The sequence below is a fragment of the Callospermophilus lateralis genome, chromosome 3 (assembly GCF_048772815.1).
Source record: "Callospermophilus lateralis isolate mCalLat2 chromosome 3, mCalLat2.hap1, whole genome shotgun sequence".
Lineage (NCBI taxonomy): Eukaryota > Metazoa > Chordata > Mammalia > Rodentia > Sciuridae > Callospermophilus > Callospermophilus lateralis.
This window is the reverse complement of record NC_135307.1, coordinates 147,582,992-148,159,707: the sequence shown is the minus strand read 5'-3', so window position 1 is coordinate 148,159,707 and position 576,716 is coordinate 147,582,992. Positions and strand designations below refer to the sequence as shown.

The 576,716-nt window shown below is 40.8% G+C and overlaps 3 protein-coding genes and 1 non-coding gene across 9 annotated transcripts; 2 read left to right on the top strand and 2 right to left on the bottom strand.

The window, feature by feature from the left end:
* Positions 1-102,876: 102,876 nt before the first annotated feature.
* On the top strand, positions 102,877-166,747 carry Apba2 (amyloid beta precursor protein binding family A member 2). 4 transcript variants are annotated; one of them, XM_076848864.2, is made up of 12 exons: positions 102,877-103,830; positions 121,353-121,433; positions 122,451-122,487; positions 142,251-142,396; positions 143,409-143,444; positions 146,452-146,538; positions 151,040-151,225; positions 155,053-155,232; positions 156,329-156,541; positions 158,042-158,161; positions 163,740-163,880; positions 166,676-166,747. In XM_076848864.2, exons 1-12 carry the CDS (start codon positions 102,877-102,879, stop codon positions 166,745-166,747), a joined length of 2,253 nt encoding a protein of 750 aa, XP_076704979.1. The 4 variants fall into 4 exon arrangements, with proteins under 4 accessions (XP_076704979.1, XP_076704980.1, XP_076704981.1 ...); XM_076848865.2 differs by lacking the exon at positions 143,409-143,444; XM_076848866.2 differs by lacking the exon at positions 163,740-163,880.
* Positions 166,748-172,620: 5,873 nt separating this feature from the next.
* Positions 172,621-573,519, bottom strand: Entrep2 (endosomal transmembrane epsin interactor 2). 3 transcript variants are annotated; one of them, XM_076848861.2, is made up of 11 exons: positions 573,301-573,519; positions 380,368-380,424; positions 274,028-274,138; positions 239,526-239,660; positions 201,937-202,044; positions 188,997-189,157; positions 188,310-188,445; positions 180,918-180,993; positions 175,862-176,086; positions 174,222-174,293; positions 172,621-173,042 (listed from the first exon to the last, which is right to left on the bottom strand). In XM_076848861.2, exons 1-11 carry the CDS (start codon positions 573,517-573,519, stop codon positions 172,726-172,728), a joined length of 1,617 nt encoding a protein of 538 aa, XP_076704976.2. In that variant the 3' UTR covers positions 172,621-172,725. The 3 variants fall into 3 exon arrangements, with proteins under 3 accessions (XP_076704976.2, XP_076704977.2, XP_076704978.2); XM_076848862.2 differs by lacking the exon at positions 174,222-174,293 and having other exon boundaries at positions 175,871-176,086; XM_076848863.2 differs by lacking the exon at positions 239,526-239,660.
* Trnaa-agc (transfer RNA alanine (anticodon AGC)) lies at positions 191,078-191,149 on the top strand. The gene has a single exon. It is a non-coding gene; the product is annotated as a tRNA-Ala (tRNA).
* On the bottom strand, positions 286,312-287,869 carry Nsmce3 (NSE3 component of SMC5/6 complex). The gene has a single exon (XM_076848860.2). It carries the CDS (start codon positions 287,787-287,789, stop codon positions 286,902-286,904), a length of 888 nt encoding a protein of 295 aa, XP_076704975.1. The 5' UTR covers positions 287,790-287,869; the 3' UTR covers positions 286,312-286,901.
* Positions 573,520-576,716: the final 3,197 nt, after the last annotated feature.

The following is a 576,716-nucleotide window of genomic DNA, read 5'->3' as shown; positions in this document are numbered from 1 at the left end:
AGCACCAGATGCCACCCCTCAATGTTGCTCTGCCCTGTAGCACCACTTCCTGATGTCTCTTGGATCATTCCCTGCACATTCGAACAGCTGCTTTTCTCTCTCATCTTAGAAAAGAGAGAAAAAAAAAATCTCTTTTGCTTTCCTCCTCCTTCTACTGTCCTATTTTTCTGCTTTGTTTTGCTGTATAGCTTCTGAGAAGATTTGTCTTTACTGGCTGTTTCCAATTCCTCGTGTCCTGTTCTCATATCCACTCTAATCAGGCTTTCACCACTTCTTCTGATACTTCTGTTGACACTTTGACACTGGAATTGTTCCTATCAAGGACAATAAAACCCTCATGGCTCCAGGTCCAGTGGTCCATCCTCAGGCCTCTTCTCACTTGACTCTCCAGAAGCATATGGAAACTTGTCCTCTCCCTCCCCCAGGAAACATTTTCGTCTCTTGGTCTTTGGGCCGCCATATGCCTGAAATTTTCTTCCTGCCTCACTAGACTTCACTCAGTCTCTTTACTGATGTCTGAGTGTTGGAGTGGGTCCCTGAGGGTCCATCCAGGGACATCCTCTTTGCCTAATCCACATGCACACTGTAATTGGCTGTATTCAATCCTGTGTCATTAAATACCATCCATATGCTACAGAATCCCATATTTATATCTTAGTTCAGACTTCTCTTCTGAGCCCTGGACTTGTTTATCCAATTGCCACACATTGCCTCCTCTTGAAGACCTAATGGGCATCTCAGCACAACAGTTGCCAAGCTGTCCCTTACTATCCCTCTCAACCCTAGTCTCTTCTCTCAGTAAGTGGCTACTCCATCCTTCAAGATGCCTGAACTATATAGACTTGGTGTCAACCTTTTCCTTCAAGTTCTATGTCTAATCTGTCCCAGAATACCATCCCTGGTCACCTGCACTGTCACTGTGTGGTGTGACTGTCATCTTGCCCCCTAAATTATTGCATCAGCCTCCTGACAAAGTTCCTGTTCCTACCCTGACTCCACAACTTCCTACCCAGGTTCATATCTGTATAACAGCTGGGTTATCACTTTAGAACTCAGATTAGACCATGTCACCCCTTGGGCCAGAAGTCTTCAGTGCCCCTGTCTCACTTGCAGTAAAAGCCAGTGGTCCCTTATAACTATTTTCTCTCTGACTTTATTTCCTAAAACTATATCCTGTAGAAATTTTCCTCATTAACTTTGTCACCTTTATATGGTGGTTCAAACATTTCTTTCCCTGTGTGGCTTCTGTAGTCCGGCCCATTTGGTATTGACCTGCATTCAGCACTGGTAACCCCCTTGCCATACATAAGTACCTTCTCCATTAACTTCCAAATTTATTTATTGATTATTTTCTGCATCCCCACCAGAGAGGAAGCCCAGAAACCTCATGAGTCTAAGCCTCATTCAGCCCTGGGTTTGTTCTTGGGTTCTGCCCCATGATTCAAGGAGGTACTTACTTCGGGTTGGTGCAAATGCACAGTTTGCACTTGAATGAAAGGGCACCTTAAATTTTGCACTCTGGGGTCCTTCACTTACCTCTCCTTTGTCCTGAAGCTAAGTCAAGTAATTTCTTGTTTTATCTGCCCAATGTCCTTGGAACCCTAGGAACTTCCTAAGACTTGGCTGCTTGGCTTCTGCAGATTTTTACTCAGGAAGGGGCCTGTTCTCTGACTATTAGGTGGTGTGTGTGTGGACATAGATTGGTCAGCTTGGTATCCCCACATGGAACTTGGCTAGAGGCATAATCTGTCCCAGCATATCATGAAACCAATGGTTTACTCGGTCCCTGGACCTTACTGCTGTCACTCTGCTCATCTGTGAGTACAGTTGTTCCTCAGTGTTTGTCAGGGAGAGATTTCAGGACTACTCTACATAGATATCAAAATCTGTGGATGCGCAGGTTCCTTATAGGGAATGGCATAGTATTTGTATAGAATCTGCAGAAGTTTTAGCAAATAGTTCCTTATACTCACTAGAGGTAATGCATTTTGTACAATATTCTATTTTGTTTTTAGAATTCTGGTGCTATCCAGTAAATTAACTCATGTCTGCCTGTGGGTCTCCAGCAATCCTGAGCCACAGCTCTCTCGACCATCATAATTTTATTATAGATAAGAAAGCTGAGCTGTAGAGAACTAAGAGTCTAGCTAAGGGCACATCAGTGGATTTGCCAAAGAGCCACAACTGGAATCCTGTCCTCTGATTCCCATCCTGTTACTCTTTTTAAGGCTTCTATAAAATTAATTCTAATGATTGCACCATTGTGGCTTATTTAAATTACCCCAGGAGGAGCATTAGCTCTATTAAAGAAATTTTATTGTAGCTGCCCACCTGCTCTATTCAGGGAAATGCATCTTTTGTGTATTCTCTTCTGGGTTATTAAGAGGGTCTAAGAAGCTGGATTTATAGTAATGGATTGAACTGTAGATAACAATGAAGTTAAATAAAAAAGCTGATTCCATCTGCAGGAGCGTATGATTTGAATAAGAAAGAGTGTTCACTAAAATGCTACCTGGGTGCTTAGGGAGGCAGGTGGGGCCTCATAAGATTGATGGTTTGCACATATGTCATGGCTGGAGCAGCTCTAGACTGAGCATGTGTGTCTTTCTTTGGGGTATGATTTTTCTCAAGTTGGGAATCTTCAGCATTAGAGATGATACAGTTTGATTGTCATGTGTAGGCACCATGCCAGGTGCTAGGGTATTAAAGAAGCAGGGCAGAGCTCTGTCCTGCCATGTGAAGATTTTTGTAGAGGGGGAAACACGGGAGCCATGCATAATGGTGCTTCAGAAAGAGTGCTGTGGGCACCCAGAAGCAGCTGGATGTAGATGTGGGAAGGGAGGACAGGTGAGGAGGGGGACCTGAGGCATGGTGGGGAGCTGCATGATGACAGGTGCACAGGTGGGAGGATTCTGGGTACAGACAAGGGAAATCTACTGTCTGGGTGGAGGCAAATGATGTCAAGGTTCTGGAAGGACTTAAATCATAATTTTAGGTATTTAACTTCATCTAGTACGTGTGGGAGCCATTGCAAAAATTTTTCAACTTAAAATTTCACTGCGAAAATCATTTATATACACAGAATATAAAATTTACCATCTGAACCATTTCAAATACATATTCAGTGGCATTAGGAACATTCACATTGTTGTGCAACCATCATCATCATCCATCCACAGAATATGTTTACATATTTCCAACTGAAATCTTGTACCCATTAAACACCACCTCCCTGTCCTTTCTCCTCCCCAACCCCTAGCCACCAACATCCCATTGTTTTCAGTCTCTATGAATTTGATGATTCTTGGTAACTCATTCAGATAAGTGAATCACACTGTATTTGTCCTTTTTGGGATTGACATATTTCACTTAGTGTAATGTTCTCAAGGCCCATCCATGGTATAGCATGTGTGAAGATTTCCTGTCTCTTTAAGCATTAATAATATTCCATTGTATGTACAAAACACATTTAGTTTATACATTCATCCTAGGATGGACTATTGGGTTGTTTCAACCATTTGGCTGCTGTGAATAATGCTCTGTGACCGTGGGCATACAGAATCTCTGCTTTCTTTTCTTTTGGATATATATGAACCCAAAAGAGGAATTGCTGGAGTATAGGGAAATTCTATTTTTATGTTTTTGAGGGAGTGCAACACTGTTTTCCACAGTGGCTGCACCACTTTATAATCCCACCAACACTGCACAAGGATTCCAATTTTTCCATATTCTCCACCAAACATTATTTTCTGTGTTGTTGTTTTTAAGAGTGGCCATCTTGCTAGGAGTGAGGTGGTATCCCATCATGGTTTTGATTGGCATTTATGTTAGGACCAATGGTAAGGAGCACCTGGCCTTGTGCAAGAGTTTTGTGGCCTGCTGAGCTGCACAGGGAGCACATAGTGCTCTGTGTTGGGGAGGCCTTGCAGAGGGGTGTTGAGAGATAAAGGCAGTGCTGCTCATTATGGACCAGGCTTAAGGATGTTGGTGGTGGGGATGCTGCCCCTTATACCTGCAAATCTGACCTTCTCCACGCTGCTTTGGTGACTCTGTTAGTAAGCTTTCCAATACTATAATAAAGACTTTAGACAATAAGTGTAGAAGGTGGAACAGTTTATTTTAGCTTATATTTCCAGAGTTTCAGTCCACGATCAATTGGCACTATTGTTATGGGCCAGGCAGCATATCATGGCAGAAGTGCATGGCAGAGAAAAATGTTCACCTTGTGGCAGGGACATGAAAGAAAAAAAGGGAGGCAGTGGGGTCCCACCGACCCCTTCAAGAGCACATCCCCCAACAACCCAGAGACCTTCTGCTAGGCCTTATCTCTTGAAGTTTTTAACCTCTTCTCAATAGCATTAAGCTGAGGACCAGGCCTTCATTGCATGGCATTTAGGGGATATTCCAGGTCTGAACTATACCAGTGGCTTCTATGGGAACTTGGTGTGTCAGGATTCTGTCCTTCAGTGAACAGGAAGCACTGTCTAGTTTGGTGTGTTGTCTGCATCAGTCCTTCCATAGTTGCCCTACAACCATTACTTACTGTGCTGAAGTCAGAGAAGCCAAAATGGAACATGTGAAGGATGGGTGCCTTGCCATGGGTGTCTTTACTGAAGTGGACTGCATATGTACCAGTACTACTTCTTCTGGGCCCATGTGAGGATTGTGCTTCTTCACTTCCTCAAAGTTAGATATAGTCATGTGACTTGCTTTGGCCAATGAAATGTTAGTAGCAGTGACATGTGGGGTAGAAGCTTTAAGAGACTTTCCAGGTTCTTTTCCTCAATCACATCAACCCTAGGTGAATATGTTAAGAAGGAGGTGTCTTAATATCAAGGGAATGTTGTCTGCCTTTGACTCACAATAGACTTGAGAAACATAGAAACCATTACTGAGCAAAGGCACAGTGAATTAGGAGTTGTTTGTTACTGCAGCACAACCTACCCTATCCTGATGGATCCAGAAGGGACCTGGGAAGTGTTGTAAGTGCAAAAATAGGTTAAGATGAAAACAACATCTTGGGAAAAGTGCGTATGCTTCTTAATATCTCAATGTAATGAACCCTCAGGGGTAGCAGAGCAGACTTGAGACTGAATGAATGGGCTGCATTTTCCTGTAGGTAAGTCTCTTGCTGAAGAGTTAATTATCAGACATTAATGATTTCATTTTGCCAGTGGTGCATAGCCGCGTGTGATTGCCTGCAGCCTGCCCCAGGTGGGGCTTGAAACTGATGAGAACTCATGAACAGTGCAGCTCCGCCTGGAGTTAATGGCCTCTGTGTTTTCCAGTGCTTATCAAATTCTGAGCCTATTTAAATGTTAGGAGACAACCCCAGGACTCTGTGGACCTCATTACACTTGCAAAGCAAGAGAATCTTTTTTTTTTTTTTTTTAGTAGATATTCCCCAATTTTGTTTTGACTACAGAAATGTCTTTTTAATATCATAAAATTTTCAAGACCTTCCCTATTTAGCTATAGTCATATTTTTAGTACTTCAGTGGTCAGCGAGGGACTATTCACTAAACAAATCTTTTCTATTTTAAGCTAACTTTGCATTGAAGTACTTTTCGAATATACACAAAAGCAAAGAAAATGATATCATCAGTCCCTGTTAGGGGCTCATTGTGCTTTCCCTAAATTCACATGTTGAAAGTCTAATTCCTAGTGCCTTAGAATATGAACTTATTTGGCAATGGGTCCTTAAAGAGATGATTGAATTAAAACAAGACAGGCACTGTGCACATGCCTATAATCCAAGTGACTTGGGAAGCTGAGGCAGAAGGATCGCAAATTCGAGGCCAGACTGGGCCTCGAATAAAATAAAAGGGGCTGGAGCTGTAGGTCAGTGGTAGAATGGTTGGCTAGCATGTGTGAGGTTCAGGGTTTAGTCCCAATTACCTCACAAACACACATACAGGATGGCCATGTAAATACCAGGGAGAAAATGGCCATGTGCAAGCTAAGGAGAGTAGCCTCAGAGTAAACCATCCTTGCTGGCACTTTGATCTTGGATTTCTAGCTTCCAGAAGTAGGGAAACTATTGTTTCCTTCACCCAGTACATGTTACCTTGTTAGCCAATAGCAGCCTAAACAGATGAATATATTTGCCATGTACTATCTTCCACTTTTAGTATTTTCAATTTTTAAGCAGTTTTCATGGACTGCCCTGATATACCTGGAGCCTGGGGCATGCAGAAGAGAATTAGAGATAGCACCTACTCTTGGGAAGCTCATTTCTCTGAAAACTGCGAAAATGAATAAGGACAAGCTTTGCCTAAGAACAGTTTGAGTTTTCATAAGCCTCTGACATCTACATATCTTAGAAACCTTAACTGACACATGGATGGTTTTCTAGCAGTACAGAGTATGCACGTGGATACTCAGACCCTCCTAGGCTTACCAGTTTTGAACTGAAGCTTCAGGCACTGGGTGGGTTTGTTGTGTAAATGGATGTATTAGTCTGTTTTGGGTTGCTATAACAAAATACTCAAAACTGGGTAAGTTATAAAGAGATTTATTTGGCTCATTATTCTTGTGACTGGAGGGCTCCAAGAGAATGGTGCTAGTGCTCTGGCAAACTGTCCTCCCCTCCTCGGTTGCATTACAACATGGTGGAGACATGGAAAGAGAATTGGATGTGTGCAGAAGGACAAAGGAATAGCCTCACTTTTTAATACCCCTTTGTAGGGAGAAATAATCTACTCCTGTGGGACCAGCATTCATCACCTTTGAGGATTGTGCCCCCATGATCCAATTGCCTTCTAATAGGCCCCAGCTCCTAAAGATTCTGTCACATTAACACCAACACTCTGGAGACCAAAATTTCAGCAACTGAATTTTGGGGGGGACAAAGCTTAAAAATGGGTGAAAATGGAATGAGCACTCTGGCCCCAACGTCTTTGCCTCCATCAAGCCAAACCTATCATGTGGGCCAGAATGCAAATCACCCCTGAGAGGAAGCTGAGTCCAAGGTCGACCAAGACGCAAACATTATTTAATGTAATAAATAAATGGGGGAATGATGAATCACAATATGAAATGATTCATTTGCTTATTAATGGATTCATTCAGGATAACTTTAAATACTAAACCCTCATGTACATTTAAAAATACCCAGTGCACTCAGAAACATTAGGCTGAGTGAAAGAAGCCAAACATGAAAGACTACATGTTGTACAGTTCTGTTTATAGGACATTTCTAGAAAATGACTAATTACAGAGACAGAAGGCAGGATGAGAGGTTGCCTAGGTCTGGGGATATAAGTGGAGATCCGCTGCAAATAGACATGAAGGGAGCATTGGGGTTGATGCATGGTCTAAACCTGCGTTGTGGTAATGCCTGAACAACATTCAGTAAAAATGGTTCCCACTTCCTGTGGGTGAATTCTATGGTACATAAGTTATATCTTGGTGAAACTGTGAAAATCATTTAATTCTGTGGAAAATCAAGGGTGTCTTTTTGGAGGAAGGAGGCTTTGAGCCGAATATGAAGGACTAAGTGTCTTTTTGGTGAGGGGAAATTTCTGAAGGGGATTCCAAATGGAAGAACAGGATCCTGTTATTCAACAGGCACATGAGATATGTGGAAGGAGAAGCTTGTGAAAGGTAAGAGTCAGAAAGTTGGAGGGATTCCCAGCTGTTCTCAACTCTGGGTACACAGTCTAGCCATTGAAGGGTATTTTTTTAAAAAATATTTATTCTTAAGTTTTAGGTGGATACAATATCTTCATTTTACATTTATGTGGTGCTGAGGATCGAACCAGTGCCTCATGCATGCTAGGCGAGCACTCTACCACTGAGCCACAACACCAGCCCCTGAAGGGCATTTTTAAACATACCTTTTTGGGCCTCACTCCCAAGGATTTGGGTTTAACTGGTCTGTGGTATAGATTCCAGATTTTAGTATTTTTTTTTAAAACATTTTTTAAATGAAGTGATATTTTAATTTTTTCATTTCTTTTTCACTTCTCAGCTGGACTGCTCTGTAAAGAGGTACCACCCTTCTGGTATTTGGTTAACCGGCCGGACAGTTTATAGAGAAAAAGCATTTACCAATTTTGAAGATGACAAATTTATTTTGACATTTTTCTTGGTCAACTTTTTGTTGATTAAACAGAATGCCTGGGACTGGTTAATTTGTAAAAAGAGGTTTATTTGGGTTTTTGGTTTCGAAGGCAAAGAAGTCCATGATCATGGCACCAGCATCTGCTCTGTGAAGGCCTCATGGGGGAAGACAGAAGGGAAAGTAGGTATGTGCACAAGAGAGAAAAGGGGGCCATTTCTGTGATAGCTAACCCATTTGCACACGACAGGACTATCTTTCTACTCCCGGGGCTCCTGAGTCTGTCACACTGGGAATCAAGCCTTCACATGAGTTTTGGTGGGGACAAACCATATTCAAACCATAACACTCATGACCTTCCAAAGGGGACCAACTAATTTTTTAAAACTATCATTTAAAACTTGTGAACATATTGGATAGGGTTCAAACTATGACGATTATCATCCTTATTGAAGCTCAGAATGTTCAGTCTCTGGCCAATGAATGTGTCTTCAACTTGGCCCCTGAGACCTTTAGAAACAATCCTAGCCATATCTGAGAGCTTTCTTTCCTTTTAAAAATTCATTTTATTTTCCATCCCTCCCCCACTCGCTCCTTCGGGTTGGGTTCCTTTATTGTCCTTTTACTGGTTGTTCTAGAGATTATAACACACAGTGTTGACTCATCAGACTATCGTGATTATACAATCTATTTAACTGATACTTTCACTTTTCCTGGACAATACAAGGACTTTACACGTAGAATCAATAGGTTTTGAAAACTGCCCAGGAGACTTTTGTGGCATGGGTATGGGTTTCAGGTACATTGAGGAAGTTGACAGAGTGCTGTGATGAGAAGAGGGCAAGATCCAAAGGTTTCAATGAATAAAGATGGGCATGAATTTTTTTTTTTTTTTGGTATCAGAGATTGAACTCAGGGTCACTCGGTCACTGAGCCAAGTCTCCAGCCCTATTTTGTATTTTATTTGGAGACAGGGTCTCACTGAGTTGCTTAGTGCCTCATTTTTGCTGAGGCTGACTTTGAACTTGTGATCCTCTTGCCTCAGCCTACTAAGCCACTGGAATTATAGGCGTGTGCCACCGTGTCCAGCTTTGATTGTGTTAAATTTGGCCCAAATCAGCCTCCATATTTGAGTGATTAAATTTCATCCCAGGTGGTCTCTGTATATAGTGAACTGTGACGCAGCTTGACGCACAGGCAAGCATGATACTCATATGTCAACTAATCAACTATTAATCAAGCAACTGAGGCTCAGCCAATAATAACTGACTCCCAGCCAATCCCAGTGGAAGTTTGGCAGATTATGTCCAAATAAGGTCAATTCCAAACTGTACCAAGTAACCTCTGTATATAAAATTACCATCTTGACCTTTTTCAAGTGTGCAGCTCAGTGGCATTAAGTAGATTCACATTGTTGTGCAACTAATCTCCAAAATTCCTTTCATTGCACAAAACTGAAACTCTATACCCAATAAACTCTAACCCCCCCATCCCCTTTCCTGCCAGCCCCTGGCAACCATCATCTTACTCTCTCTCTCTCTCTATGAATTTGACTATTCTGTGTACCACATATAAGAAGAATCATACTGTGTGTGGGGGCCCAGGGGTTTCTTTTATTTAGTATAATGCTGTAGCATGTTCCAGAATTTTCTTTTATTTCATTATATGAATACATCACATTTTTATACATCAGATTACTTGCTGATGGACACTTGTATTGCTTCCACCTTTTGGGTGCTGTCCAATAATACTACTATGAACATGGGTATACAAATATCTCTTTGAGACCTTGCTTACAATTCTTTGGGGTATATACCCAGAAGAAGAATTGTTAAACGATGATATGGTAATTCTGTTTTAAAAATTTGAGAAATCACCATATTACCTATTCCTGTGTTTTCCTTACAAAATATGTTTGTTATGATTTAGATATTAAGTGTCCCCCAAAAGCTCATTTGTGAGACGATGCAAGAAGATTCAGAGATCAAATGATTGGGTTATAAGAGGTTTAACCTAATCAGTGCATTAATCTCCTGATAGTGATTAACTTGGTAGTGTAGTAACTGTAGCAAGTAGGGTGTGGCTGGAGGAGGTGGGTTTCTGGGGGTGTTCCTATGGGGTTTATATTTTGTCTTTGTGGAAAAGAGCTCACTTTCACTGCTTCCTAGTATGATGTCTCCACTGGGCTCTACCTGCCATTATGTTCTACCTCATCTCAAGCCCTGAGGAATGGAGCCAGCTGGCTGTAGACTGGGAATTTTGAAATATAAGTCCCAAATAAACTTTTCTCTTCTAATTGTTCTTGTCAGGTCTTTTGGTCACAGCAGTGAAAATGCTGGCTAAAACACTGTTGAAGATCTGGGGTATTTGATCTGGGGAATGCATCAGTTTTGTTTAGAGTGGATGCACAGATGAAGTTCAATGTATCCCTTTGTCCTTTCTTTCTTGGACATTGGCAGCTGGATCTGTCCCTTCACCAGGCTTGGGTTCCATCCCTTTGGCAAGATTGGAGGAAGCATGAAATGTCTCTATATCCCTCTTTCATGAGTTTAGTGGCTGTTGATGCTCATGACCACTCTATTGGGTTGAACCATATCTTTTCTAAAATTACATATTGGAATTCCCAACTCTCAGAGAGTTACCTTATTTGCAGAAATAGTCTTTGCAGAGGTTGTCAAGTTAAAATGAGAACATTGATGTGGACCCTAATCCAAATGACTTGTGTCCTTATAAGAAGAGAAAATTTGGACACATCACATACAGAGGGAAGATAATGTAAAGACACAGCAGTATCATATGAACATGAAGATACCTATTTCTTGGCCTTTGTCCTTGAAAGATTTGCTATATAGTAAATCTTTGACTTCCCTAAAATATACTACTCTATTTTCTTCTGGTGGTAATTGTTACTGTCAAAACGTTTGATGATAATCTAATTTTCTCTTTCTTACGTGTGATATAAGAGAAAGGGAATTATTTTTAGATATTCAATAGATCTTTGTAGATGCTCAATAGATATTTTTCCTATTTTTAGAAGTCTAGTAATTTTATTAGAATGTATCTTAATATTGATCATTCTGGATCAATATTCCTAGGTACTTGGTGGATTCTTTCAATCTGTAATTAATTTTTTTTTAATTTAAGGAATGTTTGTTGAAGTAAGGTTTCAGTAGTCCTTCCCTTGCTCTGGTTTTCTTATTTAGGATCTCTTGCTGTGAACCGATCTTCTTCGCTCTGGTTACCTCCTGTAGTTGTTATTTTGTCTAGAATTTCTTTTTTCTCTCTTTAGTTTTATGTTTCAATACTCTTCCTCCTTTTAACTTACTATTTTTTAAATGGAATTCCTTTTCTTTTTATGCTTTTGTGCTCCTTTAGGTTACAACTAAAAGCCTAACATAATTTTTCACTACTAGTGAATATATTTCTAATTCTTTCTTGAGTTGTATCACTAGTTTCTGAGTATCTCTAATTTTGATTCACATCATTTTTCCGTGTCTTTTCTTACTTTCTCTTAACTCCTTTTGGAACAAAGGTAACCGTTCTGTGAGCATGTATTTTTGGATTCTTTGATTGGAGGGAGGTTATTTTGCTTTTTTTCCTCCTTGTAATGATCTTGTATAATATTTCATCTTGATATTTTTCTTTTTTTCTTCTTCTCTTTTTTTCATGTGAAATTAGTTTTCCTGAACTTTTAGGAAACATGGTTCAGGATAACTTTAAGAATGTAGACATTCTTAGGAACTTTTTTGTTGTTGTTGTTATTTATATGTAGTATTGTAAAAAAGTTCTGACTTCTGGACCATCTGAATCTCTACATCCCTTCCCCATGTTTTCCTGGAACTTCTGTTTCTGCAGTCTTTGTCCTGCTTCGTTCTGATTCCGTTCCTGGGGTGTTTGCCCAGGGTTGGTTGTGAGTTGAGAACAGCCCTGCTTTCAATTCCAAGAGACTGCACCACTGTGGTGCCCACTGAGGCTCTTTCACTGTGGCTGTGGGCAAGTCCCTTCTGGCTTTCTCCTCTGCTGTCTTGTTGGTTATTTTGGGGCCCTCCTGTTCTCAGTTTTCCTACCAACCTGCTGGCTCCCTTAGTGTCTTCTGCAGATGCCGAGACCACACAGGTCTTGAGACTATTAATAGCTTGTTTCCACCTTGCTTGTATTTTTGAGTTTGTGGGGAAACATTGTCCTTTTGTTGTGTTGTAAATGTTATCTGTGTGATTTGGGTTTTAATATACCATGTAGTTGCTGTATGTGTTTTACGTGGGCATTATCAACCATGCAGCTGGCAACACTGCTGTCTCCCTGAATCCTACCTCAAAGCTTTGCTTTTTTTGCCTGTACTCTAAGTATGCTGCATCTGAATACATGACACTTGGCAGCATGCCCAATTCTTTTTTGTGATTCTGCCACATTGCCAGTTCAGATCCACAAAACACCAGAAGGTACATTTGGAAAGGAGAGATGCCACCTATTAGTTCCTGGTAGGCAAGCACCTTCGGCTCAAGATCTGGAACATTGCTTTAGTGATATCACTGAGAAGTTTGGGCAATAAGAAAGAGAAAGAGGAAACATTGGGTTATGTGGAGTGCACTGTTCTGATGCCATGTGGCAAGGAGAGACGCTGTGGCAGAACCCTCAGGGTCAAGGGCCCTGGGAATCCATGTAAGGACCTTGGTTAGCATCTGGATGGCCATCTTAAGTGACAGCCACCATTTTAAGAAAAATTTTGCTTTCCTGCCCAAGAGTGTTTCTGAGAAAGGCTCACCACTCCCTCATACCAACCCCACCATTAACCACCTGCCTTAGGACCCACCTGGCTCTAATCCCTGAGCCTGCCCCATAAAAGTCCCAAACCCCAAGCCTGCTTTGCCTCTTTCCATCTATGGAGAGATGTGCCTTTATTTGTCACCTCTGACAAATAAACTGACATGTGTATCTCTGCCTGGTCTCTGTCTTTCATTTCTCGCTCACCTGTCTCCCGGTTTTTTGCTTTCCTTTCAATCCATCCACCCTCTATCTAGGTAACTCTAGAAATTTCTAGGGATAACTGAAGATGAGTGGTAGTATGGATATCCCCATTACCAGGTAGTGCCTCATGACTGGATGATGCAGAATATCTTTGACAGTTTGGGTGAAGGAGTCTGCATCTGTCCTCTGAGTCCTTACTCCCCTAGTGGTGATGATCTGAATAGCCATTCTTTTCTGGTTTGTCTTTTTTAGGGCTTTATCCAGGGTACTCATGAGGTAATGATACAGATTCCCATGTGACTGATGAGGAAACTATTGTTTCCTATTGTTATAATAGAACAACCGAGACTGGATAATTTATAAAGAAAAGAGATTTATTGTGGCGCATGGTCCTGCAGGTCCAGTAGCATTGGTGCCAACATCTGTTTAGCTTTGGTGAGAGCCACGTGATGTGGCATCTTATGGAGGAAAGTGGAAGGACACAAGTGCATGTGTGGAAAAGAGGGGATCAAAGGAGTGGACTTAATTTATAATGGCTGACTCTCATGAGAACTAACCCATTTTGGGGGGAATTGATCCAGTACTGCAAGAAAGACATGAATCTCTCTTAAAGGCCCACCTCCCAACACTGCTACAGTGAGAATCCGATTTCATTCATGAGTTTTGTGGTGAAAGACCACATTCAAACCCTAGTGACCTTCAGCAAACCTTCTTTTACATTTGGCACAAAAACAGACCCAGAGATCTATAGAAGCTGGAAGATAACATGAACATAAATTTATTTCCTCACCATTCTGGAGGCTGGAAGTCTGCGATCAAGGTGTCAGCAGGATTGTTCCTTCAGGGGACCACAAGGCAGAACCTGTTCTGGGCCTCTCCTCTGTTCTGGTGTTTTGCTGGTGATCTATGATACATTTTGGCTTATAGAGCTCTATCTTTACCTTTATGTGGCATTCTCACTATCTGTGTGTCTGTGCCAAATTTCCCTTTTTTTTTTTTAATCAAGGACACAATCATATTTGTGTAGGAGCAAACTTGGAAGGTCTATGAGCATGTGCTGATATTGATAAGTCTGATTTTTAGGAAAATAATATGGAGAACTGTGTGTTTGCAGTGAATCTGCTCAAGTTCTGATGAGACCTGAGTAGATGTCAGCCAGTCCTATGCTGCCCCTTAGGGGGTTCTGATTTTACCACACCAGTCCTCAGAGACAAAGTCAACTAAAAGAATATTGAAATAGATTTTTAAGGTGATAAAGCAGTTTTAACTTCCTGTTTTAAATAAAAAATAAAATAACTTCAACTTCTGCTTGGGCTTTCAATGTGGACATCAAAGGAAACTCAGGGTGTGTTTTGAAATGTTTCCCCGACAAACCAGCACATGTTCTGGTGAATCCTCAGCTTCCTGACCTTTCACACAGAAAGGGGTTTGCTGAGATATCCAGAAAATGGAGGTGACCTCCAGGGTACCCATGAAGCAATGGCAGTGATTCCCATGACTGATGAGGAGACTGAGTATGGTTAAGGATTAAAGGAGTCAAAAGCTTACGAAACTTCATGTGGAGCTGTGAGATGGACTCAGGCATGAATTATTCTGTAGTTCCCAGAAATTCTCCCTTAGGTGTTGAATCCAGAATCGGAGATAGATCCTTCCTTGCATAGCCTGTCTGAGGTGTTGTGTCTGCCAAGGAAATGCCAGTCTCCCTCAAGGGAGGCCGGATGTGCAGAACTTCCTAACTACCTGCCTGGATTGGTGAATTCCTCAATTTCGGAAGCACACTAGAGATTTTCACTGCCTGTTCAAATTGGAATATGATTTTCAGACTGGGTGGCTTTGCCTCTCGTCTGTCCTCATGTTTTCCTTTAGGTGCAGAATGATGTTAGACCTTTTCCATTATTCTGCAAAACCCAAATAATGCAATGCACACCAGACTACCTACCTATTGCAAAACAGCTGTGGATGCCCATGCCAATGGTTTTGAAAATAATACACAGAAGCACATATCTTCTGATTCCTATGATTATTATTCTATTATCTATTACCAAATTTTATGTAACAAAATTCATCTTAATATAAATTTATTTGTAGAACATGATTATATAATATATAATGTATATAGCATAGTATATATAATATATAACATAATATACTATGTATTATAATTACTATAATTAGAATAATAATTTGTTATTATTATTCCTACCGCCTTTTTTTTTCAGTGTTGAAGATCAAAATCAGAGCCTCATACATGCTAGGCAAGCACTCTAACACTGAGCTGCACCTCCAGCCCCTTGACATTAATTTTAAAGAACAGTTTTAGAAATACACTTTACTTTTTCTATGTAGTTAAGTCTACATCTACATTTTGTCACTTAAAATGTCCTGCAAAATTCCTTCTTATGTCATATACTTCTAATAGTCCTCAGGACCAGAAAACTTCACACTGTATGAGGGAGGATAAGAACATTCCTATTCATTTTGTTTTTCTGAGGTGGGGGTTGGGGATGAGCCCAGTGAGAGTGGTAAGTGGGTGAAGCAGGGCAGAAAACTGGTAAAGGAAGCCCCATCTCAATGCCCTCTCTTTCTCATTCATACACTCAGGTGTATACACGTGTGTGTGCACACAGACACAACAGTTCCCATTTGAATTACCAGGCACACGCATGACACCAGTGTTTTGCCTTCACATTGCTTAGCCTACTTAGAGTCCCTCAGACCACACCTGACACCAGGACTACCAGCACAATCATCCCTGTTTCCATTTTTCTCTCACCATGTAAATTGCTTCTTCTGTTTTTTTATTTAATTTATGCCAAATTTCTTCAACAATGAATTACCCTAGGTCTTATTGTTTATAAAAAATGTGCTTTTCCACTATATTTATAATGGGCATGAAGTTGTTTTTATTCAAGATTTCCTTTCCATCTATGCATGCAGTGTTTTTTTATTCTTTTTTCTTTTTTTAAATCATGTTGGTAAAGAAGGATTCTTGTAGGATAATGGCAATCACCAAAAGTAGACTCTTCCCATCTGTTTCTCTGTAAACCATATGATCAACCAGGAAAGAAATAACGTCATCTGTAGGCATTGATCCTACCACAACGAGGAGACCATTCATGTAGCAAATCTCTTCATTAATCATCTGAAGGAGGAGTGAACTTCCAGGACTAGGAGACTGAGTTTTAGAGCCCGGTCCTGTCAGGGTAGAACACAAGAATGCAGTAGGGGCCTGATGGTGCCAGAGAGGGATGGCATCAACTGGGGTTAGTTCCCAGAACAGGGGAAATACCAAGACCAGGTCTGAGACCTGGTAACTCACCGTATTGACTGTTGAGGGAATGAAAGAGAGAGGCTTGGGATAAGGGGTTTAGCTTCTGGGAGCAAGAGATTCCACTAAGAGGGAGTGTTCCCAGAAGGTTTGATGTTAATGGGAAGAAGGGACCAGCTGAAGATAAGAAACTTGGTGAAATAAAGCATCAAAGACTACAAACAAGAAAGACCAAGGAGGTGGAAGGGGAGCAGTAGGAAGAGAAGGAAAACCTCTGCTGTTAATTAGAGCAACTACTTCAGAGCAGAGAGACGAAAGGCCATGACTAGACCTCAGCAAGTCACAGGAATCCCTTCCTAGCTGCTCCATTTGGCTAATCTCTTGCCAGGGGACTAGAAAGTCCAACTAAAAGGAATACAAGTTCAAGCACACCTAGAACTCACACAGTAGTACCATAAGAAAGAAAGATACAAGATATGTAACAATGTCTACGTGTATAGAAACAGGAAAAAGAAAAGAAAGAAAGAAAAGAGAGAAAGAAAAGTGGTGCTGCTGATGGAGACACAAATGAAGTACATTAATAGTAATTGTAAATGTGAAAGAAACACCATGAGCCAGCAATTCAAAAAATGAGAGAGTAGAAGTGGATATACAATAGAAGATATGAAATGGGAGTTGAGTAAGGAAAGAAATTGAGGAAAAATGTAAAAAGATCTTTGAAATAATAGTAAATAATAAGATGCTTTAAGGGGACAATAGGTACCACTGAAAGTTCAGTAAGGATACAAATGAATCAAAAAAAATTGAAATATAAGAGGTAGAAAGAATTTAAAAAAAGGTGTTAGTTGGAAAAAAGATCCAACATCCAAGATTAGAGACCCCAAAGGAAAAAAAAACAAACAAAAAACAGGGCAATGGAACAGAACTAAAATTTAAAATTAAAACAAGTAAAACAAAAACTTTCCTGAAATAAAACAAGAACCGAATCTACATGGAAAGAATCCACTGTCACTCTGGGAATGGACAACTTCAACTCAACACTTACGCTCTAAAAATAGTAAATTTTAAAGATATATCAGTGGGACTCTAGGCAAAAAGACCACGTTAACCTTCTTACAAAGGATTGGAAAGCAGCTTGACATCAGCCTTGGCGACAGGGGCACACCATTTCCATGAAATTGAAAAGTGCAAGGTAGAATTTTCTATCCAGCCTACAATCATTTAATACACGAACCAAAAGAATATTATGCCCACTTAAGGAATCTAATAGAATTAGTGGTATGTGGGCTTCGCACTGGATGCAGGCAACAGAGTGGCATGGCATCACCTGTAGGTAACTTAAGAACAATAATGAAACTGTTTCTTCTCTTTCTAATGTCACTGTGCCTTCTGTTGTCATCATGGTCCAGCACTTTTAAACAATGTCTGTTGAAAAGTCCTCCTCCCACAGGGCATGGTGACACATGCCTGTAATCCCAGCAGGGAGGCTGAGGCAGGCAGATTGCCAGTTCAGAGCCAGCCTCAGAAACTTAGCAAGGCCCTGAGCAACTTACTGGGACCCTGTCTCTAAATAAAATATGTTTTTAAAAGGGCTGGGGATGTGACTCAGTGGTTAAGCATCCATGGGTTCAATCCCAGTACCCCCCAAAAAGTCCCTCCCCATAAAAGCCTTTCTTTGTCTAATTCTTAAACAATTTTTCTATTACTGTTGAATTCTAGTAATTTTTACACACTTCAAAGTTGCACATTTTTATTAATTATGCTTTAATAAGCATTGTGTCTTATGTGGCAGTTTATTTGGAGAATTCCTAAATATACCAATGACTTTGACCTATGCAGACTCAGGTACTGGTGTATACTTTTAGAGCAAGTTCAGAACATTCCAGAATCATTTAATCCCCCTTCAGAGGTGGCCTTTGTCTTTGGCATTGCATATTCCTCTGTGTAAACAGCAGATTCGAAATAAGTGACAATAGCACATAGTTGTAAAGGTGTAGACCCTGGAGTGAGTATTTTTAGTTCTGTCATTCTGTGTGACCTGTGGCATTTTTATTTGTGCTTAAAATTTAAATAGTGTAACAGAGCACAAGTGCGAGGTAGAATATTCTTACTGTTAAGTGGCATTTTTAGTTGACAAATGAAATATTTTGCTGCATGTGAATTATATCTCTAGGACTGGAATTCTTCTTTAAAAGATGTTCATTGTTTTAATAACTACAGATCAACCAAGGAAATAATGGTTATTGTGATAATTATTGAAAATATTTTGGTCACATTAGAAGACAGAGATATTAGAAATGATTCACTTTGGGTGATAAGTAATTACATATGCTATGTAACAACAATTTAAAACTCAAACATTCAATTAAAATATGATGTAGGAAACTTTGCAGAAGTACTGAATATTAAATATTTTTTTAAAGAATAAGACAAAGGCAGAGATCAATGTGGCAGATAGATATAAATGCCATATTTTCTGGCAAAATGGAAGTGATCAATTACAATAACGGGTGGAACAGGAAGAAAAAGAGGGAAAAAGAATCAGCTCATTAATTGCTATGTAGGTAAGAAGATGAAGCCAAATTATAACATGGAAAATGACAAATCAGATAGTGAAAAGCATTGGAATAAGGATGACAACTGAAGCAAAAATAGACCCTCCTGAATACCCCCCAAATTAAAAAACACACAAAAAAAAAATTTAAAGGAGGAAAGGAAATAGAGCACATTGTGCAATATGCCCAGTAAATAGAATACAACGTAATCAGTCAAGTGGAAACCAAACCTCGCCAAACACATCAATAAATTCAAATGAATTGAGTCCACCTATTACAAGAGAAGACTTACTGAAGGCTCACACAATGATACCCAGTGCTCTACTGTTTAAAGGAATTATGTCTACATTAAAGTGATTCAGAAAGGCTGAAAATGACACGTGGGTTTATAGCAATGAAACCTACAGAAAGAAAAGGAAAATCAATGGTTTTAATCCTGATTTCAACCAGGGTAGAATTCAGGACAAAGACACTAACTGAAACAAAGAGGGACACTGTATAACACTAATGGCTGCAATTTGCAGACAAAGATGTAGCAGCTGTGGTTTTGTATGCTCCACATAACATGGCCAGAACCTGCACTAGCAGAAATAATGGGTGAGGCAGGGAGATATAAAAGCACACAAAAACAAAAACAAACAAACAAAAAATAAGAGAGCTCATGTATAATGGCATAATTTGTCATGAACATAATTTATATACAGAGTTACGAAAGTAGTGCTGTGAATGGGTAATTATGAATGTAATGCACTCCACTATTGTCATGTATATAAGAAATAAATTTAAAAAAAGAAAATTTCAGTTTATTTCTAATAATATTTATTGAACTATAATCTTCATATCATATGTTTTATAGCAATGGGAATTTCTAAGTCAATGAAATAGAAGGAAATTTGTATTAATAATTGTTAACATTTATATCAAAGAGATTTATAAAATTAAATTACATATTACAAATATTAAATGTAAATGTTTTATAAATATATCAACTATAGATGATTATCCCATGATTTCAACTTTTATTTTTTAATTAAGTTATTTTCAATAGCATCATATACATTGGAAAATGTACTTAATAATGTGCTAGAATAGCAGTCATAAAATAAAGACACCATACCGAATAATTATCCAGTGACTAAAAGGAGGGATAAAAATTGAATAAAAATTATTTTTCAAGTAATCACTTATGAATATACATTAATTAGAAGTACAGCTACTTTCGAATGTTAATTATATAGTATATTATTGTTAATTTTTTAACCTAAAGGACTAATGAAAACTTAAATAAAATAAGCAAATCCCTAGATTAAAAAAAAAAAAAAAAAAAGCACACTAATTCCAGGATACTGGGACAGCCTCTCAGTCGAAGACATGGGAAGGTGACAAAAAATACGTCTCAAACATATCAGACTTGTACCATGGTAATAGAGAATACAACTTCATTTCAAGACTACATAGAACATTTATGAAAGCTGACATATATTAGGTTACAAAGGAAACCTCAATAAGTCCGTAACCTAGAAATAATATAAGCAACATTCTGTGATCATAGTGCAATAAAACTATAAATTAATCATAGAATAAAAAATTCAAAAAGGACCTACAGTCTGGAAAATTACAAAATTCAATTCAGTTAACTAAGTTCTTTGATGAAAGGAAATATGCAAACCCAAATTGCATAATATCTAGAATATGATGATAATGAAAATATATTAGTCTATAGGGATACAAATAAAGCTGTGGCTCTTGCCTCAAATATAAAAATAAATAAACATGTATGACATCAAAATGTTAGATAAAAAAGCTGAGCAAATTGAGAGTAGAATGAAAAAGATGGAAACTTAATAAATTAGAAAAGAAAAAATAGAACTACTAAATATGCAAAATATATATGTATTTATCATATATAAATATATATGGGAGGAAATAACCAACAATATGGAGTACACTAAAGAGAATCATTTTGCATAAAGCCATGCAAATAAATATGAAGATCTGGGTAGAAAGACTACTTTTCTAGAAAAATATAATTTACCCAAACTGACCCCAGTAGTCACCAAATGGTAAGCAAATGATTTCTGTTGGGAAGAAGAAAATAGAAAGTCTCCAAACTTGTATGTTTGCACAGTAGAATTCTATCAAAATTGCAAAGCACAGATAACCTCAATACTACTTAAGTAATTCCAGAGTTTAGAAAGAGAAACCTAAAGATTATTCAATAAATGAGAGAATTCTTTTTATTTGTTTGTTATGGACCATACTGGGGGTTGAACCCAGGGCCCCACCAGACTTGGCAAGTGCTTTACTACTAAGCTGAATCCCCAGCTCTACAGAGAATTTTTTTATAAATGATTTTGGGAAACCTGGATAGCCAGGTTTATTTATATCTTGGATAAAGATAAAATTTGATGCCTTTTATCATATACCAACATATGTTTCAAGTGGCTCCAGACAGGTTACCACAAGAACTAGAAGAAAATGCAGGAAAATTGTTTACTATAATCTGCAGATGGGCCAAATTGTGGTTAAAAATCCAAAAGCAACCCAAGAACAGATTGATAAATCCAATTGCATTAGGAAAAAAAAAAAACATTTTGTATGAGGAAGAAAACACCATAAGTAATGTGAAAAAAAATAAACCAATAGAAATATTTGAAAAAATTTTCCCAAAGCTCATTCCTCTAAAATATAAATAAAAATTAACAGTAAATGGATAAATAAATAGAAAATGGGCAAAAAATCTCAGCAGATAATTTACAGAGAAATAAATGCAAAAGGTACTTTGTATGAATAAGATGACCAACTTTTAACACAAGAAAAATGTATATTAAAATCACACCAAGATACCATTTTTACTCTTATACTGGCAAAACTCCAAGTTTGACAGCACCCTCTGTTGGCATTGTTCTGGCCCTTAGAATGGGGGCCAGTGCACCTGCATAGACTTATTTTGTATTATTATAATTATTGAACTGATGTTTGAACCCAGGGTGCTTTACCACTGAGCTACACCCCCACCCTTTATTATTCTTTTGTTTTTTAGTCTGAGACAGGGTTTTGCCAAGTTGCCCAGGCTGGTCTTGAACTTTCAATCCTCTTGCTTCAGCCACTGGAGTTGCTGTTGTGGTAGTAGGAGCAAATGTGACTCCATTTTGTTTTATGACTTCATCTTGTAAAACAACCATGCCAAGTAGAAGAGTCATGACTGGAGCAAGATGTTCTTTTCCTTTTGCTATAGAAACCTTTAAGAACACGGAACTACCTAATGGGGCATTGTTTCTGTAACTAGGGTAACGGGGCTCTGTTTCTGTAACTGGGGTGACTGGGCTAACTGTGATTGGTTAGGCTTCCCTCTGCTTGACTGCACTGTCCCGCTTCTGTAACCGGGCTTGCTTGCATTGGCTAGACCCCCTGAACATCCCTTTTGCGATTTTCAGGCTTATAAGGAGTGCCCTTGCAATTGTTCGGGGCTGATCAGGGGAACAGCTTTATGTTCTGGTCAGCCGCCACCGTGTGCTTCAATAAAGGCTTGATTCGATTATACGTGAGTGGTCTGGAAGTCAGTTTATGAAACCCTGGGACGAAGCTTTAACTATAACACTGTTATTACAGATTGTGTGCCACTATGCCCAGCTATTTTATTTTTTATTGTGCACATTAATTGAACAACATTTGGGTTTCTTTGTGGTATATTTGTAGTTATCTTACAAACTTGAATCAAGCCCCCTCAAGAGTCAACACTCCAAATCAAAGCCCGAATATGGCACATGTAGGTCTTTATTTTGACAGGTCTTCTTTTATGCCTTTCAATAAACTAACGGATATTTTTTGGTAAAGGTTTTACATACTTTACATTGGTTTAGTTTTTTGAGTACTATTCAGTGGCATCTCTATGGAAACAACCTTTTCTGACGGTCATTGAATTTGTGTCTTGATCTGCTGTCCAATATAGCCTTACTCAGTAATTTGTAAAATATCTTGCAAATAATGACAGTTGGAGCTCATTCACTTACTCCAAGCCTCATTGTTCAATTCCTTTTGTTTTCTTCTCTCTTTGGTTAGGAGCAATGAGACAGTGTTAAGCAGAAGAAGTATATTCTGAAATCTTGTGTTATCTTATCCTGTAGGACCATATCTAACGATTAAGTATGGTACTTACCAAGATTTGTAGATAGTTACTCTGTTAAGGAAGTCCCTTTATGGTCCTAATTTGCTAAGGTTTATTTTCTTCTTTATTCTTTCCTTAATTATGAATGCATTATAAATTTGAATTTCTCAGGTGGTTTCTGCATCAATTGAGACAATTTGTTAATGTGATGAATTATGTGATACCATTAATAGCCTTTCTAATACTATGCTACGTTGATATTCTCATATTTCGTCATGATTCTTCCTACAAAGTTCTGGGTTCATTTGGCTGTTTTCTTAGGATTTTTGTATCTGTGTTTACATGAGTTTGGCCTAAAATTTTCCTCTTTTGTTCTGTCTTTCCTGAGTTTTAGTGTACAGGTCTTATTTGACCCATAACATTTAATATCCCATACTTTTCTCTTCTGGAGAGCAGTTGGTATAAGACTGAGGTGATCTGTTCCTTGATGGTCTTGTTAAAGCATGCACCTGGAACCCCAACTACTTGGGCGCCTGAGGCAGGAGGATTGATGGAGCCCAGGAGTTTGAGGGCAGCTTCTGGTCCTGGTGCATTACTAGTTGGCAGATTTTTAACCACAGATTAAAATTTTCTTAATTAAGTTTTTCAGAATGGAGAAATAAGTCTCACCTCACTGGTTAGCTTCCTTCTATGCCACTATTTTTCTCCTTAAGTGTGAAGACTATGTGTGCCTGTGGTGCTGGGTTTGCTCTGCTGTAACAAAAAATATCAACCAAGTGGATTAAACATTAGAAACTATTCCCCATAATTCTGAAAGCTGGGGAATCCAAGATCAAAGTCGCTGCTTAATCGCTCATGAGAAATGGTTGCAGCCATGCTGCCATCTGCTTGATTTGCAGGTGGCCACCTTATTGCTGTGTTCTGAGGTGGGGAGAGAGGGAAGGAGAGGAGAGAGACTGTCTCTTTACTGTCTTTTACTCCCATTCATGAGGACTCCATCCTCATAAAACATAGTCACCTCCCAGAGACCCCACCATTTAATACTGTTGCACTGGAGATTAGGCTTCTAGATCTGAATTTAAGAGGACATAGACATTTAGTCCTTAGTCCCTGCCCCCAGGATTTTCCTAACTAAATAAATAGCTGTTCTCTGGTCTTGCTCCATGCCTTAGAACATTTTAGGATTTTTCTGATGACTGGGGTAGGTCTAACTGGGAATTTCCTGATTCCATTGGCTGTGATTGAGCCCCATGCTAGCCTGGGAATGAGATGAATGTAGGACACAAAAGACACTGGCTTGTTAAAGCAAGCAAACGATCACACATGTAGGGCATGCTCAGTTGCTGGGGTGCCCAGAGCTGCTTCCGGTTTCTCTCGGTAGCCTGTGTTCAGCATGCCCGCCTCCTGGAGCATGCTGGAATAGGCCCAGTGAGGCACCCTCCACTTGTGTGCATGTCATGGCCCTGTTTGCATCCAGCATATACCCTGTCTAGATGTCTCATTACATAACACCGACATGCTGAGGAGCACACAGAAGTGAGAGCTCGCTTTAAATATCTCTCAGAAAGTCAGATGTGATAGCATTTGGACTCAGTCCCTTATCTGCCCCCATCCTCAGTCTAGAGTATGTGAGAACAGCTCACCCTGTGGATTCAGGCAGACATAGCTTCAAATCTCAGCTCTGCCACTTAGGGACTGTGTGACTGTACAGATAGGACCTAAGCCATTGTCTGAAACTGACATGTGGAGACAACAAAACAAAACAATCTATCTCAAAGGGATGTGGTGACAGCTTATGAAAGGGCTGCTACGTGCTAGAGTGGGCAGGTTAGCTCCCGTCTCCCTTCCTCTCTTTCGAGCTTCCATCTCACTCAAAGGTGATGGCCTTGGACATTTGCCAAAGGCAGGTTTGGATAGCCTTCCAACTTGTTCATGTCATGGATTGAATTAGTGGGCCCTGGGCCGGGGGTAGCTGTACTGCATCTTGCTCCCCCAAATTGGGTGGGACACCTAGGATTGGGATTGGGTTATGTTAATGATGGGATAGAAGGGAGAGCAAGGAGTTCCCCAGTGTTCAGCTGTTGGGCAATGCAACTTATTTGTAGTACACCTAAGGGAGCCATGATTGCTAATGTTCTGGAGGGCAGATTCTTTTTTTCCACCTTCTTTTCAATCATAGAGCTATTTTGCTAACTTACGAGCTGTAATAGAATCAACTGTGAGGAATTTTATTTGTCGAGTTGACATGGGGTCTCTGTCCTTTCGTGATAAGCCACCAGGTACACCCTGCGGAAAGGAACAGTTTGTCACATTCCCCTCCAGGACTGCAGGAGGGTGGGCAGACTCTAGTTTTCTTCTGCAGACTTGCAATGCAGCAGGCAGTTGAAAGGATTCTGCTCACGCCAGGAGCTGGATTGTATTTTTCCAAACACATTAAGAATCTCAAGCAGCCAAAGCTGCTTAATGGGCCTGAAAGCATTTGATTAGTCCAAAAGGCTCTGCATTTGGCAGGTTGGGAGACATGGAGATCTTCAAATCCTGTGGGTCTGGCCCCGTTGGCTCTCTGTGGCTTCAGCAAGCTCCAGGGTGGCAGCCATGCTGACATGTGCTCAGCTTCCCAGAAATGTTTGTGGCGAGCTGAGCTCCCCGCAAGCACCATTCCAGGATGCACTGCAGCCATCTCTCCACTTGGCTCAGGACCCCTGATCCAGGCCTGGCCTCTGGCTCCCTTCACACCTCCTTCCCCCTCAATCTCTCCATAACCTTTCTCTGTCTCAACTCCCCTGTAAACCAGTGGATTTCCTGGGCTCTGGACCCTTCTGTCTGGCCCCTCCTCCTTTTCTGGAGCAAATGGGGTTGGATGGCATCTCCTTTGGGACATTGTTCTCTTTAGAGCCAGTTAACCCGATGTCAGGAGTGTGGTCTTCCCATCATCATTTGATTCATCGATCAAAGGGCTTGATTGCCTATCATGGGAGGGTTTTGCAAGCCCCTCTGTCAGCTTTGAGGACCACCCGACACTCTTGTGACAGCGTGGCTTCTCTGGGGGTACCACGTGAGAAAGCTGTGGAAACCTGTTGTTGGTTTCCCACTGCTGTGACAACATATGTGAGAAAATCAACTTAAAGGACTCTTGGTTTCAGAGATTGTAGTCCATAGTCACTTGACTCCGTTGTTTCTGAGCCTGAGATGCAGCAGAACATCACGGCGGAGAGTGCATGGTAAAGCAAAGCTGCTCACCTCAGGGTGTCCAGGAAGAAGAGAGAGATGGTAAGAGGAAAGGGATAAAAATATACCCATCAAAGGCAGGCCTCCAAGGACCGACTAGGCATCACCTCTCCACGTTTTTACCACCTTCCGAAAGTTTATTATTCTGTGAATCCATCAATGGACTAATCTATTCATGAGGCCAGAGCCTTCATGATTCAGTCAACTCCCAAAGGCCTCACCTGGGCACACTGCTGCACTGGGACCAGGACTTCAACATATGAGCTCTGGGGTAACATTTTCTTTTACAAACCGTAACAAGGCCCTTCTCTTGAGATGGTTCCCTGGGTTTCTTCCTCAAATACTCCCCATCGGCATCAGTAGTTGGTGCATCTGGTGTAGATTCTTGCTCTGCGTAATCTGGGCACAATCTCCTCTCCCCACAGGACCCAGACTCCCTAGCCTCGCCGATCGCCTCTTGCCTTGTGAGAGTAGAAGGTGCTCCTTGTGGCCTATCAGGCTCCCAGGAAGGAGGCTGAGTCGGGGTGATGGAATGAACCCAGGGTCCTCTGGCCCTGTAGGTTTGACCTGATTTGCTATGATCCAGCAAATCACCTACCTCTGGCTCCCCAGATGCTCAGGTCCAAAACAGGGTGGGCAGTGAACTTAAAACATGTTTTTTTTTTTTTCTGATTGTTCTTTGGATCTTTGCATCAGTTAAAAACAGGATCAGTGGGAGCAAGCCAACGCACCACAGCCGGCTGATCACCAGAGCAGTGCTTATTTATGTTGCTAATTAAAAGAAAATTTCTTTCTGAAAGCTGCCTTGAGATTTTCTATAAGCACAAGAGTGTGAGCCAGGGTCAGAGCTATCTTTCAAAGAGAGGGAAGCCGTGCAGAAATGTTCATTGTAAATTGTGCCTTTTAGCCTAAACACTTATTAGAATTCATGACTGACCATTTAGGCTCCACGTGTTTGTTTTGGTGAAGTAAAGGAGATCTGATTGAGTTTAATCTTATTTCTGTTAGATTTCGTTAGTGTGAGATTTGAAAAACAGACCTACCTCCATGCTAGTAAAGATTTGGGGATTTTGCGTTTGTTTTAAACCACATGGGACACAGCCCAATATTTTGACACAAAGTGGTACTTAATGCAATGTAACTGGACTTTATTTCTGTTGCTCTTTGGGCTGATGAAGTCATGTTATCTCCCTGGGCTGTTTCTTCATCCATTAAGACACTTGATGTAAGTAAAAATCCATTTTATAGTGACCTGAAATTTTTCTTATATAATTGAGAAGTCCAGACCATGGGTTTCAGGCAAGGTTCAATCAACCGCATTGACTTTGTTATCATGGTTCCATTTTCTTTCAGCTCTCTCTTCTATCCCATCAGAGTCTTCCTAAGGGTGATTCAAGTATTCTAATATGCTGAGTGAAAATATTCTCATCATGTATATTTCTGTTTTTACAATGGAAGATAAAATATTTGGTCCTCAAAGTATTCATGTTATTTTAAAATCTAGTCATTGGAAAATGAATTGATAAGGATGGACCCAAACCAAATGAAACATCACGTTGTCATGATATAACCAGGCTAGACAGATGGACTGGACAAACCTGAGGTTTAGAAGGTGTAAACATGTCTGTGAACAATTCCAGCCCAGACACCATCTCCTGGGATGATTTATTTAGCCATTGCACAGAGAAGTGACAAGCAAGGTGATTCTTGCTTGAACAGAACCCTATTTTGAAGATCAAATTCATTTCCTTGTTTTTATTTGCCACATGATAGGATGTGTATTTGTGGTGTATATGTGGCACGTGAGTAATTGGTTCTAGTGTTGACAAGGATGCCACTGCTAGGGTCTTGTTCTATTATTCAGTTTGGGGCTGCACATGGCAGTTTTATGTCCCTTTTCAGCTTTTGTCAATACATTACTGTCTGGATCAGGAGGCTGAGATAGGAGGATCTCAAGTTCAAAGCCAGCCTCAGCAAAAAAGCGAGGTGCTAAGCAATTCAGTGAGACCCTGTCTCTAAAAAAAATACAAAATAGGGCTGGGGGTGTGGCTCAGTGGTCAAGTGTCCCTGAGTTCAATCTCTTGTTACCTCTTGCCCCCGCACCCCCAAATTACTCTTTTAAAAATTTCCACTCAGCTTTTAAAAGCTTATTTTTATAGGCACATTATAATTATACATTAATAGTGAGATTCATTATGCCATATTTGTACATGTACATAATATAATTTGTTCGATCTCATTCCTAACACCTTCTTATTTCCTCCCCCTGATCTACTTGCTCCACTCTGCTGATCTCCATTTTATTATTGCTATTGTTATTTTAATTAGTGTATGGTAATTATATACATAAGTAGGATTCATTGTGGTATATTTGTACATGAACATACATGATCTGGTGGATTTTGTTCCCTGGTGCTTCCCCATGACCTCCCCTCCTTCCTGTTTCTCCATCCCCTTCCTCTACTTAGACCAGTGCATTATTTTCTCGAGTCTCTTCTAGAATATTGAAAAAAAAAAAACCCAAACTTTCTGTTCAATGCTGGTGGGGGATGCAGAAGACTCCATGGTTCACGGTGCAATGAGTGAACTGGCCTCCAGATGGGATGTTGCCTTACAGCCCTCACTCCACACATAGCCCAGTAGCAAATGGAGAGTCAGAAAGTCACTCTCAGAGTGGGTTGGAGAGATCTGGCCTGAGGTCAGCCCTGTGGGCATCTGAGCTCCTTCTCACCCCAGGGGGAAGATGCCCCTATATATCCAAGACAGAATATTGCCTTCTCCTGGGAAGCTCACAACTGAGCAGAGTGTGGGTCCAGGGGTGTGTGGGAAGGGGTTTAGGAGAGTAACAGGTCTTTGTGATTTGAAACACCAGGCCCATTAGGTGGTCCCCACTCCTGATTCAGGGTCTTACTGAGGTATAAATGGTGCTAGAAGGCCCTGGCTCACTCCAGGGTCCTGTCTCCTTCTGGGTTAATGAACTTCCTCTCTGAAGTGTATGGGAGGGTGCTGAGACTATCACACGTTGGTGTGAGACATCCTCTCAGCTCATTAGTTTGGCTGCTGTGGGTTGCAAAGGCTTGAGGGTCTTGAGTCAGGTACACCAGGCATGGAGCTGGGTGCTGAAGATGCCGGTCTGGGTATAATCCCGGTGTTCCCCTAGAGGGGTGTGCAGTGGGGTGCTGAATGAGCACCTGAGGCATTACTGATTAGGGAGGTGTTGTGGGAGTGTGGGCAGGGGCAACTCTGGTAGCAACTCTGTTGGTCGTAGATCAAGAGCCAATATGTATTTCTTGCTTGGTGCCTGCTGGCACCCCGATGAAGCCACATAACAATCCTCTGACACAGGTTTGTAGGGGACTATCATTATTCCCATTTTATACCCAAGACAACTGAGGCTCAAGGTCACAGAGCTTCCAAATCCTGAGCCAGCATTGACTCTTGGACCCCAGACTTGACCTTTCTGCCGTGGCTTCTTCTCAAGAGGATCAACTGTTATACTGAAAGCCAAAGAAGAATTGAAGGAGTGCCAGGATCCCAGGGATCTTCTGTTTCCAGGTCAGAGCTCAAGGCTTAGAACAACTGAGTGTGGTGCATTGTGGTCACAGCCTGTTAGCAGAGAGGGAGTGTTGCCCTCTGGGATGTTGCCTTGGGATGATGCGATGTGGCTCTGACACCTCTGCTGTTCCAGCCCTCCAAGATCCTGCCACTGAGCTTAGGTGGCAATGACTGGGAAGTTTGGGGGTATCAAACACTTCAAGCTCCTGTCTGAGTTAGGCTCTGACTGTCTGGGAAAAGAAAACAGGAAGGAGGCAGGGGGTGGCCCTGGAATCTGTTACAGCTCTGTGTCCACCTGCATTGGTAACGGGTGAGCATGTGCCAAGGACAGGGCACATCATGGTTTCAGCGGTACCTCCAGTGCTGCACATCTCCCCTTGGTGGTGGCTTTTCTCAGCACTCCTCCTACCCCCTAGATCCACCAGCCAGAGAGTGATGAGTAACGAGAGCAATCAGAACATGGACCCAGATTCTCAGTGGTGATTTTCCCAACAAGTTGAGGTCAAAGGAGAACATGAAAAATGTGGCTGAAACTCTTCTGTCACTCCAACTGAGTGTTTTTTCAGAAAGAAGAGCAAGCTTGAAATGTATTAGTCTGTATTGTGTCTGTTGTCAGGCGGTGGCAAGAAAAGTGGCTGTTTCAATTGAGATGGGTTTGGGTGGTGGTTTTTTCTTTGAATGAGTGAATCAAAGGAAATAGCACAGGTTGTGAGATTTTGGATTTATACCGTAAGTGAGGATTTTAAAGTAAGTGATCTTCAGTAGTTGGGTGGTGTGTCTTCATGATTGGCCAGAACTGCTGGCTTTGCTGGACTCCACTGGTTCTGGCTGCTTTAGCTGGATTAGTCTGTTCAGCTTGACTGGGCTGAGTCAGTTCTCTGTCACTATTACAGATACCTTAAATCATAAATTTCTAAAGAGAAAGGTTTATTTTGACTCACTGGAGGTTCCAGTCTATGGTCAGTCGACTCCTTTGCTTTTGGGCCTGTGGTGAGGTAACACTTTCTTGGAGGGGAGTCTTGTGGCAGAGAAGGAAAAGAGAGAGAGAGAAGAAGAAGAAGAGACTGGGATCCCACAGTCCTCTTTGAGAGCATGTCTCAAAACCTAAAACTCCCCTCTAGGTCCCCATCTCTTAAAGGTTCTACCACCTCACAGAAGTCCTAGCTGAAGACTAAACCTTTAACACATGGGTCTTTGAGGAACATTTCAGATCCAAACTCTAGCATGGTCCTAAGAAATGAAATGCACTTGTGCTCTCTGGAACCTAAAGAAAAGAGTAACAATCAGACAGACACTGAGAAGGACAGACATGTTGCTGAGCTGGTCCTGGCTTGTGTGCCGTTCTGCCTCTCTCTGATGGCTTTAAGGCCTGGGAAGGGCAGTAAAAGAGTCAGACCATCTTGGCTGCTGCCAAATGTCTTCCATTCCAGCAAGATCCACTAAGGACATATGATGGCCTCCTTGCAGGTCTCTTAGCTTAAAAAGTCCCCATTTCAATATTTTAGTGCAAGAAATCCTTTGGTCCCTTCCTCTCTTGCTCAATCACAATTTTTTTATGATTCTTCAGCCTTTTAGAGGGGCTTGTCTAAGTTTCTTATCTCCCTGGGGAGAGAGTGATTGCCCAAATACCTAAAAAGGAAAAGTACATGCCTGTCCTGTGCCTGGTCTAGGACTGTCCGTCACTTGTAATTGCTGACTGGAGTACTGAGCGCATTCAAGTGGAGGACTCCTCAGTGGTCACTGGGGACAGGCAGCGTTTCCTATGTTGGTGTTGGCCGGTCATGTCACGTTATCTACCCCACTGTGTGTCATTGAGGGGAATACCTGGCTTGTTCAATAAGAAGGAGCCCCATGGTCCCAGCCTGAACTCAGTTGGTCACTATGGGCTTCTTTTTCTTCTCATTGTTCAGTTGGTCTTTTGGAATAAAAATTTCATTATGAAATATTTGGCGACCTGGTCCTGGCTTGTGTATATTTTAACCTGTTCAGGCTTTTTATAACAAAACGTCATAGACTCGTGGCTTATAAACAACAAGGAATTTATTTTTCACCTTCTGTAGGCTGGAAGTTCCAGGTCAACATGTAGCAGATTCTGTGTTTGGGGAAGGCCTGTGGCCTTCTCCCTAGGGAGCTGACTTTTTATGATGTCTTTACATGGTAAAAGAAGTGAGGGAATTCTCTATGGCTTCTTCCTTTTGCTTGTTTGTTTTTTGTAGAGCTGGGGATTAAACCCAGGGCCATTTGCATGCTAGACTGGTGCTCTATCACCAAGTCTCATGCCCAGCCCTGGGGTCTCTTTTGTAAAGGCACTAATCTCATTTGTGAAGGCCCCACCCTCATGACCTGATCACCCCTCAAAGTCCCCATGCCCTAAAACCATCACTTTGTGATTCAGGATTTCAGTAGATGAATTTAGAATGGACACCAACACTCAGTCCCCAGCAGCACACAGAAAGGTAAAAAGATTAACATGATGAATAGTTAGGTACCTGTAACCTGCTTAAGGTGGGGAATGTTACTGTTTGATCATGAATTACTGGGTAACAAATTATGTCAAAACTCAGTGGTACAGAACTGTAAACATTATCTCAAACACTGAGTCTGTAGGTCAGGAATGTGGAAGCAGCTTAACTGGGTGGTTGTAGCTGGGCCACATTGTGGGCTGGGCTGCAGTCCTCTGCAGGCTTGGCTAGGGTAGGATGGGTCCACTTCTGAGATCTCCTTCACAAGCTGTTGGCAGGAGTATTGGTTCTTTGTCAATGGACTTCTCCATGGGGCTGCTTGAGCGTCCTCACAACATGGCTGCTGGCTTCCCCAGACCGTGTGATCCCAAAGAACATCAGGAGGAAGCCACAGTGCCTGCTGTGACTGCTGTCATTAGTCACACTGTCACTTCTGTTTTCTTTTAGTCACTAGAAGTAAGTCACTAAATCCATTCCCCAAGGAAGAGGGAATCAGGCTCCACTTTTTGAAGAGCATGTTAAAGAATTTATGGACATAGTTTAAAGCATCACAGTGAGCAATACCGTGGGAGCCCCTCCCTGGTTGCATCTTGTCTCCCACACTCGTAAACACTGTTTGAGTCTGATTTTTGTCTGTCATTTACTGCATTTGTAAATATACCTGTGCCTGGTAGATTTGCATTTTGTCTTTAAATATTATATAAAGGACATCAAATGGTAGGATTTCCCCCCGTGTAGCTTGTCTTCTTTGCTTTTAACATTACATTTGTGAGATTCATCCACATGAAAGCAGGTAGTTGTCATTCACACATTTTCAGTGCTGTATAGGGATATAATATTCTGTCCATTCTCCATTGACGGGTATTTAGATGGTTTCCACTTTCTTGCTATTACCAGCAAGGCTGTCATGAAGACTTCAGTGTGTGTCTCTTTGTGAACATGAGCCAGATTTCTCTGGAGTATTTAGCAAGGATTGGAGTTGCTGTGGGTATAGAGGAAGTGAATCTTAAAATTTACTAGAAGCAGCCAAATTGCCTCCCAAAGTGGGTGAGTGTATGTACTAATGAGCCTTCCCACCAGTCATATATGAGTTTCCTCTTTGCCTTTTCCTTGACAACACTTGGTATTGTCAAATGTTTTTAATGTTTGTCAGTCCAATGAAAGTGTTATCTACATGAGGTCTTAATTTGCATTTCTCTGCCTGCCAATGAGGCTGAGCATCTTTTCATATATACATTTGAATGTATTTATATATCTCGTATGTTTATTATCCTATGAATTACTAGTCATATCTTTTCCAACTTTTTGTTTCTATTTTCTTATTGGTCATTCTATTCCTTTGTTGGGTTTATTTGTTATAAGTATCTTTTCCTTTTCTTCCTTCATACATAGTATATAGCTAAGAAAGAATGTTGACTTTGGGGGCACACTTCCAGGATTAAATTCTAGCTCTGGCACTTCCTGTGTGATCTCAGGTGCACTGCTTAATGTTTGCCTCAGTTTTGTTTTTCATCTGTGAAATGGGGACGGCAACAATCCTCTTTATGCAAGGGGAGCTGAAAGGACTAAGTTTATATCTGTGAAATAGTGCCTTATTTTATTTTCTGCTATGGTTATGGAATAACACAGACCCAGTAATTTATAAACAATAGAGGTTTATTGGGCTCACCATTCTGGAGTCTGGGAAGCTCAATATCAAAGTATCAGCATCTGCCAAGGACCTTTGTGCTGCATCACCCCATGATGGGAGGTGAAAATGTGAGAGAGGGAGAGAGAGAAGGGGGCCAAATATCCTTTTGTCAGGTGCACACTCCTGTGATACCTAACCCCCCACCCCACATAACAGCATTAAAGCTCCCACTGCTCAATACTGTTGCAAGGGGATTAGGTTTCCAACAAAGAACTGTGGGGGACACATTCAGACTCTAGCAAACAGCGTGCCTGTCAGATTGAGCACGATATGGAATCAGTAAACCTTGTTGCACACGGCCCTTCATGGTCACATGGGACTCTGTGTGTGCAGGGATGGTCACCTTGTCCAGAGCCCGAGTGAGAGCTGTGTCCTCATTTGATAAGATTGGCAGGCCTTGCTTCTCTCTGGCTCTCAGCCTTCTGGGCAGCCCTCCCTTCAATCCCTGAGCTGCCTGAATAGAAAACGAAATCCCAGCCTCCCTCCAGGGGACGCCTGGGAATTGGAAAGCATCAGACTCCTTGCAGCAAAAATAGAAGCCTCATTTGCTTTGGAGAGAATAATAAAAAGAAGGACAGCCAGGCAGAGGCCGCTGGGGGCTTGTGTAAACCGCCCCCTAGTCCTTCATTCCTTGGGGTCAGACAGGGGCATGGTCAAGCCTTCCTGAAAACCTCCCCTTTCCTTTCATCCTGGCTTCCTGCTGGCATCCTTCTTGGTCCTGTGACATGGACAGTTTTGGCACTGAGTTCTAGTTTTTAATACCTCAGTGTTGCACTGCCCTCTCGCAGAAAACGGGAACGGCTTAGTATGAGAAATATGAGAAATTGGAGAAATATGTCTGAGATTATAAGGCAACTATTTCTGCCAAGAAGGGTACAGGGAACCGTGTTTCTGTCTCTCTAATGCCACAGGCTGCACAAGAGCAGACTCAGTGAAGATTTCACCTGCTCCAAGTGTCTGCTTTGTGCAATATCATGCTGTTTTGAGGATGATAGCTTTTTAGTAGATTTTGAGAGCATTTAAAGTGATGCTACTGATTTTTATATGTCAAAGTATCCTGCACAGAACACTTTTTTCATTTTAACTCCTACCTTAACAAATCAGCTCAACAATGCGGTAATGCAAGTCCTAGGTTTTCAGTCATGTGTAACATTCTGAGAAATGTGTTGAATGCAAGTTTGTAATTGTGTGTACACGTCATAGAGTATACTTACACAAATCAAGATGGCTGTCACTAGGCAATATGATCTTATGTGACCTATATGTGGGCCCTCATTGACTGAAATGTCATTATGTGGTTTATGACAGTGTTAGGAACCCTTAAGAGTATTTTATGTAAAAGCAAATATAGGAAAGGTGATAAAATTAGAAACTTGAACATTGGTTTAGAACACATTTCTGAACTCTAAAATCCAGTTTTGTTTTAGAGAAAAATTTCCAAGTTTTGGAACAGATTAAATTACTCCACATCTGTATCCTCAGCTCTACCTTTGGTGTGCTTCCTTGGTCCCATGAAAGGAAATAGTCACCTTGAAAGAATTAGTCCCCACTTAGGGAATGCAGCACCCCTAAAATCTTCCTATTCAAATCTGAAGCAGGAAGTGAGGGTCTGGTGGCACAGTGTCATTCATACAACATGTCCTGTCACCTCCAGACTTTTTTCCAAGAATGGAGCTTTCTGACCATTTTAATGATAGAAGTTTGTGTAGTATTCTGGTGTGTTTTAACAGCCAGGAGCCACCTGCCCAAACAGGCAATTGTTCTTGAGACTTTGAGACCATTGAAGGCTAACTTCAAATCCAGCTTGTTCCCAAAGCATCTCAAAGTTTGAGCTTTTTATTCTGAAGATGCAGCTTCTTTCCCAGAAGGAGAAAAATAATACATGCTTGAAATTATAAATGGAGTTATTAACATTTGAGTACTTTACTTTGTAGCCAGCTTAGGGACTCAGTTATTCAGAATTTTAAAATTTTACTTGTTGACAGCACTTTCATTTCTACTCAAGCTGGGTCATCCCCAGTTTTGCCATTACCCACCTCCAACCCTCTTCCCACTGCCTGTGAGCCCCTGGGGCCCCTGTCTGAGCCCAGCCCCCTTTTCCCTCTCTGAAACTCATCTGTGGCCTGTTCCTAAAGTGGTTCCATGGTGCCTCTTTCTCTGTCCTGGAAGGACCCCCCTCTCCCCACCCAAGCACTGTCCCTGTGTGTCCCATCAGAAGGTGGACACCCCCCTTCTCCAAGTCCCTAATAATCAACATGTATCCTGGCCTGGGGAAGCAGTCTTTTTCCCCTCTGAACTCTCCTCGTAGGTGACTTGTGGTTCCAGCCACAACTGTGAGTACCCTGGGCTATCTCACTGTACCCTCTTGGGGCAGCTTGATTGGCTGCAATACCAGGTCCCAGGAGACCTGCTTGTGCCAAAGCTTACCTATTAGATACTGACTTCTGCTAGTTGTCCACTTCCTCTAGGAAGCAGCACAGTGCAGGTGAGTGTGTGGCAGCCTGGGCTGGCCCATGAAAGCCATGCAAGCATTCAATCTCTCCCCATGCAGTGGTGCTGCCAGTCCCACACACATCTGGCTTTGGGTGCTGGCTATAACCACCAGATGGTACCTGGAAGAGCCAAAGCAGAGTAGTCTTCAGCACTCTGCTCTGCTTTTGGTGCAATTTGATACCTCTCCATCATTCTGGCTGTGCTGCTCTGCAGGGATCATTTCTGAGCCTATCACAGGGCCCTTGCTCACTGTGGCCAGAATGTCCTGTTAACAAGTGTTTCAGAGGTTATTATACCTTACCACATTCCCTGGTTCTTTATCTCAGGCACTGTGTGCCCAGCACCTGGTCTCTTTACAGAGTTCAGGGTTGCCCATTTAACCTAAGGAAACTAAACTCTAACGCTGGGGTCAGTGGGAGGAAGAGATGAGAGTAGAGGCAGTCTGGTTGGTCCCCTTGCCACTCTGAGTGTGATTCCACTGCTCCTGGGTAAGATCAGGACTGACTCCACCCAGTTCTTACCTTTGTGTTGGGCAGTTGGCACCCATCTCTCCTATCTCTCCTGCTCCTTACTCCTAAGTGCCTTCCAGGGACACTCTCCAGATCTGGCAGTTTGTGAAATTGTAACTATGGCTTTAATTTTGCTAAGAAATTGTTTTTAAAGACTTGTTCTGAACCCAGTCCCCTGACCCTGGATTTGACTGTGCTCTGGGACCTGTGATCATTTTGGATGGGAGTTTATGTGAGCTGCCCTATCTAGGGAGGTCCTTTGATGTTCTCGTAGATTGAGTGGCTTCCTTGCTCTGGCCCCCTCCCCAAGCACTGGTGCCCCTGAGGGCCTTGAGGATATTTTCTGGATCTGGGACCTTCCTCCCTGACTTAGCAATCAAAGGCATCAGCAAATTTGGAGCCGTCCACTCCAAGGAATATTTAGCATTTCTATTTACCTCTAGAGTGCCTAGAAACACAGCATTTCAAAGGCTGTGTTTGATTACAGATCTATTTTTTTGCCAGAAATTTGCATATCGAATAATACAGAAACTGATGATGGCAGTTGAAGTGGTGTCCTGTGGGAAAGTTAATCAGTCCTGAAACCTAGTGCCAACTGCCACAGCAGCAATCTTTGAGAGGGAACCGCACCTCGTGGGTGGTATTTGAAGTCAGGCAGCTGAGGACTGTGGATTGAAGTGCTCTCTGTGTCTGAGTTCTGCTGTGGACTCAGAGTCATGGACAAGACTATGTTTGCTTCTGGGCTGGTTCCCAGGGTGGAGGGCTCAGGGAGCCCAGGCATCCTGGAGGATCCAGTCATTCTCATGGGAAAAGAGAGATCCTGTGGCTTGTATTGCATGACCCTGCCAAGAAGCTGGGTTATAAGATACATCCCTTCCTCCTCTCACCCTCTGCACCAAATAAAACCCAAAACCTATGAATGAACAGATAGTTTGGAGAGAAGAGTGTTTTAATCTTGTATTTCCACTCTGGAGATTGCAAAGGATTAGGAGATTATTCCAAAAATGACTTTAGATTCCTAGAAAAAGAGTAGACTCTGGCATTTCTGTCTAATTACAAATGGCCAAGAGGGACTGGGGACTTGGCCTGGCCCTCACTTCTTTCCAAAGAGGAAGAAAGGCAATGGAGAAAGGTATATGGCAGTTGTAGGAATGGCTAGACCATGAAGAAGAGCTCAGGTGATCCAAGCGAACCATGTTGTGATCTTTGTGTTCTTTCCAGCCACTGGGAATGAGCTGAAATGTGCCTGACTGGCTGGTGACTCAGAGTCAGTTGGAGAGATGACAGCTGACCCCCAATGGACCTTCCTGGGTCTCATGACCTTGTGGGACATGTCTTTAAGGTGAACCATCTGTCCAAAGTCACAAGTCATTCAAATAACAAAACTCCACTTTAGCCAGTGCAAACACGGGGTCCTGGATTGGGAGGGGACAGGGCACTGCTGCACAGGGAAGAAAATTAGCATTTTTCTGTAGAGAAACTGATAAGTGGTGCTGGGTCCAAGTGGTAGGTGACCTTGCATTTGAGTTAAAATGCTACTGGGAAATAAGAGAAGAAAACATGAAAAGAATGCAAATGAATTGCAGCGGACAGGAGCCCAGAGCCCTGACTTCTCCACCATCCACCAGAGATGGTTGTGTGATGCCTATAAATAGACACTTAAAAACCAATTCTAAATTGAGTTCAGATGTGGGCCTGTTTCCTCGTATGGAAGTGTTTATGTAAGGTACAGCACGCTGCCGTTGCTCCCGAGGGGTTTGATGATTCTGTGCCTTTGCTGGGAATCCGCGTGGAGCATGTGGGGGATGCTCAGATACAGATGAATGAGACTGTCCTTTCAGGGGACCTGCAGACTCAGGGGAGACCCAGGGAGAGCTGTGCCGGCTCCCTCCAGGGAAGGAGGCAAAGGGCAGGCCTCCCCTGGCAGAGGAGAGTATCCTCACACAGGTTCTGAGAGTCCCCAAGGTGCTTCTGGGACAGGAACCGGTGGGAGCAAAGTGGGTGCAGGGCATCACACGGCAAAAGACAGGAAGAACACTTTTGTGTGTTCTGGTTTCTCTTCCTCCTCTTAAAAAGCTACTACAATTCAGCCATGGGGTTGCTGGCCATCCTGATGACCTTATCTAATCCTGATCTCCCCAAAGCCCCACCTCTGAACACCAGAGTGAGATTAAGTTTCCAACCCCTTAATATCTCACAATAGGGTCTAAGTTCCAACATGAATTTAGAGGGGGCAAACCATATGCAAGCCATATCCACCGACTGCTGTGTTTGGGTCATAGAGCTAACTTGTAACTGAGTGAGGACCCAAGGCTCCATCTCCTGACAGCCAGTGAAGTGGTCTCGTGACTAGATGTAACCTTTAGTTCATGCACTAACCCAGAAATTACTTAATTCTGGAGATCCTCAGATGGTGAGCTTTGGGGGAGAAGGAAAAATATTTGATGCAAGTGTGATCCCAAGCGGTATTCCAGAGTTTCACCTCCCCAGCCACCTTTGAAATCATTCTCATTTTCCATGCTTTATGCAAGATGGAACTGAGGCATGCTGCAAGAGGCTGCAGAGGGCTTTGTTAATGCTCACACCGGAAGCAAGTGGCCCACACTGGCTGAGTTTGGAAAGTCTGTGTGTGGTTGAAATGCCTTACTTGCCTGTGATGTTCGCTTGGGTGGGAGAAAGAAGCCTTCTTTCAAAGGGCCAGAATCTGTGAAGCTCAGAGGCACAGATATTGAAGGGCAATTTATGTACAATAGCCTTGGAAAGAAACCGAACGGCTATGTGAATGTCAAGTTACCTCTGAATAAAAGCCAGCAGATTAACCATTTTGCAGTTCTCTTTTAACAGGTGGACTTAGTCAAAATGGAAATCTCCTCAGCCTTCTAAGGGATATCTTGTCATATCCTGTCAGTTTCCTTTATATCTGGACCAGTGGCATCTGTACAGGGCCAGTTTGGAGTGGAGGAAGTTCCCTAATTAAAACCCACTGCTAGAAATGTCTGCCCAGGGAACCGAGAGCAGCCATCTGGCTTTGTTAGCAAAGTGATAACACCAAGTCCAGATTAGATTTTTGTGAAGTAGAAACGATTGCAGAGCAGGTGCCAATAGCAAGACCCTGTTTCTTTCCCCCAACGAATGATGCCATCCCCTGTGACGTTAGACCCTAGGAATAGATTGAAGGTGAACTGTGCAACCAGCACATCTGCTCATGAAGATCTCAGCCCTGTGCTTTCCAATTGAGCAGGCTCCAGGAAGGAGGGTATTTTACTATTGTTTTGAAAGGGACAAAGAAAGATCAAGATGCTTTATAACTCAATCTGACATTAGCAAAATGGGAGGGAGAAGAGGAATTTAGGACAAATGAAGCCCTCTCTTTCTGTCCCACCCCAGGTATCTTTCCTGTTGCCCTCATCACAAAATCCTGATCCACCCAAGGTCTGACTTTGAACCCCTCCAGGCTATTTGGCTTCCTCTTCAGCTTTCATCTGAAAAGCTTTCTCTGTTTAACGGAAGTGTGAGACCTGGAGGCCTCTTTCCAGCTCTCTTTTGAAACCATCTTTCCCAGGAGGAAGGGTGGACTGAGACCCTGGACAAGGGAAATAAGGGGACTTCCTTTCTCTTTCCTTTAGTTACTTGTCATTCTCCTCCAACCCCCACATGCATGTCAGCTTTCTCTGAAAGTGTCACAAAACACGGGTTCTGCAAACCACTGGGGTCAAGCTTTGTTGTGGGAAGATACATATTCATGAAGGCTTTGAGGAGCTTCATTAATATGCGGGTAGTCTCTCCTTCCAGAATGGTACACAAGCCATCGCTTTATTTGCCCAACATGTTGTTCTTAAGGCAATAATTATGTGATGAAATGACTAAAGAAACATTTTAATTATTTGTTTAGGGTAATTTCTGATCATCTCATTAGAATTATAATTTGTTCACTTTTATAGGTGATTCAGAGCTTCTCACTCATTTAAATTTCCATACTTGAAGGAACTCTATATAAGCACCTGTGTCATTTCTGAAACCTAAGTAATTTCCTCTATTTCATTCTGCTTTGTTCCAGAAAGATTTGATCACCAGGAGGTTTTCCGGGACATTATCAAACCAGTTGTTTTCGGTAAGAAACACGAGTGAGCTTTTTACTTGGAGTGAGCTTTTGCTTCTGACACATGAGGAATGGAATTGCTTCACTAGCAGGATGCCACACTGCAAATGGAACCCGGCAATTGTCATTGTTCTTTGTTTGCAGGGAACTGTGTGTGTGTGATTGAGTGTTCGTCTTAGCACTGGGAGTTTGAAGCTGGGGTTTGATTCCCACCCAAGGAGTGGATGAATGTTGGAATTCTCATTGGCCACTTACTTTTCCTGGAGCTGACACCTTTCCCCCACACCCAGAACAATAGCAACTTATACTCACCCCATTCATTCCCCCCACCTGCCCTGGGCTTTTCTTTAAATCAGTGTCTTCACTAGGCTCAGTCATTAATTTGTGTGATCCTAACCCAGATTCCCATTTACATTGAAAGTAGATACCAACAACAGACACCACTTGAAAACTTTTGCTATCTAAACGTGAGCACTCATTACAGGTTGAGCATCTCTTATCCAAAATCTGAAATCCAAAATAATTCAGAACAGATATTTTTTAGCACTGTCATGAGAAGTTATGTTATTTATTCCCCAATCCTAAAAACTCTGAAATATGAAATGCTTTCTGGGTCCAAAGCATTTTGGATGAAGGCTATTCAACCTGTAGCCTACTTTGAAAAGTCAAACACTGTGGAGTATTAGGAAGCTAAGTATAAGAGGTTTAATTTGGATCAAAAAGAGGCCTCAGCTTGCTGGGGATGAAGGGTGGCTCTGAGTTGCTGTTGCCCTGTGAGTAAAGCTGTATTACCGTCCTGATAACAGCCACAGTCAGCACTTGGCTTGTTCTTATTCCGCAGGATCTACGGAGCACAGCCAAGGTGCTAGCTGAATGCTCAGCAAGGGGAGACTTGGAGGGGATGGGTTCTGGGTAGAAGCTGAATTGGCTCTTCTTCCCAGGCCAGAGGCACAGCAGGTGGGTTGGTTGTAGGGAAGCTGGTGTGTGATTTGAGCTGTGTTTGGAGAGTGGTTAGCAGAGGAGAAAGTTATTAGAGGCCAAGAGGCTGCAGCAGTCTTGGTTTCTGTGTCCTGATGCCAAGAGCTGGTCGGAGCTTAGGATGGGTTTTGTGGGTTCTTATGGATTCATCTGCTGGGCTTGGATGGGTTCACCATCCATAGTCATACATAGGGTAGTGGTGGCTTTGGGATTCACAAAGGAGAGGAAAACTTTGGGTGTCCCAAGAAAGCTCTGTGCTACTTCTGATAGAGATGAAGACTACCAGGGGCAAGATCAGGATTCTGGAACATTAAGAACTGGGTTCAGAACTGCTGTTTTACCTCTAGGGTAGCGGGAGCCCATAGGTCTTGCTATTGGAAGCAACTTAAACCTATTTTTGTTTGTTTTATAAAGCAGGACAGCTTCATTTAATCCAGTGTCTATTTTATGTCTAGGTGGCCACTCATAATCCCTGTCCTGCCCATGGGTAGGAATTCCCTTACATCAAACTGTGGAGTCTTCTTGTCACAGATGCCCTGGACAGTAGGTTCTGTGTGAATCTTGTCTGGAGCACATTCATAAGGCACTTAACAGTTGTGGAGCAATCAGCTCCTGTCCAAAGAAACAGAGGGTGAAACTTCAGAGGAGTTGCCTGTGTTTCCAATGGGTCTGGGCTGTTTTGAACTTTTCCTATTATTGGCTTTTAAAGTTTGTGGATTTACTTTTGTCCTTACAACAGGCCTTTTCAGTTCCCTTTGATTCTCTATTTAGAGTTGCGAACACACTGCAGTTTTAACCTCATCAGATACATCATCAAATCTCAGCTCTGAAAATGCCAAAAAATTTGAGTGGATTCTGTCAAGGGAGAAGATTTTGTTTGTCACACAGTGAGGGCAGCTTGTGAAGGGAGGAGATGTTACTTGTGGGGAAGCAGTCTCACCGATTACAGTGAAGTCCTGCACTGCTGGGAGCATGGGGTCAAACCCATAGCCCAACTTTTCCACCCTCTACGAACTTTCCACTATGAAATTGGCCTCTTGAATTTTTCCTTAATGAACTGAGATGCCATTGCATTCTGGATGGAGCCATGGGGAAGTTCAATTTGTACCTCTAAGGAATAAGTTTTCTTTCTTTCTTCCTTTTTTTTTTCCCACCCCTGAGCCTGAAATACTAATAAAGGATCAAAATCAGTTGGAATAGACCAGACACTGTGCTCTCTTCCTGATCGCTCTCACCCATCTGCAGTGTAATAGGCCCATCATTTAAGTGAATATGCTTATCACAATTCTCTATAGCTTCCCTGCAGAAAAACATATTCCTTCTTGAAAAGAAAAGTGGCAATGAAATGGATATTTTAAAATGTCAATTATGCCAGAATGAATCTCTGTGAGGAGATCTGCAAAGAGAAGAAAAGGCCTGGGTTTATTTATTTTTCTACTGCAAACGGAATTATTCCGTAACCATTCTGTAACTTCAGAATACTAATACTCACCGAGTGCCTGATGTCTTCTCAAAAAATAATCTTATGAATATACTTCCACCTACATGAAAAGTTAGAGGATCTTTTCTATTTTTTTAATAATTAAATTCTAGATCTCATTATTTTATGTATCAGTCCTATTAGCTCTGGTCTGTAAAATGTGAATAGTGAACTATATAAATTCAGTCATTATCCTGAAAGGAATGATGGAAAGACTAACTGTATTTAAATCATGGCAAGACTCAGAAAATATATGAAGTGAGAGGTTGTGGCATTCATGAAGTTGCTGACTGATGTGATATCATCATGTTCCTACCCCAGTACAGACACATATAAATGCTGTGTGAAATCCAGCCAAAATGTTTTAAAAAATATAAGATCCAAAGAAAGGCACAGAAATTCCCAGCTACTACGCCAAGAGAAAACACAGCGCCAGAGCACTGAGGGGTTATTAATGATGGTGGAATGTGATGATGATTATTATCCAAAGTACAGGTATAAAGACATGAATTGGTGTGAATATACAATGTATACAACTAGAGATATGAAAAATTGTGCTCTCTATATATGTGCTCTCTCTATATATTATCTACAATAAGAATTGTAATGCATTCTGCTGTCATACATAAATAAAAAATAGAATGGGATTCAAAAGAAAAAGTAAAAAAATAATTATATGGACTGTGGATACACAAAGGCAAAGTTAACTGTAATGGAAACAAAACATTATAGTAGAGTAGAAATAATAAAAAAATTAACAATCATAAGTGGTTCACAACAGGCATTTTAAAAAGTTTTAAAATGCATAGAACAGAGTGAAAGTTATCGGAGGACATTCCATGCAGTAAAGGACATGCGTTGCTTGGTGATTCTGTACTGGGGGACTGGAGAGAGAGGGGGGAGAGGTATGGGGACGATAGTGAGGGTGAATCCTGAATGGTGTACACATGGAGGTTTGCCTGATTATTTTTCACCCCTTCTTCTGTGTATTTGAGGAAGCGAATGCATGAAAATGTTGGATGCACACACAATCATACTGTTCTTGTGCTGTGTGTTCCTCTAATGGGCCATCTTGCTCTGGTTTACTAGTTGATCCTCTTATTGGCTGACTTCCTGGCCTCACCTTTTTACAGATGATTTTGCATTTGTCTCTGTTGAAATAGTTAGGATTTCTCAGCAATCCAGGCTTTGGTCATTGACATGGCTCTGTTCTTTCAGGAGCTGCGTTCACACAGGGTGATCCTTTTGGCCTTGTGTGGCTGATCCCTCTCTGTGTGGTTCTCATCCTCACAGTCAAGGCTTGCAGGCCACCCCTTTGGAGGCATTAATTGGGCATCTGAGCCCACAGTCCTTCTGCCTGTTCATTCTTGCCTGGCTGCCTGCTAATCTGTCTGGATTCAGATGCCTGATTGACATGCATCCTTCAGTCCTATGCCCCATATATAGAAGATGCTCAAGAAGGATGGGGGTCATTATTTAACTCCAGTTTCTTAAATGCTCAGAAGTACATTTTCCTCCTTTGCAAAGTGGGAATTCAGGAGGTTAGTGGGGAGGGCAAGTGGATTGTGAATGAACCACACAATGGATGGGGTTACATAGCTCATAATATTCCCCTGATGTCATTAGTTTCCTTCTCTAGAGGAGGCAAAAGAGAACATGGAGCTGGCCATTATTATTTTCTTTCAGACGGTATGTGTTTTCAAATATTTGAGAACCCCTACTCTGACACCCAATTTTTTTTTATTTTTTAGTTGCATTTTAGGAGAGAAAAAAATTTATCAACACCATTTTTTACAAAGATGAAAAATGTGTTAAAAAACAGCACTATGAGTTGCCACTAGGTTGAGCCTAACATAATTAATGTGATTAAATTGAAGGAAGTTAGTCATTTCTGTCTGTAATTTTTATTAATGATATTCAGATCTAATTATGTCCAGCCCTAATTGAGGACATCAGTGTGCAAGCAGGCATTCCCAAACTGTTCTGTGGAGTCCCATGAGATATTCCTGAAAATGGTAGTCCCTGTACTCCTCAGGCTGGGAAGTGCTTCTTTTTCCCTAGCCCCTCCTTTTTGTGAATTAGCTTCTGCATATCAGAGAAAACACTTGGCCTCTGGTTCTTGGGATTGGCTTATTTTGCTTAGCATGCTATAATCCAGCTCCATCCATTTACTTGAAAATGTCATAATTCTATTCTTCTTTAAGGCTGAGTAATATTCCATTGTGTATATATACCACACTTTCTTTTTCCTTTCATCTGTTGAAGGGCATCTAGATTGGTTCCATATTTGGCTATTGGCAGACGCTGCATTTTAAGGGAGATGAAATGTAGACCCCAGGGAAGAGGGGACTTAGCTGCCTAGTAGGTTGTTCAGGGGGAAGTAGAGTTTGATCTTTCATCCTGAAGGAAGAGTACAGATTTCTGGGAAAGAGAGATACAAAGGTGGGACATTCCAGGCCATCAGAAACACATACAGTAGTTCCCCCTTATCCAGGAATTTGCTTCTGTAGTGTCAGCTACCCATGGTCGATTTTAGTTCTATAACATTGATATTTGTCTTGACTCTTTCAAGAAAGACTGTATCCATATTGCTTTCTTTGCAACATATTGTTAAAATTGTTCTATTTTGTTATTAGTTATTGTTAAACCTATTACAATGCCTAATTTATAAGTTAAATTTTATCATAGGTTTGTATGTATAGAAAAAACATAGTACACACAGGGTATGCTTTATTTGTGGTTTCACTGGGGGTCTTGGAACATATGCCCCATGCATTAGGGGGAGACTTCTACTTATATGATCAAAGTGTGCAGACAGTAAGCAGTGTGGCAGGTCCCAAGGAATGTAGCTGGTTTGATGGGGGAAGATAGAAGGTGAGGCAGAAGAGGTGTCAGAGGTCAAATTCTCATTTGAATAGCCAAGGAGAAGCCTTGGGGTCTTCATCAGAGGACTGACATGGTGGGGACATGTGACTATGGAAAGTAAGGATGGGGGTAAAGACCTGCCCAGCAAAGGTTCCTCATAGGGCCCCTGGGGAGAGAGGTCAAGGCCTGAGTGAAGACAGGACAGGACCAAGGTGAGAGGCACTGTGAAGGAAGAGTCAGCAGAGCTGGTGTGGACAGTCCAGGCAAGGGAGCAGGCAGGGGAAGGTGAGGTGGAAACTCGGGGGACCTGTTCGGATGTGGGAAAACAATTGTTAAGTTCCCTACTCCAAGGAGAACCAAGGAGCTATGGAGGGGGTGGGTATGGTCTTGAAAGTGTGTGGGTAGGGACTTGGGAATGCAGGGAAGCTCAGACTTTCCCTCTGATGTTTCTGAGATTGAAACAAACCAAGAATAAGCAGATTAATGAGAGAAAAGCACACAAATTTACTAACCTGCCTATGTGCATAGGAGTCACACAAAATATGAAGGTCAAAGAGGGACCGATGGTTTAAACTTAAATGTCCTTGTTATAAGGGAGTGGGAAATGGGGAGCTGGGGCAGCTTCAGAGGGGGTCATGAAGGATTTTTAGGGGAGAGAATGAACCCAGAGGACAGACAGTGGCCTGGGACTAAGTTCCTCCACGCTCGGAGTGTGTTACTTGATTTTCGTCTCCTCCTCCTGTGCTGAGTTTAATCTTCCTTGGTTAATGACATTTCAGTAAGAGGATTAAAGGCAACTGTGTTCCTCCTTGGTGGAACTGGTCTGTCGGTAGATAAGGGGACCTTAGGGAAGACCCTTCCCTGCATCTGCTGCTTCCCAGGTGCTCTCAGTTTGAAGTCCCAAATGGCGTGTTTTGTGAGCCCCAGCAGGAGTCACTTGCCAATCTGTGCTAGTCAAAACCATGGGTGGGGAAGAGCTCCACTAGGAGAGATGGAATGAAGAGGGAAATGTGGCCCTGACACTTTGCCCTGGTGGAGAAACCGGTGCCCTGGAGGATCATGGAGAGTGGCCAGTAAGTTTGACTGAAATGAGCAGGGACTGACCCTTAGGATTTTCAGTGATGGTCGCTAGAAGACCAAGTGGGATTTTAAAAGGTAAAAAAAGTGAATTATAGGACTTTCCCCCAACTATGTGCAGACTTTCCCCCCATACACACACACTGAGAATGGCCAAGAGAGGGAACACAGAAAGGATAGAGACAGGCGGAAAGAAAGTATTTTCCATAAAGATGGACAATTGATTGTTGGAGAATGGACAGAGAAGCAATGGCTGTCAGAGATGCAGCACAGAGGGAATTTGGAGGTGGGCTGGGGCCAAGGAAGAGAGCTTCTTACTTTTGTGGGGAGCAATGGAAGACATTTCCATATGTAGGTTGTCTCCTCTCTGGAAAGTGGGAGTGATGTCTACCATGTGCAGAGGGGATCATCACATGGGAAATCATGGAGCACCAGTTAGACATTTGGGGGAGATATCTTCATTAGTGGCTGGTGCTCTTTGGAGGGTTGGCTTGACTCATCTGAACTAGATTCTGAAAGGTGCACCCTGTGGTGTTATTTTCACCGAAAACACTGGGTTATCTGTGTGGCTTCTCAACGTCAAGGCTGAGGATGACAACATTCATTTAGATGTATGTATGTCTGTTTTTTATTTTTGTCAATACTCAGTCCTGACAGTCTTACTCAGGGATCTTGCAGCAAAGTTAGGGTGTTTTACGGCAGGAGAAACTGGAAGTTGTTATTAACTGAGGGACCTGTCAGTTGCCAAAAGAAATTAGCTCCTGTGTGTGACAAAGTGTGATTCCACCTCAGATAAAAACCCATCAGGTTTGGGGAGCCATTAGCCAATAGGTCAATCTTAAGTGCTTCCCTTTCCTCACATCGTCCGAGGGGTGGGGTGGGAGAGTAAAGTTCAAGGCAAATCATTCACAGCATCTCAGCCATGCCCACCTTCATGGCTCTGGGTGGGACCCAGTGAAACAAATGATTCTTAAATGCTTTGAAGCACCTGCTTGCCCCGTTCTCTGAGAGGTTCTGTGTTTGCACTAAGTAGCCACCTAGGAGGCAGATATCTTGCATGTAATTTTACTTCTCTCTACTAGTGCATTCTCCCCTCTGTGCCTTGGCTAATTCAGTGGCAGCAGTAGTAGTACATTTTAAAATTATTAATGCATTTTATTATTATTCTATTTTATTATTAGCAATTGTTGTTAAGCTCTTATTTATTAATTAAATTTTACTGTAAGTATGCAGGTATAGGAACAAAAGATAGTATATTTAGAGTTTGATACTATTCCTTCAGTTTCAGGCAGTGGGGGTTTTGGTATATATCCTCTGGGGGCTACCATGCTCCTTTATTGAGCTCAACTATGTGCAGACATATGTAGCTAATAATTAGACTTAACTAGTACTCCTTAAACACTCTGTAAAGTAGACATCATGATTTCTGTTTTACAGAAAAGAAAGTGAGCTTACAGATGTGGTGTGTGATGTCTTATGCAATGCCAGAAGAGAGTAGCTGAACTAGGCTCCACAGGGCTATAAAACCTCAGAGAGGGAGCTTGCAGTCTAACTCTCCCCACTCTCTTCTGCAGACTTGAAGGCACCCCATCCCAGACTCCCTCATTTGCTTTAATGTTATAGATAAGTTTCTGGGCAGAGAGTAGACACCCAAATAGCCCCTGGGGCCATTTTTGTTTTTCCCGGCATTTGGTTTTTTGGGATTGGCTTACTTTGCTTATTTGATATTCTCCAACTCCATCCATTTACCAATAAATGCCATAATTTTATTCTATTTTAATGCTGAGTAATATTCCATTGTGTATATAAACCACAGTTTCTTCATCCATTCATCTATTGAAGGGCATCTAGGTTTTTTCCACAGTTTAGCTATTTTGAATTGAGCTGCTAGAAACATTGATGTGGCTGCATCTGTAGTATGCTGATTTTAAGTCCTTTGGGTACAGATTGAGGAGTGGGATAGCTGGGTCAAATGCTGGTTCCATTCCAAGTTTTCCAAGGAATCTCCATACTGCTTTCTAGAGTGGTTGCACTAATTTGCAATCTCACCAGCAGTGTATGAGTGTGCTGAATTCTTTACATATCCTGAGATTAGTGCTCTATCTGACATGCATGTGGCAAAAATTTGCTCCCAAATTGTAGGCTCTCTCTTCACCTCATTGGTTGTTCCAGCCCTACTTTAACTGGGAAAGTTGCTGTATGATCTTCTGCATTTTGTGCTTTCATCCAAGAAAGGGTTTAGATTCTCCTGATGCTGGGCAGGGCCTTATAGATCTGTCATTTCAATCAGAGTTTTGCTTTTTGAGGACAAAAACCCAGAATGGTTAAGCTGCTAGCTCCAGGTCTCACAGCTGGCTGACAGGAGATCTATAGCAAATTCATTATGCACCATTTGTGGAGATGGGAGTATAAACCAGTATGGTTTTGACAATGAGATGGAGCCCTAGAAGCTAGGTGGGAATGCTTGGTCTGCCAGAGTTGAGCCAGAGAAACAGCAGGAGACGGATATTCAGAGACTGATTGATGAATTGGCCGTGCAGTTGTGGGGCTTGACTAAGCAAGCCTGAGATCCTCGGGGAAGGCTGTGAGTAAGGACCACAGGAACTCTAGGCAGGGACTCTAGGGCAGGGGCTGAAGCTTAAGTCCACAGGAACTTTTCCTGAAGGAAGCCTCAGTCTGCTTTAAGGCCTTTTAGTGAATTGGGTAAGGACCAGCCACATTGCCTAGGATCCTCTTCTTTGCTAAAAGTCAACTGATTATGGACTTTAATTACATCTACTGGAGAGTTTCACAGCAACACCTAGAGTAGAGTGGTAGCTAGTCAGTCAGCACTTCCAAAGGAATGCACACCTGGCATCTGGCGGACTTACTAGGACCAAAGCTGGTACCGTAGTTGCACAGTGGCAGGATTGAATTATTCATGGAATGAATTCATTTGTGAGAATAATTCATCTCCTTCATTCTTTCACTAACTCCAGGCTCAGTGAGTTGGTGGATGATCCACACCTGCTCACTGGGCTGCTGCAGGGAGACTGAGGTTCAGACCTTCATTCTGGAGATTTAGGGACATGTTTAGAATCCCTTCTGGAAGCCAAGTTCCAGAAAGAACCAGAACCTTTTAGAGTTGGAAAGAACCTAAAGGGCCCCTGACAACTTGCTTCCTGAGATCAGTCTAAGAAGTGACTGTCCATCTCTGCACACCACCTGTGACAGATTCATAGAGACATAAAGCAGAATGGTGGCTACCAGGGCCTGGGGGCAGGAGAGGGGGAGTTAGTAGGCAGAGTCTCAGTTGTGCAAGTTGAAGAAAGTATTGAAGAGGGATGGGGATGGTTGCACAATGACATTAATGCATTTAATGCCACTGAACTGTACTCTTAAAATAGTTCAGATGGTAGATTTTAAGTTAATGTATATTTTACCACAATTTTAAAATGAAAAGATTATACTCCTATAATACCAACTACTTGGGATGCTAAGGCAGGAGGATTGCAATTTCAAGGCCAGTTGGGGAAACTTAGCACCTAGTATCAAAATAAAAAATTAAAAAAGGGCGGGGATACATAGCTCAGTAGTAGATATTGCCCAGCATGCATGAAGGCCTGGGATCAAATTAAAAAAAAAAAAAAAAAAACAGGAAAAGAACTCAGCAATGTATCTAGTAAAACATTTACCAAATGGTGTTATCAGAGGCACAGGGCCAGTGACAGAGACATGCGATACACATGAATTCTAACTATAATTTGTCTGTATGTCCCTGAATTTCTGCCTTCCCACCACTCTGAGACTTGGATTCCAGTCCCTACTTTCTCCTGTTCCTCTTCTCCAAGTGTAAAGGTAAACACGTCTCTGTCCTATAATCAGGGCAGCTGGGAATCTGTTCTCCAGGGTGGTTTAACCAGTACCCAGGTGTGCATATGTGTGGAGGGGAAGCTGGCTGGCTCCCCTTTCCCGACTGGATTACTAAATGTGACACTAGTGCCTTGGATCACTTTGTGCACCAGGACATCATAGAGAATGCAGTAACTCTGACTTACAGAAGTTAAGGCAATGTTTATGGTACTGTGGCAGCAGGCAGAGCCTATAGCTCAGGACAGAAACTGAAGAACTTGAAAAGATGAGCCCTGTCCCTAATATGTCACCTAATTGCATCCCCCTCCCCACCACTAGAACAATCCACATCCTCATAACCAGCAACTGGAATTACTACCAGGGTGGGAGGAAGTTTTGGAGATTCATCTCTTCTAAGTGGTTTTCAATTTTGGACTGAACAGCATGCAATATCAACATGATAAGCAAGACCATTAAAAAAAAAACAAACCCAAGCTTCTTAATTTCAATGTAACATAAACAGAAAAGTACAAAGATCCTGTGTTCAGTGCCATGAATTTTTTTTTTTTTCAAAAGGAGCACATCTATGAAACTACGACCCAGATTAAGACATAAAGCCACCAGGACCCAAGAGTCTCCCCCTAGACTTCCCTTCTAACTGTACAGCCCTATACCCAAAGATAACCAGAATCCTATCACCAAGTATTTTTGCTACTTTTTGAATTTTCTAATAAATGAATGGCTATCAGATGTACTGTTTTATGGTAACTTTTTTCATACAACATTGCATTTCTGAGAATAATTCATGGGTGTAGAGTGTAACATTAGCTCATTGACTGTTGCTGTTTTATAGTTTACATTAAATATATAAGAATTCATTCTTCATTTTGTGAACATGGATCTTTTCAGGATCATTATCACTGCTTGGAGCATTTTTATGTACATGCTGCACACTTGATTGCATTTCTATAGAGTATCTATCTAGGGATTGAGTTGTCAGATCACAGGGTCTTGGTGTGTTTATATATTAGTGAACACTATTCATTCATTTTCTGAAATGCTTGTACTAAAGTTATACTTCCACAAATAAATGGGAGAATTTTATTTGCTACACATCCTTGCCAATAATTGGAGGTGAAAGTCATTTAAATTTTAATTCTGGTGGACCTAGGTTGGGATCCTGTGGTTGTAATTTGCATTTCTCTGAAAACTAATAATGAATCTCTTTTGGATATTTTTATTGTCATTCAGAAATCTTCTCTGAAGTCCTGCACAAATATTTTGTTCGTTTTTCTTTTTTTTTTTCTTTTAGTGCTTTGTTGGAGTTTTTATATATTTGATACACGTGAACTTGGCTGAATGTACATATTGCAAATATTTTCTTATATTCTTCCTTTTTCACTTTTGGTGATATTTTTTGGGGGCAGAGAGGGTCCAGATCATCAACCTTGATCCTTTAGGTCAGTGCTCTTTGTGCTCTGATTAGAAAATCTATGTTTAACCTGGTATCATGAAAACATTCTCTGTGGTAGCTTCTAGAAGCTTTGTTGTTTGAACTTGCACATTAGGTTTACAATTCACCTGAAGCTGATATTTATTTTCTTTCTTTCTTTTTTCTTTTTGTTTTTCTAGACATATTAGAGATTGAACTCAAGGCCTAACATATGCTAAGCAAGCACTGTACCAGTGAGCTACATCCCAGCCCCAGAGCTGATTTTTAAATGTATAGTATGAAGCAAATGTCCAGATTTTTCTTCCATATGGGTGTCTAGTTGACCCAGCTCCACTTGTTACACTGTTGTTCTCTATAAAAGCCCAATTTAGTTTTCAGTGTTTGAAGGCTGGCAGTTTTGGGGCTGTACTTCCACTTCTTTGCTGCTCCACATCCCAGCATCCTGATAACAAAGGTTGCACACAATCACAATGCCTGACTTCAAATTATAGTACAGAGTGATAGTAACAAAAACTGCAAGGTACAGGCATTAAAACAGACACAGACCAAAGACACCAAATAGAAGACAGGGGGACAAACCCGCAAAGATACAGTCCTCTGATCCCTGAAAAGGTGCCAAAAACATATATTGGAGAAAAGACAGCCCTTTTTAACAATTGGTGCTGGAACCACTGGTTATTCATACATAGAATAATGAAACTAGACCTTTATCTCTCACCCTGTACAAAAATCAAATTAAAATGGATCAAAGACCTCAGAATTAGACCGGAAACTATGCAACTCCTAGGAAAAAATGTAGAGTCAATACTCTGGCTTTTAGACACAGGCAAGAAATTTCTCAATAGGACTGCCTAAAGCACAGGACATAATACCAAGATTAATAAATGGGATGACATCAAGTTAAAAGCTTCTGCATAGCAAAGGAAACGATTAGGAATGTGAAGAGAGAACCCACAGAGAGAGAGAACATCTTTGCTAGCTATTATTCTGACAGAGAATTAATATCTGGAATATATAAAGAGCTAAAAAAAACCTTTACACCAAAAAATCAAATAACCCATTTAATAAATGGACAAATGAATTCAACAGACACTTCCCAAAAGAAGAAATACAAAGGGCCAACAAATACATGAAAAATGTCTAACATCATTAGTAATTAGGGAAATGCAAATAAAAACTATACTGATCCTAGCGGTTTGGGAAGCTGAGGCAGGAGGATCATAAATTCAAAGCCAGCCTCAGCAACTTAGTGAGGCCCTGAGCAATTTAGGAAGACCCTGTCTCAAAAAATAAAAAGGGCTGGGAATGTGGCTTAGTGCTTAAGCACCCTTGAGTTCAATCCCTGGTTCCAAAAAAAAAAAAAAAAAAACATGTGGTTGATTGTTGAATTTTATCAAATATATGCTTTGTGAATCTAATGAGATAATTATAAAATGTTTTTCCATTATTTCATTAACATGAATAATTTTATTGATTTAAAAATATTAAACCAACCTTGAGTCCTCAAATTAGACCCAACAGAGTTGTAATATAATTTTTATATCTAAATCCTTCTGATATATTATTTTATCAATAGTTTTATTTGTAATTATGTTTAAAAGTGATTGCCCTGCAATTTTCTTTTTAAAAAAATGTATAATGTAGAGGTCAGGTTTTGTTATCAAGGTAACGGTAGCCATATAAAGTGAATTGAAAATTTTTCCTCTTTCTATGATCCTTGGAAGATTTGGGGTAATGTTGGTGATTTGTTTGTTTGTTTTTATTTGCCAGAATACAACTTGAAGTTATTTGAGAGGATGAATTTAAATTATAGATTTGACTTTTTTAGTAGATAGAGGACTATTTGAATTTTTTTGGTAGTTTATTCTACCATCAGATTTTATGTTTGTATGTTCTCCATAATTTATTCATTTCATTAAAAAAGGTCACAATTACAAATGTTATGTTGTTTATAATGTTTATTATCTTTTTACGAGTAATCCTCATCTTCTTATTCCTGATAGTGTAATTTCTATACTCTTCCTCTCCTTTTTCACATCCCATTTTTATCATCTTGTTAAGGATTTATTAATTTAAATTTTCCTCAAAGAATCAACATTTGGCTTTGTTGAGTTTTCCTTTTTACACATTGTATACATTTGTTTTATGTTTTATTTTTCTCTGGTTCTTAATTTCTTTCCTTTCTTCAGTTTTACATGGAATTTAATTTCCTATTCTTTCAAACTACTTGAAAGCAAATAGATTTTGAAGTTATTTAGTTTTTTTTTGTAGTCTCCTTTATTTTCTAGTATATGAATTCAAAGTTGTGCATATTCTGTTTGACTGGCATTAGCACGATTATTAAATTTCTGATAAAAACCACATAGAGTGAAATGTACCATCCTAACCATCATCAAGTGTGCCATTCAGTAGTGTTAGTATGTTCATAGAGGTTTTAAATCCATCTTCAGAACTTGTTCATCTTGCAAATCTCTATAACCACTAAGCAATGGTTCCCATTCTCCCTGTTCCAGCCTCTGGAACATTCTACTTTCTGTTTCTATGAATTTGAATTTAGATTCCTTGTATTAGGAGGAATCATATAGTTTTTGTCTATTTGCTATCAGCTTATTTTACTTGGCATAATGTTCTCAAAGTTCATTCACACTGTGTTGTATGACAGGATTTTCTTTCTTTGTTGGGATGAATAATATTCAGTTGTGGAAACATACCGCATTTTATGTATCTGTTCATCCACTGATGGCATTTGGGTTGCTTCCATCCCTTGGCGGTTGTAAATGATGCTGTCATGAACATGGATGTGAAGCTCTGTTTTTGAAACTTTGTATTTTTATTGTTAGCTCAAAATGTTTAATTTTCATGATTTTTTTCATTGATTTCAATATTATTTTAAAGTGGTTAATTTCCAAATACTTTTCATATTTTATAGTTATATTTTGTTATTGATTTCTAGATCAATTACACTGGAGTCAGAAACAAATATTTTATAATTTTAACATTTTGATTTCCTTACACTAGATTTAGATCTTCCCCACTTCGTGATTAATTTTGACAAAAAATAGCCTATGTGCACTTGGGTGCAGTTCCTCGGTTCAATAATTTATTTATATTAATATGGAAAAGCTTGGTAATTGTGATGTTCAAATCTTCTATTTCTATTCTCGTTTTTACCTGATTGCTATATTGTTTATTGAAAGAAGTTAAATTATACCTCTGTGATTTTAGATTTGACCTTCTATATTTTTGTCAATTCTCAATTTGTAAAGTTTAAAAGCATATAACTGGATATATAATACATTAAGAATTTACATTTCAAATTTATTTCTAGTGCTCTTGAATATCCTGAGTTCTTTCTTTTATTTTCTTTTTGCAGGGGTTGGGGGGGAGTTCTTTTTCTAAAGTCTACTTTGTTTACCTCCCCTTCCTCCCTCCCTTCCTTTCTTTTTTTCTTTCCTGGGCATTGAACCCAGGGACACTTTAACACTGAGCATTTTTTTTTCCTCCTCCCCAGTCCTTTTTGTTTCTTATTTTGAGACAGTTTGGCTAAAGTATGGAGGATGGCCTTGAAATTGCCATCCTCCTGCCTCAGCCTTCTGAGTTGCTAGAATTGCAGGAGTGTATCAAGGAGCCCTGCTCATTTTTTTTTAAAGCAAACTTTTAATTTTAGAGTAGTTTTAGATTTACAGAGAAGTTCAAAGATAATAGAGAGAGTTCCTTTATACCCTACACTGATTTTCCCCTACTATTAGCCTCTTATATTAGTATGGTATATTTGTTGCAACTGCCAAAACAGTATCAATAATATATCATTGTTAGTTGAAGTCCATATTTCAGGTTGGGTGTTTTTGTTTGTTTGTATTTTTACCTAATATCCTGTTCCAGGACTCATTTTAGAATACTGTGTTACATTAGTCATCTTTCTTTAGGCTCTTTTGGAAGATTCCTAGTCAGGGTTTAAAAAAAAAAATGTTACAGTTTAAGGTATTTTTCTCATGGGTTTTTGGGCAGAATATCAGATCCTGTCAAATCAGGAGTCTATAATTTATACCATTCATATTAACCTTGACACCTGGAAGTTATGGGCCATTTCTTTGGGGAAACCAAATCTACACAAATTATTTAGAATTCTTTATAGGGATACTGTCTGTTCTCCCTACATATTTTTTCATTAATTCACTTGTTTACATTTGTATAGACTCATGAGTGTCATTTTATGCTTTGGGTTATAATCCAGTACAGATTAAGCATGCCTAATCCAAAGATCCAAAATCTGAAACATGCAAAATTCAGAAACTTTTTAAGCACTGGCATGACACCACAGGTGGAAAATTCCATACTTCATGTGATGGGCCTTAGTTAAAACACAGCACCCTAAACATATATGTAAGATTACCTTTGGGCTATGTGTGTGAGGTATGTATGAAATATAAAAGATTTCATATTAGACTTGAGTCCCATCCCCAAGATATCTCATGCTGTATATGCAAATATTCCAAACTCTGAAAAAAAAAATCCTAAATCCAAAACACTTCTGGTCCCGAGCATTTTGGATAAGGGAAAGTCAAATGGTACTATTTATTTTGTTGTTCAAATTGCTCCAGCTTCTTTCCTGTCCTAAGATATCCACATATCAGGCTCACTTTCCTGTTTCCCTTCTCTCCAGGAACTTGTCCTCTCACTACTTTATTAGCCCTGGGCTAAAATTTCTTGTTTCCCAGCCTCATGAGATGACCAAAAGTTCTGCTAAGTCCTAAGGCCTCTAAACCATTACTTTCTACTCTTTGTTGTTGTTCTTTTAATCTTTTGGCTCTCACCACTCATGAGTCCCCAAATGCCTTAAGCCGAACGGCAATACACACTGTTGATCTTTTCCTACCAGTCATAATCTCAGCCCTCAAGTCCTAGTTGCTTTGGTAGTTCTCTGATACTTCCACAAAGATTGTGTTTTCTCCAATGCCATCAAGAGTTTCTCGTTGTTACTGGTGTGAGGATTAGTCCTATATAAGCTAGTGCATCATATCAAAGCTGGATGTGTTGTTTTCAGGCCCCATATTTTTTCCTTCTTCCATTATGTCATGATTGTGGTATCACCTACAATTTCAGGTGCTGATACTTTGCATCCCTTCATCAAACATATTAAGTAATGAAGATATTGTAAGTCATATAGGAAAATGAGTCATTTCTTGCATTTATTTTTCTCCTTTACCTGTAGTCACACAGGACCTCAGCTTAGTCACAAAGGATTGGCTTCTGCCTTTTCTTTAAGATAAGGAAAAAAATGATAATCTTGGAAGAAGATGGCCACTAGAATAACTTTTTTAAAAAAAATAGTTTTAATTGATGCATGATAATTGTTCACACTTATGGAGTACAGTGTACTGTTTCAATCATGTATACGTTGTGCATTGATCATGGTAAGGTAATTATATCCATCATTTCAGACATTTATCACTTCTTTGTGGTGAGAACATTCAGAATCTTCTCTTCCAGCTACTTTGAAATATACAGTGCTTAATTGTTAACTGTTTTTTACTCGACTATGTAATAGCACATCAGAACCTATTCTTATTTGTTTATAAATTTTGTATGCATTGACAGATCTCTTCCCATCCCCCTCCTCTCTACCTCTGATAACCACTGTTCCCTTCTCTGTTTCTCTGAGAAAACTTTAGATAACACATATGAGTGAGGTCATGTAGTATTATCTTTCTGTGCCTGGGTCATTTCACTTGGTACAGTGTCCTCCAGGCTCATCCATGTTGTCACAATAGTATTCCATTGTGTGTCTGTGCCACATTTTCTTTGTCCTTTCAACTATTGATGGACACCCAGATTGATTCTTATCTTGGCTATTGTGAATAGTGCAGCAATAAAAGATAACAGGTACTGGCAAGGATATAGAGGAAAAGGAGCCTTTATACACCTCTGATGAGAAGGTAAGCATGACCATTATGGAAAACAGTATGGAGTTTTCTCAAAATAATTAAAAATTAGAGCTATCATATGATCCGGCAATCCCACTCCTGGGCATTTATTCCAAACGAAATGAAATGTACACGTTGAAGACAGAGTACTTGATGAAAGGAACAGAAGGGGAGCAGTAAAATAAACTTTTCAGCCTTGGGGATCTGAAGACAGTGTAATTACTGGTGCAGAATTTTGGCTAGGCCTTAAATAAATTAATCTTCCCTGGATGGTCAGATGTGGATTTGCTTAAGGATCCTGCTTCAGCAATGAAGTTTGAGCCTCACTTCCACTGCACACTGGGCAGTGGAAGCGTACCTTGTGCTAGGTCAAGCCGTACAGGTAAGATCTTCCTGCGTGCTCTTGCACAGCCCTGTTCCTGCCAGCGCTGCACTTGGGCTTGATGATTCTCCATCCTCTTCAGTCAGTGACCTAGTTTTGTGTCATCTGCAGTTCCGAAGAATTGCTGTCTTCTTTATCATTATTCAGGGATGAAAAGAACTCTATCATTGGAAAATCCTCACAGGTTGACACTTATGCAAAAATCGGTCCCTTTTTAATATGATCATTCAACCAACTACTAATCCACCTCATGTTGTTGCATTCATTTCGCATTATATCAGTGCAGGCCTTAAAAGTGTTGAGAAGGTCCTGTTTTGTGTCTTACTAAAAATCCACATATACTGTCTTTTGGATCTCCCTTACCTATATTTGTAGACACCCTATCAGAGAAAGAAATGGGGAAAATTTCAGACTTCCTCTTTTGGAACTCATTTTTGATTCTAATAAGCATCACTTTTCTCAAAGGTGATCACACCAACCCTTTAGAACTGCATTATTCGATGTGTTCATCACTAGCTGCATGTGGCTGTTTAACTTTTATTTAAATGCATTCAAATGAAATGGATTAAAAATTCAGTTCCTCATTGGAACTAACCACATTTCAAAACAACGCCTACCGTCTTGGAGAGCAGAGAGAGAAATTTTCTATCATTGCAGGAAGTTCTGTTGAACAGAGCTGTTTTGAAATCTTGTTCTAGCATCAGATTTTATTTCACCAGTCACCAAAATCACCTTTAAAGATGACACCATAGCTCTATTACTCACATCAGTCTAAAAGACAGGATTGAGTAAGAAGTGTCTTTTTGGCCTCCAATGAAGTTGCACTGGGGGTGAAACAAGGCCACATTTGATTTTCAAGTATTTGAGGCTGTGAAACAGCAGTGTCTGTCTTGCTGGCGTTGACATGACTACTATTATTGTTAAGGGCAATAGGAGCAAAGGATGTAATCCCCAACGGTTGGCCCTGGATAAAGGTTTCTGAGCACTGTTGAAGTTGAGAAGCACGTTCTTGGAGAATCAGCCATGATGTTGTCTTATTCCTTAAGTGGATGTCATGCAGGATAATTGCAGTGTATGAGGACCTTGTAAAAGAAGTATCTGGGGTCCTCTGTTTTTTTCTTTTACTACATTTTTAGTAGAAAAAATTTCTCCAGTTTCAAAAGACAAAAGGAAATGTCTCCAGCTTTTCTGGGGTTGACAACTTCAACTACTAAATCGTATTCTGAGTGGGTAGCCCCTCTCTTGTCTGTTGTGATCCCGGAGTGCTCCATGACCCCGAGCCAAACTCCCCAGTTTGGTTTGCCGGTGGATAGTAAGGGTAAGAGGAACAGATGGAAATATGTCAGGACCTAGGTCCTAAACAGCATTGTTAGCAGACAGCTTTTTATTATGCCACAAAGAAGAAAAATCTTCATTAGTTGAGTGAATACATTAAAAAAAATAATAAAGTGCTCCTTAGGCATGTGGGATTTCTTGCTGTTATGCTAACAAGATCTGTGAAATGCCATCCACCTTTTGAAATCTTGTTCTAGCATCAGATTTGATCAAGGGCAATAGGAGTAAAGGATGTAATCCATAATGGTTGGCCCTTTGGAGTGTTTCTTTGCTCAGTGATATCTGCATCCAAGGAACAGATCATGAACCAAGCATGTGGGGGACAAGGGTGAAGGGAGGGTTGAGGATGGACCCCTGGGCTGGGCTGCCAGCTGTGTTATCTCAGGCAAGCCATTGCAGGGCTGAGTCTTTTTTATCTGCTGCCCCTTTTGCTTAACAGAATCAGTATGAGGGCTAGAAGTGTTTGTGCAGGTGCTGTGTTAGCAGCACTTTGCAGATCTACCTCTGGTCATGGCAGAAAGGAGGTCAGCTGCCATCATCCTCTTTGGTATGGAGGCTCTGAGCTTAAATAGCATGCACTTCACAGAGGAAGCCCTCACTGGACGTAACTCTTGTTGTCATGTTTATGGGAAGATGTCTAAGTTCCTGAGTCCTACTTTCTCTGTGGGACCTTAGGTGAGTCAGGAAAGAAGGTCTCCAGCCTTTAGAATGACACATGTGGTGTGAGGATGACAGTCCTTGAACGTGAAGGGTGGTGGGGAGTGAGAAAGAGGCAGCAGGCTGGGCACATGCATGGTTGCATGATGACAATGGAAGACCCAAGGTCAAGAGCCAGTGGAAAACTGGGATAGCAACGTGTCTCTCAGAAGGCAGCAGTCACAGCATGCACCTGCAGCTCAGGTGATCAGCTTTGGGGGAAGACATGAGGGGCTGTTCTTGGATCCACGTGGTCCCCACCGTGGGTGTGTTATTGAGTGTCGGTTCTCCTTTGACAGTCTCCGGCTGTTCTGCTGTCTCCTTCTTTCTTTGTCTTTTTATTTTTTATAAGTTCTTAGAAATTTTTTTTTTAATTGGCACATAATTGTTGTACATACTTATAGGGTCTACTGTGTATGATATACAATGTATTCAATGTGAAATGATAAAATCAGTAATTAGCATTTTCATCACCTCAAACATTTGTCATTTCTTTGTACTGAGAATATTCAAAATTCCATTTTCTATTTTGAAATATGCAGTAAAATGTTAACAATAATCACCTACTATGCTGTAGAATAGCAGAACTTTTCCCTCCAATCTCACTGTAATTTGGTACCTGTTTTCCATCCTCTCTCTCTCTCTCTGCCCTTTGGTGACCTTTGTTCTATTCCCTGCATTTATGACATCAACTCTCTTAGCTTCCACATAGCAGTGTTAACTGTGCTCACCCTACTTTATAGAACACCAGAATTGATTTCCCCTCTGTAATCATAACTTTGTACCCATGGACTGATCTCTCCCTATTCCCTTCTCCTCTCTACCCTCCCCAGGCTCTGGCAACCACTATTCTATTCTCTTTCTATGAGAAAAACTTTTTTTAGATTCCACATATGAGTAAGGTCATGTATTTGTTTTTCTATGCCTGGCTTATTTCACTTAACATACTCTCCTCCAGTTCCATCCCTGTCGATGCAAATGACAGTGTCTTGTTCTTTTCAAGGCTGGATATTATTCCATTGTGTATAGACCACACTTTCTTTTCACATCCATCCATTGATGGACACTTTGGCTAATTCCACTCCCGGGCTGTTGTGATCAGTACTTTTCTTTGCCTATTTTTTCTTTGCTCTTCTGTCTCTGTTTCTCTCCCTGCATTTTTATCTCCTTCAGTTCCTTATCCCTCCTTTACTGCAAACTTTAACAGGATTATTTTTTTGTTGTTGTTTATCAAGTGATGTTTATTAAATGAGTCTGGTTGTTAATATGTTTATGTTTCTTTCCAAGAAAGCTGATCAAAATGGGGCAGAAGGATCACAAGTTTAAAGCCAGCCTCAGAAACTCAGAAAGGTCCTGAACAACTTAGCAAAACCCTGTTGCAAAATAAAAAAATAAAAAATAAAAAGGAATGGGGATGTGTGTGGTTCAGTGTTTAAGTGCCTCTGGGTTCATTCCTTGGAACCAAAAAATAAATAAATAAAATAAGAACATGCAGCCTCCAAGAAACAAAAGAGAGGCACTACTTAAAAAAGAAAGTAATGATAAAAGAAGAGTAAGAGCTTTTGTAAAGTAAGAAAAAGTACAAAAAATCTCAATACAGGCATTTAAAAATAAAGTCATTGAAATAACCCAGAAGGCAGAGCAGAAAGAAAAGGAGATTGAAAAATATTAAAGAAAAGACAAGAGAAAGGATTAAATCAAGAGGTCCAACAGCAGATCAACGGGAGTTCCAGGAAGATAAGAAAAGAAAATAGAAGGAAATTATAAAACAGAAAAATGAAAGAAAGTTTCCCAGAACCACACAGAGCCTGGGTGGACCTGGCCTTGTGTTCTGACTCTCTTCCTTTCCAGGCACAGAACTCAGCTCAGAGGGCTAGAGCACCGTCTCCAACGCCTCCCATTCACATCCAGATAAGACAGCTTGCTGCTCACAGCCACGGACCTCACCCTCCATCCTTGTTATCTGATGTCACTGCCATCGACATTGGTCATTGTCTCCTCTTCACAGTCAAAACTACTATTTGGTTTCTCTTTCAATTGTGTCAATTATTCGCTTCTCCCCCTGCATTATCTGTTTCTTTGGGTTTCCTTGAACCTGTTTTCCTTTATTTTCTTCCTCTTTGAGGCCTTCCTCCCAGATCCATGATCCTTGGTGGTTCATTCCTGTTTAGGAGTGAAGCACTGAAAGTTGATTGAATAGTTTGTAATGGCGGTAACACTTTAGCATCACCTGGGAAGCATCAATAATACTAATCCTGGAAGTCCCAGGCTAGTTGGGCTAACATCTCCTGAAATGTGGGTTGGGTATTAATAAATTGACATATAGGGATAAATATATTTTAACTTCACAGCAATTCCTATGTGCAACCAGGGCTCAGAGATGGATGCCACCTGGCGTAACAATGCTGTCCCTCTTGAGAGCTGGCATAATCACCGTGCAGAGAAACCATTCTAGTGCTTTTCACCGCACTGGATGCCTGAGAGACTGATTGCATCCGTACGATTTTCTGTCTTTCTGCACCTTTGGCAAATTGCAGAGTGGGAGGAAATGTATATTCCTACAGAGACTGTTCAGTGAGTTAAGTTTCAGGGATCTCTGGGCAAGGAGAATGAGTTGGTGTCTGGGGAAGGGTGGGCAGTCTTTCTGGCAGAGGAGGCTTCGCAGCTGGGACGGGAAGTGTGGGAAGGGCAGCTGTGAAGAGTGAGACCCAGGAGGGGCCATCTGGAGGCAAATGAGGCTAAGGAGCAGTGCCTGCCCGGGTGATGGAGTGGAAACTGCCAGGGAAACTTGGGCTGAAATCAGAGAACTTGGCTTTATGAGTATGGTGAAGCCCGCCGTCCCTCCTCCCCCAACCTCTGGGCAACCAGCGGAGTCAGAGTCCAGGATTGGAGAGGATAGATTATAAGTAGGAAACACCTGAAGTTTGACAGAGACAAGTTGGAAACATCAGAAGCAGGTGAGCATCACTCCCTATCTGAGGGAGGTGACTAGGGCCTGGGACATCACCACCAAACTGGCTTGTGACCTGGCATCGACCCTATTTTCCTTGGAACCTGGACTTCTGGGACTGGGAAATGAGGATCATGACCTCCCAGGGAGGAGAAGGTCCAGCAAGAGAATGAAGGGGCTGCTGGGTGGTCGGGGATGGAGACCAAAAGACTGGGGCACAGGAGGCAACGCTGCTGTTTTTATTTATATGACTCTCAGTTTACGGTGTAACTTTCCCACATTGCAATCGAGACCGGGTTTTCCCTTGTACCCGTGGACGGGCTAAGGCACCAAGACAGAAGGCAGAGGGAACAAGAGGGCACTGTGGAGGCCGGCTGCCCACTCAGAGAGAGCTGGGCCCTTGGAGTGAGGCCCAGGGCGAGGCTCCCGTTGCCTTCGGCTCACCTCTTCCTCTGCCTTTCCTGGTCTCAGGCTGAGTCAACCTCTGCAGTTCTCAGAGGAGAAAGGTAGCCTTTGGGCTCAGTGCTTATTGTCACTTGTTTTTGATTAAAGATATTATAGACAGGCAGAAGTTGTTTGTGTTTTCTTTGTGAAACACTTAATGGTGCAATAGAGGAACATATTGTGGATCAAAATTCAGTTTTCAGAAATAAATCTAGAGCTCTCTTTTGGTCACCATCTCCAACCCTCTCCTCCCCAGAGAGAACTACTCTTAGGGGTTCCATGTGTTTCCTTCCAGTTATTTCTGCACACAGTTATATAAGAATATATGGGATTGGGGTTGTGGCTCAATGGTACAGCACTTGCCTAGAATGTGTGAGGCACTGGGTTTGATTCTGAGCACCACATATAAATAAGTAAAATAAAGTTCCATTGACTACTAAAAAAATTATGCAAAAAGAATATATGTATTTGTGTGCATATACATTGGTCCATTTTTCATTGCTATAATGAAATACCTTAGGCTGGATAACTTTATAAAATAAAGAGATTTAATTTGGCTCACAGTTTTGGAGGTTGTGTTAGTTTTTTATCATTGTGACAAATAAATACTTGAGAAAAACAACTTAAAGGAGGAAATATTTATTTTAGCCAACTGTTTCAGAGGTTTTAGTCTATTTTGACTGGCTCCAAGGCAGAAATAACACGGTGGAAGGGTGTGGCACAGGGAAGCTGCTCAGCGCATGGCAACCAGGAAGCGAAGAGGAGAGAGAAGGAGGCCAGGGACAAGATACAGGCCCCAAGGGCACACCTCCAGTGACCTACTTCCTCCAGACATGCCCCACCTGCCTACAGTTTTCACCACCTCCCAGTCATTGATTCAGTTATCAATGGATTAATCCACTAATGAGGTCAGAGCCCTCATGATCCACTCACTTCCCAAATCCTCACCTCTGGACACAGCTGAATTGGGGACCAAGCACATGAGCTTTGGGGGGAGCCTTCTAGATCCAAACTATAACAGAGATCCAAGAGTGTGGTGCTGCCATTGACTGAGCTCTGATTAGAATCTCCTTGGATGTATGTGTCAGAGCATGGTGGGAATGTGTGTGTGTGTGTGTGTGTGTGTGTGTGTGTCTGTCTGTCTGTCTGTCTGAATGTGTTTTTTGTCTTTCCCTTTTTTATAAAACCACCAGAATTCAATCATGGGCGCTCCACCCTAATGATCTTTTTTGTTGTTGTTAATGTTTATTTTTATAGTTGTAGTTGGACACAATATCTTCCTTTATTTATTTATGTTTTTTATGTGGTACTCAGGACCGAACTCAGTGCCTTGCACACACGTGCTAGGCGAGCACTCCACCGCTGAGCCACAACCCTAGACCCCCTGCTAATGATGTTATACACTCCTAATCACCTCTCTGAAGCCCCATCTATAAACACCATAGTTGGATTGAGTTTCCACCTTTGTAATGGGGATTAATTTCAATACATGAAACCATGGGGGACACACTCAAAACATATCCAGTCCACAGCAGCAAATGTTGGCTGCATCTTATTTTTACACCTGTTGAAGGAATCTTGGAGTCTGTGCGTTACTCTGCTCCTTGAGTTGTTCACAGCAAGATACTTTGGAGAACTATCTGTATGAACAGGTTCCTCTTGGAGATCTACCTCATTTGTCTTAACTGCTGCAGAGGCTTTTAGGGACTGTGTGTACAGCCTGAGATATCACTTAATGAACACTCTTCTACTAATGAACCTTCAGATTGTTTTCTAATGATTGCTATCATAAACAGGGATGTTTGTGGGTTAATGTCTCTCTAGGGGAGACAATAAGAAGTGGAAGTGCTGGATATCATCTGTCTTTGCAGTTTCACAGACACTATTAGGTTCCCTTCCAAAGTGGCTACAAAGTAGTTTTGTCTCCACCATGTCCCCAACTCCTGATATAACTTTGCTGATGGATGGGAGAAAGATCTCAGTCTTTTTTGTTTGTTTGCTTGCTTTTCTTTAGTTTTCTGGATTATTTGCGAGGTCAAGAATATTTGCATGTGTTTATTGGCATTTATATTTTCTCTTTGATCAGTTATCCGTTTGTAATTGTTTTCCATTGAGTTATATTTCTTTTTGTGCTGATATTTATGAGGTATTTTGGTATTCATGTAAGTGTTTGGGTGTGGATGTATAAGCAAAGAAGTTTTTGATATCTATATCTATATCTATCTATCTATTGGGTGCTAATCATCTCTTATATATACTTAAAATATTTTTCCCAGTTCATTATTTGTCTTCTTTGTTTCAGGTGTTTCTTTCTTAATGCACATTAAAAATGTCTTTGTTGTTGTTGTTAAATTGTCCACTTAGGGATCATAGCATGGTGTTTGCTGCATTTGCAGTTAGGTATTTTTATCAAGTAAAGAAAGTCTGCTTCTTGATCTACTTTTTAGGTTTTATTTTTAATCAGGAATGGATTGTTGGATTTCATTAGAATCTGTTGTATGCAATCCCTCTTGATCTATCATTTTGGTGTTTGACATTGATAGATTTGGAGAGGAAGATCTTTGTTGGTAATGGCAACATATCTTCAATGACTATCATGACCTTTCAACTGGACTAAAATTTTTCTCATTTACAGGAAAAGGGAAAAAAAGCTGTAACAAATACACAGTCATTTCCTTATTTGTTTGGTCTGTTGCTAACATTTTTTCATGTGTCATGTTTGAATCCTCTCCTTTCTTGCTGAAGTTTTGAAAGTTATTATAGTCACCAATCATTATTTGGCCATAAAAATTCAGTATGTGCTTTTAAAATAAGTACATTTCCTACATTTCCACAATGTCATTATCATATTAAAAAAACTCATAGTCATTTACTATCATCTAATACTCAGCCTATCTTGCACATTTTCCACTTCTCCCTGCCTTTTACAGCTGTGTTTTTGACCAGGTCCCAGTCATGGCCAGACAGCATGGTGGGCTGTAATGTCTCCTGTCTTCTCTTTTGACAAGCACATCCCTCTCTGCCTTTGTTTTACATTTCTCCGTTGCTGAGACTAGATCAGACTCATTGTCCTGTATCTTTAGCATTTGTCCTGATTGCTTTCTTGTGGGGTCATTTAACTTGTGGTTCTCACAAACTAAAAGCTGCCCTTTCCTTTTCTCCAAAAGTAACTGACATCTAATGTTCCCTCAGATGCACAGTATCAGAGTCAGATCCCCTCATAACAAGTCTTGTGTATTAGTCAATTTTGCTGCATAACAACAGAAGTACCAACAGCAGTGAACCTATTTCTTCATATTCATAGCCAGGATCAGCAAAAGGGCAGCTTTGTTCATGTTGCAGGTCCACAGAGATGACTCTGTGTGTTCAATTTAGCATATTTTAGAAGGACAATACCCCTCCAATGACTAAGAAAGACAGAAGATAAATATAAAGATTGCATTACTCACAGATTCTGGGTAAAACATTACACCCAAAGCCCCCCCCCCCCCCACACACACACACGTGCTTACACTATGCATGTGTGCAGAGGTTGGGAGTAGATGGAGACCTAGAGATCCATAGACTAGGGTCTTTACTGGGGTCTAGGGCATTATCCAAACAGGTTTCCTGTGAGTTTTAATTGGTGGGTTTAAAGCAGGAAGATGTGAGTTTTGGGGGATCACACTAACAGAGAGGCAATTACTGAGGCATTTCTGCACAGGCCATGAGGAATGTGCGAGTCCCCATGGATAATCAAGTATGCTGTATCTAGCTGTCCTGTAGAGAAATGGCCACTTGGGAGCAACTGTATAAGCAGATAGTTGATTGACCACATCCCAGAACTGAGAGGAAGTGTAGAACTGGAAACCATGTCCAGGGGGTGGTTGAGCCCTGTTTCTTCTGTAGAAGGACAGAAGGATATCAACTTTTATCTAGGATGGATGCTGCAGCAGAATAAAAGTATAAGAATTCCCTGCACTCCGCCCAGTGTGTTTATTCTGAGACCCAGACTGGAGGGCTAGGGGCTGCCTGGGTGTGGGTTGCTCAGGGAGAATCATAGAAACACAGGGTCCCTAAGGCATGGTCTTGGAAATTTCACATTGTCATGTGATTCATGACCCCTGGCAAGCCTAATGTCAAGGGAGTGGGCAAATGTGCTCCTTTTGTGGAAAAAGGGATCTTTGCTGAATGATAAATCTAATACAACAAAGCATATTTAGATACAGAATAAACTTTTTGGCAGGAATACTTAATAAGTGGTGCTTCGTGTTTCATCACAATCATGTAATGCAGTTGTCCTTCCGTATTCATGGCCACTTAGTTCCAGGACCTCCTGCAGATACCAAAACCTGGGGTTGTTCAAATCCTTATTTAAAATGGTGTAGTGTTTTGTTGTTGTTGTTGTTGGTTTTTTTTTTTTTTTTTTTGCATATAACCTACACACATCTTCCCTGTACTTTAAATCATCTCTAGGTGACGTACAATATCTAATACAACGTAAATTCTGTGTAAATAATTACTGTATTATTTAGGAAATAGTCACAAGAAAACTATATCTGTGCAGTACACTTTTTTGAAATAGTTTTGATTCATGGTTGGTTGAATTTGCAGGTGAGGAATCTGTGGGTATAGAGGCTAACTATATTTTGTTGTGTGATTGTCTCACTATTAGTAATTGATTTGTCTAGTTACAATTAAGCAGGCAACAGTGTGAGCCTTCAATTATGAAGTTGTTTATTCCTCTTAAAACTTACTAGTCATCTATGAACAGTCCGTTGGCAGCATGCATACATGGGGTGCCCAATTAACTTTGCATTATCTATTGATGATCCTGGCCTGAATCAGTAAATTCATTAGTTGTTGCAAATTGGTGGTTTTGTAATTCTCTCCTACTGTTTGCATTTCTTCGTTGGCATTCTTCCATAATGAACAGGAATTGCTACCAATCCATGGTCAGCATCTTGTATCCCCCACAAAATATGGCTGTTTCCTTTCTATGATTCACAGACTTCTGGAGGAATTGCAGGTCTGTTTTAAACAGCTTTTTCACTGCTGTGACTAAAAGACCTGAAAAGAACAATTTCAGAGGAGGAAAAGTTTATTTGGGGGCTCACAATTTCAGAGGTCTCCGTTCATAGACAGCCGGCTCTGTTCCTCAGGGCTCAAAGTGAGGCAGAACCTCATGGTGGAAGAATATGGCAGAGGAAAGCAGATAATCAGGAAGCAAAGAGTCTAAGCTCAGCTCACCATACATGTACCCAAAGGCATGCTCCCAGTGACCCTATCTGCCTTCAGTTACCATTTAGTTAATTCCTACCAGGGAATTAATTCACTGATTGATATAAGGCTCTCATAACCCAATTGTTTCTCCTCTAAACCTTCTGGCATTGTCTCACACATGAGCTTTTTTTTTTTTTTTTTTTTAAGAGAGAGAGAGAGAGAGAGAGAGAGAATTTTTTAATATTTATTTTTTAGTTTTCGGTAGACAACATCTTTATTTTATTTTTATGTGGTACTGAGGATCGAACCCAGCGCCCCACGCATGCCAGGCAAGCACGCTACCGCTTGAGCCACATTCCCAGCCCCAACATATGAGCTTTTGTGGGACACCTCACATCTAAACCATAATAAGGTCTTTTGGGGGAAAGCTTGGAGGAAGATTTACAGTTGTATGTATAGTTCTTCCTTAAGGGGCCCTTGCCTCCCCTTCAACAAAAGGGCTCTGTATATTTGAATTGACTTAATCTGGAAACAGAGTGAGAAACCATGATTCTCTGTTTTGGTGACTCAAGTCATGTTTTTTGAGTTTTTTCCTATTATAGATCTAGCAGCACTCTAGTAGGTTGCCCATTTATTTTTTCTTAGGAACACCATGATTAATCAGATATCACCAAGATCTCTGCAAGCTAAAGCATTTTGATTACTGAAACACCCTTGGCTTTCTTTATGGCTGACATACCTCATTTGGTCTCTGCTCTTCTGGGATCCCATGATCCCTATTGGAATCAAGAATCCATCTCAGTGATGGTATCTCCTAAAGTCTCACCTGGCCTAGGAAGGAGAGCAACCACAGGTTTTTTGGATTTGCAGATGTTTGTCATTCGTGTAGTTCTCAATGCCTTGGTGAATGGACTGCCTTCTGAACTTTCTCCTAAAATATAGCTAGGTGGTGAGTGTCTAGGTCATGCATAATAAATCAATCCAACATTCCTATTTTCCTGAGCTTTTGGATTTCCTCCTCTATGGCATGCCAGGGAAGCTCTGACATCTGAAGTCATTAAATTTAGGCCATCACTGTGTCCAAATTTCAATGAAGCAGCCCAGTAAGCCATTAGAACCAAATCTAGCTGTATCAGCTCATATGTTAAATTCAGAGTCACTCATTCAATGAAACTGGCCTGATCTAGTGTTATATTTTACTGTCTGTGGTACCTCAATGCCCCTAGGTATTGTCCCCCATGTATTAGCAAGATATTACAATGCTTTTGGTGTTAGGCTATTTCTAATGTGTATCTGGTCCTGCAACATGTAGAGACTTGTCCCTAGTTGTAGGTCTCATGGTGATAAGGAGTGGTATGGTGTGTCTTGAGGAGAATGAGAATCCCTCTACCCCAAGGAGGAATGTCACGAAGTTTTCAAGAAAGGCTTGCCCCCTTAGACATCATCCCATCAGATACTTCTACAGTTAAGAGAAAGTCAGAATGGCTAGGGGCTTCAAGAGTGCCTGTTTCACCTGGATCCAATCAGAAGTTTATGTTCCAAGCTCAGAATTTCATTCTTCCTGATTATTGCTTCAATTTCCCACATAAAACTTTGTGAGTTTGTGGATTCCATTATTATTATTCAATTCTTATTCATTCATCAATTTGCACAGCTAAATTTTGTGTTCGATTTCTGGCAATAATAGCCCTATGGATTCAAGAAATTATTCTTTCAGGGATGTTTTGGAAAGTGTTTGATTCTCAGACCATGACTTAAGAAAAGATTTAATAGATCTGAACTTGTCACACACTCAAGTGCACTCAAAAGGGTCCAACCGCCACCAACAGTCCTTACAGTCGTCATTACTGCCAATATGGTCAAGTACAGCAAGCCACTTGAGTTTCCAAAGTACATGCTTCAGTTGCACTTCATCACAATTGACGACAGTGATGGTTTGACTAATCGTGATGCCACTGCCTTCCATAAGGTTACTAGCATCCCATTTACCATTGGCACTCCCACCCAAGAGGGGGACCAAGACATCTCCAAATCACATTTTAAGGGATCTGTGTTCTGGGACTACTCCATGCATCAGTTCTGGAGAAGTCTGGGTCCAGTCAGGAGATAGAAATGACACAGAAGGTTAAACAGGGATAGTCAGTGGTTTGACTTACAATATTTTGACTCGATAGTGATTTTATTGGGGCATAACCCCATCATAAATCAAGAGACATTTATATAAGGAATTATTAACTGTGATAATTAGAGCAATTATAAAGAGAAGAAATTCTATAAGTATCTTATGGTTGCCTGAGAATACCCAAGGAGGGAAAAACTTGGAAGGGGTTCAGATTTCTTTGGGGAGGTTTAGCCATTGGAAAGCATGGAAATTTGCTGGTTGGAGCAGGCTAGAGCAGGTTTGCTCCCTTGGGTGCTCAGGAAGGGAGTAGCAACAGATGGCCTGTAAAGAAAGTTTGGGCATCAGCAGGCAAAGTTGATCAGAAGGTGCACAGCATGCAGAGGAACAGCTGCTCAGTAAGAGACCTCCCAGACTATGCAGCTACTCTGGTTTGTCGAGGGAGTCCAGCAGGTGGCTGGCCATGCAGAGCTCTGGTTTCAATATCCAAAGGATGGCCAGACCACTGCCATAAGTCGTAGAAAAATTGTATTCCAGGACTGGGGTTGTAGCTTAGTGTCAGAATGCTTTCCTAGCATGCATGAGGGTTCAATCCTCAGCACCACATAAAAATAAACAAATAAATAAAGGCATTGTCCATCTACAACTACAAAAAAAAATTTTTAAAAAGACTATATTCCAGGCCTTTGGAAATTTCAGGAAGCTGGAAATTTCAGGAAGCCTTTTCTTCCTATAATGGCCCCTTTTTTTCCTACCAAGAAAGCTTAATATTATGCTCATTGTAGAGGAGAAATGCTTAGGGAAATTCTCTTATTCATCATAGACCAAATGTGGAAGGGTGTGTTCTGAATTGGGATGCAATAAATTGATAACTAAAACAATATTTTGGTCATTAATTTATAATTTTATTGCATGGTATTCAATGAGTGTGGCCAACACAAATTATTTGCAGAATATAAGATTTCTTTTGTGGTCTAATACTGCATAATCAGTTTTGCTGAATGATCATTGTATTGCTTTTCTTTTTTTTTTTTTTTTTTGAAAATTCTACCTTATTTTCTGTTGGGTAAAAATTTCTAACTAAATCTTTTTCATTGTTATTTAAATTTTTCTATCCCTTCTTATTTTTATCTAGTTAACTCGATTTCGTTGAAAGTGTCCCACGTGAGTAATGGCTATTAATTTCATCATTCATTATCATTATTTGCTTTGTTTGTATTGTGGAGGTGTATTGCTAAGTGGAGCAAGGTACACGATGATGATTTTGGTGGATTTTTCCTTTTATTAATAGTAATGCTTCTTTTTGTTCCTTTACATGCGTTCCTGTTCACATCTCTTAGGTTTGATTAATATCACCATGCCTGCTTTCTTCTTGATAACATTTGTTTGGTATATCTTTTTCTGTACTTGTAATTTTTAGCAGTCTTCATGTCATTTTGTTTTAGGAAGAGTGATGCAAGAGACTAAGCAACCCATGGTTGAATTTTCTAAAATCATCTGAAAATCTCTTTTCCACTAGATGGACTAAAAGAGAATATAAAGAACACTATTAATTTTCTAGGATTGTCATGACAAAGTGCCACAAACCAAGGGACTTACCAACAGACATTCATTTTCTCACAGTTTGGAGGCTGGAAGTCCAAGATAAAGGTGCCAGGCCCCTCCTTGGCTTGCAGATGGCTGCCCTTCTGCTGCCTCTTCACATGGTCTTTCCTCTGTGTGTGTGTGTGTCCCTGGTGTCTCTCTGTGTGTCCACATTTATCTTCTTTATAAGGGCTGCATTCAAGTAGGATTAGGAACCACCTAATAACTTTATTTCAACTTCATCAGCCCTGTAAAGGCCTTACCTCCAAACACAGTCACATTTGAGGTACTGGGCCAGGACTTGAACATGCGGGCAGGGAGAACCACCATCCACCCCTAACAAGCACAGAACTGAATTCTGTTTCAATTTTGTAGTTTTATCTGAAAATCTTTTTATCAGGTGAATTTAATCCAGTGATACTGATATGTTCAGACTATTTCAACATTTTGGTCTGTTAATATTTTTTAATTCTCTCTTTTGTCTCTTTTCTGTCTTTTGTTGAGTGGATTGAGTTTTCTGTGTTTTGTTGGTTTTCCTCTAATGGCTTAAAAGTTATGCATCCTATTCTCATAGAAATGTCAAAGATAAAAAGTTTTATTTTTATTTTAACATTCAGGGTTAATTAGTGTCATCTTCCCTACTAAACAAAAATATTAACATGATGTTATTTCCTCCACAGACTTCTCCTTCTTCCATATTGATATAATTTCTGAGTCTAGTTCCAGAATGGCAGATAACGGAAGCATTTTCCAGTCAACAGTTATTTAGGATTGGGAATGTCTCACTTTCCCTCCTTGTTATCGCTGCTCCTCTTGTACTTATGTTTTATTTTGTAATGTCACTTTTTTTTCATGAATTCTTTTTGTATTTTCTACACCTCAGCTCCTCTACAAGACTTATAATCCTAATACAATGTAGATGCTATGTAAGTCGTTGTTACTCTGTATTGTTTAGGGAATAATGTTAAGGAATGTCTCTACGTGTTCAGTTCAGGCACATTTTTTTCCCCCAAAATATATATTTTTTTCAATCCACAGTTGGCTGAATCCTCAAATGTGGAACCTGTGGTTACAGGGGGTTGTAATTTTTAAGCTCTAGGGTGCATAAGAATTATCTGAGGTGCTTCATACAAAGATAGATTCCCATCATGTTCTGAAATAGGGTTTTAGTCACTGTCTTGGCTTTCTATCTATTTCTGAGTCATTAAAAAAAAAAAGAAAGAAAAAGTATAGCAAGTTGCTTTGGGAAGGTAGGGAACTCCAGAAGGCTTGGAACAAATGGAAAAGACTTAGGGATTATGCCCAAGAGTCAATAAATGATACCTGTTTCAATTTTACTTTTTAAATTAGGTGACCCACCTCCTAAATTATACAGATGGGGGTACTACAGGTGCTTTGGTGAACTAGTGTTTGTGTATGGATGCCAATAATTTTTGTGCATACTTGAAGATTGGATGAATAACTTGACCTCTGATAAAGGCCCCTGGTATGGTGTAAGGAAGGTCTAGTACTTGCAGACGTATCTGAAGGAGGGATACCATTCCTTGCCTAGCAAGTATTAATGATGATTGAATTGCATAGTGCCTATTGCCTTAGCACAGCTGCCTTGGATCTTCCAGCCAGGCTGCTTTATAGCTGAGGTCTGGATCCCAGGATGCCATAATCACCACGGTGAGGTTGGAGTGGATGGCAGACTGAACAGGATGTTGTCTTACTGGTGAGAAAATAAGGTGGAATTAGCAGCAGGATACCATGGCCATAGGCCACAGGTGTATAGCAAAGAGACTCTTCTTGCAAGTGCTATCTATAGGAATAATGCCCAGCTTTGGGCAGTATAGGAAGAAGTGACACCTCTATAAGAAAAGGAACTTGGTCTTGTTTGCTCCTGGTACCTGTAGTTGGTGTGTCTCAAAGGAACAGAATATTCTCTTGTGATGGTTAATTTCATGTGTCAAGTTGGTTAGGCAGGGCTGCCTTCAGATTCAAGATTTGCAGTGTCAGCTTCTGGCAGAATATCCAGCCTGCCATCTTGTCCTCCAGATTTCAAACTTGCCAGCCTTCATAATCACATGAGCCTGTTCCTTGAAATAAATCTCTCTAACCATCCTTATGATCCTCTTTCTCTGTAAAATCTCGAGTAATACCGCAGATTTTTTTTCCATCTTGTGATCCATCTGCCTATCTTACCAAATTCTGACTTGGGATAACCTCCAGTTCAGAAAGAAGCCATCTGTTAAACTCCTCATCCCCAAAGATGATGCCACCCTGTCCCATGTCAAAATGCACCTTCTAGTTAGTAGCACAGCCTTCCCTGTCTTCATCACATAGGGTTCTGTGCCTGTAAGACCCAATCCTGAGCTTTCTGAAGTCAGGTGTTTTTTCTTTATATCGTGGCCTACTCCTGAAGTTGGAAGCACATGGAGTGAAGTACATGAAGACAGGTTAGAAAGACACACTGATTGGACATCCACAGTGTGGGTAGTGTGGACTCTGTCCCCTGCTGTAGCAGGGTGGCTCCCTGAGGTCCCGTGTGCTAAGGAATGGGACCATCTTCCATCTTTATCCTAGATGGCCAGTTAGCTCTTCCAGGTCTGCATCAGGGGGCCCACTCCAATCTCTGAATCAGAATTGGCATATCAGCAAGATGCCCATGTGATATGTGCAAGCTATAGGTTGAGAACCATGTGTTTAAGGGGCAGGGGAATTCAGAGTTGGTGAAGACGAAGAAGAAAACAATTCTTGATGCAGGAAGAAAGGTCTTATCACATATACCAAGATAAGGGAACATCAGAAACAGGTGTCAGGTGCAGGAAAGACATCAAAGAGGAGAGATCTGAGTGACGGATGTAGGTCTTGTCAAGCCCTGGCCCTCAGTCTGTCCATTTGAATGTGTTTTAGTGCTGAGCTTCTATCCAGAATTAATAAAACTAGAGGTTAAGGGCACAGTCTTCCATAAGACCACCTTTACTTCTTATTAGCTACTTGCAAATCTGGGGGTTCCTGCAGCAAATCCCACGTTTGACAGTTCACTAGAATGACTCACAGAGCTCAGAAAAGTGCTATACTTAACAAGGAGAGTTAACAAAAGGATATGGTGAGAACAGACAAAAGAAGAGACACACAAGGCAAAGTCTGTGAGGGTTCCAAACTCCAAGTTTGTCTCATCCTTGGGAAATGTATTATCCTCCCAGCATCGAAGTATGACAATAAACAAAAGGTGTTACCCACAATGGAAGCTCCGTGAGCTTCAGTGTCAAATTTTTATTGGGGTTTAATTATTAAGCATGATTAATAGAATCATTGCTTGAACTCAATAACTAACCCCTCCCCAACCCTGCCCCCACTATCCTCCTCCCCTTTTCAAGGGTCAACTTATATCAGGTGTCTCTGGTCTCAAAGCCCCAATCCTCTAGTAGCTTGGTTGTTCTCTTTGGTTTGAGCAACCCCCAGCTTTAGTCATTTCTTTAACATAAAGTCAGGGACCCAACATGAATAACAAAGACACTCCTATCACTTGGAAATTTCAAGGATTTAGAGGCTACCTCCCAAGAGCCAGAGATACGAACTAGCCAGTCTTATTACACGCTGTCTACTTGGTATCATGTGGTGGTTAATAAAGGGTAGGGCCTCAGGTTTCTTTAGATTTCAGTCCCGACAAACCTCAGATGAAGACTCCATGAAAATTAAATATTAAGAAGGATGTATGCATGCTGTGTGTGTACTTTGAAGAGTGATACTTCCAGCCAATGTCAGCCTTGCCGGCTTACCCTCTGGTTTCTTGCACAGAACTGTTAAGTTCAAATTCAAAGTAACAAGGTATTAAAATACAGCAGTGACTTTCAGATGTGGGCGTGCATCAGACTCCTCTGGAGGGCTTGCTCAAACACAGATTGCTGGGACCCGCCCATGAGTTCCAGTCTGTCTCAGTCTGTCTGGGGTGAGTTTTCATTCTGATAAGTTCCCAGTGGATAGAGACGCTGCTGGTCCAGGGACCAACATTTTGAGAAGCACTGAAATAGACTTTCTCTGATGTTGGTGTTTTAACTTTGGATTCTTCACCTTAACTTTGGATTTTTCATTATAGGTTTTACATTACAATGACAGAATGGAATGTTTGGCAGGAATAAAAGTCTTTTCCACACACAGGCTCCCAAAAGGCTCTTCCTGTCCTGTTACATCCCTGGTGCTTCTGCCCAGTCCTCAGCTGACATTCAGAGGATCTCAGGATTCAGTTAGACTTTAATGGGATTGATGGGCATGTGTGGACAGTTTCTATGTGGGCTGCTACATGACTGTTGAATGTGGCAGAGCATTCGGCTCTAGAGAGGGGTATCGGCATCCTTGATTTTGGAGCCTCCAGTTTCCAAGGGACCAACTGAAATCCATCCTGCCCTTGCAATGTAAGATGGAGCCATAGCTTTAGTTGCTAACATCATCACCCAGAAACACTGTCCTTGCCTTAATCTGGCAGAAGCCCATGAGCCAGGCCAACAGAGATGTGAGGGCTTACCAAGGGAGTGACAAACACTTAATAGGTTGAAACTGCAGGTTCATTAGAATAAATTAGTAAATAGCTTTCATGGGTTGAAAAATAGGTTCAGGAATAGCCTGGGAGGGCAGTTTGCCAAATTTTGAAAGGAAAGGGCGAATGGGCCTTTATCTCAGGTAGGGGTTCTTGTCACTCAAATATCTGTCTGTTAAATGACAGCTGGTGTGCCCTTGAAATCCTGATTTCTCTCTCATGGTCACTGAGGTGATGGGAATGGAGGGGGTGTGGGGACTTGGGGGCATGCTGTGATGATTGCATTTTAATCTCCTGAGATCTGGAATCTGCTCATCCATTTTTCTTGGAAGTAATCATGGGCTTTTTTTATTATTGATTCCACACATGTGGCTGCTGGGGGCGGGGAGGTGCTTGCTTCCCATCACATAACAAATGTGGTATTCCACATTTAAAGCAGTTGTTCTCAGTGACATTTGGGCAAATGTTAAAAAGGCACATTCTCAGCTCTACCCCAGACATGCTGAACCACCTACTGGGGTGGGCCTGGCCCCCGGGTGACTGGGCTACATATGAAGGAACAATCAGGTTCAATGCAGGCCAGAGATAGCAGGCAGGAGTATGCTGAATATGGCCCAACCAAGGGTACCAACTGTCACCTTGGAGGCCCTCAGCCTGAGGCAGCCACAGGGAATTTCCAAGTTGTAAGGTCCAGAGTGATCCCCATATCAATCCTGCTGTACCCTCTGGGGCAGGCATGGGGATCAAGAAGGCTGAAGAAGCACCTGGTTCATGGTTAGAAACCATTTAATCCATACCCCTACCTCCCTGCAGGGGAGCTGCACTACCCCATGCTTCCCTCTCATCTGCCAATCATACCTTTCTGCCTTGCCTCCACTCACTATCTGACAGATGGCCAGATTTTATTTTTCCTGTCTTGAAAAACCATAGTCAGGGCTCTTCTTTGGAAGTTCTGATAGTTTCTCCTCTTACCACAATTTTCTAGGAGAAGAAATGCTAGTAAGGAGAAAAAAGGCCCCCAGACTCCTTTAGAGAAGCCCAGAAGCTCCTGTATGGGGATAGGTGCTTCAGCAGAAATGCTCACTCCCAAGTGAATATCCCCAGCGGCCTCCGGGGTGCTCAGCTGGGAGGGAGGATGCTGCTGCTGCGCCCAGAAGGGCCAAGAATATCTCTGGAGAAATCTGGTGTGCTCCCTGTCACAGCCCCCAGATGCTGACATACAGGTAGGTTGGAGCCACCTCTGCCCCTCCCAGAGATGTGGAGCCTCCCTACTGTAACTGGGGAATGTGTGGGGGTTGGGGTTTGGGTGGCTTGCAGAGGAAGGGTGGCCAGAGGTCCAGAAGGTGATGCCCCCCTCTCTTTCATAACAGCTCCTGCTTAACACCCCAGTGTTCCTTGCTTTTCACAGTAGGAACATTTGTGAAAAAAAAAAAAAAAGTTGTGCATAAATAAAGCTAACTCATTTAAAATAAGCCAAGAGAAGCTCGTTGCTTAAAAACATCCTTTGGGAGATCTTATAGTCAGAAGATTTGACAAAGTGATGTAGTATCCTATAATTTATCCATTTGGAGAATTCATTTCAACATTTCGAGTTGCATTTATAACTTTTTTGCAGCTGTCATTGAACCCCTTTTACTAGGCACAAGAGGCCACCTAAAAATAGGAGACCCAGCCCCTGCTTCACTGGCTTATGGACTGGGAAGGTGTGTAAGCACATGGATAGAAAGGTTGATGTGTGTTCCGGGGACCAGGCAGAAAGCCTGGGGTAAGTTCCTGGAAGGATGATGTGACTCATTGTGTGAGATCACAGGTCAGCCATCACCAAGGACAGATGCCTCCAGGGGGTTTGTTGGGGATGGAATGGGGCCACAAGACTGTGCGGGAGAGGAAGGTCTGTAGCTATGTGTGGTGGCTGGTGGCTGAGTGCCTCAGGAAGGCAGAGAGGCCACCAGAGTTAGGTAGGGCTGAGGATAAATCAGTGCCAGAGTGACTGGTCCTTGACTCTCCTTGTAGAGTGACTGCCCTTCCCAGGTATCCTGGCCACTTGTGCCCCAAGACCTATCCACACTCTGGCTGGCACCTCTAGCCAAGCCCCTGGGGAATCTGTGTGCCCTTACCAGTTTAGCTGGGATTGATCCCCATCTCTGTGCATTGATAGCAACCTTTGCTTCCCCCCCCCCCCCAGCTCCTTTGCAGACACCTCCCTGGAGTATCCCTAGGTACTGCCTAGTTCCTAGCTGCAGAGGAGTACTTGGAAACTAAAGGGATCTCAGGTACAGAGGAGCACAGAGGTCTAGGGGACCAAAACCATGGGTCATCCTTGGGTGGATAGTTTCGGAAAATGATCTCATATCGTTAACACCATTTGTTGGTTTCCAAGACAGTCTGTACAATATTGAACCAAATTAGCAAAGCTGCCCAGTTAAAATTAGGCAATTCAACATCCTGGTCCTGCAATCCGATACCCCAAGATGACAGTGCTAAAGCACTTGTGAAGTTTGTAGACTAAAGCCCAGATATTCCATCTGGAATAGGAGGCCTCAAGAGGCATAAACACAGTTACTTCCTGGCCCCTTTCCTATCTATATGCATTTCTTAGAAGGATCTCAAGATGATTGATCAAGGCATTGGATGGATCCCCTGCCTAAAGTGTCCCTTGAACTCGCTACCTTATTTCAGCTACACATTGCTGTGCCAAAGGCAAGTAGAGCTTTGTATGCTGGCATGTGGGCCTGTGTTGTGTGCGTGTGTGCATGTGGTCCTATGTCTGTCCTAGTGCTGAGGCTCCAAGGTGCATTGCTTCCCAGATGCCCAAAAGGTAGATTGCTATCAGAGACCAGGGTCAGACAAGGTCTTTGAAGGATTATGTGCTATTTAAAAAGGTAGCATCTTATTACACACACCAGAAACCTCAGATGACTGCAAGGTTGGGGCAGGTGGTGGAAAGCTGCGAGGCCACACTGCAACAGGAAACTTCCATTCCTTACACAGTTTCTCTTTATTTGGGGGGCCCAGAGCTTCCCATCAGGTGACAATGAATGTCACGAGAGATTAGAGGCACCAGAAAGGTCCATGGACCCTTCATAAATTCACTTTATCCAGTTTAGTGGTTTTTAGCTTAAACTGTATGTCGGTTACTAAGAAACTTCAAAAGATTGATTTTGGAGCCCCACCCAGAAATTCTGACCTCTCAGCACTAGGATGTGATCCAGGAATTGATATTTTTAAAAACCTCTGCTTGATTACAACATGCAGCCTGGGTGGAGGTCCCAGGGACTAGTAGAAGTTGTCAGTTTTCCTGTGGCATGACCTTTCCTGCTGATGATAATGCTGATGCTATCAGGCTGAGCCAAACATTGATTGGCAGTTGCATTTGTTTGATGAATTGAATGAAATAAAAATAAGTAGGTTTTAACTTAATGTACCTTTCAAAATCAATAAACAGATCAATAGAGAACATACCGTGTTGGCCAAGGCAGAGTTCGCACACCGCGGCCCATCTCTTTCACTGCTTAGAACTAAGCCCTGGGAACAGAATTAAAAGCAACCCTCTTAGGAGGGAGGTCAAAGCTCAGATGCCCAGTAGGTTGGCATTGAGTTTTCTGTTTGGGGATGTTGTTTTCATCTTTTATCTCAGTGCTGACTGATTTGAGAAACAGCCTAGTGAGCAGGGATAACAAGAACTCTCTGAGAACCTCTCTTTCTGGTGGGAGGTCCAGAAAAGAGACCTGCAAGCTGGAAAGTAGGGAAAATTGCTGTTTTGTTTCTGTCTTTTCCTTTGTCAGACATAAAATAGCAACTACTAAAATCCTCAGACAAAACTCAATTCCCTGGATAGAAGATCCGGTTATTATGCAAAGATTGTGGGGAGGTTGTCATTTCCCCCCCACTTTCTCTGTGGTTTGCCCTCCACAGGGACCCCAGTTGTACAAAAAAAAAAAAAAAAAAAAAGCATAGGGTGATAGGCTAAAATTCGGAGACCCAATTTTATGGCCAGAGGAACCAGGAAAAGGAATCTCTGGTAGTAGGAGAATGTGGAAGAAATCTTGGAGACGAGAAATCTGGGAAAGGGGGGGTCCCCTGTGTATATGACTGAATCCAATTGTGAATGGGACCACCCAGAAAATCATTGCAAAGGCTTTGGAACTAAATTACAATATAAGCCATGGGCTCTGTCTCCCTAAATGGTTCACGTGAAGGGCAGACCCAAACACACAGCAAAGGCTTTTGACACTAAACTGACATTAGAACCATTTCTTAAAGAGGGTGAGACAAAGCTTGTGGTCTGAACCTAGATGAGTTGATTGCCTGATGAAATAAACAAATGAAAATCAGCACTTACTAGAATATCAAAACATAAATATTAAGATGATCAGTCTGCAATCCAACTTTATTTGGCATACAAAGAAGAAAGAAAGTCTGACTAATTCTTTAATCAATCAGTTTAAATTTAAAAAAAAAATACAATTCTATCTCAAAGGAAAAGATAATCAACAAATGTCAACAAATGACCTAATGTTGGAATTATCAATGACCTTTAAAGTGGATATCACAACCATATTCTATGAAATAAAGGTGGACATTTTGAAGTGAATAAAAAGTTAGAAACTCTCCACAGAGAAATATAAACCTTAAAACATAGAAATTTTAGAACTGAAAAATATATCTGAAATGAAAAATGCCACTGGAAGGGCTCCAAAGCAAAATGCACATGACATAGGGTGGAGTCAGTTAGTCTAAGTAGATCAGTGAGATTATTCCTGAGCAGCAGAGAGAAAAACCGTTTTAAAGAAATGAACAGATTTTAACTGGGCAGAGTGATGCTCTCCTGTAATCTCAGCTATTCAGGAATTTGAGGCAGGAGGTTTGCAAGCTTGAAACCAACCTCAACAACTTAGGGAGACCCTGTCTAAAAATTAAAAATAAAAAGGGAGCACTTACTTGGCATGCATGGGACCCTGGGTTCAATATCCAGTACAGGGGGTGGGGGAGCAGGCAAAAAGAGAAAAAAAAGAAATGAGCAAAGCCTTCGTGACTTTTAGAATGATATCAAAACTCTAAGATTTACAACACTGGAATTCCTGAATGAAAAGAAAGCTTATTGTACAAAAACCATTTGAACAAAAAAAGTGTTTGTCTTTCTAGTGAAAGACATATATATTCACAGGTTTAAGAGGCTCAAAAACTCCAAGAAGATAAATCAAAAGAAAATCATACTACCAAGTGCCTTGGGAGAGGATCACAAGTTCAAGGCCAGCTTTAGCAATTTAGAGAGGCCCTAAGTAAATTAGTGAGACCTTGTTCAAAATTAAAAAAATAAAAAGGGCTCTGGATGTGGCTCAGTGGTAAATTGCCCCTGGGTTAAAGCCCAGCACACACCAGCGACCCCCCAACAAAAGAAAAGGAAAGAAGAAAGAAAGAAAATTTTACTATATTGTAATCAAACTGTTGGAAACTGAAGATAAAAGAAAAATCTTCACAGCAGACATATTAAAAATGACACATTGTATATAGGAAAACAATAATTTAAGTAACTGTTTTCCTCAACAGAAACAATGGAGACCAGAAGTTGGTGGAGGAATGTCTTTAACATTTAAAAAGTCAAAGGGAAAGCCTAGATTTCTGTATTCAGTGAATAAATCCTTCAGGAATGAAAGTGCAATAACAATCTTAGATGAAAACAAATGCCGATTTTTTTTTTTTTTTAAATATAAGGAGGCTGATTCATAGTGGGAAAGGGAGAGGGAGCATAGGAGGAATAGACGAACTCTAGATAGGGCAGAGGGGTTGGAGGGGAAGGGAGGGGGCATGGGGTTAGAAATGATGGTGGAATGTGATGATCATTATTATCTAAAGTACATGTATGAAGACACAAATTGGTGTGAATATACTTTTATTACAACCAGAGATATGAAAAATTGTGCTCTGTATGTGTAGTAAGAATTGTTCATGCATTCTGCTGTCATATGTAATCATCATCATCATCATCATCATCATCATCATCATCATCATCATCATCTTAAATGAAGGGAAACAGAAAGGGTTTGTTTCCAGAAGCCCTGCTGTAAGTAAATCACTAGACAAAACCAAATCAAACAAAACACCACCATGCATCACTTAATGACAGGAAAACATTCTGAGAAATGTCATAATTAGGCAATTCTGTTGTTCTTTGATCTTCATGCAGTGAACTAACACAAACTGAGGTGGCTATGACCTCAATAGGCAATATGATCTTATGGGACCACTATCATATATGCTCTTTTATTGTCCAAAATGTCATTATGTAGTTCATGACTGTTCTTCAAGCTAAAGGGAGATGGTACTAAAGGGACTTGGAACTTTAGGAATGGAGAAAAAGCAACAGAATTATAATAGGTCATTTTCCAGCTCTTCATTTCCTTACGTTTGCACATTTCAAGCAAACATTATGATGTCCACTGGTTATGTGAGCAGGTGTGCATGTACTAATGTACATAGATATATGTGCCAATTATGGCATAAGTGGTATAGATAAAGGGTCTCATATGATTGTAAGACTTTTCTGTTTTTCTTGAAGTGCTAAAATCTTAACTCACACCATGAAATGTTTGGAATACATATTATAATGAGTAGAACAAGCATTAAAAGCATTAAAGAAATAAAGCCAAAGGACAAGAGACAAGTGAAACACACACACACACACACACACACACACACACAAATAAATAAATAAAAACCCTAAAAATAGGCAGAAAAGGGGAAACATAAAGACAAGAAACTAAGGAAGTGAACAGAAAAGTAAAAAAAAAAAGTAGATCTAAACCCAACCAGATCAATAAATTCATTAAATCTAAATGGCCTAAAACACTATTAAAATATACATTAGAAGATTAGATTATAAACCAAGACCTTACCCTATCTTTCTATAAGGAATCTACTTTAAATAGGATGACACAGATTAAAACTAAGAGGATGGAAGGAGATAACTGTTCAGGTCATAACTTAAAGCTGGAGTGGTTATTTTAACACCATAGAAAATTTACCTTAGAACAAAGAAAATTACCAGGGATAAAGAGGATAGTATTGATGACAAGGTCTGGTTTTGTTAGACCAGGACGCAAGAAAAGACCACTGACTCCAATTAAAATCAAATTAAAGCAAGCTTATTATTTCGACCGGCCGGGCTGCCTCTCCCTCCCAAAACGGCATGAACAAGACAGCAACCCCAGCTTTCCTGCAGCCCAGCTTTATAGCCCAGAAAGTTACACAAAGGGGGGTTACAGATAACAGAACTCTGACAAGCATCACACTAATGGTAGTTTACATTTTTTTTTTGCTGGCCCCAACATCAGAATTTCTGAGGACCATTAGAGCCTCAGAGAGGGTCGTTGTCTGGCCAGGGAAGGCCAATATTTATGAGGTGTCACTAAAGTTTCAGAGATGCCTGCTATCTGGTCAGAGAGCCAGGCATGGGTGAGTTCAAGGCACGGGCAGGCATTCCAAGCAGGTTCAGAATTTGCAGTAATTTATAGTAAAGCCGAAATTATCTTTTCATGGCTTTGTGGCAAGATGGATCCCAATTTTAATAAAAGAACAGGTTGGGTCTATCAGTTTACAAAGAAGTCATAAATATCCTACACATACATGCTCCAACAGCAGAACTCCTAAGTACCCAAAGCAAAAGTGATAGAACTGCAAGGAGAAATAGAATAATTAGAGGCCTCAACAGTGTTCTCTCAATAACTGATAGAACAAGTAGATCTAATATTAGCCAAAACACTGAAATTCTAAACAATATGACCAACAAATATGTCCTAATAAGCACTTATAGAATACCCCTACCAACAGCAGCAAAATATACATTCTTCTTGTATGCATGAGGAGCCTTCACCAAGACACACCGTATCTGGGTCATAAAATAAACTTTAACAAATTTAAAAGAATTTAAACCCTGTGAAGTATGTTCTTTGATGATAGTAGAATTAGACTACAAAGCAATGCTAAAAAGATATAGGGAAAATTCCCAAATATTTAGAAATTAAATAACATGCTTCTAAATAATTTATGGGTCAAGAACAGGGCTCAAGAGAAATGAAATATTTTGAGTTAAATGAAAATTAAATTATAGTATATTGAAATTTGCAGAATGCAGCTAAAATGATATTTTGAGGGAAATTAAATTCTCATATTAGGAAAGAAACAAAGGCCTCAAATCAGTCTAAGACTCCACCTCAAGAAATGGACTGATTCATTTTAAGAAATGAACTACCCAAACTTGTTCAAGAAACAGAGAACACAAAGTTTCCTAAATGTCTTATGTCAGATTTGTGGTTAAAAACCTTCCCCCTTTCAAACAAAATCTAGGGGCAGATTTTTCACTGCTGAATTCTAGCAAATATGTAAGGAAGAAATAATGTCAATTTTCCATAATTTTTTTTCAGAAAACCAAAGAAGCAAGAATATTTCCAAATTAATTTAGTGAGGGAAGAATTATTCTTATATGAGAAACAAATAAAAGACATTATAAGTAAAAAACAAATAAATAAATAAGAAGATTACAGATCAAATGTACCTCATGGACATATAGATTTAAAAACAAAACAAAAACACCAAACTCCACAAAGTGAATCCGGCCTTATCTAAGGGTGATGCATCATGGCTAAGTAGCATTATTTTAGAAATGCAAGGCTATTTTAGAACTCACTTATCTGTTGGGAGCCACAGTCAAGTCAGAATGACGCCTAGCATTTTGCCAGAGGGAATGGTTGAAAGGTGACCCCAGCGAGCCATTAAGATGATGATTGAGTTAAGCTGTATATAATTGCTGTGACTGGATGATGCTAAATTGAAACAGGCTGTGTATTGAGTTGTATATGGACCCTGCTCCAGCAATAGGGCGGCTCTTGCTGCCTTGGGGGCCCGCCCGTTACTTTGGAGTTCCGGTGGAGTTCTCGCAGGGTTCCCGGGGAGTTGGTGCGGAGCCCCGGGAGAGAGTTGGGAGAGTTTCTGGGGAGTGTGCATGGAGAGCTGGTGGAGTTAGGGCAATAAAGTTTCCTGTTTGAACATACAAGTGCTTTGTGGCAGCTTGGTTATTTGTGCCCAGCCAGACTGCGGCACTTATCAATGTATTCTACCATTTCACAAGGTAAAGAAGACAAACCACAACTACCTCAATAGTGGTAGAAAAAGCATTTGATAAAATTTAGCTTCCACTCATGACTCTTTATAAAACACCTGCCAGTAAACAGAAATAGAAGGAATTTGTTCCACCTAAGAGAGGGCATCTGCAAAAATATGCTTTCTACCCAAGATCAGGAATGAGATAAGGCCTTATGGTCTCATCATTCCTAGTCAACAGCATATAGAAAGTTCTAGTCAGTACAGCAAGGAAGAAAGAAGGAAGGAAAAAGAGGGAGAGAAAAGAAAATAATCAAGGGCACATAGATTGTAATAGAATAAGAAAGAAATCTCAGAGAATAGCATGCTAAGAGAAATAAGCCAATCCCCAGAAAACCAAAGGCCAAATGTTCTCTCTGGTAAGTGAATGCTGATCCATAATGGGGGAGGGGGCACAGGAAGAATGGCAGAAACTTGAATTGGGCAAAAGGGAAGGGATGGGATATGGGTGTGGGAAAGATGGTGGAAGGCGAAGGACATCATTACCCTAGGTATATGTATGATTGCACAAATGGTGCGACTCTACATCATGTACAACCAAAGAAATGAAAAGTTGTGCTGCAATTGTTTACAATGGAATGAAATGCATTCTGCTGTCATATATAACTAATTAGAACAAATAATAAAATTAAAAAAAAACAACTCTGCAGACTGCATTATTGTCTGCAAGATCCTATGGCATCTATGAAAAAGTTATTAGAACTAATGAATAAATTTATTAAGGTCAGTATATAACAGTTATATTTCTAGACTGAATTGCTAACTAGTTTTTAAAAATGACACTCACAGTAACACCAGAAAAAAAGAAAAGGAAAGAAGGAGGAAAGGAAGGGAGGGAGGGAGGGAGGGAAGGAGGAAATACTTATAATTAAGAAAATGTGCTAATTTTGTATGCTAGAAACTACAAAATGATAATTAGGAAAATTAAAGATGACTTAGATAAATGGAAAGATTTGTCATGTGCATGCATCAGAAGATTCAATATAGTTAAGATGTTAATTCTCTCCAAATTGACCTACAGATTTGATGCAGTCCCAAATTCCTGGCAAGATTTAAAAAAAAATAGATCTAGAGAAACTGGGTCTAAAATTTATATTAAAGAGCAAGGGACACTGAGTAGCTGACAGTGGTCATATCCAGAGTGAAAAAAACACCCTGATTACATTTTGGCACATTCCCCGGAAGATGAAAAACAAGACAACTGCCAACTCTGAGTAACGTGCATGTTATCTGTGTGGATTGGGTTAGTTTGCCAGGGCTGCCATAACAAAGCCCACAAACTGGGTGGCATATGCAACCAAAATGTATCATCTCACTGATCTGGAGGTTAAAAGGCCAGATCCAGGAGCTGACAGGGTTGATTCCTTCTGAGTGCAGTGGGGGTGGGTGCGTTCTAGCTTCTTCCATAGATTTGGGTGGTTTGCTGATGATCTTGGGTGTTCCTTTGCTGATAGATCTCTGTTTTCATTTTCAAATGGTATTCTTCCTGTTTGAAAATTTTCCTTATCTAATTTTCCTGTCTCTAAAATCTCCCTTTTTATAAGGACACAATCATATTGGGATTATGGCCCAGCCAAATGACATTATTTTAACGAATTACATCTGCAGTGACCTTATTTTAAAATAAGGTCATATTCTTAGGTAGTGGGAATTAGGACGTCAGCATATGAATTTGGAGGGGAGGCAGAATTCAGCGTAGCTTATTTTAAATTTGTACCATGATGCATGCAATTAGAAATGACTAGGAAAGTGTGAAAATAACAGGATAGCCAGCAGAAACAAGTCCTTTCTAACTATGTAGTCTTGTGGTTGCCTTTTCTGGGGATGACAGATTTCTTTGTTCCTGAGGATGAATCTGGTAAAAGGTATATTTAGCTATGCACTATTACATAGATCTTGGCAAGTGCAAAAGTTGTGCCCTTTTCTTAAGCATATTGAGAAAAAGATGAATGCTGGCAATGTTTTGGGTCATTTAATTGTCATTTTCTCTGTACCTTTACTTGCTACCTGTATGAGGTCATCTTTTCATTAGTCTAACAAATAATTGAGATAATAAACTTTTAAAGAGGAAAGGTTTTTTGTTTTTTTTTTTTTGGCTCAAAGTTTTTGAGGTTTCAGTCCATGGTTGGTTCTCCTCATCACTTTAGGACCTGTGGTGAGGCAGCACCTCATGGCAGGTGTGCATGACAGAGCAAAGTTGCTCATCTCATAGTCAGAAAGCTAAAGAAAGGAAGAGCAAGGGACTGGGTTCCTACAATCCCCTTTGACAGCATGCCCACTATGACCCACCTTTTAATGGTTCCACCAGCTCCCAATAGCACCAAGTTGGAGATCAAGTCCCTAACACAAGGGCCTTGGGAGGACATTCATCATCCAAACTGTAGCACCCCTAATAGCATGCAGGAACAAACATGCCATACTGAGGTTGATAATGGAAAAGCACTACTACTTACAGGAATTCTTTTTTTTTAAAAGAGAGAGAGAGAATTTTTAATATTTATTTTTTAGTTTTCGGGGGACACAACATCTTTGTTTGTTTGTGGTGCTGAGGATCGAACCTGGGCCACACGCATACCAGGCGAGCACGCTACCGCTTGAGCCACATCCCCAGCCCCAACAGGAATTCTTTTAGGAGAGAATTAACTTTTTACTGTTAGGGGTAACCAATAAGAACAGCAAATATCTGCCAGCCCAGAAATATACAAAGTTGCCTTGCCTCTGATCATAGAGGCATTAATGTTGGCTTGAGGTATAAGTTATATAGCAAAATATTGGCACTACCAGTTCTTGGTGACTAACTACTGTTGATGAAGGGCTGAAAGCAGTTTTTATTTGTATTCAAGGCCACATCATCCTCTTATGTTCATTTGGAGATGAGGATGTGGTGGGGAAGATAACCCAGCATAATAAAATCCCAGAAGGGACAAATTAGTCCCCTGCCCACCCACCATTCCAAGGGATGCTAAGACCTGCAAGCTTCCTGCTGCAATAATGTCACCTGACAGATGTGGCTGCCCAAGACTCCATGGAGCTTCAGAGACACTTGACTTTTTAAACATTTTTTTGGCTATAGAAGTACCATACTTCTATAACCAAATGAAGAAAGGTGGGAAGTAAATACTATTGTCTCAATACTCAAAGACAATCCTTGCTAATATTTTAATGCATCCCTTAATAGTTTATTCTTTATTTATTTGCCTGTAAATAAATTATAACAATGAATTTTAAATGCATTTCAAATGCCACCTGATTTTCTTGTGGATGTGCCAACACTGATTTAAGTAGAATCCTGTTATTGATTATTTAGTGTGTGCTTAACATTTTTGTCCTGATTTCACTGCCATATTTCAAACAAAAGTACATCCCTCTGTGACGCTAAGCTAGGTTATAGGGTCTTACTCAACAGTGTTGGACATCAGCCTGGTTCTTGAAAAATTAATTTATTAACCACCCTTTGGAGCTCATGGTAGCCTATCACCTTGAAGGGAAATACTTACTCAGTGACTTTTGTCTGGATTGTTTGAGCTGCTTATGCACATGTACTCCAGGACTGTTTCAATTCAAATTGTGTATAGTCAAAGCAACTAAATGATATTTGAAAAGAACAAAGGAATATTATCTTTACAACATCAGAGACCAAACTGGGAAACAAGATTGGTGTCGACAACAGTTTGGCCAAGTCCATATCTCATTTGTATGATACGATTGCACCCAGCCAGTATCGTGGTCACTGAGTAGCTATTTTTCATCTTGGTCTGCTACATTACAAGCTCGTCTAAGAGCCAGCTAATGCTATTTTCCCATGCAAAAGAAAAACATGATTTAGAACAAGGACACTGGAGCTCTTTATGGTTGACAATGAGCCTTTATTTCCCACATCTCATTAGGATGTTTCAGGAGGTGAGTGGTGAGCACAGTGTCAGGGGCAGCGTTTTCTATTGATTTGTGTCCTGTTATAGAATTAATTGAGTCTGGGCACAGGGTCTCATTTTCTTGGACATGTAGCAGGTAATCATGCTTCTCCTGTACATTCAAATTGCTTTCCAGATGGTCTGTTATGAAGGATTTATCTTTAATATGATTAATCAGAAGCAAAGGACCTCAATATGTTTGTGCACATGCTCTGCGATGCAGATTTCTCCAGCTCCACTGGATGGATGGTTAACTCTGTCCTGGCTACACTGCTCCTGGACTCACCTGAGGACCTGTGCCTCATATTGTTGCTATCTGTGCAAAGAGAGTTTTAAGGCATTCTAGGTAAAGGCCCTAAATTGGGGAGAAAGGCCTATAGTATATCTTTAAGGAAACAAGACAGCATCATTTATAATACAAAAACAAGCCACTATTTGTGTATTCAGTAGGAGAATAGTATCTTAGGCAGCTAAGAAAAAACTAGACTGGATGGCTCAAATAAGCATGATAACATGCTTATCATGTTATGTTAAAAGAGAAAAATATGGTGCTGTTTTTACAGTAAAGTCTCAGATGTGTAGAATACATGCATAGAAAAAAGACTGGAAAGAAATATGCCGTGACACAATGGTATCATGTCACAACAGTGGATGTCTTTGGTTGGACCTCTATGAGTGGTGGTCCATTCTTCCCTACATTTCCCATTTAATGCAAACAAAACAGATCATAATTCTCATCTCCTGGAAGCATGGTGCCTTCAGAAGTAGTTGCCTTCTGAATGTAAGAATCTGCCCACATCAGCTTAGCAAATGATGTGTTAGATTAGTCACATCTCCGGCTCTCTCCCAAGGTGGGGAGGGAAGCTCTTCACACCCTCCTACAGGACAGCTGTCCCCACATAACAGTTGTACCCCCAGAAGGAGTATGCAGTTGAAGTAATTGAAATCTTTCCACCAGACATTGCCTGTGAGTTTTCAGAGTCTGGCAGCCAGGTAGGTGTGATTTGGTGGCTGAGTTGGAACTCCCTTCAGGCATTAAAGGGCTTCCTGAAAAAGTTGCTTTTAAATCGAGGTGTTGAAAACGACATCCATTATCATAGGGCTGCAAACTGCTTCCATGCAAAAGGCAATGTGTTAGTGCCTTGCAGGGATAGCAGGGATACACTTTGATTGAACTTAATAGGATCATGTCTTAGTCCATTTTCTGTTGCTATAACTAGATACCACAGACTGGGGGATTTATGAAGAACAGATGTTTATTTGGCTCACAGTTCTGGGGGCCAGAAAGTCCAAGAGCAAGGTGCCAGCATCTGGTGAAGGTCTTCTTGTTGCATCATATCTGAGAGGGCATCACATGGTGAGGCAGAGCAAACATACTAGCTGGCTTTTCTCTTCCTCTTCCTAGATAGCCACTAATGCCACAGTGGGAGTCCCACCCTTGTGATCATTACCATATGTCTTTGGGGCATTAGGTTTCTAACACATGAACTGTTGGGAAACACACTGAAAACATAACAGATATTGTAAGTCTTGTTGAACTGTTTATTTTAAAGAATCTCTTTATCCCACCTACATTTTTTTGTCCACTGTTTCTTCTCACCTCCCCTTGGCCACACCCCACATTCCTGGTTAGGGAAACATCTGCTATTCTCTGAGCACCTCCTCCTCCAAGACCACCCACCTTTTCCCTGTTGATGGCAGTAGAGATGACCCAGGAGCTGGGTCCTGAAGAAATTGAGAGTTGGCCTCCCTCCTCATGTCCAAAACTAGAGGGAGCAGGCTTAGCACATGGTGGGGGGGGGGCTGTGTTTCTTGGCGGGAGGCAGTATCTATCTAACAGGCAGTGGGGAAAGGGGTCAGCAGAGGCCCACAAACATCTATTCAGGCAGAGTTTTAAAATGCAGTCTTAGAACCTGTGACATCAGAACCACCTGAGCTCTAGACCCGACCTTTGGTCCATCTACCCAGAGTCTAGGGTCATGGACTGCAATCTCCCAGGTGGGCATTTTGCCCACCAAAATGAGCAAAATGCTTTGTTAGGGGAAGCAATTCTTGTCTTGCTACAGGACCTCTCCCCTTTCTGCAGTGCCACACAGATACACCCACATCCTATTGCAGAGTGCACACTATATCCGCAGGCAGAGTCCATGTCGCCTGGACATGCCACTCCCGTCCATCTGTATTAGCAGAGCCATCAGGGCATTCTTGATGTTAACACTTAGTTGAAAGTTTTCCTTGGCTCCTTGTGTGTGGCGTGTATGAAGCCCAGGCCTGCACTGGTCACTCTCTGCTATGGTTTGAATGTTGTATGTCCTCCAGGGGTTCATGTGTTGTAAGCTTGGTCCCCTGTGGCAGTGTAGAGAGATGGTGGAAACTTTAAGAGATGGGACTTAGCTGGGAGATCCTAAAGTTATTGGCGGTGTTACCTTCCGAGAAATTAAGGTAGTTCTTGTGGGACTCTGAATTAGTTCTCGAGAGAGAAAGATGTTATTAGAGTAAGCCTGACCCTTAAAATGCTCATGCACTTCCTGTCTTGTGATGTGATCTGCCCCATTGCACACATTTCCATTGTTGCCATGTGATCTACCTTGAGTCTTTCACCAGACTTGAACTGATGCCAGTTTGATGCCCTTTTAACCTCCAGAACTAGGAGCTAAATAAACCTCTTTTTCTTATGAAGTTACTAGCCTCAGGTATTTCATTTTAGTAACAAAAAAAGGACTAATACACTCTCCTACTTAACCTACTTCAAGCCCAGCAGGCAAATATGTCATTCCCAATTTCCCAAGGGAGGAAGGCCATCCCTCCATTAGACATCTTGCCCAAGGCCTCCCAGTAAATAGACATGTGAATTTAAACAAGGATCTTCCATCTTCATTTTTAATGGGACGGCTCTTTCTCTTGCATTGAAAGTGCCCAGTAAGTTAAATATATTCTGCACTCTTTAAAGATGTGGCTCCTTCCTGGGCAGCTGCCATTGAGCCCCTTTCCCTTTGTGTCCACAAAACAGAGAACCAGATCAGAGGTCTGTGATATCAAGCTCTAGAAAAGAACTGTCTTTAGCCAGATGCCAGCATTGCATTTAATGGTGAAAACGTTTAAAAAACAGGATCATTGCCAGAGTCCTGCAGAGCCATATTGTTGCCTGAGGCAAAAGGAAAAATCAATACCAGTCCTGTCTTTATTTAATATTTTGATGTTTAGTTCATCATGTATTTTGCATTGATTTTTATTTTTTAAAGCATTGCAATTAAAATATCATTTATTTTGATCCCTGAAGTTCTTGATGCCTCATCTGTCTCACCCTGATCTAGCTCTAGAAAAATAAAAACATCTTCATTAAAATGAGGAATAAGTCAAGGATGTTCCTTAGTGTTATTGTTACTTAACCTCATAGGAAAGTGCAGGGCAAGGGTCAGAGAAGATGATCACATGCTGAAAAGGAGAAACCAGATGGTGATGACTAGAGAGCGGTGTCATTTACCACCAGAAAATGACATTAACCCAGAAGAAAACATTAACTAAAAAACATTGGGACTTAAAAAAAATAATTGGGACTTAAATGTAGGTTAATAAGATGTATTTGTACAGGATCGGTATAGCTTTTTTCTGAACGCCAATAATAACCAAGTAAACACATAACGGAGGAGAAACTCCATTCACGACAGCCACAGATGTAATATATCCAAGAATAAACTTATTAAAAGATATCCATAGCTGTGAAGAAAACCACAAAGCTGTTGATAGAAGTGGCATAGACTAGAAGACCCAGAAACACATCAAATTTTATATAAGAATTTAGTACTGATGGGTCCTGTCTTACAATGATTCAACTTCTGATTTTTTTTTTACCATTACAGTGGTGTGAAATCATTTCCTCATACAGCCATCCTGTTTATCACTTTAAGTATAATATTCAACAAATTATGTGAGATATCCATCGCTTTATTATAAAATAAACTTGGTGCTAGACCGTCTTGCCCAACTGTAGTCTGATTAAATGTCCTGAGTACATGGAAGGTAGGCTGGGCTCAGCTATGGTGTCTAAAAGGTAAGTTGTATTAAAAATGCATTTCCAGCTCTGGTAGGTTCATCATTTATCAGAATGCAGCCTCATCGTACATCAAGGAGCTTTTGTGCACGCTATGCAGGGTAACTGGCCATCCCAGTATTCCTGGGACTAGGAGTTTCCTGGTACATGGGACTTTCAGCATTAAAATTGCCATGGCTGATTGCCCTAAGACCAGAGGAAAAAAAATAGTCCATTGAATAAAGAGCTTTGGGAGAGCTGGATAAATGAGTGGTTCCCAAAACTTGCTGTAGGTTGGAATAATCTGGGGGATCTCTACACATACTGAGGTGTTATGTTTTAGATATGAGGTGTCCCCCAAAAGCTCATGTGTGAAACAATGCAAGAAGGTTTAGAGGTGAAAGGATTGGGTTAGGAGAGTCTTAATATAATCAGTGCCTTAGTCCCCTGATAGGGATTAACTGGCTGGTAACTGCAGGCCGCTGGGGTGTGGCTGGAGGAGCTGGGCTTTCCAAAATGTCTATTGTGTCGACAGGGAGGGGAGTTCTCTTTACTTCCTGGCTCCATGTCCCCAGCTGCTTCCCTCTGCCACAAGAAGCCATGATGTTCTGCCTCGCCTCTGGCCCAGAGCAAGAGTCAACCATCTGTGGACTGACTGCAAAATGAGCATTTTCTTGTCAGGTCTTCTGTTACAACAGTGAAAATGAGGATCAAACCATGAAGCCTCTCTCCTACCTGAGATATCCTCGTTTCATTGATCTGTGCATCAGATTTTAAATAGGTAGCAAGTTCGAAAAGCACTGGACTAACCATTTGCGGGGAAGCTAAGATGCTTCCTATCTTGTGTATATATTCTCTTCAGGGGGGCTCAATATTTAAACATGAAGAATAAAAGATTATAGATATTAGTCCAATTTGCCTGCTTTAAGGGAAAGTGTCTGCCTCCTCCCATGAGAAGTCTGGAACCATCAGAGCTGGGGTGGGCTGTGCCACACAGACCCAGGGAATTTCAGGGGAGTACCTATTTCCCATTAGGAGGGTTCTAAGGCTTGGATGAGTGTCCCCCAAAGGCCCATGTGTTAAAAGTGTGGTCAGCAGCCTGTGGTGCTGTTGGGAGGTGGTGTGGACTTTATGAGGTGGAACTCTGAAACCTGAGCCAAAGTAAACCTTTCTTGCTTTTAAGTTGATTGTCATAGGTATTTTGTTACACTGACAGAAAGCTGACACAGAGTAGGGGACATTTTTCCCTGAATGAGGCAGTCTTAGCTGAGCACATCTCATTTCTGTCCATACTTAAAATATAGAGGAGCCTTCTCATAGCTCAGTAATGAAATCCCAGATGGCCAACCCCGTTGCTGCCAGGCCACCAGAAAATCATCTCCTATCATACCTAAGAACTACCTTTTAATCCACGACTCTTTGTGACACACCTTCCTTGTGTCACAGGGGCCCTTTGCTGCCGGAAGGACCATAGAGGTTCATGCTGTGTCTTCCTGAAAAACTGGAAAGTAAAATGGGAGAATTAATTTTTACCACAGAGAAAAAAATATGATGAAATGGGAGTTAGGAGTGTAAAGTTAAGTGATTGAGAGGATAGAACCCAGAGATGTTCTGAAAGGAGGAAAAGGCCATGGGAGAGAGAAATAAAAAATAAATAAATATCAGAAAGCTTCCTGTAGCTAGACAAGATGTGGGCTCAATATGGAAAGGGCTCAACAAATGAATCCTTGTAGATTAATGTAAAAAAAAAAAAATGACCCTCATCCAGACATATCCCAGTGGAATTTCTGTACTCTTAAGAATAGAGAAAAGAATTCCACAAGCTTCCAGACAAGCAATAGATGTGGTACTAAGGTAAAAAGAATCAGATTTGTTTTAAACCACACATCTACAAGCTGCCAACTGGAAGATAGTGAAATAGGTAGTGTTCACAGGCTGGCAAATAAAGGTGTAGTTTAAGAAATAGTCAGGCTGGGGTTGTGGCTCAGCGGTAGAGCGCTCACCTAGCACACAGGAGGCCCTGGGTTCGATCCTCAGTACCACATTAAAAAAAAAGTAAATAAAATAAAGGTATTGTATCCAACTACAACTAAAAAATAAATATTAAAATAAAGAAATAGTCTATGTGAGAATCCATTCTCTAGACATAGAAGAATTACCTATTACCTGAACAAAATGACCCTCGCAATTATTATAGAAAAGTAAAAATGAAATTGTAAAAAACACTTTAAGAGAAAAATCTACATCTTCATCCCAGTGCCGGTGACGACAAAGATAAAACCAAACTACAGCTTCTATGATAGCTATCACAGTAAACTGTATAAACTGATGCATCAATGAATATAACTCAACAAGTAATGCTCAATCAAGGAGTCAACTTACTTTGGGAGGAAACGGACATATTGATAGATTCCTCCGCTTTGAACTGCTTGCAGAACTTGCCTGGACTATGTAACTATCATTTGGTGCAGCGAATTGTGGTAGTGCTGGCATATCTTTGCTGATGGTGTCACCAGTGATGCAATTTTTATTTCCTTGCCAGCGCACCCCATGTTAATTGTGGTAGTGCTGGCATATCTTTGCTGATGGTGTCACCAGTGATGCAATTTTTCCAAAGGAGCCGTCAATTGGCTTGGTGTCGTGGCATTTCTGTATCCTCCTCCCTTCTGCTAGTGATGGTCTAAAATTTGGGGGCCAATGGCTATATGCTGGACCAGTAGTCAGTGACGGGTATGATCCAATTGCAGTGGTATCACCTAAGACAGGAGGCTGACGCCTAAAGGTCAGTTTTCCGATGACGGGTAAGAACCATATGTTGAACTGGACAACCTACCAGGCACGGTCCTTAAGCCACATTGCTTGTTGTTTAATTAATCAGAAGGGGGGAGATGCTGGGAGCCATTAGCCAAGTAGGTATGACAATTTCCTTGCCAGCGTACCCCATGTTGCTTACAGGAAGGACTCGTGGTAAAATGGACCTGCCTTGGACATTTTGCAGTGCCATTGCATGTAAGGTGCCCTTGCTCAAGGACCAGGGCGGATCCGGGTTTAGGGCGGATCAGGGTTTAGGGCTGTCCTTGGGTTTAGGGCGGTTCCAGGTTTAAGGTGTACCCTGCTGGGAATAGGGCGTATCCTGCTGCCTCAGGCGTGCCCCCTCCAGTAGTTCCCGTTGAGTTCTCACGGGATTCAGAGAGGATTTGGGCAGAGAATGTGGATTTCCCCAGAACGTGTTTATAGAGGGCCGGTGTGAGATCGGGAATAAAGAATTGCTGTTTGAATCTAAAAAAAAAAAAAAGAGAGAGAGAGAGAAATCTAAATAAAATATAAGAAACAGTGGTGGGCAATGAATTAGATAATTATTGTCCAGCATACTTAGTTACTGATAGTGTTGTGCACCTCCAGTAAATTTTGCTGAAATTATTTGAAGACTCTAAGAGATAACAGGAAACTAGTGAAAAATAAACTCCTGGTTCTCTTCTAGTTCTATAATACCACCTCAGTGAATGCACTAGGCAGTTGCTATAACAAATATACCTGAGATAGTAAACTTAAAAAGAGAAAAGGGTTATTTTAACTCATGTCTTCAGAGATTCTGGTCCATGATCAATTGGCCCTGTCATTTTGCACCTGTGGCAAGGCAGGTTATTATGGTGGGGAGCAAAGCTTTCATCTCATAGCCAGAGCATAAAAAAAGAGGAAGAGGAAAGGGCTTTTTCCCAATATCCTTTCAAGGTCACACCTCCAATGGCTCATAGACCTCCCAATAGGCTCCATCCCTTAAAGTTCCCATCACCTGCCAATGGCAACATAGGAAGGGGACCAAGCCTCTCATACATGGGCCATTGGGGGAAACTTATCCAAACCAAAGAGATTGAGGTTTAAAAAACCTGCAGAATTGAGGACTGTTCTGTGACTAATGTGTGCATTTTAGTCCTTAAGTCTTATATTTTTATATAGGTGTTTTATACAGGTGTAGGTAACATATGTTTAAGTGCATGTACTGATAACATCTGAAGTGAAGATGATAAGATGTACTGTGTATTTTAGTTTATTCTCTAACAAAGATGTAAATAGAGTTGTCCGTGGGCATTCTTCAGGGACTGGTTTCTAAGACACTATGAGGAGACCAAAATCAATGGATGCTCAAGTCCCTTACATAAAATGGTGTATTATTTGCATACAACCTGTGTACATCTTCCCACATACCTCAAATCATTGAAAAAACAGCCTCTACCTCAGAGCAAAGTCTGTCCAAGGAAGGGACATGACCTTTGTCCTTGGAAAAACCCACAGAGCACTCCTAGGCACATTCCCACCCTGCTAAGTGGTTTATCTACAAATAACAGGAGAGATCTGCTGGCCAGGTGTCCCTGACTCAGGCTAGGTGGGGACCCATAGCAGCCCCCTAGCAGCCACCAATCAGCATGGGACAGGGAAATACCTGGGATGCCAGATGACCCTCCCAGTAGTTTATGGTGTTGGGAAACCATATAGTTCAGCACGTACACCCCTCTTGGCTTAAACCAATCAGTTCAAATGAATACCCCTTTTTTACTGACCAATCACCCCTACCCAACTTGTTCCCGCCAGTGAATGTGCTAATCATGTTTTAGAGTTGTTATTTGATTTTCCCACAGTGTGTGATGATTTGCTAAAAGAGGCTATGATGTATGTGAAGTCCCTGCCCTCTCCAAAGAATGTATAAAAATGCTGCAAACCCTGGGTTCGGGGCCTCTCAGCGTCACTAGTTGCTGTGTGTGTGCGCAGAGGACCGAGCTAGCTCGCAATAAACACCTCTTTGCTGCTTACACCGATCTTGGGTCTCTGGTGGTCTTTGGGGGTCCCGAATTTGAGCATAACATCATCTCTAGATGACTTTTAACACCTAAAACAGTGTAAATGTCCTCCAAATACCTGTTATTCTGAATTGTTTAGGAGTGATGACAAGATAAAAAGTCTGCGTATATTCAGTACAGACACAATTTAAATAAAAATTTTTAATCCAGGATTGGTTGAAGATGCAGAAGGGAGAACCCACAGATAGGAAAGGCCTACTGTACCTGCAATGTGACTTGGTGTCAAAGCCCTGGGGAGACTCAGGGTGCTGTAGAGATGGTACCACTCCACAAAATAGGAGCTGTGGGCTCACTGACATGTAGCTGCTGCCACCATTTGTCCCCCACCCTTCCTTCTGTCATCCTGACATGGCATGGACAACTATGGCCACCTTTTGGCCATAGCCTTCGGCACATACTTCGGAGAGATCACTTTGGGGAATGTTGTTTTGGTAGATTGTGTCCAGAGTGTGGTCATTAAGTTTCTCACATCAGTTCTCTAGCCTGTCTCTGTAGTTGGCTTCCTCTATAGTAGAGTAACGAACTATCTTTCAGGCAGTTCATCATTCTTTTTTTTTTTTTTTCTGGTACCATGAATTAAACCCAGGGGCACTTAACCACTGATATATCCCCCCACCCAATTTTATTTATTTTTGAGACAGTGTCTCACTAAGTTGCTAAGGGCCTTACTAAGTTTCTGAACCTGTGATCCTCCTGCCTCAAACTCCAGTGCCACTGGGATTACAGACATGCTCCAGCCACCATGCCTGGCTCAGTTCATCCTCCTTGATGAGTCCTCTGGTGCCTGTTGTTCTGGTGAATGCTGAGCCCCTCTTCTGTTCTTGGGAACAGGTCTTTGGAATAGTCCTGCCAACTTCAGAGTTTGGGATGGGGTGATTGTGGAGGGCATTCAGACCCTGCAGGGTCCTTCTCAGTCCTAGTTTTCCTGATGTGGGATATTTTTGTAGTCTGCAGGCCACTCTGGGGAAGTGCTATGAATCTTTCATCATTCTGGTACTGTTAGCAAGAGACAGCCATTCGTGATCCCTTTGCGGACAACGGAGTAAACACTGCTTCTGACAATGGTGAATTTCTTCAATGTGCATTCACGCGTTGGAAGCATGTGTCTCCATCAGTAATTGTGCTCACACTCTGAGAGTCTGGACTAGATGAAGTAATTATCTCCTTCTCGGTTCTTCTGGGAATATTCATAATGCTGTGACTAACCATCTGGTAAAGGTACTCTTATAGTGAGATGTCTTTGGGGTACCACTGCAAGCAAGGTGCTGCACTGGCTCTGTGGGAGATACGGCTTGTGAAAGTCCTTTAGTTTATGAGCTCCCTGGGGAGATGATACTTAAGAAGGAGGATGTACAGGAACATGAGCTCAGAGCCTGGGTAGTGACTGCCTTGAGCATCATGGATAGTGCCTCCTCCGTCTTTGCTCCCTCTCTTCTGACTACAGGTCCCAAGGCTCCCACCCCCTAAATACTAGCTAAGCCCCTTCTCTTGCCTCATCTGCACTGGTTTAATTTAAGCTCTCAATATGTTTTTTTTTTTCATTTTAATTTGCTTAATTGTACTAAAATAGACATAACATAAAATTGACCATCTTACCATTTTTTAATGTATATTAGTTCTCTTTTCTTAACTGGACTACTGGAATACATTTTTAAAAAGGACCAACCATGATGCAAAAAAGGCATTTGTAATGTAAAAGTAGAGTTTAAAGGATACAGTGAACCCTTGAGTAACCACTCAGCCTAAGAAAAAGAACATGAACCAAACTTTTGAACACTCTTTCTAAGCCTTTGTCTGGATGCCAGCTCCTCCTCTCCCCTAGAGGACTGGAATGATGTTTTTACCAGTCTCCCTTCCTCCAGCCTTCTCTCCTCCATGCTGGATCCAGAGAGATGGGACTAACAGATACTGTGTTGTGCCCTTACTGGACATTGCCCAATGACTCTGCCTGGTTTGGGGGTTAAAATGCAAAGTCCTGGGCAGTGGGCTCCAGGGCCTCTCTGTTGTGGGCCCCCATGATCATTGCAGGGTCTGTGTGGTACCAGGATACGTGCCCTGCCGCCTGCAGCCCCATCCCTGTCCGTCTCCCCTTGGCCAGGCAGAGCTGCCTTCCCTGCCACACCTTTGGGCTTGAAAGCCTGGGCACTTACGTTGAGCTTCTCTGTTCATTACTCAAGACAGCACCCGCAATTTCAGACCCTTGGTGAATGCTGTTTGGTTTGGAGTGAGCAATGGGGAGAGGGTGGGACAAGCCGGTAGGGAAGGGGACTGGGATGGTCTTCAAGGAGCACAGATTGATTTATTTTGAATTAATATATAATTTTATTAAAAATTTATTGCAAAATAAAAGTAGTATATTGAATGTTCTACATTTTTACCATGTAACATGGTAAAAAAAAAATTCAAACTATTTGAAAAGAGTATTTAATACCCGTTTTTCTTTCTACATGGCATCCCTCTCAGTCCTCCTCCCAAATAGACATTTTTATTCTTATTTCATTTTTAAATGCCACATAGTAAATTTACCAATCCGGGGGTGCAATGTAATATTTCAGTGTCTACCTCATCATGGGGTGTGGAGTTGAACTGGGAAGATCTAACCTCCTTCCCCATCCATCATCATTGTCTTTGGATGGAAGCGTCCCCTTTTCTCTTTTGAGAGCAGCTAACCTGCTTATGGCCTTGTGACTTGGTCACCTGGGGAACCCGGAAGGGAGTGCGCCCAGTGTCGGGGTCAGGAATGAGCTTGTGAGCTGCAGGCCCCAGGCTGGCGTCCTGGTGACTGAGGGTGCCTCTCCTCTCCCTGCCACCTTTTCCTCCTGCGCTGCCTGTCCTCCTTGGCACCGTGGCATGTTGTTCCTGGCACATGAGGCAGCCAGGCGGGAATGTCACATTCTTTGAACAGATGTGCGTTCACATGGCTCTGAGCGAACATGGTGGCAAGGCGCGTGGGCGCGTGGGGTGGGCTGCGTGCTTGTTGGGCTGGTGGTGATCAGCCGTCGGTGGGATTCTGACTCTGTACTTTCCAACGTTCCTCCCCACAGTGACTGCCTCCGGGTGATGATGGCCGCGTGAGTGTCTGCCATGGCCCACCGGAAGCGCCAGAGCACCACGAGCAGCATGTTGGAACACAGGGCCAGGCCAGGCCCCATCCCCCATGGCCAGGAGCCTGAGAGTGAGGATGCAGAGCTGCCCTTGGAGGGCTATGTGCCCAAGGGCCTGGAGCTGACCACCCTGCGGCCAGAGAGCCCCACACCCGAGGAGCAGGACTGCCACAACCACAGCCCTGATGGGGACTCCAGCTCCGACTATGTGAACAACACCTCTGAGGAGGAGGACTATGATGAAGGGCTCCCCGAGGAGGAGGAGGGCATCACCTACTACATCCGCTACTGCCCCGAGGATGACAGCTACCTGGAGGGCATGGACTGTAACGGGGAGGAGTATGTGGCCCACGGCACACACCCTGTGGACACTGACGAGTGCCAGGAGGCGGTGGAGGAGTGGACAGACTCAGCGGGCCCACACCCCCATGGCCATGGGGCCGAAGGCAGCCAGGACTACCCAGAGAGCCACCTGCCCATCCCAGAGGACGAGCCCTCTGTGCTGGAAGCCCACGGCCAGGAAGATGATGGTCACTACTGTCCCAGCAAAGAGGGCTACCAGGACTATTACCCTTCGGAGGCCAATGGGAATGCAGGGGGTGCTTCCCCCTATCACCTGAGGCGTGGGGACGGGGACCTGGAGGACCAGGAGGAAGACATTGACCAGATTGTGGCGGAGATCAAGATGAGCTTGAGCATGACCAGCATCACCAGTGCCAGCGAGGCGAGCCCTGAGCACATGCCTGAGCCAGGGCCGGGGGACTCCACAGAGGCCTGCCCACCCAACGAGGCCAGCTGCGGGCCCAACAGGCATGAGGCAAGGCCCAAGTCGCTGAACCTCCCTCCCGAGTCCAAGCACCCAGGAGACCCCCAGAGAGGCTTCAAGGCCAAGACCAGGACCCCAGAGGAGAGGCCAAAGTGGCCCCAAGAGCAGGTAGGTCTTTCCTGTTCCCAGGGAATGGGGCAGAGGAGCCCAGAGAGCTGTGGTGTAGGCATGGCCGATGGTAAATCTGAGGCCTGGGTGAGGGACTGGGCTGCTTTTCCAGTTCAAAATGCGGGCTTTGTTCTTCCTTTTCTCAGTTTTGCGGTCACATTTCAGGGACGTTTTGATCACTCTTAAGCTCACCCCTCAAATTCAGGAATATCAGGAAAGTCTTTCACTGAGGGCTGACTGGCAGCTAGTGTCTTCCAGAAGACTCCCTACTCTACCCTGCCAGCAGAGGTTTGATTTCTGTTTCTGCAGATGGCAGAGGAGCATCTGTTTGATGGTCCCTGCCTCCCTGCCTCCCCCAAGTGCTTTCCTGAGGCCAGCAGGGCATTGATGAGGATGGGGGATTGATGGTGTTCATGCACTGACCTGACTAATGCCAAGGGTCAGCAGTGGTCATTGCATCCAGGTTACAAGTCTTCAAAGGCTGCAGGCTGCAGGCTTGGTGGGCAGTTAGCTATGAATAACCACTCTGTTCTGCAAATAATTATTTGAAAGCTTCACAAAGTTGGAGGATAAATGCATGCTGTTGAGGCCAGTGGATATAAGTATAGCTATATTTTCTTTTAATTATAGCCAAGTAAGCATGTACTGTAATAAACACATTTGAAAAGCTGCCATTCAAAAAAAAAATCCACCATGAGTACATAAAGAAGATACAATTATTAAACCTGTGTAAAGGAACATGTATTTGGTCCATTATATGGACTGCTTGTATATTTTTAAAATCTTAATTATTTTTTTCCCAGTAGAGTTCATGAGTTTGAAAACACACACACACACACACACACACACACACACACACACACACACACACATAGTGAAAGGTTGCATTTGGAATTGTGGTTAGATTTCTGGCACTTGCACTTGGTGCCTTTTTTTCTTTCTGAAGATTATCAAGTGTAAGTTCACTCTGGGAGTGTTCCTGTCATTCACAGAAATTCTGCATTCATGGAGGCCACAGATGTAAAGAAAGTGCTATTATATGCTTGTGGACATTGGGGGAGCTTTCTCTAGAGGTCAGGTGACTCTGGGCCCTGGATCTGGGCTTTAGGCCAAAATGCTGTCATCTTCCATCAGTCGCTGGCAGAGCCTGAACTTGTCCCCAGCAATAGTGATGGCACCACAGGGTTGCACAGGGTATGTGACGTACTGCATTTTGTTAATAGAATAGCATCCCTGTCAAAGATTTTGTCAAGAGAAAATTATCTTTAGAGCCTGTGGGGAGCAAGTTAGACCTGATCTTTTGCTCCTTTGTGCTTTGTGCTAAACAGATGCTAATTTGAGTGAGACTCTAGGCTGGAGAACTGGGGGATAAATGAAAGGGAATGAATGGAGGATGTTGGCTGTTTAAAAGGGCAGGAGCAGGTGAGGTAGTCCCCAGCCATTGCGGAGGACCAGAAGGAGGTCTGTTCTTCAGAGAAGAGGCATTGAATGGAAAAGCAGGCATCTTTGGTCCCTAAGCAGAGTGTGTCCTTGAAGCTAATGCTCTTATCCAATACACCGGAAAAGCTCATTTAAGCTGGCTAATGATGTAGAGCTTTTCTGCTTTCATTCATTTACTCACAAACTATTTCCATCCAGGAAAGAGCCTAGCAGTTCCCAACTCAGGGCTGACCAGGTCCCATATGAACGGGCCCAGTGCTCCTTCTGAGGACTCTATAGGGCCTGGCACATGTGGGCAGGGTCTTCACATCCTGTATTCCCAAGTAGCCCATTTTACACAAGAAACCCTTTGAAATTGGACCCCAAAGAGCCAAAGCTAGAAATGATTGTGAAAGCCAGATTCTGCATGAAGAGTATGTGCCAGGTGGTTTGGTGATGCCTTGTTTGCAACCACAGCCCACTTTCCTACAAGCAATCTCTTGCTTCCTTGGGGACAGCGAAGCTGTTCTGAGAACCAATAAAAGCTTGGTCTAAGACAGGTGCTCAGGGTATCACTGAGTCCCAAGCCCACCTCTCTGTTCCTAATGTCATCCATGCAGTTAGTGTTAGCATTGCCTAGATTTGAGACTGAGACAAAAAAGAATCTGCAAAGAGGATAGGCGATGTTGGCCTTTTATTTTATTTTTTATATATATTTTTAGTTGTAGTTGGACACAATATCTTTATTTATTTGTATGTGGTGCTGAGGATTGAACCCAGAGCCTTGCACGTACTAGGCGAGTGCTCTACTGCTGAGCCACAAACCAGCCCCAAATTTTGGCCTTTTAGACTGTCACTTTTTAAAGTGTGGCCATGGCCTATCCACACAGCATCACTGGGGTGGCCCACCCCAGAACTTCTGAGTCCTAATATGCATTTCAAGGAAATGCAATATTTTGAGAATTCAGTTGGAGGAAAATTGCATAACCTCCCTCTCCACCCCTTTTATTTATTGTAAAACTTGAAAAATTAAGTCACAGATACATTTTAAGAGGATAAATTGAGTATCCCTAATCTCAAAATCCAAAATACCACAAAATCTAAATCTTTTTGAGTACCAACCTGATGCTACTAGTGCAAAATTCCATACTTTACCTCCTGAGATGGCTCACAGTCATAATGCAGGCACATTAAAAAATATTGTGTAAAATTTCCTTCAGGCTTTGTGTAAAATGTGTGCATGAAGCATAAATGATTTTCATTCTTAGCCTTAGGTTTCATCCCCAAAGAATCTCCTTATGTATACGCAGATTTTCCACAATCTGAAAAAATCCCAAATCTAAAACACCCAAATCCCAAGCATTTTGGATAAGGGATACTCAACCTGTACTGAATAGCGTCTATTTAGTCATTGCCTCGATGACAGTAAGTATAACAGAGATTGAAATGGGAATATAAAAACTACATTTCTGATAGTCCCTGCCACCCCAACAGATGAGCTATTTTAATTTTTCTCTGTTTTTTTTCAGATTATAGAACATAAATAAATACATAGCAGTCATTATATCCCAGCTTTTAATTTTGTCATCCAGCTTTTAAAAATCAAACATGTCATAAGATGTTTCTCCATATTGCCACATAATTTTCGTGGTTATTTTTAGTGACCTTTTAATCTTTCATTTGGATGATGTGCCATATAATTTATTTGTCTACACACACAGCCATTAGCATGCAGGTTCAAGATGGCATTTTTCCTTATATGTAAGAAAATAGCTATACAAACTGTGCTTTTTATGGTGCATTACCTAAGGATAAATTCCTGTGTTCCACATCAGTGTTGACAATTCCCCCCCCCAAACAAAGTATAGTTTGATCCTCATTATCCATGGGTTCCATATTTGTGAATTTGTAGTCTTGCTGAAATCTATTTGAAACCCTAAAGTCATTTCTCATGACACTTTTGTGGTCATTTGCAAATATGGGCAAGGGCAAAAAATTTGAGTCACCTGCTCACATGTCTCCAGCTGAGACCAAGCAAGGCTTTGTGCTATTGTTTTTTTCCTCATGCTGTAAACTTTTCATGATATATTTGGTACCTTTTTTGGGATTATGTTTTTTGTGGGGTTTGTTGGTGATTTTTTGTTGTTGTTGTTGTTGTTGTTGGTGATAAAATGACCCCCGGAGCAGTGCTGAAGTTCTGTCCAGAGCTCCTAAAGTACAAGAAGGCTGTGAGGTACCTCATGGAGAAAACAAGTGTGCATTTGATGACTTTATTCAGGCATGAGTTATGACTGTTGGCCGTGAGAGCAATGTTAGTGAGTCAGCAACAATGAGGTGCATCCAGAACAAGAGAGAGGAAATACATCGGTCCACGTATCTAGCCACTCTAGAACATGTTAAAGTAGCATCTATAATGTGTGATGCAATTATGAAAAAGACATAAATATGGCTAAATTTGCAGATTGATGGAGATGATAACCAACTTTAATAAAGCCTAATGGACAGGCTGAAAGTCTAAGAAATGTGTGGTCTTATGATCCAGGGTTGGGGATCTCAGCTAGTAAAGAAATACTGCCTGTAATTATTTGTAAGAAATATCTATATTCAATGAAGTTCCTTTAAACAGTAAAAAAATACATAAAACAAGGTTCTGTGTTAATGGGTAGACAAAATGTGACTGGAGGCTCACAGGAACATAACCATATATCTGCCTCAGGAGCAGTAATTTAGTGTTCACTAATTCAATGTTTGTGGCAACTTGGCAAAACAGAACAACCATGAATGAAAATTGACTGTATGGTTGCCCCTCAGCATTCCAGGTGGATTGGTTCCAGGACTCCTCTGTGAGTACCCAAATCAGTACAGACTCCAGTCCCTTACATAAGTTTTATATGTTGTATTTGCATATAAACTACATCCTCTTGTATACTTTGAATCATCTCTAGATAACTTAAAATACTTAATATGTTGTAAAAGCTGTGTAAATAGTTGTTATACTTTCTCATTTAGTGATAATGACAAGAAAAAAAATTATTATGCGTTCAAAACAGATGCAGGGTTTTCTTTTTCCCCCTGAATATTTTTAGTTTGCAGCTGGTTGAATCCCCAGATATGGAACTTAGATGCAGAGGGTCAGCTGTATTTGGTTGGCAAATGATTTGTGGAAATTTTAAAAACTTTCCTCTTCTTAGAACTTCATTCATTGCTTGCACATCTCCTGCATTAATTCCCTGAATCACTGTACTGACTGGCCAGCATGCCTGAATATTCTGGATCATTAATCCCTTTTCTCTCTTTGTGTGACCTGTGGGGAAAATACAGACCTAGTCTCACATCCTAGGAGATGGATGGCCAAGACTCATGAACTTCTCAGACCTCTCCTGTATGGCTCAATTCTAGTATGATTACACATCAACCTCAAATGGTGGTGATGGGAACATACCCTTGTCACCATTGGAAACCTTTGCCTCTGCATTTCTTTCTGGAAAGTCCATGGGTTACAGTAGAGGTGACAGTGGTGGTGGTGACTGTAGCACCATATGAAGGGTTTTATATATGGTTTCAGGAACTTCTAGGACAACCCAAGATATAGGAACAAGGGTTAGTCCCATGGGACAACTGGGACATTTGATCCCTACGTGGGATAAGTACTTCACCTTTGGTTAGAGTGTAGGAGGGCTAAACAGACTGTGTTTCACCCAAACTTATGTCTGTAGCCACAGCACTATGTAGCCCTTGACAGGCCTCCACAAAAGATAATGTTTGAAAATGTCTCACAGTGTGCCTGAAAGTCCAGCAGCCTGTGAGTGGGCTAGTGTCCATAGCCTGTGATGGCTGCTTCTGCCCAGTTGTGAATTTTCTTGGTATTAAAAGGCTCGCCATGCTCTGCTGTTTGCAGCAAGTGTGTCATGGCACCAGTGAGGTGACTGGTAGACGTTGAGGCTCCAGTCTTAAAAATGAGCCAAACTTAGGTTCTGACATGTCCTGATTTCATGAGGGCTCACGACACAGCTCAGACAAGTCTAATAGAAATGATTCACATGACATTTTTCTTAATTTTATGGAGCTGTGTTGACATGAATTACTGATTTTTTTTATGTGCAGGCATTAAAGAATACATGAGTCAGGACCAGCCAGGCGGTATTAATTGTCTCAATGAAAGTGGCATGTCCATTCCTACCATTGTGGTCCTCTGCTGTCCTGCAGTGAGGTATGAAAGTGAGGGAGGACCTCAGCCAGGTATCTGTAACCTGGCTCTTCTCTCACTGCTCCAGAGTTAAGCTTTGGGGACCTGACAAGCCACTGGGGCACCTCCTGGGAAAAGAGCAGGTTGCTGATTCATGCTTCACTTGGACTGCCCACCTGTGTTCCTGGGGGGCACTGTAAGGACATCTCTGTCTGGCAACAAAGATTCTGTTTTTGTGGGTCTGTGGCATGGCCTGAGATAGCAGGTGCTTTGAGTGCCTCTGGGTGGTCTACTAAGCATGGCCTGTTTTGGAGTCCCTGTCCCTCCTTTCTTCTTCACCTAGAACCTTGTGAAGTCTATCATCAGATAAGGTATTCTGAAAAGGTCTGCTCTGAACCAGAAATTCTGCCATTAGAGATTCAGTCCTTTGGACCCTGGGGATTTCCGGGGCTACTGGCATTCCTCAATGATTCAGTTGAAAGTATTTGATTTACACAAAAGTTGTGTTCTGCAGCTCTATACTTTGGGCCTGCAAACAAAATACATATTTTGATTTTTGGAGTGTTCATGACTTCTGTTCATCACCTGTGCTTTCTATAAAGAATGCTCTGATGATAGCAAAAGAAGTTAAAATTTAGGGCTGGGGTTGTGACCCAGTGGTAGAGCGCTTGACTCACACATGTGAAGCGCTGGGTTTGATCCTCAGCACCACATAAAAATAAATTAATTAATTAAAGGTATTGTGTTCATCTACAATTAAAAATATTTTTTAAAAGTTAAGATTAAAAAAAAAGAAGAAGAAAAGAAAATCAATACATCATGAGCAACTTAATACAACAGTTAAAGTGAGACATGCCACGGGGCCCTGAGCCACATTGAACTCACAAGTGCCCATTACTGCTTAGTGTAGAGATTCTTGGACTGTGATCTGGCATTTGATTGAGAATTGTTTTGCAAAGGACTTTTCAAGATTGTGATAGGAATACAAGTACCAAATGGGCAGACAAAATGCTAAATGTACAGGCAACCTTGACCAGTCCCCTAGTTGTGAGGCAGTGACACCTTGTATATTCTGGGCCCCATTTGGTGACATGTGAAGCAAGTCTTAGCTCCCACTTTAAAAAAGAGGATGGAGAGAGGAGTGCTGTGTGGTTTTTGGTACCTAGGGACCCCCGCCCTCTATTGGTATGCAGTGGGGTAGCAGGAGTCCAGATGAGGGAGGCCGTGCAAAGAAGGGATTGGAGGGTTGCATTATATCCAGGAGGGAATGGTCTGTCCAAACCTGTTGCACAGGTAAGATGGAGCTGGAGAAAGAGTTTGCAGTTGGTGCTGAGTACAGGGGTTTTCAGGGATATGGGCATGGCCCAATCAGAGGAATTTCCTTCCCAGCTCCCTGCACCTTGGTAGAATTCAGCTTGCTTCGTCCCTCCCACAGCCCACCACCAGATTCTGCTGCCCTCCCCTTCCTTTGCCCACCTGGGGCATCAGACCAAGAACTTCTGAATCTGTCCATGGGAGAGATGTTCTGTGCTCCATGTTGCCTGCACAGAGCCCTTTCCCAGAACCCTCCTTTCCCAGCAATGTGAAAGGTGACCTCTGCACCTACCTTTATTAATTCCCAGGACTGCTTTGAAAAATAAAATCTTGCGGCCACAGCCTTCAGGTTGCTATTAGCCCCTCAGCTTGCTCTAAGCTTTCAGCCTGATTTTTTTTCACTTATTTGCTGAGCCAGCAAAACTGCCAAACTTGATTTTTTTTTTTTAAGAAACCTTTTGATGACTTATTACCAGCGTTTGTTATTATTATTAGGGAGCAGTTTATTTAGCAGATTGCTTCTAGGGCTTTTAAACCTAATGAAAGCCAGGGTTTCTAAAAGAGTATTTCATTTTTTAAAGACTTAATTAACTAATTTATATTTATAATTTTGATTTTACATATTTGTGGGCTATAGTGTAATAATTTAATCAGGTATACAATGTGAAATGATTGAATCAGGGTAGTTAGCATTAACAACTCCTTAAGTATTTTAAAAATATTTCCAATTAACAGGTACTAATAGGTCAGATCCTATAAAGCCCTTTCACTAACAGTCATCTGGAAAGTAACCTCTTGGTCCTTGGAGAGTGTGCAGAGTGCAGTGGTTAGGAATACAGGTGCTAAGGCTCACAAGCCTGGACTCCATCCTGTTGCAGTGGTTACAGATCTAGAACATTCCAGTTCTGTTACCTATCACTTGTGGGCTGGGGCTGGGGCTGGGGGAAGGCTTCTCTGGATCTGGGTCTGAGTGGATGGTAAGGGGCATGCAGTGCTTGCCCTGATGATGATAGACTGTAGTTTATGGGAATCTCTTTTTGGGTGGGGGAGGCAATTTGGCTACAGACTATGCTGGGCAGGACGAGGGACACTAGTGAAGCAAGATGGTGACCCAGGGAGGACTAAGCTCAGCTGGTAAGACAGCTCAGGAGGAAGAACCAGGTCAGGCCAGAGCTGCTGAGGAGCTGATGGAGTGGAGTGGCTGCCACTGGTGTCCTCAAGTTCTTCCCTCTCTGCAAGCCTCTCCCGGGGAGGGGACGGGGGTGGGGGGTAGATTCTGATCTACTCCCCATCTTAGGGACATCCTCAGCCTTTTTCTGCTTTGCAGTTGTGATTTGAGGGATACAAGACACCCCTCAGCTCCCATGGCAGCTCTGATTTTCTTATACCCAGTTTCAAGTTGAAAATGAGCTAAGAACTCTCGGCTTGTTTTCCAGGCAAATATGTTGTGCTGGGGACCCAATGTCCATCACTAATTCCACGTGCTGCCTAAAGCTTTCTTAAGCTTGTGCAACTTCTCCCTGGTTTTCTCTCATAAAGCCCACTCTCCTCAAAGTCCGCTCCCTGCCAGTCTGCCCCTGAGTCCTGCGCTGGCCGGCTCTGCATCTCCTCCAGTCCAGCTCATGCCGATTGGCACCTGTGGAGTACAGACACTGGGGATGCCAAGATGAAAATGGCATGGTCCTGCATTTCCAAACTCTTTCTGGAGGGAGTCAGACATGAAGAGACTTCTCTCCCACCTATTGCATCCAGCTGGGACTGGGAACTCAGGAGAGATGCCCACTCAGCCTGGGTGTTCCAGGCAAACTTTGGGGATAGGCTCCAGAGCCTGTGAGAAGCAGAGTGGCTCTGGGACGTTGAGAAATCAGCCAATAAAGTGAGACTAACCTTGGAAGTGCCTGTGTGTCCTCAGCATGGAGTGGGAGTAGAACTGTGATGGGGCCGTGACTTCCAAAAGAGGATAAGGGAAAGCAGAGGATCTGGGTTGAAGATAATGGATGGGAGTAGGAGGGAGAAGGGCCATTGGAGATGAGGAAGGGAGCTAGGAGAAAATTGGGGCATAGGAGCTGAGAGGCAGGACATCAGGAAGGCCAAGTGCAGCAGGGCAGGTGGGGGGTTATCTTTCTGGGATGAAAGCACTTTGTGACTGTGGCTGCTGGGGTCTGGGGGTAGCCTGAGGCAGGTCTGGTGGATTGGGAGGGCAGAGAGTTGCTCTTGAGAATGGAAGAGGGAGATGGGTGTTGTCTGTAGGAACATATAGAGAAGGACCTAAGAATGTGCTAGCAAGGAGAGGACAGTCACTGGGTGTGACTCAAATGCACTCCTTTTCTAATGGTGTATGTCTAGGGCAGATTGTCAGGGATGAAAGAGGAGGATATAGGACCCAAGGCAGGGAGCTGGCCTGTGTGAAACTCCCTCTCTTTGCTCCTGGAGGTGCTTGGGCTTCCCATCATTGGACCCTTGCAGCACCTCACATGTATAAGAGCCTTAGAGAGACAGACATCCAGCTGACAAAGTTGGCTAATCACATGACATTCCCTGGGAAGTACAGGGCTCCATGGAAGAATTTTTAGAAACATTATCTGTTTGGGAAGAAAGCCCACACAGCTGAACATTAGATGTAGAAATGCATACTGTTTCATGTGCACATTCACTGAGATGTGACGGCATGACATGGCAGATATGGGATTTTCACCAAATAGCATTCAGCTTACAGCCAGTGCTAATCAATTACTAAGAAAGGCATGGGCCTATGGTAATAGGGGTCTCATCAAATATAACTCCCAACCCTATGTCAGATAACAGCATGGATGGTGCAGGAACACTAAGCACAACTCAGACACTTGAGAAGGAGTGTTTTGAGGGAGGAAATGGTGCATCCTGGAGCAAATGATAACTTCCAAAAGCTGCCAAGTCCAGGTTTGTAGCCAATCCCACCATCGACCTTCACAGCAGAGAAGCTGGCTTTTCTTCACCTGAGACCAAGCCAAGGCCCGTACAGTTGGAATTGAAGGATGTTCAGCACTAGAAGTGCAAAATCTCATTGTCCAGGTCCTCTTGTTTCAATAGCTAACATGTGACCCAGGTCTGCATCTGGCCCTGGTCCACTTAAGAGGTATTAGATGGGAGGAGACTGCTCCATAAGAGTAACTCAGGGCAAGATACTGCTGTTGGGGGTTATTGCTGGTTCACCTGCCTCTCTCCTAGATATGCCCTCCTCTTTCCTTTGGCCCTTACAAGTGGCTTCTTGCAAGTGGCTTCTGATTCCACCTTGGAGATTTGTCTGTCCACTCTAATTTCTATCGCAGCGCTACCCCTGCCCCTGACACTTCACGCCCAGCTTTTCCTCAAGGCAGCCCTTAGTACCAGCTGGGAGCTGTCAGTTCCTGACATTCACTTTGAGTACTCTGGGTTCATCTACTTTGGACCATCATGCACTCCTATGCCAACTCCCCCACCCAGCATCTTCTTTGTGACCACCCCACACCCAGGCTAATGCCTCTGCACTCCTGTGGTCACCCCTTCTTTCTTTTTAGACACTGAAAAATAGAAGCTCTTTCTTGCTTAATATCTTATCAATATTTAATGTCAACCTCCCTTTTAAACGCCAAGAAGAATGAAACAGAATGAATTAACTCAGGGAATTCCATCACCTGTAATCTGAGCATAGGCAGAGATCATGTGGGCTGTTAAGATTTTTCAGGCACTTGTGGAAGGATTGTTTGTTGCTCTGTGCCACAGTCATAGTAATGAAGTATGAAAGAAAAGGCTTTTTACATACAATAGGATATTATTTGGCCTTAAAAAGGAAAGAAATTCTGACATTTGCTATTACATGGATGACCCTTGAAGACGTTATGCTAAGATTAGCTGGATGGAAAAATTGCAAGTGTTTGCAATCAGCTAGTAGATCCATTGGCAGTGAAATGTGCTAAGTGAAATGTGCCAGTCACAAAAGGGTAAATAAGGGTGAATCCACTTATGAGCAGCCTAGAGTAGACAAATTCATAGAGACGGAAAGTAGAATGGTGTTTCCAGGGGCCTGGGAGAGGGAAGTGGAGTGTTAGTGTTTAATGTCTGCAAAGTTTCAGTTTTGCAAGAGTTCTGGAGATGGGTGGTGGGTGCTGGGTGCACATCAGTACGAATGTACGTACACCTAAAAGTGGTTAAAATGGTTAATTTTAGGTTATGTTTATCTACCATAATAAAAGAAAAAAAGAAAAGAAAAAGTTTTGGGTCCTTGACTTTCTTGAGCCAATTTGGATCATCTAAAACCCAGTTGAATCATCTAAAACCAAGTTGAGCCCATCTGATACTGTGTGTAAGCAGTATCATGCAAACAAACAAAACTATTTTCTGCCAATCAGAATGAATTTGGTCCATCCATAGCAGAGAGGAGGTAGCCACTCCATTTGGGCTGTGGACCCTGGTGTGTGTGGTCACAAGATGTGGGTCCACACATCTCTGGGAAGTTTCAGGAGGATGTAAAAGCTAAAATGAATCATGAGTAGCAGATCACATCTTGAGTGGGAAGAGGAATCTTCCTTTCTCTGCTTCTAGGTCTTGTTCAGTAGCGAACATGATTCCATCTTGGCAGGAGTATCAGGAACAAAAGTTATTAAAACTCTTGGGACTATTTACATAAATCATAGGCTCCTGGCTTATTGTAAAGTGGTTGAGGTCATACCTTTTAGTATCATTAAAATAAATGTATATGCCTTGACTTATGATGGGGTCATATTTCAATAAACCCATAAATCATATATTGAAAATATCATTAAGTCCAAAATGCATCACCTACTCCTAAGTTACTGAACATCACAGCTTAGCAACACAGCACACTAGAGAGTGTTGTTTGGTTATCCTCCGGATGGCACAGCTGATGGGAGCTGTGGCTGGCTGCTGCTGCCTGGCATCGTGAGAGACCATTGGACTGCAGAGCCCACAGCCCCGGAAAAGATTCAAATTAAAAATTAAAAGTAGTTTCTACTAAATAGTATTGCTTTCATACCATTATAAAATAAAATCATCAAAAATCTAAACATCGTAAATCAAGAACCATCTACCATTACAATCACTGCTAATGCTACTATTCTCTGTCCTTTCCCACAAGTTTAAGAAAAGCAAATATAAAAGTTGAGCAGGGAGATTTAGTAGTAACTAACTGAAATATTGGAGTCTTCTTTGTATATTACCTAGTGAAACTTGTTTCTCAAATTCTGAATCATAGGTCTTTGTTTTAATGTCTGCAGCCATAGGCAGTGCCTCTGAGTCTAAATGCAGCTGTTTGTTATTTAGGATTTAGAACTAATTATATTGACTGAAACAAAGGACTCCTTTTCCTATTAGGAGAATAGAGATCTTGTACTAGCAATTCCATGCTGGGCATGACAGCCTGCACAGACTTGTTGAAGTTAAATACAGAAAATGCCCCCTGGAAATTGAAGCCCAATATTGACTTAGTACTGGACATTTACTTTCCTTTTGACTTGGGCACCTTTGTTTCATTCCTTTTTCATATGTCAAGCTAGTTTTCTCAGCATGTGTGTACAGGGCTCAAAGATAAGTGAGGGGCAGCTAGGGGAATTCAGGAGATGTCCCAGGTCAGACCCTCAGGAGAACCACAGGCTCGAGCTGCCAATAAAGCCAAGTGATTGCTTTTTAGTTCTGGTGGGTTGTTGTCATTCAACTCCATGTACATGGGCTTTCTTGCTTTTAGATTAGTCGGATGGAAAAATTGCAAGTATTTGCAGTCAGCTAGTAGATCCATTGGCAGAAGGATTATGGAGATGATGATGATTATTATTATTTTTTTATTTTATTTTTTTACAGAGCTGGGAATCAAACCTAAGGCCTTGCACATGCTACACATCTGCTGTACCATGGAGCTATACCTGCTGACCCCCATATTTAAAAAATTGTAGTAATAGATACATAACATAAAATTAGTTATTGTAAATATTTTAAAGTGAACAATTCAATGACCTTTACTGCAGTGCTATGCAAGCACCACCACCGTCCACTTCCAGAATGTTTTCATCACTCCAGAAGAAGATTCATTTTCTGTTAAGTAGTCACTCCCTAGTATTCCCACCCCCAGCCCCTGGAAATGACAAATATGTTTTCTCTCTCTTGGGATTTGTCTACTTGTTGTATGTCATATCAATTCAATCGTATAATCTGTAGCCTTTTGAGTCTGGCTTCTTTCACTTAACAGGTTTTCCAGGTTCATCCATGTTGTAGTGGGTGTCGATACTTCATTCCTTGTGGGGCGCTGAATGATACTCCATAGGATGGATAGACCATATTATGTTCTTCCTTTCACCTGCTGCTAGACATTTGGGTCGTTTCTACTTTTGACTAATGTGATCAGTGCTGTTATGAACATGTGTACACAAGTTTTTTTGAGTAGATGTTTGTTTTCAGCTTCTGGAAGTACATAGCTAGGAGTGGAATTGCTGGGTTATATGGTCATTTAGCATTAAACAATTCCTCTTTTAGGAATTACAGATGCTTTCTACAATGGCAGGACAGTTTTCATGCCCACCACACATGCTGGTTACTCCAAAATGAAAACAACAACAACAAAAAAACCTTGATTGGGTGATCTCTGGGCTCTTCTTCTCTCAGGCCTCATCTCTTTTGTTCACATGTGTACTTGTTTATACCTTGTTTTATCCCATGGAGGGTTTAAAGCTGGCAGGAGTGCTGATTTCTGTCTCCGTATGGGCCCATGAACCGTGCCAGGTCAGGGCCATTGTTGTACACATCTTCCTGCTCTCAATAAGAGATGCTTTGCCCAGTGCTGTCTGCACGACAAGTAGTTACTGGAGCTGGCTGTCTTTGGAAGGTGCTTGATAAGGGGTTGAATTGCAGAGGTGAGTTTGGAAAAATACAATTCTGCTCCAAAATGCTGGGCTGGGAACAAAACATTCAGTGCCTCCCCTTTTCAGGGCTCTGTGAAAAGAGAGCGAATGATGATAAGTAGATACATCCAGGTGGTCCAAATGGTCAGTGGGGGAGGAGATAGCTCAGCAGACCAGGCACAGAGAACAAAGCCAGGCCTAAGTGGAAGAACCAGCCTGTCAGTCCCCGCATAAGGCTGCCAGGTTTAGCAAATAACAATACAGATGCCCAGTTGAATCAGAATTTCAAATGGGTATAGAGTTTCAGTTTTATAAGACAAAAAGTTACAGAGATGGATGGTGGTGATAATTGCCCAACATTATAAATGTAGTTAAACATCATTGAGTTGTACACTTAAAAGTAATTAAGAGGGGTCAGGGGTGTAGCTCAGTGGTACAACTAGCACGTTTGACAACCTGAGTTCTATCCCAGCATGGAAAAAAAATAGAGGGAGAACTTAAGAGGGTAAAACTTATGCTATGCACATTTTACCATGATTTAAAAAAATGGATAACAATTATATTTCATAAAAATAATGAGTAAGTTTTGGTATAGATGTATTCTATGAAATATCTGTGGACACAGGGGTTCAGGAGAGGTGTCTCTTCCCTTCCTCCTTCTCTCCCATTCACAGGCCTGCTTAGGGGTTTTTAAAGGACAGACTGACTGACCAGCTGGTGTCCCTAATGTCTTTTGTCATGATACTTTTAAGCCATGGCTCTGCTTTGAGAAAATGATCACCCTCGTGGGAGTAACTATTAAAAGAATAAATACTTTACCCAAGCTCCCGTTCTCAAGATAAATATCACAGGAGTGACCTGAATTGTAAGAGGAACAGAAGGAAAAGAACAAGGGTTGTAATTTTTTTCTGAGGCACATCTGTGACAGGAGGTAGATTCAAGGACTTTTGAAAGAAGATGTCCATGATCTGAGTTAGACCTTCAAGCTGACCCTGGGGTTTAATGCTCTCAGCCCGTCTGTCCTCGGATGTCTCATTGTGCAGCTAGGTTGGATGGAGGAAGATGTCTTTGTTGGCGGACCAGATGAGCAGGGATGACCGACTCTTGAAAAAAGGAAATTTGAACTGATTCCCAGAGAAGGCCATTGGCTAACTGAGCCATTCATTAGCCCTGGGGATTCTCTGTCATGGGGTCATGTTTGGGGGGGGTAGATGTGACAGTCTAGTGGACTCACTGTGAGCTGGCTTTGAGCTGATGTTCTTTGTCCCTAACTTGAGCTGCAAACATGCTTGTAATTCAGGAGAATGCTTGGAAACTTTCTACTTTTATTACAGATGGTGTGAGTTGAGTGGGTGGGTGCTAGTTTGTTGTTAGTTCATCCAAAGTAATGCAGGTTATATTGCTGTGTTTTCAGTTTAATCAAGCAGACAAATCAAAATTGACACTTTGAAAAAAAAAAAAAAACCCAACCTTTAGTTTGCACTAACTGGAGCCAAGATATTTATGAGAATGATTTATTCACATTAGTATATTTTTATTAAGGGCATTTATCTCTGCCCTGGACAACTGTCCCTGGATTCTAGCATGTTATCACCAGTCCATGCCATCCTGCATATTAATTTTCTCTCATCCCATCTCCACAGGAGGGGTTTCCCCACCCCAAGAGCATATTTCACTTCATTTGCTTTACCCCACCGTGTTCTCTGGGTGGGTAACAGATACAGGTTCCAGCTACTGGCATTGAGAATACCCCATGGTAGTTACTTAGTAAGGGATGGGACCTTCTTGTCCCTGTTGGGTATGGGCGGGGGTTGAGAAAATCCTGGCTGGTTTCTTATTTTGAGGTGTGGCTGGCTGCTATACTTGGGGAAAGGCACAACAGGATTTAAATAACATTTTTCACTTAAGAAGCCAGGAGCCCCAAATCCACATTGGGCCTCGAACCATGTGAATTTCAGGTTCTGCATTCTGTGCTGCCAGCCCTCCCTTTCAGCCCACTAATATGAAAATCAGAGCACCAGATGGGCTTTCCCAAGGAGAAACATCACAGGCCCACCCCCTGCCTCTTTCAAAATCAACCCTGGCTGTTTATCATGAGATGTGGTTGTCATGGTGATGAGCAGCGCTCACTCGGGAGGGAGTTAGAGGAAATGCTGTCATGAACGAGGTCAAGCCTAGGGAGGGCGCGCCATACGGTGGCCCAGCACCAGAGAGTTCCATGGGTGCAATGTGGGGGGTGCAGACATCCAGCCAGTGCCCCCTGGCCTACCCATGAGCCTTGTCCTGAAGTCTCATAAAGACACAGTGGCTGGCCTGTTCCCAATCTTGTGGGGAGCCACAGTCTCATGTTGCTTCCTCCCTAGAGCTGCATAGAGTCTTTGGCCCTCCCTTTGCTGAAAAATTAGATGCCACCCCCAGCTTTTGCATTTGTAAGAGGGGTATCATGAACCCAGTTTCATTTGCTGATTGGTAAGCTGGTTTCTTTGGGAGTTTTCTTGGAGATGGATAGTTCCCTTTAGCCCTCAGTAAGGTAGCATAAGTCTTCAGGAAACGAAGTCCCCGTGGGCAGGTAACTACTCTGGGGAGCTTCTACGTAAGAGGGCAAAATACTGACCTGCTCTAAGTGCCCCTAAAAACAGCAAAGTGCACCCGACAGAGTTTTCTGCATTTATTCTCATCCACCAATTTAGGGTTTTTAAAAAATATGATATTAACCCTTTGGCACTGTATGTGTGAATGTGTGAAGTATGGACATTTCTCAAAAAATTTTAAAAAATTACAATGTGATCCAGTGATTCCACTTGTGGTTATATATCCAAAAGAATTGAAAGCAAGATTGCAATGACATTTTCATGCCTGTGTTCATAGCAGTATCATTCACAGTAGCCAAGGGGTGGAAACAATTCAAGCATCCATTAATGGACGAGTATATAAACAAAGTTTGGTACATATATATCATGGGATGTCATGCAGCCTTAAGAAGGGAGGAAATTATGACACCTGATATAATATGGATGAATCTTTTTTATTTTATTTTTTTGAGTTATCAATGGACATTTATTTTATTTATTATACGGGGTGCTGAGAATTAAACCCAGTGCCTCACGCATTCCAGGCAAGCATTCTAACACTGAGCCACAACTTAGGCCCCAGTATGCATGAACCTTGAGGGCAACATGCTAAATGACATAAGCTAGTCACAAGGGGATAAACACCAAATGATCCCATTTTTCTGAGGTACTTGGAGTAGTAAAATTCAGAGGGACAGAAAGTAGAGTGGTGATTGCCAGGGATAAGGGGAGAAGGGAATGGGGAAGTGTTGTTTAGTGGGCACAGAGTTTTCCTTCTGTAAGGTGAAATGAGTCCTGGAAATGTATGTTGGAGATGTTTGTACAACAATGTGAATGTACTCAATGCCCTTCAATCATACACCTAAAAATGGTTCAGTGGTAAATAATGTTATATGTATTTTATTACAATTAAAATAACAATAACCATAAAATTTTAAAACAATTTTAAAAAACTTTTGAGAAGTAGAAAGCACATATATCAACATTACACTTTAATTGAATATGCATGTATGCACGTACACATTCGTACACATATACAACTGCGTACCTGCAAATGCATGCATTTTGTAAAATTGAATCCCATCCAATACTCACGTTTTGTATCCTGGTTCATTTCTCTAACATAAAAATCTTTAACTTTACAATTTTTAACTTCCTGGTTTCTAGGTATGCAATGGTTTGGAGCAGCCAAGGAAGCAGCAGCGCTCTGATCTCAATGGACCCATTGATAATAACAACATCCCAGAGGTAATTTTTTCCAAGGGTGAGAGTTCTGGGGCTGGGTCCTCATGATGGAGTTGCTGACCCCATCACAGTTCACTCACTCTCGGTAAATTTCTTTTCTCACCCAATATCTGGGGAGAGCGTTTTCAGGTCTAGCAAACTTGGGTGGGAGGAGGTAAGGGTGCTCTGGCCTGGGAGAAGAGAAGAAAGGGACTTCCTTGATGATTTGCAGTCACACCACAAAGTGTTCGTGTGCTGCTGATGGTGTGTGTGGGATCATTGATGCTCCTCGATCTTGTAGGAACCCATTCTACCCTGTTCGATATACATGTTGAAATCTGTGTTTTACACTAGTGGTACCATTGGCTTTTAGGGGTAGTTTTGGACCACTGTAGGATTTTTATAAGCATCACTGACCTCTACGCTCTAGATGCCAGTACCTCCTACTCACTAGCCCAGTTATGACAACTAAAAATGTCTCCAGACATTGACAAATGTCCCTGGGGGAGAAAAATCATCCTGGTTGAGAACCATGGTTCTAATTCAAACAACATGGTTTAAAAAAATTATTCCATATAAAGTAGCCCTGCAATGTTGGAGATTATTAAAATGAGCTCTTAAGCAAATTATCTCCCCTCTCTGGGTAGCATAATTTATATGAGATGTTCTAGCTTTGATGAAATAACTATGCCCCACCATGGAGTGGCATCCATTCTCTATTATCTTGCTTTTTAAAGACATGCTCAGAAAGTTCATATGCCCATCAGTTGGAGAGTCATTGGGTTGTATGGTCTCTGGGCTCCCTTCTAGCTGTTTCATGCTGACCTGAGGGTCCCTGAGTTTTAGAGGGTGTGCTTTAGTGTCTCTGCCAAGCATCATGCTGCCTGCATGAGACTAGCTTTCTATACAGAGATGACTTCTTGGGAACACAGCCACTCATGGGGTTAGGCTTTTCCTGTGATGGTACACATCTTAGCCTAATTTCTATGGACCATCTGTTTGCAACTAGTGTATGTCTCATTTTTTCCTATCTCCTAACAGACAAAGAAGGTGGCATCATTTCCAAGTTTTGTGGCTGGTAAGTGACTTTGACTTTTATCTCTCAGGGGTAGTTGCATTTTATGTCAAAACAAATGGTGCTTTTGTCTGTGGTTTTCTCCTGCAGAGCTTGTCTAGAAAGCGCCTTTTCCAGCAAGGTGCTTGAGCATTTGGTTCTTTGAGGGCTGCAGAAACTCTCATTGAGTGGGGAAGGGAGGTCCAGCCCATTTGCCTGCTTTGATACAAGGAACAGTAGACCATTCATTTAATTACACCCTCATTAATTGTATCACAGATAACACCAAAGCCTGAATTAATAGATTGAAATGTGTCTGTATAAGCAGCTAATTATGAACTAATGCTTTTGATCAGGGTGGATGTAATGGCTTCCAAACCCAAGCTGTTGTTCTTTTTTTAAACCCTTCATTTCCCTTTACCCGCCCTTGTGTTTTTGAGGAGGCTTATTGTACATGTTCACATTCGGTGAAGAACAAAACTGATTGATCTATTTTGTGTCACTTTTTTTTTTGTGTGTGTGTGTAGGGGACACCTGCTTGGCTGTTGATAAACCTGCCTTTGTGTGGGCTGCAGTGCATCAGGTGTCCCCACAGCCTCCTTTTGGGAGCTCCTGTGGGTTGCTTCTGCTCCAACATCAGAGCAAAAAGCCTCTTAAGTAGGATCTTTCTCTGGACCAGGAGGAGGTCTCCTGCCCCTGCTAATGTGTTATAATAAGCAGTGTGATTTTATTAATTCTTTCAATAAGCTGGTAATTAATTCATATGAATATTTATGGAAGTAAAGTAATTGGTCTTCAAAATTAATGACTTTAAAATTTTTCCCCCTCTTCTTTTTTAGTAAACAACTAAAACCTGGGAAACTGAACATGCCCCCATCCCCAAATTACCCTTTAAAGGATTTGTTTGAACCGGGTTCAACCAGTTCTAACCAGTTTAAAATGAATCAATCAATTCAAACCAATTTTTCCTATTATGACTGGCTAAATTGCTCAAATTGGATGAAAATCAGTTTTAAGTTGTCAGAATCAATACTTAGAATCCAAAGAGACTCGACTCCATTTTGATCAGTGCAAACAGGTTCAAATGTCTAGCAATGTACATGTGTTTTTAGGTACGTTTTTCTTGGTTCCAAATCGCTCAAACTCATCTTCATCAAGTCATAAGAGGTTATGAGGGTTCCAGGTCAACTGGTTAGTTGTAGTTTTCCAGGACCTAATAACCGGCAGGAAGAGACCCCCATATCCCTGTGTCTTCTTGCAGTAGGGTTTGATTTGGTTCCTGATTTATAGCAGGCAACATCTCATAAGCAGCACATCTCTGCACCATTTTCCCCAGTGGTCAGGAGCCAGGGTGGGTGTGCCCCAGCCCTGCTGCTGTAGTGAAATTAGGTCTGTGAATCTAACAAGTTTTTTTTTTTTTTTTTTCAATGAATAATGGCATCATTTGGAAAGAACCTCTTCAAACTGTCTGGGGAGATGATTTGGACATAAAACTTTTCTGGCTTCTAGACCAGTATTATACCTGCAAGAGAGAGGAGTAGAGAGCCATCTGGAAACAGTGTTAATGCCTATGATGCCTGTCTCTAGCTACTAAGCATTCCGGAAGACTCATTTCTCTGGACCACCTTAGACTCTTCCAGACCAAATCAAAACAAGGCTGGATGCTTCAGACTCATTCAGACTGTCTGAAATTGCTTATGACCAGCTCACACCAAAGTGAACAATCTTAATTTAGAATTGTTCCAGTGGGAGAGAAGCTCTAAAGTGACCTTCAGGAAAACTACATCCCTTTACGTTAGAAAATCCATATTCAGCAATGGACCCAAATCCTACTTAGCAATAGGAAGAGCGCATCATAGGATGACATAAGACCCAGAATATAATGAATGTGAAAGGACATCCTGAAGTTAAGCACCTTGACCAGTTAGGAATGCATTTAGTTGCCAAGTATCAAAACACCCAATCTTAGCTTGAATAAGCAGGGAGTTATGTGTCTAGCACAAAGAAGTCTATAGGTGAGTGGCTGCTCATTCAGTGGCTTTATGATGTCAGGATCAGCATTTTTGCTTCACCTGGACTTGTCCTTAAGCTTGTCACCTCATCATAACACAATGTCTGGATAGCTACAGCTGTTATTTCCTGATCCAGGTAGGAAGAAGAAAGAAGGCCAAAGGTACAAACCAGCTATATTGTCTTCCCCTTTGTATTAAGAAATCAAAGATTTACTATAGATAAAGAATGAATGATTTTTTTTTTGCACAAGAATCTGACTTTCCATTATTTTCTTAATCTGCTCCCTAATTAACCTGGGAGGTAATTTTTTAACTATGTCACTAGGAAGTACAGCTATGGCAAAGATGACTCTGATTGGTATACTGTATTTTTAGGGGGGGAATTTTAATACTAAAGAAGTGTCAGAGATTTGGGCTTCCCACAGTGGCAGGCATGTCCCTTTGAGGGGATCCTGAAAGCTACATCCAGAGAGTGATTATAAAAGATATTGGCTCCTGAGAATATGAAGCTCTAAAACTGGATGATTTTCACACATCTTCTTGATGGGCTTTTGAATCCTCATAGCCACCATCCAGGGATCCATTGAGATTAGCTGTGTGGACATTACATGGGCTTCTGTATGGATTCCTGTAGAAGAGATTAGAGGCCAGTTGCATTCTGTCTTCTTCCCTCTGGGTAAATGGCTCCATGACTAGATGGATATTAGAGAACTCCTGAATCTAAATGTTCAGCTGAATATTGAAAGACCTTGGAGATCTCTTCAGCACACTTCTCCTTATCTCTCTTTAGCCAGATCTATGTCACCAGACAGCTCACAAATTTTAGTGTTGGCTGGAGACTCAAGTTGTTTTCCATGAAGGAGGGGAGACTGTCTGGGAATGAGTGTTGAGTGACCTAGCCCTCGGGTGTCTTCTGCAACACCTGCTTCAGGTGATGAGCATTTCAAACCCCAGTGGCCATTTAGTACTGAGATGGAATATCAGAAGAACTGGGAAGAGCCCATGTGAATACAGCAGAGAAGTGGGCTTTCCACCACATCCTTGTCTGAGAAGTTGCCTGGAGGAGGCTTTCCTGGAGTACTAATGAGGGACAGCCTCTGACCCTCCAATCTATGCCTCATTTCAGATTAGATAGCTGTTCATGATAATTAAAAACAACACCAACAATTAAAGTGAGAGCATCTTCATCTTAACATGTATAGGGCTTAGTGTTTCAGATGCTGTCTGTGTGCCAGGTCTATAACCTGTCACCTGCTCAACCACCACATGAGGAGTAGATACTTTCCACCACACATTATAGGTTTGAAAATTGGGGCACAGTGAGGTTAAAGTCACTCATCTGATGTCCCATAGCTGATGAAGGGTAGGACCTAGACTTGACCCATGTTGTCAACATAACTTCTTAGCTGGGGACATAGCTCAATGATTAGTGTGTGTGCTTAGCATAGGCAAGATCCTGGGTTCAATCCCCAGGACCTAAACTGATAAAACCAATTGGTAAAACCTGTCAGCTACTTATTTTGAGCCAGTTATAAAAACCTAAGGGTTTTAAATATATCAACTCATTGATCTCTGGGATAACAGTAAGCAAAAGGGGCTGGTGTCGATGAGGAAACAGAGGCTCAGCAAGGATAAGTTGAGGACTTGAGGTTGCCAGGTAGTGAGTGGCAGAGCTGGGGTTGGGACTCACGCTCAAGTCTCAGGTCATCACCCCCCACACCATACTGCCTCAGCAATCTTCAGCTGCAGCTGGTAAGGAAAAGTCTTAGCTTAGAGAAGACATACCATTCATATTCCCAGGAGTTCTCTGGAGGAGAACGTTCCAGATATCAGAGTTCTTGGGCCCTCTCATTCCCAGAGGCACAGCCCTCTCTCACCAGAGGCATTCCCAGGAACCACCCCCCTGCCCCATGGAAAATGCTTGGAGTAAGGTGATCCTCTGAGACCAGGAAGGTTCATACTGCAGAGAAAATCTCTTTGGAAAGTGATAATTGCACATAGGACTCACTGCCTCACCCTGGGGAGGGATCCAGAAGTGTAGAGGAAGGGCAGGCACTTTCAGGATGTCCCCTGCTGCTGGATATGGAGGCTAGCAACAGCATGAGTCCCAGGGGGCCTGAGGGTCCTCACGTCTGAACAAATATATGTAAGTCTAACTTTTCTATAAAGGTAGACATGCACTTTTTAAAACCAAAAGGCTGGTATTGGTCCCAAGCAACAGAACTTAACAATGGCAATTTTATTACAAAATAGCAAAGACCACTAAATCATGTTCTGTCCCTCACAATTTGTGCTCTTCCCAATCTAACAGGCAAAGCTCACGAAAGATGTCCTGAAACCCACCACCCAGCCCACAGCTGTAGGCTCCTGCCTACCTGCTGCAGGGCTTCCAGCAGCCCTGGGGTCTTAACGCTCTCAGTACAACCTGTCAACTTTCCACGCCTATATTCTGGCCACCTGGAAGAATGGGGACCCCAATCACTGGAACTTCTGGGCCTGGGGCTGAGGTCACCCCTCATACTGTCCTTCTCTCAGGGATAAAGCCATCCTCTTGGTTTCACAAAATGGGTGCTTAGGAGTAGAGACTTGTTTTTTTTTCTTAAAATAAGCAACTGGAGCAAACCGTTCAGAAACAACCCCTAATTTGAAGACACCTCATGCCTCCTCCTCTTCCGTGAGGCCAGGAATCCAGAACTGATATGGTTTGGGGATGCTATTGGCTGGAGGACAGGTTTAAGGTGATCTATGGGACGAGAGGGACATGGACATTCCCAAGAGGGGTTATGAAAAGTAAAATGACTTTCCATTTTTGCAAACAAGGTGATTTTTTTTCTCTAGTACTCTATGCTGTCTGTGGAGGAAGGATTAGATATATTTTATAATAGGAACTTTTATTCACTGGTAGAGATTTTTAAAGATTTTGAAAAAAAAATAATGCTTGGATCAGATCAGGAGTCACAGAGGCAAAAATGAATTCTACCCTGGAGATCCCCATGAAATGTCCTCCTTTCCTGCCTGTACATGATAGAAAACTTTCATTACAGACCAGTTCATTTCATTTCAATTCTTTTCTGCAATGGACACCACTGCTAAATTGCTTGTGAATCCTTCCAGGGAGTGGGGGTCTTGTGGTGTAGAAATATGCCAGCCTACGTAGACCATTTTCTTTAAATAAATATTGCACTAGCCACATGGGTCTGCACTTTGCTCTTTTACTTTCTGGCAGACTTTGGAGATATTAAGTCGACCTGGTTATTTAAGCCCAGGATCTATTCCATGGACATAAATGGAGTATTAACCAACCTATTGTGTACCAACTGTCAATCAGTTGCCAGTCAGCATAGCAGTAGGTAGTCTCAAGGATATGTCTTTGTGTTCAGGTGTGAATTCTTTCACAGAAGCAACTTCTGGATAAAGCAGGATTACAGAGCACAGGAGCATATAAACTTTGATGGACATGTCCCAAGTACCCTTCCCAAGAGGGGACAGTGGACAGTAGTACCCTTGGTTGTGAATGAGAGTACTTCCACAGTCACCAATACTATGCCCAGGCTGATGGGCATAGAGGGATATCTTTTTGATTTCATGTGCATATCTTTCATCATAAGTGAAATCAAACACCACTTAATGTATTTATAAGCTGTTTGTGTTTTTTATTTTTTCCTGAGCTTGACTTGTATGTATCACATGTTAGTGGGCTTTCTGTTACTGTGACAAAATACCTGGAACAGTCAACTTATAAGGAGGAGAACTCTATTTTGGCTCATAGGTTCAGAGGTTTCAGTCCATTGTCACTTGACCCCATCATTTTGGGCCTGTGGCGAGGCAGAAATATATGGTGGAAACGAGCTGCTTACCTCTCAGCTACCAAGATGCAAAGAGGGAGGAAGAAGAGGAGCCATGGTCCCAATCTCCCTTCCAAGGGCGTGCTCCCAATGATCTAACTTCCTCCCACTAGCTCCAAGTACTAAAGGTTCCACCACCTCCCAATAGTACTGTCATGTGGGACCAAGCCTTTAACACTTGAGCCTTTGGGGGACATCTAAAATCTAAACCATGTAATATATTGTGCTGGGCTGGGGCTGTGGCTCAGCGGTAGAGCACTCGCCTAACACATGCAAGGCCCTAGGTTTGATCCTCAGCACCACATAAAAAAATAAATAAATAAAATAAAGGTATTGTGTCCAACTGCAACTAAAAAAAATAAATATTTAAAAATAAAAAGAAATATACTGTGCCTATTCTTTTATTTGATTTCTTCCTGATATTTTTGATATATAATTGGCAAATAATTATATAATTTAAAATGTACAACATGAAATTTGATACATGTACACATTGTGAAATGATCTCTACAGTCCATCTTATTAACACACCCATAACCTATCATAGTTAACTTTTATGTGTGTAATAACACTTAAGATCTACTCTCTTAGCAAATTTCTAAGTCTGTGTTAGTTAGCTTTCTGTAGCTGTGACCAGAATACCTGATAAGAACAACTTAGAAGAAGAAAAGTTTCTTTTGGGCTCATGGTTTCAGAGGTCTCCGTACATGGTGGGCTCATTCATTAGTCTGGACCTTGGGTGAGGCAGAACATCATGGCGGTAGGGTACTGCCAAGCAAAGCTGCTTAACTTATGGCAGCTAGGAGACAGAGTCAGAAAGAGAGGAGAGCCAGGGACAAAATCCCCAGGGGCATTTCTCTGTTGACCTACTTCCTCTATCCATGCCCCACCTGTCTGTAGTTACCACCAGTAATCCATTTAAATTATTAATTCATCAATTAATCCAGTGATCGGGTTGTATATCTCATAATCTAATCATGTCACTTATGAACATTGCTGTATTGCCTAATATGAGCTCTTGGGGAAGACACCTTGTATCCAAACCATAACACAGTCATGCTTTGGTACCAAAGAGTGATTATTCCAGGACCCCCTTAGAAACCAAATTTTCAGATGCTCAAGTCCCATATGGAAAACAGTGTAGTGTTTGCATATATCCTTTGTGTATCCTCTGATGGACTTTAAATCATTTCTAGATTACTTAAAAACACTTTACAAAACGTGTAGGCTATGTAAGGAGTTTTTATTCTTTATTGAGTCGGGAATAAAGACAAGAAAAAGTTTGAGCATGTTCAGTACAGATGCAATTTAAAAATATATTTCAACCCAAAATTGTTTGAATTCAGATATGGAACCCATGGACATGGAGGGCAGTTAACAGCACTCACCATGCCGTACTTTAGATCCCAGGACTTATTTGTCTTTAAGTGGTGTTTGTATATTTTGGCCAACATTTCCCCCACCACTTCCTCCACCCCTGTCCCCAGCTCAAGACACCAGGACTTGGGTGGTTTTGTAAATCAATTTGTATTAATTTATGTATAAAGGGAATGAGCACTTTGATTTATATTGTTAAAGTTTTTTCCCAGTTTACTGTTGTCTTTGTTTTGTTGTATACCATATATATTTTTTAACTTTATTGAACATTTTGTGAAATCAAATGTATCAGTCTTTTTCCTTTGATGTCACTGAATTTTTGAAGTGAGCGTGACCTTCACAATTCTAAGATTATTTTTTAATAAAAAAGTTTCTTCCAGAACTTCTATAATTTTATTCTAGATTAAATATTTGACTTGTCTGGAATTTATTTTGGTATATGGATACAGAAAGAGTTACATTTTGAGCATATTTTTTTTTTCCAAATAGCTAGCCAGCTGTGCCCAAGGTATTCAGTCATCTTTCCCTCAGGGTTTGGAAAACTGCCTGTTCCATGTCTGACTGGACTTGTTTCTGGGTGGGATAAAGGGACTCTCCATCCTGGCTCCAGACCCAGGCTGCTTTATTGGCTGGGGACATGGGGTGCATTTTATCACCAGGTGACTCATTTCTGCCTCGCCACCATTGTGCCTTTTCACACCTTCCCTGCATTTTTATTTGGCACCCATGAAACTCACCTACTAAGCAAGGAGGGTATTGTCAGCTTTACAATATAGACTCTTCCCAGACAGAAAAGGATTATCTTTACATTTCTTCAAGCTTGTTTATCTTCATCCAGAAAGTTTATTTGTAAAAATCCAATACATATCTTTTTGTTGGTTCCTTGGCATTTTATAACTTTTATTGTTTTTGTAAATGTTATCTTTTATTTCCTTTTTTCCTCTAACTTGTTGCATTTGTAAGTACAAATAAAGATATTTATTTGTTTTACATGGTAAATTTGAAACTATTGGTTTAATGAATTCTTTTCTTTCCTTTTTTTTTTTGAAAATAGAATTTTAGCTGTTTTTTTTTTTTTTAATTTCCTGGCATGTAATCATACCATCTGCAAATTAGAATGATTTTTTTGATACTTCCTCTCTTGTTTTCTGTTACTTCTTCCTGTTGTCTACTTCAATAGCATAGAGCAGAAGAAATAATGTTCTTTAACAATGAGATTTGCCTAAATCTGCTAAAAAATAACATTGCTTTGAAAGATCCATTCTTTTAATTTTTTTTCATAAAAAATTCAAGCACATATAAAAACAAAGGGAATATTATACCTGTCATCATGTGCCTATCACCAGATTCAGATTTACCAGGGTTTACCCATTTGTGGATGGCAGTATATATATATTACTATATATTTTCCAGATTTTTCTAAAGCAAATCTGACCTCATACCATCCTCTTAAAATAGTCCATATATGTATCTCTAAAATACAGGTACTCTATATTAAAAATATTTCCAATACTATTATCACAACTAAAAAATAGTAATCATTTCTTTATGACATTAAATACCCAGATAGAGATTTCATTGCCCCAGGTTGGTGTCCTTAATTTAATGGTGATCCGAATAAGGTTCATATATTGAGATAGCTTAATATATTTTATAATCCTCTTCTGCCTTTCATTTTATAGGTTCTCCATCTATTTCTCTTGTCTTTTTGTACAACTGTTTTGTTGCTATGGTGGAAGAATCTGTATCATTTACCTTATAGAATTTCGTGAAGTCTGGGTTTTGTTAAGGATATCCTAATGGTGTCATTTAACATATTTCTCTGTCCCCTGTGTGCAGTAGAGTGGTGGGTCTCTGTTTGTTGTTTGTTTGTTTTTTAGATATGGAGGTTGATCATATTCAGTTTCATTATTTGGGTGGAAAAACCCTTCATAAATATTGTGTTCTTCCACCAGGAGGCACATGATAATTTGGTTGTCTCTTGGTGATATTAGCAGCAATTAATGATCTTTGTCTAGACCCATTCATTGTTTACTCTAATTTCATCATTTTTATTGATTAGCTGGACTTCTTCAATTCAGAGAAACTTTTCTTATCAAGTATTTGTCACTCTATGATATGGTTCATATAAGGAAAGCAGTCTAAATCTTGATTCCTTCTCTTTTACAATTTTGAAATTAATGAGTTGCTCCAACCATCTCTAAAAGTGACCAGTGAGATTTTACATGTTGTCATTAGGAGCTCTCAGGTGGAAGCATGTTGGTGTGTTTTAATATGCTGTAGTTATCATGCATAGTGATGCTTCCATGTCTCATCTTTGGGCAATGTGAGGCTGTTTAGTTTGGTTCCTATCAATATGGCCCCATGAGTCTTTGATGAAACTAGTTAGTTCTTCGTATAAGGGATCCTGTGAAATAATATTTAGAGACTATGATTTGGGCCCTCTGGGTGCTTATTACTATATATTTGGTCTGAGGTTAGGAAATACAAATATGTTATAGGCAGTCCCTAAAATGGTTCCATTAATTCCCACCTCCTGGTGTTTATGGCCTCATGTAATTCCCTTCCTTCAAATGTGGGCTAGACTTGTTGATTCCCTTGAACTGAATAGAATATAGCAAAAGTGATGGAATATCACTTCCAAAATCAGATTATAGAACGACAGTGACTTCTGTTTTGCTTGCCTCCCTCCCACCCCCTTTTTTTTTTTTTTTTTTTCTTTTCTTTGCTTTCTCTCTCTAAGGGAGCCATGCTGTTTCTGCTGTGGTTGTAAATTGCCCTATTGAGAGTCCCACATGGCAATGTATTGATGTCTCTGGCCTCAGGAGTAAACTTAGAAATGGATCCTCCCCTGTTCAAGCCTAAGATGCTACAGCCTCTGTGGCCCTCTTTAACCGCAGTCTTGTAAGAGCCAAGCCTGTGGTGCCAGCTAAGCTCCACCCACATTCCTGACCCTTAGAAACTGTGAGACAATACATGGGTTGTTTTAAGCCACTGAATTTGGGGGTAATTTGTTATACAATAAACAAATGTGAAAAATATACTATATTTTTAAAGAGAAAATACATCATGTTTTATGCTGATACTATCAGGAGTATTAGATTCTTAAATTTGTACTTTCTTTTGCCTGTGCCCCAAATTCCCATTCTCAAGGACAACAGCATGATTATGCATTTGTTTTATTCTGCTAATCATACAGCACTCTCAGGATAACAGTATCAACACTGCCAAGGACACTTGGCTGTAGTTTATGATTTGTTTGCATTTACTTTTTTCTTTAGAGTATAGCCCAGGAGGGGTGTATGATCAAATGACTGCTCTGTTAGTCAGTTTTGCATGGATGCGACCAAAATACCTAACAAGAACAACTTAGAGGAGGAAAAGTTTATGCTGGGCTCATGGTTTCAAAGGTTCAGTCCATGGTTGTTTGATTTCATTTGTCTGAGCCTAAGATGAAGCAGAACATCAGGGCAGAAGGCGTGATAGAGGAAAGATGCTCAGCTCATGGCAGCTGAGAAGCAGAGTGAAAGAGACACAGGGACAATATCTAGTCCCCTGAGGCATGCTCCCAAGTGATCCACCTCTTCCAGCCATGCCACACTTGCCTGCAGTTACTACCCAGTAATCCATTCAAATTATTAATCTTCTACATGGATTAATCCGTAGATGAGGTTACAGCTTTCTTAATGTAATCATTTCACCTTTGAACTTCCTGCATTAACACCTCAGAGTTTCCTGGAGACATCTCCCTATCCAAACCAGAACAATATTTGGGCATAGCTTTTCCTTTTGTGATTATGTCACAAGTGGATACACACTTAGATTTGTTTCATTTTTCTTTTAATTTTTAGGAATTTGCTTTTTCATTGAACTTTTTTTTTGTAATTATATTAAATACTTGCCTGGTTCCAAAATCAAAGTCTCTTCCTCTACCCTATTTGTGCATGTATTTCTTCCCAATTTGGATAACCATTTTCAATGTTTGATAGGTTATTTTCTTATTTTTTAAATTGTTTTATCTTTGCATAAACCTTTAAAAATTCTCTTAACCGATATATAAAAGCATAAAATGGTACATATTTATGGGGTACCATTGATGTTTTTATATATATATATATATATATATATATATATATATATATATATATATATATATATATACACGCACACACACACACACATATGTACATACATTGTATAATGTTTAACATTTTACACATATTTATTGTAAGCATTATCTTTCCCTTAGGTAAATGGTGCGATGGGCATCCCTTTTCTCCATCTTGCTTTTTTTACTTACTGCTAAATCCTGGCAATTATGCCAAAGTTCTGTACTGTGCACAGCAGTATATAGAGGATGCTTTGTAGAATGCCACTGTTGGATAAATGCCTCCTATTTAGGAACACTTGGGTGGGTTCCAGTTTTTTGCTATTACAAACAGTGCTGCAGTAACAGCCTAGGCATAGGTCTTTTCCTGATTTTGCCAGGTTTTTAAAATTTATGATGCTTTTTCTGGGAAGTCATTCTTCCAGATAGAAGCTTATGCTGAGGATCTGTCTTGAGCAAATCTGGGCACTGGACTGAACTTGGCTTTGACCTTCCTTCCCTCATTCTGTCATGGCTTCTAGCCTCCCAGCGGCCAGTGACCTTATGTCACTTGCCGGGTTGTAAAGTGCCACAGTGTGGAACTCCAAAGCCTCCTCTTCAGTGACAGCCTGGCTGGTACTGCAGGCTCAGGGCTGCCTCTCCCTGCTGAATGTCCTGCAGGTCTGGTTTCACAGACAGCATATTCTGTTTCTTGTCAGCCTTATTAGATCACTTTTAAAAGGCACTTCTGGGGGACAGGCCCCTGTGGTGCAGGAACGTCTGAGTCTAGGACAGGCAGGTGTGGTGAGGGAGGTGTTGGAGGTGGCAGAGCCTTTCCAGGGTCTGGAGATCACACACCTTGGCTCTGTAGCAGAAGGTCCGGCGTTCGACCCAGTTATGTGACCCTGATACTCGTCACTTCCTGTCTCGTCTTCCTATCTGAAGGCCCCTTTCTCGGGGGCTGCCTTTTCTGCTGACCTGGGTGGCCTGCCTAGCACGTGGTGTCAGTGTTCCCCCTCCGTCTGTCCCATCAGAGCTGCAGCCCCTCCTCTGAGTGGGGGCAGGTGCACGTCTGTACTTGGGCACACCCCGTAGCTGACGTCTCTTCTCTCCTGTGTCTTTCACTTTCCTCTCCACTGGCTCTTGGACCCGTCTGTCCATCCTGCATTTATGCATAGCCAACGATTCACTTTCTTATTCTCCTTCCAAATAAGAATTGGGGAACGGCTGCCTCTTGGTCTGCACCTTCCCACACTCCTCAACCCTCCGGCTGGCGCTTGCTTGGCTCTCCTCTGGAACGGCTCCAAGGTCACTGCTGGCCTGCTTGTCACGATGCCCCGGACATGAGGGCTTCTTGTAGCCCTCCTGCTAGCACAGGCACAGATGGGCATGACTCCCTTTCCAAGCCCCTTTTCTTGGCACTTGGTAGCGCTGGCTTCTGGGTCCCCCTCCCCTACCTCCCCCCACCCCTGCCCTCCCCTTGATGACTCATCATGCCTGTGGCTTCAGTGGCACGTCACACAGTTCATCCCCTCTTCTGTTCCTTTAACTTGGACTCCTGAGTCAGCTGCCTCCTGAGCTTCATTTGGAAGATGCCCTGGCTCCTGCAAGCAAACATGTCCAGCATCCCCACCCCCAAAGGACAGTCCTCTTCCAGCAGCTCCTTCTCAGGGAGTGGCAGCTCCAGCCAGCCAGCCAATCCACCAGCTTTCCAGCCCTCCTTATCTTATTCTTCTTCTCCACTGTTTGCCCCTCTGTAGCCAGAGTAACTGGGCCACTTCCCTGATTGATACCCTGGAGTGACAATCTTCTGTGTGGTTCCAGGGTCCTCACATTGGGTCAGCACTCTTACCGACTTGTTCCAACTGCTGGCCCATCCTGTGTCAGGCAATCTAGACTTCTTATAATTCTAAAGTATCACTCTCTCTGTCACCCCAGGGCCTTTGCATCTGCTCTTGCTTCAACCTAGAAATCTTTCCTCTTTGCCCTCTGACTCACTGATTCCTTCTCATCCTTCAGGCCCCAGTTCAAAGGACAGATTCCTCATTGGGGCTGGCCCCCTTTGTTCTTTCTTCTCTAGGGTCATGTCTTCTCTTCCTGGTATTCACCACGGGCCTTCCAGACACATTTGTCTTGTAGTAGTGTGATTGACATCCAACCTGCAAGCTCTGTGTTTTCTTTACAATACAGGTCTTCACAGAGTAGGCTCAAAAATTCTGAAGACCGGACTGGGGTTGTGGCTCAGTGGCAGAGCGCTTTTCTGGCACACACCAGGCCCTAGGTTTGATCCTTAGCACCACATAAAATAAATAAACAAATAAAAATAAAAGATATGTATATATATATATATTTTAAATCTGAAGACAAATTTGGAACAGTGATCTTGGGCAAAGTCATTTCATTCCACTTGAATGGTCCTTATTTATAAAATTGAGACAATGAGGTCTGTTTCATGGGGTGGTTGAGGACTGGCTGGGACTATATCCCGTCCCACAGAGGGCTGGTGCTTAGGGAGTAGATGCTGCACATGGGATCTCCTGTCTGTGCAGAGAGCACCCGATCTTGAGATGCACCCCAAGCCCCCACTGTGGTTGTGCTCCTCCACCTCTTTCTACCCAGCTGCCCCTCTGAGACCCAAGGAGAGGCCGGCACAGGCCTTGGAGTCAAGAAGACCGCGTGGAGCCAGGCTGGTGACTGGAAGCCTCATCCCAGTACCTGTGTACAGGGTCTTCTTTCCCAGAGACGAGGGAGGGTCCCTGGTATGGCTCTGCCACTGCTTCCCTGTCCAGAGAATGGGCAGTCTGACACGGCCTTGGGTTTTCCTAACAGGTGTTTTAAACAAAGGCTTCTTCAAACCGGAGTACCCTGTCCCTCTCCAAACTGCGCAGATACACGATACGTAGGCCTTTGTTAAGTCAGAGGTAGGTCCTGAAGGGGAGAAATCACTCTCTGGCTCTCCCTTAAAGCTTCATCTTTATTCTTTTGTCATTCGTCTCCCTCTGGTGGTCTCAGCTCAGGGTTAGTGCAGGAACCGTGCAAAATGAGAACGATTCATACCCACTTCGGCCCAGCTGCTTTCATACAGTGGGGAAGCTGTTTGATTTGGGTTTTGCATTTCATGATGGGAGTTGACAGCTGTGAATGTGGGTCCAAAAGAGCTCCTTACCCCCACCGGACTCTTTTCTGCATTTGGTTTTCCTTCCCTCATACGTATGAGGGTGGGAGGCAGCTCTGCAGGTGAGTCGAAGGCAGCACTCTTACGATTGTGGTTTCCTACTGGAAAAGTCTCCAAGACAGGAAGGAAGAAAGGCCAGACAGAGGTGGGCATCTGTGGAGTCAAAGCTAAGTCGCTGAATGCTTCCCTAGTCTTGTCCCAAGGAACAGACATCCTGGGTCCAGGCGCCCTTCCCACACAGGAGTATTCACCCCCAGACTGTCCCAGATCAGATGGGCACACTCCAGGGGGAGAGGGAGCCAGTCCTTCATAAATGTACTCGGGAACATGAGTCCATGTTCAAACAGGAGCATGAAACTCAGCAAGATCCAGAGAGCTTCCAAGGTCACAGTGGGAACTGGCCAGGGAGGAGTCAGAAGGCAGTGGGAGTTGGTTCAAAAGGCAAGGCCTGTCCCACCTCTCCTCAGGGACTGGGGCCCTCAGGGAGCCATGCATACACAGGACCTGAGCTCACTTGTTCAGAACAAGCCCCCGATGCTGATTGAGGGTGTGATGCCCAGGGCACCCCAGGGAGGCTGGGAGGACCAGCACCTTCTCGTAGGACAAAGTGACACCGTCTTCTGGTCAGTAACTGTCATTGCCTCAGGCCCCTCTGGAGGTCGTGGGCATCACTGTGATTCCCTAAACAAATGATGAATGCTCCAAACCATGTGCACTGGGGAACACAAGGCCCAAGGGCAAGGTGACACGAAGTAGTAAAAACTGGGGACCTGTAGTCCAAGGTCCTGGAGGTCAGGGTGATGGAGGGTGCTGCTTAGGACTCTGTTCCCTCTATTTGGGTGGCCTCTGCTTCCCCCTCACAGGTGCACCTGGAGTACAAACCACTGCTGCTAGTGGGCAGATGGGCAGGGTTTCTCCCCTGGCACCACCCCGATAAGCCCTGAAGCCGCCACTTGCTTGGTGCATCCATGCCTGCCCAGCTGGGCAAGGAGATCTGTCTGTTCCAGAGCGAGGACCAAAGTGCCTGAAGTAGAAGAAAGAGCATGATTTGACCCTGGCCTTGGAGCTCTGCAGAGATCTGCCAAGCCTGTGGGGGCCAGTGTCCCTGGGCAGCAGCCTGAGAAAGCAAGCCTAGGCCTGTGCCTTTCAGAGGGGCTGGACTTGGAAGATTGCTGCCTTATTTGCTTCTAAAATGGTGACAGACTAGGGAGGAGGCCAAGATTCATTCCCCTCCTCACCCCACCCAACCTGGCACAGTTCCCCAGTCTTTCTTTCAGTATAAAAAAGCCTATATCAATCCCAGGGCTTGGTGAGCCTGTCTCTGAGCCTGTTCTAAAGCTGTGCAGGGTCTTTGCCCTGTCCCCTTAGTCCCTGATGTACTCCTGGAGCAAGCGTCCTGGACCCAGGGTGAATAGGTCCTAGGATCAGGAGCCTGGGGGTTGCAGGCTCAGAAGTTGAGCCCCTCTCTTGGTTAGCTCTTGGAGGACTTTCTTTGAGAGGTGTCACCACTGTGGGGGTGCTCCTTCACAGTCCCCCACAAGGGCTGAAGAAGTCAGCTCATGGAGCCTAGTCAGCACCCTGGATCCAGGGCTCTGGGCCCCTGGATACCAGGGTTACCTGCCTCTCAGGTCTCAACACTGTGTTTAAACCTGTGAGAGTCGCTCTCTAGCCCACGTTTGGGCTCACGGTAACAGCACTATATTGCTTTAGTGCTTTAAAGTATCCTGCCGCCAAAACCATTACTAACCACTGTGCATCCAAGAGCGTTGCCAGCAGACTGTGGGAGCCGCTGGAGCGTCCATCCACTGAGGAGGGCCAGGAAGGCCCAGAGAGATCAACGACTTCTGTAGGCCAGGCTGGAAGGCTCTTCAGCTCAGTCCTTGTGAGGGTCTTGCAGGGGCCCCCAGGTTATTGAAAAATCCCTTGAGAGAGGCAACCTGAGAACCATTAGGAGTGGGGGGACAGCCTGTGTGGGCTTTAGGGTGAAGTTTCGAGGGTCCATGTGAGAGTCTGTGTTTGCCTTTGTGCACTGTGGTTTCCTGGTATTTCAGCCTGATATGTGAGCCCCTGGGTATAGACCTTTTAGGCAGTTCTTAAAATCCAGTGCTGAGCTTTGCAGATGTGAAAGTATGATATACAGGTCTCTTTTTAGGCGTCCCAAAAGATATGTGCCATTTTCTCCCAGGATTTTAGGAGAACTAAAGTCTCAGAGGGTTGTTTAGACTATGGGGGCAGAATCCAGTGTCAGTCTGGTGCCAGTGGAGCCTCAAGTTCACCTCTCAGGTCACTTCAGGGTGACTGACAACCTGCTCACTCTGGCCACTTGCTGAGAGTGACGCACCCAAGCAGCCTGGTTGAGGTTATGAGTAAGAGCTCAGTATTCCAAGCTCTGGGGCCTCTGATGTTGGGGTGACAGGGAAAAGTTTTCCTGACCTGCCTTGGGTACTCACTTCCAAACAGGGAAACTGGGTTTTGAGGCTTAGGGACATCAACTTTCCAATGGAGGACCCAAGAGGCTTGGAGCAGTGGGTGAATGAAGGATCTGGTTTCTAGTCCAAAAGAGTATTCAGAATTCAGGGGGAAGTAGATTCACTTTTCAGTTCTTGCTGCTTCAACAGAGTACTAGAGACTGAGTGGCTTTTAGATAACAGAAATGTGTTTCCCACAGTCTGGAGGCTCAAAGTTCAAGGTTCGAGTGCCAGGATGGTCAGGCTTTGGTGAGAGGCACGTTCAGGCTGTGAATTATTTATTGTCTTTCATTGTGTTCTCACAGGGCAGGCAGAGCAGGAGAGTTCTCCGGGACTCTCTCCTAGAAGGCACGGATCCCAGTAGTGAGGGCCTCACCCTCTTGGTCTAATTGCCTCCCAAAGCCCCCACCTCCTGATACTATTGCCTTGGGGTGAGGATCTCTAGATATGAACTTGGTGGGGGGAGGGTAATTGCCCCTAGATTGTCCCAGATCAGATGGGGCGTACTCCAGGGGAGAGTCCTGGTGTGACTTCAGAAGGAGACAGTGGTGAAGTGACAACCAAAGGGCCCACAGGCCGTGCTGGACCAGAGGTATTGGGCATTGTTAGCAAACGTGGTGTCCATGGGGTGGTAGGGACAATGGCCAGGCTGGGGTGAACCAGCGAGGAGGCATTTCTTTCTAGGCCTTTGGCTTTGAAAGGCAGGACAGAGGAGGGCCACTAGAGACACTGGTGAAGGTTTTTGGTTTTTGTCTTTTTAAATTTACTTGGGGAAACTGGAGGATGTTTCAAAACTGTGGGGAGGCCCAAATGGTAAGACTTAAGGTTAAGTTCCCGAGGGACAAAAGGTTGCTGTAGGAACAGAGGAATGGGCTTACAGGTGGTCCTCAGACCCCAGGGGGAGACCTCACTGCTGAACGGAAAACCCAGAAGGGGGGGTTCAGACTTCGGCCATGTGGCAAAGGAATAGGTGAGGGAAATGCAGCCGAAATTCAGACAGACAGGGGGAGGTAGGATGTTGCTGGTGCCTGGGTGAGGCTCTGCTTTCTAGAGAAAGGTGTCAGAGCTGTTGAGTTTTGAGGGCTTTGGGGGAACAACTTTATGATAAATGTCTAATGGTAGCAATATGCCCCCATGGGATAGCTTTTTTCCAGCCACTAGTCCAAAGAAAACAGGTCAGAGTTGCACCAAACCCTGGGCAGACAGACCGTGCAAGGTGAGAGTGTGAGGCAGATGTTATTGAGGTGGCGGACTTCGGCATCCTAATTGTGGGGCGGAGTGTGGGGTGATAGTTTCAAGCAACAGAGGGAGTTGGAGGTAAGACCATTGGGCAGCTGGCCGAGGGTAGGGAGGGGTCAGGAGAAGGTGCCTGTGACAGGGCCAGGGAAGTATAGGATAGCTGGTCCTGGGACATTGGAGTGGCTGGTGTGGGGGCAGCTAGGGTGGGAGGAGGAAACTAGGAGCCAGGGTCCCTGAAAGGGAGACCTCTGGCCAGGAAGCATGTGGTGCTGGGAGGATGAAGTCAGCCATCCTGGGCCTCAGAGGAAGGTCAGTGATAGTACAGACGAGCTCAGTGGCTTGCTGACTGCAGCCCCAAGGCCACTCCTCGTGGCTTGCTTATATAAAGTTTTACTGAGATAACGACTGTACCTACTCATTTCCATATTGTCTACAACAGCGTTTACCCCTCAGGTAGAGAAGTGACTCATTACAACAGAGACCACAGAGCCTAAAATAGTTACCATCTGGCCCTTTAATAAAAGAGGTTGGCCAGCCCCTCACTGGAGCTGCGCTGCACTGTACAGGAGCCACTAGCTGCTAACATGTGGCTTTTTGTATTTTAATTAATTAAAATTATAGTTATACCTCAGTATCCACAGAGGACTCCTGTGGATACCAAAATCTATGGATACCCCAGTCCTCTATATGTAATGTTGTGGTATTTGCATAGAACCTATACACACCCTTCTGTATACTTTGAATCATCTCTAGATGACTTAGAATACCCGATGCAATGTAAACTCTGTGTAAATAGTTGTTATACTGTACCATTTAGGGAATAATGACAAGAAAAGAGTCTGTACATGTTCAGTGCAGGCCCAGCCATCATAAGTCTAACTATATGGTACACGATCTGAACCTACAGATGTAGAACCCACAAACGCAGAGGGACAACCGTAAATCCAAGGAAACGATTCAGTCCTCAGTTTCAGGAGCCAGAGTTCAAGTGCTCAGCACACACAGTGCTGTGTCCCCTGCACTGAACAACACAGAGGCAGAACATCCCATCGTGGCAGGAAGTTCTGTTGGGTCGCCATAGTCCAGAGGCCACTGGGATCCCGTCGCCCCACTTTGGCTGGAGTATCATTGGATGAGAGGCTGCAGGCAAACAGGAATCCCACAGCACAGGAGAGGGGCAAGTAGAGAATGCTCCTTCAGGTCACCTCTGTAGTTCCAGAGAAGTCTGGAAGGTACAGAAAGGGCTGTCATGTTTGGGAAGTAGTGCCTTCTAGTTTATGGCATGTGCCTGTCACCATGGAGGTTGAGCTTCCTTGAGTAACAGTCACCTGGGATCCTGGAGTGGTCCTGGGACACTGTTCACGCGGAGTTTTCTGGCCCACATGTTGATTTTTGCACCAGGCACCCAGGGATAACGAGAAAGAAGACTGGCTTCCCCGGAGTGCTGGCAGATTCTAGAAGGCTCCGTCCTTCTCCTTCACTCCTGTCCTGGCTTGCTGAGTTCCCTGTGCTGGGGCCAGGTGTGTGAGCTCTTGTTTGGGGCGTTTCTCCTCTTGGAAGACACTCACTCTGCTCCCCGCTCAGTTCCAGGGCCCTGTGAGCCAGAAGACCTCATCGACGGGATCATCTTTGCTGCCAACTACCTGGGGTCCACCCAGCTGCTCTCTGAACGCAACCCTTCCAAAAACATCAGAATGATGCAGGCACAGGAGGCCGTCAGCAGGGTCAAGGTAGGAGTGCTCCCAGGCCCAAGGGATACTCATTCAGCTGGGCTTCTCGGGGGAGCATTGAAGTGGAAGAGTGCAGTGGAACACACGTGTCCTGTCCAGCTCTGACTCACTGCCCTTGGCACAGAAAGGGGAATGGCCCAGGTGCCCAGCAAGGCAGAGGGACACTGGTATATTGGCTGAGCAAATACTAGACTGGCCACAAAGGCCACTCACTTCTTAATAAGTCCTTAATGGTCCTCCCAGCCCCTCAGAAGCACAGTTTTTAAAAGATGACCATTCTGTAGCATTCTAGTCAGAAAGCATGTTTGGAGCTTCAAGTCCCATTTCAACAGTATGTGTATTTTTAGCTTCACCCAAAGTACTTCCAGAACAGGGAAAATAAGTCATGTTTTATTTAAATACCTGACCTCAAGAAAAACTTGGACTTACTTATCGTTCTAGATGCATGTGGGATTGTCTGGTTTGGAACAGTGGGTGAAGCTAGACAAGAGGAAGATGTGGCCATGTCAGCAAAACCAAATGGGCTCAGGAGGGAGGGGATGAGCAGTCTGAGATAGCACCCCTTCTGGGCAAGGTGGGGTCTGTACTCCCAGCATGTCAGCCCCCTCCCCTACCCTGCCATTCACTGACCTCCTTTATTGGAAGGAAAGGGGAGCCATGAGGTATCCTTGGTGGTCAAGAAAAAGCAAAGCAACCAGGAGACCTGACCCTCTGGCTCCTGACCCAGCCTGGCTTGCTTTCCTGCCCACTGATTACATCTCTCCTGTCCTCCGTTGTACCCTCTGTAGATGGGATGATTGACAGTTATTTCTAGCACTGGACGAGCATGTATATGGGTTTCCCTTGATTAGCCTGGGTGCTCAGCACAGGCAGTGACTGTCCCCTATCCCTGCAGGGGACCTATGCTGGATGCCAGGCCTGAGTATTGGGGGGTTGAGCACAAGACTGAAATAATTTTCTCCTCCTTCTCTTTGTGCCCACCTGCTTTTCTTTTCTCTTACATGCTGCTCAGAGGATGCAAAAGGCTGCTAAGATCAAGAAAAAAGCGGTGTGTAGCACCATTGTGGCCCTGCAACAGCAGTGTCTGCTGTGTGACCATGGCTTGCTCTGTGCAATGCAGGGGGTTTCTGGTGGGAATCCAAACAATATTATAAAACAGCTTTTCTCTTCCTTTAGTTGGGGAATCCTAGATGCTTGAATGAAACTGAAGACACTATGGTTTTTCATTTTTGTTTTTGTTTTTTTATCACCCACTTACAGAAGAATTTAATAATTAGTCTGTTTTATTTTTCTTTTTTAGACTATTCCGTATCCTAGAGCATGACTAATGCTGTGAAGCTCCTCTTCTATGTGGAGTTTTTAAAATGTGGCATTTGATATGACAGTGTGTTGTATTTAGTACCTGGGCCTCCTGTACAGCATTAGTTAAATTGTTCTGATGTTTACATTTATTAAGTTTCATTTACTAAAACAGGATGATGAGTAGCTCCGTTTGCCTGTGAGCTGCCTTTCTATTGAAAATCGTTTTTGAGAGCTAGCTGGGGGTGTAGCTCGGTGGTAGAGGGCCTGCCTAGCATGCTCAAGTACCATTCCCAGTGCCACAAGGAGAAAAAAAGTTTTTGGAGTCTGGACAGACTTTAAAAAATTGGATTGACATTTAGTCCTTTGTTTGTCAGCCTAGTCATTTAATAAATGCTGGTGATTTTCTAAACATGGTCCTCATACAGAAAATATCACAATGCCCAGTGTCAGAAGGTCCTGGGCAAATCCATGGAGACTTGGCACTGGCTTGTTGGCTAATGTTTCTTTCTGCTTAAAAAACAAGAGATTTAGTCCTCCCTCTTCACTTTGAAGTGGTAGCATTTTCTGTTGCTGCAGACTCCCTTTCAGTCTTTTGGGGACTAAAGTGGGTTCTGCCAACAGACCTCCTCTGGGAGCCTCTGGGCAAAGTGGAATGGGCCCCAGCTGCACATCTGCAGTTGGGATGTGCCCCCTCCAGAGAAGAGGGGCCCCTTGCCTGTAGCCTTTCACTCTACCCCTGAATTGTCAAGGACCTGCATCTGTGGGAGCAGGGGAGTCCTTATGGACCACTGCCTGTTCCTGGGGCCTGCCACTGTGTCTGGAAGGGTTGGGCACAGGTAGACCCAGCTCAGAAAGGCCTCGGCAACCAGATACTTTTTTTCAGTCTATTTATTTATTTTAATTAGGTATATATGACAACAGAATGCATTTTGATTCATTGTACACAATTCCAGCACAAATTTTTATTTCTCTGATTGTACACAATGTAGCGTCAAACCATATGTGTAGTCATACGTGTACCCAAGGCTAGAATGTCCATCACATTCCACCATCTTTCCTACCCCCATGCCACCTCCCCCAGGTTACTTTGGATTAAGGCGTGTTCTTTGTAGGGCAGTGAGATGCTCAGGGTCATTGCTGAGGGCCCCTTTTCTGGTCTGTCCCCAGCTGATGAAACACCTGATAATGGCTGACCCCATTTTTGGACATGCTGAATAGGCCCACCCTATTCCCTGGTGTCCCTCTGTAGGACTCCCCTTGTTCTTCACTAGGGTGCATGATGGGTGACTGTCCTCTTCCCTGTTATTGCTAGGATTGTGGCTCCATCTATTTACCCACCGTGAGCCTCATCTACTTCAGGTGTATTTCAAGCATCCGCTGTTGTCAGTAACAACAAGGACCACCTGCAGTTTTTCTGATTTACTTCTGGCTTTGACCTGCTCTTTCAGCAAGAAAGTTTTGAGTTACAATTAAAGAATATAACTCTTAAAACCCCATTGATTTTGTACATAACCCATTTTTTTAAAAAAAGAGAGGGAGAGGGAGAGAGAGAGAATTTTTTTAATTTTTATTTTTCAGTTTTCGGTGGACACAACATCTTCATTTTTATTTATTTTTTTATGTGGTGCTGAGGATCCAATCCAGTGCCCCGTGCATGCCAGGCAAGTGCGTTACCGCTTGAGCCACATCCCAGCCCATAACCCAATTTTTTAAAACAGAAAAAGGTCCTCCATGATCCTGGTGCTGGATTGTTTAGGACTCTGTTCTCTTTCTAATTAGTTAAAAGTAATATCATCCTGTGGTAGACTGAAAGCCCCACAGATCTTTACCCCTGAAAACTGAGCTAAAATACAAACTTATCATTATAATGCATTATAATTCTGAACTCCATGACTCAGAATTCTTGAGGAACTGTCAGCAGGGAGATTATTGACTTGAGATTTTCTGGTGAATAATTAAAGCCATAGTTTCTGCTGTTTGGAAGATCTACCACGGTAAGCTCCCAAGTAACCGCACAGAATTACTCACCCCAGTGGGCAAACCAACAGGACCTATTTGCCAGTGTGCAGTAGTAATTAGGACTCTCCCAGGTGTAAAAAAAACTAATGAAAGGCTACCCTGCTTTGGGGCAGACCTGAGTAGTTTACTCAGCTTCCACAACAGTCCATGGAAACATAACTCACAGCTGAACGCTGAGCTTATTCCAGCATAGGTGACAAACCAGGGTCATTGGTGTGACAACTTCTCCCCTCTTCTGTCACTGGAGGGCTGCACTTGGGCCTATTCTTGGTCTCCCTCCCCTAATGGTTTTCAGATGGCAGGGTCAAGGGGGTCCATCTGGTTGTGGCTGGGTAAGTGAGAAGGAAGAGCTGATGTTTTTTATCCAGCTTCTTTGAAAATGTCTTCCCCATTTCCTGAGGATAGTTGGAATCCCCCATCCAAGAAGTCACAGCCTGAGTTCAGTGAGTTCAGCAAGGGGTCAGCAGTTTTCAACCTGCTGTCTGCTGGTTGAGGAGACTCTAACGCAGACCCCAGGTGTCCCTTTCCTGTTTGACCTTCCAAGAAGCCAGCTTTCTCCCTCTTCCCTGTGCCTTTTAAAAACTGCCTTAAAACTTAAGACTCTCACGTAGCTACGGATTCTTAGCCAAGGCATCGCGATTTCCTTCCACAGGATGCAGGGTGACTAATGAAGTCACCAGGACTTTGCTGTAAGAATGTTTCCATTGGTAACATCATCCACTGTCCTTTCTTAGAATTCCGAGGGGGATGCGCAGACACTGACGGAAGTGGACCTCTTCATCTCCACACAGAGGATTAAGGTTCTAAATGCTGACACCCAGGTGAGTGTTCCAAAGACAGTGTCTAAGATCACATAAACCATCTCCAGAGTTCACACCCTGGGGACCCCAGGGAACAAAGTCCAGATGTAGAAGTACTGTCCCCAGGTGCAGGGGGGATCAAGTGACGATGATCTTACCTGACTTTTTTGATAACACTGGAAGCGCAAAATGGTGATTTCCTAAGGATACCGTGCTTTCCATTTTTATTATCTGATGTTCTATGGGAAAGTGTGTTCTAATTTTGTTTTCCCCTCCCTCTTTTTTACTCTGAACTCTGGGATTCTTTTTTTTTTTTTTTTAACTTGCATTATCATTTCGGCATCTTCCTTCCGGTTGTTGAACACTCACACTTTCTGAGACAAAGACATTCTCACCTTATGCCTTCCTGCTCCAGACCAGGAATCGGTCATTTCTTCGAGGCACCATGGCTCCTCTTACTGAGCAATGACATATAGGAAAAAGCCCTGGGTATTGGCTGTGCTCATTGTTTCTAGGGTGTCATTGCTCCTGGGGCCTGGCAATGCACAAATCCAGACGGTATATGTGTTTTTAAAAGCCATGGGTTTATACTTACGTCTCCTATTGGCAGCATAGAATGCTTACCATCCCCAATTTCATATATACCCTGTCCCGCAGCATAGACCCTGGTTCCCAATATCAGTGTGTTTTTCTCATTTGTTTTCTGTGTTCATCAGCTTTCCATTACTGTAACAAAACAGCTGACATAATCAACTTTGAAAGATTAAAGTCTCACAGTTTTGGAGGTTTCAGTCTATAGTCAGTCGGCCCCATTGCTATTAGGCTTGTGGCAAGGTAGCAAATCATTGTGGGAACATTTGGTGGAGGAAGCTGCTTACTTCAGAGAAGTCAGGAAACAATGAAGGAGGCAGAGGAGGAGCCAGGGCTCCAATATCTCCTCAAGGGAACACCCCGATGACCTAACTTCCTCCCACTAGGCCCCACGTCCAGGGTTCCATCACCTCCCAAGAATGCTATGGGCTAGAGAATAATGGGCCTTTAGGGAAAATTCAGGAAAATTCCAAACTATTAATACTATCTTCTACGATCTATACCAGCCTGCTGAAATGAACAAAGATGAACTTAGTAGGTAGCAGATGAGCTATGTGTCACTTCCTGAGGGATTAAGAGGCCAGGAGTGGGTGGGGAAAACCAGCTGGGAGCCCTGAGCTCCTCCTCTGCTTCCCCATTCATGGGGTTCCTAGAATTTGGGGGCAGAGGAAGCAGTAGGGCATATCTTGGAGCTGAAATAACCCCATTATATGGCTCATGCTGAGGCTCACTCCCTACCCCGAGCATCATGTTGCCTTGCCCAGCTACTGAGGCCCTTGGCATATCCCAAGGTGGGTAATGGACTCAACTTCCTCCTCTCGTGTCGTCTCCGTGTCTAGGCCTGTGCTTTGTCCCACTGATCTTTGTGTCTCACCCCCCACTCCCATCTTCCTTCTGTAGAGTCTTCCAAGTGATCAGAACTTGATGAGCAACTTTGATTCTGGCAGGGGCCAGGCATCTGCTGTGTGATGCTTCAGACTTGGACTTTGTTTCTTCATCCTTTGTGGATACAGTCTGAATTCACTCCCCCCTCATACCTCTCCATCCTCTATCTTTCATCTACCCACCTGTGTTGGGGATCCACCCTAAGTGAGTCTCTAAGAAGACCACCCTAAGTGAGTCTCTAAGAAGACTCAAGGATTTGGGCATATTGATGTATCCGTTCACCAAATGGATACAGAGCAAAATCAGTGTATTAGTCAGCTTTACGTCTCTGTGACAAAATACCTGAGATAATCAGCTTGCAAAGAGGAAGAGTTTATTTTGGTTCATAGTTTCAAAAGTTTCAGTCCAAAGTGAGTTGGCCTCATTGCCTTTGGACCTGTAGTGAGGTAGCACATCATGGTGGGAGCATAAGGTAGAGGAAATTGCTCACTACATAAGGGTCAGGGAGTGAAGAGAGAAACAGGAAAGGACCAGGATCCCAACATTTCCTCCAAGGGCACATACCCTATAACCTAACTTTCTCCCACTGGGCCCCATGTCTTAAAGGTTTCACCATGTCTCCATTGCACCATGGGCTAGGGACCAGATCTCCAACACAGGAGCTTTTGGAGGGCATTCCAGACCCAAACTATACCACTCAGCAAAGGGAAAGGTGTGTGGATGAAATCTAGGAGATACCTGGATTGTGTTTCCAGAATCTTCTCCCTGTGGAGTCCCATGAGACCTGCTGAATTGCCCCAGCAATGATTGTGAAGTTTTATCTACCAGGGAGGCTCACAGAGACTCAGAACCCAAGGTCTTTATTAGGGGATGGTCATGCAGGCATGCTCTGCCCAGCATGTAGCAAAATTCTAGACTCCCAGGAAAAGCAGAGATATTCATCTTAGGATATGTTGTTTGTGCAGGTAAGGCTGAATGAGTCCTCCTAATCAGTTAAGGGTGGTGGCAAATCCACTGAAATCCAGGTTCCCAAATGCCACTTGAAGACGGACCTTACAGGCCTTTATCAGTAGACAGCTGTCTCACCTGCTGTGGTGACTCTTCTCTGCACTCCACCCTCTTGCTCATATTCCTGTGCTACACCCAGGGTAGGAGGATGGGCCATTGGTGGTTTGAGAACTTGTCCCAAGTCACTGTTTAGGATGAACTGGAAGGAGTGGCTTGAACAGGAAATTGGTTTGACTAAAATATAAAAGTGTTGACTGAAGGGATGGAGAGGAGGGAACAGGTGAGAGACTGTGGAGGTAGAAGTGGTCAGAAAGGGCAGGAGAGAGAATGGCCACCATGTTGATGGGCAGCCTCTGTCTGAGGAAGACGTCTCTGCTATTGATAGGAAATTGGATAGTGGTCAGAAATCAGGAGACGCTGAAGAACTACTCTCACTCTTCCCTTTTCCAGGGTCCCTCCCTTGTGTCTTGTGATCATGAACCCCCAGTAGCATGGGCCAGAAAACAAATCACCCTCTTACACAAATGTGTGCAATATTCACTGCAAGACATGATTCTGTGGGGAAGAATAGGGCACCAGAGGTCACAGAAACACCCGATTTTCTTTTGTGAAAGGAAAGCAAAGGCACAGAAGACCTACTGATCAGCTTTTCAGAGCCTTTGTGTGCCTCCTTGTTAGAGAGGAGTCACGGGCAAGATGCTTGGTGGAGGTTCCTGCCAGATGACAAGAGCCATCAATAGTAGTGGACCTGGGGCCTGGGACTCCAAGTCAGCTATGGAAACCCATGGATGGGAGGCAGACATGCTGCCTCAGTGTCTCCTGACTTGGGCCCAGGCTGCTTGTGCTCCCTGGGAAGAGCTTATCTAGTGGACATCATTGGCCTCCCTGCCTTGCTTCTCTGGGCCGGGCCACTTTTGAGCCTACACAAGGCCACGTGCCTTGTAGGGAAGGTCCTTATCCAGAGCCACAAATGTCCTCTAATCCTAATGAGGATAGGGTACCCCATCTCATGTCTACCTGGGTGCAGGCAGAGCCAAATGTTGGTTACTTTGGTTTCAAATCAGCATCCTAAAATGCTCTGAAATAACCCCATTATATGGCTCATGCTGAGGCTCACTCCTACCCCGAGCATCTGTTGTCTAGAACTATGGTTCTCAACTGGGACCATTTTGCCTCCCCCCCCCCACTCCTGCTCCCCAGGATATTTGGCAATTACTGGAGATGTTTTTTGGTTTTCTCCTTAAGAAGAGGAGGTACTATTGCATCTAGGGGTAGAGAGAGGCCAGGGATGCTCCGAATATCCTCCAAGGTACAAGACAGCCCTGTGCAATAAAGAGTGGCTTGTCCATCTGTTAAAGGGCACCTAGGTTGGCTCCACAGTTTAGCTATTGTGAATTGAGCTTCTATAAACATTGATGTGGCTGTGTCCCTGTAGTATGCTGATTTTAAATTCTTTGGATATGTACTGAGGAGTCGGATAACTGGGTCAAATGGTGGATCCATTCCAAGTGTTTGAGGAATCTCCATACTGCTTTCCGGAGTAGCTGCACCATTTGCAGTCCCACTAGCAATGTATGAGTGTGCCTTTTCCCCCACATCCTCGCCAACATTTCTTGTTGCTTGTATTCTTGATAATTGTCTTTCTGACTGGAGTGAGATGAAGTCTCAGTGTGGTTTTAATTTATAATGTTCTAATTGCTAAAGATATTGAACATTTTTTTCGTATACTTGACTTTCTTTTGTACATATATGAATATACCACAGTGAATCTCACCATTGTGTACATCCACAAGACTGGGGTCCTCATTAGACTAAGATATATTCCATGCTTGTATAATTATATCAAAATGGACTCTACTGTCATGTAAAACTAAAAAGAACCTAATTTAAAAAAAAATAAATAAAAAGAATGACCCAGCAGTACCAGCAGTGACATTCACCCAGCAGTGAATATCAGTAAGGTCAAGGTTGAGAAACGCCAGATTAAAGTGATTTTCACTGGCTTGTCCTCACTGGGCCTTCCTTTCCCTCCCGATAGGAGACCATGATGGACCATGCCTTGCGTACCATCTCCTACATTGCTGACATTGGGAACATCGTAGTGCTGATGGCCAGACGCCGCATGCCCCGGTCAGCCTCTCAAGATTGCATTGAGACCACACCGGGGGCCCAGGAGGGGAAGAAGCAGTATAAAATGATCTGCCACGTGTTCGAGTCAGAAGATGTAAGTAAACACAAGAGTGGGAAAGGCCTTCCCCCCGACAGCCCTGTGCCTTATGGTGGCCCCATGATCCCAGGCACTTTTCGAAACCACCTAGCAAGGGGAAGCCCTGTGTGCCATGTGAACATTTCCAATGGCATTAGTGGTGCATTTTTTCACATTCTTCAAGTTTGTGAAGATAGCGAAGACAGTTTTATTTCACTTCATGAAAGGGGTTCTTCGGGAGCTGTTTATAAATCTAATCTTAGTTAAATGTACAAAGGGAACTATCCATTTGAAGAAATCATTTATAAAACCTCTCCCCTCCTAAAATAAAGTTAATGTTTGCCTAAATATTCTATTGATAAAATATCCATTTTTGCCTGCCAGGGTTGTATATCTGCATCTGAAGTTGAGCTCTGCCTTTGTACTTGTCATTTCACAGCATAACAAGTTAAAAAATAATTTTGAAGTTCAAAATACCATAGATCTCGCCAAGAGGCCATAAAGTGGCATGTGCTTATAGCCCCAGCTACTCAGGGAGCTGAAGTGGGAGGATGGCTTGAGCCCAGAAGTTCAGGATTGAATTGTTGCCCAGCCTAGGCAACAGAGGAAGATGGTCTTGGAAAACAGCAACAACAAAAGATCTGGGCAGGGTGGTGGACACTTGTAATCCCAGCTACTCAGGAGGCTGAGGCAGGAGGATTCAAGTTCAAGGCCAGCCTGGGCAACTTAACAAGATCCTTTCTCCAAATAGAATTTTAAAAAGGCCAAGGATATGCCTTTGTGGCAGAGTGTTGCCTAGCTAGCATGCAAAAGGCCCTGGATTCAATTCGGATACCACAGAAAGGTAGGGGTCGGGGGAACTCAGGAGAGAGTGAAACTAGTCTCTTGACAGACCCCTTTGCAGATTGATATTCCCAGGGACCACCAAGGAGGCTTTTGCTGAGCCCTTCCTATTGATATTGTCAGAGTGGAATTTTTGATCATGATCTATTCTCCATGGACCCATTCTATTCTGTGAAGACAGGTCATTTCAAGCTTTGTTAGTAGTGACCCCTTTTAGGCAGCAGTAAGTGCCAAAGTGCAAGGCATTCTTGTTCACATGAGGACTTGAAGGAGTTCTGGGACTGATAGCCATAGAAAGGGTCTCGATATTTTTATGATTATGAAATATGGCATAGAAACTATATTTGAAAAGAGGATGCAAACTTGTGGGTAAGGGCAGTCATCTTTTTCCCAAGAAGTTGTCAACGTAGAACGCTTGGAAGCAACGGCAAATTTATAGGGTGCAGACATGATTTCAGTACAGACCTACTTAAGCATATATATATATATATATACTTTTCACTATTATGTAGAGGTCTGTGGACACCTGGATGAGCATTTATCATTGAGTGGGGACTTGGGGATATCTTAGAGACCTGGCACGGGTGTGGAGCCTCAAATAATGGTGTATGCAAGAAGCAGGCCAAATGGCAGGGAGCTAATGGCCAGCTAGTGTGAAAATCAAGGAGCAGGGAGTAGCAAGAGTTTCCATGGCACAACCAGTATGGACGGTTGAGGGTTAAAGTCAGGAGCTGCCCACTGTAGGCACACAAACAGGACACAGGGCTGTCACAGTGGGAAGGGCGAATGAATGGGTCCTTGAAAAAATGAGGAAAGGATCTGTCTAGGTAGAGCAAGCGGAGTTTCAGAAATGTGGTCCAGATGGCTACTCAGTCTTGATTTCTTCCCTGTAGGAGGGAGCCCAGCTGCTCTGGGACTGAGGCAACGGTAGATGAAGCTGCACACATGAAAGTGCCAGGAAAACGTGGTGCTGGGCACAGCATCCTCTTCCTCCCTGTCTTCACGCAACCCACATGTAGGAGGCCACCTCTGAGCAGCAGCCTGCCTGCTGCCCAGGCCCTGGCTGAGAGCCCTTGGCACCTGGCCTCCTGCTGGGTCCAGGGCAGGACTCCTAGCTTCACAGCAGTGAACATCCTCAGGCCTGGCTGTGAGCTGGGCCAAGCAAGGAGCCGCTTGTCTAAGGATGCTGGAGTTGGGCCTCAGCCGGCCAGAGAGGGCCCTCTGAGCTGGCCTCTGCCCAGGTAGAAGGGAAGCCAGGACACAGGCTAAAGGGGGAACTGGGAAGCAGGCAGCCAGCAGGACTCTGCAGGTTTCTGGATTGTGCCCAGAGGGGATACCCATCCCCAGGGTGCCTGGCTGTCTTTTTTCTCCCTCAGAGGGGCCATGGAGTTAGGATGAGGATCAAAATGTTGTCCAAGGAAAGGAGCTTTGGGGGTTAGGAACATGGTCCCCAGAGATCCCAAGATGGGAATCCGGGGGCAGCAGGCAGCCTGAGTCCAGCCTTTGGTCTAGTGGTCAAGAAATCTGATGCTGTCCGACTGCCCTTCCAGCCAGATGACCTCCTTCAGGTGGAGACAACCAGGTGCTGAGGGGTGAGACAACCCTGAGATCCCTGTCGGTACAGGACAGACCCACTGATGCTCCAGGACCCCGTGTCCACAGCGCTCAGCTTTTCCCCTAGGCCCCTCCCTCCTTGGACTGGTGTCGCCTGCCCTTTCAGGAGCCCAATCTCTGCTCTGCGCCTGTCCAGTCCGACAGCGCCACCTGGTGGTACCCGGGCAACCACATCAGCCCGCCACCAACACGTTGGTCATGAGAACAAGGGAGATTGTTGATGTGTCCTTCCTATAAATGGTTTAGAGCCTAATCAGTGCGGGTAGTTCAACCTAGAATCAGTGCCTATTTAAGGAAAGGCCCAGATGCTCTGCAAATATGATCTGGCCCAGTGCGCCTTCCTAAATGCATATTCATTTGCAGCACTTAAATCATGCATTGTGCAGTAAGAAAGGAATTTAGGCCAATTCCTTTCTTTTCACCTTTGAGCCGATTTGCTGGGGGCGCCTTGATAGCAAATGGGAGGTAGGTGGGGAGCATGGGCAGACCTGCGCTGGGCTCGTACAGCCCAGGGCTTGGAGCAGGAGAAGATACTGCTGTGTGCTGAGATGTCACCCAAAGTCCCACTGCCATCCCAAGGCTGCTCTGCTGTCATGAGCTTGCTACGCCTAGTCCAGGAGCTGGGAATCTTTAGCTCTCGCCTCTCATCATCCTGTCTGCACACCAGCAGGGGGCAGAAAAGGCCCCATCCTGAAGTGTCAGTGTCCAAGGCCTCTGTATTGTCAGAGTCAGTAACATCCACAGAAATGGTTCAGTTGAAGGAACAAGAAAAGATCTGCTCCATAGGGCCTGCACTGACGTGCCAAGGTGTCAGGCCTCTCATGGGCCACAGCCTTGCTTATGAGAGCAACAGAATACTCACGCTGGCCCCCACCCAGCTGGTACTAGGTTCTGTAGCTCAGGAGAAATAGATGTGGGAGGACCAATTAACCATGTCTGTGATGCTCCCTGGAAAGCATACCTCAAATCTATTTTTGGAGTAAGATGGGTAAAAAGAAAATACAGTACAGTTACCAATTAAAGCAATCAAATATGACATTTAGCAAATACGTCACCATTTTCTCTGACTTTATTTGAAATCATGGCTTGTCCTGGAATGTCTGGGACATAAAGGAGCTCAGGAAGGTACAGTCAGGACCAGGCCCTGATGGTACAAGACAAGCAAATTGGTTTACCTGTGGTAGCCCATGGTGGGATATCAGCAGAAGACAGCTGTCACCTGCCAAGGGCCCAGGGTTACTCTCTTGTTCTTTTAAGCCCAAGCAAGGGTCCCTTTGGAGGTTTCAGGACACCCTCTGCACCCACAGCTGCTGTGGCCCCTCCACCAGGGACCCTGTGAAACCTGTATTTTCAAACTTGTGTCTAGTGGGCTTGCTCCCTCCCCACAGGCCCAACTCATAGCCCAGTCCATCGGGCAGGCCTTCAGTGTGGCCTACCAGGAGTTTCTGCGGGCCAATGGCATCAACCCAGAAGACCTCAGCCAGAAGGAGTACAGCGACATCATCAACACCCAGGAGATGTACAACGATGACCTCATCCACTTCTCCAACTCTGAGAACTGCAAGGAGGTAGGCCCTCTGCAGGCCACTGGAAGCCTATTCCACTGGCTTCTGCTCTCCAAGCCAAGTTCTTGAGGAACTCAGTCAAGGCAGCCTTGCAACACCCAATGCTTCCCCACCTCAGCTTGCCAGGCTAGGGCTAGAGTGAGGCTTCATTTGTCTCTCAGATGCACATCACTGCCTCACAGCAGACTCGGGGGCTGCCCAGCATGTACATCTTGCTCCTGCCTTGAGCTGAGCTGGTGTGTGAAATGAGATGTTTCTAACAAAGAAGCTGATTACAATCAGTGTTAATGACCTTGAAAATGTGCCTTCTAATGCTGCTATTATCATCAACTGGCACTCAGCACCCAGGAGATATTTCTGAAAAGCATGTGGGAGGCATCTTTAAAATAGGGAACTTGGGTGCTCTGGCAGGGCAGTTTTGAAGTTGTCAGCGGAAGAGGCCTCAGCAGGTTCCCCTGGGGGTGGCCCCTACCATGACTGTTTCTAGAATAGATGAATTTATCTGCCTGTGAATGAATGCTCCTGACCTGTTTGTTGAATGAATGAACAAACGATCCTGGCTACTTATTGAATGAGTGAATGAGTAAATAATGATCCTGGATCCTTATCAAATGAATGAATCTGAGTATATCTTGAATGAATGCTCTTGACTGTTTGTTGAATGAAGTGACAGGTTGTTTTCTGAGAGAGCCACTCTTGAGGCAAAGAAAAACAGAACTTCCTAGATAAGAGGAAAGCCTGGGAGCAGAGGATGGGCTCTCGGACGCTGAGAACATGCCTCTGGCCTCTGTGAATTTGGGGGTGGGGAGCAGAAGCCAGGAAATGGGAGTCCTGCTTGGGGTTGGGGGCTTCCATGCTGGGTATAGGAGGAGATGAACCCTGGGCTTCCAGGTTCCCTGAGTTGGTGGGCCCCAGAGGGTCTTGGGACCCCAAGTTGGGTGAGGTCAGGGGACAAGGCAGACTTCTCTTGTCTGAGATGAACTGGCCAAGAGGCAAGTCAGGACTCACCGGATCCAGGTCAGGCCAGTCCTTCTGTAGGTGCTTGGCCCAGAACCTGGACCCCACTCTGGGCCCTCTCACCCTGTCCATTCCCTTGCAGCTACAGCTGGAGAAGCACAAGGGTGAGATTCTGGGCGTGGTGGTCGTAGAGTCGGGCTGGGGCTCCATCCTGCCTACGGTGATCCTGGCAAACATGATGAATGGAGGCCCAGCAGCTCGTTCTGGGAAGCTGAGCATCGGGGACCAGATCATGTCCATCAATGGCACCAGCCTGGTGGGGCTGCCTCTCGCCACCTGCCAGGGCATCATCAAGGTGGGTGCATTGGGAACCTCTGCCTGGTGGTCTCCTCAGCCCTATCTCATTTGACCCATGTCAGGGCACTGAGGTTCAGAGAGAACCACCTGGTGACTGGTCAGTGGCAGAGTAAAAGTTTGAAGCCAAGACTCAACCCCATGATTAACATCAGAAATACTCAGGCAGCCCTGGGAAGGCGCTGGGGGAAGGTTCCTACTCCCGTAGCCCAGGGCTGAATCACGTCGGCCTGAGGCAAGGGGCTGAGGACCTGTGGGCATATGATGCCAAACTCACTTGGGTTTACCTGGTACTTTCCCAGGTTAGCACTGAAAGTCCCACTTCTGGAAACCCCCGTGGTCCTGGTGGACTGGAGGAATGGATCAGCCATGTGGATCGTGTGCTAGAAAGGCCATTTTGACCATCTGACCCATGGGCTTGTAGTTTTGGGAGACATGAGTTGCCTGTCCCCAAGAGGATCAGGCAGAGGGGACACAAGCAAGTGGATGGGGGGGCCTTTACACTTGGCTGCCTCAGGAGGGGCAGACTCCATACAGCAGCCTGTTGGTGGCAGCTCCTGTGACCCATAAGTGGCCTCACCCCTATCCCTCTGTGGTCCTGGTGCTGGAAGAATTCCCTTTTGTCCTGAGAGATGAAGGGCACCCCAAGACCAGAATATTCTGCAAATGGGCTTTTGGAGCTGACCCAGTGGAGCCTCTGCCCAGTGGGAAATGAATATAGAGAGACCCTGCAGCTCTGGGGGCTGTTGTGCATGAGGGCTGTCCCCACCTCCAGGCAGGCTAAAACTAGAGCCATATTAAGGGCTGGGGCCCTCCCCTGCCTCTGGACTTCTGCCTGACCCCAGGACTGCAGTCTCGGGGGGGGGGCGCTCACTGATAATCATGTCCTCCCTGGGGCCTGATGTGACTCTAGCCCACCTTGATGCAGCACCCAAAACCTCCGGTATTCTGGATGCTGAGTCTCATTGAGCTGTCCCTCTTGGCACTGTCATTATTGGAGGATGTTTGGTTGAAGAAGTATCCCCCACAGTCCTTCCAAAGAGGAAGTTCTCCTTCTGCCTTCAGCATGCTGGCAGCCCCTCCCGTGAGCACCCTGAGGGTGACCCTGAAGCTCAACCCATTGGTTCTCAGTGGCTCTCAGAGCCTGGCTTCTGACTCCTGAAATGGCTAGTTTATGCACAGGTCAGAGACAGCACCAGCCTATGGTGGGCCACCGTATACACTGCCACCCGGGATACCCAGCTACTGTCCTGAGAATCAGGATAATGTTCATTCCCTGCATAGAGGAGACGCTGAGGTGGAGAAATGACTTCCTGAGGAAATGAGTGAATGACTGAGTGACCTGTGTTTATTGGGCACAGTGAGGCTGATAGCTCACCGAGGCTGAGAAGTGTATTCTCATGAGCACACCCTCCCCGGGCCCGGGGCACGTTCCCACCTTTCTGCCCAACAAAGTGATATCTAAGACCCTGCCTGTGACTCTTGTGCCCATGCTGTGCAGGGCCTGAAGAACCAGACCCAGGTGAAGCTCAACATCGTCAGCTGCCCCCCGGTCACCACGGTCCTCATCAAGCGGCCAGACCTCAAGTACCAGCTGGGCTTCAGTGTGCAGAATGGAATCGTGAGTCTACTTCCCCACCCTGGGCCGCCTTCGCCACATGTGGGGACGGGGCGTCAGGAGCTTGGTGATGGCAGCTCTTGTCTGGTTGGAAGGCCATGGGCACAGCTGCCATTAGCCAAGCCACATGGGGAAGGAATTTTCAGTGGATCCCTGGGGGCTGGCCTAGCTAGAAAAGGAGGCCAGGAAAGGAGTGGTCCCTAAGCCCTGTCTAGGCACCTATGTCCCAGTGATGGCTAAACTTAGCAAATATCTGCTTGGGGGGGTGGGGGCAGCAGGCTTTGGTAGCAACCATAGCTTGAATACACACAATTCATAGTGACATCAGACTCACCATGCTCCACAAATGCATGATCACTCATTGGTTCACCCCTTTCTTCATTGTTCATTTACTCATTCAGCGATTCAGCAGACATTTGTGAAATACCTGCCCTGAATCAGGCTCCATGTCAGACACTAAGGAGGCAGGAGGGCTGCCTGGAGGAGGTGTTCCTGGGGCTTGAGTGAATACTGGGCTGGCCAAAATCTGTGCCTGGTCCTCAAGCCAAAGTTCTTCAGTTTAAAGTTTCCCACCTTCTCTTTGACCTAAGTGTCGTTGGCATGAGTTTTTTTTTTTCCTTGGTGTTTTCCTCCTGCAAAGGTCCCAGAGGACAGTGATGTGGCCACTAAATGAGTGTTAAAGAGCTGAGGAGAGAGTGTAAGGAGGAAGTGGTGTCAGGGTGAGTGGGGAGGATGTGTGTGCTCACCAATAGCACCGAGGAAAGACACGAGGAGAACATTCTAGAAAGACAACTACAAATGAGAGAAAAGTTTTCTTACTGTGAGTCGGTAGGGAGTCCCCCGGCCTCCACATCTGCAAGCTGTGCGGAGGCTACGCTGAGCCTGGGAGTTGTCCCGGGACCTCAGGTCAAGGTCCACCACTGTTGAGGTCACAGGAAGGATGTGCAGAACAGAGGTCCGGAAGTGGGAGCAGAGAGACGAGGAGGGTTTGTGCCTTGTGAGGCTAAGGCAAGAGGAAAAGAGAGGTAGTGCTGTGGCCAGCCTCAGGTCAGAGCCGTGAGCCTCAGTCAGGGACAGCCAGGTAGGGCCAGGTGACCATGACAGGCCACAGGCTCTCTCCCACCCACCTTCCGGGGAGGTGCTGGAGGTCCCGCAGCAGCTTCCCACTGGGAGGAAGGTGAGTGGGAGGAGGCATTTGGGAGACCTGATGGCACTGGCTTCTCGGGTTCAAATCCCTTGCCCCAGGGTCAGGATGCAACCAATGGCTCAGAGACTGTGACCTCCGCTTCCTGCCCACCAGTCAGTGCCTGGCCTGGCACCTGGGGCTCCTGCTGCCCCCTCCCCTGGCCCTGCAGCAACGACTCTCTTCCCTGGGCCTCCCTGCCCACAGGTCTCCCTGCCCCAGTGCCTGGAAAAGCTCCCTTGAACCCCCTCCGACCTTTCCCAGGCCCCCAGCCCCAGTGCTCACTCTGCCTGGCCAGGGATGGCCAGGGGCCACTGGGATAGTAGGAGATGGCTGGCAGTGAGTAGGGAGTCCCCAGCCTCCACAGTGCCTGGCGAGGCAGTGACTGGGCAGGGGGGTAGAGGGCACCTACTAGGTAATGGCATTTGTCAGCTCTGCCACAGACAGACTGTGGTTTTCTGCCTGATTACTGCAGAAACACCCCCTGGGGCAGGTGGCGGGGCTTCATATGGTGGTGAGCAGAGATGAACTGTGTCCCAGCACTAGGGCAGCTAAGTAGGTCTGGGTGTGGCAGGGGAGGAGAGAGAGAGAGAGGCCCCTGGACACCCGTCCCCCGCTCTACCTCCCTTTTTTTAAAATCCCAACTCTTCTAGAACATCTATTTTTCTTTATCTTTTTCTCTTTTTTTAATAATTATGGTAAAATAAAAGCAACAAAAAACTTACCATCTTAGCCATCTTTAAGTGTAAGGCTTAGAAGTGTCACATACATTCACATGGCTGTACAACCAGTCTCCAGGACTTGTTTCATCTTGAAAACTGACACTCGGTCCCCATTAAACAATGGGACCTCCCCATTTCCCCTCCCACAGCCTCCATGATATTTTCTGTTATAAACTGGAGTACTCTAGGTACCTCATTATAAGTGGAACCGTGACATATTTGTCCTCCTGTGACTGCCTTGTTTTACTTAACATAATGTCCTTGAGGTTTATCCCATAAACAAGTATCAGAATTTCCTTCCTTTTTACGGCTGAATAATATTCCACTGTATGGATGTGCTACATTTTATTTATCCATCCATCCCTCCATGGACACTTGGGTCGCTCCCACCTCTTGGTGCCTGTGAACCGTGCTGTGGGCACATGGGTGTGCAGCTCATCTTTCCTCCAGTCCCATCTAGTCTCAGCATCTCAGTCTCTCCAGTCCACCTGTCGGGGGTCAGTTCCAGGAACCAGAAAATGGAATCTTCCACCATGGACAAGCATATTGAGGGCATCCTTGGGGCAACCGGTGTTTGGGAGGGTCCAGTTAAAGAATGGTCCAGTTTAAGAATGGCATCATCTGTCACCATTTCACAGAAGAGGACCTAGGGTCGGGGAGGTGAAGTAACTTGCCCCAGGCCTCTCAGCTGGGAAGAGGCAGAGCAGGGACGAAGGGAACACGCCTGTCGCCTCTTTGCATGGTGTCAGGGTGTCAGTGGAGGGTGCATGTGTGGATCGGGAGCACCGTGACCAGTGCAGGACTCCTATGCTTACATCTAGGGCCCAGGGTTTTAAAAAGTAGGCATCAGAGATGCCCACGAGGCCCATGATCACGGCTTCAGTTCAGGTCCTTGAGCTAGTCCACCCTCCTGCTGGGCCCACAGGGAGCATAGCGCCCATTGGCTGCTGCGCTCCATGGAGTCAGGGGTCCCCTGTGTCTCCTGGAAAAGTTTGCCCACATCTGAGCTGGTTTTGCATAAGCACCTTTTCCATTTGCAGCCTCATTACTCCTGAAGTAACAAAGCATTAGCAGACAAACCCCTGATGATCCAATTAATGCTCTTTCCAAATGGATCCGCCTCTCTCTTCCCACAATATCTTCCAAGAAATCAAGAACCCTCCAGCTTGGAGACCGTCTTCTTCCCCCAAAGTGCACAACATGAAGTTAGAATATGTCACCGTCTCAGTCTCTGCAGGGCCAGCCTTGGTCGGCAAGACCTCTGCCTCATGCATGTTCCCCCACCCCACACCTCCTGCTCCCCTTTCTCACTGTCACCAGATTCTGACAGCTTGTGTGTCGGGGTCAGAGTGTGTTCTGCCAGCAGCACCCCTCCTAAGGCACAAACCCATTTTCACCCTCTTTGTCTTCTTTTCCCCTTTGGTCCTCTTTTCTCAAGTCTCCATGAATAGACAGACAGCCACCACCAGGGACTTAGCCAAAATAGCCCTTTCTAAGGAAGGCCCTCTTCTGGCCAGGCCAGAGGAGTGACATAGGTGATCCCGAATCACCTTCTTCTGGATTGTCAGTTTTGACACAAAATACACTAAGTCATTTGGGGGAAAAGAAGAATAAAAGTCATTCCTTGGTGTTTGTGTAGAGTATCCATCACTCTGCCTGGTTAACAGGTAATCAAAATTTCATCGGACAGAAGAGTTCTCCACTTTTCTAAATAACCATAGCCACAAATACAGCCCCCGCCGATTCCACCCACACCCCTTTTCCCTGGAGGATCCCACAGCTGGCCCAAGAGCCTGGGTTCCCCAGGTAGTAATCAGACTCTGCCACAGGAGTCCAGGTGGCTAGGTGGCAGTGGCCTTGGGCTGTACCATCAGTCTGCACCTGTGTCTCCAGCCAGCACAGAATGTCTCCTACCACAAATGGAGGAGTCCTGAGTGCAGGGAGGGACAGGCTGCAGGAACCCTATAGGATCCTCACACATGCGCTCGCTTTGGAAAGACCTGTGTTGGTGACCAGGCAGAACTCACAAAATAAATGGCAGACAGGAGGCATATGGGGGCCACTAGGGCCAGCCTGTGGGCAGTGGACGTTTAAGCCTACATCATTCTCAAAGAGATGCACTTCCAGGTGCTGAGGGAGAGGGGCAAGGGTAGGCTGGTGGAGGTGCTCAGACCAAGAATTAGATGAGGGAGGCCACACCAGCTAGCGCTCTGACACAGGTGGGGCTTTCCCCAAACTCCCAAGTCTCTGGGGCAAGCAGGGAGTGATTCACGTCAGGGCACTAAGAGCCATAAGGTAAAAGCTTTCCATGGGTTGAACGGGCCCCGCTTTCCTGCCTGAGATCTCCCAGCATCCACACCAGCATCTCCTGTGGACAGCTGACCCTTGACCTTTTAGGCTGTTCTCCCTCTGGTGTTCCAGAAGCACCTTGCTTGGCCTGGGTCATGGTTTCCTGCCTTTTAAATATGAGGACCTGTCAAAAGTCATAAAAACAGCAATGAGATGGCAGCTGGGCTGTAGGGTTTCCAGGTAGAGGAAATCGAAGGACAGAAAGCCATGATGAATTCATCCAGGCTCTCAGATGATGTCATGTGGGTCCCTAGGCAAGGGAGGACAAGTCACGCCTGCCTGGACCTCTAGCACTTGCCTCTGGGCCCCATCTTCCTCATCTGCAAACACACAGCCCCGTGCAGTGATGCCAACACGGTGCTGGGCACGGGGCTGGGCACTGTCCCTGTGTGGCCCATGCTGCCAAGGGGCTTCTGAGGGCTCACTCATGCTGGCTGAGGTGTCTGGGGTTGGGGCACGGGCAGGGGGTGGACAAGAGAGACCACCAAGTGTGCTGTGGCTGCTCTCAGGATGCCTCTGCTCCAGTGAGGCTGCTGCCTACCCGTCACTCTGCCTGGCTATCAGCGGATTAAGATCCCTGGCCCCTGGAAGCAGCTGGCAGTGGAGGGAGGCTGGGCCTGCTCCCTGCCCCACCTCACTGCATCTCGAGCTGGGTCTGAATGGGCCACCTAGTCCCAGGACTTCAACCTCTCCTCCCGCGGCGGCACCTTCATCTCCATACCTTTCGTGGGTGTTGCCCCCTCGTCCTTCCCATCTCCCTTCTCTAATGAGCCTACAGGCCTCACCCTCCAGGGGCTGTTCTCCCTCTGTGTTCCACGAATGCTCATCTTTCTGATGCCTGGATTTTTAATGAAGACAAACTTACAGCCTTCACTGTCAGTTTCCTAAACCCCAATTGTCAGCTTGTGAGTTTATCTCCTCTGTCCTCAGGAGGTAGGGATGGGATTACCTTCCCCTGAAAGATGGCTAGGGTGCAGCTGTAGAGAATCATCCAGAACCTGTACCGACTGTGCCCATCACTGGCCCCCCACCCTCTGCCTACACCATGAGCAAAGGTCACAGATTCCACCGAGGGAGGATTGAAGACCTGGATGGTCCCCCACTCACACCACAGCTTTGACTCTCTCTCTTTTTCTCTCTCTCTCTTTTAACATATTCCAAATCATAAATGTCCCTTCATGAGTCAGGGAATTACATGTAGAAGTATTTGTCAAGTAAGGCTGTTCTCTCTGCATGAGTAATTTCTGTTTTCCCATCTTTGGGGACATGGTGGAGCCCCTGGGGATGTGGTGGGAATGTGCACGCTGACCCAACCATGTCTACTCAGATTTGCAGCCTCATGAGAGGGGGCATCGCCGAACGAGGTGGCGTCCGTGTTGGCCACCGCATCATCGAGATCAATGGGCAGAGTGTGGTGGCCACAGCCCATGAGAAGATAGTCCAGGCTCTGTCCAACTCTGTTGGGGAGGTAAGACTATGCCCATCTCCCCTCCATCCCTTGTCATTTTCTTGTGGCCAGAGTTTAGAGGTATCTTGACCCATACTTCTTCCATGACCAACATCTAACCCCATGGGCTACACTAGGGGATACATGATGTGCTTGGGAAAGCCACTAGTCCCCACCCAGGGAAGTCTACCCTTCTTGGGACAAGGAGACCCTACTGGGACCTTGGACATACCTCTGTGTGCTGGCTCATGTGTACTGCCCACTTTGACCTCTGAGAGACACCACCTCTCCAGGGGCCACTGGGCATCTGTTGGGCAGGCCAGACTGGCTTCTACCCTACCAGTGCCTGTCACAAGGATGAGCAGAATGGCAGGCAGTGCCTGGCCCTCCCTCCTGGCTCAGTTGAACAAAGCAGCTGAACATCTCTCAACAGACAGGAGGGCAAAGGCTGTGGGGTGGAGCTCCTTTGCACAGTTTCTGGAACTGAATTCTTCACATGTCATTTGGAACCCCTCTCCTCTGCTGGGCCAGCCCTCCAGGGCCTGGGGCTCGGAGCACTGTGGCATTGAGTTTGCCTCCTGCCTGCTGCCTGCCCTCTCAGTGCAAGACTGCTCTGCCCTTTCCTTCCTGTCGACTTGGAACCTATTCCTAGTTTAGTTCTTTCTGGTGTCATTTCCATGGCTTCGGGAGAGGATGGTCCAGGGTACCAGGGGAAGGGCACAGATGTCCTCAAGAGGCTCACAAGTGGGCAGCATATCTCAGTGTGACGAGCAGGAGGCCAGCACGGGAGATGCCGCAGCACGTGGGGAGCAGGACTTCCCCTTGTGGTGTGGTACGGGGGTGTGCACGAATGTGGGTGCGTGTGTATGTGTGAGGTGTGTGAAGGTGCACGTGACAGTGTGTGTGTGAATGTAGATGAGTGGGTGTGTATGAACAAGTGTATATGAGAATGTGGGTGTGTGGGTATGGGTATCAGTGTACCTGGGAGTGAGTGAGTGTGGGTGTGTTTTTGTGAGGGTCTCTGTGAGTTTGGGTGTTCACATGCGTGAGTATAGGAGTGTGAGTGGGCCTGTGAAGGCAGTCATTGAAGAGGGGTGACAGTCTCTTTGGAAGAGGCGTGGGTAATGGCCCAAAGAGTAAGGCCGAGGAGAGCTGGAGAGATAAGCGGGGAGAGGGCCCAGGCAGAGTTTGGGTTGCACACTGAGGGTCCGGCCAGGCTCTGGTTGGTGTGTGGTGCTCCCCGGGCGGCCATGTGAGGCAGAGGGCCTGGACTCCATTTTAGAGTGTGGGTGGGGAGGTGAGCTATCTCCAGGTCACCCCTCAGATCCCATCTCCTGGGCCACATCAGGACACTCAGTATTTTGTGAAACTGTGGGGCCGAGGGAGGAGACACATTTCCCCCCCTCACCCGAATGGTGGTGGTGATGGCTGACTCTACGAAGAAAGAGAGGGGCTGGGGAGCTGCCATTAACTTCCCTTTACAAATGGCTTCCAAGAAAGGAAAATCCAATTTTCCTAAGTAGGCGCTCGGAAATGGCTGCCCACACGGGAGCAATCAGCCTCACACCCACAGAGAAATCAATCCAGAGGAGAAGCCAGGCTGGGAGCAGTGAGAAATGATTCCCACTCCTCAGACCCCAGATGGATTGATTTCAAAGAGGCAGGAGAACAGGCTGTGAGGTGCTGGAGTCCCGTCAGCCCCCGCGGGCCGCAGACCTGCTGGCTGAGCTGGGAGAGGAAAGCGCTTGCCTGTGTTTTCCATCGTGCCTGAGCACGTTTGGAAAATTAGTCACTGATAAACAAGACTTGAAGTTTGGATGAGCCTTGGGGGGTGGGTTTCAGACTGAAGAATTGCCCAGAATGAAATTTCTGATGGAAAAAGCCTCTCTGGGGTGATGGAAGAGCCAACATCTGAAGAGATCAAACAAATGTTGAAGGGGCAAAGGTGGGAAAATCTTATCTGCAAGTTTTACCCATTTGCATTGGTCAGACCAGAGCCTATTTGACTGAGGAAGGCCAGACCTGGGCGGGATCAGCGGCTAACTCCTGGTAGCCTCTCCCTGGGCACTGGGCATGGGTGGAGGCCAGCAGCACCCATGCCAGCTAGATATTTCAGAAACAACACCCACCCATAGAGGCAGTGGGCAAAGGCAGACCCTCCGGCCGGAGCACAGCACTCTGCCTGGCTGGGCAGGGCTGGAGCTCACCTTCTCGTTGCTTCCAGTGGCTTGGTGTTTGCCCCCCAGGACATACCTTCCTCCCAGTGTCCCCAAGGATGTTGGGGTTCGTGTCCCTGGGGAGCAGCCTCATGCCTTCCTTGTTTTATGCCCATCCTGTTTGGAGCCAGGTAGGGGGGGAGGGCAGGCACTGAGGGTGGTTCCCTAAGGGATTCTGAAAGGATGATGGTCTGAGGGCAGCCCGCTCCTCAGTGAGCCCCTCCCCAGCCCTCCAGAACACCGGCCTAGTGGGCAGGGCTCTCTTGGTCTCCCCCTCACTGAAGCACAGTGCACGCCCCACGGTTCCTGGAGATGCTCCAGCCTTTCCCTCACCCGAGTAGGCGAATTGCAGACACCCTTAAAAGTCCAGTTTTCCACCCTCCTGATGTCAGCATGAGCTGAAGGGAAAACTAGCCCTGGACGGTGTGAAGACAGGGATGGGGAACCCAGGTCTGTCTGCACAGCACTCCTCCTTCCTTCACTCTGAACAGAAGGCTCTTGGGAGATGTTCACCTCTGCTGCTGGTTCTCACTTGACTGCACTGAGGGGAGCACCTGTGGGGAGTGGGTGAGCAGCTCATTCTCCTGTCTCTGTTGACAGATTCACATGAAGACCATGCCTGCTGCCATGTTCAGGCTCCTCACGGGCCAGGAGACCCCGCTGTACATCTAGGCCCACCCAGCCTTTGCCACGGAGCCGGGGTCGCCAGGCAGGCTCACCTGGACCCAGGAAAGCAGGAAGCCAGGACAAAGCCCTGCCCCTTGATCCCACAGCCCAGCCAAGAACACTGGCCCCTGAAGGGTGTGCCCTTACCTCCCGGTTGTTTTTATTTGATTTTTGTTTTGTTTTGTTTTTGTTTTTTTGTTTTTTGTTTTCTGCCAAAAGGGTACTTTTTTTTTTTTTTTTTTAATCAAAGGAGAGTCGCAGGAACAAACCTTTGTAAAACATTCAAGTATTTTGCCACATTCTGAACTGTTTTTCTCATTGTGACTGGCAGGGGTGTTCATGGGTACCTCTGTGTGGCATAGAGAGTGTGTGTCTTTCTTCCCTGAAGTTGTAGAACACAAACATGGGGAACCCACTCATGCCGCCATGAAGGGAGGCCTCTGAGGGACACAGCGCCTGCAAGGGGGCAGGCAGCCCTCTCCCGCCCCCTGGGTTGATGGGGGTGCCGCTGGAGCCCCGAAGAGCCCGCACAGCTGACTCTGCTGCTGCTTCCACAGGAGCGTGGGCAGCCCGGCTCCCAGGATGTGACTTGCACTGAAAGTGTGGGAACATGTGATCGATTGTAAGTATTTACCGGGAAAGGAGATATTCCTGAGTTCAATAAAGGATGATGGTCATAACATCAAAACTCCATATTTATTTAGAAAATGTTACCATTTGGACTTTTATTTGGGCAAGCTGTTCTTCAGAAGTTTAGGGGTTTCCCATGTCTGGTGACCACACCTGCTTCTCCTGTCCCCCTCCCCCACTCCGAGTCATTGAGTCTCTGTGAACTTAGCTGGGCACCCACCCTCCTGAACGCTTCTCCATGGCAGGGCCCCCTGCCAGGTGGGAACACGCTCACCATCCTGCCAGGGACAAGGACAGCAGCACAGGCGTCTGCCCCCTGTTTGAAACCTATCTACACAAACACATCCACACACGCTCCTCTCCAACAATCCAAAGCCACCAGAAAACTCCACCTCTGCCCTTCCTGAGGCAACCAGCCATGAGCGCTAATTATGTGGCAAGCGAGACGCCCCCGCCATGAGCAGTATTAGAGCGTGTGTAGATGAAGGAACACATCGTCCGGTTCGGTTCATTAGAGATCAATGTTAACTGACATCATTTTGTCTGGAAGTCTCTTTTTTTGGCCCAGGCCTTGAAGAATACACTGTGACTTAAGAAGCCTTACCACGCAGTAACTAAAGCTTTAGGATTACTGTATTTGAGGAGTAACCTGTGTGTTGCATGCAGCTGACCTTAGGAAGACTTCGCGCATCTCACTAATAAACCTGAAGTCATGATGGAAGCTCTTTGTGTGGCTGGTGTGTTCACTGAGCATCATATGTTCAACTGGCCTCTGGTTCTCACTCTCTAGTGAGTGGCTCTGCAAGTCTGCCATATGGTGACAGCATCCCTTCCGAGTCTAGGGCCTTGGGAGCTCTTGGCCATGAGGTCAGAGGATGCATGCTAAGGTCATCGGCTCTCGTGTGGGCCAAACCCTGCAGCACCTGGAAGTGTCAGCAGTCGTCACAGGTCACCAGGCTGCTCTGGGTTCTCTACCTACCTGCCCCAGGTAAGAGACATGGCCACAAGCTACTAACTGAATAAGAAAGAGATGGAGACTTGGGCTTCTTCAGATTTAAATATCAGTTGCCTCCAGGAGAGGTATACACACATGGTCACGCACACGTGTGTGTGTGTGGGTATGATACAGAGTTGAAGCGCCACTCCCAGCCCCCTCTTTATACCTGTGAGGTCCTTTGCAGTCGTCTAAACAGGACTCAGGCAGTTCTGCTGTCACATTCTTTTCTCTGCGAAATGGCCCTGGTGTCACTTGGCATGGGGAGGCCATGGAGTGAACTTGGGCTTTAGTCAGAAAGTCCAGGGAGGAGATTCCAGCTCTACTACCTGGGGACCTCGGCACACAGGACCCCTTCTCTCTGGCCTGCTCACAGCAGTGCATGCTCTGCCGATCGGAGCTACTCCAAGCACCTTTGTGGCCTGGGGTTCTGGGGGAGAACACGCGGTTTTTCTTACCAGGCCCCCCGAGGGATGCTAGCTAAGCACTCCGTCAAGCTCTTCCTTGGCCATCAGGGCATGTAAGAACAGTCTGATTTCAAAGCGAACTCTAGCTCCAGGCTTTCTTTCAGAAAGGATGCATGGTAGAGTCAAAGAAAAATGTTCAGTAGGAAACTATAATAGAAAGGGGAGGCGAAGAGTTGAAAGTTCTGTGCCAAGAAAAAAAAAATGCTAGCAGGGAAAGCACCATGTTGGGGAATGAAAAGAACCATCATAACCTTAGGAGAAGCAGGGGAGGGATCACAGCTCAGGCAACCCAAGGGGCTATTCCTGCAGTGCCCAGGACAAGGCGTGTGATGGGCTCCAGGGAGGAAGGCTACGGCTAGCAGATGACATGGGGGCATGACTCCCGCCAAAATGATACAAAAAAAAAAAAAAAAAAAAAGAGGAAGGAAAACTTTGAGCTGTGGTATTCTCCCGGAAGCCCTCAGGTGTTGCCTCCGCGGAGCTGCAGCTGTGGGTCAGTGTGGATGGGACGTGCGTGCATCGGGTGGAGGGGCTGCCTTTTCCTTCTGAGCTCCTGCAGCTCAGTCTCTCTGGGGGGCTCCTAGGAAGCACAGCTGGGCAGCTCTGGGTGCCTCCCACTCCCCAGCAGCTGGCAGGGAGCCCAGCCCAAGTCCTCAGGACCCTGCTCTTGGCCAATGGTGCACATAGCCCTCAGCCTGTCTCTGTCCCAATTAGACCTCAGACACACAGAGGCCAGAAATACTTTTTATTAAAACACTGATCATTATTAAAACACCTTGAGGTACATTAAATAAATACAACCGTTTGAGTTGTACAAACAGGTCTCTGGTGGCTTGAAAACAATTTTCTTTAAATTCTGCCTTAGCAGCTTCTGTGAGTTGATACAGCAGAGGGGAAAGAAAAGGAACATCCATCTGAAATAAGCTTTCTGTTACATCATGGTTCATCACAAGTTTTAATTTGTGTGTTTATCTCCAGCTCAAGGAGACCTTGAGTGCTTGTGAAAGATGCCCCGAACCTTGTTAGCCATAGAGTTGGGGCCCAAAGTTTGCCCACCTCGGCATCCTCACACACCCCCCAAGGCCAGGGTTAAAGGTGGTGTCCTAGTAGCCGCCAGCCTCCTTTGGGTTCCTGCCTAGGTCCCGGCCATACCAAAGTGGGGAAAGTAACTTCTTAAAACAGCCATTCAGGCCTGTTCCAGATACCAAAACAGGAAACAGGAGAATAAGCTTCCAGATGGAAAGAATGCACAGCAAGGGGAAGGAAGCCAGCTCTCCCATTGGCTGAGAGCCCACATGCTGCTTGGAGCCTTGGAGGCCTGCTGCTGGAACTGCTACCACCAGGATGTCGCTGAACTGGGTCAACGGGACCAGAGCTGAAGTTGCCAGCACACTCCCAAGTGGGCCTTACCAGCCGCTGTGCCTTCTGGGGATCTTTTCTGGAAGCCTGGAGCTCTGGCCTTCCCAGTGTTCATGTGGGTCAACCTGGTCTTGAGAGGAGGGGCCAGGCTTGTTTCCATGAGGCAGAAGGTTCTAGCCAAGTGGCATCCAGTTGGATACAGTTTCTTTATCCACAAGATAGAGTTGTTACGACAGCAAACACAGAACTAAGTGTGAGTGGGTATGTGTGTGGATGGCACTTTCTGGACAATGCCTGGGACTGAAGGGTTTAGGACAGCACATCAGTCTATGCTTGAGGGGAGGTACAGCCTGAGGCAGGAGACCCAAATGACAGATGATAAGGCCCTGTTGCAGAGAGGCCAAGTGAAGGACACGGAACTCCAGGATGACTTGTCCCCTGACTGCACAATAAAAATACCCCAGAGCTTGAGTCAGTGTCATGGGAAGTAGTCTTGGCCTCAGTCAGACTGTAAGCAGGTCTGAGGTCTGCATGGTTTATCCCAGCCAGTGGCAGGGCTCAGGGACACTGCTGTGTACACCCCCACTTTCCACTGCCTGCCCTGCCAGCAGGCAACCCCCCCCCCCCCCCCCCGCACTGCAGCTGGCTATGCTCTGGCTCACCTCAGAGACCGTGAAAATACTGCTATTCCCGGACTAGGACATCAGGATGTAAATACTTTGCTTTGCCCATGGCTCAGGGGAAGCCATTCTGAAAAACCATCAATTAACTTTACCTGCAAAGGGACTTGCTTCAAAAGCCCTCACTTGAGAAAAATTAGAGAAGATTTCCCATTTCATAGTCTGAATAAAGTGCTCATAAACTCATCTCTAGTATGTCTCTTGTGGAAAAGGAAGATTGCTGTCAAAAGGCCTGATTTATATATTTTGAGCTCAGTAACTTCAGGGAGGCAGCAACCAAAGACATTGGCAAAGCAATCAAACCATTAGCAGCTGACCCTGGCTGGGGGGTTCCTATACCATATTTGAGTTGGAACCCTCCTCCAACCCCCGGACCCACTTCCAAACACAAGAGAAGTGCCCCCAGCACATTGGATGAACTGGAATTAGAGGCTGAGGGATGGGATGTGGGATATTGAGGTGGGGGAGCTCAAGAAGAGTCACAGGCCATGCAGAACAGAGAAGAGCATCACGAACCCCTAGCCAGGCACTGAGCAGTGGTGGGTACCCGCCGGCCCATCTCCTGCACTTGCTGTGCCAGGCACAACGGTAAGCTTTTTGCCCAAAGCAGGAACCACTAGCCACAGTTGGGGGACTCAACAGCCCTATGTACTAGTGACTACTGTTTTTTATGGTCCAGGTACAGGTGTTTCCTGCACAAAGAAAGTTCTTGTGGATAGCGCTGCTCTAGGGCCATTGCTGAGAAGTGACTGCAGCTGATGTTGCCAGAAAACAAGGGGCAAGGGTGGGACAAGAGAGTCAAAGGTGCCCAAGTTGGCCAAAGGTAATCGAGTTGGACCCAAGCTGGGCTTGCTGCTTCCGCATGACCAACACAGAGAGAGCTCTCATAGAAATATGCAATGCAGATGTGCCTGCTGCCACCTGGCTGGGGGAGGGATAGTTCTGGGTCATGCCTTAGCAGGAGGTATACACACCCTGGAAAAAGGGGCCCTGTGCCCAACCCAGGTCAGTGAGGTGAGCTTAGATACAAGGGGAAGATGCTTATTGTTATTTGTTGACTCTGGTTTAAGGACAGGGGACCATGGAGAAAGGGGAGCCTAGGGAGAAAGTGAGGATGGCAGCCCACAGACGGAGGCCCAGCTGAGAGGTCCAGGAGACAAGGAGATGGCAGGTGCCTTAAAGCCCTTGCAATACCTTCCTGCTTCCCAGGGGTGGCAGGGCCATGGTGAATCCCATCACTGTGGATTTGTTTGCACAATAGCTCTGTAGCCCTGTGGGCAAAGAGTTGGGCTCAGGGTGCCATCTGTGCTGAAGTTACTTATTTCCTCTTAAAGGAAATAACAGGCCATAATAGGATAAAGGTTTCATTAAAGAGAGATACGAACCACAGGGGAAAATAGTCCCATTACGGAATGACATCCTCTATCCACTTAATACTAAACTACATTGGGGATGGAGGAGAATCCTGCTTTCATGGCCCTGATTTGGAGGATATGTAGTGTCTCTCAGTGACATGAGTGTCACCTGTCATGTATTGGCATTCACGTAACGCTGGTCAGTTCAAAGTGCTACATGCCTGATGAAAACAAATTCACTAAGGACACAAGAGAATCATCGTTCCGATACTGGAATGGGTAACAAATGCAGTTCCCAAGAAGACCACTGATCAGGGCCACCTCAAGAGAAGGAATAACAGTTGCCCACTAGAGCACCCCGACACTTCCGGGTGGTCTCCATTTGTCCTCTGCCAGGCTGGGCCAAAGGCTCCTCCCAGTCAAGCATGGTATCTTCTGGCAAGAAAAGGCTGTGCTTGACACCAGTTCCTTCAGTGTCCCGTAGAGACTTCTGGTTGCTTCATAGCTGGTCCAGGACTCCAGCACCAAAGACGGCCTCCTCCACCGGGTTCTCCTCAGAGGTGACTGCAGAGTGGATGGTGCCCACCACATGCCGCACCTCTGGAGGGAGGGCACAGTTCGAGTGTTCCAAAAACTTAGCCACCAAAACCCTGGTGTCTGCATAGGCCTTGCTGTCCACTAAAGAGTGTGGCCGCACTTTCGAGACCATCTGTAAGGCCTCTGGCTTTGTCTGTTGGTCAGTTTTCCAGGTCCCAGGGTCCCTGGAGGGTGAGAGCTGGTGCTGATAGGTAGCCATGACTGAGCGAGATGTGGAAACTAAAAATCAAGGGAAAAGATGCAATTTGAAAACAACCAGGAAAAAAAAAAACACCAACAAAAGGCATCTGTTGAGTTCTTTACAAAGCAATAGAATCATGCTGTGGACATGCTTTCTGCTGGGTTTCTTGTTTCTGATCTGGCATCTGGGCATGGACCTATTTCCTGTGTCCCTCCCTCCCTTCTCAGCCCAAGGTTAAGCTGGTATTAACCTTGAGGGCTGCAGCCTCCCAGAGCTGAAGGACTAGGAATGGGGGCCAAAATTCGAGGTAGGCCAGGGAGAAGAAGGGCAGGTGCCGGGCAGGGAGCGGCTTTATCTGCCTCACAGCCAGAGTTCCTAAGCCAATGCCCTTCTCAGCCTTCCCCAGCTCCATGACCTTTCCCTCTGGGTCGGATCACTTGCTGGGCCAGAACTGTGGCACCTAGACACAGGATCTGCCTTAAAATCAGAGCTAGGGAGTGGTAGAGGGGCAATGAGACCCCCTCCACCATGTCAGTCATGGAGAGCAGCCAACTCTCAGGGTCGTTCCCCCTCTGCCCACCAGGTCAGGGGCTGGAAAAATGGCTTCAGCTCCCCACAGGGCTGACTTTCAGCTACAATGCATCATACATAGAATAAGCATGGGTCAGATGGTACCTTGGACAAAGCCAGGCCCAGGCAGTCAGCTGAGATCCACTCATGGAGGACCACATCAAGGCCCAACTTGCTCAACGCTCTCTACGTCATTCTAAGTAGACATATTCTGAATGAACTGTTCTGGGGTCTTTTTGATGGCAATGAGCAAGCCCAGGAATTAAACATGAAAAAGTATAAAAAAACCTCCAAATCAACTCCCTAAAATGCCATTAATAAAGTAAAATAAGCAGCCATATGCATAATAAACTAGTTGTAGGCCCTGATACAGTTGCACTCAGAGAAAAAAAGAGAAAGCGAAAGAGAGGAAGAGGGAGGGAGGGAGGAAGGGGGGAGAGAGGGGAAGAGAGGGAGAGGGTGGGGGAGAGAGAGAGAGAGAGAGAGAGATAGAGGAGAGAGAGAGAGAGAGAGATGGAAACACATTCCCAGGTGACATTGAGGGGAGCTGAATTTAGAGGCAATGCAGCTAAGGACCTGATGCAGCTAACTCATACCCCTACTTCACAGCAGTAGATGTCAAGCATTTTAGAAAAGAATTACCTCACCTGTCCCCAGAGTAGCCCGAGACAGTCTTGTTTCAAGGTCCTGGCTGCACGAGGCAGAGTGTGAAGAGGCATCTTAACCAAAAGAGAATTCAGTTAACACATGAAAGGGAAAAAGGAATTATTGATAAAACTATCTCCGCCTGCCTGTGGCTAACACATACATTTTAGATGCCAGACAAGCAGGAACAAACCAGTCCATGGATGAAAGGGGAGCAGCCCTGCATCTCACCAGGCCCACTGTGGCTCAGGTGGTGTCCAGGTCCTCCTATCCGGGACCTACAACACTCCTCACACAAGCCCTGAACTCTTCATCAGAATTGCCTCTGATTCTGAGGTTCCTCAGGGACCTGTCAGACACATGCCTTTGTCCTATGGAATAGAAACAATCTCCTGTGGCTGAGAGGAGCCAGAAGCAACAGGCTGGTGTGCAAGACGCAGAAAAGAAATGGTGATTGGATTTTCCCTCATTGCCATCCTTGGATGTCATGATTTGCAGACCATTAATTTCACTGAGGGGGAACAGGCCAAAGGAAGCCAGCAGAGGGCCACATCCTGAACACATCTCTGAGTCCCCCGAAGTGCATAGGATTGTTTCCCAATCCTCAGTGAGTGACTGTGGGCATGGAGGCTCAGGGGTTGGCCCTCACAGGGCAGAGGGAATCCGAGAAGCTCTGAATGAACTAGCAGAGCTGGACTTTTTCAGGAAATTCAGATGGAATGTTCTTATGTAAGCCAGCAACTGCATGTGGGAGGGAAGGATAAAGAGAGGTGGAGAGAACCCATTACAAAAGTCTACAGGTGCAAAATAAGACATTTCAACCAGGAGGATGCTTCTAGGCTTGACTGGTGTGGCTTTCTGGTTCCTTTTCAGGATTTCTTTCTTCTTTGGCTGGCTGAACTCTAGGTTATTTGGGGGTCCCCTAGACAAGACCACTGAGACAAGACAGGTGCAGTCACACTGGGACTTCTTTCACAGTGGTTTTGTGAAAATCTCCGGACTGTGATGGAACCATAGTCAAAAGGCACACCAATCTTTACGGACACTATGCAGCCCTTCCCATAGCAACGAGGGTGGGCATGGGTTCTCCCACATCAGGGGCCATAAGACTTCTGAGGGAGCTTGTTGAAATGTAAATCCCAGGGCTGAGGACATTGAGACTATGTCTTATACAGTCTTATAGCCCAGGCTGGTGTCCACTCACACAGTCATACAGGGACTCCACTCACACTCCAGACTGCACATGGAAGACTACCAAGGGGGTCATAAAGTGCTGCTGAGAACAAATTTGGGTCTGCCCCAGACTCCAGGCAGAGGACGTGCCACTTACCCACAGACTTCACCTGAGGACACTTGTCCTAGCCTGAACCTTGGCCCTTCCTGGACACTGGAGCAGGTGTGCAACACTCCTGGCTAACCCCAGAGTGAATGACTGCTGGGGGACTCCCATCATTCCAAGCTCTCGCATCCCTCCTCCTCTGCTCACACAGCAGAGGCCCCCCAGGCTACCACTACCCGCACTCAGCTACAGTCTCAGACATCCAGACTGTGTTCCCCAACTTCCCAGAGCTGGGTCTTCACTTTCAGAGGTTATGAGACTTCAGTGTCCAGGACACACCCTGGGGGCACAGATGGGCTCAGCCAGCCATACCTGCCTCACTGGATGCACAGGAGGTAGGGTCACTGGCAGAGCGGGCCACACGCCCAGGACTTGGCTGTGCCTGCATGCTCACACCTGTAGCCTCCAGGGGGCCTGGGGTAGGTGGCAGGGGCGGTGAGGTGCCCGCAGTGTCGTCGGGGGATGGTTGGCTCGGACCCAGTGAGGTTGCTCCCTCTGACGTTGGGAGGCTTGCGCTGCTGGCTGGCACTACAAGAGAATGAGCACAGCATAAATGCAAGTGACTACAAGGCCACCCTGGCAGGGACAGCATCTGCCCTTTAAACCGCAAACCTAAATAAACTCTGAAATCTTAGAAGCATGGGAACACTGGACCAGGTTGTCCAACATTGCTGTCTGATGTTGAAAGGTTTGGGGTACCAGATGACCTCTCAAGGAGGATTCTAGGAAGGGGATACAAGGTACTCAGGTCCTCCACACCCCACAAGACACTAGAAATCAGAGATCAGATACTTGGTCACAAGGATGCTTAATGAGCAGGGGCCATTGAAGAGTGAGAATTCTGAGGGAGACCTTGTATGCCAGCCAGGCCCTAGGGGCCTGAGAATCTCCCCATCCCAGATAGGAGGTGAAACCTGGGACCTGGAATGCAGCCCCTGGGTCATGCAAGCAGGATAAATCCAACCCACTCAATATCTACCTTGGTTCTCAAAGAAATCCCTGGGCCAGCAGCTTTCACCTTACCTGGGGACAAGTCAAACCTGCAAACTTGGAGCTGGGGGGCAGCTCAGTGGTAGGGCACTTGCCTAGCATGTGTGAGGCCTTGGGTTCCATCCACAGCACAACACCAAAACACACACACACAACCCCAAAAAACTAACAAACAAAAATAAGAAAGAAAGAAATTCAAACTTGTAGCCAAACAAAATCAGAGACTGTGGGGGTGAGCCTGGCCATCCAGGTGAAAAGAGGCCCTCCATGGAAAGTGGATGCCCTTTAAACTGAGAACTGCTATTCTGGACAAGCAATGCCAGTCAGGTCTTAGCTCCTGCCCCCTTATCACTCCAAGGCTGGCATCCAGGGGGCAGATGAGATTCTGTGTTCACAAGACCCCCCTAGGGACCTGCACAAACATGAAAGCCAGAGTAGTGCTGATCTACCATTTTGGGGGGGTAGGATACTAGGACTTGAGCCCAGGGGCATTTAAGAACTGAGCCATGTATTGCAAACTCCTCTGAGCCTCAGTATCTTCACTTGCAAAGTGAACATTATAATGTATCTCTCTCTTTAGCATCCTAAAAGGATAACACATGTAAGTCCTTTACATACATGAAATGCAATAAGTACATGATATTAAGAGGCTGTATTAATAAAACGTGGTAAATGATTTCAAGCTTCTGGAGACATGTGAGCAGTTACATGTTACATGTTGTTTCTAATAATTAGGAACACCTTTTTCTTCAGTCTCCCATTCTTACTGCAATAAAATTCAAGGCATTCTTACATAGTGGTGGCTGGTTACTGAAAACGGTATTGATATTAATGAATATTTACATGAAAGTTGATTTATTTTGTTTTCTAGGACATAAGCAACTCACATTATCATAAAAAAATCTTGGTGTATGTTTTTTATTTTGTTATCATGATTTTAGTTCAGCTAGGAGGGGTCAAATGTCCATACCAAAGATTTTCTTGAAATATTAGATCAATTAAAATACCCAGTGTATTCCATCCATACATCTTGTTGAGTTTTTACAGATATATAAAACAAAATAAATGAAAGAAAATATATTAAAAAAAGAATGAGCCATATCCCCAGCCCTTTTAATTAATTTGTTTATTTTTTATTTTGAGATGGTCTTGATAAATTGCTGAGGGGCTCACTCACTCAGTTGCTGAGACTAACTTTGAACTTGTGATCCTCCTGCCTCAGCCTCCCAAGCTGCTGGGATTACAGGTGTGCACCACCATGCCCAGATCCACATTCTTTTTGAATTATCAGCTGCCTTCAAGGTTCCCTCTTGGCCTTGGCGTCAGTGTACATACTACAAGATGCGCACATGGTTTGTGTCACAACATACTAGACTCCTCGTGGGAGGTTTTTGGGTGTCTGTTCCTTCCACCCTTTTCTGTGGGAAGCCTCTGTTTCTCTATGCTCCATGTTCCCCCATTGTCTATGACCTTTTCCCTTGCTGGGGCTTTTGGGGCCACAGCCCCTTTTTGGAGCTAATTTCCTGCTTAGTCCCCACTATCCACTTATGAGGCAATGCCAGGTTACCCCCATTCCATAGAAAGTCAAGAGGTTACATAGCCCCAAGATGTGGAGCCAGGTGGAAGATTCTAGAGTACTCTTGCTTAACCACTACTTCCCTCTTGATAAATGCTTGGGGACAATTTGTAGTCTGTTTGGGAAAATAGAAAAATATGAACAGTACCTCACACGCTGTATAAAAAAATCTCCAGGAAGATTACCCTTTTATTTTAAAGATACTATAAAAATAGAAGATGAAAACAAATCTACAGCCTTGGAGTGGAGAGTTTGTAACGTGATGGAAATCCTAAAGGACAAATTTGAAAACAAAAATAAAACTGTAAACTTGCTTATGGAACAGGATGTCACTAACAGGGGGAAAAGTAAAGCAGAAACTGAGGGGGTACACCTGTCACAAATAGGAAAGGTATGAGCCTTCACATTTTCTCATGTCTACATTTAACAAATGTTTTCTCTTATAAATCTACAAAAACAAAATCTCAAAAATAAAAACACTGAAAGAGAACATATCAATCAAAATCAGACCTATAACTGGGCAATAAACATAAAAAGTTATAAACATAGAAATTGTGTATGGGTCTTTCACCTGAAAGGGTGACAATGGTCATCAGGAGTGACCATGTCCTGAGGCTTCATATGCTGTTGGTAGATATATAAACTAGTAATATGACTTTTCCAGAATGCAATTTAGCCAATATATTAAAATCTAAAATATATACTCCCTTAGACTGAGCAATTTCATTTTCAGGTATTTATCCCAGGACATAATTGAGCAAGTGTTCAAAGATGAATAGATCATGTAGAAGGAAAAAAAAAGACACTTTATATGTCATTAGAAAATTTCAATCCCAGAAACTGTATTTATTAATCCAATCCAAACTCCGTTTCAAAATTATGTTAATTACATTCATGACAGCTGATTCCTCTTGATCTCAATTCTCTTAGCATCAGTGCTAATCCACTGAGTTTCTTAGGACAAATATGACCTATCTCTGCATACATAGAATTACCAGAAACTTAAAAACCTGTGGTACAACTTCAGGAGAGGCTCCTGCCCCAGACTGCGATGCTCATTTTTGCCCATTCTCACCTGGAGTTGTGTTGTGGGCCTGCTTTGAGGACATCATAATCTAGTGGACCTCTAAATTTTTAAATAAAAGACCACACGCATTTTCTTAATTAATGTATAACAATGTATTTATCATATGCAACGGGATTTTTTCACTCTTATTAATGTACTTCATTGTTCTCCAGGGTTTCCACTGTTATGAAAAATGTAAACAACCATCTTCATTTGTACTTTTCTTTGCTTGCATTACTCCCCTCGGCCAGCTACAGAATTGAGATCACTACATCTAACAACAAACACATTTTTGGTAAAGTATTTTAGATAAAGAGCCCTAAAAATGGGTGGCCGATGTATTGGATGCCAATCGGTAGTGGCTATGGGTAGTGGCTTCCTGTGGCCTTGCCAGCATCCATTCCTCATCACTATTTTGTTGTTTTAATAGATGAAAAAAAAAAACCTTTGAATTTATGAAAAAAAATAGAATAAGTTTAGCAAGATGGCAAGATTCAAAGTCATCATACAAGAATGAATCACATTTATATCACACAATCTCACAGATGAACAATGAACAAGCAGAAAAATATTAAAAACTACTTACAATTATAATACCATTTACAGTTAATCTGAAAATATGAAATATTTAACTATACATTAAGTATAAGATGACCCTCTATATCTATGAGGTCTACCAACTATGAATTTAACCAGCTGTAAATGGAATTTTTTTTTCAATTGTACTGTACACATATAGACTTTTTTTCTCTTATTCCTAAACAAAACAGTGTAACAGCTATTTATTAGAATTTATTTGGGTTGGATAAATAATCTAGAAATGATTTAAAGTATACGGGAGAATATGTACAAGTTATGTGTAAATACTTTGCCAATTAAATAAGGAACTTGAGCATCCTTGGATTTTGGTACCCAAGAGGGGACCTGGAACCAATGCCCCACTGTAAACTTAACAAAGCACAGATAGGATTTATATGGTGAAAATTACAAAATGAGAATTAGAGATATACTTTGTACATTTGAAGGCTCAGGGTAGGAAAGATGTCAGCTCTCTCCAAATAGCTCTAGAGGATTGATGCAGTTCTTATTGAAATCCCAACAAGGATTTTTGAAGATACAGATAAGCTGATTCTAAAATCTAAAATGGAAAGTAAAGATCCTAGAAGAGCTAAAACAATCTTGTCTTGAAGGATCAAGGGGGGCACTACTCTTCCAGAGCTATGGTCATGAAGACAGTGTAGTGTGGGCAGAGGGGCAACACACAGATCAAAGACACAGGATAGAGAACCCAGAAACAGACCCACACAATGACGTCCAACTTAATTATGTTGCCATTAAAGTGCAAAAATGAGAAATGGCCTGGAGCAACTGGATATATACAGGTCATAAAAAGAATCTCAACCCAACCTCACTCCAATGCAGTAGTTAATTACCTGGTGGGAATTATCTTTTCTGCAGCTAAACCTGCTGGACCTATGTGCTTTCTGAGTGCTTCCCAGAGAAAGCATGAGGTCTTCCAGGAATACTGACTTACTGGGTAAAGGTTAGAGGAAAAATGTGGAGAATTTATATAGTACTTAAAGGAAAAGGATATAGCAAATTCCACCCCTATAATGAGTAAAAAATGGAGAGCAGGAGTAAGAAGAAGAGGAGAGAAGAAAACAGGAGAAAAAGACAGATCCTTGAAAAATAGAAACAGTGCTTCAGATACTAAGAATTAACATTACCTGGTGTGCTGAGGCCAGCAGTGGTGTTTGGGTCCCCGGAGCTAGACTCAGCCACCTGGTGATCAATGCTTGTAACCTTCAGCAGGAAACATAAAGCATCAAGGTGGGTCATCATGGGGCTTGGGAACACATCACAACAGCCTCCAGCAACACAGTCAACCCTCTGTATCCACCCATTCCATGGATTCAACCAACCGTGAACTGAAAATATGGAAGAGGAGGGATTCCAGAAAGTTCCAACAAGTAAAACTTGAATTTCTAGCTACCAAGTACTATGCTGAATCCATATGAGTAAAACAAGCAGGCACTGTGTTAGACATCGTAAGCAGTATAGAGATGATTGAATCTTTGGGGGTGGTTATGGGTTATATGCAATTACTACACCATTTTATCAAGGGACTTGCTGGAGCATCTGTGGATTTTGGTATCTGAGAGGCATATCCCCTGGAACCAATCCCCTGTGGATACTGAGGAATCATTATACAGATTGGCTTTAAAACTCACCTCCTAGCAAGAAGTATTAAGAGACATGTACATACATGCCCAGTATTCTCCCCTAAATTTATGAGATGGGGGTGTTAAAGTTGTCCTTGCTAAGGTCAATCCCATTTCTCTGACCTTTTGTAATAAGAGCACCTTGTTGCAACCTGGCATACCCTAAGTCTGCCCACCTACCACTGAAGGGCACTGTTTGGGACCAACAAAGGATACTTAGGATCCTTTATGTGGGACATAGACAGGCCCTGACTTCGCTTCCACTGCAATTCTGTCACTCACTTTATCTTGTCCTGGCTTCTACTCATGGAAGGATAAGGCCACAGGACAAATGGTCACCAGATTCATCATGTTTCATGCTGGCATGGTTTGGGCACAGACTGGGCCTTAGATGAATGGTCACATCAGACTCTAGCAAGCTGGCCCTTGGCTCTCTCCCCTTTGCAAGGGGAGGGAGAGGTAGACCCTTGGCTGCCCTCCCTGCCAGGGTCAGGGTCCAGGTCCACACAGGGTGGTGTGCCAGTCTGAATGTGGATCCTGCAGCACAACAGTGATGGCACACCTCAGTGCCATTCTGTCCTGGGGGCAAGTAGCTATGCAGCTGGACTCAAATTCAATAGCTACCAAGCTTTGGCAGCTTTCTTCTTGGAATGACTCCTTTTCTACCCAGAGAGGCCTCAGGGAATAGAAGGAGGAAAGGACAGGCCCCACGAGTCTTCTGTCTGTCCTCTGTGCAGCATGGTTTCCACGTGGGTGGGCACAGCTGTCCCATCCCTGTTCCAGGACATCCCAGCCCCTCACTGACCTTGTGCTTCAATGTGCTGAACACGACTCACACGGCACACGGGCACCTCCGTGCACCCCCATGCTAGCTCAGAAAACAATTTCTGATTCCTTGTGTTATTTCAGAATTGCTTTGGGGACACACTTGCAAATAATGAGCTCTGGAGGAGGCTGGGGAAGGTGAGGCGGGCCCCTGTGGCTTGGTCCGATTCCAGCTCAGGTAATTACATTTCTGCCTCCCTCCTTCCCCCACCATTTCAATCAGAGAGCTGATATTCTTCATCTCTCCTTTTTAAACCAGGCTAGTGCTAAGGCAGGTGGCTCCAGCTGCAGCCTCTGCACCAACACAAAGGGTGTGAGCTGCTTCCTGCTGCAGGGGCTGGGAGGAGGACTGGGGAGACAGGGAAGACCAGAGAAAGAGCTGCCTAAGAGAGCTACCTACAGGCTTCCTGGGACCCCATCACAGGAGACCTCTCAGCTCTCTCGTACTTGTGGGGAGGGAATCAGGTGAGGAATAATTCACACCACCATTCGCATCCACCTTTTTCTTTCATTGTGTTGCTATGTGCCAATAACCAATTTTGGAAATCTCTGCTAGAATCTTCCATTAACTAACTCTTTCTGCTCTCTCTCTCTCTCTCTCTCTCTCTCTCTCTCTCTCTCTCTCTCTCTCACACACACACACACACACACACACACACACACACAGTGCCCTCAAGGTCTGATTCATTCCATAACTCTCTTACCATATCTAATCTTCTATTTGATTTGTGTGTGTGTGTGGAGGTGAAAGGTAACTTAGAAACCTGCTGCCTGGAAGGGAAAAAAAAAAAAAAAGAGCTTCCGGTAATAAAGAAATATAAATAAAACAAGAGAAATAAAATACACAGTGGGACAAGGTCAGGAGGAAATTGGATTCGTTTCATATTTTGCAGAAGCAGTACTCACTTCCCTCTGGCTCCCTGCATTCAAGAGCTAGAAAATTTAGTTTTGAGAGGAGACAGCTCCTGGGAGCACATCTATCACCTCTCGAAGGCAGAGTGCCAAGGGTTTAATTTGAATTTGGTCTTCCCTGATGTCAAAAACCACCTTGCCACACTGAAGCTGTGGGGAAAATAGCTGTTCACTTCACGTAGCATTGTCGATGAACTATAAAAGTAGAAGAAGGTGGACAGGAAATAAATTTGTGGCATGGAACTTAAGTTAAAATTTGAGGTATGTGATAAAGGGCTCATAAACAGAAGTCCTTGAAGGAGGTGAGTAGGAGGGCCCATGAAAGAGAGGCTGTATATGTAATTTAAACTGGGACACTCCTGGGCATGCATAACTTAACCTGGGCTTAGAAAATCTCGGGTATGTTATTTTGACCAGTCATTGTAATTGAAAGATCAATTGGCATTCAGGAAAATCACTTAAGTTCCCCTTTATCTTCCTATTAGACAGCTGTGTGACTAACACTGCAAGGAAATCCTGCCCTATTTCTGTAATGAGTTCACTCCTGGGTGAGGTCAGCTCTCTAGTACCAGAATTTTGAAGAGCTGTTATTTGGGGGCAATTATCAGCAATCATGGAAAATGTGAGTTACATACTCAAGGCAGTCTTTGGAGACACTGACTTTAAAATGTAGAGGTCATTTCCTTTGAACATATAACTAATGACTTTCAGGGCTTGGAGTTGTTGGTCTTGTAGCCTCATGCTTAGATTTCGCTTCTGCTTACCATGCTGCCACCAAATATAGCCTCAAAGCACTGTTGGGTCATAAAACCCAGATACCAATCCTCAAAGACACTTCCATAGTTTGATAGCAGGGTGACAACACCTGTACTCAGGCTGTTTTGGTGACCTCCTTCCTGTAACCTGAAGCTCCCACACCAGCTCCTAGCCATTCCACCTCTGTGCCTTTGACTTGCTGTGTCCTCTGCCTTAATGCCCTTTCCTTCCTTCACACCCACACCCCACCCCTACCCAGAAGCCAGGCTCAACTCTCCCTCTGAAGACATAAAGAAGTTTATTTGTCCCTGTCCCCTCACCACAGCAGACTCTTAGTTCCAGAAGGGAGGGGGTTCTGTCCAATCCCTGGTTCTATATCCCATGGAGTACTCGTGGATAGAAATGGTCCCTGGAACAGAATATTATCTTTTAAACAGGAATATCAAACAGATAAATCCTCAGTAACTTTACTGCTGTAGAAAGAAATGCACTCCTTATGAGCTTGCTCAAGAGTACAGTCAGAAGCCACTGAAAAGAACAACTTCACTACGAAGAGGCCAAAGGCAACGTGTGACTGATCCACAGAGGGGAATAGGTCTAAATGAACATCCTTCATCAAGGGTGGCTTTTCTCCCTCAATTAGAAATATCTCCTCACACGTGTGTGGTGCCCGTCTACAATCCCAGCTCCTCAGGAGACTGAGGTGGGAGGATCGCTTCAGCCTGGGAGTTCCAGGCCAGCCTGGGCAACAGAGAAAGATCTCATCTAAGGAAAAAAAAAATCCCAGGAGTACCTTTCTTACCACACAGAGCCACGTGATGCTGCTTCACTCTCCTGTCACTCTGTCTTCCTCTTTTTATCCAAACGAGTCCTGATAGGCAATTTATGTGCCATTTGTCCTAACAAGGGGACACAATTAACCTCCTCCTTGCCCAGGGAGATGCTTGTGCGGTGAAGGAGGGGGCAGCTCTTCCCTGTCTAATCAGGGGGAATCGGCCACCCTAAGGGAGGGGGCAGCTGGTGGTATCGCCATCCCTCTGTGGACGGTAATGGGTTTCATTGACTTCTGGACTCCCGGAGATGTCTGTGGAATTGAAAAGTGCTCCTAGAGCACGGGGTCAAATGGAATTGGCCTGTGGGCCGCCGTGGCCCCTTGGTCACCAGATGCTGTTCTGCTCCCACATGGGGCGGGCTGTGAGAGAGGCCACACAGACAGACACTCGCCTGGGCTGTTTCTGCAGATAATGTTTGCGTAAGCACTTACGAGCTAGAGTTTTTTGAGCTGACGTGAGACAAGGCTTTGACCTTAAAATGCTTCTCACCAAAGTTCTATGAGAGAAATTTCAACATAGAGCATTTCCACTAGTTTTAGAGAATGGTGTCATATAGGTCTTAGAACCAGTATTGTCATCCTCCAGTATCGTCTGTTCATCAAAGAATGTTACACTCAAATCAAAGTTCTTTCTAGCATTCAGAGGCCTTGAAAATCTGGGGCGGGGGCTGGAGGGGGGTGGCGCTCCTGGACAGGGTTCTTATTGTTGAAAAGCAAAGGACTCTGAGCAGAGCAGCATGCCCAGCCCTGCCACTTTCCACATCGAGTGCACTTGGGATTGTGAATCATTCCACCCAGTCATCTCTTCTGGAAATAGGAGTCACAGCTGACAAAAGGGAGGATGAGGAAGCTGGCCAAGACTCCCCAACATGGAGCTGCAATTCTGTGATGGTAGCGAGCAGGCTCGTGGTATGGACTAGAGAATGGCAGAGTTGCCCGTCCCTCTCTGAGGCAGCTGGCGAGAATCACATACCCCCGTGCCCTTTCAGGGTTTCCAGGTGTGCCTGCCACCCTGACTGGTGCCTCTGATGGTCACAAGGCACAGCTGCCCATCTGCTGCATGCTTCATCAGCTTCCCCCTCTTGCCTTCTTGAGGAATACCCTCCATGGAGAGACCTGCCCTAGCCCCACTGCCCCCTCCTCTGATCCTTTCACATCTGTTTGGTGACATCCTCAAGGCCTTTTATCCACACTCCCCTCTAAGTACCATCCATCTTCTCTTTAGCAAATGTCTTGCAATAGTGCTGCATTCTAGTTCTCCAGGTGGGTCCCTGCAGCTGCAGGAGTTAAGACCTTGTTTGGAATGCAAATTCTTAGCACACCCTTCTCCTCCAACTAGCTAGTCACTTAGAAATCTTGGGGGCAGCCTTGTGGTGGTGCAGGCCTGTAATCTCAGCGGCTAGGGAGGTTGTGGCAGAGGATCCCGAGTTCAAAGCCAGCCTCAGCAAACTCAAGGCACTAAGCAACTCAGACCCTTCTCTAAATACAAAATAGGGCTGGGTAGATGGCTCAGTGGTCATGTGCCCCTGGGTTCAATCTCCAGTACCAAAAAAAATTAAAAAAGAAAAGAAAAGAAAGAAAGAAACCCTGGGGACAGGCCCAGCCATCAGGATTTGATTGATAAGTCCTTGGAGGACTAGAATGCCCACTGGAATCAAAGAACTAAGACCCATAGCTTCCTACCCCTCCTCATGACCCAGCCACTCCTCTACCCAGTGCAAACTGGCTCCTGCTCCACCATCGTATCAATACTGCCTGCCAAGATCACCAGCTGGCCCTTGATGGTAAGCCAGGTGGATCCAAGGGTTCAGTCTTTCAAAGCCTCTGGGCAGTCCAGGCCCATCCCTTTCTTTCTGAACTTCTGTTTTCTTCAAATCCAGGCTTTGTGGGATCCCCACTCAGTGCTCTGCTTGTTCTGCAGCCTGTCCTATGGGTGGAGGCCCTTCTGCTACAACCTGCAACGGTGTTATTCTGCAGGTTTCTCCCTCTCCTTGGATATCCTCCTCATTTCCAGGCCTCAGTGACCATCTCTGTGACTAACTCTACTCTCTCTAAGGCTCTGAATTACAGATCCTGCTGCCTAGTGGGCACCCACTCAAATGTTCTGATGACCTTGAAATCCAGTGAATCACACCTGGACATCCATGTCCACTCATCTGAGACTAGTCCTGCGTAGCTTTCTATTTCCTGGGTAGATCATTCCCTCTCTTCCTTCCTCCAAGTCTTTGCAAATGTTGTTCCCTCTCCCAGCGGCATTCCCAGCTCTCTCCCCACCCTTCCCTGCCTCATATCCATGTGTTATGAACTCTCAGATCCTCCCTGGACCCCGCCCAGGTACAGGCCAGGTGCCTGTGACAAGTGTCCTGCAGTGCACTGAGTGCTAAAGACTTCTATCACAGCCATCAGTCTTCACTGATATTGATGTTAATTATTATTATTATTAATACTATTACTTTTGGGGGGGTGGGGTTGAACTCAGGGACATTCAACCACTGAGCTACATCTCCAGCCCTATTTTACACTTTATTTTACAGACAGGGTCTCACTGAGTTGCTTAGTGCCTCGCTTTTTCAGAGGCTGGCTTTGAACTTGATCTCCCTGCTTTATCCTTCTGAGCTGCTGGGATTACAGGCGTGTGCTGTGGCACCTGGCAGAGTTTATGTTTTTATCATAAGTGGGAAGATGAATCACATCAGGAAGGCAAAAACCCATTCAGCTTTAAAGGAAAAAGTTCAAGAGAATCTCTCCATAACTGCAAATTCAGGAATTTCAAGGCCATGATTTGCCTTCTCAATAAAGAATCCCATTCCCACAGGCAGTGCTCACACAGTAGATTCTACTCTGCACACACAAAAGGTTGAAGTCCTTGGCCCAGTCTAGAGGTGCCATGTGCAGACTGCTGAGCCGTTTGGGGCATTTCAGGCAGCATCTCTTATGCCAGGGTGGGCAGGGACTCCTGAGGCCAAGTCCAATGCTGAGTTGGCTTGTCAAAAGCCACTCTGAAGGAGAGTCTCTACAGCAAATATTGCCCCCTACAATTGCCAAGAGTGAAAACACTCTGGTTCCCACTAGGCACAGAGTAGGCACAATCTTGTCTTCTCTTCTTGTCCTACCACTACTGACCTAGCAAAGATGACCTGTTCTAATGGACGTGATGGTCTTCGAGGCTTGTGGGCCTGAGGCTGAACTGGGCACTTTCCCACCCACAGAGGTTCCTCAGGATTGACACCTCCTTGGTCAGTGGATGAGATAAGGTCTGGCACTATGTAGATGTGGACCTTCAGGATGACTAAAGGGCAGGGATGAGAGCTTGGGATGACATCAGGCAGGTCCTGTTCTCTGAATTTATCACCTCATCTATAGCCCAGGGCTAAGAAGACCTCAGGCTTAAAAAAAAAAAAAAAAAAAAAAAGGCTTAAATTAATACAGATGAACACAGTAGGACAGGATAGTCATGGGTGTTAATCACACTTCCCACTGGGCCCCAGGCCCAGTGCTTTCTGAGGACAGGCCAAAGAGGTTTCCCTGAGCACTTCCTTAGGAAGTGGCCCCACCTGCATCCCCGGCCTCACCTGGCTGGCAGGAGTCTGGCCCACCACAGCCTCGTACGGCGGCGGGAGCTCAGCAGGGTACAGCATGCCAGGGCTGTTGATGGCAACATCATACAAAGTGCTGAATGGAGAGGAAGCAAAGTCCAGGTGGAGGCCCCTGAAAAGGCAGAACCGTCTGTCACGTTGTCATTCTCTAAGGAAACAGCCCCAACTGCAGATGATGTTCTCAAAGCAATCAGAACACCGATTGTCAAGGTTTCTCCTCATCCAACACTTGTCATGCTTAAAAAATAAAAGCCTGAATCACTGGGCCATTTTACCTTTTGTTTCTCTTTTGGAAAGACATCCACCTTTTCAAGGAACTCTATGGCCCTGTCTATTAAAATAATCAGACCACTGATGAAATCTTTAATTGAATTTTATATGTTCTAAGAATAACTAAACATTCTGCACATCACAAGAACATTATAGAGCTACTTCTCTCTGCCTGTGCTTTCTTTTTGGTGACATTGCAAAGATACCAATAGAAACTTCTCCTTCTCCCCTTCACTGTCTATTTTCTCTTCAAACACACTTTCCGAGGCGTGGTCTTTGTTCTGCTCAGTGTCTCCCCTGAAGGCAAGCAGGCATTTCAACTTTCTCCTCCCCAGGATGATTGCCTGTCCCAGTGGTTTGGCACTCATCTGGGGCATTGGCAGATAGACCCACCTCTGGGCCTCAACTGAGGGTGTGCAGGTGTACTCGGGAGGGTAGTAAGGTGGAGGTGGAAGCGGGGGGATGAACTCATCGAAATCCAGCGTCTGATGGAGAACTGTGCCATGGGGAGTCACACAGGCAGGATTGGCAGAATGCGACCTTTGCGGAAAGAACTGGAAAACAGAATCAGAGTTATTTGGGACATCTTGTGTGGCTTGTGTCTAATTAAGCTAATTATACATAAGCTTTAATGATCAGTGTGGAATGTCTGTAATTTAATTTGTCAAGCCATAGCTGCTAAACACACACTTTAAAAGGATTGCTTCGCTCTCATATCTCCCCTTGGAATCCTCATTACGCTGGTTTCCCATGTTGTTATGTGGAGTGCTCCGCTACACTTTTTCTGGAGAAAAAAATACCATCTGGGAAGTCATTAATATCATCCTTACCACCAATACTGGCTTCTGTGATTTTACTGTTCAAAGTCTGTAGTGAAATAGATGCTGGTTATCCACAATGTAATCGTGCTTCCCAAAGCATGTTCATGAGACAATGCTAAATCCTCAAAATGCACTTCCACCAAATTCCTACAGTGAAATACATGTGGAAAGAGCTCTGTACGAATGTTCTTCTCAGAACCCTGCAACATGCATCAGTATGTTAAAGGTCCTGATCAGGCTTGTGTTGAAAAATTCACTTCACCATTTAATCCTTTAACCCAACATTTCTCAAATATTTCATTATGGTCCCCATTAGACACAGAACATCTATTATATTTTGCAATTCCAAGGACTCTGCATACCCTGTGAAGAGACCCCTTTATGAGCTCCAGAACATTGTTAAGGCAACCCTGAACAGAGAGATGCTGCGTAAACAAATGGAGCAAAACTCACAATGAATGCTACATGTCTGGTTTCCATTTCTGAAGTAGAATAAATAATTGCTTCTCTTTCCACCCTAGGTCACCAGAGGCCACCTGTGGCATGGAGATGCCTGAGACATTGCTCCATTGATTTCAGTGGAGAGTCTACAGGTGCGAAAGACTCTGGCCTGTCAAGACTCTGTGTTCTGGGACAACCCACTGCATGGCATGTAAAGTAAGGGGAGGGACAGGGTGTAGAGGTAAGAACCCAGAGTCACCTGTAGATGGTCAAGCACAGCAACTCCTTTAGAAAACAATGAAGTCACCAAGCAGTCTAGGAACCTGGGGTCTATAGAGTGTTCATGAAGGACATGACAGCTGAATAGGCCTTGAAAGACAGGTAGGATTTCAAGGGGTGGGGTTAGAAAATACTCAGGAGGAAGAACAGTCACAAGCCAGTGAAGGATGTGTTTTAGAATAACAAGTAGATAAGGCTCTAGAAGTCAATTCTTAATTCTGGGAACACAAGGGAGCCAGAGGGTGTTGGAGCTGGGGAACAGCTTGATTGAAGCTGCAGGTAGGAAGTGCCTTCTGGCACCAGAGGTAGGGTGTGCTGGAATTGATAGAGGTCAGGACATTAGAACATTTTTGCACAGTACAGGTAAGGTCACAATCCTGAATACGGACACATGCTGCAAAATTAGCATGCTCAGATGGCTGGAGAAAGAATGGGTGGCTATGACAAAACACATAACAATGAGATTAAAAATGGTTCCTGTGGGTCTTTCTAACCACAGAGCACATTCCTTGCCTTTCCAGCTTGATCTGACCCACAGCTATGTTTGTTTAATTGTCTCAAATAGAGGTAAATCACTAGCTCTGAGCAGCTGAACGTGCATCTGTCGTTCTCTGCCATGGAAAGCTGTTAATCCTTATGCTTAGAGCACAAAGGTTAAGCGACTTGGATGAGGGCAAATGTCCATGAGGTCTAACGAGGAAATACTTTGAATTAGTTTCTATCAGGAATTAGGAAAATCAATAACATACTCAAGAAAAACTAATGAAATGCAAAAGTCGGAACACTTGTCTATTAAAGCCTTAAGTCCACCAGGCATGTGAACAAGCATTTTTAGGAAAGGTGGGAGCTCCAGACAATTCCATTAGGAAGTTTAAATGACTGGATGCTGCCAGACACCAGAGGCCTTATGAATATTAAAGGACAGACTGGGCTGGGGGTGTAGCTCAGTGGTAGAGCGCTTGCCTAGCATATGCCAGGGCCTGGGTTCAATCCCCAGTACCACCAAATGAAACAAACAAAAACAGACTCTGCATCAGATTTAAGCTCCAGACCCCCTTTCAAGAGGAATGTTGCTGGCCCCATCTTCAGGGAAGCAGCTCAGACTGGGCTTGTTTCAAAGGACACTTTTACTTTGGCTCTTCAGCCTTCCCAGCAAGAAGGCTGCAAGTCACACTTGCCCTCTTCCCTCTCTCCCCCACCATCAGCATATGTTTAATGAGGTTAGATTATGCCTTGCTGCCCAAGGTCACCAGCTCTGTCCTCTGTTTTGAGATGACGGGGCTGCCAAACTACATTTCCCAGGCTCCCTTGCCAGCTGGCTCCGCATTATGTTCTGCCAGTAGGGGGCGCTGGAGGGAGCCAAGAGGGAGCAGCAGGAAAGAAGCCACTGTGGTCCTCCTCCCTCTGGGGTGTGAAAGCTTTCCTAGGTAACTTGCTCCTTGTATTAACTGTGCAGAAATGCTAAGGGCATTTTCTTTTCCTGTTTTATCCACCAGTGGATTTTAGCTTGGGACATCTGCTGTATGGACAGACAGACACCTCCTCACTATGGTGCCTCTGCAAAACCCCTGCTCATCTCGCTATACAGAAGCAGCTGACTTCTCTCTCTGCTTTGCTTTTCTGCCTCTGGAATTCAGTTGCCATCCTGCTAGCAGAGCTATTTTTAAACCAATGAGGTCAATGCCATTGAAAACTCTTTTGTGAATGAGACCTCTGCTCACTGAATCCCATCAAGTTTCCAGCTTCCTAACCAACCAATGCCAAAAAAACTCCTCATTCTGAACAAAACTGCTTCATCTCTACCCTAAACACCAAACACATTTTGTTCCCAGTTGCTGGATCCCCAGCTCCCTCTCACCTGGCAACCTGCCTACCACCTTTCAGGATCAGGCAGAAATGACTGTGACCCTGGAAAGACCATTGGTCAGCCCACATCCCCCACACCTTCCTGTGTACTATGCTCTGTGACCTCACATGGGTACTTTTATTGCCAGGTGTAAAGTATGACTGCATCTGGAGGTGGTGGGCAGAAAGGGCACAAGTCATCTCTTCCAAGTGGTTCTGCTTGCCCTAAGCCATCTGGCCCATGTGGTAACAAAGACCCTCCTGATATGCTCCCATGGCTGTCACTCACATAAAAGGAGCATGCATCTGAGAGTCTCTCATCCTGTCTTCTCTGAGGAAAGGGATCCCAGCTGTCCTTCTAGACACTCCTGGAAGTGAGGGGTGACCAGAACTGGGCTACCTGGCTTGGGCAGCTTGCTAAGATCTGCAGCACAGAGCCCCTCTAATTTGATTCCATCTATACAGCCCAGCATCTGGGATTTGAGGAAAAGCACAAAAAGGTCAAGGGCTTCAGACTGGATAGCAGAGGACTGGTCTTCAGATCCTGACTGTTCACTGAGGACCCACACAACAAACAGCATATTATTGACCAAGTGATTTTTTTTTTTTTTTTTTTTTTTTTGGCCTGGCCCCACTGGGACCTGAAAGGGCCATACCAAGAAACATAATTTCTCAGTCACAGACCATATGGTAGTGTCATGTGGCTTAAACAAAGGTTCTTATCATAAGTACTAGCTCTTCTGCCCCCATGCCTCCATCTCCTTCCATGGGGGTATCGTGGAAGACACAGTAGACCAGTAGGGCCTGAAGACACGGGTCTGGGATTTCCAGGAACACCTTGGCATTCTGAGCACCCACTTCTCCAGGTCCCAGGACAGGTCTGTGCACCAGGAAGCAGAGCAACCTCCCCCAGCCTTGTCACTGCACTCTCTGGAGGGAACATAAAACCTTTGAGATCTTCCAGAAAGACTAAGAGATACAAGAGCAAAGCTTTCTTCCTCTACCCTTCCTTTGACTTAGTAGAAATAGCAGAATTACTACTCTAGTAAGAATGTTCTTAATTGATTCCTTATTATCAGCTCACCAGATAAGCTGGTGCTCTTCCTCTGTGCTTAGACTCTGGAATGGCACCTGCTTACCCTATGGCTCCTAATCCCCCAGGTGAATTCCATGCCAGTCAGGGCCCTAGACATGTTTTCCTTCACAGGGAAAGGCCAGTTTCAGATAATACAGTAACTGCATAATGACATATGGATGCAGGCAGAAAGAACTGCTTGTTCTAAGAAAACCAACCTGAATGCTTTGGAAAGACTTGAAAAATCAAAGTAGCTAAGCAGAAACTGCTGCCAAATTAGGTCTTGGCGAGGCAGTTCTAAGAGAGTGAGGAGAATCATAAAAATCACAAAAAATCTAAAGGTGTTCTGCATTCACATTGCTTCCCATGGCTTATCCCACTTTAAAAGAACTGAACCTGGAAATCACAAATCATGCAATTTTCATGAAGCTTATGAGAGAAAGATAACTTGACATACCAAATGGACCTAAGACCAAAGGAAAGATCACTTCTCCAAATCACAAGACTGGCAGACAAATGCTTGAAGCATATTTAAATTCAAGGTAAGTCATGTGCATCATTTGCTGAATGTCTGCTTTAACTATTGGCTTAGGTTAATCAGCTGCCCCTTGGTGCTGGTCTGATAGAACAGTAGCATCTGCTACTGAGCCCAGGCTAAAAGGATGGCCACTTTAGATCCAAACAGATGCATTCTGCAAGGGGGTGAACAAAGAATATTCTGGTTATGTCCCCAAATGGCCTGCATCCATACCAGCTCTGTGCCCACATTACCACATTACCACAACTGTGGAAGTCACATTCCCTATGTGCAGTTTCTAAAGGAGTTCTACTTTATAAGCCACAAACTTAGAGGTGAGAGAATATGTGACAATAATAGAAGATGAAGTGAACAAGCCAGTGACTGATGGAGATGCATGTAATAGCGGATGATCTTCCTGAGGCTAAAGTGGCTGGCGATGAAGGAAGTGGGGAGGAAAGTAATGTGATGGAAAAATGGGGAAAAATGAGATTATATTTTAAAATAAAACTAAAGAAATGAGAGTATAGACACTTAGGAGGTAAAAAGCCTTTTCTACTAAATTACATCAATAAACTGAATTGTACAATCAGATGATCTATTGCCACTACTTCCACACATTACAGTACCTGAGCTTCATCAATTTTGACAGTAGATGTCCCACTACATTTCATGTACATATACATTTATCATGTTAGTTTAAACAACTATTAATTATCCCAAAATGCTGATCTATACAAATAAGAAAGGAGTTATGGGTTCTTTGGATGACTATTTCTCAGAGTTCTATATTCTTAACAGCACTAAACTCGTAGCAAAATATGATATGTCTGCTGACTAATCAAACGGAAGAATGAACCAATGATTGAGAAGGCAAATAAGTGAATAAAAAAAATGAGTGAATACATCAAGTCATTGACACAAACCTGGGACTCTCCTGAGAAACTGTTATAGCTAGAATTGTGTTTTGTTGCATAGGCTGTTAGCATGTGGACCACAGTAGAATTCACATCTAGGGTCTCCACTGCCAACATTCAGGAGCAGCGAGAGGGCTGGGATGTGGCAGTAAGAGTCCAGGCCACAGGTGTTGCAGGGATGCCAGGCCTGCATAATTGCCCCTTGGGCTCAAATAGGAGGAAATGCTCCTTCTGTGGTAGCCAGAGATCCAGAGCAGGCCCCACAGCTCAGCAGGAGACTGGCTTTCTTTCCCTCAGCCCAGCCTGCCCCGCATGCTGTTCAACAAGAAGGGCCATGGGTTAGGAGGATCCCACAGGTTCTTTCTGAGAAAAGAAATTAGTGTTAGCTTATCAGGAAAGGATGGCAAGAGGCCTTCTGCACACCAGCTCACAATGTCCTCCCCTGTGAGGAGAATGCGCGCCTCATCAATTAGTGCTTTTCACTGTGAAGGTCTCAGGTAAATGATGGGTTAGGAAAACAGAGTCACACTGAGCTCCCCAAATGAAAATTGGGTCAGAATGAAGGTGTCAAAATAGAGGAAGATAAAGAACATAGAAATAATGGTAAGCTGTGCATGCTAGATAGAGCTAAAGAGGGGAAATAAATGGAAATGTGATGGGGTGCTGCGATTTCAAGATTAAAGATAATTGAAATAGAAAGGCCATACCATGGGAGAAAGCCTGAAGAATGGAACTAAACATTTTCAATTACCTCAGGAAAACCCAGAAGTTGGCCATAGTGTAAGAAAGGAAGGAAGTGAATACGTTCCAAAGGAAGGAGAGGGTAAGAAAAAAGTCAGGCTTGTGAAAGCATTAAAAAAAAAAAACAAAAAACAAAAAACAAAAACCCTCAAGGATGCCAAACAAACACCTTCCTTTTGGGTATGAATAGTTCATTGGTAAATGAATCATAGCTACCAAAAAAGGTATTGCAGGACCCCCCCCCCCCAATGTACACACACTACAAACATAGTACAATTTACTTTAACTTACAGCCAATGCACACATGTACAAATTTTATTTTAACATATTTAACATAACAAATTTTATTTGTCCATATAATACCAATCATATATGGAGAAATTTCTATAAAGATGCAAACTCCAAAACATCCTCAAAAAGAAGCATAAAATGTGAACAAGTAAAGAGACTGAGTTCAAATAATAATAAAAACTACTCACAAGGAAAAGTACAGCTTAAATGGTTTCCCTGGTGAACTCGACTAAACACTTGGGGAAGAATTAATAACATTTCATCAAAAATGTCCTGCCCCACCCATGCAAAAAATGTAAGAGGAGGGGACACTCCCAAATCCATTCTATGAGGTCAATATTACTCTGATATCAAAGCCTAGGAACACATACAAATAATTTCATATTATGACCAGGTGGGATTTTTTCTCATAAATACAAAATAGGTTTAACATCAGAAACTCAATCTATGTAATAAACCTTATCAATAGAATAAAGGAGAAAACAAAAGTGATCATCTCAATAGATGCAGAAAAGCATTTGACAAAATCCAAAATCTTTTATAATAAAGGATAACATTTGTCAAATTAGGAACAGAAGAGAATCTCCCAAGCCCTCCTGATAAAGGGCATCTCTGAAATACTGGAAGCTTCCACCCCTAAGATAGTTATAGACAAGGATGTCCACTCCCCAGCTAATGAAGGAGGCTCCAGCTATAACATTTAGGCAAGAAAACTGAATAAAAGGCATTCAGAGTGAAATGGAAGAAGTAAACCTACTTTTACTTGTAGATGCCATAATCTTGCATATAGAAAAAAAATCTCCCCAAAAGTTAAAGGTAATGAACAAGTTCAGGATGGTTTTAAGGACAAAATGGAAAGAATTATTTTTATTTCTATACACAAGCAATGAGTTATATAAAAAGAAAACAATTCCATTTATGATAGCATCAAATGGTAAAGATACTCAGACATAGATTTAATAAAAGAAGTGTAATTTTTTACATTGGAAACTTCAAAATATAACTTAAAGAAACTAAAAAAATATTTAAATAAATGAAATTATATCCCATGTTTATTGTTTAGAATACAATATCAATCAGATGACAATACTGCTTAAATTGATCCACAGATATAATACAATATTAATCAAAGTCCCAAATAGGGTTTCTTTTCTTTCCTTTTATTTTTTCCTTTTTTTTTTCCAGAAATTGACAAACTGATCCTAAGATCCATATGAAACCTAAAGGGCACAGAATCTCCAAAACCATATTGAAATATAAGAACAAAGTTGGGAGATGCACACATCTCAACTTTATAAATTCCTATAAGCTGGGCATGATGGCACACACTTGCAATTCCAGTTACTCAAGAAACTTGTAAGTTTGAGGCTAGCCTGAGCAACTCAGTGAGACACTGTCTCCAAATAAAATAAAAAGGGTGGGAGATGTAGCTCCATGGTAGAGCACTTGCCTGGCATATGCTAGTCCCTGGGGTCCATCCCTAATACTGAAAAAGAGAAAAAAAAGGAAAAAAAGAAAAGAAAAGAAAGAAAGAAAGAGAAAGAGAAAACTTTCTACAATAACCACGACCAAATTAATCAATGAAATAGAACTGAGTCCAAATGTAAAAACATATACCTCTGTGGTCTGGTCAACGGATTTTCACCAATGTTACCAAGATAATTCAATAGGGAAATATTAGTAATTTCAACAAGCATTGCAGGAAACAGAACAAAGCTGGATCTCTACCTTACAATGTATACAACAATCAAATCAAAATGGTTTCAAGACCTAAATGTAAGAACTAAAACTAGGCAACTCTTAGAAGGAAACATAGACATAAATCTTCCCCATGTTGCATTAGGCAATGGTTTCTTTGATAGGACAACAATAGCACAAGCAACTAAAGAAAAAATAGACAGACTCTACTTTATCTTAATTAAAAGTTTTGTGTTTCAAAGGACAACATCAAGCGAAAACCTAAAGGATAGGAGAAAAATGTTGTGAATTATGTATCTGATGAGGGTCTCATATTAAGAATATATAAAGAGTTCTTACAGGTCAGTAATAAAAAGACAAAAATTCTAGTTTTTTTTTTGTGTGTGGGGGGGATATGAGGGATTGAACTCAGGGGTACTTGGCCACTGAGCCATATCCCTAGGCATATTTTGTATTTTATTTAGAGATAGGATCTCTCTAGTTGCCTAGCACCTCCCTTTTACTAAAGCTGGCTTTGAACTTGTGATCCTCCTACCTTAGCCTCCCAAGCCACTGGGATTACAGGCATTACATGCACCACTGTACCAGGCCCATTTTTAAAATGGATAAAGGATCTGAAAAAAATATTTCTCCAAGAAGGATATACAAAAAGCCATTATGCACATGAAAATATGTTCAACATCATTAATCCTGAGAAAAATGAAAGTCAAAACCATAATGATATACCACTTCACAACCACTAGGATGTTTATAACTAAAAGATAGGTAAGTATTAGCAATTAGGTAGAAAATTTCTCTTTGGGTGGGAGTATAAAATGGCACAGTTGTTTTGGAAAATAGCCTGGTAGCTCCTCAAAACAGAGTCTTCATTATGACCTAGCAATTCTACTCCTAGACATACACCCAAGAGAGGAAAAAAAAAATTACGTCCACATAAAAGTGTATGCAAGGATCTTCATAAGCATTATGCATAAAAGCCAAGAAGTGGAAACAACTGATGAATGGATAAAAAATATATAATGTACAACAGAAGGGGTAGAAAGGAGGAAGGGAAAGGCAAAAAGTGGAAAATAAGATTATTTTTATTTGTTTATAAAAGCTCTTGAGAAATAAAGGAATAAACAGAAGGAGTCACTGCGAAGTTTTGGCATTGATTCCTTCCACGGGGCTGGAGATTATTAACTTTTCTTTATATTTTGTTATATTATTGGACTTGTTTCAGTGATCATATGTTACATTTTTAATTAAAGGACTAAATGATCAATTGAAATTAAGTAAGAAAGATTCTGAAGCATCCTCCTGCACAACTCAGTTCCTGGTTCCATCCTTCCAGGCATAACAAGACTCCTCCAGGCTTCCCTACTTCTCTGAGGGTTCAGACTGGGGCAGTTGGCCTGGCCCAGCCTCCTACCCACATGCCAAAAGCAACCTCCATGAGGCCCCCCATGCTTTTTCAAAAAGCATCAATTTCCCCCATTTCCCACTGACTCATCTTCTCAGTGGCTCTGTGAAGACAGAAGAGCAGAAATAATCTCATTTAAAGCAAAGGAAAAAAACACCAACAGGTGCTGGTCCACAGGTGCACAGTCATGCTCCGCCATGTCTCAGCCTCTGCTGCGACTCTGGAGCTCAGCAGCATGGCCAGGTCTTGACAGAGCAGAGCCTTAGTAGTCCCACAGCACATGGTCACACAGGAGGAGGACCTCACCAGTAGGAAGCTTAATTATTTCTACTTCCAAGCCGGGGTTTGAAGCAAACTAATTCACAGCATAATTAATGATGAAACAGCCAGTTTCTGATGGGAGCTTGCTACATTTTTGCAGTGGTTTCAAGTATTCATGTTTTGAACTTGGTTCTCAGTGTAGCAGTGTTGGAATGTGGTGTGAAACCTTTAGAGCAGTGGGATCCAGGGAAAAGTGCTTAGCTTCAGGGGACAAGGCCTCTGGAAGGGATTAAAGCCAGTCTCTTGAAGACAGCTAGTTCTTATGAGAGCAAGCTTGGTTTCTGAGTCCCTCTCTGGCTTCCTGTCTCATCATGTGATCACAGTCTCTCCCATATGCTACTGCCACTCTGATGCTATCCATCATGATGCCATCTGCCATGATGCAATGCAGCCTCGTAAAAGCAGGCACCATGCTGGTTGGACTTTCAGCCATCAAAACTGCAAGGTGCATAAACCTCCTTTCTTTATGAAGTACCACCCTCAGGTATTTTATCATATCAACCAAAAACCCACTCAAACAGTTGTCATGCTACAATAATTCGTTTACATAGTGTTTTATAGTTGATAAAGTATATCAAAGTATGTACTTTATATCCACAAGTATATCCACAAATATTTGCAGTCATTGTTGTGATGTCCCAATGACAAACTAATGTTTCTTCCAAGTTTAAAAATCAACAGGATTGGGAGTGTAGCTCAGTGTACAGCAATTGTCTGGTAAGAGTGAGATCATGGGTCTAGCACTTAAAAAAAATCAGCATAGATTATAATTGTTGAGTGATCACCAGGTATTCCATTTGGTCCATTTCATAGGTAAGAAAACTAAGTTACAGGTAAGTTCAGTGATATGGCCAGAGTCACATTTTTCAAACAGAGAAGAGGTGTGCTTGGACCTGGAGGTGCCTGACTTTAAACTCATGACTCGATGCCTCCTTCTATTCCACACATTGCAACTATATAATGACCCTGCACATTGCTGTTATATAAGTGTACATGTTTTCATAGCTAGAAGATGCATCTCTTTTATTTAGTTGATTTAAAGTGTATTTAAAACTAATTTAAAGCACATTATTTTCATTTTATTGCTTAAAACTAGGGGAATGCAAGCTCCCAGCATTTATAGCTCTTAGTTCTGTTAGTTTGGTCAAATTGGTGTGATATTTCCAGATCGATAGTAAAATCTGCTGAGGTGAGTACACCCCCTGGTACTTAACCTTTCCTTTACACAACACACTGGAGAAAATTGCCAACACAAGGCCTCCATGAACAAGGCCAAAAGTTCATTCTGCTGAATAACTGCTTAATTAGACACCTTTCAGAACACTGCAACCTCTCTGAAAGGTCAGCCTGCTGTGACAGCTGTGTGGATATATACTGGGAGGGGAGGCTGCGCGTGGCATATGATCAGGACCAGCAGATTTTTAATGTCTTGGTAATGATGCTCTCTGCCCAATATCTTGATTGACTGATCATGCCCCAGGGTGGATGAGCAAAACAACAGCATGAGCCTACTCCAGGAACATCTTGCCTGTTCTTTGATGAGATGCATGAAACATTGGCTGGAAGGCAGGGTTATTCTCCAGGGGCAAGCTGGGGGACAGGAAGATGGTGCTGTGGTTTGAATATGGGTCTCTACCAAAATTCAAGTTGAGGTTGAATTTTCCAACATGGCAATGTTGGGTGGGAGGTGGGGCCTGGTGGGGGGGAACTCTCATGAATGAATTAATGCCACCGGGGAGTGGGGGAGGAGTGAGTTCTCACTCTCATGGGATTAGATGCCACCAGAGTGGGTTGCTGTAAAGCAAGGTTTCTTCTTGTGTTTTGTCTTCATTCTGTGCCCACTTCCCTTCTGCCTTTTGCCCAGAAGCCCTCATGGGAAGCCAACCAGAGAGAGTTGCTCCATCTTGGGCTCTCCAGTCTCCAGAACTGTGAGCTAAAGAAACCTCTTTTCTTTACAAATTACCCATTCTTGCTGCATGTGGTGGCACATGCCCATTAATCGCAGTGACTTGGGAGGCCAAGGCAGGAATATTGCAAGCATGAGGTCAGCCTGTGCAATTTCCTGAGACTTTGTCTCAAAATAAAACATAAGTAAATAAAAAGGGCTGGAGGTGTAGCTCAATGTAAAGTACTCCTGGGTTCAATCCTTGGTATTGGGGAAAAAAAGTTACCGAATCTTGGTCTTCTATTATAGTAACAGAAAATAAACTAAGAGAAAGGGACAGGGAGGGAAAGAGTGAGATTGGCAGTGGGATTCCTACCCTTAGCATCAAAGAAGAAGGTCTTCTTATCAATTTCTCTTACTTGTATTGAATTTAGTTGTAACACACTGGACAGTGAGCTTTGTTTTATCCACATTGAAACAACCAGGAACCTTCATTATTTATGAAATATGTGTTTATAAATGTGTATTAATTAAGTGTATGACCCCTGCTTCTGGCCTCATTGGTTCCTTGGGAGCAGCAGTTATTCTTCTATGAGACCCTGGCCCAGGTGCCAAATGATGGGCCAGTGACCTGCCACTGGATTATGAGCTCAGGGTTAATTAACAATTTTAAAAAGCAAAGAATAGCAGTTTTTCAATTGAGAACTAATCTCTTGACAACTCTGAACTTCCTTTATTAAAAGAGAATTGTGAAGTGTGAGGAAGGTGCTTTGATCTGGAAGTTTGGACCCTGGTGATGTCTAGAGCTGCCAGGCTTTCACTAAAATTATCCAGGAGCACATGTCAGGGGCCATCTAGGACAGGGCTATGGTAGGACTCTACCAATATTGAACTCCAACAACATCTAAATAAAGACATTGGTGGCACCAAACATACGGATTATCTGTCTTCTAGGGAGCTTCATGAGGCAATCTCCTAGGGTCAGGAGGCTCCCCTTCCAGTCAGAAGCATCTGCTTCTGTATTGGTCTCAAAATGGCTGTGGGAAAAGGGATCAGGTCCACCACTTTGGGTGGGTTTGGGCAGAAAGAGGGTCACTCACCATCTGCAGGACGTCAGAGGAGACCATCTGCATGCAGCACATAGCCGTGGCCAAAGCACACACGATGGTGGAGACGACATTGAGGGCGCACACACTGAAGAGGAGATCCTGTGAGAAAAGATGCAGGAGAAGGTCAACTCATCTTGGCCACCCAGGCAGTAGAATCCTTAGCCCTTCTGTCTGGGTCCAGAACAAGGGTGGAAATTGAGCGCCATTTGCTTCATGGTGTGTGTGTGTGTGTGTGTGTGTGTGTTTTCATACTCAAAATTGGCCTTAAATATAATACATTTGTTTATTCTTTTACAATGCTGATCAAATTATTCTTAATACTAAGTAATTTCTTTCACAATTTTAATAAATATTAGATCGTAAAATATCTAAGAAGTTCTTGGAATGGTCAATAAGTAAGTAAGTGGGTGTTTTTTTTTTTTTTAATCAATCACAACATGCAACTCCAAGTTTCAATGAGTGCTTAATAAAATGTCAAGTTTTAAAATAATCTTGAGATTATTGTAGATTCACATGCAATTTTAAGAAATACTATACAGAGAGGTCCTGTGTTCCCTATGGTAGCACCTTGAAAACTGTAGCACAATATCACAGCCAGGAATCTAACAATGATTAAGTCAGAGTAGATATACTCACCCCTCCCCCTGCTGCTTGCTCAATCCCTTGTTTCTAACATCTGTCAGCCACTAGTCTGTTTTATGTTTTTATAATTTTGTAATTTTAAGAATTTTCATAAATGAAATCATATGGCTGTAAACTTTTGGAATTGGCTTTGTTTCACTCAGCACAATTTCCTAGGAATGATATTAAATACTTTCTTCTTGTTTGTTTTTTCTTGCCTTATAGCACTAGCTAGGACTTATGAGTATTGAGAATGAGTAAGATGAGGGCACACATCTTCCTCCTGTTCTCCATCTTGGAGGGTACAATTCATGGAGTGTGATGTTGGGAAAGAAATGATGCACCCTCTTTTGACAAATGATTGATAATAAAGATATCCTTGCAGGGTCTAGCACAGAATCTGAGCATAATCAGTGCTCAGTTAACATCTGTTGAATGAAATTCTCCTGAAAACTTGGAAGTGACCATTGAGACACCACCGGAGAGATAAACGAGGGTTCAGGGAAGAAACATGTAGATAGTCTGAGAGGGACTTGAAAGTCCAAACCAGCAGGGCATAGACATTTATTGGTCATTGGCAGTGGTAGAGGGGGACTGGGATGAGGAAGAAGAGATAATAGGAGATGATTCTGGTAGGTGAGAACATGAGATGCCAGCACCTAGGCCAGGGGATCATATATGGGAAGCATTTCGAAAACCAGAGTAACCAATGTGGTTTGGGATATGAAGAGGCTGAGTTGTCATGCAGCCTGTCCCTCAGATATCTTAGTAAATAGTTGGAAATTTGAGTCAGAAGTTCACAATGGTGGTTAGAGCTGAAGATGTGGATTAGAGGTCATGTCTATGACCTTGACCTTGTACATGTTCCTGATGCATTTGATGCCCCCTGTGTTTATTCATTCAACCCCTCCAGATTCATTACACTTCAGGGGATTTGAGTCCCCTACCAACATCCTATAGAAGAGGGCATTTTTTTCTACGAAATTACCATTATTACCATAAAAATACACCAGAGAGTACAGTGAATGATTATATAGAGCTCTTTTTAAATACATATTTTATTTCTCTCAGGGAGTAATTAAAAATTATGACTAAAATAGTGACACCTGTCAATGTAATGTGGCTAAGAATATAAACAATACTTATATTTTTGTCCTCAATCTAGAAATCTCAACTGTATTGACTGAACATTCCAGTCTTAAAATGAATGCTCTTCTCAAAATAACATTAATTTTTCCTATACTCCCATTTGAAACTAAATAAAACTACTCATAAAAAAGAAACATGTATCATAACCTTTTGTGTGAGTATGCATCCTGAGGCAAATACTACTTTATGTCTCTTAAAGTGATTCATTTCAAAATACTTCTTTTGCCTTTTCCTTTTCCTCCAGATGTTTAAATTCTTTTCTTCTTCTCTAAATAACTTCATACCATCAAAAATTATGTTTGAGTGTTTCTTTAAAATTCTTTTCTGGCTTCAACAAGGCCTCTATCTCTTTGACAGCATAATCAGAGAGTCCTCCACAAGCCCTGAAATCCATGTTCTATAAAACCCCTTGGCAAGGTCATCAAAATGGCAAGTGTGAAAGTATTGTTCCTCTTCCATTGATACTGAGTTTTGCTGCTGAACATATTGCATATTTGCTTTTGAAGTTATTAACACTAATTATAATTAAGGAAATCACGTAGAAAACAAAAATTAGAAGAAAAAAATTTTAGATACATAAGGAAACCTACAAAAGATGACTTCTTTTAAATTCTCAGCAGTCCAAGTAGATTCTGGACATTAATAACACAATTACCGGAGAAAGGTGACAGGCATGAGAATTGACAGATGCCTACATATTTAAAAATATTAAAAATCCATAACTTTGAATCTTTTGTTTCCTCAAAATATTGGTATTCGGAAGACAAACTGTTACATTCATTTCTATTATCACATTCACTGGCTTTCTTTTTCCTACATTTTTTCTTTCTTTGAATAATTAAAGAGGTCCCATCAAAGCCCTTTAACAGAGTTCAGCGATCGAAGGCAGAATCATAAGACGGGATCTATAGCATAAAAAAGAAGTGAGAACCCAAAAAACTACATTAATTTTGTGTGGGCTGGGGGTTTGGTTTATCTGAATTATTCTATTTAATGCCGGCACCATTTATTGTTTATTGCCTTATGATGTTAGACACCACCATTACTCTGGGCCTGGCTTCAAGTTCCTGTCAAGAATGGAAAACCTTGACTATGCTCTACCCAGTTTGTTTCCCCAGGTTGTGTTTACAACAAACAACCTTGAGGAAGAAGGGAACCACTCTCCTAGACAAAGCATAGATTTTAGGCAGTAGATTCCCAAGCTCATTGTTCTTCCCCTACAATGTAACTCGCTGGGCAGGTTCCATGATGCATCCTTTATATCACCAGCCTGAGACAGGAGGGACGTGGGGAACTGACACAAGCCAACATAGTGCTCTGGTTACTGCTTTTGCTGTGAGTAATGAAGTCCTTTGTTTCTGAACCAGGAGTCTCATGTCTTCTGCCAGAGAATTAACAGTAAAAAGGAACAGGCTAGTTGGTTAGCTTGAAAAGAGGTAAGTCTCAGACCCTGCAGTAGGAATAGAGCAGAGTCCATATTTTCTACTATTCTGTGTAGTAGAGTAGATCATCCCAAACAGGTGATTGCTAAATATTTGTTTGAAAGTTTATAGAATATCTCATTATTCTCTTCTAAATTTTAAGTTTGGACTAGAAGGAAGCAACATACTCACTTTACAAACTTCCACACACTCAGGAAAATTTGTCTTCACCTTTAAATAAATTAACACAATAACAAGACTCAGTAAAAACAAATAAAATAAAAACAAAACCTCTTGGTAGCATGATCAGTGTGTGTGCATGCAGGTGAGTGTGTGTGTGTGTGTGTGTGTGTGTAAAACTTGTGAATTTAATTTTCCATAAAACTTCTCAAGTGATGGGATACAACTTGCAACAGACCCTCAGCCATTTAAGTTGTTCCTATAGAAAGTAGTTTTGGCTACAGAGATCTTTGTGGCTGTTTTAAATACTGATCCTATAAACAAAGCTAAAATAAGGTTGCTATATAAAGAAGGTAAATGATTCATGTGGAAGCTAAACACTTAACCTGTTTAAGATTCCTAAAAATGTAAGTCAATTTTGGTCTTGATTTGACCACTCCAGCGCCATCAATAAAGGAAATAGTACAAGAGGATGGGACTGCTCCCCACAACAAATATGCGCTTTGTTCAATGGCACTTTTAACTTTGACCAGGACCCATGAGGAAACTTGCATACTCTCCACAGTGGTGCAGTTATTTGTTAACTGAAAATCTGTCTTTGTCCTCTGAAGCCATAGATTTTAGTCTTTACTTGATGGCTGTAAATTATCTAAACTACAATCTGTATAAATTACTGTAATTCATAGACTATTTTCCTTATAGTCTATCTACCTTTAAGATGAAGAAAACAATTTGCCCCTTTTCTGATATTCAAGGAAGGGTAATCAGGCCAAAAGAGAGAGAGAGAGAGAGAGAGAGAGAGAGAGAGAGAGAGAGAGAGAGAGTGTGTGTGTGTGTGTGTGTGTGTGAGTGTATACAAAATCCTTTATAAATTCAAAATTTCTAAAACCATTGAGATCCTAATTCTCCTCTAGCTTTAAAACACCATTTAAAAATTTTTGACTTTACCCTAAATTTACAAGATTGTGAAAGAAAAAAATAAACAAGCATTGTTAAGAAATTTTTGGAAAAGAAATGTTTCACACACATCAAAATGTACTGTAAATCTAAAATAGAATATATGGCATCCATTAAGGAACAGAAGAATTCAGACAGAGATCCTCATACTATAGGATAAGAGTGGTAAATTATGTAGCTTGTTTTGAGATAATCAGCTCTTAAAAAAAAAAGATATATCTAGATGTGAAAAGAACAAGAGAGGAAAATTATTCCTTGTGAATGTAGATGCAAAAACCCTAAACAAAATACTGACACACTAAAATCTAGTAGCATATTGCAAATATAATGTGACCCATTTGAGTTTTCTTCAGTATTACAAAGATTCTTTTTTTTTTTTTTTGTACTAGGGATTGAACCCAGGGGTGCTTAACCACCGAGCCACATCCACAGCCCTGTTTTATATTTTACTTAGAGACAGGGTCTTGCTGAGTTGCTTAGGGCCTCACTAAGTTGCTGAAGCTGACTTTGAACTCATGATCCTCCTGCCTCAGCCTCTCGAGCCACTGGGATTACAGGTATTTGTCACCATGCCTGGCACAAAGATGTTTTACCATAAGCTAAACTGATAACGGAATTCGGCACATTAAAGGAGAAAAACCATCTGATCACCCAATAGACATAATATAGGAGCTGATATTTCAACACTAGTGTAAAAAGCCTCTAATAAGATGAGAGTTCCCTTAACTGAAGAAACCCTGTAGCAAGCATGAAGAAGGACCTGGGGATGGCTGCCACCATCACTTCTGTTTAACACTGTATAGCAGGCCCAACCACTGCACAAGATAATCAGAAGTAAACAGTACCCAAAGTGGAAAGGAAGAAAAACTGTCCAAGTTGGTACAATTATTTACATAGAAAATCCAATGACAATTGTAAAATATTTGGAATTAAGTAAGATGGTTGAGCAGTACTGTTGTGTATGTTATAAACATGCAAAATTAATTCCATTTCCATAGACTAGCAAAAGCCAGGATGCATAATTTTTTAAAAATATTTGACTTATATCAGCAATGGAAATATTAGATATTCAAGAAAAAATATAGAAAAATTTTATAATTGTGAATAATAGTTTATTATGAACAAATAGCAAAGATGCAAGATTTAAAAAGTCAATTCTTTTAAAATTAATTTATGAACCTAATGGAATTCCAAGAAAGACCATAACAAAGCCTTGTTTGTGTGTATGTTTGTGCATGTGTGTGTGTGTGTGTGTGTGTGTGTGTATGTGTGGGTGGAACGTGACAGGACTAATTCCAGATAGCAAAGCATAAGGTTAAGAATTGTCCAAGGCAGACCTCCTCTTCCAAGTAGTGCTATTATTTGAATGTGGTTTGACCCCCCAAAGGTACATTTGTCAGAAGGTTGGTCCACAATGAGGCAATATAACAGGTGGTAGAACTTTTAAGAGGTGTGGCTTATTGGGACATCATCCTCAGAAGGGATTAATGCTGGTCTTAGAATGGGGTTAGTTTCTGAAAGAGTGGGTCGTTATAGAAAGAAGAAGACTGGTCCCTCCCTGCACTCTGACTTCCTGTCTCACCATACTATCTCTCCCTGTTTCATGTTTTCCTGCCATTACAATTCTATCCATTGTGGAGCCCTCCCCAGGCACTGTCTAGATACTGCTGCATGATCTTGTACTTTTAGTATCCAAAACTGTGAGCTAAATAAACCTCTCTTCTTTATAAAGTATTAGTCCTGGGTATTTTGTTATTGCAACAGAAAATGAACTAATACAGGTAGGATAGCAAACTTTATAAGATGGATCCCTTCTGTTGCAAGAGAGTCAGATTCTGATATATGAATGTTTTTAATGTATTGATAACCTTGCAGACATAGGGAACATCTCTAAAATCTTCATCTTTACTCTTCTTCTAAATTAAAAGACCAACTTGTGAGCCAAAACTGAAGCTGGAGACTGAGCAGTGAGCCAGTATAGGAATGGGGTTGACCTGAGTGTAAATATCAATTAAAGCATTGGGATTTGGTTCCCTGAGCTAGCCCGCTGGACAGACTCCAGAACTAAGTTCATCCATCCCCTTGGAAGTAACTAAAGTGGTCCCCAATATTAGTATTTTCTGGCTGCCCACAGAGTATGGGAATCCTCAATTTGGGGATAAAATTGTCAGTTTAGACCCACAGGATTCTTATATATTAACATCAAGAAAATATGAGTTCTCAATCAGAAATCTTCCCATAAATCTAAAAAAAAAAAGTTGACTACCTAGAAACAGAGAATAAAACAATAGTTTGCAAGGACAGTGTTGGGTGAGAGAAAATTGGGAGATGTAGGTCAAAGGACACAAAGTTATAGAAATATGTAACATATAGGTACATACAAATCTAGAATTCTAACACACAGCATGAAGACAATAGATGATAATGTTGGGTTGTTCTCTAACACAGTAGTTTTTAGGTGCTCTTGTCACAAGAAGGGATATTATATTATATAAAAGAGCATTATATAACCACTCCAATACCTAAAAGTCTACCAAAACCATTTTGTAAAAGTAGATACAGTGTGAAGAAATTGTAAAATTTTTAAAAAATTACCCCAAATATGAGGGCATGAGCTACGTATCAGCAAGAGGCATCAAGGACTATATAAATTGGAATTGTTGAATATGGAGGACTGAATAGCATGTATGGAATGTTAAGAACATTTAAAAAATAGAACTACAAAGATGAGCACTGTATAGAAATAATCCAGAATAAACAGGCATTTCTAAAAATGACTTTGAACATTTCAACACACACTCTTTATTTTGAAAGGTTAAGGCAGAGGTGAAATTCCAAAGACCTAGCAGCTGGTCCAGCAGGCTCACCAGTGAGTGAGACAGAGCCTGGTGCTGGCACTGGAGGCTCTGGTGATAGAGGCGATGCTCTGCTGCTGGGTGCTGGGCTCCTGGGCAGAGGCAGGACTGAATACCGGTGAAGTATAAGCATTACATATTAGAACTTGTGGGAGGCAGCAGTAACTTTACTTGAAGGTAAATTTACAGATTTAAATTCTTAGCAGCTAGCAGGGCTCATCATAAAATTATAATAATCAAGGCAGTGTGCATAGAAACCAACTGTGAGGAGAAAATCCTTGGGGAAAAAATTGCATCTCCAGTAAACATGTACAGACATTTCCCTATCATTGTTCACTAAACAATACAGCAGAACAGGTATTTACATAGCATTCACATTGTGTTGGGTAGTATAAGTCATCCAGAGATGATTTAAAGTACATGTGTAACTTATATGCAAATATTACACCATTTATTTAAAGGAATTGAGCATCTTCAGATATATCCAGTAGTCACCGAGAGATGATTATACTGGCAAAGACAGAAAAAAAGTCATTTAATACAAAAGGATGCAAATAAATATTGGAACTTGATGTGTGACAGACAAAACTGAGTTTTGTGGAAAGAATGGACTATTCAATGAACAATGCTAACATAAATAGTTATTTGCATAACATACACAAAAATCAATGTCAGATGGATTAAGAATATAAATGTGAAAATACCCTCTACTGTCATTTATACATAAAGAGAACAAATTTAAAAAAGAATACAAATGTGAAAGGAAAGATTAAGGAAAATAAATATATTAGAGTATCTTTATGTCCTTAAAATAGAAAGGATTTCTTAAAAGATAAATCACATACAAATCAATTTTTAAATGGCAAATAACCAACAGAAAAAAAGGAAATAGATATGAGCAACAATTCTTAGAAGGAGAAACATGAATAGCAAATAAATATCTTTTAAAAGGACCAATTTCAGTAACAGCTGATAAATGTACAGTGAGACCACAAGATACCTTTTGTATTCCTGCTCAACTGGCAAAAATCTATAATACTAACAGCAAGTGTTGAAGATGTGAATCAATGAAGACTCAAAGACATTTCTAAAGGGTGTAAAGATTAATACAACTACTGTAGAAGATAATTTGATATAATTTTCTAAAGTTGAATATTTGCAGCAATTTTCTCAGGAAGGGCTTGCTATGTGTGCCTTGAGATGAACATATAGGTGCTCATTCCAACCAGCTTTGTTGCCAATAGCAAACTGAATCGTGCCCAAGTACCCTTCCACCAGGGAGGGTTGAATACACAAAGGTGTATGCACAGACAGACTATTCCAGAGCAATGAAAATGGATAAACTACCATCACACAACACAGGTGAATTTAAGGAAAGTAAGTTGTAAAAGCCTATCAGAATAAATTGCCATTTTTATAAAACTAAGGAAAAGCAAAACACCATTGTATTTAGGCAAATGCACTTAAGTAATTAAACGTTTTAAAAATAGAAAAACAATTCAAGATGGTAGTTCCTTCTGCTAGGAACCCACACTGGTAGTCACAGGGGTATAAGTGGTATCTAGTGAGTCCAGGGGTTCATTTTATTACCATGCTTTTCAACTTACATACACTCTATTACTATGTCCACTATTGATCCAAGATAATAAAATAAATGCATAGACAAGATAATTTGAAATAACCATGTAAAGGGATCTGCCCTGTCAGGTATCAAGACCTGTTATAAAAGCAATGTAAATAAAGGCAATGGGATTGATAAAAAGTAGAAAAATAGACTAAGATGGAAGAAGAAGAATGTGCAAAGAAACAAAAACAAAAACAACCCATGGAAACTTGACATAGGACAAATTAGTAGGAAAAAGATAGATTCATAATAAATGATGCTAGTGTAATTGTTTATTTGTACACACTCATCAATAATTGCACATCACTCACAAATGGGAATTTAAAAATCCTAAATCTGTAATACACAACTCTAAAACTTTTAGATGAAAAATGTAGGAGATCATCTTTGTAACTTTGGAGGATGGAAGTAGAATGGATCCTCATTATTTATAAATTTTGTACTTACAAATTTGAATGTTTGCTAAAATTTATTTGTGACTTCAAAATCAATATCTGCAGTGCTCTTGCAGCCATTTGCAGACATGTGCAAAGTGTGGGTGGGGCAGCTAGGCTACAAGCTGTGAATATGTACAATATGTCGAAAAGATGAGTATTCAGAAGGAATACAAAACATTTAAAAGTGAAAAAGGATATGCCAACCCAATATGAAAGGAGAAAAAGTTAAGAACAAGTCATTCATGAATGAGGCTGATCCATCCTTAACATAGGAAAGTTGTCTCGCTTCTCTATGGTCAGGGAAATACATATATAACACCCTTAATGAAATACTGTGTTCCTCCTCTTAGGTGGCAAAAATAGAAGGTCTGTCAAAGGGATGGAGAAATGGGGATCCTAATAAAGTGCTATTGACTGTATAGATTTGCACAAGCACTTTAGACAACAATTTGGCCAAACCCAGTAAAGTGGAAGATGTGTAAATCCCATTAATTTCTCTAAGAGGGATGCACCCTACAGATGTGCTCACACAGGTGCCCTGGAGACCTGGATGTGGACATTGAGAGCAACATGTTTGCAATAAGAACATTTGTGAGAGTCCAAATCTCCATTCAGAGGAGAAAGGGTAAATAAGAGCTGGGATATTCATATAGTGGAAGGTTGTAGATAGCAGTGTAAAATAAACTAGAGCCCCCCACACTCTCATGAATGATTCTCCCAAACAAAATAGCACTGGAAAGGAATGCGCTAAGGACAAACACAAAGGTGAGAAATGCCATTCACATGAAATCCCAAAACATGCCCAAACTAAAGAAATATTGTTAGGGGCTGTGTAGGAAAACAACTGACCATTCTTCCTCTGCTCTCACATTGCCACAATCAACACGGAATTCTGTGACTCCAGAGTGTGGGGATTTCTTTTTACCAGCAAGTAAGCAGTTTTGCAGTGGACAACCATGTTCTCCAGCCCAATTCTTTTCTGACTTGAATAGTGTCAGAGCCTTGGGAACTGCGAGCTCAGTTCCCAAGACTCCCCCTGCCGCTTGGATGCCAATCTCAACCTCCAGGTTGCTTTGGCTGTGCTTCTGACCCATTGGTAACAAGGAACAGTTCCCCAAAACCTTCTCGTTGAGTTTAATTTGCTCGAGCAGCTCACAGGCCACAGGGAAACACTTAGATTTCCTGGTTTATTATCAAAGATCTTACAAAGAAGATAGATAAACATACACCCAGGGCAAGGCATGAATCCTCCATGTCCATTCTGGGTATGAGCCCTTCAGAGACCTCTATTTGGTGGGCCAACTGCAAGCTTTCCAGGCCCTGGTCTGGGTTTTTAGAGGCTTTCTTATGGAAGCATAATCGATTAAGTCATTGGCTACTGATGGTCAATTCAACCTTCAGCCTCTCTATTCTTCTAGAACTTTGGGGATGGGAAAGCAAGTATCAACCCCATAATCCCATCTTGGTCCTTCTTGGGACCAGACTCCATCCAAGGGACTGCAGTCACCAGTCAACTCATTAACATATACAAAAACCCTTAGTTGTATGCCAGAGAAAAGGGATGAAGACCAAAAAGAGATTTCACAATCTTATAGGGATGCATATATTTATATGCATGTATGTATGTGTGTATACATACATACATTTTTCTACATACATAAATATATTTTTATTTATAATTACAATATTTATATATACAGGAAAAACTGTGAACAGCAGTAGGGGAGGATACTGGAAACAGGTATGTTAGTAAACTGATGAATGTTTTTCTTCCCTAACACATATTATTGACACGTTGTAGTTAATTATTATTATTTTCCACACCATAGTGTGCATCTTAAATATTGCCTAGGTAAATAAAAAATGTTATTAGTAATCCAACAAGGGAAGTTTTCTACAGCATTACAAAGAAAGAGGTCCCCGCATACATTGATCCAACTCTGTCAGTCTGCCCTGGCAGAAAACAGTTGACTGAGAGGAGCGTAATGAATCATCAGTGCAGCAGGGTTAAGGAAACCGACAGGGAATGGCAAGACTAGAACTAGGCAGAGCAGGGACTGTTAGACCAGAGCTAAAGATAAGATGGGGAGAGGTACATTATCAGGACCCAGATATAGTACAGCCAAGAGAGAGGGGCCCCTCAGCAGGGTTGTGGCAGTGGGCAAAACTCTTAGCCTGAGAGAAGGGGCTGCCCACTCTTCTAGTCTCCTGCTAGTACCACGTGGGACACACCCAGCCAGGTGCCAGAGAGAAGGGGGTCCAGGTGCTACTGTATGTAGGGATCAGCCCTGAGGAGCAAAGCAAGGCCCAAGGGACAGTAATGGGGTATGGGGGAAGCAACAGATCAGCTGTCTACTAGATCAGCTGTCATTCTATCTCTATGTATGATTGAAAACAGCAAAGTTACTAGCATAGTCCTTCCCCCTTATGCAGCTTTTCTTTCTGTGGTTTGAATTACCTGTGTACCAAAAGTCTTAAATGGAAAATTCCAAAAATAAAAACTATTCAAAAATTACAAAACAACTTTATTAAACTATATTGTTATAATTGTTCTACTTTATTATTAGTTATTGCTAATCTTTTACTGTGCCTAATTTATAAAATAAACTTTATCATAGATAGGCATATACAGAGAAAAAAACATATATGTAGGCTTTGGTACTCTCTGTGGTTTTAGGCTTCTATGGGGTCTTGGAACATACCCCCCATGAGTAAGTGAGACTGCTGTATGGTATTAGTGTAGCTCTGGATTTGTGTTAAAACTTTTACATATGTAAGTTTAGTCAATTTTTTCATTGCTGCAAACAACAGACCTGACAAGAGCAATTTTAGCTGAGGAAAAGCTTGTGTGTGTGTGTGTGTGTGTGTGTGTGTGTGTGTGTGTGTATTTGGCACTCATAGTTTCTGGGTCTCGGTCCATAGGCAGCCAGCTCCATTGCCTGGGCCCAAGATGAGGCAGAACATCATGGTGGAAAGGCATGGCAGAGGAAAGCAGTTCAGGACATGACAATCAGAAGCAGAGAGAGACTAAGCTTGCCTCTCCAGGGACAAAGTAGAAATCCCAAAGTCATGCCTCCCAGCCACCACCTCCTTCTAGCCCCACTCTATCTACCTAAAGTTACTACCCAGTTAATTCATTCAAGTGGATTAATGCACTGATTAGGATACAGCTCTCAGAACTCAATCATTTCCTCTCTAAACTTCCTTGTATTGACTTACACATGAGCTTTGGAGGCCTCTCATATTGAAACCATAACAGATACTTATTGTGTAGAAAAATGTCTAGAAGAGACTTGTATCCATTGAAGAATTTTCACTCTATCCATTTATCTTGTGTGTCATGCTTTCATCTACTAATCAACTGTTTTATCTTTTTATATAAAGATCAGGTGTAGTTTTTATAATAAAAAATATTCAGGGGCTGCAGTTGTAGCTTAGTGGTAGAGTACTTGCCTCATACTTGTGAGACACTGAGTTTAATCCCCAGCACCATATAAAAATAAAATAAAGGGATTGTCTTCACTTACAACTAAAAAGAGTTAAAAATATTCAGTAAGGTGTTTTTTGTTTATTTATTTTTTTAAATGCTGGGGATTGAACCCCAGGCCTCACGCCTGCTAGGCAAGTGCTCTACCACTGAGCTGCACCAACGTTCTTTTTAAAATAAAAAGCATTGAGGGAAAGCCTTAAAATTTACTGTACAAAATTCTGCTTGGAATAATTATGGGAACCTGTCATAACTCTCTAGATTCAGAAATCTACATTCAATCAATCATAATGCTACAAGTTTTCCTGAATAAATACCAAGGTCACATAAAACTAGACGACTGAAAAAAAAAATAAAAACTCCAGATGACAAAAGTTTAAAGCCAATCTGTCAGGCAGGAGAAGTTTATGGTGATGATCAGTTTTAGGTGTTTTATTCACCAACACAAACTTGAAAACAAATGTTTTTTGGGGGAAATGGAAACCTAGGAGGCAGATGGAGTTGGGCCAGGCGACTTCTGCTGGGGATGAAGCTGGATGAGGAAGGTGGCCAAGAGCAAGACTGCCTTCCACAGACAGGGCCCGTCATACCTGGCCAGAGTTGATAAAACCAGTCTGTCAAAACGTGTGTCACAGTGGGGGAAGTCTGGCCTGCCCCAACATAATGTCAATACCAGAGCGCTAAGGTGACCCCTGGTGGCAGGCAGTTTCCTGGGCAGGCACACAGCCAGCACCCTGGGCTCGTTTGCTATTCATCGCATGCCCATCCTGAGCAGGCCCTGAAGAGAAGTGCCAGGCCAGGGCTGCTGGTAACGTGCTGGGGATAGCAGGTTCTGTGCCCAACAGAGACCCAGAGTGCCCCTGAGAACCAGGCAGCAGTTGGGTGTCAGTGGGAGGTTTGTAGGCAGAGGACCAGAGGAGTCACCTGGCTGGGCTGTCACTGGAGCAAGGCGGATCACTGTGTTCCTGAGTGTCCCTGGATCCTGTGTGTGGGTGGGTGTGTGTGGGTGGGTGTGTGTATGTGTTTGTAATAAGGTGCTGTGCACCCATGAGATGGGTGTCCTGCTCTGGCATAGAGATTTCAAAAAGGGAAGGTGAGGCACTTAAAACATCCAGGTCTGAAGGCGGGGAGTCCTGGGAGCATGTTGACAGCCTTCAGTGCATTTCCACGACAGTGGGTGGGTGGGACTTGGTACCTGATGACTTCTGAAAGCCACATAGCATGGGATAGGGGTTAGGAGCAGGGCTACTCTCAGGAGGGGAGGAGGCTTGGATGAACCTCTGACAAGGTGAGGGACACTGAGAAGCTGATACACTGGGGAAACCATACCATCTACATGGAGCCCATCGCAAGAGCAGAGGAATAAACCTGATCTAGCCAAGGCAGGGCAGGTCCTAACCTGCACACAAGGGGGGCACTATAGCCAGCCTGAGGTCACCCATGAGAGGTAACCTGTGACCTGTGAATTGTGATCGATGATTGGGACCTGTGACTGGGAACTAGTATCTGAGAACTTGAGTAGTGTTATGACCTGTGAGCAGTGACTTGTAAGTAGACACTGAGCTCTGAACTTTGAATGTCATCTGTGACCTATCACCTGAGGCCTGTGAGCTGAGATGTGTGCAGAAAGACCTGAGGGGGAGCAGCAAGGCTTAGGTCACAATAGGGTTAGGGTGGGTGGGGGGTGTCGTGGTGGCTTCTGCAGAGAAACTGTCTTGAATCATTAATTTCTCCTTATTCTTAAATTTTAGAAATATGTGTTAGCAGAAAATAATATAATTTGCCATGTTCATATTTATATCTTCAAAATATTTACTTCAGTACAAAACAGTAAATATAAAAGGACATCACTAATAAATTGTGACTTACATATCAATAATATAGTTATTTGAAAAATACAAACAAAAGAAATTTGACTTATTTGAATGCGGTGTAGTATTGGTGGGTACCAGGGTCTGAATTTATATTTCCCCCAAATTCATATTTTGAAGCCCGAGCCAACCCTGCCCCCACCCTAGGTGATGGGATATGGAGATGAGGCTTTTGGGAAGCGGTTAGGGCATGAGGGTGGGACTCTCATGTGGAAATATGTGCTTCTGTCAAAAGAGGGGAGGTCTTGCTTCTGCTCGCTCTCTCTCTCTCCCCCTGCCACATGAGGACGAAATGAGAAGATTGACTCCTGCAAACCAGGAAGAGGGCCCTGACAATAACCCAACCATGCAGGCATTCTCTCAGACGTCCAGCCCCAGAAAAATGAGAAATAAATGTTGATCAACCCACCCAGTCTGAAATGTTCTGCAGTAGCAGCCCAAACTGACTACAACAGTGGGCTTCTCCATCTCCTATCTCTAAAACCATTCAAAAAGCCACTGGTCCTCTCATGGCAGGGCCTGATGTCTCAAGCATTTCAACATCCTGTATTTCTTGGGGTGTGGGTTCACCCTCATTAGTGCAGGTTCACTCATATCCTAAGAGTGCTACTGACTGTTCGCACATGGGCACTCCAGAATACCACACGCGTGACAGTCACCAGCTGTGGGCACCTTCCATCTACACTGCAGGCTTCTGTCTCCCTCCTCCTTCCACAAGAAAATCCCAGGAAGGTATTTGAAGAAAGGTATTGTTTCTCCCTCCAGTTTTTAATTTTGACACAAGGAAATTATCTTCATTAGCAATCCCTTTTCATGCAAAGGTGATTAGGTACTTATAAAATGCCTGAAGTACTCCAACTTAATTAGTCACCAGTTAAAATAACAATGCTCCATGAAGTGTTTTCCCGGAGTTTTCACGTGGCATGATTTACAAGGAAAATTTTTAAAAATAAGAAAAGAGAAAGATCAAAGGCTTTGCAACTGTAGCACTATGTAGTCACTTATGGAAGGGCCATTCAGAATCTTCCTTTGTGTGTGAAGGCACTGCTGTCGTTTACAGCCCTGAAAGTTAAAGTCTGAAAAACAATATTGACCAAGGTGAGCAAATGGCCCCTTGTGCAGTGCTGCTGAGCACATTTCTTTTAACCTTGATTGACTTCAATTACTGTGCTTCATCTTCCACCGCCAAATAATCCCCCAAAGATACAAAGAGGAGTGGAGTGTTTTCACTCATGAAACAATGCTTAATGTACCTCTTTTGCTTAGGAATTGAAGCCCAGTTAGACTCAAGCCTGCTTGAAAGAAAACCTCAGCAATAAAGGAACCAATTGGTTAGCCATCTACATTCACACAGTCTTCATGTCAGGGACCAGTCTGGACTTTAGGAACTTGATAAAAAACAGCCAATTACTGACCTACTATTATTTATTGATTTAGCTTTGACTGTTAAGGGCAATTTGATTCATTGAGCAATTTATCTGGGTAATGCCATTTTAATCCAGTATCCACTTGGCCTCTATCTCCTTGAAATTCAGAGAGTGGGAGCCCCAGATGGCTGGACAGAGAAGGTATCCACCAGTGTCCAATGCATCCTTGCTGGAAATGGCTGTACCAGCTGTTGTTGATCCCTCAGGCACAGGGACAGAAGAGGGGAGTAAGACCCAATGAGGAGAGCTACAGGGAAGGTGTGGAGCCAGGAGGGCTGAGTGGTGAAGGCTGCACTTGGCTGGGCCTAGAGGGCAGAGAATGGCTGCCCAGTCCTCTGGAGGAATTCCATTTCAAAACACGGAGGTCAAGCAGGTGAGGAAACCAAGGAGCCAGGCGGCAGAGTTACCTCTTACAAACAGTAATAGTGGAGGATCCACACTCCTGGGGAGGCAATGCCATTTCACCTGGACTAGACCAGCAGTGGAGATGGATGAAGAGAAAAAACAAGTAGGAGCCCCACTGCTGAGGTACTCGGGGTGAGGGAGGCCGGGGTGGTGCAGGGAGGGAGAGGAGGGAGAGCAGAGAGAATAATAGGAACACTGGGTCCCTTGCTCTTCTATAAGGTCCATTCTTCTTGCTTAGGCAGTGTCATCAATATGTTGAAGCCAAAATCCTTGTATCATCCTTAACTTATCCATCACACCCAGTATTAACTAAGGAAAAAAGAAAAAGACTGGCATGGAGGAAATGGCATTTATTTGGAGATCAAAGAATTGCAATTCAGGAATATTGAGTCAGGGGTGCCCATAAGTGTCCCATAAGACAAATGCAGGGGAGATTTCATATAAGGGATTTGCCCAGGAGTTGTTTTCAGAGGTAGTTTGTTGGCCAGACAGAAATCCTAAATTGCAAGCCCTGTGTGATTGGTTAGTTAATTAGGGCGCTCCCAGCTGAGAGATGTTGAAGGCTGGCAGGACACTGACTTCGTTGTTTATCCAAGTCTCTTGAAGCCTTCTGTGGCTTAACCCTTAGCAGGTGTGAATACAATCCTCTCACAATCTTCCTACCTCACTTTAGAAGGTCTTGGCCACAATGACTTAATTTTCTTTCATGCAGACTGCCATGCTGTCAATTGGCCCTGGGCTCCAGCTCATTTGTCACCCAGCGAAGCATCTGCCCTCTGACTGGGATTCAATGCCCTGGTCCAGTCCTGCCAGTCAGCAAAGCAGACTTCCAGAACAGCTACCTTACCTGCTTTAGCAGAAGTTGGCTCCAGTCCCTCACAAGTTATCATCTGTAAAGCATTGCCAGCAGCAGCTGATAAAAATCTTTGCCATCTGCAGCCCATTTCTGCTTCACTCCTGCTGTCTCTGCAGACCAGCTTTCAGATAAACGTGCAGCATTAGCACTGGACGCTTGCCTTGCTCTCTCTGCTGCCCAGGGAAGGAGCTGGCTTGGGCAGGAGTTCACTTCCTGGGCCAGCCAACTGAGGCAGGAGTGTCCAGGAGGGTGCTGTATGTGGGGTGTATGTGGGAGCTCATCATTGGGAGCAAATGCTGTCTACTTCCCCTGTGATATGATAGAAGATGGCACTAAAGATGCCCCCCTGATGTTCTTTTAGTCTCTTCCTGCTCACACTTCCACAAAAGATCCCTAGATAGGAAGCCTCAGCCCTGCTCTTTTATTCCTGGTTGTGTGGCTTTGAGCATGTCCTCATTGCTCTGAACTTGCGTTTCCCCATCTATGAGGTCACTACTAGCTGAGACTCACTTCAACTGAAGCAGGGGAACACCTCCCTGGGGGAACACCTCCCTGGGGGAACACCTCCCTGGGGGAATTCCCATCAGGGGTGTGCAGAGCTTTTTATAGTATCAAGCTGCTCATTTTTGGGAGGCTCTGGGTCAGAGGGGAGGAAATGACCAGCTCCCGAGAGGTTGGAGCCATTCATTTTACTCTTGTCTTAAGACAGGTCCTCACATTTGGATAGTTTTCACTCAACTCAAACTCATGTATAAATTCATCCCTGGAAACCAGAGGGCCAACATAATCAAAATCATTAAGTTATTAATCTGTAAACATTATGAAGCATTTTCAGGTATTTAACAGCTGAAATAATTGCCTATATTTAAGTTACTTTGGAATGGTAACTAAATTTTAATTGCTTTAAGATATCTTAGAGTCTTTTTTATTAGCAATTACACAAGCAGTTGATTATAACTATTCATAAGTGTAAAGCTCTACAGCTCAAATTAATCTCTTGTAGCCAAAAAGAAAAAAAAATCTGCGTCTTTTACTAATGACAGGGGAACATTTAGGATTTAGAAAATACCAGACCTTATTGTAAACATTATTTTAAAAGAAAAAAAATAATACAATATTTTGTAAATTTTAAAGAAAATTTGTAAATGAGGACTTCCGAGACTTCAAATTCCTAAATAAAAGACATCTACTGATCTGACTTGCTTACAGGCATTGCTGCTGATTTGGGGGACATGTCCTCCCTGGTAGGACAGATCCCAAGTCAGAGCATCACTGAGTGTCTTGTGTTTGTTTCGTGGAGGATGCTGTATCATTTTTTTTCCTCCCATGTATCAGAATGACAGCTCATCCCTTGCATGGCAATAGAATGGAACTGCAAGGTGATTTTGCTGACATTTTACTCAGCAGACAAGGAAGGAACAAATTGCCTTTTCCCAGGAGTCTGTCAAAACTAGAAACACCTCATACCATGAGCCATAAAGCTTTGCCTTTGTTTTCGAAAGCCAGAACTTCCTTGCACCAGGTATTTATTTCACAGGCAGAATTCACAACAACACCTTTTACCTGATCTACTCGGTGTAGGAAACATGCACACAAAATATTCTGTTCAGAGAATTATCACATATGGAATTCGTGAATTTATAGTTTGTCAATATTCACATTTGTTTTAAAGATACAGCATACAATGAGAGTAAGTATGTCTTAATTTATGGTAATTCAGAAGGCAATCAGATTCTTACTGGGTGTTGGCTTGTTCTGACTGTTCTTACTATCCTGCAGCTGAGCCCTGATCTCGGGCAGTAGCATTGTCTCCTTATCTACCGGCTGATCTGGAATCCCAGCTCCACCTTTACAATCAGCATGACCTTGGGAAGCTATTTAATTTGTCTTGTCTCAGTGCCCTTAACCATAAAATGGGAATAAAGGGACCTGTGCCTCACAGGGTAAGGTGTGAGGGTAAAATTAGTTCACAGGTCCACTTGTAGCAATGCCTGGCACACAGAAAGGTTCATTAAACATTGGCTATAATTATTCCATACAGGTAATCATCTGAGGTACTCTCAATCTAATTAAAAACATAGGCAGCTGAGGATGAATTCAGCAGAGTTCTTTAAAGTGTCATCCATGAATACTTAAAAAATTATCCGACATCTGCTCTGTTTTGAATGTCCCCACCAAAATTCAGGTGGAAGTTTAATCCCCATTGAGAAATACTGAGGGTGAGACCAGGTAGGAGCCTTAAGTGGTGATTAGCCTCGTTGACTGGATAATGTATTAGTGGATTAATGGAATAATGTGTTATCTCCAGAGTGGGTCTGTTTTAAAAGCCAGTTTGTCTCTGTCCCTCTGTTGATAACCTCTTCAATGTCATGACCCAATGAGGTCTTACAAGATGCCAAGAAGATATTGGCATGATGCTCTTGGACTTCTCAGCCTTCAGAACAGTGAGCCAATAAACTTCTATTCTTTATACATTACCCAGTCTCAGGTATTCTGTTACAGCAATAGAAAACAGACAAAGACAATATGTATCCAAAAATGTCAAGAATGCCTTTATGCTGTCTGAACTGATGTATTTTACTCCTTTTGTCAACTGATCAAGAGATTTATTCTGATATTTGTCTATCTTTCATTATTTTGCTATTTTTGTCTCTTGAATGTTCTGCTTCATGATTGCTTGTCTTACTCTCCATAAGGTTAAGTGTAAGTGAAAATATTTTGATTAAAGCCCAGGCAGATCAAGGATGAAGTTAAAAAGAATGAAGAGATGCTTGTGGGAAATACTGACGAACACACAGAAGTAATTTAAATTATCTTATTATCCTTTTGCCTCCTGAGTACTTAGATAATGTCTACAACCAGAAGTAACATTCCAATCTGAATTTAACTGGTATTATAATACGTCCTTAAAGATATAGGCATGTTTCTTTTCCTCATGCTTCCAGACTATGAAGTTCTCACTAAATGCCCTCAAGGGCTATAGTAAACAGGAAGAAAACCGAGAGGAGCTGTTGGTTTGGCTTGACTCTGGGGGAAGGAACCCTTTGAAGCCAGAATTAGACAGACAGTCAGTGTAGATAGGTAAATCAAGTCAGGTCAGTTCTCGAAGGCCAATTTTGAAGGAGTCTGTGAAGTTGGAGACTGTCCCCTGAGGGATCTTATCAAGAACCTCCCCCTGGGGGCTGGGGATGTGGCTCAAGGGGTCTGCGCTCGCCTGGCATGCGTGCGGCGCGGGTTCCATCCTCAGCACCACATTAAAAACAAAGATGTTGTGTCCATCAAAAACTAAGAAAAATAAATATTAAAAAAATTCTCTCTCTCTCTCTTTCTCAACCTACCCCTGCTTCAACCTGTTGCCAAGGTAACCTGTCCCAGGAATTTCCCCTCCCTACAGGGACCTATAAGGTTGTTAATGTGTCCTTGGCGGCACCATCCTGCCCTCCCCCCTTCAGCCCACCTGTCTCCCACCTTTTGGCCATCCCACCAAGCAGTCCTGGGCCTAGTCCACAGGAAGGAGAAAGATAAGGGGGGGAAAGCAGGAGAACAAAGGAAGCCTAGGACATATTAAAAGGGCAGAACACCTCACTTCTCGGGACACCATGATACCAGCTATGACCCCCTTCTCCCTCACAGGAGAAGTCTATGTTACCCCTTTTTAAATAAACCCTGCTTCATACGCTTGCCTCAGCGTGCTTCTCTAATGTTCAAACTTCAACATGTGGGGAAGCAGTCACGGATAACCGGCAGTATCACCTGCACCTGCACCCCTTCACCAACCATCCTGCTTTAATGCAGTTTGGGGTTTTCAGTGTGCACCTCTAGGTGGGCCTCTCACACATTCAGTTTGGGGACCATCGGGGGCAGGCTACTCTGGAGACAATCATTATTCAGGAGGGGAGGCTTGTTCTTGGAAGTGGGAAGAGGCCATGTGAGAGAAGGTGGAGAAGCATAGGGAGGCCTCTCCAGGCTGTGGGGGGCATTCTCCCCATCTCACCAGACAAAGCAAAACACAGAGAACTGAAAGGACACGGGACCAGGGAGGGTCTGGCACCTGGACCCCTTCCCTTGTCTGGAAAGGGAAGTACCAAGCCCTTAAATACTGTGATTCTGCTTCTGTTTGACACATCTAAGTTGCCAGCATCAGTACTCTTGCTTTTGGGGGACACTGGTAAGTAAAATACAGGGTCACTGAACACAGCACTGTGATGTTCCAACCTTGAAAAACAAAGCCATGGCTGGGGAGATGAACTACTACATTTGCCAAATCAAAACCCTCCCTTCCTCCTCTGCTATGGCCTATGCAGGCTCTGCCCTTCTTGTTTCTGTGCCTCCTGTCTGGGCCTCTCTCTCAGTCCTGTCCCCACTGCTGTAGGATGACCCTTTATTACAAATCTGGTCATCACTCCTTCTTCCCCCTGACACCAACTCCTTGGTTTCCACAGAGCCCTGGCTCTTTCTTCTCTTCTTCTTTCTTCTTCCTTCAAACAGGGACCTTGCGATGTTTCCCAAGGCCACCTCAAACCCCCAGAATAAAGTAATCCTCTTGCCTGAGCCTTCTGAGTAGCTGCAACTGGAGGCACCCTTCAGTGTTCCCAGCTGGAGACCCAATCTCTTAGGAGGTGGTCAAGAGATAAGGGTGACTGACATGCACAGAAGGATGAGTCGGGGAACCCCCAGCTCTCTGCCCTGTAAGATGAGGGGTGCTGATGATGTCATCCACCAGGTTGGGGGACAGTTTCTGGGGGATGGGTCCCAGGTAGAGCTGCTAGGGAAGACAGCAGGGAGTGACTGCAGCAGGTTCTATTCTTCTGAACCTGGCAGTCCACACAAATGGAAGCTGTAACAGCTCAACTGCTTGGGAGGGGAGGGGGCCTCATTCATGGGAAGAATCCAAGTCATTCTCAGTTGGAAGACTGATGCAAGTGGAGGATAGCCAGGATATGGAGGAGGCAGGCAGTGAGGATGAGCTTGGGTTTTCATTTAAATCTGACGTGACTGAGGGCCCCTTGCATGGAAGTGTCCAGCAGGCAAGAGAGTGAATCTGGCCTGGAGTCATAATTGTGGAGAGATAAGGACGGATACAGTGGAAGTGGAGAGAATTTGCCCAAGGGAGGGTGTGCTCAGTAAGGAGAGCAGAGAGTTTGGATTAAGATCCAGAATCAAGAGGGAGAAGCTGCCTATATAGAAATGATCAAGAAGAGAGTGATCAGAGAATTCGGTCGACAGCAGGTGGATAAATGTAGAAATCCAGCCTCGTGGTGAAAGGGTTCACTCACTAGTCTCAATGCACCCAACAAACAACGAGTTACTGAGGACCCAGAAGAGTCAAACCACATGACAGAGCTGAGGAACACACAGCACATATGGGTATACCTATGCCAATGTGGAAGTTGCCAGAAGCAAAATGGAGTCGTTCTTGTCAAACCCGGACAACAAAGGAATAATAAATAAGGCTTGGAGGCTGTGAAGGGGACAGGGGGCATCCAATGCATGCATGCTTTATGGCAAGAACCCTTCGCAAACGACTGCCAGAGTCACAACCTTCCACAAACAATGCTTCTACAAGGACATCTGACCAAGAAGTACCACTGATGCCACCTTGCTATCGATCTCTGTAACCAGGGATTATTGTGTCAAAATGTCTATGTAATCCTCCTCATTTGATCATTAAAAACTTCCTCTTGCAATCTGCTTAAATATATGTAATTTACTGTGGTAGATACATTCCCACTGCAGTGTTCTGCTGTTCCCAAATAAGTATTATTATATTTTGGAGACTCTCTGGTTGTTATCTTAGGTGGATACCACCAAGATGTGGGACTTCCAAAAACTCACCACAGACTAAAAAGTCAATCTCAACCAAAACCAAAGACCTGACCTCAGGTATCTTATAAATAGGTTACCTGACTAGAGAGCAATTAATTTGGCTACAAATAACAAAAAGATAGCCAAGAAAACCTTCTATATTCTTGAAAATTTTAAAAGATGCTACATAACTCAAGGATTGGAAAATAAATCACAATGGAAATCAGAGTATCCTTGGAACTGAATATAAAAATTATTAGACATCAAAAGCTGGAATATGCAGTTGAAGAGAAATGTAAAGTCCTACATGTATACATGAGAAAAGAAGAATGACTGAATTTAGTAGCAGAGCATATAACGCAAAAAGTGAAAAAAAAGAAAAAGGAATTTGGAAGGAAGGAATAAATGGAAATGAAAGCAGAAATGAATGAAATGGCAAACAAAGTAACAACAGACAGAATCTAAAGTTTGTTCTTCAGGACAAAAAGATCCTGATGAAAGACAAGTTCTGGCAAGGATGATTGCCAAAAGAAAGAAAAGGAATAAATTGAAATCATTAGAAATTAAAGAGACATAACTATAGGTATCCTATATGGATTTTTTTCATACAAATGGATTTGAATGAACAATCTTTCTAGAAAAATAAAAGGTAGCAAAATGGTCTCAAGAAGAAAAAGGAAACCCCTATAATCCATCAAATCCACACTTAACTATCCACTGACTACAAGAAGTGACCACATCCAGAAGGTTCACAGGTTTTACCAAGCACTCAATTCAACAAATGAATAGAATGTTATGCAGATTCTGCTTATGGAGGGAGAAAGAGGGCAGTGCTCCCAAGCTCATCCTTTAAGTCTAGTGTAAACTAAAAAGATGGCAAACTAGACAAGCCCCAGAAGAAAAAGCAAAATTTTGATTAATACAACTTACAAATAGTGATAGAAATCCTTCATAAAATATCAGCAAAGCAGATTTTTTCTTATCCCATAAAGGCAAGAAAAGTTCTGCATTAGAAATCCATCCGTGGAATTCACATATATTAATAGAATTAGTTATACACATGTGTGTGAATGTGTACATTCTTACACACATATGTGCACCTATGCTTGCCTCAACAGATGCAGCACTGGCTGAAATTGAGAACTCTTTCCTGGTAAACTCTTAGAAGACTGGATATAAAATCTTAAAAGACTGGGATTTCCTTCACCTGGCAAATAATACATAGGACCAGAAATTTTCAACAAACATTATTCTTAATTATTAAACCATGTTCTGCAAAATCAGGACCGAGACAAGGATGCTGATGGCTCAACTTGCGCCCAGCATTGTCCTACCTAGTGCAGAAAGGAAGGGAAAATGGTGAGGGATTAATCATCAAGGTAAAGATTGGAAAGGGGGAAGCAAGACTCTCATTATTTCTCGTGTAATCCTTTAAATACAAAATCCCAACCCTTTTCAGGCAAACTGTGGGAGCAAATAGGGTTAGAAGTAAATGGATACTAGGCCAATGATCAAAAGTAAATGGGTTTCTATCATAAAAAATATAATAAGGAAGTGTAATTTTTAAAAAACGCACATTTCCAATAGCCACAGAACTGTATGGTATCTATGAATGACTCAACAAAAGATAGAACTGTATACCAAAACTCATAATGTTTTTATTGGAAAACATAATAGAAGACTAAATGAATGGAAAGATACATGGAAAATTATCACTCTCCTAAATTTTATCATTGCAAAAAGTACATTGCAGTTATAAACAGTGTGTGTGTGTGTGTGTGTGTGTGTGAGAGAGAGAGAGAGAGAGAGAGAGAGAGAGAGAGAGAGAAAGAGAGAGAGAGAAATAGAAGAGGAAAGGAAAAGAGAAGATAGGGCAAAAAGGAAAAAGAATAGTCAAGACAAGTCTGAAGAACAAAATGAAGGCTTATCTTATCAAATACAGCACTAATAAAGAAACCATATTATTTGTTTGTTTATCTTTTTTTGGTACCAGGGATTGAACCCAGGGCATTTAACCTCTGAACCACATCCCCATCCATTTTTATTTATTTATTTTTTATTTTGAGACAGGGTCTCACTAAGTTGCTTAAGGCCTTGCTAAATTGATGAGGTTGGCCTTGAATTGCAATCCTCCTGCTTCAGCCTCCTTGTCACTGGGATTACAGGCACGCAACACTGATCACAGCAAGAAACCGTCCTTAATAGGACATGGTGAAGATAGAAAGCCAAGCCATAGACCAGTGAATAAAAAGAGAGATTCAGAAATCGACATCTTCAAATATAGAAATGCAGATTGGTGCTGCAATTATTAATGATTATTTATATGCAAATGATGAACTAAAATTAGATCCTCATGTCTACCATACACAGAATTAAACCCCAGGGATACTATTGAGCCAAAAATGAAAAAGCAATGTTTTAAAACTTATAGAAAAAAATCCAGAGGATATTTTTATGGCCTTAGGATGAAAAATATTAAAACATCATAAATGAAATGAATTTGCCTTTATTAAAACTGAAAATTTCTCAGTGACAAATGACATCCAAAATAACATTGAGTGATGAGAAAATTTTTGACAAAAGACAATCATGTAGATTAAAAAAAAAAAAAAGTGTGGTGACACACATCTATAATCCCAGCCACTCAGGAGGCTGAGGCAGGAGGACAAAAGTTTGAGGTCAGCCTCAGCAACTAAGTGAAACCCTGTCCTAAAATAAAATTGAACTAATTAATTTAAAAGGTCTGGAATGCAGCTCAGTGGTAGAGCACCTGCCTAGTATGTACAAAGGCCCTGCATTCAATCCCCAGTTCTGAGAGAGAGAGAGAGAGAGAGAGAGAGAAGGAAGGAAGGAAGGAAGGAAGGAAGGAAGGAAGGAAGGAAGGAAGGAAGGAAGGAAGAACAAATAACCCTAAAGGAAAAGAGGCAATTCACAGATGAGAAGCACAAGCAGCCATTGATTATGTGAAAAATCTGACTTCAAGAAGCACATGCACCTCCTTCCAGTGGCTGGTGAGAAGGTAAGTCAGCAAGTTGCAGTGCTGGGTGATAGGAAAAGTCTTGCAGAAGCTCATCTTACAACCTGATAAGTACACACACCAGATGAAATTGAGTACATGTGCACATGCCACTGAGTGCATGTAACTATTCAGTCCAGTGTTGTTAACACTAGTGAAAAGTCGGAAACTATCTATCCACTAGCATTAGATAGATAGACAAGTTGTGGAACATTCCTATACTGTAAAACTACACAGAAGTTACAAAGACAGAATCAAAGTGACTCACATCTATATGAGTAAATATCAGAAAAGTGATGCAGGTGAAAATAGACATTTTCTTATGGGATATTTTGTATCAACTTTCATGTAAAACTTTAGTGAAAAAATGTGCTGTTGTGCAGGGAAAAGGTAAATACACTTCTATTCTTTATAAATTACCCATTCTCAGGAATTTTGGTACAGCAACAGAAAACTGACTAACACAGATAGTAGGACTGGATAAATCTGAGAGGAATATTATCTTACTTTAAAATATTATCATACTTTAAAAAATAATTTAATTACTTATAATTACTTAAAATATTATCATACTTAAAAAATATTTTAAAATTGTCAATGGACCTTTATTTTATTTGTTTATAGGCGATAACTGAGAATCAAACCCAGGGCCCCACATATGCTAGGCAAGTGCTCTGCCACTGAGCCACAACCCCAGCCCCTATTCTCATACTTTTTTGTATGTTGAACTTGCTAATAACTTCATAAGAGGGCAGTGGTCACTCTCAGATGTGTCAAGAGGTGCACGGGACAAGGAGCTGGTAAGAAATGACTCCTTTACTGTCCACTGTTTGGCTACTGTTCTTCAGGTTCCTCAGTCTCCTACCAAGTGGATCACTTTGGTGGTGAAGGAGGCCCCAAACCTGGCATTAAAGACAGAAGTCCAGGTCAACTACTAGTTTTGAGACTGCAGTTCAGTCCCTGCACATTCTGAGGCCTCCATTTTCTTATCCCTAGACTTCAAGTAACCAAGTCCACCTCACTGATCTCTCTGAGGCTGGAGAAAACAGCATGATGCATTTTAAAAGGCTGTTCACAGAGGACGGCAGCTCACAGAGAAGCCAAGCAGAGGGCTACGCAAAATCACAGTGAGATATTTTGCCTCCCCTAAGAAGTTTCTTCCACATTATATTCTGTCCCTGTGCCAAATGCTCTGCATGAGACGCCTCTCATTTGGGCCATCTCCCCTGTGGCCCTGGTATATCAAGCCACTCAAAATAATTTTATTCAGCTCTTCCATTATTATATTATTCCTTCTTCAAGTTCCTGTAACCAGTTGCCTATTGATTTCTGAATCACATCAAATACCCTAAACGAATCTCTGAACTCATGCATTATTCCATCTCTGTCTTTCCTGTCTTTGATTTTATACTTTCCTTCTTCACCCACTCATCTGTCACAAAAACTTTTAACAGCTTTATTGAGGTATAATTGGCATACAATAAATTGCACATATTTTGAGCACACACAGATGCATTTTGACACAGTAGTTATTTTCTGTTTTCATTTTTCCCTTCCACCAATTTTATACATATTCTTTCTGATTTTATTTTATTCCAATTTTATACATTCTTGAACATTTTCTCATACTGCATATTTGCCTCTCCTTTTCCTTTCTCTCATTCTGATACCAATTTAGAACCCTGAAAATAACTACGTGCTTTAAAAATAACCTCTAATCTCCAGGTGTGGGCTCTATGCTATCTTCTCCAGTTTGCGTCAATCATGAGCATTTTTCTCTAGCCTTGTATTTGCTTCCCATGTGAGGCAATGGAACCCCTCTGGGAGACCCTTAACTTCCTTTTTGGACACTAGATCAATTGGGACCTGTGTGAGAGAGAAATGAGAGTCTGTTAATATTTATGCTGGGACAGTCCTGGGCCCACCACTGTGTTGCTAAACCTGGATAGATGAAGCTCTCTCCCATGTCCCTGAAACTGAGACTGTGCTAACATTGCAGAGATCCTGCAGCCTGAAGGAAGAGGCTCTTTGCAGTTGGTAATCTGAATGTGCCAAAGACTGTGGGTCTGTATGTTGGGCCACAGAGGGTATTCCACCTGTGTGGCCCAGCTGTCTGAGTCCTAGAGAGTCCCAGGAAGCTGCCCTGAATCCTGCTATAAGTGGCTCCAGAATTTCTACTTGGGAAGACTTCAGGGCAGAAATCTAGGTAGGTGTGCAGGGGTTGGAGTTGGGGTCTGAAGGGGATACTGTATACTGAAACTGTGTTTGCAGAACATATCACATTAGATCTTTTTTTTTTTTTTTTTTAAAGAGAGAGTGAGAGAGGGGGAGAGAGAGAGAGAGAATTTTAATATTTATTTTTTAGTTATTGGCGGACACAACATCTTTGTTTGTATGTGGTGCTGAGGATCGAACCCGGGCCGCACACATGCCAGGCGAGCACGCTACCGCTTGAGCCACATCCCCAGCCCTCACATTAGATCTTAAAACTATTTTCTGTCATTTCAAATAATGAGTGCTTCTTATGGAGATTATGAGGGTCTTTAGCATCCATCTTTTCGATAAATTACCCCTTGGCACCATATAAGTGTTTTGTATCTGGCCAAACACCTCTCAGTCTTTGCTCTTCAAAATTAGGGCACACTCTTGACACACAATACATCTTCCAGTGACTTCCTAGAAAGGTTCCAAGAGCTGAGTTGTAACTTGGGTTCATTTTTCTTTCTTTGGCTCTTATAAACAATATGTCTATCAGGAATTTCTAGAATATTCTAGAAAGGACTGGTTGTTATACCCTTCACTAATGTCCAATGTAATCCTGAGTACCAATTTAATAGGTCTTTTGTAGGATTATAGGTGGGGTATGTGTGTTTGTGGAAAAATATCCCTATTAGCATTATCACTGTTTCTAGAGCTGCATGTGTCTTACATCATTCAGCAATAGAAACCCAAGTATTTCTCCACATCTTCCCACTTCCTATATTTCTTATAGCTAATGCACACACCACCTATGCAAACCTCAAATTTTACTCTTCTCCCCACTCAACAAAGTAACAACTCACACAAAGAAGAGAGGGCAGCAATGAAAATATTTATAATTCAATATTTTCATTTCCTATCACCCAACCTAGGCACAGAAGAGGTGCTCAAAAATTTTTACTGAATGAATGAATTAAAAACTCTTGCTCAAAAAAAAAAATTCTTACTGATTTCTAAAACAGAGTCACTGCTGTCATCCCCCATGCTGTAAGCTATGTTAGCCAAAAAAAAAAAAAAAAAGATTCTTTTCTGCCTTCACTGATCTTATAGTTTATGAAGGCACAGATGTCAATAAAAAGTCATGCAGCTGGGAGCAGATGTGCACACCTGTAATCCCAGTGGCAGGATTGTGAGTTCAAAGCCAGCCTCGGCAAAAGCGAGGCACTAAGCAATTCAGCAAGACCCCATCTCTAAATAAAATACAAAACAGGCTGGGAATGTGGCTCAGTGGTTGAGTGTCCCTGAGATCAATCTGTGGTACCTTCCCCCCCCCAAAAAAAGCCATGTAAATACATAATTATAATTTGTGATCACTCTCATGTGACTGAAGATAAGTATAGGAGTTAGGGGAACTTGGAGTACAACTGACATCTGAAGTGGGGCAGTTGGAGATTGAGTCCTAAACCTGTGGATCTGATACCATCACCAGGTAGTGAATTAGATGATACCCAACTGATCTTCCCTGGAGAATTTCCTGGTGTGTGGGGAAACAACCACCACACATCTGGTGTCAGAAGTCTTATGTTGAGTGATCTGTTACAGTAGGAAAATGCTTTAGTTTTTCTTATCCTTCTTGCATTTCTTAGAACCTAGAAATGCAAAAAGGAGAGGAGTCCAAGGCTTGACCGTCAGAGTGTTCTGGAGAGATCCTGGAGGTAGCATAGTTCAGGGAAATGATCTGATCAGGTGGTGACCTTGGTGGAGTCCATTGTGTTGGGATGGAGGAGCCAGGTTTCAGAGTCAGGGTTAAGAGCATAAGATGCCAGGACCCTTTGTGGACCATCTCTCTGGAGTGTTATATTTTCCATGGAAAGAGAAGGAGACTTAGAGATATCCCTCCCTCCCCACAGGGAAAAAAGTGGTGCCGGTGAGGGCGCGTAACCACAGAAAACACGCTGATCCTGAGCAGTAAGCAGGCCCCTCCTGCACTGGTCCAGTGCTTCACCAACTGTGTGAGGAGGTGTGCTTGCACCTGAAGCTCACCCACAAGCCCTACAGGGGGCTGGAAACATCACAAGACAGTCCAGTCAGGCTGTCCACACCTGGTCAGCCTTTAAGGCTCTACTCACTACTCTTTCTTGGAGTTGAAGAGGATATGATTGCTGTGTACGTCACTAAAAATATTTTATCTCAGCATTTGAAGATCTTGAACCTAGTTTTCACTCAGCAGGCACAGACAAGTCACAGACCTCCTTGGTGAACTGTCTTCTCTTATGACTGTTTTAGAAGTTGGGTGACTATACAGATGCCACATGGGTTTGTGGGTGTGGATGTCACACCAAACTCAGTATCTCCACCACACAGGGGAAAGTGAATGCCAGTAGAATCAGAGGGTGGGAGGAAGAAACCAGGGACAGAGACGCCATTCAGAGACATGGTAGGCACCCTCTCTTATACCAAGGAGGCTGCCTTCCAGGCTGGGTAATGCTCAATGGTCAGGAGAGCCAAATATTTTTGGATGCTCCCTTACATGGGGCCTGTGGTAGCTAGTGTAAGTCAGCAGGAATTTGACACTTTCTCATCTCTGACCACATCCCACCTGGCCAGAAGGACCCATTCACCCCCAAGGGGTGAATTTTTTAAACTGTGTAAAGATGCAGCAAATCTGTCTTATGTAGCTGCCCATTTATGAATATGGAAAGTTCATTTCTAGGAGTGTTATGTGTGTGCACTTATACATGCATGTGTGTGAATGTATGTGCATGGGTGTGTTTGCATTGTGTGACATGTACGAGTATACATGTGCACATGTGTACCTTGTGTGGTGTGTGTGTGCATTTGCCGGTTCATACTACCAATAAATGCTGCAAGTTTTATCACAAAATGTGGACCATTCATTTATTAGCAAAATCATTTTTATTTCGTTAGCATGGTTAAGAACTTACTCAAGATTAAATGATGAGTTTATTTTTCAGGTCTCTAGTAGGTTTTTTTTAGGGAATTGTTTTGCCTCTTTTTTAACTTAATTAGGGACTAAGATAAAACATTTTTAAGATAAGAAAGTACATGAACTTAATAACTGATTGATTTCTTGGAAAACTTTTATCTCCTAGTTCATTGATAAGGTTTCTTTGGGTAATTTGGTTTAGTGTGGCTCAATAAATTAAATCAGGTACATGAAAAAAGAAGAAACAGATATTTCCCTTTGTTGTGAATTAGACTTGTATCACTATAATAAAACCATAATGACCTTCTTGAATATAGCAAAGAATTAAAGTTGGGACAGGCACAATATTGGCATACGAGAGGCATGTTCCACCAGCTAATTCTGATTTTTGTGACTTTTAAAAAATCTGTTCATACAGATCAGAAAATTTGTCTGCATTGTGTTAAGTTTGACTTGGCAAAATGACCATTAAAATACCAATTAAAAAAAAATCTTATAATGTTTTTTGTCACCTTATCTTACAAAAGCCTAGACTCCTTCTGGAAAGGGGCTCTGGGTACTTTCTCCTTCAGTAGCAGTTCCCCACCATTGTCAAGGGCTTTGGGAAAGCAGATGCTGGAATCCTAAGTTTTAGAAGCTATTTTCTGATTATTCATGATAAGATGCCCACACCCAGGACCTTTCCTAAGGGAGCAGAGCCATGGGTCTTGGAGGGCTCCCCAAAGGAGACACCCAGACTTGCCCTAGGTCCCAAGAGGAGCTGCCTGACCTCCCTCCATACAAGGGGTACCTGGAAAACAGAACAAGCGTCCCATCCCCTCAGCTCTACCAATGTGAGAATCCCTGCATGGCTGGCATGGTGGAGTCCCATGTGCCCTCATGCCCTTTTCTGAGTGAGGGTGAAGGTGGAGCAGAAAACCTCATCATGCCTGAGATATTGTTAATATGGTAAGAGACCATCACTACCCTCCAGAGGGGTTTGTGTGTCCCCAGCAGTTCTCTGCTAAAGATTCAGAGAGTCCAGGAGGAGTGTTGAGTAGAAAGCACAGAAAAGAGACATAGGAATGTTAGGGCCTCCAAGCTACCAAAACAAATTAAAAAACAATCTGAAGGATGAATGAAACAACATCTGCATCATATTCTGAATTCCCAATATATTCTTCATCACTTTGATTTCTGCTTCCCCCCAACCCCAGCCTTTATGGATTGTGGCTGTACAACATTTCAGGTTTCAGAAGGTAGGGAGGGAAGTAGGAAGGGGGTTTGGCCTAACAGTGGGTAGTTAGACAAATCTCATTAAGTCAGCACCAGTTAATTCAAACACTACTGAAATCAAAGTGCTTTGACTCCCAAGCCAATTATAAGGGATTTTCCCAGCATAAAATGAATCCTTCAGATGCCAAGGATGGATAATCTATAATTTAATATGGAAATTTAGACATAGAGTGTTACTAACCAGATAAATAGAGCTCAAATGAGACTATGGAAAAGATCAATGAACCTGCTCTAATTGCTGACCAAAAAAGAGAGAGCAAGGGACAATAATGAAGAGAACATTTCCTGTAGCCTTTTCTTTTGCTAAGTGTCAAGAACATTTTGCAAATGTTATATAAGCAGGGGCTCCCATGGAACTCTGTATATAGAATTATATACCCCCATCCCAGAGTGACTCCATTTCCTACTACCTATGCTTGTTCTGGTACCTAAGAGTTTTAATGCCAGTGAAGCAACACTGGGTCCATGCAGAAGACCTCTTTACTGCAGGGAATGTCATCAATCACAACATGGTTCGAATCGCTTTTCAAGAATAATGTTAAATTCAAAGTGACCACCATCACAAGGCACTAAGCAACTCAGTAAGACCCTGTCTCTAAATAAAATGCAAAATAGGGCTGAGGATGTGGCTCATTGGTTGAGTGTCACTGAGTTCAATCTCTGGTATCCAAAAAAAAAAAAGGGTGACCACAACACCAATTACAAGGAAACTAGTTAAGATGGCATTTAGATCTATCTGACCCTTAGGGCTTCTATGATTATGAGAAGGAAGAACGAAATCCTATTTGATCTAAAGCCTATTTAAATGGAGTATAAAGCTTCAGTTAGCAATTAAGGATCACACCTGTGCTTTAGTGCTTTGATGTGTCCATATACCTCACAGAAGAGATCTAAGAAAGACATGAGACACATAGAAAGCTCCAGTGTAATTAAGTAGCTAGAGACATCCATGGGTGCACACTGTGGCCAGAGAAGAAAGCTGCAATAATCTAAGGGCTCAAAGCAGAGGTACAAGGGCTCACTGAACAAATGAAGAAGATACAGAAAGTTGAGAAGGGAGCTGCCAAAACTCAATATCACAGTGACAGCAGAGCAAAAAGGCAACGATCACTGCAGAAAATATAGCAAGGGAGAGAGGTTTTAGAAATACAGCCAAATGAGGTAGAAAAGGAAGATTTTTTTAAAAACTAGAGAAAAAAATGATAGTTATGAAAGACAGATAAAAGTGGTCCAAGAAATGCACTTTTGTCCTGAAACAGGACAAAAAGATTCAGATATAAAGTTATAGAAATTTTTTCTCAAATAAAGTAAGATGCAAATTCATAGGTTGTAAGAAGACACTGGGTATCATGGGAAAATTGGTAGAGATTGATAAGTATCAAGACATACCAAAAAAGACATATCATAATGAATCTAATAAACTTGATAATTAAAAAATACTACTGAAATCTGTACCAAAAGAAAAATGTTGCCCTGTATCAGACAGGATGGGCTAGGTTATATTGCAGTAACAAACATTCCTCCAAATTCAGTGGGTTAAAACAATAAAGGTTTATTTCTCATTCATGCTACACAACCAGTGTGAGTAAGTTGCAGGAGGCTTTACTCCTTATGGTATCTCTGATAGGATAGTAGTTGGAGGAAAAAGAGCTCTGGAGAATCTCATGCCACAATTAAAATCTCTAGTTTGGAAATGATATATATAAGTGTTATTCTCATGGCCTTCAGCAATCAGAAGAGGACTAGATAGAATAATCGTACCATGCAAGGATAAGCTAAAGAGCCAGAAATAGTTTCAAATGGCATTAATGACTACAACATACATAAAAGGAAAAAAGAATTAAACCAACTTAAAAATTTTCCCTAAATAAATACCCATTGCAAAAGAGAATAGCATTTCATCTACAAAACTTGGTGGGGTGGAAATATTCCTCAAGAATTCTATACTGGGGGGAAAATTATGTGGGTTCTGAGGCCTTCAGCTTTGGACTTGCATTGAACCACACTACCAGCATCCCAGCATCTCAGCTTACAGATGGCCTCTTGTGGGATTTTTTAGTCTCCTTAATCATGTAAGTCAATTCCCCTAATAAATCCCTCTGAATTACATATAACTACCTATATTCTATTGGTTCTGTCTCTTTGGAGAACCTTAATACAGAAAAGAAGATGTAATATTGCCTCAGTGCATATCACATGATTCTCTGCATAGAAAATTCAAAAGAACATACAAAAAAAAGCTACTAGAACTAATAAGTGAGTTTAGCAAGACTTGCAGGATACAAGCCAGAAAGAAACATCAAATTTTTATATGCTAGCAGTTAATAAAAGATGATTTTAAAATACCATTAAAATTGCATCAATAAATGTGAAATACTTTAAGCATAAATATTATAGAATAGACTAAAATCTATATACTGAAAACTTTACAACACGGATGTTAAAAAAAATAAGACTAAATAAATGGAGAGCTACATCATCCATGAATATGTCAATTCTCTTCAAAGTGATGTATGGATTTCAAATAAAAAATCTCAGCAGGATTTCTGTAGAAATTGACAAGCTGATTCTAAAATTTATATGGAAATGCAAGGACTTAGGATAGTCAAAGCATTTTTAGATAATAATAAAGTTAGAGGACAGAAACAAACTATAGACAGGCATTCATTTCCAACAGGCCTCTTGATTTCACATGAAACTCAGACCCCATTCCCCTATATAAGCCTTCAGTTAGGGGGCTTGAGCAGGCTGCCCCTTCTTCTAATTCCTAAGCTGCAATTTCTAGGCAAAATCGGCCTCCTACCTCAGTCATAAATCCTGCCTCCTTTGAGTCTCATGTCACCAGTTCCAGTATTCAATAAGATATTGGAATACTCTTTCTTTTGCCTTCAAACCCTTACCATTTTTCCCGGGCAATTTGAACATCCACCAGGAAGAGACACTGAATAGGCTAGACTAGCCAACTAGGCTTACCATCTTGTCATGATCTTCTTGAGTATTCTTCACTTTATTCCATTTTGTCAGTACTATACCAAATGCTTTTCTCATCCAGGTACTAAAGTAGTGAATAAGGGTAAGTTTGCAAGTCACCAGCTCACCACAGGCCTGAGTCTGCATTCTTACAGATGGTATTATTTTTCCAACACCGTCACTACTTTTCAAGCTATAGTCACCTTCTCAGGGGCTGGAGGTTGATGAAGATGTGTCCTGGGTCCCACAGAGTAAGCAAGGTACCAAGGAGAACTCCACGGCTTTTATGGAATTAGCCAAACATAACCATAGCTGAAGAGTGGGAGGTGACTTACAGGTTTAACTGCATCCTACATGGCTACAGTTTGGTAAGTTTGCCTCCAACAGTCAGCATATTAAAGGCTCAGTCCCAAAGGGGTGCTATTTGGAAGCAATAGAGCCTTTAGGATATAGGGAGGTCCCTAGGTCATTGGAAGTGTGCCCTCCAAGAGGATGTGAGAGCCCAGTCCTTTCCACTTTTTCTTTTGCTCCCTGGTTTCCTATGAAGTGAGTGGTTTTGCTCTGCCATGAGTTCTCACCATGATGTGCTGCCCTGCCACAGGCCCAGGGCAAAAGGAGCTACTCAATCATGGACTGGAACCTCCCAAACTAAGCCAAAATAAAACTTTCTCTTATAAGTTGATTATCTCAGGGATTCTGTTATAGTGACATCAAGTTATTAACACACACAAGTGGCCTAGAGAGTAGAAAGATTCCCTTGGGGATTTATTAGCTCTTCCAGGAAATGGGTAGTTGCATCATAATTACCTATTATTTTGTTATATATTTTTTTAAATATGAAAATAAAAGTTACCCAGTTGCCTAGGTAACTTGGGAGTTGCCAGAAGGAGATCTGAGCAATGACTGCTTTTGTCCCTTTAAGAAGGGCTCTGAAGGGCTGAGCAGGTCCCATATGTAGTGATTGTATGTAATCTGGGACAGTAAGAAAAAGCCTAGAACCATAAGAGAGGGCGTCCTGCACTGTTTTGCTTCTGGCTGCCCCTAACCCTGCTGAATTATCAATCTTGTGATAATAATCAATAAAATCTATGCAATTTTATATTTTATCTTGTGGGATGCTGGGACCCAGAGCTTGGGCACTTCCATCTCAAACAAGGCAGGTTTGCAGAACCAGGCCGACTCTTACCACATTATTAGGTGCATCCTTTGCACATCTTTGCTTGTTTGCCACCTACTCACCACCCATGGAAAACTAATCACAGGTGTCAAATTCTAGAGGGCCACACGTCCCTTCCTTCTTTCCAGATTTGATGTGGCTTTTCTTGAAGCCTCCATTTTCCTACATACTGTGTTTCCTGTACACATTCTAGAGTTCTCTATTTACTATAAATATAATCCTACCACTAACCAAGGGTTCCTTTGAACATGCCATGTCTGTTGTTAAAAAAAAAAAAAAAGTTTTAGCACAATTGCATTCAATGTAAAGATTGGGCTCATTGTTCATATGTGTTTTTAAACAGCCAATTTTGGTTTTCAGAAATTTAAAAAAATGCTTGCAACAAAAATAAATAAACAGAATAATATGAACAAATTTTCCATGTCATTTTTCTTAAGTTCAGATATTTAACAAGAAAACAGATTGCCATGAGAGATTATTCGATTCTTCTCCAAATGCCCTTTAAATAGCAAAAAAAAAAAAAAAACCACCCATGTGTTTTCTGATGATGTTATAGCAAAAATGTCAGAAAAGCAATAGAATACATCACATCGCCATTTGTAAAAAGGACAAAAAAAAAAAAGAAAAAGAAAAACTCTCTTAAATATCCACATCCCACTTTGCATATGTCAGTGGCAGGAAAATGGAAAGGTAAACATGGAAAACACTATCCAGAAAGCAACATCTTCCAAATGAACATCTATGATCCTTAAAATGTTCCCCTGAAAGACATTGCCTCTGGCATTGAATCTACCTGGATGAATTATGGGCTGAAAGGAAACTGTATGCTAATAAATCTTCCCATAATGTCTGTAAAGCACGGGGTGAAGAAACGCATGCACAAACAGCACCCAGCGGTCACCTTCAAGGTCAGCCTCACAGCGTTGCAGTTCTCCTGCAGTGGGTTCAGCTTCAGCGTCTCCCCGAGGTTGCTGCAGCCAGATGACTGGTGCTGCAGCTCACAGCAGACACACACCTCCACACTGTCAAACTTGATCTAGACGGGGGAACACAGACAGACCCCACCGTTACCTCTCCATTAACATGGCATTGGGACCTCGAGGGCAGGCCCGAGAGACATGATTAAGGATGCGTGAAGATGGCTCAGTGCAAAGCATCCCATTTCAGTTACCCTCAAGTAACACATCAAACACAATTTCTATTGACCAAGGCCAGGAAGAACACCATCAGGAATTCCTTGAAATTCCTATTTTAACAGCAATGAGTAAAAAAGAAAAAGTATATTTGAAGAAAGCTTAGCTGTGCATTCCAGAAAATGGCAGGTGAATTACAGAAAAATGCTGAAAATCACTCAAACTGATTTGTGCACGGAGATATGTTATAGCTCTGCACCTTGACTCATGCTTTTCTCATGGTCAGAAATTTCCTGTCTGATTTTGTGGTATCAAACTCCTACCCATCCATCAATGCCCAACTCCAGGCTCTGTCTTTAAGGTCTTTTCTGGGTTTCCAGTCCTACCTCTACTTGACACTTATTTTATCCAGCTATAGTTACATATCTTATCATTACCATATTTTCAGTGTTGAATAAACTGTAGGTGTTTAATAAATGTTGAGTAAATAAAAGCAGCTTGGAAAATTAAAAACCATGGATGGAAAGAACAACATTCTAAGCATTTCAATAAACAGTGTTAGACCAAGAGATACAGGAGAGTCTCAGTGACAGGGGAAAGAACAGAGTTACCCCATGCCTGGGAAGACAGGGGATTTTAAAAATATAAAAACCTAGAGGTAAAATGACTAGAAAGAAAATCAATAAAATCTATGCAATTTTATTCAAAATAGCCCATAATAGGAAACAAATGATTTCTCTTAGACTAGGAGGTGCCCTACTTTTCAATAAATATTGTCTTTTACCAGCCAACTCAAAATGTGAATGCTATTCAGATAAATATTGATCAATTATAAGTGTAACAAATGTTTTTTCATTGCATGAAGTATTACAAAATATGATGCTGTGAAATCCTCATGCATCCCTGTGTCTGCTACTTACAATCACTGGATGTGGGGTAATGCAGCATTCTTAGAGCCAAGAAATGTGGAGGCTCTCATCCAATGGGCCACTTCCTTCTGCAAGGCCTGCTCACTGCATCCATTGCTTTTGAGATAAGCTTCCTAGATTTTTCCCTTTGCGTTCTGAATTCTCAACTGGGCTGGCTGCAACAACACCTACAAATAAGCCTCTTCATTGTGTTCCTGTGGGTTTTACCATTCTGGTCCTTATCTGTATTTCCCATTGCTTTTTAAAAGTGACTTTGCCTCTCAGATAGCCATAATTATCACCACAATTTTGCTTTCTTTTGGGAGCTTTAGCTAAATTCAATAAGATAAGAAAACATTATAAGCTATATAAATTATAAACCTGCTTGCATTCAAATGGCATGATTGAATGTCTAAAACAACCTAAGAGTCTATACTGAAAAACTAATGAAATTAATGAGAGTATTAGTTACACCAATTATAATAAATGCAATACTAGTAAAAATTAGTCAGAACAAATATCACAAAAATATTATATTCACAGTAAAAATAAAGTATTAATAAATAAATATGAAAATTAAGTGATCTATGCGAAGTTGTGTTTAAATGTTACTAAAGAGCAAGAACTCAGATATAATGAATGTAGGTCACTCAATATGGCCAACCACTAATAATGAGCCTCCTCCTGGGTTTAGGGAATCCCCCACCTTCTTTTTTCTGCCTTCTCCAGAAATGCCCTTCCAGCCTGCCTTATGAAGCAATGAGGAAGCTAGCAGGCAACCTGGCTCCATCCAAGGAACAGGACTTCATCAAACTTCAGACAGAGCTTTGGTCACAAGAACCATGCACTGAGCAGACTCCATTCTGGCATAAGGGGCAGCAGACACCTTCTATTTTCAGGGGGAAAGGGACTGAGGTTCAGAAGGCAGGGTTCAGAGCTCAGGGTCAACAAGGTCATCAACACTCTGCTGGTGGAGTCTTGGTCAGGTGGTGATGATGGGTGTAGATATACAATTTGACATGACTATAGCCATCTTGGTTGTAACCACTATTTTTCTTGATAGGTGACTTTGACATATATCCCGAAGTCCATGGGACAAAGTCATTATAGGACAAAGTCATTTAGACGGTTAGTTGTGTGTGTTATACCAATCACTGATGCTGTGTGACTTATACCAACCACTGATGCTGGTACTGTTTCTTAACTGATGATAGACACTTTGAGAGAGGCCATGTGTGCTCCAGTTGGCTGTGTCCCACCTTTATCTGGCTTAGCTTATAAACCCCTTCTTCTTGCCTTGGAATACAGGGATCCACTAATCTTCCTGCTGACCAAGACACACTTCTGTCTGAAAGTCTCCAATAAACTGTGCTTGTGAAATCCTGGATCTGTTAGCTTCTTCCTTCAATCTTCTGGTACCTTCTCCTTTGGCAGCTGGTTCTCATATGCTGGCACCAGGTTTTACCAAAATAGTGGGGTCACCCTCAATGCAGTTCTTTGGTTCAATTTGGATTATCCTTCCTTTCCTGGCTACATCGAAACTTGGTTTCTGGTTGTCTTGGAGGCTCTGTGAGCTACTGGAAGTTCTATGATAAGTCCTTCTAGGTGAAAAACAGCTGCAGTTGGCTCCTTCACAACTGAGAACCCTGACTGAAACAGCCAGCCTGGATCAGGGCGGGCACATGGGCTGCTCCTGAATGGAAAGGTGCAGGATTCTAAAAATGTGATCCTTCCCAAGGATTCATGTGCAGGCATTCCAAATAAGAATCAGTGAATAGAACAGGGAAAAATATTTTAAAGTCCTGTAGACATAATAACATCTGTACAAGAATTACCCAGAAAATCCTGAAAAGGGGTAACAATGGGAGAAATGGATATTAAAGGTATTATCAAGATGCTATATTCAAAACACTAAGGCAATGGCTTAAAAAACAGAGATCAGTGAGATAGTTTCAGAAATAGAATTATCTGCGGGAATATAATATATGAAAAAATGGCATTTCAATTCAGTAGGAAAATGATTGTTTGCTTAACAAAGGTGGCTAGCATAATGAACTATTCATCCTTAGCTGTCTCATATAAAAAGTAAAATATCTTTTACGAAGGATCTAAGTCAAAACAATAAATATCCAGGACAATGTAAAAAGAATGGTTACATTGACATGGAATGTGGAGTCCCTTGAAAAGCAAACCCCAAATCTCCGAAGCTATGAGGCCTCAAAACAAAAAATAGACCAGGACAAAGCCAGGGGTACACCCGGCTAGCCAGGCCTGGGGCTGGAGCAACCAGCGACACATTTGCCCCCAGGCTGCTAAGTTCCTGGGTTAAAGATCTTGAACCCCCAGATATATTTTTAGGAGATGCACAAAAATTTAACATTCATTAGGAATGAGAAAGGGGACACACATACACATGTAGAGAGAATTAAAAATGAGAAGAGAATGCTAATAACTCAGTACTAGTAAACTTTAAATCAATTAAAAATTTTTTTTTTTAAATTTAGGTGGCCGGAAATGCTTACTATCTGCTTTAGATGCACAGCTGGAGTGAAAACCCTTATTTCCCCTTCTATCAGTTACTCTACTAAAGATTCCAAATCCTGGAATGGCTAGATGGAACAGCTGGGATCATAGGCCTGCCCCCTGGCCAAGCAAACACTGTACACCAGGAATGTGTGTGATGGACAGATCACTCCCCAACTCCTGAAAAGGTTCTTCTGATTTGGAAACTAACCAAAAGAAACCATAAGAAATATACCAAATAATTACTTCTTCTTTTCTTCTTTCTATGAACTATTTAAGTACAAACTAGTGAAGTTCTACTCTGTCAAGTTTTCAACACGTCATAAACCATGGGCAGGGAGGCAAGGTTGACTCAGAACCTGGTGTCTAGGCTTGTGAATCTCATCTTTGGCTTTGGCTGTCTCTTTGCTGCTCTCAACTGTATAAAAGCCCAACTTTCTTGATATGCAGTCAGCCCACTATATCTGCGGACTCTGCCTCTGCAGATTCAACCAACCACTGGTTGAAAATGTGAGAAGAAAAAAATTACATCTGTACTAAATAAGACTTTTTTTCTCTCCTCATTATTCACTAAACAATACGTATAACAACTATTTACAACACATTTACATTGTGTTAAATATTGGAAACAATCTAAAACAATCTAGAGATGACTTAAAGCATACAAAGATGTGCATAGTTTATATGCAAATTCCACACCATTTTATGTAAGGGACTTAGGCATGTAAGGATTTTAAGTATATGTGTGCTTGTGGGGGTATCCTGGAATTAATCCCCAATGGATAGTGAAGGACAAGTGTAGTTCATTCTCCCACACTTCATAAACATGCAAGGAATTATTATATAATCACACTTCTAGGCTTGGCATTGAGACTGAAGTAGCTAATGTAAATAACAAGACAGTTTCCTCAGTGAAGGATCGTCCAGGGAAAAGGAAGGGAAATAGGTTTGGCTGGCAGGCATGCTTTATTACATAAAATAACCCTTCAGTAGCCCAAAGGAATAGATATCCAAATAAATCTTTTCCATCAGTTATTTCACTGAGTTTGTGATTAATTCTAAGAAAAATTCTGGAAACCTCCTGATTAGTTCCTTGACCTCGGCATCTGGGCATGCAGGCAGCTGACAGATTTATTTCAAGAATGCCCCTTGGTGTTGGGGTCATTGGAAAAAACACAGCAGAGCTTTGCAAAGGAAGCCACAGTAATTTTTCATGAATCTCTTTGGAGTATTTAAAAGCTATCCCGCCCCCCTTATTTATGGCACATCAGCCTGTCTCATAGTAGAAAGGGCTTGTACAACAAAAAGACAGGGATGCAATGACCCTGCAATTCTCTCATAGAAGCACAAATGAGATAGAGAGGTGACCTTCAGATACTCCTAAAAGGACAGCAGCAGGAGAGGGCTAAGCCTGGAGATGAAGGTGTCATCGAGTTCAAGGGAGAGAGAGCAGGACAGAGCGGGGAGAGAGGCCACAGTGACTGTGGGCTGGGGCGTGCACAGTGGGTCCACCAGGGTCCCTGACTTACAATGATTCAACTTGGGAGTATTCAACTGGACAATGGTGCGAAAGTACAGCCCCATCACCATTCTGGTTTTCACTTTCAGAAGTTAGTAAATGACAAGATAGTTGACACTGTATTGTAAAATAGGCTTTGTGTTTGATGGTTTTGTCCATCTGTAGGCTCATTCATGCACATGTCCTCGGCTTATTTAAGGTAGGCTAGGCTAAGCTGTGGTATTCTATAGGGTAGGTGTATTAAATACATTTTTTTTGACAAGGATGTTTTCAACTTATGATGGGTCTGTTGGGGTGAAACCCTATCATAAGCAGAGGAGCTTAGCAGTACTCAGAGGGCTGCCTGCCACAAAGTGGTCCAGGACAGACCACTTCACCTTTCCAAGCTGCAGGATCCTGGGACCCTGCTGAGGACCAGATGAGGTCACAGAGGTAAAAACACAGTGTCAGTGTCATTATTTGCAGATGTGATCATTTTTATCATTATGTTAATGAAAGTATGGGTTTATAAAATCTGATTTTTAACTATGGCAAAATACGCATTGCACAATGTTTACCACCTTCACCATTTTAAGTGTACCACTCAATATTGTTAAATACATTCGTTACTGTGCAACCATCACCACTATCTATCTCCAGAATTTTTTCATCTTGAAAAAATTAAAACACTCGCCCATTGAGTGTGAATTTCCCCTTCCTTTCTCTTTTCTACTTTCTGTCTGTTTGAATTTGACCAATCTAGGTACCTCATATAAAGGAAATCATATAGTATTTCTTTTCGTGGCTGTCTTATTTTACTAAATGTAATGTCTTCAATGTCTGTCCATGTTGTAGAATGTGTCAGAATTTCCCTCCTTTTAAAAGTTGAAAAATTCTCCATTACATGAATATACTACATTTTGTTTATCCATTCATCTGCTGATGGACACTTGGATTGTCTCCTTTTGACTGTTGTAAACAATGCTCCTATGAACATGAGTGTACAAATATTGGTTTCAGTTCTTACTTTCAATTCCTTTGAGTATATACCAATAAATGTAACTACTGGATCATATGGTAATTCTATTAATTTTGTGAGTGAATGCCACATTGTTTTCCACAGAGTATGTACCATATTACATTCCCACCAGTAGTACACAAGGATCCCTATTTCTACATTTTTGCCTCGCTTGTTACCTTCTGTGTTTTAAAAAAATTTATAATAGCCATTCTAATAGGCATGTGGTAGTAATTTATTGTGGCATTGATTTGCATTTTCTGAAAGATTAGTGAGGTTGCATGCCACTGTATGCTTCTTGGCTATTTGTCTATCTTCTTGGGAAAAAGTGCTATTCATATCCTTCACTCATTTTTTAAATTAGGTTGTCTTTTTATTGTTGAATTAGAAGAGTTCTTTATAAGTGATGGATATTAACCTTTTAACAGATACATAATTTGTAAATATTGCCTTTTCACTTTGTTGATTAAATCATTTGGTGAAGAAAGTAGACCCTATTTTTAATACTGCTGGGATTCTACCACCGATGCAAACATTCTCATTAATCTCTTGATTCCCATCTAAACCAATAATTTTGGGGATATGTCTGAGCTAACATGGATAATTTATCGAAAACATATAAAGAGCCTGGGTGACAATCAATTGCTTAAGACTGAGTAGATCTTGGGGCCTGTTTCAGATTCTCCCAGCTGCTGCTGTGATGAGACGACCTGAAAAGAACAGTTACAGGAAAAAATGTTTATTTTGAGGCTCACGGTTTTAGGGGTCTTAGTCCATAGATAGCCGACTCCATTCTTTGGGGCCCCAAATGAGACAGAACAACATGGCAAAAGAGTGTGGCAGAGGAAAGTAGCTGGGGACATGTTTCCAGAAACAGAGAAAGAGACTTCATTCACCAGGTATAAAATGTATATGCCCCAAAGACACACCCCCAATGACCTACCTCCCCCAGCCACATCCTACCTGCCTTCAGTTACCCCTCAGTTAATCCCCATTAGGGCATTAATTCACTGATTGGGTTAAGGCTCTCATAACCCCATCATTTCTCCTCTAAACCTTCTTGCATTGTCTCATACATGAGCTTTTGGGGGACACCTCACATCTCAACCATAACACATGTCCATAAGGAAACCTTCAAGGGATGGTGGAGAAACTTGCATTTTGAGTTTGATTGCTCACAGGCTGGTTCCTCCCCCTGGAATAGGCCTGTCTCACACTGTTGCCATTAACTGAGGCAAAGAATACTGGGAAAGTTCCTTTTCCCCACCAAGACTCAGCACAGACATCTTCCTTTTCATTCTCAAGTGAGAGCTGGTGTCTCTGAAACATGAGTTTCCTTCTCCATGTGCTTGTAGGAGGTGCAACCTCACCAGAGTGCAAACTCCCTGAGGACAAGGGCTTGGCACACGGTGACTGCTCACAACTGACGGAAGTGGAGGATGGACAGAGAGTTATGGCACTAAAAAGCTGGGTGTAAATGTGTCATTTTGGTAATTTGACCGGATTGTCAATGCTTCCAGAAGGTTTAGTATTAAGTTACTTTCTGTATTTTATGTTGCCTTGACATCCTGGAGCCTTACTACCTTGGAGAGGCTACCCCTCCCAGGGGTAGCTAATTCCCACAGATAATAAACAACTTGCTTGCAAGCCCCCTTTTGTAGGCTAACCAATCAACTCATAGTCTATACCCCCAACAATCCCTTTTATCTAACTATCGCACATCCAGCCAATATTTCCCCTGTCCTAAATCAACTCAGGACTAGGTCTCGGACAACTAGGGACCATCCATATAACCAAAACCCACCAAAATTATTTAAATTTGCCAGTCTTAAGCTTGTTCCAACTTGCTTATCTGTTTCTTCACAGAGAAGTCACAATAAAGGCTCTGGCCCTACACCCCTCTGCCTCCTGACTACCTGGTACCTCTTCGTGTGGCTCTTCATGGTATGGAAACCATAAATAATAAACTATTCTTTCAAGACAGTTGTCTTTATGTCTGTGTCCTACTATACCTGATTACAACAAATTTTGGCTACCTTTCAAACAGGCTTGATAAATCCTTCTCTAATCACTTGGCACTCCAATTTGATCTTTCATAAGCATATTTTAACAGATACTTTTTGCCACAAGTTTGGACTTGGTTGTCTCCTAAAAACCCATGTGTTAAAGGCTTTCTCCTCAGCTTGGTGCTACTGGATTAGGTGGTAAAAACTTTAAGATGTGGGATCTAATGGGACATCTTCACATCACTGGGGTCATGTATTTGAAGAGATAATGGGATCTCAGGCTCCTTTCTTCCCCAGCCATGAGGTAAGTGGTTTTGTCCTGTCATGTGCTTCTGCCATGGTATGCTGCTCCCCACTGGCCAAAAGGAACAAGGAAAATTGTGGACTGAAACCTCCAAAATTTTTTGCTAAAATAAACTTTGTCTTTCTATAAGTTGATTGTCTCAGGTACTTTGTTACAGTGTTGGAAAGCCGACTAACACACTTATGCTTCAAATATATTGATATATGTCATAGAGTGAAATCAATAAACTGTATGAGTATTATTCCTCATACTTAAGATTAGATGATGTGTGATACAAGAGGATCTTCTATAAAATATGAAGTTATTTGGGGCTGGGGCTGGGGCTGGAGCTCAGCAGTAGAGCGCTTACCTAGCATGTGTGAGGCCCTGGGTTTGATCCTCAGCTCCACATAAAAATAAATAAATAAAATAAAGGTATTGTGTCCATCTACAACTAAAAAAATATTTAAAAATAAAATAAAATATGAAGTTATTCAAATTAATGCAAAATGATAGAAAGAGTAAAAGTCAATATATTTCTTTAGTCCTTCCCTTGGGAGACTTTTTCATTTTGCTTTTAGTACTACTATAAATGGGAGAGACCTCATTTGTTCTATGATAAAATTATAAAAATCTGCACATTGTCAACTCCACAGTACAGCTAGTGGAGAGTAGTGGTCATGCCATGTCATTCCAGGCTTCAGAATATGACTGACCATCTCTCAAACTCACTCACTGTGTGTCATGCACAGGAAATATCAGGCAGGTTGGGCAGAGGACAGGCAGTCCGTTTAGGGAACCTCTGCATGACAGAAGAGCCACTCATCAGCCCCACTCTGTCCCCCCGAGTCCTTTCCCTGACCTGGGCCTAGATCTTGAGCACCTGGAAACCTACAGCCTAAAGGGGCCAGATGGCTCAGCCCCTGAAGCCACTCCACACTCCCCCTCCACACAGGGCCCGGCCCTTGGCCCAGGAACTTCAAAACTATGACCTATTTCACCCTGGCATTCCTCAATACAAGTCCATTCTAGGAAATGGGAAAATAAACTTTGGTAAGTGGACATGAGAGATGTTAGGTCAGGGATGCTACACTTTATGCCAGTAGCCTGGCAGTCAGCCCTGACTTCAAGCACTCTTTTTTTTTTTTTTTTTCTGTTGACAGATAGCATTGTTTTTGTACTGCACAACAGGATGTTTTGAAGTATACATACATTGTGAAATGGTTCAATATGGCTAATTTAACAAATGCATTATCTCTCATAGCTATCAGTTTTGTGGTAAGAGCACTTAACATCCATTCTCTTTACATTTTTCAAGGATACAATACCATGTACTGCATGATCTTACTCATATGTGGAATCCGAAAGAGATGATCTCATAAAAGTAGAGAGTAGAAAGGTGGTTACCAGAGGCTGGGTGATTGGGGAGATATCAGTAATAGGATACATAATTACAGTTAGATAAGGGGAAATGAATTTCAAGAGATCTACTAATAGCAAGGTGACTATAGTTAATGATGATACATTGTATTCCTCTAGCACTTACTGAATCTGTGGGAAGGTCAGTCCCACCAAATCTGCTGGGGTGGAGTGCGCCTCACTCCAGCGTCCCCTGTCCTGTTCCAGGACTTGAATCATCCCAAGGCCAGCTTTTACCCTGCATATGTGAATGCAGAGACACCTAAATCATAAAGACTACTGGCAGGATTATTCTTTTGATTCCATCTAAGCTCATTAGATTCTAAATTTCCACCTTTAAAGTGACAGACTATTTTATCCCTGCATTACTTTCAATATATTTTATGGCCTAAAGCCTGCCCATTATGACTGATCAGCATTTCTGAATTTCACTTTTCATATAATTAAAGTGCATTAGAACACAGGCACGTGGTATAGGAAATGCATTTATGTGGCTGGTGAAGGCAAACAGCTGTAGCATTCTTTGTTTTAAAATCACCTTTTAGTATTTGCACTATGGCGACGGAAGGAAACAGACATGAAAAGTATTTATTCTTTTAAAATCCCCAATCTGATGAGAATCCAGGTGTGTTGGTCAACTTTCCATTGTTGGGACAAAATACATGAGATAATTAACTTAAGAAGAGAGGTCTGTTTTGGTTCATGGTATCAGTGGTTTCAGTCCATAATTGGTTGGCCCCATTGCTTTGGGCTCATGGAGGCACAGCACATTATGGTGGGAGTACACGTATACGGCAGAGGAGGTCTGCTCACCTCATGGCAGCCAGGAAGCAAAGAGGGATAAAGGAAAGGGCTAGGGTTCTAATAGCCCCTCCATGGGACTGCCCCCAATGACCTAACTTCCTACCACTAGGCTCCACCTCTTAAAGGTTCCACTGCTTTCCAATAGTGACACAGATTGGGGACGTTTCAGATCTAAACCAAGGTTTTTTATTTGGGGTGTGTGTGTGTGTGTGTGTGTGTGTGTGTGTGTGTGTGTAAAATATTTAAGAAAAAATTATCTAATTCCAGAAGACAGGATTTTTATTGTATAAATCATATAATCAAGTCTCATAACCTTCCCTAGATTTTTAGGGAAAAAAAAAGCCTACATGTTTTTCATGTCTATCATCAGCTATTTCACCTTTATTTTGGTCTCTGATTCATCATATTCTGTTACTTCCCCTGTTGCCTCTGCTACAGAGGCTTAGATTGTTTGTGAAATAGTCTATTTTAAGTATGGGCTTAAATTTTTTTTTTAATCACATATGTGCCATCCTGATGAGAGAAGGAGACGGGAAAAAAAGAGAAGACTAAGAGTATAGAAATGTGCAGATGCTAACTGGAACTCCTGCCAGGGAGGCAATTGTCAAATGAGAACACTAAGCCACCCTCAGAAGCTCTCCCTGAAGGCTTATGTTCAGAGGAAGTGGAACCCATTACCACAGTCCTTCGGATTTTTACAAGACCTTTTTATGTACATGAAAAGTCCAAGGACAGCATCAGTTGGTAAGTTATGGATGTTCGCACAAGCATTCCCCATCAAACAGAAAAGAAGGCTGCTTCTCTTAAGATGTTGGTATCGCAGGAGAGGTGTGGAAGGAGTTTGGCACAGAGATTCTGTCTCCCATATAACTTCAGGGAAGTGCCTTGCATCTACCTCTCCCGAGACGCCTTTTGTTAATTATGTAGACGTGCACTTGTAGGCTGGACTCTGAAATTTCATTAATTAGCACTGTAATCAAAGTACAGCTCTAGTTCACTGGCAGAAATGGACAAAGAGCTGAAGCAAATTGTCCTGGTTAACAGGAAAATAAGGAACATTCAGTGTTTTTCTTCCCCAGAGACCTAAACAAGAATGCTTGCAGCACTGGCATTTGAAATAAGAAAAAAATTGGCAAGAAACTAAATTAGGTTCTGTGGTCAAATTAACTTAGAAAATTGTGTTATTAAAAGAATAAACATGTCTCTCTCTCTCCTGCATGGCTTCTCTGATTTGTAACATTCTAGTCCATGCTGTTGCCCTCCAAAAAGGGAACTCGAGCATATTGAGTTGACATGTCCTCCTTCTCCTTTCAAAAATAACTTTGATTGCTATCTTCTGTAAATCAGGAGAATGTGCTGTGAGGGGTTCAGAATGAGGGGCTGGGGAGTGGCCAGGTGGGGAGGTGCTTCACCCTCCTGGCGCCCAGCTTTGGTGGGGGTGCCTGCAGAGGAGCCAACTCCCTTATGCTCAGCCCCACTCTAATCACTCTATCTTCAGACACAAATGCCTGCCAACTGGAATTTCTTCCTTCCTAGAGCATAAACCAATAAATCAGAACATTTTTACAAGTTCAAATTTTTTTATGGTCTTTAACATGTGATAAAAGCCTCAGGATTTTCAGAGTTCTATGTGGAAATGCATTGCTCACAGCAGTGTTGTGTGTTTCTAGATAAAACTAAAAACACAACAGTGGACACCTACAGATTAATAGTTAACCATTGGTATCCATGGGAGGTTGGTTCTGAGAGCCCAGTAGTTACCAAATTCCAATCCCAAGATGCTCAAGTTGTCATATAAATGGCATAGTATTTGCATAAGAACCACACCTCTCTAGATTACTCAGGGTACCTAATATGATGCCCACATATTTCATTTTTGTGAATTCAACTTAGTATTCAGCATGCAGAAAATTCAAAGTTTATTTTTTTTGGAGCTTTCTTTAAAATTTTTTTTGAACATTTTTGAACCATAGATTTATATAGGTTGAATTTTCAGATGCAAAACCCATGAAAAAGGAAGGCAACCCTCTCTGTTGGTAATTTTCAAATGAAGAAGTTGGGTGGGGTTGCCAGCTGGTCACCATTGACCCAATAGACAGTGATTTTTTAAAATTTGACTTTCTTTTATTATTGGATGGTGGGAGGATCATATTGTATTTGATGGTAAAATTGGGGACCTTCACATAAAAATCTCAATTTCTAGCTTCTCTTAAAAGTGCTGTATTCCAGGCACTAGGACCTTGGTGGGAGCTACTCCCTCAGGACAAGTCTTCCTGGATCTGATCTGTATCTGGCTTGGCCCTGTCAGCCTGTGCAACTCCATTTCCTCCTCTCTGCTAAGTGAGGTGCCCTCTTCTCTGTGCTTTCTATCCTCCACAGTGGATGTCAGTTCCGTCCTGTGAGTTGATTCCTTTTATGATCCTTCACTGACAAGCTAGCAGGGATTCCTAAGGAGCAGACACAGCGCGGGGACTGGGTCAGCCATGGGTAACTGGATGTTACCTCAGCCACTAACACTGCCTAAAAATGTTCTGTAAATTCACACAATTGTTTTGACCATCACATTTCCCTCTAGAGAACACACTTCCAGCAGATATTAAAGTCCTACTAAATCCAGTGCCCATTCAGGAGGTCTGGCTGTAGCAGAGCCTCTTGGCCAGGGTGAGGAGTGAAGGAAATGAGAACATTTCCCTGAGCCTGCAGCCCCTGTAGAGGGAAAGCCTTATCCCTCACATCCCAGAGGCCCTGAAGAAGAATGGCAGATACTCCCTGGAGAGGAGTAACAGCTAACAGAGGACTGAGGAGGATGGAGAAGTCCAATCAGGATTAAGCAAAGTTGGAAGCTTTACCACCTCCTGCCCCCTCCCTGCTCCATCCCTAATACAGTTAGCTCCAACTGTATACTTGGAAGCCTGGAGAAATATAGACCAACAGAAGAATACCTACATATGCTGATATTAGCGGTTCCCCAAGAAATGCTGGAGAATTTACCCTAGTCTTAGCTGACAATTATCTTCAAGTTCTTGTTACATTGCTGTGAACAACTGACAGAGGTGGGCAGCAAATAATTTCCACTTCACATAGTGTCCAGTTCTCTATACAGGGTGAAAAAAAAAAAAAAAAAACATCCTCTAACAGATGGCTGGTGCACTACAAAGTGAAAAGACTCTTCAAGTGCCCCAGTCATAAATCACAGAAAAAAAAATGATATCACTAGAGGGCAGCACCTCGAATCTCACTCCCAGACAAGTGCAAAAGCAAGCAGTGGAAATATCCAGGTCTGAGCTTCTGGAGAGGAAGCTCCTGGAAACCAAGGGACAAACAGCAAGGACAAGGCTATCAATTCTGGGCATCTCAGACCCTGCCTCTGCTTTCTGTGCTCCAAACTCATCAAGTTAGCCTCAGGGCTTTGTGCCTAGTTGTCACCTTGTACCTTTTGAGCCTTAGATAATGTGCCATGTGCTCAGAGAAACACCAGCCACCTCAACCACATTTCCTTGCTCCTTTCCTGGTAGCACTTCCCATTGCTTAAAATTGTCTCCTCTTAGAATGTGAGCCACCCACAAAGAGGGCGCTGAATCATTACTACTCTTTCTTGTCACTGAGGTGTCCCTGGCATCAAGAACATGCTAGACATGGGGTTCCCTTCAGGCAGAATGTGTGGATCCAGTAAATAAGAGAATGAACAAATGCACACAGTGAACAGATAAATATTTACATGTGACCATATTGGTTTTTATTTTGCTGGGGTTTTCTCTGCAAGGAAACTTTCGAGTTTGGAAGCAACTTCTTTAAATGGCTGCTTTTGCCATGAAATCTGTTTGTCCGAGATAAGCCAAATTCGCATGAAGATAATTAAATCGGGATAATTTTTCCTTAAAAGGGAAAAATTCTGAATCATTATAACAAAGCCCAAACAGAAGTCAAATACTGCATTTTTAATGAGGCCAAGATAAATCAAGACTATTCTTGATCCACGATTCGCACCACAGAAATGCACCTTTCAGCGACAATGGCAACCAAGATGGAGGCAAGGGCCAACGAGACCGAGAGAGGGGGGCTGTGCACTTCAGCCAAGTTTTTCTTCATCTTCACAGCCAGACGTGTCCAGCTGTCCCAGCCTGTGGCTGTGTCCTCTTATAATTTATTATTCATCCTCATGAAGCTTAATCAGGGTTGCCCTGGTTACTGTGGGGCTCTTTGAAGGGCTGTGGCTACATAATTGGGGTTGGCTTGGTTACTGGATGCTTTCAATTCTGAGATGAGAGTGCTGGTGATAAATGCAGCTCTAAGCCTCAAGAAGAAATTGTAATAGGCTTTGGAGAGAATGAGATAGTCGCAAAATTAAGGACCTCCTCAAGACATGCCATTATGTGTCTCTACCTGTGGTCCTTACCAGTCCAGTGACATCAGATAAAGTAACTGGCTCAGGAAAACAATAAGCACCTTTTAAAGAAGTTACTCCAAACAGAATCATGAGACTAATGAGATTACCTCAGCTGCTTGAAGCGGGGCTGTTACACGGGATGCAGAGTTGGCTGTAAAGATGCCACTCAGATCACTATTCAGCAAATATTTTCCAAGTTCCTGTACCCCATGCTGGGTACAGAGAGGAGGAAGTTTGGGGACAGCAACTTGGAGTGTTGTCTATCTAGAAGGGGAGTGACAGAGGATGTGGCCAAAGAACTGATTTCCCCAAAAGGAGAGTAATGTGTTGAACAAGGAGGAAGGGGAAGATGGGAGTGGAAGGTCAGAATTCATCCTGGGGGCCCTTCTCAGGGATCCAGCACTTGAAGTTCTGACCTCAGGATAAGAAAAAGGCAGAGGGGTTATTGGACTAGAGATCTGAGACATGCTTGTGAGGACCTGGAGGGTTGTAAATGTGGTTGAGCCTAGTATCTGGTCTGAGATGCTGAACTGACATCTATATTCATGGTCCATAAGGGACATCAGGAGCTGATGCCCACATAGGCCAATCAGCTGGGTGAGATCAGAGCCATCATCATTATAAGCCAGAAAGAGCTCAGAGGATAGGCCAAAGAATGAAGGCCACCCCACCTCCATGTCTGCGACACTCAACTACTCTCCATACCCAGGAACCACCAGAGACGAAGAGAAGATGGAGAGGAAAGGAAAAGATGGAAGAGCTGGACACCTCCTGGAGACACAGAGCTCATCTTGGAGAGGTTCCCTTAAACTAACAGAGACCAAATCACTGGGCAGTGATAAGAGTGAAATTTATTTTTCCTTTGTCAGTGGACACATGCCAAGAGGAGGTGAGATATAGATAATGAAGAATGCATTTTTGCCCTTTTAAGTCCTAATATGAAAACTTTAATCACCCACATCTTATATAAGTCAATAGGATTGGGACCAAATAAATATAAGTAGCTCAAATTTCCCAGTGAACAAAAAAAAATACTGAAAACATTATGCTAAATGAAAGCAGGCAGACACACAAGGACACACGCTGTATAATTCCATTTACAGGAGTTACCTACAATGGGCAAATTCATAGAGACAGAAAGTAGAATATTCGTTATCAGGGACCGAGAGAAGGGAATAATGAGGAGCTATTGTTAAATAAATATAGAGTTTCCACTTGGGGTGATGAAAAAGTTTCAGAAATGGGTAGTAGTTATGGCTGCACACTGTGTGAATGTACTTAATGCCACTAAATTTTACACTTAAAAATGTTAAAATGGTAAGCTTTATGTTGTGTCTATTTTTTCAGAATCAAAAAAGGACTCTCACCTTCATAGGCAGAATAATATGATTTAATTGTCAACTCATGAGTCCCATCAAGTAAAAATGAAAAAAAAACAAGGTGCAAATTATCAATGAGATAATAGATTCAACATTGAATATGGAGGAACATAATATATTGAAAAAAATATATATATATAGATATCATAAAATATTTATAAAATACTAGAAACAAGGTGCAATGGCACACACCTGTAGTCCCAGCAACTTAGCAGACTGAGGCAGGAGAATTGCTTGAGCCCAGGAGTTTGAGACCAGCCTGGGAAACACAGTAAAGATACCAGTTCTTAAAAAAAAAAATACTGTAAACTATTTTATGCTTATGACTTTAAAAAGACTGAAAGTCCAAACAGATCACAACTCTGAAAAATGCAAATATTGCCAAAAATTACATTTATAAACATTAGCTGATTCAGAAAATGTAATTGGTGAATCTCTTCAAATCATCATGGAAGAGACAATTCTGTAGTCTATACATCTGCATACCCATTACAGAACATTAAAAAAAGAAAGTCTTCTAAGTTTCCAAAATCACTACAATAAAGATTGGTCTCCTTTACAAGTGATGATATTTCATTTACTACTTCCTTTCCCTTTTCTGGCTGTATTACATTTGTGTAGCCATCATATATTGTCTTTTCATCTTGTTTCTCCTAATAGAAGTTCTGGCCATACCTTAGTTTTTCTTTGCTGTTATGAAGAAAAAAAATAAATATGCAGAAAGTAAAGAACATTTTAAGTAATCCATGGATCAAAGTTAAAGTTTCAAGGGAAAATTTTTTTAATTAAGAGAAATGAATGAAAACAAAACATATCAAAACATGTGGGATACCACTAAAGCAATATTAGGAAGGAAATTTATAGCACTAGATACTTATATAAGAAACTAGGAGAGGAGCTGGGGATGTGGCTGAGCGGTAGAGCACTCACAAGGCCCTGGGTTCGATCCCCAGCACCACATAAAAATAAATAAATAATAAAGTTATTGTGTACAACTACAAAAAAAATTGAAAAAAAAAGAAAGAAACTAGGAGAGGCCTGAAATCAATAACCTATCTTTTTCCTCAAAAAACTAGATAAAGGAAAGAGTAAAAAAGTGGGCAGAAGAATTTCTGCCTTTATCTTTGATTTAATTCTTCTGCCTCTGCCTTTATCTTTGATTTAATTCTTCTGCCCAAAGAATTAAATCAAAGATAAAGGCAGAAATCAGTGAAATATAAAACAAAACAATTGAGACAAAAAATTTTAAAAAGGAAGTGGTACTTTAACAAGATCCACAAATCTGAGAAGTCTCTAGCAAGATAAAAAGAAGATACAAATTGTGAGGCTCTAGAATGAAATAGGGATATAGCTAAAAGCCCAGCAGACATCAAATGGATAATGAGGGAATGATATGAAAATTCAACACAAATATATTTCACAACTTAAGTGAAATGGATTCAGCTGAAAAACAAACTTACATAATATAGAATAGATGATTTGAAAATCCTTGTAACTATTAAAGATGTTGGATCCACAATTTTAAGGCTTTCAAAAACAAACAAACAAATAAAAACCCAGATGATTTCATTGGAGGGTTATACCAAAGGCCTAAATTAACCTCAGTTCTTCCCGAAAAGAGGAGGGAAATTTCTCAACACATTTTATGAAGCTACTATTAGCTTAATACCAAAACCAGACAAAAAGAGTAGAGAACAAAACAAACAAATAAACAATAAAATGAAATGAACTAGGAAGAAAACAAGAGAAAATTCCACAACAAAATTATTTGCAAACTAAAGCCAACAATGTATAAAGATGATTATATAACATGACTGAGTTATATTTATTCTAAGTATGTAAAACTGGTTGCATTTGAGAATCAGTGTAACCCACCATTAACATCAAGCTAAAGAAGGAAAACTATGTGATTATATCAATTGACAAGGAAAAATCTTTTGAAAAAAATCCAACATGAATTCATTTTAAAACTCATGCAAGTCAGGAAAATAAGAGGATGACCACATTTGAAATATATACTATACTTTTATAACAAACACTATATCATATAACACACACATGTGTGTTTCTGTTCATATGTATACCTATTATACATTTTATGTGTACAGGCATAATAATGTATGGTATATACATTTTATACATATGCACACAAACAAACCCTATACCTAACATCACATGATGGTTGAAGGTTGGATGTTTTCCCTTTAAGATTAGCAATATAGTAAGCATGTCTCTCTCATGACACTTAATCAACATAATACTGAACATTGTTGGCAGTGTAATAGGCAGGAAAGAGATATAAAAAGCAAACAGATTAGAAGCTGAGAAACAAATTATCTCTTCTTTTTGCAGATGCTATGACAGAATATGCAGAAGATCCCAAGGAATCTATCAAAAAACTCCCCGAACTCATGTGAAATCAGAAAGTTCTCAAGATAAAAACCAACAACAAAAATCAACTGCATATACACATAGTAAAAATAAACATGCAGAAATTGAAATTAAATAAAGTTACCTAAAGAGGATGACACTTAAGTATACATTAAACAAAAACATGTATAAGACCTATACGCCAAATACTACAAGATGCTGGTGAGATAAACTTTAAAATGGTGCATAAATGGAGAGACACACTCTGTTCATGCATTGGAAGACTCAAGATAGAAAGATGTCAATTTATTATAATTTGATCTGTAAGTTTAATATAATTCCTATAAAAACCTCAACAAGAGATTTTCTTTGTATGGGAAGACAGCATACACAAATAATTTACATGGAAAAGTCCAACTTGTAGAACAACTAAAACAGACTTGAGAAAACAGAATCAAGTGGGAGGAAACACTGTCCACTATTAAAGCTTATCATATAGTGACAACAACCCAAACAGTATGGCACTGTCAGAAGGAAAAAAATACAGATCAATGGGGCAAAATGGAGAACACAGAAATAAGTCCTTGCAGATACTCAGAATTGATTTTTATAAGGGCACAAAAGCAATTAAATAGAGGAAGGATAGACTTCTTAATAATTTATAGCAATCAGACAATGATAGGGAAAACAATGAACCCCAACTTCAACCTCATACCTTATGCACAAATTGATTCAAATGAGATTTAAATGTAAAAGGTTAAACTACTGAATTTTGGGAGAAAAAATCCTGAAGATTATTAAGATCTAGTGCTAAGGAGAGTTCTTAGAGTTGCCACTAAAATCACCATCTAAATTGAGAAACCTTATCAAAATTAAACATCTTTGTCCTCTGAAAAGTCTATCTAAAAATGCTAAAGGAAAAGCTATAAAAAGGAAGAAAATATTTGTGAGCCACATGTCTATCAAAGAACCATTATCTAAAATAATAAGAAAAAATCTCAAAATTCATCTATTATAAACAAAGAAGTTAATTAGCCAATTGTCAAAACATGTTAACAATCATTTCACCAAAGAGTACATGCAGCCCCTGAAAAGGTATTCAACACTATATAGGAGAGAAATGAAAAATAATACCCAAACACCATATCACTACATACCAATAAAAATACTGACATCATCGATGATGGTGAAGATGCACAGTTTGTAGCTTCTTACAAAACCACATATTATTATCATATGATACTAGTAATTGCACTGGGTACTATGAAAACTATGTTCACACCAAGAGCTATTATTTTATTCACCACAGCAAATAGCCAGAGTTGGCTCGGATGTCCTTCAACAGGAAAAGGTTAAAAGGCCATACATATACACCATGGAATATTACTCTGTGATAAAAAGAGGTGGAATAGGGATACAAGAAGCAATTTGGATGAGTCTCTAAGGAATTAGGCTAAATGAAAAGAAAATGATTCCAAATGGTTATTACAATTGGAAAGCTACCTCCAAATATTTTCAAATTTGAAAAAGACAATTCCTAATAGTTATTTCTATAACGTTTTGGAAATGCAGAAGTTTTAGAATGGTGGACACATTAGTAGTTGCCAGGAATGAAGAACAGGGTGGAAAGGATGCAGATATGGTTATAAAAAGTTCAACCCTAGGGATCCTTGTGTTAACCAGTATCCTGCCTGACTCTGGTGGTGGCTATACAAACCTGCATGGATGACAAAACTGCATAAAATTTATACAAAGAGTCACATACACAGACAGACAAATGAGTGCAAGCAAAACTAGGGAACTCTAAGGTGGCTTCATCAATGTCAATACTGTGGTTGTGACTTTGTACTAGTATACTGTAGTTTTGCAAGCTGTCACCATTGAGAAAAATAGGACAAAATATACTGTGAATGTCTCTCTATTATTTCATATAATTTCATGTGAATCTACAATTGCCTCAGTAAAAATTTTAATTAAGTTTTTAAAAATTTACATTTACAGTTCTAACCTTTTCCCTTTCTGTTGTAGAAACAAAGAATTTGTAAGTGCCATTTCCGTAGATAATCATTGTAGAATACATTAAATATAAAACAAGTGTTTGTATTCATTTTCACAGGTTTCTTAGAGAGATTTTTCAGACTGGCCCTAGGGACTAAAAGTCAGAGATATGTGGTATATATAAATGATCTGATTAAAAACATTTCTACAATGAGAGAATTAATCATAGAGAGCTTCTAAGTTTCATTCTTGCTCTATAATTCTGTGTTCACTCTACTGCAATCTCAATTTAATCATTCATTACCTTCCATGTAAAAGGAGAAGAGAAGCAGAAATAAATTGAAAGGTTTGATTTGTTATTTATTCTCTTCAACTCTCTCATGTATTGTTTTGCTCTAAATCTAAATGTTATTTTTTAATTCCATCCTAACCACCAGGTTTTGTCAACCTTTTAATTGAAACATTTAATTTCTTTTCCTATCCCTGAAAAACTGCTTGGCAACAGTTTGAGAAGCTGCTGAGGTCGGGGAGGGAACTGAAACATGGATGACTGCATAACCCTTTGAAGCACAGGTTCCTACAAAAACCTGGATGCCCTACTTAATGATAACTGGAAAAATGCTTTGCCACAAATCAGCAAAGGCACATAGCCTGATCCACTATTTTGAATTAATTATATCACATCTTCCTCAAATTAGCCACAAAGAATCAAGAGCTGGAGAATAACTACCAACAGTTCCAATAAAGAGCTAGGTGATTTTCCCACAGTTGAGACAATCTTCAAAGAAATTGATAAGCTGATGCTAAAATTCAGACATCAAAACAATCTTGAGCCAGGTGCAGTGGTACATGCCTATAATACTAGAGGCTCAGGGGGCTGAGGCAGGAGGATTGCAAGTTAAAAGCCAGCCTCAGCATCTAGCAAGACCCTAGGCAACTTAGTGAAACCCTGTCTCAGAATAAAATATAAAAAGGGCTGGGGATATGGCTAAGTGGTTAAGCATCCCTGGGTTAAAGTCCCAATAGCAAAAAATAAAATCATCTTGAAAAAAACAAAATAGGAGGACTCACACTTTCTAATTTCAAAATTTACTACAAAGCAATAGGAATCAGGACAGCATGGGAGCAATACAAGGAGAGTCCTACAGAACAATGGAGTCAAATTCAGAGTCTGGAAATAAATATCTATGGTCAACTGATTTTCAAAAGGAGATTCAGGACCATTCAAAGAAGAAAGGACAGTCTTTTCAAAAAAAATGGTAGTAACAATTCACAATAGCTAGACTGTGGAGCCAACCTAGATGCCCTTCAATGGATGAATGGATAAAAATAAAATATGGCATATATACACAATGGAATATTACTGAGCACTAAAAAATAATAAGATCATGGCATTTGCAGAGAAATGGATGGTATTAGAGCAGATTATGCTAAGTGAAGTTAGTCAATCCCAAAAAAACAAATCCCGAATGTTTTCTCTGATATAAGGGCGGGGGGTGACTCAAAATGGGGAAGAGAGGAAGAGCATGGGAAGAAGATTATCTCTACATAGGGAAGAGGGGTGGGAGGGAAAGGGAGGGAGAAAGGGAATTGCATGGATGGTGGAAGGAGACCCTCATTGTTATACAAAATACATGTATGAAGATGTGAGGGGAAAAAAAAGAATAGTGTTACCCTAGATTAAGTAGAGAGAAGTGATGGGAGGGGAGGGGAGGGGTTGGGGAGATAGGAAGGATAGTAGAATGAAGCAGACATTATTATTACTGTGTGTATATATGTGACTGCATGACCAATGTGATTCTGCAACCTGAATACTCAGAAAAATGAGAAATTGTATCCCATCTGATTCAATGTATGATATGTCAAGGTCATTGTACTGTCATGTGTATCTAAGTAAAACAAATTTTTTAAAAAATGGTGGTAAAGAAATTGGAGACATATATACAAGAGAACAAAGCTAGAGCTTCACCATTATAGCACATGAAAAATCTTACTCAAAATGGATCAAAGACCTAAATATAAGAGCTAAAAGACTCTTAGAAGTAAACATAGAGGTAAATCTTATGAAATTGAATTTATCAAATTTTTAATGTGACACTAAAAACAGAAGGAACAAAATATATATGAATTGGAATTCATCAAAATTAAAATATTTTGGCTTCAAAGAAAATATCAGGAATATGAAAAGAAAACCTATAAAACAGAGTAAAATATTTGCAAATAATGTATCCAATAAGGAGTTTGTTTCAAGTATATAGAAGGAACTCTTAAAACTCAATAATAAAAAGGCAATTCAATTTTAACATAGGCAAAGGACCTAACAGACATTCCTCCCAAGAAGTTATACAAATGGGGCATAAAAAGAGGCTGAGAATCATTAGTTATTAGGGAAATGAATGTACATGGATAGATGAATGGATAAGCGAAATGGGGTATTATTCATACCATGGAGTATTATCCAGGTATACAAAGAATGAAGAAGTGCTGATACATGCTACAGTAGACATGAACCTTGAAAACATGTTCAGGGAAAGAAACCAGTCATAAAAGACCACATATTAAGTGACTTCAGTCATTGAAAGTTGAGAATAGGGAAATTTATAGACAGAAAGGACATTAGTTGTGCCTAGGACTGGGATGTGGGAAGGAAAGTTATAGCTAAGAGGTACAGGGTTTCTTTCTAAGGTGAAATTGACTATGATGATGTTTGCAAATATCTGTGAATATCCTAGAAACCATGGAATTAAATGGGCAGGGTTGTGAATTGTGTGATTTGTGACATCTCTTAAAGCTGTTTTTCAAAACTGATCATTTAATAAACCACTCTTCCAAACAATACCAACTTGCTCTAACACATTCCTGCTTCAAGAAATTTCATACCCCAACAAGGGAGAAAACAGTCTCTCCACAAAACCATAACCCATTGTGCATCTTGGATGGACTTGGAAATAAGGTTAAGGTGGAAATTATAAAAACAAAGCACTTTCCGACTTCTTCCTTTGCCACCAGATACTTGATTGTCTTTTATCACTGGTTCCTGGGGTTGTAGGAAAAGTCCTTTGCTAATTACTTTTTAGGGAAGGGGGCAACTTCACCTAGCAGAAATTATACATCTCACATGGGAGGCACACCCCAGGGAGAGGCTGAGATCAAGTCATGGATCAGAAAAACAGACAGAAAGAAGGCAGCAAGTAGCTTTTTTTCCAAAGCCTATACAGGTGTCAGATCTCTCTGGACCACCCTCTTTTACTCCAGGGGACACAGGTACATACCAGAAAACCTGGACAGGACTAGAGACATCCAATTAGTGTGTGGATCTTAGGCACTGGCAGATCAGGGCACCCATGCTTTACTGCTAACAAGGAGAGACCACACTGTCCCTATAATGTGATGAATCTGATTAAAAACAACATGGGGTCAGAAAAACAATGATGTGGCAATGGGTAAACACAATATAACTCATGCAATTATTTGTTCACAGGGAAACATCTTTTCTCCACTTGCCTGCTTGATGAGGCTGGGAAAAAAAAGTGCCCATGCTCCTTACAAATTGCATGTTGAACACTGAAGTGTTGGCTGAGATTCCTTATCACTCTTTTCTATATAAGAGAGTTTCTCCCATGTATCCAAATACTTATTTTGACCAAAAATAAACAAGAAATATTCTTTATCTCCATGATTCATGGATTCATATTCTCACCTCTCTTAATTGTTAGCATAATTCTAAAGTTCAAGTGCTCTATAAAACAGAAGTGCAATGATACGTTAGTGGTTAAGAGCACAGGTTGGATTATGATACCAGCATATGCTAGCTGCATGACTTTGGAACAATTACTTAAAGCCCAGGTCTCAGTTTACCTACCTATAAAATAGTAACTGTTTCCTATTCAAATTTTCCAGGAGGAAATAAATGAACTCATGTAAACTGCTAAAAGCAGCCCCGTACACAGCACGTGCTCAATACAGGGAGCAACCATCACCATCATCACTCCCATGCAACAGATAGTTTTCTTTTTGCAAAAAAATAATCAAAAGCACATTTCAAGCTTATGTCTGAACATATAATAAAATGAGTCAAATAGATGTCTTTTGTATAATTTTCGCCTCCATTTCTAATTCTAATTCTGGTGACAATACCAAGTAGGACAAATATTTTAGGTTAGTCTATACTACAGTGTTGGAGGTTTTAATTATTTAAAAAAAACAGTGTCTGACTATATATCCAAATTTACCAGATATAATGACAAAAATGTGTGTTCACTGAGCCCAGGCTTATGATAGAAATTCAATGGAAATGACCCAACACTTCTCAGCACAAGTAAATATAGTGCACCCTGGTAAGGATACCCTGCTATATTTGAAAGAACAAAAGACACCCTACTTATACTTACATGGTATATCTAAAACATACCATTGAGAGGGGAAAATGTCCCATACAAATGTAAAGAGTATAAATTTACATGTATAAGAATAAAATTATATGCTTGGGTACGTATATGTACATGTGCATCAATACATATGTATACAAAAAAGATCTTCATATATTATGAAGTAATTGCCCATGTGATAGAGAATGGGAGGTGAAGACAGATTTCCAGTCATTTTCAAACTTAGTGTTACTTGCATATTTTCTAAAGAGAATCAATTTATATTTTGTTCCGTATTTTAAAAAGAAAGAGAAGCTAGTCTCATTTCATTCAAGACAGAATACTTACCAACATATATAATGCTCTAGATTATGTCAAATTACATTTGAAAAGCATCCTGTTATACTTTCATTTAAAGACACAGTAAGAAAAGTATGACAGTAAATCCAAAACTTCAGCAGAATGAATTGAAAAAATTAGGTCATTAAAAATAAGGATTTAAACAAATTTCATACTGTCATGTTTTGATGTCCATGAAGCCCTAAATTAAACAGAACACAGTGAGGCATTTAAAGGGTTTTTGAAAAAAAAAAAGTCAATGCATTTTCATATAATTAATTTAACTAAATTAGTATGTTTATTTAAAATCCCAAAATGATTTTTTTAACTTTCTATGGGGGCTCTTAGGAAAGGAACAGTTGGGATGCACTCTCTGACTGAGTCCCTTGCATGTGCTCCCTGCCAGCACTGGTACCAGGCAGGCCTGGATGCATGACAAGGCACCACACAGCTGTGGCCTTCTGCTTTGTGCAGCTCTGGCTGAGAGGGAGTCATGGGAAATGACAGCACTTGGAGGAAATGAGGCCAAAAAATGAGAGAACAACACAGGTGGGCAGCTTCTCAAGAAAGGGCAATGAAGAAAGGCTCTGCCATTTATAAAGCACCAAAGCACTGAATCTGAAATCTGGAGGATTTGGGAGCCTCGGTGTACCTGGCAGGAGGAAGAGCATCTGTGGGGAAGCACCTGGGAGCAGCCTAAGATAAGATACCCTACCCTAGCTCGGCTAATGACGCAGGAGGGTCAGATCAGCAAGGAGTGAACTCATAGTAAGTTCTCTCCAGGGACAGACACACAACTGAATGAATTCTGAACCCAACAAATGGAAAATATATGTTTTGTTTTCGTTCTTAACAGAAACCTGCAAAACATACTCCAAAACTAGTTCTGTACAAAGTACAGAAAATTTTATCAGGTTATAAAAAATAGAAATTAGAGGCCATATATTTTCATGGGACAAAGAAGAGCAAAAGAATAAAAAGCCTAGCCACCCAAGAAGCTGAGAACATTAATTTAAGTAATGCTTACATTAAAGAGAAAAGTAAAAGAGTTAAATTTACAAACGATTTAAAATTAACTCAATCAGAGCATTGTGTATTAGTAGTACCCACAGGAAAAACTACAAACTATAAAAATAATAAAAGCTATAAAAACAATATTGCTACTGTCACTCAACTGAGAAAGGTAGAAAATGAACAAAACATGCCTTAAAAAAATAGAAAGGGCCAGGCCTGGTGGCACACAACTGTAATCCAAGTGGCTTGGGAGGCTGAGGCAGGAGGATTGCAGGTTCAAAGGCAGTCTCAGCAAAAGTGAGGCACTAAGCAACTCAGTGAGACTCTTGTCTCTAAATAAAATACAAAATAGGGCTAGAGATGTGGCTCAGTGGTCGAGTACCCCTGAGTTCAATCCCAGGTACCCACCCCCCTGCCAAATAGAAAAGACTAATAAGATAAAAACATAATCAATGAAACCTTGTTAAATAAAACTAATGGTTATTTCTTGGGGGAAAAACAATTTTAAGAAAAGAGATACCTCAGCTCAACGGAGAGAAAACAAAATTTTGATGTACAAGTAATTATTTAAGAAAAAGGTTTTAAAAATGATAATAGTTTTATTAAGATACAATTCACTGATTTAAAGTGTATAGTTCACAGGTGTTCAGTATATTCACAGAGTCATACAACCACAATCAATGTTATGACATCTTCATTACCCCCAAAAGAAACCCCGTACCCTTCTCCTAAACTCCCCATTTCTTCTCAAGCTCTAGGCAATCAATTGTCTACTTTTATCTCCAAACATTTGCTAAAAGGTTTATTTTTTAATTATAAAATGATATTAAGTTTTATGTCCATTTTATAGCATTAAAATAAAAAAATCAGAAAAACCCATGTGAAATAGTGTTAGGAAGACATGTGTTAGGAAGACAAAAATTACTTTAAAATATAAAGAAAACTTCAGATAACACAACGATCACTGAAAAAATGTTGAAAGCAGCCAAATCAACTCCCCCAAATTAAAAAACCCTGAATAATTCCTAGGTTATTAAACTGTGTCAGAGCATAGGACTAGCTGAATATAACCTATTTCATTTTGAAAACTAAGCATGATTCAGATATGAAAACTAGACAAGGATAGCATCTAAAGACAAACAGTGGGTCAATCTCATCTAAGAATTTGGATGCAAAACTCTTAAATAAAATATCAGCAAAATAAATGCAGCATAATATGTATACTTTAAAAGCATCAGGACCAAGGAGGCCTGTTTCTGTGGTACAAAGGTGATGAGGTGTTAAGAAATCTATTAATGTAAATCACTGCATTAATGAATCAAAGCAGGAAAGTCATAGGATCATTTCACAGATGTTGGAAAGATGATCATAAAATTTACAAGCATCTTGATTAAAAAATAAAATCTTAGAAAGTCAGGTGAAAGGAAATGCCTTATATTAAAAAGGGCATCTCTCAGAAGCTGACAGCATATCTCTTATTAAATCAAGAGCAATCTCGAGAAAGTCAGGAATAAATCATGGATGAAATAAAATACCATTGCCAGTCAATCTTTCCCCCCATAAACCCTCAAAAAGAGTAAAGGGTACATCAGGCCTGGGTTGTATAAGGTTGCCTGGAAAAATGACCTGAAAGTCTTATGTTCTCATATCACTGCTTCTTTCCTTGGACACTAGAACTGAGATCTCCGGAATGTCCAGTTCACTTGGTTGTTGTGTAGAGTGCACCTGGACCATAACTGTGCATTGCCATACATAACCTGGGCATCTGTGACTCCAAAAGTGTTATGAAAACAGCTGTGGGAAACTGAGGCTGTGGTTTCTGGGCGACTCTCATCTGGGAGAGCCTTGCACACTCCCTGTGGGTGCAGGGCAGATGCAGACACTGGTCTCTAGGTGATGTGGAGATGCTGCCCCCGCGGTGTCTCCTGTCCTCTGTCCTCTGTAGCTCATGGTTACATAGACTAACAGAAACCATCTCTCAGCATCATACTGGGCAGTGGGTCATTGAGAGGTTCCCATGAACCTCGGGAGAAAGAAGTGAATGAGGAAGTGCCATTTTCTAACACTATTTGAACAGATTTAGCTAATGCCACTAGACAGAACAAAACAAGATCCACAAACCCTGGAAGGTGAGTGATAGTATTTTAATTATTTATTATGACAAATTATGGAATCAAAAGTTCAATTGTACATTCAACTCCTAGTACCATGATGTGGAAGTAATAAAAATCTTATCTCATATATCACAAATAGTTATACTTCTATATACTTCTATAATACAAAATACCAATTTAAAAAATCTACCCACCAGAACAAAATACTTCAAATACTTAATACTAAACTTAAAAATATAGGTCTATCTGTATATTTTTAACATTAGAAACATGTTCTGATATTTATAACAACACAAATCCCAGATGCATGAAATTTGTAAGTTTTTTTTTAAAAAAAAACTACAATCCTAAAATACTGGGGAGAAAGCAAGAAAATTATAATCTTAGAGTGGGAAAGGCTTTTCTAGGAAAACCACATGACCCAGAAACCATAAGTGTAAAATGTTAAGAATAAATAAAAAACTTTCCCACATAAAGAAAACCATTAAAAACCTCAAAATGCTAACAATAAATTGTGAAAAAATATGTATCTGCAACATGTAAAACCATGGCCAGTTTTCTTAATATAGGAAGTGCATTTATATATCAATTATAAAAATCTACCCAAGAGAAAAAATAGACAATATACAGATACTGGCAATTAACAGGTAATGAAATATATGCAACATAAAGATGATCAACTTCACTTTCATTAAAGAAATGAATATTATATAATAAAATCTTAAATTTTTGCTAGATTGGCAAAGACAAAAAAAATTCTGGTAATATAAGTGTGCACGGATCTGGGTAATCAGGCACGACCCCATTTTGTTGGCCAGGGTGTAAGATGGTGCCCCAAATTGGGAGGACAGTTTAGGAATAACCTTATAAATTTAAAGTGGATGCACATGCATTGACTACAAGGACCCTCTTCCTAATTTCTTCTCTAGGTTGGTTTGCACATTCCTATCTTCTTCGGTGGTACACACTCAGCACCTGGGCCAGCTCCCCAGCAGTGCCAGTACCATTCAATACTGGTTGAGTAATGAATGTATGCAAAGGGTAATATTCTCAGCCATGTTCATTTCAGCAAAAGACTAGAAACATCTCCAACCTTAAGGGGGTGGTTAAATAAATCATCATGCATCCATTCAGTGGAATTCTCTGCTGTTCTGTAATACTCAAGAAGATCTCCAAATGTTGATGTGCAAATGTCACCAAGCTACATGGTTGACTGCCAAAAGCAACGTGACTAATGATGTGCAGAGTGGCCCCCCATGTGATATATACACAAAAATATGCATAGAAAATTACTGGGAAGTTTCTTTAAACATGTTAGCAGTGGCTACTTCTGGAAGAGAGAGGTCCTAAAAGTCTAGAAAAAAGATTTACTTTTTCCGGGTGCTGTGGTACACACCTGTAATTGCAGATGCTCAGGAGGCTGAAGGAGGAGGAGGATTACAAGTTCAAGGCCAACCTGGACAACTTGGTGAGACCCTGTCTCAAAATTTAAATATATATATAAATATATATATATATTAAAAATTAGAGCTTGGGATATAGCTTGGTGGTTGAACCCTTGTCTAGCATGCATTAAGGTCCTGGATTCAATCCTGGTCGTTATTTTTTAAAAAGTATTTTACTTTTCCTGTATTTACTTTTTTTAAAAAATATTTTTTGCTTTAGCTGTAGATTGACACAAAACCTTTATTTTGTTTATTTATTTTTATGTGGTGCTGAGGATGGAACCCAGTGTCTCGCATGTACAAGGCAAGCGCTTCACCACTGAGCTACAACCCCAGCCCTGTATTTACTTTTGATTGAGAGAAACTAGCTAATTTTAAATCACATATAGTGAAAAGATACAAATATTATACAACCATATGGAAATGTTGTAGGTATTTTAAAGAAAAACAAAAACTAGAGTGAAGAACTTAAAAAATATTTAGATAAACCAAAGCATATGCTTTCTCTTGTATGGAAAAACATGACAGTGTTTAGATGTTAATTTTCCTTCAAGATAAGGTATAAATATAACATGATTTCAGGTCAAATCTCAAATTCATTCCTTCTGAGTCTTTACTAAAAGAAAAAAAACCCTAAGCTCTTTTAGATGACTAAACAAATTTTTAGGAAGTAGATTAAAATCTGGGATGGGCGGGTAGGATCCAGTATGCCCTACCAGCTATTAGAAAAGATTGCTCCCTCCTTGACTGTGTCTTCCATGGACTTTGCAAAAGGAAATGGATCAAGAGGTTAAGAATCATTGGAATTGCTCTCTTCTGCAGAACTGTATCTTGTGGGTTGCAGGGTTCCTGCTAAAGACCTCTCTCTGAGTCAGAATCCTCAACCAACAGAAGCTTCCTTAGCAACCAGTTTCTAAGATTGGTCTCCAGATCCCTCAGTTATTTTATAGGCCCCATCATCCCTCACACACACTTTATATACAAACAGAGATACGAAAAATTATGGTATATATGTGTATTAAGAATTGTAATGCAAAAAAACCCACAAATACATGTATAAAGGCATAAATTGGCATGAACATTCTTTATATACAGAGATATGAAAAATTTTGCCCTATATGTGTAATAAGAATTTTAATGCTTTCCACTGCTGTCATGTATTTAAAAAAAGTAAAATCAATAAAAGATCAGAAAAAAGAACTTTGATTCTGTTATTATTGCTTGTTACATAGGACTCTTCATGATTCAAGTGGTATTTAATATCACAAAGGATGTACTAGGTTACTCAGAAAATGATTTTAGGAAAATTGCCTAACCATGTGGGGAGAAAAAAGTTAAATTTGTCAAATATATTTCTGAATACTGGAGAGTTACTATCAAAAAATAAGAGTACCCCCAAACCAGTGATGACTGGGGTAAAACGATCTCGGGAAGCAAAAGGTCTTCTTCAGCATGACTCTAAGGTAATGGCAGAAAGGAAAACATTGCTAAGTTTGAATATAAAAAAATCAAAACCTTAAAAAGGTTTTGTGTCAAAAATAAAGTTAAAATGCAAACAATAATATACAGGAAATGTAATTGTCCAATATAAGCCAAAGGATTAAAACTATGATAAAGTACTCTTACAAATCAATAAGATAAGCATGTAAGCCAAAAACTGGGAAACTAGGTAAGTACTACATACAGGCAATTCACAAAGGAAGATGAATATAAATAGTTTACAAATACAAAAAATATATATATATATATGCACATATATATACACATATATAAACAAACCTAATCTTATGTATTTGTAATTATAAATGAATAAAAAGTTCAATCTTATTAATATTCAAAGAAATTCAAATTAAAATAATGATATCATCTTACACCTTTCAAATTGACATGATTAAAATGAGTGACAATGTTCAGTGCTCCCAAGGGTGTAGGGAGAAGAGCATTCTCATGTACTGGGAGTAAACTGGTAAGCTTTCCTACCAGGCAGCATGTCAGTATGCACCAAATGCTCTAAAGATATGGATTCACTGTGATCAGGCAAATGTACTTTTAGGAGCTATAAAAAGAATTTATATGAAGATGATCAAAAAAAGCAGATATTTTAAATAAATAAGATTATGTTCACACATACAGAGCAGCCATTGCAAATGAAGTTTTAGAGAAACATTTAAAAACATAGAACAATGTTTATTATCTATTTCAAAAATCACAAAGCAGGAAGATTATAGCACATTCAAGTATATCAAACATATATGTAATACATGCACACACACACAGGTACACATGTACATACTTTCAGACACATTTACACATTGTACACAGAAAAGATGGATGGGCATAAAAAACTAGGTGAAAGAATTATGAGTGTGTTTTGTTTTCTGAATTTTCATGTAATTTTTGTAACAGGAAAATGCATACTTTTAATCTATCATGTTTTATAGGTTTTATCTAATTTAATAGCCTATTAAAAAACCTCAGGCAGGTAAACAGGACATGAAAAGAAAGTTAAGAGAAAAGGCGGCTTATGTGAAGTCACCTAATAGTAGGTCATGAAGCCATGGCTTCCATTGTAGATTGTTAACTCCAAATCCAGAACTCTTTCTCCTGCCTGCATTGCCCCTAAGCAAGTGAGGATACTGGTCTGAAGCTCAGAAATTACTGGCCTTGTTTGAGCCATGGCAGGGAGATACCTAGGATCAAGCTCAAAGTAGGATAAATACTTAGGATTCCAATTACCATTTAACCAAAGAGATGCTGGAGAGTGCAAAGGTGTGCACATCTGTGGGTGTTATGATGTTCTTTTCACTGATTTGTGGAGGTACTGAAGGCAGAAGGAACAGAGGAAACAAGATCTTCCTTCTTAATCCTTTCCTGCAGCAACAGGGTAGCGAAATTAAGATCAAGGAGGGGAAACCCTTAAGGTCTAGGCCCGATGTATGGGCTTCACCTCATTCCTTTCCCTATGCCTCTTTCACACAGGGCTTTGCACTGGAAAATAAGAGTCCCAGAACAAATAGCCAATCTCTTTTTATTTGTTTATATATAGTCACTAAAGACATTATATATAGGCCACCATATTTTACTATATTTGTGACACCTGGGAAACTGGGTAAGTACTACATACAGGCAATTCACAAAAGAACAGAGGAAACAAGATCTTCCTTCTTTATTCTTTCCTGCAGCAACCAAGTTATCAATAGATAACTATCAAGAGGATGACCAAGTTATCGATACAGAATGACAAGTCAGCCTTCTGACAGAGATGGAGATTCAGGTTGAGCCAGCCTTTAGTAATCAACAGGGAAGACTGCAGCACATGGAGGAAACTTCTGTGCACATGGTTTTGGGTGAAATCTGATCAATGTTCTCTAGGCCACATCAAACAGAAAATAACAATATTAAGCTCCAACAATTACTTTTTGTAACTCAGTAGGTACTTCAGCATTGAGAATGGACAAGGAGGCATGGCCTTGCTTCAGAAAAACTTCTGGCAATTCACTACCGATTTCTCAGAACCACAGCCAATAGGCAGAGCAGGTACATGTGCAGCTGTAGACCAACATGGCTCTGAAAGGGAGCCTGGTGGTGTCTCCAAGATAAAGAAACAAATGCCAATGCTCCTGTACTCAGGAATCACAGTCCAATCAGGAGTCCAAGAAGACCCATACTTGAGTGCACCATATACACTTCAGTTGCTGTCCCAGCCAGATGAATACATGGCAATCATGAGTTATTGTGGTTTTATTCTGTTTTGTTTAGAGGTACTGGGGATCAAACCCAGGGCAAGTGCTCTAAGTGTGCCTCAAAATTAAAGGGCCAGTTTTATCCAATAAACAGACCCTTTACAAAGTACATAGCATACTGTCTACAATTTCCTAAATAAAATTCTCTTTTTAATTGAAAAACTGAGAACTATATTGTTTTGATGCACTCATTGTCAAGCACTTAAAATTTACTTGTAAGAATGACTTTTAAAAATTCAGTGCAAATAAAAATTAATGCAACCAATATTAAAATATAATAGTCACTGAAGACATTTATTGCAAAATAGCACTACACTGAGGTCCTTAAAAATATACTAGTAGGGATATAGTTCAATGGTAGATTGCTTGCTTGGTATGTGTGAAACCTGGGTTGAAGACCCAGTACTGCAAAAATAATAAAATAAAATACATTTATTAGTAACTGATTTTAAATTTGAATAAGTTTTAATTGGAGGAATTTATAGAAATGAATAAACTTCACTGAAATTCCTTAAACAAATAGAAAACTGATGAATGAATTGAAAGTTTATAAGAATCCAAAAATACAATAAAATTATTTTTAAATAACTCTCATGCAAAATCAAAAATCAAAGGCTATGACCTCTGTGAATAAAGGTTTCCATTCATTACTCACCAACTGGCAGCCTTCTAGGGAGTTGACTAGCTGAGCATTCTGACAGGAAAGGATTGAACCAGCCAAGTTCAGCATTACACACACTGCAGAAAGCAGCATGAAAAAGGTTATCTGGAAATAAACCAAACAAAAAAATTGATTATTCACTTGGAGAGGATTAGAGAAAAAATGACTTGGTTTTAAGAAGGCTTTTGATTGATCACATAATTATGTTAATAACATGTGTTTTAAAGGAAAGTATTGTTATGTCCAACATTTCCAATTCACATTAACTTAAATAGAAAAGGTAAAGTCTGTGAAAAGCCATAGCAAGCTGCCCTGATTTTTACTTGAAACCTATTATGCTAAAATATTTCAGAAGCTAGACTTGAAAATTCTTTACATTCTATAGTCTCAGTAGTAAGAGGTCATAAATTATGGAGAAAATCATGTGAAAAAATATATTCATTAGAAGAACTGTAAGTTTATTTTTTCTCCATTTTATTATGGAAAATTCCACACATGTACAAAACCAGAGAGAATAGTATAATGAAGCTCCAGGCTTTCATCACCTACCTTCAAAAATTAATCACTCATGGCCAATTGTTTCTTTGTCCCTCCCCTCTAGAATATTTTGCAGCAAATAAAATCTCATCCTTACAAATGGTAATGTATGCTTCTAAAGTAATGATACTTTTTGAAAATATCCATAATACTTATTCACTAATATCTAATGTTCAAGAGTTTGCATTTCCCCAGTAATTCCCATATTTTTCATTTTGAAACAGCTTACATAGGATATAGTGAACTTCCATAGAGTACAAGTAGTTTGTTATGAATCTTAGACAGCTTTTAATCTATGAGTTTTTCCCTTTATTGTTTTTGTTTCCTTGAAAGTTCTCAAAGAAACCATTTGTCCCATAGAATTTTCTGCAGCTTAAACTTTCTGATGTAGCCTTCTATCACTTATTGTTTGTCTAGCATCTGTGTGTCTTATAATTTGGTGGTTTGGTGATTACATCCAGAGGTTTGACCAAATACATACTAATAAAAGATATTGTCTTTGTGTGATGTTAGCAGCTTTTGGGGAGAAGCAGTGCTGGGGATCAAACTCAAGGTTTCTAAGCATGCAAGGCAAATGTCCCAACAGTCGTTTCTGATGATGGCAAAGGTTCTTAAAATAGTTTATTATGGTTTCCAAAATAATGCTAGTCTGTTTCTTGGTAGGAATATATCTATAGACAGAGACTTTCCTTCATCAATAGTTTTGTTGTCTTAAGGAATAGAGTTCATAGAGGAAAAGAATGAGATATATTTTTTTCTGTTCAATTTCCAAATTTTGAAATAATTTTAGTTGCTATGATGCTCAAATTACATGGTTATATGGTTAAGTAACACTCTGCTGCACTTATGGAAATAATTATTCCACATCTAATAAAACACCTTTTTGTGATCAAGAATAATTTTTAAGAATAATATGATAAAAAAGAAGGAAAGTGTTATAAAAAAGTTGTTGAAGACTTTGAAATGGGCAACAACAAAAATCTATCTTGCTAGTGTACACTTCTGAACTATTTGTGCCTTTCATTTTCTGTATTGTATTTTTAAATTCTGAAAGTTGTAGAAAATTTATAGGTGTGCAAACAATTTTTGACAATATGAATAAATGAATTCTATCTGTGTAACATAACCGATTATCACTCTATAGATAACGACTAATTTTATATATTTATACATTTCTGCACTTTTGATTGCCTATGTATACATACAATATATGAATTCTTTGTTGTTGTAATTTTCAGCACTGAGAACTGAATCCGGAGGTGGTCTAACACTGAGATACATCCCTATCCCATTTGATTTTTTTTATTTTGAGACAGGGTTTCACCATATTGCCCAGGCTGATCACAAACTTGCAATCTTCCAATTTCAACCTCCCACGTAGCTGGGATTACATGCATGTGCTACTGCACCTGGCTTTGAATTCTCCTTTGAATAGCTTGTATTGTCCTATTGGTTTCCTCATTAAACAAGGAGTTAAATATAATCTTTAACATATGTTTATTATAAAAACATAGTTGGCTTCAAAGCATCATCCAAAGGTAATTAATGAGATATTTTTTTTTTAGTGTTTGTGTCTCTGGTCATATGAAACAAGAGACATAAATGCTCTGTGTTGCAATCAATGATATCAGTAGCCAGAGAGTCCTCTCAACACACGTCTAATAGATTGATAGCTTTCTTACTTCCAGGCTCTTTGAGGCTCCAGGATCATCTTATATATTTCCTTGCTCACATATAGAGTCATTTCTATAGTAAGTGCAGATTCCTTTTAATGACAGTGGTATTTAGATAATTACAATTTTTGTTATAGAAACACCCTTTGCTATTTGGATGGTCATTGTTTTCAATTTTTTCGGTTGTCAAACATGAGTTCATAATGATGTTTCTGATTTAAATTCTAACCTACAGGGTTTTTATTTTAACTATATCAATTTTCTACCTTTCAACTATGTTGAAAAGCTTTGTTCTCAACATGATTATGTATTGCATTCAATTCTATAATACCCAACAACAGTTTCAAAATAACGGTGCCAATAGAACCACCAAAAGGATGACTACTGAAAACAGTTTTATATTTTCTTTTTATCTTTAGAGTACAGTTCACAAAGAAGAGTCAAATTATGATGTTATAAACTCAAATGTTTCCTTTCTTATTGTGTGGTTATGCTATACATTAGGAACCTGTATTCCTTTGTTTTATTTCATCTTTTACTAGGTATTGTTCCTAAAACTGAATTTCATAATTATATAAAAGGAAATCCCAAGTTAAATCAATAAAAGAATAAAAGAAGTTTCAAATAAATCCAGTCATTAATCTGTCTTCTCTCTTCCTCTCCTTCCTCTTATTTATTAAAAGGTAATCATTTATGTTTAAATTTTATATTCTATCCTTTTATCATTTGATTTTTCATTGAAGGCAAGAAAGGCATAATACACACATTTTCTCCACCTATTTTGCACTTAATATAGATACTTCCAAAAAAGTATATAGAAATGCCCCGTCTTCTCTTTTATCACTGTCTAGAATAATCAGATCCTTATTGATAGACATTTGGGCTTCTAAGTATTTTGTTATTTGCAATGTATTTAGTATTGCAATAAATAGCCTTGTTCATACATCTTTTTATTTATTTGCCAGGCTGGATTTGGGATATAGTCTTAGAAGCAGGTTTACAGGATAGAAAAATAAATCCATGTCTTGCTAGATGCTACCAAATTCCCCATCACAGGATTGGAACCATTTTTCATTCCCATTAGCAATATGTGAAAGTGGTAAGGTCTTAATTTATCTGGTAATGGCTAAAAAGGAATATTTTAGTTATATCAAATATAGAAAGACATTAGTATTACCATTATCTACCATAAGTACATCTCCCCCAAATGAAGCAAAATTCATTTTACCTAAAAAGGGACATGTAGGATAGAAAATGAAACAATGTATTTTGTTCATTTAGGAAATAGTTCAAGATATTAGTAATTATTTCAGAGATAGTTTTAATAACTGTGACCCATCACTGCATCCTGTGGGAAAGTTTAGCTACAGAGAAAAGTGTCAAAATTAATTTTAAGTTACAAGAGCACTACAATATAATTCTAATGATGTGTAAATAAGCCAGCCTGTTCAGTTTCAAAAAGTAGCTCAAAAAGAAATTGATGCTAGGGATGTAGCTCAGTGGCAGAGCACTTGCCTAGCATGTACAAACACCCAAGTTAAATTGCCAGCACTGCAAAAAAGAAATTTTGCTGAAAACACTAGACAGCAAAGCTACACTAAATCTAAGAAGAGATTATCTTGAGACTTAGTGCTCAACAACAGACACTGCTGAGAAGTCCAGGGAGTAAGAAACGATAGGATGGGATGTTTTTCATGTTTACTGGGTTTTTAAAAATTGTGGTAAACATACATAAAATCACCATTTTTATAATTTTTAAAACTGAGGTAAAGTATACACAACGTGAAGTTTACCATTCTTAGAATTTTTAAGCTTAGGGCTCAGTGGCATTAAGCACATTCGTACTGTTGTGGAACCATCACCACCACTACTCCAGGGCTTTTCCATCTTCCCAAACTGAAACTATGTACCAATAAACAGCAGCTCCCTGTTTCTCTCTCCTCCCTGTTCCTGGAAGCCACCTGTCTTCTATGAATGGTGACTATCTCTAGCTCTAGATCTCTATGACGTTGTCTGTCTCAGTGTATGTTCTGTAAGGGGAATCATTTCATGAAATATCTGTCCTTCTGTGACTGGCTAATTTCATTCAGCATAGTATCACCCATGTGGTATCAAGTGTCAGAATTACCTTTCTTTTAAGACTCGTTAATATTCCATTGTTCCAGTAATTGGTCCTACTGATGAAACAACTTTTGAGGAAAGAACTGTTTGAATTAGCAGCTTCATAACTCAGGAATCTTTTGGGACACTGACAGCATGTAGGGGAGAGGTGAGTGATGAAAGACCTGAGCATTCACAGAAATCTCTGTGAGTCACTGGATGACCAGAGAGATAACAGGACCGACTTAAGTGAACAGAACATACACAGCAAAGAGTGATGTCTTTTCAAAAATAGTTTGGAAGACCATTGATCATGGATGGTTACAGCTCTTATAAAGCAGTATCCAGGAGTCCACTAAACAGTGTGAGGATAATCTGATGTCAAGGTTATAACATTACAATATTCAAAATACCCATATCCCCAACACAAAAATTACAAAGTATACAAAAACAAAACAAAACAAACAAAAACCCCACAAAAAAATAATAAAAAAAAGCAGGGAAATATAATATGACTATGATCTATCATGGGGAAAAAGAAGAAATCGACAATCAGCATCCCTAAGGAAGCTCAGATATTAGACCATTAAAACTTTAAAAAAAACTTATTTTTTAAAATATTTGATTTTATTTTTTAAATACATGACAGTGGAATGCATTATAATTCTTATTACACATATAGAGCACAATTTTCCATATCTCTGTATATAAAGTATGTTGACACCAATTTGTATCTTCATACATGTAATTTGGATAATGATGTCTATCACATTCCACCATCCTTACTAACCCCTTGCCCCTCCCTTTCCCTCCCACTCCTTTGCCCTATCTAGAATTCTTCTATTCCTCCCATGCTCCCCCCTTCCCTACCCCATTATGGGGAATTTTGGCCATCTGAAACACATTCAAAATGCTGAAGAAATCATGGGCAAAAAACAAAGGAAATCAGGAGAAAGATACATAAACAAGTAGGTTATATCAATAGAGCATAGAAAGAAAACTGATAGAAATTCTATAGGTAAAAAGAAATTCTATAGGTAAAAAGTACAACTGAAATGATCCACTCATGAAAAGAGTTTATCTGCTGATGTGAAGAGTCACAAGAATCAGTGAATATGGGAGATCCACTAGCAAGTGACTGAATCTACTCCCCTGCTGAGTGGTGTGGCATCCTGCATTGGCCACGCTGCTAGATAGCCTAGGTCTTCTAGGGTTTGAGTGACTGTGTCTTTGTATATGGGTGTGCCTTCCTACAGCCCCATGGGTGGAGCTATGCTCACCTGTTCCTTTGTAATATTATCCCTTGCCCAGTTTGGGATAGAACGTTACATGGAAATACCTTTTGTGTGTCCCCTTCTCTTACTGTGCCTTAGGTGTGACCTACCTAGATGTCAGTCAACTGCTGATAGCAGACATCATGAAGCTAGACTCAGCCCCTTGAAACCTGACCCCTTGCCTCATTTGAATAGCTTCTCCTCAATAAAAGGGGTCAGCATGTGGGGGCTCTCTCTCTCTCAATTTCTGCGGACCTTTAAGGTCAGAGGAGCTGTCACAGCAACCCCAAAGAAAAAGGTATTTCTGTCTCTTGTGTGGTTATTTTGCGCAGTCCAATTATTCCCATGAAGTGACCCCTGAGTGTTTTAATCCAGAGTAACCCTGCAATTGATGTCCCTGGGTGGGCAAAAGGTCTGAGTGTTTAAGTTGCTGGGAAAGCGACAAATATGGGCAATTGAATATTAGCTGGTCTGAGGAACAGAAAAACATGAAGAGAAATTAACATAGCCTAAGAAAGCTAAGGGAAACAATTATGCATAACAATGTACCAAAGAGTCCCTCTTTGATCAATTTCTGTCAGACTCCCCTGAGCCGTCTTCTCAATTAGGCCTCAACCTTGGCCTATAAAAATGTGGGAGGGGAGCAGGTGGTGTGGGGAGAGAGGGGGAGTGCTGGGCCCTAAATTAGAGCAGGTTGTGCTCTATGCTTCTGTGATTATGTCAGGGTACATCCTGGTGTTGTATGTAAAAAGATTTTTTTTTAATCAATTGACTATATAAAAAAATGTTTCTAGAGGATCAAGGCCACATCTGTAGGATGGGACACCCCCCCCTTAAAGTGCCTTTCTGAATAAACTCAGCTTGCCACATTAGTTTGCTCCAGCCAACACCTAAAGATCCATCATCTTCCAGTCTCTCTACAAGGGCAGCAGCCTAACTATAAGCACCAGTTAACAACCACACATGGGTTTCATGTGCACCAGGCCCCCTACTTTTTCTAATTCCTCACTTCTTGACTACTCTGCAGCCTACCTTCACCTGTTCACTCTTTTCCCTACTCCCTGATTCTTCCTTCAAAATGCCAATCAACTCTATGAACCAGAGTTAAGTTCAGTTCATGCTGGGTTTTTTTCCTCTGTTGCAATAATATATTACTGATTAAAATCTAATATATTACTTATTAAAAATTTAAATGAGCTGTAAAGAAATATTAGGATACATCTTTTTAATTTTTTTAAAAATTTTTTAGTTGTTGATCTTTATTTTTTTATTTATATGTGGTGCTGAGAATCGAACTACAATGGTAAGCAAGTGCACTGAGCTCCAGCCCCCAAAAAACAATAGAAGAAGGCTGGAGAAGATATGTTGATATACTAATTTAAGACAAAAAGCATTACTAGGTAAAAATACAGTCTAAAAGAAGCAAGTCTCCAGAAACATCTGACAGTGTTAGATCTGTTTTTTCTCTATAAATAAAACTTGAAAATATATAAAGGAAAAACTAACATAAGAATTTTACAAGATCATGCGAGATTTTTACCATTCTTCAAAAATTGATTTATTAGGCAGGAAAAATGTAAAGAACACCTAATATTTAAACAACACAACAAGACTTAGGTACTGGACATAAATGGAAATACTGAAAATACATATCCACTTTTTAAAAGAACACTTGGAACATATAAAAAATCGACTAAATATTAGATCAAAGATCATATCAAATTTTTTAAAAATTTATTTACTTGGACCATTTTATCTCACTCAAAGCAATTTAATAAATTCAAATGCCAAAACAACAAAGAGTTTTTCAATACTCAAGTAGTTGAAAAAAAATTAAATCACCTGTCCAACTATGGATCTAATATAAATCAAACCAGATAACAGAAAATATTTAGAATTAATATAACAAAACTCCATATTAGATCTTGTGTAATATGAGTAAAATTGCAAATAGAAGGAAATAAATTGCCTAAAATGAATTAGAAATTGAAAATCAATGCATTATATCTCTAGTCAAGAAAAAAAAAACCAATTTTCTGTCAAGCAGAAAAAAGTAAAAAGAAAATAAAAAATAAAAAGGAAATCAATACAAATCAATAACAGAAAAGTTTTCTTGATTACTCATAAAATAAATCAAACTTGTACAAGATTGGATCTATTAAAAAAATAGAAGGCAAAATAATTCTGATAATGCAAAAAATAATACTGAGAATGTTTATGAGTAAATATGTGATAGAATTATTTCTACATCAAAGAAAAATACTAAGAAATACTTTAGGCTAATAAATCAGAAAATAATGCAAACACTTTCTAAAAATACAAGTGACCAAAACTAATTAGAAGAGTAGAAAAGCTAAAGATATTATTAATGATATCTAACCAGTATTTAAAAAATCTACATATAAAAAAGCACCAGGACCACAGCCTGTGCAAACAGGTAGCTTTCTTCCACTTCCAAAATATTTAATCCTCAATATGGCTTAAGGAATTTCCCAATGCATTTATGATACCAAAACGGTTTCTATTTACAGTGGAGAAAATGCATGTCCTGAGGGGAGTCCCAGCCTTATAAGAAAGGTCCTGCAAACAGGAAGTCCTGGGGAACATAATAGTCCCAGAAGAGGACATCCATATGTGGGAGGATGTGACAGCTAGGATAGCAGATTAATTATTTATAGGGAGTTGATAAAACAGGTAAATATGCTAAAGAAAATAGGAACTGAGTTTCTTACTTTTGAAGACATTTACAAACATGGAAAAGGAGAGATCTAGAATGAACACTGTAGTGTTGGATAGAACATCAGTTTTCTGTTTTCACAGATGATAGATGGAAGGGTCTCCCCTTACTCTGTGACCTAGAGGGCTGGGCAAAATACTTCCAATAGGTATGAACAAACCTAGCAACCTTGTTTCTAAATTCCATTTTCCATCAAAAAGAATAAAATTTCTAAGAGAAGTAAATGGATAACTCCCAATCTGGGACAGGGAATGTTTAACATTGGCCGCATGATTTTTTTCTGCAAGAATGTAAGAAAGTCCTCCAAGTCTAAAGGGGTATGTTTAAGATATAAAAGTCAGTTTAAGGAGTTCTCCCTAGCAAATCAGGGCCATTTGAGTGTGTGTGTGTGTGTGTGTATATATATATATAATGAAAACAAAAGAAAATAACATATGGCTCCATGTGGACAAAATAGGCAAACAAATTAAAATTTTGATGAACACTTCAATATTTACAGAATTTCAAAGTATCTCCATGCAGGTTACTTTTTTATAATAAAAGGGGAGATTAAAATTTCACAGTAGAGAAGCATGGCAGAAAAATCTTCTTAACCAAAGTGAACAATTACAAAGTAACAAGGACAATTGAAATTTTGAATCTTCCAATAGAAAGGGTAACATACCATTGCTTTTGTGATATTCCTGCCAAAATATATAATTCATATTTGATCATAAAGACACAGCAAATTCCAGCTGAGCGATTTCTACAAAACAACAAAACAGGCCCATACACTTCAATTGCCAAGATTATGAACGTCAAGCAAACACTAAAGGAACTGTTTGAAGACAGAAAGAAACAATTAGATGAACTCAAATTTGTGTCTGCAATTTTTCATTAAGTTTGAGATTATTTCTAAAGAACTTGGCTTAAACTCAAAACCCAATAATAAAAATGAAGAAGCATTTCAGTCAAATCCCCTTTATGTCAAAAGATACAAAAACTATCAAATTTTAGCCAGGAAAAAAAATGTATTTAAAACAATTCATCATCAACAGTAAGTATTTGTGACAGGAATACAATAGTTAGAAATTAGAAAAATCTATTTGAGTAAATAAAAAAAATCTTAATCATATTAATGAATGAGTATATGATAAGTTTTAAGTCATTCATAATTTTTCTAGATATCTCTAAGCTAGAAATAGAAAGGAAATAAATCATAAAAGGTAATTATAGGAAAAAACCTAATAGCAAGTATCACATTGGAAAAAGTTTAAAAATTAGTCCTTTCAAAATCAGAAATAAGAAAAAGCAATGCATATGAGGTCTGCTGTCACCGCTTTGACAACATACAGTGATTCCAACCAACATAAAAGCAAAGTTAAAAAAAAATCAGTATTAAAATTAGAAATTAACATTATATTATAAATGCTATAAAATTATAATAACAAGGTATGAACAAGAAGATACCAAACTTATTCAGCCATGACCATAAATTTATTTATATTTGGAGCATTTCTATATAAATGAGACAATGTTACAAGTTAGTATGGAAGGGTAAATGCTAAAAACCTGGTGCTAGTCTATCCATACAGGAAGAATATTTACGTCTATACCTCACATAAGAACAGATTAAAAACAGGTGGAAATCAAAACTTTGCACACTTGGAAAAAAATAATTAGGATTAGAAAAATATTTTGAAAAATCTTTATAATTACTAGGATTAGGGAGAAGTTTTCAAAGCACTCTATTAAAAATACTGCCCTTAAAATAATTTGAAGTCAAACCATCTGTATGACAAAAGAAAAAAAAAACAACTAGAAATGTAGATGGCATTTGCAATAGGATACATGAATTAATATGCAGAACGTGTGAAGAATAAATCACTAAAAATAGAAAAATATTGAACAGATAATGAAACCTGACGGTCAATGAGAGCAAAAGATGTCTCACATCACTAATTAAGCAAGAGGTTCAAATTAATGCCACAATCAAGTATCATTACATACCCACCAGAATGGCTGAACTGGCCAAGTATCATAAAGGTTTCAGGATGGTGGTTATTGGCAACAGAAGAAGGAAAATGCTACATAAAATGCTGGAGCTTAAAAGACATTTGGCAATGACCTTGATTGCTTTATTTATTTCTGGCCTAAGGAAGCACTGTACAGTGTCTGCAAATATTAAAAAAAACAGGAAAGAATCTAACAGTCTTATTAACATTAAGGAAAAGATAAACTATTATTTTCCCCCATAAAAGAACAGCTAAAATGAATCATGTTAACATGTAGCTACATGTCTAAACTGATAAAACATAATGGTGCATGGAAAGAGCAAGTTGTGAAAGGTTACAATGTTTCATATATAAACTGTAAAAGCCCACAAAACTAATTTTTTTACATATATAGTAAAATTATAAAACCATACAATGGCATGATATCCAGACTTGTTATCTGTGGAAAGGGTGAGATAAAAAAAAAATAAGTGCCAGATCTTGTCTCTAATGTTTGTATTTTGTAATCTGAAACAAAATAACAGGTTAAGTATAAAACCATTAACATCTAGATGAGGAAACTGTGATATAGTTATCATTACCCAGCATTCACTGCCTCAGATAAAACTGTCAGTGGGTGCTGGTGAATGGTAAATTTTGCCACACAAAAAATTGAGTATCAGAGCACACAATGAGGTCATAGCTGGTGAGGTAAGGAGAATAGTAGGCAGGTCATTTACATACTGAAATAAAATGCAGACCAGAAAGAAATGACTTCAAGGACCAACTGTAGTTTATGAATGAAATAAATGTAAATCTTAATTTCTACAGAATGAAATAAACCCCAGTAATCTCTCCTATTTCTTCAAACCAATTTCATATTCACCATAGATTCTTGTAGATGACATTTGTCAGCACGGACATAGGTAACAATGTTTAGGTAAAAAAAGTTTACCTATTTTTGTTTGTTTTCCTAAGTGAAAGCATTTACTTCATTTAATGGTTAATCTGCAGAAACTTCCCTCAAAACAATTATACTTATTTGCTCACTGAATAAAATATGTATTGAATCTTTGTATATAAACACCATTTGGCTAGCTGTTATGGAGAAATACAATGAGACTCTTAACTCTCTTTTGGCTCATTTAACTGATATAACTACAGTATAATTATTTTTCCCATTTTATGGATAAAGAAATTGAGATTGAGAGCTTAAATTCTACCCCCAAACTACCATGCTAACAAGTTAGTAGGAGCCATCATTCAGTTTGTCAGGTGACTTCAAGATCCATCAACTCATTGTGCTATAATGCAACGCTTTCTCAAAGCCCAGCAGAGATTTTTGTCTAAATTTCTTGTTCTTTCTGAAAGTTCTACATGGGCTGAATTCACCATATTTCAGGTTACATTTTTCCCATAAAACCATTCATTGGAATCCGAGTAGAAGAATACAACCATAATTTTAAGCCAGTAATAGCAGCTCCAGACCCAGGAAAATAAAAATCATGTTTTTTTTTTTTTTAATTAAGAAGTAACAACTATAATCCTCCACACTAGAAACTTTGCCTGAAACTTCATGTAAACTTCCTTACCTACTAATCACATTGGCATACAGAACATGTAAATCAGAAGCCCACTTTATAGGTTAAAAAAGGTCTGTCTACAAGCTAAAGAACCTACCTAAATTCACAGTAGTGAACCCAGGCAGTCCAGTTCCCAAAGCAGGCATGGTTAATCACCAAGCCACTGTTTTATGAACTTTTGGGAGACTCAATGAGAAATTATTTTCCATCACAATCCCACACACACACACACACACACAAAACAACTTCTACAGAACACTATTTACTTCAATAATATGTAGCAAAATCTTTTAAAGATGCTGGTTTTGAGTCATAAAAATCTTCTCAAGACATGGGCTTTTAAAAATACATAATGGTTAACTGCTCAAAATCACAATATTTATTAAAACAATGATGGTAGCAAAAAAAAGAAAACAATGAAATCAAGGTCAGCAACAGAGTTAATAATTAAGAATATAAAAAAATTGTTATTCACAGAAAATACATTATGTACATTGCTTGGAACCATGCATAATGCATATATATATGAAAAACATAAATATAAAAACACTTGGTTTAAAGTAATAAGGATATAGGCAATTACATCTTTGTAATTTTATAAAGGCTTTTATTTTTCCTTACAAACTAGGGTAGTTCAGAAACCAGATAATAACTCCTTGGCGGGGGGAGGGAATCAAAACAATTTACTTGTGTTCTTTCTTCTTAAATATTTGTTTTAGAACACAGTACAGTTTCCCAAAAGTTTTACAAAGTTAGCAAACTTTTCACACCAAAAAAAATGACATTAAAACAAACAAAAATGAGTCTGTGTTTTAAATGAAAATTGGAAACTGTACTAACACTAAAGGAACAAACCTTTGCAACACATCCTAAAGCTACATACATTCAAGCGTTGCAGAAACATCCTCCTTCCAAACCCCCTTCCCTTATTCTTTGTGCCTTTAGGTCACAGACCCTTGTCCAGGGAGTCTCTCTGAATCCATCCCTGATTTCAAGAGGATGGGGTTGGACCACTAGGCTCAGGTCTAGCTCTATTCTCCTCATCTGCCAAAGCCTCACAGTACTGCGCTGGCCAGTCCTTGGGGTCTTGATTATGAACTTTGGCCACAAACTTAAGAACTTTCATCTTGCTGGTTTCCAGGTTGGTTCGCGGGCCCCACTGGAATTCGTAGTCTACCGGATCCGTGTGGGGTATGCGCCGGTACTCCAAGTAACGTTGTCGCACAAAGTCCTCGGTAATGAGTTTCTTTGGATCCCCAAAGATTAAATGCTTCTTAGTGGGGTACACCCCCAACCGACGCAGAAAGTCCCAGACCTCGGTCTCCTTGATTGTGTTGCCCTTCATAAAGATGAGCCCTAAAACAATCATCAGTAGGCCCGTAGTGGGAGTGCCCTGATCGCCTCTCACCTCGGCATCCTCCTCCACTGGCTCCAGGGTGTTGATCAGGATGTAGGTGTTACTCTTGGGTTCAAGTTCCACTAGCTTGTACCCGAAGACGTACTGGAGGCGCTCCGCAGCCAGTTTGAGGAGGTCCGGGAAGATGTCCTTGTAGTCCCCGATGACATGCTTCAGTATGTCGGTCCGCTTGATAGGGATTTTCTTCTGGTCCTTAATCAGCAAGAACTGCACCAGCTCCGCCACCTTCAGCTCCAGCTGCTTCTGGGTCCGAGGCCCCACAGTGGGGGCGGCCTGGGACCGGCGAGCGCCCTGCGAGGAAGTGCCTTGGGTCTCTTGAGAGCCCGCCGGGCCGCGGGAAGTGCTCGGGGTCTCCTCCGAGACGCCGCCTCTCTGGGCCCGGACGTCTCCGCCGCGGCCCGAATCCCTGTCTTTCTCCGCCGGGGAACTAAAGCGACCCCGACTCCTTGGCTTTTGCAACATGTCACCAAGCAACCGGAGCCCGGCGCCAGCTCAGACTCCAGCGGACTGAGGAACGCTCTCGGTAACCGGCGGAAGAGGCAGGAATTGTGGGTCCGAACGAGGCGCGCCTGCGCGGCCTGGGCGGGGTCCCAGAAGGCGCGCGCAGCGTGGGCGGAGCCAGAGCGCCAGGCTAGAGAGGGGGCTCGGGTGTCTGCTGCGGCTTAGAGGTGTCTGCATGGCTACTGCGCATGCGGAGAGGGAGGCTTCTGCGGTCCCTGGGTCCAAACTACCACTTGGGTCATTATTGTGTGCTGTGTTTTTCAAGACATACAAATAGAAAGCAAGAACTCAAACTTGCAGGCAAGTGTGCGACCAACTTTTAGGCCACACATACTTTGGTATGTTTTATAGGCCGTACTGAGTTCTAAACTCGGGTATATTTGTAAACGGAGGAAACTCAATAAATTTTGGAGAAAAATAAAGAGGAAGGTGAGCCTGGAAGTCAAGTAAAAGTATTTATTCCTACATTAAATGTGCACATAAAAGACCCAAAGGACTCGTAGTTTTTCTACCTCTCCTTGCTCAAATTCACACCTTCCTGATCAATAGAATTACTTTCTACCTTCCTTTCAGGTCTATAAGGCAGGCTTTCCTCAAAAGCAATATTTCTTCCCAGTTTCTTTATTTATATTTTCGGTGTTACACTTCATTAGCTAGACTGCCAGGAGAAACCCATCCACAAAAGCAGGATCCACTTTTGCCAATAACTAACTTGGTTAAATGAGTAGTTTTAATTTTTTTTTTTTTTTTTTAATGAGTATATCTTAAAAAAAAAAAAAAAAGTGTAGACCCACAACCACAATTTTAACAGAAACGGCCTAGTGGAATGTTACAAGCAGAGAAATGTGCTCTCTCAAGAGATTACCATTTAATTTGGGGCATTCATGGTCAAGAATTCCAATAATGTGAAGTTCCTAGGTTTCTTTTTTAATTTTTAAGTTATAATTGACACAATACCTTTCTTTCTTTCTTTATATGTGGTGCTGAGGATCGAACCCAGGGCCTCACACGCTCTAGGCGAGCACTCTATAACTGAGCCCCCTAAATTTGTTAATTCTTAATATATTAGCCTTAGGGCTCAAAAAGAAAAGAGAAGAACAGAGGTATAATCCCTTACAATCCATGGTGTGTGCAGTTTGTATATTTTTAATTGTGCAACTCTAATAGCGGAAGAGTCATTTCATTACCTCAAACCATCAGCAATCTGCTGCCATTACTTCTACTGATCTTAGTAAATGTGCTTCTCTATTTACTGACTTGCAAAAAAGAAACTGAATTTCCCTCTTTGTCTTTTTAAAGCTACCCAGAACCTGGGTAAAATGTTCAAAGAACTAAATCAAATTGATTTCCTCTTTAATGCAAATATATTCAAAGGAAAGCAATTCAAAACACATTATTTGAATAATAACATCAAAACACAACCTTATTAAAATTTCATTAAATGTAAGTAGCATAAAATTTTTGTAATTCAATATGAAAATGCAGTCTGATAATGGTACTGGAACTGCAGTAGTAAATGTGAAATCATATTCCATGTTGTGATGCAAACATGCTAAAATCTAGTAAACTATGAGTAATAACTTTCTCTTCCACACAAGATACAACATTATGTTCTCAAATGTCAATCTTAATGACAGGGGCTGCTGTCATTTGAATGTGTCACCAAAGTTCAAGTGTTGGAAACTTAATCCCAGTGTAACAGTGTTGGATAATTGGGCCTGATATGTGACTAGATCATGAAGACTCTGTCCTCATGAATGCATTAGTGTCATCTCTGGAATGGGTTAGTTATTTCCAGAGCAAGTCTGTTATTAAAGCAAGTTCAGTTGTCTTGCAAGTGTACTCTTTCAGTCATGTGATACGTTCCACCATGTTATGACACAACAAAAGGTCCTCACTAGATGTTGCTCTAGAACCTTGGACCTCCCAGCCTCTGAAACCATGAGCCAAATAAGATTTCATTGTTTCTAAGTTTCTCACTGTGTGGTATTCTTTTATAACATGAAACAAACTAAGTCAGAGGCCTACTAATAAAAATATATCATAGTAGCATTCATTTTATTTTACAGTAAGAATTTGTCTGCTTCAGTTTCCTTTAAAATTACAATTTGTACTTAAGTTCAATTAAGCCTCCTGCAATCTGATTCTGCAAAGGCTACTTCCAGACCAGTCCATTTGTAACTTGAGTCAAATAATTTCAGCAACCAAGGGACAGGGGAGAAATTAAAAATAAGATAAGAGCTGTTGTCAATAATTAGTCTGGTATTTCAATGCTTTCTTGTTAAGGTATTCACTTAAACTATTAAGTAGTTCAATTGGTTAGGCTACCCTGTGACTGTAAGTCAAAAGGGTCTGTCAGTGGCACCCTTGCTCAGATAGCAGATTGTCATTACTCAAAATAGGTGAGAAAAGATAACAGTTTTCAGTCTGAAAACACCTGTCTACTGTCCAGAAGAGTGAGGGTGAGAAAAACACAGGCATAAATGATAAAATGAGATTTATATAATACATGGGAAGACATCTAAAACCACATTCCACCTCACTCTGGGAGACCTGAATATTTTGGGTAGAAATTGTGGCAATAAATACAAATAATAACAGCTAATGATTTTACAAAGGTGGATAGCATTCGATTGAAATTTAGATAAGGCATGGGGAAGTCACCCAAACCCACATTCTACTTCAGATTTAACACTGAAAGCCATGCATGTTTGGGTAGAAATTGGGGTGATAATAGCATTAATAATAGTATGTATAAGTTACAATGGCTGATGGTTTTACAAAGGTAACTATGGTTCAGATCTTCTTTCAAGTGGTCTTCAGGTACTGCTTCATTTACTCTCCCAAACAACTCATTGAGGCATGTGTGTTTATTGAATTTCTCTTCTCACAAGTGGAGAAACAGGCAAAGAGAACATAGACAACGGTGTTCTTGAAGAAGTAAAAGCTTTGGAATCAAATGGCTCTAGATTAGAGACCTGTTCTGACACTGGGAAAGTTACCAATACCCCAAGTTTTGGTTTCCAGATCAATAAAATGAGACCACTAATCCTGGCTTTAGAGGATTGAGATAGGTTTTTCAAGTACTTAGCACCTGGCAGAATAGTTGATAATATTTTTTTTTTCTTTCTAGGGACTTTATGTTAAGGAAAATATACGAGTGCTACACAAAGTTGTATGTGGTATAGGGGAAGCAAAACTTTACCCTCTTAAGAGTGCCAGCTAGACCTGAGAATTAAATTGGTATGAGACAGATTAACAGGAGAAAGAGAATACTTTGTTTTGTTTTGTTGGTACCAGGGAGCACACAGCCACTGAGCCACATCCCCAGCCCTGTTTTTGTATTTTATTTAGATACAGGGTCTCACTGCATGCTGAGGCTGGCTTTGAACTCGAGATCCTCCAGTCGCAGCCTCCTGAGCCACTGGGATTACAGGCGTGTGCTACTGGACCCCCCAAAAATGTACATATTTAAGTACTACATGTCATTGAAGCTCTTCTTATAAGGAAATGATGATATAGAGAAGTAGAAAAACCTAAATTCTTTTATATTTGAACAAAGAGAAGTAGTTGTGGAAAAGGAGTAAATTATATGGGGAATCTAAGGGAAGACAATTATTTTAACAAGGTTTGTTTGTACAGAATTCTCTTGGCTAAGGCTCCCCATGGAATAATGTTTCTTTTCTGCTGGTACCGGAAAGGCATTTTGCACATGGGAGTTTTTAATCTCCTCTTCCCAGGAAGAAAAGAGGAGACTAGAATGCCCTTCGTGCATCTGCTGTTTTTCAAGTGCCTTTAGCTCAAAGTAATCTTTATGCCAAAGTGGCATATTTTGGGAGGCATATTCTGCTACCCCTTAGTAAAAAGATGTTCACTGCAGTGAAACACATGCACATATCAAAATCAGGGAAAGTTCTGGAGCTATATGTCAAGGAAATATTAGAGTCATTTACTTTTTAAAATAAGATTCAATTTTTATTTCTTTGCTTGGGGAAAATATTATATCCTCACTGAAGTTTAACTTCATGGTGACATAATGCCACAGAAGTTATGCAATTCAAATTTTCGATAAATTCTACGTGATTTGGAATATAGCATTTGTGACTTTATGTATAAGGAGTGAAGTAACAAAGATAAATGGTTTAAAAAGAAAAGAAATTTTCAAATACTTTATGCTAATGACCTCCTTACTGTTATTGACAGACCTAAAAGAAAAAAAAATTGAAATTCTTTGAGGTAAAATCTAAGCTAGCTAAGATTTCAAATGCATTGAGCAAGGAAATGCCTAAGACCAATTGCTCTTTAAATGTCTCTAAGTAATTAAATGCTTTATTTCATCTCCTTGGTAGCAAATGCCTGCCTAGAAGCTCTAATCATCTTTATTATCTACTAGATTCTCCTCTTCATTCATTAGTATTTCTTGTAGATCCACAGCAACATTTTAAATTTTCTGAGAGCAACACAGTGCTGAAAGCAGGTGAGGACTTTTGGGAGAAGAAAAGCAGTGATCAAAGCATGCAGCCAGCATTTGTGAGCAGCTTCCCCACCTTTTCCAGTGGATGAAAACGGGACAATGCACAGCATGTGTGCGAAGACTTCCGTGGCAAACACTATTTGGGTAGATAGCAGGGAAAACAATCCAGATTTTTAATGGTGAAATAAAATTCCTTGGGTCCACTCACTCTGATCACTCACTGCAACAAAAGGGTCCACCTATTCTTAACAAAGATATTCCTGCTTAGACCACATGGTAGTCTTCATAATAACATTTTGTCCCTCCTAAACAAACACTTTGTAATCAAACAGTAACATGGCTCTCCTGGATTGCTAGAAGAGGAAGTGCTTTCCAAGCACTGCAGCCTTTTGGCCCAGACCTTTAGACACTTTTTAAGAAATGCAAATCATCCAGTTACCCAGGCCTTTGTGAAAATTATTAAGGCCTATACAAGGTCTCTATAGTAGCCAATAAGATTTGCTTTTGTTTTCTTGTTCCCTGCCCCTCCCTGTTTTGCATCTGTTCCCTTTAGGAACTGCCTCTTTACAACTGTAGAAGACTTTGGTAACCGACTGGGAAGGCCAATCTGCATCCCTCCTGGGGGCTCATATAGATTTTCTTTCTACTCAGCTAACAAGTTGCAGGGTAACAAAAGCCTAGCCATTTGTACTGTTGCTTTGGATAATCCATCTCATGGTGAAGCTGCTTCACAAGAGCTCTAAGAGATGGAGAAATAGTTTGTTCTGGTTTAGATATGAGGTGTTTCTGAAAAGTTCATGTGTGAGACAATGCAAGAAAGTATAAAGGTGAAATGATTGGGCTCTGAGTACTTTAGCATAAACAGTGCATTAATACACTGATATAGATTAATTGGGTGATAACTGTGGGTATGTAGGGTGTGGCTGGAGGAGGTTGGGTCACTGTGGACATGCCTTTGGGGTTTGTATTTTGTCCTTGTTGAACAGAGCTCTCTCTTCTCTGCTTCCTGGTACTATGTCCCCAGCTGCTTCCCTCCACCACACTCTTTTGACATGAGGTTCTGCTGAAATGTCAAAGAACCAAAGTAAACGCCATTTGTTCTGACCTGACTCCATTTTATGCTTGTTTAAAATCTTTTCTTTCAGCCTCCTGACAGCTGTATCTATGTTGACAGTACCATAGGACCTTTCCCTCAGCCCTGACTATGGTCCTGATGTATAATAAAAATGACTCTGAAATGTATAATCAAAACCATTCTCTCATGTAATCAAAATATCTATCTCAACAAGGTCTTTCTGACTTACATCTGGCTCAATTTTTCCTGTGGTTTTTGCCTTTATAAACTCTGTACTTCCAAAATTCAAGTGCTGGGAGTTCTTTGAGGGGCTAGCCTGCTCCCAGTCACTTGCATGGCTTGCTCATTAAAGGACCTTTTTCCCTTTCAATTTGGCTGTATAAGCATGATGATCTGTAATTCTTGTGCACTCTGTAACACTGTCACACCGTGGGCACAGGGCAATCAAGTTGGCCCCTTTTGGACTGAGACCTCTTGTAACAGTGGTTCACTTTATGCTTTGAATAAAACCCTTGCTCCTCTGCCACTGCAACTTATTATTCAAATGGACTTGTTTCTTTCTCTTCCTGTTTCCCTGCTCCTCCCTAATCTCCATCCCAGTCAGAATTATTTGTTCTTGAGCCCTCAGCCCACATAGGAATGAAATAATCCAGATTTGGGGGATGGCACCAGAGAATCTCAAAAAGGACTATCTCCCAAATTAACAAGTGAATTACATCTCCATCAGAGAACACATGGAGCCTTTGAGTCACTTCTTCAAAAGCCCGGTTCCTTCCTATAGATGAGCAGAATCCCAGCCTTTGGGACAGGGTCCAGTGTTTCTCCTTTGCTGGTAAAGCAATAAAACTTCTTTTTCCTTTTTTTCAAAACCATGTCCTCATTCTTGGATTGACATTGGGAACAAGGACCAAGCTTTCAGCAACACTCTGAAACCGTGAGCCCCCAGATTTTTCCTCCTCTAAAATTGTTCTTGTCAGGTCTTTTAGTATAGCAGCAAAAAAAAAAAAAAAAAAAAAAAAAGACTAAAACAGTTCTAATGCTGCCACCTGAATCCCTAGATCCTGAGTTCAAGGTTAGACTCTTGGAGATTCTGAGTTACTGGAGCATCAGCTTTTACATAATCTGCTTTGAGTTGGTTCCTGTTACTTCCAACTGAACAAATTCTGGCTAAGTCAATAGCTAAACCCACTATGCACAAGAAACTGAATATCAGGAAATGACACATTGTTTCACAGGAATGGAACTTGAAAAGTTTAATACCACCAATAAGGATTTTTGAATGTCACAAAAGGTGAATTGAATACAATTTGATATTGTTGTTTTTTCAGTGTTCTGTGGTTGGGGAATATGCTTTTAATTTCAGCTGCAGGCAGTACATAGAAAGAGACAAGCCATGAGGGACTGTGGTTTTCAATACAGAATGTAGATATGAGGTAAGGTGGTGATTTCCCTCTGAGGGAAGTAGTTACAGACCACTTATATATTCATAGATGGATTAATGATGGATATATGTTCTAAGAAATGCATTGTTAGGTAATTTCACCATTGGGCAAACATCATAGAGTGTATTTACACAAATTAATATGGCTCTGATGTCATTAGGCAATATGATCTTAGGGGCCACTGTCATGTATGTGGTCCATCATTGAATGAAACATTGTTGCACAGTTTATGACTGTATTTTAAGGTATCTGCTACTCCAGAGTATCTGTGTTGTTCAAATTCAACTCAAAGAATTTTTCTACTGGTTATGCAAGATGACAGAAACCTCATTATTTTAGGCTACATTTTAGCCTAAAATAGAACTGTACTCACAAGGCAAGGTCATGAAAGAGAATCGACAAAGCTAATATCCAGAAGGGGACAATGCAAATAGGTATTGAGAAAACCAAACACACTGAAATAGAAAGGAAAAATAAATGAAAATAATTAAGAGAAAAACATCCAAGGGGTGAATCAAAATACCACATTGTACCTCATAAATATGAACAAATATCGAAAAATAATAAAAATATTTAAGGCAGACAAGAAGATCCAATGTATGCACAGCTGGTAGTCCTGAGGTATGCAATAATCATAAAGAACTATATGTGATTTCAGGAATCTTGGGATATGATGAATTTACACAGGTCCCCTGTCTTGGATCCTGTCCCCTTCCTGGCTCCCTCCTTCGAACAAACAAGGAGAGCAAGCATGCTTTCAGGACTGGAGTGTAATCAGAGATTGTGGGTTCTCCAAGATCTACAGAGGAGGAGGCTAGCACAGGGCTTTACCTTGAGATGTAAAAAGTGAGAGCTTGGGTGCTTAATGAGAAGGCAAGCCCTGTCCCAAGGCTTAGGAAGAGCTAGGATTGCCTGGTACCTTTTGAGGTCTGAGCTGGTAGAAGTCTGTGTCTCTCCTAAAGTCCATATCTATCTCTTTTCTGAGGCTAAGTCCCAGAGTGTTGACCAATTGCTGAGGAGTAAACTAACTAGCAAGTCAAAAGCTGCTGGGCTTTGAGGTTAGGAGAGGTAGCAGTTTTCCACTTATGAGTCCCAGACTCTAAGAGATCATTTCATGATACTTTGAAGACATGTAAATAATGTGCCCTTTGATTCACTGTAGCCCGTAAAAACAAAATTTTCTTTGCCAGAAACTGCTGAGCTTCTCAGCACTTGCAATTTAATACTTTCCAGTGACTCTCAAAAACATGTCCTGTAAAGCAAAGGAAGGAGTACAAAATCTTGCACAGGTGAATAAGAAAAAATAAAATACAAAAGATGGTCCAAGAACTTGAAGGAGAAGCAATGACACTGAAAAACTTTTGGTTCTGCTGATCAAGAAAGAGAGAACAAATAAATAATAAAGCCAGAAAAAAAGGGACATTACTTCTAGAGAAATATTATAAGGGAATGTTATGAGCAGTGAACAATTAAGTCAAAAACAAGATAAATTAGAAGTATGGGAAAGTTACTAGAAAGACACAGATGAATGCAATTTATTTTAAAACACAATGTGAATAGACCTACAACAATGAAACAGATTGAACTAGTAACTTTAAAACAGATTGAATTAGTAACTTCACAACTTCCCACAAAGAAGAATTCCGGTCCAGATGGCTTCACCAAACATTTAAAGAATTAAGTTTAACCCTGTTCCACATTTTCCAGATATTGAAGGAGGGACCGATTCCTAACTTCTTCTATGAGTTCAGCATTATCTTAGTACTGGAGTCAAAGATATCACAAGCAAAGAAAAACACAGATCCTCAAAAATATAGAGACAAAAAAACCCTTTTAAAATGCTAGCAAACAAATTCTTGTAATACATTAAAAAATCATACACTATGACCACATGGAATTTACTCCTGACATACAAAGTTGGTTTAGTATCAGAAATATCAATTAATATGATATGCTATATTAAGAGGAATAAAGGAGAAAAACCTCATGATGGTTTCCATGGATGCAATAAAAGCATTTGACAAAATCCAAACAGGCTTTCATGCTAAAAACACAGAAAACTAGATAGAAACTTACACAATGTAATAAAGGCCATCTATAAAAATCTATAGGTAACATCATACTTAAGGATGAAACTCTGAATGCTCTTATGCTAAGAAGCAAGAAAAGGATACCCACCTCACCTCTTTTATTCAGCATTGTACTGGAGGTTCCAACCAGGGCAATTAGGCAAGAAAATGAAATTAAAGGCATCCAGATTAGGAAGGAAGAAGTAAAACTATCTGTTCGTAGATGACATTATCTTGCATGTGGAAAATCCCAAGGAATTCCCTAAACAATATTAGAATGATAAGTTCAACAAGATTGTAGGATACAAGATATACGTACAAAAATTTTTTTTTCTCTGCATTTGCAATGAATAATCTGAAAATGAAATTAAGAAAATAGCTCCACAAATGATAGCATTGAAATGATAAAAGACTTAGGGATAAAGTTTTTAAAATAAGTGAAAAACTTATACCATAAAAAGTGCAAAACAATGAAAGAAGTTTAAGAAGATGTAAATAAATGGAAAATATCCTGTGTTCATGAGTCACAAGACAATATTATTAAGATGTCAATACTAACTAACCAAATTAATCTATAGATTCAAGACAATCCCTATCAAACCTTATCAACAAAAAGTTGATTTTTTTTTCCAGAAATTGACAAGCTGATTCTAAGATTCATATGGAAATGGAGGGATTCAGAATAACCTTCAGAATAATTCAAAATAATCCTGAGAAAGAATAAAATTTGAGGATTCATGTTCCTGATTTCAAAACTTACAATGCCACTAAGGTAATCAAGACAGAACAGCACTGGCACATATTATTATAACATGAACTGTGTCTTCTACAAAGGGCACAGGTTTAAGTTCCAATTCCTAGTACCTCAGGTTGTAACTATATTTGGAGGTAATATCTTTTAATACATTAAGTTAAAAATGAGACCTTTGGGGTGGGCCTCTAATCCAATAGGACTAGCGTCCTTAAAAGAGGAAGAGGCCTTGGTAATGTGCTTGCACAGAGAAAAAGTCACATGAGGACATGGTGAGAAACTCGCCATTTTGCAAACTAAGGAGAGAAGCCTTAATAGAGACCAAACCTTATTCATGGACTTATGGCCTCCAGAACCATGAGAAAGATTTCTATTGGGTAAGCCACCCAATCTGTGGTAGTCTCCCATGGTAGCCATAGAAAACTAATACACATACAAAGACATGGAATAGAACTGGTACTCCAGAAATAACTATAATCAATCTTCTACATCTACAACAAACCAATTTTCAGGAAGGGTTAAGACAACTGAATAGGAAAACAACAAATGGAACTGGTGTCAAAAATGAAATTGGACCCCAAATTGCCACCATACACAAAATCAATGCAATATGAATCGTAAGCTTAAATGTGAGAGCTACCACTATATCCCTTACAACACAATGTAGGAGTAAATTCTCATGACCTTGGGTTGAGCAAGGGTCTCAGATTCAAGACCAAAAGCCTAAATGTGAGAGCTACCACTATACCTCTTACAACACAATGTAGGAATAAATTCTCATGACCTTGGGTTGAGCAAGGGTCTCAGATTCAAGACCAAAAGAACTATAAGTTGTATTTCATTAAAACTGAAAACTATTGTGTGTCAGAGGACACTCTCAGGAAAATGAAAGGACACATTCTGAGAGAAAGCATTTTCAAGTCATGTATCTATGTGATAAGGGATTTATACACAGAATATATAAATAACTCCTACAAGTGAATAAAACAAATCTCAAATTTTAAAAGTGGGAAAATAGTTTAAAGAGATATGTCTCCAAAAATATAAGAAATTTCTAGCTATAAAAAATGAAGTACTGGGGCTGGGGATGTGGCTCAAGTGGTAGCGCGCTCGCCTGGCATGCGTGCAGCCCGGGTTCAATCCCCAGCACCACATACAAACAAAGATGTTGTGTCCACCGAAAACTAAAAAAAAAATAAATAAATATTAAAAATTCTCTCTCTCTCTCTCTCTCTCTCTCTCTCTCTCCCTCCCTCCCTCCCTCCCTCCCTCCCCTCTCACTCTCTCTTTAAAAAAAAAAAATGAAGTACTGTGAAACACAGTGGTGCAGGCCTGTAATTCCAGCAACTTGGGAGGCTGAGGCAGGAGGATCTCAAGTTGGAGGCCAGCCTGTGCAACTCAGCAAGGACTCCATCTCAAAAAATAAAAGGACTGGGGATTGGTTCAGTGGTGGGGTGTCCCTGAGTCCAATCCCTAGAACCAAAAAGAAAAAAGAAAATTAAAGCTGAAGTATTGATACATACTACAATTGGATGGACCTTAAAAATATTGTGCTAAATGAAAGAAGCTACTTAGAAAAGACAATGTATTATATAACACTTATTAAATGAAATGTCCAGAAGAGTCAAATACATAAAGGCAGAAAGATTAATGATGCAGGGCTGGTAGGGAGGTGAGAAATGGGGAGAGTCAACTAATGGGTATGAGATTTCTCTTTGGGGTGATGAAAATATCATAAAAATTAGATGATGATGGTTCCATAATAGTAAATATGCTAAAAGAACATTAACTTTTATACTTTAAACAGGTGTACTTTATGATATGTTAAATAGTTAAATAAAACTGCTTAACAAAACTTGCAGAAGGTCAAGCTGAAAATCTCTAATAAGTATAATGAGATGAAACAGGAAGGACAGACTCATAAATCAGCAGTGAGAACCATCGAATGGATACAGACTTTCTGGATCAACAGCTGCAGAAAAAGAATTATTATACAGTTAAACCAAACTGCAACAGAGTCAAGTCCTCTGTGAAAATAATGATTTCTGTCAGCATCAGGAAGCAAGCTTATCTGTACTTAAGGCAGTTAAGGGGCAGACTAAAGGAAAGCAGTTTCATTCCTACTCTGCCACCAACTTCCTCTGGGTCCTGGAAGAAAGCTTCCAATTGGCCTGGACTCTAGCCCCAAGTCCTGCAGAAATGCAGGGTTAGGGGAGACAACCTCTTTCAAATGGAAAATGCAATTATTCTATGAAAGAATTTAAAATAAAAAAAATCATCCATGCATGTTGGAAGGAAACAGAAAGTCCATCCTCACATTAATATTTCTCAAAGAACTGCCTGGTCCATTATTTCTTAGATGGCAGCAAGCTGGAACATCCTGAGTTTCTTAGAACATCTGGTGGTAATATGATGAATTTCCTAATCTGGTCACATAACTCTGTATAACTTTGTGACCTCTAGAACAAATACGGCCTCCATTCAAGACTACACTGGGGTCATCAAACTTCAGTATTGATGATGAAATAACATGGAGGAAATGGGGCTCTGGTTGTTCCTAGTGCCTCCTGGCTTCCTGTGAAGCACAAAGGGAGGTTTTAGAGGCTATATAAACAACCCCAGCCCTAAACCAATCCAAGATAATCACAAAAGTTCAAAGTAAACTGGACACCCTGGTGCACATCTGTAATCCCAGCAGCTAGGGAGGCTGAGACTAGAGGGTCGCGAAAGTTCAACGCCAGCCTCAGCAATGGCAAGGTGTTAAGCAACTCAGTGATCAGTGAGACCCTGTCTCCAAAAAAAATACAAAATAGGGCTGGGGATGTGGCTCAGTGGTTGAGGGCCCCTGAGTTCAACCTCCAGTACCCCCTACCCCCCAAAAAATTCAAAACAAATTAACATCCGTGAAAATAAGTATAGATACATTTATAATCTGTGTTGTTTTAAACTCAATTCTTTACTCTTGTTTTGGGGGCAAGTTTTCAAATTCCCCACACAGTACTGAAGGCAAGATCTACTCTAGTTAAAAACAAAATGAAACTAAACAGCTAAAAACACACAATGAATTGAAATGTCAAACACCCAGTCAGAATGACAATTATCAAGAATACAAGTAACAACAAATGTTGGCAAGGATGTAGAGAAAAAGGCACACACATACATTGCTGGTGGGGACTGCAAATTGGTGCAACCATCTGAAAAGCAGTATGGAGATTCCTAAAAATCTAGGAATGTGGGGATGGGGTTGTAGCTCAGTGGTGGAGCACTTGCCTCGCATGCATGAGGCCCTGGGTTCAATCCTCAGAACCACATAAAATCATCATCATCATCATCATCATCATCATCATCATCTAGGAACAGAGCCACCATTTGACTCAGTTATCTCACTCTTCTGAATATGTCCACAGGATTTAAAACTAGCATACTACAGTGATACAGCCACATCAAAATTTATGGTAGCTCAATTCACAATAGCTAAGCTATAGAACCAATTTAGGTGCCCTTCAATGGATGAATGGATAAAGAAAGTGTGGTATATATACAGATGAAGTATTACTGAGCCATAAAGAAGAATGAATTCATGACATTTGCCAGTAAATGGATGGATGTAGAGACTATCATGCTAAGTGAAATAAGCCAGTCCCCAAAAGCCAAAGGCAAATGTTTTCTCTGATATGTGGAAGCTAAAACTCAATAATGGGGGCAGGGAGAATAGATGTTCAGTAGATTAGACAATGGGGAAAAAGGGAAGGAAGGGGAGAGAGGAAAAGGAAAGACAGTGGAATAAATCTGACATAATTTTTCTGTGTGCACATATGAAAACATCACAGTGAATCCCACCATCATGTGCACCCACAAGAATGGAATCCTAACTAGAAAAATATATATTCCATGCTTGTATAATTATATCAAAATGGATTCTACTGTCATGTATAACTAAAAAGTACCAATAAAAAAAATATGTCAAATGCAATATTATGTCCACACCTGTTGCTCTTTGGATCTAAACTTTCACATGGTCTCACTTAAAACCGTAGGCTGTAGTTTAGATCTTGAATGTCCCCTAAAGGCCCATGTGGTAAAGGCTTCATCTCCGTCTGTGGTGCTATTGGGAGGTGGTGGAAACCTTTAGAGGTGGCACCTAGCAGGAGGGACGTTAGATCTTGATGTGCTGCCTTGCCACAGGCCCAAAGGGAATGTGGCCAAGCAATGATGGACCAAGACCTTTGAACCCAAAGTAAACCCTTTCTCCTTTAAGTTGTTATCTCAGGTATTTTGTCAGTGATGGAAAGCTGACAACACACCACCTCTTTTAGGTCTTCCTCTTATTAAATCAAATTCTCACAGTTTGCTAAATATGACAGCTGAGAACAGTGAGGTTTTATAAGAAATACATCATAATGATGAAACTTAATAAAAACTCAGAATGATTGAGGAGAGAGATGTCACTCCACTGACCACAGGGTTCAGTCTACTCAGCTGACTGACCGGATTTCCCAATATACCTTCTGAAGTTGCTCATTTGGTAGAAAAAAATAATCTTCTTGCAAAATTGTAATACTAGCAACAACAGTCATTTTTTTTTAAATTAAAGTGGACAAATAGAATACTGCTCCACAAAGCTATTTTTGAAAACTTTACATGAACATTAGAATTGATGTAAATATCTTTTCACCTGAAGGGACAAGAAAGTTAGGCACTCTGTCCTATATCTCTTGCCTGAACTGTCTCTTGCTCATCTGGACAAAAAGTAAATGTGTTGCAGCAATGTGATCATTGCTTTTCTTGAATAAACACTGTTTAAATGAGTAAACTTGTTCAGAACCATATTTTCACATTTTTTATTTTGATAAATCTGCAGCTCACAGTGAAAACCCTGAGACATGTGTGTATATGATCTTACAGTACCTCTGTTTAAAAAAAAATTGAACCTGCCATGTATACTTCTATTAAAGGATTAAAAGACCTATCTCTAATCCCCTATAAAATGAATGAATCATGCATGGCCTTCTCATTAAGTAGAGAATTTGACCAACCCCTTGTTTAGAAAGTCGAGTAACTGCTGCTTTGTAATAAATGCCCAGAATTCCAATATTAATGGAAACTTCAGTTTTCTCTCCAACTCCTTTTCTGTGGTTGCATGAGATATTTTGACTGCTGTGTGGAGCTGTCAAAAGCCTTGAACAGAGAAAATAAGAAAGAATGGCATTTCAAGGAGTAAACAACTTTAATCTCAATTGGACAAAAGGAAGTACAAAGAAGGAACTGGAGAAGGAAGAGGCAGAAAATAGGTAAGACAGAATGGACCCTGTGATATCAGGAAAAAACAGCAACCAGTTAGATCCAAATATGGTAACTGACAAACACCTATCAGCACCTTGGCTAAGACAGGAAAAAGCCCTGCACAGGTGAGTCATATTTGTCTGAGAAGGAAGAAAGCAGAAGGAACCTTCTGCTTGGCTGTGTCTATACTGGCTTGACTGCAGCTGTGCTTCAACAGCCAGTGTGGGAAGGGCAACCCGAAATGCATACAAAGGGAGGGAGCCTGCTCTCCTGGGCTGGCAACACCATTTCTTAATCTGGCTGGATGCATCAGGGCATCTTTATTTATTTATTTTTTAAGAAGCATGGCTTTTAAAATTTTTATTTTAAAGATTTTATTAATCCGACAAGCTTGAGAGAGATGATGCAGGAAAAGCAAACATTAACTAATTAACTGCTTCCTTGGATCCAACCAATCATTAAAAACGTGCCAATGGAATTTTCTTAAGCAACTCAGTTGTTTATAATTATCCAAGTGGTTCATACTGTTAGTGCAGGTATTTTCTTTCTTTCTCTCACATTTACCTCTAAGCAAATTACCTAATTAAATGTGGTTCTTATTCTGGACATTTAAGAGGTATGTACTGGGAAATTTCATATGGTGCTTAATTAATGTGGATACATCTGTTACACTTAATTCTTTGTGCCTAGTGTGATTATTAGATGCAACTTTACAGAAATTCAGCCCAACTCATTGCCATTTATTACTAATATTCATCCATATTTTCCTTGGCAAGTCTCACTAAAGAACATTTTCTAAGTTTATAAATAAATTATATAGCCCATTAAATGGAAGTTAAATAACAGAGTGACTGATTTAGGAGTGAACATGTGATCCCACTCTAGTCAATGAGTTGTGAGGGATATATTTGAAGACATTTGAAAAGCGTTTACTTGCTCTTAAAAAGAGGTTCATTGGGAAAAAAGAAAGAAAGAACTTCTACTGAACATTTTGTACCTGCATGTATTGCCTCAAGCAGTGGCAATCGGCTTGGCAATCGGCTCATGAATGCAAAGAGCTAAGCCAACACATGAACACATTGAAGCTGGCAGAGTGCAAAGCTAGACTTTGCTGGGCTCCTGAACCAACTGCAGCAGCCACTCTTTGCACTTACCATTTGACATGATAACCTCCTTTGTTCTTTAAACTTTTGTGAGGTGGATTTTATTTCATTTGCAACCAAGAGCAACCCCCAAAACTTACCAGTTGGCACCTGTAGACTGGCAGTCCCAATGGGAGGGACCTATCACCGGTTGTTCACACACCTTACCTGCTGAAGCCATGAAGCCCAGTCACTGGGCTGTGTGCCAATTTGAATGTGAGTGTGAAATGCTGCTGTTCAGGAAGTGGTGCAAGACTTCAGGTTGGTAGTTAGCTTCCAACTCCATGACAAAAGTACATCTAGATGTTACCTGGGGTCTGGAAAAGGGGGGGAGTCTATGGCTTGCCCACATAGCTCAAGTCTGTAGGTTAGAAAGACAGGATTTGTTTGGAAGTCATGAAGATGTGCCCTTATATTTCATGGGTGTCATCCTAGCTTGAATGATGTTTGTCCTCAGACGTGGTTCACCTACAAGGAGTTCTTTTCCCTCTGCATGCTGAACCACAGGGGTCAGCCCAAACCCCCAACCACTCTTCAGCTGGTTCCTTCACTCCAACAGTCACTGCTTCTCCACCTACCAGATGGGCTGGCATTGAGGTCTTGCCTTGTCACTTTGCCTGTAATTGATCCTTGTCTCCTAAGATCTCACTCTATGCTACAACCTTGGTCCCCTGTTTTCTTGGGAGGACATGACAGGAAGTTAAAACCTGAGGCTCTGAAAGCTTTCAGTAATACATCTGTCCTTGTTGCCTAGATTCATGTAGCATCTCAAATCAGGCCTTGTTTCCTGATCCCAATATGATGATGGCTAGGACACAGCTGTGCTTGGAAAGCCCCAAGAAAACCAGTGGCCTCCTGTGTTCGTTGAAGCTGCCAGAGTAGGGGTATGTCCAAAGGGTAGCCAACTGTTGACCCCAGTAGCTCATGCCAGGGAGCTGAAATCAGGAAACAGAGTCCAGAAAGAATCTGAGGGCCAAAGGTCAGGCCATCTGGAGAGAGACTGTCTGTCTGGCAGAGCCCAGAGCGAAGAATAGCTGCCCAGGCCAGAGTGGGGTTAACCCCCTGACATGGGTAGCTCCCCAGAAGCAGAGAGGGCTCTTGTCTGGCCCAACTGAAGTGTCAGTTCTGGGAGGGCTGGGAGGGCATAGTTATCCTCCTTGAAAGAGAAACTGTAAGTCAGGACCGAAGACAATTCAGCTGTATTTGATTCTGAAAGTAGACCCTGTCCCACCCCTCTCCCATATCTAAAACTAGATGATATAGTTCGCCAGTCCAATTGCCCCAGCCCAGCAGTGGTCAAGCAATCCACCTATCTGTCCCCAACTCTTCCTCTCAATCCACCATGGCCTGAGAGGGATTACAGCTATCAAGACCCCTAGCTGGGCCCAAACCAGTTTCCCAAAGGGCTACACCCAACAGAATGATTGGACTAAGCAAACACACACATGCCATCTAAGAAGTACAGTCATATGAAGGAAGGAGTCAGACAAATTCTAGAACAGATGGATACTGTGGAGCAGAACTAATGGCAGAAACAGAAATAGACTATATAATAAAAACATAATGAGAACACATAAGGAGATATTATTAGAGCATGATAAAATGCTTCTAGGGCAGAATAAGGCTTGATTTTTTTAATTTTGAATTTTAGCAGAGGTACAATAAAAGAGAATGATCCACACTGAAAAACAAATTATTTTTTAGGGGGATCAAATGAAAGATGAGTCACACAATACAAGACAAAAAGTTAATGAACTAAAAATACAAATGAAAAATGAAGACAGGGAGGTAGAAGCTGGAGGTATCGCATGTAAATAATAGAAGCTGGGGAGAACACAAAACTGTGACAGAGAATAAACAAAGGAATATGTCAAAGGAAAAACCCAGTGGAGCCTGAAGATTTGAAAGAGTTCTGAAAAGGCAGAAATCAGACACATCTAGGCAAAATTTCTGAATTTCAAAAATAGAAAAATCACATAAACTTCTAGGCAGAAAGAGCAAGTCATTTCTGGAAATAATCATTTTAACATCACATTTCTCACCTGCAACCATGGAAAGGAATAGGCCAGGGAATAACATTTATTGGCTAGGGAGAAGAAAGAACTGATCAAGAATTCTGTACCCAGGACAGCTATTATTATGTCAGTATAGAAAAATAAATTATTATGAAGAGTGAGAAAGCACATACTCTCTATGTGTGCTCTCTAAAAATACTACTGTATATTCTTGCCCAAGAACCAAATCAAAACAGAGACCCAAGGGAGGTAGAGATAGAGTACAGTGATCAATAATGAGAGTCTTGTAGTGTAGTAATGTGTCACTTACCAATGTGCTTACGCTCCAAGAAATGTGTTGTGAGGCGATTCTGTCCCCATGTGAACAAGATTCTGTCCTCGTACATGAATTTTATACAAATCTAAATGGTATAGCCTACTGCAAACCTAGGCTATATGGTACAGCCCATTGCTCCTAGGCTACAAATACATACAACATGTTACTGTCCTGAATCTCATAGGTATATCACACAATGAGATTTGTCTGTCTAATCCTACATATCATAAGAAAGGTACAGTAAAAATACCAGATATTAGGAATTTTTCAGCCTCTTTCAGTCCCAATGCTGTTGCATATGTGATCCTATTATTCACCAAAATGTATTGCATGACTGGACTTACTTTTAAAATCTTAATGGACAATGATAGTGTAAATATAAATTATAATACAAAAATTATCCATAAGGATTCTTGAAATGAAAAAAAGTAAATTCTTCATAAGATCTTGGTCCCAAATAATTTTGACATACTCTAAGGATAAGGAGAAGCAGAGTTACGTGGGGGAGATGGAGTTTAAAGAATGATTACAAGGCTCTCCCCCATGCGGGACGAGGTGAAGAGTGTACTGGGCATATTTGGGTGAGGAAACGTGCTGATTATTAAACCATGACTGTTCCACTCCGAATCCACTGTCTGATACTGGCATTGGATATCATATGTAGACCATACCACCACGTTCTTTTTTACATGGTGCTATGGTCTACATATGGTTTGAGTTTGTCCTCCAAAGGCTCATGGGTTGGAAGTGAAGCGCAGTGGGATCTGTAGGAAGTGTGCCCAGCAGGAGGTGTTTAGGGCAAGGAGGGCACTCTCCTCAAAAGGTATTAGGGCATTCTCAAGGGACCCTGGTTAGTTCTTATGAGATAGTTGTGATAAAAAGAGCAAGCTTTGCCCCTCCCCACCCCTGGTTCTCTGTCTTGCCATGTGACTACTCCTTCTCATACCCACTCCTGCCATTGTGAGGCTCTCTGCCATGAACTCCTCAGCAGAAGCCAGACTGTTGAGGGTGCCGGTGCCATACCTGTGAACCACCAGAACTATGAGCTAAATAAACCTCTCTTCCTTATAAAATATCCACACCCTGCATTTCATTACAGTAACAGAAAACAGATGCTGATGGTTTCATATTGGGCTCTTCCAAAAAAGGCCAAGGGAAATAGGCTGAAAAGTGAGGAGAGGAGGATTTACTTCCTCCTGTTCACTTACTGTCCTTGTCAGAATTGCCCCAGCAGTGCCCCAGCTCTGGATGTCAGGCTCTCTCAGTGAGAAACCACATCTGTGTTTTCTCAAAGGTAAAGCCTAATAGTAATGAACTCCTCTGCAGATATTAAAAGGATAAACAAGAGAATATTATATGGAACATTCACCAGTACATTAAAAAACATAGATGAAAATGGGCAAATTTCTATAAGAACACAACAAAAATAAAACTGATACAAGAAGAAACACAAAATTTGAATAGTCCTGGGAGTTTCTGAATCTGGAATCAAAAACATTCCCTCAAGGAAAATTCCAGACCAGATGACTCCAGAGTGAATTCAGCTGAGCATTTATAGAAGAAACAACACAAGTCCTAAATGCTTCCAAAACAGAAAAAAAATAGGGGCGATTATTCCCCAGTCTTAGGAAGAAAGCATAACCTTAATATAAAAATATAACAAGGATGTTTTAAAAAATGAACATTAAAGGCCAATCTACATCACGAATACATAATTAAAACTACTGAACAAAACATCAACAAAATCAAAAGAGTTAGCATGAGCAATTTGAGCCATAATAAGGAAAACAAGTTGTTTTAACATTCAAAACATCAATCAAGCTGGTTCACCAAGTTAACAGAATAAAGGATTTTCTCTCCTATGGTCTTCTATGATAAAATCCAGAATCTACTCATGATTTTAGAACAGCCTAACAAAACACTTGCCAAGCTTAAAATAAAAGGGAACTTAAACAATCACCACAAACAACCTGTATAAAACATGACACAAAAAAATTTTGAGATATGGAAAGTGGCACTGGATATCTGTTAACTTGTGATCTGCGTATGGTGTGAGTTTGTTCTCCAAGGTTTATCCATTGGGAGGTTGGTGCTCATTGCAGTGACATGAGGTGCGATGGGCTCTACTGTGAAATACTGAAAACATTTCCTCTAGGATGATGGATGAGACAAAGAAATCCACTATTGCCACTTCTGTTCATCATTTTACTGGAAGTCTCACCAGTACTATCAGAAAAAAATAAAGTTGGGAAGGCTGAATAGAAAGAAACAAAATTAACTTGATTTTAAATGACTTGATAATATATGTAGAAAATTCAGGAAAATGCAGAAGTTAAATTAATAGAAAAAAATGTGTGTATGTGTGTGTATGTATGTGTGTGTGTGTATCACAGTAGCTGGATATATGGTTAATATACATAAACCAGTATTTTTTTCTATTTTCCAAAAACAAATAGAAAACGGAATTAAAACATATTCCATATATGGCACATTTTCCCAAAGACAGACACAACAATACTCGTAATCCTATGTACCTTTGCATGGGTGTCTATTTCTTCTACCAAGAGGAGCTATTTCTCTGCCCCCTCTAATGTGACTTGCTTTGAGCAAAAGAATGTGGCAACAATTACATTGCGTAAGTTCTGCAGCCTAGGCCTCAAGTGGCTGGCATCCTCTGCCTGTGTCTTCTGGAATCCTCTCTTTAGTAGGTTCCCCCTGCCATGGACAGAAGCCCCCAGCCCAGACTATGGACTGAATGATTATGGGAAACCCAACCACCACCAATTATTCAAGTTCCAAATAATGAATGGGGCAATGTGAATTGTTCAGCTATTCCAGCCACAATCTGCCTGCAATTCAAGGAATGTTTCCAGGCAAGACCAGCAGAAGAAGTACCCTCAGAATCCTAGGGAATAATAAAGTGTTGTGGAATCAAGAAATTAACTCTAGGGGTAGCTGGTGGTAGTAACAGATAACTGAAACACCACATAAAACACTAACAACCCACACATTTATTTATATGCTTCTACTCAGTAAATAATAGAATATTATTGAGATATAGAGTAAAGAGACCTAAATAAGTGTTTATAGGCTGGAATATATGCTTTGGTCAAGATGTCAATTGTCTCCATAATCATTTATAGATTCATTATAATCTCACCAAACATTCCAGCAGGGTTTCTTTGTAGAACTTGACGGTGACTATAAAACTAGCATGAGAATGCAAAGCCACCAGCAGCGAAAGATTCTTAGAGAATTCTTGGTAAGCGAAGTACTTACCCTACCAGATACGAAGACTTATTTATAAATCCACATTTATTAGGACAATTTGATCTTGATGCAAGTATGGACAAAAAGACCCAATCAAATAAAACAGAATATTCAGAAGCAAACTACAGACATAAGGACACTTTATCTGTTACAAAGATGTCATCATACAGCTGTGAGAAAAGGACTAACTTTTCAATAAATAACCCAGAATCAACTGGGTATATAGAATATAGAAAAATAAAACTACATTTTTAATTACAAAAATTAACCCTCAATATATTATGGTGCTAAGTGAGGAAGGGGAAATAATAAAGCTATTAGAAAATAACACAGAAAATTCTGATGGCCAGAGATAGGAAAAACTTTTTAAAATCAGGACACACAAAAGACCATTTTGTGATAAAAAGGAAAGGCCCTGAATGCAATGGAGTGTATGTATATGTGTGTGTGTATATATATATATAAATACACACACATGCTTGTGTGTGTGTTTGTGTGTGTGTGTGTGTGTGTCCATTCAACAAACCATAAATTATTGGCAAAGGACTCATTTTCAGAACATATAAAGTTAGTAAGAAAACAATTGGGTTGGGATATGTATTCATTTCACAGGACTGCTGTAACAAAGTACCATTAACTGGCTGGCTTAAAACAACAACCCGTTCAGTTTCAGAGAACTGGTGAAAATCAAAGCTTTCCAGATGATGTTCTGGGGAACAGTGACATCCCACCAATGGGGTTCAGCTATCTTCAGGGTGGCTCAGTGGATTCTCAAATATAAGGTTCCTCAGGGCGGGCCCAAAGTAGCAGGTTCTATTGATGTCCTGCAGGGAGCAGATATAATGAGCAGCATTTAGCTCTTATCATACCAACATGATGTTCCAAAATAGTGCTGCTCATTGAGGGCCCAAGGGAATGACAAAAAGAATGTGTTCCAGATTTCCCAAGGCTTTAGTTATACGGGGGGTTGCAGAAGGGTGCAGGAGGTTCAGGTCCCTAGAGGGTGTAGCTTCAGTTGGTAGCATCAAAATTCTGTCTACATTTATATTGAATATTTCTGGTCATTTGAGCTCATGTGTCCTTAAAGTGATGTTCAATCCAGCCTGAGGGTAAGTATATCACAATTTCACAGAAGTCTGGATAATTCTGAATGGATTTGAAACTCATTTTCCTTATTAAAAGATAGATTCTCGGCCGAGTTCTGCAAGACCTTCAAAAAAGAATTAACAGCAATACTCCTCAAATTATTACATGAAATAGAAAAGGAGGAAACCCTTCCAAAGTCATTCTATGAGGCTAATATCACCCTGACACCAAAGCCAGACAAAGACACATCAAGGAAACAAAACTTTAGACCAATATCCCTGATGAACACAGATGCAAAAATTCTCAATAAAATTCTGGCAAATTGCATGCAAAACATATTAAAAAGATAGTGTACTACAATCAAATGGGGTTCATCCCAGGGATACAAGGTTGGTTCAACATATGAAAATCAATAAACATAATTCATCACATCAATAGACCTAAAGACAATAATCAAATGATCATCTCAATAGATGCAGAAAAAGCATTTGACAAAATTCAGCACCTGTTTATGTTCAAAACACTAGAAAAACTAGGGATAGTAAGAACATACCTCTACATTGTGAAAGCTATCTATGCTAAACTAAAGGCCAACATTTAAATGGAGAAAAACTGAAAGCATTCCCTTTAAGAACTGGAACAAGACAAGATGCCCTCTATCACCACTTATCTTCAACATTGTCCTTGAAACTCTAGCTAGAGCCATTACACAGAAGAAAGAAATTAAAGAGATATGAATAGGAAAAGGAGAACTCAAACTATCACTATTTGCTGATGACATGATTCTATATTTAGAAGATCCAAAAAATTCCCTCAGAAAACTGCTGGAACTAATAAATGAATTCAGCAAAGTAGCAGGACATAAAATCAACACACATAAATCAAACACATTTCTATACATCAGTGATGAATCCACTTAAAGGGAAATTAGGAAAACTACCCCATGAACAATAACATCAAAGATAAAATAAAATATTAGAGAATCAGTTTAATAAAAGAGACGAAGGTCCTCTACAATGAAAACTACAGAACACTAAAGAAAGTAATTGAAGAAGACCTTAGAAGATGGAAAGATCTCCCATGCTCTTGGATAGGCAGAATTAACATCGTCAAAATGGCCACACTATCAAAAGCATCATAGTGATTTATTGTGATTCCTATTAAAATTGCAAAGACATTCTTCATCGAACTAGAAAACGCAATCATGAAATTCATTTGGAAAAATAAGAGATCCAGAATATCAAAAACAATCCTTTTCAAGAAAAGTGAAGCAGAGTGCATCACAATGCCAGACCTTAAGCTATACTGCAGAGAAATAGTAACAAAACCAGCATGGTATTGGCACCAAAAAGACACATAGACTAATGGTACAGAATAGAAGACATAGACAAACCCACATAAATGCAGTTGTCTCATACTAGACAAAGACACAGAAACTTTCATTGGAGAAAAGAGCCTCTCCAACAAGTGGTGCTAGGAAAACTGGAAATCCATTTGTAACAAAATGAAATTAAACTGCCATCTCTCACCATGCACAAAAATCAACTCAAAGTGGATCAAAGACTTAGGCACTAGATCAGAGACCCTGTGCCTAATAGAATAAAAAGTAGGCCCAAATCTTTACGATGTCAGCTTAGGAATTGACTTCCTTAATAAGACTCCTAAAGCACAAGAAGTAAAACCAAGAATCAATAAATGGGATGGATTAAAACTAAGAAGCTTCTTCACAACAAAGGAAACAATCAATAATGTGAGAGAGAGCCTACAGAATGGGAGAAAAGCTTTACCACGTGCACCCCACATAGAGCATTAATCTCCAAGATATATAAAGAGCTAAAAAAACTTAACATCAAAGAACAAAATAACCCAATCAATAAATGGGCTAAGGAACTGAACACTTTATGGAAGAAGAAATACAATTGATCAATAAATATATGAAAAAAATGTTCAACATCTGTAGCAATTAGAGAAATGCAAATCAAAACTACAGTGAGATTCTACCTCCCTCCAGGCAGAATGCCAATTAGGAAGAATACAAGCAATGACAAATGTTGGTGAGGATGTGGGGAAAATGGTACACTCATACATTGCTGGTGGGCCTGAAAGTTGGTGCAACCACTCTAGAAAGCATTATGAAGATTCCTCAGAAAACTTGGAATGAAGCCACCATTTGACCCAGTTATCCCACTCCTAGGTTTATACCAAAGGATTTAAGATCAGCATAATATAGTGACACTACCACATCAATATTTATAGCAGCTCAATTCACAATAGCTAACCTATGGAATGAACCTAGATACCCCCTTCAACAGATAAATGGATAAAGAAAATGTGGTGTATATACACAATGGAATATTACTCAGCCTTAAAGAAGAATGAAATTGTGGCATTTGCTGGTAGATGGTTGGAACTGGAGAATATATGAAATAAGTCAATCCCAAAAAACCAAAGGCTGAATGTTTTCTCTGATATGTGGATGCTAATTCACAATGGTGGGGGTGAAGATTGGAGCTACTTTGGATTACACAGAGGTGAGTGAAGGAAGGGAAAGGGATATTTGGGTAGGAATGATAATAGATGAGTTGAACATTATTACCCATGTGCACATATGATTATATGACCTGCATAACTCTGCATCATATACAACCAGAAGAATAGAAGTTCTATTCCACTTATGTATGATGTGTCAAAATTCATTCTACTGTTATGTATAACTAATTAAAAACATTTTTTTAAATTCACAAAAAACAAACCATCACAGAAATTAAAATTTAAATTATGACTTTCCCTCTGGAGATTATATTCAAATAGCCATTTAATAAGAGGAAATGAAGAAAAGCTGAAAAACAATCAATAAAAATAAGAAAAAAACATAAAAAGTGTAAAAAGAAAGATTATAGAAAAGCAAAGAAGGTCCACTCACACATAATTAGACTTCAGAAAAGAAAAAGAAAAAGAAAACAATGTAATAAAATGAATGTTTTAAAATCCAGTCCAAGAAAATGTTCAGGAAACTACAGAAAATCTAAATCCACATGCTAAATGGTCCCACCAAGTACTGGGGAAAATTCACCCAGAATGGTCAAGAGCTCAAAGTAAAGAGCTCAAAAAACTTAACACCAAAGAACCAAATAACCCAATCAATATATGGGCTAAGGAACTGAGCACTTCACAGAAATACAATTGATCAATAAATATATGAAAAAAAATGTTCAACATCTCTAGCAATTAGAGAAATGCAAATCAAAACTTCAGTGAGATTCAAGCAAAACTATTAGACTTTAAGTATAAAGAAAACCTCAAGTCTCCAGAAAGACAAAAAGACCAAAAATCTTGCAATGGCAAGAGAATTAAGTTGGCATGAGACTTCTAAAGGACAATCTACAAATCAAGATTGGACACAAGCAGTAATTGCAAGGAACTCAAAGGGGAAAAAAATGTGAATCAAGGATTTTCAGAATCAGCTAAGCTGTTCTTCACTATCAAGGCCATTCACAACAAATCCTAGTGTTATATATAATTATAACGCACTAATAAAAAATTTTATTAAAAAAACCTCCATGGCCTGGTATGAACAATTATCAACATTTGTTATATGAAAGATGCAAGGTACAGAACATCTTTAGCAGGACCCTTTTGTTTTCATCTAAAAAAATGCTTTCTGCATAAATATATGTAGAACAGAATCATCAGTGTTTTCTGGAAGGAGTCAAAGATATTGCCCATAAAAGAAGACTTAGGAAGAAGGTTTGGAATACAGGTAGGAAGAAGCCTTTTCTCTTCCATTTGGCATTCTCCTGCACAGCTCGAATTTTCTAACTATGCCACTCATATTTTGTGTTAAGATATCAATAGAGATTTTTTTAAAAAATATTTATTTTTTTAGGTGTAGATGGACACAACACAATGCCTTTATTTTTATGTGGTGCTGGGGATTGAACCTGGGTCCCACCTGTGCTAGGCGAGCGCTCTACCGCTGAGCCACAACCCCAGCCCCACAATAGAGATTTTTTAATGGTAAAATTATGGGCTATTTAAAGGAGTTTTTCATCGCAGTTCTTACTACTAAAATAGTAAACAATTTCTATAAAACTAGAAAATAAAGGCACTTTTATTTTATATAATTCAAGAGAAACATTGTTAGCTTTTAGAAACTTCCTTGAAGCACTGAGAAGTCTTCACTTATCAAACAAAGATTAGAAAGTGTTCAGTATTTCTTATCTGTTAAGACAGAAGCACTTTCTCTTATGTCCTTAAGGTTTTCAGCAGCAAGACTTTCGGATAATCAGAGTACTCTGCTCCCTACACCGTCTGCTTTCCTGTAATTTTACTGTAATTTACGGCAGAACAGAGTTGACAGAAAAACTCTTAGCAGATGGGTAAAGTTTAAATAATTTTTATATTGAGTTTCATGTTTGATTCTATGTCTCCAGCTTCAGTAGAGGTGTGATTGTCAATTCAATATGTCCCGATAAAAGCATCTATAGGAAACCTGTGATACAGTTTGAATGTTTGTGCCTCACCTCCAGATGGGTATGTTGGAACCCAATCATCAATGCGGAGGGAGTATAAGAGGTGGGTCTTTGAGAAGTCACCAGGGCTCCACTATCATGAATAGGATCAGAGCCCTTAAAAAACAGGCTCCAAGAGGTGAGGTGTAGCTCAGTGGAAGAACACTTGACTAGAGGGTGCAAGGCTCTAGAGAGCACCCTGGACCCTTGCACTGTATGAGGACCCAGGAAGATGGCACCACGTCCGAAGCAGAGAGCACTCACCAGACAATCAATCTACTGAGGCTTTGATCTTGGGTTTCCCAGCCTTCAAAACTGTGAACAATACATTTCTACTGTTGACATATCACTGAAGCTAAGGTATTTTGCTGTAACAGTCCAAATGGACCAAGACACCCAGAATCTTGAACTTTGCATATTTAAGTGATAGACCCATGCCCATGTTTCCCTCTGCTTTTGCATATTTTGATGCTGGCTCTGTTTGTGGCACATTTTCACCCTTCACCCTCACATTGCAAATGTTTCAGATGAGAAAGTTTGGTGGAGGCTTCTTTTCCAAAAAGAGAGCATGAGAAAATGGAAAAACAATTTTGACAAAAATCCATTTTAAGAAATACATTTGGTTACCAAGACCAAGAGGAAAAAAAATTACATTTATCACGAATCCAAGCTGTTCATCCATCCATCTTTTCATCTTAGGAAGTGAGATATGAAGTCTCTGTTCACTGCCTTTTTGTAAGTAGTGATGTTGGTGAGTCAGGGAGTTGCAGATTCCTGTGTTTTAAAGATATACACAGCTCTCTCATACTTAAGTAATATCCTCTGTGGGCTGGAAGCAAAAGAAAATTAATTCTACTGGAACTTGATAAAGTTTAAGTCCATTAAAAGCTAGACTACTTTATATCAGACTTCCAAATGAATGAGACAAGAGCTCTCACAGTAGCTTCAAAATGGGCATATTTATAACCCTGTCCTGCTTGCCAAAAATAATTACATCCCATTTTTTCTGCCAACCATTTAAACTTGTTTCACAGAAAATGGAAAAATGGAGTTGGTGCAAATAGGATTCTTCCCATGAGAAGGAAAAACACTTTTGGAACCCTCAAGCAATCTGCATGGCTCATTGATTTTGGAGCATTCTGTTTGGAAAGTTCTTTGTTTATATGTTTATTTGTTTAGAGATAATTTATTCTCCAAATTAATTATATGACATGTATTTCCAAATGCCACAATAATAGAAGACTGGCATCACATTAGGAATTGTTTCTAATAGCGTGCAGTTGTCTATGGAACATCCTGATCTGGTCCACGAACTGAGGCCAATCTAAATGGCTGCTGATCTGGCCAGACTTCAGGTTACTCTGATAAAAAGCCATCATATTTTGGATCTGGAATGTTTCCCAAAGACTGATAAAACTGGTAAGCCCAGATAAATTTTTCTTTCCTTTAAGGTGATTATCTCAGTTATTTTATCACAGTAACAAAAATCTGACTAACACACAGGCTTATCAGGATAAGCAGACATGGACAAACTTATTTCTCCTTAGAGCCATCTTGTATCCACTCCACTCTAAATTGCTGAGAACCCACACAGTCTTCCTTCACAGGAACTGCAGAGTCTCATCTAACACTTAGAATGTGGGGTCCTTGGCACTTGTTCTTTCCTAACTAGCCCCAAGGTTTCCTGTGAAAAGATTACAAAAAGAGTTCACTTTTAATGACATTACTGTGCCCATTTAGTTCATATTGTATGCAGTTGGTTTGATTTGTTACATTTGTATTTTGGGTTCTGAACAAGTTATCCTTTGTTTTCTTGACTGATATGATCATCTGTACATAAATACTCTGATGGTATGATACCATTTTCTGTGGTTTGGATATGGTTTGAGTGTACCTCCTAAGGCTTTCTGTGCTGGAAGCTCAATCCCTATAGTTCAGTGGTGGGGCCTGGTGGGAGGTGATTGGTCACTGGAGGTGCTGTCCTTGGAAGGAATCAATGTAGTTTTCCTGGAGACCTGGTAAGTTCTTGAGAAAAGATTGCTATAAAAAAGCGAGACTGGCCCCTAACTGCTTTCTGGCTTCCTGTCTTGCCATGTGATCTCTTCTGCATATGATTATTTTATTGTGAGGCCATCTGCCATGATGCCCCCATGAGACTGAATAAATGGGCCTACCAGACCTTGAACTTTTGGCCTCCAAACTGTGAGCTAAATAAAAGTATTTTGCATAGCAATGGAAAAGGGACTCATACATCAACTAAGACCCGTGCTGACTTTGAACAGATATCTCATGGCCCAGTCTTTTTCATTTCATAATTATGTGTCTTCATTAGGATATCAGCTCCATGAGGGCAGAGATCTTCTCTGATTTGTTCACTGATGTATCTAAATGCTCAGAACAGTGCTATTAGGAAGCAGTCAATAAATCTTGCTTGAATGCATGAATAAATGACTTATAAGCTATAAAAATATATTTTTATTAATATTATCTACAAGGGTTTCTGGCTCAGGCAATTGGTCAAGGGACAAGTCATGTAGGGCTTTGTAAGGCATGAGTACTTAGACTGATTGTTCAGAGTGAGATTAGAAGCTACAAGAGAACTTTGAGCTGGGGAGTGTGATAATGTGACTTAAGCTTGCCAAAGTTCATGTGGTTCCTGGGTGGCACTCATGGACTCAGGGAAAACATTTCAGCTGCACTGGTCCATCAAGAGGTTATGGTGGTCTGGAACAGAGAAGTCATGGTGGAAGTGATGAGAAAGAAGTGTGTGCATTCTGGATACATCACAGAGGTAGAGTTAAGAGGTCTTTCTGGTGGACCTTGCTGAGAGAAGGGAGTGGGGAATCAAGAACAACTGTTAAAATTTTGGCCTGGAAAACTGAGCAAATAGCAGTGTCAGTTACTGAGATGAAATAGTGGAGAGAAGCAGACTTGGAAGTGAAACGAAGAATCCTTTGGCTTTGTACCTGCACCCCATGTTTCTTGCAGCAATATATTCAAAGTAGACAAGATACAGTATCAACCAAGATGTCTGTTGACAGATAAATGGATAAAATAAAAAAATTCAGCCATAAAAGGATGAAATCCTGTCATTTCCAGCATCATGGGTGGAACTGGAGGACAGTCATGTTAAATGAAATAAACCAGGCCCAGAAAGACAATATTGCACAATCTCACTTATGTGTGGACTCTACAAGGCTTGCTCACACAGAAGTAGAGAATAGAATTGTGATTACCTGAGAGCATGAGAAGAAAGAGAGAGAGGTTTGGATAATGGGTATCCAAATATTTTTAGATAGGGGGATTTAGTTCTAATATTCTATAGCACAGTAGGGTAACTATAATCTACAGGAATTTATTATACATTTTTAAATAACTAGAGGAGATCTAGAAGATTTCCAACACAGAGAAATGATTATATTTGCAAGGAAAATGATAATTATTCTGGTTTGATCATTATGCTTTAATGAATGTACCAAATTAAAATACCCCACAAATAATTACAAATTTTACATGTCGATTTAAAAATTTTCTTCTGTTTTGGATGTGTTGAATTTGAGATGCCTACCAGACATCCATATGGAGATGATGCCTGGGCAGTTGGGTACGTGAGTCAGGAGCCCGAAAAAGAAGCTAGACTAGACAGAGGTATTATTTAAAGCCATGGTTCTGGTTGAAATCACACTAGAGAAAATGTGCCTAGGAAGGAAGACTCAGGACTTGGCTCTGGAGCATCCCTCCTTCAAGGGGAAAGGCCTGTAGGGCAGGCTGAGAAGGGGCAGCCAGTTAAATGGGAGGACAGCATGGCTATACTAGAAGCTACATGGAAAGGACATTTCAGATGATGCAGCAAGGCGTAGCAAAAGGAACCTAAGATTTGACAGTTGGATTTGGCAATGTGGGGGCCACAGGGATCTAGGAAGTACATCAGGACTGCCAGACAGTGTTTTGGACCCCTGTGAATCCTTTGGGATAAAAGGCAGTGTCAGCCCCAGGCAAGTAGGGTATGGCTCAGTGCTCAGCAGAGGCACCAGAGAACTCTCCAGGACCACGGACAGGGATCCTTCAAGGTGGAGCAGAGGGATCCAGCATGCTGCTTTTCCCACGTACAGAGCTTTGGGACATGAGGCAGTACTTGGGAATGTGAAAGGAAATGGTGACCCCAAGGTAGACAAAGTCACAGAGAAAAAAAAAAGACAGGCTTTCCTCACCAGAAAACTCTATATCAACAAGGTCAGAATATCACACGACAATGTCTTAGTCTTAATGAACATTTAGAATTCATTTCTAAGAATATAAACTTCTCTTTCCAATCACATGGTGCCAGAGTTTTAAATTTATATTTTTCCCCAAGAACAAGTTATACCTAAGACCTATAGAAAAAAATTCAGCAAATATCCTTTTTATTTTTAAGTTCATTTGCTAAAAATCCAACTGTGAAAAGTAGTATTTCTCCCTAGCTTTCAGTAACTAAATTAAAATGTTATTTTCAAATGGATCTCTCTACTAAAAACATATAGGGCATCCTATCCTTTCTTTTATGCAAAAACAATTGATGTTTACTTGATTAAATAGAATGAAAATTTGAACAGCCAAGTTTTAAAAGCAGATCATATATTATTGTTAACATATAAAATACCCAAAGTCAACTTGGCTGTTTTAACTCAACTGAACACACTGATCACTACTATTACTTTCTATCACCACCACCACCATCATCATCATCATCATCATCATCATCATTTGACAATGAAAAATGAAAAACAAAATGCTGGATGCTCCACAGGTCAGATATTCAAATACAGAACCTTCCTATTAGTGCTTACAATTGAACTGCAATAGTCTTTGGAGGTTTGCTATATAAACACAGAAAAGAACATAAATGGAAGAAACAAGATTAAGAGAAAAAAAAACATCTTCTCTATTGCTATGGGATGGTTGTAATCCCCAAACTTCATATGCTAAAGAGAGTGAACCCCAGAGTGATTGCATTTGGAGACACAGTCTTTAGGAGGTGATAAAGGCGAGATGAAATTTTAAGGGCGAGTTCCTAACTGCATAGAACTATTGTCCTTGTAAGGAGAGGTTGAGAGAGAGATGCCTGTCTGTCTTCTGTCTTTGTCTACACACCCATGAACCTAGGAGTAGCCACATATGCACATACAGGAAAATAGTTCAGTCTCCAGAACTTCAAGAAAATAAATTTCTTTTTCTTAAGCAACCAAGCTTGTAGTATTTATTTTGTTATGGCAGCCTGAGCTAAGACACCTAATTAAGATTTCCTTTTTTTAAAAAAAAAATTATTTCATTTTAGAAGAGAGACAATATGATGGGTTAGAATGTCAACTAGTAAATAAAAACATCTGATACACATCTATGATTTTTCTGGGAGACAAACAATGAAAAATTAAGTAAATTCCTTCCTCTAAGATGCCTGTCAACAGGTTACTTCTTCCACCCACTCTGACATCAACAGTTATCCTCACCAGAATTCAGATATTCTCCATGAAAGTGTAGTGACCTGACATCTTCACTAACCTCCCTCCTGGTGATGACTGATCACGGGACCAAGCAAAGCAGAAAACTCAGTGTGTCCTCAAAACCAGCCTGCTCTCGGGAGCCCAGAGGACCTGCACTGGAAGCAGCTGCCTCCCTCACTGGATGGGTGATGCTATGGAATCACCTCATTTCCTCTGTCCCTTCCCTGTTTGAGCCTCAGCAGGGATCTGAACTCTCTGTGCTGCAGGTCACTGGGCAAAGCTCCTTGGTGGTTCCTGGCACATAAGAGGAGCTCTTTCTAGAATGTCTGGGAAGAACATACCACCCCAAAGTATGCTGCGTATTGACTATTTTAACTTAAAAGTTGCTTCTATTTTAATAAACAAGGCTTCCTTAATCTTTTTTCCTGAAAACAGGAGATAAAAACTCCTGTGATAGATGCCCTGCCTATACCAGGGGGAAAAGAACATTAATTCCACAGGGAATCATAGCTGAGAGGATTCGGTACAAACAGCCTTGTTAAAATAATTATCTTCGTTTAGCTTCCCCACATATTTTTCCACAATTGCCTCTCTTCGTTCATCTTTGTATTAAGAGCATTTGGCTTTTGCCACTTCTCTGAATTTTCATTTCTCCAGGAGGACTTCTGTGTCATATAAAACTACACACATCTAGGTGCTTTTTTCCTATTAATCTGTCTTATGTCGATTTAATTCTCAGACCCAGCTGCAAACACTAAGAGAGTAGAGGGAAGATCTGGCTTCTCCCACAATTCAGGATATTATAACAGAACAAAATAAAATCAGAGAGAAGTCATGAAATTGAGTATAGAAATAATGACATCTACCAGGATAATTCCTTTTAAATAGTTTTAATGCTTTAATAGATTCCCTTACCTATTGTACTACCAGTCACAGGAATTAGGTTCCCTGTTGTGGAATATGCCCTCTCTCTCCCACAGAGGCAGAAGCTGGGGGAAAAGCAAGGATCTAGATTGGGGTTCTCTGGCTTGAAATTGAGTGAATGCTGATTAGTATCTCTGTGCCTCAGTTTCCTCATCTATAGAAGGTATTCGAGAGTAATGCCTATTGCATAGGATGATTGTGAGATTTAAAGAAATAATACCTTACACCCACTGCGTGATGCCTGGCACACAGAGATCCTCAAAACTGTCCAGGCTGACTTGAGCTTGTGGCCAATAGTAACAGGTAACACAGGGGCTAGGAGCTGGCTCTAAATGCTCCTGAGATTTGCTTCCCTGAGACACAGACTGTTAGTCCACTTTTTGTCATCAGTACAAAATACTTCAGGTAATTAATTTAAAAAGAAGAAAGGTTTATTTTTGACTCATGGTTTCAGTCCATGGTCACTTGGCCCTGTTGATTTGGGGCTGTGGCAGCTCTGTATATTGTGGCAGAAGCACCTACAAAAAGCTGCTCATCTCATGGTGTCCAGGAAACAAAAGAAACAGAGAAAGAAGGAACAGGGTCCCAATATCCGTTTCAAAGGCACGCCCCCAGTGACCTAGCTTCCTCCTAAAGGTTCCACCAATTCCCAACAATGCCACAGGCTAGGGAACAAGCCTTCAGCATAGGGGCCTTTGGGGGACATTTATCAAAACCACATCACAGGTCATAGCACCCCTTCCCTGATTCTTCATATGAATAAGAAAAACATCTCAAGAGCTTTGGGGCAGCAATCAGACAGAGAGGAAGAGACATAACATTATATTATGAGCTAGAAAGGGGAGTCGGGGACAGAAACCAGTGGAGAGAAGGAGATTCTGAAACCACTATAGTCATCTCCACCCCCACATCTGTAAGCATCACTGTGTAGCCAGCATCTGGAGAGTTTCCATGGGCACTTTCAGGTCTGGAGAGATGGGAACAAAGGTGGGCACAGGTAGCTCAAATTAAAAAAAAAAAAAAAATTTAAATCTCCTTGGCACTGGAGCTCAGGAACTTAGCAGGTCAACAAAGGAGGAAATGGTCCAGATTGAGGGGTGGACCAGGACCACAGGAATAGGGCCAACTCCTGGCTTAGCCTAAGGGAAATTTCACAGGGTTTCAGAAGGAAGGACAAGAATCCAGGGCCCCAGCAAGGGAGCACAGTACCCCTATGGGATCCTGCCCACCCTCTTTGGGTCGGACAATCTACAAAGGCAACATTCATGTCTGAAATCAAGCCTCTGACAGGGGAAGACAAACTGATCCCCAGCAGGGTGCAAAAGCTGTCAGGGAAAATTCACAGACATCAGAGCCAAGCCCAGAAGCACAAGGAGGGAATGACTGCATCACATGTGAGCAGGACAAAGTGTTGGCAGGGTGCGTATGCTAACTCACTAAAGCTACATCAGGCAAGCAAACAAATGGAACCAGGAGTGTGAGAAGAGAGCTTGCAAATGGGAAAGAAAACATCAACCAAGAGACAGAAGCTCCCCACAGGATTTCCGTGGAGCCCAAGAAGCTAATGAGAATAAGAATTCAGCAAAAGAAGGATTCCAAGTGATAAAAGATGAGACTTGGATGAAAAGGAGACTCGAGACAGAACTAAGGAAACCAATTACAAAGTGAGAATTAAAATCCCACCATTGCGAATCTCATAAATAATTTAGAAACAGCCGGGAATAGAGCAGACATTGAGTGAAAATCAAAATAATGGCATGGGAGGAAGCATGAGATGGCCACAGTAATTTTGTGGAAGAAGGAAGAGATCTGTGATAAATTACCATGAAGAGGATTTGCATAGAGGTAAGAAACTTTTTATGAACCCTAGAAATGAATGTGCTTTATATTGAAAGACCTCTCATCCAAAGTTTGGTACTCACTTAAATTTCTCTTTCTCTCTCTCTCTCTCTCTCTCTCTCTCTCTCTTTCTTTCTTTCTTTCTTTCTGTTGTTGATTTCAAGTAAACACAATTATTTAAAACATTCACAGGGGCTGGGATTTGGCTCAGGGGTAAAGCATGTGCTTAGCACAAATGAAGGCCTGAGTTCAGTCCCCAACTCCAAATACAACAACAACAAAAGAACTCACAACACTATCACATTAATGTTAATTTCATAAAAAAAATTTAAAAATACCCACAGTGTGTTCTTTCATAGTTTATGTCTTTTATTATTGTATGATCAATAAATTTTTGAATTATGGTCAGGTAATTTTAAACTGATTATCACTGCATGGTTCAATTCTAGGCAAGGTATAAAAGTATAACTGCTTTTGGTGTTATACTTTTCTGCATTGCTTAAATAGTTTATTAAAAACATAATTCACTTTTTATTTTCAAAAGTATATGGAGCATCCAGACACAGTGGTGCATGCCTATAATCTCAGTGGCTCAGGTGGAGTGCAAGTTCAAATCCAGCCTCAGCAAATGCGAGGCACTAAGCAACTCAGTGAGACCCTGTCTCTAAATAAAATACAAAATACGGCTGGGGATGTGGCACAGTGGTTGAGTGTCCCTGAGTTCAATCTCTGGTACCAAAAAAAAAAAAAGTATATGGAGTAAACTATGTTATATGAATTTATGAACATGTCAAAATGAATCCCATTATTATGTATAACTATAATGCACTAACAAATATAAAAATCTAATCTTTAGTATAAAAGGAATAACACACATTCAACATTCTTGCAAATAATATATATTAGACAGTCATTGTAGGTTCTAAAGATCAAAGCCAGACTAAGACCTCTACCCTGCAGCAGATAATATCACAGCAGGATATAGATTCAGGAAGACAAGGGTTAATCCAAACAAGTTCATTCCAGAATACAAGTGATTCAAAACTAGGAAATATATTAATATCATGTTAACAGAGTTATGGAGAAAAATCATGTGATTATTTCTAAAGATGCAGCAGAGGTTATGTGAAAAATTCAGTATTTATTCATGTGAAAAATGAGAAAGAGGAGCTGAGGGATATGACGGTCATATCTCAACACCACAGAAAACATGATTCACACACAACATATGTCTTATCTCAAAAGTCAGCATCTTCATTAATGAAGCAAAGCTAGACTTTTCCTGTTAAAGTTGTCTGGAATAAGACTAGAGCATCTGTCATGCCCACACATCTTCAACCTTGAGTTTTTAGACATTAGCACCTATAGGTAGCCAAGAGTAGTCAAATAGAAGCATAAAATTTGAAAAAAAAGATTAAATTATTTTTATTTGTAGAACATATGATTATATATGTGGGGAAAATCCATGCAAAACAAATATGAGAGAGAGAGAGAGAGAGAGAGAGAGAGAGAGAGAGAGAGAGAGAGAAATCACACTTTTAAACAGGTTGTGATATAATAAAAGGAAAGACCACTTCTACCATAGCAAAATTCACAATTAACTAAGTACGAACTTGACGAGAAATGTTTACAACCCTTATAAAGAAAATGATGACATGCTCATGAAAGAAAGGGGTAGTCTGGATTCAGTGGAAAGATGCATCATATTTTTGGCTAAGAAGCTCCAATATTGAAGAGAAAGCCAGTCCTCCCAAAGTTAATCTATAAATTTAATGCCATACAGATTAAAGAAATACCATCAGTGTTCTCTAGAAACCAGGAAAATTGATTTTACAGCTCATTTGGATGAATAGCCAAGCAAGAACTGATAAACTCCTTTAAAAAATAATGTGGAAGACTGCCCTACAAGATATTCAAACATCTTCTAAAGACCCTACTAGCAAAACAGGAGAGTATTACTGCAGGAATTGACAACCAATGGAACAGTACTGAAATATTCAGAAGCTGATGCATTTGTCCTTAGAAATTTAATATGTGATGAAAGGGTCATTTAAAATTATTGAGGGGAAACCGAACTTTTAACAATTGATATCGATGTAACTGGATATCTTAATTTTTCTCTGTTTGATTTGTTCTATTTTGGTTTTGTTTTGCTGGGGACTGAACCCAGGGCCTCTCATATTCTAGGCAAGTGTTCTACCACTGAGCTACACTCCTAACACTACCAGATATTGTATGGGAAAGGAAAAATATGCATCTGTTTCTCACCAATTACATCAAGATTAACTCAAAATAGAAATAGAATGGAAATGAAAAAAAAGAGCCTGTTTTAAATATTAGATGAAAATATAAGCTGGAGGTTGAGAAATATTTCTTATAACTTAAACTCCAAAGTGGCAATGGAAAAGACCAATAAATTTAACCACATAAAATGAAAAATTTTACATATTAAAAAGCTATCAGAAGAAAATTAAAAAGACAAATGATAAATAGAGGGTGATAAAGGGATAATTTACATATTATAGACAAAGAGCTAACATCCTCAAACATAAGAGTACTATGTAGTATGTGAAAAGATTTACATTACATTAAAAAACCAAGGGTGGAACAATGTGTAGAGAATGCATGCACATGTGTAGCACATGTACAGTGGAGGATTTGCTTATAATTTAGAAACAAAAGAATAGCATGTGCAAGGCCCTGGGATCAATCCTCAGCACCAAATAAAACCCTAAGAGTAGTAACTATGGGGTTGGGGTGGGATATAGAGGAAAGGAATATAAACAAGACTGAGAGGACAGTGAGGACAACTAGAGTTCCCTGCAAATAGTTTATCACACAGATTTGACTTATTAAGGATAAATGTCTTAAATGGTTAAGAAACAAGATTAAACAAAAATATTGAAATCCTTAAAATCAAAATCAAAGTGAAACAAGTGAATCAGTCTATTGGGTTAACCAGAGAAAGTGGTTTTAAAGTATAGCATTTAACTACAGTCAGGCACCATGTAATGGCATCTGATTCAATGGCAGGCACAAATATGATGGAGATTCCTGAGGTTTTAACAGAGCTCAAAATTCCTATCATCTAGCAACACTGTCCCCAAGGAAATATTGTGGGGCATTGCATTACCCTCATGTTTGTAGGGATTCCAGTAAAAACAAACCTACTGCACTGCCAGTTGTATAAAAGTACAGCATGTGCAATCATGTACAGGACATAACATTGATAATGATAATGAACAAATGTTACTAGTTTATGTGTTTACTATATTGCATTTTCTCTCATTAGTTTAGAGTATATTGTTTCTATTTCTAAAACTTTTTGACTGTTGAACAGTGTGCTGTGTCGTGCTGACATCAGCCTCACACATCTATTATTTATTGAGGCTGTTGTTTGTCAAGAGGCCAGGTTGAGTGACTGACCTACAGCATCCAGTTTTGTGTAAGTACACTATAATGTTCACCCAACGATGAACTGACAACACATTTCTTGGAATGTTTTCCTATTATTAATCAACGCTTTACTGTACTTATCTCTGGTGGCATATTTCCTAAGGGTCATCAAGGGACAAATGGGTTCTAGCAGCACCCTACTCAGGTCCAGCAAGAAAAAAAAACAGAAGAAGATAATGACATAAGAAACATAAAAACCAAATTCAAAAAAAAAAAAAAAAAAAAGACAGAGAGACTGACCATGAGATTTATTTGATAATGAAAGAAATTACTGTATTTATTAGGTGGAATCATGGCATAGTGACTGTATCATTTTTAAAAAAGATGCATACTTTTTTTTTTAGAGAGGCATACTTCAGTATTTTGAAATGAAATAATGTGGTGCCCAGGCTTGCTTGACTTGTCCAGGGAGAAGTGGCAGGGTTGGGTAATGATGACTGAGATGGCCAGGAGTGACTGGGAGTCATAGCCGAGTGATGGTTGCATGTGGGTTCAATATGCTGTTCTATATTGGAGATTATACATTTAAAAGACAAAGAAGATGAAGGAGGAGGAGGAGGAAAACAAATTAGGTTAAGACCCTACATCTGCTACCTAGTCACATCACCAATTTGTAAAATTTTCCTATGTTATGGAAACATTGGTTCCTTCATTGTAAAGAGAGTATGGATAAACCTCTAAGTTATGAGGCAAATTAACAATATTACAAAGGCAAATCATATAGTGGAATGAAATAAAGGCCAGTTATTTTTATTATGATACAAATATAATTCTTAAAACTAGTAAAAATATTTATTAGACATAAAATATAATCAAAGTAAGATTTCAAAGGAAGTTTTAAAGGTGGATTAGGAAGTAAACTTTGGGGGTTTGATAATTACACAAAAAACAATGCTAGAACAGAGCTAAGTTTATGCCCCCAAATATTCTTCAATTATTGCCAAATTCAAATATCAGGTGCACTGGATTTATTTTGAGTAACATTCATAAAACGACACATAGCTTCTACAACTAATATTTAATTTGTAGGACCACAGATGCTAAGCCTGTATTGCTAAAACTTTGTTGACAAATTCTGCCTATTGTTCCCTTAAAAAACACAATAATTAAATTATATCCCATCTATGTATGATGCATCAAAGTGCATAAATGCATTCTACTGTCATGTATAACTATTAAAACAAAATAAAAAATAGTTAAAAATGTGAATATTGAAAAAAAAATAATTAGATCAAGTTAATTATAAAACCACAGGCGAAACATTGTTCCTTTCCAAATACCCTGGAAAATAGAATAAGGTAAATTGAAAAAATATTTGAATCAAAATAGTCAGGCACAGACCTCAAAGCATTAAAAAACTCAATCTTTATACTCTTGGGATTTGCATTCAAAGACTCAATCAAATTTAAATTCATCACTTAGGCAAAATGGGATAGGGATCTCCCATTAAAATTATCATAACTGCTGGCTTGTCAAAATGCTCAAGTGCATTAGACATACCATGGAAAAATCACTATCATTCCAATAATGTTTATGCATTAATCCAGAAAACATGGAGGATGACCATGCCACAGACTCATGCAACATTCATCTTACTGATTCAGAGACCACTCCATCTCAAAGAGATAGAAGTTATCACAGCAGCAGGATCCAGAGAAGCCATGCCTATGACCTGGGTGGGATGAAGGGTTTTCAGCACCGATCCACACAAAGAGGGATAAGGCTGTGGTCAGATGAATAGACTAATACCACTCAAGATTAGCCACTGCGGCTTTTGCATGGGGCCATTGCAGATGATTTTGGAACTGCATGACCTCACCTCATAGCTGCCCTCTCTGGAACATGAAAGCTACATTTCCTGAATGTCTACCCAGACTGGGCTCTCACAGTGAACTAACTGGTAGTTCAACAAAGATTCCCTGATTTAAGGTATAAATTTTCTTTGTTTCCGGAGAGCTAGGTATATGGTAATGGCAAAATTAAAACCAAATAAAAAAATTTCCAAGTGAAGGAATAATTACATTTTTCTATTGGTTGGCTTAGTGCAACAGATGGGTGCAAACTGGCAATAATTAGATGGTAACCAATTTCTGCAAACGGAATGTCCTCTTTCTCCAAGGACATCTACCATCACATAGCCCTTTCCTTTACAAAAGTGAGCCCCAAAAGAAGCCAATTTGTTTACATACATGTGTCAAATTAAAACCTACATTATAACTGTATGCCATCTAAAAAGCCTACTCTATTCAAAATAGAGCTATGAAAAGCAAGACCATCTCATTTTGACATCTGCACTGCACACTCTAACTGAACTGGAGCCCCAAGGCAAGGTGCCAGAGAAAATCTCCCTGTGGCCGTGGGAACTGTTGAAGGCAGGAGAAAATAGTTAACAGCAGGTTGCTTATTGCTTCATTTCAAATGAATGCAAACAAAAACATTTCCAAGTTCTAGAAACTTTTGAGTTTTCATTTAGAGAACAGTGGAGAGAGAGAGGAAGAAAATCCAAGCCAGACTCCTCTCCTGAAGAACTAACTAGCCTATTTCAACAAGAAGCTCAAGGTAGCTCCATTATCTTCTGCAGTAATCCAAGGAAGTCCAAGCCAGATGAGCTGTGAAATCCTTGATTGTTCAAAAGCTCTCTGATTTCTCAACTACTGAAACTGATTGTTGCTATCCATTCAACACAGAGCATACTGCCACCTTGGATTAGAGAAGTGGAGATGACCAGATTTCTCACATACAGGCCACTTTAAGAGATTTATCTGGAATAACAGATTTATATCTACAAATAAAACAGTGACATCCAGTTTCAGCTCCAACATGTGAAAGAGCTTGAGAGTTGTCACTTCCATCCTTACAGCAAAAGAATAGCTGAACAAATTGAAGATTAATAATTTACCTTGCTCTCATCAGAAAACTAAGGTTGCAAGACAAACTGCCACCCAAAAACTGAAGACGTGTGACTCTAGAGTCCCAGCCAAGATCTGGAAAAGTGGCTGAAGCCATAAACTAGTAGAAATCCTTCAAATGATAATTTTGACAGATTGTTGGAGGCTGAGTATGAATTAGCCTGAAAGTGAGAGATTGCTGAGGGCCACAGTCTTAGGGTGACACTCAAATTTGGTGCATCTTAGGTCTAAAAACACTACCAAATTCTCATGGTTAAGGGCCCAGGATGATCACCTGATGGCTGTAGCACAGGGGGGAAAGAATAATTTTAATGAAATGTGAGCAAGATTTTCTGCAAAACACAGGTCTCCTCTCTGGGATAAAAAGACTTTTCCAGAACATTCTCCCACCTGGAGGAAAAATATTTTCCCTGACTCTGTGCCACCCCAGCCATCTTGACTCACCTAAAGCAAAACAAAAGTCTAAGAAACATTTGTAAAAGTCATGGCTCAGGGACACAGATACAACAAAAGACTCAAATTTGATCATGAGAGTAAGTCACTTTCCCACACACCAACAGGTCTCTAATATAATCATAATAAATTACAACTGAAATTGCTGCAAGACACAAGAAGGCATTCTTAGGGAAGTCCAAAGATAACAGAGAGGATGAAAACAAGGGAAATAGATTAATGTGAAGCCTCTGACACCTACAGCTAAAGCAAACATTAAACAGAACCCAAACCCCAGCCACAAAAAATGAAATGTCACACTTAAGGGCTACGTACCTCAGTTCCTATTACCCAATGCAGTATATTTGGGTTTCAGCAGAAAAAATACAAGGCATACTAAAAGGCAAGAAAATCAATCTGAAGGGACAAAGCAAGCAATGGAATGAGACTCAGATACAACACAGATGGCAGAATCATTAGCAAGGGTATTTAAAACAGATATTTTGAATACACTAAGGGCTGTTGTGGAAAAAATGGATAATATACAAGAATAGATGGGAGATTGTTTGTAAACAGAGAGAAGGAAGGTCTGAGAAGGAATCAAAGGAAATGTCTTTGAGGAGCTCATTGGTAGACAGGACACAGCCAAGGAAAGAAGTAATGAGTGAGAGAAGATAGGTCAGCAGAAATGTCCCAAACTAAAATGCAAAATTAAATAAAGAAAAAATAAACCCAAACAGAATATCTAAGCACAGTGGTATAATTATAAATTATAAGTTATAATGTATATGTAATGGAAACGTCAAAAGAAAGGAGATAGAATGGAATACAAGGAATATCTGAAGGAATAATGAGTGTTAACTTCCCAAATATAATTTAATACTGACTGATAATTTTCCAAACAGACCCCAAACCACAAACTTAAGAAGCTCAGAGAACCCAAGCAGAGACAGTACCAAAACATTTTACACTGAGGCATACCATATTCAAATAGGAGAAAACCAAGATCAAGAGAACTTTTGGAAAGAAACCAGGAAAACACACACACACACACACACACACCCCTCATCAATGGATGAACAAAAATAAGATTACATCCTGTTATCAAGAAGCAGGCATGAAGTAGATGATCTAGCTGGAGGCAGGAGTGTGCTCCCATAGTCCCAGCTGTTAAGGAAGCTGAAACCAAAGGATTGGGCCCAGAGTTCAAGGCCAGCCTAGACAACATAGCAAGACTCTGACTCAAAAGACCAAAACAAAAAATGCACAACAAAAACAAATTAACAAAAGCAACTATAAGGAGAGTAGAGTGAATATTTAAAGGGATGATAAAGGGATTAACAAACCCCCCACTAACCCAGAATTACATGTCCAGTAAAATTTTAGTTCAAGAGTGAAGGAGAGGGGCTGGGGATATATCTCAGTGACATTGTGTTTGCCTAACATGCACAAGGTCCAAATCCCAGAACCTGGGGTGGGGGGATGTGAAAGAGAAATAAAGTCTTTTTTAATAAACAAACATAGAATTCAGCAACCACAGAGGTATCCCTGCAGAATGTTAAAAGTTCTTTGGGGAAAAGGAAAATGAAATGGAACAGAAACTCAAGTCTATATAAAGAAGGGAAGACTCCTGAATAAGTGATAAATGATAGTAAAATATTTTCTTATTCCTAATTATTCTAACAGGAATTGGATTAGTTATCTGATTGAAGTAATAATGATAACAATGTACCAGGTGATTATAGGATAAATTTAATGAATAACTGCAATGTCATAAGGAATGGAAAGTGGAAGTTGAAAATACTCTCTTATAAGGTACCCTTACTGGATGTGATGTGGTATAGTGTTATTTGAAGTACATTTTATCAAATACATTGTTATTTCAATATTACATTTAATATTGAAAACTAAGGCCACCACCAAAATGATATATAAAAGATGTATAATTGAGATGATAATAGGGGAGATATATCTACACAGTATTATGCTGTGTGATAAGAGAAATGAACAATCAAACCATACAATGATATGAATGAATCTTAAATGCATATAGTTAGGTGAAAGAAGCCAGTCTGAAAGAGCAACATATTGTACAATTCCAATGATATCATGTTCTGAAAAAGGAAAAACTACAGCAATAGAAAAAAGATCAAAAGGGGAGGGGTTGAATAAGTGGAGTATAATGGATTTTGTAGGGCAGTAAAACCATTCTTATGATGCTATATTTGTGAATACATGACACTATGCATTTGTCAAAGCCATTGATCTGTACAGCACAAACAGCAAACATGAATGTTTGAAATTTTTCAGAAGTATTTAGGAGGGCAGATAATCCCAAGATAGAGAAAAGAATGTGACAAAACAATCAAATTGTATTAGAATTATATGCAACAACCTCACAAAAAGGGGCAATGCAGGGGCGTACCAATCTAAGCAACCGAAGAAATGAGTAGAGCATGTAAAAATAAAGGTGAAAGAAGCTGTACATGAGCTAGGTTCAGTCGAAAAAGTTGTGTGCAAACTGGGGGATCTGGTTAACAACTGATGTTATTTCATATATGTCCTGGAATTGAACAATTCAGTAAATGGAAAGCAGATAGTGAGAGCCAGTTTCCCACTAATGGAGTAGAAACAAGGGGAATGCAGGAGATATTGGGGGACACCTCATATCCATCCAAAGAGACCCATATGGTAAAGGATTAGTATTAGCAATGTCACTATGAACTCACATTTAGCCTCATAAGTATTGATGTTTATGGATAGAAATATACATAGGTGTGTGTGTGTGTGTGTGTGTGTGTTGTGTGTGTGTTGTTAAACACATATATGTTCTTGTTTTCTCAGCTGAGAGAACCTAGAAGCAAAGAGCCCCTGCAGTACTGAACACATACAACACCCAGATTTTTGGTTTTTAATACCATTCTCTAATAAAAGGAACCCAGGATTCTTAGAGAAATAACTGATTTGCCCACACTATTTGGGTAGTGTGTTAGCTGGCTTTTGTTGCTATGACCCGACAAGAGAAGGAAAGTTTATTTTGTCTTTTGGCTTCAGAGGTTTAGTCTATGGTTGGCTGAGTCCATTGCTCTGGGCCTATGGTGAGGCCAAACATCATAAGGGAAGGGTGTGGTTGAGGAGAGCTGCTCAGCTTGTGGTGGCCAGGAAGCAGGGGTGGTGGTGGGCAGGGGGTGGGGGTACAGGGAAGTTGCACCCTTCTAGGGCACACCTCCAGTGACCCACCTCCTATAGTCATATCCCACCTGTTTACAGTTACCACCCAGTCAGTCCATTCAAGCTAGAATGGACTGATTGGATTATGAGAGCCGCAATGAGCCGGCATTGATATAATCCAATCATTCCATCTCTGAACATTCCTGCATTAATGCAGAAGATATTGGGGGACACCTCATATCCATAAGATTATCTTTTAGTGCCAGAAAGTAAAGAAGTGACAAAATATAAGAACTTCTAAGTGATAAGGTATGGGCTGGGGATGTGGCTCAAGCGGTAGCGCATTCGCCTGGCATGCGTGCGGCCTGGGTTCGATCCTCAGCACCACATACAAACAAAGATGTTGTGTCCGCCGAAAACTAAAAAAAATATATATTAAAAAATTCTCTCTCTCTCTCTCTTTAAAAAAAAATGATAAGGTATATCAAAGGGACATGGGAGCCAACTGGAGCAATTTGAACAACATAATAAATAAAGTAGTACTGGATTATGACCAAAAATATAAAATAAATATTACTGAGTCTATGTTTATATAAATAAATGACTGAATAAATAAATAAATAAATCTAAGAGAGCACTCCCCTAAGCAGAAAAATTCCAAATAATTTATGAAGAGAGTGCACCATTGGTTAGGAGAAACACAATGCTCCACTCCTTAAATGTGGGATGTATACACGGCTTCCTTCCAAAGAGCTCAGTAGGGAAAGGCGAAAGAAAAAGGTCACTTTTCTTGGAGAAATCTGACAATAGCATGCTCAGCCAGGTAATCAAGGTCAATTATCAAAAGTGATTTGTCTTTTAAAACTGTGTACCTTGATATGATTGACAGAAATGGTGCTTTACCTCTGTGATCTTCCTCCAAACCCAGTCAAATCAGGAGAAACACATCAGACAAATCTGAGCAGAGGGGCATCCTACAGCCTACTGACTAGTAATCCTCAAAAATGTCAAGGTCATCAAAAGCTAGGAAAAGGTCACAGCCAAGAGTTACCTAAGGATACAAGGTAACTAATTGTCACGTGGAGTCCTGGATGGGATCCTAGAACATAGAATGATCTTCGGTAAAACTAAGGAAATGTGAATAAACTATCAACTTTAATTAATAATAATATATCGATGTTGGCTCATTAATTTTAATAAACACACTGTACTAATATAAGATGTGACTAATGGTGATTTTTAATACTGTCTTCTTAATTTTTTTCTATATCTGAAACTGTACTAAAAGATGAGGTTTATTTTAAACATCCAAATGGTAATCATAAAACATAAATATCTCAGACAGTCACACCCTGCCTCACTGTAAGTTGCTTTTATAAACAAGCAGATGCCAGTTGCTCCAAAATCTCTGGTACTGAGCCCAGGAGCTATGTCCTCACAACACCTGGGACATGCCAGTGAGCTGCCACTGCCCTGGATTCAATCCCTGAATCAAATTAATATACACTTGGTGTGAGTTTCAGACTGAGGGAATGGAGTTTAGTGATTGCTTGTTTGATGTAGGGAGAAAGAATGTTAGAGCATGATCTGGGGAGGTGCCAGACAAAGGGGAGCTTTTCGACTGGTAGCAGGGAGGGCCATGATGATCATTATTTGGCGTCTGCTCTGCTGGACCACAGGCCTGCCAGGAGGAGGGGAAAGCACACGGAATACACATGAAGAGCCAGTGAGGACTGCCAGATGGGCTGGCACCATCCCTCATTCTGCACTGTCAGGAAGGTCACAGTGCAAAACAGAAGGAGCCTAGGTTTCAAGTCAGAAAACATGCATGGGTTCCTCTGGATGGTCTTGTGGAATCTGAGTGCTGATACTCAAAAGGGGTATCTTTTGTCTCATTTCTTTCTCACCTCTGGAAGTTGACTTTCTTGTTGCAGTTTCAAACGAGTCTCATCTCCCTATGTACAACTGACACAAATAAATGGCTGCCTAGTTTTATCTTAATACCTCCATGTGACATACACATTGGTGCACCCACACTCACCAATGCTAGCCTGATCCCTGATATGGAAATGATGCAAGCTGACCAGCTGGGGTAAGATAAGCTACTTACCTTTGCAGGTTCCATCTTCCCCAAATGGGAACCTTATAAAAGCCAAGAAATAAAAGCAGCAAAGCTTTGATACCCCCAAGGCTGCTATTTCAGCCTCCTTCGGGGAAAGGAGGGCACCTAGACCAAGAATCCATTTTCCCCATCCATCACATCTGTAGCATTAATTTACCTGTACAGCGGAGAGGATAGAACGAGGGAAAGTTAAGGGGAAGGAGTCAGAATCACCCCAAAAACCACAACTGAATTTTCACTAAGAACTTCTCCAACCCTGTCATCTATATTTTTTTTCTGTAAGAATTAAGTGAAGATAAACATCTCAGTGGCACTAAAACATAAATAATACATGCCAATAATTTAGGCATTCAGTGTAAGAGAGTACACTGCCCATTAGGAGAGAACTACTGACAATTAAAAGAACATGTACCTTAATAAAATTTACACCAACACCAACTCAAGCAAGAGGCAGAATGCTGTTGGATTTTTCATCCTACCCTCAAAGAAATAACTGAAAGTAAAAAGGAAATTCCAAAATGAATTAAAATTCAGAGCACAAAGTTATGAAATCATGACTCCCCTGTAATTCTGTAGCCATAATTGTATATGTAAATACTGGATTTTAAAATGCAAAATCTGAGGTTACTTCTAAACCACCGACACTCAATTATTTATGCTGCTTATTTATGGGTAGCTTCTAATGGAAGTTGATTATTGAATATTTTTAAATAAGAAGAAAAAGGAATAAATTCTCATTTTTCTAAAAAGCTTAAAGAGAATTATTTTTACTGAAGGAAGGACAATGGATTGGTGGTCTCCTGAGTTCTCTTTCAGTTGTGGTGCTGTGATGAATAAATAACAATGCTAAGAAGAAAGATTGCTAACAGCCAAACTCCAGCTGTACTCATATGCCATCTTTGGGAAACTAAACAAGCAATAAAAGTCATTTTCCTAAAAATTTTAAGCATAAATCTTTCTAAAACAGAGCACATGGGGCTAGCTACAGTTCACTGCTAGAAACTGGGGAGAAGGGTCAACAATGTGCTCCGTGGAAAACTCACCCTGATGAAGCAGTGAGAACCTGATAAGCCCACTGGGGACATGAAGAGTGACATTAATAAATAGCTGTGTGAATGTGGTCTTGGTGAGCCAGAGAGAGTCCAGGGTAGTGGACCTGCCTTCAGAAGAACTAGTTAACATCAAAAGCAATAAAAATAGAAGCCGGGCACAGTGGCGCACACCTGTAATCCCAGCGACTTGGGAGGCTGAGGCAGAAGAATTGCAAGTTCAAGGCCAACTTCACAACTTAGTGAAGGCCTAAGCAACACTTGACTTAGGACCCAAATGGCAACCTTATGAAAGCCAGGGTCTCTCTGTCTCAAAATAAAAAATAAAATAAAAAATAAAAATGGCTGTGGATGTAGCTCAGTGGTAAACCATACCTAGGTTCAATCCCCAGTTAAAAAAAAAAGCCACAAAAAATAGAGTAGACTAGTAATTACCAGAGGCTGGAAAAGTGGAAGGTAAATAGAAAGAGTATGGATAATGGATACAGGGCACAGTGAGGTAGAAACAATAGCTCCTCTTGTTCTATAGCATAGTAGGCTAACTATGGATGACAACAGTTAATTGTGTATTTCAAAATAGCTAGTAGAGATGATTTTGAATGTTCCCAGAACAAAAAATGATAAATGTTTGAGGTGGTGGACATATCAATTCCCCTGCTAGACATTACACACTGTATGCATGGATTGAAATGTCACACTGTACCCTATAAATATGTACAGTTACAATGCTACAATTAAGTAAAAGAAATAATCAAATTATAAATTAATAATAAAATTATAATTATAAAATAAAATTATTTTAATACGTAACTATAAATACTTAAGAGAACAAATGACTCATAATTTAAATTACATAACAATTACCCACACATTTTTAAAAAGCTACAATAAACAGAAAACCTAAGTAGAATGCTGCCTCCAACGTCTGAGCTGAGAAAAGTGGGTCCAAAAAACACCAGTGTAGAGCCTTAGAATAGCATTAACCCCAAGAGCAAGCAGAGAGCCACTGTCCAAGTGGGCACTGTGCTAGGACAGCCTGGGAAGCCATCCAGGGACACCCAGGCCCAGCCCTGACAGAAGGCACAGCAGGACAAACCACCCACTCTGCAGACAACTCAAGTAGCCATCCATCTAGACACCAGGTCTCCAGGGGCCCATGGACTGTGAGCTGAAACATGGCCCCATTCCCTCCAGCATGGTCCTCCTATTTTTATATCACTTTTTAGTGATTTTTTAAAATTTTATTTATTTTTTTCCCACAGGAAAAGTAAAAATTATTGGTTTTCAGAGGTGATCTTATATTATGGGTTGAATTGTGTCTCCCTTCAAATTCATACATTGATGTCCTAACATCCTAGTACTTCAAACTGCATCCTTATTTGGAAATACGGCCATTGAAGATGCTATTCATTAAGATGAGGTCATACTGCAATGGGACACCCTAAAGCAACAGAACTCACTGTGTCCTTAAAAATGGGGTGATTGGGACACAGTGACATGCACACAGGGAGGTTGATATTGACCACAAAGGCAGACTGGCATGAAGAAAAGCCGATGATTGCTACTAAACTATTAGAATTTAGAAAAGAGGCAGGGGAAAGAGTTTTCCTTGGGGTCTTCAGAAGGGACCAAGTCTCTTTCTCAAATTTCCAGCTTCCAAAACTATGATTCAGTAAGTTTCTGTGGGTTAAGTCTCCCAGTCTGTGGTACCTTGTTACAAGAGTCTTAGCAGACAAATGCAGCTTGTAATGTCGATTTTAGTTTTACATGGATGTTCCAACAACTTCCTAGGGACACAGAAACCCAGAAAACCAGTGCAAACTGTCCAGGGAGACTGTGTAGGTGATGCCCACTGCTCATGGGAGGCCCCTAGGCCTTCAGCTGGAGACGGAATGAGTCTTACTAACAAGCTTGGGGATGTACAGGGCCCGCTGCAGACAGAATGCTTTAACCAAATATGCAGCAGGGCTTTTCAAAGTGGTAAAGATTTCATAGCAGTTTCTTTTCTCATAGCCATCAATTCTGAACTGTACGTTTTTATACTTTGAGGATTCCAAGGGTTAGGATGAAACAGTCTCTCCTATTATATTAAACATTTGAACAAAATATTAAATATTAACATAGAACATTATGTTGAATTTCAACTGAGTGTATTAAAATACTTTAATGTTGAAATTTAAAAGGAAGCTTTTGTAGTTAGAGACAGCTTCTCCTCCCATTGAGTCGTGGAGTCTAATTCCTGTCCCTTGGCACATAAGCCAGCCTTTATGGCTTGCTTGATCCAGAGATGTGATAGAAGTGACACTCTGGGACACAGGAGGATGAATTGTAAAAATCCATGCAGCTTTCACCCACGCCTCTTAAAATGATTACTCTAGGCGGTACCCACTGCCCCGTCGTAGTATGACCACCAGGAGACCACCACGCTCTGAGGAAGCTCAGGGAGCCAAATAGAGAGGCTAGTTTAAGAGAGATGCACCAGCCCCAGCTGTCCCCTCCTTCCCAGCCAGGCTTTGCACATGCTTGTGAGTGTGGGAACCTTCTCATACATCCTAACCCTAGCAGACATGACTTCAGAACCAATGAGGCAAACCAGGAGGCAGAACCAAGACCCCCAAAATACAGCCCCAGTCCAGATGTTCTAGGCACCTCCAGCCATCTGCAGGGGATTCCAGGCACAGGTAAGACTTCTTCTCTGTGCCCTGTCTAAATTCTTCCCTCACAAAATCATGAGCATAACAAAATAGAATGTGGTTTCTGGAGCTTCATTTCTGTGAAATATTTTTTTTTCTTTCCAACAGAGTGAGGTGGGTTTATCCAGAAGCAACAGAGTTAATGGAATTCCATTAGAGATGCTTTTTAACAAGCAAGTGGCACTAATACATCTTCCCGCTACAAAGGACTTCACAGTCTTTGCCAAACCACATCTTACGTAAAATATGCATCTCGTGTCTTTAGTTCCTAACAGCTGCCTAAACAAAATGGAGATAGAGACAGAGAGAAAGAAGAGCATTACTGCAACCCAAAAAGGCAACATGTGACCCAATCTAAAGCAGGGTCAGAAATGTCAAAGAAAATGAACTTCTCAAGTCATTTATGGGCTTCAGGACTCTGATTTCATGGAAGAATCAGATAGACCAAAAAACATGTGGCTAAAGATCCTAGAAACATGAACTAGCAGGGCTAGAGGTCATCTGCCTCAGCCAGAGGTCATCTGACCCAGCTAGAAGTCACCTGTCTCAGCCAGAGGTCGCCTGTCCCAGCCAAGGCTCACTTGCCTTAGCCATAAACCACCTGCCCCAGCCGGGGATCCACCTTCCCTGGCCAGAGGTTACCTGCTCTAGGCAAGGGTCACCTATCCTGGTCTCAGCTGAGGCAAAACAGCCCCCACACAACTTGAGAGCTGCTTCCCATATGTCTCCACAAACTTCCCAAACCTTTGATGATTTAATACTTATTAAAATTAAAAAGAAAAACCAGTACTAATAGTGACTGGATCTACCTGCACTGAGAGGCAGGTGTGTGCCCACCTATATGGTCTCATGGAAGTCTCATGTCAAGCCCAAGTCATCCTCATCTCAGCAGAAATGGGAGGCAGCTCTCCCAGGTCCCACAGCTGGTTCCTGGCAGAACAGTCAAAGCCACGTCTACCAGATGTCAGTGTTTGTGAGAAAAAGTGCTGGTTGGTAGCAACCTAAAGCCCACTTCTCCGGCAATGCCCAGGCTCTTTCATCTGTGCTGTGTATATGTCTCCACATTTCTCATCCCTACTCTAACCCCAGCATCTATGTGGGCTTCCTACAGATCTCTTCTCCAAATTCCCTGCAAAATAGGTGAAATCTTAGGTATAAGCGGTTGGCTTGATTGTTTGAAATGAAGTTTTATTTCAGTTACTCTGACATTAGGAAAAAAATTATGTGTAACATGGAAAATTAATTTGAGGTATGCATTTCCTACAGCCTTCAAAGAAGAATATTATATGGCCATTAAAAAACAAATTGACTAGAGCTCTATTGATTGATTGGATGCATGTGCCAATGCTAAGTGAAAGTACAAAGTTGCAGAATACCGTGAGTGGTATAAATTCATTTCCATGCAAAATAAAATCAGAAAACAGGAAATCCTGTCTGTGGATCTGTATGTGGGAAGAGAGAGATTTGTGTGGCTGGAGACTCACAAGCCTCCAGCTCAGCTAGCTTGGGAGGGAGGCTGTCAGCGTGAGATGTCTGCCTTTTTATGTAGATTTCCCCACTCTTGGACTGGTTACAGGGAGGCTGTGTTAATTCTGCAGTGAAGATAGGGAGGTGGGGAAGCAAAAACTGAATAAATCACTACAGCAAATGGTGGAAGAGGACAGTGTGTCCACATTCCCTGTGGCTGAATGCATTACTGCAACCCAAAAAGGCAACATGTGACCTAATCTAAAGCAGGGTCAGAAATGTCAAAGAAAATGAACTTCTCAAGTCATTTATGGGCTTCAGGACTCTGATTTCATGTTTTAGAGATCAACCCCAGTGGGGAGTAAGTTAACAACACACACCAATAATAGTTTAGCATCATTGAGGACTTACTACATGCCAAAACTGGCTGAGCACTTTACATACATCATGTCCATCAGTTCTCACAACTGCCCCATGAGGTATTATCTCATATTACAAATAAGAAACTGAGGCACAGATCCCAAAGTGATCAGGAATAGAGATGGGATTCTCTTCACAGCCTGCCATTGTCGAATGGCAGGCTGTGATGTTTTACAGCTCAGTTGACTTTGACAAAATCATTCAACCTCTTTGAAAGATAGTTTTCTTATCTGTCCAATGCAGTTTTATCATACCTACCACTTTTTGTAAGGATTTTTTAAGGGGTGTGTGTGTGCTTGTATGTGTGCATAGCTGTCCCTTGTTTTCTAAAAAGGACTGATTCCAGGATACCCCCTCCATGGGAACCAAAACACAAAGATGCTCAAATCCCTGATATAAAATGGTGTGGTATTTGCATAGACCTATACACATCCGCCCATATACTTTAAATCATCCCTTGATTAGTTATAACATTAATACAATGTAAACATTATGTGAATAGTTGTTTTTACGTATTGTTTAGGGAATAATGATAAGGAAAATAGTCTTGCTCAGTAAAGATACAATTTTTTTTCTTTGAATACTCTCTGTATTTTCATGGATGCAGAACACACAGATATGGAGGGTCAACTGTGTATGTGTATATATGTGTATTATATCACATAATATACATATATGATGTAATCTGATATAGATTGTATAGATGTGTCTGTATATGTTACTCAGTGCCTGCACAGAAAAGTTATTAAAGAAGTAAAGTGGTACTTTGAACCCATAACGAAGGGGCAGTGCTGCTGGATGTGGCCAAGATGGCACCAAAGCTACTGGCAGGGGACTATTGAGAGTGATAGGAGAGCAGGTGCCACAGCTTCTCTGGACCTAAGGAATAAAGAGTAGGGTGGTCATAGGCAGGACAGGATTTGGAATCGACGAACAGGGACTGACTGTGTGGAGAGGGGTGGTCTCCAGTGAGGGCAAACAGCACAGGGAGCTACCCTGGAAGTGGTGGTGATGCAGGGCTGCTTCTTTGTATTTCCTAAGAGGACACTGGCCTCTCCATTTACCTGGCCATCGATGATCAGATGGCTATTTATGATTTTGCCCAACTATGTTCTGGTGCCTGGTAGGAGATGAGGCTCTTGGTTCAGCTCTGATGCTGATGGTAAGGGCTGGTGAGGGTGAAGCCCAGGCCTTCTTTCTGAGAAGTTTTCATCATGATGGTGAAAAGGTAAAGAGAAAGCAGAAAAGAAATGGGTTTATGTTCTAATGGCCAGAGACGTGGAGGTGGAACATGCAGAGTTTTCCTTGTGAATAGACAGAGGGGATGTGCAAAAGCCCATTCAAGGATCTGTGCTTCATGGGGACAGTCCTGCAGCTTTAGGACCTAGGAATGTGCTTTGAAGTAAAGACAGAAAGGGAAGCCGTGCACTGTAACATGCTCAGTCCTTCCTAGGCCATCTGTCACAATAATGCTTCAGTCATTAGATCTGAACTAAATACAGATTTAATTTACCAAATAATGTTTTAATGACAACGGCAATGGCACCCAGCAGTGCTCCAATTTATGCATAACTTCAAGATAAATTACATCTTTTGACTTGCAGAGAAAGATGTCTAATTAAGAAGATTTTCAAATATAAAGAACTGTCACTGTAAGGCATGTAATCTCATGACTATAAAGTCACTGATTAATTTGTGAAAATGTTACCATTTAATAAGCTGCTTATGTAAAATGTGGTCCATGTAGGACCTGAAAATGGAACACCATAGCAAAGGTGCTGCTCTGTGAGTGGCTCAGTCATCAGACATGACCCAATGTCCTTGGCCATGGCCTTGCTTCACATGCAGGTACAGATGGGCACTTTTGCCATAAAAAATGCTTTGTGTGTGTGTGTGTGTGTGTGTGTGTGTGAGTATATGTGTGTGTGTTTGTGTGTGTGTGTGTGTGTGTGTGTGTGTGTACTTTATTGTATTCTGATTTTCTAGCTGGATATAGCTTCAGATTTGGATTTGTATGAGGATAAAATATTTAAGATTCTCATCAAACACTGGGGTTAAACACAGTTTCTGCTTCAAGGTTGCTGCAAGATAAAATTGCACTTAAAACCTCTGTCAATCCAATGCAACCATGGGATCCAGAGGAAGATAGCAAAATTGCCAGGATTTTACAACTTTGCCCCAAAGGAGATCAAAAACACCCTGTATCCAAACTAATACATACACCAGGTTTTGTTGTGGCATGCAGAAATGCCTTGTGAAGTCAACCTGGTAAGGGGATGGAAGAGATCAGGGACAATGTTTCAGAGGGCCCTGCAGGATGAATAGAAGTTTGCTGAATGGAATGACTCCAGGAAGCACTTCAGGAAGAAGCCAGTGTGGGCAAGGTGTGGATCCCAGACACAAAACACCACGCAGAGGGTGCTGCAGGCTGGTGAGGTGTGTTTGCTCTATGAACAATGGAGAGGAACACTGAGAAGGGTGGCAACAATGTGAAAGATGGATCTGTGGCAGGGCAGGGGTAGGCAGAGGGCATGTGAGAGGTGAGACCCTTTAGAAGAATGCTATATCATTTTTTGATTAACTGTGTCTGCAGATTCATTTAGTGAGGCCAGTACATCAAAAACTAACTGAACAAGAGCTGTTCTCACCACGTTAAACACAGAAGAGTCTGTGAGGGCCACTCTGTGACATACAGAGGTTCACAGCTCCTCATGACTCTAATGCTATGATTTTATTTTAATCGGAATCATTTATTAGCCTTAGAAACTACTATCACCTAGCATCCAATAGTAGTTACCCAGAATATTGCTAATGTGTTAAAAAATAAAAAGCGGGAAGACAACAATGAAGAGCTGGCAATGTGCCCAAGAAAATCACATTCATAAGATATGGGTTGATAGAAAAGTCCAAAACCTCTTCAAAGAATCATCAGCCCTGGGGCTGGGGTCTTAGCTCAGTGATAAAGTACGTGCTTAGAATGCATAAAGCCTAGATTTCATTTCCAGCAATACACACACACACACACAAAAAAAAAAAAAAAAAAAAAAAGGAAGGAAGGAAAGAGGGAAGGAAGGAAGGGGAAAAAGAAGTATCATCAGCACCATTTCAAGGTTCCCATGTCTATTCCTGTTTCTCTCTATGCCCTCTCATTTTTGTTTCTAGTCTGGTTTTCCATTATCAATTTCATACTTCATTTATTCATACTATGTGCCAGGCACTAGGGTATGAGCTAGGACACATGAATGAAGCAGCCAGAGTGAGACTCCATGGCACACTGAAGTGGGAGGAGCTGGTTAGGGAAGTGCCATTGTGGTGAATACTCCTGAGGAGAGATCAAGGTGCCCCAAAAGCCCAGCTAATGGATGTAACTCTGCCCATCACACTAGCTTACAGTAGAGATGCAGCTAAAATGTACAATTCCTAATTCCTATCACATGCAGTCTGCCCATTCATTTTGGCATTTATTCCTCTGTTCATTCATTTGCTTTGTTCACACGTCCACTCATTCTTTCAACATTACATCTGTTACTCATCCGTTAATTGCATGCAGAGCAGGCAATGAAGATAAGGCATTCTTGAGGCTATTCAGCTCCAGGGCATGGAGGCACTGCAAGGCTGAAGAGTGTGGCACAGGCCAGACATGGGGGTGATGGGCACATGTGCCAGTGAAAGCAGAAACACCCTGCAGGGCTCAGCAAAGTGACTCTGACTGGAACTGGAGGATCACCTTGAAATCTGCAAAGCTGGTCACTTCCACAATATGCAATGCAGACTCCATGTTCTAGGTACCTCACAAACAGGGTCCCCTGGAAGTCAGAGTCAGCAGGTAGAGCATCAAAGAGGAAAAGATTACATCTTGTGTGACAGGTGACATGTTGGGGAGTCCTAAGGAGCTTCAGTGGAGAAAGTGGTGGCATCTAGGCCTGGAACCTATATAAAAGGAGTCAGGGAATCACATTCCAAGCATAGAGGGAAACTCTGGAAAGTTCCAGAAATGTTAGGAGGGGTTGGAGCCCAGAGCATCATTGGTTGAAGTAAACAGTTTAGGCAAAGCACTGCAGGCTAGAGGAAAATGTTTTTATTTTTTTTTCCCCAGCATGAGACAAGAAGCTATTGAAAGCTTTTAGAAGAGTTATCAACAGACCCTATCTTTATAGAAGCAAACTGGTCAGGCCCTCAAGCCACACAAGGGTTTTGCTGCAAGTAAAAAAGGTCACCCCTACCTCGGACAGTAGACTCTAGACCTTGCCTAGGCTCCATGCAGGGCAAAAGGTGCCCTGATTGTGCCTGCTATGTAAATTATTTCCCAAGGAAGAGCTAGCAGGAATTGATGTGCACATATGTGAGTGACAAAAAGGGACTGATACATATTCCATGCATCTTAGTTAGATTATCTGTAAAGTCCTATTGCAAGCTTTTAGTCCTACAGAATTTCTAAGCAACTGCAGGTATTCCATCACACACATGCCATAGTTTATCCTCTGCTTCCTCTATGATTAATTCTTGGTTGCTGTCAGTCTTTTGCATCAACTGCAATGTTGCAGTGAGGTCTCACTTCCCAGCTGTACAGCCCTACCTACAGGATCAAATCCTACCACTGAGACTCCTGAGTCAAAGTGTAACTTAACCTATAGTTGTTTTAATTCTGCAAAATTGTCCTCCTGGGGTCTGTCCCATTTTATGTGCCTATTAGCAAAGTATGAGATGGTCTGTTTTCCCACAGGTTTATGAAAAGATTATGTTATCCATCATGTGGAGTTTTGCTCAATCTGATAGATAAACCTGGGTGTCTCAGTATTTATTCAATAAGAATTTCTGATATCAGGAGGTTCACACATTTTCATGTGGTTAAGGTCATTTGCATCTCTTTCTGTGTGAGCTTTCTGTCTGCATCCATTTACATTTTGGACTAGAAATGTCTAGAAAGTAGGAACTAAGTGTTATCTGAATTGGAAACATTTTCCCCAGTTTATTTTGGCTTTGAATTTGTTTGCTTTTTAAAAAGTGATTATTTGTTTAGAAATGAAAAAGGGTTTTCTTTGATGTAGTCATTTATTCAAATATTTTATAGCTGCCAAGAATACTACATGAGCCAGGAGAAAGGAATAAGGAAGTTCTTTAGTCCAGATTTAAAATGCTCTCCAAATGTATTGTTCAGCAGGAAAAGCAAAGTTATATAGTGAAGTATAAGTAAAAAAATAAGTGTTCTTATTTGCTTACATATTCATAAAAGAAACATGGTTTTCTATCAACTTGGCTAGGCTATGGGGCCCCATTGTTTGATCAAACCAGTCTAGATGTTGCTGTGATAGAAGAAATAGATTGAGTAAAGCAGATCACCCTCCATAATGCAGGTAGGCCTCATCCAGTAAAGGACTTAAGATCAAATTCCCCAAATTAGAAGGAATTCCTCCCAAGACTGTAACACAGAAACCTGCCCGATTACTCCAGCCCTGCCCAGGGCTCAGCCCTTTTTGCAGATTGACCCAAGGTATGTTTTTCCCATCTGTAGGGTCAGGAGTAGGAGAGTTGATAGGAATAAAACTTTAAATCAGATGTCTGGAGGTTTTCAGAATGTTATGTATTTTTAAAACATACACCCAAAAACATACCAGACACATTGACACATGCCACAATGCAGACACACAGATACATGTGCATACAATTACACATAGAGACACACACAACACACACACACACACAAAATCTCACACACAAATAATGCAGATACATGTAACTATATATATATATATATATATATATATATATATATATATACACAACACACACATTCAGACACTCAAATCACATAGTAATACACCATATACATGCATGCAGACATATATACCAATCACAAACTTAAATACAACCAGCATACAAACACAATTAATCAACTACATGTGTGACCACACATACAGACAAACAGACACACACAGATATATGCACACTTCCGCCCGCACACACATACAGGCTTCTGTTTGAGCCCCAGCTCTGTCACTCACAAAACTTTAGGCAAGATGTCCCAAGCCTGCTTTCCCTACATCAAGTGTAAATAATATCATCCCACCTTAAAGGACTGCGATAAAATCCCGATACAATAAAGACTTCTAGAGTTACAAATGTCTATAAGTAGTCAGTGCTTAATAAATGCTGGTTCCTCCTCCATGACTCTAGTTTTTAATGAGAGAAGACTTAAGAGAAACATATGACCTTGAATTAAGAGTATATCTATAGTACTTGAAATCTGTCACTGAAGCTGCATTTGACCATGTCCACTGGTTTCCTTGAATTAAGCCTCCCCCCGACGCCTCCCACCTCTTAAAACCTGTTCTGTTCATGGACTCTCATGTGAAAAGCCTAGCAGAGAGGGACTGGGCAACAGCCTGGAGTTGGAAAAGAATGAAGGCAGGCCCTTGGGTGGAGCAGTCAAAGTTGCAGAGGGTTGAGAGCACCCCACCTCAGCTGTACCCCATGTCTCTCTGCCATCTAAACATAGTCCCTACTACCCTTAGAAATCCACCTGGCCTTCTGGAACATGGAGCATTAATGTGACCTAATGCAATGCTCAGCCCAAGACAGGGCAGGTCACAGAAACCAGCAGACAAAACCCTGTCCTGATCCCTTCATGGGACAGTTCTGGACATTCTATAGTCTCTAGGACAACAGCCCAGGGCATTCAAGCCCCCAAGCCCCCAATCTTGCTAATGCCCCCTAGGGAACCTTCCCCCTATCCCTGCCCACCCTTCCAGTTTCCCACTCCTGCTTCCTTGTCTTAGGCTCTGCTTCTGAAGCAACCTTAAAACAACTGAGGTATGGGGAATCTACACCCAAGATGATACCAAGGACTTGAGGTCCCCGCTCTGTCATCACTTCATTTCTCCTAAAGGACATGCCACTGACCTTCAATTACATGCCCCAGTAGGATAAAATCACGATGTTGACATTTATTACATTTTATTATTAACTATTTTAATCCTCACAACAATCCAACAAATTACCATGGTTATCTCTATTTTTAAATGAGAAAACGGAGGCACGAAAAAAATATGGAACTTTTCAAAGTCCAGTTGCTAAGCAGCACAGCTGAGGTTCAATTCAGGCAGGTGCCCTTCAGAGTGTTAAAGAGGAAGCTGAATATGTAATGAATGCCACTGTGGGAACTTTGGAGAGTCCAAGAAAGCAGAAGTCAAGAAGGAAAAGAAGAGCCAGAAACCCAGGGAAGTAGTCAAAAGCAAAGAAAGGGAAACAGAAAAATCAGCAGTTTCTAAGGCCATTCTCTGAGTGTTTGAGAAATGCCCCATTAAGTAGGTGCCTCCAGACTGGGTTGTGGCTCAGTGGTAAAGCACTCACCTGGCACATGTGAGGCACTGGGTTTGATTCTCAGCACCACATAAAAATAAATAAATAAAGTAAGGCATTGCGTCCATCCACAATTAAAAAAAGAAAAGAAAAGAAGGGTCCTCCAGTCTGATTTCTATTCCCCAAGATAGAAAACCTGGCACAAAAATGTGAATCTTAGCTGTCTCAGCCCTCACCCCCAACACACACACCCCAAGATGGCAGCAGAGATCCAACAGATGTAGGGACAGCTGTCAGTGGGTGAAGTCTGGTTTTACAAGGAAAGTCATGCCCACTGGTTTCCATTTTCTGCAAAAATTAGGGCCATTTAAGTAAAATATTTAACTAAATTCTTTGTTATTTTATGGAACAGTTCCATGAGGGGTATTTTTATGTAGCTTCAAACAGTTCTTTCTACTGACTTCCAAATTCATCACTTCACTTTCCTGTCATCTTTAATTATAGTTCATGATCTTCTGTGTAAACCAAGAAGATTTATGGTGATATTATTTAGTGAGTCTTTTGCTTTTAATTAAGATCATGTAAACTTCAGAAAATACTCCAATTTTGCAATTATTCATCTTGAAGATTCTTGGTGATAAACTAAAACTGAGTCAAAACTCCAAAAGGGACAAGTGACCTTAAGTAAAAGTTCTGATCAAATCTACTCCTCTCCAGTTTATTTGAACATGAATGGGAATTTTAAGCCATAGATAAGAACTGATGTACTGATTTGTTTCCAATCAGTATTCCATAACTACATTAAAAAAGTTTGGATTCATTTCAGAATGGCCTGATACACAAAGCCATTGGCATTGCACTTGAAATGCCCTGTTATCATAGGGCTTGAAACTGATCTTCCTTGTTTTCAGTCTTCTAGAAAAGGAATAATTTATTGACTTATACAGATGCTCCTGATGGGGTGATGTTCCAATAAACTCAAAGTAAATTGAAAATACTATAAGTTGGAAATGCATCAAATACACCTATGGAACCATATAGCTCAGCAACACAATGCACCAGAGTGTGGTTGTTTCCTCTCTTGATCGCATGGCTGGCTGGGATTGGGTTCACTCCTGTCCGCTGCCCAGCATTGCCAGAGAGGATTACCAGTAGCCCAGAAAAAAATCAAAGTTCAATATTCAAATTGTGGCTTCTACTAAATGCATATCATTCTCACACCGCAGTGAAGCTGAACCAATTTTAAGTTGAATCACCATATGGAACTGCACGAACATGGTTTCTTAGTTTTTAAGTCATCATTCATTTTCCACTTTTGTCTCCATGATGTCATTATTATATTTTATGTACATAATATAAAGTGAAACTTAGACTTCATCTTAAAATGGATCACTAAAATAAAACATTCTGCTTTGAGGAAATAATTCTTTACCTTAAATGCCAGAGACAAGAAAATGGTAGAAGAAGATGGACACATATTATTGTAAAACAAAGATTAGGGCTAACTAGCACCAAGCAGTGCTACAGGGATTCATTAGGTCGATGCCGGTTCACAACAGCAGTGGCAGCAGGACATGCTCTTTGTCCACTGGTAGGGTAAAGGTGATGTAGACACAATACATTCAGGTGGCATAGATCAGTCAGGTCTTAATTTCTTTCTTGCTGCACAGAGCCTTGATGTAAAATTCTATCAGGAAACAAACGTCCTATTCACTATCAATGTTTGGAGAAAGCTTGCAGCATCAGCTGTCACAAATATACAGGAGGACCTACTGGGATGAACAGGGAAGAAATATGGTTTAAGCAATGAAACCAGAGTTTAATCGGGAAGATGTACAAGCTATTTGGTGGGCTTCGATGAGAATGAGTCACTGTCAGGAGAAAAATGTCCAATCTTGCACTTAGGTTTGGTAAAAATCAATTTGAAGTTTCCAAATTCTGAGTTCATCTATTCAGTCCAAAATACAATCAACTCTGTCATCAAAGTGTCAGGTGCTACTCTTAATGCAGCTATGAATAAAACCAACAGGTAAACCTCAAACAGCGAGAGCGCAAGAGACTAAACAAATCATAAGAATATTTAAAGCTGATGCTATGGTTGGAATGAGTGGCTCCCAAAGGTCCATGGATGGCACTTTTGGAAGTTTCCCTGTCCCTTTAAGAGGTGGGCCTTGGTAGCACATCCTTAGGTCATTGGGTTCCTATGGTTCTAGGAACTGTAGGACCCTGCCTGTGCCTTTTCTCTCACTGCTTCCTGGCTTGAGATGTGAGCTATCACTGTTAAGTTCCCACCATGAAGTGCCTCCCTCACCAGAGGCCCAAACCAAGGGGGACACCCTATCTTGGACTTCAGTTCTAGAACTGTGAGCCAAAATAAACCTCCCTTTACTTCGTAAGTAGCCTGTGTTGGGTATTTCATTATGCTAATGCTAGGCTGAGTAGTTCACAGGTAAGAAGAGAAAATCATAACAGGGAGGGAGGCTGGGAGGTGGAAAAGCAACTTTGAATACAATTTTAACATTTGAGCAAAAACTTAATGATCAGGGCAGCAGCACTGCAGCTATGGGGGAAGGAAGGTTCCAGAGTCTGGGACCAGCAAGGAGCTCAGTAATGAGGGAAGCCAGAAGGAGGAGCTGGGTACAGGAGATGATCTCAGATCAGAGGTGCTTTGGCTTTAAGCCTGAGGGGATATTGAGTCTTGAGATACTTTGAATACTAGAGTGACAGACTTTGGAAGGAACTTGGAAAGAATCCCTGTGGTTTACAAAGCAGCTCAATAGAAACAGGGTCATGTGGCTTCTGCAATGTGGCTTGTGACTTCACACAACCTTGACAAAAATCCAACCTCAGCAGAAAAACTACAAAGGCCTTAGAAAAGAATTCAAACCAGGAACATGCACACAAGAATTCACAGAAGAATGTTTTCAGCTACATGAAATCATAGGAATAAAATCATATAGTTCAACTTCAGTATCAGGGAAGAATACACCCCGTATAAATTTAATGCTATAAGTGAAAACTTAATAATCAATTTTTTTTCTTTTCTTATATAACTGTGATCTAACCTCTGAATTCTGATCAAATAATTTTACTATTGGCTAACAAGACCACACAGCAGCTAATTTAAGGGCTTCTTCTCAAATATCTTTAGTGAGGTTGTAATTAGCAGAAAGTCAAGTTGGAGAAGAACCTGTGTGATGTGACCAAGTGCTGCAGATAGGGCAGCTGAACCTCCTGTGCACAGGTGACAGTCAGGCCTTAGCTACTTGCACTGTTGCAGAATCTGCCTTCCCAGGGCTTCTAGAAAGTTCATCAGACCCTCAAGCAGGAACACTACTCCTTCTGTCCTACAAAATCTGCTTTTACCAGGAAATGTCCATACTCCTTTCCACATGGTATACCCCAAAGGAAAATCTTAACACATATCCCATATTAAATGAAGTAAAATTAGAAGACTCAGCTTTGTGTCTACAGAATTGCAAAGATAAAAAAAAAAGTTGGGATGTAAAAATCCAGATTGCTGACATTATCTATTGAAACAAACAGAACAGTTTAATCAGGAAGGTGTACAAGCTGTATTGCATATAAATTGGCATTAATTGTGAATAAATGAATTTTGGCTTTTTGTATTTCATGCATGGGACTTATTTACATGGTGTAATAACAAAATGGAGTGTAAACTAACAATATAAATGTTAACACAAATTAGAAACACTCCTAAGCTGCCAGAAATGGAAGAAGGCAGTTTTTTTATGGTTGTTCAAAACATTACAAAGCTCTTGACATATCATATTTCATACATTAGATTCAAGTGGGTTATGAACTCCCATTTTTACCCCAAATACAGATTGCAGAATCACATCAGTTACACATTCACATTTTTACATAATGCCCTATTAGTAACTGTTGTATTCTGCTACCTTTCCTATCCTCTACTATCCCCCCTCCATCTTCTCTCTCTACCCCATCTACTGTAATTCATTTCTCTCCTTGTTTTTTTTCCCATTCCCCTCACAACCTCTTATATGTAATTTTGTATAACAATGAGGGTCTCCTTCCATTTCCATGCAATTTCCCTTCTCTCTCCCTTTCCCTCCCACCTCATGTCTCTGTTTAATGTTAATCTTTTCCTCCTGCTCTTCCTCCCTGCTCTGTTCTTAGTTGCTCTCATTATATCAAAGAAGGCATTTGGCATTTGTTTTTTAGGGATTGGCTAGCTTCACTTAGCATAATCTGCTCTAGTGCCATCCATTTCCCTGCAAATTCCATGATTTTGTCATTTTTTAGTGCTGCGTAATACTCCATGGTGTATAAATGCCACCTTTTTTTTTTCATCCATTCATCTATTGAAGGGCATCTGGGTTGGTTCCACAGTCTAGCTATTGTGAATTGTGCTGCTACGAACATCGATGTGGCAGTATCCCTGTAGTACGCTCTTTTAAAGTCTTCAGGGAAGAAGGCAGTTTTTAGCTTCCTAAAGAATGAAAAACTCAAGTGAATAACACAATAAATTCATGGCAAGTCCGGGAGTGCAGGGGCGGAGACAGCACTTGACCTATAATAAATTAATAAAACTGTTCTCTGCAGACACTGAAAATCAACTTATGCCTGACCAGAACCATCTCTGCTTAAGTCCTCCCTGTGGTATGAAATATAAATGCTACCTACTAAGCTTTTAAATCATATAACTATTTATAATATCTATTTCTTTAAAGTTTGCTAAAATTCACCTGTAAATCAAAGCCTAGTGTCTACCAAGGAACAGAGATTTGGGGACCCTAATTCAAGCATTTGAATAGTTATTCCTCTATTAGCGTGCCAATATCTTCTAATGTTAAGTTTGGCTCTTTGTATTATCTATAAAAACTAACCATTTCACATCCTTGCTAATCCCCTGACCTCTCCCTTTTCCTCCCACCCCTCAAAGATGGTGGAATGTGATGGACATCATTATCCAAAGTACGTGTATAAAGACACCAATTGTGTATCAACATACTTTATATACAGAGATATGAAAAATTATGGTATATATGTGTAATAAGAATTGTAATGCAAAAAGTACATGTATAAAGACATGAATTGGCGTGAACATACTTTATATACAAAGATATGAAAAATTGTGCTTTAAATGTGTAATAAGAATTATAATGCATTTTTTCTGTCATGTATTTAAAAAATAAAATAAATTAAATTAAAAAACAGACCATTTCATCTAAATTTTTAAAAAAACATCAATATAAAGTTGCTAATTAGCTTGTCTAAAATCTTTATCATGCTATATTCCTTTTCCATTTTTTCCTGTTATTTGTGTTTCTCTTTCATTTTTATCTTGATAATAATACATTTATGTACTTTTAACTCTTTTCAAACAATTTTGGGCTTCCTGATTGTCTATTGTTTCTTAGATTTTAATTTTTTAATTCTTACTTAAATTATTCCTTTTGTGGATTTGTGAATTTACTTAATTAACAATTGTAAACAGGAATTTAAGTCTATCTAATGTTGGTAACATTTTAAACTCACTCTGAAAACTGAAAGCCAAACACCCTAGGAGCTCTCCCCGAAAGTTGGTGATACTTATTAATATTCAGTAAGAAGTAAGGTAGTTCACCAGCAAACGAATGGAAGGAACTGGAGTACATCATGTTAAGTGAAATAAGCCAGACTCAGAATCAAAGGTAGAATGTTTTCTCTTGTATGCAGAAGCATATAGAGAAAAATAAGAAAATTTTAAAAGCAGGTGGGGGATCTTATAGAAAGGAGAACAGTGAAGTAAAGAAAGGGGATCAAGGTGGGGAGAGAAGGTATGTTAAAGGAGGGAACTATAGAACGAAAGTGGCCAAATTATGCTGTGTGCATGTATGAATGAATCACACACAATAAATTCCACTGTTATGCATGACTATAATGTTGCAATTTAAAAAACAAAAAGTAAATAGAAGAAAAACCAATGGAGAAAAGGGATCAGGAAGAGAAAGCAGGGGGGAAAAAGGGAAGTAGTAGGGATTGAAATGGAGCAAACTGTGTTACATGAATCTATGAATATGTCAAAATGAACCCCACTAGTATGTATAACTATAATGTACTAATAAAAAGATTTTAAGAAGAGAGAGATAAGGGAGTTCATCAATCTTTCATTCATTCAACAGATGTGGGAGTCTTGAGGGTGAGTCATTTGCTGAAATATGCACTGAGGATGTATAAGATACAAGTTTGCACTCCAAGAAGGAAATAAATGGAAAATCAAAAGCAACAAGAATGATATGATTAACAATATCAACAGCGACTAACAGTAATGCTTTTAGTTACTTATTATGTGCTAAGTAATGTTCTGAGTATTTCATATGAAATTTAATCCTCAAATGACCTCATAGGGAGGAAAGGAAAGTACTATTATAATCTCCATTTTATAAAGAAAATGCCTCCTTTGAGGAGAGTAAGAGCTAGCAAGTGGTGAGCATGTAATGCAAATCACAAATAACCAGGAACACACCACGTAGAGTCTCAGCTCTAATTTCAGTGGAAGTTACGTTACATGTTTGGCAATTGCCAAAGCAGATTAAGGACTGTGATTAGTTACGTGATTTTTCCTGCCTATGATACCGGGTTTTAAAGTTATTGGCCTCAGGATGGGAGACTTTCTCCTCCCTTTACTACCTCCACTAACTTTTTCAGGTAGCCTCTCCTCCGTCATCTGTGTGTCACCAGTCATTCAACATCTGACAGACTTACTTACTCATTAACCTTTTGCTACTTTTGAGCCTACCCTTCTGCATTCACCCTCCACAGCCCAGCTGTTGCTAATTCTGACCTGCCTGCTGCCAGTCACACTGGGCTGCCAAAATGGTACTTTTTTGGAATGACTTTTATTATCTCATTCATCAAATTTTTAATCTTCCTTTTCACGTATTTGCTTCCTTTTGCATGTTCCTTGGATTTTTTTTTTCTTCTTGTCCTCCTGGGATCAACCATTTGGCTCATTTCTGTATTACCAAATGATATTATTCACTCGTCATCATTTGACAGCTTTTCAGACCCACTAGACAAGATACTTAAACATTTGAATCCTAGCTCTGATCTCTATTAGGTTAAACCCCACATAGATGTTGCTCTGTATAAAGTGACTTAGAATTTGTATGAGGACGATACTTAAATTAGAGCATATTCATTATGGCATATGAATATCTAGAATAAAACACCTCACTAAAATAGTTCTCAGGACTGGGGATGTGGCTCAGTGGTAGAGGCCTTGCCTAGTATGCACAAGGCCCTGGGTTCAATTCCCAGCACTAGGGGAGGAAAAAGTAAAAATAAATAAATAAAATGCTTTTCATAGGAAAGATATGGGATAGCAACAGCATTTAAGAAAACATCATGCAGCAACATTTAAAAAATGTTAAAGATATACAAATAATTTTTTCTCCTAATTGTACAAAATGGCAATATGCTCGCTCCTAGGCCACTAAAAAATATTCTCTCCTTAGTCTCTTATGGACTGGAGCATTTAAAGGTATATGTACTTTAGGAAAGAGGTAGGACTAAGTACTGCACACCAAAGAGAACTGGTCACAAAGAGCACTCACACAATTTTCACCAATTCTGCATTTCTGCAAGAGAGTGGCAAGAGCTCCTAAAGGTCCTTCCTGGCCAGGCTATTGGTTTATGAGTGTATGTATGTAGGTAGATAGGTATGTAAGCATGTATATGTGGATGTATGTGTGTATGCGTGTATATGTGTGTGCATATGTCTGCCATGAGTATGTGTATGTAAGGACTCATATAGGCAGCCAAGTCACACAGGCAGTGCTTGCCATGTCAAGCTTCTATACTAATGCACATTATACTATTTCCAATCAAGGAAAGATCATCTCCTGGGATGGTTAATTCTATGAGTCATCTTGGCTGAGCTAAGAGATAGACAAACAGTTGGTTGAACATTATTTCCAGGTGTCTGCAATGATATTTCTGGATGAGATTATCATTTGAATCAGTGATCTGAGTTAAAAGATGTACCATCACCAATGTGGGTGGGAAATGTCCAATGCATTTTGAACTAGAATAGAATAAAAAGGCAGAGGCAGGGCAAATTCTCTGCCTATGAGCTGGGATATCATCTTCTCCTGCCCTTGGACATCAGAGTTTCTGGTTCTCAGGTGTTTAGGTTCCAGGATTTATATCAGCACTCCCTACCCGCAGCCTCAGGTTCTCAGGCCTTGGGACTCAGACTGAATGACACCACTAGTTTTCCTGAGTCTCCAGCTCATAAAGGACAGATAAGCCAATTCCCACAATAAATCTTCCTCTTATATATCACCATATATATATCCTACCAGTTGGTTTCCTTGTGGAACACTGACTGACACACCTTCCTTTTAAGAATATATAAAAAGACACACATATGCATGCACACAAACACACATGGCTTAAATAACTCATTTCTATCACAAGAGAATGTGGGTATGTTCTAAAATACTGGGGGATGGGCTAACTCCGAAAATATTTCTAAAAGTCTTCAATAATAAAGAGACATTGCCTCTATAAATATGAGCAGATTGCAATGATTGTAAAGGAAGAAATAAGAAAAGCTAGTGTCCAGAAGGAAGCACATCAAAATATGAAGACTTCACAAAAACAGAAAAACAGGCCCAATCAAAATCTGCCTTAGAAATAGAAAAGATCAGGACAGATTCTGCCCTAACTAGTCAAAATTATTAAAAATATTTGCAATAAGTGCTGTATCAAAATTTCCCCAAAATTAAATTTTTCTATCTGCTCTCCAAATTCACATATTTGAATATATTATGTTTCCTATAGAGCCCCAAAGGATGCCAACAAGTGTACAGCCCCAGGCATCCCTCAGGACACAGCCCTTGTAAACTTTATGGCTTTTTATAAACGGTGGTTAAGAGTAATAATTTGATTTTTTAAGGCTTCCGTTGGTTAAAAAATATAGTTTGAAAATAAACTTGAGAAGTACTCATGAGAATACCCAAAAAAAGGGCCAGAGAGATGCAAATAAAGAGAGGAAAAAATAAATCTCACACTTGGAGGATGAGAAGCAGAGATTTAAATGATCAATAATACATGTTTCCAGAGAAGAACCCAGAACAAATCCTTCTGCTCTCATTATGGAATGAAACTTGCATTGGCTTCAGACCTTTCCTCCAATTACTAATGCCAGAAACACTGATTGCTCAGGAATTCTGAATCTAACCAAATTGCTCTTATGTTGAAAGTAACAGATGGCTGCCTTCACTCAGACATGGTGGGAAATATATAGTTCTCATGTACCCATCTCAAGGAGATCAACGGAAATAGACAGTGCAAGGAAGCTCAAGTCAGACACTAAAGAACTGGCAGGATAGTAAAACCAGCAGGCTAACTAAGAGGTCCCCACAAAGAGAAGGCTTTATAACTTGAGTCTAAAAGGAAGTACGCAGTGGGATACGGACACACAGAAAATGCAAACTTCCTTATGTTGCATTAAGAGGTTTTAAAAGTAACATCCTTGGGAGTAGAATTCACCTATGATGAAAAGTTTTTCAATACTGATGGTGATCACTCAGGTGCTTGCTTTTGCTTAAAATCATTGAACTCTATACTTAAAGTAAGTGCATCTTGTTCTATGTGAAGATGAGATCTTATCTTTGGTCTTGGTAATTTGATAAGTATAGGACTGAGGATACTTTAGAAAAATCAAAATGTGGAAGAAAGGAAGAGGGGAAATGTATGTTTAAAAAGACATCATTGACACAGAAGTTTAAAATAAAGTACTTAAGTAAGTCAAAAGATGTGCAAAGCCTCTACAGAGAAAACTATAACACTCAGTTGAAGTACTTTGTAAAAGCACCAAATAAATGGAAGGATTTCAGGGTCAGGATCACTCAATATAAAGTGCTAATTCTCTCTGCTCTGGTTTGGGTAAGTGTCCCCCCAAGGCCCATGTATTCAGGCTTGCTCCTCAGCCTGTGCTGCTACAGGGAGATGGCAGAAACATTAAGAGGTAAGGTCAACTGGGAGGTCTTTAAGCCACTGCAGGAATACCCTCAAAGGAACTAGTGGAGTCCCGGCTCCTTCCTCTCTCTGTTTTTGCTTCCCATCCATGAGATTCCTGGATTTACTCTGCTAAATACTCCATCCATGATACACTGCCTCATCCAAAGCAATGGGGCCAACTGGTCATAGACTGGAATCTCTTAAACTGTGAGCCAAAACCTTTTCTCTTCACAAGTTGATTATCTCAGGTATTTGTTATATTAATGGAGAGCTGACTACTACACTCCCTAAAATCATATACAGTTGTAATGCAATTTCAGTAAAAATTTTTTTGCATGGAATCTCACAAGATGATCCTAAAACTTTCATGGAAGGCCGAAGGGCCAAGAATCGGCCAGATAATTTCAGAGAAAAAAACAGTAAAGAAAAAGACCACACATACAAGAATGATACTTGCTTTCTTCTTTCAAAAGTCATCAGTATAGCTGATTTAAGAAACATCTATTAATCATTAGATAATATTGACACATATATTAAATGAATTTCAACCTATTTTTCTATCAATTGTTAAGCCACACAAACTGAATAGCAAACCTAATTTGTGTCTCCTTTTTACCTTTACTCAGAACATTTGTATTTTGATAAAACTCTTAAACCTACAGCAATTTGGCTCAGCACACTTAAAAACCAGAATAAAATATGAATATTTCAACATTACCACTTCTTACTGCATAGCATAAAATTATTCAGAAGTCAAAGATAAAGTCCATGAGTGATATTCTCCACTAAAAGAAGTTGGATATTTGAAAGAAAATCTGATAACTAATAGCATATAAGGTAGAGTATTTTTAAAGCAGGATAAGTAGAGACAGTTCCTCAGAATTGCATATTAAATTCACTTTCAATTAGTATGGTTCAGCATTTTATTCTTATGATTTGTATTCTTGGTAATACTTTTAAAATTAACTGTGCCACAGATAGACATATCACATACATTACAGCTGTAATAATTTTTCTAATACTATATCTTTATAACAGTAATTGCCTTCTTTCTAGAAGAATATGCATTTTGAATCTAGCGACACTTCATCTATTACTTTTCTTATATTAGAGCTACCTCAGCATATTAGATTTTTTTCTTAATGACTCTTTTTCTATTAGGAGACCACAAGACCCTAGGGCAAAGGAAGTCCATTAGAAAAAGGAAGCATTTTAGTGGAGGCCAGGATTTCTACTGTAGATACTAGACAATACTTGCCAAGAATAGACTGAACAGAAGATCCCTCATTTCCTGTGAAGATTTCCTGTGACTTTTGACATGTATTTTTTAAAAAATGCTTTGCAATTTGCAAGACTCATCAATAATTCAGTGAATTAAATTGCTAACATTGCAAAACACACATCAAGCATGTTACTGGTCATTGTAGCTCCCACTCAGCTGAGAATCATCCTGCTTTGCTCCTCCCTGGTCAGCAATGATTGACTCAACAGAACACCTTGTTTAAGCCACTTGGGCCAGGCATAGTGACACAAGCCTGAAACCCCAATGACCCATGTGGCTTGGGCAGGAGAATCGCAAGTTCAAGGACAGCTTGGCAACTTAGAATCTATCCCCCAGGGAGCGGGTTGGGGATGTAACTCAGTGGTAAAGGACCCTTTAAAGGTTCACTCTCTAGTACTGAAAACAAAAACCACTTGGATCAGCAGATAGTGGACCCCTTGCTCTGAAAACAGGCTTTCTCTTTTGCAGACCATAAGCATCAAGAGTCCTAAGGACCCATGGGCCAGAGTAATTTGCTGGTGTTTGTCACTTCCAAGAAGTTATTCCATGGACAGCTTTGCTCCACCACGTGCTCCCTACCATGATGTACAGCCTCACCATGGTCTCCAAGGCAACAGGACCAAGTGACCATGGAAACTTCAGAACTGTGAACCAAAAACAAGCCTTTCCTCTTAAAAGTTAACCATCTAAGGGATTTTGTCATAGTAATGGGAAGCTTACGAACACATGGTTATTTTCCCACTTCAAATAATCTCCTTATGTAGAACTTAAACCTCTAGAAAGTAAGACCTTCTCTCATACTTCTTTGTTTCCAATTCATTAATGGATCAGTGCCTTACACAGTGGATTTTAATTATCTGGATGATCACTGTGGCACAAGAGATTCTAAGCCTCCTCACCTAGACATTGCTGGGCATGCAGAATCACTGCTATGTGCAGACAGGATCCTTTACCTGTACAGAAAGGATAGACAGAAGAAATGGCATACCAGGCCTATGGCAAAACCATCAGCCTGGGGTTACTGTCTTAAAGGTCATATGCTGAAGCACACCAAAAAACACATAACCAGGCTTCTCTCAGCAGAAGCTGGGCAAACTCTTCTCTAATGGAAACAACATTAAACTTTGCTGGTGCCCATGAGAGGGAGTACTCAATGATTTATCATGATCAAGAGATTTATCAGGGGTGCAGCTACAAACAACTCACCTCACAGTATATTAGCCAGTGGACATGGACTGGTAAAGCTCTCAAACCATTAAAGACAAATACATAAAAAGAGTCTAGGACTCTATCCAGAGCTACTTTCTGGGACTCATGAGCACCCAAACATGGCCCATCTCCTCAGTCCTATTCTAACAGACCTTACCACCCTCTCTATCTCTGCTTTTGTGGGATGAGAGAGAGACATTCTCCAACCTGGGCTATGGGAATAATTTATTCTTTCTGAAAAACTTCTCAATAGCCAGTCAGAAGCAGTAATTAGGAAAAAGCTCTTTACAATTATTTCCATGTGAATTCAAGATGATGCATCTAATTTATTATGATTTTCAGCACATAATTACTTATTAGGTGTCTTTGTTTATCATGTTTTTCATCTTTCTACCCAAGCTATTTGTCTCTGGACAAAAGTATGTTTTAGTACATTTACAATTAAATACATGCCTCAAAGATCAAAAATAAAAGAGTTTTTCCTTTGAAGTAATGTGATCCAAGCAAATATCAATCACTGTCATATTTCAATAAAACGAGTATGTAATCAATGGCCATTTTTAATTTCATTTGGTGGTCTCCTTGTGTTATACTTTAATTGGTCTGTTTCTTTCTCGGTTTTCTGGGTAGACTTTTTCCCTGCTGACATTTAATACTGCCAGCAATTTAAAAGCAAGCATATTAGTCTATTTTTATAAACAAGATGAGAGCTTTAGATACTTAAACTGCCTTACTAGCAAAGTAAAATTCTGCATTGTTTTGCAGACCTGCAAAAATAAATATGCATATAGTCTACTTCCTTTTCTTCCATGCATAACCAATGAAGGCTTCATCTTCAATGTGACCATACAGAATACATCTTAAAAAGAGGTCCTGATCCTGACTGTAAGAAACACCCAAAGTAGATTTATAATGAATTGTCTGAATAAATAATGGCTCCAAGTACATTTACATTAAATATATTAACCTTTAACTCACCTATATTTTTAAATAGCATATTAAAGTTGTATTTGTACTCAATTCATGACTTGGAAAGAAAGCCCTACAGGCTTTCTGTAATACATATTAAAGGTTAAAGTGATTCATAAATTTCCCCCCCAGAATATGGCCAAACATATGACTTTGTAGTAAAACTGGGACTGAATTTCTGGTGGGCACAGCAGAAAACATTTCTGTTAGCATGAAAATTCAGACACCTTTTGAAAAAGTTAATATATGCAGCATAAGATTTTAAGCTTTCTTACACAGAAAAATGATCAGCATAGCAATGAAAAGAGAAATTTTAAAAGTAATAATGTAGGCTGAAGTTCACTTATCACACACTTCCCATCCCCTGGTGTTTGCAAATTACATTAAACACTGCAGTTGAGAAAAACAAAAATAAGAAAATCCAAGCTAAATGCAAAGGCAGTCAAAGCTATTTTTCTTCATCAATTGTCTCTGAGCTTCCAATAAAATTGAGACTCTGATAAGAATCAGTCATTTATACTGAAACATAAATATATAGGGCTGATATCTCTAAACCAAGGGACAATGATCAACAAACTCCAGGACATGCCCAGTGAAGTAGGCTCCAAAGGACTGGAAATACTCTGACCAGTGTGCAGGAGAGTAGGAGAGCTCTGATGATCCTTTTTGCCACACATCTAGACTTATCAGGGACAAAATGCAACTCTGAGATGAAGAGCCATTCAAACACCTAATGAAATCAATGCAAAATGATGGAAATCTCCTTTTTTTCTGAAAAAAAAAAGGAATATGGAAGGAAAAAATATTTTCTCTATTTGGTAGCTTCTAATTAAAAAAAAAAACATGAAAGAATTATTGGACCTAAATGAATTTCATTTAGTCTGATGTTATGCATTAGTAAGTCTTAGTCTGAGCTGCAAATGATGCTGACTATGCTTTTGTACACTAACAAATGAGATGTTTTTAGTTAAATGTAAAGGTCTCAGGTAGGTCAATGATGAAAAGCTGCTCTTCCTAGGTTGAAAACCTATCTATCATTTACCCACCACAGGGCTGTCCAATTTTTTCTCCGGGGCTGGATAATAATAGAGGTGCCTCACTGGGGTGTCATGGGAATGAAGTGGAGCTAATATTTGACAAGGACACAGCACGTAGTGTTTCACACCCAAGACTGTTATTGTGAAAGCTAAATCCAAGTGACAAGACTTCTTCACTGTGACTTCTTTTCCTTCAACTCTCTTGCTACAAAATTGTTTCATTACAAAGGCTTTTCCTTACCCACTTGAAAGGCAGACATATGACACATATTTTTGGAGAATGGTGCAAGTGTGAACCATAACTGGTGTAGGAGATAGCAACTGGTCATATATTTTACCTATTATTAGTCATTTTAAATAAATAGAATTTATTCTGGTTTGGAGGCTGTACCTTTACATCTTTTATTTAAAGATTTTTAGATAGATTTTATTATTTAGGGCAGTTTTAGGTTCATAGCAAAATTAAGCAGATTCAGAGATTTCTCATCTATTGACCCTTTCCTCAAACCCACAGCCTCCCCTAACCAACATCCTCCATCAGAGTAGAACACTTGGTACAATCAATGAACCTACACTTATACATGTTATGAACCAATGTCACAGTTTACTTTATGGTTCACTCTTGGTGGTGTACATTCTATGGATCTGGACAAATGTTTGATGATTCATATTCACCATTATAGTATCATCCAGAGTAGTTTCCCTCTCCTAACAATCCTCTGTGCTCTGACAATCTTCCCTCCCCTGCAACCCCTGACCTTTTTATGATCTCCATAGTTCTGACTTTTTCTGAAAGTCATATATACTGAAATTATACAGTATATAGCCTTTGCAGATTGGCTTCTTTCAGTTGCTATCATGCATGTAAGTTTCCTTCTTGTCTTCACGGCTTGATCATTTCTTTTTAGAACTGAATAACATTCTATTGTCTGGATGTACAAGTTTATCCATTCACCTAGTAATGGATGAGGCTGGGTCTTTTTACCCCATCACTCTGGTACTGTGGCTTCCCAAAACCATAAAACATCTTTAGTAGATTTTAGTACTTCTGAAGGCTACTGTGATTTATCTTCCTCCTAGAGAAGTCTGGGGCGGGGAATGAATCTAATAAAGGTACTTCTAACATATTCGCAACCTAAACACACTTAATTTTGTATCTTCCACAACTTGGCAATAGCAGTCACCTTTGTTAGTGTATCTAAAGACTCAAGAGTCAGGGTCCCAGAACCATCCAGCAGCTCCCTAAAGATCTATAGAGAAATTCAGCAAGTGTTGCCAATGTTTCTGAGGCATACCAAAATTTCCAAGCCACTGACATGGGATCAACTTCTGTGATTGCCTACTGGGTTAAATCCTACTTTGTTTTGGATAATAAATAATGTTTTACGTCATTAAATTTAAAAGTGTTATTTAAGCTTGGATATTCTTTATCAGGTTTATTGAAGTATAATTTACAGAAAGAAAATCTAACCATTTTAATTGCACAGTTCAGTGAATCCTGACAAATGCATCCAGTCATCTAAACACTACACAATCAAAACACAGAACATTCCATCGACTCCAAAGGTTCCCTTGTGTCACTCTGCTGTCAATCTCTTCCCACCACTCAAGCCCCAGGCAATCATGATTTGTTCTCCATCACTAGAATTTCACAAAAAATGCAATCACATATTCTTTTGTGTCTGGCTTCTTTTTTTAACCCTTAGAGACTCATCCATATTGCATATATCAACTATGAGAACTTTTTTTAACCCCAGTAATATTCTGCCAGAGAAGTAGAAACCTATTTAGTAGTAAAATCTGCTACGGCAATATACTCAAAGATGATAAAAAATTCCATATCTCTCAAATGATACCATTCACCAATCGGTGATTTCTATTTTAGGATAGCAAAGAGATTTCAGGCTCCATGAAGTAAGATTAATGGTTCTTCTAGATACATTGTCAAAGATATATACAATAGATTTCATTCTTTAAATAGCCTGCCAAACAAAAACTATTAAAAGAGATTTGGGGAGTAATGTCAGCAAAATATAACCGGGAAAAGATCTCTGAAAATTCACTCCTCCATAAAAGGAAGAAAATAACAGAGAAATTATCAGAATGGACTCTGGAAATTAACAAAAGGTTTGCAGTAACTTCAGTCTTTTTTTTTTTTTTAAGAGAGAGAGAATTTTAATATTTATTTTTTTTTTTTAGTTTTTGGCGGACACAACATCTTTGTATGTGGTGCTGAGGATCGAACCCGGGCCGCACACATGCCCTGCGAGCGTGCTACCGCTTGAGCCACATGCCCAGCCCAGTAACTTCAGTCTTTTAACAAGATAACTGTTAAACCTCAATTACAACAGTGAACTTTGTGGCATTTTGGCTTTCCTTAGTCCCATCTTCCATCCCCCAACTCCACAGTCACCTTGACAAAGTAAAATTCTCATTCCTGGTACAATCTAGAAGCCACCTGAAGGAAGAAAACAAAGATGGAGTTCTTTCAGAGTCTCGTTCCCAAATAATTGTCATGATGTGGCCTTTCTAGGGATTCCCTGGAAGAAGACACATGTAAGTCTATTTCGATTTGACTTGAGTTGAAGCCCACCCAGTTGAAGCCCACCCTTTCTCTAGAAAACAATTGTTAAATACATTTATAGTTAATTATTTTCAATTTGCAGCTGCCTGAGAAGTGGATATTGGCTGTAGCAACAAAAAGAGTAGCCAAAAAAACTTTTTCAAAGATGCTGGAGAAAAAGATATCCAAAGGGTATATGAAATGCTCAATGTTTCTTGGAACATAGAATGTCACATGCATGCATAGGGTTAGATATTTGCCTAGGAAAGACCCGAGAAGGTTCTAAACTCTCAACCTCTGACTTTAAGATTCAATGAAAGCAGGAAGTGAAGACAAAAGCAGAGTTGTCAACTGCCTGGAAGAATATTGAAAGTATATCCCAACAGACACACAGAGCCCCTCACCAAAGCCCGGGAGATGTATTGTCTCCAAATTTTAAATCTCTGTCTAATCACTGGCTAACTACTAAAATAACCAACTAGACAATTAAGTACCACACATAACAACACAGACTTTACAGGATTTGTTCAAAAATCATTAAACAAACAAGGAACAAAAATTATGACAAACATCATTGGCAACAAACTATGGGAGGGGGAGGAGTTTCACTTTTAGTGAAACTAAATTACTATTATACTAGTATAATAGTATATTACTGCTTTTGTACAGTTTTCAACAATAATAAAAAATTATAAGACAGGTTAAAAAATCAAGCAAGTGTGGCCTCCTATGCAGAGATAAAAAGCAATCAAAATAAATACTCTCTGAGGAAGTCCAGATGGTGGACTTAGGAGACAACAAATTTATATCAGTTATTTTAAATATATCCAAAGAACTAAAGAAAATCTTCTCTAAGGAACAAAAGGAAAATATGAGAATGATTATCTTACCAAATAGAGAATATCAATAAAGAGAGAGAAATTATAAGAAAGAAGCAACTAGAAATTATGAAGTTGGAAATATATAGTAAGTAAAATGAAAAATTCTCTGGAGAGATCAGGCAGAAGATTTGAGTAAGCAAAAGAAAGAATCATCACTAAACTTGAGGACAGGTCAATTGAAATTATCTAGTCTGTGCCTTAGAGATATAAAGAATGGAGAAAAACAAACAGATTTCTAAAAGATATGTGGAATGCCATAAAGTGTACCAAAATATATAATGAAGTACTAAAAGGAGAGGAGAAAAAGAAAAGTGTATAGAGAATATTTGAAGAAGTTGCAGCCAAAACTTCTCAAATTTGATTAAAGACATGAATCTAAATATCTGAATTCAATGAACCTTAATTAACTCAATAGATTCAATTTAAAAAGACACATAACTAGAGACATCTTAAACTGTCAAAGCAAAAGACAGAGTCTTGAAAACAAAAGGGAACTGTCTTATCACATATGAGGGATCACAGTAAGATTAACAGCCAGTTTTTTATAAGGAAATATACAAGACAGAAGGCACTGCAATGACATATTCAAGGTTCTTTTTTAAAAAATACTGTCAATCAAGAATTCTATATTTTTAAAAAATCATCATTTTAAAATAAAGAAGAAATCAAGGCATTCCAGATAAAACAGAGAATTTGTTAGAAGATCTGTCCTACAACAAAATAATAAAGGAAAAGTATAGAATAGTAGTACAGAAGAAGTAGCTCTTTTTTTTCTATAATCTGATTTAAAAGACAACTGTACCAAGCAATAATTATAAATACCTCTATTGATGGGCACTTAACATGTAATTTGTATTCTGAATCAGTTTAACCAATACTCCCACACTGAGAAAAAAGAAATATTTGTCAAAGTTTGTAACAACCTGAGGAACAAGTGCACCCCTGCAAAGGTAACAAGTTCTGAATCTTTTCTGAAATGATCCAAAGTGTAAATGATATTGATACCTGAGCTCCATTCTCAGAAATTCTTATACAATGGGTTTAAAGTAATATTTTGGAAAGTGCCACAGGTATTCTGGTTTGCTGGTAGGATACAGAAACACTGACCTAAAAATTAACAGCATGGGCTCTGAAACACATTCCCTGGTTTTAAACCCAAGGGAGGTGATGTTCATAATCCCTTCCTTAGGCCTTACTCAGAGAAGGCAGCTTTGAGATCTGGGAAGGCAGGAGGTTCTTGTTGTCTACCAGAATTCAGGATTCCTGGGAGATGAAGTAGCCTCAGGAGAGAACTACTGAGATTAGCTTATTTTCCACCAGGTAAATCTGCCTTTCTTTTTTCAGGTTCAATATCCATTGTGAAGGTTCAGAGGTAGGACCTCAAGCTGTGTTTGTCCTGGTTATCTGCTGCTGATAATTATGAAAATGATGATGGTCAATTGTTAATACTTAGTGATCATTTGCTGTATTCCAGGCATTGTTCTGTAACACAGGTAAGCAAGGTCTTGTCACAACCAAGGATAGGCTGAACTGAATAAAACAGATGTCAATGAAAATTACAGGATGCTAAAGAAAAAAATTTAAAGAAAACCTTAGAAGATGGAAAGATCTCCCTGGTTCCTGGATAGGCAGAATTAATATTATAAAAATGAACATACTACCAAAAGCACTATCAGAATTAATGCAATTCCAATCAAAATCCCAATGACATTCCTCATAGAAATAGAAAAAACAGATATGAAATTCATGTGGAAAAACAGAGACCCAGAATAGCTAAAGCAATCCTTAGCAAGAAGAGTGAGGTAGATGGCATCACTATACCAGACCTTAAACCATACCTCAGAGGAATAGTAACAAAAACGGCATGGTATTGGCACCAAAATAGGCTTATAGACCAATGGCACAGAATAGAGGACACAGAGACAAACCCACACAAATACAGTTCTCTCTTTAACAAATGGTGCTGGGAAAACTGGAAATCCATATGCAACAAAATGAAATTAAGCCCCTATCTCTCACCATGCATAAAACTCAACTCAAAGTGGAGCAAGGACCCAGGAATTAAACCAGAGACCCTGCACCTAAAAAAAAAAGTAGGCTCAAATCTTTATCATGTCAGATTAGGCCCCAACTTCCTTAATAAGACTCCTCGTACAAGAAATAAAATCAAGAATCAATAAATGGGATGGATTCAAACTACAAAGCTTCTTCTCATCAAAAGAAATAATCAGTGAGAATAGAAAGCCTACAGAATGGGAGAAAATTTTTACCACATGTACATCAGATAGAGAACTGATCTCTAGGATATATAAAGAACTCAAAACTCTTAACACCAAAAAAAAAAGAAAAAGCACAAATAACCCAATCAATAAATGGGCTAAGGACACTTCATAGAATATAAAATACTATGAATCAACAAATATATAAAAAAAAGTTCAACATCTCTAGCAATTAGAGAAATACAAATCACAACTACTCTAAGATTTCATCTCACTCCAGTCAGAATGACAGCTATGAAGAATACAAACAGCAATAAGTATTGGCAAGGATGTGAGGATAAAGGCACACTCCTACATTGATGGTGGGACTGCAAATTGGTACAGCCAATATGAAAAGCAGTATTGAGATTCCTTGGAAAACTTGGAATGGGACCATCATTTGACTCAGCTACCCCACTTCTTGGTTTATACACAAAGGACATAAAAATAGCATACCATAGTAACACTGCCACATCAATATTTATACAGCATAATTCTCAGTAGCTAAATTGTGGAACCCACTTAGATGCCCTTCAGTAGATGAATGGATAAAGAAACTATGGTGTATATACACAATGGAATATTACAGAGCATTACAAGAAAATCAAACCATGGCATTGGATGGAGTTGGAGAATATTAGGCTAAGTAAAGTAAACCAATCCCCAAAAAACAAATGCCAAATGTTTTCTTTGATATGAGGATGCTGATCCATAATGGGGATGAGGGGGAACATGGGAGGAATGGAGGAACTTTAGATAGGGCAAAGGGGAGGGAGGGGGAGAGAGGGGACAGGGGGATAGAAAAGATGGTGGAATGAGATGGACATCCTTACCCCAAATACATGCATGAAGACCCAAATGGCGTGACTCTACTTTGTATACAACCAGAGACATGAAAAATTGTGCTGTATATGTGTACTATGAATTGAAATGCATTCTTCTGTCATACATAACAAATTATAATAAATAAATAATTTTTTAAAAAAGATGTCAATAATAAGAACCAAGACAGGTGTGGTGGCACACACCTATAATTCCAGTTACTTGGGCAACGGAGGATAGATGATCATAGGAGGAAGCCAGACTTAGCAACTTGGTGAGCCCCTGTCTCAAAATATTAAAAGGGCTGAGTATGTAGCTCAGTGGTAGAGCCTCCCTGGGTTCAATCCCCAGTACTGGAATAAAAACTTAATAAGGACCTAGATGAGCAAAGAGACCAAATAACCTGAGAGTCTAGGTGAGAATACCTGATAAACAGAATTCTAATTAATATCCTTGAGGGAGATTGAACTCATGAGTGTTTCATACAATGTGAATACATTACTATGAAAAAAAAGCAATTAAAGAACAGAGAGTTCTGAGAAAATAACATGGCTGCCTGTCAAAAAGAGAAATTCCACAGAAGGATTAAATAGCAGAATGAATATGGCTAAAGCCCAAATTAGTTATCTAGAAAATAAAACAGAAGAAGTATCACTGAAACTAAAGGAAATAATAGAAAATTTTAAATCTTATTGGGTCAATTCAGCAGTTAGAAAATGTATAAACTAGGGTTTTAAGAAGAAGGCAGAATAAAAAGGAATAAAGACAAAATGGAAGAACTTAACCCAGCAAATTATCTTTCTCTAAGTATCCAACAGATAAATAATTAGAAAAAGTACAACCACTATGGTGCATGTCACTAGTCAACTTCATAAATTTATTCTAAAATTTACTGAAGAGAAAAAAGTACTCAAAGTAGCCAAGAAAATCATGAAAAGTAAAATAAAATAATGACATTATAAAGCTGGACTAATTAAAACAGAGTAATACTGGCTTCAAAATGGACAGCAGATTCTTTTTTTTTTTCTATCTATTGATCAATCTATGGATTGATCTCTCATATATTTTATTTCTTTTTTTTTTAATAGAGTACACCCTCCCCAGTGAAAGATTTTATTTCCAGGATAAATTAACATGTAGAGTAGGACAAGAACAATAATAACAAAAAACATCAAAGATAATTATATGAAATACTATAGTTACCAAGGTCTTTCCCATCTACTACAAGTGCCAGATTTATATCATTGATATTGTATATTTACATTTCTTTTTATTTTATTTTATTTTATTTTATTTTTTTATTGGTTATTCAAAACAATACAAAGATTTCAGAATCACATCGGTTACACATCCACATTTTTACATAATACCATAATAGTAACTGTTGTATTCTGCTACCTTTCCTATCCTCTACTATCCCCCCTCCCCTCCCCTCCCATCTTCTCTCTCTACCCCATCTACTGTAATTCATTTCTCTCCTTATTTTTTTCCCATTCCCCTCACAAACTCTTATATGTAATTTTGTATAACAATGAGGGTTTCCTTCCATTTCCAAGCAATTTCTCTTTTCTCTCCCTTTCCCTCCCACTTCATGACTCTGCTTAATGTTAATCTTTTCCTCCTGCTCTTCCTCCCTGCTCTGTTCTTGGTTGCTCTCATTATATCAAAGAAGACATTTGGCATTTGTTTTTTAGGGATTGGCTAGCTTCACTTAGCATAATCCAGCAGATTCTTTAATAAGATATCAATAAACACACCCATGTCTAGCATTGGAGAGAGGAGGACATTTCAAATGTGATAAGAAATACTGAACATTAAAAAAATGGCATCTGAGAAATGCCTATCATTTTGAAACAAATAAAATTAAGATTCTTAATGTTATTTGCAAAAATAAATGTTGGACTAAAGCAAACATAAAAAGACCTGAACATAAAAAGAAAAAACTGTAAATGATTTTAAAATACACAGGAAAGTAACTTTGGAATCATGGGGCAAGAGGTATTTTAAATTAAGAAAGAAACCCTAAGGCCATGTGAGGAAAAATAAAACAGATATTACAAGTAGAAAAACTAACACTCCTGTATTAAGAAAAAAAAAGATACCTCATTAAAAATTGAAAGACAACAAATTGGAATAAAATATTAGTCATTTAGAAAAGTATTACTATATTAAGAAATCCCACAAATCAATGAAGTGGTCTTCAGATGAACATGAACATGCAATTCACTTAAGAAATTCAAACAGATAATGAAAACTTACTATTCATTTGTCACCTCTATTCTTTGTTCCATTTCTCCTCTGCTTCTGCTTTCTTTTAATTAGATACTGTTTATGACTTCATATTATTTTCCTTATTGATTTCTTAACCAACCCTCTGTTTTGTTTTACTTTGTTTTAGTGGTTGCGTCAAAGGTTTATAGCACACATCTTCAACTACCTTGAAGTATGCACAGTTAATAATCTTACAAGGAATACTTCTAGCTTCATAATTTTGGCTGTGTTTTTCATACAATTCACTTTTTTTTAATTAATTTTTATTGTTGGTTGTTCAAAACATTACATAGTTCTTGATATATCATATTTCACACTTGGATTCAAGTGGGATATGAACTCCCATTTTTACCCCGTACATACAATTCACTTTTAAAAAATACTTTTTTAGTTGTAGATGGACACAATAATTTCATTTTGTTTTTATTTTTATGTAGTGCCAGGGATCGAACCCAGTGCTTCACGCATGCTAGGCAATTCACTTTTATAGATGTTATAAACTCCAAAATATACAGATGTGTTTTTCTTCCTATTTCTTGCTCTTTGTATACATTTAGTTTCTTGGATCCATGAAGTTATAGTCTATTCAATGTTGGAGGAAAAAGGTCTACAATTTCTTCAAATATTTTTTTCTTTCTTTGTACTCCATCCTTTATTCCACACATATTAGACTTCATCAAATTATTCCATATAGTTCACCAATTCCTTTTTTTTCTTTTTTTACATTGTTTTTTTTCCCTCTGTGAGCTTCATTTTGAGGAATTACTATTGCAATGTCATTTCAGCTCACTGATCTTCATTTTTCATTTTAATCTGCCATTAGCCTCATCCAGTGAATTTTTCCTCTCTTATATTGTAGTTTTCATCATTTAAACTTCAAGTTGGTTTTGTATATCTCTATGGGTCTATTTAACATTTGGAGCATCTGCATTACAATTATAATAATTGTTTTATTGTCCGTGCCTAATATTTTTAAATGTGTGTTAGCTTTGTATTCGTTTTAATGTATTTCTTTTTCTTCCAATTTTGGGTCATATTTTTCTACTTCTTTGCATATCTAGTAATCTTTGATTGGATGCCAGACATTGTGCAGAATACATTTATATTCCTAGGAATATTCTTTGACTTTGTTTGGACATTATTAAATTATGTGGAAGTCAATTGATTCTTTTGGACTTGCTATTATGATTTGTTAGGCAGAACAAGAGCGACATTTAGTTGAGAGCTAATTATTCCTTAGAGACAAGGTTCTTCTGAATAACTTTCTCAATGCCCTTGTGTAGTTTGAGGTTTTCCCATTTGGATAATGGAGAAATACTGTTTTGTGCTGAGAACTATTTGCTGTGGTACTCTGCAATTGTTATTTCCTGGCCTCAGTTTCCTCACATGCAAATGCTGATCAGTATCAGCTAAATATTCACAGGGGATCTACAGATCACCAGAATCCTCTGTCTGAGCAAGTGTTCCTTTCTTGCACTTCATCCTGCAAACTTTAGCCATTTTAGGCTCCTAGGTTCTGTGTGGTTTCCTAAACACAGTGGGTAGCCAGGCCCTGCCAGGTCCCTCCTGCCTATGCTGAAGCCTGGAAACTTCTCATAGCAGGAGGTGGGAGCAATCTGACTCACTGCTAATGATTAAGGTAGGAGGAATAAATGGATGAATCAGACCAGATTTGTTGATATGGGCCCACAATTAGTTTGTCTGGTTGACTGAAATATAATCCTAAAGATGCCCTACACCAAGTGAAGTTGAAATGCCATCCTTTCTTGGTATCCCATAGAAGAAGGACTCCAAAGGCTGAGGCAGATTACAATATTAGAATGCATTCATCATGTAAGACCTCATCCATCCCAGGAGGATTCAGAGAATACTCCTTTCATTATAGCTATGAGAATAAATCTGTGAAAGGGAGCCCCTGCAAACTTGAAAATCTCTGTGGAGACTCCTCTCTATTTTTCAGAATTTACAGTGAGAATGTCTTTGCTATCATTAAATTAGAATCCCTAAATCTACTGAGGTTGATGGGATCCCTGGGTGGCAGGAGCCAAGTATTGCACTGTTTTTGTGTTGGCTCCAAGAGGCTCTGTCTCCAGGTCATCTCTAATGGATACACTTTCCTATTTGAGTTTATAAAATTTTATGATAAAAGTAAACAAAAAGCCAGGTTCCAGGTCTCCCAATCACTATAGCAGAAAACTTAAACAATACTAAATACAACACTAGATCTATATGGTACTCATATACCTGTGAACCCATGCTTTTAAAAATAAAAAAAAAATATTTTCTATCCCATTGTTGTTATTCTCTCAATAGTATTAGTCATTACAAATCACCTAGTGTCCCGCTCATTACCAGTTTGTTCAAGTTTTTAAAATCATATTAACTGTGATTATTTTTTACACGTTCCATTTTAGTACACCAACTATCATAAGAAGTTTCTTTCATTGAATCTTTTGAGAAATCATGTACACATAGCCATACAACCTGATTTCTAACTTGGCATCCAGCACAGTGTATAACCCTCGAAGTTTAAGGCAGGGAAGACCGTTTCCTCAATCATAGGAGACAATCAGCACATGTAAAAGGAGTACCACATTAACATGAAAATACATATTCTTTTTTTGTGTGTGGTGGCAGAGGTGGGGGCAGGTACTAGGGATTGCACTCAGGGACACTCAACAACTGAGCCACATCCTCAGCCCTATTTTTTTTTTTTTTTTTTTAATTTAGAGACAGGGTCTCACTGAGTTGCTTAGTGCCTTGCTTTTGCTGAGGCTGGTTGTGAACTTGCAATCCTCCTGCCTCGGCCTCCAGAGCTGCTGGGTTTACAGGCGTATACCATGGTACCTGGCACATATTCTTTATTAACATAACTATCTCTAGCTTTCAGCATTTGGAAAGGCTCTTGTAGAATACTGTGGTAAAAATGCCACAGCATTTTTCTTCCTTCTTATCCCTTTCACATCACATTCACCAGCCTATAAAGGGAAGCCACCTCCCCTGGTTGGACTGTGCTGCTTCTCTTCTCTCCTCACAGGGCCTTTGTCCTTCAGAACATCACTTACTCTGGGAGAGCAGTTTGCTTCATCCTACTCTATCCAAAGACCAGAGTGATACAAAGGAGGGGACATAACACGTCTTATGAGGCTCGTGCTCACAAGCCTACAGAGGAAAGCAGCTGCCATTGGAGCCATGGCAGCACCAATCTCTGCTGTCAGTGGACCCATTCATTCCTGCACTCACCCAGCCCACCTCTTCAGGTGTTTTGCATGGCTGTGTAGAGCCTGGACCATGAGGCCCAATGGTACTTCCTCTCATCATCCAGGGGGACATTCTCCCATCAGAGGGCAACTCACTGTAGCAGTCAGTGTGGGGGTGGGAGGAGGGGTCAAGTGTGTTCCCAGGGAATGAACTAGAATGCTCACAGAGGGATCCCCAGTTCATACCTTCAAGAAGATGGGAAGACATCATTAGGGTACAGAATAATCACAGGAGCTTAAGATAAAATGATTATTAGAACTGAGGCTTCAAACAGTCTAGCTGTAGGACCCGGGGTCAGGTAATTAACTTTCTAATTAATTCCTTTTCTCATACAACAAGTCATCAGACATTGTCCAAAAATCTCCAGTTCTAATCCCTAGGCCCTAGGGAATGACTGAAGAGCCCATAGTACAACTGACCCTTTAGATAGTGCTATGGTTTGGATGTGGGTTGAGTATGTTCCCTAACGGTTCACATGTTGGACACGTGGTCCTCAGTGTGGAGATGTGGGAGGTGATGGGACCTTTAAGAGATGGGTCTAGAGGAAGATAATTAGGTCATTGGGGGCAGGCCCTCCAAAGGGACTAGTGTAGTTTCATGACGTGAGCTAGTTCCTATGAGAATGGGTTGTTATAAAAACAGCAAGACTGGACCCGCCCTGGTCTCTGACTTCCTGTCTCGCTATCTTATCTCTTCTGCATGTACTCTTGCCAGGATGCCATCTACCATAAGGCCCACCAAGGATGAATAGATGAGACCACCAGTCTTGTACTTGGAGTCTCTAAAAATGTGAGCATGTTAGCTTTTCACTGTTGTGAGTAAGATATCTGACAAGAACAACTTAGAGGAGGAAAACATTATTTGGCTCATGGTTTCAGAGGTTCAGTCCATGGTCAGCCAACTCCATTCCTGCAGGCCAGAGTAAGGCAGAACATCATGGCGCAATGGCATAAGAGAGGAGCACTACCCCATTCATGGCAGCCAGGAAGCAGAAATAGAAAGGGGAAGAGACTGTAGGGAAGATGAACCTTTCTGGGGCATGCCACCAGTGACCTACCTCATCCAGGCACACCCTACCTGCCTACAGTTACAGTCAATCCATTCAAACTAGGATAGATTGATTAAATTATAGCTCTTATAACCTAGTAATTTCACCTCCTGCATTAACCCAAGAGCTTCTGGGGCACACCTCATATCCAAACCATAACAGTGAGCTAAATAAGTCTCTTTTCTTTATAAAGTATCCAGGCTCAGATATTTCATTACAGAAACTGAAAACAGGCTAAGATAAATGTCAATCACTCTGGGTATGGGTATGCAAAAAATATGCTCTCCTCTAAGTTGTTCTTGTCAGATATCTTTAAGAAGAACCAAACTCTTGGCACAAAGATCTTCAAAAAGCTACTTCAGCATCCTGTAAGAGAAGGTGAGTCTGCCCTAGAACACGTTACTTAAGGAATAAAGAAAAGATGGCCAATCATGTAAATATAAAGGTAGCAATAAATGGGAGAGCTTGTAAAAGAACATGAAAGGGGAGGAATAAAAAAGGCATAATGAGTCCAGCTTTTAAGTTGGGTGGGTGGCACTGCCACCCACTGAGACAGAAAAAAAACTAAGGGACAAGATAATGCGAGTACAAATCATTGATACATAATTAGAGACAAGCTGTGGGGAAGAAAAGGGACATCTATATGGACTTTGGTAGGCTGGAACAAAAAGGTGATGGATTTTTAGAGTCAGAGAGCTCTGAGCTCAAGTCCTGGTCCATTGCTTCAAGACCTGAGGTCTCCCCATCTCTTCCCAAAATAGGAAAACCAATTCTTGCCAGACTGCTGAGATAATAAGGGCACGCAGGTCACTCTCAATGAATGACTAGTATCGTTATTTACAGTGTTTTCATTGTTACTATTCTGGAGAGAGCATTTTTGGTCAGGTAATAGAACCCTGCTGTGATGATTGCTTTCATGTCAACTTGGCTAGGCTGCAATCCGCAGATAGTTGGTCAAACACCAGTTTAGGTATTGCTGTCAAGGTATTTGTTTTTTTTTTAATGAGATTACATTTAAGGCAACAGACTTTGAACAAAGCAGATTATCCTCCTTGGCATTCATGGGCTTTATCCAACCAGTTGAAAGACTGACCTCTTCCAAAGATGGGAAATCCTGCCTTCAGCTGCAACATCAATGCTTCTCTGGGGTTCCAGCCTGTCCTGAAGATTTGGACTTGCTCACCTCTACAATCTCATGAGGTTAATTCTTAAAACATATCTTAATGGATGGACAGGTAGACAAATCCCAATAGATGGACAGTCAGGCAGTAAATAGACACATCCTATTGCTTATGCTTTCTGCAGAATTCTAACACATCTGTGTACAGTCAGCCCTCTGTATCCATTGGTTCTGCATCCACAGATTTGACCAATGCGGATCAAGAAAAAACAATTTAATAGCATCTAGTACTTGCATTATATTATAAATTAGAAGTCATTTATAGATTATTTAAAGCATACAAGAGGATACACATAGCTTCTATGCAAACAGTATGCCATTTTATATAAGGGAGTTGAGCTTCTTTGGATTGTGGTGTCCATGGGGTCCTGGAACTAATTCCCTTCATATACCAAGGGATAACTATATTGTGAATTTACTTCCTATCTATCCGTGAATGCTCTTACTCCTCTTAGGAAAAAAAAAGTTAAGGCCAAAGCTATTTCAATGGTTGAGTTCAGAAGTGGGTTTTTGGTAATGACTCCAAAGATTGCACCGTCCTGACTAATAGGGACAGAAGATTGTTCTTGTGTTAGAAACAGCAAATTTCCCACCCAAATTCATACCCTCTCCTCTACAGTGTGAGGCTGCCTCTGGGAAGTGCCTGTCCAGAAAGGCATGACTTTCCCAGTCTCCTTTATAACTCTGTAACATGACAAGTTGTCCCAATGGTTTGACATAGGAGCAACGAGGGAGCATTACTTTGAGTCCAAGGAAATTAAGCAGTAGGAGTTCCATCCTCATTTCTCATGACCTCTCACTGCATTGCAGAGGACTCCATAGGCCTAGAGGAGAGGGGCCTCCAGATAGAAGAAACCAGGGTCTCTGCAGCCATCTATGGAGGAAGAATCTACTTACCATAGCACCCACCCTGGACAGCAGCAGAAGCTAACTTGTGTTGTGTTAAGCCACTGAACGTGTGTTGTAACTGCTAGCGTAACCTTACCTTCCTAAGTGGGGCAAAAAAGTCAAGTTAAATGAAAGCATTTCTCCTCTGCCTGGAATACGGAAGAAAATGATTCAATGAGAGGTGAATACGAGCACTTTCCGGAGAGTAGCTGTTCCTGAACTGATCACCAGGACTGAGGAGCAAGTACTTGGAACCCTCTGCTCTAGTAGGTCCAGCTGCTACTATCTCTCCTACTAGAATGAGGTCCAAAGACACTACCCTACTCCTCTGACTTGAGCCATGTCCATATGAGTCCTAACTTCCCATCATTTATAAACTATGAAATCTGTATCATAAAATGCCCAGCCCAGTAAGCATCCTAGGGCCAGGGCTGGGGGTAGCTAGGTGTTGAATGTGATTCTACCCTTGTGTTTCTGTCCACACACCCTTCCCCTTAGGAAGATGGTTTTTCTCTGATACGCAACTGCTTTTGGAGAACTTAATCTCTGCACCATAGGTGCATGCAGAGAAGAATAGAGCAGGCTATGCCTGTGTCACTGAAAGCAGCACAGAAGTCACCGCAGAGCACAAGCAAAGATGTCACCACAGTCATCAGTAGATTCAGTGCCGTACCATTCTGCACCAAGAGTGAGCTTCTTTTTAAAAAAAAAAATTTATTTTATTTATTTATTTTCCTGTAGTGCTAGGGACTGAACCCAGTGTTTCACATGTGCTAAGAAAGCACTCTACCATGGAGCCAACAACTCCAGCCCAAGAGTGGGCTTCTTGACCCACAAGCTGAGACTTCTTTAAAATAACCCAGCCAGAAAAAAATCAATAGTAAGGGCAGGAGAGTGAGAGAACATGGGTGAATAAAACAGGACAAGTACTCAATTTATTGACTCTAGATGAAAAGTATACAGGGTTCATTACACCAGGCTATTTTGTGCCTGTTTGGAAACTTCCATATAAAGAACAGGTTTTTTTTTTCCTAGTACTGGGAATGGGACCCAGGGCCCTTTACATGCTTGACAAGCCCTTGACCACTGAGTTATATCCCCAGTCCTTATTTTAAATTTTATTTTGAGACAGGGTCTTTCTAAATTATCCAGTTATCTTGAACTTGGGATCCTCCTGCCTCAGTCTCTCCCATAGTTGGAATTACAGGTGCGCACCCCCTTGCCTGGCTAAAAAGCAACTTTTACTAGGAAATTTCTCATATGAGCTGAGCTATAGTGGAAGAGGAAGTTCAACTGAATTCCACATCATCCATCTATTCCCTGATACCTTTCCAGGGTGTCATGGTTACTCAGATGGAAAAGGAGACGTCTTCCACAAACAAATTTGTTTTATTTTTTTCCTGTGTCCATTAATATTAAGGACATCATTATCTCCAAGTCCAATCGCTTAAAAACTAGGTTCTAAATAATTGATTAATACAAAAGAGGAAAGCTGTCAGGCTGTCTTTTTCATTACCCATCAAAACCAGAAAATCCCAGCCTCTAGTTCTGACATAGACACGTCAATATATTAATGCATACACTGAGAAGAACAGGCATACGATCAATAGACACAAATCTGCTTGGGGTACTTTTCAGAGGGGGAAAAAAAATCCTCCTCTCTCCATCTCCCATGTGGACCACTCTTTAGCATCATGCCCCAGCAATTCTTCTATTCAAATAAGTATCATTATTTTACTCTCAGAATTTTATATCTCCCAAGCACACTAAAAAGCTAACATTTCTTGAACTCTGATAAAGTGTGTGCTGTTTGTGTGATCCTATGTAAGCATATGTATATGCATGAGCAGGTCTTTGGGTTTAGAGAAAATGCTTACATCCACACTTTCAAAATGTCTTTGTTCAAGGTATGTCCTTAAGGAAGGGTACGGAAAGAAAACAAACAGGGAAAGGATGTGATATGGGCATCTTAGGAAAATCATCAAGGAAAACTCTCAGAAGTGCAATGTGTAAAATGCACAGTGGTTCTCACTGACCAGCCCTTCACATGCAGCTGTTACTTTTTTTTAAACAAACATCAGCATTTTGTTCCAAGCCAAGACACTGGAATTCTCTTTGCCTTTGCCTGTGCCATGCTCACTACTATGCAGGGTCGCTTGGAGACCCAGGTGCCACTTACCACAAGAGAGAGAGGCCTCTTCCAGGAGACGACACCAATGAGTCCCGACAGCAGCACCTGGAAGGAGAGATGGTGCATCCATGTGAGACATTCAGAAACCATTCAAACCAACCTCAACAGCAGAGGGTGTGTGGAATCTCGCACAACACAGGAGCAGAGTTTTCACTGAGCAATGAGCTCTGTTTTCCTTCCAGATGTTCACAGCCTACAGGCACATCTGGCCTGCAGGCCACCAGGGTGCCACAGAGTAGGCTGCAGCATGCACTACACTAGGTGGCCCAAGAGTGATGGGCTTCCTGAATGACCCTCTACCAGGCTGCTTAGTCCACCTTGGTCCTCTAAAGCTATTTGTGTGACCTTTAAATCACAGAGAGAAGTGAAAACACTACCACTCCCCTGCCATCCTGCTGCATGCTGTGGCTGCCCTGGTCCCAAAGTCTCCAGTCCCTTTCATTCACAGCACAGCCTCCCACTTGAGCAATAAGCGGTGTCCTATTAGGCTCTACCCTGACTCTGAGCAGCCACTCCCTTCCCAGGCCAAGGCCTACTCTATCCTTGCCCAGGTCCTGGTGAGCAGTCTTCTCTATTGTCCTTATCACCTGGATATGCCGTGTCCTTTATTCTTTAAAGGAACCACAGTTCAGCCCTTGGCCAGGTCCAATTCTACCATTCTCCCAAGCTCGCTCTCCCTGAGGCAGACATTGGCTCTGATCCCCATATTCCCTGTCTCCTTGTGCCCAGGAAGGCGCAGTGGACCATGGAGAGATGGTAACTTCCCATGCACTAACATCTGGATTTGGTCTCCACGGCTTAGAGAAACTCTTCTTCTCAGGGTTACCTGAGAGGTCACTGGGTGCATCAGACAAAGTACAGTTCTACCTCAGCTGTAGCAGAGCTAGCAGTGTCTTCCAGTGTGGAGCCCCCTCTCTTCCAGGCTCCTTATAGTTCCCACTCACCTGTTCTTCACACTCCTTTAGCTGCTCTTATCCTCAGCTTCCCTCTCCCAGATTCCCAAGATCTTCCTCCTGCGAGTCTTTTGTTTATTCTCCCCAATGCTTGGCGTGGGGGAGTGGGGACCTAGCTACTGTAAGGCTCCTGGAATGCCATCTGCCGCTCTGTCTCAGAACTCTGCCCTGATCACTGTGAGCACCACACCGTGCATGGTTTCTGTTTCTGGTCCCAGTTTCTCTCACTCTTAACATGTTCAGAAATGCACCTGCAGTCCCCACCTCCCAGACCCAGTGGTACTTTTATAGTCTCAACATTCTACAGCAGCACCTCTCCCTCCTGGTCACTCAAATCCACATCCCGAGACTGTTCCCTCTTCCTCCATATCCAACCAGATCCAGGGAGGGGCAGGAGGCTGTGGCTCACTCCTCAATTAGGCAATATTAGGAGGTCAAACAATAAGTAAGATATATAGTTATGAGGTCTCCTGCGGAGATGAATTGCTCATACTTGCCACCTAGGGCAGGAGCCAGATGGTCTGGCACATGGTTGAAATGCCTTAACTACATTTTCTCTCGGATTCCAAAAGGACAAATCAGACCTAGATGGATCATGTTACTCCCAGATCCACAAGGTCCCTTTGATCACAGACTATAGGTTACCCCGTCTTTGCAGTGGATAGGACCAGGCCTTAAACCCAATAGGCTTTGCTCAATGTGCACAAATCCTCCAAACACAGTCAACATTGACAATTATTTACAACAGTTCTTCATTTTGCAAGGCTCTCTCTAGGATGTAGCCTCCCTTCCTTATAGTACAATGCTAGGGAAACCCTTCTCTGAAATCCCCTCACATTTCTCTGCAGCTGAGATTCACTAATTCTTCTTCCAAATGCCTCTAGAATCTCTCTCTTGACTTCTGAATCCAATGCTTGAACATTCAAGTCAGCCTCTCTGAGGCCAGCTTCATCACCCTCAGAAGACACACCACAGCCCCCAAGTCACTTTATAATCACATTACACAGTTATTTCTCAAACAGATGTCTTCCTAAAACTCTTGCCCCATCATCTCAGGTCACACATTTCAGAATGGTTTATTTGGGGCTGGGGATATAGCTCAGTGGTAGATGACTTGCCTAGCATGTGCAAAGTCCTGGGTTTGATCCTCTGAATTGACAAAGGGTGTGGGGGGCAGAAAGGTTTATTTGGGATCCTGGTTTTGGAGGTTCCAGTCAATGGTTAGTTGGCCCCATTGCTCTGGGGTAGCACATCAGGTCACACATTTCAGAATGGTTTATTTGGGGCTGGGGATATAGCTCAGTGGTAGATGACTTGCCTAGCATGTGCAAAGTCCTGGGTTTGATCCTCTGAATTGACAAAGGGTGTGGGGGGCAGAAAGGTTTATTTGGGATCCTGGTTTTGGAGGTTCCAGTCAATGGTTAGTTGGCCCCATTGCTCTGGGGTAGCACATCATGGTGAATTTGTGTGGTGGAGCAAAGCTTCTCACCTCATGGCCAAGATACAATATAGGGAAGAAGGGGCTGAGATCCCACATTCCCGTTCAAGGGCACACCCCCAGGGACCTAACTTCCTCAGACTAGGCCTAGGCCGCACCTCTCAAAGGCTCTACCTCCTACCAATAGTGCCAACCCAGGGAACAATCCTTCAGTGCATGATTTATGGGGCATATTTAAGTTTGGAAACCACAGCATACACTGATATTTCCAGAGTCAAACACTGGATTATTGTTTTCCAATAGCCTCTTTCTCTCAATACTTCACCAGAAGGAACAGATTTCCCTGCCCCTTCAATACAAAAACACTGGCATCAAATCTAAGTAGAGAGGGCCACATCAACATCTTGTAGGAGGCTTTTTAGAGTCCAGGTGCCGGAATGCTTTCTCTTTCAGGACACCTGCTCTGGTCCACTTGAGACCCAGGAGAATAGAGCAAATCCCATAGAGCCAGGCTAGAAAAGAAGTTCAGAGCCACTGCCCTGGAACTGTTAGGTCTTAGTTTGAGCTATCTTTGCTCAATTCCCATTACAAGGGAGGAGTAGGTTGCACATTCTGATATGAAGGTTTATTTTGTAACACTCCTGTGAAGAAAAGGGTTAGGAATTTAATTAGCTGTGAAATTGCCACGGTGAAACCTTTGTCCCACTTAATTTTCCAGTTTCATTTTTCAAATTTTCAAATTATAGACTTAATTTACAAAAAAATATGGGGAACCTGAAGAGAGTTGGAGAAGGGTATCATATAAGTAAACAGCTGGGAAAAAATAGGCCAAAGAGAGTGATCAATGTTGCTCTCAGAGAGAACACCAAGTCACTCTTTTCTCCACTTTTTCCCATCCAGCCTAGTAGAGGAAGAGATAAAATTAGAAATGAGCAAGAACTTCTTGCTTTTGAGGGTGATGGAAAGGGATAATAGACTACCAGGTAGCAATGGCATTATAGAGCGAACGACCGTTCCCATTTGATGAGTACTGCTGCCTGCACACAGACAGCTGGAATAAATTAGCTCTTTCTGTCTTGTTCTCTAACACTAAAAGTTGTTTCACTGCCTAATATCAAGAATTTTCCTCAGATCATCAAATCTGGTTGAAAGGCAAATGGTAAGGCAAAATTTTAGAGAGTGAAGCAAGTCCTTCTAGAATGCAGGCTGAAATGTCAATTAAATTACTTTCCCAAAACATCTGGCAGGTATGCCTAAAGCTACTGGGATACCAATTTACCACTAAGAACCAGTGTTTACTACCTCTATGAGGAAAGAATCATTGTTGAAACTATGGAGTGAATAATATTCTGAGCTGTCCAGGTTGAAGCAAGTCCACTGAAACCCACCTCCCAAGGCATTTTGCATTGCTGCTCTACGGTGTGCATAAAATTTTTCCTTTAGCCTCATTGAGCGGCTGACCCCCGTTTTGCTCTACTCACATGTTTTCTTTATTTGTGCCTTTCTTTGGGTCTCACTGAAGCCACATGATAAGACTCATTCAGGTGGGCAGTCCTTCAGCCTTCTGTCACCTCCTCTAGGGAACAGATTCTTCACCACACCTACTCTACCTATGGCTCTGCCTCTTTACATTGGAACAAGACCCTCCTCATAATACCCCCACCCAAACTTTCAGTTTCAGCATGTGGTCCCAATGCTGGCCACACACTGTCCTCTTACAGGGCTGAATCAATACCTCAAATTCATAACATCCCTGAAGAAACCCACCTTTCTTAACCAACTTTCCCTGTGATAGGAAAAGATCTGTCTATAGCTTATCTTCTCCCCTCAAGAAGTAGCAGACATATAAATGAATAATAAAGATAGCGCCATGAAAAAAATACATTAATGTGAAAATATTTAATTATATTCTAAATAACTCATGAATCAAAAGAAAGTCAAAGATGATATATACCACAGTGTGCTGTACTGCATGCCTCTTGCTTTGATACAGATAAATGCATTTGAAGTTATTCATTTGTTCCTGTCCTGCCCTGTAAAATGACACCTTTTCTCACAGCACTGTTTATTCTGAAATTAGAGTAGTTAATAGAACTACCACTGGATTTTGTTATTGTGTGAGTTACAAAGTGGGATACATACTAGTATAATACAGATTAAAATATTTTGATTTTTAAAAGTTTAAATTGGTTGCCTTTGTAACCCTATGCAATTTTATTTCATACTTTAAAAAACCTTATTCTGACACAGAGCCTACAGGTTTCACTAGCTTACCATGCTAAAAGATATGAAGCCCTGGTTTGGAAGTTGTGCCAGAGCAGCTCTTCTGCAGATAAACTCTCATTTCTGTTAATCTGTGAAGTTTTAATTTACTCTCATGATTGAAAAATAATTTTGCTATAAACACAACTTCTAGGTTGACCGTATCTTTAGTTGACAGTTTAAAAATATTATTCCACTGTCTTCAGGCTTCCATTGTTGCAGTCAAGAAGTCTGTTGCCCTTTTAACTATTATTCTTTAAAGAGAGACACTGATCTTAATCTAAAAGACTTAAGATTGTCTCCTTGCCTTTGGAGTACTGAACTTTTTGCATGTACATAAGTGTTTCTTTTTACTTACCCTCGTTTGGAAGGATTTTGCTTCTGAGTCTGTGAATTTTCATTTTTATTTAGTTCTATAGGCTATTTTATAGTCAAATCTCTTCAAATATTGTCTCTCTTCCATTTTCTCTGCAGGGACTCCAATACCATATCTTCCTTCTTTACATACCATGCTTTAAATCTCTTAGTTTGCTTTCATTTATTCCATACCATATTATTCAGTATTTCATTCTGGATACATTCTTCAGAATCTTCTAGATCTCCAATTATCTGTGCGCTGCGTCTAACCAGTTGTTGTACTATATATTTTTGTATTTGTTCAGAAAATGTCAATAACTACACCTTATGTATGTAGAAGTTCTACTTTTATTTCTTCTCCAAGTATAACTATTTTCTTGTTGCAAGCTCAGCTTTATAACTATTGATAACTACTGTTTTAGTCAGTTTTTTCATCACTGTGCCCCAAACACCTGACAAGAACAACATTAAGGAGGAAAGGTTTATTTGGGGCTCATGGTTTCAGAGATTTCAGTTCATAGAAGGCCTACTCCATAGCTCTGGACCCGAGGTGATGCAGAACATCATGAGAGAAGGACGTGGAGGAGGAAAACATCTCATGATATGGCAATCAAGAAGCAGAGAGAGTTCTGCTTACCAGGAACAACATATAAACCCCAAAGGCACACTTCCAGTGACCTACCTCCTCCAGACACACTCTATATGCTTCATTACCATCCAGTTCATCCTATCAGTGGATTTATCCACTGATTGGGTTATAAATCTCATCATCTAACCATTTCACTTCTGAACCTTCTTGCATTGTCTCATACATGAGCTCTTGGGGGACATCTCATATTTAAACATAACAACTACTTTAAATATTTCATTCACAAATGTTCTAGATTCTGAGAAGTGTGGCCCAAATTGTAGTAATTTTACTTTGTAGTAAGCTTTTACTTTGTTACCACTGATCTCATTCATTGTATCTTGCTTGCTTTGATGCTTGCATGCTTAGAAGTGAGATAAAGTGAGATAAAGTAACACACTGCTTGATCTTAATCAATTAGGTTCTATGAACCCAAGTTGGAGAAATGTCCTCTAGAGAGACACAGCTCTTTTAGTAATAGGATTCATGAAGGCTTCAGTCATATGCCAACCCTGCCCTGCACAGGGCAGAAGGCTTAGTAGTAGCATTACAAGGGCATTTATGCTCAAAGAAACTCCCTTCTCCAGCCTGTGCTGTCTGACCTTGTACCTGTCATGCTGACTCCAATTATCTACAACTCTGACCTCAGTTCATAGTTCACTTCTTTGTTTGGAAGGGGGATGGCGGACTTTGCAGACCACCATGCCTCAAGGAGTATATCATTTGAGGGAGAGAGCTGTTCTATTGAAGAAACATCCCTCAAAGTACCTACTCAGACCAAATGCCAGAATCTTAAGGAAGCCCCTGATTCCTGCTGTTTCTTATGGCCATATAAGTACACTAATGGAAGAATGATTAGAAGACTCTTTAAAAAAATTAACAAATATACAACTTATCAAAATAACAAGCTCCATTTTAGATATAGTTAACAAAATCAAATCATACTCTCTATAAATTCAAAAATATTCCATATATTTTATTATTTATTTATTCTTTTATCCCAAGCAACAGTTATTTCTCAAATTATATTACTTCTGAAGAAATAAGATGTTATACCAAATAATTCTTTTCCTTCACTTTTCCCCTGGTAAATAATTTTTCTTGCATCCAAGACTTTTCAAATTTATTAGTTTTCTCACATAGCAAAAAACCATAGGAAGCAAAAGTTCCACTCACAAAAGTTAAAAAAGAAAAGAAAATTAAATCCTATCCAAGAATTAACATCAGATAGATGTATAAGATTATTAAAAAGATAACCAGAAAACTACTCATGTATGAATAATATGTCTAAATACATTCTACTGCCATGTACATCTAAAAAGAACAAATTTTAAAAAATTTTAAAAACTCTGAGGGTTAGAAAAGATGTTAGTAAAGGGACATAAATACTATTGTGACCAATTGAGAGAACTTAATATAATAAAAATATTAATTTTCCATGTTTATAAACCTCAAAATTCCAATGGGATTCTTTGAAGGATGATAAAATGTTTCAGACATTTTTTAATTGCTAGAAACAAAACCATTTTAGACCACCACAATATTTTAAAGTGGCTCAAGAACAGAGAGATAAAAGGAACAGAAGATAATGCACAGAAACAAAAAAAGTACATATTAGTTATAAATTATATTTTAAATACTTATTCCCCACACTCCAGACCTCATCAACCCTCATTCTACTCCCTGTTCCTGTGAATCTGACAACTCTACTTACTTCATTTAAGTGGAATAAGAGTAATATATCCTTTGTGACATGTTTATTTCAGTTGGAATACGTCTTCAATGTTCATCCATGTTGTAGCAAAGTCAAATTTTTCTCCCTTTTTAAAAAGGCTGAATAATATTCCATAGTATGTACATATCACATTTTATTTAGCTAATCACCAGCCAATGATTATTTCAATAGCTTCCACCTTTTGGATTATAGGAATACTGCTGCTATGAACATGGATATGCAGATATTTCTTCAAGTCCCTTGAGGATTGCTGGATCATATGGTAATTCTACTTTTAATTTCTGAGGAACTATCCTAATGTTTTCCAGAGGGGCTCTGCCATTGTACATTCCCAACAGGAGTATACAAGTGTTCCAGTTTCTCTAACATTTGTTTTCTGGGGTTTGTTCATTTGTTTGTTTGTTTGTTTTTTATAATAGCCGTCCTAATGGATGTGATATACCATTGTGGTTTCTATTTGTATTTCTCTATGATTAATTATCCATTCTTTCAGAAAATTTCAAGTAAACAAAGCATTATTATTAGCTATAGTCACCATGCTGAATTTTAGAGCCCCAAAACATGTCCAACAGCTACTCTTTTCCACCACTGAACAGTCCTTGATAATAACCCTTCTATTGTTTCTATGAGTTTGACTTCTTTTCAGACTGCACATTTACATGAGATTATTCAGTATTATATTTTTGAGTTTGGCTTATTTCACTCAGCATACTGCCTTCCTGGTTTCATCCATGTGTCAAAAACTCTTTTGACCATTTTTTGATTGGTTCATTTATCTTTTTGTTGAGTTTTAAGAATTTCAAAAAGCATATTAAATATTTTTATATACACATTTTGATCACCTTTTTATTTTTGTCTTCTTCATTTCAATAGATATATTTTTTTCACTTAATTTTTTTTTATTTTATTGGTTCTTTTTAGTTGTACATGACCGTAGAAATAAGCCAGTCCCAAAAAACCAAAGGCTGAATGTTTTCTTTGATATGTAAAAGCTAACCCACAATAAGGGAGTGAAGGGGAAGATGAGAAGTTCAGTGGATTAGACAAAGGGGATGACAGGAAAGGAGGGGGAATAGGAAAAGGACTGTGGAATGAATCAGGCATAACTTTCCTATGCAGGTATAGGAATATACCACAGCTAATCTCCCCATAGTGTACATCCGCAAGACTGGGGTCCTAATTAGAATATGCCTATTAAATATTAATCCTTCAGGAGATACATGATTTCTCAAATATTTATTCCCATTCGGGGGGTTTTCTTTTTACTCTGTTACTAATGTCCCTTTGATCCACAAGTTTTTTAATGTTGATGAAGTCTAATTTGCCTATTTTTTCTTTCACTGCCTGTGCCCTTGGAGTCATAAACACGAAATCATCATTAAATCCAGTGTGAAACTTCCCCTATGTTTTCTTTTAAAAGTTTAATAGTTTTAACTCTTAAATTTAGATCTCTCATCCATTTTAGTTAATATTTGTTTATGGTATTAGGAAAGGACCCAACTTTACTCTTTGGCATATAGATACATTAACTTAGCTTTTATAATTTAATTACACAATGAGTGACATATTAAATCAACAGAGGAAAAAGGAACTCTTCAATAAATGGTTCTGAGACAATTACTAGCTAATTGTATATAAATAAACTAAATTATTCACGCCCACAAACCAAAATACATCACAAAAGGACTGAAACATTAAATGTAAAATTTAACCTCCTGGGTAACTAAGATTATAAATAGGCAATCTGTCCTCATGCATATACATACACACACACACACACACACACACACACACACACACTTTATAAGGAATTAATAAAATGCAAAGCAAAAGACTACATCTCTTTTTGGCTTTCAAACAGGCAGGGGTGAGATGGAACGACAGCTTTCTTAATGACAGTGCTCTATTCATGCATACAGAGAATGTACATCATCAAGAGGGAAACTCTGCCAACTGGCAAAAAGTATGAAAAACAGTGAGAATAATACTTACTCAAATAACTCCTAAGCCCCAGATGATGATACAGACCATTTTCCAGGAAAATATACATTACTATGATTGATTTTTTAAAAAAGACCAAAACACTGAATATCCTATAAACACAAGAAAGTGGAAAAGTGGTCACATAACGATCAGCAAATTCTTTAAATCTTAAATGTGCAAAGATTTCCAAAAGTGTTTAAATTTTTTTCTGGGCACAGAAGTCAGGGGAGCATCTCAAGTTCTTCTCACAAAGGTCATCCTAACCATTACAAACTGACAAAAATACCCCACAGCTAGACCAATTACTTTCAAACGGAGGTACATAATATTTAAATTAAATCTTTGAAAACAGAATCCAGCAGTATATTAAAAAGAATAAAGAATAACATGGGGGCATGGGGATTGGGGTTGTGGCTCAGCAGTAGAGCACTTGCCTAGCATGTGCGAGGTCCTGGGTTCGATCCTCACCACCACATAAAAATAAATAAATAAAATAAAGGTATTGTATCCAACTAAAACTTAAAAATAAATATTAAAAAAAAAGAATAACATGAAGGGGTTCATATCAGGAATGAAAAGATGATTCAGGAAGAGAAAGCATATTAATAAAATTAAACATTAATGCGACAAAAATGAAAGATAGGATCATTCATTAGATGCATAAAAGATCTTTGATAAGACTCTCCATTTTCTAGGGGAAAAAAGAACTCTTAAAGAGGACAAGATATAGATGTCCATGACTTCCATTTATATCTACAATTATTCTGAAAGTGCTACTGTAGTGTACAGAATTATGATATAGCATGAAAACTCCTCCACCCCACCCCCTATTTAATCCCCCCCTTGAGTGGGCGGGACTGAGTCTGACCCAGCGTGTCTCCTCATTAGGTGGAAGGATTTCAGGGATGTATGGCCATACACTGCTTAATGGCAGGGATATGTTCTGAGAAACGTGTCATGGGGTGATTCCATCCTGGTGGGAATCACCTGATGGACAAGGTGTGGCCTCCAGACGGCAGAGGCTTGAGATGTTTGAAGCTGCTGCTGCAATCATATGGCAGATTATATTACAGGAAATTGATTTTTTATAAGAACTATACTTTAAACCAATGATAAAAAGCACAGTATAATAAATCCATAAACCGGTATCAGTCATTTATTATCATTATCAAGTATTATGTCCTGTGCATTATTGTATATGGTATATGTTGTACAACTGATAGCACAGTTGGCTTGTTTACATCAGTATTACCACAAACACATGAGAAACGTATTGTGCAGTGACATTAGGATGACTGTGATATCACTAGGCATAGGAATCTTTCAGCTTCATTATAATCTTATGATATACCACCATCATAGATGCTATCTGTGTTTGACCACAACATCATGTGGCACATGATTGATTCAGGTCCCAAGTCAGTTTCGTGTTGAGTTAACTAGAAGGGAGATTTTCCTGGGTGGGACCTTGGAGTGTAGGCAGTCCCTGATGTTAAAGATGTAAAGCACTAGAGGAATTCTGCTGCTGGACTTAAAGAAGTAAGCTGTCATGCTGTGGATGCCTCTAAAAGCTGAGAGTTTGCAAGAAAACAGGAGCCTGATTCATATAACCCCCAGGATGAATTCTACCAAGTTTGGGAGTTTAGAAGTGGATCTTTCAATAATTAAGCATCTGGATGAGGATGAGTCTGGCTTCATCCAGATTTCAGTCTTCAGACCCAAGGAAATCATCATGGTCCATGAAAACTTAGAGATAAGTGATTTGTGTTGTTCTCAGTGGCTAGACATGTGGCATTTTGTTACGCAGCAGTAGAAACTAAGACAACTAGCTAATAAAATTGAACTTGAAAAGCAAGAAAAGTCGTAAACATTGAAATAACAAAGGCAAATTTATTACCATTTGAAAATTCTATGATTAATTAGGAAAACCAGGGGAATTGATTGAAAAAAACAGGAAACAATCAAAGGATTACAAAATCGGTATATTGAAAAATCATACTAATAGTTATATTTGTTGATCACTGACTGTATTCCAGACACCTATTAAGTGTCTAACTTTTTTTATACTGGCCACTCTGATCTGTGTGTGATTCTCGTGCCTGGGTACAGAGAAGAAAATGAAAGCACAAAGGTCAGATGACATGCCCCACATTACCATGAGAGACGATCTGAAGAAACAAGCTCTTAAATTAGAGAAAAATAGCTTTTCTACACTCAGGAAAGCAAAGAATGGTTACGGAACAGTATAAAACTAAAGATTCTATTTACATCAGCAAACAACAAGGCAGAATGTCTTCTCATATCCAGACCTAAAACAGGCTGAGCCAGATAAACATGAAGAAAGTCTTAAAACATCTACTGAGGAACCTAAAAGACTTCATTATTAGATGGGGATAAAAACATTCATTTTTAAAATAGGAGGACTAAATAATGTATAAGCTTCATTCCATTCTAATTAAAACATTAAAAAGGGAAAAAGAAAATCTACACACTAAAAAATGAACTCCCTCATCACATGGAAGAAAACAAAACTTATTCTTTTCTCAGTTTTTGAACCAAAAATAAATTCTGGAAGACACTAAGAGGAAAAAAAAAAAGATTAAAACATGAATTTTGCAGAAGAAAATGGGAGAAATTTTTAAAAACAATCTTGAACTCAGCCTTTGAGGCACATTGTGGTTTCAGGAATCATAAATGAAAAGATTAATGAATTAATTTCTTTTTAAGTTCATGTTTTTTTTTAAAAAAAAAAACCACTTCCATGTGGTAGATTGAATCTTTGTTCCTAATCTCACAGCCTGTATTAGAAGTGAAATTCTAGGGGATTGAAAAAGATGGCAGAAAGGAGCTAGACAGTGAGTTCTGATCTCCTCACAACACAGAAAAGAGGAAGTGAAGGAAAGCAGAACTGGAAGGTGGGTGACAAAATAAATTCTCTAAGACTCAATATTACAAAGCCAAGACCTGCAGAGACTATAAGATAAGGTACCAGAGTAGAGAATAAATGCAGGGTTCCCTAACCCAAACCTGATCCAGGGTAGGGGAAGCGAGGAGGAACAAGTTGGGGTTGTGGGGGGCAGGGGGGTGCAGGGCAGGCAGGAAATCTCCTAAGCTCATTCATCCTAAGTGAAAAACAGACAAAATCTAAAGTGTGACAGGAACAGCAGGATCTTTAGAATAGAGCAAACAGCTTAAAACCAAATTGTGAAAAGAAAAACACTGAGCCAGGTGACCCCAGCCATCTTGTAGAACCCTGAGTTGACTAGTTACCCCCTTAAATCAATAAGACATTTTCCCATACCCAGAGCGATGTTCCCTGCAGTGGTGGGATCTTAATAATCTGACCGGAAAGAAACTCTACAGGGCCCACTACTAGCTGAAAATTGCTGAAACCAATACCCGATCTCCCCCGTCATGAACAAGGAGAGTGTGGTGGTGAGGACCTGTGCTGGGAAGTGTGCCTAACCCTGTTCAGCCTCTGCAACCCAGGAAGGGTGGAAAACTCTGCACAGTGTCCACTCACTCAGACAGAGACACAATGAAGCAGCTTAGGCCCCAAGTAGACGAAAGTGGACTCACCAGCACCCAACAGCTCTGACTACTGTGGGGAGGCACAGTAGGAAGTCTAGGGACTCTCCCAAGGATTGTGGGGGGCTATACCCAGGGAAGCTGCCTAAATATCCAATGACGTAGAGATCCAGTTTCCAGATAATGACAGCCACGGCCAGAAGGCTGCTATAAAAACTTCCCTGAATACCCCAGGAAACTTAAGCAAAAGGCATCTGCAAAGATAGCCAGAGAGATGAGTTAAGATGGAAAATTACCAGAGTCAAGGCAACATGAAGTGGATGCTCCCAGCATTAACAGGTGCCCAGCCTGACTGGGATCACAACTGGGAAGGGAAAGGCGATTGTTTGGATACTGGCAGGACCTTTCATCAGACATAGTCAACAGAGAAAACCAACACCTGTCATTCACAACCTGGGGCAATAGAAACAACAACCCAGGTGAACCACCTGAGTCCCTTCACTGCAGTGCCCCAGAGAGTCACATCAGCCAGGGGAATACTTCTGAACCACAAAACACCCATGGAAAACCCATAACTAGAATACCTGTGCTCACAGACAGCTACCAGGACATTCGTTACCATAAAAAGGATCCTGTAGAGGGGTACAGGTACACAATGAGCCACAGCGATCACAGAGACACTCCAGAACCTGTATCCTGAACATACAAGAGAAATAGGCAAGCCACAACATTTTATACCTTCTGACCAGTCAGCCTGAGCTGACAAACCAGAAGTTACTGGTGGAAGGCTCATAGCAACTAGGCAATTGGCTCTTGTGCCCCTGAAGCTTTGCAGAGATCCACAGTTAAAGACAGATGGACAGCTACTAAATGTCCAAACCCTAATTAGTCCAAACCAAGACTAAACAAGAATTTTCTTTACCTTGACACGGCTTACTATAAATAACTGCAAAATCAACTTTGATCATATAATAACTTTAACTTTAATGATCATTGTTACCACAATAGTTAAATTGCATCTTCAACTCATTTGAATGTATGTTATGTAATGATTTATAGAAAATTACAAGAAATCCATTCCAATACACATTATAATGAAAATGCCTAACATACAAAATAAGGATAAAATTTTAAAAGCTGCAAGAGAAAAGTGATCGGTTACATTCAAAGGTAAATATATACCAAGCTCTGAAAGAAAATGGATACCAACCAAGAATACTATACCCATCAAAATTAAGCTTCAGAATTGAAGATGAAATAAAAACCTTCCATGAAAAGAGCACCATGGTGCATGCCCATAATCCAAGTGGCTCAGGAGGCTGAGGTAGGAAGTTCACAAGTTTGAGACCAGCCTCAGCAACTTAGTGTGGCACCAAGCAACTTAGCAAGACCTTGTTTAAAAATAAAACACTGGGGAGGTAACTCAGTGGTAAAGCATCATTGGGGAGTGTAGGGGGGACTTTTATGATAAGCAGAAGCCAAAGAATTCATAACTAGAAAATCTCCACTATAAAGCATACTCAATAAAATATTTCATGAATAAGAAAGGAAAAATAATATGAAAAATAGCATAGGGAGGAATTACACTAGAAGAATATTCAACTAAAGGAGGATCAAGTCTGATTTAAACATTAGAAATAAATAAAAGTGGTAGGAAATAAAAATCACCACTCAATAATAACATTGAATATAAACAGTCTAAACTCTTCAATCAAAAGACATAAGTTAGAAAATTGGATTAAAAACAAGACCCAACAATGTGCTGTGTTCAAGAGACTCACTGCAGGGGCAAAGACATCCACAGATGGAAGGTGAAAAGATGGGGAAAAATAAACCACTCACATGGGTCTCATAAACAAGAAGGGGTAGATACTCTCATCTTAAATAAATTGGACTTTATACCAAAATTAATCAGAAGAGACAAAGAACATCACTTCATACTGCTTGAGGTAATCATGCATCAAAAACACATATGATTGTAAATGTTTATGCCCCAAACAATGGAGCATTTACATACATAAAACAAACCCTTCTCAATATTTAGAATCAAATAGACCACAATGCAATAATACTGGGTGACTTTAACATGCCTCTCTTAACACTGGATAAATTATCCAAACAAAAACTAAATAAAGATTCTATGGAACTAAAAAAAATAATTAATAATACGGACCAAACAGACAATATTTCATCAAACAATGACTAAGTTCACTTTCTTCTCAGCAGCACATAGAACATTTTCTAAAATAGACCATATTCTAAATCACAGAGTAAATCTTAGAAAACACAAAAAATAGAGATAATACTTTGTATTCTACCAGATCATAATGGAATGAAATTAGAACCCAACAAGATAAAAAACAGAAACCACTCTCACACCTTAGAGATTAAATAACACACATTTGAATGATGAATGAATAGCCAAAAAAATCATAGGAGAAATTTAAAAATTCTTAGGAGTAAATGATACAATATATCAAAATCTCTGGGCCAGTAATGAAGGCAGTTCTAAAAGGAAAGATCATAACATTGAACTCATACATTAAAAGAATAGAAAAATACCAAGTAAATAACCTAACATTACATGTCAAGGCCCTGGGAGAAAAAAAGAACCAACACCAAAATCAGTAGAATACAGGAAATAATTAAAATCAGAGCTGAAATCAATGAAATTGAGAAAAAAAACTAGAAAAGATCAACAACAACAACAAAAAAGAGTTAGTTTTTTGAAAGGATAAACAAAATTGATAAACCCTTAGCCAAACTAACCAAAAGAAAGAAGGGAAAACTCTCAAATTATTCAAATTCAAGAGGAAAAAGGAAATATGACCACAGACCCTATTAAAATCCAATCATCTGAAGCTATTTTGAAAATTTACATTCCAATAAGCTAGAAAATCTTGAATATATTGACAAATTCTTAGAAACATATGACCAACCCAAATTGAACTATGAGGATATAGAAAACTTGAACAGATCAATATCAAGTATTGAAATTGAAGCAGTTATCAAAAATCCTCCAAGAAATAAAAGCTCAGGACCAGATGAGTAGCAATAAATATGGCAAAAATGTTGGGGGAAAGTAAAGGAACACACACACATTGTTGGTGGGACTGCAAATTCATGCAAGCACTCTGGAAGATTTCTCAAAAAATCTAGAAATGGGACCACCCCAAATCAGCATGCTATAATGATGCAGCCACATCAGTGTTTATAGCAGCACAATTCACAATAGCCAAGCTATGGAACAAACCTAGGTGCTTTTCAATAAATATATGGATAAAGCAAATGTGGTATATATACATAATGGTGTATTACTCCATAAAGAAATATTACCATAAAGAATAATAACCTGATAGCATTTGTTGGGAAATGGATGGAACTGGAGACTATGATACTAAGTGAAATATGCCAGTCCCCAAAACTCAAAGGTCAAATGTTTTCTCTGATGTGCAGAAGCTAACCCCAAAGAAGGAGGGATATTTAAAAAAATAGAGGGAAGATCAGTGGAGTAGATGAAGGTGATAGATGGGGAAGGAAGAAGGACAGGATAAGTAAAGAACACTGGAATGAATCTGACCTAACTTTCTTGTAGGCATATATGAATATGCCACAGTGAATCTCACCACCATGTATATACACAAGACACCAATTTAAAAAAAAAACTATAAGTAAATAGCAAAAAGATCAGAAAAGTAGAGAAATGGGAATTGGGGGAAAGAGGAGGGAAAGAAGAGGGAAAGTTCTGGGGACTGAATTGGAACAGATTATATTCCATGCTTTTATATTTTGTCAAGATGAATCTTAATTTATGTACAACTAAAAAGAACCAATAAAATGCAATAGTAATAATAATCACCAATAAATAAATAAAAGAAAGTCAAGTCTGTATCTATTACAATTGAGTGGGTGGAGTACCCATCCTCACCCCAGTTGTCAGGCTTGACCATAGGATTTGCTCAGCCACGCTGGGTAGAAGTGGAACATGCCACCACCTCTAAGGTCTGTTGATACACCACATGCGTCCTCCATCTCCTTCTCACACAAATGGCCATCAACCCCTTTAAGCATAGGCCCCAGAATGGACATGTGGAATAGATCCCAATTCAACCAGAAGCATGCAACCGAAACTGGAACCATCCAAGCTGACCTGAAAACCAGAAGAGAACATAAAGGCTTCCTACCATCAATCACTGAGTCTGGGGTGATTTTTAATGTATCATTATTGTGGCAAAAGCCAATGGACATATTTGTGTGGCTTACGAAGAACAAAATCCATAACCAATTTTAAATGTGGAAAATATTAATAATGCATATAATAGAAAAAAGTCTGATTCTCTTAATTTACAAAGAGTTCATACACAATAATAAGAAATAGGAATAACTCAATAAGAAATAATAACTAAATACTACAAGAGGATGCTCATATTTTAATGGAGAATAAACCTATAAGAGGATGCTTAAATCTTTTCAATTTTTTTAAAAAAGTCAAACCAATAAGATAAATAGGATTTTACCTTATTGTTTTACAAACAATAAGATTTTTGTCCATCAGATTGGCAATGTTTTGGTGAAGTTTTGATGAAACCCAATAGTGACAAAGGCAGAGGGGGAAAATGATGCTCTTAAATATTATTGGCATAATTTGATATAGAATTTCTTGGAGTAATTTTATAATATTTCTCAAAACAAAAATATACTCAGTGGTTTCACTACTGGGAATTTAGTGCACAGACATTACTAGAAGTACACCAGGCCTTTCACTCAGAATGTTTACTGTTAAAACCTGAGCCAGTGGGTAGCAATAATTCATTGCACAAATTTATATTTACATATAATGTGAATATATGTTTTATGAACTTTGAGGTACATCTGTTTAGGCTGATGTGGAATGATCTCAAAGATAAATAAATGACAAGCAAGACATGGTCTAGTGCCCACAGAAGTATCCCCATTTGTGTCAAGAAAAAGAAATGGATGGATTTTGATACCACATAAACGTCCTCTCTGCAAGTAAGCCTGAGAAAAGAAACGTAGCACTGAGAAACTGAATTAGGGAGAAGTAGAAGGGAGACTTGCTTTGAAATATGCAATTGTCTATAATATTAATCTTTAATCCATGGATGTACAATATAATGCATGTTTTCGCCTATGCAGACCATTTGAAGCTGTAATTCCACTTCCAAGAATACCTGGTATCAAGGGTTATTTATAATTATGAAAATTGAAAATGACCTAGGTGTTCAAATGACCTAAGTGTTCAGCAAGAGGGAACTGCTTCTATTTATTGGGTCTTTCCCAATTGCCCAAACGAATTACATTACAGAAAAATATTTAATGCCATGCACACAGACTTGATATAAGAAAAAGAAGAGAGGGAAAAGCCACAAAATGGAAAAGGAAAAAAGCTACAAAAGGCCTTGGAAGGTGGATTATTTCCTTTCTTTTAGATATATATACAGAAACCAACACACAAATATAGGAAGAAAGCAGTACTTGCATCTCAAAGCCATGAAGGCTATCTCATGACAGTGGGATTTGGGCTCCCTCCTTTTTCTTTTCTATTTCTCATGGTTTATGCATAGTTTCTGAGAAAATACATTATTAAAACCAAATCCAAGTTCTGTCCTGTAAGGAGGGAGGCATAACCCATGCCAGTGGACATAACTCCGTCTGATGCTTCCTGCAACACATGGGAAAGGTGGAAAGGGTTTGCTAAATTCCAGGATTTCCACCTCAAAGGACTTTGGATTCAGAACAGACCCTAACAGCCTTTGGATCATCTTGGCAACTGGCCTCAGTAAAGGAGAAGGAAACTAGGCTCCTAGTATGTGAAGGGGTCTCATATGACAGGCTAACAAATAAGGTATGTGGTAGGGGACGGTAGGGGGGCCTGGTCTTTCAGGGAGGCCTCGTGACCAGGAGAAATTCTATGTGGGCCTCTCTTCTTCAATGGAAAATGATGAGACTTTAAAAGAATATACAACTTTCAAGGATGAATTCTAACCAGTACCCAATATATTCCAGAGCTTCTGTCCTGCTTTCTCTCTCAACCCAATATCAGAGAGAAAATAGTGAGCAGGTATACATCCTGCTTGGAAAGAATATTATAAAAACCATTTGCAGATTGTTTTTATTCGCTTCTTTTAGAAGTCTCCACTTTGCATAACAATAAAACAATGTATTTGTTGATACAGAACATTAATTCCATTAAAATCACATTATGTGTAATGAAAAGCTATCAGAGTATAATTATGCAAGCAAATTCACAGACTCACATCAACTTTTAAATCCACTGGAATTACAATAGGAACTGAACCTGTCCGGTAGAAAAATTGTTCTTTCATTTCCAAATGATTTTGAATAAAGACCCATTGTACTAATGCTATAAAACATGCACTATTTATGCAAACTCCAAAATTCAAGACTTTTCCCTAAAGATGCCTCTGCTTAGGTTTTAACAGGGCCACTGGAGCCAGAAACTGTGGTTCCAGAAATCATCCCAAAGAACATACTCTTATCAGAATTCTGCCCCTGGAGCCCACTACCCATTTGCCTGGACCCCAGAGGGTTTCCTGAGTTCTCACACTGCATAGTGACCGGTGGCCTTGCTCTCCAGCTGAGGCTGGCCTCTCCCCCACACCTGCCTTCTGCTTTCCCATCAGAGACTCGGGAGGAGCAGTTCTTCTGTCCTTCAACCTGGTGTGGTTCTGAGAGGAGTCAAAGGGCCATGCAAGGGAAGGAGAGAAAGGGGAAGGGGGACTTGCTTCCCGAGAAAGGGCACAAAGAGTGCTTCTTGCGCTTTGGATCACCCCAACCTGTCCGCCTGGTCGAAGCGACATACTGGAACAGAGAATCCCCATCCAGGCTCCCAACCCTCACTCATCATCTTCATCCACTCACAGGTAGAGACACTTCCAGAATCCCTAAGAAAGTGGGGACCTGGACAGTTCATGCCATGCTGGTGGCATGAGGGCACCCTCCCCTTCTGACCAGGTGGGCCCAGCATCGTAACAGCTATCTTCACTCTCCACTCCTGTTCCCTGGCCTTGTGACTGACACCCATGTTCACCTCCTCAGAACTGCCATGTGTGGTGAGCAGGGGCCTCTGGCCCTCTGAATCAGGAAACCCACCTTCAGTCTGCATCAGGATGACTTCAGTCCCGCCCCTGCTTCCTGAATGCCCTGCTGCACTGACTGCCCATTTCCTCCCTCACCTGCCTCTGCAGCTGCCCCTTGAGGCTGCTCCCTCCACTCGCCAATCTCCCAATGCCTTCTCTTCCCTCCACGTGGGGACCATCCTGGAAGAGCTCACTATTCCTATGGCTCCATCCTTCAGTTTGCATCTGCACCTGATCCAGAGGAACCTGCGGGGTGCCTCATCAGGAGACTGACTGCTCCATCAATCTGTGCATATCCCATGCCCAGGGCCAGCAGATCCCAGCATCCTCTCCTTTATCAGAAACCCCCCCATTCACTCAGGTGTGCCTGTATAAATGCCACCATGACCCCCACTGCTCTCCCCTTACTCACCTAGACTTCAAATGCCTCCAAGTCAGGTGTACCTTCCTAACTCTTGTCCTCTAAGAGTTCATCTTGGAAGCATCATCCCTAATGCAGTGATGTTAAGAACAGTGAGACCTTTAGGAAGTGGGAGGCCCCACTGGGGTGCCACCCTCAGATGGGATGCTGAGTTAATTATCTCCAGAGGCTTGTTATAAAAAGTGCAAGTCTGGCCCCTTGTCAAGTGATCTCTCCGTATGGTACTTGCTATTGTGATGCCATCTACCATGAGGCATTCACTAGAGCTGATCCAGTGCTGGCTCCATGCCCTCGAACCTCCTGAAATATGAACTAAATAAACCTGTTTTCTTTATGACACTCAATGTTGGGTATTTTGTTACAGTAAGAGAAAACAAACTAAGAGAACTTCTGTTCACATGCAGAGGGCTCTCTTTAAATAGATTTCTATAACTCGCTCACAAATTCAAAAAATAGGCTGTCATATAATATGACTGAATATTTCAAATAATCAAAAAAGTTGAGCATGGAACCCACCCACCACAATATGTTTGAGTACTGCAATATTTGATATGTGCATAAAAATTAATAAGATAAAATTTTGTACTATTAGGTATTTTTGACTCATTAGAAATCTCTGGAAAAATTAGAGAAATAAATTAAAATTCCACTATAATCAATATAAGTATACAACTTTACTGTTTTCATACTGAATTTATCAATCTGTTTTGACATTGGATTGACATAGCCTTAGGCTGTTTTCTTATTTTTTTCTTATAAAATAAAGATGACGCTGCAACAGAAAAATAAAATAAGATAAAAGTCAGATCATTACATTGCTAACAACCTTTTCTCGTTACCATATAATTGTGGTCATGACGTCATACCCTGTAGTGTTTGTTGATACCACCTTATGGCAGAATGGGTCTCCCTAAAAGAAAATAACATCATTTATTCCAAGAGTTACCTATTATTGGTCTCTGATCATTGTACAATATAAACATGTGAGTAAAATATTTTAACAAGATTATAGAAATAAGAATAAGGATTTAATTTTTTTCTGATCCAGGTAATTCCTATGTATACTTTGAAAGTTGGATCATTCCCTAGAAGACACTATCACTTAACAATTGTTTTGGCTGCTTCTTCTACTGCTTACTTGAAACTTTATAAACTTGACACTTGGTCTGCCTTCTGATTATGAAAGTGGAGGATTCTCACTTTCTCAGTGATTCGGGCACGGCCAATTCACACACTTCTACCCCTTCTCCCCTTCACTTTCCCAGTCTCAAGAGAGAAACAGTTCGCCTTTTATGACAGCATTCAGTTCGACATTATGACTCTGTAAATATTATCCACAACCGAACCACAAGGAGTATTATAATTATAATGCCTTTTAAAAGTCACATTATAATATGTAATTGGATTTAATTGCATTGCTTTCTCTTGTCTTGCAAATATCTACCACCAACTCATCCTGACTTCTCTGACAAACCTGAGAGTCTCCTTTCCCCACGTTCCAGCACATTAAGAGCTCCATCCACTTGGAGTTTCTTGGCGTGGACTTCTGAGGTCCCCTCACCTGCTCCTTCCTCACCTGGTTTTTCCAGGGACTTCCCTTCACTCTGGACTCCCCTTCACCTCTCTCTTGTGCTCTAGCCCATTTTCTTGAAACTTCATTTTCTTTTTTCTTGATTTGCTCCCTGATTTTTTGATGGTCTATATTCTCCAATAACTTACTGAGAGAAGGTTCAGAGACAGTCAGATTTTTGAGACCCTATATCCCAAAAGGACAAAAGGATATGGAGGGTGGGGTGCCTGGTCTCCATGGGGGCTGCCTGACAGTCCACAGTGGTGGAAGGACCTTTTTCATTCATTAAGTGCAGTGATGGACACTCAATCTGAACCTTGTAATCTTTCTTTCAGTTCTGGGAATAGCTCTTGTATCATTATTGTGTCATGATTCCCTCCTGTTGACTTCGGTCTCTGCAACTCTGATTTCTATTCTTTGGCTGAGTGTTTCATTCTTTTCCTTGCCCATTTTCAACTTCCTGGTCTTTGAGTTCAGTGTTTTGAGAGATTTCCTTAACTTCATCTTTCAACTGTTCTGATGGCTTTTAAACATTTTCATTTTGAAAATTCTCAAATACTCATAAAAGTGGAGAAACAAAAGTATTCAATCCATCCCTTTAGTCCATCACCTTGATTAATAATTTTGCCATATTTGCTTCATATTTTTTAAATTTTTTTGAGATAAATTACAGCCATTTGATATTTTGCCTATCAACTTTTCAATATGCATATCAAAAAAGTAAGAATATTTTTCTGTATGATCACATCAACACATCTGAAAGTTGCTGATCATAAATAAAATACTTTAATATGATCTGTAAGTTCTAAATACTGTGCCTTTCACATTTAAGTGTTTTGAATACCAAAAATGATTATTATGCAGGGAGAGTCAATAGTTTCAGCACCATTTATAGTTTGCTCCCTCCCCTCTCTGCAGGGTCCACTGTGTCATCTCCACCATTTATCAGGCTTCCGTAATTATTTCAAGGTTCTGTGTTGTGTTTTTCTGATAGTTTTGTCTATTTTTGCATTTGCCTAATTTCTACAGCTCTAAAATGAGTCTTGCTACCCAAGAGCATAAATTCCCCCAAAATTCAGATTTTCCTGGGCCTATAGCTGTTTCATATAATTATACAATGAGGTTCTTAAATTCCACTCTCTCCTCAAAAAAAATCTTGTTGGTATTTTTAATAAATAAAACCTAATTTGACAAAAAAACAGTTATTTTCACAAAATTAAGTCTGCCTACCTCTATGAATATGGCATCTTTACATTTATCTAGGCTTATGTAATGCATTTCAATAAAGTTTTATTACATATATCATTCACACCTTTTTTTGTTAGATGTACATCCAAGTTCCTTATTTATTTATTTTTTTTTTACTGTTGATGTCCTCTAAAACCATATTTCCAGGCTGTGCCTGGATTACAAAACTACAATGGACTTTTGGTATATCAATATTCTAACAACTTGTTAATCTCATGATTTCAAACAATTTGTAGATAGATATCTGGTTCCTTATTTTAAAGAGGATACTTTCAATGCTTTTCCTATTAAGAATGATCCCCTTCTGTTCACTTTATTTTTTTTCTCTAACTTAAGTTTCATTACATTTTTCTATTCTATGTGAGTTAACAAATGTGTAGTCACTTATCAACTTTTCAATCTCTTCTGATCTGCAATTACATAACAGTGGTATTTGAACCTTCGTGCTTTTTAAATTCTTCCTCATTCTCACCAGGCTTGTCTATTTTGTTAATTTTTCCGAAGGCTACCTTTGAACTACATTTTCGTCTCGTTGATCTTCTTTACTGTAACTTTGTTTTCTATTTCATTAATTTTTATTCTCATTTTTTATTCTTTAATTTTATTCTTTTTTTCCCCTGAATTTACTTCAGCCCTTACTTTATTCATTTTCAGACTTGCTTCTTTCTGCCTGTTTAAAGTTATTCATTTCCATTATAATTTCTTATTCGACTAATGAGTCATTAGAATGTGATTTTAAAACTTTGAAATATGTTAGGGTCATTTATCACTTTGTTACTGATTTATAACTCAATTAAATTGTGTTCAGGCAATGCGATTTCTTTTTATTCACTCTTTGAAATTTTTTGGCACTTTCTCTATGGACTACTACATTTTCAGAATTAAAAAAATATTCCATGTCTAATGGAGAACATCTCTAAGGAGCAGAATTTTGCATATGTCACTTATATCAAATTAGTAAATTGTATTTTCACATTGTTACATTATTTTAAATTTTCTTTCATAGATGTATTGATCATTGATATGCAATGAAATCTCTCCCTTTGATGACAGATCAATTTATATCTCCAACTTGATCCACTTCTCTTTAAAACCTTAGAGTTTTTTAACAAGAAGTATAATATATGACCAAAGTAATTCCACATAATGCACAACCAGAAGAATAGGAAGTTGTAGTCCATGTATGTAAAATATGTCAAAATACATTCCATTGTTATAAATTTTTTTAAAAAAGTATATAAAGAATAAAAATGTATCTGATTGTTGTATATAATTATCCTCTCCCTAATAAGGATTTTTTACTTAATCTCTTCTTTCTGACAGTAAAATAGCTCTGTCAAGATTCTATTGGTTCCTCCTATCCCTTCATTCCCCTTTGTCTATTTCAATGAACTTCTATTTTTCCCTTCCGTACCCTTCCTTGTTATAGGTTAGCATCCATATATCAGAGAGAACGTTCAGCCTTTGTTTTTTTGGTACCAGCTTATTTCACTTAACATGATTTTCTTCAGTTCAATACATTTACTGGCAAATGCCATAATTGTAATATTTTATCTTTTTTTTGTATTTTTTTACTTTTTATTTATTTTTATTTTATTCTTTTAATTTTTATTTTATATACTTTTTCTCTCTCACTTACTGGTTTCCCTCAACTCTCTTTTCTCTCTTTTCCTCTCGACAATGCCTCTTGTTCTCTCTTTTTTTTTTTTTTAGTGATTTCACCCTGAATTTTTTTTCATTCATATGTACTTAAAAGGGTCTAAAATTAGATGATAAATGACCCAAACCCTCCAACTGTTAAAAGTCATTTTCATTTATTTTGTCACACTATCGAAAATGCCAATATACTGAAATTTTAATTTGGATACTCCATTACATACCTTTTATCCCTTTTTCCTTGTTCTGCAATATATTTATAAATTATACAGTTTGGTTTGTTTTCTCTCATTTATTAAGAAGATTAAAGATAAAGGGATTCAGTGTTAAGTACATTGTCCTTGGTCTTGTTTTTGGTTCATTTGACTGGTAGTTATATACCCTTCATCTATGCCTGTCCAAATCAGTTTCTCAAAGGAATTTATCTGCTGTAGCAACTTACTTTTCAAACGTCACATCTCTTCTACCCCATTATTTGTTTCTTTTGATTTGTAATTTAAAACACTTCATAAAACTTTACAATTCCCAAAATACATAGTGACTTGGATTCACCAGACACAATCCAAACCTAAGGTACTCTGGTCATGAACCATCTCTTCCCTTCTTCCTACCAAACTCTGTCATGGCTTTATAACTTCTAGTCTTCCTAAAATGATGACAGTACAAGGAAATGTGGAACAATAGATAAAGAGCATTTGGTCAGTTTCTGAGTAGAACCCAGGGACAACTTGGCTGTAGACTTTCACAATGGTTATATCATAAAACATCAGCTGGGAAGGGAAGTGCTCATTGCTTCCCTTCATACAAAGAAACCATATCTCCAAGGTATGAAGTAACCTGTTCAAAGACACAGATCTAGCAAATTGTAAAGTCAACATGGAGAAGCTTAAACAATTCCATGAGAGTGGGGATTTATGAGGCTTGTTTCTTTAGTTCATGATAAGAGAATGCCACCTGTTTGTCATTTCTGTACTAGTTGAGTGATTCCACTTCACTACTTTATAGATGTTTGGACAAAGGAATATGAAACAAGCAATCCCATACGAAAGCAAGACTGTTTTATGACTATAGGTTTACATGCAATAAACTGAGTTCAAAAATAAAAATAAGAAACTTTCCATGTGGCTACAAAATATAAGTAGGTGAACATTATCTTGCAAATATAATGCATTGCTATTTTCCATATAAATATTCTCAAATAAAAATTTGATTCCCTGTAATAGCTCTAGTTTGAAAAGAATAACTATGAACAGGAGTAAAGATACAGGCATTCAGTGCTTCTTTTATTGCATTTTCTGCAAAATTCCACAATTCTATTTTTAAAATTTGAATACACCACCAATATAGTTATATTCCACAAAAGCAATTGTTTTGCTCAGCAAAAAAAAAAAAAAAAAAAAAAATCAGAATGGAATAATGTCTGGAATGCTGACAACTGTAAGAATAGAAGCAATTTAGAACATTTTAGAATAATGATTGGAATAATTTATTCAGAATTTATATCAAACATGCTCTAAAGACACACTATCATGGAGTCTACTCAAAGTCTAAGCTATGTACTACACAAACTAAAAATGCACAGAGAGCCCAGACTAGTATTTTATCAAAACCTTAATAGCAGCACTACCAAAAACCTGAAATTTTACCCAACATGTCCTAATCACCAGTTCTCTTACATACAAAGACACCATTTAATTTAATGTGCTTTCCTTTCCTTTAAGGGCTTTGTCCCAACATCTATAAAGTAGTGAAGTGGGATCACTCAACTAGCACAGAAATGACAAACAGGTGGCATTCTCTTACCATGAACTGAAGAGACGAGCCTCATAAATCCCCACATCACAGGCTGACAGCAGATGCCACTTGTAAAGCTTCCCTCCACAGTATTTCAGGCACCATTTCTTAAATTTGTATTGATATGACACATCTCGCCTACCTGAAGACCATAAGCAAGTATGCTAGGACTGTTAGCAGGTGCAAATGTGTTTGATTCATGCTTCTAAAAGGTCATTCACGGTAGCACGGGTCTTTGATTTCCAGGTAGGATGAAGAAGTTAGCAGCAAAGCAGTGTCCCAGCAAAAACAACCGGAAAAACAGACAAAATTGGAAATGAACCTGAGAGCAGCAGAATTCAGACAAACAGCAAGGAGGAATAAACTCCCTCCGTGAAGAGAGCTAAACCTTGCAGCTAACTTTACCCTCGAGATGGTAGCCAACTCTGTGTACAAGCAGGAGCCTGAGAACAACTGGGGAAAGCAGGTCCTGAGGAAGGCCCCAAGAGGGCTGTAGGTGGAGACTTAGGATGCAAACACAGAGTTGGCTTTTTCCTAGGGACAAATCATCCCTGGGATGGTTTTCAAGTTCTGAAGGTAAGAGATTCACATCTTACCAAAAGCCACTGAAAAGGGAACAGGGAAAAAACAACTATAATTGGGAAAAGGCGGGGAGGGGGGGCGGTGCTTTGAAGAATACAAAAGATTCTCATTTGAAAACTGAAAAGCCAGGGCAAACAAGAGCAAGCCTGACTCCAGGACTGCAAATCATTTCTCAATCAGCACAGTACAGGATGGCCACCAAGTAATACAGAAACTAAAGTTAGCTGACCAACTTCAAAGCAATTCTAATTATTACACCCAGGAAAACAAAGCAGAACATCAAAACAAATGAAGAACGTCACCAAATAACTATAATCTATAAAAATAATCAAAGAGAATATAAAACTAAAAAATACAATATCTCAAGTTAATAACTCAACAGATGGATTTAACAGAAAGTTAGAAAACAGAATATAGGACTAGAAAACTAGAAGATGAGTCAATTAAAGCAAGTATCCAAGCTAAGCATGCACAGAGGGGAAAAAATTACAAAGAATATTAAAAAGATAAAGGGCACGATAAAAAGGCCTAATGTGTATGATTCAAATCCCAAGAGGAAGAAAAAAATATATATTAGTTTTTCATTGCTGTAATAGCTTGCTACTATAACAGAGCACCTAAGATGATTAACTTATAAAGAGAAAAGGTTTATTCAGCTCACAGTTCTGGAAATTCTAGTCATGACTGAGTGGCTCCATTGCTTTGTCCCCTGGCGTGGCAGGACCTCCTATAAGGCCCCATCTCCTAAGGGATCTACCACTTCCCACTGTACCACCCTGGAGAACAATTCTTAAACATATGGACCTCTGGAGAACATTCAGCAATCAAAGATCATTACAAAATACCTGAGGCTAGGTAACTAAAAAGAAAAGAAATTGACTTTGGTTCACAATTGTCTAGGTCCAAAGTCAAAAGCTCACAACTAGCCTTCTTTTTTATATTTTTATTTATTTTTTAGTTGTAGAAAGACACAATACTTTATTTATTAATTTTTATGTGGTGCGAGGCAAGTACCTTTGGAATACGAGGCAAGTACTCTACAACCAACCTACAATGGCAGACCATACAACTAGCCTTCTTGATGGCCTTTTTACTAACAGTTCCAAAGTAGCACAGGCTATCACATGACAAGAGACATGTCCCTCTTCTTATAAAGCTACCAGTATCCCATCATGCGCCTTAATGACATTATCTGCTCCTAATTGCCTTTCAATGGCCCAACCTCTACACACCAAAATCAGATTAACTTTCTATCCCCTAAGGCCTCACATTGGGGATCAAATTTCAGCATAGGAAACCTTGGGAAACATACACAAACTATATCCACACCATAGGAATAAATCAGAAGTAATGGCTTAGAATTACCTAAAACAAATAAAATATCAAATATCAAGAAACTCTTTAAAGCCCAGCTGGCCAACTACAGAAAAGAGAAAGAAAAATACTAAAGAAAAGAGGAAATCTTAAAAGCAGCATAAGAGCGGAAGTGGGCACACACACATTACCTTCAAAGGAGTCACAAAAAGTCCGGCAATCAATTTCTAACAGAAATGTTGGAAATCACCTTGTAAGTCCTGAAAGGAAAATAATCAGCAACCCAGAATTCTATAACCAAGAAAACATCCTTCTAAAAGGAAGGGAAAATAAGGACCATTTTTAGGTAATCAAAGCTGAATTTGTCACCAGCAAACCTACACTAAGGGAAAGGAAAATGACCCAGAGGGACACTCAGATAAGCAGGAAGGAATTAAGATTGATGGAAGCAATGAATGAATATTGACCGTGAACAAACATGGGGAGCTATGAAAAAGACAGGCCGTGGTACTGAAGTGACAGGCTGATGAGGGTGAATCCTAACGCAGCAGTAGAAAGAAAGAAAACAGTCAGGGGCGGTGGCGTCAGCCTGTGATCCCAGCCACTGAGCAGGCTGAGGCAAGAGGATCACTAACTTGAGGCCAGCCTGGGCAACTCAGAGAGACCCTGTCTCAAAATGAAGTTTAAAAAAAACCTTTTGAGTTCTGCAACCTGCCCAGGTGCCCGTCAACAGATCAACGGATAAAGAAAATGTGGTTTATATACCCAAGGGAGTTTACTCAGCCATAAAGCAGAATAAAATTATGACACTTGTTGGTAAATGAATGGAACCGAGTCATATAAGCCAGACCCAGAAAGTCAAGGGTCATATGTTTTCTCTCATATGTGGAAGTTAGAGCAAAATTGGTGGAGGTGGGAAAGGGGAAAGGAGGGGAGAAATTCCATGAAATTAGAAGGGAGATGAGTAGAGTAGAGGAGAGGGATTGAGGAGTGACAGGAAAAGGGAGGAACTGCAGGATGCAATTGACCAAATTATGCCATGTACATATATGAATATACCAAAGTGAATTCCATCTTTCTGTATACCTATAAAGCACCTAAAAAAACAAATGAACAGAAGACCAGGAGAGAAGAAGAAGGGAATGGAGGAGGGAGGAAAAGAGAGAAAGAAGAAGTACTGGAGAAAAAAATGGAGCAAATTATATTCCATGCTTGTATGATTATGTCAAAATGAACCCCACTCTTATGTATAAAGCACTATTAAAAACATTCTTTAAAAAGACTATGGAGGTAGCTCAGTGGTCCAGTGCTTACTTAAGAAGGAAGAAATGAACAAATGAAAGAAAAGAAAGAGAAAATTTAAAGAGAACAATATTGTGTGTATCACAGAATGTTCATTAGATTTAGGCACAAGTCTCAGTGAGTACCTCTGCCATTGGGGCTGCCTTGGTATAGAAGGTTCGGGGGATTTGGAGGCTGGTCAAGGAAAGATATATGACCCCCAAAAGTCAGGAATACACATAAGCTTTCTGGGGTGGTGCTCAGACAATGTTGTGTGGGAGGGGAAGTCCCTCAGTGTGAGACATCCGTAGTCTGAAGTTCGTGGGTATACCATCCAGAGGGAACTCCCAGGGAGAGAGGAGGCAGGAGGAGGTTTGACATCCAGGTGATATCACTCGGTAGCACAGTAGAAGTCTGGGCAGAGAGATCTGAAGGGCAGCAACAGGTCGGCGTCTTAAACCACAATGCACTCTCTTATCAATAGCTAGCACATGCTGAGAGACGGATCATGGATTATCAGGTTCTCAATAGCTAAATATCTGCTTATTAGAGCCATTTTAAAAATAACTAAATGTGGGCTGGGGATATGGCTCAAGTGGTAGCTTGCTCACCTGGCATGCGTGCGGCCCGGGTTCGATCCTCAGCATCACATACAAACAAAGATGTTGTATCCACCAAAAACTAAAAAATAAATATTAAAAAATTCTCTCTCTCTCTCTCTCTCTCTCTCTAACTAACTAACTAAATGTATTCAAGTGAAGCAAATTATATTCCAGGGATGCATGATTGTGTCAAAACGAACCCCGATGTTATGTATCACTAGAATACACTAATAAAAACATAAAGAAAATTAAATGTGTAACAATTTGAATTTGGCACCAGAGGGCTTTTGAGCTAACTAATAAGTCTCATGAAGAAATAAACCAACCAGAGGCCAACATACAGAGGCCATCTTCTATGGTGTTGACATGGTTTAAGTGTGTCCCCCAAAGGCTCATGTGTTGGGGTTTAGTCTTCCATGCAGTGGTTTTGAGGCTGAGACTTTTAAATAAGGTAGGAACTAGTGAAAAGTCCTTAGGTCAACTGGGGGAAATCTGCCCTCAAAAAGGATTGTAGAGCCAGGCATCTGTAATCCCAGTAGCTCAGGAGACTAAAGCAAGGAGGAGTGCAAGTTCAAAGCCAGCCTCAGCAATGGTGAGCAACTAACTTGGTGAGACCTTGTCTCTAAGTAAAATACAAAATAGGGCTGAAGATGTGGCTCAGAGTTGAGAGCCCCTGAGTTCAATCCCCAGTACCAAAAAAAAAAAAAAAAAAGGACTGTGGGACTCAAGGCTCTCTGTGACTTCTAGTCTTGCAATATGATCTCTCCCTATCTCACATGGTCCCAACATCATGGTGTGATCTACCATGAGGAGATGCAGCCAAGGGGCCTCTTGCCAATACTATTGTTATGCAGTATGGACTTTCAGCCTCCAAAACTGTGGGTTAAACAAACTTTTTTTTCTTTATGGATACCTGAACTCAAGTATTTCATTATACTCATGGAAAACATTAAGACATTATCTTTAGCTCATTTGTGGTACAATTAGAAAGGTGGACTAAAATGAGGAAGGGGAGTTAGGAAAGGTATTTGAAAGCAGATTCCCCTCACTTTACCCTAGGAGAATTCTGTATGGTTGTTCCCTAAAAAACATTAAAATATGTCTGTGATATGAAGATCGGCCAGCACAGTCTACACTGAAGCAACAGGAGCCAAGACAAGGCTCATTGAAGTTGACTCTATCATGCCCTCTAGCATTGTAACACCTTTTAGCTGAAGCTAATATAGGATGTGCTCTATCAAAAAAAGGAACCAAAACTATGAGAAAGATCTGGGATCCATAAAATGAGCCAATGTAATTCCAGAGATAACAGCAAAGGATATTCCAAGATAAAAAGCCGTGCAACAGGTTCTACAGAGCCACCAACCAAAAAGGAAAAAAGAATGCAGTCTCTAAGAAGAAAATGGACAAAGAGATATTATCTGCTGGAACTTGCCCTTGTACAAAATTCTACTGAGAGCCTGAAAAGGGAGGTTTTTTAGTTAATTCAATGAAAAACCAAGGCAAGTACCAACTTCAGGAAAACAAAAAGTAAATTAGGCAACAACCATACTACCCTACACAGCAATACCATGAATAATATAGAGGCATGATAATGTAAACCTAAATACTGAAATATTGATTTAACTAAATGTGTAATACATCTACCCTGGAAGGTGAGAAAGGGGAAGCAGAAGGAATGCTGAGGTAGAAATGAAGTCAAGTTCTCATCTCTCTAGTAAGTCTAAACTTAGTTTTAAAAGTGAATAATCAAATAGAGATCTATATCCTATTCAGAGATGTGGAGATGTGTGGTAAGGCCAGGAAAAAAAGCTAAGAAGCAAATGCAGTTGCTTCTAGGAAAATTGAAACAGGACACCCATTGAGACTTCCTATTTGCTATTGGACCCTTTAAACTATGTTCTTATTTTATTAGATGACACAAAAATTAATTTTAAAAAGAAAGGCATGTTTTTCTTTTTAGCAGCGTAAAACCTGAAATACTCAAGCCACACAAGAATATCAGCATCTCTAACAGGGAAACAGCTAATTATTTTACATTTAAAAATTTTTTTAAACATAGAGAAAGCTTCCTGTCCTAAATTATGCCAAACTCCCAAATCTCTCCATTTCTCATGGTACCACATGGAAAATTGAATTTGATGTTTCTATCCCCCAAACACCAAAAAGATTAAGATCAGCTAATTTCTTCAGTTATAATTTCATGAATAATGGACTCTAAGTACTGGCGAGTAGCCAACACCTTGTCAGATGCTGAAGATGGCATAATGGGCCCCTGGAAAATAACTCCAAATTCAGGACATAACAGCTGAATGGTACTGAGCATAACTTAACTCGCACCTAAGATAAGGACCCCATACACCTATTATCTGCCTCTCAGGAGACTTTAACAACATTGTGACGGTTTGAAAGGGGCTTCTGAGGCTGAGCTAACATCTTTGAATATAGAGGGAGAAGAAACATTAAATCCTGGGATTTGAGAAAAAGGAAACAGCAGGGTAAACTCTGGGAGTTTTAAGGAGGAAAACCCAGCAAGCTTATGTTAAATGAGGGAAAAATAAGGAAGACCCCTGGTGACTGTGAAGCCAAAGAAGACTGGTGTGCTGTAAAGTTGGAAGCTACTGCTCTCTTCTGTGCAAGGTAAGCCCCCATCCTCTACCATCTCTACAACAAAAACATTAAAAAATTTGTTTTAAAAAGATAATAATCTGTATATGGGTACATTACAGTAGAAAGAAGATGACAAGGACTTAAGTTTTTTAAAAATTTTAATTAGGTATATATGACATCAGAATGCATTTTGATTCACTGTCCACAACTGCAGCACAACTCTACATTTCTATGGTTGCACACAATGTAGCATCGCACCATATGTGCAGTCATACGTGTCCCTAGGATAATGATGTCCATCTCATTCCACCATCTTTCCTGCCCCCATGTCCCCTCCCCATGCCTACCTCCCATTTGCCCCATGAAAGTTCCTCCATTTTTCCCATCCCCCAGCCCCCATTATGGATCAGCATCAGAGAGAACATTCAGCCTTTGGTTTTTTGAGATTGGCTTACTTCACTTAGCCTAATATTCTCCAATTCCATCCATTTACCTGAAAATGCCATGATTTTATTTTGTTTTAATGCTGAGTAATATTCCATTGTGTATATATACCTGTTTCTTTATCCATTCATCTATTGAAGGACATCTAGGTTGCTTCCACAGTTTAGCTATTGTGAGTTGAACTGCTATAAACATTGATGTGGCTGCATTACTATAGCACATCAGAGTAGGCCCTGACTTTCTTAACAAGACTCCTAAAGCTCAAGAAATAAAATCAAGAATTAATAAATGGGATGGACTCAAACTAAAAAGCTGCTTCTCAGCAAAAGAAACAATCAATGAGGTGAAAAGAGAGCCTACATTTTCGGAAGCAAATTTTTACCACATGTACATCAGATAGAGCCCTGATCTCTAGGATATATAAAGAACTCAAAAGCTTAACACCAAAAAGTCAAACAACCCAATCCATAAAAGGGCTAAGGAGCTGAACAAATATTTCTCAGAAGAAGATATATATTTGGTCAACAAATATATAAAAAAATGTTCAACATCTCTAGTAATTAGAGAAATGCAAATCTCATCCCAGTCAGCATGGCAGATATCAAAGAATATAGACAACAATAAATGTTGACAAGGATGTGGGGGGAAAGGCACACCCATTCATTGTTGGTGGGACTGCAAATTGGTGCAACCAATCTGGAAAGCAGTATAGAGAATCCTTAGAAAACGTGGATGGAACCACCATTTGACCCAGATATCCCACTCCCTCAGTCTATACCCAAAGGACTTAGAAAGGTTTTGAAAGTGTCAAATTTAGCCAAAATAGGGCAGTATTAAAATGAGCCCTGAGCATGGGGGCTTAGATGGAGCATATAATCTAAGAAATTGGAAAATATGGTGGGAAGATCATTGGACATGGTAGCCAATAGAACTAGTATATACCCCAATTATATCAGATCTATGGTAGTAGTGCTATGGATTTGAGATACATAATGCAATGAATAATTTTGGGATATTTAAATGTGTCTGAAGATGCTTCTACAGAATATTAATTTCTCAAGATACACACATACATAAGGATCCATAGTCAATGAGATCGGAAAATAAATGAGTGTATTCTTTCAGAAAAGTCACCGTGCCCATCAGAATGACAAACGCTCTGACAGGTTCCAATACACAGCACAAGACAAGAAAATGGTTCAACCTTAAATAAGCAGGCCTTCCCCAATGTGACCTTAGAATCTTTTTTTAAAACAGAATACATATTTAACATCTTGCATAAGCAGTCTCATACTGCACAAGCTATAGAAAACGTTGGCAGAGAAAATTATAATGGGAATTCAGAAAGCAACAAGGTAGGGTTCCTCCCCCCTCCAAAATGGAAATAGCTTTTTCTGACTACATAAATAATATATACCCAGGTGGCTAAATTTAGATAATATGAAAAATTATAGAAGAAGAAAGTAAAACTCACCCACATGGCTGAAACAGAGATAAACCAATGGAAATATTTAAGTGTATATATATAACTTGATTTTTTTTCTACTCAAAAAGTTCAGATGATTTTTTTTCCTGCAGAGACAAGGCTCATGCATGGTTCACAACATTCCATTTACAAATGTATTGTGGGTCTAGGCTTTCTTGACCAGAGATCAGAAATCCCTGAGTTCTTAAAATATCTCTTATTTTTCGTGTTTCCAGGAACCAACATTCTCTTTTTCACTTCTTTTCACTGGGTCAGTGGACACCCAGACCAAAAATCAGAGCAGCTCAGCAGTGAGAGTGTGACCCAGGCCCACTGGGAGCTCTGGGCTACACCAGACACTACTGTAGGTCCTTGAATTTGGCAGTTAAAGCTTTGTGACAAGGTCATGGAGGAGCTGTTTGGGGTGCAGACTGGGTCTGGGTACAGCAATGCTGAGACTGGGTCTGGTGGTAAATTTGCTCCCTGCAGCTCCCTGCCCTAGCACAGATCCTGCCACAGGTCCTGCCACCTATTCCACACTCAGAGGTGTTTAGGGGATTCATCACTGTAACCAGGATACTACCCTTCCCCCTACACACACACACACACACACACACACACACACACTCACTCACATGGAAGCATATGGACTGAGGCTCTGGAATGGTAGGATGCAATGCAAGTCATATAGGTCCACTCTCTCCTAGTGGGAGAGAGCTGGGTCAACAGCACCTGTTACAGCCATAACCCAGTCCCTGGGAACAAAACAAGAGTTAATGAGGGCAAATTTAGCTCTGCCAGGGATATCTTCCCCACAGCACTCACTGGAGGGTAAGGAGAAGCGGAATTCAGCCAACAAACTCCACTAAGTATGGCCTGTATGGGTTGAAGCTGAGAAGGAACAAAACTAATTCTAATTGTGATCCACAAACCTCCCCATTGCTGGTGGATTTTCAAATTGACTCCCCATAAAGAGGTGTCTCTGTCTGAATCATATGAAGGAGAAATATGAAGGGGAGTTTCCTTTGTCTCCACCCCCCACCCCTGCCTTTTTTTTTTTTGATAAGTTCTTTTGTTTTCCTTTGTTATTATTTTTTTCATATTTTAAATTCTATGTATTTTAATTGGATTTTTCTCTTGATATCTCTTTTCTTTCTCATTTGTATTCCCTTCTCCTTTTTCTTTCTCTCCTAATTTCTTCTTCTCTTTCCTCCCCTTTTAATCTTTCTATTTCTATATTTTAGTATTAAGTACACTATTATTAATGCCTAATTTTTCTACCTGTTCTACATTATTCTTTCTCTTGGGTTAGTAAAGTTGTAGAGATCATTTCCTTCTAAGCTTTAAATTATATGTTGTGACTTATAAAATTATATGAAGTGACTTGTAAATACACACACACACACACACACACATATCCTCTTAATATACACTGTCACTGTAGGTTATTCTTTTCAAAATAGTGCTGGTGGCTTAATCTAGCACTTGGACTCTATTGAGTGGCTTTTCTGACACTTAGATATACCACCAGACCAAGGTACATTGTAAAGAGATAATTGCTCACTAAAAAGACCTCAGACAATAGTGAAAGAGAATTCCATCCCAACAGATGCATTAAATCTCAATATAGAATTACAGGAAAAATGAGAAAAAAGGATAAAAAGATACCTCAAAAAGTTCATAATACCCAATAAATGAATCCACTGATATCAAAGTAGATGAAGTGCTGGAGATAGAATTTTAAAAATTGACTGCAAAAATGACTAGGGGACTCCAAGAAGGTACAAATAAACAGCTGAAAGAATTAAGGAAGACAATACAGGATATGAGTGAGAAATTCAATAAGAGATATTCTGAAAAAGAGCCATAGAGAAACCTTGAAAATGAAAAATACAATGAGTCAGACATGGTGACACATTGCCTATAATTTCAATGGCTGGGAGGATGAGGATCACAAGTTCAAGGCCAGCCTCAGCAATTCAGCCAGGCCCTAAGTAATGTAGTGAGACTGTTTCAAAATAAAAAATAGAAAGTGCTGGGATGTGGCTCAGGGGTTAAGCACCTGAGTTCAATTTCCAGTACCAAAAAAAGAAAGAAAAATACAATGAGTCAAATTAAAAACTCAGCTGAAACTCTAATAGAATAAATCAAGCAGAAAACAGAATTTCAGGGTTTAAAGACAAGGTGAATAAACTTGAATAGTCCATCAATAATGGAAAAAAAGTAAAATAAAAAGAAACTATGACCAGAACATACAAGAACTCTGGAACAACATTAGATATCTATCTTAAGACAGGTTAATGGCATAGATAATCTATTCAATGAAATAATGGTGAAAAATTTCCCAAACCTTGGGAATGAGATGGACATGCAGATTCTGGATGCATTTACAACTACATAGACAAGACCTGAAAAGAACAAAGAAAGAATTTTAAAATTTGAAAGAGAGAAAAATTAAGTGACTTGTAAACATAAAACAATCATTAGAAAAGCAGATTCCTCAGGAGAAGCTCTGAGGAGAGGAGAATTGGAATGATGTATTTCAGACCCTGAAAAAAAGAAAAAGGAAAAAAAAAAAGAAAAGAAAAGAACTACCAAATTAGATTTGCTATATCCAGCAAAGCTATCCTTCAGAGTTGAACAAGAAATAAAAACTTTCCAAGTAAACACAAACTAAAGGAATTCCTGACCACCAAACCAGCACACTGCAGAAGATACTTAACGGAATCCTACATAGAAGAAAAGAATAAAATCAACCAATAAACACAGGAAAGAATAAATCTCAGTATAAGAAGAGATAAGGAAATAAAAAATAAATCAAACAGAAATAAAACAAAAGGATAAGAAGTTATACATGGCTCTATAATAACACTGAATTTAAATGATCCTAATTTGCCAATTAAAAGACACAGACTGACAGATTTAATTAAAAACCAAGACCCAATTTCATGTTGTCTACAAGGAAGATACCTTGTTGGTAAAGACATTAATAAACTGAAAGTGAAAAGACAGAAAATGATTGTAGATATTCATGCCCTAGTGCACCCAATTTCATAAAACAAACACTAAAGGGACAGATAGAATCTGGAATCAAACAAGAATAGAAACACTACATGGGGCTGGGATTGTGGCTCAGTGGTACAGCATTTGCCTAGCCCATGAGGCCCTGGGTTCAATCTTCAGCACCACATAAAAATAAATAAATAAATTAAAGATATCAAAAAAATCAAGAAGAAATTTTTAAAAAAGAATAGAAACACTACATACCAGAATTTATTCATAGAGTAAAGGCAGTTCTAAGAGGGAAATTTTATACTTATGAATGCCTATATAAAAAAACCAGAAAGATGGTTAAATAAATAAAGATACACTTCAAGGTCTTAGAAAAACAAGAACAAACCAATCACAAACCAGTTGAAGGAAAGAAATAATAAATACCAGAGCTGAAATTAATGAAATGGGGAAAAATATCAAGGAATCAATGAAACAAAGAGTTGGTTCCTTTAAAAGATAAAGATTAATAAACCCTTAGCCAAACTAAGCAAAAGAAAGAGAAGACCCTAATTAACAAAAGTAGAGCAGAAAATGTGGGATATTTCAAAGATACCACTGAAATAGACAGGATGATTAGGGAATATTTTGAAAACTCATATTCCAACAAATTGGAAAATCTAGAAGAAATGGATAAGTTTCTAGACATACAACCTACCAAAACAGACCAATAACAAGCAATGAGTTTGAAGTAATAATAAAAAATTTCTCCAAAAAGAAGATCCCAGGACCAGATGGGTTCACAACTAAACTTTATCAAATCTTTAAAGAGAAATTAATTCCAATGCTCCTCAAATTATTCTATGAAACAGAAAGTCAGGGAACACTTTCCAAACCCATTTTATGAAGCCAGTCTCACCCTGATATTAAAACTATATAATACATATCCAGGATAGAAAATTACAGAACAAACTCCTTGACAAACAAACATAAATACAGAAATACTGAATGAAATAGTTGCAAATTGAATTTAACAACACATTAAAAATATAATACATCATGTTCAAATTTGTTTCATCTCAAGGATTCAAGATACAAAGAAAACTACAGAACCCTAAAGAGAGAGATAGAAGAAGATCTTAGAAGATGGAAAAATGTACCCTGTTCATGGATAGGCAGAACTAACATCATCAAAATGGCAATATTACCCAAAGTTCTCTACAGGTTCAACGCAATGCCAATCAAAATCCCAAGGGCATTTCTTGTAGAAATAGATAAAGCAATCATGAAATTCATATGGAAAAACAAAAGACCCAGAATAGCAAAAGCTATTCTAAGCAGGAAGTGTGAATCAGGCGGTATAGCGATACCAGATTTCAAACTATATTACAGAGCAATAGTAACAAAAACAGCATGGTACTGGTACCAAAACAGGCAGGTGGACCAATGGTACAGAATAGAGGACACAGAGACCAATCCTCAAAACTACAACTTTCTTATATTTGATAAAGGCGCTAAAAGCATGCAATGGAGAAAGGATAGCATCTTCAACAAATGGTGCTGGGAAAACTGGAAATCCATATGCAACAAAATGAAGCTGAATCCCTTTCTCTCGCCATGCACAAAAGTTAATTCAAAATGGATCAAGGAGCTAGATATCAAACCAGAGACTCTGCACCTGATAGAAGAAAAAGTTGGCTCCGATCTACATATTGTGGGGTCGGGCTCCAAATTCCTTAATAGGACGCCCATAGCCCAAGAATTAAATACAAGAATAAACAAATGGGACTTACTGAAACTAAAAAGTTTTTTCTCAGCAAGAGAAACAATAAGAGAAGTAAACAGGGAACCTACATCCTGGGAACAAATTTTTACTCCTCACACTTCAGATAGAGCCCTAATATCCAGAATATACAAAGAACTTAAAAAATTAAACAATAAGATAACAAACAACCCTATCAACAAATGGGCCAAGGACCTGAACAGACACTTCTCAGAGGAAGACATACAGTCAATCAATAAGTATATGAAAAAATGCTCACCATCTCTAGCAGTCAGAGAAATGCAAATCAAAACCACCCTAAGATACCATCTCACTCCAGTAAGATTGGCAGCCATTAGGAAGTCAAGTAACAATAAGTGCTGGCGAGGATGTGGGGAAAAGGGTACACTTCTACATTGCTGGTGGGACTGCAAAATGGTGCGGCCAATATGGAAAGCAGTATGGAGATACCTAGGAAAGCTGGGAATGGAACCACCATTTGACCCAGCTATTGCCCTTCTCGGTCTATTCCCTGAGGACCTCAAAAGAGCATACTATAGGGATACTGCCACTTCAATGATCATAGCAGCACAATTCACAATAGCTAGACTTTGGAATCAACCTAGATGCCCTTCAATAGATGAATGGATTAAAAAAATGTGGCATCTATACACAATGGAGTATTACGCAGCACTAAAAAATGACAAAATCATGGATTTTGCAGGGAAATGGATGGCATTAGAGCAGATAATGCTAAGTGAAGCTAGCCAATCCTTAAAAAACAAATGCCAAATGTCTCCTTTGATATAAAGAGAGCAACCAAAATCAGAACAGGGAAGAAGAGCATGAGGAAAAGATTAACATTTAACAGAGACGAGTGGGGTGGGAGAGAGGGAGAGAGAAGGGAAACTGTATGGAAATGGAAGGAGACCCTCATTGTTACATAAAACTACATATAAGAGTTTGTGAGGGGAAAGGGAAAAAAAAAGGGAGAGAATTAAACCACAGCAGATGGGGTAGAGAGGGAAGAGGAGAGGGAAGGGGAGGGGGGATAGTAGGGGATAGGAAAGGTAGCAGAATACAACAGTCATTAATATGGTATTATGTAAAAATGTGGATGTGTAACCGATGTCACTCTGCAACTTGTAATTGGGGTAAAAATGGGAGCTGATAACCCATTTGAATCAAATGTATGGAAGATGTTATGCCATGAGCTTTGTAATGTTTTGAACAACCAATAAAAAAAATATTTTAAAAAAAATTTAAAAAAAAAAGGATTCAAGAATGGTTCAACATTCACAAATTAATAACTTTAACACATCACATAAACAGAATCAAAAACAAATATCACATGACTATCCTTATAAATTCAGAAAAAGCCTTCAACAAAATTCAACACCCATTCATGATAAAAACATTGCAGAAATGAGGAAAAGAAGCAGAAGACACTTAACTGAATCCTACACAGAAGATTAAAATTGTGCTGGGATTGTGGCTCAGCGGTAGAGCGCTTGCCTAGCACATATGAGTCCCTGGGTTTGATCCTCAGCACCACATAAAAATAAATAAATAAAATAAAGATATTGTGTCTAACTATAATTGAAAAATAAATATTTTTTAAAAAGATTAAAATCAACCAGTGAACACAAGGAAAGAATAAATCTCAATAAGAAGAGATAAGCAAATAAAAATTAAATCAAACAGAAATAAAACAAAATGACAGTAACACATGCCTTAACATAAAAAAGGCTATATGTGACAAACTGAAAGCCACACTGAATGAGGAGAAACGGAAAGCATTTCCTCTAAGATCAAGAACAAGAAAAGAGGGTCCAATTTTATCACTGCTTTTTAATATTGAAATTTTATCCATGGAAGAGAAAGAATAAAAAGGATATAACTAAGGAAAGAAACAATTCCATTCACAATAGCTTTAAAAAATAAGAGTAAAGCAAATGAAAGATCTGTAAAAGGAAACTGACAAAGTGCTGAGAAAAGAAATTGAAGAAGACATTAGAAGATGAAAATACCTCCCATGTTCATGGATAGGCAGAATTAATATTGTTAAAGTGGCCATACCCCCAATAGAGATCTATAGTCAATGCAATTTCTAGCAGAATACCAATGACATTCTTCACAGAACCAGAAAATAATCCTAAAATTCATATGAAAGAACAAAAGACTTAAAATAGCCAAAGCAATCCTAAGCAAAAAGAGCTGGACTGTAGTTAACACAATACCCAATTTCAAATTATGCCTCAGAAAAGAAACAAAACAAAAACAACATGGTACTTGTATAAAAACAGACACACCAGCCAATGGAATAGAAGAGAAAATGCCAAGACAAAAACCACACACCTACAGTCATCTAATCTTTGACAAAGGTGCCAAAAACATGTATTGGTAAAAAGGTAGTCTCTTTAACAAATGGGGTTAGGAAAACTGGATATCCATAAGTAGAAGAATGAAACTATATCCTTATCTCTCATCCTGCACACAAGTCAACTCAAAATGGATCAAAGACCTAGGAATTAGATCAGAAACTTCAAAACTGCTTGAAGAAAATGTAGGGTCAATACTCCAACATAAAAGGCATTGACTTTCTCAATAGTACTCCCGAAGCTCAGGAAATAAAAGCAAGAATTGATAAGGGATGACATCAAATTTAAAAAGCTTCCGCACAGCCAAGAAAACAAGAGTGTGAAGAAAGCGCCTACAAAATTGGGGAAAAAATCTAGCCAGCTCTTCTTCTAACAGAGAATTAATACCCAGAATACATATATAACTCAAAAAAAAAAAACACCAAAAAAAAAAACTCTCCAAATAATCCATTCAACAAATGGGCAAATGAACTGAACAGGTACTTCTCAAAAGAAGTAGTATAATGAGCCAACAACTGTATGAAAAAATGTTCAACATCTTCAAGTCCTCAGAGAAATGGAAATAAAACTACTTTGAGATTCCATTTCACTCCAATCAGAATGGCAGTCATCAAGACAAATAACAATAAATGCTGGCAAGGATATGGGAGAAAAGAAACTCTTGTACACTCTTGGTAGGAATGTAAATGAGTACAACCACTGTAGAAATCAGCATGGAGTTTCCTTGAAAGACGAGATAGAACCACAGAATTATCTATCTGTACCACTCCTCCATAATTATCCAAAATAATTAAAGTCATCATGTCAGAGATACATGTGCACAAATGTTTATCTTTTTTTTTTTCTTTTGTGGTGTTGGGGATTGAACCCATGGTCTTGTGCATGCGAGGCAAGCACTCTACCAACTGAGCACACATGTTTATCACAGCACAATTCACAATGGTAAGCTATGTAAGTCGCCTTGGTGTCTGTGATCAGATGAATGAATGCATAAAGAAAATGTGGTATATTCAGCCTTTGTCCTTTGCATAAAACTATATGGAAGAGCACCACCACATTAAGTGAAACAAACCAGACTCAGAAAGACAAGTATGTTTTTGCTTATTGGAAGCTAAAGGAAAAAAGAAAAGTTTAAAAAAAAAAAAAAAAAAGGAATGTCTTGAAAGTAGAAGGAAGACCATTAGGGTAGAGGAAGGTGATCAGAGGAAGGGAGGAGGAGAGGGTGAGTGGTTACATGAAGGAGTGACATTGATAAATTATGTTACATACATTTATAATATACCAAAAGGAAACTCACTACTTGTATAACTAATATGCACCAATACAAAACATCCTATGGGCATTAACTCTCCAATGATAGAAAGAGACTATTTTAAGAATTCCTCTATCCTGGAAAAAGGAAGCAGATATTGTTGCTGACCTCTTCTACTCTTTCTGGGCAATCTTCAGCCTCTCAGGAGAGAGAAACCACAACAGAGTAAAGGCTGTCTTGGCTACCAAAAAACCAACAAAAGGGCATCAAACAGAGAGAAGAGGTGAGGATGGTGCTCTGGGAACCTTTGGTACTCTCAGGAGATTGACTCTAGGACTCCCTGTCCCTGCCCACTGCCAAATCTATGGATGCTCAAGGCCTTTATATTAAATGGAGAAGTATTTGCATAAAATCTATGCATATACTCTTGCATACTTTAAATCATCTCTAGATATAATACCTAATACAGAATGAATGCTGTACAAGTAGTTCTTTTGCTGGATTGTTTATTGAATAATGACAAGATGAAAAAATTGTTCATGGATTTTGAATATTTTCAATTTGCAGTTAACTGAATCTGTGGGTGTGGAGCCTTCACATTCAGGGGGATGACTGTTTACTTTGGCCTTGACCATGAAGCAGAGAAGAAATGGTGGCCAGTGTCCCAGATGTATCCAAGCTCACAGCCTGAACACATTTCTTTTTACTGACAATTTGAGACTTTCTGCAAGTTGTCCTCCACACAAATTCCTACCCAGTTCCTCTTCACTGGTAGGCATCAGAATGTCACATCCATCATGTCCGTCTTCAAGACTCTTGTCTTGCTAACCAAATCATGTTTTTCTACTTCTCCTGACCCAGTATATTCTGTTTCTATGATCAAAACTTATCAGACAATGTAGTTCCAAACATCTTTGATGACCATGACACTTTCATTATAGTTTTAAATCCTCTATTCTGTTTAGGATTATTTTTTGTATCACATTCTGTTTGATCTTATAATAACAGTCCTACTTTTTATTCCTCTTTCCCGATATTTCTTTGCTAATGCCTTGGTCTGTCAGTTTAAGCACATCTTTTGGTCAATGGCATCTATCCATTTTTTGCCTTTTGTCCCCAAATCCAAAAGCACTGTCATTTAATATAAAATATTAAACAACGGTCTTTTATTGTGATGGCTGACATATCTGAATTTTTTTCCTGCCATCTTATTTTTTGGATTGCTTATTGTATTTTCTTACTTTAGTTTCTTTATTTTTTCTGTCTTTTGCTAGTTTGATTAAGTCTTCTTTTTGCTTGTTGTCTTCTTTTTCTAGTGATTAGAAATTATACATCAATTTTCTAACTGAATTTTTCAGTGTCTATTTGAAATCATATATCTAATAAGTGTATGTGAATGGCATATGTGTGTTTGTGTTCTTTACAACATGGTTAGATTTTGTATTCTACTCTATCTCCCAGATTTTATGAAGAAACCACATTAGCATCAATAGTTCAAGCTTAACTTTACACTTTATTGATTTAATTGCTTACTTATGCATTATTTATACCAATGATTCCCATTTCCTGATTTAATTTTTATTGATAATTTTTTTTGTTTCCTTTATGTACTTCAACTAATTTCTTTTTTCAGAAATGTGATGCAGAGACATTGAATTCACTGTATTTCTGAAAACTACTTTCATTTGCCCATTGCATGAATGAATTTAGAAACCCTGCATACAGAAAGCCTAGAGAAATCTTGCTTAACAACCTATTCCATCAAAAATATGTAAATGTTGCTACATTGTCTTCAATCATTTGGTGATGAGGATTAAAATGCAGTTTAAGTCTGATTTGTTGTTCTTCATAGATAGTCTGCTACTTCTTTAATGCTTATCCTAGATTTCTTTTAATCCCATCTCCAACATCAGCACAATGGTCATCAACATCAGCATGATTTTCAATGGGGACAAACCACACTCAAACCACAGCCATCATCTTCCAACTTCAAGAAGCCACTGAGTAAATGGCACACAGTTTAACAGAAATGTGATGAAGACAGAAATGTGTTACTCTGAGAACTAGATTACCAAAACTGGGTAAGTGGGTGGGAAGACCGAAGGGAGGATCACTTTTGGAACTAAGAAGAATGAGACAGAAGGGGAAATTATGAGAGAAAAGCTAAGGGTTATGGAGAATATGTACAAGACATCAGATAGTTGTAGAGAAAATATTTTAGTTTTGATTTTGGTATTATAGAAAAATTTCTGAATTTCAAGGAGGGAGCCCTCATGAATGGATTAGCACCTTTCTTGCAGGAGTGAATTCTCGCTCTCACAGGACTGGATTAGTTAGTTACCCAAGAGAGGGTTGTTATAAAGTAAGGAAGACCTCTGCCTCCTTTCTCCATCTCTGAGTCTCCTCCTTTCCCTATGAGGACATTTTTTATTATATTGGGCTCACCTAGATAATACAGGATAATCTCCCTACCAAAAGCCCTTAATTTAATCACACTTGCAATGTGCCTTTGTTGTGTAAGGTAACACATTCATAGGTTCCAGAGATTGGGGCCTAGACACGTAAGTGAGGGATATTGTTTTACCTACACATCAATGAAACTGTACCTTCTTGCTTTGTTTTGTTTTGTTTTTTGGTGCTGGGGATTGAACCCAGCCAGGGTCTGGTACACGCTATGCACATGCTCTACTACTGAGTTACACACCCATTCACAGAACCTTCAGAGTATATGGTGAGAAAAGCAAACTTAAGGTCACCACACAGCCACTGGAACCTGTTCTTCCAGGGCTCTTTCATACCCCTTTACTTTAAAACTACAAAACTAGCACAGTGATAAACTTAATTGATCATGATATAAATAGAACGCCATCCCTCAGAATTCATTAAGAAAAAATATTCATTATGTACCTAGACATACCTATTGTAAGAATTATTTTTTAAGTGTCAAATCAAATGAGAAAACAGAAATGTTAATGAATCAGTGGAATAAAATAATAAACTAAAAACCTGGGATATGATATTCCTAGAAGTCTGCTTTCCATAATTAAATACAAAAGAGCCCCTGTGGTTAGCCTTATAAATTCCTCATTGGTTCTTTCATAGTAAGCTTTTGTCCAACTAGACTCATGTACACTCAAAATTTATATTCCACTTTATATTATTCACTTTTATATTATTCACTTTTCCATTATTCTTAAGCTATTTTACCAAAAGAAAAAAAGCAGCATTTCTGAATTGGTAAAAAACATTCTTAAAAAAGAGAATTTTAAATGGAGAGTCTTCCGTAGTACATGCCCACATTGCAAATTCACTATTTATATTATAAATAGCCTTAGAATGACAGATTTTATTATGCAGGGCTTCCTGTGCTAACATTCTCCAGCTGATAGAAAAATTAATATAATGAAAATGTCAAGAAACAGCATCACATTTTGAAATCATGATTTTTTTAAAAAAAATGTACCTATCAATCATCCTTAATGCTTGCCAAATAAAAAGAGTAAAATATACTCATGGGTCATCAGAATCAAAAGCAGCAACATTCAGTGCACAGAGATGCACTAGGATTAACAGAATCTGAGATTTGTCAGGCAGCTGATCACACTGAACTTGCTCTCAAATTTCATAACCAGACCTGTCTTCATGTTATCAGCCAAATGACAGGTCTTTCGCAGCCTATGCTGGTCCTGTTAATATGTAGTTTTTGAATTTGAGTATCCTATGTCAAAATTGGGATTTTCTATTTATACGTGTACTCTAAATCTTATTCAACCCATTAAAAATGTCATCTTTATTGTTGGTTTAAGTTCTTCATCCTCTCTGTCCTAATTCTAATAGAATTTGGTTAGGAGGGGCAAATCAGTTTGTGGTTGAAACCTACAGATAGCAACAATATGAAACTGTATGCCAGTCACATGATTCTCAAAGAAGAAACCGCGTCATCAGATTAGTCAACAGGATTAAGCAATGTCCCACCCCAGCCAGGATGAGGACACCTCCATGACTGGGGATGAGAGTGAGGGAAAGAGTACCAATTAAAGGGAACAAAATGACAGGTCGTACTAACAAGCTGGGCTGCATCAGTCATCTGTGCCTAAGGGAAGGGCAACTGCCCCTTACTGTACACTAGGGCTGGACAGACTTCCAAATGCCTACTTAACTTTTACTTTCTCTAAAACCCAGAAGCCTGCATTACTGACTCCAACCACCATGTACATATCATGTCTAAGAAGAAATCAACTCTGAGGGAGAAGTCTGGGAAATGCCAGGAAGTGGAATTGGGAACAAGGACCTTTGCTGACTGCTGCACTCAGGTCCCACATCTGCTCAAGAGTGAGCCCACAGATACTCACAGAGATGGATGTGGAACCAAGAGCCAAGTGGGGACCAGGGCAATGCACCGCTGATGTTCCAAGATCCAAGTGATAGTGAGGCAAAAACTACAAAAAAAGCAAACTACAACAAAACCTTCAGATGATCTCGAAAGCATAGGAAAGGAGAAAAGATAAACGTTTTTCTTTTTCAGAAGGTACGTTAGAGACACTGTTGCTTCCACTCTTGATGAACAGATCTTCCCATACCTGGCTACACCCAGACTGTCAGTCTCAGTTCAAAGCCCCTGGCTCCACTCTATGGATTGCAGTTACATTCCCTTTCTAACAGGCATCTCTATATGAAATGGTTACTTATTAATTGATGTCTTCCCTCATCTAGAATATATATTTATTAGGTAGAGGCTTGGTTTATCTTATCCAAAGTGGTATCCCCAGCTACTAGCAAGGACCCGGCACACAGCAGGCATTATGACTTTTATGAATGGACAGATGAGTGGGTGAGTGTGTGGGTGGGTGAATGAATAGACGGATGAATGGAACTACACTAGATCTTAGCCAAAAGGCTGAGAAACAATTAAATGAATGGATGGAAGAATGAATGAACTGGTGAATAAATGAAAGGATAGAAAGTACAGAGAGGGAGGGAAGGAAGAAGAAGAAGAGGAAAGCGGGATCAACCATCACCCTGTACACCCATGCTTAACCTATGTAGTTTTAATTTTCCTCCAGATCACCCCTGCCTTCATAAAAGCTCATAACCCACACTCTGAATCTTGGCTATAGACAAAAGAAGAAAAGCGAAAACAAAACAGACAATGTATATTGTGCTCAGTATCCTTAGAGATGCTCCATTCTTGCCCCTGAGCTCCATCCTCCACAATGTCCTTCCAATACCTTCTTTTTGCATAAGTTAGCCAAAGCTGGTTAGCAAGCTGCTGCTTGCTCCTAAATACACCCCATTCCAGAGCATGAATTATACTTAAGGATTGTTGATGCTCACACTGTGAGGAAACTGTTTTTCAGGCTTCACATCTATTCATTACTTTTGTTTCATCCTCACAAGGATGTGAAAGAAGGAAGTACTATTATGATCTTGAATTCTAAAGATGAAAAAACAGAGGTCCTGAGGCCCAGGTCAGGAAACCTGCATTAAAAACCACATTGGCAGTTACAGGGCAGTCAGAGTTTGGACCCAGGCCTTCTGGCTCTAGCCTCAGGTTTTTGAACTACCACATAATTCTCTTTCCTGTTAGGCCCCTGCAGGGAGAGCTTTATTGTGAAAAATAAAGAATTCCATCTAACTTATGCTTTTTATGAATCTAAATTTGGATAAAACAGGTCTACTTAGAGTAGGATCCACCTGTGTCATTCTGAATCTTTTACAACTGCCAGACTATGCTTTGAATCATTCTCCTAATAATAAAACTTTATAACTTTCCCCAGAGGGATTTTTACAGGCATGCTTTTAACAAAAACACAACCCACAAAATAAAAGTTAGTTTATGGAGCCCTCTCCCAGAAATTGATATAGCATATAGAATGATTATTAAAATTATTTTTAGGCCCAAGCAATGGTAAACTCATTAGTTTGACTATAACCTTATAATCCCTGGCATCTGCAGACACAGAACATATAGAATACAGCCTGAGGAAACACGGTAAATAAATTAAAAAGTGAAATAAATCTTATAAGCCTATTTCCACACACAAAAAAAATTTAAATTACAATTTTTATAAGGGCAAGGAGTGGGAGGTGGAAGCAAAGAGATCAATCCATTTGCCTCTCACTCCAAATCTAAGAATCCTCATTTTCTATTCTTCAAATTAATGAAATGAACACAAGACCACGCTGATTAGGAAATCTGAAATAATGGAAAGTCTGAGATGCATTTGCATTTTCTTTCACTGTGAACAGGCTATTTTGATAGTCAGAAAAACCATGACAAATTGCATGAGATTTCATTCTTTGTTGCTCTAAAATGGCTCTCTGGCCATAATATGCCATATCACTGCAGAACACACTTACCTTCAATACGCAGGCAAAGCAGAACACACTAAATATGAAATTAGTGACATGTTCTCTCAATGCATAAACCCTGATTTTAATTTAAAAGACTTTTGCCAATTCCAGGTAATTCCTGCACATTCCTATTTATAACCTAATTTAAATTTTTGCAATTAGAATACATTTCACTCTTCCTGGACCATGACCACACTGACCTCACCTCTCTGTAGGCTCAGCCTTCCAGGCCCTCTGTCTGCCAGAAGCACACAGGCCTGGCCTGAACTCTTGCATGTGCTTCCTTCTTGTACTTGGGCCAGCTCATCTGTCCTGTCTAGAATGTTCTCACCAGGTCTCCACGTCACCAATGCCTCTTCACCACCCGGGTCTCTGCTAAGACATCATCTCCTCCGAGTGGTTTTTTGCCTAAAGAACTGAGCTGTGAGGAGTCCACAGTTAGGCCTGGAATTGGTCAGCTCCACTGGGGCCCACCCTGACTCCCAACTCCAGCCTCATTTCTGGTATCTGCCCCTGAGGAGGACCCAAGTTGAGTTACCGTTCCTCCCTAGCAAGCCTCTGCCTGGTGTGGACACATCTATCTTTCACCTCAGAGTGAAGTTCTGTGAGCATAAAGATTATGTTGTAGTCACACCTGAATTCTCAGCACAAACAGGTCTCAGTCACCCCCACTGCCCTGTCAGAAGCAGAAGTGCTCCCCTAGGCAGCCCCCTCAAAGGTCCTGGTACTCTGCGTACTGAACCCATCCCCACCATGTGTCCTCCATTGTATCCTCTCTCTCAGCTCTTGGAGGTCTAGCCCAGTAGGGTAAATTCCAGCTAAGTGGGCCTTTAGGCTGCCTTTTAAGATAGGAATGGAATAAAGGGAGAAATACTGAGTCTCAAAGGAAACATCCATGAACCACTGAGATGCAAAAAGTGTCCAGGGACAATTGCAACTCCTGAGTGACATGATCTTGGTGCCCTTGACCCTTGCCCTTGGGACATGAAAGCAAGGCTTCAATGCAGAGAAAACTGGTAAAAAATTATGTAGGTTCACTCTGGCTCCACCTCTAGTCCACATCCTAGCAATCATCCCTCTGTAAGTATTAACACACCTAAGAGGTTGCTGTTTCTCCCTCTGGAAATAGCCTGCTTTCTCCCATGACTACATATTCCTTGCTTTACCCCAAAAACATCTTTCAAGATTACCCTATTTTCCCTAGGATATGTGTCTACTATCATAAGTAAACCTCTGTCTATGCCTTGGACTGCCTTGTGCAGAAATTTTTTCCATCATATATGCCAAGAATCCTACTGATCCTGAGTCAAGTTTCCCCTTCTCTCTGGGAATTCTTTAGACTCTTCTCTAGGAACACATCTTCTCCCAGGACACTTTCAGTGAATTACTAGAATCTAACACAAACAGTCCTGACTTATGCTGGTTTCACTTAATGTTTTTTTTTGATTTTCTAATATTGCAAAAGCAATATGCATTCTGTAGAGGCCATACTTTGAATTCTGGTCTTTCCTGAGCTGGCAATATCCTACAGAATGTTCTCTTGCCATGATGGTCAGCAGCAGCAAACCACAGCTCCCCATCAGCCATGTGATCATAGGAGGAAACAACTGACAATCTAGTCACTAAATTAGCCTAGGAGGTTGTCTTGTTAGGGGTATTAAATGCACTTTCAACCTGTAATATTTTCAGCTTCACATGAGTTTATGGGGATGTGACCCCCTCTTAAGTCTATGGAGCACAAGTAATGCAATGAAGAATTGTGCTCTGCCTTGAAAGGATCACAGATACCCCTTCCCTTGTAAAACTAATAATAAAGGGGCTGGCAGTGTGGCTCAGGGGAAGGGAGCATGCTTGAGGTCCTGGGTTCTAGACCCAACACTGAAAATAAAAAAATAAATAAACTAATAATAATAAAACAAATAAATACATAAACTGGTGGTTGAAAGTCTCTTTTACTCTTAGAAATTCAAAACTCCAAAGGCAATTTATCTACATTTTCTTATTAAGGTAGTTTATATTATGTTATATTAATTATATTATATTAATTCACATAGCCACAAGACAAAGACCAGTTCATTTAATGGTATATCAATATCATCTTATTCCCTTTCACATAACACAGCTAGTTAAAAATACATTCTTCGGAGCTGAGATGAATTGATTCCCAGAAAGTGCCCTTTACTCAAATTTCACCCTGGAGGAATTAGAGGGGATCCCATATCAGAGACTTCAAAGGCTGGCCCCATAGCCCACCTGGCAGCTGGCTGAGATTCCTGGCAGGAGAACCTTCCTCCAGCCCCCTTCTTTTTTACGCTTGTTCCTGGAGGCATGAACTTGGAGACACTGATTTAACAGAAAAATCAGGCCCCTGTCCTGAAGAAGGTACATCTACCTTTTGGCCCTACATTCTGAACATCCTCCTGACCCAAAGTGCAGTTAAGAAAGAACCAAAAAACAGCCAGAAGCAATCCTAAATGCCTGTAACCCCAGCTGCTCTGGAGTCTGAGGCAAGAGAGTCACAAGTTTGAGGATAGCCTTAGCAACACCATGAGACCCCAGCTCAAAAATGAGAGGGAGGTGCTGAGGATATAGTTCAGTAGTGAAGTGCCCCTGGGTCCAATGCCCAATAGTGACAAAAGGAGACAAAAAAGAGTCAAAAGGCAATTCTTTTACCTGATGATTCAGAGGCACCTATACCCTGTCAGAGTGGCCCCACACCCTGCTTTATTTGTTGCTATAAGACTTATTACTACCTGGCATTGTATTGCAGATTTGTTGATCTGTTTAATCTCTGCATCTCTTGGAGAATGTGTTTTGTTTAATAACACCTGGAAAATAATGATCAATAAAATCCATTAAATGTGTAGCGACTGCATCTCTAGCTAACACGCCATTTGAGCACATGCCTTGATTTTTGAGAAATTCAAGAATCCCTACAATCTTCCAAAGGAGTCATGCAATGTTCCCTGATTAGAGAATCCAGCAATCCATGAACAAACTTCTACACATTCATTGTTTCTGTTTTTAAGAGATTGCTGACCTCTGGTAGGTCTGGTATTCATTAAGTCTTTTAAAAAGATGTGTTTCCCAGGTGCACTGGTCTAAGTTGTAAATTGTCTCCTTGGCCTCCCCAAACAAGCCTCCTGTTGGCTTTATGATAACTGGATATTTATGTGATTAAGGTCACATTCTATCTTTCATCAATATCCCTTTACCTGTTCAGCTTTCCCACACTAATCCACAGTTGTATTATGTATCATAAATAAGACCCAAAGTCCCTGAAAGGATCATGTACTACAAAATTAGAGAGTATTCACCTGTGCACATCCATATATTGCCAAATAAGTAGCTAAGAAGAAGAGAACTTCACTCTAGTGGGTTCAACCTGAAGCAAACATGAGCAAAATGCTTAAACTAAACTTTGGAGCTCATTTCGTGTTTCTCAAGCTGAGGCCATCAGGTCAAAGCAAGGTGGTGGCAGTTGCTACAGCACAATCTCACATTTGAGAAACAACGTCTTAGACTGTGGAAAAAGTCTCCTATTGCAAATTAACATTTCAAAATGAAATTCTGGTAAAAAGAATCCACAAGAAAGCATGGCCGACCTGACCAGCAGCTATGTAGACTCTAAGACCCATATTTCTCAAAACAGGAGATCATGGCTCCCAGGGAATCCCAGCTGTGACCAAGGTTGAAAAACTACTCGAAACTCAGTGATCCTTGATCCCTGTGGTCTATTTCAAAGATATTGAGCAGCATGTTTTGCATTCTTTCTTATTTTTTCCCTCTTCCCTGCCAAGTTCCAATTGTCCCCTATTTACTCTATCCTGCCTGATAGACATGCAGTTTCTCCTCTCAGGACACCAAGTCTGCTTTGTCTGGCATTTATGCTTTTAAGCCCAGAAAAACATGAACTCAGAGTTCGATAGCTGCTCTGTGTTCCCCAGACGGTCACAGAGTAGGAGTGGACTGCCCAGTCTGCAGAATCTCAGAGAAAGACACACTTTATTTACAATGGAGTTATGTTCTGATAACCTTTGTAGGTTGAATATGTAAGTCAAAAATACATTTAATATACCAGAAACAAGAGACATGGACAGATGTTCCACAAATGTGATGGGATAAAAAAAACCACAAAACGCAACATTCAAAAAACACTGGCAAAGTCGTGCACAGTACAGTATCCCTTGTTTACCCTCCAGGTCACTTGGCTATGTGGAAGCTTTGGCTGCACCACCCAGCATTTACATAGAGTATCAGACTATGTATCTCTAGACCAGAAAATTATCAAAACTCAACATTTGAAGTACAGTTTCATTGAATGCATGTCACTCTCACACCATCTTAAGTTGAAATATCGTAAGTTGATCCATCATGTCAGGGTCAGGCTGTCATGCAAATTTCAAATGAGGAAACACCCACAGTTGCAACCAGACCCTGATTCAGGTACACCTACTTGGTACTCCAAGAAACAAGCAGTGAGAACCAGGACAGTGCATCCGGGATGGTGCTTAGGGCAAGTGTTCATATTATTTGTTTAATTTCTATGTTTGCTAATATTTGGGGAAGACAAAAATCATTCAAGCTGTCAAAGCATCTTTGTAATATAATTTTAGAAACTGTTCTTTGGTTTTGATCAAACATTATGGGAACAGAGGAAGGGTAGACATAAAAATAAAGCCCTTAGCAGCTTTCAAGATAATGCTGCTAAAAATACATATACACAGGCAAAATATAAATGGAATCCTGAAGATGCTCTTTCACAATACTTCAAAGTATCACTTCTGGGTGAGCAGTTCCTCTTGGTTGGCTCTGGAAGTTCCAGGTTTTAGCACTATAAGTCCCCTCTCCACTACAGCCCTGGTCACTGCCTTCATCTGACCAATCATGAGGAGCACACCTATCAAACACTTTGCTATGGATTAAGCAATTAATGTAGTGGAGAGGTCAACAGCTAGACTTGGGATCCAGGCTAAGAAGAAACATGGTGTCCACAGAATCATCCTGAATAGTCACTTCACTCCCAGGGTGAAAGCATCTGAAAATCCCAACAATCAGGCAAGAGTTCAAATGTCAAAGATCTAAATTTTTGCTATTTTCTGCACAATGTCAGAAGTCATATTGTAAAACACCTGACATCCAACAAGAAAAATGTAGCTGTTTAATTCTTTTGGAATATATTCAAATTTTCTTTTATATGGCATCAATATTCTATAGGTCTTATCCATGTGCAAAGAGCCACAGTTCCATTGCGAAGCAGGTGGCTGTACACAGCCTCCAGAGGATATGGGATTTCTTGAAGAAAATAGCATTGCCTCATTATCCTTTAGGTCAATAGTTTTTCAACTTAAAAAATTTTTTATTCCCCAAAGGCAGACTTGTGCAGTTAAATATATAAAGCAAATAAAAAGAGGAATTTTGTTAGTGGAAATTTATTTTATGAATTCAAATTTAACATGTAGGAGCTAGGGATGATCAGTAGTACAACACTTGCCTAAAATATGTATTATATATTTAGTCAAGAGAATCTAAATTCAGTATGGAGATTCCTCAGAAAATTTGGAATGGAACCACCATTTGACCTGGTTATCCCACTCTTCAGTTTATATCCAAAAGACTTAAAATTAGCATGCTACAGTGATGTAGCCACATCAATGTTTTACAGCAGCTTGATTCACAATAGCCAAACTATGGAATCAACATAGGTGCCCTTCAACAGATGAAAAAAAAAAAGAAAATGTGATATATAAATGTACACACACACACACACACACACACACACACAATGGAATATTACTCAGCCATAAATAAAAATTAAATTATGACATTTGCTAGTAAAAGGATAGAACTGGAGACATCATGCTAAGTTAAATAAGCCAATCCCAAAAAACCAAAGGCTGAATGTTCTCTTTGATATGTGGATGCTAACATACAATAATAAGGGGCAAGAGGAGATAGTTCATTGGATTAGACAAAGGGGAATGACGGGAAGGGTAAATGAATGGGAATAGGAAAGACAATAGAATGAATCAGACATAACTTTCCTATGTTCATATATGAATACATGACCTGTCTAACTCCATGTACAATCACAAGAATAATATCTTAATAAATTATATACCATGTATATAAAATATGTCAAAAGACACTCTACTGTTATGTACATCTAAAAAGAGCAAATTTTTAAAAAAAGAAAAAGAAAACTTAAATTGCCTTTTAAACTTTATGTTCTGCTTCATTAGCTATCCAAAACTGAAGCCCAGGAAGGTGTTCCTGGTTGTCCTGCTCTATCCATCATATACCATCCATGACAGAGGCCAATAAAGAATCTCCTAATTTTAAAAAATTAGTGGAGCTTTCCAGGAAATAAGAATTTACCAATGCCTCAAATCTGCAGTGAAATGTAAAGTTTTCTCTATTAAGTACATAAGCCAAAAGCCTATATTAAAAAAAAAAAAATCAGGGCTGGTGGTGTAGGTCAGTAGTAGAGTGCTTGCCAAGCATGTGCTAGTCACTGGGTTTGATCCCTAGTCGTGCAAAAAATGTAAAAAAGTAATTCTAATATTTTTTCAACTACCTACAAAATATAAAAATTAATAAGTAAACATTTAAGTTACTAAAATAAGCTGTTTATTTAGATTCCAAGCAAAAACTGATAACCAGCTCTCTATATGAAAATACATACACAAATGTTAAAGATGATCCTAAAACAGTTTCTGTAATTTGTGGCCTGTTTTAAGAGTCACCAAACATTTCCTGTAGAATTCTATCTCCAATGCCTATTACTATTCGCAATTCTGAAACCAGACTTAGAGTCTGGATAATTAATAAGATCATCCCTTTCCACTCGCTCTTGATTATCATTCATCAGGGTCATGTTTGTACTTCTCTTGTCGATTGTAATCATTTATTTGAACCAGTTTCTCAGCGGTTCATTAGCTCTTCATTAGTGCCTGTGGGTTGGAGAAAATGTGCTTGAATTTCCAAAGTAAATGCAAATCTCTTTGGTAATGCAGCAAGGACATGAATTCTCAGCATATTTTTAAGTAACACAGTGCCAATCAAGATGTGGGCTCTTGAATGAGAAAGGTGATGTCCTTCAGAATGGCAGAAAACTCATCCTCCCATCCTATCACCAAACCTCAATTCTAAAAGCTCTCAGTGACCACAACAGTCAGCCTTCATCTTGAGCCTGACCTTGGCATACAGGAACGTGCTAAGTTACTTAAATACAAACAAGCTGTAGAAGTCAAAAAGAATTCAACACAAATTTAATAAGCCAAAATATCACCTAGTCAGCAAGTTAAAAATGTAGCTGCCAGGGTCCCACCCTGGAGTCTTAACTCAGCAGTTCTAGCTCTCAACACAACAGACCTATCCTGGCTCTGTCCCTGGGTAGCTGCATACACTTGCACATCACAAGCTGAGCTTGGCAGCCCCAAAAGACAAACAATGCACAGCCCTGAGAGTGCAGTAGAGATTACAGAGATAATGAGGGTCATGGCCCATAGGAATGACCACTCTTATAAAGATCTTAGTTAGATGCAATTTCCCTAGTGAGGGAAAATGAAACACACGCCATGAAACAGAGGAACAGGTGAAATGGCACCAGGAGGAGGCAGACACCTCCTCAGATTGTGGGACATTCTACAGGACAACTGGCCCAACCTCTTCAATCAGTTGTGGTCATTAAAATAAAAAAATGGGGGACAATACTAGAATAAATGTGTTTAATGAGAAGTCTGTGGATATACCTCAGTGATAGAATGCTTGCCTAGCTTGTGTTAGGCCCTGGGTTCAACGATAGCACTTAAAAAATAATATTAAAGCTTTTTTTAAAAGTAGAGCCAGGTTTCTGATTACAAATAAGTGAGAGGGGAAACTGAACCTTATGGTGCTAGGTTAGGGTTGGAAATAGTATAAACTCATGGTTAGCTTAAGACAGACAGATAGATATAGGCATAGAAATGCAGATGTGTATATACCCAGATAAGAATATATACAACTTATCCTCTTTATTTGCAGACCCTATATTTGCTAATTCACCTACTTGCTCAAATTTATTTGTAACCCCAAAAATCAGTACTTGAGCACTTTTGCAACCACTTGCAGACATGTCCACATAGAAATAAATAATCTGAGAGACTCCACACACACTCCCAGATGTGCTCAAACAAGGTGACACTTGCCATCTCCTTGCTGCTCTATTAACAAGCATCCCCTTCACTGCCTCTTCACTGCCACAGTCTTCATATTTTTGCGTGCTTTTGTTGGTGGTGGGGATTCTGCTGTTTAAGATGGCTCTGAAGCACAGCGCTTAAGTGAAGTGTCGTGTTCCTAAGCACAAGATTGTGGTGCATCTTACCAAGAAAATAGTGCGATAGGTAAGTTCAGGCATGAGTTAGAGGGCTGTTGGTTGAGTTCAATGTTAAGGAATCCACAATATATATTCAATAAGGGCCTTTGACAGAAGCACACATAACACAAGGTTCTGCGTTGATCAGTTGACAAAAATGTTGGGACCAGAGACTTCCCCTGGGAGCAGATCAGTATTCACTCTTTCAAAATTCTTAAAACTGACAGAAGATAACTACTAGAGATATGAGAACTGACTGTATGCCTAGTTATGTGTTCTGTTTCTGAGAGAATCTAGAAGCAATGATACCAGAGTAGTAAGGGGCTCAATGAGAATCCAGAATGTAGTTGCCAATACCATCCTGCAATTAAAGGAGAAATGGATAAATGGATGATGACGGGGTTAGGGTAGGGAAAACATGAGATGAGCCTGGAGCCTCTTGTGGTGGCAGGAACTGAGGAACTGCGAAGAGAAAAATTAGAAAAGAGTGGGAGACAGATAGCAAAACATCAGTTCAAAGGGAAGCAAGAGCCAAATGGCCAAAGGTGGAACAATTTGGCAATGATATAAATAATTAAGTATTGGTTTATAACCTAAAGAATAAAATAAACAGGAGGCCATGCTGGCATCACAAGTGAATGAATAAATAAGTCGGGTTGAGAAGAGACAGATCCTCTTTAAAGAAGAATTCAAAATAACAAATGTAAAAAGAAGGAAGGAAATTAAAAAATTACCATCAGAACACCACAGTGATAATTGCTGAGCCAAGATCCACTCAAGAATGCTAAAATCAGTGATTGAAATTTTAAGAAGTAGGGTATCTGCATTGCTTCAAAGTGTCTCTGCCAGAGTATTTATTAATGACTGTGGTTTAACATATGCCCACTAATTCTTGGATATTCCTTCCTCTAGGAAGTACAGCTTAATTTTCCCCTTCTTCAGCATGGTGTGCACTAGCTTATGAGGAAAGGCATGGGAAGGGAAAAGACGGTAGCCTTATAGAACAGACACCTGGCAGACACCACCATGATCAGGTGATCAAGGTTAACCTCACCAGTCATAAGTAACAGCAATAAGTCACATTAATGTCATGATATGGTACAATGAATGAGCAGGGGACTTTACAACTCTGTGGTACTCTGTAACCTCAGTCTAATGAAGACCCATCAGACAATCCAAATTGAGGGGTGTTTGATCTACAAAATACCTGACCAGTATTCTTCAAAATGTCAAGGTCATGGAAATCAAGGAAAGATTAGAGGAGACTAAAGAGACATGATGATTAAATTAAACTTGGTCTCCAGGTTGGATCCTGGAACAACAACAAAAGCTAGTCAAGGAAAAACTGGTGAAATCCGAATAAAGTCTATAATAGAGTTATTTTTAGTTTTGGCAGATGGACCGTGATTACATGAGATGTTAACCTGAGAAGAAGCCAGGTGAAAGGCATGCAAGACCTCTGCATGGATACTTGAACAATTCTTCAAACAGCCAAGGTACCTTCCACCTCTTCTTTCAAATCTCATAGTTGGTTCTACAGGGAATAAAATTCACATCATTTTTCCAATAAATAGGATCTGTTAGCTTAAAAATTTTAGAATACACCCCTACACAAGCATGAAAGCCTGAAGTTACCATTAAAAACAATGATCCTGGTGGCAGCAACAGAGAAGCAAAGGGAAGGGGGAGAAGGGTGGCCATGCTACCTCCCTCATGTTATACAGAGAACCAACTCAAGATCCCATCCTGGTACAGCACACCACCCAAGAGAGCTTTAAATGTACTACCTAATGTCATATAATAACCATAATAACAGACATAAATTATAAGCAACAGTAATCATGAGGAAATGACATGGGTCATGTAGCCCATGTGGCCAACACACATAAGAATGGAGAGTGAGCCTCATCAAGTATCAGAAAATATAAACCAAGAATTGTTTTATTCATCCTTAAAGGTCTGAAAATTGGGAAAAATCTTTAAGGTCTGAGAATACTCAGAGCCAGCAAGAATATAAATCCATAAGATTAAGTACATATGGATGAGAGGGAGAGGAAGGGCAGGATAAATAGAAGGAAATCTTTGGAAAAGAGCAAAGCACATTATCTCCTAGCATTGAACATCTGCAGGTCCTCCCCCAGAATCTGACTCTTGGGCATACAACCCAGAGAACGTTATGCACATAAGTAGCAGGCGATCAGCACAAGAATCTTCTGTAATGCCCTGTTCACAGTAGCAACAACCTGGAAACAACACAATGTCCATTCATGAGAGATCAGATGACTCAACTGTGCAATATACTCATAGTAGAGCTACAAAATGAGTGAAGTACAGTAATTCACACAACAGGGAGGAACTTTAATGATGTGCTTTCTAGGTAGGAAAAAGTCCCAAAAGATCAGATACAGGAGATTGTTTTTTATGTAGGCAAAAATAAACAAAATTTAAATTTACTTTATAGACACATAAATACAATGAAAATATACCAAAAGAAAAAGTAAGGGAATTAGGTAAGATTCAGAAAATGGTTAACTTAGGTGAGGCAAGGCAAGCGAATGGGATAAGGAGAACCATGTGGTCAAAGGTGGTCTATTGTGACACTCCATCTTTGATGTGGCAGTAGATTTCATAAATTCTTTTTTTTTTTTTTTGTGATGCCAGGGGTTGAACTCAAGGGCACTTAACCACTGAACCACATTCTCAATCCTTTTTATTTTTTATTTTGAGACAGGGTCTTGGCTAGTTGCTTGGGGCCTAGCCAAGTTGCTGAGGCTGGCCTTGAACTTGTGATTCTCCTGCCTCAGCTTCCTGAGTCCCTGGGATTATAGGTGTGTATAACCACCACAACTGGTTTATAGTAGTTTTTATTATTAGAAATGATAACTAATTGAATAAGGATGGCCATGCATGGAATTATAAGGGAGTATATATAAATACAAGGATTTGAATTAGAACTATTTGTATACTTTACAATTCAATTTAATTTTTTGAAGCAACATATAAAAAAATCAGTATAAATATCAGATATGCTATCTACATTAGTGTGGGCGACAACAAAGTATCTGAAAACTTACACTAAAAGCCAGAAAATGAACTCTGGCTTTCCATTTTAAAATCTTCAGTAGCTAGCAGGCAATGGAAAGCTTTTAAATCATAATTAGTTTATTTATCATTTTCAGATGGCAAACCTAAGGTGTGGGCATTGTGACTCTGTCCTCAATCGCCAACCTCATGCAGGGCACAGCAGGATGTTATAATGTTCCCAGTGGCTGCTCTGGAGACTGTAAAACCCAAGACTCACAAACTAAAGGCTAACTCTTGATAAAAATTGAAAACAGAAACAAAAATAAATAGATGTTGAGTTTGCACTTAGGACTATCCTGAACCTTAGTGATTATATCCTTTAAAATTTTAGTCTAGTACAAATGCCCTGTTATCATTAAGTAATTACCCCCCCACACACACACTAAGCTCACTGAGGCAGTACAAAACAACAAAAAAAGCAAGCTTGCTGCCTTCCACCATGGACCCCTGAGTGTGTATTTGTTCATTTATAAACACCATTTACCCTGACTTCCTCAGAGGACAGGAGGAATATAGGTCAAATAGATAATGATATCAAAGCCATATGTTTTAGTCTGGTAGGGATGCCATAACAAAGAACCCCAGGTGGGAAGATTAAACACCAGACATTTGGAAGTCTGAGGTCAAGGTGTCCTGTCAGCAGGGCTGGTTTCTCCTAAGTCTCCTCTCCTTAGCTTGTAGACAGCTGTCTTCACCCTGAGTCTTCACGTTATTTTTCCTCTCTGCTTGTCAGTGGCCTAATCTCCTCTTCTTACAAGGACACCAGTTCTACTGAATTAGGGCCCACTCATATAATTTTATTTTAACTTAATTACTTCTTTAAAGACCCGATCTGTAAGTACAGTCACATTCTCAGGTACTGAGTCTTGGGACTCCCACATACAAATTGATGGGAGGCAGAGGCACGATTAAGTCACAAGATCACGTGAAAACTGATCATCACAGAAGGGTGCTATAGTTTGGACCTGGAATGGTTCCCAAAGGCCCACGGTGAAGGCCTGGCCACTAGCCCATGTTCTGTAAAGAGGTGGTAGGGCCTTTAGGAGGTAGGGCCTACTGGGAGGAAGTTAGGTCATTAGGGGTGTGTTCTTCAAAGGCATGTTGGGACCTAGTTCCCTCTTCTTACTCTCTCTGATTTCTGGATGCCATGAGACGAATAGAGTCCCCTACCACTCACTCCCACCATGGTGTGCTGCCTCACCACAGGCCCAAAGCAATGGGGCCAATTTACCATTGCAAAACCTCCAAAACCATGATCCAAAATATACCATTTGACTCTCTATGCTGATTTATCTCAGGCATTTGTTACAAGAATGGAAAACCAACACCAACAGGTTAAGATACACACACACACACACACACACACACACACACACACACACACTTGATTGCATAAAATGCCCTCTTCCCATTCCAGTCCATGTTTCATGCCTTACTACTGAGCTTAATGTTATTAAACCCCCAGAGAAGTTTAACTTTGCAGACAGTTTAATTTCTGTGGCTATAACATCTCTTAAACACCATTATTTTCAATCTGTTGGTGTGTTGCTCCCCAAATCATCCTTGAGATGATACCATAACTCTATGGGATTATTTTCTGCTACAACTTTTTCATTTGGTAAAACTGAATACAATGAAATTCACATACCATAAAAATACAATTTTATGAGTTTTGACATGTGCCCTCATGAATCTAACATCCCAACTATGATATGGAAGATTCTATCCCCCTGGAAGTTCTCCCTTATGCTTTGCAATTCATCCCCACCCTCTTGGGCAGTCACGGTTAGGATTTCTAACACCACAGAAAAGTTTTGCCTATTTTTGAATGTCTATAAAAGGAATCATGAAACACTATAGATCTTAAAAAGCAATTTCTTAACAACTACCCTCTTCCCCACCCCATGTTAAATAGTTATTACAGCAATGACCTAATTTACTTTTCTTAGCCTGGTGCCAGCTAAGACACATGTCATTTTTCATAGTCTCATGTGTGGCGAAAACATTTTTTTTATTCTGCATATAATAGAATGATTTGCATTGGTCATAAGATTTTCTCCAATAACCTTGGGTTAACATTGCACTTATAAAATTACAACCATCACTCATTTCCAACATTAACATGTGGAAAAAAGGTCACGCCCAAGTTTCACAGCTTACTGGAGAAAACTGCAACCTGTGACAATTAATGACAGACACCACAAATATCCAGTTTCCAGTGTTAACTCAGCTTTCATTCTGCACGTCCCTGTTCCCAATCATACCTGACTCACCCATTCCTGCTGCCATGCCTGTCAATGCAGGACAGACAGGACTCAGGATGAGGAGGGTCTCTCTCTGTCTCTTCTGCACTTCCCATCCTCTGTCTCAGAGCCACATCACGGATGGCTCTGCCTCTTATTTTCCAGAATCCCAGCACTACCCGTCCTCCAGGGCCCATGCGAGGGGTTGTCCCTACCCACACTTCTTCATCTTTCCATCAGTTTCTCCATTCATTAACAAACACATCCACCCTATTTAGGTTTCTCAAAATTTGAAACAGAACTACTGTATGACCCAGCAATTCCACCCCTGGGTAGATACCCAAAAGAACTGAAAGCAGAGACTTGGAAGGGTTGCCCATGTATGTTCATCACAGGAGGATTCCCAATAGCTAACAGGAAGAAAAAACCCAAACATCCAAGGAGGCATAAATGGATAAACAATATGTGACATATACATATGATAAAATATTATCCAGCCTTAAAACAGAAATTCTGACGCAGGCTATAAAGTGGATGAATCTTGAGGTTGTGATGCTAAGTGAAATGAACCAGTCACAAAAAGACAAACACTGCCTGCTTCCAGTTACACAAGGCACCTAGAGCAGTCAAACTCACAGACAGTAGAACGGTGGTATCCAGAGCCAGGGGCAAGGAGAATGGAAAGGGCAGTTCCTTCAACCTGGATGGGGTCAGGACTCCTTCTGGAATGAGGGTCCTGTGATCTACCATCAAACAATGTAGGTCAAAGAATTTTTTATGGTCAGATCTTACACTGAGGGGTGGGAAAAAATTAAAGTAATATTTCAAGTTTTATGGCTAGTTTGTGAGGAGAGAGTCTAGTTTCTGTGATCTGCCTTGAGGAAGAGGAATTCTGATTTTTGTGGTCTCCTTTGGAGGAGAAAGAGGAGGAGGAAAATCAAAGTCTTAGAAGAGGGTCAGAAAGAGACTTTGCTTCTGAGGCCCTTCCCATGTCCTTTAGTTCAAAGTACTCAGCATGCCAAAGCAACATACTCTGGGTATCATTTTCTGAGACTTTGGACCCCTGCTAGCCACAATCTGACTTGGGAAGGCCATGTTCTACTGTCTTTGAGAAACTCACCCACCTGGTTCTTGGCTGGACATGATCAGAAACTCTACAGAGTCTAAAAGGGAACTCAGCCTGATGTGAAATTGTCTTCTTGTAGAGCCATCTTTTTTTTTTTTTTTTCTTTTCATATCCAAGTCTGGGAACTTCAAACCAACATCAGCAGAGTATTCTACTGAGAATCAGTTCTCTGCAATTTGTCCTAATGATCAGAAGGACACACAGTGGCACTCACAGGCCTCCCTCCCCAGGTGGCTGAAACATTTCTCCTCTGACCAGTCTCTGCTCACTCAGACCCTCAAGGTCAATGACCACTGACCCCTCTCCTCTTAGGGCCTTCATCAGGGCATGTGCCCACCTGAACCAGTGAAATGTGGTGACCTCCTCTCGTTCCTTCTAGCTGAAGGAACTGCCCTTTCCATTCTCCTTGCCCCTGGCTCTGGATACCACCGTTCTACTGTCTGAGTTTGACTGCTCTAGGTGCCTTGTGTAACTGGAAGCAGGCAGTGTTTGTCTTTTTGTGACTGGCTCATTTCACTTTGCATCACAACCTCAAGATTCACCCACTTTATAGCCTGTGTCAGAATTTCAGTTTTAAGGCTGGATAATATTCTATCATATGTATATGTCACATTTTGGTTATCCATTTATGTCTCCTTGGATGTTTGGGTTTTTTCTTCCTGTGAGCTAGAGTCCACCCAGCTGAAGAGTCACCAGTGGGCTGACACAGTGCAATAAGGAGGGTCCCAGTAACCCCAGCCTAGAAAGCCAGCCCCCAGTGACAGGGCTCTTGGGGCTTCCTGGACTGAAGGAGGAATAGGAAAGCATTGAAGATGAAAAGCCTGTTCCCACTGGTCAGCAGGACTTGTAAGGCTCCCTTTCTGTATTTCATTCTCCACAATTTTAAAGATGCACACCTGATCTTTACATAGAGTGGCATCTCCCTGAGAGCCTCCAGAGGTGCTTGCTCCCCAGATAACACAGTCAGGAAGCAGCCTCTGTCCTCAATAGATACATAGAAACCAGGGGTGGTAACCAAACCTCTCAGTCTCCGCCTTTTCAGACAAGGACAGGGTCTCTGAGAAGGCGAGAAAACTCAAGTTCTCATCTCCTTAGGATCAGGTTCTCAGATGCCTGCAGGTGAGCCACAGCAAGACCTCTCTACAGGCTTTGGCCTTCACATTTGTGATTACTCCTATGGTCACCTGTCAGTAGTGACTGCTCACCGTCCTCGACTCCCTGTCCACGCTTAAAAGCCAAAGCAAACCACCCCTCCCCCACAGAGAGCTGTCATCATTGGAAGTTCCCCCATCAGAAGCTGAGGGAAGACAAGGTCTGACCACCGCCTCCTCCAGAAACTTCTCGCTGTGCTGTCCTCCAGAGATACACCAGAAACACCATAAATACAGGGAAGAGGCCCCTGTGTGGGAAGGAGTGAGTTAAGAGATAATCAAGGGGCAGGATTCATAAACGTCCTGCAACAGAACCGCCTGGGAGCAATCACTCCACTGAAACAGCATGGGGGTCACAGCCCCCCTGGGTGTTTCTCACCCAGAGCAGTTGGATAAGCAGGTGATGAATGTGTGATGGACCAGGCCGCCCTCTGGTGAAGATGGAAGGGAGGAACACCGTTCAAAAAGGGCAAGTGCCAGATGATCCACTGACCACTGGAACTGGACTCTGGCTCCAAGAAAGGGAGGAAATGCAGGTACCAAAGGGGTCTATGTGTTGGTGCATCAGACTGTGGAAAAACAAAGACTAGGGAAGACAGGGCCACAGACCAAAGATGACACCTTCCTTCCTCTGAGAGCAGATTGGCTAGCATGGCAATCGTCTAACTGCTATTGGTGTGCCCACCTCCTCTTCAAATTAGTATGTCGAAATCCCACCCGCAAGTGATGGTTGTGGGAGGTGGGGCCATGGGGGGATGGTGGTTAGATCACACCAGCGGTGACCCCGTGAATGCAATTAGGGATGTGATATCGTAACTTATAAGAAGAAATAGCTTTTATTTTTCCTGACACACAGTTCCTAAAATACCTGGAATCACCACAGCAGTAGGTGTCTTTTAGTATTTTAACAGTTCTGGCAGCCAGGGCTCCTGGATAGCCTCAAGGTGGGGAACAGTTGTCATGGGAACTAACCACCATGTGATTAGAGGGTGTGACTTTTGGTGACATCGCAGGACCACAAGGGAGGAGAAAGGAGCTGAAGGTTGAGTTGATCACCAATGACCAGGGATTGACTCAATCCTACCTAAATGATGAAGCCTCCATGAAAACCCAGAGGACAGGGTCCAGAGAGCTTCCAGGTATCTGGACATGTGGAGGTTCCGGGAGAGAGCATGGCAGCTCCACACCCGTTTCCACACACCTGTCCTGGGCAGCTCTTCTACCTGGCTGTTCATGTGCATCGTAATATCTTTTATGACAAATGGATAAAAGTAAATAAAATGTTTCCCTGAGTGCTGTGAGCTATCCTGATATATTAATCAAATTTGAAAGAGGATGGCAGGAACACCGATTTAAAGTTAATAAGTCAGAAGTACAAGTTACATGTGAGAATTGTCATTGACAGTCTGGGGGATTGTAGGACATCCTATTGGTGTCCAGTGCAGAACTATTTCGTATGTGGAAGAATATCCCACACATATTTTGGTGACCAGAGGTGAAGCATTCTATATTGAGAGAGTAGGAAAAAAGCATTCTATATTGAGAGAGTAGGTTTTCCCCTATATCTCAAAAAGCGCCCTTATAAAAAGACCAAAGAGAGCCAGATTGCCGCTTCCATGATGTGAGGACACACCAAGAAGGTATCATCTGTAAGGAAGCAGACCTCACTAGACACTGAATCTGCAGGCCCCCAATCTTAGACTTCCCAACTTGCAAACCTGTGAGAAATAAATTTCTGTTTTTAAGCCACACAAGTCTATAATATTTTATTATAGCAGGCCAAACAGACTAAGACATCAACTAAAGTTCCTTTCCCAGACCAGCTTCACTAACTTGTGACCACGTTACTCAATTCTGGCTGGCAAAGCCACTATGATAAAGGTGGTGAGCAGAGAAGAGGAGGAGGAGCCTTGGGGAGTGGGATAGGATTGGCTTTTTCTTTATAGAAATTCATATAGTTTCACTTTTGCCATAGTATTATTCTCACTTCTTCCCCCCACTCCACCCCCGGAGATGGAATAATTCAGGACTTGACACATGCTGGGCAAGCACTCTTACCTCCGAGCAACATCCCCAGCCCTCTCTACATTAGTTATCTATGGCTGTCCTAACAAACTGTGCCAATTTAAGCAGATTAAAACAACATAAATTGTTATCTTACAGTTTCAAAGTTAAGAAGTCTGACATAAGTCTCACTGTGGTGACTGCAGGGATGAATCCATGGTCTCACTTCTTGGCTTCTGGAGCCCTCTACCCATATTCCTTAGTTCATAGCCCCCTCCCTTTGTCTTCAAAGCCAGCACTGTGATATTGCTGTCCATTCTTCCACGGTCACATCTTCTTCTTCTAACTCCCTCTTCTGCCTCCCTCTTTCACTGACAGGGACCCTTTTCTTACTGAAGTAGACATGAAAAAACTCCCTCTTTTCAAGGTCAATTGATTTACCATCTTAATTCCAACCATAACCTTCATTCCCCTCTACCATGTACCTTAACAGGTCCCAAGGGCTGAGGCATAGACATTTTGCGGGGGGGGGGGGGGGGACCATGACTCTGCCAACCACATATTCCAACAACAGGCAAGCTCCTTTCATTATCTGACACCAATCACATAATTTTAATTGAAATTTTTAAATTCAATATGAAAAATGTGGACAGTGATCTAATTTTTAAACATCCAATCTTTAAAGCACAGTGAATCAAGAATGCTATCTTAAAGATTCCCATGGAGAAAAGACGTCATTCTAAGGTTAGATGAGATTAAACCACCTCTTCCCATCTCTGCTACTAAGGAGAAGTGCTTTGAACTCCCAGAGAACCTCGTAAAAAGGAGGTTTTCCACAGCATACCATCTTCCAGAGTTTGCTAGGCCAAGACTTCCTTGATAATAACTGCATGTCCATCTGAGTCAGTGCTTCCCATCCTATTTAAAAAGTACCCAGGGTCTTCAATATTTTTTTTACTTACTCTTAAAAAATAGGGTTTATGCAACTTCCAACTATAGTTGGCGCTTCATACCCACACGTGCAAGAATTCAACCAAACAGAAAAACTTGAAGAAAAAAATGAGTCTGTACCAAACATGTAGATTTTTTTTCTTATTATTAGTCCCTAAACAATACAGAATAACAACTATTTACACAGCATTTACATCATATTAGTTATCAGAAGTAATCTAGAGACAAGGTAAAGTATATGGAGAATGGGCACAGCTTCTGTGCACACACTGCACCATTTTATATAAGGCACTTGAGCATCCATACATTTTGTCCTCAAATCAATCCCCTGTGGATACAAAGGGACCACTATATTTAGCTTGTTTTAATTTAAGAAGTCTAACAAGATTTTTCTCCTTTCTAATGAAAGCTTCCAGGTATGTGTCTTTTAGAACACCGGCCTACCAGTGGATCTCTTTTCTCTCTAGACACAAGCCCTCTGTGAAAACAGCACAGCAGGAAGAGAAACTCCCTGGGCTCCAGCCCTTCATGCACAGGGGGGATTTGTGGACTTGAAATGAAGACCTTATGAGTCCTCCTGGCAGATATCTATCAACCACTCAGTTCTGATCTAGCTGTCTTCGCAATAGGACATTCACCTACTTCCAGAACTTCAGGGTGTGCACACAGGTACAGAGCAGGGCAGGTCTAACTGCCTGCTGTATGAAAGTGAGCCCAATACACACAATCCACTCAGCACCGAATGCTAAATGCAGTTAAGTGAATTTCCTACAGTGGCCTAGCACTGAATGTTGACAACGATCTATGAAATTTTCTTTCTTTCTTTCTTTCCTTTCTTTCTTTTTTTTCCTCCTTCAACCCTTCCTCCCTTCCTTCCTTCCTTCCTTCCCTTTTATATTTCTGTTTCCCTTTCTTTCTTCCTTTCCTTCTGTTTTATCTGTTTTCTTTCTTTCTTGCACCACAGATTGAACCTAGCACCTTGCACATGCTAGCAAGTGCTCTACCACTGAGCTATATCCCCAGCCCTTTTTAAATTTTTAATTTAAAAGCAGTTTCTCCCCAAGTTGCTGAGGCAGGCCTCAAACTTGCAATCCTTCTGTCTCAGCCTCCCAAGTAGCTAGAATCATAGGTGTGTATCACTACACCCAACCTGACCTATGAAATGTTAAGTATGATACTTCCTGTTAGGCAGAGAAGAAATCATCAACAAACCACAGGTTTGTTTGGAGAAGAAATCAGGATGAACAAATAATGCAAAAGTTTATTTTTTTTTCAAATGAATAAATAAATAATTCTTCCAGATGATAAATATCTCATTATATCAGTAGAGATGAAAATTAGACTGCTCAACCAGGTGAAGCAAATTTAATCTAGCTTTTTTTCCATCCTGTTTTCTGGGTGTCTTCTTTGAAATTAGTTTGGGAAAAAATTAACCTGAAAATAACTTTGAAAATACAAAAGACACAAATGCAATCTGGGTCTTCCAGAGATGATAATCTAGGAACATTTAGCTCTACAAATACCATTCTCTGATGTTCCACCCAGGAGGCCCTGAAGATCTTCAGTCTGGGAGAGAGCATCTTCCTCAATAAAAACAAACATTGCTAATGCATGAAAATTTTCAAAAGAGATATGAGAATGTTGCAATCATTGCAGGATGGGCTGAATAAGGAAGAAAACTAGACATTAAAAACATAATTGCCAAACTTAGCTTTACACATTGCCGCATTTTAAAGTCCTCAAAAGTCCATTTCTTTAAGGTTTGTTACCCAGAGTGATACTACTGAGTGGTGGTGAGGAGTCATGTGGAAATAACTTAGATCATTAGGGGCATGCTCTCCAAGGGAAACGTGGGACCCTGGTCTTTTCCTCTTCCACTTCTACTTCCTGGCTGATAAGCTAAGTGGTTTGCCCCACCATGCATTCCTGCTATGATGTGCTGCCTCACCAGAAGCCTAAAGGAATGTGGCTCCTGCAACCTCTAAAATACTGAGTCAAAATAAACCCTCTTTCTTTGTCAGTTAATTGCTTCAAGTATTTCATTATAGTGACAGAAGGCTGACTATACACCCTTTATCTAGGATACCAACCTAATGAGAAGAGAGGGTGTTTCAGTCAGCTTTTCCACTGCTATGACTAAAGCATCTGACCAGAACAATTATAGAGGAGAAAAGTTTATTTGAGGGCTCACAGTTTCAGAGGTCTTTGTTCATAGAAGTCTGGATCCATTCCTTGGGTCTCAAGGTGAAGTTGAACATCATGGCTGGAGAGGCTGGTGGAGGTAAGCAGCTCACATCATGGTAATCAGGAAAACAGAGAGAGAGACTCCACTTTCCAGATACAAATATACACACCAAAGCCACACTCCAATTCCCACCTCCTCCAGCCACACCCTACCACCTCAGTTATCTCTCAGTTAATCCCTACCAGGGAATTAAATTGGGTTAAGACTCTTACAACCTGATCACTCTCCTCTGAACCTTTTTGCATTGTCTCACACGTGAGTTTTGGGGGGGGACACCTCACATCCAAACCATAACAGAAGGATCAGAGTGAAGAGGAGAAAGAAAGAAAACTGAGCGCAAATTTGGGATGGCAGCATTTTAGACCTCTGAAATCAAGGGTGACATCTGACCTGGAAGGAGGACATTAGAGAAAGAGGCACCAGAGCCAAAACAAATGACCTGAAGGGGTGTTTTGAACCAACGTGTTGGCCATGGTTCTGTGAGGGGTCAGCTTAGGGAGGCCAGAGACGATGGACATACCTCAGGAAGACGAGAACTTTGCCACTGACTGGAAAAGAAACATGGAGGAGGAGCCTGGCAGGCGAACTGCAGACACAAACACCTGTAGTTCCCTGTGTTCCCATGTGCCAAATGGGACGGTTACTCTATTTCTTTTGTAGAACAGAAACCTTAGCAGAATAAATTACCAATATGTTAGCAGACCAAAATACCACTCTAAAGCACAGAGCATAAGCAGCAAGATGGAAGGTGATGAAAATTTAATGTTAAAGGAGAAAACAAGAGCATGTTACATCCAGCAGTTAGTGACACTGCAGACCCATTACCAGAGCAATGTGGTGGCTGAAGACTCAAGACTGTTATTATTTTTACCATCTTCAAAGATCCCATGTCACTTTTTAGTTTTTATTAGCCAAACAGTTTGTAGAGGATTACAAATGAGGAAGAGAATTCTTTATCTTTTAAACACAGAGGCTCTCCTCAACTTACAATGGACCTATGTCCTGATTAACCCCTCGTAAGTTAAAAATGTTATGCATAGAAAAATGCATTTAATACTCTTAATGTATGGACCCCCTCCTAGCTTTTTTTTTAATACACAACAGTGGAATACATTTTAATTCTTATTACACATATAGAGCACAATTTTTCATATCTTTGTATATAAAGTATGTTCACACCAGTTCATGCCTTTATACATGTGCTTTGTGGGGGTTTTTTGCATTACAGTTCTTATTACACATATATACCACAATTTTTCATATCTCTGTTTGTGTATAAAGCATGCTGACCCCCAATTCGTGTCTTCATACCTGTACTTTGGATAATGATGTTCATCACATTCCACCATCTTTGCTACTCCCCTGCCCCCTCCCTTTCCCTCCCACTTCTCTTCCCTAAGCTTTTCAATATAGTGAGGAGCTGGACCACAGAGTACCAGCCTTAGACAAGTTCAAAATTCAAACTTCAAAGTATAGTTTCTACTGAATGTGTGTTGCTTTCATTCCATCATAGAGTCAAAATGTTATAGATCCAACAGTCACTAAGTCAGGGGCCATCTGTATACTTGCACACATGGTGACATCAAGAAGACCCCATGAACTCATTTATATTGAGGAGCATTAACAGCTCCAAATAAATAAGGGAAACTGTCAGCACTTCCCCCAATGCTCACTCCCACCATGGTTTCCACTGAACCCCTGGTGGCTTAGCACCTGGTTTCCCTGGTCCAGGGCTGAAGTGCTTGAAGTTCTCCTTCCACTGATGACACAGAAGTGACAGGCCCCTCCAAATCCCCCAAGCTCTCTGCCCTCACTTGTTAGGTACTCAGGATTTTTCCACTTCTCCCCCTGCCCCCTGTTCATGTCTGGCCTCTCCCACAAGTCTGTGGCCTGGCCAACAGGGGTCAGCTGAGCCTCTGCAGACACAACCCAAAGACCATATGCAGGGCAGGCACCACAAGGCCATTGTCACAGACAGCTCATTCTGGGATCACAGGGTCCTAAAAGGGACTGGCTCAAAGTTGGGTGTGCATCAACCAGGAGGCAGAGAGAAAGCAGGGAACAGGGCAGCTGCAGATGATTTGGGGCATGGCTGAAGGGGAAGGATGGTTCAAGAACAATGAGGCAGCTAGGCATGGTGGGTGCACACCTGTAACCCCAGTGGCTCGGGAGGCTGAGGAAGGAGGATCAAAAGTTCAAAGCTAGCCACAGCAACTTAGCAAGGTCCTAAGTAGTTAGTGAGCCTCTTTCTCTAAATAAAAAATTTAAAAGGGTTGGGGATGCTGCTCATTGGTTAAGTGCCCCTGGGTTCAATTCCTGGTACCAAAAAAAAAAAAAAAAGAACAATGTGGCAGTGCCCTGCTACCCACCAGAGGAGGTCTCGCTGTGCTCTGTGAATGACCAAGACTACAGGCTGCAGAGTCCCCTTCTTCCTGAATCCTACAGGGTTCCCTAGAGGGACCACCACCCTACTGTGGCTATATCTAGCTCACCCAGTGCCCTGAGGGAGCCTCTTTCCCTAAGAGTCCTGCTTACTGGCAAGGCTGGCTCAGGAGCAATGCTAATAAAAGTGTGGGGGGGGGGATTACAAATCTTAGTCTTCATAGAAAGATTTTAAAACATTTTCTTGAAAAAAAAAGTTCTAGAATATTAAATATCTGTTTTTCATGCCCATAACCTTTGCTTTTTTAAAATGCTCATTTTCTAGCCTCATCTTATAGTCTTTTCTATATAAATAACTCTCAATTAATACCCTGGGCCAGAACCAGAAATACTTAATGAACTGTGGTTCATTTACACTGAGGCACAAGTGACTAGTGGCTTACAGTTTACTCACAGTCATCTGCTTTTTCAATAGTACTCACAGTCCAATGCTGATGTACCCTCCCATATTCTCCCCTTGGAGCAGGCAATCCGGGAAGTGGACACCAGGAATCCTAAGGGGCCAGAGGTTTTGAGAAAGAAGGAACTAAAAATGGTAACCCACATCCTAACACTCCTGCCCCCAGGAACCTCTGAAATACTGAGGGAGTAGGGCAGGGCCCTCCTGCCACCTTGTAAGGCATGGGTCTCAACTAACTCTACGGGGCAAAAGAGGTCATTCCAGAAAATGGGTTACTTTCAAGTTTTATCTGTTTCATTTTTCTTAGTACCCAGCACATCAGAGACCATTATACTGCACCTACTAAGAGTCCTGCCTGCCTCTGGGCCCTTAATGCAACTTCTTGGGAAGTCTATGTTTTTAAGAAAGAAGGAAGGAAATCCTGCTGCTGCTCCGGTCGGGGTCAGTGTGTCCCTCCAGCTCTAGACTTCAGCGATGGTCCTGAAAGCACTCTGCCCACATCCAAATGTCTTCCTTTGTTACTGTACTCTTGGGAGCTAGTTTATCTTTAAAAGATAGGATGCATTTCTCATATTTGTGGACTACGTTTAACTGATGTCTCCACATGACATTCAAAGCAAAACTCAAAAGCAGGGAGGAGGGGAAAGAGGAAGTCCTGGAGAGTCAAATGAAGGAAACTATGTTCCATGCATTTATGAATATGTCAAAATGAGCCCCACTGTTATGGATAACTAGAATGCGCGCGTGCACGCACGCGCGCGCGCACACACACACACACACCCCAGAGAGGACAGGGAAGGAAGGCAGTCATATTCCAGTGGAAGGTGGGATCCAGAGAGGAGGGGTCAGGAAGAAACTACAGAGAGCTGGAGCTGGCCAGGCCACCCCAGCAGCAGGAAGGCAGGAAAAGTGAGCAGGGATGGAGGGAAAAGCTGAGAGGGGCTGCAAGGAAATTAAACCAGAGAAAGAAGAGACAAATAATGAACAAACATGAATGGAAAATGCCTCCCTTATCCTGCTTCTTCTAAAACCACCTCGAGGTGACTGACCACTCATCATCTTTCATAACAACAATGGGTGAGAGGAGAAATTTCCTGGTTTTCAAGTGACATGCTTCATCCAACACACTGGGGATGGGGAGAGAAAATGGACTAACGTCCCAAAGGTCAAGGTGTTTCACTCTCTCTTTTTTTTTTCTTTTTTAAATTTTACTTAGAGACAGAGCCTCGCTGAGTTGCTTAGGGCCTTGCTAAGTTGCTGAGGCTGGCTTTGGACTCACAACCCTCCTGCCTCAGCCTCCAGAGCCACTGAGATTACAGGTATGTGCCACCCCACCCAGCTAAGGTGCTTCAGCCTCGACAGGACAGTTCCACTACCATGTCCTGGAGGTGGCAGAGAAAGGGCTGCTGTTCCCAACCAGATGTACTAACTAAACACACATCTCCTTAATTGAAACGTGGACCATGGGTTTCAGTCCCTTATATTAAATACAGTAAATACTGACAGACTGCTGAGCAGAATCTTTTTGGAGTCTGCAAACTCCACAGACCTCACAAGCCCAGGAAGGGCCTAACAGCTTTGCCCCTGAGCAACACAGAGCAGGGACATGTCCACTGGCCCAAGTGCCCAGGGCATGGGCTAAATGCTTCTCACTATCCTTCTACTCCATTATGTCAGTCATAAAAGCTCAAGGGAGAAAGTGGAGACAATACAGAAAAGGATAAAGGAACTAATATACATCACCACCTGGCAATAACCATTCTTAATTTCTGTCACATTTCCATTCAGGCTTTTGTGGGTCCACACGCATTGTACAAAAATGGAATTCTATCATTAGTAGGAATTGTGCTGTGTTCATGTAAAATAACATGAGGGTTTCCCTGAGGCCACTGAATCTTTAAAAACATGGTTCTAATGGCCATAGAATCTAGAATGGCAGATTATACTATTCCTGCTGTTGTTATTGATATTCAGGCAGCATCTATTTTTCAACTAAGATAAAGAAAGCTGCCGTGAATACCTGGACACATAAATTTTATTGCTATCTCTGATTTTAATATAAATTCTTAGAAGATGATTGAGTCAAAGGGCACAAACATTTCTTTCTAGAACATTATACCAATCAACATTTCCTCCACAGGAGCATCCTTCTACATGCTCACCCAGACTGAGAACAAATATTTAAAAGACTGTTTACCAGTTCGGTGGACTTTTTTCCCCAACACACAAAAAACGAATTTTTATAATTTGCATTTCTTTGATTACTTGTGAGGTTCAGTACTTTTCTTGTTTATTTGCCTCCCATATTTCTTCAGTGACTTGCTGACTGGAGGCAGTGCGGACTTTTCCCAGCTGATGTTAATGTTTTCTTATTGATTTATGACTGCTTTTAGTATAATAGGGATAGATTGGCAGTTAGACAGTATGTCCTGATTTGCCAATTCTGTTGATGGTGTTTGACACACACCGGACACTAATGGATGTGTGGTCAATTGTATCAATCTTTCCCCGTATTATGCCCTCCATTGTAAGCAGGGTGTCATGGTCTTTCAGCCAGGGATCCAACTTCAGCTCCCCTACTTGCTATCTGAAGGACCCTCTCTTTCTCTCAATTTCCTTGATTGAATAAGAGGATAATGAGAGTGGATTTAATACAGAGTTGGGATGTGACAGAGAGGGCCCCCAAAGACCCCACCTCCTAGTATTCACACGTCACCCCTGCAGATCCAGCCAGTGAAGACCAGAGACTCACCAAGCCAGGGAGTAAGCTTGGAAGCAGGTACTTCCGGTGGCACCTGGAGACACAGTCCCAGCCTACGCTTTGTGAGACCCTGAGAGGCACTCAGGGAAGCTGTACCAAGATTCCTATACCACAGAAGCCATGAAGAAGTAAAAATTTGTTGTTTTAAGGTGTTAAGGGTGATTTTTTATGCAGCAGGAGATAACTAATACATAATATAGACAGTGTCTGACTTACAATGGTTCAACTTACAATGGTTCAACTTACAATGGTTCAACTTAACAATGGTTCAACTTACGATGGCTTGACTTATGATTTTTCAACTATGTGGTGGGTTTATCAGGGCATTAAATGCATTTTTGATTTATGATATTTTCAGCTTCTGAGGTTTAGCAGGACATATCCCCACCATAATTGGAGGAACATCTGCATCTGTAAAGCACAAAATTGCAAAAAAATATCGAATACTTTGCCACTTCTCTCATGAAAACAAAACAAAAAAAATCCTTCCTTCTCTTTGAAGCTATTTTTTTTGTTCTAATTAGTTATACATGACAGTAGAATGCATTTTGACACAACATATATAAGTGGAGTATAATTTCTCCACTATTTCTACATTATGTAGAATCACACTGGTCATGTAATCATATATGTACATTGGGTAATAATGTCTGATTCATTCTACTAATCTTCCTACCCCTATGCCCCTTGCCCGCCCTTCACTCCCCTCTGCCTAATCCAAAGTACCTTTATTTTTCCCTAGCCACCCCCTTTATTGTGAATTAGCATCCACATATTTTTTTGGGATTGGCTTACTTCGCTTAGCATGATATTCTCCAATTCCATCCATTAATCTGAAAATGATATATATATATATATATATATATATATATATATATATATATATATGAAATTATATACCATATTTCTTTATCCATCTAACTGTTGAAAGATGTCTAGGTTGGTACCATAGTTTAACTATTGTGAATTAAGCTGCTATAAACATTGATGTGGCTGTGTCGCTGTGGCATGCTGATGTTAAGTCCTTTGGGTATAAACTGGGGTGTATTTGACTGTGTGATTTGCTTCAACCAAGAAAACACTAACAAATGTGATGCTGAGACCTAAAAGCTACCTGAACATAGGGAGTCTATAGTCTTGAAACTCTGTCACTGCCATGCAAAGAAGCCCAGCCTGCTGGAGGATGGGACTACATGGCCCATTATCTCTGCTGCACTGCTGTTTACAGCCAGCCCCCTACTAACCACGTGAGCCAGGTCTTTGCTGCAGACCATGAACAAATTCAGCTGAAGGAACCAGCCAGCCACACCCAGCCTAAATGTCCACCCTAAATCATTGGTTGAGTAAGTCGTAGCAGGTCAAAACCACAAGTCCTGGGCTAGTGTGATAACTGACATATCTGTGATTATCATTATTACTATTATTATTGCCTTGGGGTCCATTTAATGATCACACATATTTCTAAATAGTATATTTAAGTTCTTACTTTTTAACTAATCCACTGGAGACTTATTTTGGTAAATGATAGTAGATAAGCATCTAACTCAATATTTTACTAAAGAGCCATTCTCCCTTAGCCATAAAACTGCAACACCTCGTTCCCACCTGTTAGAATCCAGAGGGTTTTATCATCATTTCTACTGAGAGAGAAACAAATCCTGACCCAATATCATCCCATCACTTTGTTTTAATTTTGGCCTGGATAATGTCACTCACTCTGCCGGGGTGTGCCAGGAGGAGGCTCACTGACTTCGTGGAAGGGCAGTGCAGCTGTCAGGGAAGGGTGCAAGATAAGAGGACAATACGACACGCATCCAGGACAAACAGAGGGGGGACACAGACACACAGTCACCAAAGGGAGGACTCCACCGACATTTTTTTTTTTTAAATCTGAAATCAAAACAGAATTTGCGCTAAATCTCTAAGTTAGTCAGAAGCCAGATTCTGCAGGCTCGTCCTGAGTGTAGTACTGGATGCTGTGAAGGGGTAGGTGGTGTCATGATTTAGACATGAGGTGTCCCCCAAAAGCTCGTGTGTGAGGTAATGAAAAAAAAAAAAGTCCAGGGTTATGAGAGACTGAACCTAATCGGTGCATTAATCCACTGATAGGGATTAACTAGGGGGTGACTGGAGGCAGGCGGGAGTGGCTGGAGGAAGGAGGTCACTGCAGGTGTGCCTTTGTGGCTTATATTTTGTCCTCCTTAAGCAGAGTCTCTCTCTCCTTCTTGATTACCGTGTGCTGAACTGTTTTTCTCCTCCTCCTCATGATGTTCTGCCTCACCTTGAGTCCAGAGCAACAAAGTCAGCCATCTATGGACTGAGAATTCTGAAACTGTGAGTCCCAAATAGACTCTTCCTCCTCTAAAATTGCTCTTGCCATGTCTATGGGTCACAGCAGCAAAAGAGTTGACTGAAACAGGTGGAGTGCATGGAGTGCAAATATGATGAGATAGTGCCTCTTTCCACAGCCTCAGTGTCACATGCAAAACCTCTAAAAAATATTTATGAGCCTACATGAACATAAATTCCTATAACACACACAATGTGTAATGCAAAGGCAGCTTAGAAATGCTCCAGGTCAACCATGGAAGGCTTCCTGGAGGCGAGTTTCCAGATTTTGAGGAATAAGATCCAGCAAAGAGAGGGTGTGTACAAAGGCAGGAAACAGGAACAAATAATTCACATGCAGTAATTGACTGACTTGGTTAGAATCGAAACTCTAGGTACACTAAGGAGGGAGCTTGATGAAAAAGAGGGGCTTGCTGACAGCTGATGGAGCATCCTAATGTTAGGTCTTGTCTCCAAAATGAATGGAACCAAATCCTCATGGATACTAAAGGATAGCTATATACAAGAGGTTCTTTATTTATTTTTGATTTGGCAACTTTTAAAATTTTTTTTATTCTAATTTGTTATATAGGACAGCAGAATGTATCAGAATTCATATTACACATATAGAGCACAATTTTTCATGTCTCTGGTTGTATACAAAGTATATTTACACCATTCCTGTCTTCATACATGTACTTAGGGGGATGATGTCCATCTCATTCCACCCTCTTTTCTACCCCCATGCCTCCTCCCATCCCCTCCTACCCCTCTGCCCTATCTAGAGTTTGTCTAATCCTCCCATGCTCCCCCTCCCAACCCCACTATGAATGAGTCTCCTTATATCAGAGAAAACATTCAGCATTTGCTTTTGGGGGATTGGCTAGGATGTGGGGGAAAAGGCACACTCATATGTTGCTGGTGGGACTGAAAAATGGTACAGCCAATATGGAAAGCAGTATGCAGATTCCATGGAAAACTGGGAATAGAACCACCTTTTGACCCAGCTATCCCATTCCTCCGTCTATACCCAAAGGACTTAAAAAAACAGCATACTATAGGGACACAGCCACATTAACGTTTATAGCAGCACAATTCACAATAGCTAAACTGTCGAATGAAACTAGATGCCCTTCAGTATATGAATGGACAAAGAAAGTGTGGTATATATACACAATGGAATATTACTCGGCAATAAAAGAGAATAAAATTGTGGCATTTGCAGGTAAATGAATGGAGTTGGAGAATATAAGAGCTAATTTATTATAGAAACTGATTCACACAATTATGAAAAATGAGAAAAAGGAAAATTCTCACAGTGATAAACAAATTTCAGTATAAAAAAAGAAATCCTAGAATTTGCCTCCAGTAAGATAGAAACTGAGGAAAGTGGTGAATCACACCACTGTGTAATTCAGTCCAGTCTTGAAAGTGTTCCCAGTCTTGAACACTGGGAACTAATGGCACAAGTCAGTCTGAATTCAAAGGCCTAAGCGCCAGGAGCACTGATGTCCAAAGAGCAGGAGAAGATATATGACCCAGTTCAGAAAGAGCAAATTGACCCATCCTCTGTCCTTCTGTTCTATCCAGGCCCTCAGCATGTTAGATGATGCCTACCACATTGGTGAGGGCAGACCTTCTCAGTCTACTGATTAAAATGCTAATCTCTTCTGGAAACACACTCAGACATACTCCTACTTATGTTTTACCAGCTATCTGGGAACCCCTTAGCCTAGCCAAGTTGACATTTAAAATTAACCATCATAGAGCCTTGGGGGTGATAGAGAAGAAAAGCAATCCTGAGGCCACCCAAGCCCCCTCCCCAATCCCTCCAATTATTCTCCAAGCTGCCTTAACACTCCATTCATTTTGGACACTTCCAATCCCTGCCCAGCTTTGGAGGTATACCCAGTAGTGATATACACACCTGCAATAAACCAAAATCACGATCCCACCTTCTCCAGACCAGTCTGCCCAACTTCTCCCAGCGCCGTAATATCAAACAATCCCAGTGAGAAACAAATTTTAGAATAAAAAAGGGAAATTTTTCTACTGAGGAAGGGACATTGTTTAATACAAACTTTTTGTTTCTGGATCACACTTTGAGAGGAATATATCTCTGGCTCTTTGGGAAGAATTTCCTTTCTTTTTTCATAGACCCACATGGTTACCTTTCCTAGTTGCTTTTCCTCAATGAAAGAGACTTATTCAGAACCAGAACCTGCTCACCAATGACATGCATGGATTCCACAGGTGTCTGATGCTTATTCTCGCACTTTCCAAGTGCAGACCTAGAGGATCACATCTGATCCCAGTGTAAGTGACTTTCTCTCTGTCCAGCCACCATGCAGGGCTGAGAGGGGAGTCTAGGCTCACTGATACATTCTCTGATATATTCAACCAACAGGACTCTCAAGAAACTATAATCTCCATTATGCCCTGTCGATGGTCCCTCCTACCCCTTCTTGCCTCCCCAGCTAGAGTGCCAGCCCTGAAACCCTGGCCAACTCAGTCATCTCCTAAGAGTGCAGTCTCAAAACAAACATAGGAAGATGGGATAGGGAGACAGGAGTCTGGCCTGTGGGCTATGGTGAAGTGGCACCTCCATAAAATAGCTGGTGTGTCATTTCTATGATGCAACAGTTGGTCCCATGATCTGCCCCAAGGGTAGGCCCTCTTGTCTAGAGCGTGAAGTGAGCCAAACCAGTCCCATCAGTCTTACAAAGTATATTTCCCCATTACTGCAAGACGTCCTCATTTCTCGAGTCTTCACAGGCACACTCTTTTCATTAAACTGGAATCTGTGCATTAGGTAATATAAGGATCATCACAACAGTTGGAGATATGATCCCTAACCCCTCAGAGACCACACTGGCATTCAGACAGACTAAATGACTTGCACGGGGCTGAAAGTCAGGAAGTACTGAAGCCAGGGTTAGCACAGAGTCGTGGTCTTCTCCAATGAGCCCCTAACGCAGCATGAACCTTGGCCCAGGAAGCCCCAGGGTTCCCCGCCCACCTGTGTGGAGAATCCAGCCTGTGTGTAGTGACTGTCCCATGAACATGATTCGTGATTCGACTCACCGCAGACCTGAAGGGTGAGTTCTCTTTGCTACTACGTCTACCGCTCCCTGAAGCAGCAGTGACATTGCCGTACTTGGCTAAGTTATGAAGTGATCTGTTCTCTAAATAAAAGTACAGACACCTAAAGATGACTACTTCAGAGCAAGCATTTCATTTTAGAAATATGAAACAATGCCCATGTCAGGTACCATTTTTAGATTATCTTACACAAACAGGGTCAAGTCATTACGCGACAGAGAGATTCAGCAATTAGAAAGAGATGATCGGGATACTTTCAGACTCAGAATTCCAAATTTTAATTGAGAAACTAAAGACTGGCTTATCACCACAAAGAAGAAAGATAATATGCAAGTCACCATCACCTCTTTTCCAATTAACAAGTAGTTGGTGGTGAAAGAAAAAAAAAAGCTAGAGGTCCATTTTCTATGAACTCTAAATTGACAAGGAAAAAAGCTACCCAGATTTTATATTATTTTCAGATCTCTTGCTGGTTTTCATTTAATAGGAAACTTGTCGAGTTACAACTTTCTTATGTGCCTCACGATAGAGCATTTATTTTCTACAAATGGGATTTTCTCAAGATGATAACTGTGGCATCAATACTAGACTGACTGCAAGAAATCCATTCTTACCTATTTTCATGGCTGTTGGACATGCCTGACACTACACTGCTCTGTAAATTTATTGCCCTGCTCTGTGTGATCTTTGAGATAAATGTATTGTCACAGAGAACATCAATGACGATCCTTTATTTCCCTTCATTTTATAAAAGACAAGTTTTCTTAAATCTGCTGTCAGCCAAATATAATTGTTAAGACTGTTTTCCAAGCCAAACTTTGTATCATTGCCAGGAAATCAGAGAGTGTGAGTTGTGCTCAAAAAAAAAAAAAAAAAAAAGTTTTTTTTGATGATCCAAAAGTATCCCAATATATTACTCTAGAAAGGTAACTGTTCATTTGGTAGTTTTATTGAATCTTGAAAATTATAGTACACAGAAAATAAAATTGACCATTTTAACCATTTTTAAGTGTACAGATCGGTGGCATTAATTCCATTCACGTTGTTGTACAAACATCACCACTATTCAGCTTCTGAATGCTTTTCATCTTCTCAATCTGAAATCCTGTCCCCATTAAATATGACTCCCCATACTCTTGGTACCTCGAAGAAGTGGAATCACACAGTATTTGTCCTTTTGTGACCAATTTATTTCACTTAGTGTGATGTCCTCAAGGTTCATTCATATTGTTGCATGTGATAGAATCTCCTTCTTTTTAAGGCTGAATAATAATCCATTATGTGACCATGTCACATTTTATTTCCATAGACACTTGGGTGTACAAGTATCTCAAGTCTCTGTTTTCAGTTCTTGTGAGCAGTGGGACTGCTTGATCATATGGTAATTGCGTGTATTTATTTATTTATTTATTTATTTATTTATAGGAACCATAAGGCTTCTTCACTTGATGTTTTTAATGATGTAATTAAGATTCCTTGAGAGGAAAAGTGATAGCCACTTTTGTGGGTGATGTACTCAATAAGTTCTTGAGACCATTAGGGTTCCATCATAATCTTTTCAGCAAAGCAACCCTCTTTCTGGACATGAGCCCTATGTCCTAAGCATAGTGTTAGCCCAGGCAGGGTTTGGGCAAGTGGCTGCACCTTATCACAGTAAAACAGAAGTTCTCACCAATAAGAACCCTTTACAATAAAAACAGAAACATACTCCTTACAATATGTAGTTTCAAATCTTGTGCATAGTCTTTTAAAACAATGATGAGTAGTAAATTCTGGTTGCCCCTCTGCACCTCTCTTCTTCCACAAGGAGATGGGAAGTTGTAGCCATGGGTAAAAGAGTCCACCATCTCTACAGAAGCCTTAACATGGACATAGTAGCAGTGTCTGAACCTGGCAGGTGCCGCAGTCTGGCTGGGCACAAATCACGAGCCACTCAAAGCTTTGTAGATTCAAACAGCAATTCTTTATTCCCGATCTCACACCGGCCGTCTACAAACACGTTCTGGGGAAATCCACGTTCTCTGCCCAAATCCACACCTCATGGGCTTCTGTCTCCCAAATATATACTGTCTGACCCTAAGAACTCAAGAGGAACTCAGGCAGCAGGATACGCCCTATTCTAAATGGGGAACACCCTAATCTCGAATTATGCTAAACCGGGAACACCCTAAACACGGATCCGCCCTGGTCCTTGAGCAAGGTCACCTTACATGCAATGTCGCTGCAAAATGTCCTATTTCCATGAGTCCTTCCACTAAAGAAACATGGGGGTATGCTGGCAAGGAAATTGTCATACCTACTTGGCTGATGGCTCCCAGCAGGCAGGTACAGGGAAGGGCACCTGAGGAGCTCAGCTGATTCCCCTGCAGAACTAGGGAGTCTGTAGGTTACAGCCACCAGGTATCTGAAAGGCAGGCTGCAGAGATGCCTACCAGACTAAAGACCAGGGAATGGGAAAAGGGCTTTGGGCACAGAATCCCTGCCTGTCTCATGAATCCAGATGCCCACATCCTACCCCAATGGGATACTGAAGACTCAGAGCCCCAGGACTAAGAAGAGAGCTAAGCACAGAGATGACCTTCACCATGCCATAGAGCAGATTAAAAGATGGAAGTATTCTTAAAATGCATGTACGCCCACCAAACCACATAATTTACTAAACACCATCAAGATGTATATGTATAACATGTGAACAATGAAGTCTGTAAGTTATACCTCAACAAAACTTTTTAAATGCACAGATAAAGGATATATAGATGAATAGGTAGAATCAAAATATCAAGATCCCATTGTGTAGCAAGTTTTAGATTTTTTTTTCTCCAACTACCAAGTGGGATATGAGTCTCAAAACAAGATATGATCAGTTTATTTTTTAAAAAGGAGTGAGTAACACATGATATAGTAATTCCACTTCTGGGTGTATAATAAAAATAACTGAAGCAGAAGCCAAACAGATATTTGTACAGCCATGTGCATCGAAAAACAGTTCATAATAATTGAAAAGTGGAAACCACCCAAGTATTCACTGATGGATGAAGAGATAAAGAAAATCTACAAAAATACAATGGAACATTGTGTCTTAAAAATGAGAGAAATTCTGATACAGTTTACACATGGATGAACCTTGAGGACTGTTTCAGTCTGTTTCCTATTGCTACAACATAATACTTGAGACTGGGTGATTTGTAAAGAAAAGAAGTTTACTCAACCCCTGGTTCCATACCAGCATCTGGTGAGCACCTTCTGCTGGCAGAAGGCAGAAAGGCAAGAGAGCAGGAGAGTGAGCAAACAGGAAAGGGCCAAACTACTTTAATGCATAATCCACTCTCATGACCACTAACCCACTCCTGTGATAACGGCATTAATCCATTCATGAGGGAAGAGCCCTCAGGACCTAACCATCTCTGTTAGGCCCTACCTCCCAACACTTTCACTGGGAGCAAAGTTGCCAAGACAGGAACTCTGAGGTCTACCTTCACACCATGGGAATGCTAAGCAAAATAAGTCCATGAAAGAAGGACAAATACAGCCTGAGTCTACCTACATGAGATACCTAGAACAGTCACATTTTTAGGGACAGAGAGTAGAAGAGCGATTGTCAGGGACTGAGGAGGGGGAAGTGGGCAGTTAGTGTTCCCTGGGAACAGAGTTTTAGCTGAAGAAGATGAAGAGCTCTGGAGATATATGTCCTTAATGCCACTGACCTCCACTTAAAAATGGTTAGAAGGGTAAGTTTCATGTTATGGATATTTTACCACAATAAAAAAATAAGGAATGCCTTTTTTTTTTTTTTTTTTGCATAGGAAAGAATAAAAGAAAGCAAAGACAGCTCAGAAATGGGAAATGGGTGTCCCTGCAGTGGGACTGGGTTGTGCTTTCAAGGGAGTGGGTAGGGACAGCTGCTTCATTATCAGCCTCTCAACACTATTTGATTTGAACTCTGTTGTGCACTAGACAGATTTTTTTAGTATTAATTTTAAAACATAATGGAAAGCGGTAGAGATGAAAAGAAAAGCAAATCGTGGGAGCTGCGCACCAATAAGCCTGATGTCAATCACGGGCCAGATCCGAGCAGGGATTATCAGAGCAGAAGGCTCGTGAGTACTTCAGGAAGCAAGTGCCAGGCCAAACTCATCTCATTTTCTGTTTTAATAAGGTTACAAGATTGGCATATTAGAGGAATGCTAAGCAGATGAGAGCCTTTATTTCAGCATGATGTTAACACTCTCTCTGTGGGCCCTGGGAGGAGGGTGGAGACATGGCAGGGCCTGCAGGCAATGTGGCTGCCCCCACCCACCAAGGCCCAAGAGATAGCAGGAGCTGCTGGTCTGGCCACAGAGTTGTGGCCTAGTCTGATAATGGGGGATTACAATATTAGGGCTGTTCATCAGAGATATGACATCAAATCAATCATCTCAACAAGCTGTAAAACTAACTTTGAAAGGGAACAGATGAATTTATTGATGTTACAAATGTTGTGCATTTGGGTCCCCAAATTCATAAATGGCAAGATCAGTATCTCTCAGTGGAAAGGAAGAAAGCATGAATTTTAGGGGACCTCCAGGGCCATCCAAGGCAGCAGGTTATGCAGGTACCAGCTATCCGTCCACAGAGAGAGCGGTCTGTCTAATGTCCAACTACACCTTCCACTCGTCCCTGCCCAGCACTGCTGCCTCACCCAAAGGGAAAAGACACCAGAAACCACCAAAGAAAAACTGGATGATGAGTCTTTGAATGTGCAAATAGGAAAAAGGAACTTTGCAGGGAGGAGATGCAGAAGTGGTTCCTCTACTTGTAGGATTTCAGTGTCATAAGAGGAATAAGGAAACATTCCAATTCTGCAGGAGGAACTAGGGAAACAGAGTCACTGTGAAAAAACAGACTTGGCTCCAGCTAGCACTGCCTAACAGCCTTGTGATACGCTGAGCTCACCACCACTGGCTCTAGGAGACCAAGTATCCACCAGCAGAAATGCCACTAAGGTCACTCTGCTGAAGACTGGCCTAATGAATTCTAAACACCTCTGAGTGTCCTAGTACAGAAAAGCAAGAGCAGCCATGAAAACACCAACTTACATTAGTTAAGGTTTCTATTTTTGTGGTTCTGGGAATTGAACCCAGGGCCCAGCACATGATAAACAAGTGCTTTACCACTGAACCACATTCTCAGCCGTCTATTTGTTAAGTTTTTACCACAGTTGGACCATACCAGGGGTACTGAAAATGTTTCTCTGTAGTTCCTTGATTTTGGAACTGTACTGTCCAGTATGAGCATAATCAACAATCAAACTGAAAAAAAAATGAAGATATTTAATATAAGTCATGAGTTCTTCCCAATTGTAGTTGTATTTAAAAAAATTAAATGATTATTTAAATTTTGAAGGAAAAATTTATCAATTTACAATCAAAACTGATTGCCTTCAATGGATACAATGCTACAGTTGGGAGAAATAAATTCTGGTGTTCTATTGCATGGCAGGGTGAATATAATTAACAACCATGCATCTTACATCTCAAAATAGCTAGATGAGAGGATTTTGAATGTCCTTATCATAAATAAACGATAATTTAAGGCAAAATGCTAATTGCCCTCATTTAATCATTATACAATGCATATACATGAATTAAAACATCATATTGTGTCCCAGAAATATGCACAATTATTATGTGTCCAAAAAAGACAAAAATAACAGAAACAAAAACTAATTGCCTGACACTAATGTCTAATCAATATTAATACCTGACAGGTTTCTTCTTTTAGAGACAAAAGTGGAATATCTAACAATTTCAAATTCACTAAGTTCTCACATAAACGGATAGTCCCTTTGTTAATTTGTTGTACAGGATCTGAGATAAGTAATGTAGCCTGGGCCAGGCCTGGACCTGCCAGATTATGATGAACTTTAGAGGGAAAGGACCCCCTGAGTCAGAAAGAATCTTGAGAATCAGGAAAATCAACACGACCAGGTGATGGAGCAAAGCAGGCGCTGACTGGGGAAAAGCCAGTGAGGGCAGCTCTATCAGGGCCTCCAAAGGCAGGTAAATAGAGATGGAGGGAGGGAGGGAGGGAGGGAAGGCACAGAAAGCAGTGAGAGCATTTACCCAGGAGAACACTACATTCTGATTAATGTTTTTGTAGAGTTCATTCTGTCTCCTGGGGGAAGATGGGCAGCAGAGGGGCAGGAAAGACAGAGAAGAGAGCAGCTTGGATGCGGCGGCCCCCAAGTGAGAGCCAGATGAAGATGCAGCGGCCCCCCAGGTGAGGGTGTAGATGAGGACGCTGTGATGCTGTGTCCCCCAAGTGAGAGCCCAGGTGAGGATGTTGCAGCCCCCAGTGAGACTCAGAGGCTCAGCACAGAGGAACAGCAGTAAAGATGAAGGAGGGGCAGCAACCAAGGGTGTGTCCTGCAGGCAAAGCAGATAGGTAGGGGTGAAGGAAAAGGGTAAGTCAAGATGCTTCTCAGATTTGGGGCATTAACCACAGATAAGCAGAGAGGACTTTTTTTTTTTTTTTTTTTTTTTTTTTTTGATATGTGTCCTGGTAATGCCCAACTGCTTCAGATCCAAGCACCCGTCAGAATGCTGATAGCCAGGTCTTCAGTTTCGTTCATCTATCACTCATCAGGGGTGGATAATGGCAGAACGTCCCTGTTCCCCGGGAGACTAAATGTCCAGAATAAAGTATTATTCCACTTCCTGGGAGGTAGCTCGGCTAAAGTGCAAGGAAAACACCATGTGAATGTTCTATGGGGACACGGTGTGAAACGCAGGTTAACAACACATTTGAAGTCTGCAGTGCTTTGTGGCTGGCCTGTCCTACTTATAGAACCTTCTGAGGCTATGTCAGAGGGATTTAATACACAGAGACCACAGGATGAAACAACCACATCCTCCTGCTTCCATTACATCACCCCTTAGAGGAGTAACACACGTCACTCTAAGATCTAAAGGTGAACATCTACAGCCCAAATAAGACTCTATAGCCAGGCATGGAATGCATGGTCTAGCTCCACTACCTCTCCTGACCTACTCGTTGTGCAGCATGACTCTCTGGCCTTTGGACACACTCTACCTGTTTCTGCTGTCTCCACCTAACTTACCCAACAGCCTCCACTTCCCTTCTCTTCTCTCCCCTGGGTCAACCCCCTCCATCTACCATGCCTGACTCCCACTGTCTCCTCTCTGAAGCCTCCTCTGATTTTTCATGCCTCCAAATTATTCACTTGCCTCTAGGCACCAATCCCTTGCAGACCACTCATTGCTGCTTTTTCTGTGCACAGATGGTGCATGTGGGACAGAACCAGTTGCTCAAGGTCAAAGACCATCAAGTATTCCCCCAAGGAACTTAGGACAGTGTTTCAAACACCAGAGCACCTCTTTCCCAATACTTATTGATTGAAAAGACATAAAAATTTCTAAATATGTTCAACATACTTAAGAAATTTCAGTCTAAAATTGGAGGTGGAGCTCAGTGATAAAGTGGTTACCCAGCATGCTAGAGGCCCTTGATTCTATGCCCAGCACTGCAAAGAGAAAAAGAAAAAAAAAAACAAATTTCAGCCTGACAAATATTCACTTTACAGGCTGCTCCTTGGAGTGCAGTCTAATTTGCAGCACTGGATCACCAATCGAACCTAATAGTGACTGATTAATAAAATGGAACACAGATAATCCAAATGAATATTTGCAGAGTTGATTAAATTAAATAGCAAAGCCTCAATAGTGTCTGAAATTGGTTTTTCAATTATTTTTGATGAATTTGATCAAATTTCTGAATATGATTTTAAAATACAGTTCTAATCATTAGTCCATGCTTTTTTCCCAATTATATGATTAGTAAATCTGTTTTGAAGCTATTGAAGAAATAAAGGTTTTCTTAGGTAACCCCAGTTTTAAGGCTATAGAACCTATAGGATTACCAAAAGAAGTGTTTATATAAAATTTTAAAAGTTCTTCTAGTTAGAGGGAGCAGGACCCATGAAACCTGTACAAAAACGAACAACCTAAGTGGTCACATACTAGGTCCATTTCCTCCCCTGAGGATGCAGGCTTGGGGCAATGCTGGCATGCCAAATGGGTAAGAAAGAGCATCCACCCCATCCCCAGACTCTAGAAACTCTGTTGCAGGCAATGTCCTGCAGTGGACATATGCTGGGTGAAATAAGCCTATCACCAAGAACATAAACTATATGATTTTACTTCTGTGAGCTATTTAAAATAGTTAAATCCATACCCAGAAAGTAGAACAGTGATTGCAAGGGGCTGAGAGGAAAAGAACAGGGAGTTGGTGTTTAATGATTAGAGCTTTAACTGCAGGAAGGTGAGAGTCCTACAATCAGCTGGTGGGGACAGTTGCACAACGTGAAAGTATTTAACACCACTGCCCTGTACACCTCACAGTGGGGACGATGGCCAATTTCAAGTTATGTGTATTTTAGCACAATTAAAAATCTTAAAACCACCATTGGATAGAAGCTCTAGTTCTGGAGCAGGACAGGATGACGACAGTTCACAATAGCCCATGCTTTATGAATAACTAGAAAAAAGGAGCTCAAAGGCTCCAAACACCAAGTAATAATGAGCAGATGAAACTGAGGATTATCCTGATTTGATCAGTATATACTGTGTACACACACTGACTAAAATATCATACTGTACCCCACAAATATGTATAATTATTAGGTACTAATAACAAGTTTTTTAACTGTTTAAGGAGGGCTGAGGATGTAGCTCAGTGGTAGAGGGTGTTCTTAGAATGTACAAGGCCCTGGATTTGATCCCAAACACTACACTACACACACACACACACACACATGCACACACACTTTTAATGAGTTAAAAATCACTTAAAAATAAGAGTCTCCCTTTCAATCCCAAAAACTACCCTCAACACAAAACTCTGGAAGGAACCCAGCAACTCCCCTCCTGAGACCCTGGCTGCAGTCATGAATTTTCACAGAAAAAAAAAAAATGCTACCTCCATATTTCTCTGGTTAGTTAAATTCTCTTTACCACCACAGAAGTTATTTGCTCTCCTTTCCCCAAATCAGTACCTATAAGTAATCAGACATTAAGAGCTTAAACCACTGATTTTCAACAAGCAAGCAACAGGGGTTCAATACTACGTTATGTTCAACAAGGCTTTAAAAACTATAGATTTAGAGATTTTTTTCAAATCACTAAAAAAAGCCTAAGACACGATCAAAGAATTGAAGATGAATTAAATAAAAGCCTTCACAAACATGCTCCAGAAAAACATGAAGTGTACGTGGCCACAGACTGACTGCAGACCCCCTCCCCCATCCCGGTCTGGACGGGTGGCGGGGGTAACTCAATGTACCAACATTACCTTGTTGGTGGCCTTCTGGGTGTGGAATGTGGAGGATGCTGAAGCCCCAGTCTACCAAATTCACAGGGGAATCCTGGAGCTGATGTGCCCATTCCAAGGGCTACAGAACACTCATTAGGCGAAAGAGTATTCACACACCATGTCCTGGGGACTTGCCTGCCAGCTGTATTGCAAACTTCATTTTAACTCACCCTTTCCTTCTTTCACTCATCCTCCCGCCTGCATGGCCAATCACCCAGCCCCCACATGGCTGGCACTGATAAGTAGCTATGACATCTTTGCCAAAAGACCAGGCACATCTCAAAATCCTTCTCAATCCTACAGAAACTGCGGAAGCTACAATCAACAGATAAGCATTGGGATACAAGGTCATGTGGATGATCATCTTGAACAGAGGCCTTGGAGCACCCAGCTCTAACAGTGTGACTGACACAGGAGGGCACTCTGCCTTTAAGATGTCTGAGATGAGGGGCTGGGGATGTACCTCAGTGCTAGAGCATATGTAAGGTCCTGGGTTCCATTCCTAGCACTGCAAAAATTTTTTTTAAAGTCTGAGATGAGATGGTCCCTCAAAGATACCACTAACCCTGACATAGTGAACAATAATTCCCTTTATTTTCTTCCTAGATTAATTTATTACTTAATAGCTAAGTAAAATTCCTCTCTTGATACCAAATCACAATTAAAAATTACTTTAACTTATGCCAGATGTGGATCACAAGTCTGAGCTCAACCTTAGCAATTTAGCAAGAAACTGTCACAAAATAAATAATAAAAAGGGTTGAGGATGTAGCAGTAGTGAAACGCCCCTGAGTTTAATCCCTAGTACAAAAAAACAATTTACTTTAGTTCATATAGTTATTTGAAAAATATTATAGCTTGTTCTATATTAGTGATCCTATTGCACATGATCTTATAGCATCTCAAAGTGCAGAGGCTCCTCAATCTGTGATGGGTTTATGTCCCAATAAGCCCATCATAAACTGAAAGTTACATCAAATCAAAAATGCATTTAATACACCTAACCTATCAAATAGCATAAGCTAGCAACACAGTATTCTGTGAAGGGTCAGTTGCCTACCCTCAAGATCATTTGGTTAACAAGAAGCTACTGGGCATCAAAACAAGTTGGTATGCATATCACTAGGCCAGGAAAAGATCAAAATTCAAAGTATGGCTTCTTCTGAATACATATGGCTCTCACCATCATAAAGTCAAAAAATCCTAAATCAAACCATCTCAAATCAAGGGCCATCTCTACTGGCTATTGTTTTTCAACTTGCAGTGACCCTGCCTGCTGAAAGGAAACAAAAGTAGAGGTCACCATGACTATGTTCCCCTGCAGACCACTGAATTCATCAGGCAAAGCTTGGTTTAGTGTGATGGCTCTCAACAGGGCCTCACAGAATTCAAAGAGACTTAGCAGGGATCTTGTAGTCCTGGAGGGGAGGGCTGTTCGGTAGGGAGGCTGGTGAGCTAGCTCCACCTAGCTCTACCTTCATCCAGATCAACTCCATTGTCACATACTGAGATTCCTCATAAGATTCCACTGGAAGAAAAGTCTCCACCATCAACAGAACAAAAACAATACCCCCAGCTGTTAATGAGTGTGAACAGAGCATTCACACCAACAAAAGCATTTCTATGGCAGCCCAGGGGCCCCTGAAGCTGCAGGGGTGGCCTGAAGGAGAAGTTGCGCTACTGGGACCTCAGGGTCTGAGCTGTGCCCAGGGACAGCTAAGGAGGCTGGAAGTTTTGTGCTGAACCAGAAAAGCAGGGACCCTGAAATGCAGCCATCATGACAGCGCTGCTGAGGAGCCAGCCTCCCACAAAAGGAAGGGGCTTCTTAGAGGAAAATATGCACCCCTCCCTCATCATGAAATGAGAGTGGTAGAGAAAGAGATGGTATAATGTAATATGCAGAGGAGACAGCAAGGAGAGCAAGAGCAGAGTCAGAGAGAGGGAGGGCACAGGTGGCTGACAAAGAGATTAGAAAGGCGGGCAGAAACACAGAATAATGCAGGGAGAACAGAGAAGAGGGGCGTCTAAGAAATGGGAAGAAAGACTGGTAGCTTCTCAGGACTACAGGAAACAGAGGTCTGACCAAGTGCTTGCAGGTGCCCATGTGCCACCATAACCTGCATAGAAACATGGGGGCAAGGGCCCTCAAGGCAACGATGCACTGATGCAGCCAGGCAAGACAGTGGGAGGGTATGCACCAGGGTGCAGAGGCTGTAAGTGCTGTTTATGTCACACTGGTCTCTAAGGGTTTCCCAACCATCTTTCTACCCTATGGTGCCTTCAGAAAAAGAAGATTCCTAGTACAGGTGCATGCACGCTCTCCCACACACCCACACACCCCACGCAGCTCCAGCAGCACCATGAAGCAGAAGGTACAGGCCAAATGCACAGGAGCAATGCGAATGGCAGGTCACCCAAGGGATAGAGAGTCCAAGAACAGAAAGGGAGCAGAGGCGGCCCAGAGTGAGGCAGAGTCAGCATGCAGAAGGTGCCTTGAAGGGTTGGACCTTATGAGGACATTCCTTGAACAGGACGAGTAGGGCATGGGTAAGCCCCAGTAGAGGAGCACCCCAAAATGAGGCATCTCCATGCAGATGGAATAGGGGGCCTGTCTGGAGCCAAGTGACATAATTATCTTAATCCTTCTCTATCTGTCCCCAAGACCTGAAAAACGGGGATCATCATAAGTGACCTCAATATTTTCATTTTATAGAACAAAGCTCTTCTGATAGTATCGACTGCCTTACCTTGTCTCCATCCCTGGGGACAGCTTAACTGCTGAAGCCAGACCCCTAATCTAATTCACCCAGTGTCAGCAGGGATAATTCAGGAAGAGGTGTAGGAGGCAGAAGACAGCTCTGGAAGGGTTCTGAAAATTCAAACCCACCTTAAAATGGCATCAAAAGACGAACTACTTAGACAAGGCAGTTCTTGTACGTACACACACACACACACACACACACACACACTCATATTTATGTGGATTCTTATGTTTACATATGTAGACAAATGCATTTACAGATGTGTAATAAGCAATTACATTACAAATTATAATACTCTTGTTCTCTATTTTTTTAGCAATTTCAGATTTAAGATCACAAAACTTAACATTTGATTACTAGAAAGGAAATTTAAAAAACACACACTATAAATATCTCTTGAATGGTGACAAGGCAGCCACTGGCTGGTTACCAGACAGTTCTTCATAGTGGTCTCTGCAAGGTCAGTTGGGATAGGGAAAAAGGAGGGAGGGCAGGTTGGGGGACAGCTCAGCAGCACCTACTGGACAGCTGGTGTCTCTCCTCAGGGACTCATGCCTGGGCAGTGAGGCCCAGGAGGGGCCACCCACCTCCATTCCGGGGTGAGTCTGGTGTTCTCATGACCACATGGTGCTCAGGTTCTCCCTACCCTCCTCTGCCATCTTTAGTGGCAGCTTTGACTGAGGTGGGGTAACCTGTTCCCTGGGCAGCTGAGGTGTGCACTCTTCTACCTTGGAAGGTCATGTGTCTCTTTTCCTGGAAAATCCTAATACTTCCAACCAAATAAGAAACCAACCAGATCAGACTGGAGGCAGTATTTTAGGAGTCACTCAAAAGCTATAGACATTTTGTGCAGCTGGGCATACCCCACCTCCACCAACCTGCTAGAGAAGGCCCAGTGAGACCCTGGTGCCGATGACAGGTACCACAGCAGAGAAGATGCTAAGGAAAGCATGTCCCCAAACCAGTCCAGTTCCCTTCATAAAGGAGGCAACTGAGAGGGACCCTGGCAGAACACCCCCCCAGCCCAGCTTCCCCACAGCAATACAGACACAATGTGACCAGATCTCCCAATTCCTGCAAAAGTGTTCAAAGTTCATATTTTACTGAGAACTCTCCCAAGTTTTATAGGTTAGCAAATAAACATTCTTAGACACTGTGCGAGCTAAATAAAACACACTGGAAAGAGGACAGAAAGCCACCTGTGAACCTTGGTTTTATGACCCCTGAACAACAACAAAAAAATTCTTAAAGTATTCTGGATGAATGGAGAAAATATAAGTTTTAAAAAAAGAAATCCCAAGAAAGATGTCTATACCAATTCATTTTATGTCAGTACTAGGCACCTCCTCATATGTGGATATATGAACATTATTACCCTATAAAAACCTGCATGCCCTACACTGTAAAATCCAGAATAGATCTGGTCCTCCATAAAGAGCATGTGTTCACACTAAACACGCCAAGACCCACGCTTAACAGAGAGATAGCGTGGGTGGGGGTGACCAGCATGGCCTGGAGGTGCAGCTGTCTGCACCCCAGTTCTCATCTGTACAATACCAATAACAACTGCTTTTTCCAAGAAGCATGCTGGGGACTGACAGGCTCAGCCAGTGCCAGGTTCCCAGCAAGCATTCAATCCACATGCACTCCTGGCATCATAGCTTTTACCACTGGCTTAAGTGGGAAATCCCACACAAGACAGCTGTCCCTGCACAGGGCTGTATTCTATCACTACAGCACTGTTTTAAAACACCCTGTGCTCTGCCCTACTCCCTTGGTGATCTTCACATGGTCCCAAACAAAAGAGCATGATCTTCAAGAACCATTCACTCCAAAAGGACCATGGAATGCATTGAACTTTGCTCTTCTGATTATTCCAACTGCAGCAGTTTGGAAGCAACACCAGCAAGGGCATATAGGGAAAGACGAACCAAGGGAGGAAGAGGGGAAAGTCAAGGACAGTCACATCTCCAGACATCCAAATAGAAAGAGTGTTGAGCAAGAGCCATCCTTGGAGTCGACATGCGATCACCACAGAAATAATACAAGTCCGGGGACACTGGTTAGTGCCCCATGCATACTCTGTAGGCATGTCTTTCAGAATGTAAGAAAACAGGATGCCATGAAAGGATGACCTGACCTCAGCCACAAGTTTCCTAATTCCTTTCTCAGGGGTGCCCCTGCCCCAGTGGTGGACATCTGTATCCTGTTCATATTGATATCTATCCATAACATAATGAACCATTAAGAAATATTCAGAGACAAGATAAATTTGGAGAAAATGTGACTGATCTGTAAATGTAAACAAATGCCAACTTACACAATGCCAAGAGCCCGATAGCCTGAAATCTAGAGAAATAATATGCACATATAAATTTAAACAGCAAAATATAACTGCTCAAAATTGAAACATTAGCACTATGGTTTTATAAAAACCATATAAACTACAATCACCTGCAATTCTTTTTATCCTTAAAAATAATGATGTTTTTACATGCAACTTCTTTACAAAATGGGAGTAATAGTTTTTAAAAGCATTTTTGTGTATTTTATTAGACACTTACAATTTCAGGCACTACTGTAAAGTTGACTGCCCATCACCAGCTCCCTGCCTAAAAAGGAAAGAAGTCAGTCCCTACTCACATCTGTTAGAACTCACAGGGGAGCAGCATGCTGACTCGCCCCTTCTACTAGAAGGCTTATAATATGCTAAAACTCCAGAAGGAAATGACACTGGAAAGTTCATTTGGTAAAAGCTCATGCATCAGTGATTGAATGCCTAAAAGAGGAAGGGGATGACCTTCTTTGTGGCCCAGACACCAAAGATCCAGAGGCACCAAGCAGGACTGACCTTAGACATGGGTCCCCACTGCCCCATCTCTGTCCCATGACTACACTCTGTCCTCAATAGCTAGCTTCTGGACCTTGGCTGTTCTTATCAAAAACCACAGAGCAGCCTGCTCTTTGCACGAGTGGCTGCCTGTACTTCTCCAGGTTCACCTGAACCTTAGGGGGCTTCACAACCTCCTTCCTGAAAGGAAGGCAGCAGGGTAGAAGGAAGGAAGCTTCCCCAATGTCAGCAGGCAGCCCAGCCCCACCGAGAACAGTCTAGGGAGATGCTTAAATGAAATAACCTGGGCTCCAGCAGGGACCCTCCCTGCTCCTGTGCTCTGCCTCCCTCCAAGCACCAACCAAAAGAGATCTCATGTTGTATCATGGGTGGGGTGCTTCACTGTTTCCTGCCACCTGGAGCAGAGGTGAGCAGATAGAAAGCAGGCAGGCTGCAGGACACCTTCACCACCTACTGCCGAGTAAGTCTGTGGGCCAAGATTCCCTGGGTGCAGGATGGACACGGGTTGCTTTTGCTTCTTGGTTTCATGTCACAAGAGTATATGTTCACTGTTGAACATGTCAAAGTGCCAGTAAGAATAATGGCCCACCATCACACCGGTCACAGATTGCACTGCTAATTTCTTGATATAAAGACTCACAGATACATTTTCCTATGCATCCACACAAATATATAGTGACCAAAGGGGCGCATCCTGGACATACCCTTTTATTAACTGTTCTTTTGCTTAGTATGTCATAAATATTTTTCATGTCAACAAATATGCTCTTAAAAGATATTTCATGACCATGCATGATTTCCCTGGGTGGGTAAAGGGGGAGCAGCCATGTTAACCAGCTTCCCATCACTGTGACAAAATACCTCAGATAATAACTCAAAAGGAGGAAGCTTTTATTTTGGCCCACAGTTCAGAGGTTTCAGTTCATGGTCACTCAACCTTATTGCTTTCGGTGGGTGGCCGTGCAGTATGTCATGGCAGAAGCATTTGGTGAAGGTGGTCTGTTCACTTCATGGATGTCAAGAAGCAGAGAGGGAAAGGGGAAGGGCCTGGAGCTCCCAGTATCCCCCTTCAAGGGCACATCCTCAGGTGGTTGCACTTGAGCAGCCCCCTCAGTGATCTAACTGCTTCCCTTTGGGCCCCACCTCTCAAAGGTTCCACACCTCCCAATAGCTCCACTGTATGGGGACCAAGCCATTAACACACGGGCCTTTGGGGAATACTTTCAATTCAAACTACAGCAGCATCTTTATGTACCCTGTTCAGCAGCATCTTTATCTTCCCTGGGCAACCCTTCAGGAGTAAGCTGGTGTTACTAGGACCAAAGAATGCTATTGGTATTACGGGACTGGGCCCAGGCAAGGGGACCACTTCACAATGCATGGCTTACAGATGTACATGCCAGACCAAAATACTACAGCACCCTCCATGAGAATAACAACTGAACTAATGCTCTCGAGAAGCACACTTATATTTTCATTTATACCACTGTTATATGCATAGTTCCGTATTTATGATGTACTGTTCTCAACGAGATAAATTTCAAAGAGATAGAACTGCTCAAACAGGCTTTTTCTTTTGTTTTCTGTTTTCATTACTGGGAATGGAACCAAAGGTGTCTTGCAGGCTAGGCAAGTGTTCTACCACTGGACTACATCCCCAGTTCCTTTTCGTTTTCCACTTTGAGACAGAGTCTCTCTAAGTTGCCCAGACTGGCGTCAAACTAACAATCCTCCTGCCTCAGCCTCCTAAGATTACAGGCTGCACCACAGTGCCTGGCAAGCAGGCATACTTTTAAAGCTTTGGAATCGGACAGCCAGTGACCCTCAAGGATTTGCCAGCATTCAGTGAAATTCATTCAGAATAAATATCAACGGTGACAAGCCAGTTCCTGTGCTGGGTGTTGTGACCTAACCATAAATAGTTCAAACACTGCTGCTGCTCCCAGAGAACACATTCAGGCAAGGATAGTATAGAGAGCTTCCTGTTTCTCCCTGTCTTCACCAGCAATGTGTGCTTTACAGTATGGTAGTGTTCATGGGTATAAATTTTCTACATTTTGGAATAAGCTGATGATTTCCTTGAGACCTAGCATATAATCATTTTTAAATGGTTCATCAATACTTTCAATGCTTAAAACCAATGGGAACATTTGGTTGGTAGGGTAGAATATTAAGTTCGCTATTAAACAATTCTTTTATTAGCTGGGCCTCTTTGAATGCTGGGGAGGCTGAGGCAGGAAGATCTTAAATTTAAGGCCAGCCTAGGCAACATAGCAAGACCCTCAAAATAAAATGAAAAGAGGGCTGAGGTGTAACTCAGTCGAAGGGCACTTGCCTAGCATATGCAAGGCCCTGGATTCAATCCCCAGTTGCTGTTTTTTTGAAAAACACAGTCCTTTTATGTTATTAAATCATTCCATATTATTCCCATAATTATTCATCTTATTTCAAATCTTTATGTTAGCTAAGAAATTAGCAATTTTTAGACAACTGCAACTTGGTCGATTTCTCACTGTATTTTTAATACTTCTATTTTATGTGTCTTGAAGTGGTATATTTTTATAAAGAATCAATTTTATCTTCATTGAAGAATTTGCCTTTTGTTGCATAAAATAGCCTTGTTCTCTCTAGTGCCATATGCCTTGATTTAATATTGCTTCTCTTCATTTGTACTTGTCTTATGTTGCTTTGCTCATTATTTTTAACCTTTTTTGGTCCGTTTGTTTTACCCATGTTGCTTTTTAAAAGGTCATGGCTAAATTTTATTCTCTGTCCAAATCTAATGTAATCAGGGAGTTTACACTATTAGCTACAGGGACATCTGTTATATCTTTTTATCTTCTGCCATGCCGCATGCCTTTCTTTATTTCCCTAGATTTGGCCATTAGTGATACACTCTTGCTCTTCTCCTGGTTGCTACATCCCCCCTGCTCACTGAGGTCTGGGTGTCCTGCATACCCAGCTCCTGAGGCTGGTATATCATTCTCTACCACCCCCAGCAGCCAAGCCACTGGCCGGTGGCCCAAACTTGATCAACAGGACTCTGGACTTAGACTTCAAGCAGAGTGATATCAGGACAGATGGGACAGCCATCCATCCAGTGGCAGTGCTCTAGCAAATGGTGGGGCAGGGCCTGGTTCCTGTTTCCCTAGCCCCGGCAAGGTCAGCATGGGTAAAGGGTAGGAAGAACCCCTGCCTGAGCTGGGAAGTTGACAACACCTGCAATTGCCCCATCCCTTGTTTTACCTGGGACTCACCCAGGAGCTCAGGGAGACTGCAGCATTAACATACACGGCAGAATAAATTCTGTTTGTGGGACTACATGGGTCAAATGTGGTGATCCTCAAAGAGTCTGCAGATGAATGTGAATCATAAGAACGAGAAGAAGGCAGAGGGCTTTGTTAAGAGAGGCCCCTTCAGCCCCACAGCCTGAAACAATCCAACATGCTTCAGAACCCAAAAATCTTATAAGACTGGACAATCCAGTTTCTTAATACAAACAGGCAAGAAACAAGAATCCAGAGTTTACACCGCAAGGAGGAATGTGATGCCCAAAGCCCCTGCCTGCACAGAGACATTTACCTTGACTGCAGAAAGGCAGCAGAAATGCCACCCCAGAGCAAGTGGCAGGTGAGTGTCTCAAACTTACCCGATGCAGAAGCCATGGTAAACTACCAAGGTGAGGGCTGAGGAAGGCCCAGTGCCAGGGAAGAGCAAGCAGAGCTCAGAACCCGCACACACCGACACACTGCAGGAAGCAGGAGACAGTGGTATACCGCTCTAGCACTGTCAGGCAGTAACTACGACGGAGAATATGTGCACCCTACATCCAGCAATTCCACTCCCAGGTACATACCTGAAACCCACCCATAAAATGGCAACTCCCTGCTCCTAAAAGCTGCTCAAACTGTTCTTCAGGATGAGGCACAGAACTCTAGGACCTGAAATAAAATGATCTGGAGATGCGGATGGAACCAAAAGTCTCCAACAAGTGGAAACTGAAGAAGGAGAACAGGGCCTCGTGGACCTACATTAGAAGCCAGGGGAGTATCAACAGTTGCAGGACAAACAAGAATTGTCTACAACCAGACTGGAGTACCAGTTGTAGACTATTCTACCAAGACTCCTAGTTGCCACCCTTTGCCCTATTTCCCCTTACCCTGGACTGCTGAAATTCCTAACAGCCAACTGGGGAGGCAAATTTGAGCACACTTCCTGAATTCTTTTGTGGAGAAGCCTTCAATATATAGCTCTTTCTTTTTGCAAAAACCTGGTGTCTTAGCATTGGCTTGTGTGCATATTGTGCATATCATATCCATCCACATGGGTGCACGGGTTTCCTAAAAGCCTTGTTTAAAAATGTACCTAGCAGCACTGAGCCTAAGAGCGTCAACTGGAAACTACTCAAGTGCCCATCAAGAGCAGACGTGAAAAATGAATGTGGGTTCTTAACCCAAAGGAGCACTCCACAGCAAGGAACATGAATGAATCACAAGTACCCTCAATAGTACAGGTGTCACTTCACATACGCACCACCAAGTCTAATAAATCAAACACCAAATAATATATACCGTATGATGCCAATGACATAAAATTGAAAGACAAAATCAATACGCCATGCTAAAATTCAGAATAAGGATTTACCTTGGAGGGGGCTAATGATTAGAAGCCATGAAAGGGACTCAGGGGATTTTGCTTTTTTACCTGGGTGCTGGTAAAACAGAGAGATTTACTTGGTTAAAAACATATGGAGGGCTGGGAGTGCAGCTCAATGGTAGAGTGCTTGCCTAGCATGCACAAGGCCCTGCGTTTTATGCACCCCCCTTTCATACAAAACATATCGAGCTGTACACTCAACAATTTGTGCAGTTCCCTGCATATCTTTCAGACTTCAACAAAAAGTTCAAAAAAAAAAAAAAAATAAGGACTAAGGAGTGAATCTGTTGCTAGGAGACAAAGAAATCAAGATTCTGGCTCTGGTTATTAGCCCTTAGTGCTTGGAGGATGGATATACACTAAAAGCCCATGAAATTTTTCAGGGGATTTTAGTACCAGAGAAATACCAAGCCTGGCCAACAATGGCCTATGATTGTCCCAACACCTACCACTCCCCAGGCCCTGTGCCCACAGGAAGTGGCTGAGAAAGAGCTCCAACCTTGGCAGAGGCACCCTGACCATCCCAGACATGGCTGGGGAAGGTCCTGGGGAATCCGAGTTGGAGAGACTGAAGGCTGCACCCCATGGAGAAGGAGGTGGGCATATGTGGTGTGTGCATGGGCACTCCTAGGGACACACAGCAAAGAAAGTGTGGGTGGGCCACACTGGAAAATTACACTCTTTCTGCAAAACACATTCTGCTTCCCTCTAGACAGCATTATCCAACAGAAACAATTCAAGCCTTGGCTGTACTTTAACATTTCCTAGTAGCCACATTAAAAAAAAAATGATTTTGTGTGTGTGTGTATGGTACTGGGGATTGAATGCAGGGGTGCTCTACCACTGAGCTATACCCCCAGACCTTTTTATTTTGAGACAGGGCCTCACTAAATTGCTGAGACTACCCTCGAACTTGCAATCCTGCTGCCACATCCTCCCAAGTCACTAATTTACAGGCATGTATTACCATGCCTGACTGAATAATATATTTTCTCCAACATAACACATCAAAAATCATGTTTCAACATGTAACAACATAAAATATCTTTAATGAGATATTATAATATTTTTAGGCATACCCAGTCTTTGAAATCCAATGAAAGTTTGGCAGATACAGCCCATTTCAATTAGCTCCAGCCACATTTTAATTAATCAATAGTCAAAGGACAGAACAGCTTGAGGGAAAGGGCACCTCTCCACATCTTCACACCCCTAACACATATATCTTTAATGGCACCCCCACTGAGATCTAGGAGAAGCTGCTCTATTGTACTGGCCACAAATGAAAGGTAGTAAGATATTTATTAGGAACTCTGCAAAAGACACAGTTATTCCTCCCACTGAGCTGAAGCTGAGAGAGAAAGTATGGGGTCTGGTACTGCAGCAGCTGTCTTGTGACACTGAAGATGAGCCTGCCACTAGACAGTGGGAAACAGAAGAGGAAGAAAGGAAAGAAACTGGGTTTGTGGGCATCATTGGAGCCTCTGCATCAAGACATACTAACCTTACAGTTGAATTTCTCAGTTTCATTAATTAAGGAATTTTCATTGAATGGGTCTGGATTACACTGATATGACTTTTTATTAAAAGTCTTTTTATATAACATAAACTTGGTAATTCTAATTCTATTTTCTCCTGTAGTTATTTTAAAGTTTCGTATTGTGGTTGTATTCTTCTCGATTCTAGTTCCTAGTATACCTTTAATAACATGTTTGTATATATCTTAGGCTCAAAGACTTTTGATATACCTTTTGAAACTGCAAGTTCACTTTAAGGGGTTCATCCAAAGAAAATAGCCAGACAAATGAGACAAGAATGTTAGCTACAATAAGAAGCAAACACAAACATACACCAAGAACCAACTATGTGTCCAGTCCTAAAAGAGCTGCTATAGGGTCTGAAGTGTCTCCTAAAGGCCCTTGTGCTGACTGCCTGGTACCCAGCTTGGAGCGATTGGGAGGTAGGTGGTGAAGTAGGACCTGGTAGGAGACCTCCAGTCAGGTGGGAGGAGGCCCTCGCAGGGAACATCAGCACCCTGCCTGTCCTTTGTCTCTCTTCTTCTCCCAGCCAGGAGGTGAACAGTTTGCTCCACCATGCACTTCTACCACGATGCACCACCACAGGCTCCAAGTGATGACCTTATCAGTCATGAACCAAAACCTCCAAAACCATGAGCCAAAATAAACCTTCTTTCTTTATAAGCTCATTATCTCGAATATTTGTTACAGTCATGGAATGCAGGAGATCAATTTGCATGGCCACATGTAGCATTCCCGGATGCCAGAGTGGACAGTACCTTGGCCAGAACAGGGAGGCCACAGGCTTAAAGGTGTATGATCAGAGGAGGATGTGATGCAGAAAGAAGGGACACAGTGGAAGGAAGGGGAAATGCAGAGGGTTAGTGGGGATGCAGGGAGCCAGCATGTGACCCCATCACCTATACCCTGACAGAGGGGAGGGATGTTCAGGAAGGGCGCTGGGGAGAGCCACAGCAACCTGAACTGGGCATGTGGGGATCATAGACAGGCACTGAATGCTCCATTCCCCAAGCCTCTTTGACTCCTTGAGGGGTGAATGGGATCCAGAAAAGCCCACAGTCCCAGCAGGAAGGTGGAAGTTGGGCAGCTTGGAAAGGAGACAATGGGCCCTGTGACAAGAAGGTGAGCGGGCCCCAAGACACTGAAGGGGAACACCCCAAACACTTAAGTGTTCCTGCTGAGAGCCAAGGGGAACTGAATCAGCAAGGAAGGCCCCAGGCTGCTCCAGCACAAGAACCAGAGACACACTGCCCCAGCCCAGAATTCAGCTTCAGACTCGGGCACAGACAGAGGCAAAGCAGGTGGAAAAGGGAGGCTGCATTGAGGGTCCAAGGCACCCACCACGCTGTGTCCCAAATCCCTGCTTCTCACCTCCAGTCAGGTCAGAGAGCCACAGTCCCCACAACCTAACACCATTCTGGAGAGGAGGCCGAGGGCAGGCGGGAGGCCCAGGGAAGGTCGCGCCATCAAAGTAACTCTGCAGAAGGCACAGGGATGCTATTCAAACTGACTTGTACGTACACATTCTCTGGGGGTTCAGCATGTCTGGGTGGGGCAGGAGACCCTCAGGAGATCCCCATAGAGTCCCCCAGTCTGTGGACCACACATTGAGTAGGAAAGCCCCAAGAAATCTGCTAGAATTAAACAGAAGTAAAACTCCTTTACACTCACAGAGTCAAAGCGGATGCCAGATTCATGCAAAAGACAGACCAGTTATACAAAAAAAAAAAAAAATTAAGAGGCCATATGTTCCTTCCACATCTGAGCTTAGTGTGAATAAACTCTGCAACTCCATAATACCTACTTATGTAATCTAATGAAAATTCTGAAGGAAACATTTATAAGGCATAAGGATGGAAAATATTAAATTATATGCTTCACATATCCTGGTTAAGCACACTCTAGGGGCCGAAGGCAAGAATAAGGCCCATAAATAAAAGAGCAGTACCTTAATCTTCCTTTATAAATCATGTAACTTAATCCTAGACAACATTTTCCTTGTTAGGGCCATTATGGTTCTCTGATTTGATGAATAAGCCAATCTTGCCTTCTACTCTGACACACTGCTGAACATTACATTTTTTTAAAATTTATCTAATTAATAGACTTTATTACCTAAAGCAATTTTGTTCACAGCGAAAGAGAGCAAACAGTACAGAGTTGCCACCACGTACCCTCCTCCCCCCACACATAATCGGTCTGTTATAATCAATGGACCTGCACTGACAGAGCCTTAGCACCCAAGTCCATAGGTGACACTGGGGTCAACTCTCAGGACCATACCTTCTGTGCATCTGAACAAATGTATAATGACCTGCGTCCACCATCACAGAATCATGAGAATAGCCCCACCATCCTGAAAATCATGTGTTTTGCCAGCTCACCCCCCCACCCCCCTTAAGTCCTGACTATCATTGATCCTTTTATTCTTTCAATCACTTTGTTTTATTTGGGGAATGTCACATTTGGGGGAAAATACAGTACATAGCCTTTATAAGGGGCTTCTTTCACTCAGTAATATACATTTAAATTCTGAGTCTTTTTAGAGATAATAGCTTCTTTTCAGCTCAGAATAACAGCCCACTGTGTAGATGTACCATGTTTATTTACCCACTCACCTTCGGAAGGACATCTTCACTGCTTCCAGATTTGGGCAATTATGAATCAAGCTGCTATAAACATACATGTGCAGATTTTCATATGGACATAGTTTTCAGTTCATTTGAGTAAATACCAAGCACTGCGATTGCTGGATCATATGGTGTTATGGTCTGAATCTGAAATGTCCCCCAAAGGCCAGGATGCTAACGGCTTGGATGCCAGTCTGTGGTGCTACTGGAAGGCAATGGAGCTTTAGTTACAGGGAGTCAGGTCACAGGGGCATCCCTTAAAGGGGATACTGAGACCCCAGCCTTTTCTCTTTCTCTGTGCTTCCTGGCTGCCATGAAGTGAACAGGTTTCTTCCACAGTATGGTCCCTGCTATGATGTTCTGTGCTGCCTTAAGTCCAAAGCAACAGGGTCAAGCGACTGTGGACTAAATGTCTGAAATGTGAGCCAAAGTAATACTTTCCTCCTTAAAATAGTTTTATCTCAGGGATTTTTGTCATAGCAATGGAAAGTTGACTAGCACATATGCTAAGAGTATATTTATATTTGTAAGACACTGCCAAGCCATTTTCCAAAATGACTATACCATTTGGCATTCACAGAATTAATGACTGACAGTTCCTTTTGCTTAGCATTTGGTGTCATCAGGGTTCCAGGCTTTGGACAGTCTTTCTATCAGTAGAGTGGTAACTTTCATTTTCATTTGCAATTCCCTAAAGACATATGATGTGAAACATCTTTTAAATGTTTTTTTTTTACCATATCTTCTTTGGTGAGGTGTCTGTTTAGGTCATCTGTCCAATTTTTAGTGGATTGTTGTTTTCTTATTGTTGAAGAGTTCTTTATATATTTTGGATAACAATATTTAATCAATTATGACTTCAATAATTATTCTCTCCTAAGCTGTGGCTTGTAGCATCTTACAAAGTACAAGTTTTTAATTTTAGAAAAGTTCAACTTATCAATTCTTTTCTCACATATCGTCCTTTTGATATAATATCTAAAAAGCCATTGTGGAGGTATCTAGATTTTCTCCTATATTAACTACTAGGAATTCTGTCAGGTTTTATATTTAGCTGTATGATCCTTTTTTAGCTTATTTTTGTTAAGCTTGATGTGAATGTCCACTTCATCATCATTTAATGGATAACGTACTGAATTGCCATTGCTCCATTATTTGAGATCAGTTGATGCTATTGAGTGGGCCTATCTCTGGACTCCATCCTATTTCACTGATCAATCTGTCTCCTGTTTCACCCATGCCACACTGTCTTGATAACTCCAGGTGAAGTAAGCCTTGAAGCCTGGGAATGTCTGCCATGACTAGACTGTTCCTCTTCATTACTGTGTCAACTATTCTGGTCTTTCGCTTTTTCATATATATTTGGGAATTCATTTGTTGATATCCGCAACATAACTTGCTGAGATTTCTGATCATTATATTTTTGAAATAATAATTTGTATTAATATACAGAAAGTTATTCATCCCTCTGTATTCTAAATTTTAGGTGCTGTAAAATAGATACAAAATAGTGTTTTATTGGGCTGGGAATCTTGCTTAGCATGTGTGAGGCACTGGGTTTGATCCCCAGTCCCACAGAAAAAGTCATTTTAGCAATTTATCAAAAACTATAGCTACGTCTACATTTTAAATCCTTGCTATTATAAAATCAACATAAAATCTATGTTTGAAAATCTGTTTTATTCCCATATAAAAATTCTTGTGTTCTGATCATCTCACTGCTGCGTTCCTCTCAACAGTCTCAGAGCTCCTACAGAACACACTGCACACACAGGTGGTTCACGGACAACCTGGGAAGTGGCCAGGGCTGTCCTACGATGTGAAAGCTCAGAAGCAACAAAAATCTGTTTAAAGATTTTTTTTTTTTTTTTTTTACATTTTAACTTGTTATAAGTTGAAAGCAAATAAGTTCCTTCAAGAACTAGGAAAACTGAACTTCACACATAGTAATAAGAATGTTCAATTAAAATAGAAAGATACCTGATGACCTCCCTACCCATGACACCCACCTGGATGCCTCAGCATGGATTAAGAGTGGATTTGTACCAGGAGCTGTGGCACACGCTTGTAATCTTCCAGTGGCTTGGGAGGCTGAGGCAGGAGGTTCACTAGTTCAAAGCCAGCCTCAGCAACAGCGAGGCGCAAAGCAACTCAATGAGACCCTATCTCTAAATAAAATACAAAATAGGGCTGGGAATGTGGCTCAGTGGCAGAATGTCCCTGAGTTCAATCCCTCGTACAAAAAAAAAAAAAAAGTGGATTTGGGGCCCTTTTCAAGATCTTTCCATGAGCAGCCAAGATTGTTCAGAGGCTGTCTACCATCCTAATAGAATAAGTTATACCACTCACTCCTCTGCAGGTTCAGGAGGTCCAGGACAGGACACAGGAGCAGAATCACAAGAAGGTTAAACTGTTCCTTTTAAGCATCAGATCATAAACTGTCCAGAGTATAAACATATATTATAACAAACCCAGACACTATCAACAGAAAATGCAGATGTGCCTCAACTTATGATGTCATTATGTCCAGATATAACCATCCCAATTTGAAACATGCACATAATACATCTAAACTACCATAAACTGCATATAAAGCACCAAACTAACACACAGCAGAGCTTAACAACATAGCACACTGTGGGGTCTGGGTTGCTTCCTCCCATGACCCCATGGCTGAGTGGGAGCTGCAGCTTGCTGCCACTGCCCGCAAAAGACCAAAATGAAAAGTACAGCTTCCACTGAACAACTATCCCTTTTCCATCATCCTAAACTCAAAAATCACTAAAGCAAACTGCTATAACTGAGAGGCCATCTGTAATCACTTACACCGCGTCCAACATATGTTCCTTCACACTCACACTTTTCACCTGCTTGTCTTTTGCTAAGAAAGAAGCTTATCGTGAATACAAAGAAATAAATGTCTAAGCTGCCATGCTAAAAGTAACAGGCACCTAAGATGCTGCTTCATTAACTCATAAACACCTTGCTTCCCAAGGGCCTGCCCTACCTTAATTCATAGAGCTCACCTGCTGAATAAAATTGTTTACTAAATGAAATATGAAATAATAAAGTGACTACTGCCTATAATGTAGAGGGGAAAAGCCTTTTAAAAGAACGTATCATTATATCTAAATATGCAATATAAACTACAGGCTATTCCAGAGAGAAAAACATTAAAAAGGTATAAATTAGAATTTTTATCGTTCTGTTGCTTATTGGGTTTTATTGAGCACTCAGGCTGTTTAAGACCTGAAAGCTTTAATCCTCAGCCTCACCCACAAGTCAGACATTTAAACATTTTTGGCTTCTGGACTGAAACATCAGCAAAAAGACAGAGTAGGCATCTCCAAAGTCCTTACTCTCCATAGAAACATCAAAACTCAAGTACAAACTGTCAGAATCAACTTCGTCACAATTCAGGAAAACAGTAAAAGGGCCACAGTCACCAAGTAAATGCTGAATCGAGGAAAAGTAACATAAAACAGAAGGGAAGCTCTGTAGCCATTCTTTCCCCTCCTCCCCCAATGCTGGGGATGGACCCGGAGCCTTGAGAATGTTAGGTAAACACCCTACCCCTGAGCTGCAGCCCAGTCCTCTGCAGCATGTCTTAGGTGCCCCTGATCCTCCTTCTTCTCCAGCTCTACAGAGGAACTATGTTGAAGGTGACAGTTGTGTTCCTAGCCCAGGACTTGGTCCCTGGTTCCAGAGGGAGCAGAAGAGATCTTATTCACTAATAACTGTGCTTATCTCTTCAAACCTGCCTGGAGGCTGCTGAGGGACTGAACCAAAGAGCTCCTCTGTTTTGCAAAATTCAGAATTCACTCAGGGTGGAAAAGCAGAAGTTACACGGGGAAAACATTGTAAGGCAAAACAAGACTCCACAGCCACCTGGGATCCCCACTACAAAAGAAAAAGTGGTAGATCACCAAAGCCCTGAAAGGAAGGGTTGGGGAGAGAGATTGCTTTGGGAAAGTCAGGACTTCAAAAGCACCTAGATATACAAGGGAGTTTAGAAAACCACATGCATGCCTACAGCAAGACCCATGCTTAGATGAGACCTGAGAAGACATCTTTCACATCTGGATGGCGGAGGCTTAGTATAAACAGGAAGCAAAGGCTAAGGTAGAGTTAATCATCCTGGCTAGGTGTAGACACAGAGCCATTCTGCAAAGATTAGTAGAATATCTGACTTTCAAATTTGGTTCTTAGTGTTCAAAGAAATCTCTATGAAAATACTAGCTGAGGAGAGGAAAGAATCTAAATTCTAGACTTAATCTTGTTTTCAAAATGTCCAGTTTTCAACAAAAAGTAATTAAACATGAAAAGAAAGAAATTATCCCTGAAGAAATGCAGACATTGGACTTTCTAAACAAAGACTTTAACTTTCTTAAATAGGTTAAAAGACTTAAAGGAAAGTAAGGACAAGGGCAAGGAGCTAAAGAAAATCAGGATAATAATGGATGAACAAATAGCAATGAGCAATAATTTGGTTCAAATTATTAAAAGGAAGCAAATTTTGATGTACAATAAAAAAGTACAATAAAAAAAAATTTAACTCAGAATTTCAGTAACACATTTCAGTCAGCAGAAGAAAGAACCAGTGAACCTATAAATAGTGCAACAGAAATTATCTAGTTTCTGAAGAAGGAGGGATAAGAATGAAGAAAAATGGACAGAGATTAAGAGACCTAAGAGACATCATCAAGAACACCAACATCAAGTGCCTGATGGGAATCTCAGAAGGAGAGGTGAGAAAGAGACACAAAGAACATTTGAAGAAATAAAGGCCCATGTTTTCCAAATTTGATAAAGAACCCTAGTCTACTCCAAGAAAGATAAAAGCAAAGAGATCCAAATGAAGACACATAATCAAACTGTCAAAAGCTAAGGATAAGGAGAGGATATTGGAAGCAGCAAGAAAAGCATCTCATCATGAACTAGAGATACACAATAAAATTAACGGATGACTTTTCATCAGCCACCTTCTAGCTAGAAAGCAGTGAGATGACATTTTTTAAGTGCTGAAGAAGAAAAAAAAAACTATCATCCAAGAGTTGTATTTCCTACATAAAATAAAAATAAAGGAGAAGTTAAGACCCATACATTGTATAATTCCTATGAAATATCCAGAATAGGTAAATACATAGGGACAGAAGGCAGACTAGTGGTTTCCAAGGAAGGCCTGGGAAAGAAGGAAATGGGGAGAGGCTGTTCAATAAGTACAGGGTTTCTTTTGGGATGGTTTATATTTTGGACCTAGAAAGAGGTGGTAGTTGCTCAACAGGGTGGTACCAAATGCTAATGAATCCATCACTTTAAAATGGCTAACTTTATGTTTTGTGAATTTCACCTCATAAAGAAAAATTTAAAATGAAAGAATATCTGGCTTCTGACAAATGGTCAGAAGTCCTGAAGGACCCGCAGTATCAAATGCAGCACTGATTACTCTTAGATTGCCCCTTCCTCTTCTGCTTGACCCCATAGGAATCTGGAGTGGAGCTAGGTTAAGTCAGCTTTTTGCTGCTATAACTAAAAGACCTGACAAGAACAATTGTAGAGGAGGAAAAGTTTATTTGGGGGCTAGCAATTTCAGATGTCTCAATCCATAAACAGCAGGCTCCATTACTCAGGTCTTGAGGTGAGGCAGAACATCGGGGTGGGAGAGTGTGGCAGAGGGAAGTGGCTCTCATGATGATCAGGAAGCAGAGAGACTCCACTCGCCAGATAAGAAATATATACTCCAAAGGTAGGAGCCCAATGCCCACCTCTTCCAGCCACACCCTGCCCGCCTTCAGTTACCACTCAGTTATCTCATCAGGGGATTAATTCACTAATTGGATTAAGATTCTTATAACTCAATCATTTCTCCCATGAACCTTCTTGTGCTGTCTCACACATGAGCTTTTGGGGGACACCTCACATCCAAACCATAAAGATGATAGTATATTGACTGGGTGTTTTGAGGAATATCAGAAAGCAATACATGGACATAGCTCATGGAGCTATGAATTACCAAGAATACGAGTTTTAGTGAGACCTTATCCATGTGTGTAGAAAAGACACATGTGGGAGGTGAATTCTATCAATAGTCAGCAACATGATGGATTTCCATATACAAGAGCTCCCTTAAGTTAGATTATTTCTTTGTTTTGGCGTGTACATAATTTATTAAGATACAAGAACAATTTAAAAAGTATTCTAATTGATTTTTGTCAATTGCTGATATCAATACTAATCCAGCTAATGAAAACATTATTTTACATAAAGAATAAAATATGTGCGTATGGCTAGCCCATGCTCAATGGTGGCTGCCCAGCAGTGTTTGCAGTCTATGAACGAGAACTTCCTTACTACACTCTCAGGTGGCTTGGCTGCTGCCTGACAGTGCCCACAAAGCCAAGCCCACATTTGTGAGTTCTTGGCTTTGTTCCTTTTTCCTCTTAGTTCCACAACTGGAGGCTGGGATGGCAGAGTTCTTCCAGCAAGGCCCTGCCTAGGGAGTAGACGGCTGAGGCTTTGGGCACATTCTGAGGCTTTACTCCCAAATCTCAAAAATGTTAAAGCATGATGTGCTCATCAAAATATTTTAATTCTCCTAAAAAGTAATTAACTTGGCTTTCTCTAGGTATCTCTGCAATATTTAAAACTCAGTGATTCCATTCTATTCAAAGCATTCTGTTCAAAGCAGTTGAACACTAGAAAATAATCAAGAGCTGTCTATTCTGCTTCTTCAGTAAACACGTTTGGGCCTGTTGAATCTGACGTATCTGCACTTTTAAGAAAAGTTTTTGAATCCCAGACCTCTATAAACTTATCCATCCTTGATTTCAGAGAAGAGCAAAGCAAATGACAAAAAGCTTCCCACACTAGCTATCTCCTTGCACTAAATAACCAAATCTCCTTATTTTCCTTCATAGTCTCCTAAATATTCTTAAATTATTATTAGAAGTTAAAGGAAAACATGGATATTTTACATTTCATATGGATAGCTAGGATGGAAAACTTTTTGAACTTTCTGACTTAGGTGAACAAGTGGAAAACAATTTTCAAATTTGGTCAAGCTCTGCCACCTCGGGTCATTCATTAAGGGTAAGTTAGAGTTCTCTTCTCCTGCACACTCTACATACTCTCCTTCAACTGGGGATGGGGGAGACTCTAAATCATTGAGACCTTTTCTTGTGCTACTTTGCCGATTTCTCATAAACTCAGAATTTCAACTCAAAAGTTTTACAATCCTCTATCAAGGATACACCTGCTAATGTACCTGAGCTATCTGATAACACTACTTTAAATTTTACTATTGTTTTGAGATTTTTTTCAGCTTATGGATTTCTGGGTGGGCAGGGATATCTAAAAGTCTCAAGCAGAGAAATAATCTCAAGCAGGCTAGATATTTACTGCATACAATTCACTTAATTTCTCAGTTCAATCACCTATAAAATGGGTGAAATAATGCAAAGGTGGAAAATCCACTGCAAGGATTAAGAGAAGCATGAGAAAAATGTCATTATGTATCTTACTAATGATAATAATAATGTATATATATTTATCCTGGGGCTGGATAAACTACAGAGCAAAGAGGTTTATTTTGCTTATGATTTTGATAACTGGAGGGTCCAAGTAGCAAGGCTTCAGTGTCCTAATGAGGGTTTCCTGACTGCTCTGCAAATAGCAGAGAAGCAGAAAAGCATCATCACAATGCAGAAGGGGCAAACAGAGGGGTAGCCTTGTTTGATAACAGTTCACTCTTGAAAGAACTAGTTCATTCCTGTAAGACCCAACCCACTCCATCAGACCAGCATTAATTCATTTATGAGGATGGAGCCCATGACTTAATCACCTTCCACTAGACCACATTTCTTAAAAGTTCTACCACCTTAACACCACCAAACTAAGGACCAAGCTTCCAGATCATGAAACTGTGGGAGACAAACCATATCCAAACCATAGAAATATGTTAGGGATCCACCAATATTAAGTATAATCTGTATGGTGGGGAACTTCTTGGTCTAACATATATTCTTTGGTTCGATTATTATTCTACGGTTTCCACATAACAAAGAGCAAGACACTAGAAAGTCCTCTGTAAAAAAGACAACTATTTCTACATCAGATGTAAATTGTGTTTTATGGAACTTTAGGAACCCAGAGAGAACCCACGAGGATTATGGGAACTGGGAAGGAAGGTTGCCAAGATTCTAGGATCTAACTATGAATTAGGGGGAAAAAATCTTACAAAAGTGTTTATATTTCTGATATATCAAAATAATGAAAAACAATTTCTAGAATTAGCAGTAATCACTACCAGGTACCTACAATTAAAACACATAGATATAATTAGAAAACTGTATCAAAACATTTTAAAACTGTTTTCTTTTTCTCTTACCTTTATTGAGGTAAAATTGATAAATGAAAATTGTATACATTAAGGTGTATAATGTAATGTTTTGATATATATATTTAACATTGTGAAATGATTACTGCAATCAAGCTAATTAACATATCCATCACTTCACATATTAATCTTTATTTAATGTGGTGCAGATAAATAAGATTTACTCTCTGAACAAGTATATAACACATTATTATTATCATTATTATTTATAGCTACAAAACTGTACATTACATCCTTAGTGCTTATTCATCTTATATATGAAAGTTTGTACCCTCTGACCAATATCTAAGATCACCCCACATTTCTCTCCCCCTGACCACCATTCTATTATGTTTCTATTAGCTCCAAATTTTTAGTTTTCATATATAGGTATGATCATAGAGTATTTGTCTTTCTGTACCTGACTTTTTTCACTTACCATAATGATCTTCAGGTTCATCAATGATTTTTGTAAACTGTAGGAATTTTTCCTCTAAGGCTGAATTATACATAAATATTTTCTTTATCTACTGATGAACATTATATTGCTTCCATGTTTTGGCTATTGTTATTAATGCTGGGAGGTATATATCTTTTGCAATAGTGGGGTTTTTTTTTTCCTTTGGATATAAACCAAGAGGTGGGAGTGCTGGATCATGCATGGTTCTATTATTTTGAACTTTCTGAGGAACCCCCACAATGGCTATTCAAATTTACATTCCCAGCAATAATGTATCAGGGTTCCCTTTTCTTATCTTTGTGTGGGGAGCGGGAAGGGCTGGGGATTGAATCCAAGGTCTTGTGCATGCTAGCAATTACTGCACCAATGAGCTATATCCCCAGTCCCACTTCTTGTCTTTTGACATTTTAATAATGGCCATTTTGTCAGGTGTGAGTTGAGATGTCATTGTGGTCTTGATTTGCATTTTCCTAATGATTATTGATGTTGAATACATTTCATTTATCTATTGGCCATCTGTATATCTGCCTTGAAGAAACCACTATGTAGGGCTTCTGCCCATTTTTTACCAAGTTATTATAATTATTGTAATTACTATTATTTTGCTATTGAGTAGTATGAATTCTGTAAGTATCTTAAATATTAATTCCTGTTCATATATATGGCTTGCAAATATTTCTCTCATCCCTTGGTTTGCCTTTTCATTTCACTTGTCTCCTTAGCTCAGAAGATTTTTAGTTAATTGTAGTCCCAATTGTTTACTTTTGCTTTTGTTGCATCTGTGCTTCTGATGTCTTATTCAAAAAATCATTGCTGAGGCCAAAGTCATGGGGTTTTCCCCAATGTTTTCTTCTAGTTTTGTGGCTCCAAGTCTTATGTTTTAATCTTTAATTGTTGATTTTTGTGTATAATGTTAGATAAAGATGAAATATAAATTTTTTGCATGTGGATATATATTTTTTCAGAACATAATTTAATGAATAAATTCTCCTTTCCCCATGTGTATTTCTGACAATGTTGGCAGAAATTAGTTGACTCTATATGTGTGGATTATTTCTGGGCTTTCTACTCTGTTCCACTGATCTAGCTGCACTTTTATACCAGTTTCATACTGTTGATTACTAGACCTTTATAATGTAATTAGAAATCAGGGAAATAGGATGGCTCCATCTTTAGTCTTTTTGCTCAAGGTATTTGGAATCTTTTGCAGTCCATATGAATTTAAGCATTTTTTTGAAAAATATCAACTAACATAGAAACACACCTCATTTTTTAAATTAATAAATTAATTAATTTTAATTAGATATATATGACAGCAGAATAAGTTTTGATTCATTATACACAACTGCAGCACAACTTTTCGTTTCTCTGATTGTACATCAGAGAATGGACTTTGAGTATGATATTAGCTAGAAACTAGAGGTTAGTGATATATGGCTTTATTGCAGTGAGGTACATTCCCTCTATACCTAAATTTATGAGTGTTTTTTTTTAATCATGAAAGGATGCTAAAGTTTGTCAAATGCTTTTTCTGTATATATTGAAATGATCAGATGGCTTTTGTCCTTCATTGTATTAAGGAAATGTAAAACATTTCTTGATTTGTGTTTGTTGAACCATCCTTGCATCCCAGGTGTGTTAGTCAGCTTTCCATTGCTATAACAAAATGCATGAGAAAACTTAAAGGAGTGAAGATTTATCTGGGTCATAGTTTCAAAGATTTTAGTCCAGAGTCACTTGGCTGTATTGTTTCTGGGCCTGTGAGGCAGAACATCATGGTGGAGAGAGCATGACAGACCAGCTACTCACATCATGACATTCAGGAACTAAGGGAGAGTCACAAGAGCACACTCACAAGGACCCATTTCCTCCTGGTAGTCCTCACCTCATAAGATTCTCCCACTTCCCAATAACACATTAAACTATGAACCCAGCAGCAGATTACTCCATTGATGAGGTGATCCAATGATCCTCATAATCCAATCACCTTCCAAAGTCCCCATCTCTGAACATTAGTGCCTTGGAGACTAAGCCTTCAACACATAAGCTTTTGGGGGACATTTTAGATCCAAACCAAAACACCAGGGATAAATCACACTTAATCATGGTGAATGATCCTTTTAATGTTCTGTTGAAATCAGTTTACCAGTATTTTGCCAAGGTATTTTTAATTTGTATAAATAAGAGATGCTGACCTGTGACTTTCTTTTCTTGTAGTGTTCTCTAGCTTTGCTATCCAGGTATTGCTAGCCTCATTAGAGTCTGAAGCTGTTCCTTCTTTCTCAATGTTTGGAAAAGTTGATATTAGTTTTTTCTTTAAATGTTTGGTAGTACTCACCCATGAAGCCATCAGGTCCTGGGCTTATCTTTGATAGTTCTTATTACTGATTCAATCTCCTTACTCATTATTGACCTGCTCATATTTTCTACTTTTTCAAGATTCATTCTTGGTAGTTGTTGTATATCTAGGAATTTATCTATTTCTTCTGGATTATCTAATTTGGTGGTATACAGTTGTTCACAGAAGTCTCTTATTGTCCATGGTATTTCTGTGATATCAGCTATAATGTGTTCTTCTCATTTCTCACTTTATTTAGTTAAATCTTCTCTCCTTTTATCTTACCCTAGTAAATGATTTGTCAATTTTGTTTATCTTTTTAAAAAGCCAATCTTGGTTTTGCTGGGTTTTTTTTTTCTATTGTTTTGTGTGATTGAGATAAAAGTGTATTATTCTGCTGCTTTTTGATGGAATGTTTTGTGTATGTTGGTTATGTTCATTTGATCTAAATGTAGTTGAAGTCTATTGTTTCTTTATTGATTTATGTCCAGACAATCTATCCATTGTCAAATATGAGATACTGAGGATTATTACTGTTGTTTTTTAATTTAGTTTTTTTGTTTTATTTTGTTTTCTGTTTTGGGGTACTGGGGATTGAACTCAGGGACACTCAACCACTGAGCCACATCCCCAGTCCTATTTTGTATTTTATTTAGAGACAGGGTCACACTGAGTAGCTAGGCACCTTGCCATTGCTGAGGCTGGCTTTGAACTCATAATCCTCCTGTCTCAGCCTCCTGAACCACTGGGATTACAGGCGTGCACCACTGAGCCGGGCTTCATTTAGATTTCTTACTATTTGCTACGTATATTTAAATGCTGTGAAGGTTGATGCATGTATATTTAAAATTGTTATATTCTCTGGGCATTTTTTTTTGCAGTGCTGGGGAAGGAACCCAGGGCCTTGTGCATGGGAGGAAAGCACTCTACCACTGAGTTCTATCCTCAACTCTTCTTTTTCATTATATTATGATCTTTCTGGTGTCAGGGAAGACAAGGCTCATGAAAATCAAAGGGAGCTCAGTAGAGTGGAGGAATGGGACCAGGAGGAGAGAGGAAGGCAGGGGAAATACTGGGGAATGATGTTGGCCAAATTATATTGTTATGTTATGTGTATGTGTCAAGCTTCTATTCTCTTGCTGCTATCAGATTAATTTATTGGTCTTTAAATTTTTTGTTTTCAAAAAATTTAAATCCCACCATTATGTAAAACTATGTGCACAAATAAAAAATATAAAAAAAAATTCTAAAAAAATGAAATAATAATGATCTTTATGTATCCTTCCACAATTTTTGACTTAACGTTTATTTTTTGGTGATATACCTATAGCTATTTCTCTTTGGTTTCTACTGACTTGATTCTGATGTCACAATTTACATCTTTTAATATTATGCATCCATTAACTTAATATCTTTACTTATTAACTTTGATACTAGAGTTAAGTGATTCCTATACTACCATTATATTCTTAGAGGCTTGTATTGTTTTATTTTGTTTGTAGTTCTGGAGATCAAAGCAAGGGTCTTATGCTAGTGAGGCAAGCACTCTACCACTGAGCTACAGTCCCAGCCCTTACTAAGAGTATTTTGAATTTTACTATTTGCACATCTTTACCAATGAATTTTATACTTTTCATGTTACCAATTAGTGTCCTTTTGTTTTAACCTGAATAATTACTTTTAGTATTTCTTGTAAGGCTGGTCTAATGTCTGGGAAAGTTCTTATTCTCTTTTATTTCTAAAGAACAACTTTGATGGGTAAATTATACTTGGTTGGCACATTTCTTTTTCTTTCATCACTTTGAATAAATCATCCCTCTTTTCCTGACCTGCAAGGTTTCTGAGAAATCTACTGAGAGCTTTATGACAATTCCCTTGTATGTGACAAGCTTCTATTCTCTTGCTGCTATCAAATTAATTTCTTGGTCTTTAAATTTTTTTGTTTTCATGTTTGTTTCATTGATTGGTTGATTAGATGGTTGGCTGAGTTTTGCTTTTAATGGGGTCTCACTCGTAGCCCAGGCTGATCTTGAACTTTGGGGCTGAAGTGATCCTCCTGTCTCAGCTTCTCAAGAAGCTGACTAGAGACCCAAGCCACCATGCTCAGCTTGATTTTCAATAGTCATCTTACAATGTGCCTTGGTGAAGTCTCCTTTGGGTTGAACCTGATTGGATATAGAGCTTCATGTTTGTAGATATCCAATCTCTCTCCAGATTTGGGAAGTTTTCAAACATCATTTCTTTAGGTAAACTTTCTCTCCCTCTGCTATAAACCCATACTGTGAATGTTACTCTCTCAGTAGCATACCATAAAGGCTTTCTTCACCATTTTTCCTTCTTCCCCCACCCCTCCAAATGGATATTTTGAAAATGTATTCTTTAACAAATATCTGTGGAGGGAACATTTAATACTTTAATACTTCAATTATGTATATCCCCATGAAATCTATCTATAAGTTAAATGCAAATCCAATCAAAATTCTAACAGAGATTCTGACAGAATTTGACCTACATATTAAAAAGTTCATATGTAAGAGAAAAGATTGAATGATAGAATTTTTTAAATTGAAGAACTACAAAGAAATTGCTCTAAGTGAAATTTAGACTTGCTAAAAAACCAAGAATTATAACACTATGATACCAGTATCATATCACAAAAAACAAAGATACAAAATTCAAATCCCAGAAACAGATCCACAGATAAATAGATAGATAAATAATTCCCAGAAACCTGAAACAACTGGAAATCTATTTTTAAAAAAAGAAACAAACTCTACCACCTACTACACACAAAAGTAACCTTCATATAGTCTGTTATAGATTAGTATGTAAATTTTTTTAAACTTTCCATATATTGATATATGAAATTATTTCTTAAATAAGAAAAAATCATTAAATAAATACTTAAGATTTAACTATAGAATTTCAGATTTTTTATGATAAGCTATAAATGTGGGTAAATGACAGTGCAGAATCTACAATATGTTTGTGACATTTTTATAGCACCTACATTATATAAAATTCTATAAATCAATAGAAAAAGACAAATACCAATGGGAGAATAGACAAGAGATATGAATAAGTAATTTAAAGAAGAAAATCTCAGTGATAACATAAAAATGAGCTCAACCTCATTAGTTCAGGAAATATGAAGGGGAAAATACTGGGGAATTATACTGATCAAATTATATTGCTACATCATAGGCATGTATGAATATGTAAGAACAAATCCCACTATTATGTATAATTATAATGCACCAATAAAAAACATGGAAAACATCAGGAAATACAAGTTAATACCCCCGGGTAGATTGTCTATGATGCTAATTAAGTTTAAGTTCCAAGATCTCTTCACTCACGTGGGCCCTTTCCAGTGTAATGGCTTCCCATGGTGTTGACATGGTCATAAGATTTTGCAGTCTTTGACAAATTATGTGTTAACTTACTTTTATGCAATCTCTAAAAATAACTGGTCTTGCCACTCTAACTTCTCTCCTATAAAAATTGCCTTTTAGTTGGGGGATGATAGAGTTGACCATGGGCTTTTTGGAATAAAGAGGAGATATATTGGGACATACTGATGTAATCTGTCACATTGCTGCTTCCCTTCCCCAAGAGCATTAGTGTGTGAGGATATATCTATATGTACTATCCATTATCCATTTTTCACCCAGTGTAGTGAAGTCATAGAGTTTTTTTTTCCCAAATGCCAGGGTTTTAACCAATATAAAATATATGACACAGCACCTAATACCAGCAGGACAATGACGTATTTAAGATAAAACTTAAAATGCTCTGAAATGTAACCATTGATACATAAAGAGACTTGATGAAAGTTTCCAACAGTATAATAATTCTAAAAATGCTGAAAGCAATGTCCAGATAATTAAATAAGTAAACATGCACACAAATCCTTAAGGTATAACATCAATGACAATATTAAAGTGAAATTATATATGTCAATAAAAAATATTAAAGCAAATTCTATCCTTCAACGAAAACAATTGGAAAAATACAAAATCTGTTAGAATCAACTTTCTAGGAACTATGAAAATTACCAAAGGATACAGCAACATGGGAAGTGCTCATTCAAGAAAGACGGGTAAAGCCAGGTCCAGTACCATACTGTGTAATCCCAGCAAGTCAGGAGGCTGAGGCAAGAAGATAGATTGCAAGTTCAGAGCCAGCCTGGAAAACTCAGAGATAAATAAAATTTAAAAAGGTCTGAGAATGTAGTTCACGTATAAAATCCTCCATGTTCAATCCCCAATACTAAAAAAGAAAGAAAGAAAGAAAGATGGCTGAAGCTCAGTAAAAACAGAGTCCTGCAGAGGTTTTCTTACTCTAGCCCCATTCCCCAGTCCCAAGTGAGCAGTAGCCTTATAAATAATAGCCTATACCTGACCCACAGTAGACGAAGTACAATAGATCTCTTTCATAAGGAAATTTCATTATTTCTTTCCCTGTCTGCTAGCTCCCTAGGAAACCAGCTAAAAATGCTTATTTCATTTCATCTAACTAGGAACTCATTCAGTACTAAAGCTGTTGCTGCAACATTTGTCAAAAATGTTTCCAGGTAAATGTTTATTCCCTTATACCTGAGGTAATACATAACAATGAGGGCAAGCAATAGACTAACAAAAAAAACTTACAGAGAAAAAACTAGGGAATGAAAATACCTAGACTGAAAACTTCAGAAATATCCCTGGGAATCTGGAGGTCAACAAACGTGGAGAGCTGTCTAATTGTGCAGGAAAGATATGTGAGAAGGCACTAACATCATATTTATGTCTCACCTTGATATTGTATACAAACAGGAAGCAAAAGCCCCGTTGAAATTGTAGGCAGCTTGGGTGGTTATTGTAGGCAGGACCCAACATCCACAGAAAACCCCTCAAAAGCCTGGGAAGGTGTTTGGGTTATTTGTTTGTTTGTTTTGGTTCCAGGCATTTACAGAAATTTCTATCTAACATCATGTCTTAATAGCAGACTACTAAGCCAAGGAGGCAGACACTTAAGTGGGTGTATACAACAAAGAATATACATAGACTATACAGTATTAGTTCAGAAATGCTACTGAACACAAAATGACTGAAACAAGCAACAACAATAGCTAGTCTTTGGGAGGGAAGAATCTGATTTCTAGAGTTAAGTGATAACAGTCAATATATCTTCTTTTCAAAAAAAATATGGGAACAGAAATAAACAAAAATTATGGCTGGCTGAGATGTGGTGGTGCAAACCTATAAACCTCAGAAATTCAGGAGGCTGAGGCAGGAGGACCTCAAGTTCAAGGCCAATCTCAGCAACTTAGTGAGGCCTGTCTTAAAAAATAATAATAATAATGACTGGGGATGTAGCTCAGTGGTAAAGCAACCCTAGGTTCATCCCCAGGACAAAAAAAAAAAAAAAAAGGTATGACTCAACTAGGGTAAAACTCAATCAAAAGATATTGCCTCTAAAGAGACTTTGACATAAGATTTACTAGACAAAGACTTTAAATATGCCTTTTAAAGGCAGGTTGGTGGCACATGCCTATAATCCCAGTGACTCAAAACACTAAGGCAGGAGAATGGCAAGTTCTAAGCCAGCTTCAGCAACTTAGCAAGACCCTGCCTCAAAATTAAAAGAAAAAAAAAAAATGACCTGGAGATGTAGCTCAGCACACCTGAGTTCAAATCCCAGCACCAATAAATAAATAAATATGCTTTTTTTTTCCCCTGGTATCGGGGATTGGACTCAGGGGTGCTTAACTACTGAGCCACATACCCAGCCCTTTTTGTATTTTATTTAGATACATGGTCTCACTGAGTTGCTTAGGGCCTCGCTTAGTTGCTGAGGCTGACTTTGAACTATCAATCCTCCTGCCTCAGCCACCTGAGCCACTGGCATAACAGGCATGCACCACAGATAAATATGCTTTTATAAATGGTGAAATAACTAAAGAAATCCATCAGAATCATTTTGAAATAAATTAAGGTATTAATTGTGATTTCCAGAGCAACCACTAAGTAAATAATTCAAAATATATTGTAAAAGTAATAACAATGTAATAAAAATAGTACTCTAGAAAATTTTTATTTAACACCAAAAATGGGCAGTAGTAGAAGAACTGAGGATAAAAAAAGACATAACAAGTATTAAAAAAATAGTAAAATGGCAGAATTAAATTCTTCATTATCAGTAATTATATAAATGGATTAAACTCTCATCCCAAAAAGCAGGGAGCAAAAAAAACACCCTTTAGATAAAAAGACAGAAAAAGATATTCTGTGAAAACAGGAAACAAAAGAGCTGGAGTAGGTATACTAAGAACAGACCCAATGGATTTTAAGGGAAAAAAATGCAACTACACACAAAGAATTATATTATATAATATTTTTAAAAGTTCAATCCACCAAGAAGGTATAATAACTACAAATATACAGGCCCCTATCAACAGAGTCTGAAAATTATATAAAGCAAAGAAATAGAAAATTCAAGAAAGGCATAGACAATCTAATAATAATAGTTGGGAAATTCAACACCTTAATTTCAATAACAGATTGAATAATTAGGCAGAATATCAACAAGGAAATAATACTTGAAGAGCACTAAAAACCAGGTGAACATAATAGACACCTATAGATCAACCAAGTCAAGGACAGAAACCCGCATGCTTCTAAAGAGCACATGGTGCATTCTCCAGGACAGAATCCACACTTGAGAGGAAAATAAGACTATAAATTTAAAAATATTCAAATAATGCAAAGTACGTTCTCTGACTGCAAAAGAACATGTTTAGAAATCAAGAAGAAGGAAAACTGAATATAAACAACACACTTCTAAATAAGTAATAGATTAAAGAAATCACAAGGGAAATTATAAAATACATTGGAACGGGGCGGGCAGGGAGGAAAACTCAACAAGCCAAAGCTTAATACTTCATACCAGAATTTAACCCTTCTGAGTAAAAACACTGCTCAGAGGGACATTTATACCTCCAAATGTCTCCACTGAGAAAGAAAACCTCAAATCAATAATCTACACTTCTGCCATGTAAACTAAAAAGAACAAAAACTAAACTTAAACCAAAGGAAAGAAAGAAACCAGAGCAGAAGTAGATGAAATATAGAAATACCACAGAGAAAATCAACCAAAGCAGAATTGCTTCTTTGAAAAGATGTAAGAGATAAATTGACACACTTTAATTAGACTGACCAAGGAAGAAAATAGGAAAGGCTCAAATTATTAAAGCCAGGAATAAAAGAGGGCATCACAAGGGACCTAACAAAAGGAACATAAGATTCTAAGGGATACTACAAACCAATGGAGGCCATCACGTTAGATAACCTGGATGAAATGGACAACTTCCTAGAAACGCAATCTTCCAAAACCAACTCAGAAGAAACAGGCCTGTAACAAAGAGAGTGAGTCAGCAATAGAAAAATTTTAAACAAACAAAAACACAATTTCCAAGGAGAAAAGCCTATGACCTGCTTCACTGTTGTATTCTATAAAATGTTTATAGAAAAACAAGAGAATCTTCTTCCAACTCTTCTACTGGATACCACAAGAAAACTACAGAGCAACATCCCTTATATTAAGATGAAAAAGTCATCAGCAAAAAATATTAGCAAATATACTCCAACCACATATGAGGGTTACTCACCATGACAAAATGGGATTTAAACCAGAAATATGAGGTTTATCTGACAGATCAAAGCCAATTAATGACAGAACTTACTAATAGAAGAAAGAACACACCTACAAAGTCATCTCAAAAGACACAGAAAAAGCTCTTGACAAATTCCAATGACATTTTATGGTATTTATTTTTAAAAAATTAACATACTAGAAATATAAAGAAAATTCCTCAATTTGGTAAAGAATATCTATGAAAAATTGATAACTAATATCATATTTAATGGAGAAAGACTGAAAACTTCTTCCATAAGATGAGGAATAAAACAAAGACATCACTCTCTAATGAACATGGCAAGAAAGTTCCAGACAATAAAATGACATAAAATGTATCCATACTGAGCAGGAAGAAGTAATATTATCTCTTTTCACAAATACTGCTTTTATATACAGGAACACCTAGAGAATAAACAAAAATGCCTGAGAACAAGAATAGCAAAGCAGTCTCGAAAAATAACATATTTGTAGGGCTCACATTTTCTGATTTCAAACTTCCTACTATGCTACAGTAATCATGAAAGTGTGACATGGTCAGAAATGTCACCAAAGACATCAATGGAATAGAACTGAGAGTCTAAAACTAAGCCCATAGATTGATTAATGATTTTCAACAGAATATCAAGACATTCAGTAGGGGAAAAAAGAACTTTTCAAAAACTGGGTTAGGACAACTAGACATCCACTTGCAAAACAATGAAAAGAGGTCCCTACCTCACACCATACATAAAATTTGTACAAAATGGATCAAAGACCTACTAGGAGATACAGTTCTTAAAATCCTAGAAGAAAATATAGTATATATTCATGTGACTTTTACATAAGCAATGGTTTATTGGATAGGATTCCAAAAACACATGCAACCAAAAGAAAAATAGACAAAGTGGACCTCATAAAAATTAAAAACATTTGTGCTTCAATTGAGACTATCAAGAAAGTAACCAAACCACACATAGAATGGAAGAATACATTTACAAATCATATATCTGACAAGGGTCTGGAATTCAGAATATACAAAGCTCTAACAACTCAGTAACTAGAAGACAAATAACTAAATTTAAAGATGATTCTAGGATTTGAATAGAAATTTCTCCAAAGAAGACATAAAAAATGTCCAATAAGCACAGGAAATGATGTCCAACATCATTAGTCATTTGGGAAATACAGTTCAAATCCCCACAGTGGGCATCAATCACACCCATTAGGATGACTATCATAAGAAATAAATAAATAAATAAAATAAGTGTTGTCAAAGATCTGGAGAAATTGGAACACTCCTACAATGCAGTAGGAAGGTGTAATGCTGTGATTGCTGTGGAAAAGTGTTTGGCAGTCACTCAAATGTTAGACATTAAATCACCAGAAAATCTACTCCTAGACACACCTAACAGGATTTAAAAGATATATTCACACAACATCTTGTACACTAAATTTTTATAACAGCACTAATCATAACATCCAAAAAGTAGAAACAAACCAATGTCCATCAACTGATAAACAAAATGTGATATATACATAGGATGGAATGTCACTTGCCATCAGAAAGGAAGGACTATCACATGCCAAAACATAGATGAACCTTGAAAATCTTATGCTAAGAAGCCAGAACCAAAGGCCCCATGCTGCCTAATTTCAGTTGCATGAAATGTCCAGAACAGTCAGAATTAAAGACAAGGAAAGATTAGTGAGTGCCAGAGGCAAGAGGGAGGGGAAATTGGAGGTGACTACTAACAAGTAGGGGATTTCTTTAGGGGGAAATGGAAACATTCTTTTTGAATGTTCTAGAATTAGATCACGGTGATAATTATTCAATGCTGTGACTATCCTAAAAAAAAACAGTGAATTACACTGCTTAAAATGGTAAACTTTATATTGTGCAAATAACAGCTAGAAAATAAAAATTAAAAATCATCATTTTAGATTTTTTTTTTTTTTATAAAGGGGCTTGAACCCTGGAGCGCTAAACCATGGAGCCACATCCCCACCCCTTTTTATATTTTATTTAGAGACAGGGTCTTGCTGAGTGGCTAAGTGCCTTAGCTAACCTGCTGAGGCTGGCTTTGAACTCGTGATTCTCCTGCCTCAGCCTCCCAAGTTGCTGGGATACAGGTGCACACCATCATGCCCTGCTCATTTTAGAACATTTTATTGAGCTATGCTAGACAAAAATAAACTGTTAAAGATCTAAAGAAAATTAATTATAAAACCATTGCTATATGAATATGCAATGAGTAATCAACCAAGATAAGGTAGAGGAAAAGCATTACAGCAGTGTATCACACAATTCATTAATTTTTAAATGTTATTTTTCTGACCATGTGATATATTTGTTATATTTTAAAGCATTTTTATTGATTTTTTTAAATAAATGACAGAATGCATTACAATTCTTATTACACATATACAGCACAATTTTTCATATCTCTGATTGTATATAAAGTATGTTGACACCAATTCGTGTCTTCATACATGTACTTTGGATAATGATGTTCATCACAATTCTACCATACTTGCTAATACCCTGCCCCCTTCCTTTCCCTTCCCACCCCTCTGTCCTATCTAGAATTCATCTAATCCTCCCATGCTCCTGCTCCCTACCCCACTATGAGTCAGCCTCCTTATATCAGAGAAAACATTTGGCATTTGTTTTTGGGGGGTTGGCCAGCTTCACTTAGCATTACCTTCTTCAACTGTATCCATTTACCTGCAAATGCCATGATTTTATTCTCTTTTATTGCTGAGTAAAATTCCATTGTGTATATATGCCATATTTTTTATCCATTCATCCACTGAAGAGCATCTAGGTTGGCTCCACAGTTTAGCTATTGTGAATTGTGCTGCTATAAACATTTATGTGGCTGTGTCCCTGTAGTATGCTGTTTTTAAGTCCTTTGGGTATAAACAAAGGAGAGGGATAGCTGGGTCAAATGGTGGTTCCATTCCCAGCTTTCCAAGGAATCTCCATACTGCTTTCCATATTGGCTGCACCAATTTGCAGTCCCACCAGCAATGTTTGAGTGTACCTTTTCCCCCACATCCTCGCTAACACTTATTGTTGTCTTCATAATAGCTGCCATTCTGAATGGAGTGAGATGATATCCTAGAGTAGTTTTGATTTGCATTTCTCTAATTGCTAGAGATGATGAACATTTTTTCATACATTTGTTGATTGATTGTATATCCTCTTCTGAAAAGGGTCTGTTCAGGTCCTTGGCCCATTTGTTGATTGGGTTATTATCATTTGTTGTGATTTATTTTCTCATTCCAAATAAATGCCCACTTTTATGACCAAATTTGTATTTACAGTTTTGTAATGCTTCTACTAAAGAACTGTGTGAGTTGGGACCCAGGCAGCCTGAATCCACCAGAGGAAATGTTATTTCATAAATTATCATTCTAGCTAAAATTAAAAGTCTGGCATTACTAAGCTCTTTTTGGCTTAAACATCAAGGTACAAATTTGAAGGGCAATTTGGTGATTTTAGTGGGAGTACAGTGCTAAATAGTGTCTGTAACCCAGAAATGCTACTTCTAGATATAGGTTCTACCAAGATGATCATCCTTGCAGTCATGCAAAGCACCAAAAACTAACTAAATGGTCATCAATAGCACAAAGAATTGGAATATACAATTGTCCCTCAGTATCCAAGTAGGGATAGGTTCCAGGTCTCCTGTGAATACCAAAATCTGAAGATGCTCCAGTTCCTTAGATAAAATGGCACGAACTGAGTGTGGTAGCTTACACCTACAATCCCAGCTACTAAGGGGGCTGAGGCAGGAGCATCACAAGTTCAAGGTCAGTCTGAACAACTCAGTGAGACCCTGTCTCAAAATAAAAATAAAAAGAATTGGGGAGGTATCTCAATAGTAGAAGCATCCCTGGATTCAATCCCCAGTATTTTCAAAAGAACAAAAAATAGGGCTGGAGTTGTGGCTCAGTGGTAGAGTGCTTGCCTGGCGTGCGTGAGGCCATAGGTTCCATCCTTAGCACCGCATATAAATAAATTAATTAATTAAAAGATCCAAAGTTGGGGGGAAAAAGAACAAAAAAATATAAAATAAAATACATAGTGCTTGCACTGAACCTACACACATACCCACATATACTCTAAATCATCTGTAGATGACTTATACCTAACACAATGTAAATGTTGAGTAAATAGTTTATACTAAATTGCTTAAGGATTTATGACAAGAAAAAAAATCTGTACATGTTCAGGACAGAGGCAATTCTTTCCCAAAATATATTCAATCCACAGTTTTTAAATCAGAGCATGTGGAACCCAGAGGGATACAGAGGGCCAACTATATTCTCAGAAGGGAATTCTACATGGGAGTTAAATCAGTTTATGCAGATCAGCCCTGGGTGGATTTGCAAAACAATATCAAGTGCTAAAGAGGCATGCAGATAAAATCACTTGTGCAATTTTTAAAAACACAAAAGTCCTACTTGTTGATTCTAGAGACAAGGAAATGGCATTCAAAAAAGCATTTTCTTTGTTTATAAGGAGAATAGACAGGCTGAGAAAGAGCACAAAATTGGCTATAACTGGATCTGTGGTGTTTTAGATCTTCAAAGAAACTGCAAAGAAGAACCAAAGCAGGTATTTCCAAGTTGAGGCATCTATTAATTATGCATTGTGCATGTATGCTTCTTAGGATTCTTAGAAACTCTCTGACCTTTTATGTGTGAAGCTAGATTAAGAACATTTTACCTAAGAGGAAAAAAATGCTGGAATCTTAAAAAGCAAATGCCAGCACAGTAGAGAGAAAACAAAATAGTCATGAGCAATTCATGAAATGCTAAGTAAAATAATAATAATGCATTAATAACATTTTTCACTGTTCAAATTGGAAGTGTTGGTGTCTCCCTGGTGCCCCTACGATGGTACCTGAGGCTGGCAAAAGTATAGGGCTGCAACACTGTCACATTAGGCCCTTAGAAAGTATAGAAAACATGTACATCCCTTCACAGAAGCAGTTCTAATGTGGTGATGCATCACAACGAGATTCTTCCAAAGTTATACAAAGATTTTTGAAATAGGGCTGGGGTTGTGGCTCAGCAGTAGAGCGCTTGCCTGGCATGTATGAGGCCCTGGGTTCAATCCTCAGCATCACAAAAAAATAAAATAAAGATCTTGGGTCCATCTACAACTAAAAAATAAAATATTTTTTTAAAAGATTTTGAAAAAAGAATAATAGTAGGAGCCACTCACAGTGGCCCACACCTATAAATCCAGATACTTGGTTTTTCTTTTTTATTTATTTATTTTAATTTTTAAATTTGTTCTAATTAGTTATATATGACAGTAGAATGCATTTTGATACATTGTACACAAATGAAGCACAATTTCTCATTCCTCTGACTGTACATGGTACAGAACCATACCAGTAGTATAATCATAAGTGTACATAGAGTAATAATGTCTGTCTCATTCCACTATCCTTCCCATCCCCACAGCCTCTCCCCTCTCCTCACTCACTTGGAAGGCTAAGGCAGGAGGATCACAAGTTTGAGGTCAGCCTCACCAATTTAGTAAGAATCTGTGTCCAAATAAAGAGGGCTGGGATGTAGCTCAGTGGAAAAGCACTTGCCTAGCACATGAGGCCCCGGGTTTAATTCCTGGTATCAAAAGAATAAAACAGGAGGAGAAAATAGAGTTTCAGCTCACCTCACAGATTAAAAAAAAAAAAAAAAAAAATCAAGAACAACCAAAATGCCCAGCAACTCATTAGCAAATTGAAGTTTGCTAAATAAACAATGGATACATATAAAGACAATGAAAACGACATATACAGACATTATCCATGGGTTTATCATTCTTGAATTTAACCATGAATCTAAAATGTCTTTTAAAAAACTACATCTGTGGGCTGGGATTGTGGCTCAGCAGTAGAATGCTCGCCTAGCACGAGGACCTGGGTTTGATCCTTAGCACCACATTAAAATAAAGGAATTGTGTCCAACTACAACTAAAAAATAAATACTTAAAAAAACTACATCTGTACAGAACATGACAGACTTCTTGTCACTACTCCCTAAACAAAGCTGCATAACTATTTCCATAGCATGACTATTTCCACTTTGTATTAGGTATTATAAGTAACCAAAGATTTAAAATATTCAGAAGACTGCATAGGTTATATACAAATTCTATGCCCTTTTATACAAGGGACTTGAGCATCTGCAGGTGTTGGTATCCATAGGTCCTAGAACTGGGCCCCATAGATACCCAGGAGGCTACCATACTTAGAAAACAGGTGTTAAATGTGACTCCAATATATTGGAAATGTGGGCTTATTTTGTTGCAGGGATCCCAAAGAAGCCTCTTTATGCCCAAAGTGTCAGAGAGTTTTCAAAATGCCCCCAAGCATCCCGACCATAAACCCTTGCCTAGAACCTCATAGGCCACTTCTACGTGATAAAAGCTGACCTATTGGGTTTGGGGTTGTGGCTCAGTGATAGGGTACCTGCCTAGCACATGTGAGGCACTGGGTTTGATCCTCAGCACCACATAAATAAATAAAATAAAGTTATTATGTCCAGCTAACAAAATGTTTTTTTAGAAAAATCTGACTTGTTGGAGAAAATCGTCAAGTAGCTAGCTGCACACTGCCAATGCCTCAGGGAGTTTCATGAAATCCCCAATCAGGCCCCTGAGGAAATGCACTCTAGTCTCCAGATCAGGATGATGGGAGGAGAGCAGGAGTCTCCTCGGAGGCATGTGACAGTCAGCTGTAGTGTGACAACCCTCTCTATCACCTCCACACCACTGATTTCTGGTCCTCTATCACCTCCAACCTCTAAAGGTGCTTAGAGGATAGCCCATGCACAGCAACCCCCTCTTCCTGGCAAATCCAAGACACCAATAACCACAAGGCAGGCCAGGAGGTGAAAAGTTTGCTGCTCACAATGCTAACAGCCCATCTCCTGTAAAGACGCATCTGGGTTCAGGAAGTGTGGAAATGTGAAAATGTGCACATCCTGCGATCAAAACCCCTTATGCACACTAAACCAGTTCTGGTACTTATTTCAGATTTATGAAACCAAGGCAGGTGTTTTAGCTCATCTGTATTTTCTAAATTTCCTACAGTGAACTATATTACTGCTAAGGTGAGAAAAAAAATGACAAATAATCATTATTTTTAAGGGAAAAAAAGGAAATGAGTCAACACGATTTACCATGAAGCTGATGAAGCTTAAGCTTCGAGGCCTCCCACATACTCAGGTTCCATCCAAAGGTGTCTGGGAGATGCCCTGGCTTCTTTGAATTTGTATTTTTTGTATTATTTGTCATTAAAGGGGTCCCCAAACTACATATGCCTCAGACCCCATAGAATATGGAATAAAATATGGATGACCTAGTAAGTCCAGGCCGTCTACTGTAACAGAGAGAGATGGAAACATTTCGGCCTCAGCAGAGACACATGCAAGCCCAAAGAAGCACACCAAGGGGGGAAAAAGAGGAAAGACCTCAATATTGTCTCTTCCTTTTGCAAGTATTATCCCTGATGCTACAGACTGAATGGTGCCCCCAAAATTCTTATGCTGAAGCTCTAATCCCCAAGGGAATGGTACTGGGAGATGGGAACTCTGGGCAGTGATTAGGATTAAATAAAGCCATGAATGGGGGACCCCAGGTTGGGACTCGAACTCTGATGAGAGGAAGCAACATGGTACTCTCTCTCCCTCCACTACAGGAGGACACAGCACTCAAGTGGCCATCTGCAAACCAGGAAGCAAGTCCTCACCAGGAACAGAATCTGCCAGCACCTTTGTCTGGGTCCTCCCCGCCTCCAGAACTTGAAGAATAAAGTCTGTTGTTTAAGCGCCCCCCCACCCAGCCTGTGGTGTTTTATCACAGCAGCCCGAGGTGACTAATGCACTTGCCCTCCCACTCTAATGACTGTACCTGGTCATGCACAAATCCCCTGCTGAACTCTCAGTTCCTTAAGCCACTGCCAAGCTCTGTACTGCTGAGGTTTTATGCATAAATGGTGAGCTGTCGATGTTTTATAAATGCTACAGGGAATATTCACCCAAGGATTCTTTCTTTTCTCTAGAATCTATCAGGTTCTTTTTTTTAAAAAAAAAAAAGTCTGCCTCTTTTCATCTGCAGTGAGATTTTCTTTTGAAATCCCTCTTTAAACACTTCCTTTTGTGTGATGTCTTAGCCTTAAGCACTGAACCTTAAAGAAAAGCCATTTTCCGTTCATTGCCTTATTTTAAGTGTGCTCTCCCTGACCTTTCAAAATGGAAAAATAAAGAATCTCAGGGACAAGGAGGGCCACCTGCTTTGAACTATCCAGCAGTAAAAGGGCCAAGTGACAAAGGCAGCTGGAACACCCAGTTCTGAGGACCCTAAATCCATACATAGTTGAAGACTTTGCCAAGTGAGTCATCATGTTGAGCATCAGAACATAAAGCCACTCAGAGTTAAACTGCTCTATCTGAAAAGGACTGGAAAAACCCTAGGGTTCCACAGGACCTTGTTTGAAAACCATTATCTACATTAGGAAGGAGCAAACAGAATGAGGAACTTTTCCATTTGTAAAAGCCACATCCCTCTACTATGTCCACAGAGAAAGGGATCCTCATAGGAGGATCCCTCAGTGACCTATCTGTCATGCCACATAGGGGACCGAAGGACAACTCACTGCATGTGGAGTGAACAGGCAATTCTCACCTTAGCAAGACTCTACAATCTTCACTCAGCCAATGGTGAGTATCTGCCTCTGTCTAGACCTGCCTATCTGTCCCTGTTCCTCAAGCAGCATTCCTACTCGAATGTAAATGTTCTGCTTGGTGGACACACTAAGAAGCCCTTCCCAGGAGCATCTGAGTCCACCTCCATCCTGTGGTCTGGCTGTGACCAGATTTGAGGCATGTCTTTATGAAGTGCATGACTGGTGCCAAGTGCTGTGTGTGATTAAAAACTAAACAAAACAAAACAAAAGCATAAAATTTTCCATCTTAACTATTTTGAAATACACAGAGCTGAAATGCTAACTATATCTACCTTGTTGTACAGCAGATGTCTAGAATTTTCTCGGCTGTAAAACTGAAACTTGATATCCACTTAAAAAAACTCCTCTTCCACGGCTCCCAGAGCCCCTGGCATAGCCACTGTCCTACTTTCTGTCCCATAACATCCTCAAGGTTTACCCACGTGGTAGCATGCATCAGAATGTCCTTCCTTTTGTAAGTGAACAACATTCCATTGCAGGTATATACCACATTTTGTTAATTCCTCCATCCGTGTACCCATGGATGGTTCCCACCGCTTGGCTGTTGTGGGTCATGCTGCTATGAACGCAAATGTGCAATACCATTTTGAGATTCTGCCTTCAGGGAAGGTGTAGATGCTGAAAAGTTGGCATCTAAGGAAAGACATGACAGTGGTGAGAACAAGCAAGCCATGAGAACATTTAGAGTTTAGGAGGAACAGGGGGAATCCCTAGTAAAAGCACTGAGCTGATTCAAGGAAAGACCATAGGAGGGCTGGGAGGCTACAGAGGGGAGAGAGAGCAAGCCAAAGGAAGAGGAGACCTGATGTCAGAGTGGAGCAAAGTACACAAAAGGGAAATGGGGAGCCTTGTAGAATGGTGATGTGCTCCTTCTAAAGGAGCACTGGGCTGCTGACCAGAGGTTGGACTGCAGAGAGGAAGCAAGGTCAGCAATCTTTGATGATGGCAGCAGGAAGAAGAGGCAACTTTCAACAGGATTGGGCCCCATTAATGGGCTGACGTGGAGTGTGATGGCAGAGTAGAGGCTAACTCCCGAGTACACGGCCATAGAAGAATTTAGATGCCATGAAAGGGACAGGACACACCCGTCTGAGACACCCCTGAGTGTGTAACGCCCAGCCCACCTGCCCTCCACCACTCTCCTGGGGCCTCTTTCATGGCCTTCCTACAGGCTACCCCTTTTCTTTCCTCTGCTGGGCCTCCGTGGCTGCCTACTTTTTGGGTTGGGGAGTTTCCATATGAATCTGTTTCCGGGCACAGTTTGGCTGGGAGCTCTGCATCCCACACTTGAATTTTCAAAACTGCTTCCACAGACTGCAACAGACTCAAATTCACTTATTTGCTAACGATGGATTTCTTCAAAAAGAACAAGGCTGTTCAGGCCACGGTGCCCTAGAAGGTAGGAATGGGGAAGGAAAATGTGAACTAGGGATACAAGCAGCTGGCTGACATTTTCAGAGGCCTTGTCAGTTTCCCCCAAAGACAGCCTTCACCCTGAGCAGCTATAAGGCAGCACAGATAGGACCCTGTCACCTATGGGTCCAGTAAGGGCCTTACCTTCTAGGAAAGAAGGATCTCTTGATAGAACAGTGAAATTGGCCAAAAAACCTGAAATTAAGGTTCTCTACAGATTTTTGGAAAGAAAAATTTTGACGCCTGCTAAAGAATTTCAGGATTCACAATTAATAAAGGACTTCCAAATGCCTTGAATAATCACAGCATAATCAACTCATCTGGTCAATAGATCCTGATCGAGGGGAAGGACTCCCAGATAGTACAGGGGAGGACTGGGAGTCAGGCCTGAGTCCTCAATCAAGGACCGTGTCCTACTGGTATGTTGTAGTCAGCTTCTTTGCTGCTGTGACTAAAGGACCCAGCTAGCACAAGTGTAGAGAAGGAAAGGTTTCTTCAGGGGCTCACAGTTTCAGGGGTCTTATCCATAGAAGGCCACCTCCATTCCTCAGGGTTCAATAGTGTGGCAGAGGGAAGCAGAGACTCCACATGCTGCATACAAAGATGTACTCCAAAGCCACGCCCACTTCCCACCTCCTCCAGCCACACCCTGCCCACATTTAGTTACCACTCAGTTAATCCCTATCAGGGGTTTAATTCACTGATTGGGTTAACACTCTCACAAAGCAAGCATTTCTCCTCTGAACCTTCTTGCGCAGTCTCGCATGTGAGCTTTTGGGGGACACCTCACATCCAAACCATAACGTGGTGAGAGATCCCAGCAGGAACAATAAGATTAATCAGAGGAAGGGGTGATTTATAATGAATGTTAACAAGGACGCTGAAAAGAGTTTTTAGGAAATAGGAAAGTATTACAGCTACTATGCAGTAACCCTGAAACCCATAAGGCACAATGGCAGTTCAGAGTAGCATTTAAAACACACCAATCTATCTAGTTACTAAAAAGTAACTAGTCTATGCTGTCAATGCTCAGGTTATTCTAAAAGAGAGACTGACTATGTGCGTAGAAGTCCCCAGAATGACAGCAGCTCAAAGAAATGACACCCCTGATTTCACACAGGACTAATACCCTGCAGGGCTAGTGCACGCACACTGGGCACACCATCCTCAAAGCAAACCTGCCCTGGTTGTGACATCAATGCCAAAGGGAAGATCAAGGAAGCAGAGAAGCTAGAGCACACGTCCCGAGTGGCAAGTGAGAGCCCTGAAAATAAAACACTCGAATGCGAATAACTACACAAGTGCCACCCTGATCAGTGCTGGAGGCCTGCCTGGCATCTCATGTAGCCCCTCACTTGGCTGCTGAGGGCGCCCATAGAGACACACTCAGAATGGATTAGCTCTCTGGTCTGTGGCCAGGTGTGAAGGGCCTGGCAAACTATAAGACAAATAAGCCTGCTGAAGATTTCAGATTCCAGAAGACCTCTCGCCTAAGAGCTCTCATTTCAAAAGTTAGACATATATTTCTGATTTTTAATTCATCTCTAATAATAAAGTCTACCTTGAAGCAATCACGGTAGGGAGGGGTTAAAAGCACAAGTTGTCATCCCTTAGTTCCAGAGTTGCTATATTTAGTTATTGTCATTCAAGCCATTTCTAAGAAGATGAAGAACAACAACAATATATAATAATAATATAATAATAATAATAATTTAGTATTATGATGCTAATAATACTATTATTATAATTATCATATAGTTTTATTCTAATAAATACTATTATATAGTGTTATTACTACTTATTATTAGTATCATATACTAAATATGTTTTTCATTAAACATTTTAAATCTTATAACTTTTTAGTTTAGCCTCTGTTCATAGAAGCCTTCCATCTTCATCATCCCTTTCACTGGGCACCTAGTCTGTGCCAGACACTGTTCTAGGCCCTGGGCAGATAGCAGTGAGCAAAAGTGACAGAAATGCTTGCTTCATAGAGCAGGGTTGGGGGGCAGACCATAAAGAATGACCACAACAAACAAGAGGATTCTGCAATATCTGAAAAGAAAATGGGCAGGGCAAGAGGTGGGAAAGAGATAATTCAATGGAGTGACCAAAACATTCTGGCCTCAGGGGAAACCCATGCCCATCAGATGGAACAGCCCTGAGGCAGGGGTGTTCCTGGGAAACTCCAAGGAAGAGTAGGACCAGGGAGGACCAGTGTGGCTGCAGAAAGCAAGGACACCTACAGGAGATCAGTCAGAAGGACTTGGAGGGGCTTGGTATAATAAGGCCCTGTGGGGGGCCTGGACACAGAAGTGAGGAGCCCCTGGCAGGTACTGAGCAGGGGAGGGATGTGATCCAATTCCTGCTCTTGAGAGAACTGCATGCTAGGCATGCCTGGGGGCAAGGGTGAAAGTGGGGTCCCATTAAAAGGCTCCTCAATCGGCCAGTTTGAGATGATGATAGCCCCAGGCAGGATAACAGCAGGGAGGGGCTAAGAAACAGCCCATTAGGATCTGAAATGTCCCCCAAAGGCCCATACATTCAGGCTTGGTGTCCAGCTTGGGGCTCCTGAAAGGTGGTGGAAATTTTAAGAGGCAGGGCCAAGTGGAAGGTCTTGGGTTATTGAGGGCTTGCCCTCAAGGGGGTCCCAGGCTCTTTCCTCTTTCTCTCTCTCACAGGCCACGCTCCCTCCAGGTGAGAGGTGACGCTGATGCGCTGCCTCACCACAGGCCCCAAAGCAACAGGGCCAACTGACCGTGGACTGAACTCCCCAAACCCGTGAGCCACTTTCTCTTCATAACGTGATTACCTCGGCATTTATCACTGTGATGGAACTCTGGCTAGCACCTAAGAGTGTTCGCTGGCAGGGTAGACAGAGAGGGAAAGAGAGAAATCAAAGATGTCTCCAAGATCTTTGGTCTTCAGATCAAGGACAGAGTCAGCATGATATAGGTCAAAATCCTGGAACTGCTGAAACTATCTTGTCACCTGGAGGCCAAAGCTGAGTCACAGAGAACAGAACTAAAAGAACAGCAGAGAAAAATCATCTATTCTCTGATTACTAAACCCCCCTAAAGCTCACTCTACCTGTGGAGAGCCACAGATCATGTGGGACAGTGATCCCAGGAAATCCTGATACAAACCTAACAATAGAAAGTGCCACCTCTGGTAAACTTCATCATCTTTAGAAAAGCAAAACTCATCACTTTCCTGAGCAATCAGGTGACATCTCTGTATACCCACAGCGGCAGAATATTAAGGAGTAATCATGCAAAGTGACCGTGAACATGTGCAGAAGAAGTACCTCCAAGATGCTAGCTTACACACGAAAACTGGCAGGGCTACTGCAATCATGGCCTCCCACAGATGTCTGCACCCTGCTCCCCTTGACAATGCAAAAGAGGCTTTTCAGAAGAGATTCAGCTTAGGGATAGAGAGATTCTTCTGGATTAACAATGTGGGTGGCTCCAATTTTATCACCAGAACACTTAAGGGAAAAGAAAGCCCTTTCAGAGATGAGGCAGTTAAGTTGTCAGAGGGACTCCACTCACTGTGGCTGGCTTTGCAGACAGTTAGAGGGCCATGAGTCAAGGCGTGCAGTGGCTATTAGAGGCAGGAAATGACCCCCAGCTGACAGCCATCAAGGAAAATGGTACCTTAATCCTATAACCATGTTAATCAGCTTTGTGTTGCCATAATGAAAAACCAGAAATAATCGACTTATAAAGAGAAAAGGCGTGTTTAGCTCAGTTTTAGAAGTTCCAGTTCACTCCATCATTCCAGGGCTGTTATAAGGCAGTACATCATGGCAGGAGTGCACGGTGGAACAAAACCACTTACTTCATGACCAAGAAGCAAAAGAGAAAGAGGAAGTTACCAGGGTCCACAGCCTTTTGAGGGCATACCTCCAGAAAGTAAATGACCTCCCATTAGGCCGCACTTAAAGGTTTCACAACCAGTGGCACCAGTTTTGGGACCAAGACTTTAATACATGGGCTTCTGGGGGACATGTATTATATTAAGTTATATATCAAGAACCATGCATTAATCAGGGTTCTTCCGAGAAAGAGAACCAATAATACATCAATATGAAGGAGGATGTTTATTATGGGAATTTGCTCATACAATTATGGAAGCCAAGTCCCACAAGTTGCAATTTGCGAGCTGGAGAAGCAGGAAACCCAGGGACATGATCCCATGCGGGTCTGAAGGCCTGAGCACTGGGAAGAGCTGGTTTGAGCCCCAGGTTAAATCTGAAGGGTGAGACCTGGCGCTGGGTAGTGCTAGGGGCACTACCTTAAGTCCTGCAGTCCAAAGGAACTCCCATGGGCAAGGACAAGAGTAGGTGGGTGTCCCAACTCAGGAAGAGAGAGACAAGTCACCTTTCCTCCACATTCCTGTTCTATTCAGGCCTCCATGGGTTGGATGATGGGGCCAGACGGAGGAGGGTGAATCTTCCTCCTCCTTACAGACCCAAATGCTAATCTATCTCTTCCAGAAACACCCCCCACAGGCACACCCTAAAACAATGCTTCACCAGCTATCTGGAAGTCCCTTAGCCCAGACAAGCTGACACACAAAATGGGCTATCACAAAGCACGAGGAACTGAGCTCTCAACAACCTGAATAAGCAAGGAAATGGACCCCCCAAGAGCCTGCAGGAATCAATAAGAACTTGAACTGAAATCCAGTGATACCTGTGTTGGGCTTCCAACCTACAGAACTCTAAGATAATAAATGTGTGTTCTTTAAGCTACTAGATGTGGGGCAATTTGTAACAACTGCAATGGAAAACTAATACAGTGGCTGTGGAAAGCAGTCAGTCCAGCTGATGAGGGACTATCCTCTGACCAGTACACTCCCTCAAGAAGTTCTGTTCAGCAGAACTCTCTGCAATGTTGGGAAGGTTCTCCACCCGTGCTCTCCAATATTATAGCCACTGTGGGTATTAGAAACCTGAAGTATGGTTTGTGCCACTGAGGAACTGAATTTTTGATACAGGTAATCTTAATTTATTGAAAATTGGATAGCCACAGGTGATTAGCAGTTCCTATTCTGAATCATAGAAAGTATTGTTTCTCATATATTTCTGTGTGTTCCAATTTCCTGGAGAGGTTTTGTTTTGTTTTGTTGTTTTTGTTTTTCAGTGCTGGGGATGGAACCCAGGGCTTTGTGCATGCTAGACAAGAACTCTACCATGGAGTTACATCCCTAGCCCTGGAGGAGTGTTTTAAAATGTGGATACTCAGGCTGCACACAGACCAATTTAATCAGACTACAGCTGGTGATGGGACCTAGGAATCAGTATTTTGAAAACTCTCCAGGGGGTTCCAATGTGAAGCCAAGTTAGAGATCCAGGATCCCAGGAGAATGGTCACATTGGGGCATACAAAGTCAGACAACATTCTGGAAAAGCCCAGTCCCAGTGTATGAGAACAGCCACACAATGCCATGAGACCAAAGACAGATCCAGGAGCACGTCAAGTGGATCCCAAATGATCTGGGTCAGAGGGATGGGTCAGGACAAAGGTGACTTCATTCAAGCTGGAATTCTTGGCACTCACAGAGCCAGGGTCTGGTCATAAAATTCCATGTACTACTACTCTAATGGTTTTTTTTTCTTTAAAGTATGCTGGGAAACTATGTGGGGAAAATGAGCAGGGTTACCTAGGGGCAATGGCAGCAGATACGACTCAAGATGGCTGCAGTCATGTCAAGATGGAACTCTACAGATGGTAAATGAATCTCAGCTTGGAATATCACAAAATAAAAAAAACTGTAAGATTTCCATGTGTGCAATGGAATATTATGCACACAGTGATTTAAAAATGACTACATCTACACAATATTGACACAGAGAAATACTGAAAATATAACACTGACTAAACAAAAAAAGTAACAGAAGCCCTATTGATAAGATAATATGATTTATGTGAAGTCTAAAGTGCACAAACAATGCTACATGTTGACTATAAACACATAGATAGTACTAACTAACTGTAAAAAAGTGAGTGGGAAGAAGATAGTTGCCTCTTAGATGGTAGCGACCTGTTCGGAATGGATGGATGGATGGAGAGGTGGGGCTGAGACCATGCATAAAGACAGCTTCAATGGTATAAAGCAATTAATTTTCATCAAAAATATCTGAAGTGATTATGGAAAATGTTATTTGTTACATATTATAACACAAGGACAGATTACATACCTATTTTCTGTATTCTTTCTTGGGCGTAAACTATTTTAATAGCAAAACAGACCAACATAGGAGCCTCTGGGGAGGGAGGGCAAACCCCAGAGTGGGCAGCATGGGGAAGATGCCTCCCAGGGCAAAGTGGATTCTGTGGTCTGGAGGGGAAGAAGTTTATTCCTAAGCAGACTGTCCTTTGAGTAGAAAGCCAAATCTCTTCAATCTTAGAAACCGAACAAAGTGGGTAGTTCATTTTGTAAAACAAAATGAGGAGCAGGTGGATACCAAGAAAGAGAATATACCTGGAAAAATGATCTGCAGGATCCAAGAAGGACTTCATGGCTTGTAGCTCCTGGGTGGGCTACAAGCAGCCGGAGCCTCCCTGACCCAAGGGCAGGGCCTGCCCAGAGCAGACTGCTCTGGAAGGAGCAGGAGGACAGCAATGTGCACAGAGCTAGACGAGATAAGGGGAAATGCCACGGGGACTAAAAATATAATCACAGAAGAAAAATCCACACCGAAGCAAGTCAAGATTAGAATTTACGCTCTGCAAAACCAAACCGGTGAGGGAGCGGAAGCTTCAGAAATCCTCCCAGAATGGCAAAATGAAAAAAAGAACAGCACCTGACAAAATCTAATATAGGGGAAAAGGGGAGAGGTCACAGATGACAAAGAAAACACGCAGACCAAGGGAGTTTCAGGGTGAACTGCTATTTTCCAAAAAACATGTGCAGTCCTGTGGTACAAAAGCACACCCTTATTCTAGGAAAGAAAATCTCTCTCCACCAGCAAGCACTGTAGATCAATTCTTGAAATACTCTCTAAGCTGTAAAGGGACCAAGTTACCAAGCCAGGAAAACAAATCCACATATTGTACACACCATTCTCATCCCCCCACCCAGCACACACACTCGCTGTGATGGTAACCAGCAAGTCCCCCTTCAGAACAATCAAGTATTTATTAAGATTACCAATAAATATAATTACATGGCATGAATATAAGTTAACTGCTTTTTAATGTCAAAGCCCATGACCTACAAATTAAAGAATAACTCTGGCTTTACATGGAGTATTTCTTTCTTTTTTTTTTTTTTAAAGAGAGAGAGAGAGAGAGAGAGAGAGAGAGAATTTTTAATATTTATTTTTCAGTTTTCGGTGGACACAACATCTCTATTTTATTTTTATGTGGTGCTGAGGATCGAACCCAGCACCCCGTGCATGCCAGGCAAGCGCATTACTGCTTTTTGCCACATCTCCAGCCCAACCTGGAGTATTTCTAAAAAATAAAATAATCTTCTCCAAAAATACAGCAGAGAGATATAAACTTTAAAAGTCATCAGCTAAAGCTGACCAAAGCAAACAACCATTTAGTTGGATGATTAGACAGTAAATTGGCCATTAAAGATCCATTCAACCTGTGCTGTATGATCTATGAATTCACTTTCCACCTGCATCCTTCCAGAATAATTTAGATTACTCAAAAAACCCCACAATGGAATTCCAAGTCTGGCAACCCAACCCTGTACTAAATTGCATCCATCCATTGTATAAAACACCAACCATGTTTCCTATAAAAAATTCTAGAAAAATATAAGAGTAATCCACATACAATTTAAACCCAAACATCCCTGAAAATTTTTTTTTAAATGAAAGTTTTTTTGTGAAAACCTACAAGAACTAATAAGCGAGTTAGCAATGTTGAAGAAAACAAGATCAATACCCAAGGCTCAACTATATTTGTACATACTAGTAACAAATAAAACTGAACTGAAGTTACAAAACTGTTGAAAGAACTTAAAGACCTAATTAAGTGGAGAGGTATATAATGTGTTCCAGAGCAGAAGACTTAACATTGTTGCAACATCAGTTCTTCCCAATTTGATCAATAGACATGATTTTCAACCAGAGGTGATTCCCCACCCCCACCCAGTGATATTTGGCAATGGCTGGAGACATGATTGTTATACCTTGCCGGAAGGGAATACTATACTATCCAGTGGGTAGAGGTGGGGTTGCTATAAAATGTCCTTCATTGCAGAGGACAGCCCCCACAAGAGAGAACGATCCAGCTCAAAAAGCCAACAGCACCAGTGTCAGGGGGGAGAAATACTGGCCTATTAGAGTCCATGCAATTCCCATCAAAATCCCAGCAGACTCTGTTGTAAACTTGACCTACTAATTCTAAAATTCACATGGAAGTTCAGAGGGCACAGAAAATCAAAACTTTGAAGAACAAAGTTGGAGAATTAACACAACCTTTCAAAAGGCTGTCAAGTCACATTCTGAGGCTTAACATAAAAGTTTCAGGATATTAAGAGACAATTCTCCATGAATTTCTGTATATCTGGGCTCTCTGAGCAAACAGCAGTGGAAAACATGTTTAAAGGATGATTTGAATGCCTTGAAAGCTAGAAACAGTGTATTAGCCAGAAGAGATTTATAGAGCGAGGACTTCCCTCCCTCTACCCAGAGGATTTGTGGATGCAGCAGAAAAAGGCACTTTGAGTCCTGTACCTTCATGCCCTGCCCCCTCTCTGAGAAGGGACAGAGTACCAGCCACTCTCCATCAATTCATCATTCTCCACAGTAGAGGAATATCACTGCACACACAGGGGAGGGACTGGCACCACACTGCTCCAATAGGACCTGACACAAGTCACACTGGAAGGAATAAAATGTGTGTTCTCTGGCTCAGACACACACACACATACACACACTTTTGAAAAGACTTAGTTAAGACAATATTGTGTTGGCATCAAGATAGACAAATAGACCAATGGCACATAATCTTTATTGCAGAAATAGACTGTCTCTCTTACTAAAATTTGAGCATTCTTCATAAATTCTGAGTGTAGATTTCATATATGAAATATATCCACATATATACAAAAAAAAAAAAAAACTTTGACAAAGGTACAAAAGCAATTTTAGGTAGAAGAGGTAGTTTTTCCAACAAATGGTGTTGGAAAAATTGTATGTCCACATGGTAAAAAGGTAAAATAAGCTTCAATTCGTAACTCATACCATACATGAGTTAATTTCAAAGGATTCATAAACCTAAATGTAAAACTTAAAACTATAAAATCTGTAGAAGAATCCAGAACAAATCTTTATGACTTTGGATGGGGCAAAGTTTCTTAAGTATAACATCAAATTTTAAAATGGCTAATCATCAAAAGGCACTGTTAAGGGAATAAAAAGACAGCCAGAAACAGTAGCGCATGCCTGTGATCCCAGCGGCTCCAGAGACCGAAGTAGGAGTATTACAAATTTAAGACCAGCCTCAGCAATTTAGCAAGGCCCGAAGCAACTTAATGAGACCCTGCCTCAAAATTAAAATTTAAAAAGGGCTGGGGATGTAACTCAGTGGTCAATTCCCCCTGAGTTAAATCCCCAGTACTCCTTCCAAAAGAGAAAAAAAGAGAGAGAGAGAAAATGAGAATGAATGAAAAAACAAGCCACATCCTGGGAGAAAATATTTGCAAAGCATATATCTTATATGGAATCTGTACTCAGAATCTATATAGAATGTTCAGATTTTAATAAAAAAAGAATGTCAGTAAAAATGGAAGAAGAGACTTGATGAAAATTCTGTATTTCATAAAAGCAATAAGAAATTGGCAGAACTCTAGAAGTTCTTTAAAAGGCTTGAAGCAATCTGATAAAAAGTGGACGAACCTCTGTGACAGTGAGCTCTGTGCATGTTAGCCTGGACCTGTTCCCATCCCCCTCCCAATCTCTGCTGTAGCCTGGGAAAACCACACCCTAGAGTCTTGGGGAAAACCAGCAGCCTGGCAGAGCTTGGCAGGAGCTTCTTCGAAGTCTCAGAACTGTCTACCCAACCTGTGTGCTGGTTCTCTAGAAGAACCCACTCAGAAAGCTGTCGGAAACCTGACTGAGAGCTACCCCAGGCTGACAAGCCTTCTCCCGGGGTATTCGTCCAGAATAGCTGAAGGCAATGGTTGGCTATCACAGCTAGAGGCAGCAGTTAGCTAAGGGGTAAAAAATAGGATAACAAAAAAAATTAAGGAAAAGTGCATGAAGTGAGATGTCTATAGGGCCTTTAAAAAGCTCCAGTGTACTCCTGAAAATTAAAAGGCTGTATGCACACAAAGGGCTGTGCTCAGAAAAGGCCTGAGAAGGCACTAAGCTCTCACCTCTGACCCACGTTAAGGCTCTATGCAAGTAGCAAGAGAAGGCTATGGCAGAGTTGTAACCGGCACCGCTGAGTACTAAGACTATATTTACAAATGGCTTGATTTTCTATATTTAAAAAACCTAAACAAAAAAATACTATCAGAGCAATAAATAACTTCAGTAATGTTTTAGGATACAAAATCAATATTTAAGAAAATAACTTTATTTCTGTGAATGTGCAATGAACAATCCAGAAACATAATTAAGAAAATAATAGCATATAAAATTTGTAGAAATAAGTATAAGAAGAAAGAAGTATAACAAGCATTGCACTGAAAACTAGAAACATCACTGAAGTAAATTAAAGAAAACAAAATGATCTACAAATTAAATGAAATTCCTATAAAAATCCCACATATGAGGCTCAGTGTCACAAAAATAAAAATAAAAAAGGAAAATAAATGTCGTATTGAGACTGTAGTGAAGTCAGAGCTCTCATACTTTGCTTGTGGGAAAATAAAAAGATGCAGCTCCTTTGGAAAACAGTTTGGTAGTCTTCAAATATTAAACACTGACTTACAAATGACCCAGAAATTCTATTTCCAGGTATATACCCAAGAACTGAAAACATATGTGTTTAGTCAGCTTTTTCATTGCTGTGACCAAAAGACATGACAAGAACAGTTAGAGAGGAGGAAGTTTATTTTGGGTCATGGATGGTTTCAGAGGACACAGTTGGCTGACTCCATCCATACCTCTGGGCCCAAGGTGAGGCAGAACATCATGGCAAAAGGGCACAGCAAAGGAAAGAAGCTCAGGACATGGGCATGAGGAGGCAGAGAGACTGTCCCACTCACCAGGAAAAAAATATTGACCCCAAAGGCACACTCCCAGTGAGCTACTTCCTCCAGCCATGCTCTACCCACCTATAGTTGCCACCAATTAATCCATCAGTAGATTAAATCACTGATTAGATATGACTCAAATCTAGTCACTTTGCCTCTGAATGTTCTTGCATTGTCTCACACACAAGCTTTTGGGGGATACTTCATACCTAAACCATAACACAAATGTTTGCTCAAAAACTTGTACAGGTATGTTCATAGCAGCATTATTCATAATAGCCAAAAAGTGGAAACAACCCAGTATCTATCAACAGATAAGTGGGTAAACAAAGCTATCTATATAGTGGACTATTATTTGACCATAAAGCATTGTTAGATGCCACAACTTGAATGAACCCTGTAAACATTTTGCTAAGTATAAGAATCCAGACACAAAAGGCCACTGTTAAAACTTCTTGCAGTAAGTAGGTATATAACAAACTGTGGCACATCCATCCAATGGACCACTATTAAGCAATTAGAATGGATAAACTACTGACACATGGAACAACATGGACTAATCTCAAAGGCATTAGGTTGAGAGAAAGAAGTCAGTCTCAAAAGGTTATATACTGTGTGGACTATATGGTTCCACTTCCATGACATTCTCAAAAAAAGAAAAAAAACAGTACAGTATGAGGAACAGATCAGTGGTTGGCAGGGGTTAGAGAGGGGTAGCATGAGAGGAGGCAGTTTTATGAGTTAACAGAGCTGTTCTTTATCCTGATTTTGGCAGTGTTATAGAAATCTATACATGTCTTCAGAATTCACAGAACTATACACCTAGAAAACAAAATTAAAAAATCTAACCCCAAACAGAAAGCAAAGAAATAAAAATAAGGTTCTCCTTTTCTAATATGCACATTCTTTAGTAATTATGAAAGCAATCTCTGCAACTCTAAAATGAACTATTTTAACTGACTTATTTCAAGAATCAGTTAACCAGCCCTATATTTATTAAGTCCAAATGTTTCCAAGGGATAGATTTAATATGCTGTGGCAGAGGAAAAGGTACATTCTATACACTGAAGCTCAAGAATTAATTGTTCAAGCTTGGATGCAAAAAGTAAAATTAAAATTCCATGTACATGATATAGTGCAGCACATGGGAGGAAAAAAGCACTTCTGTGGAGTGAATTAAAAGGCACTTGCAAAAATTTCAATCACCTGCCTGATATAAGGAAAAAGGAGAAAAACTCGGGTTGCACCTTCTTTCTGTTGCAGGGAAGATGCTGCCCTTCATGGGCAGCCCCTATCTCTCCAGATTATTCCCTTTCTCCTCTTCACCCCCACTGACAAACTCCAGCTTTAAGAAGAGCCCCAGCCCTACACACAAGTCTCTGTACCTAATTTCAAGAATCCACCCCATGAAGCTCACTCCAGAGTCCTTGGACTTGAGCTAAGCACCCTGCATTGTGGATTTTCTGAGGCCCTCCTTTGAGGTTCCCTGCAAAGATCACAACCAACTAGGACCAATCATTCCATAAAAATCCCATCAAGATTTGCCCATCCTCTAACTCCTATGAAATAAGAAGCAAGTCTCAAAGTTAAGAGCTTTAAAAAAAAAAGTGGATGAGTTGTAAGAGCAGCCACATGTCCTTCCAAATAATGAAGTGATGCTCATCCTCCTGGCTGACAACTCCCAGTAGAAATCTAGCCTCTATCACCCAAGTGAGAGTCACACATTCCTGCCTAGCCTGCCTATAGTCAAGACCATCTGGTATGATGGCCTTGTGCCCACTTGAAAGATAACACAAGACAGTTTCAAATGGGAAAGGAACCCAAAAATAAAGATGAAAAAACAGAGCCCCTCAACTGAGTCAAATGATACTTCCTCAACGAATTCATCTTCTGATGGGAAATCAAGTCCAAAGGTCTCCTTGAGAGTAAGAGGATTAGCTCCACTGTGAAATCCTATATGCCAAAACTCTCTTGTAATTCACTTAATTAGAGATCTCTGCACTTGAATGGCATAATTTTTGCATTTCACATAGTAAAATAATGGAGCTATCTAAACTCCATCCATAGAAGAATGCCTACATAGATTATGTTTATAAAATAGAATAATACATAGCCATTAAAATTTACTGGGCAAAACTATATGGTAGGTATGGTCTTATCTGCCTAAAACTCCACTCTTCTTGTAAATTCCCTTTCACTCCATGTGATTCTACTTGTAATTTCCAATCACACTCTTTCTGATATGCTGGTTGCTGTGACTGGTCCAGGGAGAAGACAGTGACATGAAACTGGCCTGTTTGAGTCTTCCCTGGGATTCTCCCACCTGGAAAACAAAAGCCTCTTGCATGTGCAGTCAAGGAGTGTGAGCACATGAGCCCACCTTCAGGAGCTGCCAGCAGCCAACATCCACGTAAAGGTGGGTACTTGGGGGAGGAGGTGCCTGCACACAGCCCTACCAGGATAGACATCAGAACTCTATGCCTCACATAGTTTATAGGGGTAGGAGTTAAAGAATAAGGGTATTCCCCTTCTTTATGAAATTCAAAAGAAGTTGTAAGATTATTGGTGATATTTTCTTTCTTTTAATAAGTTTCAAATTAAAGAAAAGGTACCACAATCTATCACTGCCAATACCCCAACTTACATTCCAAAACCTCTCTTCTGAGTCAGTTATTTGGAACTGGAAACATATTTTTTCCAAAAAAACCATGTCATAAACAGCAGAGGTTAGATCCCAGTCCAAACCCATAAATGCTTATTTAAACTATTACTTACTTTTGGAAAATTACATTTTTTTCAGCCCTTCCTATGTGCCAAACATTATGCCTTCCAAACGATATTAACTCATTGATTTCTCAAAACGATCATGGATTGGGTTCTACTGACTACAAGAGGCAGCTGTAAAGGGTGTGATGTCCCTAAAGACATTCACTTTTCCCTGGAGAGCCCCCTTTACTCACACCCGTGGCATTCCCAACTCAAGAGCCCCAGGGGAGAGGAAGATCTCTCTTCCAGGGAGAATAAGGCTCTGCATGTGCAATCTGGATCCTGGCTCTCCACTGATCCTCTCTCCACAACCTACCCAAACACACCACCATGAAACCCATCCTGGTTCTCCCTCAGCCCTGTCTCTACTCCCACCTCCCTGTCTCCCAATCCTCCACTCCTCCACACTTCTCAACTCCCCCTCACTCCATCCAACTTCTGCTTGCAACCTCCCCAACTTGTTCTCGAACCTTGAAGACTAGCCAAACCCAGGGGACACACTCTAGGCCTTCTGTGGCCCAAGGCGCTGTAGGGCTTTGTGAAGCTAGCCACTCCCTTCTCTGGTTTCTGAAACACTTTGTTATTCTCCTCCTCCTCCCACTTCTTGGACCACTCCTCTGTCTCTTACCATTTTCTCTTCTTGATTTCCTTACAATACCATGTTCCCTCGGGTTCTGTCCTCATCCCTGAGTTTTCATGATTCATGCGACTCTTGGGCAATCTCAGTTACCTCTACAGCCTGAGAGAGACCTATCTGTCACTTTAGGACCTCCAGACACCCCAACTCAAACAATTCCAAATTGAACTCAGGGTCCACTCTCAGCCTGCCCTCCTGGCTCTGCTCTTGGCCCATTTTAGAAAGGCCACATGCCAATCATCATGCTATTTCCATCGTCATCAGACCTCCACTTGCGTTCCAACACATTCTGCTATTGATCCTCACTAAAATCCTATGGACAGGCATGGACAGGTACCATGCTTTAAGGATACCCAGGATTCATTTTACTCAGGTGTGGTACGATATGCTGACACAAACATGACTGTCATGAGATAGAAGTTTTCACTCAAAGTTCCCTATCATCAGGAGGCGTGGCCCACCATACAGAGTTACATGGGAAGCACAGGGGTTGCTGGGGAGGCACCAGGAGCAAGGGGAAAATGTCCAAGAGCCTGTACTGTGGTTTTTAGGGGAAGGACTAGGTGAGGTGGGCAAACAGACTTAGGATTGGCTAGTTTGAGTAGCCAGGTTCTGAAGTGTAGGGACTGACTTTTGTTGTCTGGTACCTGGACATAGAACAAATAGGGCAGGTAGACCGTGTCCCAGAATGAGAGAGCCTGAAAATGAAAATGGGTGGGGACATGGCTGACGTGCACTGAAAGGTACACTCACAGGCCAGTCACTACTGTCTGCAGGAATCAACCAGGCTGGGAAAAGAAGTCCCTCCAGGGTCAGGAGGGTCCTAAGATGTCAAAGCATCGAACTATAGATAATAAAAACACACGACTGACATAACACCCACTCTGCCTTACAGAGAAGTTAAAGGTCTGTACACCTTACATTGAAGGGTGGCTACCAGCCCTGGTCAGAGGTTAATTGATTTTACTATGTTCAAATAAGCTAATAAACATTCTACCTTAGAGTTTACATAGTACTTAATTCATAATCTCAATTTAAGTACTGCAACAACTCTAAGACATGGCAGTTGTATGCCCACTCTGCACGTAAGGAACACTGAAGCTCAAGATAGCTCAGAGAGTCACTAAGGACAGAGCTAAACCTAAGTTAGGTATTCTCTTCCTGCTTTTTGCACAAATTCCTTATAACAGGGACTCTGCAGACCTCGGTCCCCACCTGAAACACTCATTATGGTATAGGAGGCCCCTCAGATGTATCAGGTCCCTGTCGTTACAAGGGTCTTGGTGGGAGTGGTCCTTCTGCTCATGTCTTCCATGTTCAGCTATGCTGAAGACACCCAGAAGGGACTGGATAGTCCAGAAAATGCATTTTTAGTCCAGAACAGGTACAGATTCAGTCTTTAATTGCCTTCTCTCCCTAAGGAACTGGACTGATCAACTTCCACCCTTCTCTAAACCTGGCCCTAGGACAGTGGTTCTCTGGGAGGGCTTTTGATTTTCATGTAACTGAGCCATTCCTGGCATTTGGGAAAAGGTGGCCAGGTCTGCCAGCCAACCTTCAATGTAAGGAGTGCTGACCTTTAAGAGTTATTGAGGGTGAAACCCAGCTTAAAAGAATGGCAACCTAAAACTCATTGCCACATTGAAATCTGAGAGGTTTTCCATCATTCTAATACACACTGAAGTGTCCAGGAATGCAACTACCAGATCACCCAAGGGAGCTTCAATGTGTCTGAGACTTTTTAATCAAGAGCTGCTCTCCACTTTGGAAAACTCTGTCACCAGTGATAAGGCTACTGCAGTGCTGAATCCTGTCCTGACAGCACAGCTGCCATCAGGTCCATTGTGCTTGAGGGTAAAGGTGCAAATATCTGGTCACTCCTGATGTCTCCCAGTGGCAGACATACCCAAGCATCAAAGTACACATTGTTTTATTGAAAATGACCTGGGCTTTATAATGCTTTTGAAATCATAAGTGACAGTGCATTGGACTATCTTTGACTTTGATTTTGGGATCCAGTCAGCCCTCCAAATCCATGGGTTCTGCATCCATAGATTCAACCAACTTCAGATAGAAAATGCAGTCAGCTCTATGAAGGTGGCATCTTTACTGAACATGTACAGGTTTTTTTCTTGTCATTGTTCCCTAATAACATAGTAAAACAACTATTTTATATGGCATACTTTAAGTATTTTAAGTCATCTAGAGATTTGGATAGGAGGAATCACCTAAGTTATACGCAAACACAGTGCTGTTTTTTTGTAAGGAACTTGAGCATCCATAGATTATAGTATCTGCAGGGATCCTGGAATCAATCCTTCCAAAGATCCTGAGAGACAACTGTATATAGCAAAATCACCATTGTAATGAGGGGCTGTGGCAAACTGAGCCCTGCCCTGGATCCTTTATAGCATTTCAGAGTCCAAATTCAGATCCAGCACCAAAATGGCACTCCAAAGAGATCTGAGAACAAAGACAAAACAAAGAAAGAGGAGGTGCATCCTTTCTGATTCCTCTTCCTGCCACACGAGCAGAAGTGGACTGCCCTGGGGACACTCTGCCCAGCGTTGGTTGTGTCTTTTCTTCCTGATAGTTTTCTTTTACCAACAATGGCTTTGTATCCCTCCTGAATTTCCAAATTCTTTATGCATGACAAGGTTTCTCCTTGAGAACACAGGGGTGGTACGGTAGGGCCAGGGGGCAGACAATTTTATTTACCAATGATTTGTTCAGTAAACACATTTTGAAAGCCTATTATCTTTTTCACCAGGACTCTTTGAAGACATTCCAAACTCTCAGACAAACCCTTACAATTTAAGGTCATTCCGAATTCCACATTAGAAGTGTTCAACAATGGAACATGGGCTAGTGTGGAGTAATGGCTATCTTCCACCTATCTCAGGTCTGGAACTCAGAGTGGACCTGGGGAGAGCCAAACACAGGGCTGGGAGCGGGAGGTCACAAAAGGCTGCCTGATACACTGTTTTTAATTCTTTCTGTTATTTTCATTTGATAAAAATTGTATATATTTATCATGTATAACATGCTTTGAAATACGTCAACGCTGAGGAAAGGTTAAATTGAGATAATTAACCTAACCACTACCTTGCATACATATTTTTTGTGGTAACAACACTTGAAATACACTCTTAGCAATTTCAAAGAGTACCATACACAGTTATTAACTGTAGTCACCATCTTGTACAATACATGTCTCGAATGGGTTCCTCCTTTCTGGAACTAAAAATCTGCATACTCCCATTTTTAATTTTCATCCCATATTATAGAAAGCAGTTTTCAATTTATTTCATTAAACTGCAACTTCAAGAAAATATTTTATTCAGGGAGCATCTTCAGTAAACAAAAAATCAAGAAATAATTTGTGCCGATTAAAACTTTCAAATAAATTTTAATATATTCTGCACAAATAAAAAATGTCATTATACAAAGGATACTTTGCTTTCTAATTCACAGTCATCATGGCTGAGATATACTACTAAAAAAAAATCCACTTAATGATTTAGGCATTTATTCAGAATCGTAGGCAGAAAACATGGTCATACCTTCCTATTGGCAGAGGCACAAAAGTGGTGCATCCCACACACTTGTTTTAGCAATTTCAACACCGGCTGTTCTGGCAACTATGAAGAAAAGATGTGATCATAGGCCGACTGGTGGTCACCAATGTGCCAAATAGCATCAAGTTCTAACCACAAATTAAAATCTCGCTTTGACAAATGGGCTGACCAAATTAAATTAGCTAAACCAATGCTTAAGCCTGACATCCAATTTTTAAAACTCTCTGTATATGCTATGCTAGCAAATATGGATATCACTGGATTTAACACAAGAAGAGGCTGCCAATAAAATATATCCCTGCTAGATTTAAAGAGCTACAAAATCGGACATCTCCCCCCAAATTTAAAATCAACTTTCAGATTAAAATGCTTATATAATATACAAATTTCACAGAAAATAAATAAAGTGCATTGAAAAACAAAACAAAGATTACAGCCAAGAATCTCAACTATCCAATTGGAAACTGGTAAAACATTTAGCACCCAAAGGCAGCAAGACTCTTCGAAGCTATGATCTCTAATGGGAGAAAGGGGAGGTTAACAAACACTGCGTGCATGCTCTGTGCCAGGAATTTCATGTAGGTTATTTTATCTAGCTCTCCCTGACTTCCATTTCCCACAAGAAAGTCTTCTTTGGGTGGCAAGGCAAGGGAAGTGGAAAATGAACCCACATTCCCACCCTCTTTTTTATTTTTTATTTTGAGGCAGGGTCTCACTAAGTTGCCAAAGCAGGGCTTGAACTTTAAAACCTCCTGCTCAGTCTCCTGAGTAGCAGGGATCACAAGTGCACTTTACCAAGTCCAGCCGGGCTTCTTATCACTGCTGTACAGGTACAGAAACTGAAGCTCAGCAACTCACTCTAGGTTGCCCAGCCAAGAAAAGCCCTCCCAGAAGGCATGATGAGGCCTTCATTTTCTTGAGCTATGCCATGTCTATCTGCTCCCAAAGCCACAGCACCTACAACTTCAGTTCTGCAGAAAACATTCAACCTCCCTGACTATATTTCTCTTGTTTCTTAAAAGTGATGCATTTTGTTCGCAGTAGGTCAAGGCCAGAAAGAGGCTTTCTGTGTTGTAGACATTGTATTTGCAACCAAGGTGGGGGAAATGACAGGAGCTAAGGAAGCGACTAGGACATAGCTGCTGGACTCAGGGACCAAAAACACCTCCTCGTTTTCTACTAAGTGAAATATGTCAAGCTTCAAATAATGACAGGAATAGGTTCTGGGAATTTGTCACTAGGCACTTTCATCATTGTACAAACATCATCAAGTCCTACAAACTTACATGGTCTAGGGCAATAAGTCCATGTGGCCTTATGATGCAACCATGAGACATAGTAAACATGAGACATGTGAGGCTGATGCTATATTAACATGGGCACTGATTTAAAATAAATAGAAGAGTACACTCTAAAAAAACAATAAACTAGAGCATGGTAAGCAAACCAATAGCATAGTTGTTTATTATCATTATGCTGCACATAATTGTATTGCTATCCTTTTAAAGGACTGTCAGCATGGCAGATTTGTTTGCACCCACATCACCATGAGCATGTGGGTAATGTGTTGTGCTATAATGTTACAATGACTACGATGTCACGATGTCACAAGGCAATAAGAATTTTTCAGCTCCATGATAGTGTTATGGGACCACTGTCATATATGCACCTCTTCAATGACTAAAATGGCCGTATGCAGCATATGACTGTGTTTCTAAACCTCTACTTGTCTATCTGGTGAGAAACTGCATTTCCCCATGAAGTACTAGAACCCCAAGAAGTTTATGAACCCAGACAGGGTCACCATTGAGCCTCTCATATTCGAGGACCATATGGTCCATTCCAAGGCATAGAGTGCAGCAAGAATCCTGTCTGCAGATGTATAAGGCCATCCTCACCAGGGAAGCCTACCCCCACTTCCAAAACGAACCAGTCCAGCACCTGCTAAAAGCAATCCTCCTTAGAGAGAGAGAGAGAGAGAGAGAGAGAGAGAGAGATGTGCAGATGACGACTCCATGCTGTGAGGGGAAGGTAAAAGAAAACACCATCATGACTCAGTAATAAGCTAACAGTAGACCACAGTGGGACCAAGCAATAAGGAACAGGATAATGCTAGGGACTGATTTTTCTCTTCAGCTCTGGTCCACGAGGGCCGGAGGATTCCCTGTGACTGAGGAGCTGAAGGAGATCCATGAGTCTAAAGCACAGGCTGTTGCCCACACTGGCCCATGTGTGACCCACAAAAACAGCAACTTCATACTTCAGCCCAAGACACTAGTGGGCCACATATGATAAAAAGAGTGTGCTGTCTTGTTCTCCTTCACCATGAGGGCCTCACAGGAATGTTGGAACCAACCAAACTGGCTCCCAACCACCCCTAACAAATCTAACTACAGGGAATCCATCTCCTCATCGGAGTCTTTGAGAGGATGGCAAGACACATAACTAGGAGATTCTGATGGGATACTGGGATTAGACTTCACAAATGTGGTTCATGAATTCCAAAACCCAAAATGAAAAACTGAACCTCCAGAAAACTATGATTGCTGTTTTGTTCTCATCTATTTTACTTATACCCCTGCCAGTTTTGAAAAATATTTAAGAGATTTGATTTTGCCCTGAATAAAAGGGGTACTTTGGCAACAGGACAAAAGTAGAGGATAAACAAACATACTTCTTAAATGTCTATAAACGACCCAGATAAGGTATCCACATTTGTAAAATTCCTAATCTCTTTCATCAGGAAATGGCAAAGCAATAAGAATAAATTTCCAAAGCTCTTTTGAGGGCATGAACAGGAGACAGCTAAACTTCTCGTACCACCAGTCCACTACAGTCACCTCCAGTAACAAATGTGGTGAGCACAAGGTGAGATGTCAGGACATGAGGTCTCAATCGGAGGCATGGTTACCACACTCTGGTTGGACTTTCACTGCCTTCTATCCTAACCTGGGCAAATGGTCAGTCCCAGATGTCCCACCCCCATTTTTCTAGAGGGTCTACTGCCTGCCTCTACTCCTAGTGCCAGTCATATCTGGTTCTGGGTTTTCACTTCCAAGCATCAGAATCCAAGTTGGCTGAGCAAAGTGGAAAATGGAATTTGCCTGAAGAATGTTGGACAGTTTACAGAATCCCTAGGAGGGCAACAGGAAAGCCTGAAGCCTGCACAGTCAAGAACAATGCCCCAAATCCTGCCCAGAGCCTGCAGAACCCTCTCAGTGCTGCTAGCTCTGAGATGTAGACCAGGACACGGCACTGCAGAGCTGGACCCTGGCAGCCCGCCTCACGTCACTCCAGGACTGCCCAGGGAGTTCACCTTGCTCCAAACACAGTCACTGATAGTTTTCTCACTTTCCCTTGAGTGGCTGGCTCCCCAGACAAAGTCTAGCCAAGCGGGCCCTTGCAGGCCAGTTGCTCCAGACAGCCCAGGCAGCACAGGGGCTCCAAGTCTGAGTCATGCCTATTGGCTGAGCCCCCAGCCCATCAGCTCCCCAGACCTCACCCCTCCTTAGCACCCCCACCTTTCTGGGGCCCTTCCCCACCATCTTCCAGTTTAGGTTAAGAAATTAGACCTCAAAGAAAGGCCAGTGGGGGGCACTAAAACACAAATCTATCAGCTGTTTCACCCAACAGCGGTCCGTGAAATTTTTTCTAAGGACCATGAAAGAGAAAAAGAAACCTGACAGGTTCACAGGGAATCCATATCAAGGAAGATGGACTTACGTCTCTCTCTATGGCAATACGGCCATCTTAACACAGACAGAATTATAACGTGTCAGGAGAGAAAAGACCAATGCTTGCTGGCCATCCATAATGACCTGGCATCATCAAAGTAACTGACAGCTCTCCCATCATCCTGTTCTTAAGCATTTAAGCTGCCATTTATAAAGTGATGCAATAACACTGCCAATTGCACAGGGGAGTTCTCACACATAGTGTGATCTGAAAAATGCCAGTGCCAACCTGGGGGGATACACTATCACTGGAATTTTAAAGAGCTTTCTCTAAAGGTGAGAATTAAAACATCTATCCTTAAAATAAATGAAAAGCCAATAACTAACCATATAGCCTTGAATACTTATCCTAGACAATGTTTGGGAGACTAGGAGACTAGAGACAGAAACTGTCCATGGCTCTGAACAAAATCGTTTTAAAAATAACAAAGTCCATTAAAAGAATCCAGCTGGCATCTCTAAATGACAGAAGCAGAGCCATTCTTTGTCACTGATAGAGTTCCAGATCCAATGATCATAACCCACCAGGGTCTACATTGACCAGAGAAATGAACCCCCCATATCTCAAATGTTTGAGCATAGAGTGAATGCTAATAAGCTGAGAAAGATCCACCAGACCCACCTCGGAGACTGAGCCAACGGGACCAGAGCACTCTATCTGTGGAAACTGAGGTTCATTTCATCTTCTCATTCACTCATACTCCATAAACCTGCTCTGAGCACCCACCATGGACCAAGCAAAAATCCTAGAGACGAGGTATACACCAATCCAAGCCCCTGGATCAAGGAACTCATGTTTAAGGAGAAAGACAAATGCTGAAAGAAATGTAATTTTAGGGAGTAAGAAGTGTTGAACAGAAGATTAAAATAAAGAGCGGTCAGAGCAGAAGAGCAGGGATGGAGTGGGGACAGGGTCCTTGACCAAGAGAAGGGGAAGGAGAGAAGAGGCACTTTCTTTCAAAGAGACCAGCGGTGAGACCCAAAGCAAAAAAGGGCTTATGAGGACTTGGAGTCCAGCGTAAAGGGATAATATGCACCTAAGTCTTAGAAAAGAAGGATGAAAATATTCTAGACAGAGGGGAGAAGAAACACAAATGCTTATAATGGAAGGGAACAGGTAGAGAGAGGAAGACTATAAGAGGCCACTGAGGCTGAGCACAGAGACACTCAGGAACTGCACAAGATGTGTCCCGGGAGAGTTAAAGGGCCAGCCCTGCAGGTCAGCTATAGAGCAGATATTTTACCCAACAATAGGGGGGAGGATGGAGTTTTAAGCTTCTGAGGCTGACATAATCAGAATGACTGTACAAATATGAAAGTAAACAGGTCTTAAGATTTAAAAAAAAAAAAAAAAAAAAAGTCTATCTTTTATACCTGACTGAATTATCCAGTTCTCCTGTTTTGGCTTGAATGGGTGAGTGTTGCTATATTTCTGTTCCATCCAAGTAACGTTCCTAACTTCTTGCTTTAAAAAAAAAATTAGTAGTCACTATTAATTATTTTTAATTTTAAAAATTGTAGTAAAATATACCCAACATAAAATTTACCGACCATACATTTTTAAATGTACATTTCAGTGTTGTGCAAGCATCACCACCATCCCTCTCCAGAGCTCTGTTCCTCATCCCAAACTGAAACTCTGTCTCCATTAAGCACAGCTCCCCATTCCTCCAGACCCTGACAACATCTGCTTTCTGCTTCTATGAATCTGACTACCCTCCTGAAAGTGGAACTAGACAACATTTCTCCTTTTGTAGGTGGTTCCTTTCACCCAACATCCTCAAGATTCAGCCATCTTGTAGAGTGTGTCAGAATCTCCTTCCTTTTTCAGCATCAATACTATTTTATTGTATTTGTAAATGCTGTGTTTTGTTTACCTATTCATTTGTTGATGGGCATTTGGGCTGCTTTCACCTCTAGGCTGTTACTGTGAACACGGGTGTATAAATATCTCCCCGGTTCCTGCTTTCAATTCTTTTGATAAGTACCCAGACTAACTTCTTGCTTTTAATGATAGTGTCTTCCCATATTATGTGATTTGCAACAGGAGTTCGGCATAGGCTGGGCGAATTATAGTTGTGCACATTAATACTGAAAGTATACCAGAGGATCCCCCTGTGACTGTGGGTGAAGAAGCAGACACCTGTTCCTGGGGAATATCCCATGCAGGCATAAATCATTACCTGCTGAGACACAACATAAATTGGTCTCAGGAACTTGAGGAGGAAAGTTTCCATTTTTCCTTTCAAAATTACCTAGTGGGGAAAGAATGCCATATTTGGAGAAAGCAAAATTTGCCTCCAAAAACTTTTACAAACCCTCAGTCTGTCTTTAAATATTTCACAATGAAGGTAACTAATAAGGTTGGCTTTGTTTCTATTACCAAAATAGTCTCAAATTTTTTATTTACTTTCTTTGTTCTTTATTTTTTATTAATATTCAGATTTTCTGTACATGAAGTTGAACTTTAACTACAGCTATTTACAAGATACTATCAAATTTAACTGCATTTTAAATATTTGTATTTCATTATTTATTTATTTTATATAAATTTATAGTTATAACATGCACTTCGCTAAAAATATTCTGAAGCCAGGCACTGTCACTCCCACCTATAGTCCCAGCTCTGCAGGGGCTGAGGCAGGAGGATCACTTGAGCCTAGAAGTTCAAGGATAGCCTGGCAACATAATGAGACCGTATCTCCAAAAAAAGAAAAAAAATACTAAAAATGTTTAATTCTGAATAATTGTCTTCTGTATGTTAAATATCAAAAATTGCTACACAAGCCTTTAAAAACCATAAGAAAATACAGTAATACTGTAGAAAGAAGCAATTAGAAGGCTTTTTAAAATAACTTTATTTCATTTATTTATTTTTATTTATTTATTTGTTTGTTTGTTTATTTATTTATTTATTTTTTTTTTTTTCAGGAACTTGAGGAGGAACATTTCCATTTTTCCTTTCAAAGTTACCTAGTGGGGAGAGAATGCCACATTTGGAGACAAGCAAAATTTGCCTCCAAAAACTTTTGCAAACCCTCAAATAGAGATTGAACTCAGGGGCACTCAACCACTGAGCCACATCCCCAGCCCTATTTTGTATTTTATTTAGAGACAGGGTCTCGCTGAGTTGCTTAGCACCTTGCTTTTGCTGTGGTTGGCTCTGAACTCCTGATCCTCCTGCCTCAGTCTCCCAAGTTGCTAGGATTACAGGCATGCACCAGGGCACTCAGCCTCATTTATTTATTTTTTATGTGGTGCTGAGGATCAAACCCAGTGCCTTACCCATGCTAGGCAAGCACTCTACTGCTGTGCTACAGCCCCAGCCCCAAGAAATTAGAAGTTTTAGTGCCAAGAACATTCTCCAAACCATTAAACAGATAGAGTAATAGGACATTTCCACATTCAATATTAATTGGTAGTTGGAGAAAAATAATTGAATTAGCAGTCAAACTGATAGAGATAAGAAGAAGAACAGTGGTGCCAGGAGCTAGAGGAGGGGTCTCTGGAGTTGTTATTTAACAGGTACAGAATTTCAGTTTTGTAAGATGTAAAAGTTCTAGGTATAGATAGTGTTGGTGGTGGTACAGCAATGTGAATGTACTTACTACTGCACACTCAAAAATGGTTAAGATGATAAATTTTACATCTGTATTTTACCATCACCATTAATGTTTTTCTTAATTTTTCCAAATAAAAATATTCATAGTTATTTGAACAACGAATGTTAAGCAAAACCAGTCACTGGTCAGCAGGAGGAAACTGGTCCAAAGCTGGCTGAGGTGGGGGAAAAGCTTCCTAATACCCCTGGCATATCAGCAGAAGAGATCTCTTACAGAGGACAGTGTGACATCTGTCTCAAGTAGGAGTGGTAGCAATGAATTCATTGCTGAGTTTCCTCAAGTCTAACACCGACATTTCTTTACATGTTAACACTTCTGATGTTGAGGTACCTCATACAAGCAATGTCAAAAGAAATCTGCCATCTGCCAAGCACAGGAGCAAACTGAGAAATAGCTGTGACTGTCTGCACATGCATAAATTTAGCATAAAAGGTCCCCCGTGACACGCATCCACATCGGCAGTACCACAGGACATCACCATGTGGTTGAATTTGAATTTAAATTTGGATATGTAACTGTCCCATCAACTGTCTTCAAAAAGATTATACCACAATACACAACTAAGACTAAACATTACTGTGTGGGCAGAAGGTTGCCTTTCATGTAGCTAAGCTCTACAATTAAAATAAGCAGCAACTGCCAAATCTTTTGGGCAAATCATAAAATGTTCAAAGTCAGGACAGGTTGATGAGACCAGCTGATGCACTATGAGGATCATCACTGAATATTTCTCTTCCCTAAGTTCCAGCTGACTTTCCAGAACAGCTGTTCAAATTCCACAGATACATAATGCAATTACGGAAAGAGTGAAATTCTGAGAATTAACCAAAAAGGAAATGTAGGCACCCAGTAATTTCAATATGCCTTGAAATTATACTAAAAGGTCACAAGAGGTTAAGAATATGAGCATAGAATATGAAAAGTATTGAGGCTGCCAGGCACAGCTACCAAGTCCAAAATAGACAATGGGAAAAAAGTATTTTATGAAAGAGTAAAAAGCTTAATACTTAAGTTGTGTAATATTAAAGAAGAAAACAGTATGAATAATGGGGCTTAATGTCACTGTGACTGGTTAGATATTTTCTGGAAGCTATATTTATGATGGCATTTATTTTTTTCTAAAAAATGCTGCTTAGTACAGGGTGGCCTTTATAATGGAAAGTACCATACAGGTCTTCTGATGCAGTGATTTAGTATGTAATGAGCCACATCATTTTGGCACAGTGAAAGATAATTTCTGAAGTCCACCTTGTCCTTCACCTTTTATTACCCAATGCAAACTCTTCTGATGAAGTTATAGTATTCTTTCCTTATCCAAGACTCCCAGTGGATTCCTGAAACTGCCTTTCTAATATATATTTTTTCCTTAACATATGTACCTATGATAAAGTTTAATTATAAATTAAACATGGTAAGATAGTAATAATAGCAATAGTAAATAATAATAAAATAGAATAAATATAACAATATTCTGTAATAAAACCTAGGCAGATGTAGTCTCTTTTTTTCTTTCACTGACTTGTTGTACTATATTCTTATATTCTTCTTCTTATAATGAACTCAAGACATGATACAATGCCTACATAATGAGATTAAATTAGGTGAATGATATAGGCATTGTAATATAACATGAGGCTACTTTATAAGAACTACTTAAACATAAGCACTGATAGTTGATCTGATAACTAAGTCAGCTTCTAAGTGATGAACATGTGGGTAATATATACAGTGTGGATACACTGGCCAAAGGGGAAAACATGAGATTTCATCACACTACTCAAAATTGTGTGGAATTAAACCTTATGAACTGTTTATTTCTGGAATTTTCCTTTTACCATGTACAGGCTGTTGTTGACCATGGGAAGCTGACAACATGGAAAGCAAAACACAGGTAAGAGGGAAGCTGCTGTACACTTTTTATAGTCAAATGTGGACCCTGTGGATGAAACTAGTGATAAACAGTACTCCTGTTAATCCGAAATAGACACCAAGCATTGTTTGACATGCTTATGACTGGTGTCATTTACTATGCTTACCTGAGCAGAAAACATGTGATACACCAAGGAAAACATTGTAAATATATGTAATAATTCTACATCAATAGCAGATATTTAAATTTCATACAGAATCAACAATTTGATGAATCTACTGCTGCCTTTATCACAGAAGTATGCTACCTATCTCTATAATAAAATTCAGGAGACTTCTGATATGACACACTGTTAGATCACCTTATATTGAAAATTCCCATAAACAGTCATTTGAAATACCAAAATTGAACGTTCTAATACTGAAGAGAAAGCCCTACCCTAAAACATTGCAAAAGTAAAGGAGGAATGTTCTCTAAAATAAAAATGCTACACAGTGGAAGAAAGCAATAAAATATCTAAAGATGCCGAGAACCAGAGAATGCCAAAATCACCAACAGAAAACCAATGAAAGATGCTGAATCCCCTATAAGAATAGCACTGAGGGGCTGGGATTGTGGCTCAGTGGTAGAGCACTTGCCTAGCATGGGCGGGACCCGGGTTCGATGCTCAGCACCACATAAAAATAAAGGCATTGTGTTGTGTCCATCTACACCTAAAAAAGTAAATATTAAAAAAAGAATAGCACTGAAACTTGAGGGGTTATGAAGAGTTTAATTTGCAAGATAAAATTACTGGGAGTGAAATTGAGAAGGACAGAGATAATAGAAGCAAAGGCTAAAGAAGAGGAGGTAGATCTCAAAAAGGACATGATAAAAGCAATCATCGCTTTGGGACAAAAGAATGACACTACAGCTATGAAACCAGAAATATATCCTATCTATAGGCAGATGATAACATTGGAAGATGGAAAGGCAGAAATATTTAATAATAAAATGCAATGCAGAAATAGGTAAACAACATTCAAGAGAAAGTGATAAAGAAAATAGGTAAAGAGGGTCCAAAACAGAAGTTCTGAGAAGAAACAGAAGAACCACAAAAAAATAAAATACATTTAACTATTCCCAAAGTTAAAAAGGAAATTAAAAAGACTACACATTGACCCATTTTTTAAAACAAGCAAAGGACCTGAATGGATATTTCTCAAAAGAAGTTATACATATGGTCAATGGGAATATGAAAAGATGCTCAACATCACTAACCATTAGGAAAATGCAGATGAAAACCACAATGAGATACTACCTCACAACCATCAGGATGGCTACCGTTTTTAATTTTTTTTTTTAAGGCAGAAAATATCAAGGGCTGGAGAGGATGTGGAGAAACCACACACACCTGCGAGGGATGTAAAATAGCACAGACAGTATGGAATGTATGCCTGTTTCTCAAAAAGTTAAAATTATAACTTCCAGGGCTGGGGATGTGGCTCAAGCGGTAGTGCGCTCGCCTGGCATGCGTGCGGCCCGGATTCGATCCTCAGCACCACATACAAACAAAGATGTTGTGTCCACCGATAACTAAAAAATAAATATTAAAAAACTCTCTCTCTCTCTCTCTCTCCCCCTCTCTCACTCTCTCTTTAAAAATATATATATATATATATATATATATATATATATATATATATATATATATCTTCCAGAAACTCTTTTACTTCTAGGTATATAACCAAAAGAATGGAAATCAGAGTCTCAAAGACCTCTTAACAACTTTGTTTGTAGCAACATTATTCACAATAGCCAGCAGGTATCCTCTGTCAGGTGAATGGATAAAGAAGATACGGTTATGCATACTTATTCAATAATAATAACTGATTATTCAGTTATAAAAAGGAAGAAAATTCTAACAAATTCCAATAAAAAGTCATTTAAATTACCAAAATTGAACATTCTAATACCCAAGGGAAAGCCCTACCCTGAAACACTGCACAAGTAAAGGACACATGTTCTCTAAAATGAAAATGCTACACAGTGGAAGACAGCAATAAAACATCTAAAGACCCTGAAAACCAAAGAATGTCAAAATCACCAACAGAATACCAGTGAAAGGTGCTGAAGAATAGCACTCTATAAGAACAACACTGAAACTGCATGCTACCACAAGGGTGAATTTTGAGGACATTATGTAAAGTGAAACAAGCAAGGACAGATACTATGATTCCATTTCTATGAAAAATATAAAACACTCAAATGCATAGAGAGAGAATAGGATAATGATTTTTCAGGAAAATGAGGAATCATTTAACAGGGACAGCGCTTCAGTTTTACAAGATGAACAAGTTCTGGAGACTGGTTGTATAACAGTGTGAATATACCTAATAATAATGAACCATATGCTTAAAATGCTTACATATAAATTTTGTTATGTGTATTTTTCCATAATTTTTAAGAATTAAATAATTTAAACTCAACTATATTTGAAAGGATATATCACATATCTAAAAAGAATTTCAGAGCAACCATACCAGACATGTTTAGTAAAGTTTTAAAAGAAGAAAAGGAGAATGAAGCTACTTCTACATAAGAAAGGATTTCAAATACCATTTGCTATACATCAGATCAATGGGAGGAAGACATTATAGGAAGTGCATAAGTGGGTATTTGTTACAGCATCCACTGCATTCATATAGATGCTTGCACTAACTGCACATTCACACAAGCTCAGGGATGAATGCTTCCTCAGGGCGGTCTTGACACAATGTCACCAGAGTCTCAATTCTCCTCCACCTCCTATGGAGTTTCTATGGCATCAGTTTTTACCCTTGGGGTCCACACAGAATCCCCCGGACTCTCCCCTTATCATGATCAAGTGTGTATGGCAATCCCAGCTTAAATCCCCATATACAGGGAAGCAAGAACATTTCTTTTAAAAACCCCATCCTGGTCCTAGAATTCCCCCTGACCTTGACTGACTGCATCATGAGTTCCTGAAACAACTGCTGTGACAAGAGAGTGGGGTATGGTGACTAGCTTAAGTTAACCAAGAGCCACCTATGGAACTAAGGGCAAAGGCAGTTCCAAGACTGGAAAAGAGAAACTAAGATGAACAAGGAGAAATGGATTCTGTGAGGTACGAAACAACATCGATGGCAGAGACCATAGTTCTGGTCGCTGTTTCTCATCCTCACACTGTCCCTGGGCTGAGCTCCTTGAGACCCTCATACATGACCAGACACACATCTGTTATATATATAACTGTTATCTAAAAACCACAAGGTCCTTTAAAGAAAGGACAGTTATTATAGTCCTCATCTGAGGAATACAGCAAATTAGAAATAATTATTACTCACTTTCTCCTAATACTTGCAAAAAAATTAAAGGAAGGCACATGCCTAATTAAAACAGAGCTGATAGTCAATGAACAAGTCCCGTCAAAGATACAGAGGCTGGAAAGCTCCTCTAGGTACTCACTCAATAAATGCTCATTTATTCCATTTACTGCAAAAAAAAATGAGTATTATAAATAATTTAACTCACTTAGGGAAGGATCTTCCCCATTAGTTTATCTGAATGTTATCTTGTCTTCATGTTCTCAAGTCTGACAGTTACCGAAGCAAATAAAAATTCTCATGTTCTAAATGCTAAGAAAAGCATTAATAATTCATGAATTAAAACTTTCTTGATAATTTTTACTTCCTTGTTCTTGCCATAAATTACCTTTTTAAAATAAAACTAATGGATATCCAGGAATTTAAACACATTAAACATATTCGAATGAGAACAAAATTCATGACGAAAAGTTAACCCGCCACAACACAATGTCTCTTTGTGTCCATTTGTCTTTCTCAGAGATCCAATCGGTAACAGATTGGTTTATTCATTCATGCAGCAAACATACACTAAGTGCCTTACACACGCTAGGAAGGTTCTTAACCACCACCCTTCCAGAGCCCTTACTTACAGGTTAGGAAATGGAGGTCAAAGAAAGCAAGCCATCTGCCCGAGGTCACCAAGCTGGTAAGTATGAGACATCGTGGGAGTGACAGAGTTTCCTCACCTCCCGCCCGATGATTCTCCATCTTGTTTGCTCCCTGCCTTGGCTATAGCATGCCTCCAAAGTGGCCCATCCCACACACACCAGCAGAGAACAGTGCTGTAGGAAAAATCCTGTCAAGTTGGTGGCCATCCAGCATGGTTTCTGAACACCCTTCCTACATCTGCAGACTGTTCCCTGTGAGAGGTTCCTGTTCCCCTTCAGGGTGAAGGTGAGAGCGTGGCTAGCCTTCCTGGTGGCTAGGGCTCAGGCATGTGCTTTGGCTTTGCCATCAGGTGAGCAGGGGGGTACTAGGAAAGGGGAGGGGGGCAGTGCTGCCAAGGCGGTGCTGGGAGAGCTTCAGCATCATCTTACCGTAGTGTGGATCAGCAGTGTCCCACGTAGGCCTCTGAGCTGAAGGCTTGGTCCCCAGAGTGGCAAGCTGTTAGGAGGTGATGGGACCTTTAGGAGTTGGGCCTAGTGAGAAGTAGTTAAGTCACTGTGGGTGTGCCCTTGAAGGGAACGTTGGGACCCCTGCCTTATCCTCTCTCTCGGCTTCTTGGACTCCCTGAGGTGAAAAGGTGCCTTCCATCATTCACTCCTGCCATTATGTACTGTGCTTCCTTGAGCTGACAGCAACAGGACCAAGAAACCATGGGTGGAAACTTCTGATACCATGAGCAAAGTAAACCTTTTCTCTTTATACGTTGATTTGTCTCCGGTATTTCTTACAATAACAGAAGATCCCCATGAAGCTACGTCAAGTAAAGAGTCACAGAGCTGTCTTCACCCAGCACTGAGCTTTGGGTACTGATCCTAAAAACACAGGATTCTAGGAAATTGGCTAAAATGGATTCTGGTTTTGTTTTATTTTCTTATTTGGGGGAGGTTTTTGTTTGTTTGTTTGTTTGTTTGTTTGTTTTATTTTTTGCATCTAACAGCCCTGACTTGTGTACTTCACTAAAACATACTCAGTGTTTGTGCCGAGGAGCTAGCTCTGTTTCAAAATAAAAGGAGCCTTATTTCAAAATAAAAGGAGCCTCTGCTTGAAACACCACTATGCACAAGATACCAGTTCTCATCTACCTGTTCAAGCTTTAAAATATAAATGGTTAAAATATAAATGGCTCTTTTCTGTTAAAAAGAGGACAACAAAGGGACTACCATGCTTTTAGTGATATGTACTAAATAATCAAATACCGAGGATGATGAGTGAAATCCAATATCAAAATAGGAATAGAATATGCTTTTGCCCAAAATCTAACAATAAAGCAAAGCTGATACTAAGCCCGCCTGGCACAGCAGGGTCCCCGGAAGCAGAAAGCAAGGGAAGCTTTCTCCTGGGAAGCAGAAAGCAAGGAAGAAGCAAGTAAACAAAACCTTGAGCAATCTCACTAACAGCCCCCAACTCAGAGAGGAGCAGAAGGGAACAGCGGAAGGCAGCTTCCAGAGAATAAGTAGAATCATCCCCAACACCGTGACGTCATCCTAGAAATGGAAAAAATCATGTGACTCCCTGCTAGGAGGAAAACAAGAGCCTCTTTTCTTTGGTTACAGATGTAAATGCTGAAACATGGGAATGTCAAAGTAACCATCTTCTTCAATGGACATTATGGAGAGGGAAATGGAAAAGTGGGTAAGAGCATTCATTTCCTCATCTTTCTTGGAGAGGAGTACTCATTAAGAGATGGCCTAAAATTGATAAATCATTTGGATTTGTAATGTCCCCCACAGGCCCATGTGTTGAAGGCTTGGTCCCCATATTGGTACTATTGGGCAGTGTGGAATCTTTAAAAGGTGGGGCCTAATGGAAGGTCTTAGGTCACTGGGGGCATGCCCTCAAAGAGGCTGCCTCACCACAGGCTCAAAAATCAGGCCAACTGACCATGAACGAAACCTCTGAAACTCTGAACCAAAATAAACCTTTTATCTTTATAAGGTATCTCAGGTATTTTGTTATAGTAATGGAAAGATGACTAACACCTAGAAATAGTGTTAAGCCTGGGAGGCTTTAAAGTCAAAATGTAGCTAACAAAACAAAACTCATGAAACAGAAAGGAAAATGTGACCATTTTTCATACCAAGCACCCAATAGAGACAATTTGAGAACTGCTAAATCAAAGAATAGAAGGTTTATCATAACAAACATTCAGAGTTATAGAAACAACCACTGGTAAGACTAAAAGTAAGCTCTAAGTCATCCAAAGAACCAAAAAGGAAAAGCCACTGTATATATGCAAATAGCCAAAAGAGAGAGGAAGGCAATAAAAGGTAAATAGATGGCACAAGGGAATGGAATTAGAACCCAAAATATCTGTGATTAACAAAAAATGCAGAAGAAACAAATTATTATAATTATTATTGGCAAATTGTGTTAAATACCTAGAAAGCACAGGAGAATCAAATAAACTATTAAATTAACAGTATTTATCAAGTTATCTATGTATAACATTGGAACGCATGCTTTTTTTCCTATAAACAAGAAAAGCCAGTTAGAAAACATGGGTTGAAAAGATCCCACTACCAGTAACACCTAAAAAGAATGGCACTACTAGGCATTCCTTGAACCAGAGGTGGGCAAAACCTACATGAAGAGAACTGGAAAATTCCTCATTGGGGTTTGCTATGGTTGGGATGGGATGTGTTCCTCAAGCGTTTGTGTTCTGGAAGTTCAGTCTCCACTGGGACTTTTAAAAGGTAGAGCTCAGTAGGAGACTGCTAGGTCACTGGAAGTGCTGCCCTCAAATGGGATTCAGGTGGTTCTCATGAAATTCTAGTTAGCTTTCCTGAGAGGGCTGTCATAAAAGACCAAGAGGGGCTGCTCACCACTCTGGATTCCCTGACTTGCCATATGATCTCTTCCTCTCACAACACCACGATGCCATCCACCATGATGTGAAGTAGCCAGGGAGGCTTTCATGAGAACTTTCCACCTCCAAAACTGTTAGCTGAGTAAACATCTTTTCTTTATACATCTCCCACCCTTAGGTATTTCATAATAGCAGTGGAAAACAGAAGAATAAATAAGAAATAGAATGAAAAGTAATAACATATTCTTATTCAGGAAGGATCAGTACTGCAAAGTTATTAATTCTTCCTAGTTTAATTCACTGCAAACCAATTAAAACACCAGGAGGATTTGAGAACTGATTTTAGAAAGTGGCAAAAATTATACAAATAGTAATCAGAAAATATAAACATGTGAGAATTACCAGGTGTGACTAATTCTATTTTCTACTGATGGTCACAACATTGCCTATGCTGAATGCTTTTGTGCAATGTGTCCCAGGGCCCACACTGCTTCTCTTCAAATGTGGGCAGGTCTGTGACTGCTTCCGCACAGAGTACAGAGGAAATATTATTATGTGACTTCTAGAACTAGGCTGGAAAAAGTCATCCGCTTCTATAAGTGCTCTTGAGTCTCTTCCTCAAAGGGGAGCAGCCATCTTGCAGGAAGTCCAACTACCCCAAGAACACAGTGCTGGCGAGGCCACAAGTATTCACGGGGCTAAGTGCCCAGTTGGCAGACAGCCACACTGCTGGCGACATGAGTGAGGCACTAAAGATACCTAGCCCCACTGAGCTTTCACATGACTGTAGTCCCAGCTGATATGTGACATGATCACATGAAACCTGGCAAGCAAAAATCACTCAGCAGTCCTACCAAATTCCTCACCAACAAAATCATAAGCAGATAGAATGTCTCAAGCTGCTAAGTTTGGAGAGCCTTTGTGATGTGGCATCAGTAATGGAATGCCAAGAAAATTCATCAGCAAGGAGGGAAGGGGAAAAAAAGAGTTGAGGAGGAACCAACCCTGTCACATTTGAAAACATAATGAATCAAAATTTGTCCATTAGTTCAAATAAGTATGAAAGGTCTACAGGTCCACTGCAGGCCAGGCATTAGTGACACCACGGTGTACAAAATCTTTGTGTTTATGGGGAGAACAACAAATTTGATTTCAGGTAGCATTAAGTGCTCTGAAGGAAAATAAAAATGATAAGGGAGCAGAAATTGCACCTTAAAAAGAGCAATCTGGGAGACTCTCTGAGGCAGTGACCAAGGGACTGAGACTCGGGAAGGGTTTGGGTATCTTCCCTTCCTGCTGCTGGGTTTGTGAGCAGTGCAGCCTGTTCTGGAGGCAATCTGAATATTCTATCTCAATCTAAAATGCAAGTCCCCATTGGCCGGGAAATCACTTGGCTAGGAAATTGCCTAGGAAGAGTCTTAACAAAAGCTTAGCATACATTTCCAAGCATGATTTAACAAAAACAAGAAATGCCAACATGTCAGATCAAAAGAAGCATATTTAATAAATCATATTACTGACATTCAATGGAGCGTCATGAAAACTTTCAGGAAACCAGATGGGCTGTACATACTGAGGGGCAGTGAGCTGTAAGATGCATTGTCAAGCGACACTAAGAAAGGTCCTCACGACGGGCACAGCATTTCCCCTTCTGACTTCGAGAAGGGACCTGGGCATATACTCACCAACAGTCTATACGGCCTTCCCTCAGGGGCACCTCTCACTTCATACCTCTCTGTATCACCTGAATTTCTAACAAGATGCCATTACACATTTTACTTTTGTCTTTTAAGTACCCACAAGGGTCACCTAGGCTGTGGATGCAGCATATGACAACTTCTCCCCAACGAAAGGATCCAGGCCACTGAAAAACGTCATATGATCTCTTCCTCTCACAACACCACGATGCCATCCACCATGATGTGAAGTAGCCATGATGTGAGAAAACGTCTGTTTTCTCTTCTAGTACTCCATTTTTCCAGAAATAAATGATGGTATTTTTTTCAATTAAAAAAAATTAGGAAGGAAACTCTATAATAAAAAAAAATATTAAATTGTTTTTAAATACTTTCATTCTGCTATTAGTAAAGAAATCCAGCACAGTTCCACTGTAGCAACCATCAGGACTCAGAGTGACACGGGCCAGAGGAAGTGCCACCATCTGGCTATTTGGTTACTCTCAATCAGCAGCCCCCACTATGTGCAAACTCTCTTTCTACAGTTTCAGCTTTCAGTCAACAAGAAAAAGAATGGTGAGTACATTACAGTAAGATATTTGGACAGACAGAGTGAAAGAAAGTGAGATCTCATTCATTTAACTTTTATTTCAATATATTATTATAATTATACCATTTAATCATTAGCTATTATTAATCTAGATCTGAGCTTTATAAATTGATATTTATCACAGGTGCATATGCATAGGAAAAAAACATAAACAGAGTTCAATATGATCTGCGGCTTCAGGCATTCACCGGGAGTCTCAGAATGTACCACCATGCATAGGGGGATCCCACACCGCAGCCAAGCAAGCCATCAGCTCAGAACTCCCGAAGAAAAGATAAGCACCGAGCTCTCTCTATCACCCCTCCTGAGGGCTGCACACTTCCTTCACCTCTTTCCACAGTTTGGTGTGGTCTGGGTGTTCCAGGTACAAACGGAGCCATCTGTTCATCACCACCTCTTCCACACCCCAGTTAGAGTCCCCTCCAATCTTCTGCATGTGCATGAGAACTTCTCCCAAGAAAGTTCTTCCCAGATTCCCAAAGAAAATTCTTCCTAGATTCCCTATCAGCTGGGAGTACTTGTGTAGTGTATGCAAGGACCTGGGTTGAATCCGCACACCACAAAAGAATAAGTCAGTAACCAGTTTTGTGAGAGTCATAAAAACAGATATGCTCTGCTCTGAGCCTTTCTGGCAAGATCTTTAGGACATCCACCTGCCTGGCTCCTGCACATGGCTCTCCCACCTCTCCCAATTTTCCTGTCTCTATCACATTCTCTTCTCCATTCAAGGCTTTATCCTTAGTTTAAGGGGTCTCTGTCCCTTGGTTTCAGTTCCATGCAGGTGGCTCTCCAACCCCACACCCAGCTTTCAGTTCCCCACCTGGGATCCTCCTGAATATTCCATCCCAACTTAGACTCTTGCCACCCACTGCCACCGGCTACCTCGGGAGGCTGTGCCACTGTAGCACATAGACTAGGGAGGCCACCCCAGGCCCCAGACCTCCCGTCCCATGGCCAAATGACTGGACAATCTGCCTCTAGACTCCTGGAGTGCATAAGGTACAGTGTGTCCCTTCCTTGGAACTTACAAGTTTGACTGTATGCAAAGTTATTCACCACACAGGCAGCCAATGCATAAGAGCTAGCGTAATTTATTTGCAAAGAACACAAACGTAAAAGATTAATCTTTCTAAAACACTGCTTTATACTGCTTCATAAATCTGCAAGAGCTCCTCATTGCTGGCACGACAAGCACCAGTCCCACCTTTGGCCCTTGTGTTGAGACTGGGTCCCTGGCCCCAGTTCCCCTCCTTCTAATAAGTTCCTATTGGGTCTTCCAGGGTTCTTTCAGGCCAACAAACTTAGATTAATACTACCTTAGGTGACTTGCTTTCAAGGAGCATAATTAGGGTTTGGGTTTCTTCCTCTGAAAGCCCAGATATCAGATGCAAACCGCTCCACCCCATTACCAGCAATCTATGCAGTCAAGGGTCACAAGAAGCAGAGGTCCAGTGAAAAACAAATAATCCTGATCACAGGCCCCTCTCCCTACCCTCCCCAACAACATCCACCCACCTGCGTCTACATAATTTTCTAATTGATATTTTATTTTTTTAAATATATGACAGCAGAATGCATTACAAATCTTATTACACATATAGAGCACGATTTTTCATATCTCTGTTTGTATATAAAGTATGTTCACACCAACTCATGTCTTCATACATGTACTTTGGATAATGATGTCCATCACATTCCACCATCATTTTTAACCCCATGCCCCCTCCCTTCCCCTCCCACCCCTCTGCCCTATCTAGAATTCATCTAATCCTCCCATGCTCCCCTTCCCTACCCCACTATGAGTCAGCCTCCTTATATCAGAGAAAATATTCGGCATTTGTTTTTTGGGGATTGGCTAACTTCACTTAGCATTATCTTCTCCAACTCCGTCTACATAGTTAAAAGAGCCCATTCAAGAGAGACTCCAAGCAGAATCAAGAGGCTGCCTCTTGCATCCCCATCGGAGACACAGATCCAGCCCAAAAGCTGTCAGGATTACTCCATCCCCCACCCACTTCACATTCACCTTAGCAGGCACTGCACAGCACCCATTTGGGGCCAAAATGGAATAAGTAACTTGTGAACAGGGTCCACACCATGAAACTATCTGGCATGACCTTGTTCCTCTACCTTATCTGCTGGTAGGCATCTGCACGCTCCCTCCCTCAAGCTCAACCTGAGCTTCCCCTTGTCTGAGGATGCTCAAAAATCACCAGCCAGTATTCCTAGAAGCCTGTGCCCACTGCTCGTGTTTATCTTAGAACATTACTCTATTATACACTTGGATGACCTTAATGGGTAAAGTGATGACTTTCTATATTTCTACGAGGCCACAGAGCAGTCTGGTTTGGAAGCAGCACTCAGATTCAATCCTCCTTTCTATAAATGATACAAATGAGGCTCAGAGAGGTCAAATAATTAGCTCTCAAGTCATGCTTGAGCCATTCCATAAACATTTCTTCTACCCCCACCAGTGCCTGGTGATGGGTGCCTCCTTATAAGTCCACCTGTCTCTGAAGAAGGGGTGGGCTTGGGGTGGCTCTTGCTCCTGGAAGCAAGAGCGGCAGGGGAGGGGGACATCCAGGCTGCTGTCTCTGTGATCACTGCTCTCATTCCTCAGCATTCCCCTGAAGCCACCTCATGGGAAACTGACTCTGCTGTTTCCCATGCCTGGGGTCTTCCCCTCCCACCCCAGGATCCAGCACCACCAGGTAGGGCTCGGGAAGCAACCTGAATTTCCAAACACATGAGTGGACTATGTTCATATATATCCCTGGACCCTGGCCAGTTCCCACTCTTTGCCCTGTGCATTACCATCCAAGACCACCCTGACCCATCTCTCATTTCCATCCTCCACACACATCCCTCCCCAACCGCTCCTCAAACACTTTCCCAAAGGGGAGCTTCCCAGATAATCTCTAATCTACAGAAAGGGAACAAAATGCCTACTCAGGGAATTACCACAAAGTTTAAAAAGTGAGTGTGTAAACTATTCTCAGATTAGTGTCCAGCAAAAAAGTGAGCACCCAGTAAACGTCAGCTCCTGTGATTATTCTGGTGAGTTTACATCAGGAGCCCATGGCTGCACCTCTTCTACTAGCATGCATTTGAGAGGTGGGTGAGCCCCAGAACTGGAAAGTGCGGGAATAACCCCTGTTCATCTCTGACAGACCTATACTCCATCTGATGGAAGCCAAGCTGAATTTTCAACTTACCTTACTAGGACTACCAGAATGTAAACAATCCTCTTCTTTTTTTCCCAGTATCCCCCATGAATTTTTTTTTTTTTTTTTTTACTGTACTAGTTTCCTGTTGCTGCTGTAACAAATTACAACAATCCTAGTGACTTCAAAGCAACTTAGGGACATTTTAAAATATTTCATATACATTATTCAATTTATTCTAGAAATATTGTTATGTTCATATTAAGACACGGCTTTCTGAGGTCAAGCAATGTACACATTTGAGGTCACTCAGTTTGTATCTTTCTATCTTACAGTTCTGGAGGTCAGAAGACCCAAAATCTGTCTCACTGGACAAAACTGGAGGTGTCAGCTGGCCTCAGATCCTACAGAGGCTCCAAGGGAGAATCTGTTCCTTGTCTTTTCCAGTGTCTAAAGACACCAGCAATTCTTGGTGCATGGCTCTCCCTCATACCATTTTAATCTCTTGCTCTGTTGTCGCAACTCCCACTGCTGACTCAGATCTCCTGCCTCCCTCTTAGAGGGAGCTTTGTGAGACACTGGACCCACCCAAACAACCAGCACGATCTCTCCATCTCAAGGACTGCTCTTAGCCACAAGGGCAGAGAGGGGTTACGTTTTACTGTTGGTTTTGTGTTTGTTTGTTTTCACCTTGGAAGACACACACTCCCAGGTCTGGGGATGAGGATATGGACATCCTGGGAGCCACCATTCAGCCTACCATGCTTTCCTAGTTCTAAAAGTTTAATCAGTCCAAATGCCCACTTGCTACGGTTTAGATGCAGTTTGTCCCCTAGAGTTTCCTGGGTTGGAAGTCAGGTCCTGAGTGTGGTGGTAGGAGGTGGTAATGGAAGATGGAGCCGAGGGGGAGGTCCTCAGGCCACCTGGGGCACTGCCCCTGGAAGGAACTGAAGTATTTGTAACAGGACCCTGATTAGTTTTCACCAGAGAATCATTATAAAAGCCTGAGCCTGGCCTCAACCAACCTCTCTTGCTTCCTGAATGGTGATATAATCTTCTCTCACTCATATATGGGCTCCCACCATTATGACATTCTCCACTACCTGCCATGATATTCTCAAGCCAATGCCAGTGTCCACAAATCTCCAAAACTATGAGCTAAATAAACCTCTTTTCTTTTTAAAGTTAACCTTTCTTGGGTATTTTGTTATAGTAATGAAAAATTAAATAATACACTGTTTCACCATTACCAAAATTAGCACTCAGTCCAACATTTCACATTGACATTTACATTATAAAGATTAATCTAGATACTGTGCAATAAGCCTATTGGCATGATAAAAGTAGAAGTAGAGAAGCTTGGTATGGGGCTACCAAAATAATTTGGGTCAAAGATTAATACAGTATTCTTATTAGAGGAAGAATAAGTGAGACCCTGCAATGATAAGATGGTAAGTAAGAAGTTCTCTCAGATGTGGGGGCAAAGGCACACTCAAACATTGCTGGTAGGATAGCAAATTCATGCAACCAATCTAGAAAGCAGTATGGAGATTCCTTAAAAAATTTGGAATGGAACCACCATTTGACCCAGCTATCCCACTCCTGGGTCTATACCCAGGGGACTCAAAAACAGCATACTACAGGGACACACCACATCAATGTTTATAGCAGCTCAATTCACAATAGTCAAACTGTGGAAGCAACCTAGATGCCCTTCTAGAGGTAAATGGATAAAGAAACTGTGGTATATATACATAATGGAATATTACTCAGCATTAAAAGAAAATAAAATTATAGCATTTGCAGGTAAATAGATGAAGTTGGAGAATATCATGCTAAATGAAGTAAGCCAATCCCAAAAAACCAAAGGCCAAATGTTTTCTCTGATAAATGGATGCTGATCCATAATGTGGGTGGGGAGCATGAGATGAATGGAGGAACTTTGGACTAGGCAAAGGGGAGGGAGGAGAGGATAGGGGGCATGGGGGTAGGAAAGATGGTGGAATGAGATGGACATCATTACCCTGGGTACATGTATGATTGCATGAATGATGTGACTCTACTTCGTGTACAACCAGAGAAGTGAAAAATTGTGCTCCATTGGTGTATGATGAATCAAAGAGCATTTTGCTGTAATATATAACTGATTTTAACTAATAAAATAAATAGATAGATAGATAATCCCTCAGACATCTGGTAGGAGAAACTAGGTGAATTTTGGTAACACTCCTGAGAACAGAGAAGAAATAGAAAAGATGAGGAATTGGGTTTGTGACATTTTAAATGTGAGGAGCCTATGACATGTCCAAGTTGGAGATGGGAGTCTGGCAACGGTGTATTTCAGGAGGAGGTAGGAAACAGTCTCAAATGTGAAGAACTCGTGAATCAAGTGCTGAACCAGCACAGGGTGACAGGAGTCTAGACAGTCATGTGCCCCTGCTGACCTCCAGCTAAGCTGTAGCTCATCTTGCCCCACCACTTGGAGTCAGCACCTGTCTTTGTGTGTCCATTGCAAAGGTGTATGTCTCAGGGGCAATGCATGGCCATAATTCCCAGACCATTTCACCTTACTACCTCCACTCCTGCCTTAGTTTTGGGTGGTCCTGATGATGATTTCTACAGCCTCCAGAATAGAGAGTCTGTCCCACAGACTTAACTGTGGAAATCGCTAGGAGTTTCTCAGCCCATCATAGAGGGGTCCTAACAGCAGGCACCCCACTCTTCACTCTCATCTATACTTGGCATATCCCACAGCAACGTGGAAACTTCCAGGTGTCTAATCCACACACAGTCCATGGGAAATCTCAGACCCAATCATCCAGACCAGAGGTCAGCCAACTCTGACCCTTGGTTTAAATCCAGTCTGACACTTGCATAAACAAAGTTTCATCAGAACACAGATATACCCATTCATTTATGAACCATCTGCAGTTGCTTTTATACAAAGGCAGAGCTGAACATTTGCCATAGAGGACCCTATGGCCCACAAAACCAATTTACTGTCCTGTATAAAAAAGATTGCCAACCTCTTGCCTAGACACTTCTCTCTCCAGTACTCCTCTGGCTCCTGCATTATGCTGGAGGACACGGAGGGCAAGGAACCACCAGCCAATGTTTCAGGTTCTCAGTTACCCATATGGCTTCTAGGACATGGAGCAGAGTGGAATGCCGTTGTCCTTGTGCTTGGTGACCAAAGACACTTCTTCCCTTCCAAATCTCTCTCCCCAACTCCTCCAGGCCCCAGAGGCTTTCTCCTCCCCCCTCCCACTTCCTATTGGATGGGAACCTCCTTCCCACCAACCATATCCTCTATCCCACTAACATGAGACTTCAGAATAAAACCCTTTTCAGGCTTTCTAGTTTTGCTCTCAGTATATAAAGGAAAACTAGTGGAATAACATTTTTTCCCCCTTGCAACAAATCCTGCTTCTCATGGCTATAGTCTCTAGAGACTCTAGAAAGTCAGCAATGGGACTCAAAGCTGAGTAATAAGCTCTTTGTTCTAGATAATACCTGTTCTTCTCCCAAAGCAATGAATGCCCCTGATTTTATGGTTGCAAGAGCTGCAGGGTAATATGCTTTACAGGAAGGGGGAAAAATGGGTCAATTTAAATTTTCATAAATATTATTCTTGCAATAACCAGAGTGTGGTCCAAAAAGTTTCCACCAGGCAATGGAAAGTGAGGTATGGAATGCAAGTTGGAAAACTGGGGCAGGACTCAAGGGACAGCCAGCTGGCAAAAGGCTCTGCTACCCAGTCTTGGACCTTAAGCTGCTCCCCTGGTGTTGTACTGTTGCAGTTCATTTCACAGAAGAGGAGGAAAAGAAGACCACTGAAGGTTGCGAATTAAAGTTAAACTGGTTAATGGCACAGGAACTAGAGAGAAGTCTCAGATCAGCACCTGTGGGAGAGAAGGACTTAGAGGGGCAAGATGTTTGGCACCTGTGGATCCCCATGGGCCACAGCTTCCAAGAGCAAAAGCAAGAAACAGAATCCCAGGTCATAAAGGCTATCTATAGAGATGCATAAAAATTCCAGATTTTAATCTCCTAGCACCTATAGCACTGGGATATGTGTCCAAGCAGAAGCCAAAAGAACACTGCCCTTTCCAAATGAGTTTTCTGCCTCTTCCGCCTCTAAACCATGCCCCAGAACAGATACTCTTCAGATCAGCCCAAGATATGCAGGTGAAGAGCTCACCTATGGCCAGCCTAAGAATCCACAGGTAAAGCCTGCCAGCTGATATGCCCTGCTCATATCCAGTTAGGACTAATTCAGCCCCTCCTTCAATGGGAAGAATGGGAATGTAGAGGAATATATACCAAGCTCATCTTTTAATCAACACTGCAGACATCAAAGTATCATGAAGGAAGACCATAATCACAAAAAAAAAAGCAGATTTGGAAGATAAATGGAAAAACTGACCCTGAAGCAAAGAAGAAAACTTAATTTACATATCTCTAACTAGTACCCTCAGGTAGAAATGAAAAAAATAATGCAATCTGAAAATTAGACAAGTACTAGGAAAAATTAGCAGGAAATATGAAAGGGCAGAAAAAAATCAATTATTATATAAAATAACAGGGTTAATCTCACCTGATCTGTGGCAAGCCTGACAGAGTCTCTGGAGAACCTTAAAATAAGTGCACACCTTCAGCCAAACCAGAAGAAATGCACAACTAGCAATTAAGTGTTGACCTGGGCCAGTGTCCAAGCTAGACCAAAGGGCAACCTCTACCACCCATCACGTTGTTCATGGAAAATGTTCAGCCTAAGGGTTCCTCTTGGTTTTTGTTAGTTTTGAACTGATCACGCAGCCTGGTTTTCGCTATGCTACCAGAAAAGTAAAGACCCCTCCTTCAATGAGCCTGCTGCCCCCAAGGCCAAGGATCTCTCAGCTATCTCTAAAATTCACAGCCCAATGACAAAGTGCATCTTGTGTGACAGAGAAGGACCCTGGGAGGTGCACGTGGCCAGGACCTCTCTGATCCTCGCCTATGCTTCTTTGCTCCTGCTGCTCAGCACCATCTTCCTTTGTTAAAGCATATGTAAGTATACCCGGTAGAGTCTCAGAAGTCCCTTTAGTTGTCCAAACCTGTGTCACTGGTGCAATTATTTTTAAAAATGGGTTTTAAAAGATGGATTTGAATAGGTCCCCCAGGTTATAAAGCAAAAGGCAAAGAATCAAAGGTACAAGAGAGAAATTAAGATACCTAGAAGTTTAAGACAGGAGGTCAAACACCCAATAGGAGTTCCATAAAAAAAAAAGAACAGAGAAAACACAAATGAGGAAATAGTCAAAGAACAGGATTTTCAGTATTAGCCACACTGAGTGGCTAAAATCCTTCACTAAATACTGTGAAATACCAGAACAAAGAACAAAGACCCTAAGACTTCCAGAAAGGAAAGTGAATTAGTTACCAACCAAGAAGGGTGAACCAGGTTGGCATCAGACATCTATTCAGTGACATTAGATATGAAGACCAAGGTGTGATTGCCACCAAAGAGGTAACAACAGAAATACTGAAAATATTTAACTTTGAGAAATGGAGAGGGCAGGAGCTAAAGAATAGACTTCACACTTCATTTTTTACCTTTTCCATACTGTCTGAATTTCAAGTTCCAAGAACATATTTTTCATTTATCATCATTCTCATAATCATCATCATCACCATCTAGAAATATATACAATAGTCTCCTCTTATCCATGGTTTTGCTTTCTGAGGTTCCAATTTCCCAACAGTCAATCATGATCTGAAATATATAATGGAAAATTCCAGAAATAAACAATTCATAACTTTAAACTGCACACTGTCCTAAGTAGTGTGATGGAATCTCACATCACCCTGCTCTGTCCTGTCTGGAATGTCAGTCATCTTTCATCCAGTGTATCCACACTGTATGCACTACCTGCTCTTTAGCCATTTAGTAGTCATCACTGTTATCAGATGGAATGTCGTGGTATCACAGTATTTGTATTAAGCAGTCCTTATTTACTTAATAATGGCACCAATACACAAGAGTTGTTATGCTGGCAATTCAGATATGACAAAGAGAAGCAGTAAAGTGCTTCCTTTATGTGAACAAGTGGAAGTTCTCAACTTAAGAAAGAAAAAAATCAGATGCTTACATTGCTAAGATTACAGTAAGAATAAATCTATCCATGACACTATGAAGGGAAAAACTTGTGCTAGTTTTGTTGTTGCTCCTTGAACTGCAAAAATTATAACCACAGTGAGAGATAAGTATAAGGGAAAAAAACCTCAGTCAGGGTTCTGCATTATTTAAGGTTTCAGGCATCCCCTGGGTCTTGGATCATATTCCCCATGGATAAGTGGTAATATTTGTCTGTACCAACATGTGCTTCCACTCCAGGGAGCATGTCATACCAGGTTCTTTCTCCACCCAGAAGCATTTCTTCTCTCTCTTGTTCCTTGAACTCTCTCAGATTCCATCCCTCTTGCAGAGAGCCCTGCATCTGGCTACTAGGAACAGCCACAGTGTTAAGTCTTGACGTCATTGGGCAGGTGCCTGCTCAGAAGGGTTGGTTTGAGTTTGGGTTTTGTTTTTCTTTTCTTTTTCTCTCTCTTTTTAACTTTTTGTTGTTGTCATTGTTGATAATGGAGCAAGAAAAAAAATATCATGAAATGTGTGTGTGAGTGTGTGTATCACAGATAAAATAGCAATTGAGGAAAAACTGTTTAATACTTGTCATGATAGATTTTCAGCTCTGTCAACCCACCTGCATTTTGGGGCTGTTATTTTCCCATTTTGAAAAGAGTCAGCACTGCTGTGCCTCATGCCTTCTCGTGGCACAAAAGGGCAATGGCAGGCCCAGAGAGAGAACCTGTTGGCACCCACACTGCATTTGATGACGTGGCAGGTGCAAAGCAGATGCTATGTTTCTTCACCTTTTACTGACACTGAGTCAAGAATCAGTTTCTAAGAAAATAGTGTCTCTTTGTGAATGATTGAAAAGAACTTTGTGGGGATACAACTCTAAAAAAAAAATGGAGCTGGAGATACAGCTCAGTTGGTAGAGTGCCTGCATTGCATGCACAAGGCCCTGGGTTCTAATCCCCAGCGAAGAAGAAGAAGGAGAAGGAGAAGGAGAAGGAGAAGAAGAAGAATGGTCTGTTAAGTCAGAAGATTCTAATAAGTAAATGCTGGTAGTGTCCAAACTGCTTATTGACCTGTTAAACAGGTATAATTATCAGAGTTCTTTCAAACTCCACTGAGGGTTCCAAAAATGTATTTCAAAATCACCATCTATATTCACTCTCAAGGCATCACAGTAATCCCTCGGTATCTATGGGAGATTAGTTCCAGGAGTTCACACCCCAAGAATACCAAGGTCCATGTATGCTCAAGTCCCATACATAAAATGGCATAGTACTTGCATAGAACCTATATACACATCCTCCTGTATACTTTAAATTATCTCCACATGCCTTATAACACCTCCTACACTGTAAATGCTATGTAAACAGTTGTCATACGGTATTGTTTAGGAAATAATGACAAGGAAAACAGTCTACATATTCAGTACAAACACAACTTTTTTCCAGATTATTTTCAACTTGTGCTTAGTGAATCCACAGAGACTCGACAATATCTACAAATTTTCATCATAGATAAGAAGTCAGTGCTTCTCTTATGGTTAGATGATGTTAAGGTTTATTTTTAAATAAACATTTACTGTTTCATAGAGTTCTAAATTTTCTCTGCAAAAGAATTTTTTAAGTTTTAAGGATTTATTTTAGAAAAATTAACTTGTATGTCTATGTGATACATAAATATGCCATAGGATCTAGTAGCTGCTGATTCAAAAGAAGCAGTTTATTTACATTGACCAGGATATAAATACTTGACTCATCATCTCCCTTTGCCTCCAAAAAATGCCAGTGTGTTAACGTCCCTAATTCCTGTGGGCTCCATAAATTAACTATCTACCACACCATATTGTAAACTATAGGTAAAATATGACATTTTCATCAACAGGTAGAAGAAGAGAAGAAGAGCCGTCTATGAATAAATTCAAACTATAATTTCAAAATATTAAACCAATAATAGAGAGATGTCAAGCAAAGTATACATGTTTTCAATTATAAGATGAATAAGTTATGGGGATCTAATTTACAGTATGATGACTATAGTTAATAATAATGTAATCCATACTTGAAATTGGCTATGGGAGTGGATTTTCTATTTTTCAAAAGTGGAAACACATCGGGTGATGGGTATGTTAATTGACAATGGGAATCATTATAGAAGATATCAAAACACCATATAGATAGCCAAGCATGGTGGTGCATGCCTATAATTCCAGCAAATCAGGAAGCTGAGGCAAGAGGATCACAAGTTTGAGGCCAGCCTCATCAACTTAGTGTGGGCCTGACTCAAAATAAAATAAAAAGGACTGGGGATATATCTCAGTGGTAAAATGCCCCTGGATTCAATCCTTAGTACCTAAAACAAAGAAACAAACAAACAAACAAAAAAAGCCCATCATATTGGCCACTTTAAATATATACAATTTTTTGTTTGTCAATCAGACCTCAATAGGGCATAGGATGGCTCACAGCTTCCTCTCAGCCCCCAGGATATTACACTCCTTGAAATCCCTTAGGTTATTCCTGCTGGGAACTAAAATCAAAATATAAATTTACCACCCACAAAAAAGTCAACAAATTAAAAAAGATTAAATCACATCAAGTATCTTCTCTGGCACCAATGTCATAAAACTAGAGATCAAAAATAGGAGGAAAAATATCAATACAAAAATCAGTCGTGTTTGTATACACTAGCAACAAACCAGCCAAAAGAGAAATCATGTAAATAATCCCATTTAGAATATCTACAAAAAAATACTTAGGAATAAATTTAACCATGGAGGTGAAAGAGCCATACACCGAGAACTATAAAACAATGATGAAGGAAACTGAAGAGGCCACAAAGATATCCCATATCCATAGATGGAAGAATTAATATTGTTAAAATATCTACTTTACTAAAGGTGGTCCACAGATTTAATGAAATCCCTATCAAAATTCCAAGGACATTTCTTACAGAAATAGGAAAAACTAACCCAAATTTTTATATGGAATCACAAAATACTCCAAATTGCCAAAAGACTCTGGAACAGGAACAAAGCTAGAGGCATCCCACAACCTGATCCCAAAAATCTACTACAAAGGTAAAACAATCAAAGCAGCGGGTACTGGCACAAAAACATACGAACCACTGCAACAGCACAGACAGCCCAGAAGCAACCATCAGGTATAGTCAGCGGCTTGTCAACAAAGATGCCAAGAAAGTACAATGAGGGAAAGGACACTCTCTTTAATAAGTGGTGGTGGGAAAACTGGATATTCACACGAGAAGAAGGGAACTGAATCCTATCCCATCCCCAAACAAAAATCAATGCAAAATAGAACAGAGACTTCAACATAAGAAATGAATCTGTAAAACTGTTAGAAGAAAAGACAGGGGGAAAGCAACTTGACATAGGTTTTGGCAACCGCTTTTTTTTTTATATGACTACAAAAGCACAGGTAACAACAGCACAAACATACAAATGAGGTCACATCAAAGTTTCTGCACAACGAGGGAAACAATCAACAGAGCAAAAAGACAACTTACAGCATGGAAGAAAATATGTGTGAACCATATATATGGTAAAAGGTTGGTATTCAAAATACATAAGGAACTTAGACAACTCAATAACAACAAAACAACCCAATTTTAAAAATCAGTAAAAAAAAAAAACTATAAAACTAAATAGATATAACCTTCCCCCCCGCAAAAAAAAGACCAATGGCCAGAAAATATTCAACATCACTATTCCTCAGAGAAATGCGAATTAAAACTACAATGAGATATCCCTTCACTTCTTGAAGATGGCTTTTACCAAAAAGACAAAAGATAACAAGTACTGGTAAAAAGGAAAAGAAAAGAGGCAATTTGTACATCATTGGTACAAATGTAAATTAGTTCGACCATTAGAGAAAGCAGTATGGAGGCTCCTCCAAAACTGAAAAGCAGAACAAACGTATGATCCAGCAATTCCATCTCTGGGTATATATCCAAAGGCAATCAGATCTGTGCGTCAGAGACATCTGCACTCCCGTGTTCATTTCAGCATCTTTAAAACAGCCAAGATATGGAATAAAGCTGTGGAAAACATGGACACAGAGCAATATTATCTGTATGTGTCTGAGATATTAATCACACACATACAGATAGGATCCTGGACCAGAAAGGGAAAAGGAACGGTATTTGGACAGTAGATGAAACTGGAATGGGGTCTGTGGACTGGATGCGAATGTTCTTCCAAAGTCGGTTTTCTAATCTGGAGAGGTTTATGCTGGCTAGATAAAGAGTGTCCTCCAACTGGGAAACAGCCATTGAAATTTTCACGAGGAATGCTACATCATGTCGGAAGTTTGGCTCCCAAATGTTTAAGAAAAAGATGTGAATGACACTGGATTCTCTTCTTCATTGACAAAAGGAGTTTGCACAAGGACAAGCCACAGGTCAGATGCAATAAAATGGTTAAGTTAAGGAGTATATGTGAAGAGAGACACTAGTGTCCTCAGTTGTTTTGAAACTTTTCTGTTGGAAATTATTTCAATTTTTTCCAAAATGACGTTTTTTAGAAATATATTTTCACTTTTTTCAAGCACAGGATTAGGCAATGACATTCCAATTCACTATACCTACTGCCTGTGACTAAGACATTTTACATGGATGCCCAAAGAACTTTCTTCCTTCTCTTTAAAAATCCATTATTTTAGGGACATGTCAAGGTTGTCTGTCCCTCATTGGTATTTTTCCCCCAGTTACAAAGTCTATCCTTTCAATTCTTCTTTATTTCAGGGAAAAAAATTCTTGCATTGCAGTTCTAAATATTTATTTTGTTCTATTGCTTTGCTTTTCCTTCCCTGGAACTCTAATCATAGACATACTGGATCTCCTTTGCCTGTCTCCTATACTTATTTTCTCTAATTCACTGTATCTGTTTGTGTTAGTCAGCCTTTTGTCACTGTGACTAAAATACTTGAAAAGAATAACTTAGAGGTGAAAAAGTTTATTTTGGGCTCACAGTTTCAGAGGTTTGGGTCCCGGCCAGCGGGCTCCATTGCTCTGGGCCTGAGGTGAGACAGAACATCAAAGCAGAAAGGTGTAGCTCATGGCACCTGGGAGATGGGAGGTGGGGGGCACAGAAAGACAGACAGCAAGGGGCCAAGGACACATATAGTTCCCAAGGCCTCAGCCCCAGTGATCCACTTCCCCTAGCCAGCCCCACCTGCCTACAATACCATCCAGTCATCCAAAGTATTAATCCATCAAATGGATTAATCCACTTATGAGATTATAGTGTTCATGATCCAGTCATTGCTAAAATCCCCACCTCTGAACCCAGGCTGCACTGAAGACCATACTTTCAACACATGAGCTTTTAAAAGGACATTCCAGATTCAAATCATAATGTCTTCCTCAATTTTTTTTCATTTTTCTCTTTTTCATCTACTTTTACTCTGTGCTTTCTATCATATCCATTATTTTCCTTCTAATTTAGTCTTCGTTTTTTCCAAATTTTTTTGGGCATCTCTCTAATTTCATAATTTTTTAACTAGTCATGTCTTTCATAATCTCTTTTTCTGATTGATATTACTCCTGTAAAACTTTCTTTTTTTCTTTAAGCTTATGTTGAAATACTCTTTAGAATCTTCCTTGCTTCCTCTCATTTTCTAAGTATTGTTATTTTCTTTTTCATCATTTTTATTTTTTTTTTGAATTTTAATATTTATTTTTTAGTTTTCGGCGGACACAACATTTTTGTTTGTATGTGGTGCTGAGGATCAAACCCGGGCCGAACGCATGCCAGGTGAGCGCGCTACCGCTTGAGCCACATCCCCATCATTTTTCTTTGAATGAATTTTTCATGGGGTTAGATTATGTTCCTTGTTTCTTCAAGCAAGTTTAAATGAGGTGGATTTTCCTGATTAGCGGGATATGACTAAAAAATGGGGGGATGGGCCAGGGCAGCTTTGCTAACTGGGCTCTATTGAGCTCCAGATAACTGAAGTCCTTGTTTTCCAATGCTCTACTCTCAGCTTTTCATGGTTTACAGTATGGGTTGGTTGGTTTGTTGTGGGTTGTTGTTTTTTGTTTTGTTTGTTTTGTTTTGTTTTGTTTTGGAGGGAGGGGTCTTTGTTTTATTTTGTTTTAGCTATTAGAAGAGTGCTATCATAAGATTCAAGTATTTGCCCCCCATCCCTCTGCAAAGGCCCCTGTGCCAAAGCCTTGATCCCCAGTCTGTGACACAACTGAAAGGTGGTAGAACATTTAAGAGGTTACTGGGGATGTGCCCTTAAAAGCCATTGAAAGGGACACTGAAACTCTAGCCTGTCTCTCTTTCTCCTTTGTTCTCTGCTTTTCAGCCACCATGAGGTGAACAAGCTTTCTCTGTCACACCCTCTTGCATCCATGATATAGTGTACCACTGCAAGTTCAAAACAACAGAGCCAAGCGACCACGGATTAAAACCTCTGAAACTGTGAACTAAAATAAACCTTTTTTTCATCCTGAGTTAATTATCTCAGGTATTTTATCATAGTAAAAGAAAGCTAACTAACACAACCAGTTTCTAAAATCTCTTTCTTTGCAGGTTTTCATCCTCACTTCTAGCACCTGAACCTATTTCCTCTCACCATCTGTGTTCCTGTCCTGCTCAATTTGGTATATATTCGCAGTAATTTCTGCACAGGGTGAGACTCTGCCCTTCTAGGAGGAAGGACTTACCATGCATTTCTAAGATTCTCCAAGGCATGATGTGGATTCTCCCATATTCTTGTCCAGTCACTATACTTGCCCATACAAAACTGTTTAAGACCTCTCCAGTTTTGTCAATTGTTCTTGGATGTGGCCATCCGTACTTCACTTCCACTTTTAGGGATGAGTGACTGTGACCCTATCACTGCTGGTGTGTGGCCTCACCGGCCTGAGGCTGGGACTCTCAGGTGCACCCCATCACTTCTGTCAACCATGTCATCTCTGAGCTGTTTCTATGGCTGTCTTCTTGCTGACTGACTTAATGTGCAGGAATTTAAGGAAGAATGAAAAACTACTCTGCCACCATGAACACATCCCCATAAAGCATTTTCTGAAAGATATAAAAATAAGAGCAAATCAAAGAAGAGACACATCACATTCTTGAATTGGTAGATTCAATATTATAAAACACAGCACTTTTTAAATTGATCCATAAATATGATAGAATTAATTTTTGGTGTCTTTTGCTGTAGAGAAAAAAAAATTTTTACCTAATTAAATCTCCTGGTTTTCACTTTCACAGAGAAAGGCAAATCATAAAACAATCTTACCAGAATCCAGACAGAGATATTTTAAAGTTCAAATGGAAGAACTACCATGGCATTTTTGAAAGAGGAAAAACAATGTGGACAGACTTAACTTACCAGGTAGTAAAAGTCACTAGAAAGTTGCCATAATCAAAACAATGCAGTATTGATTCTGAAACAAATGGGTTAAAGGTATAGCTCAGTGGTGGAGTGCTTTTGCCTAGCATGCACAAGAACCTGGGTTCAACACCAGCACCACAACATAAATAGATAGATAGATAGAAAAAACAATTAGGAGAATAAAACTAAATATAGTCCAAAAAGAGAGCCATATGTAAGTAGAAACTTCAATTCAAAGCAAAATTAATGTCAGCCCTTTCTAAACACTATCTACAAAATCAATTCTAGATGAATGAAGACATGAACAAAAAATTAAATTAAACATAAAAGGAAATTTAGAATATTTGTGTGACTTCTGTAGAGATAACTCTATTAACTAATAAAACAATCCAGAAACGATTAAAGTGAAAACTAGATTTAACTAGGTAAAAAGTATTTTTATACAGAAAGACACCAAAAATTAAGTCAACTTCCTTCACTGCACAGGCTCTGCACCACGACGTGCTGCCTCACTCCAGACCCAAAGGCAACAGGGCCAAGTGACCATGGACTGGAACCTCTGAAACCATGAGACAAAATAAACCTTTCCTCCTGAAAAGGTGAGTGTCATGGGTATTTCGTCACCATGACAGACAGCTGACCAACACACTAGTCAAAGCATAGTCCAATTTGGAATTGTGTGAGGTACTGCTGGATTCATTTCCACAAGAATATAGTTGTTGCCACCCATGGGACCATGACCCAAGAGTGCTCTTTTCCTTTGCAGCACAGGAGGTAGGAATCTTCATCACATTTAAAAATTACATTTGAAAAGAAGTCCAAGTAATGTGGGTGGTTTAATCCCATTTTTATATCTTGAAAAGAAAAGAAATATTCTATATATATAAATTCTAATACATTTTGTGATTGTAAAAGAAAGTGTGGAAGGACAACATTAATCAACACTGGTAATCTTGGTTAACCATGCATAGAGAATTGTTATAAAAGAAAGCATATTTTTTTTTGTTTGTTTTAAGTCGTTGCAACAATTATATATTGCTTTTTCAGCATGAAAAAAATAACAGGTGAAGTTGCTTTTAAAGGCAACTCAAACGCATACATTCACACACACAGGGTTAGCACTCAATGATTATGTCTTTATCAATGTATGTACTAGCAATTTGAATGATTCATAATGTATTTGTCTGGTGTCTTGGGAATTAATAAAATTTCAAAGAAAATAATGAAGCTGATCTATTAAAGGATAACTGCTCAAGAACTTCACCCACCTCGGTTGGTCCTCTAAGCCATTAATACTGATGATCATTAACTCCAAAATGCAGGAGGCATTCATCCACCAGGGAACTGATCCAGCTCCTAAATCGTTGGCTAGCACAGTATAGGACAGGAAAACATTTGAAGGTGGTCCTTGAGTGACAGGAATGGCCTTCCTCTACTTCACCTGTCCCCAACTCTGTTAAGGTCCCCTGAAATACTTTGAATCCCAAGTGTCCTCCACATGCCCACGTGTTAAAGCTTTGGTCCTAAGTTTGGCTCTACTAGGAAGTGGTAAAAACTTGAGGAGGTGGAGCCAAATGGGAGGAAGTTAGGTCACTGGGGGTGTGTCTTAGAAAGGAATATTGGGACCTAAACCCCTTCCTCTTCATCTGTTTGCTTCCTGGCCATGAGGTGAATGGTTCTGATCCACTACACATTCCTCACCATGATGTGCTGCCTCATCACAGGCCCAAAAGGAATGAGCTGACCAACCATGGACTGAAACCTCCCAAACTGTGAGCCGAAATAAACCTTTCTGTAAAACCATCTCTCCCCACCTAAAAAAAAAAAGAAGACTAAATTTCCTCACCTTCCCTAGTGCTTTCTCAAGCTTCTTTTGAATCTTCATCTTTCCAGGCATGATTTGGGCTTTTCCTAAGAAACAGAGGTTGCAAGCCCCTGATCAAGCCTGACTCCTTTACTACTAGGCTTGATGCCATCCCCTTCTGCCTAAGCAGTTAGTGTAATGGTTAGAGATGTGGTGTCTGAAGTTGGGGCAAGTAAGTTCAAAGCCACTCCTTAGCTGAGTGACCTTGGGCTGGTTACTTATTCCCTCTTCATCTCAGTATACTCAGCAGAAATAGTCAAGACTTCAGGAGGCCCTTGGAAGGGAGACAGGCTCTAATGTGCTCATTTCTACTGGCTAAGGCAAGTCAGAGGCCCCATTCAAATTGGAGGGAAGGTAACTGCCCTAGGGCCCTAAGAACCAGGAGGCACAGTACACCAAGCCATCAATGCTACTGGGCTATGACACCATGTAAAATTCATCTCCCTGCTTAACACACAGTGAAGGGCTTAATAAGTGTAAACTGTTTTTCTTAGGTATTGTTTTTTTCTTAAACAGAGTTATTTTTGCAATGGTTCTTCACCATGTACAAATCAGAGAGAGGACCTAGAAAACCAGAGACTGCTAAGGAGTACAGACCTCAGAGGAGGCAAAGAAAGCAGAGTACAGACCTACACTCCACTGTACAGATTTCCATAAAAGCTGGCCATCCTAATCACCTTTCTTAAATGAAGAACATCCTTGAAAAGCAGTGTCACCAATTTGCAGTCTGAAGGCAAGCATATATAATCTTCCCTCAGAATCCATGGGGGATGGATTCAAAGACCCCCCCAAAAAAAATAAAAACTAGGGATGTTCAAATTTCCTTATGTAGAACTGTGTAGTATTTGCATACAACCTCCATACAACCTCTCGTATATTTTAAGACATCTCTAGATGTCTTGTAATGCCTACCACAATATAAATTCTATCTAAATAGCTGCTATACAACATTGTATAGGCATAATGACAAGGAAAAAAAGTCTATACATATTCAGTACAGATGCAGGGATTTTTTTTTTTTTTTTTACTATTTTCAATCTGTACTTGATTGAATTTGTGGATGCAGAAGCTGCAAATATGGAGGACTGTCTGAATATGGCAAGGGGCCCATGCTACCCATTCACAACCACACCACCAGGCAAACCTGCACAACATAAATGGAATCAATCACCCTTTCTGCAAAGGGCAGAAACAATATGTGAAAGATAGTATGTACTGTATTCAAAGAATTTTAAAGCTGCTTGGGGCACATTAAGTTTGAAGAGTGAAAACAAGCCCAGAAGAAAAACAATGGAAGGATGGGAAGGTAGGAGATGGATCCTGGGCAGAAGTTACCTTAAAATCTCTAAAATGTAAACAGTTTATTGTTGGTTTGTTGCTGTTCACCACAGCCTAGAGAAATGTGTACACACAGAAATTTGTGGAATTACTCTGAATCTTGGGAAGCCAGAACTACTCTCTTACAGCAGTTGTAGAGAATAACATTTGAAACTGAATTAACTGTTTTACATACTTAACTCTTTAAACTGAAATGTGAGCATTTTTTGCAGAAATAGTCTTTCTACTGTGCCCTATTAATGTTTTCTCTTTGGGGTTTGTTATTAAAGGGCAGTTCTCTTTGCATACCCCTGGGAGTAGTGGAAAGGCTGGAAGGGTGGTGGGGGGCAGGGATGTTAGGGAGGAGCCAGGGAGTGGAGCTAATTCACCAGTCTGCCACCTGTAGGCTGGTTCCAGCAAACTGAAACCTCAGTACTCACTAGACAGACATGAAAACAATGCATATTAAATAATACTAAAAACTGCGCAACAGATGTGTTAAGACTATATATAGGGGAGCATTTGAATCACAGTTCCTATGTTCCTGCCTCCCACCCCCTCTCATTGATTTAAACGCTGGGAGCTGTGACCGCACATACTGTTATTCCTATTCAGCTCTGCAAGACTCACCCCCTGGTCTGAAATAAGCTTTGAAAATTAATACCCCCATTAGGATGAACAACCACACCTGTATCGATCCGTGTTTCAAAGGCATTTTTGCTCCGATCTCGTTTTAAAAGCCATGAAAGGAACTTAGAGAACAAAGGCCATTACAAATTAAATAAATAAAAGCAAGCTGGACGTTTGTGTGTGTGTGTGTGTGTGTGTGTGTGTGTGGGTGTGTGTGTTTTAATTTCAAAACTCAAGAATAGCAAACCTTAATTACAAAGGCTTGGTTTGGATTTCTGTAGGTGGAATTTAAACATACCGAGTTTAAGTGTAAGTCTATACGATGTATTTCAGCACCATAAACCAAATGTAGTTGCAGATGTCAAGAGTTCTCAGAACAAGTGCCTCTCTTTATAAATATCTGCTCTGCATATATTTTTCCCATTCCCATATGTCCATTCTGTATTAATATAGGGGGAAAAGCAACTTTCAACCAAATGCTAAAAAATGTCAAGAATTAACTCTTAGTGACAATCATTTGTTTAATAGCGATCTCCTGGTGTCTTTTCCTATGGAGGTTGACTAGTCACGGGCTTCTTTGATTTGGGAGTCAAAAACCTCAAATCACTCGTCCTGACAGTCTGAAGCTCAGAAAACACGCCCCCCAGACGCGGGCTGCAGGTCGGCTGCCCAGTTCAGCAGGCCGTTAGGGGCGGGAAACCAGAGTGCCAGACACTGGTCGGCGAGTGGCCAGAGGAGGTAGGTTGGTCACCGCGGCCGGGACTGGCCGGCTACCTGACAGTACGCACCACGCTTCCTCCGGGCCTAGCTAGGGCCACTGCGAAGGCGAGACGCGCGCAGACACGCAGCAGCGCACTGGGTTCGGATCCCAGCTCGGACGCGGCAGCGCGCGGAGTACCCAAGGGCCGGCCGCCAAATGCCGGATTGCTGCCCACCCTTGCGTGGCGAAGGGTGGGCGCCTGGCTTCTGTTTCCTCTAACAAAAGTAACTCCGGGGATGAGCGCAAGGGAAAAGCGAACGCGATGTTCCAGGAGCCGCGAGTCAGTCCCCGGAGTTATTCTGCCCGGAGTTCTGAACTGCAACCTGCGCTGCAGCTCGACCCTGGGCGTTCGCACCCCAACTTGGAGCCCGCGGTGGCGTCCCGGCGGCGCCTCGGTCCCGGGCACGCGCTCTCTCCCGGAGCCCTGTCTCTGCGGGGCCTCAGACACTCACCGAGAAGCCAGCCCAGAAGGGGCAGGAGTGACGGACGCGGGCGGAGGTAGTGAGCGCCAACGCGGCGAAGCTGACAGCCACGATGAGGCATCCGAGCGCCATCTGCGTGGCCCCGAGCGCCAGCACGATGCGGGAGCGGCCCGGGCACTCGCGCAGGCGGGACAGGCTGCGGGGCAGCGTGGTGGGGCGCGGAGCGCGGGGGCCGCCAGCCGGAGGCATAGCGCTGGGCGCCCGCACCCCTCGCCCGGCTCCCGCCCGATCCAGGTGTACGCCGCCGCCTTTCCTCACAGAGGGTCCGAGGCAAGTTGCTCCGGATGCGGGGACCACCTCCTAGCTGGCTGCGGAGGCTGCGACGGCCGCGCGCCGGGAGCAGACTGGGCCGGGCGGGAAGCCTGGCGCCCGCGGCTGCTGCCGGTGCCTGCGCCCATGCCGCTGCCGCTGCTCCGCAGAGCCGCCGAGCCGCCCGCCCGCCAGCCGGCCGCGCTGCGCTGCGCCCTCTCCCGCCCGCCCCGCGCGCTACCCGGCCCGAGCGCGGGCGCGAGTCTCTGTGCCGGGCGCGAGCGGCCGCTGTCTCCGGGCGCGAGCCCCGCCGCCGCGCGCTGGGCCCCGGGCTGGAGGGGGAGCCGGGACCCACACGGGGAGGCTGGGCGAGGGCGCAGGTGTGGTCCCCTGCCTGGTCCCCTGCCTGGTCCCCGGCGCTCACGCCTCTCGCCGGTGGTTGGCGGCGGATCCGAAGGGAAAGAGTGGGAACCGCAGCGCGCCAAGGGCAAGGGCAACAATCTCCGCTGCGGAGCCCTTGGCCAGTGGTGCGGCAGGGTAGTGGGAGTCGGGTCCGCCAACCGAGCGGCAAAGCCCGCGGCCGGCCAAGGATGGGCCGGGCGGTGGCAGCGCTGAGAGTGGAGAGACCACCCCGCCAGGCGGGGAGCGGAGAGGAGGTGAATTTCCTGCTCTGTCCTCAGGTGTGGCGGGCAGGAACCTTTCTGGAAAGCAGAAATCTAAGAACCAAGATGCCGCTTTTCCGCAGTCCCAGAATTTCCCAAGCCATCCGCTGAGAACTTAGCATCGGAGGACTGGGCGTTTAAAACATTCCCGGTCATACTGGGGTTTTTATATCCATCTTTCATTCTCAGGTCTTTTAATACAAGTCAAATATTTTAACTTTGAAAAAAATTTTTCACAAAACGAATTTAAATGAATAACATCATTAACAACTTATTAAACTATCTCTACTCTCTCTTGCCAACATAGTTTTAAATAACTAAGTGTTGGCTTCCTTGGAATTCCTAGCAAACTTGGAAATTTCGGTTATATTAATTCCTTTGTGGCCCTACTGATGAAACAACTTCAATAAGATTTAAAAGGACTGGATTGACATGTTAAGAGCCTGGTGCCTGTTAGGATGTCTGAATGGATCAGGTACAAAAACGTAAATTGAAAATAATAAAAGGAAATGGCAGGTCATTTCCAGAAGCCTTTTTCCATAGCCTTCTACTGGTACTTATGAAGTCCCCTGTTGGATCAGAAACACTGAAGTGTCTGGCCCCAAAATATCTCAATTGCTGGTGCTTGAAATTTCACTGTTAAGAGATATTGATTCCTTTGGGGCTTGACCAGCCTCTATTAAAATGCAAATTCCCCTTGAAGGGGCAATAGCTCAAGCCTTTATCAGCCAACACCTTACCCAGGGATGGGATTTATTTTCCAATTTAACAGGATGGCCAAGGGATGCACAGGGGGTGAAGAATTCCACAGATAAAGTAGCTGACCTCAAAATATTGGCCTGTGGCCAAACACTGCCTTCTCTCCCAATTCTTTAAAAAATGACTAAGCCTCTGGCGGGCATTGTTTAGAGTACTCTAGTTACAAATTCCAATTTCCTGGAGACATTTTCTATCTAGAAATTCTCAGGGCAACACTCATAAGAGCCTGAAACAATGCCAAAGTGTGATCCTGGACTGGAAAGAAGTTCGACTCTTTGCCCTCACCTCTCTGGTTCATTCATTTTTCCAACAAAAGTTCATACAGGGGCTTTCTAAGCAGGAGCCATTCTTTTAGGCACTTAGGGGGGTACATCAGTGAACAGAGTAGACCAAATCCCTGCCTTTAAGGGACCAGGAGAGAAATAATCAGTATAACATGAGCAAATTACAAAATTAATCTACTTTGTATACTATTCAAAAATAGAGTCAACACCCATGTGTCTGACAAGCAAAAGCAGAGAAGCATCCCATATTCAGGGAACTTTCAGTCTCCTGGGGAGACAGGCAGCACACAGGTAATTGCTCTGAGGCCAAATGCAAACAAGTTCAGTGGTATGGAGAAGCTGCACCGTACCTCTCTCCCCACTACCACCCCCCACACATCCCCCCAAAAGATGATGGCATTGGAAAAGATCTTTCTAATCACAATATAGAAAAGAAAAAAGAAAAATAAAATGGATTGAGGATGCCAAGGAACCCAGAGGCTATTGCTGTCAGCTTGACAAGAGGTGGCAGTGTTTTGGATTAAGGTGGGGGTGGTGTGCACATCCAGAATTGGGTGGATTTGAGAGATGTTTGGGAGATATTGTCAGCTGTCACCTTCCAGTGAATTCCCATTTGTAAATTAAATGTACTTCCAAAATAAATGTGGACTCGTTTTTTAAAGTTATAAATGGTATAGAAAGAAAACTCCAAGCAGCAGGAGATTTTGGTGAAGGTGGGTTAGAAAGACTTACCTTTACTGAAAATTTTGGTTTGGAAGCAGAGGGAAAGACTGATCCAGAAAGTACTTACTTTGCTGTTCTAAAATTCACTTCTTTGGTAAAAGAAACACTTGAGACAAAATAAATGTAAGACTTTATTAGAGCGAAGGAGTGGTGAATTGGGTAGCCCTCAGAATCAGAAGAAATTCAGAGAATTGCACTCTGCAACACGGGCCCAATATGAAGAGACAGAAAAAGCCAAAGAAAGCAAAAAATAAAGTATACAAAAAGGTTGATAATTTCGAAGTTACTTTCCTTGTAAAGGTTAAAGCAGAAGGAACATTCTTATCATGCTTTACTAAAACTGGATTGTTTGGGAATTTGACTATTATCTCCCTCTTTTCTGATTTCTCAGGTCAGATTAACAACTTCATTTCAGCTTGGAACTGAAGCTTGAGTGACTGCATTTTGGTTTGGTCTGTTGGAGCCTAGTGCAGGAGCTCAATCCAAATCAATAGCCAGCTATACATTTTATTTAACACCATGTGTTACAGAATTTTCAAGTTGTGGTTGTATTTACTGCAGCAGCTAAGGTTACCTGAATGAACAGCTGGAATTTAAACATATAAATTTTAAAAAATGAAAGTGAGTTGATTTCATGGAAGTGAACCATAAAGGAAAGAAGGAACACAGGGAGGGAGGGAGGAAGGGAGGGAGAAAATTCCTGGGAGGA

Coding starts and splice junctions, on each gene's coding strand:
- Apba2 (XM_076848864.2), top strand. CDS start 102,877: ATGGCCCACCGGAAGCGCCAGAGCACCACGAGCAGCATGTTGGAACAC. Junction 121,434..122,450: donor ATAATAACAACATCCCAGAG/GTAATTTTTTCC, acceptor ATCTCCTAACAG/ACAAAGAAGGTGGCATCATT. Junction 143,445..146,451: donor CTAAGATCAAGAAAAAAGCG/GTGTGTAGCACC, acceptor GTCCTTTCTTAG/AATTCCGAGGGGGATGCGCA.
- Nsmce3 (XM_076848860.2), bottom strand. CDS start 287,789: ATGTTGCAAAAGCCAAGGAGTCGGGGTCGCTTTAGTTCCCCGGCGGAG.
- Entrep2 (XM_076848861.2), bottom strand. CDS start 573,519: ATGCCTCCGGCTGGCGGCCCCCGCGCTCCGCGCCCCACCACGCTGCCC. Junction 202,045..239,525: donor CTGTGAGGCTGACCTTGAAG/GTGACCGCTGGG, acceptor CTTTTCTCACAG/GATCTCCTCTTCAGTGTGTG. Junction 173,043..174,221: donor TCGGGCTACTCTGGGGACAG/GTGAGGTAATTC, acceptor CTTGATTTTTAG/TTTCCACATCTCGCTCAGTC.